A 576,716-nucleotide genomic window follows, 5' to 3' on the forward strand; every position below is an offset into this window, starting at 1 on the left:
TCCCACATCCTATTAGTGAATACATTCTACTGATTTACTTTTCAAACCCCCTGTCCCCTCTCACTGTGAACACTCCACCCCAGGGTTTCATTGTCTCTTGTTGCACTTTGGCTAGTGGAGAGGAGGCAGTGTGATCTGGGAGGTGTTTGTGCTCTGGGCCCAGATTAACTAGGTTTGAATTGTAGCCCTAATACTTGTTAGCTGAGTAACTTCTACTAAAGTTACTGAATTATTTCTCATCTTCTTAGAATTTGGTCTAACTTAGGAGTTGGCAAACTTTTAATGTAAAGGCCGAAGGCATTGTGGACCATACAATTTCTGTTGCAGCTACTCAACTCTACTGGTATGTGCAATAGACAATATGTGAACAATGAGGATAGCTGTGTTCTAATAAAACTTTATTTACAAAAACAGGTGGCAGACTAGATTTATCCATAGGTTCTAGTTTGCTGACTCTTGGTCTAAGTTAAGACTAAGTCAATTCCAAGTGATAACTTATTTCCCATAAATAAAGTGCAGTGTTTTTCGTGCATGGAGTTTGGGAATAAGTTTTTTGTTTCTCTGAGGGGTCGAGAGACTTCCTTCTGGAATTCTTTGTTCAGAATAGTTAAGATTACTGATGAAGCGACTTATCTCTAAAGAATAAATGTAATTCTTTAATGTGTTTTATTTTTGTGCCTCTGCTTTTGTTTGGTGAGAATGTTTCATAAAAACTATTTTCTTCATTATTTTAACATTATTTTTAATTCATCTAAAGAGTAGTATTAGAATGTGTTTGCAACCCGAATATGAGTAAAAAATGATCGTAATGATTTGTATTCAAGGTTGGTTCTAAACTTTCCTATTTTTTATTCTTTTGTGAAAACACGAAGTCCTTTATTTGTGAAAAGCAAATTCATAGTTGGAATATTTCTTCGGGAAAGAAAGTCAGTTGTTCAACTCAGTAATTCCATGTTTAAAATCCAGTTACTGAAATGAAAGTTACACTTCCTGAAATGGGAATAAGGGTTCATTGCCTGGGGGGCTTCAGTGATGGGAATAGAAGAAAGAGGATGGAGCTTAAGCAAGCACATGATCATGGTTGACTGTTGATAAATGGAAACATCAGAGAAAGTGCATCCTTAAGTCTTTCCCTTATGAGGACAATAAAACTACTTTCAAAAAATCACTAGATAAAAATAATTTGCAAAATCAGTAGCCTATGCTATGAATGTGGCCACCTTGAAAGGCCACATAAGCAGAACTTTGATAGCTTTGGAGTCACTTTCTAAGGAGATTCTGCCTTTTATGGCTTTTCACTGCACAGTTTTAAAAACAATTTCCAGGCTTTTTTGAGTTGTGCAACTTTTATTTGATTGTACAATATCCAATCATTCACTCTTCCTCTATTATATTGTAAGATATACATGAATTAAAAATTTGTTAAGAAAACTCTAGTACATCATTAGGTCAAGATTTTGTGGTTCACTTTCTAGTATGTTGAAGACATTGAATGGGTTATGTTTCTCAAAAAGGCTGTCTAGAGTAGTTTTTCTTAAGCTTTTTGTCTTAGGAACACTTTGTACTCAAAAATCATTAAGAATTTCAAAGAGTTCTTGTTTATGTTTATGTTGTATCTATCAATACATATTGTACTTGAAATTAAAGTTGAGAAAATTATATTTCTTTATTAATCCATTTAAAAATAACAATAAATAAATCTAATGTTAACATAAATAGCTTTTATAAAGGCAATATAGCTATATTTTTCCAAACAAAAACATGTGAAAAAAATTTTTTTAATGTTTTAATTTATTTTTGTGAGAGAGAGAGAGACAGAACACAAGCAGGGGAGGGGCAGAGAGAGAGGGAGACACAGAATCTGAAGCAGTCTCCAGGCTCTGAGCTGTCAGCACAGAGCCCTGTGTAGGGCTTGAACTTGTGAACTGCAAGATCATGACCTGAGCTGAAGTTGGACGCTTAACCGACTGAGCCACGCAGATGCCCCCCAAACAAAAACATTTAATGAGGAGAATGGCATTGTTTTACATATTTTCAGATATCTTCAATATTTTAATGGATTCTCACTTCTGTTTCTATGTTGAGTCTGTTGTGATATTATATGTTATATAGTTTGGAAAACTACATTCATGAGAGAATGAAGGTGAAAAAGGCAAGTAATGTAATATTATTATGAAAATAGTTGTGACTTTGAGGACCCCCTCTGAAAGGGTCTGAGGGACCCTGAGAGCTCCCTGGACCACACTTTAAGAATCATTGGCCTAGAGGGAAATTACTAGATCCCAGTGTTGCATGTTCTTTATTGCAGGGATGCCTCTCAGGCTCCCACTAAGAAGCCATTTAACCTTATTTCATATATAATCTCAACATACTTGATTATTTTGTTCCTGAGTCCCTGACAGATCAGAAGCTAGAGGATGTGGAGTTCTAACATCCTAGACCCTGAGGAGTGGTAGAGGACAGCAAGGAAAGAGACAGAAATACCTCAAAAACAGGCCCTTAAAAACCCAACAGGCATAATATACTCTGTATAAGAAGGAAAAACAGGGGCTCCTGGGTGGCTCAGTTGGTTGTGTCGTCAGACTCTTGATTTGGGCTCAGGTCTCTGAGCCCCACATCGGGCTTCAGATTCTCTCTCTCTGCCCCTCCCTCCCCTGCTGGCAGGCATGTGCACTTTCTCTTCTGTCTCTCTCAAAATAAATAAACTTTTTATAAAAATATAATTTATTGGCAAGTTGGCTAACATACAGTGTATTCAGTGTGCTCTTGGTTTTGGGGGTAGATTCCTGTGATTCATTGCCTACATAAAACACCCAGTGCTCATCCCAACAAGTGCCCTCCTCAATGCCCGTCACCCATTTTCCCCTCTCCCCCACTGCCCCCATCAACCCTCCATTTGTTCTCTGTAATAGACAAACTTCTTTTTTTTTAAAAGGAAGGAAAAACAATTACGTTGTTTGGGGAAGACTGCAGAGAGAAGTGTCTTCCTGAATAATCCCGCAGACCCTTTGTAGATTTCATGGCATTAAAGTTTCTGGAACTGGGGGTTCCTTCTCCTCCTAGCAGATGGTACTGGACATAAACACGATTTCCTTAAGGCCTCCAGGTGCCAGGCAGCTGATTGCTTATGCCAGCTTTCCCCCGAGGGTGGCATCTAGACTCAGTTTGTCCCCATTATAAGACTGTTCCATAGTTCCTCTGTAAAAGGTGAAGTAGTGAAGGTCTGGAGCCCGTAGTACAGCCTCAAGCTGTGTTCACTGTGCTTGGCCCAGGCTGTACCATGGGCCGTTGAGCAAACAAGAAATGGGGTAGTACTTACCCTTCTGCTCGCGAATTCCAGTTGATACCAGGTGTCATCACTGGTGTTTGCTACAGCCCTTTGCTCCGTACACTGGGGTTGGAGGCAGCCAAAGCAGTATTCCATGGACTTTTAACTTAGGTGGAATTATCCATGTTTCAAGGATCCTGGATAAATGAAGCATAGTAATATATTCTGTCGCTTAACTAGAGTAGAAAGTCTCAAAAGCTAATGACTTGGACGTTTAAACACATTGATTGCAAGTATTGGAAGAGTTCTTTTTCCAATACCCTCTTCCAGTCCACCAAATAAATTGGTGGTTAGATAAGAGGGGTAAAAGGAATAAGAGGTTCCAACACTTATATTTAATAGTTGAGAAAACATCTTATTCTTTTGAAACATTTTCAAAGTAATTTTTTTTTCCTCTGGCTTCTAGACAGCTTTTCAGAATACAAAGTCCCAGCATGAAGTGCCTGTGCTTAGTAATGTTGCTGTGTACCTATTTAAAAATCTGTCCCAATCATGTTTGCCCTAGGTCAGAACTAAATCAAGTAGATTTCCAGAAATTCCCCACCTCTAGGTTTTCTGAAGTGTGCTCTATAATTTTTGATAAATAGTTCTAATTTCAGTGCTGCACTAGCCTAAAAATAGTGTTTAATCTTTTTTTTAAATGTTTATTTATTTTTGGGAGACAGAGGGAGACACAGTGTGAGCAGGGGGAGGGGTAGAGAGAGGGAGACACAGAATATGATGCAGGCTCCAGGCTCTGAGCTGTTAGCGCAGAGCCCGACACGGGGGCTCAAACTCACAGACCATTAGATCATGACCTGCGCCCAAGTCAGACATTTAGCTGACTGAGCCACCCAGGTGCCCCTCAAGCATTTTATTTCTAATGCATAATTTCTTAAGTAGGTATACCAAAATGAGGGTGGAAACCAAGACATGGAATCCAGGAAATGTGGGCTTCAATATAGCAAATAAATAAAGAAAAGAACTCCTACTTTTACAAATAATGGGGTGCTAAGATTGTAGCTGTACATTAGGCCTGGAGAGCAACCAGTACATTTTGGAGCAGGAGGATATGGAAGACTTTAGGAGGTAAGTTTCTAGAGAAAATAGAATGGAACTAATAGTTAACTGTATTCATATGACCATGTGGAAAATAGTATTGAAAGGAGTTTTATAAATTTATTTGGGAGTTTGAGGGAGAACTAATGATAGGATATAGAAAATATAAAATGAAAAATTAGCCAATAAGCCAAAACTCTGTAAGTGGTACATGAAAGGGACTAAGTACAATGATTGGCTCGGTACAAATCAATGTTCACATAACTCTCAAAGGAAACAGTCAATGTTGATTTAACTGTATATTTGTTGTTAATATATTGTATGGGAGAAAGGAAAGGAATGAGTTATGTAAGAGATTGTCAAGGCAGGAAAGTTTAAAGAGCTAAAAATCTTACCAATCATAATAGAAATTCAATAGAATAGAGCTAAAATGGATAAATTCATTGATATCAACATGGGCATATCATTTGTAAAGATTGAGGTAAATAACAAGGAATTGCTGAAAGTGTTTAAAATGTTTCTTTGGGGGTGCAGGATTAAAGAATGAATGGGGTGCGACTGATGTCTCCTGCTTTATCTTATTTTAAAGCCAATTTCTGATAACTGATATCTGGATCATCTGTTGGTCTGTTTCTATCATCTGTTTTTTGCTCTCTTGAGCCTGTCTCTTGGCTTACGTGAAAATTTTTGATTAACTGACAGACATTGTGTATGAAAAATTATAGTCACTTGGGTGATGTTATCTTTGCCAAAAGAAGGTTTTAAAAGTTTCTGTGGGGCACCTGGGTGACTCAGTCGGTTAAGCAGCCGACTTCGGCTCAGGTCATGATCTTGTGATCCGTGAGTTCAAGCCCCGCGTTGGGCTCTGTGCTGACAGCTCAGAGCCTGGAGCCTGTTTCGGATTCTGTGTCTCCCTCTCTCTGACCCTCCCCCGTTCATGCTCTGTCTCTCCCTGTCTCAAAAGTAAATAAACGTTAAAAAAAAATTAAAAGTTTCTGTTATGCAGTTAAAGTACATTGTTTTAATTCACTCACCGAGTTGATTTGAGATTGGGTGTCAGTTTGTGAAGTCTGATCTATTTAAATTCAACCCTACTTTTAGGCTACAATCTTTTAGAGGTCCAAATTAAATCTGGGGATATTTACTCAAGCCCTTCCACCTTGATAGTTGTGAATTCCAGGTTTTTTGAGATCATTGATAGCTCATTCCCCCCTCCCCCCCCCCCCCCCCCCCCCCCACTCTCTTACAGGTTTCTCCTAGGAGAATTTTCTTAATAAGGAACCTACACCTGAATTTTTGGCAGAGGTTCTGCCTCTGGAAAATAAGACAGAAGTAAGACTTATGGACAAGTAAACCCATCTCTCCTTGAAAAAAAATTTTTTTTTGATATTTTAATTTATTTTTGAGACAGAGAGAAATAATGAACTGGGGAGGGGCAGAGAGAGAGGGAGACAGGACCCAAAATGGGCCCCACACTTTGAGCAGAGAGCCCAATGCGGGGCTCAAATTCAAGAGAGATGAAGTCATGACCTGAGGTGAAGTCAGACGCTTAGCTGACTGAGCCACCCAGGTGCCCCTAAACCCATCTCTTAATTATACTCAGACCAAAACAACTCCCACATTTCTGTTTCTATCTTGAAGACCATGAAAAACTAAACTTCATTTTATTTTACTTGTATGGTTTATTTTATAGCTTCCCATTTATTTCTGATTAAGCAGAAGTTGGGAAAGAAGTAAAGGAAGAAATGCAGGCTTAGATCAATTGTCAGATACTTTGGTTTCCCCTGTTTGGCTTAGCCTAACTCTGTTATGAGAAAGCCACAGTTAGGGCTTTCCATCTAAGTGTTTTCCTAAAGACACTGACTCCAAAACATTTGTACTTTTTACTCATAAGTTTTCAGTATGCTGTGAATATCTGGAATTTGCTTTTACATCCATGTAATTTTTTCTTCTTCATTTGGGCACAGCTCATCTGTTAGTGGGCTTCCTGTAGGGTATGAGACTCACTGATCATGATCTTGGAGCAATACTGGGGATCCTGTAAGTTCCAGGATATTTTTTTGTATTATCCTTAGAGACATCATCATCATCATCATAATAATAATATATATATGTGTGTATATATATATATATATATATATATATATATATATATATATTAGTGTGTGCATAAGTGCACAAGAGCAAGAAAGGGGTAGAGGGAGAGGGAGAGAATTATTTTTTTTAAGGTTTTTATTTATTTCTTTTGAGAGAGAGGAGAGAGTGCATGTGTATGGGGGAGAGTCAGAGAAGAGAGGGAGAGAATCTTAAGCTCCATGCTCAGCACAGAGTCTGATGTGACTCAGGGCTTTTTCTCAATGACCATCAGATCAAGACCTGAACAGAATCAAGAGTCAGGCGCTTAACCAACTGAGTCACACAGGCACCCTAGAGACAAAATAATTTTAGTGACTGTTTCCCTTCTACTTGCATTTTGATCTCAAGAAAAGCAAAATTATTTTCCTGACGATCCCTTAATCTATATTCATTGAAAGAGATTTAGCACAGAATATCAATAAAAGAGATTTAAAATAAATGTTGAGGGTGCCTGGGTGGCTCAATTGGTTAACTGTCTGACTCTTGATATGGGCTCAGGTCATGATCTTGCAGTTGTAGGATCCAGCCCTGCATCAGGCTCTGTGCTGGCAGTGTGGAGCCTACTTGGAATTCTCTCTCCCTCTCTCTCTGCCCCTCCTCCACTCGCTTGTGCACTTTGTCTCTCTCAAAATAGGTAAATTTAAAAAAAATGTTGCACAAAAAATGTAGGTGGGATTCTATAGAATCAGTGCTTCACAGTTTACAGTGACTTCTCATTTATGGCTTTGGGACAACTTATTTTTGTAACCATTTGCAGATGAGGAAACTTGGTTCAGAGAGTCACCCAAGCATCTGCCTATGGAAAAGCTGTGCCTGGAGGCCAGAGTTTACTGACATTTAATCTAGCTCTTTCTACCACTCATAAGCTAAGTGTGGAGGTGGTGTTGTAGATTTAGTGTCTAGAATCTAGGCTCTGAAATAATTCTGCATGGCTTCAGATGTCACCCCCATAACACACTAATCATGGAGTCTTGGGAAAATTATGAAGACTCCCCAAATGTTAGTTTCCTAACCTTTAAATTAGGATTGATCTAAAATTCATATAGAAGATAAAATATAAATACTGGGAAGCATACTTAAAGATGTTGGAGATAGGGATTTGGTCTATCTGATAGTAGGTCTACTTAAAAAAATATTATATTAGTGTAGTATTAGCCTGAGGATAGACCACCAAACTAAAAAAGCAGAATATACAGTCTAGAAACAGACCCACAATATGTGGGTACTTGCGATAAATCAAAGGTAGCATTACAAATCAGTGGGGAACACATAGATGGAGTAGTTAGTTAAGGGGGATCAGGTAATTCACTGTCCATGTTGGATAAGATCATATTAGATAAGATACTTTACACTGTATGTGAAGATAAATTCCAGGTATACTAAACCGTGAATGTGGAAAGAAAACATTTTGAAGAAAATACAGAAAATTATTGTGATACTGAGGTAGAGAAAGGTTTCTTATACAAAGTATAAAAAGGACACACATACATGGAAGGATTAATATAAATTTATTATTATTTTTAAAGCATGTATATTTATTATTTTCTAATGTTTATTTTTGAGAGAGAGAGAGAGAGAGAGAGAGAGCACGAATGGGGGAGGACCAGAGAGAGAGGGAGACACAGAATCCGAAGTAGGCTCCAGGCTCTGAGCTGTCAGTACAGAGCCCGATGTGGGGCTCAAACCCACAAACTGTGAGATCATGACCTGCACTGAAGTCGGATGCTCAACTGACTGAACCACCCAGGCACCCCTAAAGCATGTATATTTAAAAACAAATATTTAAAAACAAAAACTTCTGTTCAATGAATGATACTATAAGGAGAGACAAGCTCATACTAGAAGATATTTACAGTACATATAACCAACAGAGGAATAGAATTAGAATGTATAAAGAACACAAATTAAGAAAAAGGCAAACAACTCAGTAGAAAAGTAGGCAAAAATATGAACAGGCATGTTTGAGAAGTCTAAATAGCCAATATACATATGAAAAATATATAGACACATTTGCAGTTAGACTTATGAAAAATGAAACACTGTTTTCATACCCATCAGATTGACCAAAAATTAAGAAGTTAGATAATACCAAGTGTTAACAGGAATGTGGAGAAACATTGCTCATGGGAGTGTAAACAGGTATCACTATGCAAATGATGGCCCCTAGGCTAAATCTGGCCCCCTGCCAGTTTTTATAAATACACATAAATTTATAAATAATTTTTTATCAGAATGTGGTGCTCATTCATTTATATATTTCTTATGGATGTTTTTGGTTGACAGCAGCAGAATAGCTGCAACAGAGACCACATGGCCTACAAAGCCTAAAATACTTACTGTCTGGCCCTTCACAGAAAAATTTTTATGATCCTTGCTCTAGACTTCAGAGAAATTCATTTATATATACACAGAAACATGCATAAAATATGCTCCTTAGTTCTTTTTAATAAAAATTTGACATATCCCTTTTTTTCACCAATAAAGAATAGACAAATAAAATGTGTTTTCTTTATGTAAAAGCAAGTTTTAAAATACATCCATTTTTATAACCACTTACACCCCACTTAAGCCCTGTGAAATAATTATTTCATGCAATGATCATCAGTGAATGGAAACATCAGGTGAATATGGATGGGAACGATCACTATCTGAGTGTCGTTGTAAATGGGACCACCAGACACTGGGTACCTCCTGATGTAATGCTTTGTAAAATACATTTCATCTATGAACTATTCTTAAATTTTTTTTTAACGTTTATTTATTTTTGAGACAGAGAGAGACAGAGCATGAACAGGGGAGGGGCAGAGAGAGAGGGAGACACAGAATCTGAAACAGGCTCCAGGCTCTGAGCTGTCAGCACAGAGCCCGACGCGGGGCTCAAACACACGGACCGTGAGATCATGACCTGAGACGAAGTCGGACGCTTAACCGACCAAGCCACCCAGGCGCCCCTCATCTATGAACTATTCTTGACAAAAAAGGATAAAACAATCTAACGAAGCTCCTATAATTACCTTCCAATTACAGAAAATAAAGTTGATAGAGGAATGAGTTCATGACACTAGAGGGGGAGCAAATGGACCCAGTAGGGATGTGGGGCATTCTAGAGAACAGCTATAGTTACTATGGTTTGGTTTTTGCAAATCACAGGGAAAAGTCAAAGGGGAAAAAAGGTGAGTTTGTGCGTGTGTGTGTTTGTGTGTGTGTGTGTGTGTGTGTGTGTGTGTGTGTGTGTGTGTGTGTATGGCTCCTTTAGATGAAAAGAAACTCGAGAAAAATAACCAAATAACCAAAGTAACCAAAATAACAATAACCAAATGTAGTATATTGACCTTGATTATACCCTGATTCAAACCAACTATAAAAGGAATTTTTAAGACAGCTAGGGAAGTTGGATTATGGTCTGAGTTGATACCAAAGAGTTATAGAGAATTTTCTTAGATGTGATAATGTAATTATATTTGTGTAAGAAATGCTCATATTTTTAAAGAAATGTATATTCTATGAAATTTGTAGCAGTGAAATGATATGATGTGTAAGATTTGCTTTAAAACACTTCAGAAAAAAAAAAAGCTGGTTATGCAAATGTGGCAAAATCCTGATAATTACTGAATCTGGGTGATGGATTTATGGGAATTTTCTGTGTTATTCTCCCTGCTTTTATAATGTTTGTACATTTTCCTAATGAAAAAGGGCCTATCTAAAATCTGACCACTTTCTCATTCTTTGTACTACTGTTATCCTGGTCCAAGCCACCCTCCTTTCTCTCTTGCAGTAGTCTTCCATCACGTTTTCCTGCTTCTACCCCTATCTCCCTATAGTCTCACCTCAGTACAGCAGCAAGAGCCATCCTTCCAAATGTAAGTCAGACCGTGACATTCCTCTGCACTAAACCCTCCAGAGGGTCTCATCTCAGAGAAATGTCTTAGGGAAGCCATACTTGTTCTTCACCCTATGGCCAGCAGCACTCTCCCTCAGTACTTCACTGCCTTCACCCCATAGTCCTCTCCCAGTGGCTTGCTCTGCATTAGCTCTGGCCTCCTTGTTATTCCTGGGACCCATCTACCACCTCTTACTTCAGGGTCTTTGCACTTCCTGTTCCCTTTTCCTGGATTGCTTTTTTGCGGATGTAGGGGTGTCTTCCTTTCCTACCTCCCCTGATCTTTACTCAAGTTGTCACTTTCTCAATGAGGCCAACCCAGGCTATCATTTTTGTTTTTTAAAATGTTTATTTTTTATTTATTTTTGAGTGAGTGAGAGAGAGAGAGAGAGAGGTGGGAGGGAGGGACAAAGAGAGAGGGAGAGAGAGAATCCCAAGCTAACAGCACAGAGCCTGATGAGGGGCTCAAACCCACGAACCATGAGATCATGAGCTGAGCTAACGTTGTAAGCTTAACTGACTGAGTCACCAAGGTGCCCCCAGGCTACAATTTTTAAAACTGTACTCTGTCCGCCATTCCTGGGGGCACACTCCTTCCCCTTTCCCTGCCTTAATTTTCTTTATGGTACTCCCACCATTTGACATACTGTGTATTTTACTTATCTATTCTTTTGTTGACTTCACCCTCAAGAATGAGAAGAGAGAGAGAGATTTTGTCTGTTTTTCTCTTGACATTATCTTGGGTGCTTAGACTGTTGTCTGACACCTATGAGGTGTTTGATATTTTAAAAATCTTGTTGATTGAATCTGTTTTATTTAATTTATTTTTTTTTTTATCATTAATGCAAGGTAGGATTGCCTAGGGCAAGAGAAGCGGTCTTTTTTTAAGATTTTATTTTTTTAAGTAATCTCTACACCCAAAATGGGGCTCAGATTCACAACCCCAAGATCAAGAGTCGCATACTCTACCAACTGAGGCAGCCAGGCATCCCAGGAGAAGGGGTCTTGATCCAGAGCGGCTTGGTTTGAATTTCAGATCTGCTGTTACCTAGCTAGAAATGTGATCTTAGACAAACCATTTGTTTTTTCTGAGCCTCAATTTGTTCATCTCCAAAGTGGAGAGGACACTCGTGGCATCTACATCCATGATTATTATTAGGATCAAAGTGAAAATTATTATTCAAGTGTTAGGAATCATTACTAACAATTATATAGTGATACTTATCATATATTGGACACATAACATGCTCTAGGCATTGTGCTGATAGTTTATTTAATATATAGAGTTTACATATAAAATTTCATTTAATTATTACAACAACTATGAGCTGAGCTTTTTTTTTTTTTCTAATTTAAATTTTATAGATAAGGAAACTGAGACTCACAGGATTTATGAGTGGTTTGTTCAAGGTCACTGAGGCAGGATAGTGTCAGATCAGATATTTTTTGTAGGGAGACACTAAAAAAATTTTTTAAAAGGTTTTATTTATTTTTAAGAGAGAGACAAAGCATAAGCAAGGGAGGGGCAGAGAGAGGGAAACACAGAATCTGAAGCAGGCTCTAGGCTCTGAGCTGTCAGCATAGACCCCAACGTTCAAGCCCACAGGGACTTGAACTCGTGAACCACAAGACCATAACCGGAGCCAAAGTTGCACACCTAACCGACTGAGCCACCCAGGTGCCCCAGGGAGATGGTAACTTTAAATCTGTTTTTGATATAGATGATATTATTAAATCCAGGTTTTTATGTCTCTCAAAGACAAGTGTTTCCCCTCTAACCAGCAAGCTGCTACTATTTAATTCTACTTTTATTAAAAAAACAATTCAGCAGTCTTAGTATTAAAGTGGCAAAGCCTTTCTCTTAGTGCCAGAGGACTAGTTCTCAAATACAAACATTTGAAGAAAAGAAGTGGTCAAAGGTGGAGTGGTGACAAAGCTTCTTTTTGGCAATTCTTCTTAGAGTGTATTTATTTTTTTTAATTTTTTTATTTTTTTTAAATTTTTTTTCAACGTTTTTATTTATTTTTGGGACAGAGAGAGACAGAGCATGAACGGGGGAGGGGCAGAGAGAGAGGGAGACACAGAATCGGAAACAGGCTCCAGGCTCTGAGCCATCAGCCCAGAGCCTGACGCGGGGCTCAAACTCACGGACCGCGAGATCGTGACCTGGCTGAAGTCGGAGGCTTAACCGACTGCGCCACCCAGGCGCCCCATAAGAGTGTATTTAAATGTACCCTAACGGCAAGGACAGAGGGAAGTTCAAGGCCAGAGATGCTTCTCCAAAAAGAAATGTTCTCTTCTAGAAAATTGGTATGTGGGAACCAGAGTTCAATTTTAAGTGTGCAAGTAGATTTTGAGGTTTGGAAAGTAGCAATGGTTTCATTCTTGCTGTAGCTGAAGACGGTCATTTATAGAAATCTGTTTCCCAGCCCCTTCACCCTCTCCCATCAACTGGCTATGAGTCAGGTTATGGAAGATGACCAGAAATATGAAAGATACTTCTGTACCTGAGGAGACCTCATGTTTTCCCTGTCAAAATACTCTCTGTTGGAGCACAGGTGTGATTATCTTGCTCAGATTAAGAAAGCAAATCAAAGTCATCCTTCCCCCAGGAACAACCTTTTGCTTCGTGGCAGGTGGGTGGGGAAAAAAGTGGACGACAGTGAGAAGAACAACGGATAGAAATGGCAGGAATCCAAAGAAATTTAACTATAGGTTATTGCTGCCTAACTCAAACTGTTCAGGCCAAAGGAGGAATACATTAAAAGGCATGTGTGCCCTGAGAAAGAGGCCTCAGGGTGAGGCCATGGCTCAGAAACTAGAGCCAGGGCCCTAAATGCCATCAGGGCATGCATTTCTCTAGCTCTCAGATTGACTTGCCCTACGTGGCTGGAGACAAGGCCACCAGCCTCGGCACGCCATGCCACATCTCACAGCTTCAGCTCCAGAGAGGGGTACGCTTATCTTTCCCCTCCAGCTTTTGAGGTGTAATTGTCATATAACAGCTATGTAAGTTTAAGGTGTGTGACTTGATGATTTGATACACATACATTTATGAAATCACTATAACAATAAAGGTAGTTAGCACAGCTGTCACCTCATATAGTTACACTTGTTTTTTTTTCTTTAGTGAGAACTACTCTCTTAACAACTTTCAAGTATATGATACAGTGCTGTTAACTATAACCTCCATGGTGTACATTAGAGCCTCAGAACTTGTTCATCTTATAACTGAAAGTTTGTACCCTTTGACCCACATCTCCCCACTTCTCGCTCCCTCTCACTCCTGGAAGCCACCATTTTGCTGTCTGTTTCTATGAGTTTAGCTTCGTTTTTGTTTTTTAGATTCCACATATAAGCGAGATCATAGACGGCATTTGTGTCTCTGTCGGACTTATTTCACTTAACATAATGCCTTCAAAGCCCATTCATATTGTTGCAAATGTCAGAATTTCCTTTTTTTGGTTGAATAATAATATTCCATTGTGTATGTGTCACATACTCCATCTTCTTTATCTATTCATTTGTCGATGGATGCTTAGGTTGTTTCCATGTCTTGGCTATTGTAAATAATGTTGTAGTGAACATGTAGGGTGTAGACATCTCGTTGAGATAGTGATTTCATTTCCTTTGTATATATACCTGGTAGTGGGATTTCTGGATCATCTGGTAGTTCTATTTTTAATTTTTTTTGAGGAATTTCCATACTCTTTTCCACAATGGCTGCCCAATTTACATTCCCACCAATAGTGTACCAGGGTTCTCTTTTTCCCACATCCTTACTGGCATTTGTTATCTCTTGTCTGTTTGAAAGTAGCCACTCTAACAAGTGTGAGGTGTTATCTCATTGTGGGTTTGATTTGCATTTTTTTTTCAACGTTTTTTATTTATTTTTGCGACAGAGAGAGACAGAGCATGAACGGGGGAGGGGCAGAGAGAGAGGGAGACACAGAATCGGAAACAGGCTCCAGGCTCTGAGCCATCAGCCCAGAGCCTGACGCGGGGCTCGAACTCACGGACCGCGAGATCGTGACCTGGCTGAAGTCGGACGCTTAACCGACTGCGCCACCCAGGCGCCCCTGACTTGCATTTTTTTGATGGCTAGTGATGTTGAGCATCTTTTTATGTACATCTTCGCCTTCTTTGAAAAAACGTCTATTCAGGTTTTCTGCCCATTTTGAAATTGGATTACTTGTTCTTTTGCTATTGAGTTGTGTGAGTTCCTTATATATTTTGGTTATTAACCCGTCATCAGATATATGGTTTGCAAATATTTTCTCCCATTCTATAGGTTCTTTCCACTTTGTTGATTGTTCATACATTGTTTTCTTGATTTTGCTTAGTTTTCTATCTATGCTCACTTGTATTTTGTTGTTTCTTTAAGATGATTATTTTGGGGGTGCCTGGGGGGTCAGTCAGCTGAGCGTCTGACTTTGGCTCAGGTGGTGATCTCACAGCTTGTGAGTTCGAGCCCCATGTCGGGCTCTGTGCTGACAGCTCAGAGCCTGCTTCAGATTCTGTGTCTCCCTCTCTCTCTGCCCCTCCCCCGCTTGTGCCATGTCTCTCTCTGTCTCTCAAAAATAAATAAACATTAAAAACAATTAAAGATGACTATTTTGAATTCTTTGGCAGGTAATTTATGGATCTACACTTCTTTGGGGTCATTTACTGGAGCTTTATTAGTTTCCTTTGGTGGTGTCATATTTGCCTAGTTCTTTGTGACCCATGTAGCATTACATTAGTGTTTGTACACTTTGAAGGAACAGATACCACTTCCAGTCTCTACAGACTGGCTCCAGAAGGTAAAGACTTGCTCCTGTCAGTGCCCTGGGCTAATGGGATTACCTCCAGAATAACAGTTATACTGGGTAGGAGTGGGTTTCTAGGCTGTTGGCTGGGTTTGCCGTGGGGTCTGTCTGCTGTTGGTGGGCTTATAACAAGTTGCTTGGGTAGGTGGGGATCCTCTCTGGTCCCTGGGTGGATGGCACTGCTTCTGGTAACTTGCTTAGTAGAGTCGCCCTGGGATAAGCTTCTGTTCAGGGTTCACAGTTGGGTCCTCTTGAAGCCTGCCTACTACCAGTTACACAGCAGGTGGGGCTCCCATCGGGTCCCTGGAGGGCTATTGTCTGGTTACTGCAGGGGTTCCTGGGTAGGCAGCACTGCCCCTGGATGGTGGCTGAGAGGGGCTGGAACTCAGGCTCAGTGTTCTTGCAGGATCTACAGCCAAGTTTGAGGTCTGCAGACCTGGCTCTGAAGGCACAGGTGGGTGTGTCTTCCGCCAGGTCTCTGGGTATGCGAGACAGGTACCTGACCTGGAGGGGCCGGCACTTAGTAGAGGGCCTTCTCAGGATCTCTGTGGGTACAGATGTGAGTAGCTCCTTCCCGACCCCTGTGCCAGCAGGCTAACTAGTGGACTATAGCTGGGAAAGGCTGATGCCTAGTACAGGGCCCCTTCAGAATCTATAGTCTGTCAAAATTTGGCAGGCTTACTTCTGGGGACTCCCAGACCTCAGCTGAAAGGAGCTAGACCTGGTTCATGGATCACTTAAGGGTCCACAGCAAGACCAAGATTCATATGTCTGTTAATCATTGCAATGAAGGCAGGACATGTGTGTGTGTGAGAGGTACGACTCCTCCTAGGTCCCTTGGCGTATGGTGCTTGTGATAGGACTGCACCAGACCAGGGTGTAGCTGTATATTCATGGGTACAGAGCTGTGTTTGGTTCTATAACCAGGACCTGAGACAGGGGAGTGTCTTCTGCTGGGTCCCTGTGCTAGCAAGAATATTTGCTGATTGTGGCTGGGATGGCCTAGAGCCTGGTTACTGGGCCCTTTCAGAATCTATAGTCGGATCGAGTTTGGTGGCTTTATCTCAAGGGGCGCTTGGATTATGGCTGAGAGGGGCTGGAGTCAGTTCACAGACTATTTCAGTATCCACAGCCAGGACTGAGGTCTGAATGTCTATTACCCATTGCTCAGGTGGGCGTGACTCCTCCCCATTCCCTTGGCGTATGGTTATGGTGACAGACCCAAAGCCAAATGGAGCTGTAGCCAAGGTCTCAGGTATAGAGTAGTTTCTGTTTCTGAAGCTGGGACCACCATCGTTGAGTCAACAGCCTGGGTGCAAGCCTGCCTTCTCAAAACAGCTCTCCTGGGCCTTGGATTGCACTGAGGTTTCACAGTTTCCTACCTGGATCCCAACATTTGCAGGAAGGTACTTTTACCCATGAGTGGGTGGCAAATTATTGTTGCTGAGGGGGAATTACATGCAAGGGGCATCTTATTTAGCCATTTTGCTTATGTCATTCTGAGGGATGCTCTTCTTTCCCCTGGCCCAGTTTGAAAACTCCCAGGGAAAAGCCCTTATGTGGGAAGTCACATGCCCACCGTCAGAACAACTGCTATGTGCTATAATTAATTGGTGGCACTTGAACTAGAATTACATGGTTGGAGTCGGGAGAGGGGCAACTTCGTCATAGAAGGAGGAGTTACACCCAAACCAGGAAAGGATACTGAGACATTAGTAAGGTGTTCCTTATAGAGCACGCAGTGCAGCCGTGCATGTGGTTTATTGATGTCATAACATATATTACTATCTTTGGATAGTCAGTTGCTTTCATTTATATAGCCGTTCGTTGTTTCCAGAGACTTTTTATAATTTTATCTCATTTGAACCTGTATCATTCTCTGAATTAGGTGGGGCAGCCATGAGTCTGGAGTGATTTGTCCAAGGCCATCTGTCAAGGTACAGGGTTTAGATCATTCCTGCTACCTTTGATCCATTCACTCAAAGGAAGTGAGCACCAGTCCGCCAGTGTTGCTCCAGGAATCCATTCTGAATTAATACTCATGTAATGCAGTGTTGTTCATGATAGCAAAAAATTACAAACTCTCTCAGAGCTCATTAATAGGAGAATGGCTATTCTAGTAATAATATATGCTACACCCATTTGATGAAACACTATGCATATGTACTGATATGGAAGGATCTCCAATATAAGTTTTATTTATTTATTTATTTATTTATTTATTTATTTAGAGAGCAATAGAGCGCGAGAGCACATAAGCAAGGTAGGGGCACTGGGGGGTGGGGAGAGAGAGAGAGAGAGAGAGAGAGAGAGAGAGAGAGAGAGAGAATCATAAGCAGGCTCCGTGCTCAGCATGGAGTCCAATGTGGGGCTTGATCTCACGATCCTAAGATCATGACCTGAGCCAAAATCAAGAGTCAGATGCTCAGCCAACTGAACCACCCAGGCACCCCTCCAAGATATGTTTTTAAGTGAAAAAACAAGTTTCTGGGTGCCTGGGTGGCTCAGTTGGTTAAGCGGCTGACTTGGCTCAGGTCATGATTTCATGGTTCATGAGTGTGAGCCTGCATTGGGCTCTGCACTGTTAGCTCAGAGCCTGCTTGGGATTTCTCTCTCCCTCTCTCTCTGCCCCTCCAGGGCTTGCTGTCTCTCTGTCTCTTTCTCAAAATAAATACATAAATGAATTAACAAGCAAATAAACAAAAATTTTAAAAAAGCAAGTTTTTCAGAACAGTGAATAAAGCATAATCTCATTTACATAAAGACAAACTCTACACATGTATAGAAATATATCAAAAAGGGCTAAAACAGTACACTTTATACTATAATGACTTACACTGGGGAGGGATATAAAAAGAGGAAGGAAATTTGGAGGTCTTTCATATTTTACTCTGTATAGTTATGTATTGTCTGATGTTTTTACAAGGGTGTATACAAGTACTACATACGTAATAAGCAGTAAAATCCAAAGCATCCTCCAACGGACCCATTGAGCTAGGAGGAAATTTCTCTAGGTCACTATTCCATTTAAAACTTTGTGCATCCCTTATGGGTTAGCTCTAATCCCATTCAGTTTAGAGCGAATTTTCCTGTGCTCTAAAGGGAGCAGATTTAGTGGGAGGTCACTTAAAACATCCATGCCCCCGTTCTTTCTAAATATCTCCTACACACAGATCTGTGTAGCAAATGAGGTATAAAAGAAGTTTAAGGAGGGGGTCTGTGTTCTCAGAGAGTATACAATTGGGAAGGCAAAATATAGAATACAAAATAAATATTAATGTACTCGAAGGAGGTCTTAGCGCCGAAACTTTACCAGCCTTCTTTTCCACTGTGTAAAATGTACAAGTTGGACTAAGATGATCTCTGAGGGGCCTTTCGTTCAGGTATTTTAGGATTCTGTGATTTTTTTGTATGCTGTTCAAGATTAAAAAAGAAAAAGTCGCAAGGGGCTATCTATATTGTATTCCCAGCCACAGGGACCCAGGACAGAATTCAGTATCCTTTTGCCTCAGTTGGAAAATATTTCTGTAAATACAGAAGACACTTGTGTCCCCTTTGAATATAAGATTAAGGAAGTTGGAAAACTGCATTTTTGTATAATCCTCAGTTAAAAGCAGAAAGTACCAATGGAGAAAGAAAAGGAACAAAAACCAATCAGCAAACTCTGGAAAGCTTATGTACAATGAAGGCAAATGGACTCTTTGCTCACAATAGGACTCTCAATCCTTGGCCAAATACTTAAACAAACACTTGAGAGAAACTCAGAACCAGTTGCAAGATAAATGATAGAGAAGGCTTTTTGCCCACTCAGTTGAGCTAAAAGCTTTTGGACGAGTGCTCAAGGCTTAGAGATGAGAGAAAAGCAAGAGAGGGGGCCGTGTTGGGCAATAGTTAAAAGCCGAGGCAGGGAGTAAACATGTTTTCAACAAGAAACTCTTTATTGTTGAAAAGCCACTCAAAGCAAACCCTGCTTTTCACCTCCAAATCTCTGCTGCAGGAAGCTTTGGGAAATGAATAGGACCAGCAAATGTAAACACTGAACCACAGCACCTTTCACATAAGGGAATTGTGCACCCATTCCCTTCTTGCCATGAGGTTTTAATCTGCAAGGGACATGTTAAAAAGATGAAAATAATGGACACCTTCCCCATTATACGGTAGTACAAACTTGAAGAAATATCTTTGGAAGAGGCAGAACAGCAAAGGAGTTAAGGTCTGAAAGCAGGCAGGCCTATTGTGTACCCTGGGACATATAGCTTAATCTCTGAGCCTCGGTTTTTTCATCTGTGAAATGGAGATAGTAATAGTAAGTAGTTTGTAGGGTTGTTATGATTCATGACAAGTGAAAATAATTCACTGGAAGTGTTCAGTGCCAGACATTGTAAATAAACTGAGTCAACAGTAGATGTTATTGTCATTATTTATTTTATTTTTATTTTGAAGACTGCTTTGGTGTAGAAATACAAGACAACTCTGTTTCAACAATTGCAGAGAATAATTTTTGGTTGCTTCTGTGACTTTGGGAATCTTTATTTGTTTACTTAAAAAAATTGTTTTTAATGTTTATTCACTTTTGAGAGACAGAGAGCGCGAGCAGGGGAGGGGCAGAGAGAGAGGGAGAGACAGAATCCAAAGCAGGCTCCAGGCTCTGAGCTGTCAGCACAGCGCCCGATGCAGGGCTCAAACTCACAAACCATGAGATCATGACCTGAGCCAGAGTCCGCCACTTAACCGACTGAGCCACCCCGGTGCCCCAACTTTGGGAATCTTTACATGCAATTAGAAAATCACCCCAGGAAGGACTAACTCAGGGAGGGCTCTTCCCTGCACCTGTGTCTCCTTTAAGGCCAGCCAGCCTCCTCACCTGTTTATAAAGGGACCATTTCCTTCAGCACCCCTCAGCCAGGATAGGCTATCCCCTTTTCTTTCAAAGCCCTTTGCACAATTATAATTAGGTGGTTATTGGTGTCATTATTTGTTGAATGTATAAAGAGTATACTTTTTGAAAAGTTAGAAACATGATTTTTGTCCAAATGTATATTGAATACATGTTGAAGATTTATTTAACTTAGGAGAGTAGCCGGATGACTGGGCTGGTTCACAGAGTGTCAGTGGGGAAAGGCATTCTGAGACACATTTGCTACATTACAGATAGAAGACAATGCCCTACAGGGCAATAAAACTATAACTTTTGGGGTTATTTTTTGTACTAGACAAGAATCATTTGCATCTCTACCAGACAAAAGTCTAGAGTCTACAAGTTAACATGTAACTACACTGAAGCTCTTCCTGTATCAATGGTAATAAATCAAAAAAGGTACATTCTATTAGAGAATAAAACAGTTCCTGGAATTGGGTAAGGGCTGTTGAATAAAGCTTTGGTATGAAGTCATCCTTACGCCTTATTTCTGAAATTTGGTTTATTTTTCTTAACGAATGTCTATCTCCCCCCCCCTTTTAAAGCAATTTACTATTTATCTATCTATCTATCTATCTATCTATCTATCTATCTATCTATCTATTTAGAGACAGGATGAGCAGGAGAAAGGGGCAGAGGGAGAGAGAAAGAGAATCTTAAGCAGGCTCTGTACTGTCAGCACAGAGTCCAATGTGGGGCTTGATCTCAGTACCCTGGGATCATGACCTGAGCCAAAACCCAGAGTCAAATGCTCAACCTACTGAGCCACCCAGGCGCCCCTGCTCATTACTTTTAGTGGTAAAGCATTTCTCATCAAAACCAAGAACAAGAAAGCCCATTTGCCTATTACTGTTTAGAAGTTTTGGCCAATGAAATAAGATAAAAAAGAAAGCCTACATCAAGCCTCTGGGTTTGGGTGAAGCCTGTCATGTCTTTGTAGTGTTGTGGCTGTACCCTCTGGGATTTGCCTTCTCCTCCTTACTGGAACCAATTCCCACTGCAGACTAGGTCCTCTAAACTCACATATTGTGTCCTAGATTTTATTTTGGATTTTTGTATTTATGTTCAAAAGCAAGAATGAGTTATTATTTAGCTTTTTCACGGTCACTTTAGGTTGTATGACCCAAACCACATTTACTTCCTAAAAACAAATTGCATGCAGTTTTCTATATTTCTAAAGTACCCAATACTTGGGGTAACAACAAGGGAGTAAGTTGTATTTTGGAAACTTAAGACACTACTTTAGAGACTCCATTAATACCCTTTGTAAAAAACAAAGGGACAAAATTTTTATAAGTGTCTGTATTTCTTCTGTGACTAGCCTATTGTGTTGGTCTATTTATATTCTTTATTTTGTGATTTCTTGCTTTATTATTTCATACTTCAGCAGTTATCTATAGAGTACCGATAATGATAATTACTAATATATCATTTGGAGTATCATCCTTACCTTAAAACAGTCATTTCTATTCATTGCCAATATATTTCGTCTCACCCCACATTTTACTATTTTTAACAAATTTGTTTCTTCATTCTTTTTTGGGGGAGAATTGGGATTTGATTTTATAGTTTTTTGTCTTCCTCATTAATCTAGAAAAGTAGGTGTTCTTCTAAGCACTGCTTTGGGAGCACTCCATCAGTGTTAATATGGAAATATCATTTCAAAATATTCTGTTATATAGGGAATTTTTGTTTTGATGTAGAAAGTATTGAAGTGCTTAACATTTTTATAGGATGTGGAGCTTTAAAATTCTGCCTGCATTTAAGAACTCTGGTTCATTGAGATATGATTTATATATAATAAAATTTACCCCCTTTAAACCATAAAATTTAATGAGTATTGACAAGTATATACAATTATGTGACAACCACCACAATCAAGATATAAGCCATTTCTATTATCCTAAAAACTTTCCCATGCTTCTTTGTATCCAGTTCCATATCCTACCCCCTGTTCCTGGGAAGTGCCGTTTTCTGTTGCTATAGTTTTGCCTCTTATAAAATTGCTATATGAATGCAATCAGCAGTATTAGTCATTTGTGTCTGGCTTGTTTTTGCTGAGAATATTTTTTAGATTCGTCCATGTGTTGTGTGGATCAACAGAATGCTCATTTTTTAAAATTTTATCTTCAATTTTTAAAAAAATTTACATCCAAATTAGTTAGCATATAGCGCAACAATGATTTCAGGAGTAGATTCCTTCGTGCCCCTTACCCATTTAGCCCATCCCCCCTCCCACAGCCCCTCCCGTAACCCTTAGTTTGTTCTCCATATTTATGAGTCTCTTCTGTTTTGTCCCCCTCCCTGTTTTTATGTTATTTTTGTTTCCCTTCCCTTATGTTCATCTGTTTTGTCTCTTAAAGTCTTCATATGAGTGAAGTCATATGATTTTTGTCTTTCTCTGACTGACTAATTTCACTTAGCATAAAAACCCTCCAGTTCCATCCACATAGTAGCAAATGGCAAGATTTCATTCTTTTTGATTGCTGAGTAATACTCCATTGTATATATATATATACCACATCTTCTTTATCCATTCATTCATTGATGGACATTTGGGCTCTTTCCATACTGTGGCTATTGTTTTTTTTTTTCAGTATATGAAATTTATTGTCAAATTGGTTTCCATGAGCACCCAGTGCTCATCCCAAAAGGTGCCCTCCTTAATACCCATCACCCACCCTCCCCTCCCTCCCACCCCCCATCAACCCTCAGTTTGTTCTCAGTTTTTAAGAGTCCCTTATGCTTTGGCTCTCTCCCACTCTAACCTGTATTTTTTATTTTTTTTTCCTTCCCCTCCCCCCATGGGTTTCTGTTAAGTTTCTCAGGATCCACATAAGAGTGAAAACATATGGTATCTGTCTTTCTCTGTATGGCTTATTTCACTTAGCATAACACTCTCCAGTGCCATCCACGTTGCTACAAAGGGCCATATTTCATTCTTTCTCATTGCCACGTAGCACTCCATTGTGTATATAAATCACAATTTATTTATCCATTCATTCATTGATGGGCATTTGGGCTCTTTCCATACTGTGGCTATTGCTGATAGTGCTGCTGTAAACATGGGGGTGCATGTGTCCCTTCGAAACAGCACACCTGTATCCCTTGGATAAAAATGCCTAGTAGTGCAATTGCTGGGTCGTAGGGTAGTTCTATTTTTAGTTTTTTGAGGAACCTCCATACCATTTTCCAGAGTGGCTGCACCAGCTTGCATTCCCCCAGAATGCTCATTTCTATTGTTGAGCGGTCCTTCATTATGTGGATGCACCACGGTTTGCTTATCTGTTCGCCGGTTAGTGACATTTGGGTTTTTAGTTTCTAGCTTTCATGAATAAAGCTGATAAGAATTTTGCTTGCACTTCTAATTTCATATTTTAATATTGTGGAATATCAGATATTCTGGTTTCTTTTTGTCTTCATATAATGCATTTTTATGAGATCTTTATATAAAATAATTTATTCTTTTATCTTTTGCGTCTCTCCATTGTCTATCTAATTGATGCTGTTGATCAGTTATGCAGTTTATTTTATTAATTTGTTATTTACTGATTATTCATCTTCTGATTATTTCAGATTGAGAGGCAACATAACTAGGAGTACATTAGAATATGAGCTCTGGAGCTAGATAGACTCAAGTCTGAGTTGCAGCTTCACCTCTTATTAAATAGCTGGGTTTTCTTGGCAAAGACACTCAACTTCATTAAGTCCCACTTTCCTCATCTATAAAATAGGGAGAACTAAAATATCACCTACCTCATGGAATTAATTCATGTGAGAATTAAGTGAGATAATGTATGCAGAGTGCTCAGCACAGAATCCTGGACACTTAGAAAAAGTCAGTAAGTGGTAGGTTTTGCTATTTTTATAGTGGAATAATTAGCTCTCTAATTTCAATTTATTTAATGACTTTTCTTAAATTTACATTTTTTATTGCTATGTTCAGCTGTTGTTAGGGACATATAAATTCAGTACTGTTGGATTTTTATTCTTTAATTTATAGTTTACTATTTTCATTTAATGACTAGCTCCTCTCTTGAAGCTTTTTACTATGATACTGATATTAACTAAGTACTTTTTGTGATTATGATTATATTCTTTAGTGTTACCATTATGCTTTTGTAATTGCTACCCTTATGATGTTCTCACAGGGTTAAGTATCCTCCAAATCAAATGCCTACAGGGACCCCACATACAGTGTAATTATGGGATGTAGACCAAGAGTAAGGCTGTCAGTGCTCAGCTACTTGCCTTGATTCCAAGCACATCACCTGACTTGCTGCACTGCCTTTTAAGCAATGTGCCCATAGTCCACAGTCTGCATCTGTCACAACCTGACCAATCTCTGCACACCTGCCTCACATCTTCCCCCTGAGTGTTGCCTGTCAATTAAAATATTTTTTAGTCATGTGTGTTTTAAATAGCCATCTGTTGAATTTATTATTTCATGCAGCCTACATGTAGGAGTGTGCTTGTTTATATTTATTGTTATAATTAACCCTTTTGTAGTATAAGTCAGTTGTCACTAAGTTTAGCTTAACTGTTGTTAGTATCTAGTTTTACTTCTACTTTATGTGTTTTTTGCAGTGTATTTTTTTTTTTTAAATCTATGTGTTAGGGACATTTTTTAAAATTGCACAAATAATACAAGGATATATTACCATTGCAAAAGATTCTGTACAGAAAATTGTAAGAAGCCTAGAGCCTGAAACATATGCGAATCTCCATCATATCCTTTCCTCCACCATTCTCACTCCCTTCCCTAGAGAAAATCACTGTCAGCAGTCTAGAGCCATATCTCTGCTCCTCTGTCCTATACGTTTTATTTATTTATTTTTAATTTTTTTTTCAACGTTTATTTATTTTTGGGACAGAGAGAGACAGAGCATGAACGGGGGAGGGGCAGAGAGAGAGGGAGACACAGAATCGGAAACAGGCTCCAGGCTCTGAGCCATCAGCCCAGAGCCCGACGCGGGGCTCGAACTCACGGACCGCGAGATCGTGACCTGGCTGAAGTCGGACGCTTAGCCGACTGCGCCACCCAGGTGCCCCTGTCTTATACGTTTTAAAACATTTCTCTATATAACTATACCTATATATATAAATATTTAAAAATAAATTATATATTTTATACTGTGCTATGATAGCCTTTTAAAAAATACTTAAAACTATGTCTTATATTGTTTTACAGCCCATTATGTTTTAGAAGGTATGCAGATTTTTTTTAACTTTTAATATTTATTTATTTTTGAGAGAGAGAGAGAGAGCGCACGTGCACAAGCAGGGGAGGGACAGAGAGAGAGGGAGACATAGAATCCTAAGCAGGCTCCAGGCTCTGAGTTGTCAGCACAGAGCCTGATGTGGGCTCCATCCCATGGACCACGTGATCATGACATGAGCCAAAGTTGGATGCCCAACCAACTGAGCTACCCAGGTGCCCTGGTATGCAGAATTTCATAATAGGAATGTTCCCAAGTTTATTTTGTTTGGTTGGGAATTGGCATTGTTTCCAATTTTCTGGTATTACAGATTAGACTCTGTAGACAGCCTTGTGCCTGCCTCTTTATGCAGGAAGAACAGGTACCTACAAGTGGAAATGATTGGTGAAGTGGTGTGCACATGTAAACACAATGATACTGCCAATTACTCTTCAAGAAGGCTGAACCCATTGGTGCAAACACTAATATGCACATGAGAGTACACAATTCCCACACGATCCTAAAATATTTATTTTTTCTATTTTTATGATTTTCTAATCTGATGGGTAAAAACTGATATGTCATCATTGCTTTAGTTTGTATTCCCCTAAATATTAGTAAATAGGTCCTTTTCCATGTTTACTGGCTATTTGGGGGCCTGTAGTATGCATTAAAATTTTTTTCAAGTGTAATTTATGATGGGAAGGGGCATAGATCATAAATGTGCCACTTGATAACATTGCAACAACTGAACACACCCCCAAACCATCACCCAGATTAAGAAGTAAAATATTTACCAGCATCTGGCTTGTGCACACTCCTAGTCAACATCCCCATCATGCTTCTTTTGTACTTTACATAAATGACATCAAACAGTATGTACCCTGTAGTGTCTGGCTTCTTTTGTTCAACACGGTTTAAGGGATTCTCCCACATTATTGAATGTAGTTGCAGATCATTCTTGCTCATTATAGTCTAGTATGCCACAGTATGAATGTACCAAAATTTACTTACCCATACTGCTGTTGGTAGACAGTTGGGTTATGTCCCCTATTATGACCAGTGCTGCAGTAAACACTGACACACAGGTTTTAGGTGAACTTCTTCATTTCTTTTGGGTAACTGCTTACCAGTGAGATTGCTGGATCGAACGGTAAGTGTGTGTTTAACTTTATAAGGAACCAGCAAATTGTTTTCCAAAGAGTCTTTACTATTTGCATCCCCATCATCATTGCATGAGCTGCATCTGTTCAGCATTTGCTATTGTACTTTTAAATTTCATCTACGCTAGTAAGTATGCTGTGGTATCTTGTGATTTTAATTTTCATTTCTTAATGCCTAAAAAAGTAGAATATCTTTACATGTACCTGTTTGCCTTCTGCATAACCTCTTTGTTAAAGTGTCAGTTAAGTATTTTACTTTTTTTTCCACGTAAAATTTTTTTTAATGTTTATGTATTTTTGAGAGACAGAGACAGAGACAGAGTGTGAGCAGAGGAGGGGCAGAGAGAGAGAGACACAGAATCTGAAGCAGGCTCCAAGCTCCAAGCTGTCAGCACAGAGCCTGATGTGGGGCTTGAACCCATGAACTGTAAGATCATGACCTGAGCCGAAGTTGGACATTCAACAGACTGAGCCACCCAGGCACCCCCATTTTTCCACTTTTTTAAAAAAGATTTTGTTTTTATGTAATCTCTGCACCCAAAATGGGGCTCAAACTTACAAGAGTCACTCTGGAGATCAAGAGTCATGTGCTCTCTTGATTGAGCCAGCCAGGTGCCCCAGTAATTTGCTCATTAAAATTTGGGTTGTTTGGTTTCTTGCTGTTGATTTCTGAGGGTTCTTTATATATTCTTGATATAAATTGTTTGTTGGACTTATGATTTGCAAATATTTTCTCCTAGGGTGAAGCTTGTCTGATTCTTGCTATTTTAACACTGTTCATGGTTTATTTGTGCACAAGAGTTTTAAACTTTTATTTATACAAATTGTCAGTCTGTTTTTTTAATATCTCTTGTTAATGTATTGCTTAAGAAGGATTATTGAAGTTACATCCACTTTCCTTTTCTACCCTTGGAAAAATAATATTAAAAACCATCAATGTACATATTAAATTCTACATTTTTCCTATCTGATATCTGCTCCTTTCTCTCAAAAACTGAAACAACTTAGCATGTCTTCACTGCTTTCTCTCCTTTCCTCATGTTGTGAGGTAATTCCAGACTGCTATCTCATATCATCTTTTAGGTTCATTTTTGGTTCTTGTTTTTATTGTCCTTGAGGCATGTTGTCTAGATATTTTTTTCCCGAGAGAGTTCATAGGTTACAAACTTTCTGAGTTCTTGAATATTGCAAAATTTTTCCCCCTCATTCTTTTTTTAAAATTTTATTTATTTTATTATTTTTTTGAATATGAAATTTATTGTCAGATTGGTTTCCATACAACACCCAGTGCTCATCCCAAAAGGTGCCCTCCTCAATACCCATCACCCACCCTCCCCTCCCTCCCATCCCCCATCAACCCTCAGTTTGTTCTCAGTTTTTAAGAGTCTCTTTGCTTTGGCTCTCTCCCTCTCTAACCTCTTTTTTTTCTTCCCCTCCCCCATAGACTTCTGTTAAGTTTCTCAGGATCCACATAAGAGTGAAAACATATGGTATCGTCTTTCTCTGTATGACTTATTTCACTTAGCATCACACTCTCCAGTTCCATCCACGTTGCTACAAAAGGCCATATTTCATTCTTTCTCATTGCCATATAGTATTCCATTGTGTACATAAACCACAATTTCTTTATCCATTCGTCAGTTGATGGACATTTAGGCTCTTTCCATAGTTTGGCTATTGTTGAGAGTGCTGCTATAAACATTGAGGTACAAGTGCCCCTATGCATCAGTACTCCTGTATCCGTTGGGTAAATTCCTAGCAGTGCTATTGCTGGGTCATCGGTAGGTCTATTTTTAATTTTTTGAGGAAATTCCACACTGTTTTCCAGAGCGGCTGCACCAGTTTGCATTCCCACCAACAGTGCAAGAGGGTTCCCGTTTCTCCACATCCTCTCCAGCATCTATAGTCTCCTGATTTGTTCATTTTAGCCACTCTGACTGACGTGAGGTGATATCTCAGTGTGGTTTTGATTTATATTTCCCTGATGAGGAGTGACATTGAGCATCTTTTCATGTGCCTGTTGGCCATCTGGATGTCTTCTTTAGAGAAGTGTCTATTCATATCTTCTGCCCATTTCTTCACTGGATTATTTGTTTTTCGGGTGTGGAGTTTGGTGAGCTCTTTATAGATTTTGGATACTAGCCCTTTGTCCGATATGTCATTTGCAAATATCTTTTCCCATTCCATTGGTTGCCTTTTAGTTTTGTTGATTGTTTCCTTTGCTGTGCAGAAGCTTTTTATCTTCATGAGGTCCCATTAGTTCATTTTTGCTTTTAATTCCCTTGCCCTTGGGGATGTGTCAAGTAAGAAATTGCTGCGGCTGAGGTCAGAGAGGTTTTTTCCTGCTTTCTCCTCTGGGGTTTTGATGGTTTCCTGTCTCACATTCAGGTCCTTTATACATTTTGAGTTTGTTTTTGTGAATGGTGTAAGAAAGTGGTCTAGGTTCATCCTTCTGCATGTTGCTGTCCAGTTCTCCCAGCACCATTTGTTAAAGAGACTGTCTTTTTTCCAGTGGATATTCTTTCCTGCTTTGTCAAAGATGAGTTGGCCATATGTTTGTGGGTCTAGTTCTGGGGTTTCTATTCTATTCCATTGGTCTATGTGTCTGTTTTTGTTCCAATACCATGCTGTCTTGATGATTACAGCTTTGTAGCAGAGGCTAAAGTCTGAGATTGTGATGCCTCCTGCTTTGGTCTTCTTCTTCAAAATTCCTTTGGCTATTCGGGGCCTTTTGTGGTTCCATACAAATTTTAGGATTGCTTGTTCTAGCTTCGAGAAGAATGCTGGTGCAATTTTGTTTGGGATTGCATTGAATGTGTAGATAGCTTTGGGTAGTATTGACATTTTAACAATATTTATTCTTCCAACCCATGAGCACGGAATGTTTTTCCATTTCTTTATATCTTCTTCAATTTCCTTCATGAGCTTTCTATAGTTTTCAGCATACAGATCTTTTACATCTTTGGTTAGATTTATTCCTAGGTATTTTATGCTTCTTGGTGCAATTGTGAATGGGATCAGTTTCTTTATTTGTCTTTCTGTTGCTTCATTATTAGTGTATAAGAATGCAACTGATTTCTGTACATTGATTTTGTATCCTGTGACTTTGCTGAATTCATGTATCAGTTCTAGCAGACTTCTGGTGGAGTCTATCAGATTTTCCATGTATAATATTGTGTCATTTACAAAAAGTGAAAGCTTAACTTCGTCTTTGCCAATTTTGATGCCTTTGATTTCCTTTTGTTGTCTGATTGCTGATGCTAGAACTTCCAACACTATGTTAAACAACAGCAGTGAGAGTGGACTTCCCTGTCGTGTTCCTGATCTCAGGGAAAAAGCTCTCAGTTTTTCCCCATTGAGGATGATATTAGCTGTGGGCTTTTCATAAATGGCTTTTATGATGTTTAAATATGTTCCTTCTATCCCAACTTTCTCGAGCGTTTTTATTAAGAAAGGGTGCTGAATTTTGTCAAATGCTTTTTCCGCATCGATTGACAGAATCATATGGTTCTTATCTTTTCTTTTATTAATGTGATGTATCACACTGATTGCTTTGCGAATGTTGAACCAGCCCTGCATCCCAGGTATGAATCCCACTTGATCATGGTGAATGATTCTTTTTATATGTTGTTGAATTTGATTTGCTAGTATCTTACTGAGAATTTTTACATCCATATTCATCAGGGATATTGGCCTGTAGTTCTCTCTTTTTACTGGGTCTCTGTCTGGTTTAGGAATCAAAGTAATACTGGCTTCATAGAATGAGTCTGGAAGTTTTCCTTCCCTTTCTATTTTTTGGACTAGCTTGCGAAGGATAGGTATTATTTCTGCTTTAAATGTCTGGTAGAATTCCCCTGGGAAGCCATCTGGTCCTGGACTCTTATTTGTTGGGAGATTTTTGATAACTGATTCAATTTCTTTGCTGGTTATGGGTCTGTTCAAGCTTTCTATTTCTTCCTGTTTGAGTTTTGGGAGTGTGTGGGTGTTTAGGAATTTGTCAGTTTCTTCCAGGTTGTCTAGTTTGTTGGCATATAATTTTTCATAGTATTCCCTGATAATTACTTGTATCTCTGAGGGATTGGTTGTAATAATTCCATTTTCATTCATGATTTTATCTATTTAGGTCATCTCCCTTTTCTTTTTGAGAAGCCTGGCTAGAGGTTTATCAATTTTGTTTATTTTTTCAAAAAACCAACTCTTGGTTTCATTGATCTGCTCTACTGTTTTTTTAGATTCTATATTGTTTATTTTTGCTCTGATCTTTATTATTCCTATTCTTCTGCTGGGTTTGGGGTATCTGTGCTGTTCTCCTTCTATTTCCTTTAGGTGTGCTGTTATATTTTGTATTTGGGTTTTTTCTTGTCTCTTGAGATAGGCCTGCACTGCAATATATTTTCCTCTAAGGACTGCCCTCGCTGCATCCCAAAGCGTTTGGATTGTTGTATTTTCATTTTCATTTGTTTCCATATATTTCTTAATTTCTTCTCTAATTGCCTGGTTGACCCATTCATTCTTTAGTAGGGTGTTCTTTAACCTCCATGCTTTTGGAGGTTTTCCAGACTTTTTCCTGTGGTTGATTTCAAGCTTCATAGCATTGTGGTCTGAAAGTATGCATGGTATGATCTCAATTCTTATATACTTATGAAGGGCTGTTTTGTGACCCAGTATGTGATCTATCTTGGAGAATGTTCCGTGTGCACTCAAGAAGAAAGTATATTCTATTGCTTTGGGATGCAGAGTTCTAAATATATCTGTCAAGTCCATCTGATCCAATGTCTCATTCAGGGCCCTTGTTTCTTTATTGATCTGTGTCTAGATGATCTATCCATTGTTGTAAGCGGAGTATTAAAGTCCCTTGCAATTATCACATTTTTATCAATAAGGTTGCTTATGTTTGTGATTAGTTGTTTTATATATTTGGGGGCTTCTGTATTTGGCTCATAGACATTTATAATTGTTAGCTCTTCCTGATGGATAGACCCTGTAATTATTATATAATGTCCTTCTTCATCTCTTGTTACAGCCTTTAAAGTGTAGTTTCTCTGATATAAGTATGGCTACTCCAGCTTTCTTTTGACTTCCAGTAGCATGATAGATAGTTCTCCATCCCCTCACTTTCAATCTGAAGGTGTCCTCCGGTCTAAAATGAGTCTCTTGTAGACAGCAAATAGATGGGCCTTGTTTTTTTATCCATTCTGATACCCTATGTCTTTTGGTTGGCGCATTTAGTCCATTTACATTCAGTGTTATTATAGAAAGATATGGGTTTAGAGTCATTGTGATGTCTGTAGGTGTCATGCTTGTAGTGATGTCTCTGGTACCTTGTCTCACAGGATCCCCCTTAGGATCTCTTGTAGGGCTGGTTTAGTGGTGATGCATTCCTTCAGTTTTTGTTTGTTTGGGAAGACCTTTATCTCTCCTTCTATTCTAAATGACAGACTTGCTGGATAAAGGATTCTTGGCTGCATATTTTTCTGTTCATCACATTGAAGATTTCCTGCCATTCCTTTCTGGCCTGCCAAGTTTCAGTAGATAAATCCATCACTAGTCTTATCAGTCTCCCTTTATATGTTAGAGCATGTTTATCCCTAGCTGCTTTCAGAATTTTCTCTTTATCCTTGTATTTTGCCAGTTTGATTATGATATGTCATGCAGAAGATCGATTCAAGTTACGTCTGAAGGGAGTTCTCTGTGCCTCTTGGATTTCAATACCTTTTTCCTTCCCCAGATCAGGGAAGTTCTCAGCTATTATTTCTTCAAGTACACCTTCAGCACCTTTCCCTCTCTCTTCCTCCTCTGGAATCCCAATTATGCGTATGTTACTATGTTTAATTGTGTCACTTAGTTCTCTAATTCTTCCCTCATACTCCTGGATTTTTTTTTATCTCTTTTTCTCAGCTGCCTCTTTTTCCATAATTTTATCTTCTAATTCACCTATTCTCTCCTCTGCCTCTTCAATCCAAGCTGTGGTCACCTCCATTTTATTTTATAGCTCATTTATAGCATTTTTTATCTCCTCCTGACTGTTTCTTAGTCCCTTGATCTCTGTAGTAATAGATTCTCTGCTGTTCTCTATACTTTTTTCAAGCCCAGCGATTAATTTTATGACAATTATTTTAAATTCATTTTCTGTTACATTGCAAAATCATTTTTGATCAGTTCGTTAGCTGTCGCTACTTCCTGGAGTTTCTTTTGAGGAGAATTCTTCCATTTCTTCATTTTGGATAGTCCCTGGAGTGACGCGGAACTGCAGGGCTCTTCCTCTGTGCTGTCTGGAGTAACTTGTGTTGGTGGGCGGGCCGCGGTCAGACCTGATGTCTGCCCCCAGCCCACCGCTGGGGCCACAGTCAGACTAGTGTGTACCTTCCCCTCTCCCAGAGGCAGGACTCACTGTGGAGTGGTGTGGCCTCTGTCTGTGCTACTTGCACACTGCCAGGCTTGTGGTGCTGTTTCGATGGGATCTGGTGTATTAGCTGGGGTGGATCCACAAGGTGCACAGAGTTGGGAGGGGCAGGCTCAGCTCGCTTTGCCTTCGGTGGTCCGCTTCGGGTCTCCTCATTCTTAAAAGACTAGATAATTATTACAGGTCAAAAATAATTTCAAAATATTGTTCCATTGTCTTCTGTACCCAGTATTACAGTGAGGGATGCAATACCATCTGATTGATATGTACTGACTTATCTATTTATTTTCTTTGAATGTTTTAAGATTTTCTTTTTATCTTTGGTTTTCTTAAATGTCACCACAATATTCTAGGTGTTGGTCTTTAAAAAAATTATTTTATTTTATTTATGTATTTATTTATATATTTGAAATTAAAAAAAAAATTCCCTTCTGACAGTTTGTGTCTCCTTTCAATTAAAAAAACCTTAGAGAGAGCCAAAGCATAAGAGACTCTTAAAAACTGAGAACAAACTGAGGGTTGATGGAGGGGGAGGGAGGGGAGGGTGGGTGATGGGTATTGAGGAGGGCACCTTTTGGGATGAGCACTGGGTGTTGTATGGAAACCAATTTGACAATAAACTTCATATATTGAACAAAAACCCATATATTCTTGGAAACCTTATTCTGTTTATTTCTTGAAGTCAATTCTCTTTCTAATTCAATATTTTTCATATCTGCAACTCCTGTTATATGGGTATTGATTATTATGTTGCCTCTGAAATCCCCAGTTTTTTAATTTTTGCATATAAAAATGGCATCCAGCTCTTTTAGGTCCATAAGATCTATAGGCCAGAAGGCCATAGGCAATTGTCATGGGTGTCCTTATAAATTAACTGGGCTAATGGAACAAATAAAAAGAAAGCTTTAGTCTAATGATTTTGACAACATAGACAGTGTTAAGGTAACTGTCTAATACTATGGCTCTAACACTTGTTAATTGATAGAACTACTGAAATTATCTTCCTTAGTAAATTTAAGTTTTGCAACAATGAGACCAAAAGCCTTTTTTGGAGGATAGGGTAGAGTTGATGTGGAAGTCTGTTTAGATTTCTCAATTTTATGCTTTCTTTTCTTTTCTTTTCTTTTCTTTTCTTTTCTTTTCTTTCTTTCTTTCTTTCTTTCTTTCTTTCTTTCTTTCTTTCTTTCTTTTTTTCTTTCTTCTTTTTTTTAAGTCTCCAAATAGGACTTCCACACTAAAGAAATTGCCTGGGGCAGGTTGCTTATACATTTTCCTCACCACTAAAGTGAGGATTACTGGACTAGTGTGAAGTGAAAATTGGGTAATAAGAGTATTTTTTAAATTGAAGTATATTTTTAATTTTTAATTTGGTTATTCCATTTTATGAACAAGGAGAATTTCTCAGTCTTTTCGTGAATTTATTCTTCTCTGATACCATGATCAAATATCATTAGAATGCAGTCCCCTAGCTAAAAGAGGAAGGAATTGTGATCAGGCACTGACTTTTGGTATAGCTTTAAGTCAACAATTTACTGTGCATTTATAGTTTTTACCAGGTCTCAGTGGATTGCCTTTAGTATTAGCCTGATCCATGTAAGCCTCCTCAGTGAATATGCTGAGAACCTTAGACTCCTAGAAATGATTATAATAGCCAGAGTTTATTTAACATCAACAATATCCCAGATAAAGCACTAATAACTATGTATCCATTGTCTCAATAATCTTGATAACCCTATGATGAAGATAGTATATTATACCCATTTTCAAGATGAGGAAAGTAAGGACCTTGCACAGGGCCCTATTTCTTTTACACAGCAGTTAGGAATCAAACTCAGATAGTTTGACTGCAGCGTCTGTACTCTTTAACATTATGCTGTGCTGACAGGCATTGATAATATAAGAAATTGTTTTTGAAATGAATATATATCATTTGCACAAAAATGTGAAGCTCTATTTATAATTCCTCAAGATGCTGGCACTTCATCCTATATAGCATTTGAAAGCCCTTCAAAACAACAACTTTATAATTTGGCTTCATCCCACATATATTTTTTTATATTTATTTATTTATTTATTTATTTATTTATTTATTAATGTTTATTAGTTTTGAGACAGAGAGAGACAGAGAGCAAGCAGGGAAGGGGGCAGAGAGAGAGGGAGACACAGAATGCAAAGCAGGCTCCAGGCTCTGAGCTGTCAGCACAGAGCCTGTCGTGGGGCTCAAACCCACAGACCACGAGATCGTGACCTGAGCTGAAGTTGGATGTTTAACCGACTGAGCCACCCAGGCGCCCCACCACATATATTTTTTTAAAGTTTACTTATTTTGAGAGAGCGAGCAAGAGCACATGAGCGTGGGTGGGGGAGGACGGAGAGAGAGAACCTCAAGCAGGCTCCACGCTGGCAGTGTGGTGCCAGATCCCATGAACTGTGAGATCATGACCTGAGCGGATACTAAGAGTCAGAGGCTTAACTGACTGAGCCATCCAGGTGCCCCCTCATCCCGTGTATTTGCACAGTATTCCCAATGCTCCCCAGAATGCACCCTTTCTGTATTGTTGGGAATCTTTTCTGACATTCAACATACGATATGCTCTGTTGGCCACAGTGCATGTGAATCATCATTGTAAGTGATATGACAACCCGGGTTGCTTTTAGGCTACATGTGGATGAATTTGAATGGGACACTTTCTTGAGGGGATTTTTCTTACAGAATCTACTCTGAATACATGGCATGGGTATGTGGCCCACAGTCCCTGCCTGAGTTGGTATGTGTTTCCTTTGCTTGCTGATCCTGCAACGACATCTCACAGAAAACATTACAATTGCTCCTTTAGCTTCTCTGATTTAAAGCAGTTTTCTTCCATAGGATACTGTGTATATTAAGCTTAGTTAAGAGGTCTGTTGGAAGAACATTCTTAGGCCTCTACTTTGTTTGCTTCAAGATAGGATAGAAGCCTTTGTTGGCACAAGTTCTGTGAAGCCTTGCTAACTGATGGGAACTGTGGTAAGCAAAAAAGTCCATTCAGTTTCTGGGGTGGAGACTGGATTAATTGCTTGTCAGGAGTTCTTGAGAAAGAATGGGCCACATACAGTTCATTTTTGTCATTAGAGAAGAGACTTAGGAGCCACTAACTTTTTAAAAAAGTTTTTAAAATGTTTTTATTTATTTTTGAGACAGAGAGAGACAGGGCATGAGCAGGGGAGGGGCAGAGAGAGGGAGACACAGAATCTGAAGCAGGCTCCAGGCTCTGAGCTGTCAGCACAGAGCCCGATGTGGGGCTTGAACTCACAGGCCACGAGATCATGACCTGAGCCAAAGTCGGACACTTAACTGACTGAGCCACCCAGGTGCCCCTGGAGCCACTAACTTTTGACTGTTCTTCAGGGGTACTCAACACAAGGCCTTAATTGGTACAAAGCTTCTCTGTGATCCCTCCTTTGTCTGGTTGTCAATATGTGGATGATGAGATTACAGGACCCCAAAATTCTAAAACTAGTGAGTACTAATCCATAGGATACTCTGGAATGTGGGGTGACATGGTTAAACAGGAACATAATGATTACGTGCAGAAGGGGATGCCAATGAAGGTGGCAAGCTCATGGATGACAGTAATTGGTCAGGGTTTTTCTGGTAGAAAAGTATTCTGATTTTCTTTTCTTGTCTCCTCACTTAATGTAGGTTAAGTTCAGAAATGGGGGAGGGAGTCCTGAGCTGTTGCCTGGCCTCTGATCTATCCTGCTGGCTCTTCTTCTCGCTCATGGGCTCTCATCTTTGTGTCTACTTGATTTACTCCTTATTTTGTGCTGCTTCCAAGCTCTTTGATGGTGGTTGCATTTAACATGTGTAGAAAAAAATGAGTAAATAAATGAGAAGAGGAGAGGATTTTGCTGGCCACTGCCCTACAATCAGGGGTTCTTGGTCTGAGGACACATAGGTGGTTCAACCTGTGGATGTTTTCAGTCATGAGCAGGTCAGGACTCCAGTCCAGACCAGTTGATTCAGAAACTGGTGGGGCTACGGCCTCTGCAGTTTTGAAATGGTCTCTAGGTGATTCTAATGTTCATGTCTGATTGGAAACAGCTGCCCTAGATCCATGGTTCTCAAACTTGGTTTTGCATCAGAATCACCTGGTAGGTTTGTTAAACCACAGAGTTTGGGGCTCCACCCCCAGAATTTCAACACACCTGAGGTGGAGCCCAGGAATTAGGTTTCTGACCAGTTCCCACGTGATACTGACCCTGCAGGTCTGGGGCCCCCACTCTGAGGACCATTGCCCAAGATTTTTGTAACAGCTATGATGAGAAGTTGTGTATTAACAGTACTCAGTAGTTAGCTGCACATTAAATCAAAATACTGATGCCTGAGTCTTACTCTCTAATCACAACTGAAATTCCATGGGAAGAGCCAGGCGTCTTTTGTTTGTAAAATTTCCCCAGCTGATTAAGCACAGTGAGGTGTGAGAAATACTACTCTAGACCTTTGCTGCTCTGAGCGTGTGACCAGTAGCACTGGCATCATCATCACTTGGGAGCTTGTTAGGAATGTAGAACCTCATTCCTCCCCTTGGACCTACAAAATTTGCATTTTGATAAGATACATGTGGACACATTAAAGATTGAGAAGCACTGCTCTAGGGAACTACTGTTCATCTTCGATGCTCATGGAATAATTTGTTTCTTATCTCTGAAGCTGGAATGCAAGTTCCCTAAGGGTTGGCTTCTTGGCTAATTCATCCTCAGCCCAGAGTACCTAGCATAGTGGGGTTTTTTTTTGTTTTTGTTTTTGTTTTTGTTTTGCACATGGAGCTGCTCAATAAATACTTTTGAATAAATGAATTTTCCTTTTGTTGGAATTTGACACCCTTCTCATCTACAAAGTGCAACCACACTCTTTCTACTACTGGGTATGCTTTTGCCCACCTCTCAGATAAGGGCCCTCACATTGTCATATCATTTTAATTGCCCCCAAATATCATAGTATTAAGAAAAACCTCATGGGCAGGAGTCATTTCAGACATTCCTGAAGCTTTAAGAAAAAGCAACTGGGATGCTTCCACACAGACTCCACACATTGTGACCCAGAGGTTCACTCTGTGGGCCGAAGTGAACCTTTGCTCTCACATAAACTAACATTCTTCTTGGAATTCCCATAACTGCACACAGTTACATGTACTGAGTGTCTTCCCTTAGAATTTCAGGAGTGCTCCTCTGATCACTTTTTCTAATAATGTGTGGAACTTGAAACAAATTTAAAGATAATTTATCACTTGGCGCTGTTCATTCTCCCTATCTTGGCAGATTTCACATTTAGAAAAATTTTAACCTGGGAAATGGTCACACTGAACAACTTTAAGAATTACCAAATCTTGGGAGGTTTCTCCAAGTAGAGTGTGGTAGGAGAATAATGCCCCACCCCAAAGTCCTAATTGGTCTAGGTCATAATCCCCACCTGTGTCAACACGTGAATGTGTCACTTTACGTGGTAAAAGGGTCTTTGCAGATATGATTAAAGACCTTAAGATGGGGAGATAATCCCAATTTATCCCAGAGAACTGAATGTGATCACATGAGGCTTTAAAAGCAGGCAACCTTCTGGCTACAAGGAACTAGAGAGACAGCAGTGTAAGAACTTGACCATCCAAAAATGAAAAAGCGGGGCCATGAGCCAAGAAATGCAGGTGGTCTCTAGAAGCTGGAAAAGTAAGGAAACACATCCTCTCCTCGAGCCTCCAGAAAGGGACGCAGACCTGCTGACACCTTGATTTTAGCCTGCTGAGACCAGTGCTGGACATTGGACGCACAGAGCTATATGAGAGCAAGTTTCGTTTTTAAGGTACCAAATTCATGGTAACTTGTTACAGCAGAAATAGGAAACTAGTACAAAGAGTAAGACACTCTTTTCATTTCTAGGTATGTTAGGAGGTACAGACCAGGGTACAGGCATGTAATAAAGAGTCTGTTACGTTCCTCTGCGTCATCTAAATCTTCCCAGTTATCAGAAAATACTTTTATCTTTTGGCATAAAGTCTATTTCTAAAATTCCTTCCTTCCCCTCCCCTAATGTGAAGTTCAGAAGATTGGAAGAGGATAGATGCGGTCCCATGTCCTCAAACACCTACTGCCAATCCAGGTCTCAAATTTCCATTATCAGAGACCCATGGCTTACATCTTCTTCAGTTTTCACGTGTTCCCTTCTGTTCCAAGCACTTAGACCTCCAGAGAGGTACCAGCGGTAAACTCTTCTGGGAGAATATGATGACTTTATCACTACATGTGGGAGTGATAGATTATGTGGGAAAAGTGAAGAGAGGTAAAGGAGCAACCTCACTATCATCACAATTTTGTCAAGAGCTATTTACCTAAAATAGTTAAAGAAATTTAAATGAGACGCTAAAGGGAAAATGTTTTTGTGCATATTTATTTAGTGCCCACCCTGTGCCGTGTGCTTTATTTCGGTGATCTCATTTAATCTTTCAACAACCCTGTGAACTGTCACATGTGGGGTTTTATTTTACCCCATTTACAAGTCAGTAAGTTAATCTATTAATGTTGAAACTAGATTTTCCAGTGAGTTTTTGTCTCTTATTTCGGATGCTGGTAGATGAGACCTGTAGGTGAGAGACAAAGGATTTTATTACTCACGTTGCAGCAAACAGCGTGAGCACCAGCATTTTGTGCCAGATCCCTTTGCGACCCAAGGTCCAGCGGGGCAAGCCAGTAGGGGTCCAGATGGATACTATGCCCACAGTATTTTTTTGTCATAGCTGGGGAACCCTGAGCTCTAGGAATCTACCACTTTTATAGGAAGTAGTGAGTGAGTAATCATGCTCTTTGTTCCTGAGGGAGACACCACCTCATCCCTCAAAGGTGCTTGCTGCAAATACAACCGTGAGAAATTGCCTGGGTGAAGAAGCAACAGTTAGGGCCTAGCATTTTTGGTATACCCTACGTGCCAGCTGTGAGCACGAGAGACTCGTGGAGTATTGTCTTTCCCAACACAAAATTTGTATTATTATCCCCATCTCACAAACAAGACATTTGAGGTGAAAGAAAGTTGAATAACTTGTCTAAGGACACAAGATGTAGTGAGGACAAGATTCAAATTCATATCTAGAGTCAAAAACCCATGATTTTCCCATTATATGCTGCTGTCCACTGGGAAGACTACTGGAAAAATAATTACACCACAATATTTTTTCAATAATTAAAAAAAATAATTTTTAAAATTTAAAAATTAAAAAAATAATTAAAACATTAAAAATAATTAAAAAATAATTAAAAATAATTAAAAATTAAAAATTACTTAATTTTCAGAGAGAGAGAGAGATTGCGAGAGAAAGCAGGGGAGAGGCAGAGAGAGACACACATACAGAATCCAAAGCAGGCTCCAGGCTCTGAGCTCTCAGCACAGAGCCCAATGCGGGACTTGAACTCATGGACCACGAGATCATGACCTGAGCCAAAGTTGGATGCTTAACTGAGTGAGCCACCCAGGCACCCCACACCACAATATGTTTTAATCATGAATTAATAAGATAACAAAAGCAAACAATATTTAAAAAAAAGACTACAAGGTAGTAGGACTTTTGCTGGACATGTAAATAAATTTATTCATTCTTTTACAAACATTACTAAAAACTTTCTGTGTATTTTCTCTGTGGTAGGAAAGGATGGAGAGCATGAAGAAAAAGCAGGAGAAAAATGAGGAAAAAGGAATGTTCTGGTAAGTGGAATGCCTCAGCACCACTTTACACGATAGTGTTCTGAATTGCTGAACTCAAAACTCAAGACTGTAGGGGCGCCTGGGTGGCGCAGTCGGTTAAGCGTCCGACTTCAGCCAGGTCACGATCTCGCGGTCCGTGAGTTCGAGCCCCGCGTCGGGCTCTGGGCTGATGGCTCGGAGCCTGGAGCCTGTTTCCGATTCTGTGTCTCCCTCTCTCTCTGCCCCTCCCCCGTTCATGCTTTGTCTCTCTCTGTCCCAAAAATAAATAAACGTTGAAAAAAAAAATTAAAAAAAAAAAACAAAAAAACCCAAAAAAAACCTCAAGACTGTAGAACTTTGACATCCAGAAAGGTTGCTTTTTCTGAACTCCTAATCACTTTAAATTGAAAGTCACTTCAGTCTCCTTCCTGTGGCTTCTCTGGATCTTTGGCTTCATTGAAGTGTAACCTGGGGAGTGTCTGTGGAAATTTATCATGGCATTAAACAAGAAGATACATTTGATTCAGAAATACCGAATCTTCTTTTTAAAGTCCAAATGTTAAAAGACACTTAGAATAAATTTTAATGTGAGTCGTTGGAAGGATTCTTTCCATTTGAACTCTGTACTCATGCAAAAGGACAAACTCATTAAGTTCTCAAAAGTCTCCAAGGAAGATGGTGATAATTGAGCGCTAAACTGTGGCACTTCCAGGTTTCTGTTAAAAGCTGAGAATGTAAAAACTGTTTGATCCTTTGACATCACTTATCTGAACACATTATTATTATAAACACTTATGGTTGTAGACATTGGAGCAGAGAAATTCTCAGCTTTTGGAAAGCCTAGGGAAAATGGTAAGTGTGACGTCTTCTGCCTACCCGGTTCCTGTCTTTTCTATTGACCTCATCTTTTGATTTTATATTCCTTTAGGCTTACCTCCTAGAGATCTTTGTCTGGAATCCAGTCTACATTGAAAGTCAAAAAAGCAAATAATATCCTTGTGTATCTGTGTGTATACAAATGTCTACAAGGATATTTATCTACCCAAATGTTAGCTCTTGGTTGTCACCGAGTCGTGGGGTCACAGGCATTCTCAGTGTCCTCAGCTGAGGTTGGGTTGCCTGACATGGAGAAGGACTTTTCTCCTTGCCTCTGGCTTTCCATTTTGCAGTTTGCTTCACCCTGTGTTGTGTTCTTTTGTCCCACATACAGCACATGAGCGCCTCTTCCTCAGTGCTGATGTGTGGGTGTTTGGTGGTGAGAGAGGAAGGGAAAGGTGGGCATGTGAAAGCAACTGGGGGTGCCAGCCTGGGCAGGAGACCTTCCCTTACATCTCTTAGGATGTTCGAAGGCGTAGGGCTGTCGTTTCTTTTGGCCTGCAGGCCTTTCTTTCTGTTAATTCATTTGACAGTAATTTACTGAGTGATCTCATGTGCCAAGTACTTCCTAGGTACTAGGGATCTAGCAGCAAACAAAGCAAATTTCCTTCTTTCATGGAGTTGACGTTCTAGCAGACAATCAAAATTTAAAACCCTAAAATATGATATGCCACATTATGATAAATGATGGGGAAGAAAAATATAATGGGGTGAAGCAGATGGAAAGTGAGGGGAGGTGAAGGTGAAGGAGCTGCTTTCTATCAGTGAAGAGGAAGAGCCTCTCTGATGAAGGGTTGAGTAAAGACCCGAAGGAAACAAGGGAAGGAGCTGCTATTCCAGGCTGAGGGAACAGCATACAAGGTCGCAAGGTGTGTGTGTCCTTTGGCTCTTTAAGGAGCAGAAGATATGTTGATGTATCAGGGTAGAGTGAGTGTGCTGGGCAGTGTCGAAGAGGACGGAGTGGTGTCTGGGTCTCAGGCCACGTGCAGCCTTGCTGGCCACAGTGTGGTGATCTATAGATTTTACTTGAGTGACAAAGAAAGCCACTGAGGAATTTTCCGAGGTGGGGTGGGAGAAGTGACCTGATACACTTTAGAAGAACCATTTGCTATCTTGTCTATTACAATTTATTTGAATATGCTAGACGGTGAGTTCCAACACTTAATGACCTCTTTTTCATTAAGTGTTGAAGAAATACATCTTTAATATGTTACTGGGTGTATTTGAGAATTATATTCAGTGTTGCAATACATCAGGAAGTGATGCTTTCCGAAGCAGAAAATAACCAGAGAGATGAAGGAGGCCATTGACCCTTATCTAACTGATGGACACAAATCTTTGTTCCGAGTACAGGTGTGTGGGAAAGGTAAGTATTTTCCTATAAGTATACGATAAACATACTCCTAGTATGATCTCCTTTATGCTGGGAGTTTCCTTTTATATCTGGGTCTCACATGAGTTAGAGGGTTAGGATGCATCATAGCAGCGATTCTCTGAGTGTGGTCGCCAGAGCAGCGATATCAACATCACCTGAGTACTTGTTAGAAATGTAGATTCTTAGTCCCCACCCCAGAGTTGCTGAACCCGAATCTGTATGCTAGCAGGCTTTCCAAGGGAACTCTAATGCACGCGAAAATTTGAGACTAACCCCATTATGTTGTCACGTCATGGGTAGGGCTTCTGGTCTGTGTTGTCATCAGTCCACAGGGGCATCACTGAGCCCTCTGGTGTTCTGTTGTGGATGCACGTGGGGCCCAGCTTTGTCCCTCATTCCTTCCTGACCTCACGCTCTTTCCAATCAAGTTCTTCCTCTCTCTCTGCTAATTTCTGTGCCGTTCTTAGGTACACTGCCTGCAAGGATTCTACTGCTGCTATCTCAAATTTGGCTATGGGAAATTTCGTGGTGTTATTGAAACTCAGGCTACTTAGGGGCCTCTCATCTTCACAAAATTATCCTGCCACTCCCTTTTTACTTTGTGTCTTGGGGAGCTGGTCCCCACATGTCCATTTTTCTTAAGGAGTCTTGGTGTTTTCATAGCCTCAGCCCAAGAAGGGGAGTCCAAGTTTTCTCTATTCTCAGATTGCCCAAACTTAGCTGAATTTTGTGTTCCTGCAGTGGGCTCCTAGATGAGACACCTTCAGGATTTCGTCTCAGGATCCACTAGTGTCTGAGCTCATTTCACTTGCCACCTCCCCTTAGTAGTTGAGGAAATGCTTCCTAGGTTCAGGCAAGAAAATTTGCTTGCTTTAGAGGTAACTCACCTAGGAGCTCCTGGGTGGTTCAGTCGGTTAAGCATCTGACTCTTGATTTTGGCTTAGGTCATGATCTCATGGTTCATGAGTTGGAGCCCCACATCGGGCTCTGTGTTGACCGTGCAGAGCCTGCTTGGGATTCTCTGTCTTTCTCTTCCCCTCCCCTGCTCTTTCACTCTTTCTCAAAAATAAATAAATGAACATTAAAAAAAAAAAAAAAGTAACTCACCTATAGTACAGGCCATCCATCATCAAAGTAGAAAAAGAGACTTTGGGGGGCGCCTGGGTGGCTCAACCGGTTGAGCATCTGACTTTAGCTCAGGTCATGATCTCACAGTCTATGAGTTCGAACCCTGTGTCGGGCTCTGTGCTGACAGCTCGGAGCCTGGACCTTGCTTTGGATTCTGTGTCTCCTTCTCTCTCTGCACCTCTCCTGCTCACACTCTGTCTCTCTCTCTCAAAAATAAATGAACATTAAAAAAATTTTTTTTTTAAAGAAAAAGGGACTTTAGGAAAAGATTGCAAACAGGATTTTCTCTCCATCTTCACGGGTCCAGTGAACCATGATGCTGCCCTTTGTGTTCTGACTGCTTTGTTTATTTATTTATTTATTATAAATTTTTTAAAATGTTCATTTATTTCTGAGAGAGAGAGAGAGTGAGTGTGCGCCTGTGAGTGGGGGAGGGGCAGAGAGAGAGGGAGACACAGAATCTGAAGCAGGTCCCAGGCTCTGAGCTGTCAGCACAGAGCCCGACGTGAGGCTCTAACTCACGAACTGTGAGATCATGTCCTGAGACAAAGTTGGATCTTCAACTGACTAAGCCATCCAGGTGCCTCAGGAATCCCATCATTTATATAGTAAGTCTGCTTTTTTGGGGTCCTCATTAGTTTGCAACAGTTAAAGTATATTAGGTATTGTAAGTATAAAGGCCTTGTTAACATGAATGCAAATGAATGAATGAAATTTTGTATTTTGTTTTGAGCTGATCTGGATGATCAAAAATGATTTATGATAAGTTTTAAAATTAACTTTGCAATGAAGCCAAAAATTAAAAAAAAATAATAAAAATTTTGTTTACTTCTAAGAATAAATTTCAGAACCCTCAAGGGATTCTTGGGATCAACTTAAGAATTTATTTTTCTTTGGGGCACCTGGGTGGCTCAGTTGGTTGAGCGTCCAACTTTGGCTCAGATTATCATCTTGTGGTTGACGAGTTCCAGCCCTGTGTGGGGCCCTGTGCTGACAGCTCAGAGCCTGGAGCCTGCTCTGGATTCTGTGTCTCCCTCTCTCTCTGCCCCTCTCCCCACTCATGCTTTGTCTCTCTCTGTCTCAAAAATAAAATAAACATTTAAAAAATTTAAAAAAAGAATTTACTTTGAATTTCTGGGGCCAGTAGTTTTATTAAAAAAAATTTTTTTTAATGTTAATCTTAGAGAGAGAGAGACAGAGTGTGAGTGGGGGAGGGGCAGAGAGAGAGGGAGACACAGAATCCCAAGCAGGCTCCAGGTTCTGAGCTGTCAGCACAGAACCACACGCAGGGCTCAAACTCACGAACGTCAAAATCATGACCTGAGCTGAAGTCGGATGCTTAACCGACTGAGCCACCCAGGAGCCCCTCAGTAGTTTTGTTTTTATGTGCCACGGAACCACATTCTCTAGAGCTGTGGCACTGCCTGCCCCTCCTCCCACCCCATTTTTCCTGTCTGTATGAAACGTATTTGTGCATTTTTTTTCCAGGGGGAGAGTATAGTCTTATTTCTGGAAGGAAAGGAGCTTGTACTTGGATGTGAAATGAAAGGGTTCCTAGGGAGGATGAGGCTGATTGCAGTTGAAAGCTTTTTATGACAAGCTGGGTGTCATTAATCCTTGTAAATATGTGATTTGTAATCACTATTTTGGAGGAAAAAGTTACACCAGCTCATTTTTAGTCTTGCTGTAATCCATGGTAATTTGGAGTGGTCAGAATCTAATCATGTCCACTTCTGATAGACTTTCAAAATAAGGCATCTTCTTAGCTCTCAAGCCTCATGAGGCCCCCACATAGAAGGAGCTGGGAACGTACAGCAAAACCTCAAAGTACAAGTCCCCGTTCTGTCATAAGGCACCGGACTGCCCCATAGTGTACTTTTTATTCTCCAGATACATTTCCACAGTGGACAACCAGGACTTTCGCTAACATGAAAGCTGATTAAAAGTGTTTTGAAATGTAGGAGAGGGATTAATTCCTTGCAAAATATTTTTTAAAAGTTCTGTTCTTTTCTAATCTATGAATTGTTGGAGAAGCTTCTCAGACTGTCTCCTGGCTATGGGGTGTGTGTGTGTGTGTGTGTGTGTGTGTGTGTGTGTTTGGCTACATCATTACTCAAGCCAAGCTGATTAAGACTAATTTTGGTTAAAATAAATTCATGCCTGGGCAGACAACCAATGTGCAGAGTCTCAACGAGAGGCAATTAAAGTGAGATTCATGTTATGATGGAGACTTAATAATAACAGCTGCAGTATTTGACATAATTTTGATGAACCAATGGCAACATAATGTTCCCAGTGTGTCAGACCATCCTAGAATTTATTTGCTATATTTTATCTCACTTTAGAGTTGCTCTTTGATTCTGACACATCATTCTCCCTGGTAATGGTTTCAGATCAGCCTGTCTGATTCATGGCAGCACAGAGAAGGTTTTTCAGGAGCTAGTAGGATGATAGCTGAAAAAAACACGGAGAGACAGATGGTAGACTTTATTTTACTGGCTTATCTACTTTTGTGGAGAAGGATTACACATTAAAAGTAAGCAGCACCAGAAGTCACATCTAACTGAGGTTCATCTCCCATATTTCCCTGTGGGGAACTTAAAATACAGCATGAGGGACAGCCTAAAACCAGAGCAGGTAGGGGGAATAGACCCCTGAGGACATGTTCATGATGTGACGTGGGGCTGAAGTGGATCTGAGAGGTCATTTGCTTTGACACATCTAGCCTTCTTGCTACCTTGTCGTCAGAGAAGAGTTTAGTCTTTGCTTAAACACCTTAGGTGATAGGGAACTCTCTATTTCTACTTGTAGATAGTGTAACCGGGACATAATTCTTCCTTCTTTTGAGCTGATATTGACTTCTGAGTAATTTCATTCATTAATCCTGGCTAGGCTCTTTGGAAATAACAGAGAACACATTGATTTCCTGTTCTACCTGGCAAGTATCTTGAATCTGAGCTAGAATGACGTGTCTTCTACAAGCTAAATGTTCCTTGGATCATTCCCCATATCAAATGATTGGGTCCTGGCTCATAAGCCCTCTGAATTAGAGGAACTTGGAAGAGACAGAAATAGTTGAGTTTAAATTTGCTTAACCCACTTACATGGCACAAACATATTGAATATTCAATACCAGGCTGATAAAAATAAGAGTCTTGTTAACTTGGTTTTAAAGGATAAAGAAGGAGTGGGGCAGCAAAAGGCCATCTCCCCCTTCTTGTCACAGGCAGCACAGCCTTAGGTCTGGAGCCCGTCTCTGCAGAACTTGACTAATACTCAGGAGTCTCAGTGGTTCTATCCTGACCTTTTAATTGAAGTTGACCCACCCATTTATCACTCCAGGCTAGGCTTATAAATGCAAACATTTCTAGAGGAGAGGTTTCCAGAACTCTGATGGAGGTTTAGTGATCTGTCAATCTATTGAGACAAGGATTTGCTTGGGGACTTTGGGGTGGGTGTGTGGGTAGACCAATTCAGCCCGAGCCTTTTCTCTCCTTTCTTAACATGTTGGAGTTTCACCTTTGATATTACTGATTGGAAAAATACTTCTGCAACTGGAAGACTGTTTTACCAACCAGGATGGTCTACCTCTTTCTTTTCTTCCCCTCGTCATCTTCAAGCCCTTTTTAAAATTTCATCTTTCTGGTTCTGAGGCGGTAGATTATGTCCTTCACCAGAATTCCATTATCTGATCATAGAAGGCCCATTATCACATAGGGGTGACTCAGAGAAGAGATAATAAAAAGATGATTAAAACCTGTCAGGTTTTATGAGGACGTCAGGTAGAGGGGTTGAAGTAAGCTCCTCATTTCATGATGGTTAAAATCATCAGCCTGTCATGGCCGTTCTCCTGTTTTATTTCAGTTTTGCTTCCTCATCTTATCTACATGGGCACCCAATCAAATGTGCTTGATACGTGTGGGTGATATGGGTCCTTGGTTATGTGTGACCCCATGTAAGACATACAGTGTTTCCTTTATGTGTGTTTGGAGTTTACATACATAGTATGGTGTTACAGGCCTTGTTTTGTTTCTTAAGTGTTTCGGTATGTAAATCTTGCCCAGTGTTTCTGATGCTGCAGTGATCCCATGATGGGCAGCCCTCCACCCAGTATTCTTCTCCTCTTTCCTGGCCTGAACTCAACTCTTTGTAGGATGAGCATGCCTGTAGATCTGTGTGAGTTTGGGGGTGTTCCTGGGAATGGAATCCTGGTTGTGTAGAGTCATCAGGTATAGGAGAGATGCTGTGAACCAGTTTGCACCCTAATTAGCAGGAAATGAGGTACTTGTCTCCTTACATTTTTGCTAACACTTGTTCTTTTCTGGCTGCCCAATTTTTGAGTATGAAGTGGTATCACTTTTCCCATTGCTGATTATAAGCGAGGTGGGGCATCTCTTTACGTACTTGTCAGCCATTTGGGCTTCTCCTGTGAATAGTCTACTTTTTAATTGGATTTCTTGTCCTTTCCTTGTTGATTTGGAAAGACTAGCTGTATAGTCCTCATATGAATCCTGTGACATTTCAGACATTGCAAATATGGTAAAAAAATTTCTATCTAATATATCTGGGTTTGGTTGCTAATGTTTTAAGATGTTTGTGGTCTTCCTTTAACTACAAGTGAGAGTGAAGGCTGGGTAAGAGAGGGGAGCCTGGCTGGCTCACTTGGAAGAACGTGCAGCTGTTGATCTTGGGTTGTGGGTTCAAGCCCCACATTGGATGTAGAGATTACTAAAAAAAAAAACAACCAAAAACTAAAAAAAAAAAAAAAAAAAAGTTGGGTAAGAGAGGCTCTTATTGCCTTCCTGTGGAAAGTTACACAGGCACCTTCAGTTTACTAATTTATCCCCATGCCTATGTGCAGTCTTAAGTAAATGTGTCTACCAGATGTCAGCTAAAGCCCCCTCCTCAGAGCTAGGTGAAATTGCTTTAAAAAAACCCTTCTCTCAATTTTTTGAAACCAGATAAAGTAAGACTCAGAATTCTATGAATTGTTGAATAATTATATTATCAAGATCCTCTTTGCTTTCGGGCTCTCCTGCTTCATGGCAACACGGTATGTTGAATGTCCCTTTTTATTTGTTTCCACAAGAAATTTGTCTTACTGTACATTTGTCAACTTTAAGTCGATTATCCAGCATTGAGGGAGTGATAGTGGTGGTGTCACATCTTGAAAGTTAAGTGCCTCTGTTACTTTGTTTCCTTGTCCTTTCCCCACACTTCCTCTCCCAACCTCCGTTGCTGTAAATTCTTTTCCTTCTGTTGTGCAGAGCAGTTTGGCTCTCCCCAAACTTAACTGCTTACACCCTGAAATGTTAGCAAAACAAAAATTTCCACCTGCCAGTTGGGTTATAAATAGGTCCTGTAAAGAGAAATTACTCTTCAATACTGCAACACCAACACGTGGTTTTGCAACAGATACAACCTAATGTTAGGTGAGGTAGCCTTTCTTCAGCAGGCACAATTTTTTGGCATTAGGGCAGGTGAGCCTTTTGGGGAGGGGAATGGTAAACATTTCCAGAGTGGAGTTGCCATTTCTTTTTCTTCAGGGCCTAAAAGTCTGTCTTAGTAGTGCAGCTTGTAAAAAGAACATGGATCTTGGGACCCTATGTGCTCTGACATTTGTCAACTGTTAAATGTTGGAGAAGTTGCTTATTCACACTGAGCATCCTTTCTCCCATTGTCAGATGAAATTAATACTTACTTTACAGGTTTGTTTGGAGGGTTAGAGGTAATGTAGAGGGACTAATATGATTCCTGGCACAGAGTAGGTGTTCATTACAAAGTGGGCCATAACTACACACTCCAGTGTGACAGTGAAGGAGTCTGGACAACAGCACAAACTGGTACATCCTTTGGGATGGCTGCTGGGACTCTTGAGTGCCAGGTAACTGAGGAGTGGTGCTTTTGTCAGAGTGCTGGGGAAAATGAAAGTGAGTTTTCTGAAATGTTCAATTGGATTCTCACAAGCTTACTTACCAATGAATGATCCTTTGTGGTCTTGGGTTCTTTATCTTCTCATATAATTTATTGTTACAAAGATTCTATTTGGTTTTCACTTTAGGTAGTGCTCAAGACATTCTAAAAGCTCTGTTAGGGGTGCCTGGGTGGCTCAGTCAGTTGAGCGTCCGACTTTGGCTCAGGTCATGATCTCACGGTCTTCTCCGTGAGAGTCTTCTCCACTCTTGTTTCCTGTGGGGCTATGATCTCCAATAGAACTGTAGCACATAAACTCTGCTTTCTGGGGAACTAGCTAACACAGCTTTCTTCTTTTAATATAAAATTCAGGCAATGCCATTTTACCAACAGACTTCACTTACTCATCTGTATATGGTGTAAATGGATTCTGCCCTTCAAGACATAGAACATTTTTTGTTAGGTAGCCCATGTATTTTCAGAGATACACACTCAAAGGATATCTGTAACACTTGACATTTCAGTAGTTTTACTGACTTTTGCTTTGGTTTGAATAACATTTAATGAGTCAGATCTTGTGTACATGAACCCAATGACAATTCCACTTATTTACAAAGCTTTCATGCCCCAAGAAGCTAAATATGAAACCAGAATGATCTGTCATCTTGAGGTAGGGAAGCAAACTAACGTCATACTCTGTCTTCTCTTCATTCTAGATTATTAGAATGCTCCAGGTTTTTGACATGACACCAGCTTCATATACCAAATCAAACTATTAGATATCACATTAATATCACTATTCGATATCACATTAGCTTTGCCTGTGTAAAGGGGTTAAGAGCTGAACCTAGCTGGAATATACATGTAAAGAACTCCCCAAAAGAAAAGGAATAAAGTAATTTTTGGGGGGAGGGAAATGTGTTCACTAGGGTGGAGTTGAAAGGTACATAATGTAGAAAAGAGAGAAATATAAGAGGCATACAGTCATTTGAATAGAGCTGGTGGGACTCAGGAAATGGTACTCTGAACTGATCTAGCCCAGGGAAATAATAAATGCTTGCTCCATCTTACCTGGACTGGCCTCCTTCATGAGCCAGCTAGGATATAATCAGACACTTTGTTTGGAAACTATTTATTTGGTTTATGTCCTGGCCAAATTGTGCTGAGCTTCCTCTGTGTTAAGGAGACTCCATTGTCCTACTGAAAATGGATGTACTTTAAGTCTTAACTGTTGGTGTGAACATTTTGCTGCTTTTGCTTCCTTGCTGTTCCTTCCCACTTTTTATAGTAGCAAGACAGAATTTTCTTTGAGGCATCATCCTTGACCCAGCTGTCAGTCCATAGTGTAGACAGGACTGATCATCTTTCCCCCCACCCACTTCCAGGATTTTAGAGGACAAAGCTAATTAGCATATATGTGCTCCTCAGCACAGTGATTGGCTCAGGAATGGCATTTGATTGGATTTGGGACAATGAGGGTCAGGCTCAGGATTTTTACTGGAACTGCTAGGGAAAAGAAACACTATTTCTGTTGGTTTGAAGATTTATGGCTAATTTTGGAGGTAATGCAGGCCACCATAAGATAAAAGGCTGTGTGAGCAGGAAATCTACATGGAGGATATTTCTATAGAGGAAAATCTACACAGAGATATGAAAAGGGGTATCTCCTGACAATACTGATTGAGCACTCAGATCCAGCCATGCCTGAAGCCTGAAGTTTTCAGATACAGTAAATAAATTCCATTTATGCTTAAGCCAGTTTGATTTAGCTTTTTGGTACTCATCATAGACATAGTCCTAATTAACATGTGTTCAGAGTAATGGGGATAGAGATCTATGTTGATAGCTGAGATTAGTATAATTCCATTAATAATATTTTGGAACATTTTGAGGTAAGATGAATGAATATAGTCCTTGAGCTGCAAAAATTTATTTCTTCCCTCCTTACACCATCTTTGTGGCCCCTTCAGAAAAGGCACTCCCCCATCTTCTCCCTCCTACCTCCATGCCCTCCTCCCAAGGAAATTTGTTTTTTCTAGTAGGTGCTTATGAAATAAATGCCCTTATATCCCTGTTTTCCTCCCTTTGGAAGCAGCTGAGGTGAGAAGAGCAGGCAACCCTGTGTCTATTTAGAAAATAATATTTAAAGAAAGAGACAGGCACGTATATCGTTGTAAGCTTTTTCTTTTTTTCTTTTTTAGAATTGAAGCTTATGAGTTTATCTATGCCCACTATATTCATAATTACAATTTAATATCTGCATACAAAAGCTATGTAAAAATTCATTTTTCCCAAATATACAAATTTTCTTTTTGGATAGTTTAAAACATTTTGATCACAGATTTTAACAGAGTTTTAGGCTGAAAAAAATATTACCAACCTAGCAATATCACTTAACACTGTTTGCAAAACACATTATCTTCCAATGACTGTAAATCTTTTCCTATTCTGTAGCATTTTTCTGATTCTCAGGGCATGAAAACATTATGGGGGGGGGGCAGGAAATGTGTTTTCTCTGGAGAAAGCATAGAGAAATAACTTGGCTGTATAATCAAATGAAAAATGCCAAGTTAATTAGGAAGAACCAAAATAAAGGAGTAATGTCAGTTCATTTATGCCCTTACATCTTTTATATCAATAATACCTGTGTAATTAAATAAAGTGTCTTTTGTCTTACATTGTGCTCCGTAATTTACATGAGTATTGTCTGCATCCTGAGGAGGACAGATTTATATTTGATTGTCTTGTGCATAAGGTGGGTCAGCTTTAACTGTGCAACAGAAAGCCACAAACAGCGTTTTACCTGCACGATATTGCTCTTGAAGGCGGCATTAATTAATGTGGAAACACACTAGAAATGCACACTTTTTGCGTTTGCAAACATTTATACAGCACAGTAAAAATTCTGTGATAAGGCCAAACCTTTTTTCCCCCTAGTCTGGTTTTTTTTGTGTGTGTGTGTGTTTTTAATGTTTTTTTTTTTTTTTTAAAGATTAAAGTAAAATGTTTCAATTGTAAAAAATACACACCGGGCAAATCCTTACCTGGATAATAAATATCTACATCACAGTACAATAAAATTTCTTCTCTATAAAATTTAAATATGGATTATAGTCTATCACTATCAAAAGAAACACTATGCTAATATTTCCATATTATTAAAATAACAGGAAAAATTACAAGCTTATTTTAGAACCTGATGCCGTAGCTGTTGGAAAGGGCAAAGAGATTCAAATGTCTGTAAGCACTCTCCTTCTGGAGAATCACTGCGGCTTGGTTATTCACTTAAATTCCGTTTGTGAAAAAGGTTTAGCCTTACAAACGCTGGCTACATTTCAAAAACCATAAGACCGATTTCATAATTTATGACTCATGCATCAGAAGGTCAATATGACACGAATAGGTTAGAGTTCCATAGAAGAAAAGTGTATCACTGACAATGACATGCTTTGAGGGTGCTCAGCAGTTCCATGGAGGCTGAGTCTGTTGGGGGCTTAGTGTGGTGGAGGGGCCAAGACTTAGGCACCTGTCCACAGAAGAGCAATTGAGAATGGCGTTGCTGGAGCAGAGCCGAGCCTGGCGGTCCACTCCGATGACTGACGACCGCACTGCCAACGGAAGAGGTGTCGTGTAGGGCACGGGTGAAGGGGGGGTATCACTGGGCTGAGGCATCAACACGGCAAGCACGTCATTGAGGACCGAGGCTCATTTGACTAGAAAAAGCTCTGAGGCAGCACGTAGTGTGTTCAGCAGAATCATAAAGAAGAAAAGATCTTATTTTTTTTTCACTATTTCTGGAAATACTGCACATCTAAATTGAAGAGTAAAGTACACTTGAGGATTACAAACACACACACACGACCACCCACCCACACACACACCCCACACCACTCATCCCCCCAAAATTAAATGATTCATAAATAAGAATCCCAGTTATACAGATGTGTTCTCCTTCACTGGGATGTCTCCCCTCCGTGAGGGGTTTCAATCAGGTTCACACTTGATTTGAAAGCCCGGACAATATAAGAAAAAATGTTTAAAAAAAAATCCAGAGTAAATCCCTCCTGATTGAGTTTTATGAGATGGAGTCTTGAGATGCACTAAGTACCTCAACCAGTTACAGAAGAAATGAATCATTTTGACCCCAGGGTCATGATCCTTAGAGTCCTTACAGCCTTTCCCTTCAAACTGAAGTACTTTAAGGAGCGTCCTGCTCAACATATTCAGCCTTCAACAAGAGTTTCAGATCAGTAGTTTGCCTTTTTAAGGCAATCATTTTAGGAACTGAGGATCAAACATAAATTTACTTGGAGCTAGCTGGATTACTGTAGATACACTGTCCCATTTGGCCAATGCCCAGCCATGGTTAATCCCCAAAGCATTCAGATTTAGCCTTAGACCTGGCTCTGTACTTGTATTTGAGTCTGGGTGTATCTCATATACTTCAGAATCTCTTTCAAACAAATTGAGGAAGCTGTCCCTGGAGGGCTTGATGCCCAAGGGGTCTGTGAACCCTCCAGTACCCTTCCTACTTGCCTTCCTCCCATTCCCTTCTGAGAGAAAACTTGCCCCTCACCACAGAGCTTCTCAGAGTTACCCTGGAGCGTAGAAGGTGATTCAGCATTGTTTCAAAGAGTACTTCTCCAAGGAGAGTCAACAGAGGGAGCTGAATTGCTAACACAGCGAGGGCTTCAGGAGACTGGCCAGAGACTGGCTTAGAGAAAACAAAACAAAACAAAACAGTCTGTAGATAAAGACAAACTTTATCTTCCCCTATTTCCTTTCTTTGCTTGTCTTGTTTCCTCTTCCTGGGAAGCCAGTAGCTTTCACACATTAAACATATATTTTTCCTTCCAGATTATTCCCAGTCACACTAAGGTTTTTCAGTGCTGTTCCTCTCCTTTTTCCAAGGCCATCCTGCTTTTCTCTACATACTTGATGAGTAGTATGTCAAATTTGTATTTTGACTCAATACCAAATATGCATTCCCTAACTGTTAAAGGGCCATAATTTCTAATAAAGCTAAAAATTTGAATTATGAAAGAAACCATCAAAAAGGAATAGATTTTTCCCCCCAGAAATCAGTACACTAGTAAGGATGGGAAGGATTTTAAAGTTCATGACTTTCTCTCAGCTGAGAAAACCAAGACCCAAGGTTACAAAACCACCAGTTTGACAGAGCACAAACTAGAACTCAGGTGTCCTGACTTCTGGGCAAGTTAAAAAAGAATTAGTCCACTTGGTTTTCACAGTGACTTGCATTCCTTTGTTTTTTTAGGTAAATCTCACTGATATGGCTTATTTTCCCCAATATTTCCAGGATAAGGCAGTTCAAGGCAGGTAAAGGAATAGTTTGTGTCTACTATGCCAGTGAAGAACAAGATACATTCAGTTGCCTGGGTACATTCTTTGCCCATTTTTTGAAGTTGAAATGATCAGGGATCACCATGGGTTTTCTGGGCACAACCTACTCCAGCATTTGTCATCAGGGAGGAGGGCTAGGTAGGGAACGTGAGTGAGGTTTGTGTATGTGGGCTGCAGGTATTTTCTGTGAGATATCTGTCAGGGCAATGCTGTAAGAGAGGCAGAGTGGGTCGGTGTCCAGACCAGGCTTTGATCAGTGATAGTCAAGCCTGAGAGAGGGAAAAGGGGACTTGGAAACATTTGTGTCTAGAGCAAAGAGCTTGAAGATCTAAGACCAAAAGGAACCATCAGTACATGAAGAGACTCTCAGAACACTGCACTTCCTTCAACTCAGAATGTACCACACTAATCTTGCCTCAGAATTCCTCCAGAACAAGGCTCAAAATTCAGCTTGTTATCTCTCCTTGATTAGAAGATTTAATCCGTAGGGAAATCTGTTGTCAGCTCAGCAAAGATGCAATCAGGATTAAATAACTTCAGGAGTTTGGGAGATGACAGATCAGATGTCATTGAAAAGTGACAACACTCTGTAAATAGGTTTGATTTCTGTGGAAATTTTCTCTGAGCCTAAACTGTAAAGAAGCCTTCCTTACTATGAGGTAAGACTATGTGAATTTTTGGAAACTGTTGAGTCACTGACATTAGTTAAGTAAAGTTTTCTAATTTCTTTGGGCTCACTGAGGAAAATCGTTTCCCTTGTTGGCCTCAGTCAGTCAAATACCTGCATATCTTTGAGTCACACCCTTGTAAAACTTGAATTAAATCATAGGATTATAAAAATTATAGTGAAAGGACAGCTGATTTTTCAGGAACAAATATTCCTATACATTCCAGGTTATGCTGCCAGGAGAGAATGAAGGGTGAGGAAAACAGCGTGCTCTTGAATAGATAAAAATAAGTTCAGATCTTTCCCTAGAAAGCTGAAAGCCACATCTAACCAAAGTTGGTCTGTGCCGTGCTAATTTGAGCCCTGCAAAAATCAGGGCTGGATCAAGATGACCATATTTTCTTGGTTTTAAGGCTTCATTAGTCTTCTGCCACGCCATTTTGCTTGCTTGAGTCTCTGACCAGGGACAGATGGGAGCTGGTGATGGCTTGGTGCTGGTGAATTAATGATTGTCCCCACCCCACCTCCACAACTGGAAAACCTTCAAAGCATTCACATCAAAGGACTGGAGAACAAAATGCAATAGTTACAAGTACCCGCATTCAAGGGGCAATTTCATCCATGTCTATGCTAAGGACTACCTCCCTTTACCCCCAGTCTCTCCCAACACAAAGAAACAAAGGAACAAACAAAAAAGAGCTAGGCAATGGAATGAAATGACACCCAGTAGTGCTGTAGGAATTATGAGAATGAAGTCAGTCAGTCTAATCCTCGAACACTTCCAAGAACAATGGGGGAAAGAGTTCTGTGGGGCATTCCACCTTCATGTGCAGGAAGCGGCTGGCATGGCAGGCTCCAATCATCCTCAGGTCTGTCACCTTCATCAGGAGCTTTGGCCAAAAGTGTGTCACATGATGTTTTCGGTAATTGATATAGTGTTCAAAGGCCAGCAGGAAACTATCTTGGTATTTTTCTATTCTTTCAACACAGGCGAGCCCTGGGCGGTCTGAGGGGAAGCAAGAAGATGGATGTTAATTCAGAAATGGAAAGGAGAGGGTTTGCTTTGTCCATTTCAAGCCCTTTAGTGTGAAGTGGACAGATCTGGGGACCTATCAACTCCTAGGAATGAGCATGGATATGACATGAACTCTGGGGCATTAAGAACCAATGGTACCAGGGAAGTGTCATAATTTACATAAAAGGAGTCGATGCTTTGTTCAGATAAATATCTCTGGGTTAGCCACATCACCTCCTTGGTTGGAAATGGCTATGCCTCCCTCATAGGAGAAGCCTCACCTACAGAGTTGAAATATTGTGCATAATAAGGGAAAGATTTTGAGTTTCCACTGGCTTCCTGGCAGAGAGGGGAAGACAAGCATGGACATGCAGAGAAGGGGAGATGTGAGAAGAGATTGGAAACATTGCAGGAGGCCTGAATGTCAAAGGAAGAGTGTCAAATAATAAATTCTCATGAAGACAAAGAAGTACAATCTCCAATTTCAGTTGTTTACCTCCTGTAATGAAGCACTCCTTCTCTTCTCTAATACAGTTAATAAAACTGCTACCTGTAACAGCCTTGTGTTGGGGTGTTTTGGGGAATTAAATGAAAAGAAAAGAAGCTAGCATTTCCCCATGCGGAGTAAGGAAGAATTACATTGGGAAGTTGGAGTTAGAGGAGACGATGACCATGTAATGACCAAGAAATCTTCCCAAGTCTTGGGAGGACTGCCGGCCTTCCATAATATGTGGGGAGGGGACTCAAGGCAATTTCACACAAAAGATAAAGGGATGTCATGAGAAGGCTAGATGACTGGGGAACATCCAGGCTACAAACACTTAGGTTACAAAAGTGGGTACAGAGGGAAGGTACCTTAACATACTAAAGGCCATGTATGACAAGCCCACAGCTAACATCATATTCAACAGTGAAAGGCTTAAAGCTTTTCCTCTAAGATCAGGAACAAGCAAGGATTCCCACCCTCACCTCTATATTCCACATGGTATTGGAAGTTCTAGTCAGAACAAGTAAGCAAGAAAAAGAGATAAAAGGCATCCAAATTGGAAAGGAAGAAGTAAAACTGTCACTATTTGCAGATGACATGATATTATATAGAGAAAACCAAGAGTTCACCAAAAAACTGTTAGAATTATAAATAAATTCAGTAAAGTTGCAGGATACAAGATCAATATACAAAAATCTGTTTTCTTTCTATAAGCTAATAATGAATTATCAGGAAGAGAAATGAAGGAACACAAACCCATTTACAATAGCGTCAAAAAGAATGAAATACATAGCAATAAAGTTAACCAGGGAAGTAAAATACCTATACTGTGAATACTGTAAGACATTGATAAAAGAAATGGAAGGAGACACAAATAAATGGAAAGATATTCTGTATGCGTGGATTGGAATAGTTAATATTGTTAAAATGTCCATACTACCCAAAACTGTCTATAGATTCAGTGCAATCCCTATCAAAATTTCAATGACATTTTTCAATTCCTATTTCACAGAAATAGGACAAACAATCCTAAAATTTGTATGGAGACACAAAAGACCCAGAAAAACCAAAGCATTGTTGAGAAAAAAGAACAAAGCTGGAGGCATCATGCTGTCTGATTTCAAACTATATTACAAAGCTATAGTAATCAAAACAGTATGGTATTGGTATAAAAACAGACACAAAGTTCAATGGAATGGAATAGATAGCCCAGAAATACACTCATTAATATATGGCCAATTAATTTATGACAAAGGAACCAAGAATACACAATGAAGAAAGCATAGTCTCTTTAGTAAATGAGTAAGAAGTAAGAAGAGTAGATAGCCATAAGCAAAAGAATGAAACTAGACTCCTATCTTACACCGTATACAAAAATTAACTCAAAACAGAATAAAGACTTGAATGTAAGACCTAAAATGATACAATTCCTGGAGGAAAACATAGATGGTAAGCTGCTTTACATTAGTCTTGGTGATGATTTTTTTGGATCTGACTCCAACAGCAAAGGCAACAAAAGCAAAAATAAAGTGGGACTACATCAAATGAAAAACCTGCAGAGCAAAGGAAACCATCAACAAAATGAAAAGGAACCTATGGAATGGGAGAAAGTATTTTCAAACCATATATATGATAAGGGGTTAATATCCAAAATATAAAAAGAACCCCTACAACTCAATAGCAAAAAACCCCACAATTGATTAAAAACTGGGCAGAGGATCTGAAGAGACATTTTTCTGAAGAAGACATACAGATGGCCAACAGGCAAATCTAAAGTTGTTCAAGATCACTAATCATCAGGGAAATGCAAATCAAAATTGCAATGAGATATCACTTCACACCTGTTAGAATAGCCATTTATCAAAAAGATGAGAGATAACAAATGTTGTGCACTGTTGCTAGGAAAGCAAATTGGTGCAGCCAGTCTGGAAAACGGTATGGAGTTTCCTCAAAAAAAAAAAAAATTAAAAATAGAATTACCATATGATCCAGTAATTCCACTACTGGGTATTTATCCAAAGAAAACAAAGCATGAACTTGGAAAGATATATGTACCTCATGTTCATTGTAGCATTATTTACAATAGCCAAGATATGGAAAGAACCTAAGTGTCCATTGGTGGACAAATGGATATAAAAGATGTGATATAGATATAGATTTAGATATATATAGATATAGATATAGATATAGATATAGATATAGGTATAGGCATAGATATAGCTATATCTATCTATCTATCTATCTATATCTCACATCTAATGGAATTCAGCCATAAAAAATGAATGAAATCTTGCCATTTGCAACAACATTGATGGACCCTGAGGACATTATGGTAAGGGAAGTAAGTTAGAGAAAGACAAATACCATATCATCTTATATGTGAAGTCTAAAAACAAACAAACAAACAAACAAAACCAAGCTCGTAGAAACAGAGCACAGATTGGAGGTTGCCAGAGGGTGTGGGCTGGGCTGGGCTTAATGGGTGAAGGGAGTCTAAACTACAAACTTCTAGTTATAAGATAAGTCATGGAAGTGTAATGTACAGTATGATGACTATAGTTAATGATACTCTATTGCATACTTAAAAGTTGCTTAGAGAGTAGATCTTAAAAGTCCTAATCACAGGAGAGGGGTGCTTGGATAGTTCAGTCAGTTGAGTGTCCAACTATTGACTTTGGCTCAGGTCATGATCTCACAGTTCATGGGATCGAGCCCCATGTTGGGCTCTGTGCTGTTGGTATGGAGCCTACTTGCTATTCTTTCTCTTCCTCTATCTCTCCTGCTCTTCCTCTTCCTGCTCACACACACTCCCTCTCTCAAAATAAATAAATAATCTAAAAAAAACTGTTAAAAAAAAAGCCTTCATCACAGTAGAAAAAATTTTGTAACCATATATGGGGACAGATGTTATCCAGACTTATTGTGATCATTTGGCAATGTCTACAAATATCAAATCATTGTGTTGTACATCTGAAACGAATACAATGTTATATGTCAATTATAACTCAATAAAAATGTTAAAAAATAATTTATAAACCAGGATGGATTCCTCATATAGCTCCAGGGAGCCCTACCGCCCTGCTGCCCAGTTCTTTCCAGTTTTCTCTTTGTGGCTCTGATCAAGTAAGTTCACACTTTAAGTGTCCAGTTATTGAAGTATTTGTATTAGTAAAAATCAAAACAGGATTCTGCTTAATCTGAAAGGAAGGCTCAGCACTAATGTCTCAATCCACTTCTGTGTTTAAACAAAATACACGGGCTTTTGGAATCCCCTATTTGGCTTGAAATGCAATTTGTGCATTTTTATTTTGTGTCTTTTGTATTTGACGATGCTGCTTTGTGGATCTCCTCAATCTCTCTCTCTCTCTCTCTCTCTCACCCCTGTCTTCTCTCTTTCTTTGAGTATGCCAGAAGAATTCTCCACAGGATCCTTTACCTTTTGATCCCAAGTAGAAAAGCAACACAATACTGCTCTGGATGTACTCCTTCAAAGAGAAAAAAATAACCCGGGTTTTGTGGCCTTAAAATTCTGTCCTTTGATAAGAGATAAAGATAAGGTGGTCATGTAATTGACACAGAGAAAATGAATGGACATTTTGATCATGTTCAAGTGGTATTAAGCATGTTTATGAAGGAATATTTTAAAGGTCAAAGAGTGTCTTTAACTCTTTAAGACAGAATTTCTCAAAGCTGTGTCCTTGGGATCATGTCCATTTTAGCTCTCCGCTCATCACTGCAGGACCAAAGAACTTAGTGGTAGCAGCTCCTGGAGAAGGCTTTGTGGAACAGCCCTAAGATACTGTGTCATTGTAATGCCAGACAAAACAATGGGGCTTAGAAGACAATACTGAGGACGGCTGGAGCCGTGGAGCACAGATATGTAGCTATCATTTGCCAACTGTAAAGTGTCTTGTAATATTTTTCTGGTGTTGGCAGTATTAATGAAAAGTTCCCAGGCCATTAGGGTGGAGAAGATATTTAAAAGGTTTTTAAGTATGTCACGTGGCTCTCCAGCAGTGACAGCATCATCAGAATCAGAGGATGGGGAAGAATCGCCCAGTTAAGTGTTTGACAGGGTTTGGTATCACAATTTTTGCCTTCTCAAATACTCCCTTTATTTACTTTACTGAGATTATTTGTTTAACAATCTGTTAAAATTAACTCACTACAGGGGAAACATATTATTCCGTAAATAAAAATCCATTTGCCGTACTTAGAAGATAGCCGTAAAAACAGGGTGTGTGACAGAAACCTTTATTAAACTTATTTATTAATTATTTTTTTAATGTTTATTTATTTTTGAGAGAGACAGAGCATGAGCAGGGGCGGGGCAGAGAGAGAGGGAGACACAGAATCCGAAGCAGGCTCCAGGTTTTGAGCTGTCAGTGCAGGTGCCCCACCTTTATTAAACTTTAGCTAAAGATTCTTGCTGAAGACTGAGATCCGCTCTGTTATACAGGGAGGTCAGTAAGTGTTAGGCATTCGGGATAGACTGGCACCAAAATGAATCTCTCTCCTTGCCTTATTTAGAAGGAGATATAACTAGAAAGAAAACTGTAAAAGAAATAGCTTTCTCACTATGTGGCTCAATGTTATTTAAAATTCTTTGTACCACTACAATTTCACTAACAATTACCTTGAATCCCCCTCCAGAATATAATTCCCACTTATTTAGTTCAATTTCCTTATTTTAAGGGACACTGAAACCCAAAGGAAAGGGGTTACCCATTTTCTTTCTTTAAAAAATTTTTTTTTTGTTGACTTATTTTGAGAGAGAGAGGGGGAGAGAGAGAGAGAGAGAGAGAGGGAGCATCTGTGAGCAAGTCGGGGAGGGAAAGAGAGAGAGGGAGAGAGAAAGAATCCCAAGCAGGCTCTGAACTGTCAGTATGGAGCTCAGTGTGGGGCTCGACTCACAAACCTCGAGATCATGAGTCAAAATCAAGAGTCAGAGGCTTAACTGACTGAGACACCCAGGTGCCCCATCCATTTTATTTCTTTAGGACAAAGGGCCTGGGCTTCTCACTGGCTGTTGACTAGAGACTTCCCTCAGCTCCGAGAGGCCACAAGCAGATCCCTGTCATGTGAGCTTTCCCAGCATGGCAGCTTACTTCATCTAGGCAGCAAGGAGAGTCTCTAGGGCAAGCCTGTTAGCCAGAGGGAATCTTTTATAACATAATGTAACCGAATTGCATGGGGGTGACAGTGAATTCATTGTATTCTGTTGAAGCAAGTCACAGGTTCTGTGCACACTCAGTGGGAGGGGATTGTACAAGGGTGTAAACATCAGAAGGTGGGGGTCATGGGGGGGCACCCTAGAGCTTGTCCACCACAGCATACAGCAGGGTTCGTTATGCTATTCTTTTCTTGTTTTTTTTTTTTTAATGTTTATTTATTTATTTGAGAGAGAGAGAGAGGCAGAGAGAGAAGGAGACAGAGAATCCCAAGAGGGGCTTGGGAATCCTGATGCGGGGCTCAATCCAATGAACTGTGAGATCATGACTGGAGCCAAAGTCAAGAGTTGGATGCTTAACCTACTGAGCCACCCAGGTGCCCCCATTATGCTATTCTATACTTATGTTTATGTTTGAGACTTTCCATAATAAAAAGATTTTTTTAAAAAAAGTCTTCCATACCTAAATTTTTTGTAGCAAATAAATTTCAAGATGAGCTTCAAAAAAGAAAAAAGGAATTCTACTGAGTTAACTAGGAAGCATGGACTCTATAAAGGGTTCTCATGGTACTTGTGACTGATAATTTACCCATCTATTTAGTCATTTATCCCATAAACATTTTTCAAATTCTGAACACTGGCCTAATTGTAATTAGACATATTTCTGTCTTCAAGAAATAAACAGTCCAGAGGGAGATATGGATAAGTTAAACTGTCAGCTGTCATGCAGAGTGACCCTCAGCTTAACTGAGGATGCTCTGAAAATGCACAGGGTGCCTCTGAAACTACCTTCTATTTAAAGACTAGCTTCCTTTGGAGAGTTTGATGTATTTTGCATTTCTTATTTATTATGACATGATCTCTGAAGAAAAAAAAAGTCTTAGCATTATCATCTACTCTTTGTGGAAGGAGTCTGAGGCCTTGATCATGAGCTCTAGGCAGGTTAGAGCTGGTTGTAGATTCTTTGCCGTTCCTCCCATCTAGAGGTGGGCTCTTGACTCTGGACTGGTGCTGGGCCTTGTTTGGACCAACAGAATGCGGCAGAAGTGATGGTATATGACTTAAACCTGGGACTTAAGACGTCTGCAGTTTCTGCTTTCGTGTGCTTGGAGCTCTCCTTGGAATCCTCTAGCCATGTAGGAGTTCAGCTAGCCTGCCAGTGGAGAGGATGCATGGAGGCCTACAGCTGTGTTTGATGTCTCAGCCCCAACCCCTGCCATCTTGGAAGCTTTAAGCCACTAAATTTTCAGGTAATATGCTATATAGCAATAAACTTAAGCTGTAGCTAAGCCATAAACAAATTTTCCTCAACCAGAACTTAATACAGAATGGTGTAGTCACCATACCCATACCCTGTGTAATAAACCAGAAGGAGGCAGAGTTGGCCAACTACCATAGGTCAGGCTGGGTAGTGTCTGTTGAAGGTGGATCATCTCATAGAGTCTTTAAAAGGACTCATTTGGGCCCTTCTACTACGCTGGGAGATTGCAGGAAGCATCAGATACCTGACACCCTCCTTCAGTTCCCAGTTCATTGGCAAATCCCTAATTGCTGAAAGAGAATAAGCTATGATTTTGCAGCTAAAGCAGCGGTGGGGACGGCGGTGGGGGGGGGGGCGGGGGGGATGGACTGGAAACCCATCAAGTGATTTGAATTAGCACCAGATAAGCAAAAGCTCTTTTGTTGCCCAATGATGAGTCTGGGAGTACTCACCTGAAGACATCAGGAGGACAGCCTGAAGGAGAGCTACTTCTGTGTCATCCAGGTTGAAAGAAGACAGTGACATGCCCAGGTCAAAGATGGCGTCCGACACCACCCCAAGACCCCCATTCTTCAGCTGGCCCCGCGTCACTGCCATTTCCCCATTCAAGGTTAAAGTCTCACTTTCTGGGTCATAGCGCACAGCAGCGCGAAGGGACATGATCTCCATGCAGCAGCCTTTGAGGAGGATTATCTGGTCTTCACATGGCAGCTGAAAAAAACCAGCCCACGTCAGCAAGAACAAGTGCACAAATGTCAGTAAGGAATAACATGCAGTATTTTAATAGCAACAGGGACAACATCCTGCGATCAATGTCTCTCCTTGCACTCTTTGAGGCTATGGCTTTTCCCTTCCTACTTGGCTGCAGACTTTCAACAACCATTCTTCACACTCCAAATTGGTCACCAACTTTAACCTCTGTAGTTTGCATTTCTTTTGTGATGGATATAGATCTCTAACTGGGATTACGGTCATGTGTGAGATTGTGCTCATAATCCCTTACTCTGGAGGTTTGTATCGTAACACCAACTGATAACTGCTTGAGAACACGGTTTATGTAAAAATTACCTAATTTTCTCATAGTTCTAACAAGCCAACAGCAGACTCTACTCTTTAGCTGGATTTGATTTTTGAAGCAAGTTTGCTCCTTGTAGGTCTCTCAAAAGGCACAAAAGGGAAAGGTTGCTTATAGATGCATGTTACCCCTGAGGCCCAGAGATGTAAAAGCTTTGCCCAATTTCTTACTTGACACATCCCCAAAGGCAAGGGAATTAAAAGCAAAAATGAACTAATGGGACCTCATGAAGATAAAAAGCTTCTGCACAACAAAGGAAGCAACCAACAAAACTGAAAGGCAACCAACGGAATGGGAAAAGATATTTGCAAATGACATATCGGACAAAGGGCTAGTATCCAAAATCTATAAAGAGCTCACCAAACTCCACACCCGAAAAACAAGTAACCCAGTGAAGAAATGGGCAGAAGACATGAATAGACACTTCTCTAAAGAAGACATCCAGATGGCCAACAGGCACATGAAAAGATGCTCAACGTCGCTCCTCATCAGGGAAATACAAATCAAAACCACACTCAGATATCACCTCACGCCAGTCAGAGTGGCCAAAACGAACAAATCAGGGGACTATAGATGCTGGAGAGTATGTGGAGAAACGGGAACCCTCTTGCACTGTTGGTGGGAATGCCAATTGGTGCAGCCACTCTGGAAAACAGTGTGGAGGTTCCTCAAAAAATTAAAAATAGACCTACCCTATGACCCAGCAATAGCACTGCTAGGAATTTACCCAAGGGATACAGGAGTATTGATGCATAGGGGCACTTGTACCCCAATGTTTATAGCAGCACTCTCAACAATAGCCAAATTATGGAAAGAGCCTAAATGTCCATCAACTGATGAATGGGTAAAGAAATTGTGGTTTATATACACAATGGAGTACTATGTGGCAATGAGAAAGAATGAAATATGGCCCTTTATAGTAACATGGAAGGAACTGGAGAGTGTGATGCTAAGTGAAATAAGCCATACAGAGAAAGACAGATACCATATTGTTTCACTCTTATGTGGATCTTGAGAAACTTAACAGAAACCCATGGGGGAGGGGAAGGAAAAAAAAAAAAGAGGTTAGAGTGGAAGAGAGCCAAAGCATAAAAGACTCTTAAAAACTGAGAACAAACTGAGGGCTGATGGGGGGTGGGAGGGAGGGGAGGGTGGGTGATAGGTATTGAGGAGGGCACCTTTTGGGATGAGCACTGGGTGTTGTATGGAAACCAATTTGACAATAAACTTCATATATTGAAAAAAAAAAAAGTTTTGCCCAAAGTCACCCAGTGAATTAGGGGTAGAGGTGGAACTAGAATTCAGACCTCATGGCTCCCAGGGTTGTATTCTCAGTACCTCAGGCACTGGAGTTACTCCACACACTAGAGTTCCCTGCCAGTTCTGTAATCTCATTTTAAGCATATTTGGTTGTCTTGTTAATTAGGATTTGTGATGATGTGATAGCATTTATAACAAACTTAAAAAGAAAAAGAACTTTGTTAGCAAAATAACAAAAAATCAGAATTTTACTTTCTGGCAGGAGAGAATGTTGAATTAAAAGCCACCATCAAAATAGCTTGAAAGGCTGTTAGTTAATGGATATTTTTGAGGCACTGGCATCATGCTAAGATTTACAGGTGTCATCTTATTTAATCGTCACAGCAATACCGCGAAGTGAATATTCTAATTTCAACTTCATTCATAAAAGTGGAAATCCAGGCACCGAGAGGTTGAGTAACATGCTAAGGGGTCACATGAGTATTTTGTGGGTGAGGCTAGGACTTGAAGCTAGATCTTTCAGAATCCAGTGCAAAGAAAGAAGAGAACACACTCTTTCGAAATACTTGGGATATGACTAAGCTATCATAAGCAATGAATGTGTAAATCACACATAATTTTTATCTTCTCATTAAATCAGGTACAAACTCTTTTGGGGCAATACTCTTGGCAACACTTGACTAGTTCAATTTAGGTTGTTACATAAAACTGAAGGTAATACTACTGAATTATATTTAAAATGTTGGGCATTTCATATTTTTCGCTAAGTCAGCCTAGCCACCTTACCATTTAACTTCAAATTACTTAGCTTTTTCTACAGAATAAAAGTCATTTCATAAGAATAAAAGTCATTTCACATTTGGTTCTGGAATATATATACATGGGAATTCTCTCTCATTAAAAAAAATGACTGTGATTTACTTTTATTTAGGTTCTAATTTGTATTCCTGGCCCAAGATCATGGTAGGCAATGGGAAACCCTGAGCTTGGATAGATCCTCCACCAGTAAGATGGAGAATTGGTCCAAGTGGGCACAGGCTGGCTTTAATGCCCATGGGAAATGTCAGCCTCATCAGGGTCACCTGAGGACTTATTAAATACATTGCTGGTTCCACCCTCTGAGTTTCTGCATTCTCTAAGCTCCCAGAGGATGCTCATGCTGCTGGTTCAGGGACCCTGCTCGTGAGAACCACTGGCATAGAATGGCAAAGAGAAATTGCTGATCAGATCAAACCATTTATTTTTTTAATCTGTCATAAAGAATGCAAACTTGGGCAGGCCGCGTCTTTGTAGCCAAGTCTGAATCTAGATGAAGTAGATTTCTTTTTATAACTTCCTGTTAATTGGTTCAGATTTAAATAAAAGTTGAATAAGTATTTGTTAAGAATCAACCAACGGTTTAGAAACTAGGCCAGATGCCTTTTCCTTTTAGAAACGTCTGTAGGTTGGGCGCCTGGGTGGCTGAGTCTGTTAAGTGTCCGACTCTTGAATTTGGCTTAGGTCATGATCTCAGGGTCGTGAGATCGAGAGCCCTGTGTTGGGCTCTTTGCTGGGTGTGGAGTCTGCTTAAGATTCTGTCTGTCTGTCTGCCTCTGTCCCTTCCCCGCTTGTGCTCTTGCGTGCTCTCTCTCTCTCAAAAAAATGAAGGGTTTGTAGGATGATGGTAAGATTTGTGTCAACATGTGGGCAAATACCTCAGTCACCTGCCCCAATACTTTCATTGAGAGGCAGCTGCAAGAGAGCATGGCAGGCAGAGTTGCAGGGGCATTCCCACAGACTCTCTGTCACCTTAGGAGAGCAGCACTCGGGCTGATTGGCAAAGATGTCCGTGCCCTGCATTCCAGAAGTAATTCTTTTCTTTTTTATGTTTATTTATTTATTTATTTAGAGAGAAAGATTGTGAGTAGGGGAGGGGCAGAGAGAGAGGAGAGAAAATCCCAAGCAGGCTCCATATTGTCAACTCAGAGCCCAGTGCAGGGCTTGATCCCACGAACGCTGAGATAATGACCTGAGCCAAAATCAAGAGTCGGATGTTTAACAGACTTAGCCACGCAGGACCCTCAGAAGTGATTCTTAATGTGTGTTTTGGCAGCTTTGTCAGCAATGATTTTAGATCTTTTGAAGCCCTGGGTGTCTACCAACCTTGCTGGTGGATTGGCACAGATCTTAGCACAGAATTACTGTGCGCACAATTTGAACAGCACATGCACCAAAATGCCTCTGGCAGGAAAGCTCTGGCTCTCCAGACCACCTGGGATCTCCAGCCCACTCCACAGGAAGCTAACGGGCCCACACAGTTCATTTCCTTCTTTGGGGTTCTAAAGAGAATGAGAAAGGGCTAAAAGTCCTCAGGAGGCCACCAACACCAGAAACAGATGTGTGTTGGCTGTTAAAGTAGCCCTTCCCCACCATTTTTTTTTTCCTGCAATTTGGAGACTACAAAAATCAGGGTTGGAGGAGAGATGGAATCATGACTTTGAAGCAGGATTAAGCTTCTGAAGGAACTTGGAGAAGCTTGCCACAGCTGTGCTTGAAAAGTTCCATGTGGACCCCTCACTCTTGCCATGGACACAAGTGTGTTTGTTACTAGTGGTGGAGATGGCTTCTTTCCCTTCTTCTTTAACTGAAATATCTCTCCATGGTTGGTGTACGTCAGTTTTACATTTTTCTAAGAAACATTTTTGGTGGGTATTCAAAAGGGAACATGTGACTAACAAGCTAGCTCGAGTTGTAGGGGTAGTGTACTCAATAGGGTTTTTCTTCACACACCTAGGATGGGGGACAAAGGACACAGCCCAGAGAGAGAGAGAGGACCAAGAAAGGAAAACGAACTCAACCCCATGAACGAAAAAGAAAGATGACGCGCAGAGTCAGAGGAACCCAGCAGCATTGGAACAGCTCTACACCCTTCTTGAGAGCAGTTTGGCAACACATATCACAAGCCTTAAAAGGTGTATATACCCTACTCCTTAGACTCTACTTCTAAGATTTGCCCTTAGGAAACAGTGCAGTGAGCGGGGCATAGGCACCAGGATGCTTATTGTAGAATGTTTATATCAGTGAAGAATGGGAAATGAGCTGAAGATCAGTCAAAACAGGTGACCTAAATTCTGTAGATCTCTTCTGTAGTTTGTGGTCATTAAAACTTCGTCTGTGAAAAAACACTTAAATGATGTGTTCTGTGGCTGAGGGTAAAACGTTTGGTTTAACAGGGTGATGGCAACATTTCTTTCTTTTTTTTTTTCTTTTTTATTTTTTTTAATGTTTATTTATTTTTGAGAGAGACACAGAGTGCGAGCAGGGGAGGGGCAGAGAGAGAGGGAGACACAGAATCTGAAGCAGGCTCCAGGCTCTGAGCTGTGAGCACACAGCCCGATGCGGGGCTTGAACTTATGAACTGCGAGATCATGACCTGAGCTGAAGTTGGACGCTTACCCGACTGAGCCACCCAGGTGCCCCTATAACGTTCTGTTTCTTTATTTCAGTGTTAATTACATGCGTGTGTTGAGTATGTGAAAATTCATTGGGCTGCACCTTTATATGTGTCTTTTACTCTTTAACAAAAAGTAAAAACATAGTTTCATAAGTAAGAAGTACAATAAGGTAGATAAATATGTTTCATACTTCATATATATGTGGGTACATGTACACACACACACACACACACACACACACACACATAACTGAAAAAAGACTCAAATAGGCTCCAGAATGTCAGCAGCTTATCTTTAAGTGGTGTTATTATGAATCAATGTCTTGAATATGTTATTGTTAATAACCTTCCAAACTTTAATAAGTAATTTTTTAAAAAGATGGTCAGAGACATGTAAAGCTCCATACCAATACAGACACAAGTCAAAATCCCTTCTCTAGGACTCACCAGCTCCTCTGAGTATGAATAGCTCCCACTGCAGGGCTACCAGCCAGCATGTCAGGTACCCTGGCCCCATCACAGTAGGGGGATAAAGGGGAGGGAGAAGAGGGAGGCACGCACTCTTCCTCAGCTAAGTCTGGGGATCAGATACCTGCCTCCTGAAGCCCACTGCTCTGTCCTTCTAGATATGGCTCTTGTGGAGGCTCAAATTAGGCAATGAGAAGCATCCACATCAGTGTCTGAGGTCTCCAACTGGGCTCCCACTATTGCAAACTCAAAGGCACAAATGAGCTGGAAGCCAAGGCATGATGGAATCATTCCAGGCGAGGAGACGGCTTCTTTCTAGGTGAGGCTAGGTTCACATCGCTTGGATAGCTTACCCCAGAGGCTCACAGCAGTATGCGGACTTCTCTATTTGATATCTCTCTGGGTCCCCTTGGAGGTGGGAAGAGCAATAGATTGGCACCTGATGGGGGTTTTCAAAGGGCAAGATTTTCCACTTGATTTAAAAAAGGAAGGCTAGAGACAGGATGGTAATGTGATAGAGGAAGTAGCAGCAGCATTAACAGCTAAAATTTATGGATATACTTAGGACCAGGCACTATCCAAACACTTTATATTTATGATCCCATTTAAACCTTGCAACAGCTCCGAGAGGTAAATACTATTATGCTTCCCATTTTAAAGATGAGATAAGCAAGAGTTGAAGACACCAAATAACTTATGTAGGATTCTCGCCCATTCAGCTGACTGCAGGTCCCATGCCCCCAGGTACCACATAGTAAGACTGCTAAAGATGAGGTGCGCAAAAGGGAAAGCCTGTGAGCTCTGTTGGGTGTGCTCTTCAGGGTGCCCTGAACATGGGGCAAGAAAGGGTGAGATTATAGGAAAAGGGAGGAGACTTAAGGAGTTATTAAGATCCTTGCTCTGTGAGGGAGCTCCTTACTGTTGAGGAGGAAACAACCACACAACTGTTTTTGCTGTGATGTGTAATGGAAAGCATATCGACTTCGACTCAAGCCATCGCTGTTTGCATAACTTCATGTCATCTCTTTGATCTTAGTTTTTGCCAATCATAAAATGGGCTTAATTAAAGCTACCCTGCAAATCGGTTACAAGGTTTGGATGTAATGTGGGCAGACTTGGGCATGGTAATTGGGACATCATCGGTGCTGAGTGAATAGAAGTTATTGCTGTCCTATTTCCCTATGCCTGGAGTCAGTGGAAGGAGAGAATCTTCAGCCTCATGTGGACAAGCTAATGAATGATGACTGAATAAAGAAGGTAGGGAAATAAAAAATGAAACAGAGTGCATTTTCATTTTGTACTGACATTGCTTTCACGTGACCTAAGTCCCTACTAATTAATATTAAATTATAAATAATACTCAGTATTCCTGGAAATTGATGGAACTATAACGAAAAATAATGCAGAAGGAAAAACAGTTTCCTCACCTCACAAAACATAGGCAACTTTTTGGCAAAATCCACCACTCTGGTAATTGCTGGTGTGATGATTTTTGTAAAATGGCTGAAGGCTTCCAAGTCAACCTTTCCACCTTCTGGGGCATTTACTATTGGTGCTTGTCCAATATCTTCTGGCTAAGGAGGAGAAACAAGAAAGATTTAAATGAAAAACCTGGAGGATCTTTATTTATCATAGTTCTTGTGTGGCAGAAAATCTCTTCTGAGTTGACATACTATACAATTTCTAGTTTTCACTTTGCTTATTAATAAACTATGCAGTTTCACATGGTTCAGTTCTCTGAGCAAAGATATAGGTGTTGGCCATTGCTTTGATAGCCGCCAGTGATAATGTTGACAGGATTGTTGCCGCAGAAATAAAGAGAGAGAAAACAAGTGAGAGAAGAAGGGAGCCAGAGAGAAACAACAGGAATTTGGGTTCTGCTTCTGAATGCGCAAAGGATGCCGGGTGACATATGTGCTTGGGGCTCTGGGGTAGCATTTTCAGAGCACTGAACATTCTGGCGTGTGTAGACTGTGATGAATGGGATGGGATGAGATGGGATGTCCTGGCAAGTAGCACCCTGTGGATTCATTCTTGCTTTTGACCCAGCTGCTGGGGCTCAAAGTTCCTGTCTGCTGTACAGACTCCAGTAGGAGGAGGTCTCAGTGGGCTGAGGGGAAAGACCTCTAAGTCACCTACAGGAACTGAATTGTGTAAACTTGGCAAACTTTTGGGCAGAGTGGGTCATTTGCCAGTGTTTAGTGTCTCTGGAGCACTTCTGTGTCATTGACTTGCCCAAGAACAATCCATAGCCTTGCTACTCAAAGGGTGGTGTGGCAGGTTGGGTGTCACCTGGACACTTGTTAGAAACCCCCCCTCCCCAGACCTAATGGTGCAGAATCAGCATTTTAGCAAGCCTCCCAGGTGGTTGTGCTTGTGTTAGCCACCCAGTTGTCCATTGGCACCCCCTAGCTCCTTAGCAGGGTGCTCAAAGACCATCACAGTCTCATGTATCTGCTCTTGTAACCTGTGTTTCCTGCCAGTAATAGTCCTCTCTGTTGTCTTCTCTTGTTGTGATAATCATGACCACTATTTATCTGTGGCCAAGCAAGCCAGCCCCTTTGAGGAAGCACATTATCACAAGCAGTCCTTACACAATCCTGATTGGCAGATGAGCAAACAAAGGGCTCAAGGAGGTTAAGAACAATCCCCTGAGGCCAGGACTGGGATATCGGTCACCCAGACTCCACACACCAATCTGCCAGGAGCCCCACATCTACCCCCTACTTTGAAGTTTTAATACCCTGTACACTTTGGACACCAGGGGGCAAAATTCTACTACTCTTAATATTCCCCTTACTAGCCTTTCCCACTGCCTTCCTGGAAGTTGTGAAGGTCATCAAAGGGATTAGAGATTCACGCCTGCCCCATGACCATCTCTGTCTAGAGCCACAGTGAACAGACTAGAACCAGTCACCCAAGGTTGGGAGGTGTGAGACAGTGGGCAGAGGTGGGCAGGAGGAATGGGCACTATGAGTGAGTCAAGCAAAGCTGAATCCCTCACTTGCAGAGTGGTGGGGGCACATCACTTGTGACAAGACTGTGGCCTACCTACCGCCGTGGTCCCCAGACATCCCTGTATCAGAATCATTGGGTTGGGCTCCTGTGTCCAGAGTTTCTGATGCAGTAGATCAGGGGTAGAGTCTGGGAACAACCTGAATTTCTAGCAACTTCCTGGAGCACTGGTGCTGGTCTGGGACCACACTTTGAGAACCACTGGGCTGGCAGTAACTGCATCCAGCTCAGAGTAATCCAGTTACCATTTTCTTTTCACACGTCCCCAGTCATTGCTCACATCTAATTTTTAGCACAAAGAAAAGCAAAGGATGATTCTTTTACTGACTTGTTTCCAGGGCACAAGGGTCAACAGGAGCAGCCCAGGCCCTCCAGGGGTGTGGTAGGAGCTGTGGTTACAGCCTAGGGAAGGATTTTAAAATTTATTACATAGCAAACTCTGGCAGCATTGACCCGTTTTGGGTTATCCAGTAGGTTCTCTGTTTATTTTATTTTACTTTTTTGGGAGGAGGGTGGTTTGCTTTGCAGGCAGCAAGTGGGTGGGAAAGGGACCTAGTCTGTCATGTTATCACAGTCAGTGATGATGTTTTGGGGCAACTGTTGGCATGGGGAGCCCATGGGAGGTTACTGTTCTGCTGGCTTTCTGGATGCAGACAGAATTGATGGAATAACCACACGTACAGCTTCTCTCTCTCTTTCTCTCTCTCTGTGTTTCTCACATAGACTGAGCTAAGGGAAAAGGCACATTTGGGCACTGCTGTTCCTTGTATTCTTCACCTCGTCGGTCTTTATAATTTCTCCCACCCCAGAAATGAGGCTCATCTCACCTGCTTTGTCTGTCTTATGACTCTGTCATGAAGATCAACTGATAAGAGGGACATGGTCATACATGAAAGAAGAAAGGGCGTTTTATACACATACACACACATAGGGTGAAGTTTTTTAGAAATAACAATAAAAATATGTTAATATTTTTAATAGTTTGGCCTGGTTGATTCCAAATGTCTTGTCATTGAACATGATAGATCTAATCTGATTTTATTGAATGGCATTCAGTGTCCTTTGAAAGGTGTGAGTCAATGCTGATGTTAAAAATTTCCATTTAAGGGGCGCCTGGGTGGCGCAGTCGGTTAAGCGTCCGACTTCAGCCAGGTCACGATCTCACGGTCCGTGAGTTCGAGCCCCGCGTCGGGCTCTGGGCTGATGGCTCAGAGCCTGGAGCCTGTTTCCAATTCTGTGTCTCCCTCTCTCTCTGCCCCTCCCCCGTTCATGCTCTGTCTCTCTCTGTCCCAAAAATAAATAAACGTTGAAAAAAAAAAATTTAAAAAAAAATTTCCATTTAATCTGTGAGTTCACGGGGTATTTGAATCATGCCTGTGATACCTTTAAAGGTTTGAAAAAAGGGGGGAAATTATACAAGGAAATACAGCAATTTTAATTAAAATTAACCCCCCAAATGTAACCACCTCACAAGCTTTTCTGTTGAAAAATAAATATCAGGGTAGGAAAAAAAATGTATTTTTAAGTCTTTGGGTATTTAATGGAAAATACAATTGCTAGAAGTAAAATCATATACAAAGTAAAAGCTTTTTATTATTATCAAGGGTTATCCCCATAATGGATCTTGGATACCGGAAAATATACATGGATAGATGGATAGATAAATAGACCGACAGACAGACATAGTCTATGAATTGACCTGAGTTCACCCATCAGGTACGAAAAATTAAGGTTGAGCAATGTAAATTTGTCTGTGACATCCCTAAAGGTTTTTCACCCATATGGACAACAGATCATTTGCTGCAATATTTGGGAGATGTTAAAAACAGGAGTACAAATATTCGACATCAGCTGTATCTAATCAGATATGTTAATATAGCTGGTAGCCTTGTAATCCATGACGTGAGTTACATTTGCTCACAAGCACACACGTGTCTGCACTGAGAGCAAACTCAGGTACTGATGATAAGCCTCGGGCTTGCAGCTTCACCAGAGTAGGCTGTGGGCAAAGCCTGGTTTTTGCCTGTGTGGCACACACTGCCTTAGCTTGCTCATAGGGTTGTTGCCAGTTCTCCTTCTGACTTTCTTCCTCCTTGCCTGCCCTCATGGACCTCCTGTGCCAGCTGAGCCCACCTCTCGCCATCTGCTCCCCAGGTGGCTTTGCACTGCTGTGGTTTGGAGCTGCCTTTCCTCTGACTTGTACTTTCTCTGAAGTCCCTGCTTCCATCTTATCTTGGCCAATTCCAAATCCCACCCCACTCAAATTCTATTTTCTCCTTAAAGTCTTCCCAGATTACCTGTGTGAAATGATGCCTTCCTCACTGGAACATGTACGGTAGCTCATGTACATCACTCATATGGCATTTAGGCATTTATTACTATTATATTGCAGTTATATAGGCACACAGCTAAGATATGGATTTCTTGGGTGGGGGGCATAAGCCCTTAAGTATCTTTGTCTACTTTGTGGAAAGCATTGGGCTAAAAGGTGGAGGACAGAATGCTTGTTGGTTGGTTGAGTGAATAAATGTAGGTTTATACTCGTTCAACTATGCAGCCAGGCCTAGTTCTAGATGCTAAGTTATATCAGTAAACAATGCATCCTTAAGGAACTTTCACTGTAATTGAGGGAAGACAGGCAACAAACAAAAACAGTACTCTCACAGAAGAATTTCTGTCTGTGATTAGACGGAAGGCGACATGATGGTATGTAGGGGTCAGGAAGCAGATGGGCAGCCCAGGGTGAGAAGTGACGTGTGAGCTTTAACTGGAAGACAGCCCTCCACAGATCCAGGGGAAGAACATTTAAGGCAAAAGGAAAACCAGTGCCAAGTCCCAAGGCCAGAAAGGAGGCCTGTGTGCTCAGAGCCCAGAGATTGCACGAGATGAAGGACAGAGGCAGGTAAGGGTCCTGTGATGCTGGGCCTTGTGGGCTGTGGGGAGGAGACAGGGTTGTGTAGTGCAGCTCCACTGAAAGGCTTCAAGTAGGGGTGCAGTGGGATGAGAGCTTGGGTTATGATGCAGAATAGGGATACGGAAGCCAGAGGAAGAAATGGGCTGGCAGCAACAGCCTTTTGGGTAGGAGATGAAGTGGGCTGGACTACAGGGCAGTAGTAGAGATGGAGAGAAGCAGAAGAACTCCAACCTCTTCTGGGAGCCGGACACAGGGATTTCTGATGGACTGGATGTGGGGTGTGAGACAATGAGGAATCCAGAGTGTCTCTTCTTGGGCAGTGGAGGAGGTGGGGGGCCCAAAGAGAGAGATTCAGGGGTGTGCAGGGGTGAGCTTCAACTAGCTCAGTGCTAGAGCAGGCTGGTGATGCCCAAATGGAGACTAAGTGCCTTTCTGCTTGGACTGTTCATCAGTATTGTTCAGGTGAGTGGCAGATGCTGCCAGTTGACCTCTTTGCAATGGCTGGCCAGAGCTGAGGACTTCTTGGCTTGAACCTGCAAACTCTCTGGCACATGCAGAGTGGGGTGGGGCCAGACAAGACTCTCCCCCTTTCTCTGCTGATCACAGCGTGTCTCTTGCACCTTTGTAAGGAGGGGCAGGAAGACCCAGACAAATGGTGATTAAAGGTCCCTGGGCTTTGAGATATTACTACAGGCTCTCCATTTCCCTGAGCAGGGATGGGATGTGAGGATGGGGGTGGTAGGGATAATGCACGTAGGCACCACTAATGTGGTTGTTTATGATATGCCAAGCACTTGTATCTATAACTTTTATACCATGTGGTGTAAAGTCACTTGAGCCATAGAGGTGAAGTAACTTGCCCGAAGTCACATAATTAAAAAGCAACAACCATATACATATAAAGCGACAGAGGCAAGCACTGAACTCAGGCTGTCTGGTTCCAATCTCCATGCACATGACTAGACAACCCTGCCTTCTTCTGATGTAGTTATCATAATCTCAGGTGTGACAGAAGCCTTTCTGACTTGAGTGCTCTTGTCTTATGACCTGTCTACACAGACCACACGTGGCCAAATCACTCATCCTGCCTGACCCTTCCGCTTATGCCACTTTTCTAAGGCTTTCCCAGTCAAGCATGTGTGAAATCAGAGAGTAGCTCTGCCAGGGAAAAATAGGGCAGGCCTGCCCTGGTTCTGATGGTCACACCTTATACTTGTGTGGAAAATCCATCCAAGGTCACATCTTTGCATGTGAATGAAGGGAGCAGAATAATAACACAATGTCAACAGAAAATATTGTTGCTGGTATGGGGTTTGCTCCAAACCAAGTGTCTTCCCACTGTTGGGAGGTGTAGAAGTGAATTACCCTTGGTGGAGAGACACTGCTTCCCTTGTTTGTCATAAGATGCCCCTTGTTCCCTTTTCAGTGCACTTTTTTTTTAATGTTTATTTATTTTTGAGAGAGAGAGAGAGCACAAGCAGAGGGAGAAGCAGAGAGAGAGGGGAACAGAGGATCTGAAGTGGGCTCTGTGTTGACAGCAGCGAGCCTGATGTAGGGCTTGAACTCACGAACCGCGAGATCATGACCAGAGCCAAAGTTGGATGCTCAACTGAGTCTCCCAGGTGCCCCCACGCAGTGCACTTCTATATTTCATCGTTATTGTCATCACACCCGAAGGGTTATTACTTTGGGCACTTTTGTACCATTCGGGATTTAAGTGGATTGGAGAAAACCAGAAAATTATGATTTAAATGCTTTTGGAAGTAGTTTTAAAGAATGGCTTTGAATTATTATGAAAATATGCATGGCTATTTAAAAAGTTTCTTATTTGCCAGTGACTGTCATTTTCACAGACATAAATATAGATTTGAAACCCAGGTCAAACCACCAGTCTCTATTTCTGACTTGAGTCCTGGTGTCAGGGTAAAAAATGATGAAGAAGGTTTTTTTGGGGAATAAATTACTTTCCTGCTCCAGATAAATGAATACTTCCAGCTTTTATGACAACATGTAATTTTTAGTCCCTTATGATATATTACTATATACCATTTAATAGTCTCCTCAAATTCTTTTTCAAAATAAGATGGGCCATCATCACATACAAATAAGTGAAATAGTATATGTAGCAGTATTGTAAGCGGAATAAAGGCCATCAGCCACACAGAAGACATAAATCCTAATATGTAGAAGCCTATTCAGACATGGATATCATTTAATGTCTTTAATGAAGGATTCGTAATGTCCTTGCAGGAATAATTTACCACTCAGTGAATTTTTTTTTTCCTGAGCATAAATACTCAATTGGAGGCACTCTTCTGCAAGAGGTATGTGTAAATATGTAAACTGGCTGAGACACAGGGCTTAACTGTTCTGTCTCTGAGGATGGGCCAGTGGAACTGTACATTCTGTTTAACAAATATTTATTGAGTTCTGTTCTGGTTATCTACGCTGTGTAACAAACTACCCTAAAACTTACTGGCTTAAAACAACAAATTTTTACTGATGCTCAAAGTTGATGGGCTCAGCTGGGTGGTTCTCACTTGGGGTCCCTCATACAGTTGTCCTCAGATGGCAGCAGAGGCTGGTGTCATCTACTGGCTTTTTTACTCATGTTTCTGGTGTCTGGTTTGGCACTGGATTTGGCCTTAAAAGTCACTGTGCTAAAATCTGTTGCCCCCTTTATATATTTTAAGTTTATTTATTTATTTTGAGAGAGACAGAGACAGCACAAGTGGGGGAGGGACAAAGAGAGAGGGAGAGAGAGACAATCCCAAGCAGGCTGTGCACCATCAGCATGGAGCCCGATGCGGGGCTTGAACTCACAAAACCATGAGATCATGGCCTGAGCCAATACCAAGAGTTGGACGCTTAACTGACTGAGCCACCCAGGTGCCCCTAAATACCGTTGCTTAAAGGAATCACACACCAGCCCCCATTCAATGAGAGAGAAGAATGGACTCCACATCTCCATGGGAGAGAATGAGCTGTATATATAGTCAAGAAAGACTCTAATGGCAGCCATCTTTAAGAAAAGCTACCATACATCTCAACCACACGTGTGATAGACACTGAAGTCACAGTCCTGAATGGAATGTGGTCCTTCCGTTGAGGAGATGTGGGGGTGATCCCAGGCACAGAAGAGGATTGGATGATAGAAATGAAGCTCATTGTAGAGATGAATGGGACTGTGGAGGTGTTCTGATCTACCCCAGCACCACTGTGAAAAAAAAAAAAAAAGGCCTAGAGAAGCAGTTCTTCATATTTGGACCAAGAGGGGCAATTTCTTGAACAGAACAAGGATCTACAAAATATACATTTCATGTCAGCTCCACAGCAGGAGGGAGATTGTTGGGTAAAACAGTTGCTCTGTAAATGTTAACTTCCTGAAGAAAACTCTTGTTCCTGGATAACCTCATGGCCCTGACAAAAAACTAATGGCAAATCATTTTGTGCCATACTTTCTTTGGTTCCTTCTGTAGACTGATGAAAAGCATAAGGAGCCTTTGAGCTAAAAGTGCAGACCTCACTGTTTTTAATCATTAGCAATCATGCCATCTTTGCTAAAGAGACCATGAGACATGAAGAGATCTGAGTGTATTTTACCCTACAGAGTTTGTTTGTTTTTTTAATGTTTATTTTTGAGAGAGAGAGCATGAGAGAGGGGCAGAGAGAAGGGGAGACAGAGGATCCAAAGTGGGCTCCACGCTGACAGCAGGGAACCTGACGAGGGACTCAAACTCACCGACCATGAGATCATGACCTGAGCCCAAATCAGACACTTAACTGACTGAGCCACCCAGGTGCCCCTACAGTTTGTTTCTTGGCTTTCAGATGCAGCTTGTGTGACCTCCTCAGAGAGATCTTTCTGACCACCCTGTTGAGAGAAGTGAAGTCTCTCTCCACTTCCAATTCTCAATCACTCTGTCCCATCAGGATGTTTATTTCTCTCATTGCACATACCACCGCCTGCATTTATCTTTTTGGTTAATCCTTACTGTCTTTCTCCCTCCATCGGAATAGAGCTGACTTATTCACTTCCTGGCACACAGTAGCTGCTCAATAAATGTTTTTTTAAAGTAAAAGAACAGATCTTTAGAGTCTGGAAAAAGCGCCCTGGTGACCATGGAAACGGTTTAATTAGGCTGGTATTCATTCTCTTTTTGGAGTAGAGAAAATTGAAATGCAAAATTCCCCAGAAGTCCAGATGTGCCCCAAATCTTCCACTAAATTTACTTAGTCACTACTCTGAAATCAGGCCTGGAAGTGGTTTTCACAATCTCCTTTTATGGCTGACACGTTTGGGGAGATGACAGATTTAGGATTGGAGTAGGCAGGACTATCTCTTGTAATGCCCTAAATATATTGGATTAGAATTGATCTATCTATCCAGAATTCATATTTTCTCCTTCCTGGCAGATATACCAGAGTAGTCCTGAGGATTTAAGATCAAGGCACCAAGAGGTGGCCCCTCCAAAGACATGTCTCTTTCAAAGGCTCTTTGGGTTTGGATAGGTGACCAAGTTGTACAGTGTGGTGATTAAGAGCATGGATCCTGGAGCTGGGCAGTATCCATCACCACTACTTACCTTAAAAGGAGCTTTGTAAGTTTCCTTTTAATTTTTCTGCCTCAGTTCTCTGCTTGGGAAAATGGAGATTGTACCCACATTTACCTACATGATTGGCATAGGTTAATGTAGAGCAAGCAGTTAGAATCGTACCTGGCACTTGGTAAGAGCCATCTAAGTGTTTGCTAACATTACTGTTCATGGATGCCATCAACAGAGTATGTGAGAATCTGCTCATGACAACATTGAAAGTAATTGAGGGCAGGTAGCTTATGGGGTAGATTTTTCTTTTAAGTTATTTTTATACTGTTTTCATGAAAAAGACTGTCTCCTTATAATGGTGATGTTGAGGTATGAGGACAATTATACACTATACCTTCTTGTTCAGATGGGAAGGAATGCTAATATAACCTGGAGATACAAATAGACCCACCGAATATCTGCTGCTGGGCTCAGTGAGGTGCTCATAAAGGGTTCACATTATAAATTAAGGGCAAGGTCAGACTCTGAGATGGTCAAACACCAGCTAATGGTGGTGGTGGGGCAGTCCATTTGGTGAGGTGGGTGGACAGCCTGGACTTCTGGGCCTGGCTGCCACTTCCTAGTAGTGTGATCTTGGGTGAACCAAATAAGGCCTTTGGCTTGGTTTGCACATCTCTAAAATGGGGATAGTAATTCTAGCCCAACCCAAAGCATTTTGAGGTCCAAAGGAGAAATGAATGAGAAGGACTTTCACAATGGTTAGTTTTTATAAAAACATCAAACACTGATCTTCCAAGGGTCTGGAAATGCCTGTGTTCTCTCTATATCCCCACTCCCAAACCCTCTCCTTACTCCCATTCCCTTTCTCTTCCTGGACTTGAGTTCTTTTATTTTAAGCTAAACATCTTGACTTCTACTGCCATACACATATATTTGAGATATAGGACACTTCATTCTAGGGGTTATCCTAAAGGGGATATTCTAAAGGGTGAGTTTAGGGGACTAACTGTATTACATGGGCATCTGAGAGAAGAAATGGGTATAAAAAGGGAAAGCTGGCAGGTAAAGACTGTTACTGACGAGTTGATTCAAGGCTGGCCTTATTACTAGCAAAAGCAAACAGATAATGTGCACTAAGAAACTGCTTTAGAATTTAGTGACTCACAAGCCATCGATCATAGGAATGACCTTTGTTCTCAGACAGACCTGGGTTCCAATTCTGACTCTGCAAGTCACTTGACTTCTTAGAACTGCAGTTTCCCTATCGGTAAACTGGGAGTAATAGCACCAGCATCCCATAATGAGGACTGAGTTGAGTAGAAAACGCCAAGCACGCGGCTGATATTTAGCTGTGTGGGGGAGCCTTACCAGGAATTTCCGTTTCTGCTTCCAGTGGCTGCCTTGGGCATTGGTGGCCACGTGGGCTTCCGTGACAGTTTTGATGAGCTCCCACTCCTCGTCTGTGGGCTCTGGCTTGTGCCCGATGGATTTCTGCAGCTCTTCCCGTCGTCTCTTCTCCCGGTTCTCCTCAATCAGTTTCCTCTTCGCCAGCCTCTTGCTGTCATCCAGCACCACTGGGAGAGGAGGAAAGATGAGACAAAACACACGGACACTCCCAGACACATGGCAGACTGCGTGTGCACCCAGGAGCCTCAGGGGTGGGGACCACTCATGCATAGATGGCTTAGCGGGTCCTGCAGAGTGGGTCATGCTGGGGTATTTTCTCCCCCCAGCAGCAAACTGCCATCAACTAGCTTGTCTCTGACACGAGACCTAGGGCCAAACTCCCAATGGCTGGCCAGCTTTTCAAAAAAAAGCTCTGGGGGGAGTTGGACACTGGGCATCCCAACTCCACAGAAGGTGAGCCTAAATAAGAATGAAGCAGAGGGAGGTAAAATCTGTTCTATCCACGGCTTCACAGATAAGTCCGTCTAGCCATTTATCTGAATTTACTCTTAGGGTCTCTCTGTTCCTCCTTTCTTTGCCTCACATGGCTCTCAGTAAAAAGAACTTCCGATTAAAGAAAAGTTCTGGAGCAGTAAACAGGAGGCTAATGATCCCCTTCCTCGATAAATAGGGCTTTCTTAAAAATATTTTTTTTAGTGTTTATTTATTTTTGAAGGAGAGAAAGACAGAGTGTAAGCAGGGGAGAGGCAGAAAGAGAGGGAGACAGAGTCCAAAGCAGGCTCCAGGCTCTGAGCTGTCAGCACAGAAGCCCGACGCGGGGCTCAAACCCACAGGCTGTGAGATCATGGCCTGAGCCAAGGTCAGACGCTTAACTGACTGAGCCACCCAGGCACCCCTCTTTGTTAGCTCTCTTAAGTGCTAATTGAAATGTGGCTCAACCTATCTGAGGCTGCACAGGTACTCACTTTGCTCTAGTCTCTACCTGGTCTATCCTCAATGGTGGTTAAAGAGCCCAGGCTTTGGAATCTAGAAAGAGCTGGGTCTGAATCCTGAGACTACCACATTCTAGCTGTGTGACCTCTGGCAAGTTGCTCAGGCTCTTGGAGCTTTTTCATTTCTTCCTGTATAAAACAGGCTCAATAATTCCCACTTCAGAGGGTGTTCAGTGTGATAATGCACTACATGTGGTCAGTAAATATAGCCATGACTTTTACCATTTGTGCAACGGGGAAATAAGAAGGGCAGGAAAAGAAGCCTATACTTCTGGGGTTAATTTCCAAAACAAAGCCATTTCACCAGACTCTTAGTAACTATCAGTAGAATAGAAAGGCTCAGGTTTTATGCTACAGAGTCATAGTATTTAGAACTGGAAAGAACCTTAGGTATTATCTAGCCCAACTCCCTCCTGTCACAGAGGAGGAAGTTGATCCAGAGAGATCATGACTTGCCTAAAGTCACAGAGCAAGTTCATGGCAGAGCCAAGGCAAGACCCAGGACTCCTGATTCCAGTTCTACAACATCACTGTCCTAGAGCCATTTCTTGATGAAGGTGTGACCTGGTAGGAAAAGAAAAAAAGCAAACATAGCAGGAAGAAGAGAACCAAAAGTACTCAGCTAATCCACAAACAGAATAATGAATCCCAGATCATCTAGACTTGATTGGATCGTCAAAGTCAGGTGAGCAATGGCAAATGTGGGAAATGGGAATGAGCCCTGTTTAGTCATTTAGGTTCCCTTATTAAAGGGATTGTTCCCTTTAATAAATGGGATGTAGTCATAGCCCCATTTCCCAAATGCTTCCTCTGTGCTGGGGATTGTTGCATTTAACATGCATTATCTAATTTAATCCTGAAAACAACTTGCAAGGTAGGCAATAATTTCACAGAAGGGAAACCTGAGGTTAACTCTGGTGGTCACACAGCTAGTAAGTGGCAGATATGGGACTCCCAACAGTTTTTCTGATTATAAAGCCTGAGCTCTTATAATGCTTCATAGGGTGCATTCAAAATTAATTTCCACCCAGTCCAGATTAACACTGAGCTTTTTTTTAACCTTATAAATATTCATATCTTTAACTTCTGAATAAAACAATGAAATGGATACTCAATAGTAACAGTTCCTTATAGTGGCACATCTAAATATTTGGTTCTAGGTCAATCATTTCACATATCCCTATCAGGCATATTGTTGGCCGTGGCTAAAGTCTTTAAAAGATAAAGACAAAGAACACACTCAGCCGGAGGTGGGGATTAACCCAGGATTTCCAGCCTAAAGCCGTCACACAACCCTCCTCCTTTTTAAAGATTCCCCATTGTGTCTTCTCTAATGGGCAAACCAGGACATTTCACAGATTTTTTTGTTCTAGTGGAGGGAACCCTTTTTATCGCATAAATGTGAGCCATGATTATTTCCTCTTTCATGAGGAAAATCCTCACTGCATTCTTTTTTCTTTCTCTCCTTTTTTTTTTTTTTTTGGTTTTCTCTTTTTTAAAGCTAAAAGTTAGAGACTTTCATTGAGGTGCAAACATTTATGCCAATAGAAATCATTAACCCTGACGCCTGGCAAAATGGAGGCCACACACTCTGAGTGACACAATTCTTATTTTATTATTAGATTAATGAAAAGAACTGGTGTAAATCCCTTGCACAGTGCAAGAAGAAGAGACTCCAATGGCTAATCTCACTGCCATATGCTGTGGCACTTTGAAAACTGGGTGGGAGGACTGGAGCTTAGAATGTTTTTATGGCTAAAAATATAACAAACACCCAACTGCAGGATGACTCATGCTATATAGCACTCAACCTCACATTCTTCAGAAATTACTGAACACAATGTTTTCTGCCAGTGCCCCGTCTCCAAAAATGTCCACAAAATAAATTCTTGTCTCTTCTTTTGAAAAATATTAGGACTAGTCCACAAGGCTCTCACCACATGAATGTTGTGTGTAAAACCACACCTCATCCAGGTGAATGGACAAGACCGCTCATTCATACTCTCTTGCAAACCGAGTATTGCTAATAGTCCTGCAGATGTGCTAGGGATAATTTACTCACTTTCCCTTACCTGTCGTCTAGATACTTTGAGAGTTAGGAGTTGATAGGGAAGGGGTAGGATGGAAAGCACCCAGCAATGACTGGGAGTGAGGGGTCGCTGGGAGTGCTACAGGTCTTCCCCTCTGTCCACATGAGCCTCTGTTTCTTTTCTGCCCAGTTGATCTCCTTGAACCAAACCTTTCCCCAATCAACACTCCTTGAATACGAAAAAGAGGAAAAAGATTACTTACAATCTGTTGCCATGCCAACATAGATGCATTTTTTAAAGCGACATTCCTGGCACTGATTTCGCGTAACTTTGTCTATGACACATTTTCCTTCATATTTACAGGAATAGGATGGATGGAGATTTTTCTGAATGGTTCTTCTAAAGAAACCCTACATGAAAAAGAAAGACCAAAGACAACAGTTTCATATTTCCTAGAAATAAGTGACTCCAGAATTTTGTGTCCACATAACTGTGATGGATTGTTTTTGACCTTTCCTATGCATGGGCTTGTACCTTTACCTATTCACATATAGGACAGTTAGCCCAAACTGAATCTAAAGAATTCTATATCTGAGCTGAAGGAAATGTCCAGGACTATAGAGTCAATATCTTTTTGGCATTTAGTAAGGAAAAGAGGTTAATGGGGAAATCTAGTGTTCATTTTTATTTTTTCTAAACATTGAGTAATAAAAATAAATCATATTCTTTCCTTTCATAGAGTGTCATAATTATGTTGTTAAATTAAGCTGTGAAGAACCTTGCTACACTTTGTGCTGGAGAATAAAAGAGCTGGATACTATTAATTAATAATTTAATCATTTGGTGATTAAATGGATGCATTAAATGACCTTCAGAGATTTAGTTTAATTCTTGTTTTTGACTCTTGCAATGTCCATTACCAGCTCAGATAACCCTTCAAATAACAGTACTTGGGGAATAGAAAATTCCAGATTCTCTACCCAGATTTTCTCAGAGCTTAATGCATTGGGGTTTTGCCTTTCATAGTGTTCTTTTTCTCCAGTATCAGTAGACATATACCCTGAAGATCAGTAGGTGTCTTCCTTTCTTAAGATATGGGAGAGTGCCACCATAAAGGCTGCTGAGCATGCCATTTAGTCCAGGTTTAGGTGACACAAATATCCTCAAGACGTGTTATAGTAGAACCTTCCTGGACATGATACTCCAGTCTTGGCAATGGAGTTTCTGTGTTGTAGGCATTAATGATGGTGGAGGGCACTTTTTGTGAGGGGTACATTGCAAAGGGCTGTAGACACCTTCCATATCCTTCTGTCTCTTCTAACAACCTTATGAAGTAGGTACTCTTAATATCTCCATGGTAAGGATTAAAAAACTAAGCCTCGAATAGGTTAAATCACTTGCCCCAAATCATGTGGTAAGTACGTTGTGGAACTTGGCCTAGAGCTCAGGAGTCAGACTCCAAGTCTTATTTACTTAACTGCTTATATGATATAAACTGAGTTCAGTTTTACTGTATTATTTAAATGAACAGATGAACAGATTATAAATAGTACCCCCCTTGCCTTCATTTTATCTGTTTTAGTAGACTAGCAAAGCAGAAACACATTTTGAAGGCTATTATCTACTAAAGCTTAAAGGGACCTCTAATTTTGTTACGTAAATAGTGGGACTGAAATACCAGCTGACCTAGATTAAGCCCAAATTTGAATTATCCTGGTTAACTTTCCTTGGCTTTGATTATGTATACATACTCCTTGCATATTCATTATTCAGACATAAGAGCCCTTCCTTGTAATGAAAAGGTCAAAGGTAGAATTTTATATCGGATGAAACAGAATACAATGGAAAAATGACAACAATAACCGAAACTAATGGACTTGATTTTGGGGTATGTGTGCAAAATCCCTTATCATTTCTATTGCTCAAGTTTCAACAGGAAAACTGTCACATAGTTGGGTTTTGTATCCTTAAACACTTGAATCCATTAGTTTGAATGATGTTGATATATACTGATATACTCTTATCTTATATAAGATTCACTCAATCACACATGGGCAGCTGTTTGACATGTCAGCAGTATCTCCCTGGGTATTCAAGGTGGGCAAATTCTGTGAAAGCATGAATTCCCTGGGCCTGTCACAGAACTGAAAAACCAGCTCCCCTGTGAACCTCCCTATTCCACCTCTGCTACCCTCTGTCCAATCCAACATTCAAGGGTTACGCCTGCCTGGAGAGCAAAAGAGACCTGGAGATTCCTGGCAAGAAGACATGTGTCACAGACAGGGAGGAGAGGGACTGGGTGGCATACCTCCTTCTGGAGGAGGCAAGGTCTCCCTAGAGGTGGCAGCACCAAAGTCCAGGGCATCTGGGGAGAATGATGCTCTGAAGATAGGAAAGTTGGTACTCTGAAGTTAGGGAGACCCTCTTCTCACATACTGTGACATTGTCTTGTGTTTTAGAGGGAGGACAGCATACTGAGGAGTCAGACAATGCTAAGGAGAGGATCAGGTGTGGTGTCCCAGGCACAGGGGTGACATTCATTTTTCCAAAAAAAGCTACTTTGTGAACTTTTAAATGGAGCGAATGAAATAATTTATACTTTGCTTATTTTGGGAAAAGTGTTGGGGTAGCGGGCTCTGCTTTTCCTAGTGACATCTTCCCTGTGGCTTATCTCTGATGGCTTTTCTTGGGCTCTTCGTAGACCAGATCCCTTTAAGACCCCTAAGCTATAATAAAAGCATATTTGACACAGGATGAAGGGCCACTGGAGTGGAGTAAATGTAAATGTAAAGGTACTAGGTCCTTTAATTTTAAAAAGGGACAAAAATTAACTTCTGCAAGTGAACTGAATACAGAATGTTTAATGTAGTCTACCTGTAAAAAATCTTTTTAGAGGTGAACTAACAAAAGACGTGCCCCAGGGACTAGATAAGGACATATATGTCATTGATGATTTGTTGGCGAGATGGGGTTTTGCTTTTATAAGTCAACATCAGACGTGTTTCTCTGCATTTTGAGAAGGACTAGATCCTCTTATTAGTGGTCTGATATGATGCACTAATTAGTGTGATAAGGAGCTAAGTGTCATTCTGCTGGTTCAATATTTGGGCAACTTATAATAGCTGTGAATCTTTCTCAGAAAAATAATTTGTTGTGGGGAAGTATCACCATTCCTTCTGTAAGAGATTCATAAAAACTGGTTCATCAAGACAGACAAAACAGCTCCAAAAGATTTTTACTGTCTTCAGGGGAAAAATGGGCAAAAAAAATTTCTCTCCATATACACTGCAAGGATGGGGTAGAAATATTTTAAAGTTGTAGGTTTGAATAAACAGAATGTGAAGCATGACCTTTTTCATCTTTGGCCACTCTTAAAAACTGTTTCATTCAAAAAACTGTTGCCTTTTTCCAAGATACTTTGTCCTTACATTAAATGCATGATCACCCCAGGAGAGCTGCTTTCTGGTTTTATGATGGAGGCCATCCTAGAAACAGGATTCTGATCTGAGATAAAGGCATAGAAGCTGAAAAATCTAGCTTTTTGCTACATGATTTCTTTTAAGTAAACCTCAGTTGAATCAGGCTCTAAACATCCTGTGATCTTGGGAAAAGAGGCTAGTGGATTTCTTGATCATCATGAAGACATACATAAAGCAGGGACACAGGTTAATAGGCTTGATTCTCCCTTTGTTTAAGTCAATCACTAATAAGCATTAAGTTCTCTGCAAGGCATATTTAGAGTCACTTTGGGAGTTGAGTATTAAATGGAATTTTCATTAGAGTCTCTTCCAGAATTCAGAATTTACCATTAGTAACTGATTTTTGAAAGAGTCTCAATGCTGCATAATCAGATAGGCAAAGCTTTATGAATTGGGGCTAATTTAGAAAAAAGGCCTGTTTGAATTACTGAGCTTTCAGAATGAGAGAATATATCTAGACTAATGCAGTTTTATTACTTTCAAATCAAGCCAATAAAAGTGTGCTTTCAAGAGACAGTCTGCAAGTCCCCCAAATTAATAAATAGTCAGGACTTATTTGTAATCAGTTCCGTTAAACTCCTTAAGACATTATTTTCATAGATGTAATAGCAATCTTTAGCATTGTTTTTGTTAAAAGGTACACATTCTAGATCAAAGGGGTCTGAATGAATGGAAGCACACTACATCACATTACAAAAAACAGCCTTGCAGATATAAGGCCTTGGGAACTTAGAAATGCCTGATTCCACTGGATATATCATTTCATCACTTTAAGCAGGCTTCTGCTAAGGGCTTCCTAATTTTATGGATAAAAAATAGGGAATTTTCATGGAAGATCTTCCACTAGGGAACTGGGGCACCTTATCTTGAAACCAAGCTAACAGGCTGATTTTAGGGGTTTTGGGTCAAAGGTTAGGAGAAAAGGGGGGGTTAGTTGGAGGAAGGGAAGAGAGGAGAAGAGGGGAGGTGGGCAACATAGGAGGGAGGACCGAATTATTTTACAATCTTAATTGTAAAGATTGTAAAGATTAATACAATCTTTGCCTTAGGGTTTACATCCTGTGATCATCTGGTTTTAAATACAAAAGTAAATAAAACATTCTATAAGAAAAAATTTAAGAAGTCTTTCCCTGACTTATTATACTTCCTCATTTATAAAACATTAGCTGAACGTTGGATGTAGCCCTGGGTTAAGCTTTATTTATTTTATAGTGGATTTTATTTTCGAGGCTAGGTTGTTGGACCAAAAGATATTTGCCAAAAAGCTCATCTTAATTTTGATGATGAAGAGTATAAGCAGGCAAATTTAGGCTCACTTTCGGGAAGTGAAGTGTTCATCACTGGTGTATTCTTGTCAGGTATCTCCTGAAGATGGGACTGTAGAGCATAAAATTAGCTGATGGATGCCCAGAATTTACTTACTGGCTGAAGGCTGTGCAGAAAGCCAATGTGAGTAATTTCAGAACACAACTGACTGTAAGTAGCCTCAAAGATATTCCTTAATGGAACCCTTAAAAGTGAACATATTTACTCAGATAAACAGCCTGGAGTAGAGCAAATCCTATCTATTCAACTACTGCTGATAAAACAGGAGGAGAAATGGTCATTTCTTGGGAAAATATATTATAAAATATCTATGCATTTTTAAACTCAAAGTGAGAATATTATTAATTTCTTTTCATCTTTAAAAAATTTTTTAATGTTTATTTTTCAGAGAGAGAGAGAGGGAGAGAGTGAGCACAAGTGGGGGAGGGGCAGAGAGAGAGGGAGACATAGAATCTGAAGCAGGCCCCAGGCTTTGAGCTGTCAGCCCAGAGCCTGACATGGGGCTTGAACCCACAGACTGGGAGATCATGACCTGAGCCCAAGTTGGACACTCAACCGACTGAGCCACCCAGGCGCCCCTAATTTCTTTTCATGTTATGAGTTCTCTCCCTGTCTTCAAAGCCAGACACTATACTCTTGCAAAACTTTATTTAGTTATTTTTGATTTGGAAAAAAAAAATAATAAATTCGTTTCTTGAAAATGCCAAAAAATGAGGAGGACAACCAGACACTTGGATGGTAACAGGCTGTGAATGTTGGAATTTGGTTCTAATTTCAACTTAAACTTGTTGCATTCTGTTGGAATCCTGGGAGGGGACAGGAGCTGGGCTGGGCGCTGAGCTCACTGGTCCAAGGGCAGTTACCTTGCAGCCTTCACACGTGATGCAGCGGTAGTGATACCCCGTGGCTTTGTCACCACACACTACACATAGCTCGTCCTTGTCTAAGTAACTGGGGATGTACCCTGTGACAAGGAGAAAAAAGGAACGTGAGAAAACAATATCATGTTAAAGTCAAAGACACACCCTAGCTTGGAGGAGTGGAGGAGGATAAAAAGAGGACAGGAGGTAAGGTGCGGCAGGGAGGAGGCAGGATCAAACTGTTTCATACATTTGAATACAACTTTTGTATTGGGGTTTATATCTTGTGCTCATTTAGTTTTAAATGTAAAAGGTAAATAAAACATTTAATGAGAAAAAATTTAAAGCCTTTCCCTGATGTAATATACTTGCTCAGTATCTTATACTTATCCACTATCTTATCTCACACGTACAGAGTTGATACTAGGCCCAGGATTTCCGAATGCCTTAGAAATAGGTGTGACCACTCTTGCTGTGCAGGTAGGAATATATCTGAAGTCTGTTGGAGCCAATAAATCATGCAGAGAGGGCAAGATTTGAGATGTCTGGAAGGCTCTGGGTTCTGGAGAACACAATCTCTTTTGTAAGGCTTATTTCAGAACTTTTTCTTAGAAGACTGGATCGACTTTGGACTCAAGGTACCATGCAATAAATTCAGAAAACTTCATAGCTTGGAGATCGTCAAGTACTCTTGAGGTGAACAGGTTTTCAGAGGTTTGCTTGGCCTTCCTAGGGGTCACACTAGAAATTAAAGCATAGATCTTCTAGCCAGATCTCCTAATTTCTAGTATAAGTGATGATGATCTTTTTCTAAAAATAGACAGTTAACTTTAAGTAGAATGAACAAGCCATCTACAATTTTTATTTTTGGTTAAGCTTGTGACATTATGACACAAAACCCAACAACACTGGGTAGTGTGAAATAATAGAAGCTCTATTTATTAAGAAAAAAAGAAAGTCCATGGGGCACCTGGGTGGCTCAGTCAGTTAATCCTCTGACTTCTGCTCATGTCATGAGCAGTTTGTGAGTTGGAGACCCGCGTCTGTACTGACAGCTCAGAACCTGGAGCCTGCTTCGGATTCTGTGTCTCCTCCTCTCTCTGCCCCTCCCATGCTCATGCTGTCTCTCTCTCTGTCTCTTAATAATAAAGAAACGTTAAAAAAAAGTTAAAAAAAATAAAAAGAAAAAAATAAAGTCCAATTATGGTAACTCTCTTTGTTAGTGTCCTGTTGGTTTATTAGTTTAAATTCCTTGGCCCAGGAAAGTAAAGTTTAAAAACAAAGACAGAAGCAGCCCCCTTCCCACTGGTCTTCACCTCTTCCCCTTCACTTGTAGACAGTGTCCAAACACAAGAAACTGATTCTGAAGTGCAAATTCAGTTTCGTTTGGTATCAGTGGTTTACCACAGACGCACACAGCTTTAGAAAAGTGCAAAAAGTCAAAATAAGGTCTGCTTTGTTGGGACGTGGAGAAGGGAGGGGCTGAGATAACAAAATAATTCCTTCCTGTGATTACGGCACCTTGTGAAGTTCTTTGACTTGGTAAACTCTTATTGGTTTCAATAAAGATTAGCCAGGTTGAAATGACAGATGACTTACTCTATGTTTTACCATGACATTTCATAGATTCTTTATTAAACTAGGTCACAGAGGGCTTACTTTTCAGAAAAAAATATCCATAAAGAAAACAGAAGAAAATGAGTCCTTTTCACAATTTCATAGAAATTACTTTGCTCAGATTTTATTTTAGAAAGATGGTCCCTCTTGGGAAGGAGACAAATGACTTCAGAGTAATCTGGTAATGTACAGGATTATCTTCTTAAATATCACAGCTTTTCTTAGTTTACTTTTACATCATGCCAACCATGAGTCATCTGTTGAATTCACTTCAAGAGTTTGAAAAATCTCATCAGACATTTCTAAAAAGAGAATTCTGGGAGGGATCTGCGCAGAAAAAAAGGGGCTGGAATGAGGGATGTGTTTATTCAATCATTCATCTATTCATTAATTCAGAAAACAGTTATTTACCATCTACTAGGTGCTTAGCACAATGGTTGGTGCTAAGAATATAAAAACAAATTAAGACATGGTTTCTTCCTTTGGTAAGCATAAGTGTAAGAGACTGTGTTAAGTTTCCAGTCCTGGTTATTCTTCAATGCGAACAGAAAAGGTGAAAATGAAGGAAAGAACATGAAAGACGCTGAACATCACCGTACAGGAATACAGAGCCCAAACCACAATGAGACACCATGTAACATCCTTGAGGATGGTCATAATAAAAATGACAGACAACAACAAATGTTGATGAGGATATGGAGAAATTTGAACCCTTATATGTTGCTGGTAGGAATGTAAAATGTGCTTTAGAAGAGTTTGGCAGTTCCTGAAAGGGTGAAACATAATGTTACATATGTCCCAGCAATTCCACTCCTGCATATATACCCAAGAGAACTGATAATAGGTGTCCACACACAAACCTATTCATGAATGTTCAAAGTAGCATTATTTATAATATCCAAAGGTTGGAAACAACCCAAATGTCCATCAAATGGTGAATGGATAAACAAAAGGTAGTATATTCATACAGTGGAATATTATTCAGCTGGAAGAAAGACTAAAGTACTGATACATGCTACAACATGGATGGAACGTGAAAACATTATGCTATAGGAAAGAAGCCAGACATGAAAGGCCACATATTGTATGATTTCATTTATATGAAATGTCTAAAGCAGGCAAGTCATAGTCAGGAAGAAGGCCTGGAGGGAGAATGGGAAGTTACCTGCTAATGGGTACAGAGTTTCTTTTCAGGGTGATGAAAATGTTCTAGAATTGTATAGTGTTGTTGGTTCCACAACTCTGAATATACTAAAAACCACTAGAAACAATGGTTTTTCATGGATATGTTTTGTACACTTTAAATGTGTGAATTTTATTGGGATGTGAAATGTGTTTCAATAAAGCTGTTATTACAAAAATAAAGAAATGAAGTAAAAGAGAACAGTTCCATTTGACAAATATTTATGTGGGTATACAATGTGCTAGGCAATGTGCTAAGGGTCTAAAGATAGGCTAAATTTTCATTCTTTCAGATCAATAACAGATCATCTGCATATAATGTCCTAGGCACTGGGTTAGGGCTATGTCCAGAATCACAAAGGGGAAACTCTTTGAGGAGCCTTCCTGTCTACCCCCCAGCTCACGTCAAACTTGGTGCTCCCATAAACCCCTTGTGCTTCCCCGATAGTAGTCCTTTATAATCTACATTATAACTACCTTTGAGTTTTTTTCTTCTCTTTGACCACAATCCTTGATTCACTATACATTTGTACAGTTCCAGCTAGAGGGCAGAGATCAGAACATTCATGCTGAAACCCCACTGTCTATCTAGCACCTGCTTCCTCTGACAGATGGCATCATGGCTTTCAAGATCTCTGCCATTGACCAATGGCAGAGAAAGTAAGGAGGAGGGATGTATCTGGAACTTGCAGATGAGCAGACTTGAAGCCTGGAGGTATGCCTGAGAAAGCTAAAAGATCTCAGAAAAGATTTCTCAAAGAGGTGATAATGCAGAGGCAGGAGCCCAAATATCAGGCCTAATGAAAAGTTCATTAGAAAGTTTGATTTTTGGTAAGGAAAATGAGATTCTACTCATTAAAACTAAGACATCCAGATTGACACTCATCCAACACTTAGTGATCTGGGGGATGCATGCTCACTAATCAACTGGACTTGGTCCTGCTTTCTTTGCTCTGATCACTAGGTTCCATACAGTGAGACAGGACTAAAGAGAGCTTAAGGGCAATACCATTTTCTCACAATAGAGAAATGAAAATCACTATGACCAGGCATTAAGATGCCATCACCAAAAGAAGAGATTTGCAGTCTGAATTTTATATGATGTGTTCCACTTTCTACTTGGGGCTATATAAACCACTATCCATTAACTCAAGAGTGTTTTGCTTCTGGGTAAGTTTCCCCTTCCCCTTTACACAATCATTAACCTTAAGTCCCAAGGTTGTATATACCACTGTCTGCTAGGTAACTGATGGTGCAGTGGCTCAAATTTAATAAGAAATCTAACAAAATCTACAGGAAGACTCACTAGGTATTGATTTATTCCAAACACAGTTTTGGGAGTCCCTCCATAGAAAGAAATAACACAAAATATTCCAACAGAGCTCTGTGCCCAGAGAAATAACTAGTTACCAAATGTGGGAGGGGGAGAGTCCTAGGGAAAATGGCTAGAGATAGTCTGGACTTAACTAACACCAATGGAATTCAATGGTCACTCTTTAGGAATCAAAAGCAACGTGTGTATTAGTTTCTCATAAATTTTCTTTTTACATAAAAATTATACAAGTAGTGCAGTTCATGATAGAAAAAGTAAAAGACAAAAATGAACAAAAAGCAAATTTACCTATCAACTCTCCACCACAGTGGTAAGAACTGTAGCATTTTGATATTTCTGCATCTTGGACTAGTATGTGTGACAGTGTGTGGCATGAGCTTGTGTGTGCACAGAAACACAAACTTCTAAAATACGAAGTAATGTTTAAACAACAAAGTAACCCAATTATTAAAACACACAGTCTCTTTAACAAATGGTGCTGGGAGAACTGGACAGCAACATGCAGAAGAATGAAACTAGACCACTTTCTTACACCATTCACAAAAATAAACTCAAAATGGATAAAGGACCTGAACGTGAGACAGGAAACCATCAAAACCCTAGAGGAGAAAGCAGGAAAAAACCTCTCTGACCTCAGCCGCAGCAATTTCTTACTCGACACGTCTCCAAAGGCAAGGGAATTAAAAGCAAAAATGAACTATTGGGACCTCATGAAGATAAAAAGCTTCTGCACTGCAAAGGAAACAATCAACAAAACTAAAAGGCAACCGACAGAATGGGAAAAGATATTTGCAAATGACATATTGGACAAAGGGCTAGTATCCAAAATCTATAAAGAACTCGCCAGACTCCACACCCAAAAAACAAACAATCCAGTGAAGAAATGGGCAGAAGACATGAATAGACACTTTTCTACAGAAGACATCCAGATGGCCAACAGGTACATGAAAAGATGTTCAATGTCACTCCTCATCAGGGAAGTACAAATCAACACCACACTGAGATATCACCTCACGCCAGTCAGAGTGGCTAAAATGAACAAATCAGGAGACTATAGATGCTGAAGAGGATGTGGAGAAACGGGAACCCTCTTGCACTGTTGGTGGGAATGCAAACTGGTGCAGCCACTCTGGAAAACAGTGTGGAGATTCCTCAAAAAATTAATAATAGATCTACCTTATGACCCAGCAATAGCACTGCTAGGAATTTACTCAAGGGATATAGGAGTGCTGATGCATAGGGGCACTTGTACCCCAATGTTTATAGCAGCACTTTCAACAATAGCCAAATTATGGAAAGAGCCTAAATGTCCATCAACTGACGAATGGATAAAGAAATTGTGGTTTATATATACAATGGAATACTACTTGGCAATGAGAAAGAATGAAATCTGGCCATTTGTAGCAACATGGATGGAACTGGCCACGTGAAATAAGTCAGGCAGAGAAAGACAGATACCATATGTTTTCACTTATATGTGGATCCTGAGAAACTCAACAGAAGACCAGGGGGGAGAATAAGGGGGGAAAAAAGTTACAGAGAGGGAAGGAAGCAAACCATAAGAGACTCTTAAATACTGAGGGTTGATGGGGGGTGGGAAGGAGGGATGGGTGGGTGATGGGTATTGAGGAGGGCACCTGTTGGGATGAGCACTGGGTGTTGTATGGAAACCATTTTGTCAATAAATTTCATATTAAAAAAAACAAAAAAACCCCAATATGTTTGTTATTACTAATATGTAAGTCCAAGACCATAGCTTTAGAATCACAAATTTATGGAAATAAACACATAAAGATAAATAAGCAAATAAATGAGAAAATCATAAAAAAAATAAAACACACAGCTTCCTGGAAAAGGTGGATGGAGTAAGTATATCCATGTTAGGAAAGCTATCTCCTGTTCTCTTATAGTAGAGGTTATGTACAGTTGATCAGAATGAAGACTTTGCAGTTCTTGGTATCAGGTGCACATGGTAGAGATAAAGGAGAAAGAGGCACAGGCCACTTGCTTCTCATGTTCAGGAACCAACTGTAATACAGTTGGACTCTGTGTTGCTTGTGGGACATGCCTTGGGGTGGGGCAGGGAATATTAACCAGAGTTAAGATGTAGGTCCCTCACCATTTCTCACTCTACCTCATGATTTGCCTGCTCTGTCTTCTGGTGTTGGCAGTAGGATACTGAAAACTTCTCCCTCCCTATAAATTGTTGAATTATCATTCAGCAATTTATGTACATGGTTGAACTGTTTGGCCTTGAGGTTTTTGTGAATCCTGGAATCCAATGATAATTCAATCTGTGAGTAGAATGGGCGTCTTCCATTTTCTGACTCTAGTCTGATAGGTGATTTGATTTGTTCTCTTATTTCCCCTAGATTATGTTTTTGGTGGGTAGATGAATAGGTGATTGAATATGTCTTTAGTAAAATCATCACGACTTTTACAGAAATTAAGTTGGTAGCAGTTGTTCACATGGTCATACCCGTGTACCCCACCCGTCTCTTTCTTTTCTCTAAAATATAACTCAGAACCATAATCTTTACCCAAAACAACCACCACAGGCAATGATACATCAATTATTATGCATAAGTACATTGTTCATCATTAGATAACTTCCATCAGGGAGTAACATCCCACACATAATTAATAGGTAGGTGAGGTTCTCTTAAGATTATAGTTGACAACATCACGTGCTAACTAATTCTCCCAGGGAACTTACCATTTCTTGCTCTCCTATTTCTATGTTCCCATCTTTTTACTTTTCCATGCTTATCAAATAAGCCGCATGCTGGCCACTATGCCCTGCTAAGGAAAATGCACATGTAGTGCAAGTTTTGTCACCAGGAATGGACACTAAATAGATGTCCGTATTTGGTTCCGTCTAGAAACAAATATGAGAAACTGAACCCTGGAAGCCATGCTGCTCATTTGAGAACTGCATCTGCACATTATCCCAAGTGACTGTTGAAAAAAAATGGTTACCAAACACCCCATAAAACAAGACCAATATGTGGTAATCCAAGGGTGATATGTTTTCCTCAGCTCTTACATGCTCCGATGTACTATATTTTAGACTAATAAACTATGCTGCCACTTTATCAAGCGTATTATTATGAAAGCAAACTCCATCTGTTTGTTCAACAAAGACTTAGAGATTTTTTTTTTAGTTGACACTTGGCAATGTCTGCGTAATTGCCAAGTATTATCCTGCATGTAGAATAGTTTGACATGGTAAAATATTACTAACATTTTCAACCTATTTTGTTAGCAGCTTCATTAAGATCTAATTCACATACCATATAATTCAATGGCTTTTTATATATTCATAGAGTTGTGAAATCATCTCCACAATCAGCTTTAGAACAATTTCCTCATCCCCCAAAGAAACCCTGTACCTTTAGATGTCACCTCCATTCCTCCTATCCCTTTCACCCCCTCTACTCTAAGCAACCGCAAATCTATGTTCTGTTTCTACAGATGTCCCTCTTCTAGATATTTTTTACAAGTGAAATGATACATTTTGTGGCTTGTGTGACTGGCTTTTAACTTAGCATAAGGTTTTCAAGGTTTAACCATGTTGTAGCTAACATTAATTTCAAAAACTTGATTCTCAGAGGGACTTGGTGTGTGAAAAGGCAAAGTTGTGTATATTTATGCTGGAAATCATGCAATAGGCAGTAAGCCTGGCTTCTTGGTTTGCACTAGATTCAAGCCTTTCCCATGTATGAGTAAAATCAGAAGGCTGTCTAGTTTAATTCTCTTGAGTAAATTATAGCATCTCAGGTCCTTGGAGGAGAAACACACAACCCTTAGGGAATAGAACATAAGGCAGATTAATCTTAATGGCAGAAGGTGCTGCCTGGGAAGGTAGATCTCACAGAAGGGAGAGGAGCAGAGTTCAGAAACCATTTCCCATCTGGCCAATTTTACCTTTGGTATAGGACCCTTTGCCAAGCAAAACTGTCTAAAAGGAGCAGTGGTTATCATTGGTGGTGGGAAATACTTTGGACAGTTTAGAGAGGTCCGTGTTGCTGATTCATCTTGTGGAACTATCAACTTAAAACCATTGAAAGATCCTAACTAGTTTGGGTCAGGTTATCAAATGAGACTATATATTAACCCCCCTAAGGAAGCTAAGTCTTTGGCAAGTTGAGTCATTCTTTAAATTTTATTTTAGTTATTTATTTTAGAGAGGGGGGAAGGGCAGAAGGAGAGAGAGAGAGAGAGAGAGAGAGAGAGAGAGAGAGAATGAATCTCAAGCAGGCTCCATCTCATGAGATCATGACCTGAGTTGAAATCAAGAGTTGGATGCTTAACTGACTGAGCCTCCCAGGAGCCCCTAATTCTTTCAATTTTATATTGAACCTTCTCACTTCATCCCACAGCTCAGATCCTTCTGATTTAAGCTTTTTCCCCCCACTAGCACCTTCTTCCCCATGTCATTTCTTTATATATGTAAAAAATCTTGGATGGCTTATCTCTTCGTCTTTTCCCAACATACTAATGCTGATTCCTTCTACATTTAATTTTTAGTATTAAGCACCAAGTTTTGCATCATGTTTATTTTTAATCTCTGATAAACACAATATTAATCCATCTGTCCAGCCAGCCAGCCATTTATTTATTTAACAAACATGCATGGGCCTAGTGGGTAAGACACTGGGTACAAACATGAAATGGCATTAACTTTAAAGATATTCTTTCATTGCAGTCTGCACATTTCCAGCAGAGTTGCCCCAGAAATTCCCGTTTCACCAAATCTTTCCCCAGAACAGCAACCACCTTTCCATGTTCCCTACTACCCTGATGGGATCCTTGAACATCTTTGCTTTCCTCCTTGCCCTCTGGCTGGCTAGGCCCTTGCTACTGGGGGATGGATAACATAGAGTCCTAAGTCTTCCAACGCTAAACCACCATGGGGAAAGAAGGGAAAAGGAAGCAGGAGGAGGACCAGATAGAAGTTGTTGATTCAGAAGAGGGGAGAAGACATGATGACAAGGGACTCTGGGATCCCACCGTCTGGAAATCTTAGCACAGAAAAGGGGCAAAGCAAGTTTCAGATTATTTCTTCTGACTCAAAAATTCCTGAAACTAAAATATATCCATTTTTAGGACTAAGTTTCATAGTCCAGTTTCATGTACAAGTCTCTAGCTAAACTTTCTTGTCCCTGTCTCTGTAGACTCAAGTAAAGTAGCTGACATAACCTTTTGATCCATAATCAGAGCTAAAACACTTGAAGATGCAAATCACTAGGAAAGGGAATAGATTGGTATAATGAGTTTCGGTCAAGATTTTAATCAAAGGGGCACACACACTGGCAGTCCACAGTGTTTGGATTGTGGAGCGTTCAAAAATCTCAGCTAATTTTTAAAACCAGAACATTTAAGATGACATCCAGATTTCCTGCTTCATGTGCAAAATCAGAAGCTCTGGCAATACTGAGTCCAAATTCGCACAGGGTGATGATCAACTAAACTGAGAAGGGCAGTCCATCTCTGAAGAAAGAGATATACTTTCCAGTTCATCACAGTCCACACCACTCCCTGTTACACCCCAACCCTGAGGCTATTTATGTTTATAAATGCCATTTGTGTTTATTGTATCTTTTTATAGGTAAAGAAATATTTCACACAATTTTAATTTTTGTCAAAAATGGGAAGACAAAAGTAATTCAAGGAAAAGGAGAGAGAATATATTTCTTTGTGAAATTTAAAAATATTTTTATCATATAACATATACACAATATGTATATTGGTTAAAAATTTAAGTTCAACAGTCTTTATAAAACAACTGTGCCTTTCTCTCATTAATATCAACTCTGGCACTTGTAGGCACTGGAGTTTTAGAACTCCGATACTAATGTGGTCTTTTCCCATTTTAGAAGAGGGGATGGGTTAGAAAACAGGAAGGTATAGTGTATTAGAAGAGTGGGAGGGGAGGAGAGCAGAAAGGGTCACCAGAAATGGGCACTAGTTGCCTCTGATTTTATACTGAGAGTTAATCTATGGCATTGGGCTTCCACAGTTATTTCAGGTCCTGCATGTTTGAGAAAAATGAGTGCCTTTTCTTCATCTAGAAATTGATTCAGAATGAGATTCAAGGTTATGGCTCTAAAAGTGTGGACTATCAGCTCTTCAGACTGATGTTTAATGAAGAGGAATGAGTGGTTGCATTTGTCATCAGGATAACATCATTGTTGTGTAAACTCTACTGGTCTCCCTGCAGGTATGCCTCGTAGTCATGATAGATGTGTACTTCACAGAGTGTGAAGTAAAGGAGGTTATTGCCCTCATGGTGCTAATGATCTAGATACAGTTGACATAAACAAGCGTATATGATGAAGAGAACCCAAATCCAGACTATAGGAATGATCTTTAACACATATATGTAAGTAGCATGTTGCATATATATATGTATATATATGCATATATATGTATATATGTTCAAGTGTAGTCCATTTTGAAACAACTCGGTGTACAAAAATCTAGACTTTTCAATATGAAAACTGAGGAGAGATTTTTACATTACAAAAAGATCCTTTTACTGCAGATATTCTCTAAATGTTATGTCCTTTAATGCAGTGGTTCTCAACCAGGAGTGATTTTGCCCCAGAGGGACATTTGGCAATATCTGGACACACTGTTGGTTGTCACAACAAGGCGTGAACAGTTGTATGCTACTGGAATGTCATATATAGAGGCAGGAATGCTGCTAAACATCCTACAAGTCACGGGTCAGCCCTACAACAATGATTGAATGCCAAATGTCCATAGTGCCAAGGTTGAGACACTCTGGTCTAATATGCATTATGTAATTTTAAAAAAAGTTACTTATTTTTAAGACAGAGAGCATGAGCAGGGGAGGGGTAGAGATAGGGACAGTGGATCCGAAGCGGGATCTGTGCTTTCAGCCCAGAGCCTCATGCAGGGCTTGAACCCATGAACCATGAGATCATGACCTGAGCCAAAGTCAGATGCTTAACTGACTGAGCCACCCAGGTGCACCTATATAAAAAAATTTTTTTCAAGGTGGTTTACACAAATGATTCAGCACTATTGTATAAAACAAGGGATACCTGCCTTTGAAGCCAGGGCCAGTTGGGAGCTGGGGTATTGAAGAAATGTGATGCTGGTTAAGTAGAAGAAGCTTATGGGCTGTGAGCTGAGTTAGTGACCTGAAGTGGTGCAGGCTGAGAATGGCAGGGCACATACTGGGGTATGGGTGACAGTGGCTGGTAGCTGGGAAAAGAGCATCATTGGTTTGGGGAAATATGGCAGAGAGAAGGATCCATGGAGAAACTGGCCAAGATTTCTGGAAAAGAGGGTGTGGACAGAAGCACAAAAGCCAGAATCAAAATTTCCCTTTAGGGCAGGGAAGCCAGAATCTTCCCTGTGGGGAGGGAGGAGTTGGTGGAGTTAGTGTTGATCTAATAAGGCACAGAAAAGGGTTTGGAACTTTGAGGAGGAGCCTCTTGGTGGTTGTAGAGAGCAGGGAATCATTGCCAGTGAGTGGCTGGAAGCAGAAGGCTTTGAGAAGGCCGGTGAACGTGGAGAGATGACAGGGCAACATGGCAGGAAGTATCTGCAGATGAAGAAATGGGGGGAGGGTGGGGTGACCACTCAAAAGCACATGTCTCCAGGAGAACAGGCAATTCTCTAAAGCAGCCAGTACAGTACAGAGGGAGCGGAGATGAGGGTAGTACCAAGGACAGCGCACGGAAGCTCAGCAGTCATGAAGATCTGGAAAAGGAAGAATATAGACACTAAGTGAGCACTGGTACTTAGTATCAGTATAAGAAGATGAGGGGTCATATCATACAAGCTAGACCAGAACAGGTGGTAGAGTAGAAAGCAACGGGACCTCAGGCTCAATGCACCTGAATGCCAAGAGCTGAGAAAAAAAACTTCGAGTTTGTAGGAAAGTATTTATAGAGGGATGCAAGGTGGTGGACATTTCCATATGCAGGAAATAAACAGCACCAATAGTTTCTCACAATACTGTCCATCATCTGACATCAGTTTCTCATAATGCCTTGGATTCCTGCTATTAGCTTTCATCGTGAGCAATCACAGTGGTTGCTGTAGGATGAGGTTAGGGCATCCGGTGAAACTTCTGAAGGACATGCTTTTGACAAGACAGTTCTCTAATTCTTGGCAAAGAAGGGAAAGAAGAGTCAGCTCATGCTTTTGTCTGCACTTGGACTAGGTCTAGAAATTACTATTCTTCTTTACTTTGCTTCCAGTTCTAGACACTGAGAAGAGGCACTTTTATTTAACCTTTTTAACAGCAAATGTGCTTTGCATTAAAAAAAAAAATAGTAGTTCTATTGTTTTCTAGACCGGTGGTGTCTCTTAATAGTATACGGGTAGCAGTGCCTAATTTGAAATGCTAACCTTATGTCAGCACCCCTACATTACATAAGCATTATAGAAAAATCTGAAGCATTAACTTCTTAAGTAATATGTTTTAAAGACATGATATCTACAACACTTGTTGCACTGGGTGGACTAATCATATGTGTTTAAATTAAACAAATTAGGGGCGCCTGGGTGGCGCAGTCGATTAAGCGTCCGACTTCAGCCAGGTCACGATCTCGCGGCCCGTGAGTTCGAGCCCCGCGTCAGGCTCTGGGCTGATGGCTCAGAGCCTGGAGCCTGTTTCTGATTCTGTGTCTCCCTCTCTCTCTGCCCCTCCCCCGTTCATGCTCTGTCTCTCTCTGTCCCAAAAATAAATAAACGTTGAAAAAAAAAATTTAAACAAATTAAACTAGTGGGGGAGAGAAGGGAGGAGAGAGAGGGGCAGCAAAAGAGAATGAGGGAGAGGTAAAGGGGAAGTTGGGAGTAGGGGAGACAGAGAGGAGGTAGAGGGGCAGGAAGGGAAGGAGAGGGAAATGTTGAGAAAGAAATGGAAATAGTGTGCGATCATCTCACATTCAGGTTTGTGGTTGGGAGTGATGATGTGGTTGGGAGACTCATGAATCTTCCCCTTGTTTGGTTTCCTTTCCTGCTTGCCTTTCCAGAGACTGAGTGTGATTCTAGGGCTTAAGGGTACCTGTTTCTCATGGAACATTTTTTTTTTCTGGGCAGACTTTGGAATCTCCCCATGTCCACTCTACTGTATAGCAATCCTTCTCTAACTTTAAAAGAGGCCAAGGAAATTCTAATTAGAGATCACATTTCTTTGGGGCTTAACTCTTCTTTTTAATCCAGTCCTCTTGATGTGGGTCACTTCAAACATCCCCCACCTTACCATTTAATTTCCATTTCTAATGTCTACACAATTATTCACATGAAGTCAGAAGAACTACAGGACATGAAAAAAGGTTTAGATTCCTATCCCTGAGACAGAGGGGCTATGAAAACAGATTCAGAAAGGACAGTTCTATGTACAGTTTCTGCTTCAGTTATTAATATTTTTTTCTGCAACACCAATATTATGACTTTAGAACAAGAGCATGTGCAATCAAAAGCAAAACTGAACAGGACAAAAATACTCCATCTCTTTGATCCTGGCTCAAAACCAGGAATTTCTTATCCTCTTGGATATGATAACCAACTCTGATGCAAACACACCGGCAAATTTCGGACATACAATGCCTATAAAGATGGCACATAGAATGCCAAGCAAAGAATCCTGTGGAAGGGGGTTGCACAGGACAGACACTCCAGGGAATGACTCTATTTAAACAGACCCAGAGTCTGACTGTGCTCCCCACAGGGCACCCAGACTCAAGCTGTTTGGGTACTTAGGAATGTAAGTGGAATTTCTGGTGGAAACAGCCAGCGGCCCACACCCCCTTCCCCCAGAAGACAAGAAAAGATATCGACTTTTAATTAGGCTGAAACCCTGGTCACAAAGGAGAAGGCACAACACCCTGGTTGCCAGTTCCCTTCCCCTCTGGCTGATTTCCAAACCTACTTTTCTCTTCCTCTTGGGCTAGGGGCTAGGGTGAAGTGTGTGATCAGCACTGGCTGTGAAGGCTGATTTTAACATAACAAATCAAGGCTATGTTACTCGAAAGACAAAAAAAAAAAAAAAAAAAAAAAAAAAAAAGGAGCTGGTATCTTCTGTGATTGCTAGGGTTCTTTTTATTTGTCTCTAACTTTTAAAAAATAAAAATGTATTTTCTCATATTCTTTACGAAAAATAAGACAGACATTACATTCTGCATTTCAGTCTTCCTCAATGTGAAAATGATATGGCTCTGCCCCCCGCCCCAATTCTTAAAGTTTTATTTTAAATTTGATTCAAGGAACTGAATTCTGACTCTTCCTTAGTTCATGTCTTCCATGCTTCAGGAGCTTGATAACGTTTCCCCCTCTTGGCTATAAATGTAAAAACAAAAACAACACAAAAAGAACTAAAAGTCATTCTGAAGTGTACCACTAAGATAACTAGTCTTGACATTGGGTTCTGTAGCCTTCCTTTATTTCATGTATGGGTACTTATAGTAAATTTTTTTTACAAGATTATGATCCTTTTCTATATACTAGAAACACAATTAAAGGCTAAAGAATAAGCCATCCTTAAAAAAAAATGAAAAAGTTAAGACAGCTGTGCTATTGAGTTTGTAGTGCTGTAGTGACAGAAAGAAACCCAGATGAAACAATTATGAATTTCATGAAAATAGATAAAAATCCAATTGGAATAATGAGCTGTGCCCCACTGAACACCTGTTTATACTCTTAATTTTGCCTTAAGGAGACACTACTGATGTCCTCCAACAACAACAAAAATCAATAATGGATCAATATGGATAAACATGTTGGGCACGACCTTTTGTCCTAAGAGACAGTTAACAGCTGGGTTCAGTTTTACTGGGATTTACTTAAAGACTTGTAACAGTAAATAATGGCGCATTTAAGAATATTTGCCTGCTTTGATTTAGTGAGTTTGGCAGGTGGCAGTGGCCTTTCAATGGCATATGGCTTTGGGAAATTACATCAATATATGCATACAATGTGTCTTAGCCTCTAGTTCAAGCATCAAATTAATTAGCAAAGAATCTCTGGTTTAACGTTTTATGAGCAAATATTCTCGAGCACTGCTTGAAGAACACACTGTGAAAAGACAAAAGAAAACAGAGTAAAAGAGCCTGAAAAGTTTTGCAGGAATTTTTAAGAATAGCAGAATGCCCAAATAGAGGGGCAGGCACCCTATTGTCTTGCGCTCCTACAACCTTATGAGAGGCATTTCCAGGCATGTCTAATGAGGCAGTGTTAACTTCTTTTCAAAGATAAGTTACTTATAAGTGTAATACTAAATGAAATAGAAAGCACACAATCAGTCTATCTCAAATGTTCCCATTAGGGGACTTACGTGGTGTGGCCCTTGTAATCGGTGAGAAATTTGGGCATCCTTACAGGGGATATTAAGGATATCCTTGAAACTAAATGAAAATGCAGACAATTACTCTGAAAATGTTTTATGTTGTAATTCCCTTTATATTTCATATTTGGAAGTTAGAGAACAGCACAGAAAATCCGAACTCAGGGTATGGTAAAAACTAAACAGGGGTTTGAGTTTGAGGTTTTTGTTTTTTAGATTTTGTTTTCAAAACAGTCCACTTTTAATTACGGAGTCACATTAAGAAAAGCAAATGATAATTTTTGTAGTAGCCATAATCAACTAAGCCATATTCTGTTCTAAGATAATTTTGCAAAGAAATTCACCTTTGAGGATCGATGGGCATCATATTTTTGCTAATTACAGAAACCTGTAAATTTGATTTCCTGTGCAATATCCTGTAGGTCATACACAGGGAAAAAACAGTTTCTGGCATATTTGTGCTAGAATTTAAGCTATTTCCAAAATATCTGGCAGAGGCTACTACTTTCCCTGAGTACTACCTGTTTGCTTCTTTTATTTTATTTTTGGTGTGCAAGAAATGTTCTATTGATAGAAAATTAAGCAGCATTGTAAAGCCACAGTGTCTATTAAAATAACTAGATATTGCACTTGTCTTAACTTTGGATATTTTGAAGGATATTACACTTGCTTTCATATAGAGAATTCATTTGACATGATTCCAGACCTGTGAAACTTTAGGGACAAAGTGGCAATAGAAAGTGTATTAGTTCCTTTCTGAGTTTTATGTTCTTATGGCTTACTGTGGTCACAAGTGGGTTCTTTCTAGCTGAACATGGGTAAGTAAATATATTAAGATGAACATTTATAAATGCCAACACATCAATGTTACACTATTATCAAAAGTCACTAAACTATTTTATTAGTTAACTATAATAAACTTTGAATATGAAATACCAAGAAAAAAAATCAAATGAGCTTTTAATCTGAACCTGAACTGGGGAGAATTAGCCTACTTCAAAAGCCAGAGTGCCTATTATCCACCAAGGGGAAGCCTTTTACATATTGTCTTTAGCAAAGAAACTGACCATATTCATTTTGAGATATATATATATATATATATATACACACACACACACACACACACACACTCACACACACTATACACACACACACACACACAGCTTAAAAAATCAGCTCGAGCCAGCTTTCATATATGCTTGGAAAAAAAGTGCTTGGAAATCTTTGTTGCTCACAGACCCCTCTCAAATCACCTAGCAACCTCTCTCTTTACTGCTGTTTTTAATTTCGAACATTCAGCGTTCAGAGTCAAAGATTTGACAGAGCTGATGCAAACTGTGACTTTAAAACACAACGGAAACCGACGTGGAAACTTTTAACAAATTCAAGTAAAACGGTCCCTACCTTTTTTTTGAGAGTACGATGGCGACTGCACTTGAGAAAAAGTAGGCTTTTCTTCAGTGAAATATTCAGGTTGGCTGTATTGATTCAGGGCCATGTCCAAGTCAGAGTCCTTGCTTTTCAGCATGTTTCCAGGGTAACTACAGGTATAAGGCTGATTCACTGCCCAGGCCTGTTCCATATATATGTTGTTACTGGGCACAGCCTGAGCGTTGCAACCACTGTAACCCGGACTATCTTCGAAATACGTGTAATAATCAGTGGCCTGCATGTAGCAGTTGCTGCCGGCAGCCGAGTGCACTTCGTATACCTCTTGCATGCAGTAGTTCATTTTGTTACCCCGCTTCAGTTTCTACTTTACATAGACACACACTCTACGCATGCATTCACCAGCCCCATACACCCTGAGAGCCGGGCATATACACCGAGAAGCGTCCATCCATACGCATGAAATGAGAAGGGAAGATGAATAAACACCACCACCAACACAGCAACTCAGCTTGCTTTACTTCGGAATAGCACCTGATGTGCTAAAATCCTATTTAGGTTGAGGTGTCTTTTGAGCTCTCCTGCCATTCAAACATATTGGAAAGCAGCTTTCTGACTGTCAAAGATCTTAAGCAGAGAATGCAGCTAATTCCTGGGGAAGATGGCACACAGGTAGGGATGACCGTCACTCAGCTGGAAGAGTGACAGCAAGAACGCTCCTGTTATTCCGAAGCTGGGAAGATCCATTTTATACGCTTGTTTTTAACCGCTTTTAATGCGATTAGAAAATGATTACTCATTGTGATGTCATTTTGGTTGACAACTTAAGCATGAAACATCATAAAGACATCTTAGAGAATATCCTTGGATACGCACAAAATCCTAAAATCAATAATCCAGTTTATTAGCACGACCCAGAGAAAATCCCAGTAGTAACGAGATGACTGACTCCAAAACATTAATCTAGTCATGCAAGTGCTACTGGTTAAATCTGTTGGATGTAACGGATGGGCTTTTAATAGCAGGATCCAACCATCTTCCTAATGACACGCAGGCCCTACAGGTTGTAGAAACATGCCAAGGAAAGCCACTTCTGAAAATGCTTTTCACGGGTGTCTGTGAATGAGTTCTGTTTTGTTCCTTGCAGCTGATGATTTTCTACATCATTAGCACTAATCTACATGAGACCTAAAGCTTAAATTAGCTTTGCTCATTCTGCTTTTATGTTTTGTTTATGAGCACGAGGGAGAGGCTGTGCCGGTGCCCTTAAATGAAGAGCCTCTACTCTAATCGCACTGTCCCCACCACCGCCCTCCCCCCCCCACCCCGTTCCCTCCCCTGTTTGTACAACAGCAGTCTTGGAAGTAGTGTGTGGATAGCTGTGTACATCTATCATTTTATTCCAGTCAAATCTGCTTTTGAGATTATTTTCGAGCTTAATTGTGATTTAAGTCGTATTCACGTGCTTGAGGTTTAAAGACAGCGATCAAAAGAGAAAAAGCATTTTCTATAAGAATCACCACATCTTTTAACTGAGATGCTAACAAGTATCGAATTACACCCTAAATGCTTGCTGAGATGATTACTAAGGGTTTTTCTCCAGGTGGATAAGCATGTGTATGCCCACCATATGTGTGTGTTCTAGGTCATGATTCAGTAAGGGCCAAAGCTGCTTTCTTTTCTCTTCCTTCCAGAGACTCAGTGTGCACGGCTGGGACTCAGGTGGTGACATTTACACCTTGTTTTATGACCTTGTTGGTATTTCCCTCCTAAGGGACCACAGACACTGCAATATTGTAATACTCAATAGTGAGACCTCCTCTATGGACATGAAGTTCTAGTCAACTGCAACATGGGATTCTGGGACAGGGCTGTGTGACAGCCATTCAGCAAACACCTATGGGGTGTCTGTTAAGTGCACAGCAGGGAGGTGGCTGTGGCGGGGGGGAGAGCAGAGATGGTTGTCCCCAAATTTGATCCCACCCCTGCCACTAAGTAGCTTAGTAGCACATGTATTCAATACACAGACTGATACTCAAGGGAGTCTTTACGCGCTGGTGATTTTATAAACAAAGTAAAGGAACCATTGATTCGAGGGAAGAGAATAAGCAAAAGGTGAGCCAGAACAAGGGAAGAAACCCAGGCAGACCTCATGGATGTTTCCTAATAAGACTCCTGGAGAGAAACTGCAACTGAACTATAAGACAAGCAAAGGAATTTTCTCCAAATTGATACATTTGAGGCAGGAAAGTGAACTGCAGTGTCCTAGACAGCAGGAAAATTACCATAAGGAATAACAAACATAGCTAACATTTTAATAGTGTTTTTACTCTCTGATTACTCTTAAAACGAATAAAAGATTTATTTGCAAGTGTTTTTAAGAACACGTACACATAACATTACAATTAACATTTTCTCCCTACTGAAAATGTCAAAACATTTCATTGGAAGCAGTGACTGTTTTCCGAAAACCCCAGGAAAAAGGATCCGGGCCTTATGTGTTTTGTCTGATTTCATTTATTTATCTCAAACTTCCCCACACTAATCTGAAAATTAACCTTTCAGTAAAGCAGTTTTCTTTCCTGGCAAACATGCATGTTCTAAGTCCTCTCTTTTCTGGTAAGGAGCCGCATGTCGGATCCATCCAATTCTACAGTTTTGCCCACTACATTTCCTGGCTCCCTTTCTATTTCACCGAAGGCACAAATCCAAGCAATTTCTTGCTTTTCACCAGTAACGGTATCAACCAAAGCCAGAGCCTCAACTCTCATTTCAAAGGAACACTTAAAAACACCTTCCAGAGGGGCGCCTGGGTGGCGCAGTCGGTTAAGCGTCCGACTTCAGCCAGGTCATGATCTCGCGGTCCGTGAGTTCGAGCCCCGCGTCGGGCTCTGGGCTGATGGCTCAGAGCCTGGAGCCTGTTTCCGATTCTGTGTCTCCCTCTCTCTCTGCCCCTCCCCCGTTCATGCTCTGTCTCTCTCTGTCCCAAAAATAAATAAACGTTGAAAAAAAAAATTAAAAAAAAAAACACCTTCCAGAAATCTCCAAATGTGCTTAGACAAATGGGTGGTACTCTGCCCCAGAACTGGATATACATACTGCAGAGAAAAAGGAAGGAATGGTTCTGGCAACGTTTTCTTCCTCAAGTTTTACAAGACACGTAGAAGACTTCCGAGAGTCAATGGCATTTTTACTGAATCAAAACAATCCTGAGTTGCCTCAGAAATCTCTGAATAGGAAGTGAAAGTTCCAGACCATATTTAAGAGAACTCACTTTCTCACTAACTTATCTTTTGGAGAACACAGTACAAAATTTTCTTGAATGCACTCCTTGCTCCAGGTGGGGGATATTCTTTACGTGTAATAGGTGCACGAAACTCTCATTACCGTGAGTTGAAAATGGAGTCCAGCGCTCACGCTGAATTTGAAATATGGCCCCTCACACCCTGAGGAAAGCAATCACAGTGCTGTCACTTGTGATCGATCTGGCATGCTTCTTTGTGAAGTCGATAAAGCAATTTAAACATATTAGGTGTCACAAATGAGGTGAGCTTTGGTAAGATTGTTTTCTTATTTCCCAGGCTGACTACTCTAATTTAGTTACTTAAAGGGAAGCTTAAATAAGACTTATTTGACCCATAGTGCATCAAACTGCCTGAAATAAACTTGGGAGGGCTTTAATAATTCTCATTAGAAGTGTTTCAATCAATAATAATTTATGATGTAAATACATCTCTGTCTTCAGCTGGAAGGAAATAACCTAAAAGGAAAAGACTAATAATATTGCTTGGAAAACCTCGTAGGTAAACAACAAACCCTCAAGGTCTCTGAAGGAGGAAAGCTGCTTCTTTCAGTCTCTTTTCCTCTGTTGTCAGCTGTGTTGATTCTCAAATAAGGCTGCACATTGGCATCACCCAAACACTAAAAAACATTGATGCCTATGTGCCATGCTCAGAAATTCTGATTTGATCAGTGTGGGGTGAAACGTGAGCATCAAGATTTGTTTTAAGCTTATTTATATATTTTGAGAGAGAGAGAGAGAGAGAGAGAGAGAGAGCGAGCGAGCGAGCAGGGGAGGGGAGGAGAGAATCCCACGTAGACTCCACACTGTCAGTGCAGAGCCTGGTGGGGGCTCAAACTCACGAAGTGTGAGATCATGCCCTGAGCTGAAATCAAGAGTCGGATGCTCCACTGACTGAACCGCCCAGGCGCCCGAGCATCAAGATTTTTTAAAGTTCCTCAGGTTATTTTCACAGGCAGCAAAATTTGAGAACTGCTGTTCTACTGGGTGTTCAACCATAGCCCCTTCACCACGTGCCAGAGCATCCTTCAAACTTCTTTTTGCGCATCTGCTGTTTTGCTACGTATTTCCCTTAGTTCTTAAAAATTTACCGTCCACACCTCGACCTGGCTCCACCTGTCCTTGAGTTCCCTAGACAAGCAGGGGCCACAGGCCAAGGAGACATACCAAGAAAGAACTAAATCCAAGGAAATGTGATAGCTATTACATGGGAACGTGGGAACAGTCTGCCTAGTGAGTTGGGCAGAACGTTATGGAAGAGGTGACCTGTGAACTGGCTTTTGAAGAGTACACAGGATTTCAACAATAGACACCAGAAATACAAGACAGCTGAGGAGAAATGTCTGAGGGAGAGTGTTAGCAACTACACTTGCAAAAAAGCACATGAAGATAATTAATAAACCTGAAAGCAATGTTAATGCTAGCTTAATAGTTTTTCTTTCTTTCTGCTTTAGTAATAGAATATCTAAATTTTAGTTGTGCAGTGGCCTTCGGGAAGAAACTTTTGTTTCCTAGTCTCCCTCACATGTCGATGTGTCTGTGGGAATAACTCCTGGCCAATGAGATGTGGTAGAAGAAATGTTGTAAGGCAGTTTCTAGGAAACTTAAGAAACAACTGGTGCATCTCATTTGCTTCTTCTAACTATTGGAATGTGGACATGATGTCTGTAGCCCCAGCCATGATTTTGGCCCATTAGAATGACAGCTGTACTCCAGATGATAGAAGAATGAACTGGAAGGAATCTAGGTTGATGAACCTAGAACTTCCACAGAACTGCCATACTAGTCTAGATTGTGAGCCTCGGGTCTTTTGTTTGTTTTTTTTCTCCACAGGAGAGAGAAGTGAACATTTCATTTAGGTAGCTGCTTTCTCCTTTGGAAAATAGTGATAATCTTCACAATAACTGATGAGGTAGGTACCATTAAGAGTCAATATAAGTAAAGCATTAACTTTTTTAATTAAAAAAAGTTTTCATTTATTTTTGAGAGGGAGTATGAGAGCGTGAGTGGGGGGAGGAGTGCAGAGCCTGACACGGGGCTTGAACTCACAAACTGTGAGATCGTGACCTGAGCCGAGATCAAGAGTTGATTGCTTAACTGAGTGAGCTACCCCTAAGTAAAGCATTTAGAACAGTGACTGGCATGGTAAGTGATAGAATTATGTATACATAATAATTATTATTATCGGAGTGCTTTAGGCTCTGTCTTAGACTTCCTCTTCTCAGTTGACATTTTCACTGTAGGTTAGGAGTCAGCAAGCTTTGGCCGATGGGACAAATTTGGGTCACTACCTGTTTTGCAAATAAAGTTTTATTGAAACACAGTCACACTCATTCATTTACATATTGTCTATGGCTGCCTCTATATCTACTCTGCTACAGTGGCAGAATTCAATAGTTGTAACAGAGACCATATGGCTTGCTAAAAGTATTTAGTATGTTTTATTTTATTTATTTATTTTTCAGTATATGAAATTTATTGTCAAATTGGTTTCCATACAGCACCCAGTGCTCATCCCAAAAGGTGCCCTCCTCAATATAGTATGTTTTAGGGGCGCCTGGGTGGCTCAGTCGGTTAAGCGTCCGACTTCAGCTCAGGTCACGATCTCACGGTCCGTGAGTTCGAGCCCCGCGTCGGGCTCTGGGCTGATGGCTCGGAGCCTGGAGCCTGCTTCCGATTCTGTGTCTCCCTCTCTCTCTGCCCCTCCCCCGTTCATGCTCTGTCTCTCTCTGTCTCAAAAATAAAAAATAAAAATGTTAAAAAAAATTTAAAAAAATATAGTATGTTTTAGAGAAAAAGTTTGCCATCGTCTGCTATGGGTGATTGGACTCATCTTGTTTGATGGCTTTTAAAAAACAGGTAAATGCTAATGACATCCAAATGTATGTCTCCTCCCAGATGTCTCTCCTAAAACCAGAATCTGCTATCCAGCTGTCAGCTTGACATGTCCATTGGCACAACGAATAGGCATCTACAGTTTCATTCTTTCTAAAATCTGTTCCTCCTGCAGTCTTTCCATCTAGGTACCACCATCCACCTGGGGGTTTAAGCACAAAGCCTTGGTGCCTCCTTGACGCCTTACTGGCCCTCACTATCTACATCCAACCTATGAGCAAGTTCATCGTTTCTTCCTCCAAAATATATACTGCCTTGGAGGGGGAGAGAGAATTAAGGGGATTTGTTCCAGGCCTGGGATTTGACATTCCCACCTCAAGAATTATAAAAAAACTTTGAGTTGATAGGTTCATGTCCAAGTCAGACCGTTTTGGAACTTTTTACTTCCTCAGTCCCAGGTACGTTAATTAGCATGAATCACTTTCCCCTTGAATATTTCTTACTTAAAAATTTTTTTTATGTTTATTTATTTTTGAGAGAGAGCACGAGCAGGGGAGGGGCAGAAAGAGAGGGAGACACAGAATCTGAAGCAGGCTCCAGGCTCTGAGCTGTCAGCACAGAACCGGACGTGGGGCTCGAACTCGCGAACCATGAGATCATGACCTGAGCGGAAGTTGGACACTTGACTGAACCACCCAGCTGCCCCTCCCTTGGTTATTTTAATTGTGTGATCCTGACTAACTGGACACCATGGCACTGGAGTAACAGTCAGATGATGTTCCCAAAGTGATCCACAATACCACACAGTGTCCCAAGAGATGCTTTGAAGAAAAAGCAGTAACAAGGGGTTCTGTGGTCAAATGAGTTTGGGAAATAATGCATTGTATATCCCTCTTTTAGAGATTTGGAAAAGAAAAGTGCCAAACTTTGTATGACTTCATGTAACTCAGTATTTCCCAAACACATCTGATCATAGAACCCCATGTATCTGGTAACATCTGCTACAAGTGTTCCATGAAACCTATTTTGAGAAACACAGAATTCTGTTCTATGAATATATTGCTGGAAGCAAGACCATCTATAAGGATACATCACCTGGAAGAGCGGTCTTTTTTCCCAGATTGCACCGAGGGCAGACATGTTTTTGGTTTTTTACAAAGGAGGAAAGCGACCAGCCAGAAGAGGTGGGCAGGACACAAGGTCATGCAAATCCCAAGTGGCCACAGAACAAGACTGGGGCCTTTAGGCTCTGGGATTGAGTCTGTTTGGCAGGAATAGAAGCTCAAAGCCCTCCTCTTTTAAAACAACTTGTACTCTTTGTTTCTAATTTTGCTTTTTTTCTGTTAGTATTTGAGAAAAACTTTTTTGATAGTTCCAGCCTGTTACAGCTCTTTACTAAAAGATACTAAGGGGAGGCTTTTGTTTGCAATCCATCACGAAGAACAATTTGCTTTTGCAGAAATGTGCTTGAAAAAGCAACAACATGGTTTACTAGCATAAAGGGAATGGATTCCGATCTGGTGTGATGGGAGAGAGGGCTCTGATGAGAACACTGAGGTGGGAACAACACACTCCTGGGGCCCAAGACGTCAAAAGCAGCCCCAGTAACTGAACTGAGAGCTGTCCAAGGATATGGAGGTTCTCAGAAGGCAGTCCTGGTGGCCTCCCCAACTTGGATGCTCTTTCCAAGCCCAAGGTCTGGAGATTGTGTTTTATTTCATTAAGGTGGAGCGGTTTCCCTAGCGTAGTCATGCAAAAGATACCACAAACGCGGTTACAACAGCCTTCTACTAGATGAAATGTGTCAGTTTATAGACTGAGTGAGTTAAGCCCTTTGTAGTTCCACAAAGATTGGGTCAGGCCTTAGGCCAGTGGTTCCTGAACCAGCAGCATTGGTATCTCCTGGAACTTCTTATAAATGCAAATTCTCCAGTCCCACAGAGACTTTGTGGGGTGAGGCCAGGGATTCTAATGCAGGCTAAAGTTTGAGAACCAGGACCTAGACCAAATGAAAAACGTATATATGCAGAAGCGAATACAGACTAGCACCTGTAAGGCTGGGAGTTGAAAGAAAAGAAAAGCTTTTGAAATATATTTTAGACCAATGTTATCAGCATTGATTCTTCTCTCTTCTAAGCCAACAGTGGAATGTTTGCTCTTTTCCACGAATGAACATTTGATTGAAAAGCAAACCTTTAATGGCTGATATAGTCTGATGAAGCTTGGGCATCATAGTCCAGAAAACATACAATAAAGCTTCAGTTTGGTGTGACTTTAATTAGAACCCTGGCTAAATTTATTATTTAGCCATAATTATTTAGCCTCACTATTATTGGTGAGGTCTACCACATGTTATTTTCATAGCCAAACAATAAGACTGGTAGGCAAGTATTTCCATTCACTTTACAGAGTGGAAACTGAGAGGTTGGTTTTCTCACCCTTACGTAGCTTTTGGCTCTTGATTTGCTATTTTAGAACTTGCTTGTCCCACTTCTCCGCACTGCTTTTCTAAGAAGAAAATTATTTCAATGTTTTGAAAGTTCTGGGCCACTAATTATATGTTTCAGCATAAATTCAAGGTCACTAAAATGACTTATCCGTTTTTCCATACAGGAGCCTAATTTAATGCCTCTTCGTATATTTATTTTGATCGATGTTTTCCTCTATCTCTAGAAAGAAAACCTCTTCAATATTTCACACTTTTATGAATATACTTTATGCTTAGCATGAATATCACATAGGCGTTTATTATTATGTACTCTTTTTTTTTTAAATTTTTTTTTTCAACGTTTTATTTATTTATTTATTTTTTGGGACAGAGAGAGACAGAGCATGAGCGGGGGAGGGGCAGAGAGAGAGAGAGAATCCCAAGCAGGTTCTACACTGTCATTGCAGAGACCTACATGGGGCTCGATCCCACGATCTGTGAGATCGTGACCTGATCAAGAGTCAGACACTCAACGGACTGAGCCTCCCAGGTGCCCCAAACCTTAACCGTTTTATTTTTTTAAATTTTTTTTTTTCAACGTCTATTTATTTTTGGGACAGAGAGAGACAGAGCATGAACGGGGGAGGGGCAGAGAGAGAGAGGGAGACACAGAATCGGAAACAGGCTCCAGGCTCCGAGCCATCAGCCCAGAGCCTGACGCGGGGCTCGAACTCACGGACCGCGAGATCGTGACCTGGCTGAAGTCGGACGCTTAACCGACTGCGCCACCCAGGCGCCCCTTATGTACTCTTTAATTAATGAAAGAAAGTAGATCCCTTTTGACTTAGCTTAATGTGCTGAGATGATGATTTCATTGAAACTCACACGGGTGGACTTGATTTGAAAAGTTGAGTGGTCATTTGAGTGGGGTGGTTTTGACATTCAACAGCTATCATAAACTTTCTTTATTGCAGAATATCATGTCACAGGTTAATTTTAAAACAAATTTCACTAATAATAGGAATAATGAATGAATGAATAAGGAATGGCCGAGTCACCTGCATTTACTTTGCTTTAAGAACAACTAGTGCGAAATCTAGGCTCTGCCACAATTGATGTAGTTTTCGAAAGATTTATTCTTTGTTCATTAAAGGCTCCATTCTTTCACTTGTATTTAAAAATGTTATGAAGAATAATTTAAAGGTTCAGACGGAGTAGTGATCCCTGCTACAGTGTGGATGGACCTAAGTGGAAGCGGACCCAGTCCGTTTGCATGCTTCCATTTCTGTGCAGCTCAGTAAAGGCACATCTATAGGGGCAGGAAGTAGATGAGTTGTGGCCAGGGACTGGGTACAGGAGTGAAGAGTAACTGTAAATCGGTTCAAAGTTTCTTTGGGGTGATGGAAATGTTCTAAAATAAGATTTTGGTGATGATTGCAAAACTCTGCAAATATACTCCCAATTATGGAACTCTACACTTAAAACAGAGGAATTTTATGGTATGTAAATTATATCTCAATAAAGCTTTATAAAAATAGATGTGGGGTTACAAATAGCTTGAGCTAATTAAAACTGATCATCAAAATAAACAGAGTTGAAAGTTCGAACCATTTATATATCAATATCATGTGTAGGAGGAAGACGTAGCCTTCCTCTGAAAATTGCAACCCAACTAAAAAGACATATCAACAAGCAGAAAACAGCATCTGATGCACGGAATGCTTCGTGTGTTAAGTGAACGTGGAGTGAAGTGGAATTATTACTTCTGAAACAACACCGGTTACACTCTTTCTTCCTCTTCTCTAAGACAAATGCCAGTCATCCAGTAGAGTATTGATTATAGCTTGGTCGTCAACACAGTTGCTGCTCATTTCCAGTCTAGACACAAAGCTCACCCAGCACGTCTAATTGGAAACCCCATGCTGGTCTCAGTGAACTTTTTATTCTCAACACATGGCACAGCGCTGGGCACACAGAATATGCTTAGGAACATTTTTGGTGTCAATCAAGATGATCCCAACCTGGTGAATTACCCAGGCATGTTCAGAAGCTGTAATAAGAGGTGGTGCATGCACCGTAAGTGCTCTAGTAACATCTCATGACAGCACAAGGAAATAAATGATTCGTTCTGAGGGGGAATGGAGAAATAAGCAGAAAGGAAGTGATATTTGGGCTGGCCTTCAAGGAAGCAGTGAATAAAAGAGGACTTGTAGAAGAGTTTTCAAAAACTGGATCTACCTCATGTTGGTACACGGAGAGCCAAATCTAGAAATGGTTCTTCATTTTATTTCAAATATCAGAGTAGCCTAGAAAGATACATAATTGCTATCAAGATTAACCTAAGATACATTCCAATCTTATTGTTTTGTAATATAATAGGATTGGCCTGTGGAAGGAAAAGAATGTCCAGTTAAAGCATGAGAAGAGAATAAAGAGGCAGCATCTGTATCTGCTATCTTCAGAGATCTTCAGACTGCAGAGAATCTGCTTTCTGTCCCTACCACAAAGAAACGTGTCCCCCAGGCATCATACTGTCATGCCAACTTTAAAAATGTCATAAGTGACAGAGAAGCAAATAACTTTTACTATTGAGAAGTTCACCTGTAGCGTATTGAATGGGTGCTTAATAAGAGGGCTTCTAGAAAATACACTTCCTTCCAACCCAATGAGATAATGTACAAGCTTATCAATAATGATGGAAACCTCTTCACATGAAGATGAAGGAGGTTTGGAAAAGTGGGAACTATTTCTGAATCACACACTTAAATTTTTATAGGAACAAACATCACATGGTACAGGTTTTTTGTTTTTTGTTTTTTGTTTTTTTTTTAGGATTTTGGTCAAAAGTACAGAATCTGATTCTAATCATGAGGAAACAAACATCAGTCAAACCCAAACTGAGGGATGTCCTACAAAATCATAGGCCTGTACTTCAAACATGTCAATGCCACAAAAAAACACAGAAAGGCTGTTAAACCATTACAGATTAAAGCAGGTAAAAGAGACACAAAAGCTAGATGAAATACATAATCCTGGCCTGAATCCTGGACCAGAAACCAAACTGGAATAAAGAAAAATTGATCGTAGCCTGGATCAGCCCTGTCAGGAGGCTAAAAGAGTAGCATGGTTTGCTAAAAGAGCAAACCCATGAAAGCCTCCAGAGACAATCCTTTCTCCAGCCCTGGTCTCAGTCTCTACCCCCACTCCTGGGAGGGAAGAGAGGTGGGCACATTTTATGAAATTTACAGAAAGTCTATAGATTAGATAATAGTATGCATCAATATTACATTTCCTGATTTTGAGCACTGCAATGTAAGCTTTCTTTTTTTTTAAATAATTCTTTTTAAATGTTTATTTATTTTTGAGAGAAAGACAGAGTGCAAGTAGGGGAGGGGCAGAGAGAGGAGGGAGACACAGAATCCGAAGCAGGCTCCAGGCTCTGAGCTGTCAGCACAGAGCCCGACACGGGGCCCAAACCCACGAACTGTGAGATCATGACCTGAGCCGAAGTCAGATGCCCAACTGACTGAGCCACCCCAGGTGCCCCTGTAATGTAAATTTTCCAGGAGAATTTCTTTGATTTTAGGGGGCGCTCTGAAGTATTTAGAGTTCAAGGGGTGGGTATGATGTCTGCAAGTTACTCTTGCCTGATTCTGACAAATACAAACAAACACATATATTCTCACACACTATGGTAAGGTAAATGTGGTATAATGGTAACAGCTGGTGAGTCCAGATAAAGGTTATATGGGAGTTCTCTGCATTATCCAACATTTCAGCTGAGAGTACTTTGAAATCACACATAAAATTGAATTTATAGGTTTGCCTTAGCAGATCTTCCAAGAAAACATGCAACTCACTCACACTTGAAGATGGTCATTTTCTACCAGTTTTTCCAATTGAACTCTTAAAAAAACTCTTAAAAACGCTTTAAAAAAAAGTAAGCAAATTTGCAATAAAACAACAAACAATCAAATAGCCTTCCATTCATCTAGGAAAAGTGTGTCATATTAATTATATAATATATATATATATATGTGTATATATATATACATGTATATATATATATATATATATATATATATATTAGTGGTGATTGCCAGTCTTATTGATATTGCAAAACTTTTTTTTTAAATCATAGAATGGGCATTTGTTTTCTTTGTTTGGAGAAGAGATAAGACTCAGACATACAATGATCACTTCAAAGGAAAGTTAAGAATGAGCATATCATGTGTAACCAGAAAGGGATAACAAGAAATTACTATTCCCTATGTTTGACCATAAATATTAAATAGGACGAACTCCTTGCAGACACCTGTTTCCCTGGAAACCCATTCAATTGAAAATCCTGGAAAAATTAACATGTATTTTTTTTCTCCCTTAAACGGCAGGAACATCTTTTACTGACACATTTTTGACCTTTAGTTTTATATCTTAGGCTTAGTATAAGAAGTTCTTTCCAGATCTAAGCAAACAAAGAGCCAAATAAATATCTTTTCATTAATTCTGAGGCTGGGCTTATGATAGTAGGACCTGTATAAGCTGCAACATGAGTAGTTGAGGTAAAATTTGCCACTCATCAAGTATTGCCATCTAGACTAATAGACCATCAACCTCTCCCTGCCCCACAACACTCTTAACTCAAATGCCAAGTAACCTAACAGAATAGATAATTGAATTAAATAGTCACACTTGCAGTACGATTCTATGTTTTCAGAGGCAGTAAAGTTCAATAAAGTCAAGTCCCTTGTATAAGTCAATACTGACAAATGTCATGGGGATAGAGGTTCACCAAAAATAACTCTGTTTCAGCCAATGCCATGGAGAATGGCTTTTGACCATGGAGGATTTCTGATTCTCATTTCCAAAGCCCAGTTGATTTTGGATTTCTGGTGTCTCTCTAGTGTGGATGGAGAAGCGGGGTCCTATTTATTTCAGTTCAAGTTAAGGAGGATGAATTGGTCCAGAACTTGAAAAACTGGTCTCTAAATAGAACTCCTCGTTAGCATCAGCCACAGAGTAGACTAACTGTGGAGAGAAACCATCCCTGTGTCAATATGGGTCGTAAGTACAGGTGAAATGGTTTCCCAATATCACTCTTGCCTATTTTGTCTGCAGTGTCACTATAATGCAGGCTACCTTTGGTGCAGAGTCTCTGCATTTCCAGGGGCTGTACTCAAACCCAAAGCCTCTGCCCTGGAGAGGTAAGGATATACTGGCCACCAATCCTTTCAGAGAATAGATTTATTATGGAGCATGAGTACGTCTTTTAGAAACTGACGGGGTAAAAGCCCAGGCTTACTGGGGAATTGAGAATGGGCGTCTACACAGACTGAACACTTCCGTGCTCCTCTCCAAGGGAGGTAAGACCACTGAAAGTGACGGTGCAAAGCAAGTGATTGCCTAATTTGTCCTGGAGTTGCTATGTTTTTCTGGTAATCACAGTTTAGGTTTTGGGGGTTAGTACTGATTTAGTGTATTTTGTCCTGTTTTCCCCACAAGGGGAAATATGGTTATTGTATTGGAGTAGCAGATTAATGGAGTGCAGATTAATGTCCTTGGTTCTTTATGGTCAATAAATCTCTGATTATATTCTTTGCTGGAGAGAATTAGTGATTTATCCAAGGTTAAATACCTGGTAAATGTCATACCTAAGAGCCAAACCATGGTCTTCTGTTCTCAATATTCCCTATGCGCCTACCAAATGCCGGGGAACATTCCTAAGATTTAATGCAGTAGGCCAGCTAAGTAATTTGAAGATTCTTGAAATAAGTTTTTTTTCAGGGTTATTGAGGTACAATTGACAAATAAAATTGTAAGGTATTTAAAGTATACATTGTGGTGATTTGCTGTACACATACATTATGACAGGATTTCTTCCATCTGGGTGATTTAACACATCCGTCACCTCAAATATTTTATATACATTTTTATATGCAATTGTATATAAATGTACACAATATTGTATATATATAAATATATACAATGTATAGATATACATATACTTGTTGAGAACATTTAAATTCTCCTCTTTTAGCAAATTTCCTTAGACATTACAGTGCTATCAATCTTGGAATATCTTGATAGCCCCAGATCAACATGCTATTCAAACATTTGTCCAAATTTTACTGGAACCTCTGTGTTCAGTGTCTTTTTTGGCAAGAGGGGATACAGGTGATGCGGTTCTTTAGAGCACTGCGTCACAGACTGAACCGTGGGTAAATGCCACCTCTACCGCCCAGCACACAACCTGAAAGCATGCACATGACAGTCCTCCTTATTTTCTCTCTCTCTCTTCCCTGCTCCTGCTAGGAGCCCCTTCATGGCTCCTTCCAGTCCATTCCTTCCAATGCCGTTATTGGACCCTGTCAAGGGAGAAAGGAATCCTACCCAGTTCATCCACTTGGAGACACTAGTGACTCGATAAGATATCCAGCCAGGAGGTTTGCATTTGGAAAGACCGCAGGGAATTCAGGACAACCTGTGGGAAATGTCTGGCGCAGGGAGATTCCAGTGGTCACCCATGATGTCTTTGTAAGACTGACTCTCCCAACAGCACCTCTTCAACTTCAGTGCAAGCTCTACAAGTTAACCATCCACATTGTACATTATCTTGTTTGAAAACTACCCGTTGGAAGCATCCAGGGATTTGGCTGTTGTATCTGTTCCCCTTGTATCCATAGTATCCTCAGCATTAGAAAGTTCAATTCTGTCATTATCTACTTAGTGGTTGTTCTCACATTGCGTTCTACATCCGTAACATCCAGTCTGCTTCGGGTCTTTCTAAGCTTCATTATAAAAATAATACACACAGAATCCCACAGTTCTGGGAGATAGGATCCCTGTTTTACAGATGAGGAGACTGAGGCTAAGAGATTCGCTCAAGGCTCAGTGGCTGATTAACAGTAGCACCAGAATCTGACCTTGGACTGTAGGACTAGATATGCGCTGAACCCCTCTGCTCCTGTCACGCTAGGTCTGACTGCCCTGCACCTTCCCCTGCATGTAGGCCAGTGTTTTCTCTGTGGCTTAGATTCTTTCCTTGGGCTGCCAGCAGTTTCTTTGCCTTTTTGTGTCATAAGGAAGTATAATGATGAAGAGCTCTGGTACTGGAGCCAGACTGCCAGAATTAAAATTCCAGTTCAGCTCCTTCATACTTTTCTTGGTTTCTTATTTAAATGAAAAAAAAAAAATTTTTTTTAAGTAGACTTCCCACTGGGCACAGAGTCCAATGTGGGTCTTGAACTCATGACCCTGAGATCATGACCTGAGCTGCGATCAAGGGTCAGATGCTTAACTAATCGAGCCACCCAGACACCCCTGAATTTTTAATTTTTGAAAGAGATTGAAAAATATCTTGGTTGTTGCTTAGACCCTTCTTTCAATTGTTTGTGCCTCTACTGTAGCTGTGTATGTGATGTTTTGTTTTGCTTCTCTTCATTTATGTTTATATGGTTGTCAATGTATTTCAAAGTCAGAAAGGGGAACAAAAACTGGAAAAGGGGAGCCCGAGGCTGAAAGAATGTTTCTGTTCCAAGAACAGTTATGTAGTCTCTACTAAATGGCAGGTGCTATGCTGGGTGGTTTATACACATTAACTTTCATCTTTACAACAAATCTGAAAGCCAGATATTATGAGCCCGTTTAAAATTAAGTAGACTGAGGGTCAGAGAGGTTAAAAAAATCTGCCCTGCGATGGTAAATTTAAGAGCAAGAAGTTTACCTAAGTCTGTCTGACTATAAGCATATGATCTTAACTTTTAAAGGAAACGGTACAAGTTATTCATTAATGCATTCCTACTGTAAAAAACTCTTGAATGCAGTTGTATGTGGAGTTAGTATTAGCATCCTCCTTTGCTCTACTCTTTCCTTTTTAAGGTGCCTAGTGTCACTGGTTGATGTGTATCCAGGACCTTTTTCTGTGCACATGTGTGCACTCACAATGATACAGACTTTTAAAACTACAAATGGGATCCGACTATACTTAATGTGTGGTTGCTTCTCTGTTATGTATTCCTGAAAGGACCTCTTTTAAAGAATCTGTTTAGGGGCGCCTGAGTGGCTCAGTTGATTGGGTGACCGACTTCGGCTCAGGTCATGATCTCACAGTTTGTGAGTTCGAGCCCCGCATCGGGCTCTGTGCTGACAGCTCGGAGCCTGGAGCCTACTTCAGCTTCTGTGTCTCTGCTCTCTCTACCCATCCCTTGCTCACGCTCTGAGTCTTTCCATCTCTCAATAATAAATAAACGTTAAAAAATTTTTTTAAAAAAAATCTGTTTATTTTTCTAGTGGATACTTTAGATATGCCGTAATTTATTTGAGCATTCCCCTGTGGACAGACATTTGGATTGTTATTAATTTTCAACAACAACAACAACAACAGAGGGGCAAAGAAAACAGGGTGAACACAGATCTTGGTCCGCTTTGAGTATTTCTATGGGATAGAGTATTGTCAGATGGACAGCTGGGTCAAACCATGTATGCATATTATGCTGTGATAGACACTGCTAAATTGGCCTTGGAAAGCCTATGGTCTATCCACTGCTCTGTGCTGTATCTCAATGAAAACTGAAGTTGGATGAAAGAGCCTTGAATTTCTGATGTTTCCCTTCTTTGCTATTGCCCTGTTTCCAGTTTTTTTCCCCCTCCACTCCAGCTGATGGCTTTCCTTTCTTCTCTTGCCCTCTATTTCTGTCTGTCCTGATCTACTTACGGGGTGCTCTTTCCTGCACTTGAAGTATCAAGTCCCACAACTCCCCTGCACATACCAGAAGCTGGTAGAGAGCACTTATTCTCATGCTGATGGCTAAGGCTCCTAGAGTGCCCTTGAGGTATATGAATCACACTGTGCTCTCAGCTGGGACTGCACACATGATGTATGGTGAGTAGGGGCAGAGTGGAGAGTGGAGATGGATGGAACAGATGGTCGTACTAGTGGAAGGGCTGAAGCTTTTTCATCCCCTAACTTCTAAAATACTCATTTACCTGAAGATGTCCTTGTATTTTACTTAAGGACAAAGATAGCGATCACTCGCTGAAAATGTGAATGTCTAACTTGAAGGATTATAACGCATACAATGGCTCTCATTTTTAGAACACTTTGTTATTTTCGTAAATGAGAATTATATATCATTTAAAACTGTCATCATTGATTTGATTCATTTTTTTTCCCCTTATGAAGAGCATGAGTTAATAGTCTGGCCCTTTGCTGACATAAGATACTGTTTTAAAAATTACTTTAACTTGTCTAAATCTTGGGGACTGGCTTAAAAAATTAGGGTATATCTATAAGCAAGAATAATTTATAGCCAATAAAAGTCAGAATTCAGAGCAATACTTAATGACAAAGTAAAATGTTCATGATATGTTGTTAAACATTAAAAGCTGGTTAAAAAATGGTATGCCAGTATGATCCCGTGTTTAGAAAAAATAGAGATGCATAGAAGAAAGAGATATACTGAAGATTTTAACACTGCTTGTCTTTGGAAGATGGAATTAAAATATTTATAAACATTATTTTTGTTGAAATGTTCAACTTTGTACATGAACATGGGAGGATTTTATGATGAGAGAAAATAACTTGTTAGTAAAATTATTTGAACTCTTTTTTTTCTTGTCTTCCTCCAATCTAAGACTCAACTCTTTTGATATTAAACATAGAATTGACCTACAGAGAACATTCAGTGAGATCACCAGATTGCTGTTCACTTTCTTCTGACGCAGCAGGGGAGGTGGGTCAGTCCTTGCCTCTCTCCTCCTACTGGGAGGTCCCTGACTGACGTTGAGCACAAACATCTAAGGATGGAGGTCTGATTGTCTGGATCCAAACCCTGCTGGATCCAGCTACAGGAGTGCACACATCCATCTGGGACTCATCCTTGTGGGACTGGTGAGACCCTGTGGTTCTGAAGAGAAGTTCAGGAAGGCATGAGAGGTCTGCATGAAGAAGCCTTCTAAGTACTTAGAGGAGGATCAGGGCCCCAGCCAAACAGAGTGGGATTCTCTGAAGGGTTCAAGTCCCAGAGGGATGTGTTACCAGGCTGAGAGATTAAACAGAACATCCAGTTGGCAATTAAGACAAACCAGGCCTAGGGGCGCCTGGATGGCTCAGTTAGTTGGGCGACTGACTTTGACTCCGGTCATGATCTTGAGGTTCGTTGAGTTCCAGCCCTGCGTCGGGCTCTGCACTGACAGACAGCTTAGAGCCTGGAGCCTGCTCTGTGTCTCCCTCTCTCTCTCTGCCCCTCCCCCGCATGTGCACGCTCTCTCTCTTTCTCAGAAATAAAAATAAACATTAAAAGAAATTTGAAAAAAACAAAAAAAAGCTAAACCAGGCCTAAAGGAAGTATTATCAAAACCGGTGACGTAGGTGGCTCTCCAGTCCCAGTCAAGAAAGGGAAGAAAAATGCACATTCCCTAAATGTCCACTAGGTGGCAGGACCTCTCCTATACTAAGAGCTTAAGAGTATGCATTCTTAGGCATTTCCTCCTGATTGTTTTTAACAATCACCCAGAGGGCTGGCTAAAAAACAGATTCTTGGGCCTCTTTTCAAAGCTTCCAATTCAGCAGTCTGGATTGAGGCCTGAGATTCTGCATTTCTGACAAGCTCCTGGTGTAGTTAATGCCACTGGTTGGTGCACTTTGAGCACCACTGAATATATCATCTCAGACTCTGGGAAGGAAGGAGGTGGGCAGGAGTAGGATGTGGTCCTTGTGGCTAAGCAATCAGTTCAAAAACTCCAGGGAGGTGTAGTGTGGAGACAGAAGGGTGGCTTGGGGAAAGGAATGGGGTCGCTTGCTTCTGGTTGGAAATAGCCCCTGGTACTAGAGCAGGTTTGAATTGTGGGCTTTGCAGCAGAATGTTAGGTTGCCAGAGTTCTCATTCTAGTTAAATGTGTTACCAATTAATTTCTTTAGAAGGACTGTAGCGGATAGAAACACAGGTATATGCAGATTAAAATGAAACCGGTGTTCAGACCAAAATGAAAACCAAGACATTGAATATACACCATAAATAAGCGACAAGAAAAAGATCAATAATTCTATAAAGCATAATTATTTGAACCGAAGGACCATTTAAAAAATATCTGGTCCATTATAGCTCAATGCGTGGTTATACTGCACACGACTGTGACATAGCTGTAGCCATGCATGGCTGACCAGGCAAGTTTGACAATTCCTGACTGTTCAGTGATGTGTCTCTGTTCAGTGATGTGAATCCACTGATCATGCATTTGAAAGTCAGTGGTAATGTCAAATTGCTAGAAAAGTTTCTAATGCTTACTGTTAGTCTGTATTTGCATCAATAGAGAGTAACGATGACAATTTGTAGAAGGGTACTCATCCACAAACCACCCTGGGAGATGCACTGATCTAGATGGGCTACTTACTGACCTGAGAGACAGGCTTATTGTGTAACTCAAGCAGGCAATTTGTTCTTTTGGCTCTTGCACTGTAGATCCTTAACTTTTTGTATCCTTCGGGACCATTTAGTTCTTGTTAATTCCATTTTGGGTCCTTGAAATGGGGCTCTTTGGATATACTTTCGGTCTTGATGCTATTTTTCATACTCAGACATCAAGGGTAATGTCCTACATATAGCAGGCACTTAATAAACACTGATGGGATAAATGCATGGAATTGTAGCCCAGGACTGAGATATCAAGCATGCTTGGGGGCTGGAAAGAGAGAGCCAGGAAATAAATGTCCAACATAAATGGATATTAAAACAGAACTCTCCTCACAGTGATTTTATACAGGTGGCAGACGGGCAGAGCAGATGAACAAGAACCAACTCCAAGAAGAAAAGAGTGACTAATCAAGTTGTTTCTCTGGCCTCACAGGTGCCTCCCTAAATAGAGTTGTCCACTGTGAATGAGTAAAATTCACTTTATATGGTTCATGGGCCATGACAACATTGAGCTTCCTGTGGCATTTTCATGTTCAGCCAAGCCATTGACTCATGTTCATGCCAAGGTGAACCCTGCTGATTACTGTAGAAACTACCAGAGATTTTTCCTTAGTTGTTTTCCTTTTTTTTTTTTTATTTCTTTTTTTATTTTTATTTTTTTATTTTTTAATATGAAATTTATTGTCAAATTGGTTTCCATACAACACCCAGTGCTCATCCCAACAGGTGCCCTCCTCAATGTCCATCGCCCACCCTCCCCTCCCTCCCACTCCCCATCAACCCTCAGTTTATTCTCAGTTTTTAAGAGTCTCTTATGGTTTGGCTCCCTCCCTCTCTGACTTTTTTTTTTCCTTCCCCTCCCCCATGGTCTTCTGTTAAGTTTGTCAGGATCCATGTAAGAGTGAAAAACATATGATATCTGTCTTTCTCTATATGACTTATTTCACTTAGCATAACACTCTCCAGTTCCATCCACGTTGCTAGTAGCTGTTTTCCTTTTAATACTAGAATCTTGAGGAAGGACTTTAATGTAATAATTTAATTATATTTTCTTATTAAATAGTTCTCTGACTTTCAGCAAAGGAGAGCTTAATGAATGCAAAATGGGTTATCAACTCTAATCCCCCCGATACGTCATGCCTTACCCCACACTCATCTGTCCTATTCTCCTTCTCCATACCTTACTAGGCACACAGTGGAGCACAAGGAATTTATGTGATTTAATGGTGCATAGCTAATAATACTGATCACAGTAATAATGATAGCTGCCATTTAGAGAGCACTTATGAGAGGTACTATGCTAAATGCTTAAATATATTATCTTATTTAATTCTATCAACAATCACATAAACTTGCTCAAGGACAGAGCAGAAGGGCTAGGATTCTAGCCCAAACTTGTGACTTTAACCACTGTACCATAGTTACTGCCTTGGATCCAAATAGAGACTGTTTCCTTTTGCTTTTAAGGTATAACTACAAACTGAAAACTACAGTATTGGGAACTCTGGGTACCCAAGACCAAGATTTTTTGTCAATGATGGAGACATACATGGAGCCTATGAATGAATAAATGAGTGACTGACTGAATGAATGAGTATGGGTACCAACTGTGAATGAATCAAATTAGTTTGTGAGGTTCTTAGATGACGAGGATACTACAATTTCATGTTGGCATTTCACTGTAAACCAAGGAGTGACATGGTTTTGATGCCAGCTCATAAATTCTGAAGACACACTCTGGTTGCAAATTCTAAGACTAAATCTCAATTGTTTCTCAAACAAATTTGTGTGCCCATGCACACACACAGACACACATTCTTGTCCTATATGCTCTTTCAAAAAAACCTTATTTTGTTCTTTTTCTAAATACCCGTTCAGTTTCTCAAATCCCCAAATAATAGAGAGGCAGTTCAAACACAAATCTTCCCATTCAGAACATGTATAGTTTTGACTACACTCAAATCAGAGCTCATACCACCATTTTATTATTCTTAGATAATTCTATTTTCAGTTGAAACAATGTACACACTCAACTTCCCAGGTCAACTGGTAGTTCTAAGGAGATTATCATGTGTTCTCTGAAAAGCTAAAAGACCAGCCGTTTTTTGATAGAATGATCACGTGTTTATCTTCAAGTTAAAACGGTATGTAAAAGTCTTTCATGGCTCATATAGAAGAGCCTTTACAGACTTTCATTAATATATCTTGCTGAGTGATTGCCAGATTTCCAAACACACAATCTAAAACTTAGTCATGAGTCGAAGTCCTTAAAGAAGAACCAAAAAGATCTTTTCTCCCCCTACATGCTAAATTGAAAAAGAATGGAAAGTCACATGAACGTGGACATTTAAAAGCACAAATGAATTTACAAAGCACACATTTTGGGGAGCCCTAAGACAATAAAGCGATCAGCACAAAGACATCTGTCAGGGTGGAGGCAACCTGAGGTAAAGACCAGTTAAATCTAATGCAATCAGGAACTTAAGGCCAGTTTAACACTTTTTTTATGAGGTGACAACCTCCTAACACCATAATCTTGCCTTTCAGGAAGATGACACAAGGATTTAATGAGTAAAAGAAAACAACTTAAAACCTCTCTTTTGAGCATGAATTGTCTATTTGGGTTAAAGGTAGTCTTTGAGATCCCATTAGCCATTGGGAAAAGAAACACACACACACACACACACACACACACACACACACACACACAGGCGTATCAAAGGCAAGTAGTTATAGAACGATAGCAATGTCTATTTCTACTCAGATTCAAAAGCAGAGTTAAAGCCAAAGCTAACAACCCATCTGCTAATTAGAGAAATAAAAATGTCTTCTCCTCAAGTGTCCAACACAACATGAAACTGAAATTAACTGCTTTCCTTTGGGACTCATTTATTTATGTTCAAAAGAAGATTTGGGGATAAAGAAACCCTGCAACGGAACAGTTGGGGAAAACACATGGACACTGTGCATTGGAAAAAATGGAGCTGAGCACACATTTACAACAGAGATTTTTTTCTGCTTGTTGAAGAAACACTTGGTAGGGTCTAATAAAAATCAGGTTACCTTTACATTTCTTCTCTTCTGTTTGGAAGGTCTGGGCACTTGGGACACTCTGATCATTCACATCGTCATGGTCCAGATGGAATATTGAGCTAGTCCAAGTGGCCTGGATGAGATGTGGTGATGTCTGTTCATTTTTCAATGCGCTGCGCCTCTCCGCATGGCTCTTCCTATGTAGGCAGGCTTCAGACATTCCTACTAGCTTCCAGTCGTGTTCTCGGTCTGGACAGTGCTTTGGTTTGTCCCAGGCTGGAAGGCCATTTTCTGGAGGGTTGAAAAACACGAGATGACGAGCTGTTGGCATTGTCAAGATTTTGTTGAGATGCAGTTTTGGAAGGCAAGTTGTTTCTCAATTCTTTGGGGCTGACAGTATTCACATGCACCTCCACTTGACGGCAGTGATAAGATGCAGAATTTGTCAGCCTTGGGCATTTAGCCACCGCAGTTGGATTGCCTGTCGGAGTAATCAACACATTCCCCCTTATTTTTAGTGCCTAGAAAGACATTAGTTCCTCCATGGAAAGGCTGTGCTTTCGCCAGCCAGGCTTCCACAGCAATAGCCCAAGAGCAAGTTTACGCCAATTTATGTTACTGCTTAGACGATCGTTTGAGGTCTTGAGGGTCAGGGCTGGCCATGGACACTTTTCAGATCCTTAGGACATAAAACATCCAGGATTCAGCCTTGTTTGACTTTGGTTTCATCACAGGCTGACCTGAGGGGCACCCTTGTTACTTAAGTGGGACATGCTCACGTGGTTCCTCAAAGAGTGACAACTCGGTGCTCCCTACCACCTTCTTCCCTAACAGCCTGATAAAAGGGGCTGGATCTTCAAATGGATATTTGTAAATGTAGTCCCAAATAGGTAATGAGATCCAATGAAGGAAAGCAGACAGTGCTTTAGTTGTGGGGCCGATTAGCAGCCCTAATGATAGAATAAGCTCCGATCTCTTTGGTTGAGGCAGAGGCAGTGAATTACTTATGTATATGGTGTTGTTCTTCCTATTTAATTTATAGGGACTTGAAAATCTACCCTCTAGAAAATAGGAAGAAGTGGAATAACATAATGAAAACTTTCTCACACTGATCTTCCCTGGTGGCAAACTTTATCTCCTTGAATATCTTTACTGTACATGGATATAAGGTAGTGAAAATGAACAGGCTAATGTATGTATTTGTATATACAAAAAATTACAAAAACATAATCCACCTGGTCATCCATATTTCTAGAAATTCTTAGGCTACTGTCAAAATGAGAAAAATACAATATAGAGTTATACTTTTAAATTGATCATATACAGTGATTGAAAGACTGTAATTTATAAGTGAATTTTCCTTTATGCAGAAATTACCAAAGGAGCAAAGATATCCATATTAGAGAGAAGAGTCCATCCTGATCTGTGCATAGTATTGGGAGGTTTTTTCTTTTTTTTAATGTTTATTTATTTTTGAGATACAGAGAGGGAGACAGAGTGTGAGCAGGGGAAGGGCAGAGAGATAGGGAGACACAGAATCCGAAGCAAGCTCCAGGCTCTGAGCTGTCAGCACAGAGCCTGACACGGGGCTCGAACTCACAGACCGCGAGATCATGGCCTGAGCCAAAGTCGGACATTTAACCCACTGAGGCTCCCCGGTATTGGGAGTATTAAGTAAGCTGCCTTTCTAACATTTAAAACGACTTTTAAATTATTTAACGCAAGGGTTAAAAATGCTTTAGGTTTTCGTAAGCACCCTCTCTAAAGGACTAAACGTCTTCAGTTGTTGTTAGTTAGGATGGTTTCTCTAAAAGTGTGACCTACTCTCAGTCACTTTGGAGGCCACATTTACCCTGTGAGATTTCAGGATACTATGTGGAAATTCTAACACACATACACTCTCTTTCTACTCCAGGAGGCGACTGTGAACATTGACAACAAATAATCAACACATGATTTCTTTGTCACAGTAAATGGAAATGCTGTGGCTTGAAATAACAAGGCCAGTAAGCAATAAGTCCTTGCAAAAAAAAAAAAAATTCTGTGACAGCTTTTGGATACAACATTTGATCTTATTCAGAGAAGAGCCCTGAAAATTCACTGTATGTAAACGGCCGTGCTAGGCATTGTGTGAGGTCATGAGTCCTTTCTCTTTGGAGATTACGTGGCCTTATTCAATGCATGGTGAATCAAGAAATCTGGACTCAACCACAGCCAGCTACTGTGCAATTACAGGTACCTATTCTCACTATCCATTAAAAGAAAACAACAGATTAAAATCATGAGAGATTGTATTGCATTCAAATTAAACATATCTATGTAGAATCCATTCAAGTTTATTATCTGCGAGGGTTTGAGGTTTTCATGAGCTAAATATAAAGCTACTGAATGCAAGGGTTAATTCTGGGCCTAAAGAGATTGATTTTATTTCTACATACATAAAAAGGCTTCTGACCAATGCATGTTTCTATATGTCTTCTTCGTTTTCAGGCACTCTCTAAATCCTTGGTAAATTGCATCCTGTAAACCTCCATGTTAAGTAATGCTAAAGTTATCACACTATTTTGTAAAGCCTCCAACATTTGATTTTTCTGCAGAAATTCTTAAAATTTGGTATCAATTTCCCTGATCAAACAGAAATTAAGAAATTCAGCCAAAGTGAGTAGTTACTGCTCCCTAGTGAAGGGAGCTAGTGACCATGCTTGGATGAGAGATGCTGAAAGGGACTCCACCCAAGGGGACATTCCTCCTTAAGCACAGCCTATTAAAGCTTGCTCAGCGTGTCCCCTGGGCCAGCAAGAGCAGGGATTTCTTCTAAGCAAGGGAGGTTATGTTTGGGGTGAGGCAAGGGATAAGATTGCCATCCATTTTCCTAAGAAAAGAAGTTGAGATGGTTGGGGGAAAGGGCTTCATTCATGGCAGGCATTTACGGGCTCGTAAATTACTGTCTGTAATTACATTCATGATAATGATATTCAGCCACTTAATTGGCAAGTTTATTGGTTGGGGCACCTGCTGGGAAACCTGGGGACTGAGAACTCTTGGTTGGGTCATGGGAAAATTTGAGAGGATTCTATTTAAGGAGGATTCTTGATTCTTATCCTTCCATGAATAGGGCAACACATACAAGTCCTATTCCATTCCAAAGGAGGGATAAGATACCCACTACACCGAGCTCCTTAAATTCTGCCCATAAGTTACCTCACGTGTGTTTGCTTGGCAGTGCTGGTGTTCAGGGGTACCCTGCTATTTCTATGTCTAATGCTCGTATCCTTTGGTTCCCCCCAAACTCAAATCTATGAGCCATATCTTCATAGAGGGACTGAAATAGCAACAGATTAAGTCAACCATTCTCAAACCTTAGCGAGTGACAATCACCTGAGGCACTACTAAAGAACACAGAAGACAAGGCCTATTGAAGTGGGATGGGGCCAGGGCGTTTGTTTATTTACTAAGTTCTCCAGATGATTCTGACACCCAAAAGAGTTTGAGATCCACAGAGTTCAGAAAACTGAAGGCAGGAAAACAAATTACTGGCAGGTTCCAGGTAAGGACATAGTCTCCATCTCACACCCTGATGTTTTTACACAGCCTTGAAGTAAATTTGCTTTATAATTAAACAATTCATCAACTGTTTTGGGATCAGCTGTGTGAAGCTTTAAAAGTCAGATGTTATGAAAATATTCTCAGTGCCATAATCATCAGGGAAATGCAAATCAAAAGCACAATGAGATATCACCTCACACTTGTCAGAAGGGCTAGAATCAAAAACACAAGAAACAATAAGTGTTGGTGTGGATGTGGAGAAATAGGAACCCTGGGGCACCACTGGTGAGAATTTAAATTGGTGCAGCCACTGTGGAAAACAATATGGAGACTCCTCCAAAATTTAAAAATAGAACCACCCTATGATTCTCTAGTTCCACTACTGGGTACTTACCAAACAAAACAAAAACACTGATTTAAAAAGATATATGTATAATATATGACTTACAATAGGCAAGGTAGGGAAGTAACGTAAGTGTTCATTGATAGATGAATGGATAAAGAGGTGCTGTATACACACACACACACACACACAGAAAAATTACACAACCATAAAAAAGGATGAGATGTTGCCATTTCCAACAACGTAGATGGACCTAAAGAGTATTATGTTAAGTGAAATAAATCAGACTGAGAAAGAAATCCTGATTTCACTTATATGTAGGTAAAATCTAAAAAACAAAATGAATGAACAAACAAAAAGCAGAAGCAGATAGATAAATACAAAGAACAAACTGATGGTTGCCAGAGGAGAGGAGGATACAGGGTGGGTAAAATGGGTGAAGGGAAGTGGGAGACACAGGCTTCCAGATATGAATGAAGAAGTCATGGGGATAAAAGGTACAGCACAGGGAATACAGTCAATGGTATAATAATAACGTATGGTGACAGATGGTAGCTACCTGTGGTGAGCACAGCATATTGTATAAACTTGTAAAATCACTATTTGTACACCTGAAACTAATGTAACATTGTGTGTCAACTGTATTTCAATAAAAGGCAGATATTAACTGGATATTATCTTATAGATGGTGGGTGCGGATGTAAATAAGTATTCCCCTAAAAAGTCTGTTGCTCTGGGCATTAATTATCTGGGACATGATGTGAACAATAGTAGCAATACACTAAAAATTTTTTAATGTTTATTTATTTTTGAGAGAGAGAGAGAGCAAGCAGGGGAGGGGCAGAGAGAAAGGGGGACAGAAGATCCAAAGCAGGCTCTCTGCTGTTAGCAGAGAGCCCAATGTGGGGTTCGAACCCACAAACCATCAGGTCATGACCTGAGCTGAAGTCAGATGCTTAATCAACTGAGCCACTCAGCTGCCCCGAAATACATTTAAAAAAAATTTTTTTTTGTTAATTTTTTTACTTATTTTTGAGACAGAGACAGAGCATGAGCAGGGAAGGGGCAGAGAGAGAGAGAGGGAGACACAGAATCCAAAGCAGGCTCCAGGCTCTGAGCTGTCAGCACAGAGCCTGACGTGGGGCTCAAACTCACAGACTGTGAGATCATGACCTGAGCTGAAGTCGGACGCTTAACTGACTGAGCCACCCAGGAGCCCCACATTTTTTTTTAAAGGAGGATTCTAGGAATGACCATATCTTGTTATTCACATGCAGCGTGAATCCTTTGCTCTTTAATGGATTCTAGCTAATACCTGGCTTTCAATACTTCATATTCTAGACATCAAGACAATTAACCAATTTAATTTATCCAAGAAGAATTGGAGAAAATAAGTAGATAGGAGCATGTGAACTGCTACTAAAATAACCAGGCACACATTGGCCTGTGTTTCTCAAGAGCGTATAGATCGAGTGGCTGAATTTGTGTTAGATGTCTACAATTCTTGTGACTTTGAATGACACAACACCAGTCTAAAAAGTTCTTTTGTAAAAAGAAACAAACCTAAATCTCATTAATATAACTACCTACAGCCTATCTCAGGAAATTTCATTAAATAGGATCGGAAATAAATCTGTCCATCAAAAAAGGGAGAATTACATGGAAATATTCAAGTATTTCAGGACACAAAATCAAGCTGATACATTAGAAAAGCACTAAGGCAAAGGAAATAGGATTATGACAACGTGGTCAGTGAGGGTCAGCTGAGTAGGCTGGGATTTCATGGCACTCATTATAAGAGTGTTTAGTTTGCATTAAAGGCCATCAGTATTAGGCATTGAGACCCCAACCCATACTCTGTGGTAGGGGAATGTGTATACAGTGTGCTTTGCAAACCCAGGCAGTGTGTTGAATTATCACATATAGCTCAGGATATTAAGTATGATGTCTCCAATTTCCATTCTAATGTTTTACTCAAGCCCATTAAGTTTTAGCTTTGCCTAATTCTCATACTATGTACATATCAACTGACTTTTATTTGTGGAGTCTGGTAGAACAGGAGACTAATGTTTGGCTGAGCATTTACTAAGGGCCAAGTATGGAACTAGACATTCTTACTCATCTTCATGAGCATCCAGGGAGGTACACAGTGACACTGCTTGACTTAAGAGGAACGTTACATTCAGAGAAGCACTTCATCTGCTCTTTCATACCTTTGTGCTGTTAACAGATAATATTATCATTATTTGCCTTAGTTTGATGAGTAGCCATTAACCTATTAATAGTTATCATTTTTTTAATAGGAGTAATTTATTTTATTTCAAAAAAATTTTTTTTGAGAGAGAGGACACGAGAGAGGAGCAGAGAGAGGGAGACAGAGAATCCCATGAAGAGCAGAGAGAGGGAGAGAAAGTGGGGCTCACACGAAATGGGGCTTGAACTAAGTGGAGCTTGAACTTACGAACTGTGAGATCATGACCTGAGCTGAAGTCAGATGCTTTACCCACTGAGCCACCCAGGTACCCTAATAGTTGTCATTTTATTCTTTCAAAGTTCTTTATCAACTATGTTTATTATTCAATTTTCTCCGTTACTCATTTTAATTTTTTTTAATTTTTTTTAATTTATTTTTGAGAGAGAGAGAGCAAGAGTTGAGGAGGGGCAGAGAGAGAGGGAGACCCAGAATCTGAAGCAGGCTCCAGGCTCTGAGTTGTCAGCGCACAGCCCAACATGGGGCTTGAACCCACAGACCCCGAGATCATGACCTGAGCTGAAGTCAGATGCTTAACTGACGGAGCCACCCAGGCGTCCCTCAGTTACTTATTTATATTCACAACTGGTCTGCCTGCTTTCATTCTAAGCCACCTACAGCCCACTGTTCACAGAGCAGGCAGAGTGAGCTTTCAAAAATATACATTACTACAGCCAGAAAGACTCCAAGAGATTTACCCTTGTCTATCCCACCGAGCTGCTCCCCTGTGGCGTTGGCCCTTTGCCTTTTGTCTTCTGGCCATGTGGGCTTTTTCTAACATGTGATGCTTGCTCCCACCACAGAGTCAGCTCCTTAATCCTGGAGTGCCCTTTCCAACTCCATACATCACCTCCTCTTGATGTATTGAGAACAATTACTGGGATCACCAACCCCTGCCCCTTTTACATGAAGGTTGGATTTTCCCTTTTAAAGAACCTATCAGGGTTGCATTTCTCAAGGAAGATCATCGAAAGTAAAACCTAATGGTTTGGGGGTGCCTGGGTGGTTCAGTTTGTTAAGAATCTGACTCTTGATCTCAGCTCAGGTCATGATCTCACGGTTAGTGAGCTCGAGCCCCACTTGGGACTCTGCACTGATGGCCTGGAGCTTGCTTGGGATTCTGTCTCTCCCTCTCTCTGCCCCTCCCCCACTCTTTCTCAAAACAAACAAACAAACAAAACCCTAACGGTTGGATCCCCATATCGACCTGGAGGCGACTCTGTTTTAGTGAACAGAGGAGAGAGGGAAGTTGGAAATCTGAGTCCCACTCTTTTAGTGGCTGAAGGGTCCAATTTTGGAAATCACTGCCACTTTCTAAGCCTCAGTTCTTTCCATTTGTAAACTGACCATATAATGTTGCTCATAGGATTTGATCTGTTCTCAGCCTTCAAAGCCTAGATCTACTTAGGTTTTCTTGAACCATCCCATCCACCCTCCAAACTTCATTAACACTTTCCATGTATCTTTCTCTGTCCATGTGCTACTTCATAACTTATGATTTATGGGGAAATAGGTTCTACTTACATAAATCGGTTAGAAAGAAGCTTAGGGCGGAAAGCTGTGACCACGGGGCAAAAGCGCCTGAGGTTAGCTAGCGAGATAGTGTAATGGAATCACGAGTAACTTGTTATATCACCTGCAGGAACTTACTTTCCATCTGACGCCAATGTACTATTGTATTTTGATCACAAGCTCCACTTGCCTCCCCTTTGGTTCTTCAACACACAAGTTAATAATTACTATCTGATTGTTTTCTCCACGTTCACGTGTGTAAGATCTTGTTTTCTTCACGTTCACCACGTGGGTAATATCTTGTGAGCTCAATAAATATGGAGATGAAAGGGCAGTTCGGGCTCTTGTCTCCTCCGGGATGTTAGCGTTTTTTTTTTATACTGAATTCTCTGTTTTCTTGCTGGCCAAAGCGAAAACTCCAGACTCATAGTCTGGGACAATGATTTAATCATTTCCTGTTTTTCAAAGAATTTGTTGAACACGGTGCCTAGCACGATGCCTTAATTACCATCCTAACAATCTGGTAACTTTGCAAAGAGAAAATGATTTCCTAGGCACAGACTTCTTGCCTGTTTTCTTATCTAAGTCACTGATAAGTCCCAAGGAGGACTCAAAACTATGAAAACCACTTCAGTGCAGATTTTCTACTGCCAAATACTGTCTTCTCCAGACTGCTGGGAAAATGAAAACTGTCTTGCTTTTTAGCGGTGGGGTGCTTGGGTGGCTCAGTCGGTTAAGCGTCTGACTTCGGCTCAGGTCATGATCTTACAGTTTGTGGGTTTGAGCCCTGCATCAGGCTCTGTGCTGACAGTTCAGAGCCTGGAGCCCGCTTCAGATTCTGTTTCTCCCTCACTCACGTTCTGTCTCTCTTTCTCTCAAAAATGTAAAAAAAAAAAAAATTGGTTTTTAGAAGCGGGGTTTAATAGTGGTTAAGAATCTGCACTCTGCTGATTAAGGTTCAAATTCTGGCTTTGGCATTTATCAGCCGTGTGACTTTGGGCAAATTGCTCTATCTTTTGGATCTCTCTTGAATGTCTATATAATCCTTGTCTGTCTCTCCTCCGTAAGGCAAGAACTTACCATGTTTTCCCTGTATTACGTCAATGGGATCCGTACTTCCCCTCCCCCCTCTATTGGACTCTGATCAGCTTCATCTCTCAGCTCCTACAGCACCAAGCACAGTGCTTTAACACGACAGGACCTGAATGAATGTTATTTGGAAATAATCTAACAGAGACAGGTCCAGATACTTCAGAAGCCTAACAGAGCACACAAAGACTTGATTCTATCCAGGGATCTTCTGCACTGAGCCATCACGCGCTCTGTGTGAGAGCTAGTCAGCCAGAGCTGGTTCGCATCAATGTTCTGCAACAAAAGGTAGCTTGGCCATAATCAGATGCATGTCAGCCTTTGATTCATTCTGTGCACGGAGAAGACAGAAAGGGAATCTAGACTCTGCTTGCCCCGGTCCTCAGACTGGGTGAACTTCCTGTTTTTACTTTGGAATTTGCTTAAGACAGGTGTAGCTTGTTTGCTGCCCAGACAAGTGTCTGGTGGAGAGCTTCACAAGGGACACCAGAGCACGGCTGCAGGTGTCAGTGGTATCTTATCAGGACCTCTGACCTAGGACTATCGTCTCATCATCTGGGGTGGGTGGGCCAGTTACCAGAGGGCAGGCTGCTGGCTTGTTTGCCAGTGTCCTTGGATCCATCTAGGGTGGCTTTGCTTGGCCTGGAAATCTCAATGAGTAGCCTAAGCTGTAGTGCCTGGCTCACCGCTTTTTATGAAGGGCTTTGGGGGCAGTGCTTCGTCAGCGGAATCTGTAAGACTTGTGTATTTGGAGTATTTGGGCAAGGGAGGGAGATTTCCCCGAAATGAGAGAAAAGTCAAATTGTTGGGTTTTTTTTTTCTCTGAATTTTTAATGCCTATTTTTGAAGGAGACAGAGTGTGAGTGGGGGAGGGGCAGAGAGAGAGACACACACACAGAATCCGAAGCAAGCTCCAAGCTTTGAGCTGTCAGCACAGAGCCCGACACAGGGCTCAAACTCCCAAACTGCAAGATCGTGACCTGAGCCGAAGTCGGACGCTCAACCGACTGAGCCACCCAGGCGCCTCCAAATTGTTGACAGTTTTTTAAGGGAAATTCACCATTACTGCTCTCAAGAATTGTGAGGAAAGGGTTACATGACTGCTGAGTCTCATTAGGAAACTGGGTGAGAATCCCTCAGCATTGGTGTTACGATTACACGAGCTAACGAGCTAACGTGTGTACAAGGTCTACCATTGAGCAGAAATATAATCAGTTTTTGAAGTGTTGCCTTCCTATTTTACACTGATAACTACAGAGAACAAGTCCATAATTCTCAGTGGGTGGGAAGGAACCTGGAGGCTCCATTCTCCTCCCTCCTTCTCTTAACCCACAAAAACATTATAAGTCATCCCCTTCCCCTCCTCTGGGACTGCTATTCCAGTCAGTGGTGAGTTCCTCTTCCTTTGAAAAACATTTGTTACTTGTTCTAGTAACGTGTAATCATGTGTTGCTTCTGAGGTCTCCTCGGTGCATGTTAGCATTCCCAGTATGAGGAATGGCCCTTGACATTGTGACCAGCTATCCTTTGGTATTCTCCACAACTTATACCTGCAAAATGGAGTGGAATATTCTGGTCATTGTAGGAGGACACGTTGGGGCATGGGTTACAGCTTGCGGGATAGTTTCCAGGCCACTGGCTTCTACAGGAATTGTGACTAAGGAGGATTAGAAAGGGAGGAAACCACATTTATTATCTACAGGGTACTTTATGTGTATGATAATAGTCATAAAATTCACTGAGGACTTACTCTATGCTGGGCTACGAGAGTAGGCACCACAAATAAAAATTAGCTGAGCACCTATGTGCCAGGTAGCATTTCAAGCATTTTTCCTACAGCATCTAACATGCATTCCGATGTGGAGAGATGGGTATTGTCTGCCACGTTAACCAATGAGGAAATAAGTGTGGAGGGAAGTTACCAGATTCCTGTGCTTCTATTCCGAAGGCATTATAGTAATGCAATTATGAGTTCACTTGTTTAGACTGATGAGATCCTTGATAGTGGGGACCATGGCTTGTTTGATTTGTGCCCCAACATGGAGCACGGGGCGTGGCACATTAATGAATGCTCATTACCTTGTGTGGAATTGAACTAAACTCATCCGCTCTCTATGGCTCCCTCCTGCTCCTCCACAGGCCAGTGGGGAATACGAAATGAGAGAATCCTTCTCCCCTTTGTGCTTTCTCACCCTCCTCCTGCTTAGCTAAGTGCTATTACTCATTATCTTTTCTTGATCCCTAGACTGTTTCTTCAGAACTTCTCTTCCTTCACTTCCACCCTTTCCAAGTGCTAGGTGTCTATGGATATTTCAAGATCTGGAGCAGAGGTCAGAAGGGAAAGACTCTGGGGTTTAAGACAATGATGACCTTTCACTTATACTTTCTTTGAAAAATTTTTAAAGGAAGTGAAATGTTAACATTGTATTTATGCATGTATAGAATGCAAGACACAGGACCATGAAATGTGCTCAAATATTCCAACTAGGGTGTGCTCAATCTGGACAATATCTGGTGCTTCACTCCTGAAACTTTATAAATGAGGATCTGCTGAGGCTGTTGCTTAGCCTTTGGTTACATGAAATGCATCCTCAGGAATATCATCTTGTAGGCAAAGTCTTGCAAAATCAGGCTCTTTGTTCAGATAGGCTGCCTTCCATTGCTATATGGTTTTGTCTTTCATTTACGGAGCACCTGCCTATTGATTTTTCTTTGTGTTGAGACTGGACTTCTCTGCCCCTGTGTGCAGGTGAATTGAAGTTTGCTATCACCGTGGGTTTCTCGTGTTTCATTGGCAGGGATTCTCAGTCCATTAAGTGAGTGAGATCTGGGAGCTGCTAAGAGAGAAACAAATCTTTTTCTTATCTGGCTGCTTCTGCTTCTCCAGTTTTCCTGTATATTTCATTAGGCCATCATTATCCAAATGAAAAACAATCATCATAGCTATAGAAACCTCACATAGTTATTCTGAAACCAGAAACTACAAGGATAACCTCTTGATAATGAGTTAAAACCATTAAATTTTTTTTAAAGTGTGTTTAGAACCTTTTAAATGGGGTTCACATTAATCCATTTGGAAGTTTAGCTGAAACCAAGTTAAAAACAGCACAACAAAACCAGGTGTGTTCAAAGACCACAGTGGAATCTCCACGTGAAGTTTAACTGCATGGAAACGTGTCAGCGGCCATCTCACAATTATTTAACCACATAGGAACAAGCCGCCCTCTGGAGCACTGGCCAGAGGCCCTAGAGACTTGGAAGGTACTTTCCAGAGGACATAGTGGAATCCTCCCCTAGGAACGGTCATTTGATTTTTCCATAATTCATCCTGGATTTAATCAGAATCCTCAGGTCGGATGACTTAAACTTTGAGGTGTAATTACTCTAAAGGCTACAGAGATTCCATTTAGGATATTAGAAAAGCTACAGCTGTTGCAAAAACATTCCTATTAAAGAGCCACAAATGCACATAAAAGGGAACAGATGTTTACTGCCAGGATTAGATTTCCCCTGTATGAAAGTTCAGATCATAATGTTTTATTCTCGTTGCCAGTCCGAACCCACATTGCTGAAAAAACATAAGGTAGTCTGTAAGGCTGTCCCCAATTTTATGTTTCCAAACTCGAAATACCCCTTCCCAGGGTAGGAAATACCCGTGAATCCTTTCTAACTTTGCAAGCTAGGGCTGGGGTATAATTTGTGGATAAAGAGCAAACCGAGATTTACAATTTCTCAAATAAAAGGTAAAATGTGTCTCTTGGGTAATCAGCAAAATAGATGCTGGGGTTAAATAAAGCAGAATAACACATAAAGCTATGGATCCATCCTTCTCTGGGTTTTCATAGAATCTATCATTGTCCATATTTCTCTGTGAAAATAAGCAACTAGGATCGAGATCAATGTAGATCTTTCCCTTATTTAGGGGGAAGCATTTCAACCTGGAGAACTTTTGGTTTTCCCTTTTGTTCAGGGATAGAGGCCCTGCCGTGGTACTTGCCCCTTCCTTACTCTTGGTATGCTAGCAGGCGAGATGTTTTAGATAGTGAGGACTCCTTGAAAGCAGATGCTTTGGGGATGTTTTCAGGCTCTCTGACCACTGTTAAATACTTAAATCCGTTTCATTAAATGGGCCCCAGTGGTATGACACAACTCTGCAGGGTACGTAATGTTCCCTGGGAGGGTCTGGCTGAGCACCTGTTCTTCCTGAGTGGAAATGGAGGGGAGAATTAAATGGCTTTCTACCTGCCTGTCTTGTGGAAGATAATTTAGCACTGCAGATGGGTCAAACCGCTTGGTGCAATCTGTTCTACAATGTTTTTTGTACAGTGCAGGAAAACCAAGAGAAGTGGGTGGGATTTCTAATGTCTTCCTCACACCCTTTTGGTTTTTCTTAAGCTTTTCAGTTGCTTAAAATCGAGCTGGAGAGGGTGTGGGGCAATGAGGGTCTGCAGGCCCGCCCCTCTCCAGCCTGTGTGCCCCCAGTGAGGGCCACGTGTGCCGCCACGACCCTTCCGTCCTCAGGTGGCTTGTGAATATCTCTAAGTGTGACCAAGGATCACGCCGCATCTGCATCGCTCAGGAGCTCGTTAGAAATGTGGGATTCTGGGCCCAGAATTGATGAATCAGAATCTGCATATTAACAAGATCCTCGTGCGATTCCCAGCCACACTGATGTTTGAGACGCTCTGTTTTAGGGGCACAGTCCCCATGTAAAGTACATAGAATTTGTTAAATGTGTGGTTACCCAATTTAAACTTTGGTAAAACTTAATATTTACTATGTAGAGATAAGGTTTCCTATTCACGAATCAGAGGGGGAAGATATATTTGGTTACAGGTTAGGGGAATTAAAGGGAAGTGTGTCTAATGTCTTTATTTCCTAAATGGTTAGTTGGTAAATGTAGTACATGAGGTGGAAAAATCCAGACACCAAGATTCCCAGTTATAATTTCACCTTTGTCAGGTTTCCTTTCTAGAGACCGCCAACAAAATAATAAAAGTAATAGCTAACCTATACGCCGGGCACCTCTTCTGAGAATTTTACATTTATTCTTTAACTCGAGGAGATAAAAATATCCTCATTTTTCAGGTGAGGAAACTGGGGCACAGAGAGGTTAAACAACTTGCCCAAGGTCACACAGTAAAGAATAAAGTCAGGATCCACACCAAGCCAGCAGGTCTAGCTGACTCAGCCACACTTCCACCTGTTGATGGCAAGCCAGCACCAAATGCTTTAGATGATCACCACAGGCCAAAGGACTCAATTCTGTCCACTAAAATATACACAGTTAGAAGTATGAAATAAACTAAAGCTCAGACTTGTTCAAGGTCCCCCAAATGGGGGAAGAACTAGGATGGGTCTTCTGATTCTTCCTCCCATGATCTTTTAGTTGAAAACATGTTTTTAAGTATACAACAATGATTTATTGCTCAATCTCCATGCTGTTTTGAATTCTGACATTTTCACTCTATACCTCAACCATTAAGAGCTGTTTTTCTAATTAAAAAATTTTTTTCCAGTAAATCTACCAAATAAGAGACAGCTGTGCACTAAGGGATTCTGTTTCTCTTGCTGCTGACTGTTCAAAAAGTTCGTGTTTATGATGCTGTGGGCTGTTCCTCCAAGTGGCCAAAAAACATACAAGGCAAAAACCAAGCAACCAACCAAGCGAAATGACCAAGATAAGGAAGAATTGGTTTGTTTCCTAGCTGCCCGTCTGGAAAGCTAAAAGGCCACCAAATAACTGAGAACTGACAAAAGGCTAATTTCACTTTGAGTTTATGACCTTGAGAGCTAACCCTGGGAGAAGGCCTGCTACATGCCAGGGGAAGGTACATGCTGTGTTTGATTTACTCCTTACAGTGATGCAGTGGGGGAGCTGGGGTTCATCAGCCCCGTTTCACAGATGAGGAATCTGTGGCTGAGAGAACTAAAGATGTTGCCCGCAGTTACAGAACGCGAATGGAAGCTGTACTCATAACCTCGATGCTACATTTCACAGATAAGGCCAGTACAGGCCAGAGAAGTAGAACCTTGGCCCACAGTCAAAAAGCTGTGCCTGGAATCCTGCTCAGGATGGGCCAAGCTGGCCTGATGACAGGTGAGAAATCCTATGGAATTACTGTGGACCTTCATCTCTTAGCATAAATATTCCTTCGAGAGAGGTTCATCTGCTTTAGGAAACGAAATCTTTCCTCAAAAAGGATGGAGTCAAAAGGCATATTTCTTAAGTGTAGGAAGGACATTATGTTCAAATGAACAGGCTTGTCTGATTTCAGCCATGGAACAACAGTGCTGGAGAACGCTGATGCTTGGGAACTTGAAAGGCATGATTTTGGGGGGAAAAAGTCACAGTTTGAGATACAAACATCTCCAGCTTTATGAAAGTCTGCCTTCTTGTGATACTTTCTGACCAAATAATAACCAAAAGGAGAGAAAATAATGTTCTGTAGGCAATTATCCTGTTTGGCATCTGTCTAGAGGTGACAGCTTCTCGAAGAGACAACAGTTCTACCAAAATGGCAGTGTCACAGCACTCCACAACCTACACATGGGATGTTCTCTTGGGTATTCTCACTGTTACATTTAAGACACTGTGGCTGGCACATTAAGTGGCAGGTGTCACAAAATGATTCAAACTTGCTACCTCAAGCAAAATGGGCACTTTACTTCCTGCCTTAATTCTAGAAATAAGTTTGCCTGGGAAGATGAGCACAGTGGGGAAGAGGAAGAAGTTGCCGAAGTGAGGAAGCTGTTCTGGAACAAAAATCCCACATGCCTTGCACACGACCGTTGTCTGAGGGTTATTAGGTGGGTCCATATACGGACTCAGAAAGAGAGAGCCGGAAGTTACCGTGAGTGCTTAGAGGCTGCCCCTAGGCTGGCGGTCCTCACCTGGGCTTTTTGCTTCCCTGAGGACAGTGGTCAATGTCTGGAGACCCTTTCAGCAGTCACAACTTGGAGTGTGCACACTGCCAGCATCTCGTGGATATAGGCCAGGGATGCCGCTCCAGTTTTTAGAATCCCAGGATAGCCTTCCGCAGCAAGAATTATCCACCTCTAATGTCGACAGTGCTGAGGCCATGAAACCCTGCCTGCAAAACTGCAAAGTGAGTGCATGTTCTTGATAGCCTCTGATTCAGGGTGCTCTTACACTGGCCCTGCCGTTGTCTCCTCCCCACCAATCCGTTCACTGACTCCAGGAGGAGAAAAGTCTGATTGAATTAATACACGCTAAGGTATGACTGACAGCACTAGCAGGGACACCTGTGTTTTTAGTTTTTTGTGGGTGTCAATTTTTGAGAGCACAGGAATGGAGCCCGGAGGGTGGGGCAGAGGGAGACACAGACTCTGAAGCAGGCTCTAGGCTCTGAGCGCTTAGCACATAGCCTGACGTGGGGCTCGAACTCACGAGGCATGAGCTCATGACCTGAGCCGAAGTCAGATGCTTAACTGACAGAACCACCCAGGCACGCTGAAACACCTGTGTTTTAAGTGGCATGAATTTAATCTAAATGTACCTCCAATCTGCGAAATTTTTAGCGAGGGTGCCTTAATAACATGGACACTTATTTTTAGTGGATGGTGAAATTTATAAAGCGCCGCTCACCTTTTTTAAATTTTTTTATTTTTTTTAAATTTTTTTCAACGTTTATTTATTTTGGGACAGAGAGAGACAGAGCATGAACGGGGGAGGGGCAGAGAGAGAGGGAGACACAGAATCGGAAACAGGCTCCAGGCTCCGAGCCATCAGCCCAGAGCCTGACGCGGGGCTCGAACTCACGGACCGCGAGATCGTGACCTGGCTGAAGTCGGACGCTTAACTGACTGCGCCACCCAGGCGCCCCATCGCTGCTCACCTTCTAAAGTCATATACACATAAGCAAACGTGTGATGCGATGCCACTGGAATACAGTCATGAATACTTTATTACAAGCATCTATTTGCACTTAGTGTTGATCACCTTTCCAGCAAGGGAAGAAACACTAGAAGAAACTTGCTGTGCCCCCAAACAAACCTTATTTACTTTCTCTTCACGGCTAATATTGACCTGTGGGTTTTGATATGATAGAGCCCATTTTTGTTAGGTATTTGAAATGTCCCTGCTCCCATAAATCCCAGGCTGTCTTCTCTCTGGGCTGCTGTGGATCTATATTTGGAGGGCATGCTGCATAGGCTTGTATTTAAAGCTAGTGAAGCAGACGCAACATGAGTAAAATAATTAGCAGTAGGGATGAGCTTCAGAGTCCCTTCTTATTGGAAGGCTTAGAAATGGAAGGTTTTACTTTTCTTTATGCCAGTGTATGAGTGTATCACTTTATGCCAAAGTGATCCCACCTTGGCAAACTGGGGTGACTCCATGAATTGCTTTACTCTGTTCTCCTGAACATCAGCCAGGGCCATGTATGGTAGGTTGATGTGCAGCAATTTGCCGAGTTCCAGGCAAATTAACTGGCTCACCTGGTCTTTATCCAGTGGGCTCAGAGCAGCAAAATTCAGAGAATAGTTGGGGCTCGAAGGGACCTTGGAGCTCACACCAGCCCCAAAACCTCTGGACAGTTACAACAAAACCATGCCTGACTGTTGCCCTTCCCCCTCCAAAGTGTGCATGTGATGTGGGCAGCGCTGAGACAGTCTGGGGCGAAACTGGGTGAAGGCAGAGGGCCCTCATCCAAATGAAGCAACCTCCTTGTTTCTAGGACTAGCAGGCCCTGTCTTCCATAGCTCTAACCCGGACTCAGGATTAGGGCAGCTGTTGATTATTTAGGATGACATCATACCGGCTGATGCATTCAGGTGGCTCCTTGTGTCAAGGTAACTGGTTGACTTTGTCAACCAGTGCACCCCTAGGGACTGGCAAACGATAGTATGCTATAGGGCGGGGGCAACTCTGGCAACTCGATGTGATGTGCACAAAGTGGGTGGGGACAGTGGTGAGAAGCTTTAAGAGTGCCAAACAGACCAGACCCGTAGATGGCAAGAGTTCCTGGGAGAGAAGCGGGGGGGGGGGGGGGGGGGGGGGGGGGGGGGGGGGGGGGGGGGGGGGGGGGGAGGGGGGTGGTGGTGGTGGTGGTGGTGAAGAGAGAGAGTTTCGGATGAAGTATGGTAAAATTATCACCGGCCCTGGGCCAACCTGTCCCAGGCCCAGGAGCTCCATACTCTGGCCAATTCCACTCCTGTCCTTTTGGCTGGTGCATGTGGAGATCAAAGGCGTTTCTTCAATGAATCTGTGGCACACGGAAAATTCCTGTGAAGGGTTGGGGCCTGATAGGGTCAGGAAGCACAGTGTATTCTTCATCTTGGAAATATTGAATCTTAAAGCCGGTCTCTAGTAATTCAACTTGCTCCGGACTGTTAGTTTGCAAGGAGAGGGAATCTACCATGGCTATAACTGCCCCTGCCTGGAAACAATTAGGCTCATCCCAAGCCTGGTCAATATTTCCTGGGTTCCTTTAAGGCCAGGGATTGCATAAGAACCATGCGCAAAAGGATCTTTAGGAAATCCTCGTCTGGAAAGTAGGGAACAAGGCAGTTGGATGTATTCTAGAGGCAGGCCAGCAGCAAAAGGATGCTAGAATATTTAGGAATAGATTTTCAGTGGTGTCTCGTTCCTTGAAAACTGTCCATTCATTTAAAATATCCCTTCAGGATGTTTCTGGATCGCTGCTGGAAAGGACTGGGGGACCCATTTCTGACTCCCACCTATGATTCTTTACTTCTTGGACTGTGGAAAGGGCTGTTCAAGAGAGCTGGATGGCATTTGGTTATGGGATGTATCTGATCCATCCTCTAATGTGTTTGAAGCAAGATAATAGGACAGTTGCATCCCCCCCTAAGCCTTCCTGGCAGGAGTGGTGTATTTGGCTTGGAGATAGTGACTGGTAGTAGATAGTGGAGATAGCTACTGGTGGTGGTGACGGTATCTGTCATTTATTACTTGAGGCTCATGATGTTTCCGTCGTGCTAAGCATGTGACATGATTTATTTTTGACCCTTAACACTAATATTGAGACAAGTAATCCTCTCCATTTCACAGATGAAGAAACTGAGTATTGAGAAAGGGAAAACAACTTGCCCTAGGTCACAGCGGAAGAGGCAAAGGCACACTGGATCCTAGGTGGATTTGCCCACAGGCCTGTGCGCTTGACCCCGCTGTTGCGTTTTAATGGGTCAGCCGTACACATATGGTTTGGGGCAAGATGGTATATACTTTCCTGGGTTAGAGACCTATTGTCCTCATTATTTGCCTGCTCCCCCCATCCTATTCTGCACTTAAAGAGATAAAAGCAAATAGAAGCAAAACAAGAACTGAGAGACCAGGAGTCCAGGAGGGCCAGAGGGGGAGGCTTCCCCCCAGGTTGGGTGTCTGGAGAGAGCCTCAGCAAGAAGACGAAGCCCTTGGCCATGACTGTGTGCAGATACTGTCCTCTTCTCTTGGGGGGCCTTGCACACTCTTCCTGACCTGTCAGCCAGCGGGAGGGGCCGCTATAGCCTTACCACTATGTGCCCTCAGGGACCTGGTCACCTCCCCAGAAGACCCTCCTCCTCTGGCTTGTAAAAGATGCTTTGCAACATAAAGGCCACCAGCCTTTGAAGAGGGCTCTCTGTTTGAGGAAACCTATTGAAACTGAACAAATATTCGTAGCCCAAATCATATTTTAAGCCCTTGCTTTGTAACATGCTTCCTAGAATTCTCACCCTGTCAATTCACTTCCAAACGACAGGAACAAGTGAAACACTTTCTACTTGACCTCTCCATCTCTCAGATGCATTATTATTCATTAATGTATTCTATCTGGAATTTTGAGGGATAAACCTGTCTTCATAGCTTAGATGCACAGGACCAAAAACAAATCATAACAAACTTGCAGAGTGTGCCGAGGAGGGTCCGAAGCCAGATCACTTAACGTTCATGGAGTGCCTGCTGGTGACAATGACTGTGCACATACTATTTATTGATCTAGACTCCGTGCTCTCCCCTTAATCGCTGCTGTTTCCTTAGAGTATACCCACAAGACTTGTCACACAGGGGGCTCTCAATAGATGTTTGCTGACTGATTTAACTAGGTTATTGATACAACTCCAGGATCCTTTCTGCCGTCTTTTTAAGCAACTTGCTCAAATTCACCAGGTTAATAACTGGAAAACTGGGGATTTGAACCCAAGGACACATGACTCCAAAGTCTATGTTCTTTTCACGATATCATGATGCAAACTCCAAAAGCATCTAGAAGTGGTGGTCAAAATAGATCATCCTAGCCCTGTCTGGAGATGCTGATATTACCTGGGAAAGGTTTAGAGGACTGTACCAGACATCTTTAAACAAAAAGATGACTTCAGCGGTACCTGGGTGGCTCAGTCAGTTAAGGGTCCAACTTCAGCTCCGGTCATGATCCCACGGTTCATGGGTTCAAGCCTTGGGTTGGGCTCTCTGCTGACAGCTTAGAGCCTGGAGCTGCTTCAGGTTCTGTGTCTCTTCCCCCCCCTCCCCTCCCCCCCGCCTCTCCCCTGCTTGTGCGTGCTCTCTCTCTCTCTCTCTCTCTCTCTCTCTCTCTCTCAAAAATAAACATTAACAAAAATGACTTCAATATAAAAATCCAGTCTTACCTGACCTCACCTACTTCCATAATATTTTCATGCATTTGTAAAGCCCTTTGTGGCACAGACTCATCATCGAAATCTGTGTGCTCTCTACTTCCTGGGCACATGCTAGGCTGCGTTCCTCAGCCTCCCTTCTAGTCACACGTGGCCATGTGACTGAGTTCAAGCCAGTGGAGTAAGAACATTGGGCACCGCTTCCAGGCCTGTCCCGGCCCATAAAGCAAGTCCATATATCCTTTCATTTTCTTTTCTCCCTCTCCTGTTGAACAGAGAAAATTATGAAGTCCTAGAAGTGAATGGGCATGTAAGAAGGAAGGAGCCTGGGCCCTCAAATGACCGTGGGGAATGTTATCCATCCACCAACAATGTGTGGCACTGGATTTAACATGAATCAGATATAATATTTTGTTGTATGAAGTCACTGAGATTTTGGGGTTCTCCTTGTAGTAGAGAGCATCATTTTACACTTCATAGGATTCCAAATCGTTTTTTTAATCTTCTCCTAAAACTTTTACAAATGCAATCAGAGCCGATGGAAGCTCAAAGGAGGAGAGGTGTGAAGAATCATTTATGAGAAGATCTGAGACACCTGCACGGTACATTGCCGCATGGCTGTAAGCACATTACTTTGAGTTCATGGGCTTTGTTTCCCCACCTGTAATTTCAGGAGGTTGGAACAGATGGTCTGTAAGATTCCTTCTAGTTCTAAACCTCTGTACGTCTTTTGAGTTGTTAAAAAATCGGTATTGATGTGTTCAGAAACTGTGATCTCTTGACTGTGATTTTCTCCAAGGTAAGAACTATTTCTTCTGTTTCTATGTCTGGAGTCTAATATCTTAGATGCTGTAATGTTAAATTTAATTAGAATTTTCTATTGAAAAAACTCAGACTTTGCTAATGTTCTGATTTATGGCAATGATTTCTTGATCTAATTTGGAGCACAGTATCAAATGATTGAAATTCTCATGAATATTTTCATTATGCATTATTGAGTATGGTAGGCTATTTCATATTCATTTACATAGACTTAATCTTTGAAGAATGATTTTATAATAATACTGAAAGGCTTTTTTGATTAAAGTTAGTGCCAGCAGTAATTGGTATTCTGATGGCTTCATTTATAGTTCTATTTAGCTAAATAATATAGGAGTATAATTCCTACTTAGAGTTGAGAAAATTGGAGTGCAGAATATTCACTTAACTTGAGGTCCACAAAAGTAGTATTGGGAAAGTATGAACAATTTCTAAAGTTCAGAAAGGCCCAAGGGAGATGATACAACATGAAACAGCCTATGCTACTGTCATGAAAAATTTTATGCCTTCTGGTTTTTCACAATTTTTTTTTTGTATCTGTGTAGTGTGGGGTCATTATTCATTTTCTTCTCAACAATATTCTATTACATACGTTTTGATTATTAAGAACACGCAATGAATTCTATTTAATAAATGCTGTTTGGCAGGTAAAATATTTGGAAGCATAGGGCTCAAGGGAGATATGTGTGGGGAAGTCACAAGAGGGTCTTGGCAGAAAAGCGGGAACCACAATTTGACACTATAAATGTGGAAAGAAATATAATGATGGGAAACCCATCTTCGTTTGCTCTTTCTTTGTATTGGCAGCTGCGAGGGTATGTGTCTCCCCCCTCTTGTTTTCTGCTGTCGCCTCCTCCTTATGTGCTTATGTTCTACATCCTGGGGAACGCGAAGCATGTAGGAAGATACTGTATCAGTATGGCCCCTTGGTCTTGGGTGGCATAGGAACCTATGCCTATTAAGACAATGAAGTAATAATAGCAGCAAGTGTTTTAAGATGCTTATTTTATCAAGGATTATAGAAAGGACGAGCTTGTATTAAAAACTATGTACTTCCTTTTGTGTGAATTGTTTGCTTCAAATGTTATATTTCGATTATTGCTTCATTAAAAATGTCTTTCCATTAAATAAGGAATGACAGAGGCATTTCTTGTCTCTCCTGTTTTAAAAAAAGAAAGGCCTGTTGTATAGAGAAGTCTTTCAGGAAATCCTAAATAGGATGCTGAATTTGAATGAGACACTAAAGAGAAAACATGAATTATGGGAGTGAGCTAAACAAAGTGATAACACGTAAGCTTACCTGAAAAACAAACAAAAAAACTGAAAACATTTGTTTACATCTGTTTTTTTCCCCCCATTGTAGTTCAGTTAATTATATGGGCCATTTTTCACAATTAACATTAGTGATGCCTATTATGTACCTGGTTCTCCCTCAGAATGTCTATGTTGTGTCCCAATGTGCCACACCCTGTGTTAAATGATTTCTATAAATCTAATACCCTCACCACAATCTTTTGAGAAAAGTTCAGTATTCTCAGCATGGGGATTTTTTTAAGCTCTCCCAGTGAGCAGTCCAGACTGAGCACCATAACCCATAGATACTGCTCACCAGAAAGCTACATTCTTCTGAGGGCCCACATGGAAGTCCTTTAATTTTCTTTAAACAACCACCACCACCACCACCACCCTCCCAGGAAGAAACTCCTTTCTTAACCGAATGCACCTTACAACTTTTAAACGACCCACTAAAGAAGAATGTCCAGTAAAGTTCCATTTTTCTTTTTTTATGAAAAATGCTGCCCTAGGAGTGCACTCCTGAAGGACATTGTGATCATTTAAACTGGAGAGGTTGCTACCCTAATGGGCTTTTTAGATAAATGCCAATGATGGCACCCACCAGCCAAATGCATGGTTGCAGGGACGTGGGTCTGTTGTTCATGGGCGACAGTAATGGAGCACACCCAGGTAGTCAGTGGGAGTAAAGCATCTTTAACTACATTTCTGTTTGTCATCGCGGCCAGGTTAGGCCTAGATTCACTGGTGACATCTTCTCTGTGTGTGTGTGTGTGTGTGTATGCATTTATTTATTAAAAATGTTTGTTTTTGAGAGCGAGAGAATCTGAAGCAGGCTCCAGGCTCTGAGCTGTCAGTGCTGAGCCCAACATGGGGCCGACCCCATGAGCCATGAGATCATGACCTGAGGTGAAGTCAGACACTCAACCGACTGTGCCACCCAAGTGCCCCTTAACTGGTGATATTTTAGATGTCTTTTGTAGGTACTCAGATGAAGTATTAGAATGAATGTTAGAAAATAAACATTTCCCAAAACATATCCAATATGGAAGACAAAAACCCTCTAGATCAGTGGTTCTTAAACTTGTGTGTATCAGAATCATCTGGAGAGCTCATAGAGAATCCAGAAGCTCAGGTACATGCTGTTAGGTTGGATGGTAGTATAGAGCTTGTTTGGCCTTTTTTTTTTTTTTCTTTAAGCCAAAATTTCCAGTGATGTGGATACCTCACCACCAAGTTGAGAGACAACTGCTCTTTTCTCAACACTAGATGCACATCAGAATCACTTGAGGAGTTAAAGCAAACAAAAAACCCCCCAAAACCAAGAAAAACCCCAAAAACAAAAAACAAAAAAAACAAAACAAAACCACTTGCCCAAGTAGAGTGGTTTAAAAAAAACAAAAGAGGCTCCACCCTAGACCAAGCCAATTGGAATCTTCCAGAGTGGGTCACAGACACTGATATTTTTAAATAGTTCCTTAGTTTGACTGTATTGGGCAGCCTGGGCTGAGAATCTGTGTCCACCTTATGGCTTTCAGAATGGGTTGTACTATGGAATCATCTAGACAGTTTTACAAGAATGCTGAGTCTTGGGTCTACCTAGAGATTCTGATTTAACTGGTCTGGGGTGACATGGGCATAATCAGGATTTTAAAAGCTCCCAGGAGAGAGGCACCTGGGTGGCTCAGTCGGTTAAGTGGCTGACTTTGGCTCAGGTCATGATCTCACAGTTTGTGGGTTTAAGCCCTGCATTGGGCTCTGTGCTGACAGCTCAGAGCCTGGAGTCTGCATTGGATTCTGTGTCTCCCTCTCTCTCTACCCTGCCCTGCTCACGTGCTCTCTCAAAAAATAAACATTAAAAAAAGGATAAAGGCTTCTGGGTGGCTCAGTTGGCTGAGCATCTGACTCTTGACTTCAGCTCAAGTCATGATCCCCAGGGTCATGGGATTGATCCCTGTGCTGGGTGTGGAGCTTAAGATTCTCTCTCCCTCTCCCTCTCCCCCTCCCCAACTTCTGTGCCTGTGCACGTGTGCATGTGCACGTGTGCTCTCTAAACAAAACAAAACAAAAATTAAAAACCTCACAAGATGATTCTAATGTACTGGCAAGTTTGAGCAGGTGAAGGCTAGGTCATCCATCAAAGAGGGGGTTCTGCTTTAATCAGTTGAGGAAAGACTGCTCACCTTACCTCCCTTGGCAGTGAGCATGAGGAAGACTAACAAAAAAAAAATGAGACCTATCACTACTTAAAGTCACTTAGCCCACAAACCATGAGATCACGACATGAGCTGAAATCCAGAGTCAGACCCTTAACCAACTGAGCCCTTCAGGCGTCCCCAAAAGAAAACTCTTGACTCACTGCAAACAAAATAACATCACATATTCATTAGGGACTCAATTTTTGTTCGGAAAAGTTATTTTCAATTCTTTTGAAGGGTCTCGCACCTGCCAATGTGCCACTGCGCCGGACCTTCAGTGGCATTTGGGGGAATAGAGAGGAGGATAGTCCCAACACAGCAGAACCCTGCTAGGTTACGTTTGTTATTTGTTATTATGTTGTTTGTTAGCAGGAGCCAAGTAAAGATGTGCGGGGTGATTCTTGGTTATGGCAACCTTGGAGGTAGAGATGTGTTTATCAGACTGATGACGGCTTGATTGGGGTGGTTGAAGAAACGATGATGATGATGGTGATGCTGAGAATGGGCGCAGAGTGGGGAGCAGGGACAGTGGGGCTGGGGGTTAGGGCAGACCTCTAGAAAAAGCCAAAGAGTGTAAAGGAATTCTTCTTGAAAGAATACAGGGGTTAGTGATAAAGAAATTTTTTTCTTTGTCTTGTACTTCCATCATTCATTCTCTGTAAAGCCCTGTCCCTTTGACATTTCAACTTCTTGATCACTTGGCTGCAGCTCAAACTTGGAAGGTGAAGTTGTTCTAGAATTTTGGGGAAAATTTTTCACTAATCTGGCTGGATTTGGTGAGATTTCATTAATCTACTCTCTTTCAGAAAGTTCCACACTTTTCAGTAGGAAATCTATCTTCCAGGAGAAGTTCAGGATGTTAAAGAGGTGAGAGATGGGAGGACAGAGGCCATCGGATTACAACAGGGCCAGGTTTTCTTTAGCTAGGATATGTGGCAAGGTCCGGCCCCCTTTACCCATTTGTATTGTGCAAAAGGTCACTGTGCATTCTGTTTACTGAGAAAAAAGTATTTGCTTTTGTGTCAAAGGGTGATGTGTTATTTGCACAGGAATTTGCGCTCCCTTTTTGTGCTTTTCTTGACTTCTCCCTTGTTCTGGTGGAAACGGGAGAAAATCTTGAACTGAGGTTCTGGGTTCCTTTCTTCCCCAGACAGGACACTATGGAGTGACTCGCTTCTACCAATTTGTGTGTGATGGGGGTTGGGAGGGGGTATAAAATTATAAGCATTTTCGGCTTTCCCCTCTCCTGCCTTCTAAGGTGAGTTCCTTAGAAAGGAAGATCTATTTATTCTGCTGAGTGGGGCCTTAAAAGGGGAGATAAGGGGGAGAGGGGAGAGAAGGGACCCACAACCTTTAGAGGAAAAGGCAGATGGAGTTATGGGCTGGGGAGGAGGGAGGAGAAGAGGGAAGAGAATCCTGACTGACCTGGGGGAGGGGAAGCAGTGTGTTTAGAGCCACCACACCAGGATTTTTGGCCTTAGCAGGGAGAGCGAGAAGAGGACAAGACATTTCAGCAGTTACCATTAGTAGTGATCAGTGGGAGAGCTGTCTGTGGAGGAGTTGAAAGATTTTCTGTGTGATGTGGGTACAGCAGCCTCCCTTCTGCCCTCAAGGCATTTCAGAGAAGACTGATGTTTCCTTTCTAGCCTTTCAGTGAGATTTTTGTTTCTTGTAGAAGTGACACCAAGCCGAGGAGGGAGCAAAACGGCCCCCATTGTTTCATGTGGTTAAATGCCCAAGAAATAAAACCAAAGGTCCTTTTTGTAATTGGCTCCACCAACGGGAGAGCTAGCTATTTGGGCGAGTTGGTATTTTTCCTTCTCCAGAACTATTTGTGGCAACGTTTGTCATGTGCATAGCTGGCTCCATGAAATCCCAGGCCATGTTTTATTTTTGGCCACCACCAGGGAAACAGGAACTTGGAAGAATGTGAAAGAAGCCTCTAGATGCTCTTTCGGAAGAATTATGCCAGGAGTGCATAAATCAATATAACCTCTCCCAGCTCCTGTAGCAACATGGGGAAGGATGCAGAGCATCGTGTCTGGCTTCTATGGTTGTGTCCTTTGCAGGGGTAACCAGTACAAAAACTTGGGGTTTGGCAGGCCTGACTTGGGGAAGAAGGGACAGAAGGGCCTCCAGCACTGGCAGGCTCTCCCTCCCTGCCATCAAAGGCTCTGGTACTTTGGGTGGATGGTTGGTGAATGAAGGATAAATAAGAGAGGGTGTTTGTTGAGAAAATTTTCAACTGTGACCAGTCATCCTTGTCTCCTTAACGAGAACTACGTGTTGAAATAGTAATGCTAACTCATTGCAAAGAACTCCTTGAGCTGTGTGTCCCTCAGTCCTCACCAGAAGACATTTCTAAGCTTGACAAAATCAAGCTTAGACGAGCAAGGGCATAAATCACAAAATGACACCTCAATAGAGCTCACTGTGTAGAACCTAAAAACTTGTAAACGGGATGGCATGGTATTTGTTGACGTATGCAACTTATTTGTAAATGGTTCAAGATAAAAATTACATAAAGACATAGCGACAGGGACAGAGAGACATAGAGAGTGGGGAAAAGAATTAAGCAAATGTGATAAAGTGTTGACATTTGAGGACTCTGAATCGAGGGTAGCTAGGGCTTCTTGGAACCAATCTTGCAGACTTTTCTGTTAGTATGGAATTGTTTCAAAAGAAGACAGAGAAATTTAAAACGGTCAAATATTGCCAAAATGAAAAGAGACATATACTAAAATTGGAAAATAAGATAAAAACAGAGAGGAAGGCAACCCATAAGAGACTCTTAAATACAGAGACCAAACTGTGAGGGTTGCTGGAGGGGAGGGGATGGGGGGAATGGGCTAGATGGGTGATGGGCATTAAGGAGGGCAATTATTGGGATGGGCACTGGATGTTCTATGTAAGCGATGAATCACTAAATTCTCTTGAAACCAATGCCACACCGTATATTAACCAACTTGAGTTTAAATCAGTTTTTAAAAAGAATAAAACAAAATTGGAAAATGATTATAACATCAATCATTGACAATGAATTATTTTCTTAATGTGTGAATCATAAGAAAAAGATAAATGACACAACAGGGAAGTTAAATGAGCAGGTAAGTTATAAAAGTCTTTTAAGTGGTCAGTGTGTGTGTGTGTGTGTGTGTAGCCAAATAATCAGTAAGAAAAATATAAAGTTTTAAAAAGCTGTGGTAACATTTTGTCTAATACTCAAAAATTAATTACCAAAAAGCTCCAAACTTGGAGGATTTATGATTAAATGAGTTGCTGTGCTGCTGATCGGTATCTCAATCTGTCTAATAATCTGGTGACAATTTGGCAACAGAAAAGGTTTTTAAAGATATTCAGTCCCTTTAACTTAGCATTTCCTTTTGTTTCCTTGAGATTAAACTCTACTATTAGAGCTGTGAAGGCATATACAGCGTAGTTGGTTCTAACATTACTTAAGTCACATTATATTAAAAGTCTAGGGGCATTTGGGTGACTTGGTCATTAAGCATCTGACTCTGGATTTCGGCCCAGGTCACGATGTCACACAGTTCCTGACATCGAGCCTGCTGTGAGGCTCTGCACTGATGGTGTGGAGCATGCTTGGAATTCTCGCTCTCCTTCTCTACGCTCCTCCCCTGCTTGTGCACGTGCTGTTTCTCTCAAAATAGACCTTTTTGTTTTTTAAAAGTATAACATCAAGGGCCGTATCAGTGAATGATTGCTAAGAAACCATGACCAAAATCCTATTTCAGAAGAGTATTGACAGCGGGATATGTTAGCAGTAACACTGTTAACATTATCTTTGGATAGTGTCCTAATTTTGCTGTCAACAACCTCCTGATTCCGTGATGATGGTCTACTTAGGCTGTGGGACATAAACACAATGGTGATTCTCTTTCTAAAGGAATGAAACAGTTATAAGGATCATTTGAAAAGCCTAAGGAACACGTGGAGAGCCACCCCTGGAAAATGCCATGGGCTCACAATAAATTACTGAGTTTTGCCAGCTTAAATGTTTGGTTTGACTCTGAAAAACCTGCTCATTAGGATAATCTTAAAACACAGAAAACACTGCTCTGGGGATCCCTTTTTCTTCCAACCATCAATGTACCCATGCTCTACTTCATGAAAATGTGATTTATAAATGTTTACATGTGAAGTATAACCTAACTGTAAATGTAGAAGGAGAATTAGAGATGAACTAGTCTCCTTTTCTCCTTTAATAAGGAATTAAAGATCTAGGGACATTAGGTGACATGCTTGGTTACTATCCTTAATATATAATAAACTTCTATAAACCTCGAGAGAAACATAAAATCCACAATGAGCAAGTGGACCATAAATATGAAGTGAGTTACGGATGAAGAAATACAAGTGGCCAAGAAGCATGTAAAAAAAAACGTCACCCTGAGCAGTAATGAGAAATGTAAATTAAGCAAAATGAAGAATTACATAGGTTTTTTTTTTTTTTAAACAAATGACCCCATCCCCAAACATGCAAACAATCTGAAGATCATACAGTGGAACATTGGAGCAACAGCTGAGAGCTGTCCTATCCTTGCTAACATCCTTCCCCTCGTGCCTGGGATACACTCAAGAGTAATAGTTTGAGAAAGAAAAAGAAAAGGGCAAACATCACAAGGATGTTTCTATTTGACCAAGGCCAAAAGCCTCTAACTTTGGTATTTGAACTTTTAGGTATTCATTCACATTTTGGAACAAACTTTGCTGTGAATCGTGGTTTTATGCAAAATAGAGCTCATTATAATGCCATAAATGTTAGCGGAATTCCCCTCAGATTACTTAGGAAGCAGTGCTTAATGCCAGATTAACAAAATACTATATTAAGGCACTTTCTGACTATCTCCGTTAAGAGTCAGTATCTTTCAGTGAGTGATTTCATATAGTCCTAATTTCAAATTAGGTAAAGCAACCAGAAAATTTTGGCAAGACTGGACTCCACTGTAGCTGATATTAAATAACCCTAGAAAATAAACAAATTTCCATGCAAGCTAATGCAAAAATAAATTTACTAAGCATTCTGGCTGAAAGAGATTGCATACCATCAACATGACTCTTATCTGAAAATGTTGGTCTTCTTGCTTTTAGGAAAATAAATTCAATGTTCTTATTCCTTTTAATTTAAAGAATGGTTTTATTTTCAAAGAGATCAATTGATTTCCTGTACTGCATAACAGTAATATTGCCTATTATGTTTTTCAAAGAAGAAAATAATGTATATTTGCCCTTTAAATTATGCTCCTAAAGCAAGCACTTAACTCCGATGACTTACATACAACTTTACTATGGTCTCCCACAATAAAACTCTTTAGAGTTTTTAAAATAAACACACAGCCTGAGACCATAGCAAAAAAAAAAAGCGAGGGGAAAGGATACTTTTTTATTTCATCCACAAACAAGGGAGTCTAAAGCGGTAATTCTCTCAGCTGAGTCCATTAACATGCAGTAAACGTGTGTATGGAGTACATTTCTTTTGCAAATAGTACTGTTAGTTTCTACACTATGAAACAAATGCCAGGAAGCAAAAACTCCCTCCTCCACTGGGAGGCACCTGGGGTTCCAGCTCAGTCTGCAAGAAAAGCATCTTGACTTCAAGATCAGCTGAAAAGCTGGCTCAATCTAGAATTGTCCTGGAGTGAGCCTAGATTCATCACTCTGTCCTGGAGATGACTTGAGTTGACCTTGGGGGTTCTGCTCAACAATAAGATGGCCTGGACTCTATTGGACTCTAGACCAAGAGTTCACAAACTACAGTCCTTGGGCCAAAGCTGGCCTGCTGCCTGTTTAGTAAATAAAGTTGTGTTGAAACATATTCTGCCTGTTTATGTATACTCCATGGATTTTCGTGCTGCAATGGCAGAACTGAGTAGTCTGCAATGCCAGAGATATTTACCATCTGGCTCTTTAAAAAAAAAATGCTAGCCCTGCTCTATAGAAACCTGGGATGGATGGCCACTTCTGGACTCTATCTGGAACCAACCTCACAGCAATGGACATCCACTAAATCACCCACTTTTCTACCAAGTTTTGCCATTTTCATGTCTCAAAAGGTTACATGAGACTATCTTTGAGACTATCTTTGGAGTATTTTTCTAGTGGGCAAGTTATCATGGAGTATAGAGCCACTCTTGTGTCACACTTCATCTTGCACTATCCTGTATCAGAGGGGGACACTTTCCCTAGGCTTTGCAGTGTGGCTACCTGTTGCTTGATATCTACGTGTTCACACATGCCTGTGCCTGCAAAGATTTATACTTCATTCCTTCCAGTTGAAATTCCCACACATAGGTAAACACAGAGGAGATTGCTAAGGTTGATGTGTGCCAATTTTCCACCGAATGACCGAGTTTATGACACAGAACAGGTGCAATTGAAGTGGGAAAGAATTTTGCCTGGTTGGAAGTGGAATAAAAATGGAGTGGATATGTTCTGATGACTGTTAGTGAGCAAAAAAAAAAAAAAATAGGAAAAGGTGAGATGTGGTTCTGAGGCCCTCACTTCTTACTGGTGTGAATCGTTCTGGTCTGTTCAGGCACTCCATCTTTTTGCTGCCCCAGGAGCTCCAGGGTAGGTGGGTATAAAGGGAGGGCAGTGATGCTGAGGGAGGCAGTGTTATGGTAATTAGGAGGTCCCCAAACTTACAGAAGGCTTACTGGCAACTTTAAGTCACCTCAGTTTCTCAGGTCTACTGGGGAATGGTTTCTTGGAGTACTTGTCCTGTATGTTTAGTTTGTCACTAGGTGAGGTGACATGAATGGACTATCAAAGGTCAAGCTGTACCCATGACTCCCAGAGGTCTAGGAGTATCTGCCCTGCTGTCGCGGTAACCACAAGAACACGTGTGGGCTTGGTGCTAGGCTGGAAGGTAGACAGCAGAGATTATAAACTGGTAGCCCACGGGGTTGATTCCAGTCAGCAGACATATTTTGACTGGTCCGTGAGTCTTTGGTATTCTATTAAGTTAATTGTTAATATTTATGAGTGGCAATACTTCATTTAAAATCTGGATTTCCAACTTCTTTTGAAAAGTTGAAGTCTTTGGGCATTCTGGGCTTCTTCCCTACTGTATGTCAGTGATCACCTAGAGTGGAAGAATGGCTTCTCTTCAGAGAACCCGAGTACTCCAGTTTTGTTTGTTGTTTTCTCTTACACCCAACCTGTTCCCACATTGGTGTCCTCTGCCTGGCCCCTGGGGCCTTTGAGTTTGCAACCCCTGCTCTGTGTGTTGCACAAAGAATTCACACTGTTGCAACCTCATGTTCCTTGGGGGTCATTCTGTCTCATTTGTCCCTTGCTAAGAGTTTCTACCTCATTCACCTGATGCGATCTAATCATATTCCATCCCGACTGTACTGCTAACTGGAATAAACAGCCCATTTTGGAGAAGTATGTAGAGCCATTTCTTATATTGACCTGAATGAATATAAAGACTCAATGTGTCTCATGTGCAAGGGTTATCTTAGGATGACTAAAACCAAGCTTTCACTGTGAATTACCATTTCTTCACGATAGGTTTCTGCATCTCATAGTTTCTGAAGAAGAGCAAAACTCACTGGTAGGGATGTATTCCTAGGATATATCTGCATTTAGTCTTAGTTGATGATTTGGAAAATAATGTTGTGAAGACTCTTAGGTTGGTCTTCTAGAAACCCTGTATTTCTCTTCAGGTGGAACAAAAATGGAGACATGCAAAGAGAATTTTAAAAAAGAGATACCTGTCATACTGTTGGGAGTCATAGGTTAGTAATCATTCTGGACCTTTTTTTTCACTGACACCTCCTACAAAGAAAAAGACAAAGAAAGAATACCCCAGGTTATAACCTGTATCTTCCGTAAGGTTTTTGTTTCAAACAATATCATGTGCATTAATTAGCTTGAGGCAATTTGTTTCTCTCAACTCCCACCTAGGGAACTTGAAGCAACCGTGGACTCTGTGACATGTGTCAATTTACAAGATGTTTCATTCTTAATCTCAGGGTTCCTTCCATAAATATGCATTTAACATATTTTATTCAAGATCACGACTATTTTTCCATCTCAAGTTTCAAGAACACTGCCAGCACACTGACTTGCTGCTTTTCCCAAGAGTGGCGAAGATGTACTAGCATCTTTAGTCTAGATCTTTGCTTCTCAAAGTGAGAAGCATTAATCTCACATTTGTGCAGTGGCCTCCAATCCCTGCTTCCAGTTCTCCCTGAGACCAAGCTGTGTCCTTCCTGCCCTTTCAAGGGTTTGGTTCCTCAGTCCTTCCTGAGCAAAACCGTCCCTGTGTTTACATAAGCTGGTTCAAGTGTGGTTTCTGTCACTTGCAACCAAGAGTCTGGACTGATAACACTGACATTAAAATATAACGTTAATACAAATGTGTGAAAATAGTTTTGTGTCCTTTGTATGATCTCAAAGATGAAACTATAAAATCTCAGTCATGTTCTTGCTATACCATCACTTAAAAATGTCTTTGTTTTCACAACTATATGGTCAACTAATCTTTGCAAAGCAGGAAAGAATATCCAATGGAAAAAGACAGTCACTTTAACAAGTGTTGGTGTTGGGAAAATTGGATGGCAATATGTATAAGAATGAAACTAGACTGCTTTCTTATACCATACATAAGAATAGATTGAGAATGGTTGAAAGACCTAAATGTGAGACCAGAAACCATCAAAATCCTAGAGGAGAATACAGGCAGCAACTTCTTTGACTTCAGCTGTAGCAACTTCTTACTAGATGCATTGCAGAACGCAAGGGAAACAAAAGCAAACATGAACTGTTGGGATTTCATCAAGATCAAAAGCTTCTGCACAGCGGAGGAAACAATCAACAGAACTAAAAGGCAACTCATGGAATGGGAGAAGATATTTGCAAGTGACATATCTGATAAAGGGTATCCAAAATCTATATAGAATGTATCAAACTCAGCACCCAAAAAGAATGAAATCTTGCCATTTGCACTGATGTGGATGGAGGTAGAATGAATTATGCTAAGCAAAATAAATCAATCACAGAAAGACAAATACCATGATTTCACCTCCTATGTGGAACTTAAGAAACAAAACAGATAAACATATGGGAGGAGAAAACAGAAATAAACCACAAGAGATTCTTAATGATAGAAAACAAACTGAGGGTTGATGGAGGGGAAGTGGGTGTGGGGATGGGCTAGATGGGTGATGGGTACTAAGGAGGGCACTTGTGATGAACACTGAGTGTTGTATGTGAGTGATGAATCACTTAATTCTCCTGAAACCAATATTGCACTGTATGTTAACTAAATAAATTAAAAAAATCTTTGTTTTCAAAATTCTAATTGAATAGGCATACGAACTACAGAAAGTTGTATTGTGTGTGAAGTAGAAAGTATCTATGAACAAGAAAAAAATCTTATTAAGGCTTTCAAAATATTGTCAGCACTAAAGTTAGTACTAATTTTCATACTTAGTACTGTTTTCCTTTAGTATTACCATTACTATACAATTGCCATTATTATAGCGTGAATAGTATGCTAGAGTTACTATAGTACTTCGGCATATGGTGATGTTTAGTGCTATTTTCCTTCAGTGACCTCTAGAGTCTTATAATGTAATTGCAGGAAAGTCTAAGAACCCTCTAGAGTAGACGGGTGTCCGGGGCCTCCTTTCCTAGCAGTCCTATGCTATAGCGTGGAGTGCCCTGTACTTGAGTGGACACACGGAAGGTCTCCGAGAGCCTGGGGCTCACCAGCTGGTCATGGGGTCAAAGGAAAAAACAAAGTCCAAAGAGCTTAAGAATAAAGAAAGCTGCGGGTTTTTTTGTTTTTGTTTTTTTTTGTTGTTGTTCTCAGGAAGGAAAACAAACTTGGTGAGGGGTGTTATGAGCAGGTGAGTGAGGAGGAAGGTCAGGTGGTGCTGTGTGGGAGAAGGCGTAGCTAATGAAGGACTGGCAAGCTTCTCTCTCTCCAGGAAAGGCTGAGTCACAGTCTGTATCATTCATTAAGCAAGTCCCACCACTCACAGGGGAGGGAAGAGTCTTCAGTTAGACTGTGAGGGTCTGTGTCCTGAGGATCTCAAAGTTGAAGGTCCTCTCACACCAACAGAGGCGAGAATGACGTTCAGTTTAGACACACCTAGGTGAGTGCTACTTGAATAAAGAACATTCCTTTTACATGAATCATTTGTTCCCTTGGTCAGTCCAGAGGCCTTGATTGAGGGCCTACTCTGCTCAGGCAGTCCCCCAGGCTTTGCCCAAAGACAACATCTTGGCCTCTCCATAAGGGGCTTCTTATCCAACAGGGAGAGAATGATGCAAAAGTGGATGCGGGTTTCCCCTTAAGTGTCTCTTCAGAGCTGACTGGGACACAAAGGAAGCAGAGGTCACTTCTACCTGGGGCTATCTGGAAGGCTTAATGGAGGGGACTCTGGACCTAAAGGGTCTTGTTTTTAAGAGGTCTCGCCTTAGGTCATGATTTAATGCTTTGTTTTCATGCTTGTGCTTGAGGCACAGGGACTACTTTGAGTAACTCTTTTAAATTACGCAGGTTTAAGTGGGGGAGTGTTACTATCCAGCTTGAGTTTTTCTTAAATATTTATTTTTGAGAGAGAGAAAGCACACCTGCATGGGACCTATACCTTAGATTTCCCCTCACTTAAGATTATGCTTTTATTTTTTTAGATGTTTATTTATTGAGGGAGGGGTGGAGGAGCATAGAGAGAGGGAGACAGAGAATCCTAAGCAGGCTCTGTGCTGATGGCACAGAGCCTGATGTGGAGCTCAAACCCATGAACCATGAGATCATGACTTGAGCCAAAACCAAGAGTCAGCTGCTTAACTGACTAAGCCACCCAGGCGCCCCTAGCCAAGTTGAGTTTTTAAAGCTCCACAGCTACTGAGTCAAAGCAGACCAGTCAGAGGGCTATGGCAGGTGGAGGGGAGAGATGAAGGTGGCCAGAACTAGGGGGGTGGCAGCAGAGGATGAGGGACTCAAGTGACATTAAGGAAGCAGAAATAATAAGACACTGTGATGAATGTGATATGAGCAAACACTAGGGATACAAATAGGTTAAGACTAGAAGGCTCTTGGCTCTCAAGGACTTTACAATCCATTTAACAAGCTGGCTGGGAAGGTGGAGCCCACTGGCCAGGAGCAGCTAAATATATAAGTCAGATGTGTGGTGTGCCAAGAGGCAGTGTGGAAAATCACTCAGGGCCGTGCCTTTTTCTGCCCACTTATTCTCAGTCCAATGCCATGTCCCTTAGGGAAAACCTATTCCCCATGGAAGAATGGAAAAGTGGGCATTTACCTCCAAAGCACTGAAAAATACATTTATATTAAAAAAAATACAAATGATGGAGAAATTTATTGAGTTCTCAGAAACTGGAAAGTAAAAGGAATTATGACAAACACGTAGGAGGTAGGTCTAGGGACTCTGGGAGATATTGGGCTCTATGCAACCCACCGTGAGCTCAAAGACCATCTTGGGTGCGTGGATGGAAGCATAGCCTATAGGACAAGCCAGGCCATGTTTGGACTGCTACATTTTAAGAGAAAGACTCATGTAGAATGTCCAGGTTGATGGAAACCACATCTTAAGGAACTGTTGAAGGGAACCTAGAAAAGGGAGCAGTCACATGAAGGTTAGATAAAGGTCTTCGAACATCTGAGGAGCTGTCATGTGGAGTTAAGCGTGTCAGTGGACAGGATGGCTGGAGAGATGCTGTGGGTGACCTTAGGTGGAAGAAGATGCACATCTCCAAGCAGTGCACCTTCTCCAGACCTTGGGCTGCGTTTTGTTCTCAGGATAGATTAAGCCTCTCCTGAGAAGACCAGGGTCTTTATCCTGCAAGAAAGCAGGTGCCAGGTGTATGATATGGTTCTGGGGACATGTTAAAGCCCTGCTCCATGCTTCCCCTTAAAATTCTTCTCTAATGCTTTATGCCTTTACCTCAGTGGATCTCAACTGTGTCGGGGCAGGGGGGTGGTCCAGTCTCCTCAAAGAATATAATGGAAGTTACAGGCCTCTCCCCTTGAAAGATGGGTAGAAGGGGATTCACAGACACCCCCCCCCCACACACACAATAAATCTGTGGGTGCCACATTAAGCTTTGGCTGCAGGCTCTGGTCACTGTTAAAATGCAAAAGCTCATGGAAAAAACCACAAATTGATAAACACAATCTATTGAATACAATGAAAAAGGGATGTGCAAGCTATTTTTGGTGAGTGGCAAGAAAGAACAGGACGCAGTAGATCCCTTTGTAGGTAGAAGGAAGGTAAGTTTCGGAGAAGCAAGGCTGGAGGCTAAAGAAGAATCCTCCAATGCAAGGTCTGGGGCCACTCTAGTTAAGCCATCAGCCACCATTGCAACTCTGGATCATTTGAGATGAATTATGCATGTTGTCTGCCCCTAGGGGGCTTAGGTGATGAACAACTTGTACCTTCTGGGCAGAAGAATTGACTGGAGGGATAAGAGATCTCTTTGGAGGCACTGAGGAGAGTGTGATTAATTTTATCTGTATGAGGAGGACCTACGGTTATATTTGAGCTTGACTTTGAAAAATGAGTCAGGATATTTTCCAGTTGGAGAATAAAAAGAGTATGGCTCATGAACAACAAAAGAACAAAAGGTATAGCATCTTGTGATAGGGTACGTGATTTGGGATGGGAGAAGAAAGAACATGGCCAAGAATGAAGCTGAAAATGTAGTTTGGGGCCACATGGTGAAGGGTCTTGAAAGGTTTGCTGTGGACTTCAGACTTTATCCTACGGGAAATAGGAAGCTAGGGAAGGTCTTTAAGAAGAGGACCCACCCAATTTGAGAAAGATAACTCTGCTGCAGTGTGGAGGACGAATCCTCAGGAGGCTAACCCCTTTGGTGGCACCTCTTTGTGCGGATCATTGCTATTTTCCTGTCTTAGTGTTCAAGCTAGAGTAGGGTCAGAGAGAACACCCCTACTTCGATCTTGTAAAACTCCAGTGCATTTCCCCAGATCGCACACCTCTTTGTCCTCTTGTGTTTCCTTTCCCCTACTAGAAACTACAACATTGAAGGGACAACTGTAAAAATCGCCCCTTGAAAAATCTTTCCATATGGACCCAGTGAGTCATTGCTTATATAGCCTGTACATAAATTAACATGAAATGCCATATCCCCCTCATGTTTTTACATCAAGGGTACCAGAGTATCCTGCATCCTGATGCATCAGAACCGTAAGATACACAGGGCTTATGTGCTAACACTTGAATAGGTACTTCCTGGGCAGCCCGAGGAAGCCATGAGTGCACTGGGGGGTGGGCTGGGGTGGGTTGGGGCTAACCTTCATAAGCAAATCTCTTGATTCAGTTTAAAAGATCAGATGTCCAAGTGTTAGGTTGCCATAGGCTCTTAAGCTGAGACCATTAACATCAAGAAGGCTCTCAAAGGAGGACAGACCCACCCTCTCACCTGGCATCAAACCGACATTGATAATCTACTCTTCCTAAATAAAAGGGTTTTAGAGATCATGGCAATAAGAGCGGAGGGCAATGCTTGGGGATGTGACTTAAAGTTGTGTTTACATAGCAAGAAGCTGTTTTGACTAAGTTTAGTTGGTATGTGGGGCATTGTGCACTGCTGGAGTTTATGGGATGGAGCTAGGGGTTCTGTCTGCGCTTTGGCCTTACCACTACTCTGTCTCTGGCATCTGGAAACACATCCGGGTGAGGGCAAATGGCTGCCCTTGAAAGTGGGCCGCACCTCGTGCAAGGAGGGCAGTGAGGTTGTGGATCTCCATCAGGTGCCTTGTACCCCCCACTTCGAACATCCTCTCTCTCCTGGAGTTTCCCCTTCTATCTCCTTCCCCTCATGGGCAAGGGCCCATTTACATCAAAACTTGGACTCTGACATTTGGGAAACATTTTTAAGAACAACTTCAAGACCAGGTATAGAGGAAGGACTCCAGGACCTGGCATCATTCTAGATGGTTCAAAGTCTCAACTCAGTAGGCCATCTCAGATAGGCGCCTCACCTCTCTGAGTCTCATTTGTAAAATGCTGTCACAATTCCTACCCTTCAGGGTTATGATGAGGACCGAGGGGATTTGAAAATGCTTTGTAGATTTAAAAGTAAGACATCAGCATAAGGTATTGGTAGGCTTTGTCATTATTGTAGTCACCATTCTTATGGTCTTCTCATCTCCTGGCCAGGCCCAGTCATCTCTAAGACGTAGGAAATTGGACCTATTATCTGGCATTTACTTTGAGATATTGTGAGGTGGTAAAAAGACTCATAATAACACGGAAGTCCACCTCCTTAGACCCCATCATCACCAAGATAAAATGGAGGTGAAATTTCTCCTCTCTCCTACCTGCCATTCTCCTCTTTCCAGACTTAATTTTAGTTTTGGGGATTTTTTTTTTTTCCCTCTCAAGGTTACCTTTCACATACATTTAAATTCGTTATGGAGAACAATGAAGGTTGGGTACCCAGGTGAATTTGTCCCTAGTTCTATAACTTCCTGTCTTGAGGTCTTTGCATTTTAATAGTAAATCTTAGTATCCAATGAAGTGAATATATAATGGTCAAATTTATGATTATAGTAATAAAAACTCAAATAGAAGAGAACAGAGGCAAGGTGTATTCAAATCACACCATGCTGTCATCCACTTTTTCCACTTGGTAAAGCTAACCCTATTGGGCAGTGTTATGTTAAAAAAAAAAAATAAAAAATCAGTAAGAGGAAATAATTTAAAAAGCCAGCACTGTTAGACCGGGAATGGGGCTAGTTAAAAAGGAACACAAGGCTGTGATAAAGATGTGGAAAAACAGTAGAAGCTCGCCCTTGTGCTCTAGCCCAGATGTTCGTCTGAGTGGATCACCTCTAGGTGCAGAAGGCAGGGTCAGATTCCTCTGCTGGATATGGTGGGCAACTAGGGTTCCACACAGGAGACATCAGCAAATGACTATTGAATGGCTAAAGCTATAATTTCCGCTTGAGACTTTCAGCAGTAGCCCTGTTTTGCCTTTGGGGAGCGAGACAATACAACCAGGATCTGTGACTGAGCTTGATGTGCTGTGGCTGATTTTGTTGTTGTCTTGGTAAAATAATTAGCCTTTGTTTCCACCCCACCGACCCCTTTTCATTCAAATCCAGTGATCGTTGTGAGGCTCATTTCTGCTCTTCATTTTAACCTGTGTCCTTGCCAAATCTTTGTCCCCTTCTCTTCCTCTTCTACTCTCTTTCTCCTTCTCTCTCAAAGTCACCATGCATGGAAAGCATGCGGGCCCTGCCACTTACCCACAGAATGACACAGGGGATGTTCAAAGTCAAGAGTCAATGTTCTCAGTGTGGGGACAAGGTCATCCACCTCACAATGGAATGTGACGCGTGGTAATACTCTTCCATCCTTGTGGCTAGGTTCTGGGGCCACAGCCTGAGTAAAACCCTGTTTCTGCTTTGAGGACTGGGTTGGCAGTGATAGGCGTGGGGTCCTTGGGGTCAGACTGGGCTTTAAAACAAACAGAAAAGCCCCCTGTGAATCTCAAACCATCTGCTGTATTTACTTTGTTGTCCCCCTGAATGGAACTTGGAACAATTTGTAACCACATAATGTAGTGATAGAAAAGTCACCAAGAAGAAACCCGCCAGTAAAGGTTTTAGGAGAATCAACCTGACTGGCTGCTATGGTTACAGAGCACTTTCCTCTAGGCTACCTTTCTCTCCAGGCAGACCATCCTCTCCGAACGCTTCTAAGAATGGAAGCTAGTCTCTTAGGAGGAGGCAGACGGGTGGTTTGAGGAAACGTCTGACACAGCAGGAGAAACAACTTCAACAGAGACACTGTTGGCCAAAGCAAGCCTTTAAAACTGCCTCTACTGACACCTGGTGGAGAGTGGGGTCGCTTCCCTGTGCCAAGGAAAATAAAGTACGTCGTGTGCACGCCTGTGTGTGTGTTGAGGGGGCTGGAAACAAACTCCTCACAGCAGGGGGATTAAATAACTCCTGAGGAATGAGGGTACCATGCAGAACCGCCAGATGCTCGAATATGTAATTGTGGTTAGGTGACTCACTGAGACACATGCATGAAAAACAACAAACGAGAATGTGAAAATAAAACATTAGGACTGAAGCAAACGATATTATTGATTTCTTAAAAGTGTTTGATGATGAATAAGACAACAACATCAAACAAGAACCCACTTCCTTTCCCCACCCCCACCCCCCCATGTTGGATAGCTTTTGACACAGGGAGCATCTACACCCCAGGGGGACGGCATTACACAGAGCTCACGCTCTGTCACTGGAGTCTGCAGTGAGCTCTCTGCATGTGTTTAACACCCAGGGAAAAAGAACCATCTTCTAGGGCTGCCTGGGTGGCTCAGTCGATTGAGCATCTGTCCCACTCTTTATTTCAGCTCAGGTCGTGATTCCAGGGCGTGGGATCGAGCCCTGTGTTGGGCTCAGCGCTGAGCATGGAACCTGCCTAAGATTGTCTGTCTGTCTGTCTGTCTCTCTGTCTCTCCCAAATAAGAAAGAAGAACCATCTTCCCTAAGGGGGTATTATGAAGATGAATTTGCCTGTAGAATTCTTTGATGAGAACAAAATTCTCCTAACAAATACCATTATAAACTGTTCACTACTTTCTCAAAAATAAACATTAAAAATGTTTTTTTAAAAAGAGTGAGTGTGTGTGTGTGGGGGGGGTGTGCAGAGAGAGAGAGAGGGACACACAGAATCTGAAGCAGGTTCCAGGCTCCAAGCTGTCTGCACGGAGCCTGACGTGGGGCTTGATACCTGTGAGATCATGACTTGAGCTGAAGTCCAACCCTTAAGCGACTGAGTCACCCAGGGACCCCTGTTTACTACTTCTTAAATTGCCAAATGGAGGGGGAGGGGGACGACATTACAAAGTTCCTACAGAAATATACTTCATAAACTTATATTGTCTTCATTCTCCCCTTCGTTGGGTTCTTCTTGTTTGATACGACTTCATGAAGGTCTTTTTGGGTAACTTTATTGGTAAAGTTGACGGTTTCTTGTGAGGTGTCATGCACAAAGTATAGGACACACACGGCTGGATTTTGTCTTTAACCATCTGTTTTAAAGGGGATTTTCAGGAATGCACAAGAGCGATTATTAGTTCAAATCTGTAAGAACTAATCCATGATGCTCAAGTCATAAAGGAAGGGCTGGGGCACTGAATGAGAATTTAGGTTGGCATTTCAAAAAAAACTACAGAAACCCTAGTTAAGGATTGAATTAAAATGGGCAGATCTAGGTAGGAAGGTAAGAAAGAAAAGCCCCGGAGAGATTCCAAGTAGTTATACTTTTCTTACGTTTTTTACTCCCTGATATTTAAGTTACATTTAGAAGGTACATCTCCTTAAATGTGCTGGCTCAAATGTATGATTCTGACCAGAAAGGGTATAGTCTGAATACACCTCCTCCTGGAGTCAGTGACTCTAGGACATAGATTCCAACTTTCTCAGTTCGTGGCACCTTCAGTGTTTTGGTAATTTTTTTCATCATGACCCCAGGTCAAAACATAGAAAGTTTTATTGTATTTATAAGTAATTAGGTCCAACCTAATTAGTACTATTTGCATGGCTGTGGCTGTGTTTCCCTTGAAAATTCAAGATATCCCGTTGTGTAGGACCATAGGTCTGCCCTAGCACTCCCAGGATGGGAACCCTGGTGGTAACAGTTTCAGGAATCAGTGAAAAGTTCAAGGCTGTCGTTTATACGATCCCTTTTTACCCCTCACTCTTTGTGAGACCATGGCCACGTAATTTGACCTTTCATTTTAATGCTGCTAAGCAGGTCACTCTGGCTTACTATCCTGAGGTAGAGAAGAAGAGAATGAGACCTAGGGTGAAGCCTTTGCAGGATTTAAGCCAGAGCTGGGAATAAATAAGATCTGACCAACAATAGTGTTTCCTGAGCCCCTGTCATAGGGGAGGTTATGATGAGGAGAGGTCACTCTAAAAAGCGAAAGAACACAGCCCTTGTATCATTTAAGAAGGGCAATGAAATAAGTCACATTTTCACTGGGAATTAGAGGGATGCCAAAGGTAGCTGAGAAGCTGGCCAGGTCCTAAGTCCTTAGGTGAAAATCTGACAGATGGGCATGAAATGTTAAACATGTTGGAACAGTTGTCTGTGTATCTCAATAGATCTATAGATGGCAGGCTGCCTGCTTTTCCATCCTGTTCTGTTTCTGAGTTACACGTGTCGGTGAAGCTACATATGAACTAAACTAGTGGTTCTCAGACTTTGGGGAGCACCTGGAGGGCTTCTTAAAATGGATCGCTGGGCTCCACCCCCAAAATTTCTGACTTAGCCAGTCTTGGGTGTGGGTCTGAGGGTCTGCATTTCTAACAAGTTCCCAGGTGATCTGACTATACTATCCAGGGTTCACACGTTGGGTGCCACCAGCCTACACCATTTGGGAACATGTGAGAGAAATCAAGGTGCTACCTTGGGAGGCTGCACGGACAGCGGGCAGGCAACCCCGCTTCTCCATTCCTGACCGCACAGTCAGCCTTGTCTAGAGCACTACCAGTGACAGGTGCTTACCAAGGCACCCAGCTCTGAGGGTAGAGAGTTACTGTCCGTGAAGGCTACTTGCGTTGTAAGTGGGCGCCCTTGAATCAGAGACACTCAAGGCTTGTAGTAATAAAGTGGCGACAAGACCTGGTATATGAAGGAGCTTTCCAAAGAGGTTGGCTTTGACCTCTTGCTTACGTTAAGGACAGGACGTATGCACAGGCTTGGAGGCTGCAGGGAAAGTGGGTCTTAATCTCAAGAAGGGGATTCACCGCAGAGTCGGCTGAGAAGCCTTGCTCGCCGTCTCCTTGGCTGGGCCCAGGGGTGTGTACCTAGACGAGGCTTCCCAGCTGATTCTGCTGAGAATTTCTGCTCAGGAAAGAAGGGCTTGAGTATGAGCACAGCCGTGGTGGGAGCCCACCCTACTGTCACCCTCTTACTCCTGTAGCCATTTGCCTGCTGCTGTGAACTCACATGCATGCTCGTTGATTAGGAGTCACAGACGCATCCCTGCTGCAGTATGTCCTGTTTGACTTCACAGGCCCACAGGGGACTCTCTACCTGTGCCTCTTACCTCCCTTTCCAGTGGTGGCAACATCACGGCCGGTGTGGTTTATCCAAAGCACCCCGCTAATCAAAACCCATCAGCTACGTACTAGAGGACACATTCAACGAGTGGGAACAAATCGACTGCACCTTACGGGTGGGGCTTCTGCACTCAACCCACACTCCCCCTCTTCTCCCGGCCCATGTGCTTATTTCCTTAGGTTCTCAAAGTGTGGCTCCCAGATCGGCAGCCTCAGCATCACCTGGGAACTCATGAGACTGTAGATGCTCAGGCTTTACCCCAGACTTCCTGAATCCGAAACTCTGAGGGTGGGGCCAGCAGTCTTGTTTTAACAGGTCCTCCAGGTGATGAATCTGGTGCATGCAGGGGTTTAAGAATCACTCACTGCTTTACAGAATCTCTGTACCTCCCTCCCCATGACCCCAGATTAGAAGTTAAGAGGGAGAACCCACTCTCCTTCCTCTCCCTACCAGCTGACCCAGGGATCAGCACATAGCACATCCTCCAGAAGCATTTGTTAGCTACTGAAGCTAGGGCAGCTCGCTTCCTGATCATAAGAGTGAATAAACACTCCCTTGGCGTGCCACCCCCGAGAGGAAGCCAACGCTGCATCTAAATCATCTCGTGTTTCTTATGGGCTGTATTTTCCATATTTATAAATCAACTTTCCCTAAATTCTCTCCCAAGAATTTTACATTCCTTTCAGCTCAGGAAGCCAAAAACAAGATGCCATGTTTTAGCCAGTCAGTTTCCTGCCTGGGGGGGGGGGGGGGGGGGGGCGGTGGGGGGGAAGGGCATGTCTGCATGATTGTTAAATTCCATACTCCCAGCATTGTGATTATTTTCTGAACAATAGAATGGGATTGCTGATTCATGCTCAGCTCACGGCTCCAGGCATCTTTTTTTTCCTGCTGTACTTGTGCCGATGCAACACAATAATGTTCTATTCATCCCTCTGAATTAGAAATGCCAACAGCTCAGATATGCAACCGAGGAGGAGTCCTCCCTCTGCTTATTTAAAGGCTTCCCACAAATAACACATTTTGAAAGATTATATGGCATTCACTTTGAGCAATTTGGCTTGGGCAAGGATGGTTAGACCTTATCTTTTTATCAGCTGCCCCTTGCACAATGCCTGGAACACTGTAATGGTAATTCTCAAAATATGCTTGTGGAGTGAATTACATACTCACTTCCTGAGGTTCAAGCATTATCCTTCTATTCTGCCCTGATAGGTGACAATAAGCCCTGTGTCAAGTGCAGGGAGAAAGCCCAGGTCGCACATTCAGGCTCGTGTTTGGATCCAGTCGAAGAATGGGACTGATGGGTCCAGGTGGGCTTCCTGCGGCCTCATCCTGGTCTGCACGCTGTCTGCTGTTCCATTTCTGGCCCTCCTGTCGCAGTGAGCTCTCTGGTCCCCTCTCAGCACAGCTTTGCCAGTAGTGGCCAGGGCCAGTTGAGGGTTTTTGTTTCCCGGCTGCAAAGTTGAACCCGTGAGACTGCTTAGCACTCCTAAAACCCTAATGGTCAACCTGAGCCGTGTATCGAATCACCTGGGTGGCCTTGCAAAGTCCTGGTGCCCAGGCTGAATCCTAAACCAATTAGTGTTGTGACTCAGGCCTCAGCTTTGTAAAGCTGCCCGGGGATGGTTCAGATGTGCAGCCAAGGTTGAGAACCACTGCTCGAAAGTGGCCTCTGAAATAGTGTCTGGGAGGCCTCCCTGTTCCGCTCTTGCTTTCTTTGGATTGCCTCTCAACATGGCAGTCAGAGTGGTCCCTTGAGAATATGTCAGCGGGCGAGCTCTGTGCTCAAAACCCCACTGTAGCGCCCATAATCTACCCCATTTGCCTCTCTGTCGTGGTCTCCTACTTCCCTCCCTATCTTGGCTTCATCAACCTCCTTGTTGTTCCTGGAACCTGTTATCCATGCCCCCACCAGAAAGCCTTTGCACTGGGATTGTTCCTCTGCCCGAAATGACGATCCCCTGGACACCTGCTCAGGTCCCTCCTTCACTCCCACGAAGTCTTGCAAACCTTAACTTCTCAGGATGCCTACCTTGGCCACTCCAGTCCCTGCTGTAATCTTCCCCGTCCCTGTGCACTGCCTTCCCAGTCCCCTTGTCCTGTTCCACTCTTGATTTTCTCACAGTAGGTGGCCTGTCTTACCGCGCGGCACAGTTCGCTTCTTTTTTTCTTGTTGGTGCTTATTATTCTGTCTCCCTGTGCTGGGAGGTCAGCTCCTTGAGGCCAGGGGTCTTTGTCTTGTTCACCGATTACCCCAAGTACTCAGACAGTGTGTGGCACACCGCAGGCCCTGGATACATGTGTAATGAAGAACGATTTTCTCCTCTGTAGGTGGTGGTGGAGACGGGGGCCGAATGAAGGAGGGAAGGCTCAGTGATGCATGAAGAAAGTGAATTTTCTCAAAGATGACAGATTTTGAGGGAACACTTATCATTTGATTCTAATTATAAGTCAAGGGAAGGGACTGCCAGGCGATGTCTAGGTTAAAAAAAAATCACACAGATAGAAAGCGGATGAATAGTTATCTAGAGCTGGGCAGTGGGGGTGTGTGGCAGGTGGTGCAGGGATGGGAATGATTGCTAATGGGAACAAGTGATGGGTGATGGAGATGCCCTAAGATGAGATTAGGGTGATCACTGCACAATTCTGTAAAAATACCAAAATCCACCGAATTGTACACTTTCAGTGGGTGGTGAAGTTGTGTGAATTATGTCTCAATAAAACTGTCCAAAATGTACACTTAACTGAAGCATCATACAGTGTCAAATCTAAATCTAAATAGGCCATTATTATTTCTTTTCAGTCACCTGGAGTTTCTCTGGGTTGGAATTTCTCTGGGTTTGGAATCGGAGCCGGGAGAGGCTTCTTTAGCCCTCATTTGCTGCCTGAGAGATCTATTACTAAAGAAACATCATGACATTTTTGATCAAGGTTTAACTCAAGAGTAGTTTATTGGGGTGAAGTGCCTTTCCCTTAATAACTTCCACACCTATCCAAATTATGGTCTTTTTTGGGGGACTAGTAGTTTTGGAAAACAAACAGCCACTTTGTGTGAAACACAGCTTTGTATAGATTTGACACTCCTGAACTTATAATGCCAAGAAAAACTCTAGCCATGGTGACATTTACCATCTACTGATGGCCACTTGTGCCACACATCAGAGTTCTATTTTTCTTCAGCTGTGAACTGAGATGCTGCTTGGCTGGCAGTCTTACGAACCTTCCTTCAACTCGCTGACATCCTGGTTATCTAGTAACATGTACGGAACAATGACAGCACGTTACGATTTAAATCGTGGGTAGCAACAGCTCAATGAAGACCATTCTCCCTCCCCCAGGGAGCTCAAAAGCACACCTTGTTAGCCTATGAAAGGGGAAACCTTCCTTCTGCTCAGGGTTCTGTTTTTAACCATTTCACTAGGCAGTCCCTCAGATGGGAGCAACGCTGTGACATAGGAAGATTCTTGGGGACTACTGTGTCTCCAGGAAATTCCTAAGCACACAGCCAATATCTCATCAATAGGCAAACTGTTCAAAGGAAGAGACGCTCATAGGTGTTTTCTGCTCATTGATGAAACAGAGGGCTAGAGGGACAGAGAAACTCACCCTGTATCTCCCGGGAGGTGAGAGGAGTTGGGATGCAACCCAGAGCCAGTGTTCTTGATTGCTGAGACATATTGCTTTCCACCCGCCATATGCACATCACTCAGCTGGGTGCCAGCTGATGGGCACAGGGATGACTAAGCCCTTCTTGTTCCCTCTGCTAGCACTGCCCAGTAGAGATGACAGAACATACCAATATTAATTAGAGGATGTTGTATTTGGTACTCTAGTGGAAGTGCCAAGGGCCATGGAAGTGTGTGGGAGAGAGAGTAACCAAAAAACCCCAACTCTCCAAAACAAAGATGCTCTGCAAATCATTACACCATCCTTGTGATGGGGGTCATGCCAGTGTTCCTGGTCAATATCCAGCTGTGAACTGAGGGTCCTCCAGAATGTGGGTTGTACAAAGGGTGGGTGATTGGGCTAAAATCATGCTGACCATGCAACCTGGGTGCTTGGACAGAATATCTACATCAGCTTGTGTTAGTATCATTTGTACGTTTGTCCTATAGGAAACAGCCAGTATGTCTCTTGAAGAAATGTTATGAAGGTTAAATGAGTTCATACAAGAAAAGTGCTTAGGACAGTGCCTTACCCATAGTAAATGCTCAATAAATGTGAGTTGTTCTTGTTCTGCCTTGTTAATTATAGACTCTAGAGAACTGAGTACCCGCTACTAGGGACTTAACTGCATAGGGTCCTGGTTATTTTGTTGCACAATGAGAGAGGAGCTGGCACGTTAAACTGTGGTCTCTTCCTGAGGTAGCTGAGATGGGCAGCAGGCGGTAAGGGAGTAGACAGTTCATTAAGTGTCATTGTTGTCTGTTGAGAACTTGATTTACTCCATGTAGGGTCATAGTTTATAAAAAGGGCATGGTATTAGACATAGTATGTGTCAGGGCACAACAATTTTTTACGAAGTAGTTGATAATAGGGGTGCCTAGGTGGCTCAGTCGGTTAGGCATCCGAGTTGATTTCGGCTCAGGTCTTGATCTTAGTTTGTGAGTTCGAGCCCCACCTCGGGCTCTGTGCTGACAGTGCGGAGCAAGCTTGGGATTCTGTCTCCTTCTCTCTCTACCCCTCTCCCACTTGCTTTCTGTCTCTCTCTCAAAATAAAAAATTAAAATCAAAAAAATCAAAACAAAACAAAGTAGTTGATAACATAGGAAAGCATGGGATTTCCATTCTCTAGCCTGATACTGTAAAAGATTTGATGAGAGGGTAACCTACTTCTGTGGAGACGGCAGCATTTGCAAAATGGACTCTCTTAAGCAGTGTTGAAATGACTAATGAGTACCATTTGGGTCTTCTCTGTTGGGACTTCAACTAATGCTTTGTCTGTGACAGAACATTTAAATCAAGATTTTTTGCCATATCTACTGTCCCTCAAAAACACAATTTGGTCTAAAAATAATAGTTCTAACAGGTGTGATTGTACCATCTCTAGAATGATGAAAAATCATGATTTATTGTAAACAAGACCCACTTGCCTATCCATTTTCTCATATGAAAATGAAAGACCATGGGCCTTGGTCATCAACTTGTATTGTTGATTTTATCTGCCATAGATGGAAATGAATTACGTAATTTTTCAGGAGAAATAAATTCAAGTGATTTGAAAACAAAGATTTCAAAAAAAAAAAGCAGCCAGTTTTTAAAACACCAGATAAATAATGAGATCCCGCATGAAATGCAGGAATGTGTACCAAAGAGTTATCAGGAGCTCTTCTTAGCTTCCATGCAAAGGCCAGCTAGACCAAATGTGAGCCTGGGCTTTATAGTGAAGTTGACAACAAATATAGTTTCCATTTGTGTTCAATGAAATTGGGTAGAGAAAAAATATATTCACGTTAACATGTTAATATGTGAATCCCCATAAACCTGCACATGTGTGTATGTATGCTTCCCTAAAAAGTAAGGGTAATAATAAAGGCAGTAACGGTGAAAGTGTGTAACATTTATTGAGTGCTGACTACGTGCTTGCCATTCTGTGGAGTGTCCCATATATATCCTATATATACTGCCTCCTTTATTATTCTCAACAATTTACGATCCTATTCTACAGTCAGGGGATCTAAAGAGATGTGACTCCTTTGCCCAAAGTCATAAAGGTTTTTACATGGGAGAGCCCGGAATTGGACTCAGGTCTTGTAGATCCAGACTTTATGCTATAAACCATTATAGTTGTCTGCCCTTTGCAAGAATAATAACGTTTACATGTATTCATAGCTCCTTTTTACCATTGGTTATGTGATCTGGTGTTCACAACCCTCATTTTGTTATATCTTTCACAAACGAGGATGCTGAGGCTCAGATGTTGAATGTCTAAAGGTAAATACCGGCTTATGGGGAAATCAGGATTCAAAGTTATGCCCCCTGACCCCTAAGCCAAGTTCATTTTTGAAGAATTTGAGCTGAAATCTTTTTCTTTTTTTTTTTTTTTTTTAAATTTTTTTTTCAACGTTTATTTATTTTTTGGGACAGAGAGAGACAGAGCATGAACGGGCGAGGGGCAGAGAGAGAGGGAGACACAGAATCGGAAACAGGCTCCAGGCTCTGAGCCATCAGCCCAGAGCCTGACGCGGGGCTCGAACTCACCGACCGCGAGATCGTGACCTGGCTGAGGTCGGACGCTTAACCGACTGCGCCACCCAGGCGCCCCTGAGCTGAAATCTTTTCTAAATGGGAGGTCCTGGCAACAAGTTGTCACTAGGGCTACCTATGAAGTCAAAAGCTGAGTAACAATTGCACCCGTGGGGTATTTTTTAAAAACATAAAATTTCTAGCTCCGAATATTAGGTAGGTCTAATTGTAATATATAGAACACAGGGTTGGGACGGGTTGACACAAATGATTTGAAAAGTTCCCTCGTGATGAGTCTGAAACTCTCTCACATGCCCAGCACAGCATCAGTGAGATACATTTTACCAGAGTGGCAGGCAGACGTTTCTTGGTAGATGTGAGACATTTTCTGAGTTCAGTGAAGGTTACGTGGTTGTTCAGAAAATTAGGAGTTCTATTAATAATCGCTGCTCCTTTTGATTGAGGATATTGTTCCTATTATTCTGTGGTTGAGTTCAGGAGAATAAGCCTCGCAAGTACACCAGCCGGGTAAGAGTGTGTATAAATGAACTGCCCTTGAGTCCTGAACCCTCATATGTTACCACGCTCAGTCCCATGTTGCAGCTGCCAGAAAAATTTATAAAGGGATCGCTAATGAATAGCTCCTTAATAAAGGAAAGGTGCTTTTCATGAAATGCACAGAGATATCTGGAAATGGGACATCCCTGGTCGTTCAAAGGGAACGATGAACAAGGCAGGCTGAGTGCTCCTTGCAAAACCGCAGACTTTCCAACCCAAAAGCTGAGTGCCAGTCAGTTACCAGTTGCCCCTCAGCTCCGAACTCACCCTTCTATCCTCTGCTCTGTGATTCCCAGGCTGGGACTTGGCAGACTCTTTCTCGTGGTCCCTTGCCAGAGGACGTTCTATTTGATTCTGCCGATAGGAGGCACTAGAGGGAGGGTGGAAGGTGAGAGGAGAGAAGGCACTTCCTTCTTTTTCATGCCCCTCCACGCCCGGGAGCATGTGCCAGCAGTGGCCATTGGCTGGACCCTCCTATGTCTTTTAGCATTTCCAGAAGCAGTGTCTTTGTATTCCACAGAGGTTCTCGAAACAGCTGCTTGGAGCCCTTTCTTAGTACTCTGAGTGCCAGCTCCACAGGACTGCTCCTCTGAGTGGGATCCTAGTAACCCTGTATCTAGGGGGACAGCTGCTTTTTGCAGCTGGGTTACTTCAGTGTTCTTTCCTTGCTCTTGTGGTGCTCCCGTGCCAGTGCAATAACCAGTTCCTTGTACCAGATCCTTCTGTTTGAATTACCTAGTGTGGTTTTGCTTTCCTGCCTGTACCCTGACAGTTGCATGTCGATGGCATCCTTGCAGCATGCCCATGCCGGCAGTATGTGCAGTGCCCCCACAACAGTGTAGTTCCGGAACCGGCAGCATTGACTGAACTCAACCCTGCTCCCGCTGAGGGTGAGAAATTATAATTTCCAGCCAAGAACTGAGCATGTGTGAGAAATTATAACCCCCCCCCCCTCCCCAGCTGAAGGGTAGTTAGAGTGGAAGACTTCAAGGATTAAATGTCTTAAACTTTTTTTCTTAAGCATAAGAATAATACCTCTTCACGTGGAAATGTTTGCAAACACAAAGTATAAAGGAGAAAAAAAAAAAAATGAAAACCTGTCCTAGCGTTAACCACTGATATTTTGACACGTTCTTTCTGGTCTTCCCCCATGCTGCTACATATTTTAAAAGAACTGTTATTTTTAACTAACACTTGGTCTCTAGTATTTTCACATGACAACATGAGGAGCTCAACTCTCAGGGGAATGTGACTTTGCTTCATCACAAGGACAACTTGTCTTTTCTGCTTTGGGACTGGGTCTCTCCGGCAGAGGCTGTTTACCTCTGACCCAGAAACTAGACAATGGCCAGGGCCACAGGCTCCCGACTCCGGTATGTCTGTTATGCCTTCTCAGTCAGGATCATAAAGTAAATAAGAAATCTGTACACATTCAGGAGGAATGCTTGTATATTATGAGCTGGCTCCTGGGGTGAGTCAGTGAGCAGTTTTGAAGGAATATGGAACACAACAGTCTCTTCTATAAGGAGCGGCATGTTTGGACAGACAGGACAAATGCTGGTACTAATTATCCTGGTCTGTAATTTAGTATTTTGGTACTTCTGTATCCATGCATCCATCCACCCATGCATGCATCCATCCACAACTACTTCCCAAGTGTTCACCAAGGACAAGGGCAGAGCACTGTACTAGTTGCTGGATATATACGCATGACACAATTGCTGCCCTTTCTCATAAATTCATAGCAAGAAGAATCAAACTCCAGGAAGAAGGGATTAAAATACCAAGCACATATATCCTCATGCCACTTTCCCTAATTAATAAAGCGTCTTATTACATGCATTTGTCTGTGGCTTACTCACAAGTACACCTGTCACCAACTCCCTACCCATGAAAAGTCTTTGGTTTGGAGATTTGCTTTGATAAACTGGGGATGGTATTAACCACTTGTTGGTCCAATGTTTCAGTGTCCATCTGCCTTCAAATTATTTGGTAGAAAATCTAACCATCAAGAATCTTTAGGCTTTACATAATAGCACTGAAAGTCATGAAGTTAAAAACTGCATAAAGTTCAAGGCAAAATAAACGGCCACATGATAGTAGTGGAAGACTTGAACGTACTTAATCATTCAAGGAATGCAGGTTAAGTATAAAACAAGAATATAAGAATATTATTAATAGGTTAATCTAGAATTATTATAACATTTTGCCCCTGAAAAACAGAATAATTACAGAATAACAGAAAGAAAACAAAACAATTATAAAAAAGTGACCATTGTTAGGTGATGAATCTTCTCCAAAGTCGAAATAAGTAGAAGTATTAGAGACAGAATAATGTTTCCATAATATAATCAACTTAGAAATGCAAAAAAGAGGGGAACCAGGGTGGCTCAGTTGGTTGAGTATCTTACTCTTTATTTTGGCTCAGGTCATGATCCCAGGGTTGTGGGATTGAGCCGCACATCAGGCTCCATGCTGGGTGTGGAGCCTGCTTAAGATTCTCTCTCTCTCTCTCTCTCTCTCTCTCTCTCTCTGCCCCTGTCCTCTGTTCATGCTCTCCCTCTCCCTAAAAGGAAAACAATTTTTTAAAAAAGAAATCTAAAAAAGAAAAACAGACATATACAAAAAGAAAAACTGCAAATGATTGAAAACTAAGAAAGTCCTCCCCTAAATAATTCAAGAGGATATAATCATTGCAAATATACATGCACCCCACATCAGAATGCCTAAATATATAAAGCAAGTTTAACAGAATTGAAGAAATTAACAGTAACATGGTAATAGGGGAATTTGCTACTCCACTTTCATCAATGAATAGATCACCCAGACAAGAGATCAAGAAAGAAAATTTCTCAACTATGTGGAAGTTAAACAATACGTTCCCGAACAACCAGTCGGTCAAAGAAGAAACCAAAAGGGAAATAAAAAAGTACACTGAGATAAGCAGAAATGGAAATACACATATCAAAAACTTATAGCCTGTAGCAAAAGCAGTTCTGAGATAGAAGTTTAGAGTGATAAATGCCTACATTAAGAACAAGGAAAAATCTCACTAAACAACCTAACTTTATGCCTCAAGGAAAAAGAAAAAGAAAAAACTAAGTTCAAAGTTAGCATGAAAGAAAGAAATAGTAAAGAGCAGAAGTAAATGAAGTAGAGAATAAAAAGACAATAGAAAAATCAACAAAACTAAGAACTGATTTTTAGACGAGATAAACAAAATTGGCAGAACTTTAAGTAGATTAAACAGACAGAGGGCTCAAAGTTATAAATGAAAAAAGAGACATTGTACCTAATATCACAGAAAGACAAAGGATAACAAGAGACTACTATAAACAATTATATACCAACGAATTGGGTAGCTTAGAAGAAACTAATACTTTTTTAGATACTTACAACCTCCCAAGACTAGATCATAAAGGAACAGAAAATCTGAACAGATCAAGAATGAGTAAGGGGATTGGAGCAGTGCTTAAAAACCTCCCAAGAAAGAAAAGCCCAGGACCAGAGAGCTTCACTGGTGAATTATACCAAATATTTCAAGAATTAATATTAATTCTTTGAAAATTGTCCCAAGAATTGAAGAGGAGGGATACTCCAAAATTCATTTTATGAGGCCATTATTACCCTGATACCAAAGCCAGACAAGGACACCACAAGAAAAGAAAATTGCAGGCCTGTATCCCCAATGAACATGAATGCAAAAATTCTCAACAAACTACTAGCAAGTTGAATTCAACAGCACATTAAAAATATCATATGCTATGACCAAATGGGATTTATGCCTGAGATGTATGGATGGCTTGAAACGTGCAAGTCAATAAATGTGATATATCACATTAAGGGAATGAAACAAAATCATATGATCATCTCAATTCAGTCAGAAAAAGCATGTGGCAAATTTCAATAATTTTTTATAATTAAAAACGCTCAACAACTTAGTAAAAAAGGAATGTATCTCAACATAATAATGCCATGTATGATTAGCTCATAGCTAAAATCATAGTCAACAGTCAATGGTGAAGAGCTGAAAGCTTTTCCTCTAAGATCAGGAGCAAGACAATGGTATCCATTCTCACCACTTCTATTTAATACAGTACTGAAAATCCTAGTCAGAGCCATTGTGCAAGAAAAAGAAATAAAAGGCATCCAGATTGGAAAATAAGAAGTTAAATTGTTTATATTTGCAGATGACATGATCTTATATATAGACAACCCAAAAAATTCCACCAAAAAACAAAACAAAACAAACCTGTTAAAACTAATCAATGAATTCAGTAAGTTGCAGGATTCAAAGCAATATATAAAAATCTGTTATATTTCTATACACTCACAGCAACTATCTGAAAAAGGAGTTAAGAAAACAATGTGGTTTATAATACTATCAAAAGAATAAAATAGGAATAAATTTAACCAAAGGAGATGAGAGAGCTCTATACAGAAAACTATAAAACATTCGTGAAATAAGTTGAAGACACAAGTGGAAAGATATCCTATGTTCATGGATCAGAAGAATTAAAATTGTTAAAATGTTCATACTACTCAAAGCCATCTGTAGATTCAATGCAATCCCTATAAAAATTCCAATGGAATTTTTCACAGAAATAGGAAAAAAATCCTAAAATTCATATGGAATCACAAACGACTCCAAATAGCTAATGCATTGCGTTTCCTGATTTCAAAGTACATTACAAAGCCATAATAATCAAAATTAGCATGGTGTCGCATAATGAAATCGACTGATTGGCTCCCAACTCCGGTATGTCTGTTATGCCTTCTCAGGATCATAAAGTAAATAAGAAATCTGTACACGTTCAGGAGGAATGCTTAGTATGTTAAGAGCTGGCTCCTGGGGTGCGTCAGTGAATAGTTTTGAAGGAATATAGAACACAACAGTCTCTTCTGTAAGGAGCGGCATGTTTGGACAGACAGGCAGGACAAATGCTGGTACTAATCATCCTGGCCTGTAGTTTAGTATTTTGGTACTTCTGCATCCATCCATCCATCCATTTACAGTTTTTAATTGACTAATGGAATAGAATGGAGAGCTCGGAAATAACCCCACACATACATAGTCAACTAAAATTTGACAAAGGTGCCAAAAATACACAGTGGGGAAAGGACAGTCTTTTCAATAAATGGTGCTAGGAAAACTGGATATCCATATGCAAAAGAATGAAAATTGGGCCCTTACATCATTCACAAAAATTAGCCTGAATGGGTTAAGACTTGAACCTGGGAAACTCCTAGAAGAAAACATAGGGAGAAGCTCCTTGACATTAATCTTGACCATCATTTTTTGGATGTGACGGCAAAACCACAGGCAACAAAAGCAAAAATCAACAAGTGGGACTATATCAAAATAAAAATCTTCTGTACAGCTCAGGAAACCATCAACAAAATGGAAAGGAAACCCATTGAATGTGAGAAAATATTTGTAAACCATGTATCTGATAAGGGGTTAATATCCAAAATATATGAGGAACTCCTACAACTCAACAGCAAAAACAAACAAACAAACAAACAAAAACCCCAAATAATCCAATTTAAAAATGGGCAGAAGATTTAAAAGACATTTTTTCAAAGAAGGCATACAAACGACCAACAGGTACATGAAAAGATGCTCAGCATCACTAATCATGAGAGAAATGCAAATCAAAAGCACAATGAGATACCACCTCACGACTCTTAAGAATGGTTATTTAAAAAAAACAACAACTAGGTAACAAATGCTGGTGAGGATGTGGAGAAAAAGGAAACCTGGTACACTGTTGGCGGGAATGTAAACTGGTATAGCAATTATGGAAAAGAGTTTGGAGTTTCCTGAAGAAATTAAAAATAGAACTGCCATATAATCCAGTAACATCACTTCTAAGTATATATCCAAAGGTTATGAAGTTGATAGCATTTTTTTCTTTTTTAATATTTATTTAGAGAGAGGGAGAAGGAGGAACAGTGAGAGAGGGAGAGAGAATCTCAAGCTGCACTTGAGAGAATCTGCACTGTCAGCAAGGAGCCCGATGCAGGGCTTGATCCCAGGAACTTTGAGATCAGATGCGCTGAGTCAGACACTTAACCAACCGAGTCACCCCACTGCCCCAATGAATTGATATCTTGAAGTATCTGCACTCCAATGTTTATTGCAGCATTATTTACAATAGCCAAGATATGGAGACAACCTATGTGACCATCAATAGATGAACAGATAAAGAGAATGTGGTATGTGCACAATGGAATAGTATTCAGCATAAAAGGGAAAATCTTGCCATTTGTGACAACATGGATGATACCTGAAAGACATTACATTAAATGAAATAAGCCAGACATAGAAAGCCAAATATTGCAAATCTCACTTATATGTGGGATCTATAAAACTCATTAGAATCAGAGAGTAGAACAGTGGTTGCCAGTGGTAAAGAATGTGGAGCAGGGAAGATGTTGCACAGTGGGTACAAACTTTCAGTTATAAGATAAATAATTTCTGGAGCTCTAATGTACAGCATGGTAATTATAGTTAATAATACTATATTGTATACTTGACATTTGCTAAGAGAACAGAACGTAAGTGTTCTCACTGTACACACACATACACACACAGATGATAACCATATGAGGTGATAGATACGTTAATTAACTTGATTGTGGTAATCATTTCATACTGTGTGTGTGTGTGTATATATATATAGTCATAACATTGTACACCTTAAAGATCATGTACAACATATGTATGTATAATTTTTACTTATCAGTCATACCTCAATTAAGTTGAAAGAAAACCCCCAAATACATCATGTATTTAACATTAAGTATGTTAGAAAAAGAACACACAGCAAAGAGAAGCTGAAAGAAGTCAGAAAGCTTATTGAGTTAGAAAACATCTTAACAGAACTGATGAATAAAGACATCCAAAAGTTAATTCTTAGGAAAAAAACAAAGACAAGACAATAAGTAAATGAAGTATCAGCTGACCTAATTTGAAAAAGAGAGAAATAATAAGTTCACAAAATTAGGAATAGAAAAAAGAATTAGTTACGGATGTTGAGGATGAGAACAATTATAATAGATGACTTAGAATGTCTTTCTGCAAATAAGTTGAGAACTTTGATTAGTTCATTTTCTTGAAAAATGTAAAGTAACAAAACAAAAGTCAAGTCCATGCAGACTAATAATCATGGGGAAAAAATTAAACACTGTCAAAGAATTCCCCTACCCTTCCCTGAAAGTACCAAATCCAGATGACTTCATGTGTGGATTATTCACTGCTTGTTCCTGAAAACTCAAAAACCTACAAGGAAGGAAGAATATATGAATATTATCTTGACATAATATTAAATATGTGCAAAATGATAGGGTTTTGTACCCTATAGTATATTAAAAATACTATGATTAATGTATAATGCATTTATGATTAAAACAGTGCAATATTGGGGTGCTTGGGTGGTTCAGTTGTTTAAGCATCAGACTATTCATTTCAGCTCAGGTCTTGATCCCAGGATCGTGAGTTCAAGCCCCACACTGGCCTCCACGCTGGATGTGGAGCCCACTTAAAAAAAAAAAAACTCTTTAAAACAATGTGGTATTAGTGATGATGAATAGATAATATAGCATGAATAGATAATAGATTAATGCAACAGGACAGAAGTTCAGAAATTGACCTTACTATGTACGGAAATCGAGAATATGATAAAGCTGACTTATTCAAGTCATGGAGACGGGGCAACCAATAAACCATCTAAGAAAAAAGTCAATGTTGAATCCATAACTCATACCTTATACTTTATAAGACAGTTTGGTTAAATACCGAGGAGATGAAAGATTTAAACGTAGCAAATGAAAGTCTTAGAGAAATCCATGGGAGATTCCTTTCATAGCTTTTAAGTAGGGAGACTTTCTAATTGTGGTGCAAAATATAGACTACCACAATGTTACTTTTTAAACACCTGTAACGCTCATATCTTAAACACTTATAAAAGGACACATGCAAAACATAAATATCCATCCACAGGGACCAGGTAAGTAAAGATTTGATAGTCACCCAATAGAATGCGATAGAAGTTTAAAAAAAAAATGATGGAACCCCTTATGAATTGACACTGAATAAACTGTAAAAAATACTGTTAAATGAGAAAAGCAACGTGCATAATGGTGTCTGTAGTATGAAACATCCATGAATACAAAAAGAAAGAATATATAAATGTGTATGCAAAGAATATCTATGCATGGACACCCAAGAAATGAGCACCATTGTTGGCTGCCTTAATTAAGGGATGGGGATTGGAGAGAGACTTCACTGCAGTCTTTTTATTATATTTTATGTACAGAATTTAGTTTGTGTTCAAAAGAATGAAACGCTACAGTACAACGGAGTAAATACAATAGAAAGGTAGAAAAACTTGAGGGAAGATTCAGAGATAACGCACATTTTACAATATTGTTGTGAAGAAGAGTCATTACAACACCATGGTGGCATAAATGAAAGGTATACATGGTAAAAAAAACTCTTGATTTTATACCTAAAATCTTCTTGTTTGCTAAGTATGACTGCAGAGGAGGAGTTGTAAATGGAGTGCCCAGAGGGGCTAGACGTTTGTTCATTCACTCAGCAGATAGGCCTGAGAGCCTGCTCTGCCCCAGACACTGAGGATACGGCCGAGAACAAACACAGGAAAAAAATCCCTGCCCTCAAGAGCTTTCAGTCTAGAGAGAGATGGCATGGGCAATTAAATAAACAAATGTCCTATAGAACAATAAACAGTGGAGGGGGTGGGGGTGCATCATAATTAGTAAGGCCAGGGCAGTGAGGGACGCAGGCCTGGCTGTTTGTTTTCTTTCTTTATAAAGAAGGAGGCAGGTATTTGGATCCAGGAAGGGATCGGCACGTAGTATTGTGGGGAGAGTTTTGCCAAATCTTCAGATTTTCCGGAGGACATCAGAAATCCAAATTTGTACTTGAAATCTCTTGATTTTTTAATCTTGACTTGATTTTTAAAGAAAACCAGCACATCGTCCAAATAAAACACATCTTGCTGGCCAAGGCTGGCCTGGGGTATGGCCAGTTCAAATCTCTAAAGAGATGAGATTGAGTTTTAAAACAAACACATCAGAACTTGTAAGCCCTGTCATCTGATGAAGCTATGTGTGTTTTCCATTTCTTCAAATATTTCTGGAAACTCCTCATTGAGAACCAGTTGGCTCTTTAGAGCCATTTTTTTCATTCCTCACATAAGAAAATCTGTATAGTTTTGGATTTAAATCTTATTTGGATCAAATGCTATTACTCAGCTTGATCCCTGATTTTATTCACCAGATTTGATTCTTCATAACTTTGGATTTTTCTAAAAATCACATTTACTCTCAGAAGGTTGAGGATGTATTTAATAATATACTCTTGGCCTTGAAGGCAGTCCCAAAATATTCAGAGTAAGGGCAGTACCACTAAAATAAATATGTTCCCTTCTAAGGTAACTGTTGAAGAGGACTGTGCTTAAGTGTGTAGGAATCAACATAAGTGTTCCACTCTCCTAGGCATCTAGGAAAAGGCTCAATAATTTGGATTCAGTTGATTGCTATAGGGTGTTGATTTGTTTCAGTAAGGGCTCAGTTCTTTGGACCTGACTGAATGCTATAAGGCAGTTCATTCTAGGGATCCTTGGCATGCATATCCGCCCAAACAAAGGCTTTGTGCCAAACACAACCAGCACACGCACCATTTTTATTTTCCTATGACCAATGGCTTAGTTTCTGTGGTTGGCTAATGATATTAGTCATGTAGAATCACAGTGAAGAAGAATGCAGAGCTTTTAGGAGCCTGTGACAGCTTGGATTTTCCTCCCTAACAACATGTATGAATCAGAAGCCACAAGTTTGCATTTTAGAAATATTTGTGGTAGTTAAGAAACACACACTGCACTTGTTATTATTACTATATTCCCATAGGAATAGTGTGTCCCTGGGAAGAGTGTAAAAGTGGTATGGACGTGTCCACCATGATAGTGACTCCAGCGAACCCATTGTTGTCAAGTGGTTATGTTTCCTTTGCTCTTAGTTAATGGAAAATTTGCACACTTTTCATCCCATCAGCCTGGAGCCTATGCTAAAGTGCAATACCTAAGGTCAAAGATGTTATCACTGTCCATCTATCCACCCTTTCCTTCCTCCCTGTATTCTCTCATGAGGTATTTATTGAGTACCTATGCTGATTATCCACTGCTAGGCCACACAGTATAAAATAAAAATAATACATGGTATGTGTCCTTATGGTGCTTACTGCTTTTTGGGTGAGAACAGACATTAATCAAGTTAATTATGCAGTTCAATGTAAAATTATAGCTATGTGAAGCGTTACAAGAGGCTAAGATGCAGGCTTGGACTTAGTCAAGGGAATCTTCTTGAAGAAATAATGAGTGGGATGAGATTCCTGGAAATGCCCACAGGGATGTGACCAAAGGGTGAGTAGGAGTTGCCCAGGTGAAGGGGGAGAGAAGGGCAATCCCAAGTACAGGGATAGAGGGTGAATAGGCTCATTCTCTGAGAGGGGAGGGAGCCTGGCCCATGTAAGGGGTGACTAACAGAAGACTTGTGGAGGCTGAAGAGTAAGGGTAGGGAGCCTGGGATGAGATGGGGCTGGGGAGGCTGGCCAGGAGGCTGGCCTGGCAGAGCGTTTTAGGCCACAGACATAATTTTACATTTATCCTAAGTTAGTATAGGTTGAAGTCTCTTAAGTGGAGGAGGTGGAAATGATTAGATTTGCCTGTCAAAAATCACTGTGGCCCTTTGTGTTGAAAGAATCAGAGGAGGCCTACATTTGTGTATAAATAAATGGCAACTGAAGGCATTGACACGGATGAGATGCTTTAGCATCGCAAATAGAACAAAAAGGGGAGTATCTACAATCAACATTCTGAGGAACTCTCATATTCCTCCAGGTCCAGGGGAGAAGATGAGCTAATTAGGGAATCTGAGCAGTGGGTGAGCTGGCAGGAGGGTCTGTGAGATACAGAGAAATCCCGGAGAGTTTTGTGTCAAGGAATCTAAAGGAAGAGTATCATGTCCAGAAAGAGAGAGTGATCAGTGGTATTGCATGCTGCTGGGAGGTCAAGATGAGGTCTGGAAAATGTTCACTGGATTTAAAGACGTGAAGGTCATCTATGACCATAATGAGTGTTACTTGATTGGTAAGAGGGAACCTGAAACCACACAATCAGGTTGAAGAGACGGGACATGAAGACCTAGAGACAGTGCACATTGAAGACACTTTTGAGAAGTTTGGCTGCAGATGAGAGAAGAAATAATTGAGAGTTATCTGCAGGGTAATAGGCTTTTAAAACATTTTTTTAATGTTTGTTTATTTTTGAGAGAGAGAGAGATTGAGCCTGGGCAAGGTAGGGGCAGAGAGGGAGACAGAGGATACAAAACAGGCTCCACGCTGCGCAGAGCCCTATGTGGGTCTCGAACCTATCAACTGTGAGATCATGACCTGAGCCAAAGTTGGACGCTTAACTGACTGAGCCACCCAGACACCCCCCTCCCTTTTTAAATAGGACATGTGAATAAGTTTAAAAACTGTTAAGAAAGGTGCAATATATGAGAGGTGGGGAACAAGAGAGAGAGAAGAGAAGAGGGAGAGAGAGAAAGAAGGGTTGGTTGATAGAAATTCTTGGGTGGGATCCCATCCAGAGAAGGGGCAAGTCTCCTACCACAAGGGAGGATGAGCACAGACACAGGTGGGTTCATGTGTTTGGTGTCAGGACAGTTCAAGTTTGTGATAAATTTCATTTTTCTCTAGAGCAGGAAGTGAAGTTTTTGGATGAGAACAAAAGAAGATGGGGGATGGTAGAAGTTTCTGGAAGATGAAGTCTGAAACCTCCATTACAAAAAGTGGAAGGGTATGTTGAACGGAGACACATAATAGGACTTCGGGGCAATGTTGAGGGCCCATCTGAGGTTGGTTATCTGAATTCATAGGAGCACTAAACAGCTCTTTTCAGTGATTGTTTGTTTGTTTCCTAACAGGGCTGGCAAAAGCCCTGGGCAGGAAGCTAGAAGCCCCAGATTATGGGTTGTGACAGCCATAACTTGTCATGTGACTTCAAGCACAGCCATCTTTAGTTTCCAGTTTCTTCAGCTTATCAAATAGATGAGAAGAACAAAGGCAAAAGAAATGTAGATAAAATTGAATTTCCTTGCAACTTGCAGCCCATTGACAAGTACTGGACATAGGCAGAGTACCACATTCCTCAAAGAACTCACAACTTTTTTTTTTTAATTTTTTTTCCTAATGTTTATTTATTTTTGAGAGGCGGGGGGGAGGGGTGGGGGCAGAGAGAGGAGGAGACACAGAATCTGCAGGAAGCTCCAGGCTCTGAGCTGTCAGCACAGAGCCCAACTCGGGGCTTGAACTCACAGACTGCAAGATCATGACCTGAGTCGAAGTCAGGTGCTAACTGACTGAGCCACCCAGGTGCTCCAGAACGCACAACTATCTTACTGTCAATGCTTTGCTAGAGGCAAGAAGCAACTTTAGCTAGACAATAGCCAGACCTCCAGGATCCTAGAAGTCTTCTTTAACCTACAAAAATCCTTTTGGAAACTTCCTTTATCTCTGCCTCTCCCAACTTAAAAGTATATAATCAATCACTCTTCACAACACAATCCCAGCACTCTTTCTGCTTCAAGCTTTACTAAAAACACCTTTTCCTCCTCTTTTAAAGTATGCTCCTCGCCCAGTGTGGAGCTTGAACTCACGACCCTGGGATTAAGAGTTGCATGCTCTAATTACTGAGCCAGCCAGGCGCCCCTAACAGCACCTCTTTTTCACCCAAAATGTCTCAAGAATTCTTTGTCGACCATTTACTCCTGGCCCACATCACATCACATCACATCACATCACATCACATCACATCACATCACATCACATCAAAATGATGAGATCAGATGAGATGCTACCTAAAGTCCCTTTCCAGTCTGGCCTCAACATTCATAAAGAGACCTTCATAATTTACCAAGATTTTTCTATTATTATCTTTGGTTTTAATTTAAAAATGAAAAGCATGTTTATAAAATCTGTATAAAATACATGCTTCATAGGAAAAAAATCTAGGTAATTTATTTTGCTATATTCAACGAATCCATCCTATCTGGTGTCTCTACATCTGAATCCGAGGTTGGCAAACCTGATCTGAATGGGTCCAGAAAGTAACTATTTCAGGCTGTGAGGGCCAAATAGTCTCTTTTGCAACTACTCCAGCATACCATGTAGTGTGAAAAAAGCCACAGATGACGCATATGTGAATGAGCATAGCCCAGTAGAGCTTTATTTATGAAGACGGGCAGTGGTCTGGACTCACCCTCAGGCTGTGGTTTGCTGACCCCTGATCAAAACAGTGGGCTACTCCAGTTACTTTTATTGGGAAACGTTCCATCTTAATTTGCCCCAAGAACGAAGCACTTTGCGTAACCGACATATGTGAATTATATAATGTGTTGAACACACGGAGGAAGCAAGCAAGTGAAGGTACGCTGTTAGGCACAAATGGGGCCGTCTCCCCAGCCGTGACCAAGCCTGGGCTGTTAGAGCTGAGCCCCACATTCAGCAGCCGTCCATCCGGCTCCGACACTCTGCGCTGATGTGGCTTGGCATCTCAAACCCAGGGCAATACTTCCAAACCAGCCAGGGCGCCGACACGGAACTGACTGCGTGAAGAACCACGTCAGTAGCTTTCTGAGATCAAATAAACAAAACCCTCTCTTTGTATTAATTTATTTACCACAGGGTTGAAGAGGTGTGTTTTTGAACAGAGCAGAGTGGGAAAAGAGAAGGTGAAAGGCAGCGTTCTAGGAAGCAGGCTTAGGCCCCAAGACTGGAGCCTGCAAATCATCTGGGGAAAGATGGAAAACTTAAGAAGGGCACCCAGCGATGCAAGTGACGCCTGAGAGCCAACGGGGCGGAGGGTCCCGCCAGCCTGAGGCTCCGAGACAGGAAAAAGCTGAAGGGTCTGCTGCTCGCTTAGCTCCCCTGGGTGGGCCTGGTTTCAGAACCAAAGTAAACTTGGTAGAGCCAGAGGGGAGGAAGGAAAGAAACAAACAAACAAGGACAGCTTCAGCTTACGTTTCCTCCCAGCCAGCCGTCCCAGCCCTGAACTCAGCTGCCTGAAACTCACGTTCTCCTGTGTGTTGTCCGAGCCTTTTCTGAACTGTTGCTTTGTCCTGTGTGGCTAACAATCTCACGTATGCTGGACTAGAAGTGTGCGCTGGGCCATCTCTGTTGCTTTTGTGTTGAGTTGTGCACAGACACACCGTTACCGTGAATACCAACAGCCTCTACTTTATCGAAGCCCTGTGGTGGTAACTTAACAGGCTGTAGCTAGGCAGCGGGTATGGTTCTTACCCTCTTTTTTGACTGAAGGTAACTGGGGAAAACGGCGATGCTACAGAATTAGGATGAGGTTACTAGGAAGTAGCAAATCCAGAATTCCAACCAGGTTGTCTTGGCCCAGCTTTTCACCTCTGTGTTCACTGCCTTTTCTAGAGGTTAGAATTAGAAAGAACCCCAGAGATGCTTGATCTAGTCCTTATTTTTAGATGTGGAAATGGAAAATTAAAATGGCTTGTCCAAGGTCACAGAGCCACTGGCTGAAAAGCTGACTTGGCCTCCCGGTGCTTCCTTCATGCTCTGACTGCAAAGTCCTATGCTGCTCAATGAGTATCCAATAACTTCCATAAACATCTATCAAAAAATAGAGGGTGAACGATCAGTCATCCTCCGAATTAATTTTCGGATACTGGAAGACAAGACTCTGTGGTCTTAGGACTCCTCTTACACAAAGACAAATTGGCCGAAGTGAATGATTAAGGAGTCGCTTTAAATCAGCAGGAACACGTGGTAAATAAGGGCCAGCATGCTTTAAAACAGAAGCAAGTTACATATTTCAATGATGGTATAAAGAAGAGTGTGCTTCCCTTGGCTTACAGCAAAGAAGATAATGCAAAACAAAGGACACTGGTAATGCTTAGCCATGAAGCTGATGGAAGGCAGTAACGAATATTTTTCTTCACAGCGTATGCCCCTTAGAAACCAAAGAGGACCGAATCACCTTAAGACTCCCAGAGCATTTGTTTTGATCTGTCAGAGGATCTAGCCTTGAAAAGTCGAATTAACAGCAGCTTTGAGTCCAGCTTTTTCACTGCAGAGCGGGAAATGGTGTTCCTTCTTACTTTCCTCTTTTTTTTTTTTTTTTTTTTAAGAAGGAAAAATAGCTTAACTCCCAGAAGTTATTTTCCATATCAGAGACTAGAATTAAAAAAAAAAAAACAAAACCTATCAGAAAGTTCTCAGCATTCGAAGGAAGCTCTTTTACTTGTTTAAAGATAGGTGCAAAAGGATTTAGTTATAGATTTAAATGATTTGGTTAATTTTCATTAACAAGTTCTTGATGTTCATCCATAAAAATAAGTAATTAAATGTGTGGGTGTGCAAATTTTTTTTTAAACAGCCTTCTTGCGATGTAATTCATAACCATATAATTTACCCATATAAAGTGTACGCTTCAGTGGATTATAGTATATTCACAGATACATGCAATCATCACCACAGTCAATTTCAGAACATTTTCATCACCTCAAAAAGAAACACCTTACCCTTTAACTATCACTCCCCTGTTCCATTTCTCCCTGCCCCAATCAACCACGAATCAACTTTCTGTCTCTATGGGTTTGTCCATTCTGGACCTTTCACATAAATAGAATCATACACCATGTGGTCTTTCGTGACTGGCAGGCTTTTGTTTAAATAATAAGTTTGTCCAAAAAGGAGAATATGGTGCACAGGGGAGAAAATGAAGAAACCGTTCTTTCTAGGCACTGTGGGGACACACTTTTGCTCTGACCAGTTTGCCACCTGACTATCCAGATGTAGCCTGTAAGACTCATCAACTGGGAGATGATGGCAAGATTGCAGACACTCCTCTTTCACCAAGTTGTTTTTGGACCTCGAAAATAATAGGTAAGTTGGTCTTCAGGAAACAGTACAGTTTCCATGCTGGAAAGCAGCATTTACCTGTAAAGCTGCCTTTAGAAGATACTAGTCATTCTATTCATTTCTTCCTCCTATGGATTTCTCTTGTATCCTATCAACTCCAGATAGACATGGCCGGAAAAAAAGACACATATTGACTGTCTCAGTGTAGGCATGTGACCAAGAGCCTCATATGAGTACTTAATATTTCCAGACACTCACACTGTATTCCCTGGATCGCTCACTCTCCCACTCTCCTAGATAACCATTTCAAACCTTTCCTGTCCCGTCAAATTTCCAACAACTTCTCCCTAATCCTCACTCTCAGCTAATGTCCTTTCCTCCTATGTTCCTGAGAAAATAGAAGCAACCAGAGAGAATTTCCCATGCTCCCAGGACCATATTTACTCCCTGACCATCATCTGTACCTATATATTCTGTTACTAAAGACCAGTGGTTCTCAGACTTTACTATGCATCTGAATCACATGGAGGGCTTATTACAAAAGATTACTTGGCCCCAACCCCAAAGTTTCTGAATCAGGAGGTCTGGGGAAAGGCATGAGGATTTGCATTTCTAATAGTTCCCAAGTGATGCCGATGCTATGGCCCTGGGGCCACATGTTGAGAACCACTGCAATAGATGCTGTGCTATCATCCTCTCTAGGGTCTCTGCTCGTGCATTCCATCCCTAACCCTCCCCCCTCAGGGACATTGCTCCAGCAATTCTCCCCTTTCCTTCCTGCTTCATCACTCGTCCTTTCTTTCTTTTGGCTCAACCCATTGACTAATAAACCTGTTGTTATTTCTTGGACCTTAAAAAATCTCTCTCTCTGGACCCTGCTTTACTCTTCAGCTTCCACTCCATTTCTCTGCTCCCTTTTGCAGCAAAAGAGTTGTCTTTACTCCCTGATTCCAATTCCTCTCTGCCATTTTCTCCAACCAGCCTTGGTCCCTACCACTCCCACAAAATTGTCCTTGTCAAGGCAACCCATGATAACCCAAATCACAAAATCCTATGGTCAGTTCACAAGCCTGATTTTATTTGATCTGTCAGCATCATTTGACACAACTGATTACTACCTCCTCTTTGAAACACTTTCTTCTGTTGCCCTCTAGGATAAAGCACTTTCCTGATTCTTCTTTTCAGTCTTTTCTGGTACTTTTTCATCTGCCCATTGAAATACTCCAATACTCCAATAAGTCCAAGACTTATTCCTTGGACATCTTCTTTTCTTTATCTGTATTCACTCCCTTGGTAATCTTGTTCTGTCTCATGGCTATAAATACCACATTTATGGGTATTTTTACACCCTAGACCTCTCTTTGCATATCTAATTGTATGCACTAGTGGACATCTTAATCTTGACAGCCCCGAAACTAGATCATAGACCTTTTCCATGCCCCCCCTTAAAAAAAAAACCTCAAACTAACTTGTTTGTGCACTCTCTTTCTCATCATCACAAATGATTCTGAATGAAAACATTCTTCCTACCTCCATAGTCACTGCCAGCATCTCTCCACCTGGATCATCACAGAAGCCTGGTCTTCCTGATTTCATCTCTGTCTCCAACATTTAATTCTCAAAAAGCAGCCAGAGCCAGAGGTGATATTTTTAAAATTTAAATTGTGATAAATGGATAAAAAAGATGTGACACACACACACACACACACACACACACACACGCACATCATGGAATATTACTCTGTGATAAAAAAAAAGAAATTTTGCCATTTGCTGCAATGTGGATGGAGCTAGAGTGTATTATGCTAAGCAAAATAAATCAGAGAAAAACAAATATCATATGATTTCACTCATCTGTGGAATTTATGGAACAAAACAGGTGAACATAGGGGCAGGGAAGGAAAAATAAGATAAAAACAGAGCAGGAGCCAAACCATAAGAGACTCTTAAAATACAGAGAACAAACTGAGGGTTATTGGAGGGGAGGTGGGTGGGGGGATGGGTTAAATGGGTGATGGGCTTTAAGGAGGGCGCTTGTTGGGATGAGCACTGAGTGTTATATGTGAATGATGAATCACCAAATTCTACTCCTGAAACCTATACTACACTATACATTAACTAACTTGGATTTAAATAAATAAATATTTATATAATTATATAAATTTATAAATATATATATTTACGTGTATGTGTGTATATAAATTTATATATGTATACATACACACACACACACACACACACATATATTATGTCACATGATTCCACTGGTTGAACTGTATGTCAGTTGATTTCTCCCCTCTGCACAAACCCTGCAATGGTTTTGTTATCACACTCCAGATAGCCAAAGTCCCCATGACCCCAATTTCATTGCTGCTCTTCCTCACTCCACTCCAGGCTAACTGACCTCCTTGCTGTTTCCCAGACATAAAAGGCTTGCTCCTGCAGGACCTTTGAACATGCTTTCGCTGGAAAGTTGCTCCCCCAAATATTCTTAAAGATCTTACCCCCACCTTTTTAAAGTCTTTGCTCAAATGTTACCTTCTCATTATTATACTTAACCATCTATTTAACATTATACCCGCCCCCCCCAGAACCACTTGCCTTCTTTCTATCCATAGAGATTTTCACTTTCTAATATACTATTTGATTTACTTCTTTATATTACTTATTGCCTATTTCTCCCCCACTAGATTGTAAATGCCTGGACGATAGGATTGCCTCCCTATTTTGTTCATTGGTCTATACAGCACCTGCAACAGTGCTGGGCACAGAGCAGTAACCTAACATATTTATTTGTAGAATTTATTTCTTGCAAATCTATTTTTAGCCAATTTAGATGACGGGTTAAAACTGAACACGTTTTCTAGAGTATCTGGGCCCAGAACTGAAAGACAACAGATATTAGTATAATATAGAGTGGCAAAGCATTACGTTTTTTAGTTTCAAACATAATAGAAAATGATATTACTCTTCAGCTTTTTTTTTTATGACTTCCAGCCATTTATGTACAACAACATTAAGAAACTTGGCCATTTTTGGCATTCTGCCAATCTCAACTTGCCTCCTGGACTGCTTCCAATTTTCCTTTCTCTCTTCCTGTTCTTTTTCACTCAGCAGCTGCCATTTATTGAGTGTGTATGCCAGACTCTTTGTACACATTATCTTATTTAATCCTTACAAAATCCCGGCAAATTAGGGAGCATTATCTCTGTTTATCAAGTGACGGGACAGATGTGCAGAGAGGTAAGGTGGCTTTTTCCAGATCACATACCTAATAAGAGGTCTAAAGGAAATTTGTCATACCCAAAGCGGATGCTTGACTACCTATATGATACCACCAATGTGCATAATAAAACAAACGTACCAATTTCCTAGCACTTAAATTTTGGCATTTTACCTCCAAATTATTTTTGAAGATGACTGTGGGGATGATTTCATGATAGATTTCATGAGGACTGGGGTAACAGTTCTATCTTTTGCTGATACTTCCTCTGTACCAGCACCAGGGCAGAGTGGGTACTTAATAAATATTTATAGAATAGATTCTTGTTGAATTAAGCATAGATGTAGATAATTATATTCATACGTAGTTGATTACATTTAGAAACATATCTATTATTCCTAAGTTAAGGATTACCTATAGAAGCATTAAAGAAGGAACTCTGGGGGCGCCTGGGTGGCGCAGTCGGTTAAGCGTCCGACTTCAGCCAGGTCACGATCTCGCGGTCCGTGAGTTCGAGCCCCGCATCGGGCTCTGGGCTGATGGCTCAGAGCCTGGAGCCTGTTTCCGATTCTGTGTCTCCCTCTCTCTCTGCCCCTCCCCCGTTCATGCTCTGTCTCTCTCTGTCCCAAAAATAAAATAAACGTTGAAAAAAAAAAAAAAAAAAAAAAAAAAAAAAAAGAAGGAACTCTGTTGCAAAACAAGACCAGTACTGACTGGCAGTTAACACACATGTAATACATACACAAGTCCTATGTCATCATCCAAAGTGATGTCTCGGATCTTAGGATTTTGTAGTCACCATTCCCGGGAAGGAGAAAAAAATGATGTTTTTGGCTGAGCATAATTCTTGGACGGGGTTTTACCAAATCATTTCAAACCTGGAAGGGTTCTCAACCTCATTTTACATTTGAGGAAACTAAGGTCTAGAGAAGACAAAGAAATCTCTAAATGACGCACAATGATTAGGGTCAGAGTTGAGTCAAGGCCCTTTTGGTGCTTAAAAAAACCTGCATTCAATCTTTTCATTTTTCTCCCCCTGAAAAGTTGCAGACAAACTTGGACACAGAGAGTCAGCTTTATTTAGAAGCTTAGGAAGGTTTTCTTTATACGTGGCAAATTGTCACCTTGTTTTCTCAGCAGACAGTGCTTAAACTAAACGAGCTAATACATGAAAATTCCTTTGCACATTGGTTGGTATTGAGAAAACACTCATGAACTTACTATTATGAAAAACAAGGTCATCTCACATGTTTCAGGTAGATGAAGTTATTCACCTGCCTGAAATCAGTAAGTCTCAAATATTTGACAGTTGAAGTACCCCAGAAAACAAGAAGCCTGTGCTTGCAAAAAATGAATCCAATCTTTGTGCTTCTAGTAGCAATATCCTAAAAGTCCACAAGAGGGCAGTCGCCCTCACAGCAGAATGGCACCAGAGCGATTGATGGGTGGAAGGGAATTATGGGTGCAGAGGTAAGCTAATAACAGCATTAAGCAGAACCATTATTTTATTATTATTTTTTAGAGCCATTATTATGATAATTTTAGGTAATAAGAAGTACTATGAAGAAAATAAAGCAGAGTAATGGAATAGAGAATGACTTGAGGGGAAAGCTAATGGGAACATTAGCTGAGCAGAGAATGAACCCTTGAAGGAGAAAGGGTCAGTGATGAGTAGATTGCGGCAAGAGTGTTACATTTGAAAGAATAGCAAGAGCCAGGTTGGATAATATCTTGGCTTTCTTTAGAGACAGAAAGAAGGTCAGTGTCATTGGAACATAAAGAAGGAAGTGAAGAGGAAGGAGTGGGGGCAGGATCAGATCATGCAAGTGACACAATCGGAATTAGATCCCAGATTTTTCTGACCCCAGAGTTTATGTGCAGAATCACTATGCTACTCTGAAAAAGTAGAAAAATCCAGAGGGCACTGATCAAGACAGGAAAGTGGTAGTTTTGGAAAACAATGAAAACAGTTTAGAAAATGCTTCAGTGGCTTTCATGAAATAATTCATTAGAATTCACATGATTTTAGACCTTGAATTTATGAGGAAAAAGCACTAGGATATATATAACTAAATTTATTTAAAAAATTACATCCCAATAGTTAATCTGGTACAGGCTATCTCTTTATCTCCCTATAACACTTTATAATAACCAAGGTTTATAATGATTATTACTAACATGTTTTAAAGGAAATATATCCAGGGGCACCTGGGTGGCTCAGTTGGTTAAGTGTCCAGCTCTTGATTTTGGCTTAGGTCATGATTTCATGGTTTGTGGGTTTGAGCCCCCACATCAAGCTGCACAGTGAGGGCATCATGGAGCCTGCTTGGGATTCTGTCTTTCCTTCTCTCTGCCCCTCCCCCACTCGTGCTCGCGCGCGCTCTCTCTCTCTCTCTCAAAATAAATAAACTTAAAAAAAATTAAAGGAAATATATCCAAATATTTATGCAGAAAGGTGTTCATCCCAGCATTAATATTAATAAAAACTATAAGTAGCATAAATGTGCAACCATAGGGGATTATTTGAATATATCAGCATGCTTCCAATATCTTATTTGCAAAGAATATTTAAGGCTATGTTAAGTGCTCATAGTGTACTGTTAGAGGCAAAACAAGCAACCAAATAAAAGCCATATATAAAGTATGAATCTAATTTTTAAAACTACACATAGATAAGCAAAATACTGAAAGAAAACACACCAAAATGATATGAGAATGAATGTCTATGTGTTCTTTATAACACTTTCCTATATTTATTTTTTAAAGAATACATTCTTTTACAATCATAAAATCAGTAACCAAAATAAATATTTGGCATGAAACTTTTGATCTTCATTTAAAATTTTAAAAATCTGTGTAGTACCTTTTTTTGGTATAGAAACTGATGTGATTTTTGAGATGATAGAGAGGAGAGATCATTGTATAAAGTTGGATCATGGGGTCTCCCTCCTTCAATACTTAGGAATGAACAAAAACATGTATTAAACAAATCCAAACAAAATATTGCCAGCAGTCACAAAACAAAGTAAGGTATATAACTCCATATCCTCATCTTAGAAAGTATTGGCCACAGGATTAGGGCTAGCTGGACTGAAGCACTATAACTGCACCCTTCCTCTGTGACAATACAGAGGAAAGAAGGTGAATGAGCTGAATCCAGAAAATCGCTAATGACATCTTTAGACTTAGAAAGTAATGTTCTAAGGGAGGTGAAGAGGTAGCTCTGGGATAAGTCAAGAAAAACACCTTAGAAAATAGTAGGTCTTGTGTATGACATGGGATGTTGGCAAAGGCAGGGCTCTGATCCAGATTGGAGAAAGAGCTATGGTGCACAGCCATGGGGTCCACTGGATTTGGTGGAGGAGACCCTGATTTGGGACATCTAATGGGATTTACAAGAGGGAGCTGAGCCCAGGTTCCAAAGAAAAGCAACCTGCCATATTGGTGCTTCCTCATTTGCATTTTCTTGCTTTAGAAAAGAGGTTGGAAGCCAACAGTCATCCCATAAGCTGTACCCAGAGAGGAGGACAAAGGATTTTGGGATGATATGGGGAAAATTTCAACAAAAATTCACCTATGCTCTACTAGAGTACAAAGAAGGTCTGGGCAGAGCTTTCCTATCAAGCATGAATAAGGATATGTCCTCCTATGAAAGGAGGGAGGGAGTTAGAGAGATAGACACAAAGAAAGAAAGGGAGAGAGAGAACAGTTTAGTATATAAAGAAGATATAGCCCACGAAAACTAAGAAAATTTTCTGTAAGTATTCAATTTATAAGTGATTAAACAAGATATTAAAACAAATTTATAAAAGACTAGAGTAATTTAAAGGGACACACCAAAGCTAAGAAAACAAACTGAGAACCGAAATGCCATCGTGATAGAAATAAAAACATTGAAATGGCAAGGATATAAAATTAAAATAATGTCAAGAAGAAAGATTTCATAAAAGAGAAGAGTTTGTAAAAGTTAGATAAGTGAATAAAGATAGCCAACAAAGACAATAGAACATAGGGATAATTGGTGCTTCCAGGGACTAGAAATGTAAACAGAAAAGGAATAGAACATTAGAAACTTTTCCTGAAATGAAAGAAGACCTCAATCTGCAGATCAAAGGGACATGCAATGTTCCAGAAAAAAAAACCAAACTGTTCCAGAAAAAAAAAAAACAAAAACAAACTGATAATGATAGACTACTAGCCATATCTAGTTAAGCTATGAGCTCGAAGGTGAAGAAAATAATTTTTAGTCAACTCAGGAGAAAAAGTTCCCTAGAAAGGCAATAATTTTGGCCGGTCTAAGATTTCTCCACAATGACATTCAATCTCAGAAACAATGAGGCACTTATTTCCGAAGTACTGAGGAAAATTGGTGGACCCAGCCAACATCAATGAGAGGTAAAAGTCACGCATTCTGAAAGATGTGGGGGACTTGGGAAATTAAAGCACCCCGGACTGATTCTTGAAAAACAAAAGCAAAAATACACTTGACAACGTATTCAGCCAAGCATGAGACTAGCATGGAGAAGCCAGGGTAAAAGGACAGTGGGTGAGCATCACCAGTTTATATACAGGGTATGACAGGACAACTGGTGAAGGCAGAGCTAACTGCAGTCCACCCTGACAAAGTAAAAATGATATAAACCCGCGATAGTTGCAAGGATCAGAAGGTTGATGTGGAAAGAAATGTGATTGCTTTTTTAAAAACAGCTGTAGTTAACTAATATTGTTTAAAATTAAAACAATAAATAAAAAGTATGACCTCATTAAAAAAATCTTTTAAATTTATAGAGATCTTTTGAAATCTAATATCTCTTGGGTAAAGACATATAACCAAAAATCAGCAATTTTTTTCAGGTTCTGTTCAGAGAAATTCAAGAAAAATTAAATGCTTATTTTAAAGTAGTGCTTATCATGTGATGCCATATGTAGAAAATTATTTCTACGTATCTTTCCTTTGTTCTTTTCTCCTGTTTTGTACATGTGCACGGAGAAATGATCTAGAAACAATGTTCTTCAAAATGTTAGTGGTGGTTATTTCTGGATGGTCGAACTTGGAGCTATAGTTTGCTTTTTTTGTTGTTATATTTAAATTTTTACGGTAACTGCTATATTTTATTATATAAGTAAATTATTAAACAATGTACATTATTATATTTTATAAAAGCAATACTCTAAAAGGAAAAAATGGAGCAATTTCTTCACACTTTAGCACTAGCATTAATATGTAAACTCCAGGGGCGCCTGGGTGGCGCAGTCGGTTAAGCGTCCGACTTCAGCCAGGTCACGATCTCGCGGTCCGTGAGTTCGAGCCCCGCGTCAGGCTCTGGGCTGATGGCTCGGAGCCTGGAGCCTGTTTCCGATTCTGTGTCTCCCTCTCTCTCTGCCCCTCCCCTGTTCATGCTCTGTCTCTCTCTGTCCCAAAAATAAATAAAAAACGTTGAAAAAAAAATTAAAAAAAAATATGTAAACTCCAATTGTGAGCAGGCACTTAGCCACACTGCCTGACATGGCCCATATGCTCAGGAAATTATATACTGTATGGCGGTCACTTAGTCCCTCAGAAGGACATGGGACTGTAACACTACTGACATATTGCTTCACAACAAACATCCTGTCTTAGTCATTTTCCTACAAGCATGAGATGCTGCCTTCTTGCTAATGAATGTTGTTGATTTGAATTCGAGCAACAGAAACATGTAAATAGGGAAAGGATTAAAGTCCTAATAATTTACTAATATTGTCTCCAGGAAAGAATCAACAAAGGCAGACATTTCCACAGCTTATTAAAATGGCTTATTTAAATATAAGAAGTAAGGAAAAATATGTTAAAAATAAGACAAAATATAGGAAAAATATAAAAAAATAAAGACAAAATGTGTGTCTGTGTGTATATTTAAAGTATTTCTGATTAAGGGTAACAACATCAGCTCTGTGTTCCATCTCTAATTTATTTGCCTTGACAAGCAATTTGAGCAGAGATGCGCATTTTATTTACAAGAACTTGTAAAAACTTTAACTTTTGATATATGTATATATATATTAGTTATGATTTATAGGAGAATAATTTTGGTCCTTCCTTGTTTGGCTTTTTCTGAATTATCTTCTTCCCAGGCTATTAATTTGTTTTTCTGTTTTGCAACATCAATGTATTTGAGCATCGAAAAATTAAACAATGCTTTTTAACTTCTTAGAAATGGGTGGTATTTTCTCAGATTGGGAAGTGGAAAAGAAATATTTTTTTAAAATGTGATCATATAGATCAGCGTTTTATATTTTGGAAACAGAAGGTAACAGATGGTTCTGTTGAAAATGGCAAAAAATGTTAAATTGCGACTTAGGCTGTATTGCATCTTTGTTTTTAATAATTTCTCTTACTTCACATCGTTGAAGAGCCAACAGGCCATTAAAAGCATATATGACATGCTAGACACTTAACCAGGTTTATTACTGATTGGAGTAAAATTTTATTAAACCTTAAACACATTTTAATGAGCTACAGGCATAGTTTGTTCTGCAAAACTACAATGAATTACTCACTCCCTGATTCACTTTAAAAACGAAATACAAGTGTCAGGTCAGAGCTGAGCTGGAAGTCCCTTCTAATTATCAAAATAACAAGAATGTAAAGGGATCCATGTTGCCATTTAGTCAAGTGAACCTGCAGTCTTGGGTGCTAACATTATGAGTATCTATCTATAACGCCATTACTCAGGCTGGCTAGAAATTAGATACTCCCCAGCCCTATTAAGCTGGGGCTTAATAGAAGCATTGCCAGCATCCATGCAATTCTTGCAAGGGTCTGCAAAGGAACTGAGGTAAGCAGCTAACGATGGGTCAATTCATCAGGACACAGAGATTTAAGTCCGATGGTGTTTTGGAAATTGCACTGGATTGGCTGTTAACAAATGTGAATTCTAGCCTCTGCCTCTGCCCCAGTTAGCCAGGGGCTCTTTTTGCCTTTTGGATCCCTTCATAAAATGTAGAAGCTTGAATCGGTTATTTCTAAATATTTGTCCTTCTTTAACATCCTTCGGTTCTTAAAAGCATGAATTTTCACCTCATCTTGCACAGAAACATTTAGAATAAAATGTGGAGAGGAACATAGCTCAAAACTGTTTGAGATGGAGGAGGTCCTTGCATGAAGGAAAAGGACACACGGTGACCTCCTTAACTTGTGGACACTTGTCCATACCTAACGGGAGAATACACTTACATGGAGCTGAAGCATTGCCCTTTATTTTCCTTCTCCCACCGGGCGCCAGTGTTCTGGCTCAATCAATGGTCACACGCCAGAACCTTCTGGAATCAAGTGTAAAGTACAAGTGTAAAGTACAAGACAGGCTATCTATATCTTTGTCACACACAGTTAGAAGGCTGTAGAGTCATGTCCTTTAGCAAAATGGTGAAAGGCATAGATGAGAGCAAACTTCTTCCTGGGCTATAATCTGCATGTTAGATTCCCCGCTCACTGCCAGAATGAGTGGTTACCTCTGAGAGACACCCAAGAAGATATGCTTCCACTAAGCCAGTGTTCAAACAGGCATGATTCTAGAGAGACCCAGAATAGCAAGATTTGATCTCTGCTCAGCAGGGACCCAGAGGGGCACCAGCAAAAGGAGAAGTGATCACAACAGATAAGTCTGAAGCACAAATACAATGAAAATGGTAAAGGAGCAGATACTAAGGAGGGTCCATAGACTGTAGGCTACAACAGCAGGAGAGAGAGGGAGAGGGAGGATGGAACCACAGGGGAAAAAGTGCTATGATACTGTACCCTCAGAAAATTCCAACTCTGTATAGGCCAAATGAATTCTGAAGAGTCAAATAATTCTGCTGGCCAACTCTTTAAATCAAAAGACAAAAGAGCGGGTGCCTGTAGCTGTCAGTTAAGTGACCAACTTCGGCTAGGGTCATGATCTCTCGGTTCATGGGTTCCAGCCCCACATCTGGCTAACTGCTGTCACTCAGAGCCTGCTTTGGATCCTCTGTCTCCCTCTCTCTCTGCCCCTCCCCAACTTGCATGCTCTCTCTCTCACTCAAATAAATATTTAAAACAACAAAGCAAATAAAAAAAAAACCCTCAAAAGATAAAATGGGAGTTATTTTTAAGTGGAATGTGACAGTCAATGCCTTGTCCTCTTCTGCCTACAATCATCCTGGGCCCAATTAAAATCATCTCCTAGACCCCCAAGAGTGAAAAACCCCCATCTTGAGAACAATGCAACAATATTGTAGATCACACATATTTTGGACTGAAGGAACAACCCCTAGCCTTTTTTAAATGGGGACTCTGACTCTTATCTCTAGTTGCTTTCAAGAAGTTATCACTGTGTTGGTTGTTCTTTGTAATATTTCTAGGCATGGATTTATTTTTATCCAGCTAAGGACTTATGTTTCTCAACTATTCGGGGAATTAACTGTGATTATCATTTCGAATATTGTGCCTTGCCCATTCCATTTACCTTGCTTTGTTCTTTCTGAAACTGCTCTAACATTTATCTTGGGCCTTGTTATTCTATTAGCTATAACTTCCAATCTTTCATATTTTCCATCTCTTTATTATTCTGTGATAGATTCTTGTGAATTTCCATCTACTTCATAAGCTCCACTGTTTCTATTTAACTCGTCTATTCTATTAGGCTTTTAATTTAAAAGCTACTTTTCCCAGGGTGCCTGGGTGGCTCAGTTAAGTGTCTGACTCTTGAATTCAGCTCAGGTCATGATCTCATGGTTAGTGAGTTTGAGCCCCACACTCGGCTCTGTGCTAACAGCACGGAGCCTGCTTGGGATTCTCTCTCTCTCTCTCTCTCTCTCTCTCTCTCTCTCTCTCTGTGTGTGTGTTCCTGTCCCCTGCTTGCGCTCTTTCTCTCAAACCAAATAAGTAAACATTTTTAAAAAAATTGTAGAGAAAAAACTTCTTAAAAAAAAAAGCTACCTTCCCCACAACTTCTATTTAGTTCATTTTCAAATCTATTAATTTTTCTTCTTATACTGATAGCTTATTTCTTACGCCATTTATTCCTTATCCTGATTCTAATTATTTTACTCATTTCTACGGAATGGTCTTTCCAACTGCCTCCATTATACAAAGTTCTTGTGATGGCAATACTTCTTTTGTAGTATCTAATAATTCTCACTTGTGGTATTTGCTTTCCTTGTGTTATTTCTGAAAACCTGTGACTGATCGTTTTCCTTTTCGATCAGAACAGATGTGCCTGGTAACTTCCAGGGATAGTCTAGTAAATCCTGGCTCACCAGTTCTCCAAAGAAACCTTCATTTGTAGCATCTGCCAGTTTCCATGGTGTAAATATTCCCACCAGAGCCAACTTTAAACTACTGCACTGGTGTCATCGAGCATGTGTGGTAGGAAAAGACGTGCACAGTCAGCTTTTGCAAGCTGATTGTAGGAGCCAACTTCAGAACGCCAGTGGCAATTTTCCATTTTTAATGTAAATTCAGCCATACATTAAAAACTTTTTGCTACACTTTACTTAGCTCATCTAGAGTTTCGTGATGTAAGAGTTTCTGTGTTAGCTAACCCTACCAGGTTCCTAGGACGAGAAGCAAGGCTGAGACAGAGAAGCTGAAGGACTCCATAAAAATCTGGGGGTTTTTTTTGCTCCTTTTCCTGCTTCTATTCTTGCTAGAACCTGCACCCCCACCCCACCTTACACATGTCTTGTAATCAGATAGCTCATGCCTCCTTGGAAGGGACAAGGACCTAATGATTTCTCTAGAATAGATCACATCTAAGAAGGACCAGGTGAAAATGACCAGCGAAATCTTTCATATGCCTATTCCAGACCACTGGCACTAGATATCTTGATGCCAAAGTCCCCCGGCTCCAAGGAATAACACCTGGGCCCTCATTCTAACCTCCTGGATGCCTGAGAAGACATTTACACCAACCATCGTCCTCAGTAAAAACCCCTAGACCCTGAACAAAGACAAGACTCGTGCTCCTTTCCTTTCTGAGTCTCCAGATACTCCATCTGTATCTGCTTTCTCTATATCTTCAATAAACTCTGCTCTCACTTCCTGTTGGATTGTGTTTGATTTCTACCCTACAAGAAGCCAAGAACCCTCCTGGCTGGTCCTGTGGGACCACCCCTGGGTCCCCAGAGCCAGCCTGTTAGCATCAATGCTGTATGTCCGATACTAAGAAAACTTAATGCTTGTATGTATTATAATTCTTGAATTGGTGAATTTTGCTGTGTTTACATTTCTTATTTTCTACGTCTTCTTTCTTAATACTCCTCCCTATTTCTTATGTGTTTGTCTCCTGTCCATCTCTTGCATTCTGGTCTCTATCTACTGCTTTCCTCCTGCTCAGTAAGTTCATTAAAGGATTTCTGTGGAAGCGACGGTCTTGTAACATGAACAATATTTAAGAGATACTTAGCTTTTAGATGTGGACAAGCACAGATTCCTTGGAAGGAGATAGTATTTGTGAGATATTAAACATTATCAAGTAGAAGGTATCTTGCGCACTTACCTAGTTATTAGAGACATATTAAATTACATTTTTGCCTATATACTGAAGATAGTGAGGTGTGTTAGATGTTTGTGTTTAGAGTGCTCTAAATCAGAGGTTGGCAACCTTTTCTATAAAAGGTCAGATAGTAAATATGTTAGACTTTGCAGGCCATACAGTCCCTGTTACAGGTACTCAAATCTGCCATGATAGTGTGAAAGCAGCCATAGACAATATGTAATAATTCCTAGCCTTTATGGTCTTATTTCAAACATCAGTCTTTTTTTTTAAATTTTTTTTTTACATTTTTAATTTATTTTTGGTAGAGAGAGAGCACAAGTGGGGGAGGAGCAGAGAGAGAGGGAGACACAGAATCCGAAGCAGGCTCCAGGCTCCGAGCTGTCAGCACAGAGGCTGATGCAGGGTTCGAACTCACAAACCACAAGATCATGACCTGAGCCGAAGTCGGACGCTTAACCGACTGAGCCACCCAGGCGCCCCTTAAACATCAGTCTTAACAGGATATTTTAGAGCCTCTTTTCACCCAGCATCTTCCTATTAAATTGACTTTTAGATTTCCCAAAGCACCACACCAATTTCTAACACATACCAGGGTATTTAATGCATTTGTTGAATGAATTGATGATTTATAGCTTTAATGGCACTTCTATGACAGTATTTTCTTACTTTGGTCTTTTCATGTGCAGAGTCCTTGCTTAAAATAACTTATGTTGTATAATAGAAATTCTATAATTCTTGTGATTGGCAAAACTGAAAGTCTCATTATTTAAGATGCGACACAGTACAAGAAAACAATTGGACAATTAAAATCCCACAAATCTATTGCTGAACGAGCTATTTTAATAACCAGGTAAGAAAATAATGGCAAGTTGAAAAGCTGAGATGAACTGCTCTTGACTTTATGGGTACATAAAGTCATAAGCAGTGGGAGAAGATGAAAACACTCAACAGAAGAAAATAAATTACAATAACTGGAATTTCTTGTTGTTGGGTATCAGTTACCTTTATGCCAGAGAGCCACAGATTTTTAGTGTTTCATGTGACCAGTGTGGCTGGAGGAGGGCAGTGTGGTGCAGTGGGTGATATATGGGTCAGATGGATCTGGATTACAGCCCCACTTTGCCACTTAACCGTGGTATAAACTTAGAGAGTTAATTAACCTTTTTGAATTTCAATTCCCTCAGTTCTAAAATGGCAGTGTGTGTGTGTGTGTGTGTGGGGGGGGGGGGTGATGACACCAACCTCCTAAATTTGTAAGCTGAGTAGTATTTATTGTATAGTGCCTCACAAATAGTAAATGCTAAGTGAGAGCCATTATGATTACAATAGTCAAAGGGTTGTTATGTTTAGAAGGTAATGGCTACTTACTAATGATTGAGCTCTATAATTTTTGGATGGATGGGATCATGGACCATTTAAAATTTCACTATACACTGGAGTTGGTATGTGCCTGCAGGATTTTGTCTTAGTTCTGAAAAGGATTGCCAATAATTTATGATGTGCTAACATGTTGTCTTTACTTAGAGGATACTGCCTTTCTCTTAGTTGGGGATGATTTCTTTCCTGGCAAAGAATTTTTGCTCATTTAATCACACTTATCAAAACCATACCGATATGAGTCAAGGGAAGACAACCAATTTAACTTCCTTTCTAGAAGTTACACTAGTTTCTTTTTGCCATCACATTTCGTCCAGCTGTAGTCATATTTTGTTGTGATCATGAAAACCGACTCAGATCCTTGGTTGCTAAGCAATTTCTTTTTAAAATTTCACTGAATTTAATTTTACTGAATTATTTCCATTGAATATTTTGCTGTATTCCTGGTCTTTTTTCCTATTAGAGTTGATCGACCTCTCACTTATTTTTAGACCATCTGGGTCCAAAATAGCAAAGGAAATTATTCTATCTTTAAAAAATAACCATCAGTACCAAATACTTATTTCTGTTGACTCAGGAGTTTCAGATGATTCAATATATGACCTCATTATCTTGAATTTTCTCATTCAAATTCTGTTTACAACTAAAGAACCAGTGGGAAGAACTCACGTGTGTGTGTGTGTGTGTGTGTGTGTGTGTGTGTGTTTATGGTAGAAACATGTAGCAGATTGCTCTGAATTGAACACATACAAACACATGTACACTGTAACTTAACTCCCTATATCCATGAGCTGTCAGTGATAGTTTTAGTATTTGCATGGGTTGCTAGCTTGCAAATCTTTCATTTATTTAACAAATACTGAGCACCTATATGTGTCAGTCACTCTTTTAAGTGCTTGGGGTATATCAGTGAACAAAACAGACAACCCTGCCCCAGAGAGTACATTCTAGCAGGTGACCATGTAGAAATCTCTTCAATAACACTCAAGTGGAAGATGAATTAATATTTCTCATCACCACCGGGTTATGGTTATAAGTGGAGAATTAGAAGAAATTAAATGATCAGAGGCCCAAAACACACTCCATGTGTCATCATTCCCAAACCTGTGCCCGTCAGTGAAGGAATGTTCCCTGCTTCACTGCAAAATGAGAAGATGTAATAGATAAGAGCATAATTCCTTATTTGTAATTTCAAAATCCCAAACTGTCAAAAGTGTTTTCATAACCTATTTGGTGATAAAAACTGACCTGATGTCATAGGGGTTTTCTGTCTTTATTGATTCAGCTTAGTGTCAATCAATGTTTCTCTTCAGAAATATTAATGTGACTCATAATGTATTAGGATGTCCCCTCAGATGCCACAATACTATTTCCATACCTTCTATGACCCACTAACTCCCCCCAAATCTGAATTTTGGGACCTGTCTGGCAAGGATTTGGGATAAGGGACTGTTGACCCATATGCATATTTTTCAACTATATTTTCTTGGGAAGCCTATCCCTTCTTTCTGATATTGTCTTTCTTGCTTTTAGGGGTATTAAAATATTCTTTCTTCTATGTGGTGCTAGTAGATAGTAAGTGTCATTTTTTCCTGTTTTCAAACATCTTTATTTGGCAAAATAGGAGAGCTGGAAGTTCCCTATTTCTTTTTAAACATGATGCTCATCTGTGAAATGTGAAATTTGGGGTGATACTGACCTGGTCTACTGAGCCTGCTTGCTGGTCCTACTCTACCCTCAATCCATCTGCCCTATTATTTAATTATTATAATTCTTCAAATTGACCCACTTAAAAAAACCTGAATTAAACTTTTTTTCAAAGCAAATATTTTATCACCACTGTAAATGAAAAAAAAAAACCCCACAAACAATACCATTTATCATAAACTGGAGGTCATTGCAAAATGATAAAAACCCAACAATATCCCTTGGTCCACCAAAAAACACCTGGGGATCTAGCCCATGCTGCTTGAAATGGGTCAGATAGAAAGTATTTTAGGTTTCTTCCTATCTGGCTGTCCAACTTCATCTCTCCCATGACAATTTCAATTTCCTTATGTTCTGACTTGTAAGCGTAAATCACCAACCTCCTTCCAAGGATTTCATGTATTCCACAATGCTGATCAAATCCCATCTTGCCTTTTTCCCACTTGGGTGGTTGTGGTTCTACTTTGATCTCCACTGCTCCAGTGTAGCCTTGGGTTTCTATCACCTTACAAGGGTATCGCCCACTGCTTCTCAAACTTTAACATGCACTTGAACCCCGTGAGCACCTTGTTAAAATGCAGACTCAGGAGGTGTGGAGTGGAGTCTGAGATCTGCATCTCTTGCAAGCTCTGGGGTGATGCTGATGCTGCTGGTCTTAGGGTCACACTCTGAGTAGCAATGGTGTCTTTGGCAATGAGAGTGTCGGGACTGGCTGGACGGGTGGCATGGATTAGATTATCATTCTTCTTTGCCCTTTAATTTCAAGGAGTGCTTTTCTAAGAATGATTGGGAGGGCCTTAAGTTATTTTTATTTCCATTCAGTAATTGAGTCTGTGGCAAATTCACTTTTCCCAACCTCTAATTCTCTGCATCTGATGATACTTACACAGGCTTAATGGTATATACTACATTGAAATACTGTTTATATAGACTTAAATTATGGAATGCTCAGAGCAAAAACCAAAGGGATAAACAATTAAGGTTAACTGGGGAAGCAAATTAGTGTTAGTTATTTTAAGGTTTCTATGGATTCATTTGTGTTTTCTTTCTTTGTGGTTTACATACATGCATAATATTATCTTTTTTTTTAAACTATCTCAAGAAACCAGGAATGAATGTCTGCATAAATAACTTGTGAAGTCTTTGTAATGACCAGTTTTGATGACTCATTCCTTCCCTGTTTTCTTTTCCTCCCGTTCCTTCTTTCCAATTTGTCTATTTCTCTTGTTTATTATCACACGCACAGGCACTTATATCCTAATTGTGACATACAGAGCAGTTGACATTCACAGGGCACCTGCCTACAGAAAGTGAAGCAAAACTTCATCATATTTAGTTCACTACAAAAATACCCAGATTGTTGCTGTCTCAGTGAGGGGCTATTAGGTCATTCAGTTTTAAGGAACACGAAGCCTAACATAAAATTGTGCTAGCAGCAAAGGTTCCACTCAAATATCCTATATTATTTGCTTTTCCATTTATTTTTCACTGAGAGAAGGTTCTTATACTCTGTTTTGATTAGGCTTATACTTATAAAGTACAGAATACCTAAACTCTAAATATATGTGTATATATTAGAATTTGGGCATCAGTCTAGTTTTTTCTTTATCCATTCTTTATCGATTGAAGAAAAAAATGGGGGAGAGCAAGTAAGCTTGGGTTCTGGATTCACACTCAGCTTCTTCACTTGATAGAGCAACTGCCATCTCTTTGAGCACCTGCTTACTCATCTGTAAGAGCAGAGGACCTACGTTGTTGTGGGAGAATGACAAGATGTAATTCCTACAAAGCACCTGACACACAGCCCAGTTCACGGAGTTCAAGAAAATGATTAATCTTCTAATACTCCATGGGAACAGGTGCTCTTATTTCCTTCAGTGTGTTCTGGGGATTTCTTCTAAGGAAAGTGGGTGTTATTGTTTATAGAATCATGACTTGGATTTGGGGGAATGACTGGCTTAAAAAAATTTTTTTTTTACTGTTTATTTTTAGAGAGAGAGAGAGAGAGCGAGAGAGCAGGGGAGGGGCAGAGAGAGAGGGAGTCACAGAATCTGAAGCAGGCTCCAGGCTCTGAGCTGTCAACACAGATCCTGATGCAGGGCTTGAACTCACAAACCGTGAGATCACGACCTGAGCCAAAGTCAGATGCTTAACCAACTGAGCTACGCAGGGGCCCCGGGGAACAAATGGATTTTTAAAGGACAGAGTTGGTTTTTACAATTTTCTTTTTCTCAACTTATATTAAATAACGGTGCAACTTTGGGCATGCCACTTTACCTCTTTTGGTGTAACTTTTTTTTTTTAATCTATACAGAGAAGGTATTGGACTAGACGATCTATAATAAGTACATATTGCATTGCGACACTCCCAAAACCAAGTTTCGTGAAACTCTACTTAACCTTTCTATGAGAGATGTATTATACAGCTTCTCTTCTAATCTATTGTTTTTCATGAAAAAGACAGGATATGATCCACTTAATTCATTTCATGCTCATTACTGGTTACAACTTGCAGTGTGAATAGCCTGGAGAAGACCATCTCCATGTTCTGCTTTGCCAGCAGGAACAATCTCCAATTCTCGAGTGACTGGAACTCTTTCGAGGACTAAAATAGCCCCAACTCCAGTATTCTTGAACCTGAATTTTAGTGCCAGCTCGACTTTCAGTTCAAGTCGCTCTGTTTGTCCGCTCTCACATAATGTGCTGTTTATGGATTTGAAACCCAGGACTCAAGGAGTCTAAGTGATACACACTTATCAGAGCATGTGAAATCCTCCCAAGTCTGGTCCTCTGCTTTGCCTAGTAATGCCCTTCGTCCCCAACTGGCACCTTCCTCTTCCAAATATGTTTGAAACAAGAAGTTTGCATATTGAGTTTTGAAACAAACATAAATGTTTGTTTGGAAAATGAATATAGAAAGTGATGTGTAACAGTCATTTTCCATTCACATAAGGATAAATAGAATGGTTGGGTATAGCCTTGGACAGCTAAAGTTTTTGTTTTTTAAGTGTATTTTTTGGAGAGAGAGAGAGAGAGAGAGAGAGAGAGAGAGAGAGAACACCAGTGGGGGAGGGGAGAGAGGGAAAGAGAACCCCGAGCAAGTTTTGCGACACCAGCACAGAGCCTGACGTTGGGCTCCAACTCACAAATGGTGAGATCACGACCTGGGCTGGAACCAAGAGTCAGATGCTCAACCGACTGAGGAACCCAGGAGCCCCTGGACAGCTAAAGTTGAATTTAAACACTGTGTTTAAAACCTGCTCGGACAGTTTGCCCAAAACAGTAATAATCGCTTCTAACTTGATGCAACTTTGAAAATCGAACACCACCACTGATCTCACTTTGTTAATCTGTTTAATGAAGGAGCTGAAATGGATAATCTCTGAGGACACGTCTGGCTTTTCTAAAGACTGTTCCGTTTTGAAAGGCCAGCCTGCAGTTAGGCACCCGTGCTGCTACTTTATCTGCTGCTGAAAACGTTACTGTCTGATAGTTTCTCTTATGAGGAGGGAGAATTCAAGGAAAAAGAAACCGCCAATGATTCTGAGAGCCTTGTTCTATGGGTGTCATGGGGTCAAACTGCTTCGAGGCCACATCTGTATTTCTCCTCGGACTCTGTCTTGAGCAGGGTGGAAACGTGGGTTTTTATTTGGGTTTTTGAGAACAACTGACTGAATCTGACCGACTATTGGCTTCTCTTCTGTCCCCTGTTTTGGACTTTAGGGACTCCCTGCAAGAAGACAATGACCTGCAGTGGCTCTTGGCCTTTGGTGCTCAGTTTAACCACCTGGGGACCTTAAAACACGACTCAAAAGACCAGGCTATGCCCTTTGAGCCTCTGATTCTCCAGGTCCTGCTGGACCGCCTGCAACCCTCTACATTTTGAGAATGTGCTCTCCAGGTGATCTGATGTATGTCAGAGGCTGAATAACTACCAGACTTGGACACATCCATGGGCTTTGTTCTCACCCCTAAACTGCCACTTCCCCAGAAACTGATATGTCCAGAGACTGCAAAGGAAGAAAGGAGTCTGGGAAACCTCCCTATAGTCTTCTATTTCTCTTGTTAGTCTCCTCTTCATGCTCTTACAGACAGCCTTCTGAGTTAAGCCACTATCATTCTTGGGAGACTCCAGGCCAAATCTAACTGTGTTTATTGTATATGACTTTTCCAAGTAGTACTGTTTGGGGCAGTCTCTAAACCATTCTTCCAAATGTTGCTGGTTGGTGTATAACAATGGATGCGGGCATACCTCAGAGATACAGGGTGTGGTACCAGACCAAAAAGCAACAAAAGGAATATCACAAGAAAGCCAGTCGGCTTTTTTTGGTGCCTGGGTGGCTCAGTGGGTTAAGTGTCCTTACTCTTGGTTTCGGCTCAGGTCGTGATCTCATGGTTTCGTGAGCTCGAGTCCTGCGTTGGGCTCCATGCTGACAGTGCAGAGCCTGCTTGGGATTCTCTCTCTGCCTCTGCCACTTGTACTGTCTCTCTCAAAGTAGATTAAAGCTTTTTAAAAAAGTTATGTTTATAATATACTGTAGTCTTTTAAGTGGGCAATAGCATTCCTGTCTAGAAAAACAATGTACATACCCTAATGAAAAACACCTTATTGCAAAAAAATGCTGACCATCATCCGACCTTTCAGTGAAAAAAATGCTGACCATCATCCGACCTTTCAGTGAGTCGTATTCTCTTTGCTGGTGGTGGGTCTTGCGTCGATATTGACGGGGGCTCACTGATCAGGGCCGTGGCTGCTGAATGTTAGGGTGGCTGTGGCAATTTCTTAAAATAAGTTTGTTGCATCCATGGACTCTTTCATAAGCTATTTCTCTGCAGCTTGTGATGCTGTTTGAGAGCATTTTACCCACAGCAGACCTTCTTCTCCACGTTGGAGCCCATCCTCTCAAACACTGCCGCTGCTTTAGGAGCTAAGTTTCTGGGATATTGTAAACCCATTGTCGTTTCGTCAGTCTTCACATGCTTCACAGCATCTGCACCAGGAGCAAATTCATCTCAAGAAAACACTTCCTTTGCTCTTGCAGAAGAAGCGAGTCCTCATCCATTCAAGTTTTAGCATGGGATTGCAGCTTTTCAGGCTGCACTTGTAATTCCAGTTCCCTTGCTGTTTCCACCACACCTGCAGTGACTTCCTCCACTGAAGTCTTGAACACTCAGTTTGTAAAAAACACAGTATCTGCAAGTGCAATAAAGCGGGGTGCAAGAAGACGAGGTGTGCCAGTGGTACAACAGGTTGATGAATGAACCCTTAGGTAACTCATCTGAAAGCTTTCATCATTAGCTTTAAATAATCAAGTCAATTATTCATTCATTCATCCGGCATTAAAGAATGAATGCATTTGCTAGACATTCAAGCGCTTAAAATAGTGCAGTGATTAATAGCCCGAGATCGAGGTCTCCCTGGGTTCAAATCCAGCTCCATCGTTTCTCAACTTTTTGACCTGGAACAAAGTACCTAGCTCAGTAAATCTCAATTTCCTTTTCGGCAAATGGGAATAATGATTGGGCCTGCCCTATGGCTGGTGGTAGGAGAAAATGAACTTAAAAACACTTAGCACAGTGCCTAGGACACGATGGGTAAGATTAAGGACATGATGGGTAAGATTAGATGATTTAGAGAATAGAAGTAAGGAGTCCAATGCCAATTAATAGATGGAATAAATGTGCAGAGAATACCTGAGTGGATCCAGTGTCTATTGAGGGTAGGTTGGAGAGACAGCAGGGTGTGCTTAGGGAAGCCTCATGACATGATGCCAGAGTAAAGTTCTGATGAAAGATTAGTAATCAAGCACACTTCATAAAAAAATTAATTCTTTTTGGGGCGCCTGGGTGGCGCAGTCGGTTAAGCGTCCGACTTCAGCCAGGTCGCGATCTCGCGGTCCGTGAGTTCGAGCCCCGCGTCGGGCTCTGGGCTGATGGCTCAGAGCCTGGAGCCTGTTTCCGATTCTGTGTCTCCCTCTCTCTCTGCCCCTCCCCCGTTCATGCTCTGTCTCTCTCTGTCCCAAAAAAAAATAAACGTTGAAAAAAAATTTATAAAAAAAAAATAAAAAAAAAAATTAATTCTTTTTTCTTATGTGATTAATTGCAGACCACTTATAAAAACTATATGGAAACTTTAAAACTAAATATCCTCGAAATGTTTAAGTTTTCAGCAATCCTATTTTTGGGGGGTAAGTTTATGAGTTCCGTGGCTTCTAAGGGGAGAAGGGAAAGAAAAGAACTCATACCTGTGGTAGAAGTATCTGTCCAGAATGCTGTACAGGAGATTCCTGTATCAGGCTTGGAGGGTAGCCTAGAGCAGTGGTTCACAACAGGGAATGGATTTGCTCTTCGCTCCCCCTGCCCAGGGACATGTGGCAATGTCTGGAGACATTTTTGATTGTCATGATGGGGGAGGGGTGCTACTGGCATCTGGGTGGTAGAGGCCAGAGATGCTGCACAGGACAGCCCTCCACAACAAAGAATGATCTGGATCAAAATGTTTAGGGTGCCAACCTGATCAGTGATTCTCAAACGAGTGTGCACCAGAATCACTTGGAGAGCTTGTTAAAACCCACACTGCTGGGCCCCACCCCCCGAATTTCTGATTTGATAGGGTAGTTTGGGGTAGGACCCAACCATTTGTATCTCTAAGTTCCCAGGTAATGCTGATGCTGCAGGTTTGGGGGCCCTACTTTGAGAACCACAGGTCTCTATAACCTCTGCATTCATTTTCAAATTTAAAATCTCAGAGTTATGTAAACTTTGTTCATTTATACAAAACCTGAGTTATATTTATGTCATTTACCAACAAGGCCCAGTTTATCATAGAAATGTATAGAATGAAGCTAGTCGTAAAAATTTAAAAGTAGGTCATCAATGTGTTGTCCCAAAATTCAGCTGTTGCCTTCCGGTATCTTTTCCCTCAGTGGCTTTCTTGGCCAAACGTAATGTCACATTTAAGTGTAAAAAACTACTGGCACTTTCTCTAAAATTCAAGTTTGTTACAATAAATCAACCCTTTGGCGTTTACCAAATATATGGTAATGCCATTAATAATCACTTGCTAATAATTATGCTATATATTTGCACCATGAATGGATGCATTTTTATTAAGCTCTATTAAGCTTCTGCCAAGTAGGCAGAAGTCTCCTTCTATTCTTCTCATCTTAAGAGACGTTTAGGAACTTAAGGCTGGTGAAAGGAATCCATAATGATGTTGGAATACAGAAGACAGGCAGAAAAGTTAAAGGGACTCGAGTTACAGAGCACAAAATAGAAAAGATTCAAGATGCCTTGCAAGTACACTTATTCAACCTTTTACTAATTCACTATGTTCTTATTTGCTAAAATATATGAAGTATATAAAAACTATTATGGTGTCTGGCTAATAATCTCCATTTCAGAACTGGCAGAAACAGGCCTGGAGTTATACTATAAAGAAACTGGACAGGAGAAATGAAAAATAATTTGAACACTGTTAAAATTGCTAAGATTTGCTAAGAGAGGTTGTGCAATGTGTAAACAATCAAGAGGATTTCATTCTATTAGAGAAGTTCAAGCCCATCTTGCCCAAAGGCAGAGAATTAGAAGACTGCGCACTTCAGCCCTACTCAGCATCCCACAAAAAGCCTATTTTTGCTTAAGTAGGCAGCATTATATTATACTGTGTATAGTACATGATGTACAAAAATACATTGTATTTTTCATTTTCCAAGTGAATCCAGAATTATGGAAAAGGGAACATATTATATCATAACCCTCTACTTATGTCACAATGTTTGAGGACAAGTTTTAAAAAATCAGTAGTACCGCTGTCTTGAAAGTCTTTTACTGCCTGTAGATTCTTAACTTCCTGTGGGCAGGAACCTCATCTCGAGTCACTTATAATTCCCACAACCAGCATAGCATCTGATGTGGCCCTTGCTCAGAACTGCTCACAAAATGAATATCCACCACCCATTTACATTACACCATTTAAATAAGCATTCACAGGACATAATTTAAATGCTCCCTTGATTCTTTAAGTAGAGAACTGGAAATATTTATAATAGGAAGAATGTAAATGTGGACTTGTCTGAGAGAAAACCAACAAACATCTAGAAGCTTCATAAGAGAAAGAAGCTATCGATTCTCCAGTTTCAGTTTGATTGCTCTCAGGAGCTCTCCTCAGGCATTGCGATGGGCTCTGAGGCTACTTTGCGATCAAGCCAGAACCTTGGACTCCATCCCTACGTTGTCTTGTGAAACAGTAATTGTAATGCACTGAAAAGTCTTTTGATTCTATTTGCCTTATCGCTCTTTTTTTATGCATCTTCTGGGCTTCAAGTATGTGGGTTTCTTAATCTGTGGTCCATGGACCATGGTCCCCCAAAGGGTCCAGGGGTGAAGCTCTATTTCAGTGTAATTAGTTTCCTTTGTAATCCTTTGTATTTCACATCATACATTTAAAAGCAGTATTCTGAGGGGCACCTGGGTGGCTAGGTCGGTTAAGCGACCGACTTCAGCTCAGGTCATGATCTCGGGTTCGTGAGTTCATGCCCCACGTCCGGCTCTGTGCTGACAGCTCAGAGCCTGGAGCCTGCTTTGGATTCTGTGTCTCCCCCTCTCCCTGCCCCTCCCGTGCTCACGCTCTGTCTCTCTCTGTCTCAAAAATAAATAAACATTCAAAAAAAATTAAAAGCAGTATTCTGAGAAAGAGTCTATAAGCCAAATTAGATGGCCACATGGGTCCATGGCACAAAACTGGTCCTGGCACAAACACCAGGCTGCCTTTGGTGAAAGGTGCTTTTGTATTACCTTTCTCTCCTCACAAGCTATAGAATCCATTCCTCATGCCACATATATTTTATTTTCTTCCCAGAAGACCATCTAACCTTAATTTCCTGATTATTTCCTAGGTCTCAAGGGGAACTAATATGTCTCAGAAAACAGTACTTCCGCCAGTATTTAAACAATTGCTAAATTATGACCCACAATTAGACTAGAGTAAAAGTAATTTTACATTACGTTGACCTTTAAAGTATGAGGCTGTTTAGAAATTTTTAATGCTCATTGCTAAGGTTATACCTTGTTATGGGATAAAAGTTTGTGTCCCTTCCTCCCCCCCCATTCATATGTTGAAGCTCTAAGCCTAAGCCTGGAACCCTCGTAATGGGATTAGTGTCTTTATGAGAAGAGGAAGACAGAGATCTCACTCTCTCCAAATGCAGGCACCAAGAAATGGCCATGGGAAGACAGCCTTCTGCATACCAGGAGGAGGGCCCTCCCCCAGAGAGCAAATCCGATGGCACCTTGATGTTGGACTTCCTAGCTTCTGTAACTGTGAGAAATAAATTTCTGTTGTTTAAGTCCCCAATCCGTGGTATTTTCTTATAGCAGCCCAAGCTAAGACATGCCTCTTCTCATTCACAAGCCTTTATCAACCATGTAGATAGAGCTCACCAGTACCAACACACTTTTGTAAAAAAAGAGGCAACTTTCTAAAGAAAGCATCTTCTGATATCATTTTTTCGGTGTGGTTCAATAAGATGCTTACATATGCAAAGAGAGAAGAAATCCTAGACAGGCTGTATTTCTTCACAGCTCAACCTGTTGCGATCACTAGCTAAGAGGCAAGGGAGGAATTCTGTGTACAGCTGACTTAATGCAGATGGTTTAATACTTTAGCCTCAACCTCTAAATTTCTCAAAAACCTGCATTTGGACAAATGGCTGGATCATTTGTAGACAAAGATGAAGCATGTCAACCCACTGTGAGGCTGAGCTCACTTATGTCAGGCTGAATGCATTTCATTAGCAGCTTTGTTTATTTACATTGAGACCAGAACAGTTTCAAGATTTAAGATGATGGTGTGACTAGAAGAAATAGAAATTTTATACTGAGACAATTTTTTTTCATCGCAACATCTCTGTCTTCTCTTGTAAACACTGTTTTTCACACCTTGTGTTGACCTTTATTTTTCTAGTAAACAACCATGTTTCTATGAGGAAGAAAAATTCGACATTTCTCACACTAGCCAGGGTGGGATGGGATACAGAATCAGGAGGAACACAAGAATGATGGCCCTTCTTACTTCTGACTGCAGTCTGCTCCTGTAAGTTAGGATGTGGAAGGTCAAGTCCAACAGGAGTTGTTGAAGTTGGGTAAATTCCAATAAACAGTATTCAATGTTCATGAGACACAAGGCACTGAAGCAGCCCCTTAAAGGCCCAGCACTTGTGGTGAAAATCCAGGCTCTTCTGGAGAGTTTCTGGAATGTGCAGTATAACCTGCAGATGGAATGCAAGGGCTTGTACCTTAGCCAGATTTCCTCCTCAAATTCTTTCTTTTGCCCCTGAATACCCCTGCTTGGCTCCCCCCACCTGGTGCCCTTGGGTTAAGCTCCTCTTTTATTTAGATGTAAGTCCTGCACGTTCACCATAAAAACCAGACACCTAGGGCTATGAGGACTTAAATATACAACTCCTCTCCCCAAATTAGGTCTGGACTGATTGAAAACAGAACAGAACACAGCATTTGGACTTTGCCACAGTATTTTTATGTGTATTATCTTATTTGATGGTCATATCTGCTCCACGAGCAATGTGAGCCAACAGTGGTTTCCTAGCTTAGAGAAGCAGAAAATCGGTTGCAGGGCGGTATCATTTTTATAGTCTCCTGGTTTGTAGGTGAAATGAGAGTCATCTTCAGGGCTTCTGATGCCCTAGCGAATACTCTTCTGACTCTTCTTGCTCCATTTGAAAGAGATAAGGAAACCAACTTTCACTGGGGGGAGATGTCCCGGCTTTCTTCAGAATCCTCAATGATGCCCAAGAATCTTTATCATCAGGAATGTCTCTTGATAGCTTTAAATGCTTTTTTAATTTTTTTTTTTTTGAGAGAGATTGAGAGAGAGAGAGAGAGAATCCCAAACAGGCTCCATGCTGTCAGCATGGAGCCCGACAGGGAGCTCAATATCACTTCATGAGATTGTGACAAGAGCCGAAAACAAGAGTCTGATGCTTAATCAACTGAGCTACCCAAATGCCTCTTTCTTTCTTTCTTTCTTTCTTTCTTTCTTTCTTTCTTTCTTTCTTTCTTTCTTTCTTTCTTTCTTTCTTTCTTTCATCTATCTATTTAATGTTTATTTATTTTTGAGAAAGACAGAGACAGAGTGTGCGTGGGGCAGGCATAGAGAGAGAGGGAGACACAGAATCCGAAGCAGGCTCCAAGTTGTCAGCACAGAGCCCAGTGTGGAGCTCGAACTCATCAACTATGAGATCATGACCTGAGCCAAAGTCAGACACTTCACTGACTGAGCCAACCAGGCGCTCCCAGGTGCCCCTTTTAAGCCCTTTCTGAATGGTTGGGTAAAGTATGAAGGAAGAACACCGGCAGCGGCCCCTTTGAAGTTAAACTTGGTGTGGCATGGCAGGAAAACAATACAGATTTAGGCTCCTGGACTGATTAGATCTGGTCCACTTTGAGTTGTCAGCTGATAAATTCCCATCTTGCTTTGGCATAAGCTTAAAAAGGAAACATCCTTAGCCCAAGACCAGGAAGAGAAAGGAACATTTCCTCATGTAACTAGTGAAAACTGCCAAGCACAGAATTAACTGTGCACTGATCCTGGATTTTCTCTACACTTACAGCTTTCACAAAAGCTGTGGCTGTGAAATTGTACCGAAAAGGATTCTGATTTGGTGGGTTAATACATTGTGGGATCAGAAACACCTAGTAGACTATTTCCTTCAGGTTTTAAGAACATCTTTTAGTTTGTCCCAAATCTAGAAGACAAGTTTTCACTCAGGTGGCCAGGGCAGAACACGTTGTAGCCCAAGGTAGTAAAAGAAAGTGTGGAGGATGGCCAGAAGATGGATGAAGACAGCCAGCGGCTAGAGGCCCCAAGAAGACTCCGTTCCTGGTCCCAACAGGAAACAAGGCATGACTGACAGTCACAGAGCCAGGCTTTCTACATCAGCATCATGAGTTTCTTCTCCACTGCCTGCATCTGGAATATCTCCATTCCTTACTACCTAGAAAACAGGCTAAACTTTTTTTTTCTTTTTTTTTTTTTTTTTTAACCAGCTGTACTTGGAACCAAGGTTCTAGAACTGGAGTCTGTGGGATTCCGCCTATCTTCTGAGAGTGCATGGCAGCAATATTTTAACCCCTTGTTATTTTTTGGCCGGGACAGTCTTCCATTAATAGACTTAATACCTGTTTATTCTGCTGCTATTAAAGAGGTCTTCTGAGAGCTGCCAAAGGATGTTTTCACCATGTTCCTAGCAATGAATAGTCCTGCCTTTTTCTGTCCATATAAGCAAGCCTGTGATTGACTGCCAAACTTAAAATTCTAGGGCTGAATCAAGTACACTAACACAGTGTTTCTCGAACTGTGGGTCCCAATCCATTAGTGGGTTGTGAAATCAATTTAGTGGGTAGAAAGAAGCATCTTTTAAAAAATTAAATAAAGTCAACTGGAAGTTCACTGCACTTATTAAGAGTAAGGATTGTTTTGTGGAACTTTTGTTTGAGTTTGTAGACACACACCACTTGTAGGCTTGGTAGTTATGTAAAATGTATTTTTTACTGGGGACTGTGGTCATCAGTTTAAAGCCACTGCACCAAAGCAATGCCAGAAACACTGAAAGAAGTGACTTGCTTAAGGAAATAAAGCCCTTCTGATTTCTGACTGTCGTCCAGAGTGCTGGCTAAGAAAAGGGAGGGGAGAGGAGACTCACGAAAAATGGGACAAGAGCCCAGTATGGGGTTTCAAGCCAGAGGCTTACTGGCCAAATGGGAGGGTTGGCAAGTGGACAAACAAGGGCTTTATTACTGCTGCTTATGAGCCACATGAAGACTGGGGAATTTTTAAAGAAATCAAGTACATAAGGATTTAAAACACCAATAAGATCTCCGGGTATGCGACTTCGCTTTGAGAAAGATATTTCATAAACTGTGTGGTTGATGGTTTGCACAAAGTCCTAAATGCTTAGCAAATACAAACAAAAGTTTGTGTGCCTGAAATGCACATTCTATTTGGTTGGAATATAAGACAGTGTAACAATCTGCTCATTTTAATTGCAGTTTTATATGGTTCTGACTTCAAAGAAACTGCATTCTAATTTTTGTTCAGGTAAAACAGCCACTGTGTCAGTGTATATTTATTCATTCAAAGGTCTTTTGGGGGGAGGATAGGGGTGGGGTGCTAAGGATTAAAATACAACTTGGCCTTTCAGAAGTAATACAAAATTGAAAATATCACTTAACTATTACAATCGCACTTAAAGAAAACCTGATTACCTCTGGGAGTTTGTTTCTTGGTTAAAGGGTATTAAATGTAGCCTAGGCTAAAACATCTATAAAATGAAATCTCGGTAAAATAAAATGAAATGAAATATCTCTAAAATATTTTTTTATTTATTTTTAATTTTTTAATTTTTTTTTTTTTTTTTTTTAGTTTTAGAAAGAGAGAGCATGAGTGGGGGGAGGCAGGGGGCCAGAATCTTAAGCAGGCTCTGTGCTCAGCATGGAGCCCAATATGGGGCTTGATCACATGACCCTGGGATAATGACCTGAGCTGAAATCAAGAGTCAGATGCTCAACCGACTGAGCCACCCAGGAGCCCCTATAATCTTTTTAAATACCCTGAGATTGAAATCCGTTTCCTTACATACTAGCATGACTAAAAATTCTCTATCTATATATAAACTCAGAGTATTGGGCTGTTCCTGATCATGCTGACAAATTTAAAACCTCCACAACTTTACCGATAGATTTCCCCATCTCCAGCAACAACCTCTGGTGTTTTTCCTAAACAACTTCCTTATTCTCAAAGGCAATGCTTAGCTTCCTCCTCCTGAGTTTTAACTGTGGCAGATAGTATTTATTTGTCTGGATACTATTTCCTCGCAGAGAAGAAATAAACTAAGCTGTGCTTCCTTTTTATTTCCTCAGCCGCCCAGAAAAGTGTCTGCAAGGCAATAAAGTTTTCCATAATGTCTGAGCTAAGAAAACACGAGCCAAGATAAACCCCACAACACTGGCAGAGAGAAAAATATTTGGTGCTTGGTTACGTTTCTTTTTAGATATGCAGGAAGGGAAATAAATCTTCCAGCCAGTTTGCTTTAATTAAACGCAATGCATGCTTCTCTCTTCATGGGTCATGCAGTCTCAGAGTGCTGTTGGTCGTGTCCTGGGCCCTTCTGAAGTGTCTGAACTGACACAAGAGACATCTTGTAAACAAAATGTTCTTTCAAGTTAGCATCATGTCCTAGGCATGTTCACTATAAACTTCAAAAACTATGTTCAATAGTTTCAAACAGAATGATTACAGATCAAAAAAGTCCTCCGTTGATAATACTCAAAGGACTTAAGTTGTTAAAGGTGTGATTTTTCTGATGACTTAATTCAGTTCCCGCTCCAAGAGGTATGATGCACCTTTAAGTGGTTAGAATACCCTAATTAACAAGAAATTGAAAAAAATTCTTTCTGATGAGAGGAGCCAGACGTTTCTAGCAATTGTTGATCCTGGGCTGGTGTTCAAATCAGTCACAGCAGCAGAATTGCCTAGTAATGACTAACCTTGAAACCTTTTACTTGGAGATCCCAAAGCAGTCATCTAGGCCTAGAAGCTAATATTTTTCTATGCTCTGCCAGGCATGGGATAAAAGATCCTAAAATGATTCTTGAAATTTTTCTGACTAACTTGACCATAGGGAAGTGGCCTAACTTGTCTGAGATGAGATGTCCTGTTCCCACAAATTTCCATACCAAAGAGGAGCGGTTCAGGCAGATCAGTTTTAAACTGAGCTTGGTCTGAGGACTCCCCAGGACTGTGTAAGGACAGGGAGGAGGAGTCACCTGTCCTGGTCACCTGTGATTAATCTCACTTTCCCTCTGGAGAGCCTTACCTAACTAAGAGAGCCACAAAATAGGTTCCTGTTTTCCTTTTCTTCCCGCAACAGGGGATTAGAAGCCAAGTTGTACATGAACCCAAGGTTCAAGGAAACGCTTAAACTAAATTCCTACGACACAGCAGTTTAAAGACTTTAGAAGAAAGACTCTGGAAAAGGGAAGCATTTTGAATAGTGGCTCTGCCATTTTCTTTTATTAGCAAATGACACAGGATTCTGCGAGACCTATCAAATACAGGGTACAGACTTCTTACTTTCAAAGCTCCGTTAGTCACTGTGCGGATGCAAGGGTTATTGTCACATATATTTCATGTGAAAGAAAATTGTAGTTCTCTTACACACTGTCAATAAAGTACAAATCGGCCCAGGATTTTGGCAATATCTGTCAAAATTCTGAGAGCATATATCCTTTGGCCCTGCAATCCCACCTCTTGGAATTTATCCCACAGACACATTTATTCATATAGATATATTCACTGTGGCCTGTGTAAATGCTCATCAACAGAAGGGGCACACGGGTGGCTCAGTCAGCTAAGTGGCTGACTTCGACTCAGGTCACGATTTTACGGTTCGTGAGTTCAAGTCCACGAAGGGCTCTGTGCTGACAGCTCAGATGCTTCAGATTTTGTGTCTCCCTCTCTCTCTCTCTCTGCCTCTACCCTGCTTGTGTGCTCTCACTCTCCAAAATAAATAAATAAATAAATAAATAAATAAACATTAAAAAAATGTTCATCAACAGAATACCCAGTAAATAAGTTTTGGTACATTAATTATACTACAGACTAACATGTGGCTGTTAAAAAGAATGACAGGGAGTAAGGGTATACTTACAGTATTGCTTATACAAACAAAATCATAATACCTGTAACTTGTGAAATATAGATTTACAGAGAGGTATGGAAAGTTGTCCACGTTTCATTATTTATTTAAAGGAAGAGTAACTCACATTATGATATATGCAGTGTGATCCAATTTGTGCAAAAGATATATTTGTGTGTGTGTGTGTGTAATATAAATGCTGTGCATACAAAATTCTGGATAAGGCATACAAAAAATTTTACCAGTGGTCACCTGCCGGGAGAAGGGCATTTTACATTTTATTTTACACTCTTTGAGTTTCTCAATGTCATTAAATTTTTTTTTCTTACTATAGGTGTAGCTGGGTGGCTCATTTGGTTAAGTGTCCAACTTTTGGTTTTGGCTCAGGTCATGATCTCAGTTTTGTGAGTTCAAGCCCCATGTCAGGTTCCGTGCTGACAGCGCGGATTCTCTCTCTCCCTTTCTCTCTGCCCTTCCCCTGCTCATACTCTCTCTGTTTCCCCCATAAATAAGATTAATAAAATACTTTTAAAAGAGTTCCATGGTCACAGTTTCTACAAGGATTATGCCTTTCAGCCCTTAGGGGCATCAGGGACGCAGGTAACCCTAATATTTGTATTTTGGATAGAAATGTCCTTTGAATTCCCCGTATACTGCCTTACGTACACCATGTTGCTCTGTGCCCTTGTACCTGGGTGGGAGGATAGGCTACCCTGCTGGGGCAGGAGCCATCCTGCCGTCATTAATGAATCCCTGGTTCTCACCATAGTTCCTGGCAAATATCAGGTAGCCAATGAACCCAGTTGATAAAAGAAAGTTTGTGGCCTCCTCTCAACTAGTTGTAACAGAACCATCAAATGTTAGGTTTAGAAATCAATAAAGGAAGGGGAGCAACTTGCTTTTGAGCTATTTGCCAGATGAGCCATGAACCAAAAATTCAGAGCGGAGGGGGTAGACTGGAGGCCCTTGAACCCACTCTCGGGTAGACTTCGCAGGCTCTTGCTGTCATTTTCACAGTTCCTTCAAAAGCCTTCCCTCTGTCTTGTGTTCAAGGACAGCTACTCCTGCAAAATGTGTTTCGCTGATATTCCAGCCTGCTTGCTGGGGTTTTTCCAGAAATTCTGGAAAAAGAATGAGGGGAACAGGGGAATGGAGTAATCAGGAGCACACGGTAAATCAACTAAAGAACACAAATGCTCTCTGGAATTGAAAACCAGAAGAATGCTCTAGAACGTGAATGTCTGGCTTGGTAGCCCCAATTCTTCCAGAAGTACTGAGCCTGCTAAGCCAAGGCTCTCCCTGGCCTTTACTTGAGATGCAACATCCTGTAGTGACTTTGAAGTCAGGATATTCTGGGTTCAAATCCAACTCCATTAGTTACTAACTGTGCAACCTCAGGCAGTTCAACCTCTCTCAACCTGTTTCCTTATCAGTAAAATGGGATCACATAGTTCTGTCTCAGAGAGAGGTTGTGAAGGTCGGGGGAGGTATTACCTATAAGACATTTCGCATGGAGTACTATAAGGTCACAAGTGTTGTGACTTTGTGTAAATAATGTCAGTTACACTCTGACAAAACAATACCAGAATACCATAAACACGGGATTCTAACTGCCAATTTGGACCGGTCCCCCTCTTCCTGGCCCTTTTACTGATCTGTGTCAGCGGCTCTCAGGCTACATAAAACATCCATGTCTCATAAACTACACTGGGGCATTTCAAAGCAAAACTGGAAGTTTGGCCAAAGTTAAATATTTTAGTTTATTTAAAGCACACCCAATTTTACCTATTTTCTAAAAGAAACACCATTCAATAGAACTTCTTAGCTGCAAAATTTTTGTTTCTCATAGTTTTTTTTTTTTTTTTTGTGCCTGCTACCACTCACAGGTCTGTCCCAGAATCAAGTATAAAATATTAGCAGATTTCACCCCAAACGAAGTTCCTTACCTTGAAAGTTCCCTGATGTGTTGTGTTGTGGTGCTCTAAAAGAATATCATGACTTCCAGACACCCTGACACCTGAGTGGATTGGAGAATGTTGAGAACATGTTGTTAAGTAAGCTAGGCTGGTGAGCTTACCTCGAGTTTGGAACCATTTACACCAGTGTTATGTGGCCACACTGCTGAGCCTGCGCTTTCAGTCAAATAATGCAAACGCTATTGATTTGTGACCCCAGTGACAGAGATGAAATGTCCCCTTAACACCAGCTGTAGGTTACTTTCTTTTCTTTCTCTTTCTTTCTTTTTTTTTTTTTTCTTTCTTTCTTTCTTTCTTTCTTTCTTTCTTTCTTTCTTTCTTTCTTTCTTTCTTTCTTTCTTTCACAGAGAGAATAGGGACAGGGGAGAGGGGCAGAGGGGCAGAGGGAGAGAGAGAGAATTGTAAACAGACTTCACTCTCAGCAAGAAGCCCCACACGGGGATGGATCCCACAACCCTGGGGTCATGACTTGAGCCCAAATCAAGAGTCGGTTGCTCAACTGACTAAGCTACCTAGGTGCCCCAAGCTGTATGTTGCTTTGTAATAACTGACAGGCTCTCAGTAGGGTCATCTAAGGCTCAAAAGGAAACAGGATAGAGATGTTCTCACTCCAAAATAAGATAAATTATCTGCAAATTCAAGAAAATCCCTGTTAGCTTTCTGAAAAACCATGTCCAAAAAATGTCCCTGTACCCATGACCTTGAAACAAATTTCTCACATAATCATATTTTAAATGTTACCCCAGGTCTGAAAACTCACCACTTTGGTTTCTGAAAACCCAATTTAAACATGTAAAGAAAGCTGATTTTTTTTTTATGGGAGGGCAAACATGGGCACATCATTATATTATGGAAACCAGCTCAAGATGTAAGAAAGAGATTTGAACATATGTAAGTATAAAAAACATTTTGAAAAGCCAAATAATTCACATCAGTGCGTGATGTGTGACAGCCCTAACCGCAATTACGTATACCTAGAAGATGCAAATGTGAATTTTTTAGAGGGAATATTTTAATATGCGACAATATGTAATTACTAGACAAAGGCAGGCAGTTAAATAGCTACAAGTGTGTGCGCAGAGGTTATTGATTTGCATGCAATTTCCTTACTTCACAGAGTGTTGAGTGATTAGATGATGGTTTTTAAGACCACTTAGTGTTTTAACTTAAGTATAAAGATGAGTTTTGTTCAGAAGTTTTCCATTTAAGATCACTACTATAACTGAATTTTTTTTTTTTTGAGACAGAGAGAAAGAGAGAACAAGCAGGAGAGGAGCAGAGGGACAGAGGGAGAGAGAGAATCCCAAGCAGGCTCCACATGGTCTGTGCAGAGCCTGACGTGGGGCTCAATGTCACAGCCATGAGATCAAGACTTGAGCTGAATCAAAAATCAGATGCTTAACCAACTGAGCCACTCTGGTGCCCCTAGATGAACTTTTTACTTGCAGATTTCTGTAAGTTTGCTGAAGTATAACAGCACTGCATGGCTACTTTGTACTTTTGAATTTAACTAAGATTTCCAGCCTTCTTCATTTTCTTTGACCCACCCAAATTAGAGAGTGTAAGTGGGCAAATCTCACAGCTTGAGTGTTGTGAGGCCAGTCTGGGGTTCCTGAGATTTGGGTCCCATGCCTATGCCTGCTGTGTGTCCATGGCCAATCTAACCTTCTCCACATGTCAGATTTCCCATCTTAAAAAGGATGGGGTTTATCCAATCATGTCTAATAGGACTTACTGTGATAATGGCAATGCTCTTTATCTGTACTGTCCAAAATGTAGCTATTGAGCACTTGAAATGTGGCTAGTGTGACTGAGGAAATGAATATTTAATTTTGGTTTATTTTATCAGTTTGCATTTAAATTAGTCACCTGTGGCTGGTGGCTATAATATGGGACAGTACAGATTGATGATCTACATCCCTTCTTATCTAAACGCTATATACACCTCCTACCCCAACTTATCACGCTTCATTTTCTCTTTTGTACATTCACCTCTCCAGCTCCATTGTCTTTTTATTTCACTTAGATTAAAGGTCGGACATGCCTCCATCGCTATTCTAGTGTAGACTCGAGTGCTTAGAATTAACCTGCAGCATTAACCCACTACTTGAAATGGAGAAAAGGACCAGGTCTTAAGAGCTTCTTTGATCTTCCATTAGGGACCAGTGGAGACTTAAGGAGTTATTTGGATGGAATGAGAGCTGACATTTATCGAGTCAAAAGGCACCATTGATGTGGCTTCCTATTTTAGGATAACGTCAGCTTCAGTTAGGAGCTTTACTGTCCAAAGCTCCTGCTAATAAATATGGTCACACTGTCAGGATGGGCAATTCATTTGCCAAACATCGTCTACCGTAATTAGGTGGTGTGATTCCTACCATGTGCCAAGGCCTCGGACTCAGCTCTGGGGCTGGGAATTTGCGTGAGGTTCCCTCCTCTTTTAAGAAGAGCCCAGGTTTAACAGAGGAGCCTGTCCAGGGCATAAATATTTTCTAACACACGATGACACATCCTATAATCAGTATGTGAACCGTGTGCTGTGAGAGTACAAGGAGAGAGCAAACCTTCGTCCTTAATTCCTGGCAAGCTAGGGGAAGTTTCAGGAAGGAGTCACGATGTGAAGGGTGAACAGGAGTGCATTAAGGCATTGAGGATGGAGGAGCGCATTTCTGAGAGAGAAGCATGGTTCCTTCAGGGATGCCCACTGAACAGGGCTATCCAGAAGCTTCATGCTTAAGTTCATGAGAACAAAGTGAGACATCAGAGCTTGTTTTTCACCTCTCACTAAAGAATTTATTAGCTAAACTATTTCTCCAATTGACAAAATGTTCCAAACTTTGGGTTCTGAATTTCTGCTTATTTCAAAGGCAACTTCTGCTTCTTTGGTAAATGACAAGACCCCTACCCTTTCCAATCCCACTTGGCTATACCTCTTGGACATAGTAAAGGAAATTCTAAGGCATATCTGAGGAAAGAAGTCTTTTGAAGGTAGTGAGTGCAAGGGAGGACCCATGGGTTAGAGAGGAGGCAAAGAATCAAGAAGTTGTACAAATGCTGAGTACAGTCATCTGGAGCGCTGAGTTCCCAATCAAAACAGAACCATTTTTCATCATCGGAGTGACTGATCCCTGGAATATGAACCGTACTTGGGACCGTCTAATGCTATCCTCTGTGAAACCTCTTGTTCTCCAAGAAGCATTTGTTTCCTGCATTTTCTTTTCCTATAGTGAATTCATTAGGGCAGATGAGATATAAAATACTGGAGTCTGCCTCGCTGGTGAGCGGCAGAAAGTAATTTCTGCCTTGTTGTGGTTGTCTATTTAGTTGCTGCATTTCATTGCTTGTGCAAGAAGTTATCCCACCCTCGCTCCTGCCATTTAGAAATTTATACACTAAGAGAAGGATGACGACTCAGACAGCATATTAAGGCCCTATAAACAAATACATACTCATTATAGAAACAGACAATAAATATTTTCCTTATGTGAAAGCCACAGGCCAGGGTAAATGGTGGATGGAGTGCTGACAGATTTGGCTTTCGGCAATTAGATGATGCTGGGGTTCCCTTGGTGTCTTCACTGCTGTTCATAAACACCTACAAGAGCTTTCCAAGCTCCTCCTCTCTGTTTTAGACAGTGGTTCACAGATGCTGTATATTGGAATCATCTGGGGAGCTTTAAAAAATTTGGATGCCCAGAAAAAAAAATATGAATGCTCAGGTCACTCCCCAGACATTAAATTGCTAGCTCTGAGGGTAGAATCCATCCCTTAACATTTTTTAAACTCCTCGGGTGATTCCAAATTGCAGCAAAGTTTAGGAACCTCTGCTCTAGACTTGAGAGCAGTTTTGGAGTTAAAAAATACAGAATCCTGGGCCCCCACCCCAGAACCAGTGAATCATAATCTCTAGGGGTGGGTAGATCTTGATGTTTACTTAAAAAAAAAAAAGTCCAAAGCCAGCCCGATGCCCACCCTCAGTTGAAAAGCCTCTGCTATAAAGCACTGATTTTGATTTCTCCTCTGATGTGTATATGAAATATGAGAAAGATTAAAATAGAAAAATGAGGCCCATTAAAGACTATATAGAAGATATTTTTTGGGACATCTCTTGTTTTTTTGGTTTCCACTTTTTCTTAAAGTGTAACACACTCATAGACCCATGCAGGGAATGTAAATGTATGAACTACATAACCAGCATGCAGATAAAAACCTGAAGCTTACCAGGCATCCAGGATACTTCCCTTGCAGGCATGACCCAGGCCCCATGGGAACCATAGACCTGATTTCTAATACCACTTCTTCTTCTTTTAATGTTTGTTTGTTTGTTTGTTTGTTTGTTTTTGAGAGAGAGAAACAGAGAGTCAGTGGGGAAGGGGCATAGAGAGAGGGAGACACAGAATCTGAAGCAGGCTCCAGGCTCTGAGCTGTTATGACAGCACAGAGCCCTATATGGGGCTTGAACTCACGGACCGGGAGATCATGACCTGAGCCAAAGTTGGACGCTTAACTGACTGAGTCACCCAGGCGCCTCATTACTTCTTCTTATTAAAAAGTTGTATTTGTTCCCATGATCACACTGAAGTGTAGTATTTAGATGCAACTCATTACTGAGGGATACTTAATAGGCCAATAGAGTATTTCAAAGACAAATGGCCTAATCTATCTCGTGTTGTTCTTGCTCATGGTTATTGAAAACAAGGAAGAACATGAGAAAGAAATATCGTCCTAAATTTTCATATATTGTTAGTTATTGGGTGCAATTTTCCAGCATTCTGTAATGTTAACCCTAAGTCTTGCAACAACTCTGCAAAAGTAAAAGTTATTGTCATCTCTGCTTAACAAATGGAATGACAGAAACTTAGGGAGCACATTGGATCCCTTTTACACAGAAGGTCTTTCCCCCTGTGATGCACACTGTCTCTCACATTCATAACTAATTGAGAGTTTAATCTCCTATAAATATCAGCATGAAAAAAGGTCTCCAAACATTTACGCAATGAAATTCTGATTATGCATTGTAACTTCTTTGGCTGTTTCTTTAAAAATCCACTCCAAAAATACTTTATGAACAGTAATTCTGAAATCACATAGATGAGTTTTTAATTCATGTAGTTGTTTTTTTTTATGTTCACTGTAGAATAAGATAAACATATAGAAGAAACTACGAATCATGCACTTACCCACGTGCTCTTTAAAAATAAGAAGGGCTTTCCAAAAATGAACTATTGGGACCTCATGAAGATAAAAAGCTTCTGCACAGCAAAGGAAACAATCAACAAAACTAAAAGGCAGTCGACGGAATGGGAAAAGATATTTGCAAATGACATATCAGACAAAGGGCTAGTATCCAAAATCTATAAAGAGCTCACCAAACTCCACACCCAAAAAACAAATAATCCAGTGAAGAAATGGGCAGAAAACATGAATAGACACTTCTCTAAAGAAGACATCCAGATGGCCAACAGGCACATGAAAAGATGCTCAACATCACTCCTCATCAGGGAATACAAATCAAAACCACACTCAGATATCACCTCATGCCAGTCAGAGTGGCCAAAATGAACAAATCAGGAGACTATAGATGCTGGAGAGGATGTGGAGAAACGGGAACCCTCTTGCACTGTTGGTGGGAATGCAAATTGGTGCAGCCACTCTGGAAAGCAGTGTGGAGGTTCCTCAGAAAATTAAAAATAGACCTACCCTATGACCCAGCAGTAGCACTGCTAGGAATTTACCCAAGGGATACAGGAGTATTGATGCATAGGGGCACTTGTACCCCAATGTTTATAGCAGCACTCTCAACAATAGCCAAATTGTGGAAAGAGCCTAAATGTCCATCAACTGACGAATGGATAAAGAAATTGTGGTTTATATACACAATGGAGTACTACGTGGCAATGAGAAAGAATGAAATATGGCCCTTTGTAGCAACGTGGATGGAATTGGAGAGTGTGATGCTAAGTGAAATAAGTCATACAGAGAAAGACAGATACCATATGGTTTCACTCTTATGTGGATCCTGAGAAACTTAACAGAAACCCATGGGGGAGGGGAAGGGAAAAAAAAAAAAAAGAGGTTAGAGTGGGAGAGAGCCAAAGCATAAGAGACTCTTAAAAACTGAGAACAAACTGAGGGTTGATGGGGGGTGGGAGGGAGAGGAGGGTAGGTGATGGGCATGGAAGAGGGCATCTTTTGGGATGAGCACTGGGTGTTGTATGGAAACCAACTTGACAATAAATTTCATATATTAAAAAATAAAAAAAAAAAATAAGAAGGGCTTTTAAGAGCTGGCAGGGTAGGTCTCCAGGCAGAGTTACTTGATCTTTGGATGCTTTTCAAGAGATTTGATGTGAATAACTTATTTTTGAATATTTCTAAGTATTCTGGAGTTGACACAGACTTGATGCTCCCTGCTACATTTTAAAAAAATGTTTATTTATTTTGAGAGAGAGAGAGAGAGAGAGAGAGAGAGAGAGAGACAGAGGGAGAGAGAGAGAATCCCAAGCAGGATCTGGATTGTCAGCATAGAGCCCAGTGTGGGGCTCAAACTCACAAACCATGAGATCACGATCTGAGCCCAAATCGAGTCAGACGCTAAACCCACTACTGAGCCCTAGGCGCCCCGTGATGCTCCCTACTACGTTGTATGCAAACAATTTGAAAGGATCAATAACTATTAGATCTCAGGCTTTCACAGATTACCTGGTGTAACTGCATTTACCCACAATTCTTAAAAAAAATTTTTTTTCCTGTGATAAACACACATGTACACACACACCCCTTTACTCTTTTTTCTACTTATTAATAGTATTGGCTTAAATTATGGTATTTAGAAATTTATCATCAGTACATCTGAATTCTTAATAGAGATTCCAGGAAGGCTTGAGTTTTCTGGGCAAGTGTGCCTTTTTTTTTTTTTTTTTTTTAAAGCAAACATACCAGCATTTATACCTTTAAATGCATGTGGTTTTTTTCTGGAGGAAAAAGCTGTGTACCTTTTTCAATGTGTTCCCATCGCTCAAAATATTCTGGGGGAGTTACAGGAAGCAGCGCCAAGACATCTTTGAGAGGCACATCCCAACACTGGTTCTCAGTTCCTGGACTAAAATGGCACAGAAATGTTCTCACTTACTCAGCAGTGACTCTGTCAAAAGCCACTGATTACATCTCTCTATCTGTCCAGTCAAATCACAAAACCATATCCTCACTACGCCTCAGGGAGAGCAGAACCCAAACACTTTGCTTCTTCTGGAATTGGGCATCTACTCACAGGACCAAGGAGCTTGAGAGGTGTGCAAAGGCAGCCTCCCACCTGAAGCTGACGATCGGAGACTTGGGGCGGCTAGTGACACGTGACTTGGCTCAGCTATATCAAGAATTAGGGAATCAAGAGGTTCATAAAAGATTCCAGCCATTGTGACTCAAAAGAAAGAAATCTTTTCCACTTAAAACCTCAAACATGAATTCTAGCATGATCTACCAATCACTCTGCCCATAATAAAAGCTGAGACTTACACTGTCCATATATTTCTCGAATCTCACATATATGTGTATCCATGGTATTAGGTGCACCACAAGGTTTTTCAGTCATTCCCTGATTGCGGGGCACTCATTTTGTTTCCAGATTCTTCTTTCCTTCACCACAACAATGATGCAGTAATATCCTTGTATACAAAATCTTGCATACTGATGTTTTATTTTTATGGGCTAGTGTCCCAGAAACTGAGTCATGTAGTGTATGATGTGTGTGTGTGTGTGTGTGTGTGTTTGCATCAAGAGTTTGCTAGATTGTTTTTCAAAAATCCACAAGACCACAGCAGTGTATGAGCTCCACCTCTCTCCCAATTCTATCTCTCCATCGATCACAATGGTGAATATTAGCACTCTTTTAAAATGCTCACCAATTTGATAGGAGGCCTAGTATATTGTTTTAGTGGGTGAATGGTAGCCCCCCACAAAAGATACATCCATATCCTCATTCCCAGAATCTACAAGTATGACCTCATTGGAAAAAGGGTCTTTGCAAATGTAACTAAGGATATCTTGATGAAATCTCTGTGGATTATCTGATGGATCCTAAATCCAATAAATATCCTTATAAAAGACAGACAAGAAAGACACAGGGAGAAAAGAACCATATGGAGAAGGAGGTGGAGACTGACATGATGGAACCACCAGCCAAGGAACCTCTGGAGACATCAGACACTGGAAGACCAAAGGGTGTATTCTCCCCTAGAGTCTTCAGGATGAGCATGGCCCTGACCTTGATTTTGGACATCTCACCCTCAGAACTGTGAAAAGAATAGACTACTATTATTTTAAGCCACCAAGTTTGTGGTAATTCACAATGGCAACTTTAGGGAAATAATATACTCATTGTTACCATAAACTTGTGTTTTTCTGAAAACTGAGGTTGGACATATTTTCATGTGGTTTTACTGGCCATTTGGATTTGCTTTCATGGGAATTGACTATTCAGATCTTTTCTTCATTTTCCAAAGGTTTTTTTTCCTATTCTTATAACCACTGTAAAAATGCAGATGTGACCATGTTGCCTGTCACATGTTGTAAGACATCTAGCATGTCTTTTGAGTTTGTTTATGATCTATTTGGTCATAAAATTAAAACAAATTACATGACACAGTACGTTCATCTTTTCCTTTATCCTTTATGACTTAGTTCCCTATTGATTATAAACATTTCCCTGACATCTGGGTTATAAAAATATTCTCCTAAATCTCCTTTAAAATGTTTGTGGTGGGCACTAAATGGTCCCCAAAGATGTCCATGCCCTTCTCCCTGGAACCTGTGAAGATGCAACCTTCCATGGCAGAAGGGACTACAGATGTGATTAAGTGGGGAGACGTGAGAGGGGGGATATTATCCTAGATTATCCAGGGAGCCCAATCTAGTCACACAAATCCTTAAGAGGAGAACCCTTTCCAGGTGTGGCCATAGGGAGATGTGACTACAGAAGTATGCATATCTAGAGAGACGCAACATTGCTGGCTCTGAAGATTGAGGAAGGGGCCATAAGCCAAGGAATGTGGACAACCCTTAGGAATAGCAAGGAACTGGATTCTCCCTCAGAGCCTCAGAAAGGAATGCAACCCTGCTGACACCATAGCCCTGTGAGATCGTTACCTACAGAATTGTTAGGTAATAAATTTATTTTCCTTAAGCCACTAGGTTGGTGATGATTTGTTATGGCAGCAACAGACAACTAATATATATTAATTGCACAGTTAAAACAAATGGGTACTGGGGCTCCTGGGTGGCTCAGTTGGTTAAGCATCTGACTCTTGATTTTGGCTCAGTTCTCATAGTTAGTGGGATTGAGTGCAGAGCCTGCTTGGGATTCTCTGTCTCTCTCTCTCTCTCTCTCTCTCTCCCTCTCTCCCTCTCTCCCTCTCTCCCTCTCTCCCTCTCTCTCTCCTTCCCTGCCCCTCCCCCACTCTCTCTCTCAAAATAAATAAATAAACATTAAAAAAATATGTACCTTTATCTATAATTTACTTTTGAAGATGTTAGCAAGTCAGGGTACAGCTTTAGTTCTAGATGGACTCTCCAATCAGTATTGATCAGTTAATTGACTCCTTTGCCAATCTCATGTTGTTTTGATAAGGTTGCTTCAGTGTGTTCAAGTATCTGGTAGGCAAGTTGACTTCCTCTTTTTTTCTTTTTTTGTTCTTTTGTTTTTAAAAATAGTTTACTTGGGTTTTTATGCAGATAATGTTTTATGCTCCTCAAATGATAATTTCTTGTTAAAGTTTATCCCTAAGTATTTTATAGTTTGTATTGTGCTGGTAACGATTCCATCTACATTTGTAATTGATAACTTTTATAAATCACACCATGTACAACCCCATCTCAAAGCCTTAAACCTTGCTGTTCCCTCTGACCAGAATGGGATTATTCCAGTTACCTGCAGGCAAGGCTTCCCCATGGCCTTCAAGCCTCTGCTCAGATGCTCACATGTGTAACAGTGAGGGCTTCTCTGATCACCCATAGAAAATGGCATACCGCAGCCCTCTGCCCACCTACCTGCTAAGCATTTGCTATACTTCTTTGGCTTTCTATTTTTCTCCATAGCAGTTGTCACCATCTGACTTATTATTTAGTCATTTGTGGTTTATTTTCCATTTCCTACAACTGCAATGTCAGCCCCATGAGGAAAAGTATTTTGTCCCTTTTGTTCATTACTATATCCCCAGGCTCTCTTGAATGCTTGCCATTCATTCAGTCAGTGTTCAATAAATATTTGTCAAATGAATGACTGAAAAGAAGACCTACTGATTTTTCTACATTTACTTTTTAATCTGCCTTGTCAAATATCATTACTAACTGTAGCAATTTTTTACTGGAGTCTTGTGACTTTTGTAGATATGCTATCGCATCATCAACAAAAAATGATGATATTAATTTTCTGGTTGCAAGAATTATGGCAAATATTTATTCAGTACAAATGCACTGGAATGCCTGAAACTATGATGAATAACATTGGTGGAACCAGGGATTCCTGTCTTTAGAGGATTACAAAGATGGTCTCAATTATCCCTGTATCCATGCTCTTTGCCATGAAACTTTGTGGTGCCCTCACACCCTGGGTCTAGGCTAAGCCATGTGAGTGCTTCAGTCAGTGGGATGTTAGCAGAGGCCTGAAAAATGCTCTGATGTTGGGCTTCTTCTTATTCCTGCTCCTCTGTCACCACTGTGAGAGCACGCCTGGGCTAGCCTGTTGGAAGGTGAGAACATGTTGTATAGAGTAAAATTTTCCCAGTTGTTCTAGCAGAGGGCATCTTACATCAGTCCACAGCCAGCCAGCCCCAGACAAGTGCACAAGCCCAGTCCTGATCCCAGAGCTGCCTAGACGACCTAGAGCTGACTACAGATACGCACAAAAGCCCAGGCCAGATCCCCTGATCCCCAGGGACTGTGAGTTAGTCATGTTTATTGTCATATGCCCCCAGAGTTTGGTAGTTGTTCTGAGGCATGACTGTGACAACAGATCATTGGTACTGTCTCTTATACCTTAATTTAATAGAGCCTTAGAGTTTAACCATTTAGAATTTTGTTATTTGTTAGTTTTTGGTGGATAGTCTTTATCATATTTAAGTGAAACAAACAGAAATTAAGGTTAAGGTTATATTTAAGTAAAACAGAAATGGAAAGTAAAGAAGGTTTTTTTTTTAATTGCTGAATTTTACAGATGCCTTTTCCACGTGAATTGTTGTAATCTTCTTTTCCTTCCTTTAATTTATTGCTGAGACAAATTATGTTGATAGCTCTCCTGATTTTTAACCATGTTTATACTCCAGGAACACATTCTTCTTGGTCATAAAGTATTATTCTTTTGGGATCCTTCTGGATTATTTTATTTAGAAGTTAGCACCTCCATGTATAAGTGAATTAGTCAATAGTTTTATTTTATTTTTAATTAGTTAATTTATTTTGAGAGAGAGAAAGCACACATTCATGTGTGAGGGAGGGGCAGAGAGACAGGGAGAGAGAATCCCAAGCAGGCTCTACTCTGCCAGCACAGAGCTTCATGGGGGGTTTGAACTCACAAACTGTGAGATCAGGACCTGAGCTGAAACCAAGAGTTGGATGATTAACCAACTGAGCCACCCAGGCACCCCAATCCATAATTTTTTGGCCTGTATTTTGTTCCTCGGGTTTTAGAATAAAGGTAATACTGGCTTTAGGAAATGATTTGGAACTTTCAGAATTCATCAAGGAACGTAAATACAAGAAAGGACATAAAGATTTGAAAAACATAAACTACACAATCTAACAGATTTCTGCACAGACCTTGCATCATAATGGAATATTAATAGAATAAATAAATTATAAGGCTGAAAAGAAAATTTTAACTTACTTTACAATGTAGATACTTTAATCTTAGATCACAAGCAAATAAAGTTGATATGAAATAATAAAGCAATAGCTACTCAGTTTTAACTACTTGGAAAATAGAAAACATCCATCTCAATAACTCTAAGGTTAATTAGAAAAACAATTTTAATTGTAAACTACCTAGAACCAATGAAGGAGAATATTTATTTCCTACTAAAACTTAGGGAACATAGTTAAAGCTGTATTCCAAGGAAGATGTATAGCTTATAGTTACGATAGCTTTGTTATTGAGAACTTATAATAAATGAACACAGTGCTGATATTAAGAAACTGAATGAAGAACAAAAAGGATAAACCTAAGTATGAAGAAGGAACTAATAAAAGATAAATACTGAAATGAAGTGGAAAACAAAAATGGTAGAAAGAACAAATAAACTCAAAAGCTGTTTCTTTTATAAAATATAAAAGCATTGCCTGAGTATGATTAGGGAAAGAAGGGGGGGAATATGAGGATTGGAGAGAAGAAACACACACAAACATTAATTATAAGAATACCACAGTAAATCCTATTGCAATAGATGTGAAATTCTAGATAGAATGGATTATTTCTTAACGAAAATGGGAATTAACCCAAGAATAGCTAGAAAAAATTAAAAGAGATTGAAACAGTGATTAAAATTCTGTCATTTAAAAGGGTGTGTTGGGGGCAGGGGGAGTACCAGGATGAATAATTTCACAGCTGGGTTCCAATTAACTTTTAAAGAACATATGATTCCAATGCTATTAAAACTATTCTGGACCATTTACCCAAACGACACAAAAAATACTAATTCGAGGAGCTTGGGTGGCTTGGTCAGTTAAGTGTCCAACTCGTGATTTTGGCTCAGGTCTCAGGGTTTGTGAGTTTTAATCCCACATTGGGCTCTGCACTAACAGGGCAGAGCCTGCTTGGGATACTCTTTCTCTGCCCCTCCCCTGCTCTCATGTGTGTGTACATGTGCACATGCTCTCTTTCTCTTTCTCTCTCAAATAAACTTAAAAGAAAATCCTTGTTTAAAAAATTACTTATTCGAAAGGATATATGCACTCTGATGTTAATAGCAGCACTATCAACAATAGCCAAATTATAGAAAGAGCCCAAATGTCCATCAACTGATGAATGCATAAAGAAAATGTAGTGTATATATATGCAATAGAATATTACTCATCAAGAAGAATGAAATCTTGCCATTTGCAATGATGTGGATGGAGCTAGAGAGTATTATGCTAAGCAAAATAAGTCAGAGAAAGACAAATGCCGTATGATTTTACTCATTTGTGGAATTTAGGAAGCAAAACAAATGAGCAAAGGGGAAAAAGAGAGAGAGGGAGAGAGGAAACCAAGAAACAAACTCTTCACTATAGAGAACAAACTGATGATTACCAGAGGGGAATGGGTGGAGGGATGGTTGAAATAGGTGATGGGCATTAAGGAGGGCACTTGTGACGAGCACCAGGTGTTGTAAGTGATGAATCACTGAACTCTACACCTGAAACTAGTATTACACTTCATGGTACTAATTGGAATTTAAATGAAAACTTGGAGGAACCACTGAAAAAGATGAAAAGCTCCTAAATTCATTTTTGAATTATATAGGTCAGTGGTTCTCAGAGTGGCTTCCTGGACCAGCATCATCAGCAACATCTGGAAACCTGTTAGAAATGCAAATTATCTGGCCCCACCTGGGACCTACTGAATCAGAAGCTCTGGGGGTGACAGTCCAGGCATCAAAGGCCCTTGTGTGATGCGAAAGTTTAAGAAGCACTGCTATCATTGTAGCTGGTATACATTTTATATACCAAAGGCTGCAGGTTGCTTCCTATTCAGGAATATGTCCTGAATTTACCTGCTTTCCTTTCTTTTCCTCAACATCATAATCTGTCTTCCAAACACGTTATGTTGAACGAGCTCATAAAATTTTATCCTCCCACTATATATGTACACACACACACACACCTTTTTTTTCTTTTCTTTTTTTTTTTTTTTTTTTTTTTTTTTTTTTGCAAAACAAGTCTCTTACATCTATAGCTACATACAGGCATTTATTTCTATGATTGATTACCTGGAAAATAATTTCTATGGATTGCGGAGGAATACACTAGTGTTGGGGTTTCTGCTGGCAATAGAAGTTGCACGTGTGGGATGAGGTCAAGGGCAATGGTACAGGTATCGAGATTAGTATCTGCTTATAGTGGTAACTGATCCCAAGCTAAGTCCAACATGACCATTTGCATGTTGCATTCTAATTATCAAATGAAAAGGGGTACGTTTTCCTTGTAAGCGCAAACTGATATCAATGGTCTGGAAGAAGAATTTTGATATGCTTTAATCATGAGATAAAGGGGTATGTGATATGCATACCACAAAAGCCAAGTGTTTCACATCCATTATATCATTTCCCCTATATCACTGTGAACAGTATTTATTGTGAGCTCCATTGTTTAAATGAGGAAAGAAAGGGTCAGAAAAGTTTGGGAATGAGTCCAGGGACACCGAATTCTATGCAAGATTCAAAATCAGGTTTGCTTTGCTCTGTTCCAGCTTTGGCCCCTCCTATTAAATCTTTTAGAACTTTTTTCTAAGACTGAGTTGGCGCCCAAGAAATCTGAGTCTATCTTGATGATGGACTAACTCCTTCAGAGTCTTTTCCAGCAGATAACATACTTCCTCTCTTTTTCATTTAGATGTGCTTCAAAGTTAAAGACCTTCCATGATGTTTTTATTGCTTTGGGCCGGAGACTAACAAATGGTTACACATAGTATATAAAAGAAACCATTTGAATATTAATAGTCCAGTCATTTGAGGATTAAAGGTTTGGGGTTTGCTTTGGCATGTAAAAGGAATATTAGTTACCTGTAATTCTGGTTTGGGGGAGGCTCATAGCTGTAATAGATAACAGCTCCCTGAATCTAAATTTCCTGGCACATGACAGGCCTTGGATGGAAAGCTCAGATTTCCCTGCCCCTGACCACCCACGGGGAGGAGGCATGAATCTGTCAACAGTGTGGTCTCTACAAAGCTGCCTTCCACAGGAGGCTCTGGTTCCTCACACTGAGACACAGTGCACAGGCCAAGATGATTAGGTTGTCATAAATACAGACTCTCTGAGAGCAGAAATTATTAATGGGGCTGGGGGACAAAGGAAAACTTCACCAAAACGGAGGATCATAAGTTTCCTTAGTATTTGCCTGTGTGCAGCCTACAAACTTGGAGATGGCTCTACCAACCAATTTTTCAAGGTGATCAGGATAGCACCTATTTCATTTTCCTCCCCCAAGGCATAGCTAATGGCTTGACAACTGGATGAAGAAATAAAGTGAAGAAATAAATAAATTTTGCCAGTCTGTTGCTCAAAGTATTTGAATAGGCACATTTTTCTTGTAGATCCTAATATATAACCTTGTAACTTGTAATCGTGTAGACCTTTAGGGCTAATGAAACTTCTAAAGACTTCTAAAATCTGCATTGTAAGTAGTTTCCTCTTTACTAAAATTAATTGACAAAACTTAGTAATCAATTGGGGAGGTACATGATTTATTATTAGTTAATTACCCTATTACATCTGGTTCTAAAAAAAAGGTCACATTTTTTTTTTAAATTTTTTTTTCAACATTTATTTATTTTTGGGACAGAGAGAGACAGAGCATGAACGGGGGAGGGGCAGAGAGAGAGGGAGACACAGAATCGGAAACGAGCTCCAGGCTCTGAGCCATCAGCCCAGAGCCTGACGCGGGGCTCGAACTCACGGACCGCGAGATCGTGACCTGGCTGAAGTCAGACGCTTAACCGACTGCGTCACCCAGGCGCCCCGAAAAAAAGGTCACATTTTTAAAACAAAGTGTGATTACACATCATTCTGTTTTTTTCTCATGATAAAGAATGCACATCTCCTATGAGAGTTCTTGTTTGTTTTTAGATATAGTTGAAATTATATCATAAATCCCAATTTTTATCCTTTTCCACCTAACATTATAACTTAACCATTTTGCTACACTCTCTTTATATATAAATCTCTCTATAAATCTCTTTATAAATAGCCCTTTTAGTGCCTACTCTATTATATAAATATAACAATATATATTTAGTATTCTCCTATGGAGAGGTATTTGGTTGATTTTCAAATACAAAAAATGCCACAAATAACATTTCTGTGCCAAAATCTACTTCTGAATCCTGGATTATTTCCTTAGGAAACTTTTTTAAAAAGTAGCCCAGAAGAGTCTCAAATAATTGCCTCAAGGGACATGAACATGTAGTGGGCTCTTGATACAATTGCAAATTACTATGTCCCAAACCTTTTGCTGAAAGGATCCTTCAAGAATTTCCCTGAGACTTTGCTCTGTCTATACACACAGCTTTTACTAGATTCCAGTTGCCTTGAGCTAAAGCATGGAATGTTGTCTCCAATTTCCAGACTACTTGCCAATGGCCTGAGATCTCACAGTCACTGCAGTCAAGTTGGGAAGGTGGAGTATGTATTGGCAATCACTGAAATAGCTTTGTTTGCCATTGCTGCAACCTCTCTGAATTCCCTCCATCTGCTGAGGAAAGTGGGAGGTTAAGTTTTGAAGACGTTGCAGACTCTGAGTTTTCAGGAAGGCAGGGAAAGGGCTGCTTGAGACTGTAAAAGCAGGTTAAACAGCTGAACTGAGCGAGATAGCAAGGAGATAGAGTGCACTAAAATAATAATGATAAAACCAATAACAACAATAGCAAATTTGTTGCAAACATGGGCATAACTACGATCAAAGTGTTGGCTTTAGAATTTGAGGTTCCGTAAACGAATTTGGGAGTCTGAACTTGAAAGATTATAGTGTCACAGAGCTCATAAGTCTCTTTGCAAAGCTTTGTTTGAGGTCCTGGAGAAAATAAAATAACTGTTGGATACAGAACATCCCTATCTTCTGAAATATAGATCAGAGCAGATAATCTAATTCGGCAGAAAGCATTCTGTTACCTAATGGGGCAGCAACCGGTTTGGAGTGAATGAGATCTTTGTTACAAAGTCAAGTGGAGAAAAATAAATTTGGTGCAAGTGGAACAGGATTTTTTTTAAAAAGGAGAATGGCTGACTTTTATTAATAAATAAATTATAATCTTTGGTCTTTTGTGTACATGTGTGCTTAGAACCCTACTCTTGCTTATCTTTAAATTCACCATCGTGTAATTGTCTGCCATGGTAAAATTTTAATGATTATTTGCTGAATTTTAGTTGAATATGCATTTTCTTCCTGTGAAGAATTTGGGGATTTTCCATGTCTTTGAAGTGAAACCTATCTGTGTTTCTGGAATAGGGTCATGCCTCTCTTTTGTGTTTGTTCTGTGATCAACCAAAAGTTCTAGAATTTTCCTTCCTAAGGAGGAAGGAAACTAATTGTCCATTTTCTTTTCCATTTAGGTTGTCACACCCCAGGTATTCAGGCCCCAAACAGAACATTTGCACGAGTTATTCCTTTTGTCTGGAAGGCTCATCTACTCTTTGATGCTGGCTTCCTCTCCTCAGAGTGGCCATCGCTGACCACACAACTAATGTTGGTTCTGTCTCCCTGTACTTGACATGTTTTGTTATTTTCTATCTTAGCCTCTTGCCTTCCGTAGCATGCACTATAATTCAAAATCGTTTCACGTATTTCTGTATTTAAAAACTTCACTATTTTTCAAAGTTAAAACACATAATGAGAAACATTTTATATTGATTCATGCCTCCCCCCACAACTAAAAGAACATTTTGATGAAATAACATGCTTACAAAGTGTGGTAGAATGAAGCCAAGTTTCCTCATTCTATTCTAGTGTGTTCATTAAAGAGACAATCACAAAAGCAGTTTGTGACTCACTAAATTGATCTCATAGGCCACTGATAGGATATGATCCAAAATTTGAAATATTATATTGTTTTCTGCTTCCCCTTGTCCACACACAAAAAAATGCAAGCTTAATGAGGTCAGAATATTTATTTGTCTTATTCACTGGTATGCAGTCGACACTCAATATTTTTTTTTAACAAATCGATACATGAAAAAAATGAATAAATTAATGAATGAAATCTTACTAAATTTATCTTATTTTGGCATACATACGGAGAAAAGAATAATTATTCAGGTGGAACATCATTTTCTTTTCCCATAAAATGATATTTGGAATCCAATCTAACATTCAGAGACCCAGTAGGCGTTTCTTAGAAGACACTGACATCACTGAACGGGTTAGCAACTCACAGAATTTGAAGACACTCTTGAACAATGGAACTTTCCTTCCGAAGTTTTAAAATCTGTAGGATGTGTTACAAAACTGCTACTTAAATAAAGCAGAAAACTCTACTCCCTTATTTAGTGGTGTTTTTGGTGGAAAAGGGGTGAGTGAACAAACACATGAAAAGCTAAGGAAAAAACAAGGGAAAGTTTTCCCGTACAAGACATCTGCCTTGTCTTTCCAAAAGTTAGCAAGTGCTGGGGCAGACAACTGGGCCTGTGGGTCTGAATGGAAGCTCTCTATCAACATTTCTATTCCACTTGCAGCAAGGTTTTCCATGTGCTCATTTATAATCTCATTTTGTCAATCTGATACTGTTTGATCTTTGTGAACTAAGGGGTGGGGAGAAATTCTGTTGAGAACAACAAACTTTTCATGTGATTAAAAGTTGTTGTGTAACTATAAGAATTTCCATGATAGAAATTTATCAGTTATCTGATATAAAATGATGTACTTTCGCTCCCTTTCTTAAAAGAGAAAGGAAAAGGGAAGAGAGAAGACCTTCCTGTATTCAAAATCTTTTCTTACAGAAATAATTATTTCTTGTGAAACTTTAGTGACCGTTCATTTGTTCTAGATGCATGCTCCCAAACTTTAGTGTATATCTGAATTATCTGACTTTTTTTAAAAAAAATTATTTTATTTTATTTTTTTTGAGAGAGAGAGAGAGAGAGAGAGAGAGAGAGCGCACCAGTGGGGAAGGGACAAATGGAAAGGGAGAGAGAATCCCAAGCCGGCCCCATGCCCAGTGTGGAGACCAGATGCAGGCTCAATCTCACAACCGGGAGACCATGACCTGAGCTGAAATCAAGAGTTGGACACAACTGACTGAGCCACCCAGGCGCCCCCCATCTGGCAGGCTTCTTAAAACAGATTTCTTGGACCCTATATCTCAGTAGGCGTTTCTTTCTCAGTAGATGCAGGTTGGGGCCTCAAAATTTCCATTTCTAAGGAGTTTCCAGGTGATGCTGATGCTCCTGGTCTGAGCACCACATTTTGAGAACTGCCGCTTTGAAGCAATGATTCTCAAGTAGGGGTGATTTTGTCCCCCCAGGTGGACATTTGGCAATATCTGGAGACATATTTGACTGTCACAATTGGGTGTGTATGCGTGTGGGGGTGTCTCTTACTGGAAACTTGTGGATAGAGGCCAGAGATACGGCTAAATACCTTACAATGATGCACAGGACAGGTCCCCACAACAAAGAGTTTTCCAGCTCAAAATGTCAATAGTGCCAAGGTTGAGAAACCTTGTTCTAAAGGAACTCTCTGTGTCATTGTTTAATAAGAGTTTTAACAGCACATAAAACAAGAGCTACTCATTTCAGAAGACTTCAGCTAAAGTGAGATGATGTCACAGAAATTAAATTAATTGGATGGTGTCTCAAGCAGATATCTACTGTCATCTTCTTCTGGTCTGTTTCTCCCACATTCACACGTCCATTAAGCTTATAAAACAGCACACAGTCCAGACATTTACTCATCCAAAATGTAAATGAGGACCTATGTATGGCTGAAGAGGGATGTGAAGCCAGTTGGGATGAGGAAACCCTTTTATCCCCCAAGGGGCTGCAATCGCCTTGTCCACAGCAGGTAAGATTCTGGACACACCTTGACTGTGTGTGTAATGTAAATACCAGGCACCACAGAATCACGGAGTTGGACGGACCCTGCTAGTACCTAGTAGATCCAATATCCTCTTTAATATCGTTTATTCATGACAGAAGAACTTGCTTAGCATCTTGTCCAGGGCTCAAGCAAAATTGAAGAGGAGTTAAAGATTGTCTTCAGTACCTTCTGGTCTCTCCTCTCCATTTGTCACAGACTTTTCCAAACATCTCTTTTCAGTATTTCCAGAGCTCTTACCAGAAAGAAAACCTCTCAGATTAAAAAAAAAAAGTATCTCACTATGAGATATGACTTCTCCCCATCTTTGGGAGCCTCTTTTTGCACCTGAGTCCCCATCTTAGCAAATGGTACCCTGGAAAGGGTTTCCCATAGTGGAAACATAGGAATTTCCGTTTTTGTTATTTTCCAAGAGTCTGGCGGATTATCTTTGCTACATCTCTTTTCTGGACTTTTCCCAATCATTTATACCTCTGTGTCAATTTCTATCAACATCTTTTCTCTTCTGGATTATAGGACAGCCTTTCAATTGGCCTGCCAACATCTGGACTTGCCCTGTCTTCACACTTTATCCAGAGGGAGCTCTCCTAAACTCCTATCAGATCTTGTCATCCCAGTCCTTAAAACCTTTCATCTATTACTAATAGGTCCAAAGACCTTATGATGACTTACAAGGCTCTGTAGACACAGGCCAGTGCTTACTTTTCATATCTTGTTCTCTCCCTTCTCCCCACCTTCCTATCATGTTGCAGCAATTCTGGACTTTCTTGGTTTTCATTAAAATGTCACACTCTCCTTTAATACCATCCCTTCGCATGTGCTGTTTCCCCTGCCAAGAATACTTGAATACTTGCCCCTGCCCTCTGCCCCACTATTTCAGGTCTCAGCTAAAAGGGCACTTCCCCTGGGAAGCTTTCCTTGACCTCCCGAGTCAGATTTAGGCACTCCACCCTTGTGTTCTCATGGTACCTTGTAAAACTTCTCATTTGTGATTATCTTCTGTTGTAACTGCATCTCTCGGTAGCTTGAAAGCACTAAGAAGGTAGAGTCTCATGTCTTTTTAAAATATTGTTATAGCTACTGTACCTAGCACAGTACGTGGTCCACAGTAAATACTGGCTGTACTTCTTGGCGGGAATTAAAAATATATATATTACCCTGAAAAGAATTTAATGAAGCTCGTGGGGGAAATAAATGTTGTGATACAAAGGGAGCATTCCACGAGAGTCCTTGAAATGGAATCATGCCGCTGACAGTTTCTGCTTTATATGCCCACATTTGTGTGGCAGGATCATAAAACCAAGCTCCCCTGCTAATTTTGAGAAGTGATCTCCTTGGATAACCTTCAGCAATTTTCACATTAGTTTTTTTCTATTGTACATCTGACTGGATCAAAGCATCAGAGGAAGGCAGTGTGGCTGGGCCACGGCGAAGAATGGAGGTGAGAGCAGTGAGGCTGGGCCACGTCCCGCAGGGCCCAGTTCGCCATGGTGAGGAGTGAAGACTTTATTTTTAGCCCAATGGGAACATATTAGAGACTTTCAATCGTGGCAGTGACTTTCTCACTCTGGCTGCTTTGTGGCAGATGGGTTTGACGACGGGCCAAAAGCAGAAAGAGGGACCAGTTAACAGACTACTGAGGTGTTTCAGAGGGCTGACGGTGGCCCGGCCCAGGACAGTGGCAATGGAGATGGTGGCAGTGGGCAGACTGAAGATAAATGTTGCAGGTAGAAGATGAAGGAGTTGTTGGGAGTTTGGATTCTGGGGTGAGGGAAAGAGGAGGCAAGAACGGTTTTCAGGTTTTTGGACTGAATGCCAACAAAAAATGGTGCCATCATTTACCAAGATGGGAAGACAAACTCCCACAAATCCTCATGGCACCACTCGGTTCTCACCTCCTCCTTGAAGCCTGTCATCGACTTCAAAACTCTCCTTCCTTTCCTCTCCACAACTTGGGAAATCATCACCTGCACGGCTCATCCTTTGAGGAGCATGTGCTGAGCTCCCCAAATCAGCTTATGTTCCTCGAAGGTGAGGGATCCCCCGCTTCACGTCCAGTGATGCCCATAGGAGCGCCACACAAATTTGCCGGTTGGTGAATTAAACACGCTTCACACTGTGGCCAATGCTCTGGAGCTGTTCCCTGAAGCTGTCAGCTGCTAAGAATATCCTGCCACCCACGGGACTAAATGTTTATATCCCCCAATCCATGCCCCAATTGGACATTTTAAAAAGCCCATTACAGGGGCGCTTGGGTGGCTCAGTCTGTTGAGCATCTGACTTCGGCTCAGGTCATGATCTCCCAGTCTGTGGGCTCGAGCCCCGCATCGGGCTCTGTGCTGACGGCTCGGAGCCTGGAGCCTGCTTCGGATTCTGTGTCTCCCTCTCTCTCTGCCCCGTCCCTGCTCATGCTCTGTCTCACTCTCTGTCAAAAATAAATAAATACTAAAAAAAAAATTTAAAAAGCCCATTACCAAAAGCCTTTGAAAATTGTGTTCCTTTCTAGAATCTTAAAGACAGGCATTTAACTTCTATTGTATGCTCTACGATTATTTAGTATTATCACTTTTCACTTGATATATAGTTACTTTTCTTTCCTGTTATTAAGTATTACCTTAAAATGCAACCTCATTTCCTCTTCTGTTAAATAGAAATTCAGAATAAGTTTCTCCTCACTGAGAACACGTTGAGTTATTTCAAGAACAGTTCATTTCTACAATGCTTGTTCACACTTTGGTTAGAATGCTTTTTCAAAAAATAAAATTTGAAGATACCATAATATCACCTTTCAATTCAGTTTTAAAAGTTTTTTTTTTTAATATAAATCTGGTGCATATTTGGAGTTACACATTTCTTGTAACTTCCCACACAAAGCTCAAATGCTGTCTATAATATTCTTAGCAGTACAAAAGGAACATAATTATGAAGAACTCATGCAGAGGCAGGAATTAGGCTTTTTCTTGTCCTTCCTTTAAACACATGATCTGTGAGAATTACTTAGAGAAGTTAACTTTTGTTCATCATCTTCCTCTAGTACTAGGATAGGCATTTTATACACCTTTTATCGTTGGATCATTCCAACCACCCTGTGATGAGTTGTGACCTCCATTTCCCAGTGGCATGAAGGGATATTTAGCAGGCTAAATAGTAACCCTGAGGATCCACGGCTGGAAGCAGCAGTTCCTGCACTCAGATCCAGCTCTTGGTGAGTCTAAGGCTCACACGACCACTCGCTCAGGGCCCAGTGACGGGGGAGAGAATCTCCTTTTGAAAAACCCAGTTCTGTTGTGGCACTTGCCAAACCATCAGAGAATTCTTCCTGAGATCGAGCCAAGTCCTGAAATTCTCATTCACTCTCAGTCTTCCCATCCAAAACAGGAGTTCCTTACATGGACTTCATAAGGATCCATGAAATCCCTGATAGTGTGTGCTAATTTGGTTGTTTATATAAATGCATTTTCTGGGGAGTAAGTCTAAGTTTGTTTTTTTATTATTACTTTTATTTTATTTTCATTTTAGAGAGAGAGTGTGTGGGGTGGGGAAGGAGCAGAGGGAGAGAGAGAGAGAGAGAGAAGGAAAGAGGGAGTCTTAAGCATGCTAAGTGTGGAGCCCAACGCGGAGCTTGATCCCACGACCCTGGGATCATGACCTGATCCGAAATCAAGAGTTGGATACTCAACCGACTGAGCCACCCAAGTGCCCCACTTTGTTTGTTATCAATCAGAGTGTCAGAGTTCTGTTATCTTCCTTCCCAAAGGATAGATAGATTTCCCTTTTTCCTGGGGAAATACACAGCAAATAGTCTTCTTACTCTGTATTTCAGTCCTTCCCACCTTTCTTGTGTAACATGGAAACATCTCCAAAGCCTCAGCCTCTATGGAATGTACTGTGGTTTTTCCGTCAAGCATGGCACTTGGAGGAACTCAATGCCCCTCAGAGTTTAGCACTGGGAACTGATTACAATTTTCTATTCCTCTATCCACTCAATATTTTAAGAATAAGATGATTAATTTATTTTCCTCTTACAAGTCTCCTTTAAACTTTTCAAGTTTATAGAATTGTTGAATCAATATATTATACACTTGGAACTGACATTAAATGGTAAGTCAATTATACTTCCATAATCGTTTTTGTCGAGTTCAGAAAACACAGGATTATAATCTAAATCCCTTTATCATATCCCTCATTTCCCGCTAAAAAAAGTCTGAAGTATAGGAGTTATATTTTCTTTGCTGTGTCTTTTAACTTCAATTCAGGAAGCATAAGTAATACTGGAAAAGCACATATGTGCAATCTCACCCTTAGCAATGATACATTAGGATTTTAAGAAAAGTTAGCCACTGGAAGCCCATGTCCTGAATATGGACAGGTGTTGACCCACACATTAATTGTAACAAAATCTCTCTTAGTGTTCAGAGAAAGAGCATCACGGGGGTTGTCAGGCACTCACCTGGTTGTCCTGCCAGCCTCCAGGACTTGCTGACATCGCCACACCTTCCGCACGAGCTGCTCCTACTCTACTTCCAAGTCAGGTAGAAGGAAGACTTTATAAGCAAATAAACTGCTTGGGACCCAGCACCAACGTCCTGTGCTTACGTGGCTGAGCGATCCCAATTACACGTTCTTGAGATGCATCTTAGATGCCTGCGTTGACTGACACTGGGCTGGCGTCATGATGGACGGACTTGACCACATAACACACTCCCCAGACAAACAGCTCACGACTCCAGACTGCTTTTGCCCTGGGATTCCACACCATGCCTCCCGCCTGCTACCAGCAGCCAGTCTTGCAGCAGGAAGATGAGCAAAGCTTGTGGAAACCGAAACCCCGAGTGAAATGGGACTCCTATAACACCAGGAGGCTGCCTGGACAGCTAACACCTGACATGCTACCTTATCCACGTCCTCAGGCCCTGGGACGATTAGAACTTTTACTCTCTCCCTCCTCTACCTGGCCTCATCATCATAATCGCGGAGAGAAATCATTCGCTCCGCTGATTACACTACTCAAAACCGGCCAAGAGGATGGGAATCATTTAGTTGGCTTGGGATAGGGTGCATGACTCCCACATAATTGAAGCTTCCTTGGATTTGAAGCCATCAAGGTTCAGGCTGGTGGGTCAATTTCACATGTCCTCCTCCTCCTCCTTAATCTCCTGCTTCTCCTCCTCCTCCTCCTCCTCCTTTTAAAGAAAGGCATTATTCTGAAAATGTCCCATATAGCAGCACTCATTTGCTGCCAGGGTGCTTAGCAATGAACTTAGTTTGTTTTATTGCGCTCTTCAGATAACATGTTTCTGCTGGTGTATTAGGTCTGGAAGCTGTCTGCATGCCAAGGCAATGCCCCTTAAATGAAGTCTTACATAAGCCTCACAAATTATCTTCAGATAGAAGGAATCTCAATGAGCTATTACAGAGCCATGAAAATAGCTGCTGGTGACCCACCAAAACAAAAGCTGGCTGAGCAAATACATCAAAAAGCCTCAGTCATATGGGGATTTTGCCAGTAACATTTCACCATGGGATTTTTTTTAAGGTCCTGGCACATTTTGTTTTCTTCCCTCCTCCTATGCTTTCCCCCTTTTTCCTCCCTCCCTCCCTTCCTTTCAGCAGACACCATTCTCTCTCTCACTTTTTCCCCATTCCTTCCACCTTCCCTCCCTCCTGCTTTCACCTGTCTGTCCCCTCCCCTGCATGTCCCTTCTCTGCATGCCATGGTTCAGACTCTATATTTTATTGTTGCCCACCTGCTACTCCTAGATCACAAGAACCCTGCATGGCTAACTTTCACCCTCTCTTGGACTATAGCAAAGAGGATGGTTTATCACCTCTCTCGTCAACTTAACAACGCCCAACAGCTTCTTACTCGTTCCAAGATAAAGCCCTACTCTTCAGCCTGCATCCAAGACCCGCCCCCCAAAGCAGCACTGACTGCCACACTTCACCGGTCCTCACTCCCACATTTGCCACAGTGCATCTTAACACCTTGCACCCCGCAAGCACACCTGACACATCCCAGACGTGCTTTGCCTTGTCCTAACTCCGAAGGCTGCCCCTTCTGTTTATTCCTTTTCACCAAAGCCTGAGCGTGTCTTTAAGGCTCAAGCCCTTGCACGAGTTCCTCAGGCAGTCAGTTACTTTCCTCCCTGGGTTAACATTGCATTGCAAAGTTTTGGGTTTGTTTTTTTTTTCCTGTCTCCTCAAATAGGTTAAGAGTTCCTGGGGCAAAGGCGTTGCTGACTCACCCGCTAGGCAGTTACCCAATACATGTTTGTTGAATGAACTTTATTTCCCTGAATTTCTCCTGGATATTTCTTCACAAGTGTGAAGAAGCAGCAGAGTGTAGTGTTTACAAGAATGAATGTGTGGGTTCAAATCCCAGCAGTGACTTGACCTCGTGCTGTCCCAGCTCCTCCACCTGCAAAGTGGGACTAATATCATCTAACTCTAGGTGAGTTGCTATGTGTAATGTAGTTAGAACCCTGCCCGGAAAATGGAAAGAGGTACGTGCTCCATGAGCGTTTGCTAACTACAGTGGTAGTAATTCTGATACCCCGTGGCTGCCTCGGCTGTGCTTTAGGGAGAAAGTTTCAGATATTATCAGGACTGACTTGATTTTAGATGAGTAGATCCTTTATGGGGAGTGTGAATATCTGCCTCGCTCCTCCAATCCATGAAAAGGACAGATGCTAACACCAAGAATCGAAGTGCATTCTGCAAGAAGACTCTCAGGGGGCTATGTCATGCCCGGGGCTATGCCATGCCCAGGGCTTGAGTCTGGATGGCATATCATAAAACACTTTGCTAAGAAAATACAATTCTTAGACCGCTCCCTATGAGAAAATACACAGTGATTGCAAACTGTTTAATAGAAGATACGTTCGTGGTAAAAAGTTAGAAAGAAGTTCAACCTCACGCAATTTAACATCAAAGAGTGAGTAAAAGTCAAAAGTCAGAGACAACAGCCAGAGAAAGTCTTGCTTCCTTTTGTTTGCAGGTACACCAAGAAGGAGATTTTCTGGGCTGAACTTTTGCAAAAGATATTTTCACCAAGTACACCCTGCACAGTATGGCCTTACAGACAATGGCTGTATCACTTGCAGGTGGCCTCCCGCATGAGCCTTAACGGGCTTCTGCCTGGGCAATCCTGGAAACACCCACACTGAGGTTACCTCCATGCCTTTTCATTGTGGCTGCCTTCCTTGCCTGGGATGCCCTCCCTTTGCTTTCTGGGTCATCACACTTCCTGGGAAGACTTTCCTTGCTGTCTCCAAGCACCTTTGCTCTGGGCCTCAAAGCCCCCTGAACATATACATTTCTCAAGGTGCTAAACATACTGCATTACACTTGTATGCTCACTTTTCTGTCTCCCTCACTAAATTGTGAGCCTTCCAAGAAGGGACTGTGTCCCTACGTCCCTGTTGCTTCCTCAAGGCTCAGCACGGTGCCTGGAACAAAGGAGGTGCTCAATAAATGCTCACTGGGCACTCATTGAACAGGCAGGCTGCTCCATGCCTGATGGCACAAGCCCATTGCCAGATGTCTGTGGCAGCAATGCTGGGTGCCCCCTGTGCACTGCTGATCCGAGCCACACCCTGGGGATATCGCATTAGGGGTGCGGTTGAGAAATTTTCACATCTAGAAAAGCTGAAATGATTGCACAATTAGGCATCAAGTCTCTTGTGAAGGAGAATAGGATTTCTGAAAAGGGTTAATAACTATTGCATATAGTATAGCCAGAGAGAAGAATTTAAAGCCTTCTTGGGACACCTGGGTGGCTCAGTTGGTTAAGCGTCCGGCTTTGGCTCAGGTCGTGACCTCACGGTTCATGGGTTCGAGCCTCGCATCAGGTTCTGTGCTGACAGCTTGGAGCCTGGAGCCTGCTTCAGATTCTGTGCCTCCCTCTTTTTGCCCCTCCCCTGCTCACGCTCTCTCTCTCTCTCTCTCTCCCCCTCAAGAAAATAAACATGAAAACAATAAAAAATAAATAAAACCTTCTTGATGAACTTCGACGATTTTTATGACTCACTAATTTTAGGTGAAAATGTACATGAAAGCCACAGCAATACACTATGACACAGCCATCAGAATGACCACATTGAAAAAAGACTGCCGTTCCGAGTGTTGGAGGGGATAAGGAGCAGCTCGAACGTTCTTGCTCTGTTGGTGGCGGTGTCAGTTACACAACCCCTCTGGAGAGCTATTTGGAAGTTTCTAATAAAGTTAAACATACACTTACCCTCTGACCTAGCATTTCTCCTCCTAGATACACATCCAAGGGAAATGCATATGCTCACCAAATGACAGCCCAAACTGGAAATGACCCAAATGTCTGTCAACAGGAGAACGAATAAACAAGCGGTAGTATATTCACATAATCTCTGCTATTGCGCTAACAAGAATGAAATACTGGTATGTGTTATTCTTACAGATGATACATTGAGCAAAATGTGTCAGATTCTAAAGAGTACATATCGTGCAATTTTGTGCTTAAGGAGTTCAAAAACAGGCAAAAAACACGAATCAGTGGTGATGGAAATCGGAATAGTGGTACCCCCTGGGATAAGCGTTAGGTTCTGATGGAGGATGTGGGGAGGGGGGCATGAGAGAACATTCTAGGAAGGTGAATGTGATTTCTTTTTTTAAAACTTTTTTTCAAGTTTATTTATTTTGAGAGAGAGAGAGAGAGAGAGAGGGGCAGAGAGAAAGGGAGAGAAAGAACCCCAAGCAGACTCCACGCTGTCAGCACAAAGCCTGACATGGGGCTCAAACCCACAAGATCTGTGAGACCACGACCTGACCTGAAATCAAGAGTCAGATGCTCAACTGACTGAGCCACCCAGACACCCCCAGAAGTGTTTTCTATTTACTTCTGATTAGTGATTACATGTGGGTACACCTGTTTAAAAAATTAATCAAGTCTTACATTAGCATATGTGTGTTATACCTCACTAAAGTGTTATAGATAGATTGATTGATCCATGGATCGATCACCGGAAATATAGATGCGTGGAAGGGAGGAAACAGTCCATCATTCATACAAAACTCAGAGAATGGAATGCATAACCCCTCTGTGGTTCAGTGAAAGAGATCATCACTGAACAATACCCAAGAAACATCTCAGCTCAACTGGCTTGGCTGTGGGACAGAGCATTACGGTAAACTCAATTTGTTCCGACAAGTAAGATCAAGGATGTGCCATTCCCAAGAGGTTACACCTATAGCATAACTGCCTTTTGGGGCTGGGTGAATCAAAAGTTCAGGTGAACTCACTATTGTGGGATTTTTGCAACACAGACCTTTTCCCAGGTACAAACCTTAAATCAACTCCTCACCTTGGGGTCACCCTGTCTGAAGGTGATTTCATAAAAATAAAGTTATGAAAACTTTATTTTTTCATAATGACGTCAAAACTCTTTGGAGAGTGTAAGCATATGAATAACCAGAGAAGGGGAAATAAAGTCGTTCTCTATAAAGTCTTTTTGCAAAGCTTTGCAGAAATGTGAGATAAGCCAAAGACGATCAGAAACCTCCAATCTTTGGAAAACACAAAATGAAGCCTCAAATCCATAAAATCTACTATGTCTGCCACACCTGTCCAACCAAAAGGAAATAGATGCCCCAGGAAAATGCATTTTCCCTTTATTACAAAACAGGACTTTGCTCCCAAACCCAAGCTGTACCTGATCACACGACATGGGGACCTATAGAATGCCCATTACTCCTTCAGCATTTCTCAGCTAGGGTTTTACAGCATTTGGGGCTACTTGTTGAAATATTTTGGATATTGAGTTGTGTAAAATATAATATTAAAATAAATTTCAAGGGGCACCTGGATGGCTCAGTCAGTTACGTTGTCTGACTTCGGCTCAGGTCATGATCTCACGGTTCTTAAGTTCAAGTCCCATGTCAAGCTATGTGCTGACAGCTCAGAGCCTGGAACCTGCTTTAGATTCTGTGTCTCCTTCTTTCTCTGCCCCTCCCCGACTTGCGCGCGTGCGCTCTCTCTCTCTCAAAAATAAATGAACATTAAAAAAATAAATAAAATAAATTTCACCTATTTTATTTTTTAATGTCACTGCCAGAAAATTTAAAATTACCCATGTGACTTGCATTTGTGGCTCACATTACATTTTCAGTGGACAATACTACGTTACAGTATAAGGGCAGGAAAAATAAATTTGATCTCAGAAGTCCATGAGAAATTACAACTATGAATACTGCATGAATAATATATTCATATTTCATATATATTTCATAATATATTTAATACATTTATAAAGAGTATTACCAAGCAAGACACTAGAGATGAATTTGGAGGAAAAAAATAAACTTTTGTAAAATGCTGATTTCCAGAGAAATAATGATATAAGTATAAATTTCACTTAATCATTTAGCCAGAGAAAGAAACCAGTATTAGAAGTTGAACGCGGGGCGCCTGGGTGGCTCAGTCTGTTAAGCGTCTGACTTTGGCTCAGGTCATGATCTCGCGGTCCGTGAATTCGAGTTCCGCGTCGGGCTCTTTGCTGACTGCTCGGAGCCTGGAGCCCGTTTCGGATTCTGTGTCTCGCTCTCTCTCTGACCCTCCCCCGTTCATGCTCTGTCTCTCTCTGCCTCAAAAATAAATAAATGTTAAAAAAATTTTTTTAAAAAGAAGTTGAACGCTTTTTATCTTTTTAGATTAAAACCATAGTTTCCATAGGTTCAAACAGGATTTTTAAGCTCCTGGGAAAAGTAGTAAGTGTGTTAAATGTCATTTTTTGTTGTTGTTGTTGTTAATCTAATCTACATGCATCAAATCACAAAGAGTTTATTGTATTATTTGCCTTGGGCCGGGTCCAGCTTCCACCTCTGTCTTATGACCCCTCCTAGAGGTAATTAGAGTGTATAAAGTCCTTTATACACTCCCTTTCTTTGCCAGGAGCTTCCGGAAGGCAGTTTTGGACTTTGGGTTGTCACATCTTGGGGGCGTCAGAGTCTCTCTTCAGCTTTTCTTTTTGATCTGAAAAGCGAATTGCTTCAGGGTATAGCTGTCTGCGTCCAAAGAAATATTACTGATTCCCCCCTGCCCCTACTGTTATTATCAAGGTTTTGACTCATCTAGAACATTCTACCAAAAGACATGTATTTCTTGTAGGAATTTGATGTTCTGTGCTGAACAATATCTGGGCTCATGTTCATTTTCTTACATAGTCCTTCACCTAATCTATTACAGAAGAGATCCAAGCTGTTCACTCCACCTCATCTTCCTAATCTCCCAGCACCTTTTGCAATGCAAACACTGGGTGCTGATTAATGGGGCATTCTTGGTTGGCGGAGATACGGAACTCAAGGGGGAATTTCGCCCTAAGAGCATTTTTCTCGTGAGCATAGCATTCATGCCCACTCATCTCCCCTTTGCTCCACTTCCTGTTCCCCACATCCCCAAACTTTAAAAAGGACTCCTACTGGTGTCCAAGATTTTCATAAAATCATGCCATTCATTTTGATGAGTGTTAAGAGGCCCACAGATAAAGTTACCAACATGTTTTCTGCAACAAGCTGACTTGTTCCAACAAACCCAGGCCCCAGGCAACCACAGTTCGTAAGCATATTTTTTGGATCCTGCATTTCTACCCTTTAAAATGGTAACTGCTTCTCTGGCCAAGACAGGAGCCTTTAATGGCTCGGTGTTGTTTTCAAATATTCTTAGGGTGGCAATGTAACAATCATACAATGCTGCAAGCCATTTGGGGTGCAAGGGCACAAAATATGGATTTAGCCTTCTCCCATTTTACTGTGTGTAAGTAAATCTGGGGATCTTTTTAAAAATGTGCAGATTCTGATTTGCTACAGCTAGAGAGACCTCTGAGATTCTGCATTTCTTATTTTTTCTTTTCTTTTTTTAAATGTCTATTTTTGAGAGATAGGGAGCAAGGGAGGGGCAGAGAGCGAGGGAGACAGAGAATCCGAAGCAGACTCTGTGCTAACCTAACAGCAGACAGCCCGGTGTGGGGCTCGAACTCACGAACCTTGAGATCATGACCTGAGCCAAAGTTGGACACTCAACTGATTGAGCCACCCAGGCACCCCTGAGATCCTGGATTTTTCACAAGCTCCCAATGCCAGTGCCATTGACCCTAAAGCACACTTTGAGTAGAAAAGAGATCTCTAGGAAATCTTCCATTTGTAAGATTCTATAACTCTGTGTGATCAGAAAGCAATAGCTGACAAAAACAGGGGCAGATTCTCCTTAGAACCTTTGCTAGAATACTCCAGAAGTCATAATACCAGTTATAGAAATTTATCTAGCTAGGAGAATTTAGAAATTAAGTCTGACAGTCTACCACCAAGTCATTTTAGAATCTTGCAGTGGATCGAAGCTACTATTAGTTCTTTCAAATGTGTATTCAGCTACTTTGTTCCTAGAATATCTCTCCAAATAAGCCCCTTTACACCCCAGCTGGATCTCTGATTATGCTGGATGCAAAACATCTAAGTTTGTTCAGTGACTAGTTACATAAAGCAGCTATCTTGAATCGTTATGCAAAGAGGGATTTTGCTAAATAAATATTTGCTACTCAATTTATCTATTCTATAAACACAAATGCTACAACATAAGGTTTGCTTAAAGTGGAACATCTCTCTCTCGTTCCATATCTGATAAGAATGGGAAAAAAAACCCAATTTCTATTCGTGGCAAACACAAAAACTCACAGATGCTTCAATCACATCAATTGTAAGTAGGTACACCACCATGTATTTGATGCTGATATTAAATTCCTTTGTGTAGGTAAATTCTAAAAAAATGATGAAGTAGACGAAGTGGAAGTGAAAATGAGACTTACATATGGTCATTTTTATGTATGATTTTTCTGCCTCTCTCGAGTCTAGGCAGATGACCTTTCCCCCATATTAATTGAGTGCTATGCACACACACTATGCCAAATACTATGCCAGGTGCTGGCAGGTGATGGGAAGGCAGTAGGGGGTGAGAACATAAATAATTCCGGTCTCTCCCCCAGCTGGCTCAACTGAGTAGGGGAAGATAGGCACCGAAGTATTTACAACATAATATGCCTGTAATAGCTGAAGCTAGCAATTATATAGCTCTTTTATCTGTCAAACACTCACCGTTCTAAGCATTTTACATATATTAATTCATTTAATCTTCATAGCAATCCTATGAGGTAGTATCTCCATTTTATGGCTGAGAAAACAGGCAAAGGCAAGTTAAATGACTTCCTCAGAGTCACATAGAAATACATGGCAGAACTAGGTTTGAACCTGGGAAATCTAGCTCGGGACCCACTTTGCCACTCAAAGTGTGGTCTGCTGACCGTCATCATGGGCCTTACCCACGGGCTTTGTTAGGAATATGGAATCTCAGACCCGGCCCTAGATCCCTTGATCCAAAAGCAGGATTCTAACAAGATTTCTTGGTGAGTGTGTGATTATTAAAACTTGAGGTGCACGACTCTAAACTGGCATAATATACAGCCTCTGATAAAAGACCAACCTCTACCTCACCTTCCACCTTGGCCTGGAAGGCTGATTCTGAGAGATTTCTACAATCCCCCGGCCACCTCAGACACCATTCCTGTGGGCACCTGACCTGCCTCAGTTTCTCCCCATGTTGACCTGAGTCAAAAGTAGTTCTTTCTACAACAGACTTACTAGCTTCTTCACTGAGGATCTGAGGAGTCACAGAGAGGGGTCACTTCACTAAACTTCAAGCCTTCTGTCATCTCTCTGTCCCCCGTCCCCATCCCCGTGTCCCTCCCCTCTCTGGAGTAACGGCCCAAACTTCCCCTTGTCTCCAGCAAAACAGTTCTATTTCCAACCAGATCCCTTGGAGATTTATCATTCTACTTCCAAACATGCTGGTCAAGGCATTTTCCCAATTCATAGTTTCCTTCCTTAGACGAATTTTGTTGCTAGTTGTTACTAGGTATCACTTGCCCATCTTCTTAGAGTTACTTCCGTTATAACCTCTTCATAACCTCTATTTTTTTTTAATTTATTTTTTAAATCTATTTTTTTTTAACTTTTATGCATCCTTGAGAGACAGAGAGCATGAGCTGGTGGGGGGGGGGGCGCGGTGCAGAGAGAGAGGGAGACACAGAATCTGAAGTCGCCTCCAGGCTCTGAGCTGTCAGCACAGAGTCCGATGCGGGGCTCAAACTTGCAGACTGTGAGATCATGACTTGAGCTGAAGTCGGATGCTTAACCGACTGACCCACCGGGAGCCCCTTTATAACCTCTATTTTATTACAAAATACAATACACATACAGAAAACTCCATACATGTTAAATTTTACTTTCAACTTCTACTCTCTTTAAATTTTCATGGAAAAAAAAAACCGCTGCTCTCCATTAACAACGTATTAAATAAAAGTATGAACCATATAATTTTGTAAAATGGCCATAATTAGGAGCCCACAGGCCCAGGACACAAACGAACTGAGGCCAAGCTTCAACTAGAAGCCAAAGTCTTATATATCCTGTTGGTTGCCAACTGGGATACAATGGAATGTCTGTCTCTTAATCCCGATTACCAGAAAATCAGGTGGGTAAATACTGTTAGAATAAGCATATTCCAATGCTGTGTCTGCCTTGCTGAAAACTATATATTGTATTAGTTTTGATTAAATGGGAAATGTAAAATATGTATGATAATTGTTTGGATGAAGACGGAGCATCTAGAGAAGGTGAATAAAATGGATGATTGCAGAGGGCTCCTTTTGCGTCATGGTCCATCTATTCAGACTGTGGATTAAACTCCTGCCTCCTACAACTGGCTGTCTGTCTTTCATCCTCTTTCAGGCAGTGAGAAGAAGCAGTAAAAGGGAGAGAAGCCGAATATATAGTTCAGCAGATGAACTCTGTTATTTATTAATTACCCTCACAAAAGGTTTGGTGGAAGAAAAAGGTTATACTCATTAGTTTTTTTTTTTTTTTAAGTTTATTTATTTTGAGGGAGAGAGAGAGCGAGCGAGAGAGAAAATCCCAAGCAGGCTCTGCACTGTCATTGCAGAGTCCAACACGGGGTTTGAATTTATGAACCATGAGATCATGACCGGAGCCAAAATCAAGATTCAGAGGCTTAACCAACTGAGCCACCCAAGCGCCCCTACTAAGTGGTGGTCTCCAGATGATGTGAGAGTAACAGCTCCCTCGGATACATGGATAACTATTTGTTGTCATGATACCTGACATATCAGATGCTTCCTCTTAGCAGAAGAAAACAGCACTGAAAGAAGTGATTGGACCATCCCCAATTCATTGCAAATGGTTTTAAAAGAGCAGAGAGCATGCCTATTGCCGCCTTATGATGATCAGTCTAAATATAACTATCCTTGCTATATCTTCCTCACCGATTAACATCAGCTTCAAAGCCCTGTTAGTGTATCAAATATTTCAAGTAGAAATAAAACCCTGTTTAGACATGTATTAATCCATAGCACAGCAATTGTCCAGTCATGAATCCACCCGTTGCCTACAACAACAGCAACAAGGAAAAACACAGAAAAAGACAAGTGCTGAATGTTGGCAATAGGTTTTAGGACTAGTGACCTCTCTCTTCCTTCCTCCTCTTCTATAAAAGTCAAATCCTGCTTATTCGTCTAGGCCTAATCAAAATTCTAATCCCTGTAAGTAAAGGTTTCAGAGGTCACTGCAACCACCACCACCTCTCCTCTTCTTAATATCTTGATGATGGAATCTGCCCCGTTCATTTGGCCAAAAACATAAATAATCATGAAAAATGAAGATTAGTGTTTACCCCTGCCTGCATATGTATCTTGACTCCCCAGTTAATGTTATGTTTCTTCGGGGAAGTATAATTGGCTGTGCTTTTTGTGACTCCCACTGGCATAGCATGGTGTTTTGCAGAGAGAAAAGCTTAATAAATATTTGACAACATTTTGCCCAAGGGTGCTGCTAACTAGCTATTCCATCTATTACTAACAGAAAGCACAGTCCCAAACCAGAAATTATTGTGCGTTGGTATGATTTTGCATCTCCAGAAAAAGCTGTCTGATCCGTGTGGCCTTCTTAAATGGTTGTCATTGAGGGTCTTCATGAAATGAGCCAACACAACACAGAAAACAACCGTTGCAAAAGCTGGTATTTAAAAGAAACTAGGTAATTTGTCCGTTTTGTGAAAGAGATGAACATTGCTTGATAAGCTAATTTCTTCATCCAAGTGAAGGCTAAAGGAAGTCCTCCCCCTTTTCCGACCTCTGATGCATGTACTTAGGAATTAAAAAATTTGAGTTTCACTTCTAGTTCAGCCAAATACTTGCTATAAAACGGTAGGCAAACCCAATGGCAAGGGCTTAAAACATTCATCAGTAGATAATGGAACATTCCAGGTTCCAGTGAACTATTCTAGGTTCTAATGAGACCCTCATGTATGCATTTAGAATAGGATTTAAAAAAAAATTTTTTTTAACATTTATTCACTTTGAGAGACAGAGAGAGACAGAGCATGGGGGCGGTGGGGAGAGGGAGACACAGAATCCAAAGCAGGCTCCAGGCTCCAAGCTGTCAGCACAGAGCCCGACACAGGGCTCGAACTCATGGACTGTGAAATCATGACCTGAGCTGGAGTCGGATACTTAACCGACTGAGCCACCCAGGCACCCATAGAATAGGATTTTTAAAAAGTAAACTACAAACTAATGCCAGAGGGATAAAGCAGTTTAAAAAATGATTTGAAATTGACAGTTCTGAGGCAAAATACCTAGTTAGAGCCTCATCTCACACTATATACTCTAGTGGTTCCCAGATGGCTTAAAGAGTAATTCTTTTAAGGAAATTTAAAAAATTCAACAAAATGGAGCAAAATACACAATTGATCTTTACAAGGGGAAAATCTTTAAGCATGAAAATAATACAAGAGATTGCAAAGGAAAGACTAATAAATTTACATGAACTAAAATTTGAAACTCTAGGACAATAGATACAGGTATAAAGGCAATTAATACTTAGCAGATATTTATTAAGCATCTACTATGTGTCAGACATTATTGTAGGTGTTTGAGAGATTGTATGTGTGTATATGAACAAAACAGACAAAGGTCTGGATTTCTTTGCTGTCAAGGTACCTACAGTGTAGTGGACAGAGACTGACAATTAACAAAATAAGTGAATTATAGTGTATGTGAAAAGCTGGAAAGTGTTATGGGGAAAAAGTAAAGCCAAGAGTGGGGGGGATCAGAAGTGCCAAGGGCTGCTCTTGTTGTGTGGCTGAAGGATTAAATATGGTGGTCAGGGTAGAGCTCATGAGTGATAAGATTCAAGTAAACATTTGCAGGAGGTGACAGAGGGAGCCCAGTAGGTACCTAGAGAGATACTTGAGGGTATTCCAGGCAGAGGGAAGAGTCACCTATTGTTAGAGCAGAGACAAATGAGAAATTGGAAAAACATATTTGCAGCATATGCGATTGGCAAGGGATAAAATCCTTGGTAGAAAAAAAGAGTTCTTAAAAATCAGCCTAAAATAATCAGTGTCCTATAGGAAATAGACAAATGCCATGAATAGATAAGATAATCTTTGAATAAAGGCCAGCGAAAAGTGAAATATTTCCAACCTGACAAGTAATCAGTAAACATTAAAGCAACTTCACTCTTAGGATATCCAGTTTGTGAAGGTGAAACAATGTTGGTGAAGAGGTGACAAGATAGATTCTCTTGTACAACGCTAATGGAAGCATGAAATGATGCAACCTTTTGTAAAATAATCTGGTTATATTTATCAGCAACGTTTATCCTAGAAATATCTCTTATATAAATCATCAGACATTAAGACAAAATTGGTCTATATTTACTCCAGCCTTGTTTATGATGATATATAAATGATTAACACCTAGATACCAACCTTAAGTTTCTAGCCCAGGATGTATATTTATGAGCATTCGATGCCTCCATATGAATGTGTCATAAACACTTCCAACTTCAAGTGTCCCAATCAAACTCACCTTCTCCAGCACCTACTCCAGCCCCCAAATTTCCTCCTTCTCTTCTCTTTCTTGGTTAGTGAATGCTTCCAACATACTTCCATTGTGTAAGACACAAAGCCATTTTTCTCTCTTGCTTTCTGAATTCTGATATTCCCATGTTTTGTCAATTCTGCTTTTGTAATATTTCTTGAACCCATCCTATCCTCTTTATTCCCTGTAGAACTGGTTCAGCTCGCATCATTTTACACCTGGGCTAATTCACAGCTGCTTACGTAGCCCGTAGTGGCCAAGTTCACTTCCATCCCATCTGTCACACCCTTGCCATAGGACTCTTTCTAAAATGTTAAACTAGATCAAATCACTACTTTGTTTGCTTTTTCAAAATGACTCCCTACTGCTGTCAGATTAAAATTCAAACACCTTAGACAGACTTCCATGACCTGATCATCAGCTCTCTTGCCGTGTCAGCCTGAATTCTTCACTCCATCCGTAACCAGCAACTTACAAATTACATATCATGCCCGTGTCTTTTCGTATGCTTTCTTCTGCCTGCCCCTCCCCACTATTACTGTTCCCCAGACAACTTCTTTTCCTTTTTTCAGACTCAGCTGACGTTGCTGCTTTTTGTTCGATCGGTCTAAGTTAGCATGTCTCGAAGTCAAGCGTGCATTGGAGTCATCTGGAGAGCTTGTTAAAGTTTCCTGGGTTCTACCTCCAGAGTTTGTGATTTGGTAGATCTAGGGTGGGGCCTGCATACTTGCATTTTAAAAAGTTCCCAGGTGATATGGATGCTGTTGTGGAGGTTCTAGAGAATTCTTCATCAAGGCAATTAGAATTTGGTTGGTCACTTTTTCATTCATTAAACAAATGTTTGCTATGTATGTGTCTATTCTGCACTTGGTCTAGGCAAAGTATTCGGCATAGAGGTATAAAGATGGTCTCTCCCTGGTAGGAAGAAGGTAGGACTGACCTATACAATTGTGCAGGTTGGACACTGTGTAAATGGTGCTCACTGGAGTGTTTATAGCTCGGCCAGGGGTAACAGTCCTAGAAGCCCGAGAAACAAACCAGTGGTTTACACAATAGTGTAACACATACCATGATACAAATATGCACAATGTTCTCCGAGACATGAGCAGAGCCTTCAAACTCAGATATGAATTGGGAGCAGGGAGACAGGCTAGGCTACCTAGAGGATGTGATACCAATGTTGAGTCTGGAAAGGTGAAGAGGAGTTATTTGGGGAAAGAGTAGAGGGGGGCAGGGAGAAGAAGTAGCACATGCAAAGACAGACACAGAAGGATTCCATGTGATTGTAAGTAGGTCGTTAGGATGGAGTAAAGAATATTGAGGGCTCCGATCACTTTGCCTAAATGAAAGGCGTTTGCTGAATTTAAAATTTTTTTTAAATTCTAAAATACTACATATATCAAAATGTATACAAAACAATTATTACGGACACCCCTGTACTCACCATTCAGATTTGCTCTATTTGCTTTATCCCTCTTTTTAAGAAATGAAACCTAAGAAAACGCTAATGACCTATCTCCCTTTCTTCCCTCTCCCTCCCTTCTCTTGCCTAGGTAGCCGCTGTGTTACAGTTGGTGTGAATTTTTCCCCATGTGTGTTTTTATACTCCTACTCCATAACTGTATAGGCATTTGCTTTTATCTTTATTTATTCTTTATATTTAAAAAAAAGATTTATGCATTTATTGAAGTCATCTCTGTACCCAATCTGGGACTCGAATTCAGGGCCCGGAGATCAAGAGTTACATGTTCCACTTCCCGGGCCAGCCAGGTGCCCCGGCATTTACTTTTTAACGAGAGATATTTTCCAGGATGTTATAGAAAAAAATGACAACTTTGGCCTCTGCAGGCTTCCTGAGGAGACACCTAGAATGGGAGGCAGCCAGTGCCTCAGCAAACCTGCCCCCTTCCAACATTTGGTGGGGGCAAAGACAGGGTGCACATTAGCTTTACAAAACACAGTCAGAGGGGGTTAAAATCAGAAAATCAAGTTATGCCCATGCAATGGGAGCTGATTCAAAAAGCTGAATGAAAACTTATTTTTGTTTTGTAGCCAAAGATGTCAAAGACACAGGATCAAGAAAACTTGTACTAAGAAACTTGGGCAAAATGTGATGATGACCTGGAAGTTAAATTCTTTCTCATTTCGGAGCTCGTAATGAAAAGTCTATGAAAATATAGTCACCAAAGTTAGATTCTAGTCCTCCTAAAATTAAGGAAAGAAGGACATGGTGGAGGATGGGGGGAGGCAGGAGAGAAGGAAGAAAGAAGAGAAGAAAGAAAAGCTGGTGTTCTTCCCCATCCTGACTTTCCCACTTTCTCTAGCTTGGCTTCTCACGGTAACGTCTGAGTCATCCTCACAGCTTTACAATTCCTTCTTCTCTCATTCCTTTTAAAGTCTATTATTTAGTCCCTTTTAATTTTTCCTTTTTCTTTTTTTAGGGATGCCCCAATTTGAAGATCATTGCTACTGGTGTCACAGATCCCTGGAAAAGTTTGTATTGAGTGTCTGCATGTGTGTATTGTATTTATTTATGTATGCACACAGGTAGGCTTTATCCATTGCCGATAGAATGCCTCACTAAATTCCCAGCCAATTTTCTGTATAGACAAACACCATGTAACTTTTTTTCTTTATTCAGATCCAGGTCACTGTTATTTGTATGTATATTCACAAGTATATGTATATATATGTGTGTATATTCACATGTATATATATACACACACACACATATATAATGCATTTATACACACACACTCCCCACATACATGTATGTGTATGTGTGTGCGTGTGTGTGTGTGTGTGTTTGCTGAAACACAGTTTTGAACTACACAGCTAATTAATGAATACATTCTCCTTGGTCAATTCATTCTTCACTATTCTTTCACATCCATCTTTTCTCTCCTGTCCCTGTTGTATCCTCACTAATAACTGAAGTCCTCAAAGCTACTTTTTATTGCTTCCCCTTTTATGTACTTGGCTAAGATCATTCCTCTAAAGAACCACCCTGATCATTTCTCTCCAAAACTGAAAAGCTTCTTATAGTTGCCTAACTGTAACTAGGTCTGCTACGTGCCTTCATGATACTCTTTTACAACAAATCTCATTTACTTCTGGATAGTAAACTACACTTTCCAGCTTCTTTTACAACTAGGAATTGGTAGATGAGACTGTAGGTAAAAATTGTGGTGTGGGAATTCTGGTAAGGCCTCATAAGGAGGAAAAACATAGCTGGTAATGATAATGAGTGCCTTTCACTTCTCTCTTCCCATCTTTCCTGCTGCCTGGAATTTATATGTGAGGGCTGAAGCTCCAGGAGCCATCTTGAACCAAGAGGTAACTTTAAGGATAGAGTCATGTGCTAAGAATAGAAATACAGAAAGATAGAAGGTGCCTAAGTCCCTGATGATTATAGAACTGACCCTGCTGCTGTGGAGAGAAAAATAAACTTTTGTGTGTTTGTCAGTGTTATTTATGGTTTTCTGTTGTGGGCAGGCCCCAAATGGTAGCTTATTCTCTCCACAAATGTAGCTATTTCTCCAATCCAGCCAATGTAATATTTTGATTAGGTTTGATCCATTGCTTCTCTTCTTAAGACAGGGGCTTCCAGAGAGAAAGACCTGAGTTCAAGCCCAGCCCTGCCACTGTGACAATGACGTCTTTAGACATTGCTTATGTTCATTTTACCTCCAATTTCTTTTTCTGGAAACCAATAATAATAATAATAATATGCACATTGAAGTATTTATTACTTTTCTTTCATCCTGTTTTCCAGTTATTATCCCAATGGCATCAATAGGAAAAATAACTGAGGGAAGGAAAAGGGGATAAAACTCCAATCAGGATGTTTCTCCATTTTTTTACAGCCCTTATAAGCAGTTGAGTAGTTAAAACTTCAGATTGCTGATTTTTAGAAATCATTGGGAAAAAATAGATTGGATGTGTGTATATATGTGTGTGTGTGTGTATATATATATATTTATATATGTATACACATATATAACGTTTCTATTTATTTATTTCGAGAAAGAGAGAGAGAGAGAGGTGCAGAAAGAGAGGGAGAGGGAGAATCAAACAGGCTCTGTACTGTCAGTGTGGAGCCTCACGTGGGATTTGAACTCATGAACCCGTGAGATCGTGACCTAAGCTGAAATCAAGAGTTGGATGGTTAACTGATGCCACTCAGCTGCCCCTAGACTTCAGTGATCAATATTTTACTCTCATTCTCATGAATTACTAAAATCTGACTACATACATGTTACATTGTCCTAAGACCATTTGACTTATAGATTTATGCATATGTATCAATTTTAAGAAAGTTGGCTCCAAGAGAATCACTTTCCCCAAGTCACTGGAATGGAGAAGAAGACACACTTTCTGTCTTGTACTTTCCATTTAGACAAATTGACTTTTAATGATGTGAAGAAAGAGTTCGTTTCAAATGGGCATACAATTGCGAAAAACGCATTTTGCCCCAACTGTTAGATTGTGTAATTTCATTTCTGCTCTTACGCACATTAAACTAAATTGGTTAAATAAAAATCTTGCTCAACTAAGTTTGATTCAATTAGGAAATTAGTCTATATATGCAAAGCCTGGAACGTGCGGGTTGAAATATGTTCTAGCTATTTAAAATGTTATTTTTTATGGATGGTTCACTTTTGCCATAGCTTCATTAGTGAACTAAATTTTTATTAATGTGGATCAATCTTGTGGGTTATATAAACCTTGGCCCTTCACTGGGAAATCGCTCAAGTAGTAAAGAGTTTTGTCCACACAGCCTCAAAGGCTAGAATATTTGAGCATCTTCGAATCCTTCCTGCTCTGGCTCCGTGTGACCCTCTCTTACCAGTTGCTAATGCTGCCATCATTTCCTTTTCAAAAACATTTCCCTTGCCCCTTCCAGCTCAGTGTTCTCATCAGGCCCTAAAATGCAGCATTGTCTGCTGGGTCCCCTCTGGCCTGGCCTGCGTCCTTAGCTGCATTTTAACCTAAATAATTACCTTTCATGTTACTGTGGGACTTCTAAAATACACAAATGGAAAAGTTTCAGCAGGGTTGGCTCAAAGTATTTCAGGGAAGGGAAAGTGTTTTCTTCAAGGGTCAAAGTGCCTATTGCAAAGGTATAGGTACAATGCCAGTCATTGGAGAGCACCTGACACACTCCCAAAGCGGAAAGACTGAACCAGGAGTAGCCTGTTGTCTAGGTGGCACTTGAGGTCTGAATTCCAACCTCAGTCATTGGAAGTTCCACTCACCTAAGTTATAGGAAAAGGAGTCTTGCATTTTATAGGTCATGAAAAAGCATTGAGATGAGGGGGCAAAGGATTAAAAGATGATGAAGAATTTCTGGAGCATTATCGATAGTACATGTATAGTCCATGTCAAAGTAATGCATGAATCAAGTACCGTACTCAAGATTTCTATTCCCAGACTGCTCACGTATCACTTTTTAGCCACATTATAAGCTGCAAAACCCCAAAAGGTCTTTTGTGGTTCCACTGTCTATTCTCTGAGAAAATTTTTTCCCCTGTTTTTGTTGATTATTGAACAAAGAAAGTGCTAGAAGAGCAGCAGGTCTCCTGTATTCTGAAACTCTGCATAATGACTTTACACCCCACATAATAAATAGCACACATAGCTTTAAGGAAGTTTACTAGTATTTTCAGTATTTAAGGAAGTTCATCAGTATTTGTGTTTATTAAATGCTGAATTCATTGATTTTTTTTTGTCTCATTTTCCCTCTTTGTTTTCATTTTTTTTTCAACGTTTATTTATTTTGGGGACAGAGACAGAGCATGAACGGGGGAGGGGCAGAGAGAGAGAGGGAGACACAGAATCGGAAACAGGCTCCAGGCTCTGAGCCATCAGCCCAGAGCCCGACGCGGGGCTCGAACTCACGGACCGCGAGATCGTGACCTGGCTGAAGTCGGACACTTAACCGACTGCGCCACCCAGGCGCCCCTGTTTTCATTTTTTAATGGAGGTAGAATTTATATACGGTAAAAAAGCACAGATGAATTCTGACAAATGCTGTGTAGCCCACACTTCTGTAAAGATATATATTTCCATCACCCCAGAAAATCCCCTTAGGCCCCTTCCCAGTCAATCCTCTCTTTTCCTTGGGGTAACTACTATTTCTATCACCTAGATTAGTTTTTCCTTTTCTAGAACTGTATAAAAATGGATTGATACAGTGTGGACTCTTTAATGTCTTAGTGTCTAACGTCTCATGTCTTAAGCGTGTTATAAAAATCGCCTCTTCATTTTCTTGTCTGTAAGTGGAAGGGATCGCCTCGTAAGAATGGCGTGCAAGGATCTTGAGGAGTTGGAGGTATCCTGGCAGGGGTGAGGGGAGCTGAGAAGTCGGGTGAGTGAAGAGGAAGCTGAAGAGTGGAGTTTGCAGCAACCCTTCTCCCCTTCAGAAGAACAGCTGTACTTTTCCATGGCTTACAAACTGGGGTTCCCTGGGAGATTTCATCTGGGAAAAGGGTTTTGGTAAAAAAATCATATTAGCGAGCCACACGTCCAGGTGATCCTTACTGATTCTTTCCCCTTGAACATTCTGTAAACTGCAAATAGTGCTTTCTGATAGGAGAGCTTTGACTGGTTCCCTTGAGGGAGGGCTGGGAGACACAGGCAGCCAGACGGGGGGCCCCCAGGGAGGGCCCGGGCACTGAGCACTGTAATATTAGTAGGAGTTACCATCAGATAGCGCCACCCCAACTGAGGCGCCTAGACAATAAGCCAGAGGCCCTGGGCAAGGGGAGGTACAAAGGCAGCATTCAAAAGACCTGACTCTCACAGCCTGCGAGCGTTTCTATAGAGTCCACCGGACCCTGGCCCAGCCGGAATGTCACCTGACAGCCAGAAAGCCATCTTTCACGGTTAGCTTTTAAACTGCTAAAAATAATAAACACAGAAAGGAAAGTGTGGACACAGTCTTAACTGCAGAGGCAGACGGAAACCGTTGTTATAATAACGTAAACAAACTGGGTTCCAAATTATAACCTAGCCTTCCAAACAGGCTGCTGGATATTACCAAACATCTGGGGACCAGAGGGAGAATACAGAGGCCTTGCCTGAGAAACAAGGCGATGTGCACTGCGCCCTACCCCACGTGCTCCAACTCATGGCTTAGCTCCTCCTGACACCTTTTTTAGCACTCCAGGAAATGACAGTCGGAGAGGGCTGCTGGATCTTCCTCGAGCACGGTTTCCCCACCTGACACCTGAAATACGGCTCTTCCCTCTCATGATCCGATTTTTACTCCTCTCACCCTGAATGGATTCTTGCAACCTTCCTTTTCTCCATTCTGCTTTTCCAGCCAGCCCATTTAATGTTTTATACTTCTCCCGGATACCTACAGAGGTCAAAACTATGTTAAATAGCCACAGCAGCAATGCCACCAATTAGAAGGTAATTCCCCTAGTGCTAAAAGTGACAATTGATCATAAAGACCACGAGTCTGCAAACAGCCGAGTCAAGGCTGACATCTGACCTTCTGATCCATTAAATCACGTGCAGAACTTGGCACCCACACAGGCCGGCCAATGGGAGGAAAACCGCAGATCTGGAAAAAAGGAAATACAAGAAAGTGAATAGAAGTGTTTTGTTTTTCTCTTTCTTTCTTCCTCTCTTTCTCTTTCTTTCTTTCGTTCCCTCTCTCTTCCTTTCTTTCTTTGTTTCTAAGTTCCCCAACATTTGCTTAATCTGCAACTGTTCTTCTATGTTTAAATAGGGTCTGGTTTCAGAGTTGTCTCTGATTTTGAATAAATGCAAATGGACTGAGATAAAATCTCATTCCAGATGGTTTCAGAGAAAGGAACTTTAACACAGAAGTTTAGTAACACATTTTAGGCATGGGACAATGTTTGTACATCCCAAGGACCTACTTTGCTGTGGACAGGATTCAGGAGTTTTGGATTGCCAGGCTGGGAAGGTGGCTAAGAGGCCAAGGTGAATCCTAAACAGTTTACAAATTTTGTGCTAAAGAAGGTATGGTTGGTCTCAGAGGACAGTTCCCGGGATAGATCTTAACAAACCGAAGCGCCAGCCATGCCCCGTGGTGAAATGACAGGTTATTCATCAGGGTTAAGTATTTGAGCTTGGAACTACGGAGCTGTCTGGATTGTGTTAAGTGTTATTATACTGGGGACACTTCCCACAAGTATAAACAGATGAAAGAGATGGCCAAACAGACTGTGGCATCTACTTGTGCAGCAGATGATGGCCTCAAGTGTTTGCACAATAAGTGAGAAGCTGCTTTTCAAGTGACCGTGGCCCCGCAAGTTTTCTTGTTGTGGGAGCTTAGAACTCAGAACAGCAGAGCATAGTGGAACAAATGTCAGGGTTCTCACTGCCTAGAATGGACAAATGCATAATTTTTGTCATATCTTCTTTTTTTTTAAATTAAAAAATAGAGATCATAGATGTAATCTTGATAACCACACTTGAAGGCCAGACCACGAATTTGTGTTTTTCTAGCCCATTTTTTGTTTACATTTACATACAATATGTGTATCCAGAACAATGAGCAGTGTTTGTGCATATCATCGTAGATGATATGAATCTCTGCATGTGTATCTATCCTTCCACATTTTTGACTCAACATTGTATATGTGTGAACATAACCATGTTGGTCTCTAACATTCCCTGTAGGTGCCACATTGGATGAATATGTGCTCACTCATTGTCTTTTCATATCCCACATTTATGGCACCATAAAAGCACTCGTCATGTCATTAAAATGATTGTTGGGTGTGTGTGGGTGTGCATATACATGTGCATATAGGTGCATTTCCTCTGTGATGGATTCTGAGCTCCTGGAGATTCGGGTGCGTCTTGTTTTAATACTAGCTCCTCTACTCTATGACTCCATGCAGAAGGGACACTCGGTGCGATAAGAGGCAAAACAAAAATGTTAAAAATTGATTTGCTTATGGTTAATTTCCCCTCTTTTTAAAACGACGGAAGACATTGGGTTGTATTTCGGAAGACTTTGGGGTTGTATTTATCTATTTTCATAGTCTCTCTCCAGCGCTCTCATCTTACACTTTAAATCCCACGCCATCAATATCGCCTCATTGTTTGCTGGAAAATCAGAAAATCTGACAGTGTGAGGCTAAATACCAAGATATTTTTAAGAAGCACATTCTAAAAGCTTTCTCAAAGAATAAACTGACAAGGCCAGGAAGAAGCCAGTGTTTGTAACTGTTGTGGCTTTATGGTGAATATGAGTAAACAGACACACTCCCCTTGACACTGATATTTAAATTTTTTTTTTCAAACGTTTATTTTTGGGACAGAGAGAGACAGAGCATGAACGGGGGAGGGGCAGAGAGAGAGGGAGACACAGAATCGGAAACAGGCTCCAGGCTCCGAGCCATCAGCCCAGAGCCTGACGCGGGGCTCGAACTCACGGACCTCGAGATCGTGACCTGGTTGAAGTCGGACGCTTAACCGACTGTGCCACCCAGGCGCCCCTGACACTGACATTTAAAAACAAACAGTGCCTTTTGTATGAAAATAATACTGGACTTTGGGTTTTTTTTTTTGAAGGTGTAATTCTGATTTCGATTTTAAAGAATATATGTGAACCTGACTCAGTGAAAGCAACCTAAAAATTCTCACATAATGATTCATAATAATAAGCATTTTGTACATAACCTTTATTCAGCACATTTTGTGGGCTGGGTTGTGCTAATCTTTTACCTAATTTCACTTAGTTTAATCCTCCCAATGGTCATATGAGGTTGGTATTATTAATAAGCTCATTTTTCAGATGAGGAAAGGAGAGGCACAGAAAGGTTTACAATTTTTGCCCAAAGTCAAACAGTGAAGAAGCAGTTGGCTAGGAATCTCATCCAGGTAGGAAGATGTCATGGACCTCATTCTGAAGTACTAAGAACAGGCCCAGGTTTTAAGATAAAACTGCAGAAAAGAAAATTGAAAAACAGTGTGCCTGCGGTGGCTTCCAAATTTTGCTATAATACAAACAGACAGTATCTCTTTTATGGTATGCCTCAAACCAAGAACAAACCAAATTAGAGTACTCCAAGGAGACAAATGCAAAGTGATTTCTTAGTGATGAAGGAAATTTAAAGTAGCAAGGTCAAGCCCCAGACCTTTCCAACTTAAACATACCCATTTTTCATTCTTCTTCTCTTTAGAAAACTGGGGGCCATGACTTTGTTCATGGCTCAAAGGAGCCTGCCTGGTTTGTTTACGTAAGATTCAAAGCAAAAATGAGAATCACTCCCTGGGACAACTTTAGCCTAGAATGTGTGTTCTTTACACATTTTTACTTGGGACACAAATATATTAACAGTGTGGTTGTTTTGTATTTTCAAAAGAATCTGTTTTATAACTGATTCATATTTATATTTGGAATATATTCATTTCTAGGCATGAAACAGTTCATTTTGTTGAGCCATCTGACCTGAGGTGAGGTTGGCACAATTTCCCGTGACTGCTCCAATTAATGCAAATCCAAGGTTAAAGATAAATAAAGTTCCTTTATTTATATACTTGGTTTATTAATATGTTATTTATAAATGGTTCTTTTTTTTTTCAGTCACTAACTATGTACAAATGAGCTCTACAGAACAAATGAGCAAATACACAATTGTATTTTACGGCGAAGTTTTTATTTTAAAAGGGTTAATATGGCAAAAAATTAACATCATCTATCCATCTGTCTGTCTATCTATCTCTTTAGCCTCAGGTCTCCCATCAAACCTTATGAAGTCTGAGATAGACTATATTGCATTATGGCCAACATTCTTCACCCCTCCATGTACCTACCCTTTTGTCATGTAACTTTGCACTAAGGAGGCTGTATCTACCTTCCTGTCCCCTTTGAGTCTGGCTTTGGTCATGTGACTTGCTCTGGCCAGTGGAATGTTAGCAGGTGTGCTGCTTGTAGAAGTGTGAAAACGCTCTTGCTTTGTTTCTGTGTTTTCTCTTGCTCCTCTGTCATGGCCATGAGAAGATGCCTCAGCTAGCCTGTCATGGTTGAGAAACATGGAATGAAGTTGACCCGCGTCAGTCGTCCCTGCCAAGGCTATGCTGGATCAACCTAGACTAGTCAAGTTGCAGAAGTATGACAGCCCAGGCAAGAAGAGCGGAACCATCCAGCTGACCCAGAGCTGCCACCCATGCAGGAGTGGGCCCAGCCGGAAGCTGAAGAACCACGCAGCCAACTGAGACTCAGCTCAGACCCAGGAACTTATCAATGCCAACTGTTTCTAACCATTGAATTTTGACGTAATTTGTTACTATGCCAAGCAACCCCATTCAATGCTAGTGGGTACTAGATAGCTGACCAGGACGTTTGCCTGGTTCACTCAAAAAAAAACCCATAGGTGCCCACATAGAAGACGGTTTAAAATTATTAATATTCAGCAAATATCCACAAAATGTCAGCTGTATCAGTCAAGGTTCAACCAGGAAAATAGAACTTGGTCTGAGTATTTAAACAGAAGGATTGCAATGTAGGAAATTCATTACGCAGGTGAAGGAAAAGATGTAAAGGCAAATGGGAGAAGGAGGCATCCAGGAGGTGAATGATTGCAGGAAATTCTGGAGTTCAATGGAGTGTTAATACTGGAATACAGGGGCCAAGGTCACCCAGCAAAAGCTCAGAGGGCGTCTCTAGTTGGACCTGTGTCTCCCTAGAGGAGAGACACAGCCCTCATCCAAGATACTGTCTGAGGCAGAGAGTGTGGGGAAGAAACACCCTGGCTTCTCTCTTCCTTCAGTCTTCCATTCTCCCTCCAGGGATTTCCAGGGTTGAATCCAATTGGGGGCCAACTGACTCAGGGACCCAGAAAGCACAACCCTCAGGGGCAGCCTCTCAGTAACATGAGAGAGGGATTTGAGAGCAAAGGGGTAAATACAGCACCATGATGTGCAAGACGCTACACAAGGTGTTACTCAGGGCTGAAGGCCACATCCACAAAAATACTGAGAAGCAGAAAGACTGGGCTTGACGGTTAGAAGTGACCTGAATAGGTAAAAGTGAAGGACAGGTAGGAGCGACTGTGGAAGTGAAGTGTAAGAAGTATTGGGGGAAATAGCAGGCATTCTGGTTTGGCTTAGAAGGTTGTGTATTTGGGAGGAGGGGGCAGGGGTGGGGAGGGGACGAGGGGGCTACAAATTTGAGAGACTGAACAAGCCTGGATTCCAATCCTGCAGATGGGATTTCTGTTCTAAAGGCGGCAGGAAATAAGATGGTTCTAAGCAGAGAGTAACATCATCCAAATTGTGTGTTAGGAACATTATTCTGATAGAGATTTGAGGGATAGAGATTGGAGGGAGACCGCTAGACAAGGGGTTATTACTTAGGTGTAGACCTCAGGGAATTCCTAACCCTCCGGAACAAACGGCAGAAGTTTGTGTAAGCCTTCAGTTTTTTGAGAGATGGTATGTAGCTTTCACATGGCTTTCAGCGGAGCCCATGACCCCTGACCCTATCAAAAATTGTAAGCACTCGGGGCGCCTGGGTGGCTCAGTCGGTTGAACATCTGACTTCGGCTCGGGTCATGACCTCATGGTCTGTGAGTTCGAGCCCCGCGTGGGGCTCTGTGCTGACAGCTCGGAGCCTGGAACCTGCTTCAGATTCTTTGTCTCCCTGTCTCTCTGCCCCTCCTCCACTCATGCTCTCTCTCTCTCTCTCTCTCTCTCTGTCAAAAATAAACGTTACAAAATTTAAAAAAAAATTGTAAGCACCAGCAGCAGGAAGAGATCTAGAAAGCTCGTATAATGAAGATCTTTCAATGAAGATAAAAAATGAGACAGTGGCAGTGGTAATGGAAGGAGTAAACAGACAAACATTTATGAGGGACTATCTAAACAAATAATCCAGATGAGTATGAACAGAAATAAAATGAGAGATGCTAAAAGGTTTAACTCTGGGCTGTATCTGTCTGCTATTCCTTGCCCTCCCCCTACAAAACAGAGAAAAGCAGTCCATGCTTCCAAATTGCCACCTCTGTTCATCAGAGATATCACTAATCAAATGTAACCTTTCCTTATTGCTGAGCCCAAACCCCATCTCCAAATCTTTCTCAAATAGCACCCTAGACAGCCACTGCCTTATTCTAGAGCAACTGTTTTTGTTCATTGTATCGACTGTTATATAATTTCAGAAGGATGAAGTACCAACGAATGGATATATTTGGCAGAATGTATTATATACTGATATGATCTGTGTATACATATCATTCGCATATTTCCCACACTCGGGGAAACTTATATACAATTAGGCCACTAGCTAGATCTTACCCAAGATCATGAGTCTACTTGGTGTTCACTGAAAGCAATGAACACAGATTTAAATAAAGCTGAATTGGGAGGGGCAAAAAAACACTTTGATACACAAAAACTTATTATGAAATTATCATCATGAAGTTTTGAAATTAGCATAAGCCATTACAGTCAACTACTAGTAACTTCACTGTTAAATTCTTAACTCCAATCACAGGCAAGTAGGTATATAGCATTATCATGAGCCATCCTCTTGTCAAGCTCTGGTGACCTTTGGCTTGGTATTTGAATGGCACTATAGTGGTTTTCTCACCTTGGGGTGTTTTCTAGCTGACATTTGAAAAGAGGTATCACTATCAGAGTTGCTTTCTATCTAGGACCATAATAAAGAATATTCAGATAAGCCAAATTTTTTTCTACCTGGAATTTTTTGTTTGTTTTTTTAAAAAAATTTTTTTAACGTTTATTTATTTTTGAGACAGAGACAGAGCATGAATGGGGGAGGGTCAGAGAGAGGGAGACACAGAATCCGAAACAGGCTCCAGGCTCCGAGCTGTCAGCACAGAGCCTGATGCGGGGCTCGAACTCACGAACTGCGAGATGGTGACCTGAGCCGAAGTCTGCCGCTCAACTGACTGAGCCATCCAGGCGCCCCTGTTTGTTTGTTTTTTAAGGAGATAGAAGTTTATTGAATACACTGCATCGGAGCAGCAGGCAGGACAGCAAAGGAGAAACCGTCTGCCCTTTTTCTACTTGGAATTTTGATCAGCAAGATTATTACTGCCAACATGAAGACTTTCCCTGCTCCACTCAACCCTAAACCCCAAAGTTCTATCTGTTCAATGCCAAACAACTTTTGGAAATTTGCCTATATACAAAAATACTCCGTCCGGGCACCTGGGTGGTTCAGTTGGTTAAGCGTCCAACTTCGGTGCAGGTCATGACCTCATGGTTCATGAGTTGGAGCCCACTTCGGGCTCTGTGTCTCCCCCTCTCTGCTCTGCCCCTCCCCCATTATGCTCTGTCTCTCTCTCTCTGTGTCTCAAAAATGAATAAACGTTAAAAAAAATTAAAAAATACTCCGAGGAAAAAAACCCCATCTCTACATGTAAACATTCCTGGCAGTAATTATTTGACCATGACCCACAATAAAAAGTATGTTTTAATCTGGAACACATGTACATATATAAAGATGTATACGTGTATATCTAAAACAAAAGTTCTACAAAATAATATTCTTACTTGTATGTTGCATTTGGATATTTTCTATTCCATTCAACTCTTATTCTATTCTACGTTATATACTATTTCATTAAAGAAAAGTTAGTAATGACCTGCTAAATTGATTTCATTGCTCTCCAATAGGGCACAATTCACAGTTTGAAAAGCACTACTGTAGCAAAATGACTAAAGTACTCTAACTTTATTCACCGATGTAAACATATTCACAAAAGACCAACCCTGAGCAACTGCAGGGGAAAAAAATCTCTTGGCTCTCTCCCTAGTCTCCTGGATGAAGCCAAGGTTTGCTGGGCCAACTTTTGTACTTCGTGGTTGACAATGACTGCAAACTGAAAGGCAGAGATCAAATCCTCACTCTCCTTCTCAACACATCTCTTCCGCTGGGTAAATTATACTGTGCAAGTATCAAGCTATTCAATTTTGCTGTCATTTACTGTTCTTTTTCCAACAGCAATGGAAACACAGGATCGGCTTACTCTTGTCTCTCTTTGGTAGAATTAGATTATTCTCCCTCCTGCCCTCTTAAACAAAGATGGCATTCATCACTCTGAGAACCACCCCCGGAGGATCTCCAAACAAAGCATGGCAGGGAAACCGCTACCCATGAAGGAGCAATAGCAGAATCTGGGCATTGAGGTTGTCAGTCCAGATTATATACCAGAACGAACTTTGTAGCGATTCTTTTGATTGAGTGAACAATTGTAATTGGAGCAACATAATTAACAGTAATAACAAAGAAAGAAACAATAAAAGGCTATATATCTCCAAATCCAGTGGTGTCTACTAAAAGAAAGTTATTTATTAAAAAAAGTAAAATCCATTTTCTCTTTCTAAAAGAAAAAAAATACTACAAAATCATCATATCAAAGATCCTTTCGAGGCTTTCTTGCCCATACTCTGGTATTGGAATATTCTTTCTTCCTTGTGACTTCTCTGACATTCATTCACCTTGAAATTCATCTGCTTACTGTGTGTGTACCCTCCCCACACCCTTACCCAGTACTAGTAAAACATTAATGCGTGCATTAAAAGCCACAAGTTTTTCAGGTTCTTTTATTCAGGAATTCTACTTCTCAGAATTTATCTTAAATAAATGAGTATGGCTATATACAAAGCTAGAGTGACAAAGATGTTCATGCGGGGTTATCTATAATGGCAAAAGGCTCAAAGGGTACAATTTGCCAGAAGTTGTAAACATTGGGTGGGTGGAGTATTGGTGATTTAAATTTTAGTCTGTATGCCCACCTATATTTCCCAAATTTTCCAAAATATAAATAAAATAAAAGGTTGAAAGTAACACATCTGTGCTTAAGAGTGAGACACTGATGAATCTCCAGGGAGAAGATCTTCACCGAGCCAAAGGATGCACATGTTTGATCATGCCCTGAGATCAGTTCCTCAATGGTAAAATGGGAATAATAATGCCCAATTCATAAAGTTGTGATGAAGAGTAAAATCAATAAATCAAGTACTAAAATATGTAATGTGCTTACAGCACTGCCTGGTACATATAAGCACATAAAAGTGTTAGCTGGTGTTGTTATTATTTTACTGGTGCAAGAAATTGGAAGATTTTTTTTAGTTCCATGGTGAACCTCATACAAAGGACCAGGAAAAGATGGGCTTGTTCCAAATGCTCTCAAAGTTATGCTCTGCATTCGGGGAATAAAAATGCGGCATAAAGAAACTTTTGGTGGTAGTAGATACGTTAATTACATTGATTGTGGTGATGTTGTATCAGTGCATACATATGTCAAAATCTACCAAATTGTATATTTTAAATACACTTAGTTTATTTTATATCAGTCAGACCTCAATAAATCTGTTTAAAAATGAAGATGAAATTGAGACTTTTTCAGATAAGCAATCCTATGAGAATTTTCCACCAACAGACCAATACTAAAAAATATATATATATATATTAGGGAGAAGGAAAAAAATCCAGGTGAGAGCTTGGAAATACAGGGAGGAATGATGAGCAATAAAAATGGTAAATATGCAGCAAACATAAATGCATATTAACTCTTTAAACAATAATTGCAATTTCTTGTAGTTTAAAAATGTATGTAAAATTGAACTATAAGCAATAATAATACAAAAAGTAGAAGGGATAAATGGAATTAAAACGGTCTAAGTCTCTAAAATTTTCTGGAAAATGGTCAGTCACAATTTGTATTATGCTCTAATAAAATAATAATACAATTTGTAATTTCTAGTATAAGCACTAAAAAAGAGAGGAAAAGAATATATGACTAACAAGCCAATTGAGACAAAATATTTCATTAATTCAAAAAGGAACAAAGGAGAGGTAAAGAAACACTAAAGAGCTGGGGAGGAAAAAAAATCAAATAGTACTATCATAGGTTATAACACAAATATATCAGTACTTTCATAAAATACAAATAGAAGAACAGTTCAAGTAATATACATGTACTAAGTTAAAAAAAATGCTGTTTTAGTGAGACACACTTTGGATATAAGGACACAAAATTTGAACGAGAAAAAGGATTGGAACAATACATATAGCTTATATTAATATCAGACACAGTAAACTTAATGATAAGAGATATTGCTAGAGATAAGAAGGAAAATTTCATAATGATAAAAAAAATCCATAGGAAGACAAAAAATCTAAAATCTGAATGCACCTGAAGCAAGTCTCAAAATATATAAAGCCAACATTGCTAGAACTAAAAACAAGTAAGCAAATCCACAATCTGAGTGGGAGATTTCAAGGTACCTCTCTCGGAATTGGTAGAACATTCTTTTTTAAAATGAAGTAGGATAATGTGATTAATAAATTTGCCTTAATCTATTTAGAACATCGTGGCCAACAACTACAGAATGCACAGAATACACATTAAACAATTACCAAAATTTACTATGTACTGGGCAATAAACAAGTCTGGAAAAATTTCATAGATGAAAAATCATATAGAATACATTCTCTAACCACAGAGGAATTAAGCTAGAAATTAATAAGACAATAACAAAAAAAATCAAATATGTTTGAAATTACGCAATATACTTCCAATTACCCCATGGGTTAAGGTAAAGCACAATGAAAATTAGGCAATATTATAAACTGAAATATGAAGAAAACATGACATATCAAAATGTGTAAGCTGCAGCTAAAAATGTCCTTGGAGGAGAATGTATATACTTAAATGTATCTATTAGAAAAAAAGAAAGCCTGAAAATTAATGACTTAAGTATCTATCTCGCTGTCATAAAAATAACACCAAATTAAAGTCAACAAAGTAGAAGGAAAAAATAATAATTAGAAAATACAATATGGAAAGCAGAGATGTAATAGAGAAAATACCCAAGCCAAAAATGTCTTCTTGGGAAATACCAATAAAATCCATAAGCCTGTAGCCAGGTTAATCAAGAAAGAAAGAAGGAGGCAAAAAATTGCAAATATGAAATTAAAAAGGGAAATCACCATAGATTCTACAGATCTTAAAAAGGTTAGAGGATATATGAACACTTTATGGCAGTATTTGAAAATGTTGATGAAGGGTAAACACTAATAAACTATTTATCCAAATAGGAAAATAACAATGCAAATGTGAATAGTCATATCCTTTAAGAAACTGACTTTCGTACTTAAAAATTTCCTCACAAAAAATTCTCCAATCCTGAACTGCTTTATTGGTGAATTTTACCACATACTTAAGGGAATACCACACCAATCTTACATGGTTCATCCATAATACTGAAAAAGAGGGATTATATCCCAATCCATTACATCAAACTCATTTTATGAGGTCAGCTTAGCCTTGATCCCATAACTGACAAGAATGTCATAAGAAAGAACTTTACAAATTAATATCCCATATGAACTTAGGAGAAAAATACTAAACAAAATATTAACAAACTGAATCCTGAGATGTTTTTTAGGTGATACCACATTATGAGCAAGAGGAATTTATTCTAAAAATAGAATGTTGGTTTAATATTGGAAAATCAGTCAATTTAAAGCATCCTATTAACAGAAAAATGGAAAAAAGCATACGGTTATCTCAATGGATGCAGAAAAAAGCTTTTGCTTTCAAATCTATTCACGACAAAAAACTCTCAGCAAACTAGGAGTGGAAGGAAACTTTCTCAATCTGATAAAACCTATAAAAAATATCTTAATGATAAATATTGAAAGTTTCGCTCCTAGACTAGGAAAAATTCAAAGGTACATTCACCTTCTATAATCATCTCTATTAAATATTATGCTAGAGGTCCTAGCCACTGCAATAAGGGGGAAAAAAAGACCAAAATAAAGAGATATAATCATGTTTATTCTCTGATATAATTTGTGTGAGAAAATACAAAATATCTACAAAGAAACTATGAAAACTAATAATTGAAGTTAATCAGGTCACTGGGTATAAGATCAATATATAAGGGCACCTGGGTGGCTCAGTCGGTGAAGTGTCTGACTTTGGCTCAGGTCATGATCTCACGGTTCATGAGTTCAAGCCCTGTGTCGGGCTCTGGGCTGACAGCTCAGAGCCTGAAGCCTGCTTCAGATTCTGTGCCTCTCTTTCTCTCTCTCTCTCTTTTTCTGCCCCTCCCCTGCTTGTGCTCTCCCTCTCGCTCAAAAATAAATAAACTTAAAGAAAAAAAAAAGATCAACATGTAAAATTCAATTGGATTGCTGTATAGCAACAACAAACAATTAGAAAATTCAGTAAACTACAACATTGATCTTAGCATAAAAATATAAAATATCTAAAAAGTAAATCTAAAAAGAAAAAGATACGAGAGACCTCTACACAGAAAACTACACAGGCTTACTGAAAATATAAAAGAGGGTGGGAAAACATGATCACAGATTGGAAGAATTAATTTTGTAAAGGTATCAGTTCTCCTCAAATTAGTTAAGGAGAATCCCTATCAAAATCACCGAAGTACTTTTTAGTGGAAGTTGGTAAACTAATTCTAAAATTTATGTGGAAAAGCAATGAGTCAAGAAGGCAATATTGAAAAAGGAAGATGAGAGGACTTAATACTACCAGCTGTAGTATTATAAATCTCCATTAATTAACATAGCATGCCACTGACACAAGGATAAACAAATAGATCAAAAGAACTCAAGAGAAAGTCTAGAAACAGGCCCATTCATATATTATCATTGATCATTAAAGATGATACTGCACTGCAGCAAGAAAGGGGTGGCTTCAAATAAATAGAGGGTAGTATCATTGACTTCACATGACACAAAAACATCAATTCCAGGTAGGTTATTGGCCTAAATGTAACATAGGTAAATATATTAATGATTTTTAGGTAACAAAGTGTTCTTAAACAGGACACAAAAACCGCTATCGATAGCGGAAAAAGGAGATAAATAAAAAAGAAATAAACAAAAATGGAAATGAACAACAATAAAGGAAAAATAGGTAATTAGATTAAAGTTAGGAATTTCTGTTCACCATTATGAGAGTGAAAAGTGCAAACTAGTATTTACAATAAATGTGGATGACAAAGGAATCGTATTCAGAATATATATAGAACTACTATAAATCCTTAGGAAAAAGACAGGGTCATCCAATAAAAAATAGCCAAAGACTTGGTATCCTCACATGAAGACGATATTCAAGTACAAACAGGCATGCAAAAAAAAGTGTGCGACCACATCATTTATCAAGGAAATGCAAATTAACAAGGAGATAACTATGCCCACCACCAGATAGCTAAAATAAAAAAAATACTGCCAATACTTAGTGTTGAAGAAGATATGGAGAAATGGGGAGTCTTACACACTGGTGGTAAAATATATATAAAATCAATTTGTTTGACAGTATCTCCTGAAACTGAATAGATGGTTATGAAGCAGCAATTCCATCCTCAAAGCCAATGAAAGTCTGTATGCATGTTCAGTAATAACCTATTCAAAAATGTCCAGAGCTGTACTTTTCTTTATAGCCAAAGGCTGGAAAAAATTAAAATGCTTATGATAGTTGAATGGATAAAAATTAAAATACACATAACAATGGAATGTAAATCCAGAGTGATGGAATGTTTCACAAACATAATATGGAATCAAATAAGTCGGATACAAGAAATACGTTCTACAGGAGCCTTTTGTATAAAGTTCAAGTTCTAGTTTTAGAACTCAGGAGAGTTTAGCCTTTTGGGGAGAGCTTGGCTAGGGGCATGGGGAGAGTGTCTCCTTCCTGTCAGTGTTCCATTTCATGATCTCACTAGTGGTTATGCGGGTATACATACTTTGTGAAATTTTAGCAAGCAGTATGTTGATGATTAATATAATTAATTGCAACACATTAATAGTCCATGAAACCATCTTAGTAAGTGACCACCATTTTTAATAGAACATATGTGTGTGTTTTAATGTATGTTTTAATGGAATGTATGCATGTTCTGCTTCAAAGCATAAGTTTATTTATGAAAACTTTAAAAAATATCACATGTGTGTTTATTACTTAGCATTAATAAGGGCACAGACAGACATGGTAAGCAAGTGTGACAGGATGTAAAGCATACATCAGGGGAAATTTCAGACTCCTTCAAACTTCTACACTTCATGTAGAGCAATGGAGTGGAGAAAGGGAGGATGCCGAAAGAAACAGTCTTAAGTTATCAGGGTTTTCTGTAAAGAATTTGTTTAGTATGTTACTCACTTTTTCTCTTTGTCAAGAATAGGGCAAATTGTTTTCCTTATAGGAGATGAGCAGCAAAAATGTGTAATTAATGTTTTCTTTCCTCTCCGTGGTTTCTAGAAAACCCAGCCCTAAAAATGTGCATACCTTTTGGGCAGTGCTTTTCAGATTTTCTTTTGCTATGACCACAATAAGAAATACATTTTATATGCTCAACATCACTCATCATCAGAGAAATACAAACCAAAACCACAAGGAGATACCACCTTACACCTGTCAGAATGGCTAACATTAACAACTCAGGCAACAACAGATGTTGGCCAGGATGCGGAGAAAGAGGATCTCTTTTGCACTGCTGGTGGGAATGCAAACTGGTGCAGCCACTCTGGAAAACAGTGTAGAGGTTCCTCAAAAAACTAAAAATAGAACTACCCTACAACCCAGCAATTGCACTATGAGGTATTTATCCAAGGGATACAGGTGTGCTGTTTTGAAGGGACACAGGCATCCCAATGTTTATAGCAGCACTATCCACAATAGCCAAAGTATGGAAAGAGCCCAAATGTCCATCGATGGATGAATGGATAAAGAAGATGTGGTATATATTTACAATGGAGTATTACCCAGCAATCAAAAAGAATGAAATCTTGCCATTTGCAACTATGTGGATGGAACTGGAGGGTATTATGCTAAGTGAAATTAGTCAGAGAAAGACAAATATCATATGACTTCACTCATATGATGACTTTAAGATACAAAAACGATGAACATAAGAACATGGAGGGGGACAAAACATAAGAGAATCTTAAATATGGAGAACAAACAGTTGCTGGAGGGGTTGGAGGAGAGGGGATGGGCTAAATGGGTAAGGGACATTAAGGAATCTACTCCTGAAATCATTGTTGCACTATATGCTAACTTGGATGTAAATTAAAAAATAAATTAATTAAAAAAAAGAAATACATTTTATATCATGACCCAATACACAAACACACATATAAATACGCAACATACATTTTAGTAAATAACGCCCTTACTTTGTGCAATGCCTTCTAATATATACTATTGTACTCTGTTCTAGTCTTCATATCCTATTGCATTAAAAATTGTGACCACTTACTCAATAGATTTATGGGCCATTAATGTGTCGTAACTAAGTTTGAAAAACATGTCCAGAGTTCCTGGCAAATATTAGGCATTCAATAAAACGTTATTAGATGCATGATGGCATACATTTTGCATATTAACCTAACCTCCACAGCTCATTAGTGTCTCTCCATGTTTTCCTTTGCCATCCTGTTCTTTTTCTTTACTAATTTATGTTAACCTATTATAGTGTATGTATCTTTATAAGTTGTCATAATATTTTCCAGAACAAGTCCTTAACACTTTCAAGTCACATTATAAATCAGTCAGAGCAAAACCAGGAGAGAAAAGATCCTCCAAAGGTGCCGGGTTGTGCTTCTTTGGGAAAAGGGAGCTCAATATCTGTAAGAGAGACACTTCCTGTCCCCCACAGTAACAATGTCTGCGGCACCAGTGCACATGAGAGCAGATGGCAACTGGGACTAAGTGACGGGAGCTCACCTCTAACCTTACAGGGGACCATATATACTCTTGCTTTCCACGAAGTTCTCTTGCATTTCCGACAGCTGGGAGAGAGAGCGTCAGCTCCTTCTGAGAAACACAAAGACACTTGTTGAAAGAGGAACAAAGGGTTCTGCAACTGACAGTGAAGAATGGTGTGAGCATCTATGTGCATCACTGTGATAAAGGAGTTCATGGTCTTGAGTTTCCTTTATCTCTCTTTTCAGGGTGTAAAGTCTTTCTCAGGTCATTGAGACTGTGTGTCTACAGAGAGCAAGCAAACATGTTGGAACGAGCTAGTCTGGGTTTATTAAAGAATGAACCTTATCTTTCTAACACAGGAACAAATTTCACCTTAATAAAACTTTTATTTTAAAATATTCTCTCAGGTCCTATTGAACAAAACCTTCCCTACAAAAGGTTCTTGGATCACTTTTGGGCAAGTTGCCATCCTGGCTTATCTTCCACGCCCGAAGAAAGTTAAACATGGTTTGGGCCAACGCCTGTGGTCCAGTTTGGTAATGCTGTCCTTCTGAGGACAAGGATGTGGGCTAAAGAGGGATGTGAACCTGACTGGTTATTCCTTTAGCAAAAAAGAGTCACAAAGGACAAAGAATCTAACAGGGCTGAAATGGAGGACTTCTTTTCTAGGAAATGGATCCTAAGCTGTGTTTCTGCTTTAGCTCTAAGAAAGCATGGATGCTTCCAGGGAAACAACCAAAAATACAGACTACAATTTTCAGGTACAGATGTCTACAGAAGTATTTGCCTACCTACTGATTTCCCAGTAATGTGGATGGGCACAATATGGCAGAAGCAGTCTGTAAGTTCCAAGCTGGGGGGAGTACTTTTAAAAAGTTATTGCGCAGACATTAAAGCTAGTGCTTTACAAATCACAATGTTAGAAATACAATAGCAAGTTAAATGTAAAAGCAGGTCAAAAAACTAAACACAACAAAATACGAATTCAACCATTTTTTAAGCATGAAGGTGTATGTTTTATATGCATAGAAAAAGATTCAAAGAAACATTCCAAGATGTGAATATTAATCTTTTTTTGTTTTTCAGTTTCCACAGATTGCTTTTACAAGCAGACAAACACAAGCTATTGTAAAAAATGTAATGATTCATTTCTTGATAAAGCCTAGTTTGTTCGTTCATTGATTCATAAATTTCTAGTAACTTTGTCCATTTTCTCTTTAATGACAACTTCAGGAGTTAAATTTCTAACTTAGAGAACAGGAACCCTGGATAAATCACTGAATCGTATGCAAAGTAAAAGTGAAACATGGTTCTTAGCCTCTGGACACATCTGCATGAAGGAAGACCAAGTTTGAAAAAAACTTCTTTTTCTTATATGCATGTATTTTCCACGTGGGCTGTCTGGACTCATTTTAAACTGTAGTTGATAAATAACACCAAAGCTTTAGATGGCGTCGCTGAAAGCCCACCCAGTTAATGTAAATGTCACACACATTTCTGAATTCCCTGGGCATAATTCCCTAGCCCTACAGCAATTAATGTTGCCCAGCTGGCCCCAGGCAAAAGTGAGCAACAGAGTAATCTCTGTAGCTGTTTGTAAAGGAAATGAAAGCAGTACAAAGAAAGGAGGCTGCTGCATTCAAGCTAGGACCGTAGTGTGGTCACAATTAGTTCAGTAGGCACGCCAGCCAGCACACGAGCTAAAGCACCTTCATTTTTCATGTGGTTTCTTGCTACTTTGTCACTTTCCTGAACCATGCCTGTCAGCGTGTATACAACGAAAGGCTCATCGCTGCCACGGCAGATGTAGAGGGGAAGAAAACAGGTTAATCTGTTTTATCATTTATTTCTGACTTTATATATTTGACAGACAATTCCATATTGTAAAAAAGAAAAGAGAAACCCCTCCTAAACCTTGCTATTAGCAAGCATTTAATTAAGAAGTTTGGTGGTGTTTTTTTTTAAAATTCTTAACTTGAATAAAGCACAATCTAATAAAGCAAGTCCATGTAGCAAATTACAAATACTGACACTTTGGAAATGAGCCTGCTGAAATCCCTTGCTAAACTTTGCTAAATTTTAAAAAATGATTTCTCAGTAACGTGGATGGGTATGCCACCTACAATATGGCAGTGGTATGCCCTGCTCTCAAAGTTTCTAAATAGAAAGTTTTAAAGGAACTTCAGATGCTATCGCAAATTGAAAGGAAACACGTTTACTTTGGAAAAACACATAAAGCATAAAGAGCCACTAGGATTCACTCACTGGGTTTCCTGCTTTATAATGGGAAGGTAAACTTTCTCAACATATTGGAACATCTTCCAGCCCATAGCCTATTTTACTACTGCGGTTGGCACTGAAATTTGGGGTGTTGAGAGAACTACCCTGAGAGGGGAGCCTCAGTGAAAGGGAAGAGGGGCTTAAAGATGTGGTCTGTCTGGGTTTCTGCTCTCTGAGAAAGGATTACAGTGCCAACCTGTGAGTAAAAGTGAAGGCCAAATGTTCAGTTTAGATAAGGACTTTGGTTTGGGAATAAGATTACAAATCCCTGAGGCTGCGAAGACTTTCATGCTCACCTAGCCCCCCACGTCCCCACTCCAGGCAGCTCCAAGTCCACTACATGGAGGCGCTGGGTGGTTCTCAGTGATTCTGGAATGGCAGGAGAGATCACAGAAGGCTCATGATATAAGGGTCAGGAATCTCTCCGTAAGTCCATACTGATAGAAATAAATACATGGATAAATAAACAAATAGGAGAAAAGCGAAAGCTCTTCTTCAGAGTAGAATGACAACTAATAAACACAGAAGGAATGATAGAGTTGGAAAATCATCACTGGATGCTAATACTGGTGGGTAAAAATTTGAGGAGGAAAATGGTATTTGTATAGTTCCAAGATATTTGCACCTTAATCAAGTGATCAAAACAAACATCACCAATAGTGGAATAAACTGACATCACGTGTCTCCTGATATGACTCACTGAGGAGGACACAAGATCACTACTGTGGTATTCCTTTCTCCCAAAAATACATCTCCTGAATCCAATATGGTGGAACCATCAGAAATCCAAGCAGAGAGATATTCTACAAAATAACTGACCTATACCCTCCAAAAATGTCAAGGTCAAGAAACATAAAGTAAGGCTGAGGAACTGTTTCAGAATAGAGAAGCCTAAGGAGACATGAAAACTACATGCAACATGATATTGTGGAATGGATCCCAACTGGGAAAAGTTGCTATCAAGAATATTTTCAGGGGGCGCCTGAGTGGCTCAGTGGGTTAAGTGTCCGATGCTTGATTTCGGCTCAGGTCATGATGCCAGTGTCATAGGATCAAGCCTCGTGTTGGGTTCTGTGCTGAGCATGGAGCCTGCTTGAGATTCCCTCTCTCCCTCCCTCTGCCCCTCTTTCCCACTTGGGCTCTCTCTCAAAAAAAAAAACGAAAATTAAAAAAAGATTACTGGACAATTGGACAAAATTTGAATATGGAATGTGGACTGGTAGTATCCTATCATTGTTGAATTTCTTAGGTCTAATAACTATACTGTGATTATGTAAGAGACTGGCCTTGTTCTTAGGAAATGGTGCTGATGCATTTAGGAGTGAGGGCAAAACAAGACAGCAAGGTGGGAAACAGAGATCATGGTACCATTTTCTCTGCTCTGGAGTTCATCACCAGCCCTATCAGAGAGTAGAGCCAATTGGGATAAGCCTGACCCTGACTGGGAACTGAAGCTCGGTCCATTCAACTGGAGGGAGAAAGGATGTGCACAACACACACACTCACACACACATACACACACACACACGCACACACACACACACACACACACACACACACACCAGGGCAGCTTGGGGGATTTGAGGGAGCTTCTATAATCTCAGCAATTATAATGTTGACAGCAGTCTTATTCTGGAAACTCCTACACTTTAGCCTTGCGACCGACATTGCTGCTTTCTGGGATGAGGGGAATGTTGGTGTTTCTCGTAACTTATTTGTTTGTTTGTTTGCATTTGATACTTGGTTTGAAGATGGAACTCTGATGACATGTGTCCCAGCAGTCTATGATCCGAAGGGCTTCTCAAGGCCTGTGTCCTAGACCTTCCTACTTTAGGGAAACTCTCTAGCATGCTGAAAGATCAATATAATCTGTCCCCTTTGGCAGGCTTGTTCAGAGGGTTTGTTTAGAATGGGATGCATTTGTTGGTGCATTTTTGTAACCTGTATGCATATAATTCTCTAAGTGGTGCCTTATGGAAATAAAACGCTCTTGTTTTAGAAGATATTTTAAAAATATTTTTTATTTATTTTGAGAGAGAGAGTGGGGGAGGGGCAGAAAGAGAGGGAGAGAGGGGATCCCAAGGGGATCACTATCAGTGCAGAGCCCGATGTGGGGCTGGATTCCACCAACTATGAGATCATGACATGAGCCAAAATCAAGAGTTGAACACTTAACCAACTGAGCCAATCCGGATGCCCCTAAAATGCTCCCCTTGACTATGGTCAACTGCAGGTTAACCGGTCAGAGAACTGGAAATGTGGCAAAGATGAAAACCTGGACTTGAGGGTTAATCCATTTTGAAATCCAGAGTCATGTCAAAAAGCCTTATTTTAATCAATAATTTAAATCCCAGTTAATCTAGGCTATGTAGGATCTCGTTAAGATTCAGATTTGAACTCAGGAGGTCTAAGTGGAGCCGGAGATTCTGTGTTTCTAACAAGAAGGTGCTAAGGCTGCTAGCCTGCTTCTCAAAGACCATGCTTTTTAGGAGCATGCTATTTTAGCACCTTCAACCAGAGAAGTGAGGTATTATTAGGCCCACTTTCAAGATGAGAAAACTGAGTCTCAGCATGACCACATAACTTTCCCAAGGTACCGTGGCAAGTAGGTGAGAAGTAGAATTTAAGCTCCAGAAATGGCGGCCATCTGTCCACCAAAGGTCCTTCAATGCCCCATCCCCAACTTCCAGAAGGATGTGAAACAGGCATTCTTTTCTTGCTTGTTATGCAAGCACCTTCAAGCTATGACTATTGCTGAGGTAAATTCTTAAAAGGAGTTTTTTACAACTCATTCAAAATAACTTGAAACATTATACAATAAATCGCTCTGCCCCTACCACTTAAAGATGATATTATCAATAAAAATTCAACCCAATGTGACTTCACGGTCAAAAAGTTATTAGAAGGGAGAGTCAGACATGATGGCATAAATCCAAAATGCAAACAAGAAAGAACAAACACAGAAGTACTTGAGGTTTTCCTCATCCTGAACTCATGTCAGACGCCTCACAGCAAAGCCTGCCTCTGAATGCCCCAGTCCTAAAACAGTTCTTCTTAGGAAATGGGGTATAGGAACACAAAGACATAGAGTAAATTATCCTTTGGCAATATATAGAGCTTTATACTTAAGGAATTTGAGCATCCAGCTACTACTCTCAGTGACTTATTGCCAATAATTTAACTAAAATATAAAGCTTGTACTTGCTTTGCAGCACTTGGCTTAAAGATTGAAATCAAACAAAATGGGTTGGTATCCTTGAATTAATTTAATAGTTTGTTTTTCTTCTAGGTGCTTTCGTTTTCGTTTTTGTTTTTTTTATCTTAGAAAATAATACACAAAGAACACTGATTTTTCAGGCTTGGAATCTCAGAGCTGAAATAATGTTTAGAGATAATGTCACTTAAATTCCTCTTTTTACTGATGGGGAAAGTGTGGAGCAGAAAGGTGAAGTGACTTTCTCATTCTTCAACTTGTGCCAGGACTGGACTCCCTGTATCTTTTGCTGTTAGAATAAATATAGAACATATGTGTAGCTTAAACATGTTTTTCAAGTTCAAGAGTATACCACGGAAAGTGAGTCTCCTTGGAGCTGACCACCACCAGTAAAGCCTGAGTTATCCTTCCAGAAATGTTCCTTGCATGCACATGTGTATATATATCTATATATCTTTTATTTTCACAGAAGAAGGATTATATTACACATCTACCTTGCTCATTAAAATTTTTTTTTAATGTTTATTGTTGAGAGAGAGAGGCAAAGAGTGCAAGCAGGGGAGGGGCAGAGAGAGGGAGAGACACAGAATCCGAATCCAAAGTAGGCTCCAGGCTCTGCGCTGTCAGCACAGATCCCAACATGGGGCTTGAACTCATGAACTGAGAGATCATGACCTGAGCCCCAGTTGGACACTTGACTGACTGAGCCACCCAGGAGCCCCCATTTGTTTCTTTTTCTAAAAACTTCCTATTTTAGCAACTACCCCTCATTCTTTTTATTTTTTTAAAGATTATTTATTTAAGTAATCTCTACACCCAAAGTGGGGTTGAACACATGACTAGGAGATCAAGAGTCGCATATTCTTTAGACTAAGCCAGCCAGGCAGCCCTGCTTCCCCTCGTTTTCCTCTCTCGCTTTCTTTAGTTTCCTTTGCCTCATTTAATCACTACCTGAAATGGGATATACTTGCTGGTTCATTTTTTTTTGTCATTTGTATCAGCCTACTAGAATGGAAGCCCCATGGGTACAGAACTTCATTTATTCATAAGCGTATCCTTAGCACAGACAGCAGCGGCTCCTGGTAGGGGCTCAGTAAATACATGATGAATAAATGAATGAAAGCTTTGCACGTTTTACTGTTGGATTATTGGCTTTTTTCTTATTGATTCATAAGAGTTCTTTATAGAGTAATTAAATGAGCCTTCATTTTTCACTTGTGTCACTACGATATTTTCCAGAGTGGTGTTTGTTATTTGACTTTGCTGATGAATTGTTCTTTTTTTCATTTAAAGAAATGTTTAATTATTATATACTCAAACATAACGTATCTGTCTTTTATGGCTTTTGAGTTTTGTGTCTTGCTTCAAAAGGCTTTATGCACTCTAGAGTTACTTTTAAAAACCTGTCCGGTACTTTCATGGATTGTTTTTACACTGGAATCTTTGATTCATTTGAAATTTATTTTGGCGTAAGTAGTGACTATGTATTCAGCGTTGTTATTTTTCCCCCAGTAGTTAGCCAGTTGACCCAACATTAATTAAAGAGTAATCCATATTCTTCTCATTGTTCTGAATGCCATCTTTATCCGATACCAAATTCCCATAAATACTGGTCTCGATTCTGTTCTCCTAATTTGCCTACCTTTTCCTGCGTTGGTACTAATTTATCTTAATTCCTTTTGCTTTATGGTGTATTTTAACATCTGAGCAATACTGGATCCTCCTCTTTGTCCTCTTTCCGCCATAACTTTCCTATCAATTCTCACATGGTTGTCTTTCCGTGAGAACAGCGGAAGACCACCGAACCAGTCAAACCTCCCTCCAAAAAAATCCTCTTGCCATTTTATTGGGGTCAGATTACTTCAAAGATTAATTTAGGAAGAAATAACACTGATACAAGAACCCAGCTTTCTTGACTTTTGAATGTTCTTTATTCTCTCTCAACTTCCTTGACACAAATAAAATTTAACTTTTTTCAATGGGAAGAATTAAGACAATTCTATCTATCTATCTATCTATCTATCTTTGAGAAAGAGGGAGCATGCTCCCACACTCGAGTGGGGGAGGGACACCGGGAGAGGGAGAGAGAGAATTCCAAGCAGGCTCTATGCCCAGTGCAGAGCCTGATGCAGGGCTCCATCCCACAACCCATGAGATCATGATCTGAACCAAAATCAAGAATCAGACGCTTAGCCAGCTGAGCCACCCAGGTGTCCCTAAGATAATTCTTACACCCAAACTAAAACTAATTCTTTTCCAGTTATCTGTTAATGTGAAGCAAACCACCCCCAAATTTCGTGGCTTAACACAACAACCATTTTATTACATCTCTCGATTTTGTAGGGTGAGAATTCAAGCAGGTCTTGGTTGATTCGTCTGCTTTCATGTACTGTTAATTGAGGACACTCAGTGACATTCAGCTGGTGGCTGGGCTGGCCTAGAGGTACAAGATAGCTTCACTCCCAGGCATGACATCTTGGCAGGGGTGACAGGAGGGCTGAGCTAGCTGGGGCTATCTCCTAGATGTACCTAGATGTGGCCTTTCCAGCAGAGCCGCTTTGAGTAGCTGGAATTCCCAGAGGGTGGCTCAGGACCAGAGAGCGAATCTTCCAGAGAACAAAGGAAGCTGCATGGCTTTTTGTATTCTGCAAGGTCTCGGAAGTCACACAGTGTCTCTTCTACCATACACGATTGGTCAGAGTGGTCACAAGCCCACCCACATTCTCAGGGGAGAATTTAAGCCCACCCAGACATACCCCACCTCTGGTTGGGAGAAGGTCAAAGAATTTGTGGCCCTTTTTCTAAAACCACTGTATCTTATGTTAATAGAAAGCTAGACTGTTTTCTCATATTAGTTTAATCACTTATGACTTTGCTGCAATATTCTTTCTCCTTCCACCGTGTCTACCTCTGGAAGCAATGACAGGATGCAGAACTGGAAAGTGTTTCATTTTGGAAATGAAATTTTCAGTTGAGTTGCATTTTGTGCCAGTGTAGAAGGGGACAGCCACGCCCTCAGTGTGACTGGCTTTCTTCATCCGTTCTTTCTGCCTCCCCCTCCTGACCGCCATACAACTTGCTTGTGTCTCTACCAGAGGGTGGCAGGAGCAGAGAAAGTCAACTCTGATTTGTCAATTTTTAAAAACTTGTTTGGTAGCAACTTTGCGCAAAGGCAGAAAGGAGATGAAAATGTACAGTACATTATCTGAGGATTAATAGTGAAGCTCAACCAGTCATTCCAAGGAACGCCAGGCTGGCTGTTCTTTTTATTGATGTATGACCTTATTTCAAAGACCCCCTAAACACAGGCCCTGATAATTCCCTGCACGCCTTCCTCAATCATCCCCTTCTTTTCTAAATCCCAGTGATCACAGCAAGATATACTGAACATCTACTGTACTGGGAACTTCACACATGTTTATTATCGCTGAACCCCAACAGCACTTCAAGGGTGGGAACTGTTATGACCATATTCTAGCCAAGAACACTACTGCTCAGTGATGAACTGAACTGTGCAAGGGTCAGAAAGCTAAAATGCAGTACCTTGCTCCCTACATCCTTGGGGCACAAAATGTGGCCCCCTTACCAAAGACATCAGCGTCACCTGGGCACTTGTTAGAACCTTGAGCCCCAACCCAGACCTAGTGCCTCAAGAGCCCCAGGTGATATACGCCCCTCTTAAAGTCTGAGAAGCACAGCTCTTTTCCTCAGCTCTGCAATGATCTTGCATACTGGAATCCCATGAGGGAGCTTTAAAAAATACTGATTTCTGAGTTCCTTTCTCCTTTCTCAGTTCCAATTTAGTTGGTCTGGGGGACAACTTTGGCATTAGGATTTTTCAGAGCTCTTCATGCGGTCCTAATATTCAGCAAAGTTAGATACAAAGCTCATTGATACAAAGCATATATCTTGTATACCTGTTTATCATCATTTTTATACATGTTCGATGTCTCCAACATGAATATACTTTTTATATCAGCTCTCTTTCCAGGGTAGTTTCTTGCACAAAATATGTACTCCATCAGCATTGGCCATTGTTGTTACTGAAAACGGTGCTTTATTTGGTCTGCTGTGGGGCTGGGGCGTCAGTATTTTTGAAAAAGGGCCTCGTGATTCTATTGTGCAGTCAAGGTTGAACACCATTGGGTTGGCTCCCACAGCTCCAGCTGATGGTTGCTATGGAGAAATTTGGGTGGAGGAGTGCCAAATGTTCTGATTTTTTTTAAGAAAAAACTTAAAACCCAGATTTTTATAATAAATATTGTCAACCAAACTAGATTTTTGAAAAAACTGTGTGCAAGTAAAACAAATCACATCTGCAGGTTGCTTGTGTGTGTGAGGGGGGCATATTTGTGTGTACATCTGTCTGTAAGTGTGTGCCTATTAAGGGACATAACATGTTCAACAGATTTAAGGTAATTTACTTGGAGCTCCATGACTCCCTCAAAGTCTGATTATTATAAATGCCACCACTACTGATGCCTTGGAAAAAACAAGCTACAATCATCGCACAACCAATTCTAGCTTATAAAAGGGTCCCTGTATCATTTGTGTCAATGTATATAATGCATAGCCCAAACTGGACATTGTCAAGCCTTGCAGAATAATAATCTGTGCCCAGTTTAGCGTTCTATCCAATGCATGGATGTGCCAACAGAACCAGGGAATGTGTAGCAACAAGAGGGGGCAGAAGGCATTCTGAGGTTATGGAAAGAAAGGTTCTGTGTAAGGACAGGGCACTATTGTCATGATTTCCACCCACTGCCTGAGCACCGTTTAGTGATGAAGGAAAAACAAGACAAGGAGACTCAGGAAGAAAAGTGGGGACCAGAAATAAAGGTGTGTAAAGGAAGTATCATGGAGAGGAGAAAAGTCTTCCGTCTGGTTTTCATACCACCTATGACTCCTTATGTCTGAACTCATTTGCCTGCACCAATAGAGAGAGAGGGTTTCCCTGAAGCCACAGCCGGGTAGTTGAGGTACTGGGGATTTGAGCCACATAACTAAGGAAGTTCCGCGCATGCCCCAGTTGTTGAATTTGTTGATGTAATTCGGGTGCAAGGGGATAGAAGGACCCAAATCTAATACCAGCAGCCCATGTCATTGCGTTTGTCTCATGGCGATTAAGGAGTCAGAGGCAGCCCTCAGTATCAAAATAAATAACGATGATGATGATGTTGATAATGACAATGATGGTATTATCATCACTAACAACAGTAGCAGCGATAATTACCAAAGGCTTACGCTGGACCATGCCCTGTGCCAAATATCTTACATGTTGTATCCCATTCATTCTCAACGCGGCAACCACACTGATTCTTTTAAAAGGAAGCCAGGGAGGCCTGGGTGGCTCAGTCGGTTTAAGCCTCTGACTTCGGCTCAGGTCATGATCCCACGGTTCGTGGGTTTGAGACCCGCATTGGGGTCTGTGCTGACAGCTCAGAGCCTGGAGCCTGCTTCGGATTCTGTGTGTCTCTCTCTGCCCCTCCCCCACTTGTGTTCTGTCTCTCTCTCTCTCTCTGTCTCTCAAAAATAAATAAACATTAAGAAAAATTAAAAAAAAAAAACTTTATAGACGACAAACCAGATCTAGTGCTCCTCTTCTAAAGCCTTTCAGTGGGTCCCATTCTACAAAGTGCAAGAGACAAAATCCCTTCCACACCCTGTAAAGCCCTCCATCCATCAATTGCCCATTTCCCTTCCCTACTCATTATCTCTCTGTCCGTCCCCTCTAGGCTCCAGAAACTTCTGTTCCTCAAACATGAAGCACGTGTGTGCCCGAGGTCAGAAACTCTCCTGTCCCAAATAGCAAGCTTCATTCCCATCACCTTAGCGAGGCCTGCTGAGTCCAGTCTGTTTACAATTGCACCCCCACTCCAACATCACCCCCTTTTCTTTCATTCTCTGCATTGTGCATATCGCCTTCTCACATACAGTGTTTTGCTCAACTGATTTTTTTCTTTCTTTTTTTTTTTTTAACTTTCCATTATCCCCTGGAATGTATGCTTCATGAAAGGACAGGTTCTTCCCTATTTTGTTCATTTCTATATCCCTAGTGCCTAGAAAATGCCAGGCACACAGCTAGCACTTGAGAAATAATTTTGGAATGAGTAAATAAATTGATTTAATCCTTGCAACAACCCTAAAAGATAGGTGCTGTGATTATCGCACCTTAATAAAATGCTGAGCATGAAGTTTAAAGACGTTGCATTCGCCCAAGATCACCAATGAGAAGCTGGTGGGGAGGAGACATAAACCTAGGACCACTTGACATCACAGTTTATAAAAATCTATGACCCGTTCTACTGTTGTTTTAACACTTTTGGACCTTTCTTGGGACATCAGAATCTAGGAGTAGAGCTATATTGCATGTAATTAGAACTAAGGCAATTACTGGGAACCAGTGAGAAAGTGAAGAAACACCCCAAAGTCAACTGTTTTTGTTTCCTATGGTTACGGCAATTTTTAATTTTTAGAGCAGTTGATACCATTTCTTGGATGATCATTTGTTAAGGAGATAGACCTTCTAAAGTATTCTGGTGATGGGAAATAAGTCAAGATTTAGCAGGTCATATTTCGTTGGTGTGAGTAAATCAAGGGCCATCTTGACTTTAAACTGCTTAAGAAATTCATCCAGGGAGAGCCAAAGAATTTGAGAGTCCAAAGATACCATAGGAAGGGACCATATGTAACGCAAACATGTCTCCAGGACCCTAAAAGACTTTTGCAGTGAATGTGTTTTTAAGATCTCTCCAACATTCCCTCACCCAAGAATAAATTGGATAGAGTTCAGCTCATGCCAAACAGAATTCCTGAGCTGGCTGAATGTGCCTGAAGTCTAGGGAGCACTTGGTAAATATTAAACAACCCACTTGAGCCTGAGGTTTCAATGGGTCAAAGTGCTTAGTCCATTTGTATAGTGTTTGGTCAAACCAAAAAGTGAAGTTCAAGGAAGAAAAGATTAAAACATTAATTTCTGGACAAAGAAAGAAAGAAAGAAAGAATAAGAAGGAAAAGAAAAAATGTATTCAAATATCCTTTGAAAACTGTCTGATAAAAGATATACAAGCAGAAAACATTTTTTATAACTAATGAGGTATTTCTGTTTTTCTTTTAATTATGATTGTTATTATTATTATTTGAGAGTGAGAGACAGAGTGCAAGCTGGGGAGGAATAGAGAGAGACACAGAATCCAGAGCTGTCAACACATAGCCCAACACGGGGCTCAAACCCATGAACCTTGAGATCATGATCTTAGCCAATGTTGGGCGCTCAACCGACTCAGCCACCCAGGCGCCCCAGTAATGAGATATTTCTTAAATCCTTAACATAATTTGAAGATGAGCAATAAATGGCTGACTTGACATTTTAATCTCACTAATTTTCACATAATAAATTTTAGCACTGCCAAAAAAGTGCATTTTACTACACGTATGTGTATATTGCTAGTGGAAAAGTCTGAACTTCACACTAAGGGCAGAGAAACTAGGCAAATGTGGCATTCTGCCTTCTAATATACATAAATACCCTTTCAGAAGTTGAGATTACTTTCCATGCCTTATGTAAGTCCCCAGTTACCTACTTTGTTCCTGAGGATGGATGGAGTAAGGGAAATAACACACGGTTCCATCCATGCATCCAGAATGAATGCTTGAATTGCAAACGTGAAAATTCCACTTGGGCTTTATTTGAAACACAACAGATACTGGGTTCAGTTATGAAGGCCTGGCACTCTTAATGTAAACATGTTTATTTAGGATTACTTGGCAAACCGATATTTGAAAAGCACATGATGTTGGGGAAAAAAAAACAACAAGGAGATAGGGGGAAGTTTTGGCAATGGTAACAGAGAAGCATTAGTGACAAGTGCACGGACACATGTCAAAGGTAAGTGAAGTGTTCCCTCAGTCATCCGACATGTGATTGGAGTAATGACTTGACCATGCCAACCTAAGCAAGCTAATGTAGTGGTTCAGGACGGAAGGGAATTGCCTTTTCTAAATGTCTACTGTTTATCAGACACTTCATATTTTAGTAAAGCCAATATTCAGTAGGGACTTTCAAGACAGAGCCCGATGCAGGGCTCGAACTCATGAACCGCGGGATCATGACCTGAGCCGAAGTCGGATGCTTGACCGACTGAGCCACCCAGGCGCCCCGAAAATATTTTAAATATTAAAAAAACTATGTGGCTTCAGAGGAATAACAAATAAGCAAGTTACATCACTTTGCAGTGAGATGATAGCTTATAGGTCTATGTATAAACACCCAGATCCTCTGTAGCAGAATGCCCACTTTTCCTAATTTTATCCACTCTGATATCTTACTTCCAGATATGTATAGAATATGCCCAAAGCGAGGGCTTCTCCATCTCTAGATAAACTGCCTCATTTAAAAACATTTCTAAACCCTGTGTTTATAAGAAAAAATCATTTGCCAGCACCATTCATTAGCCGATTTTTTATCCAAGAGCATTATTTCCTGCTTCCTCACCAAGAGTTATTTGAAAGAGTGTGCCCATCCAGCAAAGAGCTACGGCGTGAGAACGTGGAGATGCTTAGGAGCGTGCAGGACCAGGCAGAGGGCAGAACGGGCGCTTTGTCCGTGTTTGGAAGCTGACAGACTGCAGAGAGGAAATGATGAATGCCACAGAGTCTGCAGCCAACTTTATATCACTGGACTTTATAAAAATAAATAAACTAAGGCGTTTCAACCGACTAGAGCGGCTTAAACAACTTTAATAATGTGGCTGCTTTAAAAGGTCCTGGGAAGCTTAGTCTTTGGGTTATAGATAAGATACTTTGTAAAAAGCAAATCCATTGATAGTGATTATTATAAAATGGATTGCTACTTGGGGAATCACAAAGAAATATGGCACTTGTACACAAGATGATCAATTGTCCTATGAATAGTCTTTATCAGCTAGAAAAAATTAATTTGATTTTTTTAATAACCTTAATTTTATTTTTAAGAATTTGAACTTAGATTTAAAAAAATTTTTTTTAACGTTTATTTATTTTTGAGACAGAGAGAGACAGAGCATGAACGGGGGAGGGTCAGAGAGAGGGAGACACAGAATCGGAAACAGGCTCCAGGCTCTGAGCTGTCAGCACAGAGCCCGACACGGGGCTCGAACTCACCGGACTGTGAGATCATGACCTGAGCTAAAGTCGGCCGCTTAACCGACTGAGCCACCCAGGCGCCCTGAACTTAAATTTTTTTAGATGTTTATTTATGTTTGAGAGAGACAGTGACAGAATGCAAGTGGGTTAGGGGCAGAGAGAGAGGGAGACATAGAATCTGAAGCAGGCTCCAGGATCCAAGCTGGCAGCACAGAGCCTGATGCGGGGCTTGAACTCATGAACTGTGAGATCATGACCTGAGCTCAAGTCGGATACTCAACTGACCGAGCCACCCAGGTGCCCCAAGAATTTGAACTTTAAAAGCCTAAATATTGCATGGCACAATCACTTTACAGGAGTCTAATCTAATAACACAACTTATACTCATTAGGTCTTATATTTCCTTCCTTAGTGACTATTTTATATGGCTCCTGGAAGCTCATGAGAAATATAAATTCATTTAGAGTATATTTTTGTCTTCATCAATAATCTCAATGCATTGGCAAATCAAGTAATTTTTGCCACATTTGGTAAACTCAGAAAGAAGAGAAAGAAATAAGCAGTTTTAACAAGGAGTATTTTGATCTCAACCACATTTATTGGCTAAAAACCTCTATAGTGCATTTGGAGGGTCAGAATTATATGTTTACTTGGCTACTTCCAATATTAATCAGTTGGGCTCGGTACACATTTAAAACTTAGTATTGCCTTTTCCAAACTAAAAAGCAAAATATGACTGACAAGTATAGGTATACTTAGAATAAAATGGGATGAAGCAGTTGAAATTGGAACTGTTCTTGGAAAACCAGTCCATGTAATTACACGTACAGAGTCGCACTGTAATCCAGATTTGTCAGTCAATGCAGAGGTTAGCTTCTAAAGACAACTCTATCTACTTCTATCTTTTGGGAGGTAGAGATACATACAATGTGTCATGTGAACATATAGCTGTCAGCCATACTGGAGTCAGAACTGACTCAATCCGTATAGAGTAAGTTATCTTCCATGGGTCCTAATGTAGTCATTATCTTAAATTATTTTCCATGCTGTGGACTTAGAAGTCCCAGTCTAGACCATAGCTGGGTGAACTGTGGCAAGCCAGAGTTTCTCGTCCATGTCACTTTTAGCCCCGAGCTTGGGAAAAGCCATGGCCAGGTGGCAGCAATGGTGGGAGAGAGAGGCCAAGGCCAACCTCTGCTGCTTGCTTCCTTCACCCATGTCTTTGCTCACCAACCCGTCAGTGTCTCCACTTCCTGGAAGCATGTGTACTCTAATCATGTTAAGAACCCAGAAATGAGGTTATTCGTACTGCCTCTCATCAGGTCTTTGGTTTCATTTTCATTATTTCAGTGAGTATACCGCAGCGGCCCCTTTTTAAATACTGCTCGTCAACATTTGCAGAACTGATGACACATTCATAATTCTTTCAATGAGCGTGTACTGAGCACCAATTGTTTGCCAGGAAGGGAGCTGGGAGCTGAGGATATAAACCTGACTCAGATATAGAGTCCTCACCTTCAAAGAACTTTCAGCTTTTAGGGAGGAAGGATATGGAACCAATCCAGAAGAATTAAAAGTGCTGCAGGCAGAGCTCAATGCAGACACTAAAGAGGGAGTGAACATTCACACATGGGAAGAGCACAGGGAAGCCTCCAGAACCAGAGTGGTGGTTAAACACCTGGTCCACTCAGAGGAATAAATGGAAAAAACAATTTTATATATCAAACGAAGATCATAATACTTCAAGCTGGAAACTGCAGTCAGGAGGGAAGACCCTGTGGGGTCTTTATCAAACACATAGGGATTAACAGGGACATGAACTAACCATCCCTTGGGCTGATTTCCCCACAGGGTACCTACTACCATTCAGGCTGGATGTATCTGCTGTACAGAAGTACAGAAGTTAGCCTTTGGGCTGGGCTCTGATTGACGGGGTTCAAGTCCTGCTCTGAGGCAGCAGACAAGTTGCTTGAATTCCTCTTTTCTCATCTGCAATAGCAATGCTAAGGCATGTAACGTGCTCTGAGGATTTCCCCTTCTGTTGGATATTCCGAAGGACTTCTCCCAGCAATACAACTAGATTACAGCAAGCAAAATGTTTGACTGCTAGGCCTGTGGGAAGCATCAAAGGGGTATGATGAACTAAAACAGGAGCGGTGGCAAGCATATGAATGCACGGGGCCATACGTGGGACCAACACTGGGATCCGAAGCATAAGCCTGGGGCTTAATACGAGGGGGAGTTACACATCAGACCTACTTTCAGCCAAAATCCTGAAAGGGGCTAACCAGGTTAGCTTAAAAATATGTCAGACTGATAACGTCTAACATATGTAACTGCTTTATGACTTATAATATCTTTCCTATATATTGTCTAATTTGATCCTTATACAACTCCTATAATCTACGTCAAAGGCAGAATAGTTTTTATCCTATTGGCTACAAATGTACCACTAATAAGACAGGAGGTACCAGAAAAAATTATCATTCGGTATAAACCAAAGAAGATCAGACACAATTCTATAACTTCATTGAAGGAAGTGATAGAAATGTTGAGGAAGAGTTAAAAGTGCTCTTTTGGGTGTCACTACTACTGTAAACCGAACTATCCACAAAAATCACATAAACTATCTTGACCTAGTCGAGTTCTGTTTGCTTTCTTCCAGGTAGGTCTGTCCTTTACTGCAGATGTCAATAAAAGCTGTGATTAGACACACTGCTGATGGCCACCTCAATTACCCCACTTCCCTGGCAATGGCTAAAGAAGAATAGAAAATTCATGTATGCCTGAGCTCACAATGTACAAGCATCTCCTCTTTCCACTGTGTGTGCAAGAATGGCTTCACTCATCTAGGCAGCGTTTACACAGCATTTTAGACCTGGACTGTAGCTCAGAAATTCTCTCATTTAACCGCTGCATTTTTAAATGGAGATGGGAGAGTTTCGGAAAGGATGGATCAGATTATAAATAGTGGTCATATATTAGTTGTTGAGTATGTAAGGCATTATTAATATCATGTAGATATCATTTCAATAATCCTAATCCTATAAACACAAGAGCCCCGGCAGACAAGATAAGTGCCAACGTGGGAACAAGAAGGAGAAAGGTGGAGAGGGAGGAGGAAAGGAACATCGTATCTACCAAGTGAGGCACTGCGGTGGACATTTTCCATGCTACATCAGATTTAAATGTCAGGACTCTGCCACCAAGTTGTATTCCCATTTTGCAAAAGAGGAAGTGGGGATTAAGCAATGCATCCCAGGCCTGCTAGCTGGTTAAGTGGCAGAGCTGAGGTCTGAATTCTGGTCTCTACCAGCTTCAAATTGCCTTTTACGGTGCACACTGTTGCTACAACAGGGAATTCTGCATTTGGGGAACAGCTACAGAAAGGAAGGATGAGCAGAAAATAGTAAAATCAACTTTTATTGCAAGATGTCAGAAGATAGAAGTCTGTCCATTTGTCTGAATCCAACACTGGAGCACAATTTTACCTCCAGGCTGGGTCATTTTTTAACACTGCTCTCCTCTAAGCATTTTTTTTTTCAGCACCAGTCATGAGACGAAACAAACATATTTCACATTTCACTAAAATTTGCACTTACAGAACACAAATATTTCACCTCACAGTGTATATACCCTATTTCACCGTTTTAAACACAAAAATTCCAGGTGGTCACAAACTTAAGCTCTGTTTTTTTTGACTGTAAAAGCATTGGGCTGTCATTGTTTATTTTTGAATCTATTTAAAAGCTAACTATGTAGTGCCCCAAGGGCTGGAGACGTAAACTGTAGCCAAAGCTTCAAACATCATCATTCAAGCCTTTAGGAACTAATTCTGGGAACTAACACGTGCCGCTGAGTCCTGTGTGCTGGGGCTGACCGGGGAACCAGGAGTTCGAATTAACTTGCACGAGAATTCATGTTCATCAAAAGATAAGCAATAACACGTACTAATTTAAAGCTGAAATGTATGTTACGTAGCAATTTCCTTGCAGCAATTACATAGAACTTAGATCAACAAAATATATTTTTCAGGCAGAGTATTTTATTACTGAGATTGTTTAGAACAGTGCAGGATGTGAGTAAAAAGCCGACAGACTTTTCGTTAGTTTCACTATTGTTTTAAAATTATTCGAAGACGGCGGGCCCCCCTCACTGCCTGCGGTGCCCGGGACAGACCATTCCCACCATCTCGCCGTCGGCATGCCTCTGCCGTGGAATTTTTATTTTGAAAACAATTAAAAAATGTATGGATGACTCTTCTTTCAGGCATGCTCCATTACTTCACAGTGCCCTGGGCTCCTCTTTGAGCTCCACTGCCACTGGCTTCATTGTGGCATGGTGTCGAGATGATCACGCCAGGGTGTGCGTGATGTGTGAATGGGAGTATGCACAAAGGAGCAGGAGGAGAAGATTCCCCAACGTGGAATGCACCACTTAACATAGCTTGTAATTCAGAGCGACTACTGGGAGAAACGACACTCTGCCCTTATAGAATATCTCGTAGTGACCCCATTGGTGTGTGGGGGGAAGCTCTCGCAAAACCCAAATGGATAATGACAGGGAGTGCTAGGGAATCTCACCAGGCTTAAGACACCCTTTCACCATATCGTCTCAACACCAGCTTTACTTCCGACAAGTTCAGACTGATTCCACGGGCTCCCCAAGCTGGGAGGTGGCTTGATTTTAGCTTTGGCCACTCTGGCTCCAGTTCCAAGACATGGCGTTGCTGGTCAAGGTCCTAACTGAAGTCGTCATATCATGTGGCTCATTTCTTTAAAGAGGTTAATGGCTTTACATTAATTAAACTCTGTTTGTATGTAATTTTCAAAAGAGCCCCAGGAAAGAAAGACTATTATTAGTCCCATTTGATGGATATAGAAGCAGAGGCTTAAGGAGGGTAAGACATTTGCACAAGGCCAGGGAAACAGTAGGTAATAGTGCTGGAACTCTAAGGCAGTTCTGATCCTTAAGCCCATTCTCTTAACCAGTACAGTATGCTCCTGAGCAATAAAGAGGTTAAAAATCCCAGCTACAACAAACACAATTTCAAAACGAGAAATTTAGCTTAAGATTAAAGTACAAAGTACAGGTACAGGTTTGTCTCTGCACCACTCATGAAAATACCTTTTCTTTAAAAAATTTTTTTGATGTTTATTTACTTGAGAGAGAGAGAGAGAGAGAGAGAGAGGAGGGGAGGGGCAGAGAGAGAGACACACACACACACAGAATCCAAAGCAGGTTCCAGGCTCTGAGCTGTCAGCACAGAGCCCAACGCAGGGCTCGAACTCACAGACTACAAGATCATGACCTGAGCCGAAGTCAGACGCTCAACCGACTGGGCCATCCAGGCGCCCCTCCTGAAAATACTTTTTACCCAAGAACCCTAGAGGCCGCGGGGTAATATCACCTGGTCCTGGTCCACAAAAAAAAAAGAAAAGAAAAAAGAAAAAGGTTCTACTGAATGTAGAAGTATTGAACATAAGATAAAGCTTAAGACAAGATTACTATCATGTGTTCAATCAAAAGGGGAATAAGGTCATTCTTTGAAGTACACTTGATAGAAGTTTTATGTTATTATCTTACTAATGATGATCATTTACCCATCCATTGCTTTATGCAAGGTTTTTCTTTTAGGGTTCATTTGAAAGCCCCTGTAGAAATTGCCAGCGGTGCTAAGATTATCCATGGCCACCCTTTCATCCAGATCCTAGTGTGGATGGATGAGTGTTACCTGTAAAGTCAGACACTGTCTGGCTTCTTGCAGCTTCCTTAAGAAGAAGAAAGCCATTCCCAGCCCCTCATCTGTACTGTGTCAGGGCTGAAATCAGGGCACTTTGGAAGCTGGTGCCCAACAAAATCCCTTCAGTGCCCAGCGGTCCTAATCCTTGGAAGTGCTGGAGGCACGTGTGCTTTATTAGTCTGTGGCTCCATTTTCAAGAATGACCTTAAATACATTTCAAGGTAGTTCAACTACATTTGGTAGTTATGATTCTTTAAAAGCATATTAATTTTGTGTCTATCAGATCTTGTATGACTGACACTCATTCCAACTCTTTATTAAGAAAAATTGGTTCAGTTCACGTTCATCATGTTCTCTCTCTCTGTCCTCCTAAAACATTGGACACAAGGGTGCTACTACTACTCCTGTTGGCATGCATTATTTTTTAATATTTTTAATGTTTATTTATTTTTGAGAGAGACGCAGAGTGCGAGCGGGAGAGGGTCAGAGACAGAGGGAGACACAGAATCGGAAGCAGGCTCCAGGCTCTAAGCGGTCAGCACAGAGCCCGATGCAGGGCTCGAACTCGTGAACGGCAAGATCAGATATGAGCTGAAGTTGGGCGCTCAACCGACCGAGCCACCCATGCACCCTTTTGGCATGCATTTTTGTTTTCAAAGTTCTTTCACATACATTTGAATTTTCACAACAAATCTGGGAGACAGAGCGGCTATTGTCTTCCATTTTTAACAGATAAGAAAATCAAGACTTAACATGTTTATAAGGAGTACTGGGTCTTTAATTCAAATCCTCTAATCAGTGGTGTGCTGGTAAAACAGATCTCAAAAAAAAAAAAAGCTCCAATTTATAGCCCTTGTGGATTTTCAGGTGCAAATAACCCCTCTATAGCCTTTGTCAAGCTACCAACATGATGTCACTCACTGCATGCGTGTTGAGAAGACGTGTGTTAAGTTGGGTCCCTTGAGATGGTAAGAATGATCTCCAATACAACATGGGATCCTTCAACTCTGAATCCAGTGCTCTGTATTTACCACCAGATTAAATATTTATGGTGTGAATTTAAATCCAGTATCTAGCCCAATGTACCGAAGAGGAAACTTCAATGCTATAAGCACATGTGATATAGAGTTCCGTTACGGGAAAAGTAGCCATAGACACTTTGGCATACACTGACCCGCTCCAGTTTTGAGACGGTAGAGTGGCTAAACCAAATGGACCAGAGAAGTGGTCCCTGAGTGATCCAGATCACTATGTAAACTGGGATGCATCAGAGATCAACACCTTCTTCAGTCCAATCCCACTGATACAGTATCTTCGAGCAGACAATTTCTAGGCATATTTTATGCCTGCCTGGCCAGCCCCATTTCACAGACAAAAGAGGCCAAAGTCCAGGAAGTCAAATGACATGCTCCAGGTCAAACAGTATGTTAAAACCTGACTGAATCACGATTGAGGGCCTTCACTACTACCCCAGGATGCCTCGCCCATCACTGTGAAAAACAAAATTTCTAAAAAGTGTGATGGGGGTGCTTGGGTGGCTCGGTCAGTTAAGCATCCAACTCTTCATTTCAGTTCAGGTCATGATCTCATGGTCATGGGATCGAATCCTGCTTGGGATTCTCTTTCCCTCTCTCGCTGCCCCTCTCTCCCGCTAGCACTCTTTCACACACACAAAATACATAAACACTAAAAAAATTTTACAAAATCAAAAACAGCCGGACAGGAAGGTTAGGACACCCATTGAAAGCAGAGATGGGAATCCTACAGGTCTGTTTTTGCAATTTTGCTCCAGGAGTTGCAAGGGGGACATAGAAAGAGATCAGACCTAAGAGGGAGAGACTCTGGGGCCTTCTCACCCAAATGTGATAGAAGCACTCCCGGGTGTCGGATTAAGATTTCTTTTGGGAAAAGGGTTCTATGACTTAAAAAAAAAAAAAAAGTTGAAAACCCCAGCAAAGAACAAAGTCTAGGCTGTTAATTTTTAAACAAGACTCCTCGGTATGAGATACTGGCTCTCATAAACCAAAGGGAGCCTTCTGGCTGCTCTTTTCCCATGATCTGGCAGGATAATATATGTGCAAACACACAGAAGAGAATGAAGTTGTATGTGGGCTAATGTCAACACAGGTCTTTTTGCCCCCGTCTGATCCATTCTAAGCAAGTAGATGCTGTTTATGGCGACCTCACCAGTGAGTTTTCTATCATGTGACCTCCCAAACAGCCCAGGCATGCCAGGTCCTCAGCTGACACCCGGGAGCCCAGCCACGACTGTGTGAACGAATACACAAAGGTAGTACTCTTTCCATACTTGCTAGGGTGAAAGCAACATGGGCCACAGAGACCTCTGACAAAGCCCTCTATGAAACAGACAAAGCATCTGGGAATTACCATAAACACCAGGTTTTCAGACCTACAAACATGCAGGCAATTTATAATGCATTTCAGTTGGAAAACTGAAGAAACAAAGAAAAACATCTTAATTAGCCTAAGTAGTTCAAGTATTTTAAGTAGAAAAAAAGATACATAGAGGATGCACCCACTCAAATGGCATAAATTTAATTTGCACTGAACTATAATAACTTTGGGTAAACTCAGAACAAATTAAATACTAAATATTTTCTGAGACATTATAAGTTTATAGGTAAAGAAAGAGAGACCTATACCGAAGCATGTATTTCTTAAAACAAATACTCATCCTGAAGCTACACTGTACATAGTACATAGAATACATATGTTATTTGTTTATGTTCTGCTTTAAAGTATTTAAGTATCTATGTATATATGTGTAATGTATTTAAATGTGTTTTTTATGTATATATATATTAATAATATTCTTTTTAAGACTAATGGAAGGTATAACGTCTTGATGAAATAAAGTCTTTAGGACTAATACTATTATTTAAAAACAAGTAATTATAACATTTTCAAACCACATAAAACAACTGTGAATTCAAACATTTGTGGAATCCAGGTCAGAATACTGTGTATATTTGGATGAGGATTCTTAAATTTTTACTTTTCTAGGTTTTAATGAGACTATAAAATGAACCCAAACAGAAATGAAAAGTAAAGGGGGCTAAAATTAACTTTCCGTTTATCAAGGGCTACGTATTTCACTGTCTTCTAGGAATATATGATATATGAATATATATATGAATAAGAATATATATACGAATAAGATACAATGCTTGAATCACACTGGTTAGCAGCCAGGGGTTAGTCTTTCGCTAGAAATCCAGAACACAGGCAGCGATGGAAAATATTCCTGTCTACTTAAATTTCACCATATTTACTAGGCATGTAAAAAAGTTGATTTTTAGCAAAGGTAATGTGCTTAAAATTTTCTATTGTTCTCCATACATTATAAACCTGGATTATTAAACTGTTAAACACTCAAACACACGGATTCTTCAGCACACAGTTTTTTTTCCTCTGCTTTGCTTTTCTTTTTATGAAGATTCAGATGTTATGACTCAGGGATTAACAAAAAAGAAAGGAAAAGAAATGGAAACTACTATAAGGCAAAGCCAAGCACTAACAGACATATTTTAAAGTGGCATACTGAAATTTCCTTTCAGTAATAATTTTGGATTAGGTTGCTTTGTCATATTGAAATAGTTGATCCTCAAACATTTCATTAATGTTATATTTAGCTATGTAGAAAAGAAAAGAAAACAGCTAGTTCAAGGAATGTCCATATAAAATTACCTAGTTCTAATTTGCCTGGTCCTCTATGCTGTGACTGATTAAAAAAAAACAAAAACAAGAATGTGGAAAATTATTATAACAGCCCTGAAAAGTTGGTATTTTTATGCTAGTTTACGGATGACCTCAAGCACAGGGATGTCAAGGTCTGCTGGGATTTGAATCCATATCTTCTAAATTTGAGTCCATTTCTCTTCTCCTTACACCAAATTCAACAGAAAACCATATCCTTGTTGAAAAGACAATAAGGAGATAAATGAATATTGGCATTTACAGAGATACAGATTAATTAGGAAATGATTATTCATTTTCACAAAGGATTCACCCCAGATTAAGGTGCCAGCTCCCATAACTCATTTAGAGACGTGAAGTTGTCCTCGGTATTTTCAGAAAAATTTCTGTGACTATGAAGCAGCCTTGCATATAGAGCCAAGCTTGGTGAGCGATCAAATCTATTTGTGCTTCAGTTACAGTATCACAAAAAAGGTTTTACGTCTGGCTGTAATGTATAAATGGACATAAGCAAATATAAAACCTGGACAAAAGTTTGAAGCAACAGTTTTCAGGTATGGAACAATGGGCAGTGCGTAACTGATCTTTGAGAGGAGGGAAACACAGGAGATGAGCTTCACATTCATGTTGGCTTTCTGCCTAGGGGCACTTTTCAAACTGCAGCTCAGGGAAGTGGAATCCAAACAGAATGCAGCTGGGAGGAGGAAACTGAGATCTGGCTGGCAGATATGGCAGCAATTTGTAGGGCAGGGTATTGAAGAAAAAGCTGCAAGAAGAGAGAACTCCAGAAACGTGCATAAGCCTTCCCTTGAATCTTTAGCCGAATATTAAGCAGAGTGTATACATGGCTTAGCCAAAGCAGCTATAATGTGAGCAGAAAAGAGTTTCTGAAAGTTGCACACTGGAAGGAGATGCTGGAGTTCCAACCAACCAGAAAAAAGAGAACATTCCCAGGATTCACCTGAGACCTCAAAAAGGTAATGCCTCATAACGACTACTCTAGCCCTCGTGTAAGGACCACTCCAGATTTGCCCTAAAGGCCAGCCTCGACTAGCTCATTCTTTCTACCAGAAAGTTATACGTTTGCCAGATCAAAATTCATCCCTTTCTAAAGGAAGACAATGATATCCAAAGCTTTAACATTGTCACATTCACAATGTCTACCATCAACGAAAAATTACTACACACGTAGCCTGATTGACGTCTGAACTGGATAGTCATTGCTTCTGCCTGCCCAACATGTGTCTCTCTTCTAGGAACACAAATTGGTAGCAAGAGAATCTCTCCTTCCTGTATGGAACAGGTTCCATTTGGTTTAGCCAGGACCCTCTATTCTCACTAGTGGCCAAGTGACCAGGAGAGAGAGAGTGTCCTACCTATGGGACACAGGGATGGGCAATAGGACTCAAGCTGGGCCAGCTGATGGCATCGATACCCGTTACATGAAAGCCTGTTCAGGTGTGAGGAAGAAAGGTGCAGCCATGACGACGTTGTTTATGCTCTAGGATTTAGTCATGCCAAAAGGACTTTGTAAACCTGGTAGGGTGGGATTCAGAAGCATTCTAGTTCTAGATTATCAACCAAGAACAGTGCTGACAGGGTCTCAGATGCTCGGGGTAGCGTGTATGCTAGACTGTGTAGACTGTGACTCAGAACATAACTGTCTGGTGAGAGAATCAACATTTGATAGCTGGAAACGGATAGTCCTGGCTCCTTGTTAAAGAGCTATACTATCTTGGGCAAATCTCTTACCTTCCTGCCTCCCGTCTCGGTAAACTGAGAAGGGAGACCTTCTAGGGCTCTTTCTAGCTACAAAATTTCATGAGTTGATGAAATAAGGGACCTTCCAAAGTCAGCCAGATAACATGTTAATGCTAATTTATAAAAGTGACTCGTTCAAGCCAACAAAGAAAGGGAGTAAGATGAGAGATACAGGAATCCAGTGACCAAGCTTGAAGAAAAAGCTTGTATAGCCTCCCAATGCTCCGATTTGCTGATTCTTAGGCCAGTTTTCTCCTCTTGTTTACAAAGTTGAATTAAGCCCGTTCTATTATTTGGAAACATGGACTCAAGAGAAACTCAGTGTGAATAAGACATAGATAAAATAGGGCAAGTGGACTATAGTTTTCCCTCAACCCTGCTGTCTCTTAAGAATTTTGAACAAATCCCCTAATACCTCCTCTACTTTCTAATGCATAAAATTACACATGATGATTTAGGACTGATGTTATGAATAAAAAGGAGAAAAGAGCATGCAAATATTTGGATACATGTAGTAAAATTATACTCATTTGTCATCTATGCATTTATTAGGATCATCTGAAATTCCCTTGTGAGCAAGTACTTGTTTTAGATCTACAGGTAGCTCTTAATTTTTTTAAATGAAAATATATGTTTAGTGGGAAATTCCTATTGTACTTGAACAGAGACAATTCTATCTATTGTTTAATCGTGTGAACAGAGAAAAGTTAGTTCTTAGAAGTAGAGGGAAGACTAAAATGTAAGTGAAGATAAAACTGAGTGATCTATAAAGATATTTAGTTTCTGACCCAATGGCCTGTCAATTCTTTGAGGCTGGGTGACAATGGTTCTAGTATAATAGGCCACTGGTCCTTACCTCCTTAGAAGGGAAAGAATTGACAAAGGCCTTCAAGAAGCCAGGAGGGATGTGCCACAGATAGGAAATACATGAACTGAAAATTTTGAACTCAAAAACTCATTAATAAACAGGCAAGAGTTTTTTCCTAATGGTAGCACTATTCGAAAAAAATCATCTTACTAATAAAAAAATTTACTACATCAATTTCATCTTTTTTTGTTTTCTTATAAAGAATAACAGAGAAAATCTTGGGGGAAAAAAGAAGTATAAAGAAGAAAACAAGCATTTCCCTAATCCCACAACCCAAATATAATTGCATTTTAAATTGGGTATTTTAAATTAAATTTTGTTTAATTGGTTATATATTATACGTATATATATGTATATATATATATATATTATATATATATACATATATATATTTTCCAGTCTTTTGTTTCTGATGCCAGAAAGCATTTTATAATCGTCATCTCATTTAACTCTATGAGGTAGGTATTATTCCCACTTTATAGATGAGTGTTGCACAGCCTGCCTAATTCCAAAGCCTGTGCATTTAAGTATTACATTGCCTTGGATGCAAATGTGTATGTGTGCATGTGTGTGTGTATAAACACATGCGTGTGTGTATATACATATACATTTATATATGCATTTATGCATTCATTTCTATATTCACATATGCACAAATTTCATAATTGTACCCCAAATGTTATAACTATACATAGTACTTAGTGATTTATATTTGTTACAACATATCAAGCAAAGGTTCCCAATAAGGTCACAAAAAGGCACAAGCTGAGAGATAAGAAAAGGTCAACTGCTATTTGTCAGGGGTTGAGCTCCAAGAAAGGAGAGTCAAGGGCACAAAAATCTTAAGAATGTTTTCTGACTTGAAAAGGGACCCATGTCTAAAGCCAAGAGAAATACCTGACTCAGGATCCTTGAAGTGGAAAGGACCTAACAGAATGTACCTGGGTGTTTTTTATTGTTTTGTCTGAGCCACTTTCCCCCTTCGAGGAATGGAAAGTACATAGGGTAATTCCTATTCAACACGAAGATTCTGTGGCAAGTCTCCCTAATTCAGCAAAGTGACTCAAAAAAAGACTTGGCATCTCAACTCTGCCCCATGATGCTGAGCACAAGTCAAGGAATGTTTTTTAAATAAGTGTGACATATAAACTCCTAAGCTTCATCATACAACTCTATGTGCAATCAATCAGTCTGAGTCCTCATTGACTTGAACTTAGCTCTCAACAAGCTAATTCTTGTTCTCCTTCAGCCATGTTATTTCCAAGATCCTGACATAACTCCGGTCCTTGGGTTTTTTTAATCACTCACCACCATTATCTCAGCTTCTCTGGCAGAAAATTTAGACCTACCATTTACTCTCCCGTCTTCATTCCTTGCTCCCACCCTAATGCATCAAATTCTATCAATTCTTTCTTTTTTATACCCTGGCATTGGCTCCTTCCTTTACCTGCCCATTGCCTCAACCCTACTCAAGATTCTAGAATAGCATTCTATCACCATTACTTCATTATAGGCAACACTAAGAGAAAAAGGGGGCCACTATTAGTAATTATTCCGCTACAACAAGTTTAAACCTGACTGTTCTGGGCACACTAATGGACTTCCTCATGTGCTTTCTCCTCATATTCGTTTTTCCTGCATACCACTGCCACATAATCCCTAAACATAAAGTGTAAGCTTCCTGCTAAGGTTTTATTTATTTTTCAAAAAAATTTTAAATGTTTATCTTTGAGAGAGAGAGAGAGAGAGACAGAGTGAGAGTGGGGGAGAGGCAGAGAGAAAAGGAGACACAGAATCGGAAGTAGGCTCCTGCCTCTGAGCTGTCAGCACAGAAGCCAGACACGGGGCTTGAACTCACGAACCGTGAGATCCTGAGCTGAGCCAAAGTCGGATGCTTAACCGACTGAGGTACCCAAGCGCCCCATTCCTGCTAAGGTTTTAAAAATCAAACCCATGTTTGATACCGCATTCAGAATAATGCCCAGGTTTCTCAGCCAAGTCTTTGTGAAGTGACTCCTCCCTAACTCTGCATTTGTCCCCTCCTACTCTGGTCTATGACCCTGCTATTTCAATGAAATTGTGGTACTGGTGGTCTCGCAACATCCCCCATTTCTTTGTACCCTCCCTACTCCTCTCCATCACAGAGTTCCTATTTCTTTCGAGTCCATTTTACTTTCCAGCCCTACCTGCTTAACCATACCTTCCTATCAACACATACTCTATCACTTTAGTGCTCAGAGTATATCATCCCAATCTTTACTTTTGTCTCTGTGTGTCCCATCTAAGCAAACAGTGGTAAGAATAATTTACACCTTTAAAGAATTTTACATCTCATGAAACACCATTTTTTTCTATTTTTCAGCTTTATTGAGCTATAATTAACACAAAATTGTGTAAGTTTAAGGTATACAATGTGATGATTTCATATGTGTGTATTAGCTAACACATCCATCACTTCACATGGTTACTTTTTTTTTTAAGTTTGTGGTAAGAACTTTTAAGATCTATTCCCTTAGAAACTTTGAAGTATATAATACAGTACTGTTAATTATAGTCACCATGTTCTATGTTACACCCCCAGAACTAATGACCTTATAACTGGAAGTGTGTACCCTTTGACCACCTTCACCCATTTCCTCCAAATCCTGCTCCTGGAAACCTTGAATCTACTCTGTTTCTATGAGTTTATTTTCTTTTAGATTCCAGATATAAGTGAGATTATACAGTGTTTGTCGTTCTCTGTCTTATTCCACCTAGGATAATACCTTCAAATTTCAACCATGTTGCCATAAATGGCAAGATTCGTTTTTTTTTTAATGGCTGAATAATATTGCTGTGTGTGTGTGTGTGTGTGTGTGTGTGTGGTGCGTACCAACTTTTTCTTTATCTATTCATCCATTGATAGACACTTATATTGTTTCCATGTGTTGGCTATTAAACATAATGCTGCACTGAACATATGAACATGGGGGTACAAATACCTCTTTAAGGTAGTGATTTCATTTCCTTCGGATATATACCCAGAAGTGGGATTGCTGGATCATATGATAGTTCTATTTTCAATTTTCTGAGGAACCTTCATACTATTTTTTATAACGTGTATACCAATTTACATTCTTACCAATGGTGCATCAGTGTTCCCTTTCTCCATATTCTCTCCAATACTTATTTCTTGTCTTTTTGATAATAGCTATTCTAACAGGTATAAAGTGGTATTTTATCATGGTTTTGGTTTTTATTGCCTGATGATCAGTGATGTTGAGCACCTTTTCATGTACCTATTGGCCCATTTGTATATCTTCTTAGCAAAAATATCTATTCAGGTCCTTTGCCCATTAAAAATTTTTTTTTCTAATCTTTATTTTTGAAAGACGGAGACAGACAGAGTGTGAGTGGAGGAGGGACAGAGAGAGAGGGAGACACAGAATCCGAAGCAGGTTCCAGGCTCTGAGCGGTCAGCACAGAGCCCCCACATGGGGCTCGAACCCACAAACCGTGCGATCATGACCTGAGCTGAAGTCAGATGTTTAACTGACTGAGTCACCTAGGCATCCCTGCCCATTTCTTAATTGGACTATTTGTTTTTTGTTTTTGTTTTTGTTTTTGAATTGTATGAATATTTTGGATATTAACTCTGTATCTGACATATAATTTGCAAATATTTTCTACCATTCCGTAGGGTGTGTTCATTATTTTTTGCTGTACAGAAGCTTTTTAGTTCAACACAGTCCCACTTGTTTTGGCTTTTGGTGATGTCCAAAAAAATCATTGCCAAGATAATATTAAGCAGACTTCCTTCTGTGTTTTCTTCAGGCACTTTTCCAGTTCCTTGTCTTACATTTAAGTCTTTAATCTATTTTGAGTAACTTTTGTGTATGGGGTCCAGTTTCATTCTTTTGCATGGGGATATCCAGTTTTCCCTGCACCATTTATTGAAGAGACCATCTTTTTCCCCATTGAATATTACTGACTCCATTGCCAAATATTAGTTGACCATGTATACGTGGATTTATTTCTGGACTATCAATTTTGTTCCACTGATCTGCATGTCTGTTTTATGCCAGCACCATACTGTTCTGATTTCTACAGCTTTGTAGTATAGTTTGAAATCAGGAAGTGTGATGCCTCCAGCTTTGTTATTCTTTCTCAAGACTGCTTTGGCTACTTGGAGTCTTTGTGGTTCCAAACGAATTTTAGGATTGCCTTTTCTGTTCCTGTAAAAAATGTTGGGATTTTGACACAGACAGCTTTGGGTAGTGTGGAAATTTTAACATGAACTTCTGATCTGTGAACATATCTTTCCATTTGTTTGTTTCTTCTTCAATTTCTTTCATCGGTGTGTTATAGTTTGCAGTGTGCAGATCTTTGACTTCCTTGGTAAAGTTTATTTCTAAGGATTTTATTTATTTATTTTTTGATGCTGTTGTGAATGGGAATTTTAAAATTTCTTTTTCAGATACTTTGTTGTTGGTGTATGGAATAGCAACTGATTTCTGTATATTGATTTTGTATTCTGACACTTCACTGACTTTGTTTATTAATGTTAATAGTTTTTTGAAGGAATTTTATGGGTTTTCTATGTATAAGGTCATGTTACCTGCAAATAGAAACAGTTTTACTTCTTTCTTTCCTATTTTACTGCCTTCCCCCCACCCCTTGCCTGTTAGGTTGTTGTTTATCAGAAAGCACTTTCTAATAAATTATCTGATTTGATCCTAAAAAAACGGAAAGGGTAGCAATTATTTGTTCCCATTTTGCAGATAAGAAAATGGGATCCCCAAAGAGTAAAAGATATAGCCAAGGTCATGCAGCCAAAATTCCCATCTTCAAAATTTGGTAAAGTGAATAAGAATTTCAAACATTAAATAACAGCAACATTCACACAAAGGTAGAGATACAATCTGGCAAAATAACATCAAAAGATGATGATCAGGGCAAGAGAGATAGATCCATAAGTAAGTGATTCTATTTCCAAAGCAGTGCTGGGAGAGCAAAGCAGTTCTGGGAGAGGTGAACAAATCAGGGGGATCTGACAAATGCCCCATAATTCTGAAGGCAGTACTCTGAAGGGTCAGGCAATGCAGCCTGCAAAAAATTTTTGTAGGATGGGCTATTAGAGTAGAAGTCTTGACCCCACCACCATCACACTGACTCACTTAAGGTGAAAAGACTCTTTGGAAGGGGGAGCTGAAGCTGGGCAATTAAGTGCCTAGAATTGCCAGTCAAAAGCAAAAGCTCCAAAAATTCTTTTCAAATTACAGCATAATCTGCACCTAAGGGTTTCCATGGATAAGACTATGTCCCTTTTTGTTTGTTTATTTATTTATTTTGAGAGAGAGGTGGGGGTGGGGGGGGGAGAGGCAGAGAGAGAATCCCAAGCAGGCTCAGCACCATCAGCATGGAGCCCAACGCAGGGCTTGAACTCACAAACTGGGAGATCATGACCTGAGCTGAAATCAAGAGTCAGACGCTTAACCAAATGAGCCTCCCAGGCACCCCACGACTATGTCCCTTCTTAAAAAAGTAAATACCAGCATAAAATGCTAAATAAAGCTGCAGAACAAGCAGCAGAGCCCAGACTCATCAACTATTCCTGTCCACGTTTCCCAGCCGAATCTTTCTCTAATTTCAAGCAGTTGTAAAATCCCAGTAATACCCAGTTCTACAGTTACATTCTTAGAGAAAAGAAACCGATTTTAGAGAAAACAAGATGAAAAATATGCTCATCGGATACAATATTTGAAAAAAGATGGTCTAGATAGCACTTTCCACATTAAATATGAGGAAGACGAAAACAAATGATATGGCGAATATGAAAAAGAGAAAAACATGAAGGAAAGAAAGGAGAAGAGGAAAGAGAAGAGAGTAAGGGAGAGAAAGGTATCAAAGACTAATGAAAAATATATTCTAGACAAAAGGCCTTAAGAAACAAGAAAAAAATATACAACTAATACTGTGCATCCGAGAAGATATTAAAAAGGATGAGCTGAAAGAATGAGGCAAAGACAAGATGAAAAGATAGCAGTAAACAGAAAAGGGAGACAAAGGAGCTCAAAACACAAAAGGGTGAATAAATTTTGTTAAATGCCTTTTTGGTATCTATGGCCTCTATGCTAATGATTATATATTTTTATATAATTTCATCCTATTGCTAGAGAAAGGACTTGATATCTTTAGTAAACAAGAATAAATAAAAAAACAAGAACAAACAAAAAAATCATTAGACATATGATGAATATTGTGAATAAGATGCTCACATTAAAAATAAGAACTAATGGCCAATAACACAGATGCACTCAAACTTATTTTAATGGAAGGCAAATTATAGAATTTACTACAGACCGGCAAAAATTAAAAACTTTGTTAAAATTGTTAATGGAATGGGGACCCAAGCAATCTCACAGATTATTGGTAATGGCATAAAATTCTGTAATCTTTTTTTAGGGCAATCTGAAAATATTTATCAAATATTAAATATACCACCTTGTTTGTTAAACAAGCAACTAACACGGGTAGGAATTTATTGGGTCACATTTGCCCAAACTTGAAACTGAAATGTACACTATGTTATTTCAAATTGCACTATTGCCTTAAATAACCACTCCCCCTTAAAATAAAAACAAAAACAGAAACAAAAAACAGAAGCAAACTCTGTATGTCCATCAGTGAGGTACTGGTGGAAAGAATTATGACACATTTGTACCATGAAATATAGTGAGCTGGTTAAAAAGACATTATTGAAAAGAGAAGGAAGAAATCTCCAAAACAATTTATTCAGAGAAAAAAAATGCAAGGTCAGAGCAATGAATAGGATAATTCCATATATACAAAGAAACAAAGAAAAACAAAGAAACAGAATATCTGTTTCTTTCTTCCTTGCCACGTACCTTCAATTGGTTACTAAATCACGTGGTCTTCTCCAAAAGACCGTGAAATGTTTCCCTTTTTCTTCAACCATATACCAGTCCAAGTTGCCTTTATTCTTTGCCTTATATTTCTGTGACAGCCTCCTAACTGGATTCTGACTACACACTTCCCCTTTTTCTCAGTCTACCTGCCAGCCATCCTAGGCACCTTCAGTTCCTTGAACAAGCTATGGTCCTCTTTAAAAATGTTTTTTTGTCTGGAACATTTCCCTCTAAATCCAAGTCGGTGTTCTATTCTTCCTTCAGATTCCAGTGCAATTGTCACTTCCTCAGAGAAACTCACACACTCTTTATCGTTGCATTTACTTACAATCATACATTTACGTGTGTGTGTGAATGAGCATCAATTTCCCTCTGCTGAACTATAATCTCTAGGAAAGTTGGTGATGTATCTATTTTTGTTCATCATTAAATCCTCAAGAAGGTAAGTGACTCAGAAATGGGATAAATAAATATATAATCACTCTAATCCATCCATCCATCCATCCATCCATCCATCTATCGATCCATGCTATAACTGCATTAAAAAACATCTGGAAGAAACTAATAACCATGGTTGTTATCTAGGGATTGAGACTAAGGGAAATGATGGGGTAAAAAGTAAAAGTGACTCCCCTTTTATTTTAAGTATCTGAATTTGTTTACATTTTTACTAGTGTACTGAATAAAAACAAATATGTCATAACATATTTTGTTGATGACATGAGATCAAGTGTATCCTCAAAATGTCTTCAGCAGCCTAGAAAGGTAATTAAATAGTTTCTTGTTATCCTGTCACTAGGGCTATAATTGTAACTCTAAGAAACCTGCGTATGAACACAATTCCCTTTTCTTGCCAACTCAATCCAGTTCTATTTCAAGCATAAACAGATCTCACACGCATTCTTACGTGTGTTTACATACTCATGCAAACACTCATTTTTTCCCCTCATTAAAGGTGTTAGAAAATTCTCCCAGGAAATTAAGTACCATTGTCATAGTCTTTTCACAGAAAGGAGCAATGTGTAGGAATTAAGATTCTCTTTAATTTTGATTAAAGAACAAATAAATCTCGTTAACCTAATTTGACCTTCCCTTCCCTTGACAGAATTAACAGCTCCTGCAACAATTCTAGAAGGCAAATTCTCAACACTTAGGGAAGAATTTTTGGAGTTAATGATCAAAGAGATCTTTCTTTGCTTTTATTTCTCTTGAACCTCTTGCTAGTCTCTCTCGGATGCCTTCTAGTCTGGAGGATTATCTCAGCAGCAGCAGCAGCAACCTGGGCCACACCAAGATGTAGCTGAAGAAATGTGCCTAAGATCCTTTAAGTTAGGTTTCCTGACATTGGTCAAGTTTGGACTTAGAATATCATCACAGAACAAGGCCCATAGAACAGAAAGAAAAAAAAAAAAAAGGTCACTTAGCATTGTTTTCAGGGTTCTCGAATTGTTAAATGAGAGGGATGTTCTTGAATTGTCATTTATCAAATTCTGCATTCTTATGTGTTGGAAACTATCATAACCAGGAGAACTTCCAGAGTTGGAGATAAGGATTGTAAGATGAAGTATTATGAGGTATTATCAATTCTATACTATACTATACTATACTATATAATTTTATTCGATGGGTACAAAGAAGTCGCATTCAGATGATATCCACCAGCACACTTAGGCCTGGGGGAACAGGGAAAGGAGAGCAGAATTTAGCAGAGATCTGATTCTGTGAAAATGGGTGAAAATCTATGACCTCCTTTAGAGGGCAGAATTTCATAAAATCATTCACTCAGTATAATTTCCACTGTTGGTATTATTCACCCTTAGTATAATTAGAGTATGCCATTTCTGATTGCAAAAGCCCAAGGATTATTCACTTGAATACAAAGAGTTCTTCTTAAACAAGTGACCTCTGGAAAGAAGTCAAGGGTACTTCCCAATATTCTAGCACACTCCAATAACTATGGTTCAGAATGTATTGATGTGTAAGTATTACACTTAAAACCTATGCATCACAGACCATTAGAGGTTAGTCAGAATAGAGGTTACCTTTGCGGCATGAGATTGACAGTGAGGAGGAAGGAGAGAGGGAGCCTCCTGGGTGCTGGAAATGTTCTATAACTTGATGTGGCTGGTGGCTTCACAGGTATATACATATGTAAAAATTCATTGAGCCATACATTTATGATTTGTGACTGATATGATTTATGATTGCATAAATGTAATACCTCGATTAAAATAAAATTTAAGTAAAGGTATAATTTTTTCTGTAAGGCTTCATTGGGGAAGAGAAATTTTTTACCAAGAAAAATGGCACAACCTGATTGTCATTTTTAAGTAGACCTTAAATTCCTATTAGACATAGGAATTTTATGCTATGTCAAGAATTCTGTTATAAGTGATGTCTTGCAGATGTCCTAAAGTTGGAGGTCTATTAATAACTGCCGGAGAATGAGAATCTAGTTTGAAATGCTGAATTTTTATTAATAATTAGGGAAAGACAACTGGCCACAAGCCTGCTATTTGGGAGAATAAACTATGTTGCAAATTTCTGCAACAGAAATTTCTTTCCACTCTTGGCTTTGACATTCTCACTTGTGTCTAGGGGAGCACCCAAACTGCCAGATGATTCCCAGACAAAAATAAAATACACTATAATTTTTACACACACACACACACACACACACACAGCATTTGTATGTACTGGAGGAGCAGAGATGGGCTGGTTGTATTGTCACACTCTTCAAATCCTGGGGGATTGCTCCTTCCTGTTATATCTAACATAAAGTACCTTTAAATGTTGGGAATTTTGAACTATATATCATAAAAATGGATCCGGCAATTATGTTGTCATTAGAATAAAAGGAATAGTCTACACTTACTCTAAAGTCAGAATTCAATAGCATCATATGATGGTTTAATAGGAGATATGTGTACCGAGTAGCCAACAAACAATTGAGACATTGGGACAACCCGACCTCACCACCCTCCATGGGAAGTCAGGGCTGTGTTCCCACATGGAACTGGCCTACCGAGCTTCTAGGAAATTTCACAATAAATCATCATGTGTTAATCTCGCCTTTCTCCTGAAACATTTTACCCAATCTCAAATATTAACTCTTACCCTAAAATTACAACTTCACATATTTCTTTCACCGCCTGTGGCTACAGGAGCACTCACTTCTTATTTAATCATATGATGTACACTATGACTTTTTAAAAATCATCTTCCTTCGCCCTCTCTTTAAATGTAGACTTTCAGACTTCTCAGCCTAGATGCCTTTTCTTTAACCTCAGCCCCACCCTATCTAAGCTCCGGGGTCCATCAGAACCTCTAAGGGGGGGTTCCCAATTCTCTGCTAGACAGAGCCTCTCTCTTGAGGCCTGAACTTCCATTCTTACAACCCGAAAGTGAGCTCATGTTCTCTCTGCACCCAACTTTATGTTCATCCTGTGTTCCCGACATCATAAACTCAAAACCTGAGCCATTGCACTCACCAAACCCTTTGTTTCCCACCTCCTACCTTCCCATTTCTTCCCTCCATTCCTTCTACTGGCCCTGTCCTCGTCCTGCGTACAAAGTGCCTAGACAATATTCAGGGGCCTTCTCCTCTGTAGCACTGCCTCCAGTATGTCTGTGTATCTGTCCACCCCTTCACAGAGTTATTGTTTCTGAATGCAGATCTTACCACTTCCCCTCCCACAACCCTAACTCCTCGGTTTGGTATTTAAGGCCACTGAGCAACACAATTTCATCTAATTTCCTGAACTTAAACTTCAAACCATGCTCCCAGCCCTGTAGCTCACGTTTGGTCATACCTCATGTATTTCTCCCCTCCCTACCCCTCAACTTGAAGTATCATCAGACCTTTGAAAAACAGTTCCCTTCAGTTGGAATGCTCTGCTCTCCCATGTTTATTTCCAGGTCCATTTCAAGTGGGAGATAGTCTAGTTTTGTGACAAGACAGCAGACTTTGGCTTCAGATAACCCGAGTTCAAATTCCAGGGCCACCACTTTCTTCTCATCGAATCTCAGGTAAATTGTCTCACGTTTCTGAGAGTCTCAGTTTATTCACCTCTGTACAGAGAGGATGGTAATAGTGTCGATATTATAGGATTGCGGAAAGGACTAAATGAGTTAAGACATAAAAGGCACTTAACACAGTCTTCAGTACTTAACAATGATTCATATTAGCTATTGTTATCATCATCGTCATTAGCCTACTTCCAGAAGATCTTCCCATCTCATCATTTGGAGTTAATGCCTTCTTCCCCTTTGTCTTTCCATAGTGCACTGTCCATGGCTCTAATTATAGTTATCAAAATATGACAGATGTAAGAGTTATTAATGTCTGCGTGCCTTACTTCACAAGGAGGAATAAATGCCATAAACAGTTATTAAGCACTAAACTACATCTTACTTATCGGTAGCTTATACCTTGTGCTTTGCATTTTTCTTTCTAGTTATCCCATCATTCATTCCACCTTCCCATTCTACAATCATGTGTAAGCCTGCAACCTGGACAAGGTGTTAGGGTCCTCACTTCCTCACTCTACATTTTTGCTAATAATATTCACCAAATCTTGCAGAGACTATCTTCTTAACACATTTTATAATCTGACACTCTCTGGCCCAACTGGCATTGCCTTGGTGAATTATTGTTCACCAAGATAATTATAATTGTTTCTAACTACAGGTTTTAATCCAAGTGGCTTTCCAAGACAACTTTTGTGACCTGCCCTGTGACAGCAACTATGCACCTGCATTGCCAACCAAATACCAAACTGCTTGCATGCAGAGAATATATTTTGTTCAAAGTGGGTAGCTCAGTGCCTGGCACACAGTAGGCTATCAGAAAGCATATGTTGTAAATATGAGTGAATCATTACATTTCATTACATCTCCATATACTTAGGTTGAATCTTTATGTTTACAAATGCCGGCAATATGTATTGTAGGCCACAACATTACAGCTCTGAGTTGAATCAAGGCACTAGGAATTCCTCTGGGGGGTTAGGAATTCTGTTCCAATAGCTTCTGTAGGAGGTACACAGGCCAGCAAGAAGTGGGGAAGAAAAAGAGGGAATGGGGGAAAATGATGTATATGAGATCATCTCTCTTCTCTAGGGCATGATGTCAGATCAATTCAAAGATGATTGAGAATTTGCCCCTCATTTTCAGGGACAACACAGCCCATGTAGAAAAATCTACCTACCCCTCTTATGGCTGCTGTGATGCAGCATCCAGATCCCCCTTCAGAGAAGAAGGGGTGATTCCCCAGCTACTTGGAGTGCTGCTGGTCCTGATGGATATTTCTTTAGTCAAGAAGAGGCCATCATTCAAAGTCACACCCCTTCCCAAAGCACCCCACATCCAACGACTGGTCCATGCTGGGTATAAAGACCCTGTCCCCTCAATCAACATGGAGCAACTCTGAGGGATCATCCAGTTTTAGCCTTTTTGAGATTGGCCAAGACCTCCATTGAGACTGCATGGCAGCTCAACTTTTTTCTCTCCAGAGCTACTTCCTTCTCTTTCCCACTAAAGGTGTTGATCTCAAGAACACTCCCCAGTAAACCACCTCCTGGCTGAATTCTGTTTCAGAATCAGCTTCCCATGCAACCTAACCTGTGACAACCAATGACAATGAAAATGAGATGGAATGTTATAACAGCACATGCCATAACCCAGAGGGAAAAAAACTACCGGCCTATAGGCCACATTTGGTTCTTAGAATTCTTTTTGTATGTACCCTTTCAGGAGTTAGACCCGGTGAAGTACTTGTCAACGTTAAAAAAAAAGTTTTGAAAAAGCTGAAAGCCTGGTGATAACGGGCCATCACTTGCATGGCACTGACAGCTCTAACTGAGGGATGGTGTTCCATTTAAATGGTGCTCACATCCTCCACTGTGCTACAGTCCTTACGGGCATCCTTCATTCATTTCTTTAACCTGTTTAGCCCCAAAGACATTTGAGTTTGATGGGTCATAACCAATTCTAATATTCCAGTTTCTAAGCTCAAGGTAGGCTACCTGCTTGGTCAGCCTACTTACCTCAATAATTTATATCTTTCATCTGGCTTTTCCTACAAAATATAAGCCTCTTTGCAGGCTGGGTCTGTGTAATTGTCATCTTGGTAGATTTCCCCCAGCAGATGCCCCAGGTTGGTGAACACAGCAGTTGTTCAAAGGATGCATGTTACACAAACAGAATTAAATAGAAGACCCCTTCACCACTTTGTGGTAAGGCAGTGTCTACTTTTCTAGAATATCCTAAAGGAGCCTCTGTGTCGCTTTGATGTATGAAGATATTTTCCTGACACACAGAAAGAAGTTGGGCTCTCCTCTTCAGAAAACATGACCATCAGTGTGTTTCCAAAGCTTAAGGAGGAAGACAGGTTATTGAAGTGGTTTAAAAACCAGGGACATGGGGCGCCTGGGTGGCGCAGTCGGTGAAGCGTCCGACTTCAGCCAGGTCACGATCTCTCGGTACGTGAGTTCGAGCCCCGCGTCAGGCTCTGGGCTGATGGCTCAGAGCCTGGAGCCTGTTTCCGATTCTGTGTCTCCCTCTCTCTCTGCCCCTCCCCCGTTCATGCTCTGTCTCTCTCTGTCCCAAAAATAAATAAACGTTGAAAAAAAAAATTTAAAAACCAGGGGCAGTAAATAGCCCATATCACAGGCCTCATTTGTTTATCTGAAGCCACCAACAGGAAACCCCCAGAGGATCTGGCTATGCAGAACCGGTCCTGGCTGTGCTGCCCAAGTGCAGGTAAACGGCTTAAGTAATTGTGATCTTTGGGCAGTCAGTCAAAACGCAGAGTCAACACTATAAAAGGGTAAGTGCTCCCACAGAGGAAAAATTATCAAGTGCTGTTCGACAGAATAATAGGTGACTGCTGACATTTCACCTTTTATCATTATAGCAATACTTCGAGAAAAAGTGTAGTTAAGGTTGTCAGAATTTCATTTTAACCCCCTCTTTGAGGCTGTTAAAAATTCACTCCTGCTGAAACTTGCCTTTCAGGTTCTCAGCCAGATTTGTGCTTTGTTTTCAATCCGTTGTCTCTAATGGAATGCAAAATGTAACGCAGGGCGAGAAAGCTTTCTTTTCCAAGGATCTTTCTGCAAACCGCTTCCTACCTCAATTCCCCTTTCCTTGTTCACTCACTCTCTGCCAAAAGGTTAGTTTTAACATCCAAAACAACCCCAAAGATACACTCAACTGAGAGAAGATTCAAGGCTTTTGGCAGTGTTTATAAAGATCGCTGAAGCAATAAGCAATACTCAACAAGGAAGAATCTGTTCAGCGGTGTTCACCAAAGGGAATCACAACCTTCGAACACTGTCAGTGTCCATCACAGATGTAGTTGAATCAACAGGGATTTTTACAGCACTCACTGAATGAAAGATAACTAATGACAGGTCAAAAACGTCTTCATAGGCATGACATAGGGTGACAATCTCGTAGGAAGGAAGGAACGGCAAACATGTCCCGAGACTACGTTTGTATAGCAAACCTGATTTTGTTTAGACTGTGTGCCCTTGGCACTCAAAACTTCCCATGACCCTCTCCCCAAGTCATCTCCCACTGAGGGCAAAATGCTAGGAGAAAGGGAAAGAACTGATGACTTATTGGTCAGTTACTATATGACACATAGAATGCTAGGCACTTTATTATATAAGGTAGCGTGACGATACCACGGGATATGACACACCCCTCATCCCTACCCTCCCACTGAAACAGACTTTAACTGTATCTACCTGTGCATACATGGCTTTAAAATGCTCCCAGGCTTGCTTTGCTTATCTTGAACTAGAGTGGCTGTCCAGCTAGACTTATTATGTTGATCGGCATATGAGATATCACCGTATATAATAGAGTATTTACTTTTGCAGACATCCACCAGTTCTTTGATAGACGTGTTAGGTCTTGTGTGTGCCATCCTGCCCATTACAGTAGTCCCAGAACCTGGGAAAGTGCTATAATAAGCCTTTTATTATTATAAGCATTTCTGCAATACTTTCCATTTGCAAACTGCTTAACAATCAACTCCCCTCTTTATGTCTCACAAGAAATCAGATAGCTCAACACTTGTTAGCTTTGTTTTATGGCTCTGAATCCTCAGGCCCAGAGTTCAAAGAAATCAAGGGTTACACAGCCAGCTCAGGCTTAAGACCAACACAGCTGCTCTGTCTTTATCCAGCCTCTCAGCCAGGCTGCCCAGCTGCTTCCCAATCCTTTGACCGAATACACACATATATATTTTTTTATTTTTAAACTCTTGGAATTAAGAAAATTAGAGTAAGAATATTGGCCCCAATTCTCCATTTTTAGCCTGAAAATCTCACAGCCTGGGCTTTTGCCAAGTGTTGCTGGAATAATTTTGGCGGATCTGAAATAGCCCACAGACAAGTTCCCTCAGCTGGTAGAGAAGCAGAGATGAATGTCTTTGGGGGCCATTTTGCCCAGCCTGTGTCAGTGGCCGAGAGGAGGGAAGGGGCATCCAAAGCAGAGTTCTGGCATGCTGCTCAGCCAGGCAGAGGAAGCCATGAAGCAAGCACGTGGGGAGGTGAGTGGGCAGAGTTGGATGGCCTTGAGAAGCTTCTTGGGCGGGGGGCAATGGCACCGCTCAGGGACATGGGTCACAGCCATCAAAAGGTAAGGCTTAGGTGGCCCTGGCTCTCCAGTATAGAATTTGGGGCCATTCTTTCAGAAAATGGGTGGCAAAATTGGGTCAAAAGCATAAAGAATAAATACAGCTTTGCTCTGGAAAAAGGTCTTGTGGAGAGATGTCCCTCTCTCTGGAGTCAGGCTATTTTTTCTACTGTTCTTGAATCATGCCGTCATCCCGTATTTGTGGCAATAAAAACGTTTATTATCCCACATCGTCATTTCATAATGTCTGTGATACTTACTACTACATTCTTGTTAAACTTTGTTTTTAAACTGTAATTTTGTGGCTCCTTGATATATGTGCAATAACTGCTCAAAATGTTTCACTTTTAAATTAAGTGCTGCTAATAATATTTCTGCGAGTGTCAAGAAAGACAATTGTCTCAGCTTAGAATACGTACTTATGAACTGGGTATCCCTTTCCATTCTAATTCCAAACCTAATTAGTTTCTAGTATTCAATTCACTCCTCTTTAAGCAGATTGGGTTAGCTGGTTATTCCCTCATTTTCAAAAACAAATACTTCCTCCTCTTGTACTCTCATTCCCCCCACCCCCAAAACACTCGCATCATCATCTCCCCGTCATCATTACCAACATTAGCGGAGCACTTTCTATATGCCGGACGCTGTCCTGAGAATTTTACATGTGCTGATTTCTCTTCATAGCAGTAATAGGAATTATTATGATCCCTTTTTTACAGATGTGGATACTGGGGTGCAGAGAATTTGTACAAGATTTGGGACACATGCAATCTGGCTGCAAAGCCAGTCTTCTTACCGCCCTACTCTAAGGCCCCCCTCCTGGTAGCCTGCCGAGTACGTTGCTATTTCCAAAGCACTTTTCTTTTGCTCCTTACAACCATGCACAAGATTTTGTTTAAACTGGAAGCCCCCTTTTTATTTCCTCCACATCTGGGGAAATTACATAATGCTTTACTATTGTTGAATTTATTGAAGGTTTAGCGAATTTTTTTTCCCCAATGTAAATTCTAGATTTAATTGAGAATTAATTCTAGATTTCACCAAAAGTAACACTATGGGGCGCCTATGTGGCTCAGTCGATTAAGGCTCTGACTCTCGATTTCAGCGCAGGTTGTGATCTCAGAGTTTGTGAGATTGAGTCCTGTGCTGGGCTCTGTGCTGACAGTGTGGAACCTGCTTGGGATTCTCTCTCTCTCTCTCTCTCTCTCTGCCCCTCCCCCACTCACATTCTCTGTCTCTGTCAAAATAAATAAACATTAAAAAACAATAAAGTAAAACAAAAACAATAAAGTAACACTATGGACTTCTCCATCTAAAAAATGTTAAAAGTTATTATCAACTAGAAATCATCCTCAAATTATTCTCCATGGTTTCTTTTTCCCATTATAAAGTCCTACATTTTTGCCAGGGGATGTGCTGAACTCCAGCAGAAATGGAGTATATTTAAATGTGTCTTAAGTTATAACTGACTGCATTTCAAAATCAAATACTTTAGGCTTTACATATTTATAGTTATATGAGTAACATTTGTACTTATATGTCCAGATTTATATATTCCAGGCCAAATTCCAGAAAAGGATTTTGAGGTTTGGAACGTATACTGCTTGGAATTTATATATACCTCTGTTCTCCTCTCTTGATGTGGAGAGTAGGTAGTTTATTCTACTTTTTAATATCTCTACTTATATTCACACAGTTTCTAAAAAGGACATATATGATAATGTGGCCTAGTAAAAATAAATGCTGAATTCCTCATTGAATTATTGTTTCTTTTCATGCCTACTCATTTATAGTTCTTAAATTTGTTGTTCTCAACGTTTGACATACCATCATTAAGGGGATTCTGAAAATTCTGTAGAAAGCAACTGAACTGAATTCCATAGGAATACAAATAACACAGATGCCACTATCTGGATGTATGCATTGCTCTTGGGGCAAAGTCCTCCCATGCCTGTTATTTACTAACGATGTTTAGGACATTACAGGGAGGTCCATGGGAGAACAGATCAGTGTTTTGCTTACCATACAGAGGCAATGGGAGTGCTTGAGAGGATTACACACCCCATGTCATTTGAAGAAGCAACCTAGGTTCCATGCCTCCTTATCACAACTTCCTCTGTCCAGGGCCTCACACGCGTGTTATGGTAAACGTCCCCTCCTACTGACAGTCACACAAGTACCCCTGCTGAACAATGAACCTCCCCAGAAAGCATCTTAGGGAAGCTCAGGCTTAGTTTCAGCTTCGTGGCCCATAAATATCGGCATCAAACAAGCTCTAGGGACACCGGGGAAAGGCTAGTGTGCAGACCAAGGTCACAGCACATTCCAGTGCTTAACCTAACCAAAGGACATAGACCAAGAAAGCTTTTCCAAAACCAGGCAGCTGCATTTCGTCTTTGCATATTCAGACCAAAGCAAATAAATACCTGCTGTTTCAAACAGCTGGGTAGTTTGCTGGAATGCTAATGAATCACCAAAGTCATGGATGGTAGTGATGTTTTCCTCAGGTGGCAGGAAGGCCCCATGAGGAGGAGTCCTACACCTTGCCAAGCTTTCAGACTACTGAAGGAACAGAATGATATAGGACGGGGATCTGACATGTTGAACTTTAAATCCAACCTTCATTTTAGCTAATGGTCCTTTTAATTCTTTGGGTTCAAGGCCCCCCAAAATGAGTTTTAAAACTGGGAGTCCACCATATCTTTGGATTGAAAGGGAAATAGCATGAACAGATACTAACTCCCGACTTGAGGCAGGATTTTACATTTTTTTATCCCAGCTTATCCGATGATGGCCATCAATAGATATTTTTATAGTCCCATAACACAGAAGAGAAAGATGAGGCTCAAAAAAGTTAAATACTGCACTGAAAATTACCCAGAGTATATAGCAGAGTCAGGATTTGGATCCAGGTCTGTGAGATCCTATGCCCATTTTCCTTGCTTCCTTCTTGGGATAAAAATATATCTTCCTGGGGGATTTATGGGAAGAGACGGAAGTTTCAATATGATCCCCAAAAGCATACTTAACTTGCCTTCTTTAAGCTCAGCAGTGTAGAAAGACACTTGTCATTCATGTTCCCTTCTTGGACAAGTACACAGAGGCTATTTGTGGAAGATGAACCTGCCTGTACAAGAATCAGCACTTTGAGAGCTGAAGAGAGGGAAAAAACTTGACTTGTTCCTAACCTTGGACTCAGTCTGGTGGCGTGACAGATGGGGGTTTCCCTAATTGCTGGTCCTGCCTGCCACAGCAGCACAGAACTGTGGGTATGGGTGGCATTCCCCTTTTCTTGGGACTACATTTCACTCAAGGGCCTTCTGCTGTTTTCTTGAGTGCTTTCAAATAAGACAATAGCATAACCTTCTTGGAAGTAATTTGACTCCTAAGTTTCAAGGAGCTTCCTTCTTTCATTCAAATAGGTAAGAGCACAAAGCAATGAGACATCATCAATAGCACCAAGGCGTTCAGGCAGGCATCTCCTGACTTATAGGTCACACACTGCAGTTGAAGTGTGTGTATGTGTATTAGTGCACAAAAGTGAACACAACTCCTTTGGAAACCTTTAGTGATTGACATCACTCTTCATCTAATTTCTGAGTATCCCCCCACCCCTGTCACCCATTAGGGAGACCTCAGCATACTGATCAGAGGCTTTGTAAATGTGTTCTTTGGTAGTTCCAAGTGTGTGTTTAGAATTTCAACCAGTGTAAGGGCACCTGGGTGGCTCAGCTGGTTAAGTGTCCAACTTTGGTTCAGGTCATGATCTCACAGTTTGTGAGTTCAAGCCCCATATTGGGCTCTGTGCTGACAGCTCAGATCCTGGGACCTGCTTCGGATTCAGTGTTCTTTCTGTCTCTGCCCCTCCCCCATTAGCACTCTATCTCTGTCTCTCTCTCAAAAATAAACATTAAAAAAAAAAGAATTTAAACCAGTGTATGGGATCCCTGGGGGAGAGCAGAAAGAAGCTGGAACTCTCTGGCAATTCATTTTTGGTATAGATGCCTCATGTGGCATGCCCCATGAAGTTCATCACACAGCTGACTTTCAGCAAGATGTTCACTCACTATCAGTGAGGAGATTGTTTTAAAAATTCACTCTAGGGTATCCACATACAAAAGAATAAATTTAGACCTTTTCTTCACACCGTACAGAAAAATTAACTCAAAGCAGATTACAGACTTAAATGTAAGAACTAAAACTGTAAAACACTTAGAAGTAAATGTAGGAGAGAATTTTCATTACCTTGGGATATGCAAAGCCTTTTTTTGTTTTGTTTTCCATTTTTTGCAGTTCGTTTTTTTAAGCATAATTTATTGTCAAGTTGGCTAACATACATGCAAAGCCCTTTTGGATAGAATTCCAAAAGCACTGGCAACAAAGGAACAATAAATTGGGCTTTATCAAAATTAAAAACCTTTCTGCTTCTGTGGCGACCATCAAGAGAGTGAAAAAGACAACCCACAGAATGGAAGAAAATATTTGTAAATTATATTTCTTATAAAGAACTCATATCTAGAATATATACAGAACTTTTACAATTCAATAATGCCAAAACGAGTAACTCAACTAGAAAATGGCTAAGGATCTAAACAGACATTTCTCCCAAGATAATATACAAATGGGCAATAAGCACATGAAAAGATGCTCAGCTTCTTCAGCTATGAGGGAAATGCAAACCAAAACCACAAAGGGATACGATTTCATAATCACTAGAATGGCTATCATCAAAAAGACAGATAAGAAGTGTTGACAAGGATGTGGAGTAAGTAAGTGGAATGCTTACACCTGATGATGCAAAAGGAAAATGGTGCAGCTACTTTGGAAAAGTCTGACAGTTCCTTAAAAGTTAGACAGAAAATTACCAAATAACTCAACAATTCTACTACTGGATATGTACCCAAGAGAAACGAAAACGTATGTGCACAGAAACACTCGTGCAAAATGTTTGTGGCAGCATTGTTCATAACGGCCCAAATTCAGAACAACCCAAATATCTACCAACTGGTGAATGGATAAGCAAAAGAGGTTATTATCCATGCCATGGAACATTATTTGGCAATGCAAATGAATGAAGTCCTGATACATGTATGTATGAATAGAATATGTATGAACCACAAAAATATGATGCAAGAGATTGAAGTCACTCACAAAAGGCCATAGATTATATGATCCATTTTCATGAAATGTCTAGTTTAGGCAGGTGTATAGAGACAGAAAGCAGATTAGTGGTGGCCTAGGGCTGGGGTAACAGTGGGGGAGAAATCCATGCTAATGGATTTCTTTTTGAGGTGATAGAAATGTTGTAAAATTGACTGTGGTGATGGGGGCACAGCTCTGTGTATGTACTAAAAACCACTGAATTGGACACATTATAGTGTGATGCTAATGCACTTTTTGGGTCACTCTCCAGAAGAGACCAACTTTTATAAGAAGACACTGAGTGGGTGCCCTCATCTCCTGGAAGTCACCGAGGATGGACATTATACTCTACTCAATGGATGCTCGAATTTCTGATTTTCTTTTTCTTCGTAGGTAAACTGTATGTTTCGTTTTCTATGGCTCTTATTTTGGAATCTTTGTAAAGCAGGGTTCAGAAAAGGTGTTCTGAAATAAGATGCATGGAACTAAACCATTTACCTCATTACTTGAGGAGTTTTACTTTGGTTCTTTTCATCAAAAATCCCACAGTTTCAAAACTGCTAATTTATTGCTAGAATAGTTCATTGCATTGGATAGAAGGAACTTATAAATAGAAGCTGGGACTACTGTTTTGCTTGTTATCAGTACTGTTGAATGACCAATTGCATTCCCTTTAAAAATGTATCAATTGGGGGCGCCTGGGTGGCTCAGTCGGTTGAGCGTCCGACTTCGGCTCAGGTCATGATCTCATGGTCTGTGGGTTCGAGCCCAGCGTCGGGCTCTGTGCTGACAGCTCAGAGCCTGGAGCCGGCTTCCGATCCTGTGTCTCCTCTCTCTCTGCCCCTCCCCCACTCTCACTTTGTCTCACTCTGTCTCTCAAAAATAAATAAATGTAAAAAAATATATATTTTAAAAAATGTATCAATTGGTTCTTTACTATTCTTAAGCAGAAGTATGAATCAAAACACTAATTTATATCGTTTAAAAAATAAAAATGACACATTCCCCAATCTAGAAGTCAGGAGACAGAGCAGCAATTAGAGAATTCAACATAGGTCATGATGAGCTCCGGGTGATGCATGAAAATGTTGAATCACTATATTGTGCACCTGAAACTAATATTACAGCATATGTGAACTCCTTGCAATTTAAATAAAAACTTGAAAAAAAGAAAAAAGAAATCAACATACAGTCACATTCAGTTTTATGAAGGAAAAAGCTGGATATTTTTAAACATTTAGACACTGTTAATATAATTAAAAGCTGTCATCAAGTTTTAAGTAAGTAGAATTTATTGAGGGCAAAAAGACAGCATTTGGGGGAGATTATGCACACTGGATTTGTAAAAGAAAAGAACAGTGTTTGAGGATTGGTTTGGCATTTTTGATGCTTTGAAAAAGGAGACTCGAGAAGGACCCATCAAAGCAATTTATTATCTTGGATATGATATGTAAATTGGTCATTTCATCGCTTAGAGATTTGTTCTACGTATCTGAAAGTAGACTCATAATGTAAAACCACAGCCAGCCATCAGTGGGTACACAGAAACACTTTCCTCTGTCTCTTTTGCTCTTTCATACTTTGGCATGCAATAATGAATAAACCAAGAAAGCATATATTCCTTGCAACCCCAGAGTAATTTTTTATCAGTGTTAGCCGGCACAATGAAGTTGGCCCCCACGTGAATGTGCATTTTAATTTTAGCGCATTTGACAAGTCTCCTTTCATATGGAATTGACCTCGCAGCATTGGGGGTGGCGATTCTATCTGTAAAGGTGAAGAGGAGCTCATTTGGTCAAAACAAAGCAAGTTGCTGGTGGAGAAGTCATCTCTCTGCCTGTTATGCTATTGTAATTGTCTGTCATGCTATTGTAATTGTAGCTTCTCCAGAAACATAACAACTGACAACACAATGATGATTCAAAGCCACAAGTATCATCCTCTGTATTGTACTACAACTGATTATGGAGCAGTGGCAAAAAGGATGCTGGGTGGAGAGACTGGAAATACCTAGTGATGAATACCAGTAATTAACCCTTATCTGTTAAAAAAATGGGATTGAACACTACAAAGATTCCAAAATATGAGTCACAGAAGCCTGCATGCACAGTTTACCTGTGAAGTGAGAGGAAATCAGAGCTTCCAAGAGCCACCTGTAAGAGCATAATGTCCCCCCTCAGGACAAGGTAGGGCAAAAGGGAAATGTAGACATCAAAAACTCAGGTCATTGAAAATAACCAAAAAATTTCACAGATACATTTTTGTCAACATTTTTCTCCCCTCGGTCTACCCAAAAGGTACAACGGTGGCAAAAGTGACCAATTTGAAGTTATGACTCCTGTTTTCAGCTGATCGACACAATGATAAGGAATGTATTGTCAATAGGCAGGAAACTGTTACACAATTTGGTCCTGAATAAAATGAAAATGCAGGGCTCTTGTTCAAAAATTGTGAAGAATTTCAAGATGGTAACAGCAAGACCGTAACTAAACCAAGCACAGGTTGCTGTTCATGCAGCCAGCCCGGCCAAAGGCTAGAAACAGAGAGATCTATACGCATGCCTGTTGTCTTCTGGCTAATTTAGCTTCTTTTGGCAGAATGCACATATGTACAGACTCTACAGCTTAGGAATGACCTTGTGTCACTTTCTCATTTATAGAAACCAACACCCAGAGAAGCAAAATGACTTGTCTAAGGTCATGAGTTGCACAACAGAGCCAGCACCAAATCCCAGGTGTCCTGACTCGCACACATTCTTTCCCCTACACCAGGTTGCCAGTCTCCAGTTTAAATGTAAATAATTAGGAAACACTAAGTACAAAAAGGGGGCACAGAGGGAAGGACATTACCTCATCAGAACTTCCTTTTCAACTCTTCTGTGCAAATAATAAAATGCGGTCTGAAACTCTGTTTCAAATTCCTTTTCTGAGTCAACTCTTCCACGTCCTAGGAAAAAGACATCATATGACAGCTTCAGACACTGAAGCAAATTACCTTTGCCGAGAGCTCACTTGAGCCCTTGGAGTTAACGATCACAGACCAAGGTGGTTATTAGTGGATGGTTATGAGGCAACACGTTAGTAAACTAATCAGTGTTCCTGTACAAATATTTAAAATAATTCTGAGATAATTTGAACTTTAACACTGAGCTAGCCAAACCCATTTGTAATCTGAACCCAAGGTTCTAATAAGTTATTGCCTTTTGGATGTCCTTCAACATGAGGGACATTTTTAGAAAGATTAGCACTTGAGTGGAAACAAAGACTGACATTTTCAACGTAAACATGAGACCTGGAGTTTGTTTAATACAAAACATGATGCATGTGTCTTCCTCACTCAGGTGCATGTGTAAATTTAGTACATCAAAATATCTGTTGCAAGGACACTGTCGTTAAAAGATACTGTACAAATCAAATATAAAGGGAGCTTTAAAAGCTTATGAAAAACATTCAACCATGTGATGAAAGAGTTCAAGGTAGGCTGGCAACCGCATGATGCAATAAAAAAAACACTGTCCAGAGAGGCAAGAGACACCTGCCACCGCCCCCCCCCCCCCCCGCCACCCTCCCCGACAAGGCACAGGTATTAGGGCCAGATAGATCTCTGGTTCAAATCCCAGCTTCACATATATTTTACTTCTGTGAGCCTTGGCTAATTCATCTGCAAAATGGGGTTGATACTAAAGCCAAACAGCTAGATCAGATGCTTTCTGGGTGCCTCAGTGATCTCTGCAATCTATGATTCACACACCTTTAATTATATCTTATTGAATTGCCCCTCAGAATTTTTACTGGGGGGATTAAAATTAGTTTTGCATGCCCAACGTTTTCCATAACTTTACGGACTGTAGGTAGCAACAGGGAAAAACAAAATATTCTCTGGCTTGGATAAATTTTGGCATAATTATAGGTCTGGTGTGTGGAAAATGAGAGCCGGATGAAAATGGTGCAGAGACATGAGTAACCCAAAGAGTCTGAGGCTACAGCACTTACATCTCATTAACCGCCAATTACTGTATTTATAATTTAACACAAAAAGGAAAAACACAAATGGGGTTTAAAAAAAAATCCCTTTTATCTAGACTTCAGTTTATACTTGGCCGCTAAAGGCAGATTTAATGCAATAAGTTGAGAAAGGGAGTAGTTAGATTGAGAAACGAAAACACTTTTTGATAACATGTGAGGCTATAAAAATGGCTTGGCTGAATCTATTAACCAAAGATAAATAATACCCTGCAGGAGGAAAAGAAACAGCTTTTTCTGGATCGTAAGGTCTGGCATGTTTTTAAAGACCTTGCTTTCACTAAAAATGTAACACATCCAATTGAAAGAGACATTTAAAAAAAATTTTTGTTTTTAATGTTATTTATTTTTGAGAGCAAGACAGAGCGTGAGTGGGGGAGGAGCAGAGAGAGAGGGAGACCCAGAATCTGAAGCAGGCTCTGGGCTCTGAGCTGACAGCACAGTGCCCGACTCAGGGGCTCGAAGTCACGAACCGTGAGATCGTGACCTGAGCCGAAGTCGGACGCTTAACCGACTGAGCCACCCAGGCGCCCCAGAGAGTCATTTTTTTAAATTCGTGATTTCATAACACTTTTGCATCCGAGATCTTGTCTCTGTTCGGATGAGACCATGTTCAAGACTTTCATCAAAACATGGGAATAAAAATGGCCCTCAGTTATTTGTGTGATTTCATTATTAATCTTCCCATGATTCCTATTTCTATTATTACTGTTGCTATTCTCATTACTACTCCCCCTACTAATGCTGTTACTACTACTGTTCCACATCTGCATTTCTAAATGGCCATCTGACGGGAATTCTAATGAATAACAATTGATTGTTCAGCCCTGGAGTCTCTGGCTGGCTCTCTCGGTGAGTCTATTTCTGGTCTGTATCTCAGCGTAGTCCATGGGCCAGAAGCTTTATCACCTGCGAGCTTATTACAAATGCAATCTATGGCATCCGAAGCTCTGGAGTGGGGGCCAGGAGTAAGTGTCTTAGCAAGCTCCCCCAAAGATTCTGATGCTCAGATTTGCAGAGGAAGTGACCCAAATGCCAGAGAACAGAGGAAGGAGGGATGGGAAAGAAGTGAGGAGGAACACCTGGAGCCACCACCTGCAGACTTGACCTTGTCTGCTTCAGGGCAGGCTGCCTATGCCAAGGAGAAGAAAGCAAAGTCTGAGGCAGGTCTGCAGGAAAGAGAGCTCCTTCCTGCCCCAGGATGTGGTTGCAGAGGCTCCTGCCTTCAGCTTCCCGCCTCCGAGAGGAGAGGCACCACCAGAACTTCCCCCAGCCATTGCTTGTCTCTTTTGCCTGCCAAATATTAAAAATGACAAGACTCCTTATTTTTCATCAATGTAGGCAAGTCAGATGGAATTAGCTACGGTTTCTGAATTAGTATTTCTTAAGGTGTGAGGTTTATGCGTTTCAGGGATGCAGTGATCCTCAGACCCACCGAATCAAAATCTCTGGGGGTTGCAGGAGGCTTTAAAAAACCACCCCTATGCTGTGTCAGATTTGATCTACTGTTCTACTTTTTTGGCCTCACTTGAAACTTAGTTTGGGATGAGGTTTCAAAATACATGCTCTAATCCATCTGTCTGTCCTCCCTCCCCTCTTTCTTTCCTTCTGTAATAAAATATTCTCAATAACACAAGCTAATTAAAAAAAATACACACAAAGAAGAAAAGAAAAAATTACCTGTACTTCCATCACCCATTTTGATGAATAGTTATATAAAATAACATATATTGATTAAATAAAATTAGGATATAAAAGGATTACATAATATCCATGAAGAGATAACCACAGTATATTTTTAACTTGTCACCTATTATTAAATATCTAGAAGATTCTAGATTTTCTACTTTATAAATACTCATAAACAACTCTTGTCAACAAAAAGTCTTTGTACCCATTCCTGGACAAATGACCTTCGTGGTCAATTTTTAGAATTGGAATTTCTGGTTCAGAAATTGTCTTCCCTTAGAGTATTCTACACACATTGCCAAGCTGCCCCCTAGAAAGAGAGTACCAGTTAAGAATCATACCAGGTTGTAAATTGATAAGGCCATGTTAAAAACAATTTGGCAATCTAGATACGGAGAACTCAGTATATGCCTACTTCTAGACCTGAAAAGTCCACATCATGGAACACAACCTAGAGTGACTCTTTCACAATAGTAAAAGTTGGAAATCTCTAAATACCTATCAATAGAGGAATAAAGAGAGAAATACAATACAGCAGTTAACAGATATGAACTGGATCTATATGTACCAACCTACATCTATCTCAAAAACATAAAGGCACAATGTTACACGTAAAAAATCTTGGTCAAAGGATACATATAGAATGGAATTATTTATGTGAAGTTTTAAACTTATTTGTCTTCTCCACCATGTTGCTACTTGCACTGAAGGTGCAAAACCAGTGGTGGATGAAACTGGCAACCTGGCCTGGATCAAGGCAGCGGGGTCAAATGCATGAGTAGCCACTGTGCCTTCCATAGCGTGCACGCTCCAGGCTTACCAAAACCAAACAAGCCGGCTTCACTCAAGAGTGTCCTTAATGAGGAATAAAAGTGAATTAATCAAATCTCAACACTTGGGCACTTTTTAAATAAAATACAGAGCGACAAAATAGTGTGAATGTAGGACTTCTGTGGCATATGAAAGTATGATCACTGAGTTGTGAACTGAACTACGTGCTTTCTTCATAGAGTATCATTTTTTCTTGAAAGAAGAAGAGGCAAATTATGGTTATTATGGGTGTTCGGCCAACTTTTTTCTCAACAGTGATGAAGAGTCTGCTACTTCAAAGAAAATGACTGACAGTATTTTTTGTTAATGATAAAATTTCATGCTTTCAAATGAAAATTAGAATTTTGGAAAACTTATAACCACCACTGAGGGCTTGACAGATCCCTAAAATCTAAAGACTTCTCTGAGATCAGAGGAGACGTAGTAAATAAAATCTTGAACATTGTACAACAAAACGTAGCTACAACTGCAAGATGTGCCTTACTCATCGAACAACTATTTTCTAAATGGTCAGTGCATGATGTTACAAGACCACGGATGGGGAAAAGACCCACTCAAAGTGCAAGATAAATGAATAGATTTTAATGTAACGAAGTACAAAAAGTTCAGTGATATGGGTTTAGATTCCACATTTCAACTGCCTATTTAGAAACTGCCACTTGTTGAATTTTGGTATACTATCAAAGCAGAATTTTTGGTTATCAGAAAAGGCTATTAAAATACCGGTCCCTTTCCCAACTACATAACTGCTTGAAGGTTGATTTTCTTCATATCCTTCACAAAGAAAGCGAGGCACAACAGAATGAAATCAGAAGCAGATACAAGAATCCAGTTGATTTCTTCCAGGCAAGACATTAAAGAGATGTGCAAAAATGTAAAACAATACCACTCTTGTCAGTGATTGTTTTCTTTGGAAAATGTAGTTGTCATAAAAACATTATTTACGTTGACATGTAAAGAATTTATTATTGCTCTTTTAAATGAATTATAAAAAGTTTAAGTGTTTCTGTTTTAATTTCTAATGTGGTAACTATTATAAATATTAACAGACAAAAGTCCTTTGGGGTTCTCAATAATTTTTAAGAATGAATCCAACCAATTTGAAAACTGTCACTGGAGGGAGAGAATATATAAATCTCTTACATTATTTTCGACACTTTTCTCTATGTATGTAACTAAGGACAAAAGAGTAAAAAAGCCTACCAGCAGCATATGAGGATAATGCATGAGCCTATATTCTTACCAAACCTATGAATTATCATTAAAGAAACAAACATACCTTGTGACTTTGAGACTAAGAAACTGTTATGTCTTGATTTTAATTTGTCCCTTTTTCATCACGTGAGTTTGAACAATTTCATATATTTTACTGTTGATTTTAATTTTTTGTGTGTGTTGTCCTATTTCTGTTCATTTATTTACTTGTTCACTCAACATATATTTGTTGAACATTTTATATCCACCATGCTTACTTCTAGGTATACCTGGAATATAGCTGTGAACAAAAAGGTCTATTGCAGGGGTTGATAATACTGTGGTCTGTGGGCCCACTTTGGCCCATTTCCTGTTTTTGTAAGTAAAGTTTTATTGGAATACAGTCGTATTTATTTCTTTACGCATGGTCTATGGCTTCTTTCGGGCTACAAGAGCAGAGCTGAGTAGTTGTAACAGAGATTCTGGTGTCTGCAAAGCCAAAAGTATTTACTATTTGTCCTTTACAGAAAAGGTTTGCTGGCCTTTGGTCTTGTGAATTCTTCTTCTTCTTCTTTTTTTCTTTTTCTCAATGTTTATTTTTGAGAGAGAGAGAGCTTGTGAGTATGCAAGTGGGGGACTAGCAGAGAGAGAGGGGGACAGAGGATCCGAAGCCGGCTCTGTGGTGAGAGTGCAGGGCTCAAACCCACCAAACAAACCCTGAGATCGTGACCAGAGCTGAAGTTGGATGCTTAACCAATTGAGCCACCCAGGTGCCCCTGGTCTTGTGAAGTCTATAGAAATACTGTCTCTTTCCTTCATATTTGTCAAGACTGCCTTACATATTAAAAAAAGAAAAAGAAGACACTTGTCCTGCAGATGTTTACCCATCATGTTTATAGTCTTTTAATTTTGTTTGTGATTTTTTTTCACTGTATAGAGTATTACATTTTATGTTGAAATTTGATCAGATCTTTTCTTTTATTATTTTTTTTCAAGGTTTTTTTTTTTTTAATTTTTATTTTTGGGACAGAGAGAGACAGAGCATGAACGGGGGAGGGGCAGAGAGAGAGGGAGACACAGAATCCGAAACAGGCTCCAGGCTCCGAGCCATCAGCCCAGACAGAGCCCGACGCGGGGCTCAAACTCAATGGACCTCGAGATCGTGACCTGGCTGAAGTCGGACGCTTAACCGACTGCGCCACCCAGGTGCCCCAGATCTTTTCTTTTAATATAATTGTTCTTAACCTTTTGGGAGCATTGATTTTTAAATAAGTTATTGGCTACTTTTGCTTTTCAATATACTTTGGATGAATTTTTAAATTATTTTGTCATCTTACTGAAAGAATCCCTGGGTGATTCTGATTTCAGATTCAGTCAATTGTTAGATTACATTGGGGAGAATTTAATGTCTAAAATATTGATTCCTTTTGTTGAGGAGTATAGAATATCTCCTTGTTAAATCTCATCTTTTTCCAAATTTTTTAATATATTTTTTCCAAGGAAGTCTCATATATTTGTTTTTATTCCTAGTTATTTTTCTTATTTTATTTTTTTACATTTTTTATTTATTTTTGAGAGACAGAGAGAGACAGAGGGCAAGTGGGGGAGGGTCAGAGAGAGAATGAGACACAGAATCTGAAGCAGTCTCTAGGCTCTGAGCTGTCAGCACAGAGCCTGATGTGGGGCTCGAATTAATGAACCATGAGATCATGACCTGAGCCAAAGTCAGATGCTTAACTGACTGAGCCACTCAGGCGCCCCTATTCCTAGTTATTTTTAATTTTAAGTTTGCTATTGTGATATGTGGGTTTTTTGTTTATTTTTTAATTATGGTATTAAGTACTTTATTTTGTGTATTTATATTTGTAAGTACTGTAGTGAAAAATTTTGTAATACTAGACTCTTGACTATTCTAATAGCTTTTATTTTCAGTTGATTCTCTTAAATTTTCAATATAGACAAATGGTGATTTTTTTTACTTGCCCTTTCTAATTATCTAATTTTTTCCTTGTCACTATATTTGCTAGATTTTTATAAACATAATCAAAAAATTTGTTGGGGCGCCTGAGTGGCTCAGTCAGTTGAGCGTCTGACTTTGGCTCAGGTCATGATCTTGTGGTCTGTGAGTTCAAGCCCCTCATTGGGTTCTGTGCTGACAGCTCGGAGCCTGGAGCCTGCTTTGGATTCTGTGTCTCCCTCTCTCCTGCGCCTCCCCGCTCATGCCCTCTCTCTCTCTCTGTCAAAAATAAATAAACATTAAAAAATTTTTTCTTGTTTCTCATTTTAATGAAAATACATATAGAATTTTATAAGTGAAAAATTTAATCTTTGTTCCAAATAAATCTTTATCATTTTAAGAAAATAGACTTCTATGTCTCTTTCATAAAGAATTTTCATTACCGGGGCACCTGGGTGGCTTAGTCAGTTTGGCGTTTGACTTTGGCTCAGGTCATGATCTTGCAGTTCATGAGTTCAAGCCCCAAATCAGGCTCTGTGCTGACAGCTCAGAGCGTAGAGCCTGCTTTAGATTGTGTCTTGGTCTCTCTCTGCCCCTTGTCCACTACACTCTGTCTCTCTCTCCCTCAAAAATAAATAAATATTTAAAAAAAAAGAATTTTCATTATCATTGTATAGTAAACCAAGTACATTCTGAAGATCTATGACAGGATACAATTTTTCTCATTTAACCTATTAATAAGATGAATTATAACAAAATCAGATTTCTTTAATAGTAAAACTTCTTGTGTCTTTAAGAACCAACTATTTTGATTATGTTTTGTTATTGTTTTTATGTTTTGCTAGATTGCATTTGCTCATAAATTACTTAAGATTTTTCAATCTGTAAGGTTGATTTATAAGATTTTGGTGTCATCTTTGCTAGGATTGCCCTGTACTATAGAAGAAAAAGGAATTGGAATAGTCACATCTTTTTTCTATCCCCATAATAGTTTACAGCCGTTAAAATTTAAGTCGCAAAGGGTACCCTAAGATCATGCTAATGAGATATGGTACAACTTTCCTCCACTAAATAATCTAGAAAGTTATCATATAATCAGGCAGTTAAAAACAGCAACAACAGAGTCAGATTTAGATTTTAATTTCTTGTCAAATGGGGGCAATCGTGAAGGGCCCCTCACTCCTCCAAATAACTACTTGTAGATAAGGGATGAGGTTCTCCTGTAAGCACTGAATTAACACTTCTAGGTCCATGGGAATAGCCACTGGATTGAGACCAATGACAGAGATTAATCCATGATATTAACACATCCGAAGAAAGAAAAGGTCAACACTCGCAGTATGGTCACTTTTATAAACTGAGCTCAGAGAAAACAAACTTTGGCAGTGGTAACTGGGTGCTGTTCACAGGGAGGAGACACAGAATCCAAGAGCTCTAAGCATCCAGTTATGAAAAACGTATTCCATAGTGGTGGTGTAGGCATTTCCTCAGGCCTCCTCATGCTCTGGAGAAATGTCCTTCAAGATTATGGTCTTTTGCTGATTCCATGTACACCATCACCTTTTGGCTTACGAGTTCAGCAATTTCTGCTGATTATAGAAAAGTTAGCAAGAATTGTCTAATCTGCAGAGCAAGAACTTTTTTCTGCTGGGAAACCTCACCCCTATGTTTTCATGCACGATTCATTTCTATGGGTATCTCTAAGGGACATGTAGGTAACACTAGACCCACCAACTGAAACTTCAATTCCTTCTGATTTGAAATGCTATTAAGTTAGTGAGGCATTTTTAGATGAACAATATCAAATACATCCTAATTTATGAAAATAAAATAAAGTAATTTGCTAACATCAGTACTTTGAGCAAATCACATACAACATGTCTTGACAACCTATCCATGTGGATCTGGATCCTCTTACTGGACAGCTGGGAACTGTTAGGCTGGATAATTCCAATGGCATTTCCATTCCATGAATCTGTAGATCATTCCATCTAGCTATGACTTTCTAACATGATGTAGGAGGATTTCTTAAAGGAGTTATCATTTCCCTGAGGTTATCTTTTGCCCATTAGCCAAAGGTATCAAAGGATCCTAAAATAATTCTAATTCCCATTCTTGGTGAAATTTGGTATTGATGAATAACTATTCTATCCTTGGCTCTCATAAGGGAATTCATGGATAATATACTGAAAATATTTGACCCATACGCAAGTTATTTGTATCAGTAAGGCCCATCCTTAAAGCTATGAGTTTTTTACATGGTTAAAAACATGCCATCTTTAAAAAATACAGATAGAAAGATATCCTAAGAGGATAAAAATGAATACAGTGAGTATTATTCTGCCAAACTGAACTATATAAATTTATTGATACTAATTTTTTTGATGAATGATAGATTTTGATCTATAGGACAGAGACATTAAATATCAGCAACTTTACCTAATCTATCTCAGCCATTAAAGGTTCATCAGCCTATTTTCTCTAATAGAGGAGAAATACATCTATTAATTTACCAATGACAAGAAAGTCAGATTGAAACAAGTTGGTCTTATTTTTTCTCAATTATTCAAACATAATGCTTCTGAGAAGTAAATGACATTTGTTTTATGATTTTCTGTCATTTGGCTTCTCTTCCTGCATCATACTGAATGAAACAATATCATACCATTCTGCTGTTGTGATCACACCAAATTTCGACATATGCTTAGTATTTGGCTCTAAGTGCCACTGTGTCACCAAATTCACACTTGGATCCAAACTTGACTGTGTGTGAGCACGTGCATAAGCACGTGTATGAGCTTGTGTGCAATCACATTTGGACATTTGTTTCCTGATAACAGAAACCCAAGCATATGTGTGAGACCAAGCATCCCTTTCCTTTTGACACATTTTCTGTAATTAGATTAATTAAGAAATTTAGCACCAGCATTAAAAATTGGAAGGGGCGTGTATCTGTAAACTTCAACTGCGGTTATGGCAAAGACCTTTATGTCACCCGAAATGTATCTTCTAGAGTCATAATCTAACCTACAAGACACGTTTTCATTTACTTTAAAGCACAGTTCGAATCATTACAGAAGAAAAAAAATCTTTTCCATAAAGAAAATAAAGATGGGGAAATAACACGGCTTATTTGAACATTAAACTATCCTCTATAAAAATGTCAGCCTAACTGGATTACTTCCATCAATGTTGTAAAAATAGAATCGGCAAATGAGACTTTGATGCTGGTGGTTGAAAAAAAATTTTTTTGGTATTTCATTCTTGTGGTTTACGAGGTTACTAAGACTCTCGATGTAATTATGGCTTGACACGTTCTATCATTTTTTTTTATTTATAGTCTTCTAAAGGAAGTGGTGTAAATTGCATTCTTTAAAATATCACTGAACTTGTTTCAAGTACCCCAAATTTCATTGGGAGTGAAATACAATTACTCAAAACATGAACAAGTTTCTAGCTACGAATTTGAGACCTATGAATACCAGAGGGATGAAGACCTAACTGTAAGTTAAATTAGCACAGACAAGATACATTCTGTAAGAATTTGGAGTTCGAGGAACATGAAAGGCATTTGGGTATCATTTTTAGTTATTTGTTTTAAATCAAAAGAGAGAGCAGAAATAAAATAAAATTATTTTTAGAAATAAAAAATAATACACATCTTTGTGATAATGACTTTCAGGAGAAAGTCATAGGAGTATAGGCTCTCGATTCATACAGACCAAGTTCAAGATCTGGCTGTGTCACGCGTTAGTGTTAGCTGTATGATCCTGAGCCACTGACTAACCTTTACTCCTCAGTTCCCTTAGCTGTATGAGGATACTAATAATATGTTGTGTACGTCACAAGGCCATTGTAAAAGATTAAATTAAATAATCCATGAAAGCACTTTGCACAGTACCTGACACATAGAAATGCTAAATAAATATTCGAATTTTTAGAAAGAGAACATCATGTATATTGAAACCAGAGAGATTCTGAATATAGCACTGATGGTAGCAGAGAGGCAGTTGGGAAAATGTGGTACTCAGGCAGCTGCAACTGTAGGAATCAATTTTAAAAAACACACATGTTCCTGATTTCATTGATTAAAAAGCAATTCATGGAAACATCTGTAGACATTCTTGCATTCAAGGCTCAATTTGTTTGGCTTGTCCACTGCTATTCATTTAGGACTCAATACGTTTAGCAGACCTTTGATGAGGTGGAGTAAATACCAGGTTCTAAAAGCGATTTCCTCTATAGGCTACTAAAGCTGATTGCATTTTGATGAATGCATTGCGAATGGAAGAGCTTGAAATTGGATATCCATTCATCGTCAGAATATAATACTGACAATGTTGAAAATTCCTATGGATCTCTTGATAAGTCAGAAGAAAAATTTAGGCACCAATGAGACAGGAAAACCATTATATAAATGATACTAAGCTCTAGAAGCTTCCTGCTGGGAGAGTATGTCCAGAGATTGGATGCGTATGATCCGAATTCAAAGACCAGAGGAAAAGAGAAAGAAATTTACCTTGATGTTGGAACTGAGAACATAAACCAAACTGGCCAGCATTCACCTGTATCCATTGTTATCTAGGCATTTTAACAGGAACAGTGCAAATATTCTAAAAGCAGAATTAAGCCCAATCTTTGGAATAAAGGGCAGATGTTGAGGGCCATGTTTCTGTGGACGTTACATTTTATACAGCACATAAATTAGTATTAGGGAAATTGCTGCCAGGGGCTCTTGTTAATACCCCCTGTGCTTATAGTGTTAAATGCAAGTAAAATTCAATTTCCATTTTAATGCTTATAAAAGTCTTCTCATTCTAATGAAAAAATTGCCTGATGTAGCCATTATATTTGCATAGTTGCAGATATATTTATGATTATAATGACCCTCTTAGTGAATGATTAGAAAATAATTTCATGAGTGGATAAAACGTACTTAACTTTAAATATACAGTGAAAATTGCAAATTTGAAAACAAAAATAAAAGTTGCTTAAATACCTTTCAAAATTGCAGCTGTCCTATTCATTATTCCAAAAAAAAAAAAAAAATCAGGATAAACAAGTCTTTGCCTCAATGATCTACACTGGCTATCAAAGCAGCTCTGACTTCCAGGGCTGATTTACTCTTCATTTTGTGTTTCTGCAGTGAATTGGTGTAGGAATATAACACGGATGGGCCATCATCATCAATGAGTTGTGACCTTTGCTTGTTCAGGCTAAACGGTCCTGGGAGTGCTGAGTCGACAACATTCTCTGTTCTCATGTTCCTTTTGGCCATTGGCTGAGAGTGGTGGCAGGGGTTAGCAGTTCAGTCTGCTGCTGTGAAGCGGGGTTTTTCTTCTGTGAAGCTAATTGAAACTGCAACATTGGCCTCATTATCATCTTGTAAAACCCCTCTGAACTAACTAGCTCAGACAGCCATGGTTATATGCTAAAATCAAAGGCAAGATGATTCAAAGAATTATGGGCTTAGAGTTTGAGCCATTTTCTAAATATCAAAAAATACAAGATTAAAACTCAGGGCATAATTTCATTTACATATGCCAATATGGTTATCAAATTGACAGCTTTTCAAATTTACCACCAACATAGGCTAAGTAGGGAGGTGAATACAAAGAGACCCTGAGATGTTTTAGTTTCAGCAATGATAATGTCACTCTTCTTACCATGGCCATGTTTAAGTCACATGGCCAAGCAGAATGCCCTAGGGTTGATTTTTTTCAAACCCAGTAACAGTGAATCATTGTTTAACTCAATTGCCTTAGGTTCAACCTGATTGTATTACTAAGATTAATAATAATAATAATAATAATGACAATAATAATAATAACAGTAAATAAAAGTGAAGTAAGTTTATTATGCTGCATGCTCTCAGACTACTTTGATCTAAATCAATAGTTCTCAATGGGGGTAATTCTGTCCCCAAAGGGACATTTGGCAATATCTGGAGACATTTTTGTTTGTCACAGCTAGGGTGGGGTTATTGGTAACCAGTGGGGAATGCTACTAAACATCCTGCAGTGAATAGGACACAACAAAGCACTATTTAACCCCAAATGTCAACAGCGTCAAGGTTGAAAAACCATGTTCTAAATAACCAAATCAGATTGCAGGGATCTGGTATCTGGTCAGTTGAGTAGTATCTGGTCCTTACTGTTGCTGAGGTCAAAAAAAAAAAAAATCAGCATGCTAAGAGAGGATTTATCAAGTAGTTTAAAAATTTCATTTCTAAATACAAAATACCTGGCAATGAGGTTGGGGACAGAATAAAAGCAGGAGAGGAGAAAATGTGAACATTTTATTTAGAGAAAGTACACTGTCATAATGAGTCAAAAAAAAAAAAAGATGTGCTAATTTACAGCAATAAAAGCTGATGTAAATTATTGGTAGGATAATCTATATGCTAGCCAGGTTGCTTTTACAACACGCAATGACAGCATTGTATTTAAGCGAAACGTTTTTCTGATCAGAGACGAATGATAACTCTATGCCCTGATTTACCTGTATATTAAAATATATCTTAAAATTTCAATATAAATTTCTCATATTGACCAAAAATAGATTAATGGAATAGAATAAATGCCCTCCAAACAGACTCCAGTTTATATGAGAAACTTAAAAAAATGATCACGAAACTATCACAAATCAACACTAAAGAGATGGGATTGTTCAACAAAAGTGACTTTAAGATAATCATTTAATTCTTTAGGAGTTTGGAAAAACTTAGTCATGATCTCAAGTTCTCTCCACATATCAAAATAAAAATATGGATAGATTAAAGAGTTACCAAAAAGAAAAACTATAAGAAAATCAGATAGAGTGATAATATTAGATATAGTTACAATAGATAGCGGCTTTCTGAGTGTGGGAAAATCTTCTTAAATTCTCCTACTATAGCAGTAGAAGAAATATAAAGGGAAACCTTGATACAATGTTCCTATGTCAAAAAATTTTACACTTCTACATGTCAAAATCCTCAGAAAAAAAATCCTCAGTCAAAAGTCAAAAACATATCAAATAGGGGTGCCTGGGTGGCTCAGTCAGTTAAGTGTCCAACTTTGGCTCAGGTCATGATCTTAAAGTTTATACATCCAGAGCCTGGAGCCTGCTTCAGACCCTCTGTTCTCCCTCTCTCTCTGCCCCTCCCCTGCTCATGCTTTCTTGCTTTCAAAAATAAACATTAAACAAAATGAAGACATAAATCAATACAAAGATTTGTACACTGACACTCACAGACATTTTATTTGTAAATTCCCCAAATTGGAGACAATCCAAATGTTCATCAACAGGTGAATAAATGAAACACATTGTGGTATCCATACAATGGAAACAACTTGGCCATAAATATTCATAGATTATTAATACATGTAATCTCAACTAATTATGCTAAGTGAAAGAAGACAGACAACAAACATAATACATACTGAATGAGTCCACAGTTCTAGAAAAGACAAACTACCCTATAGTGACAGAGCACAGATCTATGGTTGCCTAGAGATGTGGGCAATGGAGTAAATGGATCACAAGGGCAGAAGAGAAACCTTGGGAGTGACCATAAGTTCATCATCTTGACTGTCACGAAAATGTCCAGGTACATACATATGTCAAAATTTAATATGTATATCAATGACAACAATTGACATTGTATGTCAATTATACTTCAATAAAGCTGCTATAACAAGTTGTTCTTTCTATGCTTCAGTTTCCTCCTCTACAGAAGGGGATAATAGATCCTATCTCATTAGGTTGTTTTGAGAATTAAACTTGAGTAATGTTCACAAATCACTCTGTTCAGAGTCCCACACACAGTAAGCACTTAAAATTGTAGCAATATTTATTGTAAAAATGGTATACAAACTTTTCATACTGAGTGAGATTCTAGTATGTTAAAAATATGCTTAGAAAAAAAGAAATATTCCAAGATGATAAAAGCTCTTTGATTTGAATTGTAACAATAGGGGAAAAATTAATTTGGGGGTGATTTTGTTTTTGTGATTTCCATTTCCTCCATTTTCTAGGATTTCTACAATGACTACATATTGTTTTTATTCAGCAAAAAAGTTTAAGAAATCATAATAACCAAAGCTCTGCTAAACAAATCAAATGGCACAAAGCGTATCTGCTTCCTGCCTATTTTGACACCCTGGCACCCCTATAAACTTGCAAATGCTGAGTCCACCTTGGAGAAAACAAAGCAGCATATGACTTCCAGGACGACAGGACAAACCTGGCCGTGCTCAGCTGCAAGGGTGAGCCTGGTTGGTCCTAAGCTGGATTCTAGCTCGAAATTGAGAAAGCCATAGCTGAAAGAGTCAAAAAAGAGGTGGGACAAAGAAGCGGAGCAGGAAAACTAGCAGCAATCCTGCCAGGAAGCAGCTGGGGGTGCTTGTCTCATCTGGATGCTTGAGAGGAAAGTCGCCCTTTATAGATGGAAAGCACCACCCTAAGCTACCACCACTGCTACTGTGGTTCTTATCCATCATCTCTTGTTTGGATGACTTGGGCTGCATCTTAACTGCTCTTCCTCTTTCCAACCCCATTCCTCTCCATTCTATAGTCAGTGTTGGTACACACAGAATGCATGCATTTGCCTCTGGCCTATTTAAAATCCTTCAGTGACACTCCATAACCCTTTGTAGATAAGGTCCCTATTCTCAATATGGCCCATGTGGACTTGGATGATGTGCCTCCTCCCTACCTCTCTAGCCTCATCTTGTCCATTCTTCTTCCCTCTCTCCCTCTGTGCTCCTGCCCCATTGGCTTTTCAGGTTGTCCAAGTTCCTTTGGTCCCTCCTATCTCAGTTCTGTCTTATCATCTTTGCTTTTTATCATGAAATATTCCCTCCCCATTGCTTCTCACTTATCAATTTCCTTTTCATTAAAGGTTCAGCTAAACAAAGAAGTCTGACATCTCCCATATACTGCTGCAATCTCCCATAATACTTTTTGCTAAAATTCAGTTAATTGGCCTAGGGTCTTCCTAGCTGGTGGGCAGTCTGAGAGCAGAACCATGTCTGTGTTGTTCAAAGCAATAACCTCTAAACAAAGCAGACTAGCAGGCACTTATTGTTGATGATTTTAAAAGGGCTGTTCCAGATTCTCTGATAAAAGCATCATGGTAGAGGAGGAAGAACATCAAGCCACTAGGACACTCGCCTGCCAGTGTTAGCCTTGGGCAAGTCATTTCCTTCTGGTTTTAAAATAAATATTTGTAAAGCAGGCCTAAATTAACCCCTAGGTCTTCTCTAGATCTAAAATGTAATTGGGTGAGATTCAGGTCATGTCTCAATGAGTCGCAATGATTTCTTGAGCAAATTAGTGCCCCCTGGTGTTCTGATTTCAACCAGCAAATAACAATTTAATGGTATAGAACACTAGAGCAGTATCACCAACAAACTGTCACTCACTGTTTAGAAGCTAAAATGTCAAAATGATGGGCTTCAGCTATTAGCTATTCATAAAGTTTTGTTCTACCTACAAATATCCTAATCCTTGGCTCACCTCAATCTTTCACAGACAGCAATCAATAGAAACCCCCCAAAGAATGGGTAGCTTCAGTTTTGGTCACTCTTAAAATTGACCTTGTACATTCACTCAGCAGAGTGAACTGGGAAGAAAGCATGGAAAAGGGATGTTTGGGACCATCGCTGGACCAACCCTAGGACGAAAACATATCACCAGCTCTTTTTTAAAATCTTTATTTCACACTTGCCTTGGACCCCTATGGTGTATGTACATTTTAAGGTATATCTCAAATGGTAGGAAGTAGGAAGGCACTTGTATTAGCAAATGGAAACACTGAATTCCAACTCTACCTTGATAACAATGGTACTGGTGCTTAGAGGGAATTCAAGGAAGATACTGCATAAATGAGGCGAAATATACAGCCATGAAAACGCATCCTTATTAAGAGAAAACCAATGTTTCCAAAAACAAAAGCTGACGGTTGCCTACAAATCCTTTATCTTGATCCAGGAGACAGTAAATAATCACTCCTAGGATAAGTATGTCAAGTTTATATTGAGTAAGTTGATTCAACAGGAAGCCCAAAGTTAATGGTGAGAACTTATTTGTTATCCTTCTTCTTCTATATCTCCAGGCAATGCTACATGAACAGCACATATCTGTATCTTAGGAGCTCTACAACACAGCCAAGGGAGGATGGGCTTGAACAATTGTGTGATAATTCAGACCAAGAAAAAGTTAAATGAGTAAAAGCTTTATCTTGGTTATCCAGACAAAGCCACATTACATGATATTAAGAAACAAACAAGGGGCACTTGGATGGCTCAGTAGGTTAAGCATCCGACTTTGGCTCAGGTCATGATCTCATGTTTGTGGGTTCAAGCCTCGCACTGGGCTCTGTGCTGACAGCTCAGAGCCTGGAGCCTGCTTTGGATTCTGTGTGTGTCTCTCTCTGTCCCTCCGCACTCTCTGTCCCTCCCCACTCTCTCTCTCGCACTCTCTCAAAAATAAATAAACATTAAAAAAGAAATAAGAAAAACAAAGAAACAAACAAGGGGCACCTGGGGGCTCAGTTGGTTAAGCATCTGACTTTCAATTTCGGCCCAGGTCATGATCTCATGGTTCGTGCGTCTGAGCCCCTCATTGGGCTCTGCAGTGATGGTGTGGAGCCTGCTTGTGATTCTCTTTCCCTCTCTCTCTCTCTCTCTCTCTGCTCCTTCAGCATGCAGTCTCTCTCTCTCTTTAAAAATAAATAAATAAACTAAAAAAAAAAAGAAACGAACAAATACACAAACCAAAAATGTTGCTTCAGGGTATGCTTCAATGCTCCTAGAGAATTCAGTTTTGAATACTATCTTCCAGGAGACCTAATCATGTCACAGCCATATAATCTCTGCTACTAAATTATTACTTAGAGGGGGACATTATGGAATAGACAGCCCCTCAACTGTATTCTGGATACAGATTCATTATATTAGAAGGAAAATAAATAAATAAATAAACACAAAGACTTCCATGAGTATTATATCAATGACATTCATAAATGGTATCCATTTTGGTAGAAAGAGTGATTTACTACATACATAACTGTGTTAGCCAATAAGCATGTCTAAAATGAAGTGGCATCTGTGAAAACCCATCCCTAAAAGACTCAAGTAAGTGTGTTCAAGAGCAAAGTATTTTCTATTGGATAGTTGAGGGAAAATTCTCCATGGGTCTTTCAAGTTTCTGCATGTCTTATAAGCAAAAACGCTGACTGCCTTTGTTCCAGACTAGCTGCTCAAGGATGTTCACACAGTGAACAGACTTGGAGGGGAGAGACAGACTCTTGTTGCATCAAAGTCCAGGTATGCTTAGAGCCCATCAGAAAAGATTTGGGTTCCCTGAACTCAGGATTCCTTCTAGTAATGCAATTCATTGCACATACAGGTGCACCCAAACCTCTGCATCACCTTATGGGAATTGGGACTTGAGTAACAGGCACAAAAAATGTTGCTATTCTGGCTGCTGCTAGTGCTATGAGGAGTAAACTCTTTTATCTCTGTCCCAAGAGTGTCATGTTTTCTGCTCTCATTCGTTCACTGTGACAAGCTGTTAGCCTGCAGTAGGGGGAAAAAAATCTCAGACCCTCAAAGTTCTTGTCAGGCAAGAGTCTCATAAGGGATGTAATCCCTTTTGATTTTGAAGGATTGACTCTGAGGTTCATTTAGTGCTCTTTAACCAAGTTAATTGTTTTTGCCTAGTTTTGGATAAATCTTTGTCTCTCAGAGTAAGAGGCCTGGTTCCTCGTACTGCAGAAGTCTTCCCAGAGTAACCTGTGTAAATGGACTACTGATGAGATGAAGTCTTCAAGGCCTCAAGGGCCTCCCACATTTCACTTGGAGCTGCTTCTGGGAACAGTTCTTGTAGGGCCAAGTGCTAATGAGCAGCGGACAGGATTAAGAGGAGAACAAGAACCAGAATCTGTCAGCCTTACCTGGGGCTATATAAAGTGCTCTGTTGATAAAATACTAACTCAGGGGTTTAATTGGTTCTTCTTTAGCCTCACAGGGCTCTCCTTTCACATCAGTCTGATGCTTTGCTCTAATTCTACAACCTATTAACCTATCAACCTACAACCTATTAACCTCATCTGACTGAAAGGGAACCTTCCTACTCAGGAAGGGATAAAGTGGAGTTTTTCAAATTCGGATACTGACACCACTTCCATCAGTCACTGGGTTGTTAAAAATGAAGATTCCTGGGCCCCCCTCCAGACCTACTGAATAGATCTTTTTATGTGCGCCCAGGAATCTGTATTCTAAATAAGCCCCTTCCCCCCCCCCCCCCCAGTGGAACTGGATAATGGAATGAATTTTGAGACTCGGTGGGCTAGATAGAGTTTATTTCTATAGAGAAGTTTATTTTGGACCCTACTTTGCTCAGAATTTAATACTTTTGAGCCTGGGCTCAATTTGACCTGCAATTCCTTTTAAATAAGAAAGAAGATAACATTTCTTTTGCCTCAGAAAGAAAAAAGGTAGTTTCATGAGCTCAAAAGGCACTTCTCAATTCTACTTTTATGTGTGCATATGCATATTTATTCTTCACTGATTCATTTTATCTGCCAACACACACACACACACACACACACACACACACACAAAACACATACGCATACACCATCATGACTGATTTATCTGATTGGATGCCACCAAGATTGAAGTGGTATACTAATAAAGCACATTTTCTATAGCTACTAAAGAACAAATTCATTAAATATGTATCATTATGTGTTTATGCAAGTAGGCTTGAGAGAACACACTGCTTATATAAAATAAATAAGAAAGGACAGAATGTCAATGTCATGATGCATTTATCCCTGTCTGGCCTCTAATTTCGAACTCCAGGAAATAGTACTTATGGTTTTTAACTTCTTGATTTTAAAATCAAGTTGGTTGATTTTAAATGGTTGAAGAAAAGGAGCTTATGGGAAGGTTTCCCATTACTATGTTGGGTTGAGTTTGCAAACAAAGTATGTCACCAGGAATTTAGCCGTTTCCCCTTCTGAAGCAAAGATTTCTCCCATCCTCTCCATTAGTCTGCCATGATTAAACTAATCCTTAAGTCTTGGACGGCACACTCATCAAGGACTAAATTGCCCATTGTCCACACACATGGATGAACAATGGGGACAGATATTCACCTAGTTGCTCTTACTTAACCATCTGTTGTTTAGAGTCTACCTAAGTGAAAGCACTCTCCCTTTGCCTGGCATGGCTTCCCTGCTTGGAACCTATCTGGAAAACTGTATTCATCCTTCAAAACCAAATTCAAATGTCTTCACATCAGTAAAGTTTCCTCACCCCCTATTTCTACATAGTTAGTTGTTCAGACATAGTTAGATGTGTCTGTGGCATATAGATCAGGTCCACAAGCTTGTGAGTGACCACAGGTTGACTCCTAAGGATGGGCTCAAGTCAAAATATTTTTGTTGAATCAATTGATGGATTAATTAAGGTACGCTTTGGGATCATCTAACATTAGGGAAACAAAAAAAATGGCTCCTTCCTCAGGGAGAATCTCTAGACTTCAATCTAATTCTAGAGGTAGTGATGCTATTTGTAGAACCCTCTTGTCTTTATGATAAGACTTTCCTCACGTATGAATAACTGAGTCTCAGTGAAATAAACTCACAGGAAAATGATTCCACATTAAAGTAACAATATTGATTATCTACACATCAAAAGAGAAAGTTGTTTTTAGCCTTGGCTCCTCTCAAACAGATTCCATTGAGTGTTTATTACATGCCAGCACCTCATATTTGTTTTCCTTATTAACTCTTACCCTATGTTCCTGGTTATATTGATTCTATCTTTTTCCAGTCTCACAAATGAAGAAACAGGGATCTAGAGGAATTAAGTAAGTTATCCATAATCGCAGGACTAGTTAAGTGGTAGAGTCAGACTCAAACTGAGGTTGCCTGGCCTGAACCATGTCCTTTCAGAGATACTGTCCTGCTCTCACATGACTGTCTGCTGAAATTGGAATACTTTTTCTAATGGTCTTCTGAGCATTTGTCCAATACCTTTCCTTTTCTTCCCTGCTGTTACTGGTGCCAATTTACTGTTGTCTAATTATCTCTTAGAAGTTGGCCATTCTTAAAATAGATTCCACCCTTGTGCAATCCTATTCTCCTTCCATGGCTTGCACATTGATGTGTACGTACACACACACACACACACACACACATCAAAGATACGGGAATTCTAAAAAAAAAAGACAACATATTTCTGTGACCTCATCCAACATCATTGGCTTGAGTAAGCTACAACTACGAGACTTCCTAAAAAAGACTTTTTGGGGGCGCCTGGGTGGCGCAGTCAGTTAAGCGTCTGACTTCAGCCAGGTCACGATCTCGCGGTCCGTGAGTTCGAGCCCCGCGTCAGGCTCTGGGCTGATGGCTCAGAGCCTGGAGCCTGCTTTCGATTCTGTGTCTCCCTCTCTCTCTGCCCCTCCCCCGTTCATGCTCTGTCTCTCTCTGTCCCAAAAATAAATAAACGTTGAAAAAAAAAAGACTTTTTGTTTGCCCTTACCTTTTATTTAGGTCCCCCACAACTATTACTGAATAATTTATTTAATCAAACTGTGTATTTATAACCCACTACTGAATTCTAGCACCATTTGCAAAGTGACTTCTTAGTTGAGATTGAGATGTGCTAAATGAAAATATTGCCAGTTTTAAAAATGCAATTTTTCACATCCAATCTTATCAGGCAATGGTTCTGCAACTTCAACACACACACACACACACACCCCAATCACTGAGGACATTGAAAATGCAAATCTCTTGGTCTTATCCATACAAGGATTTTGATGAAGTAAGTCTTGAATGCAGCCCAGAAAACTGTACTTTAAACAAGCTAGCTAGGTGATTCTGATGCAAATATTTTGTGATCCACATTCTGAGACATCAAGAGAAAATTTTAAGTGAGAAACGTTTTTCACGTATATAGGACAATGCCCTAAATCTAGAATCTTCTTAGCCAACCTCTGGGACTACACTTTTATCATAGTTACAACAAAGTTAACACTGACAGAAGTGACTATTCAGTCACTTATTTCCATACGTCGGCAGTCTACATTGAAGTAGGGATGGCACACATTAAAGATGGGATGTGAGCCACAGCTATCACCTCCATACGTCCACGTGCCCATGACAGACATCATCTATTAATCATAGCATTCCTGTTGGCTGAGCCTGGACCCGTGACTGTGAAACCACTCCCAATCATTTCTAGAGCAATTGCTAGGACACAGCCATTGGGTCCTTGCCCAAAGTGCATTGAAATAGAAAGAAACAAAAGAGCTAAATTATGATTGAGAAATACTAGTGAATTTAGAACTCCTCCCTTCTCCCTCCTCAGCAAGCATCCCGCACTACCTCTCCCAGCTTGCTGGCACGTTCACTGCTATTGCAGGCAAGTAACCCTGGCTATTGGAGGCAGACAGAGCCAAAGCATGAACAGGGTGAGGAAGTCAGTCCACTCAAGGAAGCTCCACTGTGCTGGGACAGAGGGTTCTTCCTCCACTGTGCTGGGACAGAGGCTTCTCTTTCTTCTCCTTCCTGTTGCTGAGGGACATCTCACTAAATGGGGAGCCAATAGGGCTTCCTACCGAAGGTTCTAGCTATGTTGAACATTTTTACTGTAACCATAGGGTTACCCCTTTCAATTAATAGTTGACACTCAAAGAAGTCAAATGACTTACTCAATGTTATTTAAAGTCAAAAGTAGAATTCAGGTGCCTGGACTCCTAGTTTATTGCTATTCATAAATTGAAGACCTTGCTGCAATTGGTTCATAAAAATAGCACTGCATAGTCAGGCCTTTGTCCAGTAATTCTGATATCACTCTCGATCTTAGTAACATATTACAGTTTCTATCTTTGAGAATCTTTCATTAGGCCAGGCTCAACCAGGGATAAATTCATATGCTTGGCAGACAGCAACTCCACCTGATTGTAAACCACACACCTTTAATCACAATTTATTTCTGCAGAGGTGTAAAGTCATAAGAACACACCTGTGAAGACCAGGTATTTTTGTATCTCAACCATGGAGCAGCCAAGAAGGGTTGAAAGAATAAGAATATTGAACTCAGACACACCTGGGCTTGAATCCCAGCTCAATCTCTACCCAGCTGTGTGGCCTTATGCAAAGACTTCTCTGGGAATCTGTCTCCTTACCTATAAAATAATAAACTCATTTCCCTCATAGGGTTGTTCTGGAGAAGGTATGAATTAATGGTTGTAAAAATGGCATGGATACATGCCTGGCATATAAGAGGGGCTCAACAAATTTTACTTGCCCATCCCCTTTTCTTGCTTTCTACATGTTAGCAATAAGGCAGTCTACTCTCTTTCATCCTTTCTCTCACCTTAGTGTCTCCCAGGACTGACTACATTTGCAAGGCCCAGCGGAAAATGAAAAGGAGGGGCCATTTGTTCGAAAATTATTAGGAATTTTGCGATGGTACCAACAGCCCAGGAAACTGAGCATGGGGCCCCTCTGAGTGACTGCCCATATATGCCATATAGCCACTTATATGCCATATAGCCAGTCCTGGCTACAAGACCATCTCTGTGCTGAACCTTCTCTCATCATCTCTTTGGCCTTGATTAGGCAGTGCTGAGGCTCCAGGTAAGCATGGGAAGTAATGGCACTGGCTTAAGAGTTAGTTTGATTTATGAGTTTTTTTAAAATGTGAAATTTATTTTGAGAGAGAGGGAGAGCACGAGCAGGGTAGAGGCAGAGAGAGAGAGAATGCCGAGTAGGCTCTGTGCTGTCAGGGCAGAGCCCGACGCGGGGCTCAATCCCACCAACTGTGAGATCATGACCTGAGCTGAAATCAAGAGTCAGATGCTTAGCCGGCCAAGCCACCCAGGTGCCCCAAGAGTTAGTTTGATTTAAATCCTGGATCCACTACTTATTTTCTAATGAACTTTCAGCGAGTCAACAATCTCTGTAAGGCTTGTTCTTCTCCTGTAAGTGGATCTAATAATAGCATGTTCCTCGTAAGGCCCAGATGCAGGTTAAATGACACTGAAGCAGGAAAAGGCGCCAACTCAGGACCTAATCCCGGGGACTCAAATGTTGGCTGTTGTTCTAATGTCTTTCTTTCCTTTGTACATCTCCCGAGTCTTCAGGCTTTACCAATCCTGTAGAGTCATAGTTAGCGATAATTTCCACAGAAAGGGCAACTCAGAGCCCTGTCACAGTAATCACCCCGGAGAGCAAAAAGGCTGCAAAACAGGCAGAATCTGCAACCTCAGACAATTCAGAAAGAAGCATAGCGAATGACAACAAAAAATGATGATGATGATGCTCTTAATAAAATTAACGAAGGTAAAATATCTGAAGTTTGTGGAGTTGATTTGTTTTCCATCACTTATATTCCATTATCTCATTTGACACCTCTTTCCCTACACACTGTCAACATATTACCATCTACATTTACAGGTTCTTGTAGCTAAGTTTGCGAGACATTTAGTAATTTGCCTGAAGATTCATGCGTATCTAATTATCTGAAGGCTCATGCTTGTTTGATTGCTAATCCAGTGTTCCTTCTACCTCCATTAACAAAGGTATGGTTAAAGTAACATTTATGTGTCTGTCTCTTCTATTCCTGAGTAGAGTTGTTTTACTACTTGAACTGACAATGACTATAGCAACAATTTCATGTGGTTTTCAAAAAAGGAAGAAGGGGGGGTGCCTGGGTGGCTCAGAAGGTTAAGCATCCGCCTTTGCCTCAGGTCATGATCTTGTGGTTCCTGAGTTTGAGCCCCCACATGGGGCTCTGTACTGACAGCTCAGAGCCTGGAGCCTGCTTTGGAATCTGTGTCTCCCTCTCTCTCTGCCCCTCCCCTACTTGCACTCTCTCTCTCTCTCTCTCTAAAAAAATAAATACATGTTAAAAAATTTTTTTTTAAGAAATTGAATAAGGTAGTAAATCACTCATTTCACATTTAAGTAAATTTGGGGGCCTTGGCCAATTTCATGAAGTATGAAATTGTCTCTGCCCGGAATTTATAACCACAAACATTGCTATCAAAATTTTTGTAAACAGTTGATATTTAGGAAACTTGGTGGCATGGATGGATAATTGCCTAAAGGCTCACGAATGAAAAATTGTGATGATTTGAACTTGGGAAGGGATATATATTGTATCTGTACAGTAATTCTGGACGAACTGCCATTTTCCAATCTCTTTTTGGAGGTGGAACAGTGAGCTGAAAGAACACGTGCCAGTCCCACACCGCCTGCCTTCAAACTTTACATGAGAAACAAACTTCTTTTTACCACACTGTTATTTTGGGTTTCTGATACTTGCAGCTGAAACTAATCCTGATACAGCCACGCTCCTCAATTTCCTCCCCAGATGCAAACTTATATTTTTGACTTTTTTTTTTTTATGACAAAATGGGAGCTAAAAGAGGGATGTGCATGAATCCACCATCCTCTTAGCTGTTGCTGAAGAATTTTTACTCCCCTGGCCTCCACTGAACTTACTTTTGGGGCATGACTATATTGGTGGGTTCTGCTTTGAAGAGTTAGGGCCCCACATCTCAACCTCCTCCAGAATCCAACGGTGAAGGAATGGTCTCTGAGACGGCCACCATCGATTTTTCCCTTCCCTGTACGCACATACCCACCCCCACCTTTGAACAGCTAGGGTCCATTACCCTTCACGTTTAAACTCAGGGTAGCTTTGTAACTTGTAATGTGGACGAAGTGCTGTGTTGACTCCCGGGACTTCCTAGCCCCAGACTTAAGAGGATTGGAGGCCTTTTCTTCTTCCCTCTTGGAAACCAGCTTCCATGTAAGAAGCCCGACTACCCTTAAACCACCACACTGGGAGAAAGCACAAACTAGCTACAAGAAGTCCCATGAGAGGCACTAGGTCACCTGATAACTGAGTAAAACTTTCTTGGAGTTTCTAGCCCAGCTCAGCCATACTGAATCAGGCTAAATGACCCCCAACCAATGCCAAGGGAGCGAAAGAAGTGCCCACTCAACGCTGAAGTCCTGACCCGCAGAATTGTGAGAAAGAGCAAATCACTGTTATTTGAAGACACTGAGTTGTGGGTAGCTTGTCACACAAGTAGCTGAAATAGCTGGGGAGGGGTGATCTGCCTCAGAAATGAGAACATCTTTGAAGTAAAGGAAGGATTGGTGAGAAAAACCTACCTTGCTACCAGTTTTGCCTGGCTCCCGCTGCCGTAACTTCGGGATTTTTTTTTTTTTTAATTTTTTTTTTTTTTAACGTTTATTTATTTTTGAGACAGAGAGAGACAGAGCATGAACGGGGGAGGGGCAGAGAGAGAGGGAGACACAGAATCAGAAACAGGCTCCAGGCTCCGAGCCATCAGCCCAGAGCCCGACGCGGGGCTCGAACTCATGGACCACGAGATCGTGACCTGGCTGAAGTCGGACGCTTAACCGACTGCGCCACCCAGGCGCCCCCGGGATTTTTTTTTTTAAAGGGAGACATGACAACCATTATATTCATAGCAAAATAAATTCTGCATCCCCAGGAATTAATCTGCAATGCACACTTGGAACACAACCTGTTCGGAAGTTGGCAACTTACTCAATGTACGTTAGCATTCATTCCTGACCTTCATGTGATGTAAATATCAATGTTGACTTCTGTGTCAGAATATTGCTTTGTGTGTAAGGCAGATATGTAATACTAGGTTGATCCTGAGCAATTCCAAAGAGGTAAATCATAGTGCCTATATAATTGTCTGCATATTGTATCTAGTGTAGTGTATCAAGCAGGATTATGGGTAATTTTATGTTAATTAATGCTTGTTATGGCAATCTGTCTATGGAGTCTTATTCCATTCTAAAAGAAAAAATGAAGACCTAGGTACCTAGGACCTACTCAAAGAGGCCTTTATTTACTTCATAACAAAAGGTTCTCAAAGGAAAATTCTCTGTTCCGATCCAGCAGAAGACGAAATATTTTAATGAAGACATTTTGTAACAGTGCTTTCCAGGGATATTCTAAGCGTGTCAATAGAGAATCATTTTACTAAAACTGCCTGCTTTGTTAGTATTTATAGTTTTTATAGTTCCGTTAATTTAAAACAAAGGGCTTCAGCTTTTTAACTTCTGAAATTAATACAGTATTAAAATGGTGGCTTGATGGGGCGCCTGGGTGGCGCAGTCGGCTAAGCGTCCGACTTCAGCCAGGTCACGATCTCGCGGTCCGGGAGTTCGAGCCCCGTGTCGGGCTCTGGGCTGATGGCTCAGAGCCTGGAGCCTGTTTCCGATTCTGTGTCTCCCTCTCTCTCTGCCCCTCCCCCGTTCATGCTCTGTCTCTCTCTGTCCCAAATAGATAAATAAACGTTGAAAAACAAAATTTTTTTTTAAAAATAAAATGGTGGCTTGAAAGTGTGGTGGTGATGGGCAGTAGCTCTCAACCAAGGCCGACCACTGGAAGAACTGGGGATCCTTTTACTCTAACCTCTAGAAGTTTAGCTCAACTGGTCTGGGGTAGGCACCAGGCAAGTGGAGTTTTTTTAATGCTCTCTAGGTGATTCTAATGTTGACCTAGGATTGAAAACATGGTTGAAACAGTGTGGGCTTTGGAATCGGCACTGGGTTGGAATTCTAACCATTACAAGCTTTTGTAACCTTGGGCAAATGGCGAAATCATCCTAAGGCTCTATGTCCGTGGTTCTCGAAATGGGGTCCCTCAATAAGAGGCATCAGCAGTATCTGGGATACTTTTGGGAAATGAAAATTCTCAGGCCTCATCCACACTTACTGAATCAGAAAATTGGGTGGTGGGGCCCAGCCGCCAAAAGATTTTGTTACAGGCTACAGTTTGAGGACCACTGTACTGTGTTATAAGAATTAAAAGGGCTAATGACTATGTCCTTCATTGTTCTTCAGTATTTAATTAGGTCTTTACAAATCTAACTCCTCCTCCACTTGTCAGAGTATCTTGTTTTTTACAGGATTATAAAAGTGTAGTAGCAAAATTCAAAATATTAAAATGTTTTATTTCTAAGTCTCTCACTTTTATTGCGTTAAGCTACAAAGGAAAAGGAGAAAGAATAAAAATAACTACACTATTTACACCTGAAACTACTATTACACTGTATATTAGCTAACCAGAATTTAAATAAAAACTAAAAAAAAAACTACACTACTACTCTGAAATAAAATCATTAACATTTTGATATAAATTTGCTTTTCTTTAATAAATTTTTAAAAATGTGTATTATTTAATTTTTGAGAGGGAGACAGAGACAGAGCATGAGCGGGGGAGGGTCATAAAGATAGAGGGAGATACAGAATTTGAAGCAGCCTCCAGGCTGTCAGCATAGAGCCTGACTTGGGGCTCCCAGGCGCCCCTAAATTTGCTTTTTATATATTGTTTTATAAGATTTTTAAACTGCTTTCTCACCTACCACATCTTTTACATCTCAATATTCTTAGACACCTTGGGGTGCCTGGGTGGCTCAGGTTAAGCATCCGACTTTGGCTCAGGTCATGATTTCACGGTTTGTGGGTTTGAGCCCATGTCAGGCTCTGTGCTGACAGCTAAGAGCCTGGTGCCTGCTTCAGATTCTGTGTCTCCCTCTCTCTGTCCCTCCTGTGCTTGTGCTCACTCTCTCTCTCAAAAATAAATAAACAATAAAAAAATTAAATATATTTTAGACATCTTGTTTTCAAAGTTGCTTTATTCCATCATACGAATATGCCAAATATATTTAGTCAAACCTATTTTTTTCAGATTCTTGCTTTTATAAATAATGTTTTTATCAGTTATTTAAAAAAATCTTTGTTGACATCTATGATGCCATTCTTGGGATCAAGTCCTAGATGTGGTATTGATAGATCAAAGTATAGATATATTTTAAGGGTACTGTTACAGGCTGATGAATTGTTCTTATAAAAGCTTACATGCTTGGGGTGCCTGGGTGGCTCAGTCAGTTAAGTGTCCGACTTTGGCCCAGGTCATGATCTCACGGTTCGTGGGTTTGAACCCCATGTCGGGCTCTGTGCTGACAGCTCAGAGCCTGGAACCTGCTTCAGATTCTGTGTCTTCCTCTCTCTCTGCCCCTCTCCAGCTCATGATCTGTCTCTCAAAAATAAATAAACATTAAAAAAAATTTTTAAATAAAATAAGAGCCTAAATCCTTAGTAGAAGAGAGTGCCAATTCCCTTGCACCATATGGTAATGTTATAGATTACCATTTTATTTAATCTTTGTCTCTTGAGTATCAGGATGGGTTCATATTGTTCTTCTTTAATGAGGTTAAATCTTTTTGTCATTTAAAAAAATTGTAGCCCATTTGCATTTCATTCTTTGTCCATTTTTTAAAAATGCAAGTTTTCAGGTATCTTCCTATCAAAATGTAAAAGCTCTTATATATTACTACTTTCTTATATATTATTACTTTCACCAACATTTGGAGGAAATAATATATATATATATATATATATATATCAAATATTATATGTATAGTATATATATATATATATATATATACACACACACACACACACATATATGGCAAGGACTCAATTGAGTAGCATCAGTGAGTTAATTTCAATTTCTTGTTAATAAAAAGTAAACCATAAATAATTTGGTTGGATTACAGTATTGCAAATCTGTAAAGAATCAGTATATTCCTTTTCCTAGGACTGCACTATACTGAACTAAATTGAGTCCTCTAATGACTAAGGATTTTGTGGCGTGTCAGGGCATTTGTTCTGAATGTTTCATTGTAAAAATAGGATGAGATTCAGAAAGTCTGAGTCCTGGCTCCAAGTCTTGTTTTCCATCTATGGTTGATCTTACAGTGAGGCAAATAACTTAACCTTTTGATGCCTTAGTGTCCTTGTCCTTAAAACACAAATAACACAAATGATCTCTTCCTCGCATGGTAACTATGAGAAACAATACACACAATGGCATAGCATACTGACTGCAGAGCCTTACTATCTCGATTGGAATCCCTACCATTTAACAGCTATAGGATTGGAGCAAGTTCCTAATCCCTCTGGGCTTCGGTTTCCTTATTTATAAAATGAGGATAGTAATAGAATTTACCTATTAGAGTGGTTGTAAGGATTAAACGAGTGAAGATATATACATAGTGTTTAAAATAGTGCCTGGCAGGTAGGAAGCACAATGCCTTAACACCATAGTCATTATAATTAGGTAAAACGACATGCATGCTCTGTGCTCTCTTAACTAGAGCCCCACACAAATGTCAGCAGTGGGACCTATACCCGCCATAGAGACCACCACAATCTTGGCAGGTGTACAGAATTGAGCTGAATCTCTACCAACCCCAAGATATACTCAGAAATGAGTTTCTGAATAAGGCTCTCGCATCAACTTGGTTTTTGGTGATTCACCTCTTTCTACTAAATGTGGAGTGCAGAAAAACCAATCTGTTTTTTGTTAGCTAAACTATGACTGTCAAAGCTAGCCCATGTGGGTCTATCGCTTCGCTTCCACCCAGGAACTTACCTTCAGCAGACAAACCATGAAAGTGCTGTCTGTACTCAAGATGCTCTAAGACAGGCCCATGCCAGGTTTCCTCTCACAAAGCAGAGTGCCGCATTGATTTTTAGATTCATCATCTACAGTTGGGTTAACTAAATCCTGTGTTCTAATGTATGCTCTGTACCAGGTAACAAGGGCAGTTTGGGTCTGAACTCTTAATATGAATCATAATTAATACAGAAAATGATTCAAAGAAACTCCCAGCATTTTAGTCATCTTATCAGATACAACTCCTACTTTTGTCCCTATGATTTACACTGTGTAAAAGAAAATATACCCATACGGAATACGCTTGTGAATCAAAAACAAAGCCAATGCCCAAAATACAAATCAAAAACACTGCCTAGAACAACAGGCCTCAACTAATGAATTAAAATGATTGCTGGTTTCTTTAAAATATTAAGCCCATCGATGCTTGCCAAAAACCCCTTGGCTCGCTGAGGGATTCAAACTGCATTGTTCAGCTAGAGATTGAAATCCTTCCATTCATCATTGACATGTGAGAGACAAGACAAGGTTTTTGACAAAAAGGGGATGAGGCGCCAGATGGTTTCCATCTGTATCTCCATTGATCGTACAATGAAAACCCACCTTCCCTAATCAGAAGGCTATGTGATACATGGAAAATGAATACCCAGTATTTTTAAAGAAGCATAATCGCCCCTTCCCAACCATAGATGTATAAATATTAATGAACACAATCTGGATCTAAGCAAATTTAGCATGAACTTTTAGCAACCCTCCCTTGACAACTTCCTCCCTTTTTAACTGAATTAAACTCCTAAATTCTGCGATTAAAAATAGCAAACCCTGCACTGAAGTTGGATCTGTGACTGAGGAAAACCTTCCCAGCTAGTAATCAGTTAACATAGCTCATATCATTGCATACTTTTTATAACCAAAAAAGGGTCTCAATTTGAATGAATGTTTAGAGAGTGTGAATAGTGAGATATAGAATCTACACTAATAAGTTGCGAATTGATTATTAATCGATCACTTATGCCATGCCTAGTTCCAAAAGGCTTAAGCAAACTTAGAGATTATTTCCTGCAACACCAGGAGTTGTTAAGTTAATTTCTGCAAAGTTAATTTCTGTGCTACATCTTATATTGAACAATTGAACCCCAGGAAAAAAGGGTTCTCTCTGTCTCCATCTGCCTACACACACACACACACACACACACACACACATAATCTCAACCTTTCTATAAACTTAGAGTGTTAACTTAGAGTATTAAAACCATCTTAATGATTCATTTTCAAGAGAAAATACTAAATGTCTTTCTGAAATATTTGTACTTACATCATTAGTATTACAATATCTCTAACCATGAAGATTTGGTAAGTCTTTCTTGTTGACACTCCCAAGAGGCTTTTATCAAGAATATCAGAAAGAGACAAAGATTTTAAATTTTCTGTTAATTTCTTCCTTTTCTTCCTTTCCTTTCAGTTCAAACAGGGAAGATGTGCATACTTGCTCTAGCTTATATGTCTTTAACCTTGAAACAATGCTTTTTCCAAGAAGTATATACTTTATTTTTATTAACATTTCTTGTAGTTCAAAGTGGTCAGAATCTTAAAGTGAAAAATGGCAAATCAGCCCAAAGATAACATGAAAAATTAAATCCATATTCTCAAGTCTCTCATGTGACTGGATGGAAATAATCTTGTTTTTTCCTCTCCTCCAATATATATTGTTGTCATTCTGTCAACATATTTTTATTGAGAACTATGTGCTTGGCATTGGGTTGGGCACTGAAGATTAACACAATGGACAGTATTGCTATTCTTAGGTACAGATGTTATTTCAGATCCATCCTTTAGATATTGTAAAAGAGTGTTCTTTGTCAAAGTGTAACAGCATCACATACAGAATTCACGTGTGTCTCCAGCTCAAGTGATCAAACTCCTCTCCTAGCCACCAATTCCCTTTTGGGAATAAGTGCTCAGTAGGAGTAATTGCCAGTGTCACCAGCAATATTGGTGTTTGTTTAAGGTTAGCGTCACTAGGTCTTGACAAGCTTTCTTTTACCTTTCCTAACCCAATTTGGTTGTCAGCAGCATGATCAGATGTCAGAATAACATCAAAAAAAGCTAAAGTCAAGGATGAGCGGAAGCTTGCAAAGCAAATGCTCAATATGTAAAAATGCGTTTTCAGTTATGTTCAAGCCAAGAAGAACAAGGAAGGGAAACCCATGGCTTGAGCCAAACAGTGCAATGTGAGCATATAACAAAGAGGAAGGAAAACAGTCCTTCTCCCTGCTGCTTTTGTAATATCATCAAGAAGAATTATCTTCAAATTGTAAGGAAGAGGCCTTAAGTGGTTCATTTTAGTAGTAAACCAAAAAAAAAAAAAAAAGAGAGAGAGAGAAAGTTTAAAGTGAGCGCCTAATTGTGTTCAAGTCTCTAGGCTCCGGGGCATCAGATCCTCAGAAGTAATGGAGAAAAACAAACAAGCAAGCACCAAATAAACAACAACAACTTCTTCTTCTTCTTCTTCTTCTTCTTCTTCGTCGTCGTCTTTTTGATATGAGAAAAGTAGCTTTTGTCCTGATTATCAAAGGAAGGAGCTGAGGGCAGTGGCAGGGAGAGGTGGGCATGGGAAGTAATATCAAATCCATAAAAACTGTAATTTAAACTTAAGAGCATGGTTAGTGATTACTATTGAAAAATTGATGAGGTAATCAATAAAGAATAGCATGGGGTTGGGGAGGAGACATAAACAAATATATGATATGGGATACCTGATATATGGTACAATATATGTTATATGCTAAATTATATATATATGTAGGTATACCAGTGGCATCATAGGCCTCTTTCAGCAAGGTGCTTGACAAAGCACAAAATATTGTGGGGTAGGGTCATAGACTATGACCTAAATGATAAGGAATGAATAGATGATTTGAACAATTGTTAATTAATTAATAAATGCTGATTGAGAAAATGGTACATAAAATTATGATATCCAGCTCTCTCCTGTCAACTGTTATTACACTGATTTTGGATGAATATAGAGAGGATTATTGATTTGGATGAAGATAGGATTACCATCACAGTGAATGGTTGTGGATAGTTGAGATAATATAATCATGTTTCAAAACTAATCTGAACAAATGGATCAAAATGAATCAGATAATATTTAGAGTGCAAAATATAAAGTACACATTTATATAAAAACAAGTTGAGATTTGAGAGGCACCTGGGTGGCTCAGTTGGTTAAGTGTCCACCTTCGGCTCAGGTCATGATCTCGTGGTCCATGGGTTCGAGCCCCGCATCGGGCTCTGTGCTGACAGCTCAGAGCCTGGAGCCTGCTTCGGATTCTGTGTGTCTCTCTCTCTGCTCCTCCCCTGCTCACACTCTGTCTCTCTCTTTCTCTCAAAAATACATAAACATTAAAAATTTAAAAAAAAACCCCACAATTTGGAAGTGTAGAGTCCAGGGTCCAGGGACATGAATGACAGTAGTTTAGAAGAAAAGAAAATGGATCAAAGTGATATGGTGGCAAATATTAAAAAAAACAACAACAACAACAACTGTAGTGAGACCTTAGAGAGAGAGTAACTGAACATACTCTTTTTTCCTTTCATCCCCATGATCATCCTGGTGGGGGTGGGGACTTGATAACTTACTGGCATGTGTTAGGAGAGGAAACCACCATGAGCAAGAGACAGCCCTGTTCATTCTGTGATTGATCCACTATGGAGTCTATTAGGATGTTCCTAAGAAACTTGCTGACCTTGGACATAAGTGAATTATGGAATGAAAGATCCAGGATCCTCAGAGGAAGGCAGAAAAATGGATAATGAAAGAAGGAAAGGAAAGCAAACAGGAGGTATTGACACAGAAACAACTTGTACAATGAAATAGAATAGAAATACCAAAAGCAGTCTCACATAAATGAAAATTTTAATTTATGAAAGCCTTCGCACTGAAGATCAAAGGGGAAATCATGGACTACTCAACAAGTTATGCCAGCACAACTATCTTTCCTGTGAGAAAAATGGCACTGGATCCCTATCTCATGCTGTGGAACATAAAAATCTATTCTATATAAAGATAAAATTATAAAAGTAGTCAAAAAATAGAGAATAGGGAGGGCAAGTTTTCTCAGGTAAAAATTAAAAATTACTAACCATGAAATAAGATATTGATACACTTGATGACATTAAAATTAAGAACTTCTGTTCATTAAAAGATACCATAAAGTGGCAAGCCCCAAATTGGGAGAAGTGCTTTGCAACACCTAAAACCAACACAAAGGATTAGTATTTTCTCCTCTCTCTCTCTCCCCACACATACATACACACACACACACACACACACACACACACACACACCTATAATTACCATGAGTTAAGAGAGAGATGGGGAAAGATAGGAACAGTAGTTCACCAAAAAGGAAGCATCAATGATAAATAAATACATGAAAAGACATTCAACTTCATTAGAAATCATGGCAATGTTTTTTTGAACTGCAATGAGATATATTTTAGGTGGGAGAAATTTAAGACCCTGACATTACCAAATGTTGTCAAGGATGTGGAACAATAAGAACTCATACTGTTGAAGGGAGCTTCAATTGGTTCAACCACTTTGAAAAATAATTTTGAATCACCTAGCAAAGTGCATTTATTTTCTGACCCAGCAATTCTATTCCTAGGGCAACTCTTACTCACATGAACTGAAAAAAAAATGTGCAATAAAATTCATAGCAGCATTGTCTGTAACAGCAAATTACCAGAATAAACTCCTAAACAGGAAATAACCTAAAAGTCCATCCACAGAAATACAAGTAAATAAAGTGGTATATTCACACAACATAGTATCATACAGCAGGGGTAAATGAACAAATTATAGCTTTATATTCTGGATATATGAAAAAGCTAGATGCAGGAAAGTATGTATATGGCATGCAACTATTTTTCTAAAGCCCACAGACAAGGAAAAAAGGTTTTTTTCAAGCAAGATTTTAAGATACGTATTACTTAGGGAGATATACACACATGTAATACCAACATCCCCTCCAAAACCTTACTGATAAATACAAAATTCCTAACAGTGCACCTCAGTGGAGGGAGGCAGGAGATAGGAACAGTTAAAAATGCTACATGTTCAATATTAACCATATTGTAATGTCCTACTTCCTAAGTTGGGCATTGATTTAATGAGAGATTTATTTCATCATTAAGTTTCATAGCCTACATATATGTTATAATACATAAATCTATTGGTAAGGAAAATATATAAAGAAGAAAGAGACCAACCAAGGAAGACAGGCCTTCTTAACTCCACGAATCCTGAGTATGTGGCACTGAAGATGATCAAAATGTAAAGGAATATTTTGCTTCTTTCTTTGGACTTGAAGTGGGTTATCAGCCAAGCTACAGCTTGAAATTACTTTCTTTCTGGAAATGGGCTGGCCTGTCCAACTTTCCATTAATTCTGTGTCAAAAGTGTAAGATTACAGAGTTACACTTTCCAGTTTAAGAAGGGGAACATTCAACTGTATACAAGACTATTGAATATAGCTGCAATACCATAAGCAATCCTTGGGACCATACTGTATGAGAAGGAAATACTAGAGAGTTTTTAGGGGAAGTTAATGTAGACACTGGGATGTCAAAAGTCCATTTCATATGAATGGCTAACTAAATCTGAATCTGAGATACTCAAATGAGAGAAGGGAGAGATTAGGAGAAATACAATAGCTGACTTCAAAAATTAAAAAGAAATGCTGTCAAGTTCAAAAATGTTAGCTTCACTGCATTAGAGTGGCCACCCACTACCAATGGATAGAAATGTATTGAAGCTGATTTAAGCTTTGAAAATTTAAATATCAGCTCACAGCAGCTAGCAGGATGACTAAGTCTGGATGGTGGCCTATTATAGTCCAAGAATCACCTTGAGCTTATAAAGAATGTTACCCTTCAAAAAAAGCTTAGAATCTTTGTTTTTCTTATAATATATTAGATTTTATAATTGAGACCACAGGTTTAGTTTCTTTTGGGGGGGTCTTAAAAATATGATGCTAGGTCACATTTACCTTGAGATCAGTTATATCATTTATTTTTTATTTCTTCTAACTCAGTTCCAGAGATAGTGGTAAAGAATGAATGACTGCTCCTCAGTAACTACCTAACCCTATGGAAGTTTCTTCATCTCTCTGTACCTCAGTTTCCTCAGCTGTAGAACAGAACCTCTCTGTGGTGGGCTGAGTAATGGCCCCCCCAAATACGCCCATGTCCCACTTGCGGGAACCTGTAAATGTGCTATCTTATATGACAAAAGGGACTTTGCTAGTGTTATGAAGGATTTCACAATGAAGAGATTAGGTTGGATTATTTGGTGGGCCCAGTATATTGTGTTGTTTTTCTTTCTTATTTGGTGGGCCTAGTATAAGTGCACAGGACCTTGTGAGGGGGATGAAGAGGAATCAGAGGTGGAGGAGAGGGTTAGATGCTGAGGGAAGAAGAGATTGCATGACATGTTTTGAAGGTGGAGGAAGAAACTGCAAGCTAAGGAAACAGGCAGCCCCTACAAGCTGGAAGAGGCAAGGTAATGGCTTCTCCCCTTAGAGTCTCCAGAAGGAGCTAGGCATGCAGATCCCTTGACTTTAGTCCCATACAACTCATCTCTAAATTCTGACTGCAACAAGGGCAGACCTGACCTGACCACAGCAACAGAATACAAATACATCATCTCACAGGGTTTTTGTGAGGATCACAATGAGATAAACCAGTAAAAACTCTTGGCTTCTATTAAAGTTATCATCCACCTAATTTACCCAAAATGAAGGCTCAATCTCATGAGTAACTGTATCAGTGTATCCTGCGTTATTTTCCCTCAAGGACCATTTTGTGCCTTCGTATATATTAACGAGGTGGGGAAAGGATTCTGGATAAGACACAGTTCACAGCCATTAATGGTGAGGGTCTTGACAGGTGCTTGACTTCCCCCGGCCTCGTTCCTCAGTTATAATTAGAGGCTAGATCCTTCAAGCTCTAAAATCCAATGACTATATACTTAAGTAGCCAGTAACTGCTTTCTGAGTCTACCCGCCCCCACCCCCTTTCTGGTTTAACCTGTAGCTAGTGTCTGAATTATCTAGTGCCAACTGCCCCGAGGTTATCTTTGCTTTGGGCACTGATTAACCAGGCAAGCCTAATTCCATGATTAAAATAAAAAGCAAGATGAAAGGAGGTCGAGCCATTCTTAGCTTAAATTTGTGCTTAAAAATTCAACGTTTTACAAAGAATGTTCTTAGCAAAAACTCCTAGCTCTGAGTTGTTATAGATTTCCCCTGGGTCCTTCTGTCATTAATTCAAGACTATCGCTTTCAAGAACAGATTGGCTGGCCATCCTCACCAAGTGCTCTGCCCAGGCTCTTATCCTCCTAAGTGGCAGGACGTTTGACACACTTTCCTTGTTGCTAAAGGTGTAGATAACAGTACCCGGGGATCAAAAATGACCAAAATAGAACAGACACCAAAGGGCTGTTGAACACAACCTCCCTTTCATATCTCTGCTTTTTCCAACTCACCACGGAGAGAAAGCCTGTGAAAAAGTTTTGTCATCTATAAATTATTCTGCAAATGCAAAGAGTTCCTTTTCTTTTTAACCCTCAATATGGGGTTAGATGTCATGATAGAGACACAGACAACACTCAGCTGACATACAAAGGAACTTCAACATGAGAAAATCCAGAAAACTTTATAAGGTAGTTCTGAAAGAATAGATCTTTGCCAACTAGAGAAAACGAGGACATTTTGAGGGAGAAAAGATGGTATGTGGAAAAGGCAGAAAACCATCCTCTAAAAATAGTGAGAAGTTAGTGTGTCTGACACGTAGTGGGGAGGGACAGACAATAGTAGGAGAGGGGGCCAAGGTCTGCCACTGCAGAGCTATGGATGCCACGTCGTGCATCTGAATTTTATTGTGTAGAGTTCAGCGATCAAAAAGACACCCATTGGGGCGCCTGGGTGGCTCAGTCGGTTAAGCATCCGACTTCGGCTCAGGTCATGATCTCGCGGTCCGTGCGGTCCGTGAGTTCAAGCCCCGCGTCGGGCTCTGTGCTGACAGCTCAGAGCCTAGAGCCTGTTTCGGATTCTGTGTCTCCCTCTCTCTCTGACCCTCCCCCATTCATACTCTGTCTCTCTCTGTCTCAAAAATAAATAAACGTTAAAAAAAAAAAGACACCCATTGCTGGGGGGGGGGGGCACGTTCAAATTTGCTTTTTAGCAAATGAAAACCAACGCCAACATGTTGAAACAGTCTAGGCCTGAGATAGGGGCTACAGGATGGGGATGGATGGGAGCAGCATTTCATTGAAAATCACTCGGATGGTAGGGAGAAGTCAATAGCGACCTGGAGGTTTCCAGCTTGGGTGATTAGGTGCCTGGTGCCACTGGAAGCAAAGAGGGAGGAAGAGAGAACAAAGTTTGGAACTACAAAAAGTAAAGTTAAAACACTGGGTAGATGGAAGATGAAGAGACAATGAGAATGCTAGAAAACCTTTAATGCCAGTTAGGCAAAGTGAGGCAAAGGATTCAGGAGACGTGTGGGCAGAGGGACAGAGGAGGAGATAAATAGAAAGGTCAAAGGAAGCGAATGTAGAGAAATGAGCAGGGTGCTAGTCAGCTGTGCCTAGAGCCGGGATGAGGTCCAGGAGACAAAGGACAGAAATAGGTAGCACCGAGCCACAGCAAAACCCCAAGACACATGAGCATGCCTATATGAAGACGAACATTTCTTCTCTCCATAACGTGATAACTCTAAACATTCAGCATACGCCTTGCACAAGAGAAGAGCTTGGTGTGTTTGCAACAAGGAGCCAAGGGGAACGAGACCTTCCCATACTCTGAGGCCGGAATGCAGGGCCCAGCCCTAGCCACAACCACTCAAGAACTTAAAACAAATCAGTCCCCAAAGTATTGAAAGGGCAAGAGAGGAAACAATGAGGGATGTGGGCCCAGAAACAGAAGCGATGCCCACAGCAATGTACATATACGAGCATGCTTTGCTGGACTCCTCCTCCTCAGCCCCTCCACGCTGTTTAGGAAGGATAGATGATTATGCCCCAGTATGATTAATTCTCTTTCACAGAAGTCGGAATTAATTGCAGCTTAAGTGACTAGAGAAATCAAAGAACTACATGACGGTACACATAATAAGCCTTAAATGTGCCCTTAAAAGCAGTGGGGGGGGACAAAGCAAGGACTAGAACAGAATTAAAAATGACACTTATGTACTGAGAAGGGGGTTAGACAGACCCCAGGGTGAGTCAGACAACAATAGGATCCCAGTTTGAGGGAAAAGAAGAGAAAGGGCTACTATCGGAATAACAATGTTGGCGTATACCCGGGGGTAAGTACAGGAAGCGAGCCTTCCCCACAATAAGGAATATGCGAAGGAGATCAGAAGAGCTACTGCTTTTCTAAGAAAACACAAGAATAGAAGAATAATAGCAGGAGACTGAGTCACAGAAAGGACAGCCTGACACTGTGAGGGGTGTAGAGACTATAGAAGCACCACTGGAGATTCTCTGGGCCTCAGGGACAGGTTGGCAGGATCATGCCGTGTATAAACACACAGCAGTCAAGAGGGCAAGCTTTGATCTGCGACTTGACTTCTACACGGTGCCGTCCTGCCGACCTGTCCTGAGGCCCAAAGAATCTGGAGTGGTTCTTCTATAGTCTCTACATACCTACTATGTATACATCTGTATATAGATATAGACAGATACATGGATATATTTTTTTACATATATATGTATATACATCTATATGTATACATATATGCGTATATACATCTATATGTATACATATATGCACATGCATGTATGTGTATACACATGTGTGTGTGTGTGTGTGTGTGTGTGTGTGTGTGTGTGTATTTATTTATTCATTTATTTCGGGAGGTTCACTCTGGGCCTGGCTGTCAATAATAATACCAATTCAGGTTGTCAGGAAACCACTGTACGTCTCGGCATTCTGGCACTGCCTGTGAGCACTGATTCTGAGGTTGCAACACTATGCCTGGAGCACCTGGCATCTCTAGGACGGGTGGCCTGGAAGATCACCTGTATCGAACTCTTTCTATCCAGCTTCTCCAAGCTTCTCTAAGCACTGGAAGTATATTAATAATAATGTAGACCTGCTGTCGCTACGATAAAAAAAACCAGCTGATCGTTTCCTACAAAGAGATACATGTGGAAGCATTTCCAGCTCAGCGATCTGGCTGATGTATAAGATCCATTGGAAAACAGGCATTCATTCTTAAGTCTCATTGAAAAGTACTGATGCTGGGGCGCCTGGGTGGCTCAGTCGGTTGAGTGTCCGACTTCGGCTCAGGTCATGATCTCATGGTCCGTGAGTTCGAGCCCCACGTCGGGCTCTGTGCTGACAGCTTGGATCCTGGAGCCTGCTTTGGAGGCTGTGTCTCCCTCTCTCTCTGCCCCTCCCCTGCTCATGCTCTGTCTCTCTCAAAAATGAACATTAAAACAATTTTTTTAAAAAGAAAAAAAGAGAAGAATTGATTCTAAAAAGATTATTTTGCCTCTGCATCAATCATATATATATATATATATATATATATATATATATATGGACTAGTCTCTTTTCTCACTTAAGCATATAAAGGGGTAACAGATTTTTGTTACTTCCCTGTTTTTATGCAAAGGTCCTGCTGTTTACAAACTCCAAGCCAGAAAGGAAATCCAAGGAAGAAGATGAACAAATGTTTGGGCCCAAAGAACAAATGTTCCCAAAGAACAATGAGTTCACCTATACAACTGTGTCCCTCCCTGGTGACACGGACCGTCTCCACCTTAAATAGTTTTTATGTGTGTTTGTCCCTCAGCACCTCAGTTCTCCTACTATTTTGCAAGCTCTTAAGGAGAGCTTTCTTTTTTTCTTTTCTTCTCTTTTGTTTTCTTCTCTTCTCTTTTGTTTTCTTTTCTTTTCGTGTTTACTTATTTATTTTGAGAGAGAGCACACAAGCACAGAAAGAGGTGCTCAGAGAGGGAGAGAGAGAGAGAATCCCAAGCAGGCTCTGCGCTGACAGAGCAGAGCCTGACATGGGGCCCAGACTCATGAACTGCAAGATCATGACCTGAGCTGAAATCAGGAGTCGGATGCTTTAATTGACTGAGCCACCCAGGCACGCCAAGAAGCAGTAGTGCATTTGAAAATAGTATCTGAATAATATCTCATGTCTGTCAACGGCTATATACTTTCATAGGATGCCCTATCTCACTTGGTCTTCATGAGCCTGTCAGGTAGGGCAGGCCCATTCCACTCATTTCATACACGAGGAAATTGAGATTAAAAAGGTTAAGTGACTTGAAGGTTACATAGCTGTCCAGCTGAAATCCAGAGCCACGAATTGAGCACGTCAGTCTAGACCCCAAACCAAGCCTCTTTTCCCCACACCAAGTTCTTCCTCCTCTTCTCCCACAAGCCACCTCACATGGCTGGTGATCGCCAGGTGCTCATTCCCAGCAGGATGTTTGGAAAGAAGCACAAAGGAGCAGAAACATAAGGCGGCTAAAAGGAGAAAAGGAGATGCACACCAACTGGTCTTCACATTTGTCTAACCTGACAAGTGCTGGAACACTGATGCCCAATAGGGAAAGCCTCCGGTCTTCTCAGCTCCAAGAGAGGGTCAGGTGGCATCGCCATTGTCAGAGAAGAAACAAAGGAAGTTGTGTGCATGAAGTGTGTGTGTGTGTGTGTGTGTGTGTGTACACACGCACATTGTGTACTTTGAGGGATGAAGTGGTATTGTGAGAACCATAGAATCATTGATGCTCGGGGGGATGGCCTCTCAGAGGGCATCTCTTCCAGTGTTGCTGGAGAGGTCCTCAGACATGCCAGAAAGCATGAGCCTGCTGGGTGTGCTTCTGGCAAAATGACCTTCTTTTCACCTAGTCCCATAATATAAACACAGAGGATGATATCTTGGCCCAGTTATGAGCACTGAGTAAGAGGGTAGATGAAAAGGCAGAACCTGCTATAAGCAGAGGGGCAAGAAGTTACAAATGCCCAAAGAAAGGCAAAGGTAGGGGCACCTGAGTGGCTCAGTCAGTTAAGCATCGGACTTCGGCTCGGGTCATGATCTCATGGTTCATAACTTCAAGCTCTGCTTTGGGTGAGCTCGAGTCTTGCTTCTACCTCTTTCCCTCTCTCTCTCCCCTTATCCCCACGTGTGCTCTCTCTCAATAAATAAATAAATGTATTTTTTTTAAAAGGCAAAGGTAGTGTCTCAGATAAGGAGCCTTAGAAGCAAACCTTGAGATGATAATTCCTGTACAAGTCAGGGCTCTTAGTGGAAATGTATGAGGGAGCACAGGAGGCATGAGAGGGTAGAGGGGAAGACAACAGAGATGTGATGCCAGGACAAGTCTAGCCTGATCCCACCAGGAGTGTAGATTACTCCTCAGAGGTTGTCCTGCACGGAGACAAGGGGACTAAGTCCCCATATCTCTGCATCAGCCGGTTATTGGCCATCCCCCAGGGATGGGTGCTGTAAGCCCCCAGGCATTTTTGGATAAGGCAGACAGCATCAATCAAGGGCAATTTTAAAGGGGAGGGTGCAGATGTGAGAGGCTGGCAGCCAACAGCCACAGCAGCTGGAGCATGGGTGCTCTCGCCAGTGAAGGGGATCTGGGTGGGACAAGACCAGCATCTGCTACAGGCAGTTTCTCACACCTAGAGGAATCTGCATTCCACATGGGTGGCCTAACTAAGGGATGGATACTGACTCTTGGGGAACTTTGGGAAACCTGGGGGACCCGATCCTCTGCCTGGAATTATGCTGTGTTACCGCCTACTGTATGAAACCACGCACATAAGTTTCAATACTCTTTACCTTTAATGAAATTTTCTTGCCTCTATATGTTTTGGTCTCTTTTGGTCCATCATTGTCTCACTGTGACAGTGCATTCAAAAGACCTCTTCGCAAATCTGCTAGCCTTTATTCGTACAGCTCAGGGACAATGAGCCCAACAACTCCCAAAGGCCACTAAGTCTATTTTGTTAACTACATGTCAGTAATTACTTCTTTAATAAAATAAAAAATCTATTTCCCCATAATTTCCATTCACCAAGATTATAGAAAGGAAGTCTAATCCTTCGATGCCTTTTCTTTCACGGACAAAATATCCACAACTCAGATTATTCCACAATATTGTACTCACATACTAAAATCTGCTCAGTCATCTGGTCCCTGCCCAATGGAGAAATTCCAGTTTGTCTATGACTCCATTAAAAGAGGTACCCAAAACTACCCCACCCTCTAGGGGTGACTCACATGGAGCAGAGGAGGACTATTCTTCTTCTTCTCGACACAGCAGTTCAATTAATAGAATCTAAAATTAACTTCATGATTCAAATAAGCTCAGCTTCAAGCCTTGATATACCACTGATTTATATTCACTTGTAAACATCTAATCTAAATATTTTTGCATATGTTGTCTGTCTTACCTACCCTACCCTTAGATTCTAGATTGATTTTCCCCCCTTAACTGTAGGGCTTTTTACACCTTAATGCCTTAAAGTTCATCTTGCTAGAGTTGGCCTGTCAAACCCACCTGAAATGGTCCTTTTGGATGCTAAATCTGTTACTCAAAGCATTTTCTATGTTTCCAGGCTCCATGTCAACCACAACTTTGATAAATGTGCAATCTATATCCTCACCAACATTATTGATAAAAAACTAGTATCTTGAGAGGGCCAAGGGTGAATCTTCATAGCTTACCATCCTGTAGTTCTCACACAGCTTAATTCATGCTTGTTCCAAGACCCCCAGTCTAAATTTGACAATGAATTCACTCTTTCAGATATGTATTTGGATATAGTGAGTTTTGAAGAATGCAAAATAACTAATTCCTAACATATTTGCACTCACATTCATTTAACAGAATATAAAAACAGAATATGATGCTGGAAATAGATTTATGGATAAAAGTAATCCGAAGAGACAAAGACCATATCAAGAGTACGATTTCAGAATTTAAAAAATCATGTTCTCCCACACAGAACAGGACGACAATTTCGGGGAGGCCAGAGGGATGGTAACTTAGCCCTGGATGGGGACACATGGACATGGTGGCACCAAAGGAAATGGGTGATGAGTGGAAGGCAATAACTGACTAATTGCATTGCTTTGCTATGGCTACACAGCAAATTACCACACACTTGACACCTTAAAACAACAATATTTATCATCTGACAGTTTCCATGGGTCAGTCCCATGGCTTAGGTCAGCTGGGCCCTTTGCTCAGGATCTCATCAAGCTGAAATCAAGGTGTTGCTGGCACTACAAAGTCATCTGAAGCTCAAGGTTCCCTTCCAAGCTCCCCGGTTGTTGGGAGAATTCAGCTCCCTGGATTGCAGGACCAAGGGCCACCTTTCCCTCCCTGATGGCCGCCAGCTGGGGGCTGCTCTCAGTCCCTAAAGGCACCTGCCATCCTCTGCCATGTGGCCCTCTCCACAATACCACAGTTTGCTTCTTCGAGGCCAGCAGAAGACTCTCTGCTAAGATAGAGTCTTACGTGGTCAAAAGAGTGACAGTCCCATCATATTCACAGGTCCTGTCCCCAGCAAAGAGCAGGGATCGCAGAGGGCATGCACAGCAGGAGGTGGGCCCTCTGGGGGGGCATCTGAGACTTCTGCCTGCCACAATGGTTAACACCGTGAGGCCTCGTGAAGAATGGTGGGAGGATACGGGTCTGGAGAGGCCTTCTCTGTGCCTGCTATGAAGTTTGAACTTTACCCCAAAAGCAATGGAGGCACAGTGAGGAAGGCCTCTCCCTTTGGGGAGGTACAGGAAGATGTTGCAAGCAGCAAAGGTTAAGAAAGTATTCTAGGAGGCACAGCACTCCAAGAGAAGATCATGGAATCAACGAAGGCAATAAATGTGAAGCACAGCACAATACATACACACACACACACACACACACACACACAGTGGAATCGCCTGTTTGTAATTTAGCACCTCACTTGCCTACGTGACATGACTGTCAGAGAGCACATCTACCCCTTGCCCCTGCTGCTGCTACGATTAGGTGTGCCCTTCACATACTGGGCAGAAAAAAACATGCATATTTTGCATCATTACAGAACCCTCTCCAAACAAACAGCCTGTCTAATTAAGATACCCTTGCCACCCCTCCCCAAATAATAATACTTAAGCCATTCCTGAAAATCGCTGGCTTCCTCAAGAAAACACCTTTATCTCTGACTTTTGGAATACAGCTATCAGCAGATATGTGAGGACCCACAAAGATGGGAGAAGGATGTGAGGAACCCCTGCGTTTCTATCAATGTGGATTTTGAACAGATTAACTGTAACTTCACAGTCTGTTTTTTTTTTTTTCTTCTAATACCTGGAGTATCTTTTAATGAGAGTGTCTAGTTCTTCTAAAGGCTGGACACCATTGCAAACATCACAAATAAGAATACTTTAATGTTAGGGGCACCTGGGTGGCTCAGTCGGTTAGGCATCCCACTCTTGATTTTGGTTCAGGTCATGATCTCACGGTCAGTGAGTTCGAGCCCCGCACTGGGCTCTGTGCTTGACAGCGTGCAGCCTGCTTGGGATTGTCTCTCCCATTCTCTCTGCCCTTCCCCACTTGCACTCTATCTTTTCTCTCAAGAAAAATAAAAAGAAACTTAAAGCAAAAGAATACTTTAATGTTCCACTTGTCTTAGAATTTTCCACTTACAACGGTATCTATAAACCATAACGTTGAGAACAGCAGCGGTGTTGATCATCAAATATAAAATTGAAAGTAGCTAAAAGCTACTTCCTACATGCCAGGCACTGTTGTCAGGGCTTCATATCCTCACATGCTGATGACAAAACTATAACATACAACATCTGAGTAACTTGCTGGAGATTACATGGGTTGTCAGTGCCAGAGCTGGGATGTGAACCCAGGCAGACTGGTCCCTAATAGCTCACAGCCTTGGAACGACACCAGCTCCTTTCTTAAGGGTGACCTTTGAGGTGCCCAAATGATCTCTGACTACCAATGACTACTTTCGAGATGGCAGAGTTAACAGTATATAAAAACTAGGGTCTAATGACTACCATATTATGTTACATAAGTGAGAGGCACCAAGACAGTAGGATAAATAAACCCAAGAGGTAGTTCTTTAAAATAAGTCAGATAAACCTCAGAATTATACAGTAAACCAGGAAAAAGAGAGAGAAGCACAGATATAAAAAAATCTTAGAAATTGTAAGAGAATACTGTGTTCAATCCCATGCTTATTATTTTAAAAATACTAACACAAGGACAATGTTTACATACAGTGTGAATTACCAAGATCAACACAAGCAGAAACAGACACGTTGAATAGAACAAATAAGGAGAGAAACAAACACCAACAAAAAGAAAAAAAATCTTAAAAAGTTATAAAAGCATTATCTCGTTCAAAAAATAATCCAGGCATAGAAAATTCCACAGGAAACTTCTTTAAAATTCTCAAGAAAAATAGAATTCCCATTACATTTTTTTCTGTTCACAGCACAGAAAAAAATAAAAACTTCCCAATCACATTATGAAGTTAAGCATCATTTTGATGTAAAAACTAACAAGACAACATAAAAATTCAACGTAAGACCAGCTCATGCAAATTGATGCAATAATCAACAAATATTGAATACAGCAATGAGTTATGAAAACATTTCATCGTGACCAACTAGGCTTTACTCCAAGAACAAAAAGATGATTAAATATTAGGAAATTTGTGATTATAGTATATCATTTTAATAGATCAAAGGCAAAAATTACACAATAATTTTTTTAATATGATACTCTATATCACGTCTGGTGAAATGCAAGCAATTCTCATTGGATACTCACAACATCCTTACAAGATATTTATATTATTATCCTCATATTACAGGATAAAAAATGGAAATTGGAAGAAGACAAATAACTTACTCAGTGTTATATACTTCTAAGAGGAAGATATGTAATTTGAGCTCATGTCTGTCTGGCCATAAATCCTATATTCTGGCTTCTGTGTTACGTTTTCATATAAAGGATAACCTACCAAAAATAAATCTTAAGGCATTTTACAACATTTCAAAACCCCTTTTGATTAAAAAAATACTTGCAGCTTATTAGGAATGCAATAAAATCACTTACCATGGTTGGAAAAACCCATCAGAAAGAAAATCAGAAACAAGATAAGAATAAATACAATTAAGTATATTTAACACTGCTGTGGAAATTCTAGTTTATGCCATAAGATGTAATTCTGAAATATGAAGTATGCTCTTTAGAAAGGTAATAGAATCATTATTTGGTATAATATGATTGTTTACTAGGGAAACTAAAAGAACTAGGTAAAAAATAATAAATAGAATAAAAAACAAAATATAAAAACTGATCTTTCATATAACAGTAATTACCAATTAGAAAACAATACCTACCATCCCAAATATAGCTAAATAAAAAGTATATAATACTCAAGAATAACCTTCAAAAATATGCAGGACTTATATGAAGAAATAATTTTTCTATCACGTCAAATAAGACTTGAAAAAACCGAGGCATATTGTGAAATGATTGAAAGTTGTAAAGATACAAAATCCTTCAAAATAATTCATAGTTTGTATATAATTCTATGCAGAATACACCAGGATTTTTATACTCAAAAATTAATTCCAACATTTGCCTTGACCAATGCTCAGATGGTAATTGCTAAGGCACATTTAAAACGAAATAATGAAGGGGTTAGGGTTTGCCATATCAGAAATGGATATGTGTTATAGAAAATATAATATGATTCCCCTATAATAATCAACAGATAGTAAAAAAATAAAATAAAAAGAATGGAGGGCCCAGATACAGAAATGTATTTGCCAATTTAATTAGAGATAGATTTAATCACAACTCAATGGAGAAAAAAGGGATTATTCAGTAAATGGTGTTGGAATAACTACTTGAATAGTTAAAAATTATATTTCTACCTCATATAATATGTCAAACTAAATTATGGATGAATTACACATTAAGGTAAAAAATAAAGTTATAAAGGATTATGAAAAATCTAGATGGTTATTTATCACATATTGGGCCAAACAAAGAATTTCCACCCATACGTCAGAAAGCAGTAACATATTTGGCTGCAGTAATTAAACATGAAAAAAGTCATGTCTTAGTACAATACTTCAAATTAAAAGGCAAACACCCAACTAGGAACATAATTTCCAGAGATAGGACATATAAAGAGTTTAACACAGTGCATAAGCAAAATATTAACACCTCATTGAGAAATGGGCAAGGAATATAGATGAACAAGTTATATAAGAATTACTATAAATGTCCAATAAGTGTTGAAAAAAATTTTTAATGACTGATGCTTAATTCTACCAAGTGTGAGGAGAGACAGAAACTGAGACTGATATACTGCCAGTATAAGTGCAAATTAATACCTTTGGCCACATCTGAGAAGAACTATAAACATGTTCACATCCTCTGATTGCATCTACTATTATGTAGAAGCAAGAAAGAAAATGGCAAAAGATGAAATGCAAGGCTACATCATTTTTTCCAAGAGAAAGCATGAACATTCAGCTATAGTTGTACATCCAAAAGTCCAACATTATACAGTCATTAAATAATCATGTTTTGAAGAATATTTAATGCCATTGAGAAAATGCTCCCTGTCAAGTGAACACAGGTAAGATATAAAACTATACCTAGACTATGGTCCTGATTCTGTAACATAGTAATATATACAGAGAAAACAAATTGGGTAATAATGTGGCAAAATGTTGCGGTGGCTATCTCTGAATATTAGAGTAGTTAATCTTTATTTTCTAAAATAAACATCAGAATGAAATTTATTTTGTAAAGAATGAGAACAAAACAATGATTGAGAAGAAAAACAAGAAGCCGGACCCATTGGACATAACCTCCTGAGGAAATAAAGAAGTCCGCCTTTTGTATCCCTCTCATTTTATTGCACAATCTCAGAGGGAAATGGTGGAGTGGGTATCTCATAAACCACCTTAGCTTTTAAAAGGAATCACTCCAGAAGCCATCTCTCCATCAGCTCGGGCTAATTCTTTCTTTACTCTTTCCACTCTGGCCTTTTCCCACTTAACTCTGCCAACCTCCACTTTCTTCCCACTCAAAGTCTGGCCACAATAAAACAATCCCAACATAGGAAGCAGGTCTGGGGGGAAAGTCAGCATCCTGAGTGATTACTGAGGGAAGGATGTGTGTTTCTGCAGAAATGCATTTTGCCTCTGCTAAAGTATCATTTCACAACACTATCCACCATGGAAAGACTTTTCTCAAAAAAAAAAAAAAAAAACCCTATACTCTTGAAAACTCCTGCAAAGCCTACTGCAATGATGGTATCAGAAGTCCATTTATTCTTTATCAGCATAATTCAGGGCGTTTACTAAAACTCTTTCATCCAATCTCTCAGTGATATTCAGCAGATATTTATTGGGTATTCTCTAGGGTTAGAGGAAATATTGTGGGTGTGGGAGGCTGAATAACGGTCCCTAGAAATGTCCACATCCTCATCCTGGAACCTGGGAATTTGTTACATTACATGACTAAAGGAACTTTACAGATGTGATTAAGGTAAAGATCTTGAGATGGAGACCTTGTCCTGCAAAATCTGGATGGGCCCAATATAGTCACAGGGGTCCTTATAAGGGAAAGAGGCGGGAGAGTCAAGAGAAGGAGATGAAAAAAGACAGAAGCAGAGGTCAGAGTGATTGCAGCACCATCAGTCAATGAATTTGAGCACCTGAAAGAAAAAGCAAGCAAACAGATTCTCCTCTATAGTCTTCCAGAAGGAATGAAACCTGGCTGACCTATTTTGAACTTCTTATTATTCACTTAAATCTGGAGCCTCTCTTTGTGTGGTCTTACAGAAAATTTATCACCATTAAAGTGTTTCTTGTTTTTGCCAGAATTTCCCAGTGTGTTACAATGAAGCAAATCCTGTGAGCTGTCCCACAATTCTAAAGAGTCCTCTAGTCAAATGTACTGTAATACCCTCTTGGAAATCCACAATGTACTTTTGCATATTAAAGACTAAGTAGACTTTTTCACCTTGTTTAATCTGGAATTTTCCAAACTTTGGCCGTAGAGTTTTAAACCTCTATTTACATCAACATCATTAACAACAACAAATATTTATTGCTTTGTATAGCTGCCACGTGCCAGGCCCTGGTCTGGACCCAGGAACACAGAGAATGAGCCCATTCTTTAAACTACTTCATGGAGTTTAAACACGTTTAAGCAAATTGATAGACTCTGCCAATCCCTATATACTTGAAACATACCGTTTCAAGTTTTTAGTTATCTTTATAGATGTGGATTTTTATTTTTTTTAATCTTACCCAACAGGAAGTTAAATTCCTAGAAAGCAGGTATATTTCTTTACAAGCCCATCTTCTGTAGCTCTTCCCTCAGGGAGCTAATATTCCAGTCAGTGAGATTTGCTTACATTCAAAAGAAAAAGGATATTTTGGGGAGAAAGATAGGGGATTTTTGTTATCTAATCTGACAAATAGGTTAACATTGAAAGATTAAACGGATTGTCCCAGACTGTTTTACTGAAGCGTCCCTTGACTGTATGTCAGAATTTCCTGAACAGTATGAATTTTTAAAGCCATGAAGGAGCAGTCACACTTGGGGTAACCCAGAGTTCATAGATAGAGTCTCCTTCTTCACTTCTATCCCTCCACCATTTCCCTCCCCTCTGATCTTATTCCAAGCCTGAGGTCTTAATGGTGGTATTTCTTTGACTTATAAAATAGTCTAGTGGTACAGTGGATGTTTTGGGTCATCACTGCATAATATTATCATAAGTAAATAATAAGTATTGTAAGTAAATTAAAAGAACTTACAAGTAATTAGAAGTAAATAAATAAGTAATAATGTTAAATAGTATTAATTACGCCCCTACTTTCCCAAAGGGAATAAGGAACAGTTCAATATATACTGCGTTTCAGGCTTCCTGCAAATGCCTGATACCATTGTTCTCCTTGCAAAGTATTTTTTGCAACATTCCAGTCTCCCGTGATCATAGGAAACATGATTGTGCAAATGTTGCCTCTCCTTTTATAAGAAATCAAATAATTTTAAAACAGAGGTAAATGAAAACTTTTCAGCAGCATATATTTTAATTATAAAATTAGGAAGAATAGCATCCCCATTCCAATTACTTTTCAACTCAAATCAATAGAACTTCAATTAACTACGTTTTTAAAATTCAATCAAGAAAAAAAATCTGAAGCATTTAAAGAATGCTATAAATTATAATACATTACCCTGAGAAAAACCCACTGATGCATTTTACATATTATTGAATATTCTTTACAATCTGCCATTGTGTAACAATTAACTAGGTTTAACCATTAAATAAAGAGAAAACAACACACACACACACACACACACACACACACACACACACACATTGAACTCCTGAACTTAAAATGATCTCAACAAATCAGACCGGTCTAAGTGAACTTTAGTAAACCTAGGGAGAGAGCTTTCTCCTGCCATGGCTTTCTTTGCAGTAATGGGGAAAGTTTAATCCTGGAGGGAATGTGTTTTGTTTTACCTTGTCCTGTTAATACATTAATTTTAAGTTCAATTACCAGCTGTCATTTTTCACTTATATAACCATTATGACACAGGGTTATCTTTATTTCTTCCACTTTACTTCTATTTATCCTGTGTATAATCGGTAACACAAAACCCCCTTCTTAGGATGAATGGTGGTGGTCCCCCTTAATGTAAATTTAAAGCACTAAACACCAACACTCTAAGGACTGAGTTCTGGAGGGTAAAGGATGGGCAGGGATTGGATGATAAATCACCAATGAAAGCCATTAGAACGTGTCAGTGATTAGTGCTCTGTAAATGGCAAGGGGAGTGGAAGGAAGGATTCATATTTCAGTTGTCACCTAAATGGTATCTCAGGATTTTGAACTACAAAGAGACAAAGAGTTGGTTCTTGCTGCCCAACAAGACTGCTACAGGTTTCAAAGAAAGAGAGTATTTGTCACCAAGACTACTTAATTCAGTAAGCATTTATTAAGTACCCACTGAATGCCAGTCACAAAGCCATAGGGGAAACTATACCTGCTTGCTTGCTGAGTGAAACTCCACAGAAGAGCAGTAGTATCAGCTTGAAGAGTATCAAGCTAGTAAATCATTCAGATGACCCAAACAGGACATAAATAAGTCAAAGGCAAAACAGATTAGTCAGGTCTCTTTCACTGATGAGAATTAGAACCCCAATTTTCAAAACCTAATCAAAAAAGGAGCTTTAGTGGAAGGAATCTGAGGCATCCTCAGACTGTGAGTAATTGCACGAGTCAGGCTGCCAAGATTCCCACAGCACCTCCATCTCTCAACTCTGCTTCTCCCTATTTCTTTCTTTCTTCCCAGTGACAGATGGCATTTTCCATAACTATGGCCAATTTCAACCTGGCTCCTACCTGCTCTGGTGAAGTCACCAGAGAATGCCTGAGGCCCACCCCATCATCCCTAATCACATGGACCAGCAGAACACTGATGTCAAAACACATGTGAACTGTGCTTTCCTCATAGTGCTTCCCAATGTGCTTTTGAGTTCAAACAAGTGTTCGTATTTTTGTGTGCAACTTTTTCTTGTTTAAAGTTTTAGTGGCATGTATAACATACCACAATGAAAGCCATGTAATAAAAATACGTGTAGGTCAAAGACACTAGAATTCTAAGTTATATTTGGGAGATGGAACGATAAGTGATTTTTCTAATTCGCATTCTCCAAACGTTCTGTAATATGATTAATCTAATGATGAAAAATATTATTGCATATTTTAAATTATTTTTAATGTTTATAAATGCCTAAAATGTGTCTAATTCTGAGAAGTGATTAATAAATATAATCTATATTTTGGTGATGAAAATAGCAATGTTTTCTTATAAAAGTCTTCTCTCTTTCGAGGTAAGAAAATATCAAAGATATATCTTTTCCTATATGTAATAAAACATGAAACTATTATTAATCGTGAACACCTTAGGACTTTTGAGAATTTAAGGAAAATCAAATTAACACTATCACAATCTAATTTCAATGATCACCAATAAAAACAAGGGTATAACCTAACACCTATTTAAAAAATACTTGCATGTATGAAATAATCAGCATAACTACAAATAAACACAAGTCAGGGGTCAAAATGCTGTTGCAGAGTTCTTTAAAAAGCGTTTGCTGGTTGAATGTTATTTAGCCTTAAGTAGGAAGGAAATCCTGACACATGGTACAAGATGGATGAACCGTCACAACATTATGCTAACTGAAACAAGCCAGTCACAAAAAGACAAACACCGCGTGATTCCATTTATAGGAAGTACTTAAGAGTAGCTGAATTCACAGGGACACAAAGTAGGATGTGGGTTGCCAGGGGCTGGCAGGAGGGGATATGGGGAGTTATTGTTCAACGGGTATAACCTTTCAGTTTTGCAAGGTGAAAAGTTCTGATGACGGATGGTGGTGATAGTTGCACAGTATAAATGCACTTAATACCACGGAATTGTGCATTTAAACATGGTCAGGATAGCAAAAGAGTCTCCAGCAAAATAAATAACTATTGCTCGATTCTGACAAAGGCAATACTAGCAAAAAAAGGTACAACAAAATGGAACTTTACAACATTGATAATATTAATGACCATCTGAGATAACTATATGAATAATTTTCAGAGAAAAATGCTATCAAGTAGGAAAGCTAAAATACACAGATAAGCAGAGTTCGAACCCTGCCTCGGGCTCTGTGCTGACAACTGAGCCTGGAGCGTGCTTCAGATTCTGTGCCTCCCTCTGTCTCAGCCCCTCCCCCGCTCGTGCTCTCTCTCTCTCTCTCTCTCTCTCTCTCTCTCTCTCAAAAATAAACAAACACTTAAAAAATTAAAAATAAATAAATAAATAAATAAATAAATAAATAAATAAATAAAAATAAAATAGACTCGTTTACTTACACCCCATCTTGCCAGGACCACAACCTGGAAGTTCATTTCCTGAACTGAGATACACCCCATTACGCACCCACTGGTCATGAGCATACAAAACATATAAAAAATAAAAATCTTGGTGCTTGAACGTTTACGACAATTTCACGTTGTCTGACTAAATATATGTTGAAATGGTCAAGAGTTAACAAGCCCAGAGTACAAAAATCTAATATTTAAAGGTCCTTTCAGAGAAGAACAGTCCTGCAGCTGGCTTTCAGAGGGAAGGAGAATGCAAGCTAGCAGATGACAGTGAAGGATGATGTGCCACCAGTTAAAAATAAATGACAGAGGAGCCCACACAAAGACAGGCCAGGGAGGTATGAATTTAGAGAATGGTGAACAAACCAGCCAAAATAAGGTCAAGGACAAAAGTAAGACAGAAGGAATATGGCCTGAGTTTGAAGGTCAAGGCAGGTTCTGAATCTGGCAGAGGGGGAATGATGGGAAGGCACATGGCTGGCTACAGGAACAACAAATCACTGGCTGCAAAGCCAGTCAGTGAAAAGCAAAGGAAAAGGACAACAGGGAACCAAAAAGTCCTGTAGAAATGATGATTTCACACTCTCGATTATAAGCTACCTACAGACACGGTTTAGTAGAGATATGGTGAACACTGTATACTAGTATGATGGATTTTCTTTGCTTTAAACCTCATCCCCGCTGTTTTCACGGGTTCACATATGCACGACCCATTTCTGAGATAAGGGCAGGCCACTCTCACATTAAAATTGAACATGTCACACCAATGCCACAGCACCCATTCCCAGGAACATGCAATGGCCAATTGATAGAAACGGGCTTTTTGACAGGAAACTCCCAGGACCCAGTAACTCATGATGGAGAACACCACCAGAGAAAAGATAGCAGTACTATATTTTAGCTCAGCAGGGAAAGTAACTCAATTGTTCTCCCTGATTATGAATAGACGAACATTTCGTCCAACAGCTGTAATTTGCAACGGAATGTCTTATGTTCTCTCCTGAAAACTGAGTCAGGTTAATGGTTTTCTGCGTGCTGCAGAAAACACACATTTATTTCACGTTTATTTTCACATTTTATTATTAGTATTTATTATTATTATTTTCACATTGTATTCACATTTATTTCAGAGAAGTAAGTAAAGATTTTTCAAAACGGGCTAGCCATTTTAAGAAATATAAGACATTGGTCAGTTAAATACCACATATATATATACACACATATACATTTATATTTATATTTATATATGAGAATATCTTAAGTCAAATGAGGCTGAGATTTTTTGCATAAATGCTGGTTTTAGTAATAACTGTAAAAATGTGGAAAAAGAGAAGATTAAGTTTGGATGAAAAATAGGAGGTTAAAAAAAGATACTAACTTGGCTTTTTGGTTCTTAGTTGCACTAACTGCTTTGATTTAAAACTATTGATTATAGAGGCTGAAAGAAGACAGACATCAGAAGAATAACTGAGCAAAGGAAGGAAGGGAGGAGGAGAGAGGGAGGGAAGAAAGAAGGAGGGGGGAGAATTAGCTAGCTAGGTAGTTACTTAGGAAGGAAAGAGGAGGAAAGGAGGAAAGGAAGGAAGCAGGGAGGGAGGGAAGGAAGGAAGGGAGGGAGGGAGGCAACTAGACCTCTTTGAACAAAGCATCACAACTTAGTATTTAGTATTCTTACTTACACAATTAAAAATTGTGTCTAATTCTTTAAGAAATAACTTCCATGGATATACTGTACAACTGCAGCTCAGAGACCTTGCGATATTTACACATAGTCCGAATAGTCTTTGCATTGACTCTTGAGAAATAAAGAGGGGATACTCAAAAAGTGATTCCTGCAGAGGGGTGGGTACCCGGACAGCAAGATCCACGTCAGACCCCGTATTTCCAGATTGGCAACCCTCACAAAAGCTGACTTGTCCCAACATTCACTCTGCCTTAAACTTTGAGTTTTAAGTTTCAGTCTGAAAATTACTTTCTTACAAAAAGTTATTTTACACTCTTACCTTTGTGCCTTTGTGTACACAGTCTACAATTTTTCTGCAGCATTCTTTACTTTCACTCTTAAAAGTGGACCACTTGATTTATCATGGAGGTCTTTCAGTCTCAGACATGCCAGCCCTACACTCATTTTTCCTAAAAACTCAGAGATGGGTTTCTGTGTTCTGTAATAATGAACTTCATCCCTTTGTACAAGTTAAACCAGGCATAATAAAGCAGTAGGTAAATGAAAAACTAGGTTAAAAAACAAAAACGGAAACAACTGACCAATCTACAGCAGGCTCAGCTTTTTTGAGAGAGAGAGAGAGAGAGAGAGAGAGAGAGAGAGAGAGATTAAGGTGCATGCAGGCAACTGGTATGAAGGTCACCAAACAAAATGTTGCAATCTTAAAGTGCCATGGACGTGTAGACCATGTTCAGCAGCAGCTCCTCATTCGTGTGACTCTCTCTTCACTCATTGTGATCATTCATAAATGTACATTATGATGGCGTGCTACATTTGCAGTAACATGTTTTGAAAATTAGGCACGTTTTTTCCTTTAAATTCAAATAAAAATTCTTCACGTAACTTTTTAAAATTTGGCTCCCCAGACCCAGCTTTCGTTAGAGGAGAAGTGACCTGCCAGCTCAAAATTCCATAAACGGTTTCTTCATGACAGATAGGAGCTTTGACAAATCTGTCCTTTAATTACTCACTATGTATCTGCTGACGGAGTTTAAATTACCAAATCGTTTTGGTCCGAAATTTTCGGATTTTCACGGGAAAGAGCTGAAAGTCAGAAGCTGCCACATGTACCGTATGTACCTCGAGCTTTCTAAGTCAAAGTCAGGAGGAAGCATTCCTTGTCCGGGGACCTCCGTTCGTCTTCTGTCCGCTCCTGACCTGCTCTTTTCCTCTTGGCAATGACAGCTCCTTGCAAAGCAAATAGCTACCCACTCTGAAAGGAAATGCTCATCCTCTCAGTCCATATTGCAAGTACTAAACAACCTTGAGAGTCATCTAGGGAGTGAACTAGGCTTGCAGCAGATAAGCACAAAGCCGACCTTTAAACCCCAGCCTTTAATAGAGCATTGGGTTATTTCACTGTGTGTTTGCTCAACAGTTTCAGGGTCACAAGGGTCTGCGTTTACTGAGGTGGGGCGAACCCGGGAACCTTGCTCCAGCTCCCACATTGCAACTGATAGAAGAAGGTTGGGGGCTGGGCTAGTAGAGGCCTCAACCCCCATCCCTAAGTGTACCCACTATCACAGGCTGTTAGAACACATTTTTTAGCATCTGGAGATCATTGGAGGGCACAAGTTGTCTGACTGGCTCTTAGCCACCAACTTTAGAAAAAATGAGAAAGACTCTTGGGGACCCAGGAGTGGAAGATTTTCTTCTTTGCTTTCACCTTGTCACAGTGCCATACTGAGTCCTAGAGCTAGAGAGAAGAGGAGAAATCAGTAATACCTGTCCTATCTTTGTTAAAAACATGATATTTTATTCATCATGGACTTTTTTCACCAATTTTGACTTGTCAAAATAAGACACTGAAATGTTTATGTTGATTAACTTAGTTTTTTGATGCCCAAGGTGAGTGAGGCCTTGTTCACCTCACCCTAGTACTCGCCCTGCTCTGCACCTACCTCACTGTTCCTATCTTATGTCTGACTCTACAAATGGAAGCAGATCTAGGCAGGGTGTTGGAGATGCCTATAGTTGATGCAAGAAGTGGAGACGAGCCCAAAGCAGACAAGAAAAACGTTAGTGAACATCTACCATGTTCCAGGTTCTATGCCAGGCATTTATTTACATTCTTTCAGGTCCTCACCCATGAGCAAGACATACTAAAATCCATTCAAGGAAGCTGAGGTTTTGAGAAACATGCTTCCTTTCACTTACCTTCACCCCAGGAACTGGCCCTACAAATCACCTGGCATTCAAGACAGAAAACTGAGAGTTGTCCATGATTCTTCTTGAACCGATAGAATCTTACTGCCAACACTTCTAACTATCCGTGGCCACCCAGCTTGTGAGTGGGGGAGGAAAATTCAAAAGATGGTCTATTTGAGGACAATCTCCATAGTCGTTGCCATATTTGCCACCTCTCCAAAGCAAGTCACTGAATGTTTTGATGTGCCATTGGCCAGTCCAGGACAAGGCTGGCTCCCTTTCAAGTGCTGACTGTTCTGCAAATTTACTCAGTACATTGTAGTTTGATCTTGAACGCAAGCTCTATCTCTGGCCCAGGACACCACTCTGGGCACCAGATTTGAGCTTTCTCACATCTCCACTTGGATATCTCATAGACATCTCAAACTCAGACATCTAAAACAAGATACAAACCATCATTTGGGAGCCTGGGTGACTCAGTTGGTTAAGTTTCCAACTTTTGATTTCGGCTCAGGTCATGATCTTGCGGTTCGTGAGATCTAGCCCTGAGTTGGGCTCTGCACTGTCCGTGCAGAGCCTGCCTCGGATCCTCTGTCCCCCTTCTTCTCTGCTCCTTTCCCACTTATGTTCTCTCTCTCTCTCTCTCTCTCTCTGTCTCTCAAAATAAATAAATGCACATTAAAAACAAAAAGATCCAAACCATTATCAAAACCTTTTCATTTACATAGCAGAAACAATACCAACACTTATTAAAGTGTTCACTCTGTGACAGATATTCTTATGGCGCATATAGTGCATTACTGACTCATTTAATTTGCATAACAACACTACAAGAAGATTCTTATTATTATTTACATTTTACTACTGAGAAAACGATGGCATAGAGAAGCTAATTTGCCCATGGTCATATAGCTTGTAAGAGGGGAAATTCGTATTTTAACCTAATCAGTCAAGCTTTAGAACACACACTGTTAACCATTACACCATATCTTCAAAATCATTTAAAATGCATTCATCATATTGGTTTTCCAGCACCCCATCTTTGCTCAAGCTACTGTCACTGCTTGCTTAAGCAAGTTCAAAAGCCTCTTAAATGGTCATCTTGGTTCTCTTTCTACCTCACTTCCACACAGCAAGAAGCAGCCAAGAGGGCTTTTTTTAAAGTTTACATCAGATCATGTCATTTCCTCTGCTAAAATCCTCCAAATCATTCAACTACTTTCTGAATCAGATTCAAACTCCTGAATGCGGCCTGCAATCTGTTATGTGAACTGAGGCTTCTGCCCTTTTCTGAGATATTATCTCTTACCATTTTCCACCTCACTTACCACCTGTTGCTCCCACTGGCCTTATCTTTCCTTGGACCCAGGAAACTCTTTCCTGCCTCCTGGCCTTTGCATATGCTGTTCTCCATGTTTGCAATGCTCTCCTCCTCCCCTGGCTGGCTTCATCTAATCCTCCATATGTCTCAGCACACTTCTCTGACCTGTTAGCCTAAAATAGAACTCCCTACTATTCTCTCTTAACACCTGTTCTTTTCCTTCACAGCAATTTAAAAATGTTTAAGTCTAGATTTCTTTGTATTTTTACTTGATTATTGTCTGTGAGCTCCATATGAGACAATCGAGGTCTGTTTTATCTACCACCTTATTGCCAGCACCTACCCCAGAGTCTGAAGTAGACAGTACAGTTAATTTTTAAATGAATGAGTTAATCCTGCGAAGCTCATAAATAAGTAACATCATTGATTTTAGTAAGAGAGATCCCTAAAAAGAAAGAAAATATGTATACATATATATATGTATATACATACATACACACGTGTGTATGTTATACTTCTTTGTTTCTAACATGTAAACAAAAATTATGAAACCAAATATTCAATCTTTGGAAAACACATAGGAGGTAATAAACAAAAATTCTAAAGAATGATTTTGAAAGACCTTATAGCATATCTAGCTTTTTAAAAGTTCTTGTGTTGTTATCATGACAATCCCAGTAAGATGGGAACCAAACTCTCAACTTTTCTTACTTAATCAGAATACACAGTGGTGTTCTGTAACTATCAATGATAAGCTATGGGAGTTTCAATCACATATCTTTTGACTACTTGTTTCTCTTCATAACTTAGAGACTGATTTTTTTCATTGCTGCCAAATCTATCATCAGGAAATAACTAATTTTACATTGCATGTGATTTTCTGTGATCCTGTTGTGTCATAGATGTTTTAGGAATAAAGATAGATTCTTCATGCCTCTGTATAATAGATAATTATTTGGATTAAGATCAAGTTACCTGTTCTTTAGGATTCCAATACTTCTAAAAAAGTAAATGAATGCATTCAAGAATGGAATTTGTATTTTATTCGGGACATATGGCAGAAAAACTTTGCAAATCATATATCTGATAGGGCATTTGATCTAGAAATATATAAAGAATTCAATAATATGAAGACAACACAATTTAAAAATAGGCAAAGGATCTGAGAGGACATTTCTCAAAAAAAAAGATACAAAACTAATCAATAAGCAAACATATGACAAGATGCTGGACATCATTGGCCAGAAGGGAAATGGAAATCCAAATCCCAGTAAGATACCAGATAGTAATAATCCAAAAAGTGGAAAATATTAATTGCTATTGATAATGTGGAGAAATAGGAAACCTTATATTCTGCTGACAGGAATGTAAAATGCTGCAGCACTTTGGAAAACAGTCTGGCAGTTCTTCAAAAGATTAAAAATAAAGTTACCATATGACCCAGCAATTCTACTCCTAGGTAGGTATATACCTAAGAGAAAGGAAGCCATATGTCTACACAAAAACTTGCACATAAATGTTCTTATCAGAATTATGCACGATACCCCAAAAGTGGAACAACCCCAAGTTCATCAACTGATGGATGGAAAATAAAATGTGATACGTCCATGTAATGGAATATTATCCAGCAATAAAAAGAAATGAAGTACTGATACATGCTACATAACAGATAAACCTTGGAAATATTTAGTTAAAAAATCCAGTCACAAAAGACCATATATTATTTGATTCCATATATATGAAATTTCCAGACCAGACAAATTCATTGACAAAAAGTACGCTAGTGGTTGCTTAGGGTTGGGGGTGAAATGAGGAGTGAGTGCTAACGAGTACCAGATTTCTTTTGGGGGTGGTACAAATGATCTAAAATTAGTGGTGAGGGTTGCACAGCTGTGAATATATTTAAAAAACATTAAATTGTACACACGCTTTAAATGAGTGAGTTGCACGGTATAGAAATTATGTCTCAATAAGGCTGTTAAGAAAAACAATGGGATACACTTTTTACTACTCTTTAAAACTAGATCTTGGGGCGCCTGGGTGGCGCAGTCGGTTAAGCGTCCGACTTCAGCCAGGTCACCATCTCGCGGTCCGTGAGTTCGAGCCCCGCATCAGGCTCTGGGCTGATGGCTCAGAGCCTGGAGCCTGTTTCCGATTCTGTGTCTCCCTCTCTCTCTGCCCCTCCCCCATTCATGCTCTGTCTCTCTCTGTCCCAAAAATAAATAAACGTTGAAAAAAAAAATTTAAAAAAAAAAAATTAAAAAAAAAAAAAACAACTAGACCTATGTTTGGAATTTACAAGGGTGGGTATGGCTTAACCAAACAGTATCTATAATTTGCTTTCAAGAAAAGAAGATGAGTTTTAGATGCAATTTAAGAACTTATGATCTCCCTCTCTTAAAATTCCTAGTCTGTCATCTGACACTGTTTAGAGGCAGACTTAAAGTCCTTGGTTCAGATATATAGGTTTTTAAGAGTGGGGCAAGATGTAAAAGATGATGATTTTAGAGTAAGAAAAAACTAAGGCCCCGAGTGAATAAACACCTTTCCCAGGATTATAAAAGTAAGGAGAAAGAGAATCAGAGCTTTCCAGATTGAAGCTTTATTTTTAATTTTTCAACAGCACTATACGAAATGCAGAGCAGTGAATGGCATTTTCCAAAATGGCACCAGCCCAAAGTTCTACACAACTAAGTCTCATATATGGAGAAGGAATTCCACTCAATGTATGAAAAGAGCAAGGATGAAGTCCACACAGTGATTGCTTCTTCTTGATTCATTCCTTCAATCAACTTTGACCAGGTGTTTGTGTTCCAGGCACTGTGGGGATGAAGACTTGACTTTGTTTTTAAAGACAGCAGAGACTAGGAAGTTTAGATTCTGGTCTCTTTCTTTGGCATTGAACACAGAATGGCCACCTCCATCACCCATTCCTAAGTAGGGTTGGAAGGCATCGCAAATGGATGTTCAATTTGATTTTGAACCCTGTCTTCAATCTTCCCAGCAAAACCTTTCTTTTCCTCCTTTCCCTTCTTTAAACACTTGCCTCTGGGATCCTGAGAGATCTCACCCAACTTGGGGGCTTCAATTATCCCATGTGTTCTGCCAGTGCAGGAGAAATGTGAATTCAAAAAGTGATTTGGTTTCTCAGTGTTGCTGAGGGTTGAGAATGCAGCATGGCTTCAGTTAAATCATTAATTATGACTCAATTTATTGTGTGCACACACAAGCGGGGGAGGGACAGAGAGAGAGAGAGAGAGAGAGAGAGAGAGAGAGAGAGAGAGAGAAACCTAAGCAGGCTCCATGCCCAGCACAGGGGCCCGAGGCAGGACTGGATCCCATGACGGTGATATCATGACCTGAGCCAAAATCAAGAGTCAGTCGCTCATATGATGGAGCCAACCAGGCACCCCAATTATGACTCAATTTAAAACACTGGTATCATCATGATACTTGGAAAAATAATCAGACTAGTCAATCTGTTAGGACAGAAATTTTGACCTTACAATTTTTTACTTCTATATGCCTTTGCTACCTTCCCCTTTCCAATTTTCCTCTATTCAGAAAATCTAAACTGCCTAAGAAAAATCTGGCTTCCTTCCAAAGGGATACTTTATTAACAGGAAGAGAAGAGAGAACTGTTTTATAAGAGTCAGTGAAATACAGGATTGATTTTTACTACTGCATTTCGTCTGGCTGATGAGGAGAAATGGATGCGCCAGGCCTAGTGCTGGTTTAAGTGCGATGGAGAATGTGGCACTGCTGTTTTGACATCACTATTATTGTTCTACTCTCTGGAATACATTTTTTTTTTAAAGCATTCTATCAATCGCTTCACTGAATTTCTCCGCAAACTATTAACTTCTCGCGTTAAGTCGGTAAGAAAGAAAGCATACGGTCTTTTTAGATTCTCAGAGCAAGGCATTTAAAAATAAGTTGAAAGTGTTCATAAAGCTGATAGGAATGCGTTCATTTAATCTATGTTGGTTGTCACCAGATAGAAACTATCTCAAAAGGAAATCAGTTTCCTCTCCGTTTTATGAGACTATGAAATAGAGTTTTGTACTTAATAGTGATAAATGTGTATAAACATCTTCCTCTCATTCAGTTTGTATGCTCTCCAGTTTATTAATAATTCTCTTTCAGAGTTTTTATTCATTTGGCTCAGACAGAGCATTGCCTAGCCTACATAGAGAGTAAGGGGGCAAAGGCAGGGGATTGCGAATTCACTTAATTTCTAATTTGTCATTCTAGAAAGAGTTTTTGGAAAAAGAGGATGCAACTAGTGTAAATTGTGGGCTTTGAGGTTTTTAGGTGTCATAGATTTGCAAATCTCACCTAATTGTGTTACTAATCAGGCTTTATTGGACTACACAATATTTGGAAGAAAGTAGGGGAGAAAGGGAAGAACATCTCAGTAGAAAGGAACCTAAGATGCTTTCTTAGCCTATACTTTTCTAAACTAGCAGGACAGATTTCCCAGTGAGGAGATTTGCCTTTAGAGAAAGGTTAGGCACCTTTGGAAGCTACATGAGATCATCAGGGTCTTAATGGTAGCAATTATTCAGGCATTGCTTCGGTGATTTAAATCAGAACTTCTCAGGCATTGACGAACCACCTGGGCAACTGGTTGGCAGATTCTAGGGAGAGCCTGAGATTCTGTGTCTCTGATGAGCTGCTCTGGGGCTGGCCCAGGGTCCACATCTCAACAGTGAGGTTCTGAGAAAATGTAGCAAGGTAAAAGAAAAGAAAACCACTTTACGTCTACACCACAGTGGTCATGGTGGGCTGGTAATACCTGCCACACAAATGATTTCACATCACCTTTCGTCCTAAAAGATGAAGCAGCTTAATTTGGTTGACCACTCAGCTGTCAAGCTCTCTTCAGGTCTGCTTAGCAGAGCTCAAGACCCCATTACTTTCATAGAAGCCTGAAATTATGGCTTGCCATTTATATTCAATTGCTGTTTGGTATTACAAAAAGAGTAGCTTTATTCTCCCCAAATGCAATATCTTTGCCTTTCTGTGAGTTCAACATTTTCAACTCTTTCAGACCAGTCAATAGGATACTAGTTCATACAGTGACTGCTAATAATTTAGCCTATTAGTTTCAATATCCTCCATCAAACCTTTTATAGATAGTAAAAGTGACTGAGTCGAGGCATCTTCTCCTTCCCCCGCAGTGTAGCAAATGTTGTATCAGTAGCCTGCAAGAATGAATGTTCCTCTGTAAACACCCAACTGAAGCCCGGGGGGAATTAGACTCCTATTGGTCAAAAAGAAAGACCAAATTCCAAACCAATAACAGTGACATAACAAGAGAGAAGACATTTAGATGGAGCCTCAGATGTCCATGTGGAATGGCCTTTAATCCCCAAATATGTTGCATATTATAAATACGCTAAAAGAAAAATAATCAAGGTACCTAGTTTTATAGAAGTACTCATAATGTAAGTATTAATTGAGAATGTTATTTATTTGAATTGTGGAGGCACAATGCCACATTTTTACTTTCAAAATACACTTCAGTAAATGGAAGAAAAGCATTAAATTTTAGCCATTCGATTCTAAGACATTTCAAACAACATAGATCACACGGAGACAAATGTCTTACCAACTGTCCCCATTACTTTGCTCCCACTTCCCCTAAAAATTTAGAATGTTTTTCTATATGCTTTAAGGAGATTCCATTTAGCACATTTTCCTAATGGGATTTGAGAATGTATTATCTGGTAAACTCTGTCATTCCAATAGCAAAATAGAAAAGTTAAAAGAACAGCCTTATCTATTGTGATTTATCTTTCTAAATTTAAGCAGAAGTTATTTCCTTTCTTGTTTTATATCACACTGGGGAGATAAATCAACTGTTTAAAATTATAAAGCTAACATCATCAGGAGCATCATAGAGTTTAGAGATGACCAGAAAAAATGCACTGAAAAACAACGCACCCTCAATTATTTGCATTAACAATGGGGGCAGGGACATAGAAAACTGTCAACCCACTGTGTGGGTTTGGTAATGTTCATGATTTTTTGTTTTGCACTAGACTTCCAGATTTCTTTTTATCTTCTTAACATGTTATGCAGACTAATATTTATATAATTTTCTTCTATTCCTTTAACTTAATCTATTCTAAGTGGGAGGAACATGAATGTTTCACTCTGTATTTCATTAAGTAATTGTTGAGTATCTTGAGAGTTAGTTATTTGGCTGTGAGATCATGTCTGTGAAGTTATTTTGTAGTTAGGATTCAGTGTTAGTATTAAAATTTTTAGGGGTCCCCTCTAGAGCTGGCTGGTCTCAGAACCAAATGAGGAACAGGTGAAATGTGTAACAAATGCTTCCCGCCATCTCTGTTTCCATTTACTAATACTCTATTCCTGCAAAAACTGTCACAATTTTAGTTGGTAGGACTCCACGTGTTCCTCTTATAGGGTTATTTGAATTGCTGCAAAAGATTCCAGGAGATCGAACAATTATAAAGACCAAAAGGATACTGCTCAAGTGTAGGGGTTTTCAGGCTACAGACTGTGACTTCTGAAATTGATGAAAAATTTGCATTTATTTTCAAATATACCATTTTCTAGGCAACGATATGGGTTCTCCAATGGTTCCACAATCCCTAAAAGTTTAAGAACCACCACTAACAAAGAAATTTACACGAGCAAGGAAAAAATCCATCAGAATCACTTCGGAGAGCCTAGCCCCAGTTTTTAGTTTTGAAGTGAGGTAGGTCTGGGTTCAAGTCTGTATTATGCCATTCACTACCTATGCCATCTCAGGCTACAGTTCTTTTCTCTATAAAGTTGGGATAAAACTGGAGCTTACCTCCTTGAGCTGTTGTGAAAATTAAGTGTAATGTCTGTAAAGAGCTTGGCACATAGCTGACACCCTTTACATTCTCAATAAATAGTAGCTACTTCCATTTTTGCCATTATTATTATTTGTTTTATTGGCATTATAAAAGACAATGGGAAGGCAGAGGCTTTATCTGCCAAGCAGTAAGGCAGATTATTCTAACACTTCTTGCAATGGTTAATAAAACAGTGGTGTGGCTAATTAGCTTAATGATTAAGTCATCTCTGACCAAGTCAGAGATAAACAGATTTGTTCTCTAAAGTGATCTAATGTTATTTACTTTAACTATAGCATATCTAATCTAGGGACATGACTTTGGGCTTTAAAGACTCACTAAAAAATTTTCCAAGAATTGTCTAAGTTATAGAACAACCATGATTTCTACACTCAAAGGTTTTCATACAGCAAAATATTCAAAGATTTTGTATTCAGCTATGTTCAAGATGACATGCTTCTTGTTGAAAAAGTGACGCTTTTCTTAAATGAACATTAATGAGACTTAAAATATCAAGGGCTATCCATAGCAAATTGATATGTAACTATTAAAAATAATTTTAAGGAATAATGTTCACTAACATGAAATAATGTTCATCATACATTAAGGGAAAAAAGCAGTGCACAAAATTATGTGAAGTCTCATCCCATTTTTTACAACAATGACACAGAAAAATGCCTGGAAGGAAATAAACCAACATTTCAATAGTGGGTGGCAAGATGATGGGTGAGTTTCTACATTAAACATCTTTGCTTTTGTGATCCAAATAATGATGAAAGGTATTCAAAATGAATGGCTAAAGATTAAAAATTTGTCAGCAGTGTGATATCCCAGAAAAGGTCCTAGATGACAAGGACTTGGGTTCAAGGCCAAGACATGGGCATACTGAAATGACAACCTTAGACAAGTTACCTCCCCTTTTGGGGGTTAAATATTGCTATCTGGAATAAAGAAGATTTGAATAAATGATCTCCATGCCTCTTTCTAGTCTGACATTCTCGAATTCCATAAGTACGGCCACATGTTGCAGAAAAGCTCTTTTGTTTTCCAAGCTAGCCCACAGATGGTAAGTGGTGCCACAGGGGTGACATTGGAATGAGGCCCTTTTATTTTCAACCTTTCCTGTGTTGTTGATTTTTTTTTTTGTTTTCTTCTCTAAGGTTTTGTTTTGTCTTGTTTTGTTTTGTTTTGTTTTGAGAGAGAGAGAGAGACAGAAACAGCGCAAGAGGGAGAGAATCCCAAGCAGGCTCCGCGCTGTGGGTGTAGAGCCTGATGCCAGGTTAGAACTTACAAAACTGTGAGATTATGACCTGAGCTGAAATCAAGAGTTGGATGCTTAACTGACTGAGGCATCCAGGTGCCCAGAATTTTTTAAATAATAAGGATGTTATTCCTTTGATAATTGACAGAAATCAAGGGAAAAAATCATTTGAAATGGGTGAGGGGCTCAGCATACACATGGGCTCACAAACAAATTGAATAAGCTGGTACATAAGATACCTCCAAAATGGATTAACATTTTATTTGACCTAAACAAATCAGTAAAAAAAAAAAAAACACACACACACACAGAATTGATACCTATAATTCTGGAATAGATGACTCAAGTAAAATAGAACAGGGGCACCTGAGTGGCTCAGTTGTTTAAGTGTCCGACTTGGACCCAGGTCACGATCTTACAATTAGTGGGTTTGAGCCCCACATCGGGCTCTGTGATGACAGCTCAGAGCCTGGATCCTGCTTCAGATTCTGTGTCACACTCTCTCTCTCTCTCCTTCCCCTGCTTGTGCTCTGGCTTGCAAAAAGTAAATAAACATTAAAAAATTTAAAAAAAAAAAGTAAAATAGAACAGACTCTTGTTGTGAGAAGTAGATGGTTTTCTTAAGGAAAATCTCAGATATGAAATTCTTTTAATTAAATGCAGCTATCACAGCATTTTGGGAGCAAGGTATTGCTAACATCATGCCCTGATCCAAACTATTAAATATCAGGCAAATATCTATGTGATTAAAATTGTTTTACATAATAAGTAGCAAGGAAATCAGATTACTTGAAGCCTAAAAATCCAAACAGAACTAAACATGTTTTAAACTGCTACCTTTTGGCCGTGTGTCTAAAATGAATGTGCTAAATCCTACTTTCTATGAGCCCTGAAAAATAGATAAGGGAGAAAATTCTTCTTTGGTCCTGCCCAGATTCTTCCCCTGGAGCTAGCAGGTTCTTCAGCTGCCAGTGAGAAGTTTCCTCGAGGTGCTTTTTAAAGGGCATTGAAAAGCGGCAAGCAGTGACCCAGAAGCCTGGGAAAAATACCCAGTTTCTCAGGCTACCAGCCCCACCCCCTTCTGGGCAAGGCACCCAGCTGACAGGAGCTCATACCCAAAGCTGATCTGCTTCTATGCATGAACAAGAGCAATTTTCCACCCAAACCGTGTAACCTGCTCCCGTCATTGCTGTAGAGTTACACAATTTGGCTTCTCTCCTGGACAGAGGACAGACTCATCCCACATTATCTATTTGGGCCCTGCTATTGACAAAGAGATTCGTTTGGCCTGATTAGTAAGAACATGGGGCTGTTTTCTGTAGCAAGGGCCAGTTAAGAGGAGAAGTATCTGAAATCTTAACAGAATGTTAAACGGATTACGATTTCTACATAGCTTCGTTGGTAGGAAAAGTGTTTGAAGGAGGGGTGAAAGGGCTCTCTTCACACCATCTCGTTTGTAAATTTAATAACAATCCTTAAAGACCTTGCTGATATTATATTTTAAAAGGCACCGGTAATTATGATACTGCTACATGAAGCAAGTTTAAAATTAAATCTGCTTGGACAATTTTCACTATGATTAAAAACTGGTTCAAAGTATATTTGATTTGGGCCTAGAATCTCATGGTGGACAAACTACTTCCCAAAAATTAGAAAGACAGACTTAGAAGCTGTGGATCAGCAAGAATTGCCAACTATTCTTTAAGTACTGATGAACACCCAGGGGTGCAGAACTGCTCATGTAGGTCATATTGCCACCATTTTGGACAATGATGCAGTAATCTGTTAAATGTAATCCTGTACAAAAGAGTTATTAACACTTCAACAATATGTAAAAATGCTCTTTAAAAATGGTTGAATTAACTTTATAAATAGGCACATTTCAGCAGAAATGCACAGATAAAGATAAACCCAGGTCATTAAATTTTGGCCCAACTGATCAATGATGACAATATAGTCTTTTTAAAGGTCTCATCTTAACATCTTATTTTACCTAATATGGATGTTTTACTTCAGCTTATTTTTTGCATATTTACCTCATATAGCTGTTTCCATCCCATTACATGTATAACATTTTTTGAGTCACTATGTTTTAGGTGTAACGCTTGTAAACGATATGTCACCAGAGTTTGTATTTTTATGCAATCTGGCAATCTTTGTCTTCAAACCGCAGAGTTTAATTCATTTATCTTTATTGTGGTTAAACATATATTTGGACTTCTTTCTTTTTTTTTTTTTTAATTTTTTTTTCAACGTTTTTTATTTATTTTTGGGACAGAGAGAGACAAAGCATGAACGGGGGAGGGGCAGAGAGAGAGAGGGAGACACAGAATCGGAAACAGGCTCCAGGCTCCGAGCCATCAGCCCAGAGCCTGACGCGGGGCTCGAACTCACGGACCGCGAGATCGTGACCTGGCTGAAGTCGGAGGCTTAACCGACTGCGCCACCCAGGCGCCCCTATTTGGACTTATTTCAATTGTCTTATTTTGTTGTTGTTTTCAACTTGTCACACCATTTCCTTGATATTTTTTCCCCTTCTTTCCTGCTATCTATAATATTAACCAATTGAATTTTTTCATTCTCTTCCACCAGTCTGGAAGTCATTCTATTTCTATGGAGGTTATTCTCAAATTTGTATACCATTCAAATCAAAAAGACAAGAAACAACAACTGTTGGTGAGGATGTGGAGAAAAAGGAACCCTCGTGCACTACTGGTGGAAATGTAACTGTGGAAAACAGTATGGAATTTCCCCCCAAAATAAAAATAGAAATACCATATGATCCAATAATTCTACCATTGTGTATGTACCCAGGGAAAACAAAAACTAAGTTGAAAAGATACATACACCCTCTATGTTTATTGCAGCATTATTTACAATAGCCAAGACATGGAAACATCTCAGTGTCCACCAATAAATAAGTAGATAAGGAAAATGTGATTTATATACAGAATGGAATATTATGGTCATAAAAAGGATGAAATCGTGCCATTTGAAGCAAAATGGGTGGACCTAGAGGGTATTATGCTAAGTGAAATAAGTCAGACTGACAAAGACAAATATCATATGATCCCACTCATAAATGGAATCTAAAGTAAATAAATACATAAACAACAACAACAACAAAAAACCCAAACCATTACTATAAATACAGAGAACAAACAGATGGTTGCCAGAGAGGAGGGCATGGGTGGGTGGGTAAAATGAGTGAAAGGGAGAGGGAGATCCAGGCTTCTGGTTATGGAATGAGTAAGTCACAAGAATAAAAAGCAGAGCATAAGGAATATAGTCAATGACACTGTAATGGGACAGATGGTTGTTATACTTGTGGTGAACAGAACATGATGTATATACTTGTCAAATCACTAAATTGTACGTCTAAAACTAATGTAATATTGTATGTCAACTATGCTAATAAATTTCTCTCCTTCTCTAGAATAATACAAAGACTGTGAAAGATATTACTTCCACTTCCTCTTCACCCCATGCTATTATGGTACAGTTGTTAAGTTCTGTATTATTTTTAACAAACACATTAGAAGTAGTTACTATTAGCCAAGCTATTGAAGCAGCCCAAGTGCCCATTGATAGATGAGTGGATAAAGAAGTTGTGGTATAGATATACAATGGAATATTATGCAGCCATAAAAAATGAAATCTTGCCATTTGCAACAACATGGATGGACCTAAAGGGTATAATACTAAGTGAGATAAGTCAGTCAGAGAAAGACAAATACCATATTAGGGAAAGAGAGAGAGAGAGAGAGAGAGAGAGAGAGAGAGAGAGAGAGAGATCAAGAAACAGTCTCTTAACTATAGAGAACAAACCCATGGTTACCAGAGGGGAGGTGGGTGGGAGGGATGGGTGTAATAGGGGATAGAAAAAAAAGAGAAAAAAAAGTAGTTACTATTATATTCAGTGGTGTTTTACCAACAGTGCTTATTTAGATTTCCCATCATGTTTACCAGTTTCTTTGCTCACTATTTTTCCCTGCAACCTACATGTCTTTCTTGGTTCATTCTTTTCTCGTTCAAGTGTATCCTTCAGCAGTTCTTTCAGTAAGGTTAATTAGCCTGGTCTTATTTATCTGAATTGATTTTCAATTCATGCTTAGTTTTGATTTCCACTGTAGCCAGTATAGAATTTAGGGTTCAGGATTTTGCTCAACATTTTGAAAATTTTCTGCTCATATCTAGCATCTAGTGTTGCCGATTAAGAGTTAGCTACTGCCTGATGCTTCTTTGCAAGTAATGTTAGTCCTAGACCCTTTACATTTGATTGGCTGCATTCTCATCTGGATGAGTTTAAGGGTGGATTTGCCTTTATTTATCCTGTGTATGACTTTGAGTTTTCCTTTAGTCGTACCTCCGTGTCCCAGCTGTACACGAGGTGATTTCCTCAGAGCTATCTTCAAGGCCGTCACTTTTTCCTCATCTTCTATTCTGCTCTTTGACCAGGTTTCTTCTGCTTATTTTTTCTATTTTCTTTTCTTGCTATTTCTTTTATTAATATGTTGGGCTGACTAAGCTTACTTTTTAATTATCTTAGTATTTCTTCTTCTGCTATTTACCATCACCACCTTTTTCTTCTTTCTGGGAGACTTTCTCAACTTTACCTTTTACTTTTGACAATCGTGTTATTGATTGTTATGATTGGGGATAACTCAGGGTACCTCTCATTCAATATTGTTAGGCCTTTTCTCTTGGGCTGCTCCAATTTCCCAGAAAAGAGTTTCAAACTACTGTCTTCAGAGTGAAGGCCTGGTTACTAGGATCCTGAAAACCCAGTAGGGGAAGAGATATGGGAGTCGTGTGTCCCCTGTGCACATGTTTACCTAATTTACACATGTATACACACACACACACACACGCGCGCGCGCGCACACACACACACACACACGATTCTACCGGGCCAAATACAGCTAATTCTTAAAAACAGATCAAGCATCACCTTCTCTGGCAAGTTCTCTGTGATCTCCCACATAGACATCTGACTGAGCCCTTTAAGAAAAACCAGGGTTTCCCCTATCTTGGCAGGTATCCCTTGCCTCTGTAATTGCCTAGTTAGACATCTATCCTTCTCCAGAATCAGCTCTATCCATTTTTGATTTATGGGCTCCTGAAACAGCTACTAGCATGTAATAAGCTCAATAGATTCATGAGTTATTAATTAATTCCCGATGCAGCCCAGTGAAGGGAGCTGCTTGTACATGCAGTAGCCAAATTGGAGCTGGGAAAGCACTTCAAGTCAACTCCACTGTCACAGGCCGTTGGCATCAACATTAGTCCTACCCTTGGCTGTATGGCACCTCAATAAGCCAGCGCACCCCAGACAAGGTTTTCCCCTCCGATGCCTGGTTTTCCTTATCAAATTTCTAAGTGTAAATCAGGGAAAGCATTCAACCTACTTCACAGTAGCCTAATGAAATATCTCTGAAAATAATCATTATTGCTTTAAAATTTGAGGGCTTCAGATACAAGTGAAAATCAAAATACATTGGTGCTAAGGAAAACCGAGGTATAAGGAAACAAGGCAAGAAATAGCTACTGGATGTAAGAATAAATGTCATTAACTTATTTAGAGAAAAGTGTTGAAGAGCAACAGACTATGAGCAGGTGTCTGTGCTGCTGAAGAGTGAGGAATGAGGAAAGAATAGAAAATAGTTTGGGTAACATATTTATAACTGTCTTAACAGTGACAGGCAGAGTCTTAGAATCTGCATAAAGCTTCAAATGAGCAAAGGGAGAAATAATCAAACAATCTGATGAAAACTGACACCTTCAAATGAATGAACTCAGTATTTTACAGTTGTAGAATTTTAAAGTCAGACTATCAGTTAGGCTAGCCTCCTTCTCAAGGTGTGAATGCTATCCATGACTGTCCTAATTTGGATTCCAAGTAATACTCTCAAAGTTGAAGCCCTGGCTCCATTTGTGGACCCCATAACCAACAGGTGGACTTTAAGACTCTTGAGTCATAGTGTGACCCCCACACACTAACTTTACCCACTGATTCCAGTTTTGGGTATCCCGGAAGTCTGCATAACAGACACAAGCTAGATGCTCAATATATCTCTTTGTCTCTTCAGAACAACCCTATGAGAAAACAAATATATCTCTTTTGTCTCTTCAGAACAACCCTATGAGAAAAGGATTGTCTCTATTTTAAAGGTGAAGGAACTGAGTCACAAAGTAGTTGGAATGTCGTTAAGAACTCACAAGCAGGGGCGCCTGGGTGGCGCAGTCGGTTAAGCGTCCGACTTCAGCCAGGTCACGAACTCGCGGTCCGGGAGTTCGAGCCCCGCGTCAGGCTCTGGGCTGATGGCTCAGAGTCTGGAGCCTGTTTCCGATTCTGTGTCTCCCTCTCTCTCTGCCCCTCCCCCGTTCATGCTCTGTCTCTCTCTGTCCCAAAAATAAATAAACGTTGAAAAAAAAATTAAAAAAAAAAAAAAAAAAAAAGAACTCACAAGCAATAAGTGGAGAGGAGCCACTATTGGAGAGAGAGTGTCACATAGTATTTAAGAACATGAAATCCACATGACTGCCTGGATTTGAATCCCAGTTCCACCAGTTACTAGGTACGGGACCTTAGGAAAGTTGTTCAACCTTTCTGAACCTACTTTATAGCTTTGTTTGTTATGAAGATTAAATGTGTTAATATGCATAAAGCATTTGGAACAGTGCCTGGTACTTAGTATGTACCATAGAAGTATTTATTAAATATATAAAAGATTGGCAAAAGTATGAATCAAAGCCAGGTTTATCTGGTTCCAATGTATACACTCTTAGCCAAGCCACTGCGCCATGCTGATCTCTCAAATGTTTGAAGGCAACTACCACACCTCTGAAGTTTTTCTCTTTTCCATAAGCTTCTCTTTCCTCAATCGTCCTCAATATTTCCTGCTTTCTAGAATTCTTCCTATCCTTCTGGCTTCTGTCCTAACTGGAAAAGTAGGGCCCAAAATCGCTTCAATACTTGAAGAGATTACAGTCATCTTCCTAGATTTAGCAAGGTTTTTCTTGTAGTGTAGTAGTTTCCATATGGGGTGCCCAGAGCAGAAGCATCCACATTACCTGGGAACTTGCTCAAGATGTAAATTCTCCAGCTCCAACCCAGACCTACTCAATCAGAAATGCTAGGGATGGATGCTAGCAGTCTGTAATTTAACAAGCCCGCCAGGTGATTATGATTCAGCTCAAGTTTGAGAACCATTGTGTTTTTTTCTTCAGTTTAATTATTTATTTTGAGAGGGATAGAAAGAGAGGGAGGAAAGGGCAGACAGAGAGAGGGAGAGAGAGAATCCCAAGAAGGCTCCGCACTGTCAGCACAGAGTTATTGCAGAGCCCGACATGGGGCCGGATCCCATGAATGGTGACATCATGAGCTGAGCCAAAATCCAGAGTTGGATGCTTAACCAACTGAGTCATGCAGGAATCCCAAGAATGATTGTTTTAATGAAACTTAAGACCACAGTATTGGTTGAGGTACCTACACTGCTTGTTAGATCACACTAAATTGATCACTAACATTCTCCTAGAATTTGGGCCTTCAACGTGAATCTAATGTAAGGTTGTGGTTTTAAATCCTCCTTTAGGTCTTCTTGATTTGGACCCACTGTTCCAGTCTCTCAAAATATGTCTAAATTCATACTGTTTGGGGGCATATTGGCTCGCCCCTCTAGTTCGGGACTCCTGAACATTTGCTAAGCATATCATTCATTTTTTCCATGATGTCACTCATATCGTCCACACGGAACTGGGGAAGAAGGCCAGAGGCTCTTGGCAGGTCAGCCTCCTCCAACCTGATGTCAATCCATGAAAACATCCCATGCATACAGTTGTTCAATTTGTGAAATTTCCTACTATCAGTCTGCACATCTCCATCTTGTCCAAGAGGACACTGTGAAAGACTTGCTTTGCTTTAAAATCCCAAATAAAACCTTAAAAAAAACTCAACCAATTCCTTATGAGCAGAGAAGGTGTGGATCTTCTTCTTATAGATCCCTTTGTTCTCCTCTTCTTCCTACTCCTCCTTCTCCCTCAACCAGGGGAAAATGACCTGTGACCAGGCATGCCCTCAAAACCTTTCAGATCAAAGGCACAGCTCCCTTAGAGTAATTCCCTTTAATTTTACACCGTAACTTCTTTCCTAGGTATTCCCACTCTTCATCATATTCTTACATGGCAGGCTTTTTCTTTTCTTTCTTTCTTTTGTTTTACATTTTTACAAAATTGGAAAATGAAGCTCGAAGAAGAAATTATGCAACTTTCCCCAACATCACCTCAGCTAATTAGTAGGGACACCAAATTTATATTCAGGTCTGTCTACCAAGGTTCATGTTTCATCTTCTATGCTATGTTACTACATTATATTAATACTGTTAAAGCTGTACATGGCAGAACAAAAAAAAAAAAAGATGTTCAGATGACTTTTGAGATTCTCTTAACCCACCCTTCGTTCCAGAGAATACTGAACTTAATTACTGATGATCAATACAACACACATCTCAGCTACCAGAATAGTAACAACTTGTAACATCTACAAGAATCTAGCATTTGGTCCCCTTTACAAGAATCCCCTAAGGTATGAAGACACATGTGACCACAAGTCATTTTGTCCTGAAGACCACCAGCCCCTAAAAAGGAAAGTCAACTGTGCAAATCATTAAAACACAAAGCCAATTGTCTCCTACTGCTCTCTCTGCCAGTGTTCACAGAGTCAAGTCCTGGACTTGTTGAAGAGGTGACTCAACTCTCTACGGAAAGAATGCCAAAAGCAACTGTATAAAAGATTCCTTTCTTCACGTCCTTAATTCCTGAGGACCTTATAGTTTCTTAGGGTAATATAAGCAATTATGAGCTTCCCGGTTTGGCAGACAGTTGAGTAGTAATGGAAGGGAACACTACTCAGGTCTTCTCACGGGCAGACTTCGAGGGGGCCCAGTCAAACTGACTGAGAGAATTCTGAGTCTGTTTTACTTGGTGGAATAAGAACACAGGCTTTGTTGACCTTCAAACTGAAGTTTTGCACTGCTGTGCCCTCTTTGCCAAATTCTTTTATCTTCCTATCTTGATAGACCCAGTAGGTGCCTGCCTGTGATCTCCCATTTGCCTTTTCCACTCACATACAATCTATTCCTTCATTTCTCCATGTCAAAAGGCTGGCCAAAGCTTCCTAAGAGGATAAGTATTGTAATTGAGAAATAAAGTATACCCTGAAGTCCAAGTGATAAATCACACAAATAAATACAGTTTTTCTAGTTCATGGTGTGCTTTGTTTTATGTCATCTTACACTCAACTTGCCAATGAGGAAAGACTCTTTCATAGTTTCCTTGATTTACAAATGAACTTGCTGATTTACTATTGAATAGAAAATGAACAAGGCTTTAGAACAGGTACAACACCCCTTCAAAAGCACAAAGTATGAAGCTTGGGGCAACATAATGGGGAAAATCTTGAGGATTTAACCCACCATAGGTATGGACACAGGATAAGAAAATACATAACACTCAGGCCATTGCTTTCTAACTGTTCTTCCAACAACAGCAGATAATACTAATCAATATTACTGTTAAGACTAGAGATCGTCATAAAATACTTCTCAAACACATCAGCCACATAAACCTACTTGAGTTGGCACAGAACTATTTGCCATCCTAGGCTTTGTGACAGATCTAACAGAATCTGCAGGGTTAATGACTATAGTTTGGGTTCGGGTTTCTTATGTAGAAAAAAAAAGCTACAATAATTCAAATACACGATACTTCCAGCAAGGATTCTGTCTTTGAAACCTCATCCAAACAAAACAAAACAAAACTAATTTTTTGATGGATCAGAAGACTGCTGTAGACCATGCATGCTATGTATAGATAATTGTGGAATTGGAGGTAGAGGCAGGGGTTTAAGCCTCAAATATGTACAGATGAGCACAATTAATTCAACTGTGTGGATTTGGATCAGATGGGTGCATGTTGAAACTTTTACTTTCCTTACTAATCTCAAAAGTAGAGGGGTGCCTGGGTGGCTCAGTTGGTTAAGGCTCTGACTTTGGGTCAGGTCATGATTTCGAGGTCTGTGGATTCGAGCCCCGCATCAGGTTCTGTGTTGACGGCTCAGAGCCTGAAGCCTGCTTCAGATTCTGTGTCTCTGTCTCTCCCTGACCCTCCCTTGCTCATACTGTTTCTCTCTCTCTGAAAAATAAATAAAAATTAAAAAAAAAATGTTTAAGTAGAAATATGAAATCTATCCAATATGCTATAGATAGAAGGTCTTAATATAATAAACTCTACTTTTTAATTGAAAGAAACATAACATCCATGATCAATTACAAAGGAAAACTACACTAATATGTGCTTTTCTATATAGCTAATTTTCTTAGAAAAAATGTCCTATTGGGCATGAACCTCAAAATCTGGCGTGTCCTCATTAGTCTTGAGGGTAACAGTGCTACTCCATATAACTGTAACAAGAAGCAAAAGCCTGAAACACGAAGTTAGCATTTTTTTTTCAAACAAGCCAAAAGTTGCTAAAAACACATCATGACAAATATGAATACTGCAAGTTGATATTAAGCTCAGTGTTTTAATTGGTAAAATAAAAACACAATTTATGAAACAAACCAAACCACAATATTGAGGAATTGTAAGTTATTCTAATTAGAAATAAATAAATGTAAGAGGTTGTTTTAAGTGCTACCATTTATGTCTCTTCTTCTTGACTTTCAAATAATATACATTTAGTATATATTCAACATGTTCATGCTCAGATTATATATTTGAATATATATATGTTTTTCTCAAAGGCTGTATATACTAGCAAAAGGATTAGTTTTGGAAGAAAAAAATCAGGATAGTTCAAGAAACTAGGCAAAATCATATACTTTAACACTTACATCTGAAAGTGAGAGAATACTAGTTATCTCACCTTTTATAGCATGTAAAGTTATTTAAAAATCTCCCCCAAACACATTCTCAAAGAACATGGACACCACCAATTTGTTTTAATTTTAATAAAGCAGAGATTCTATACAGCTCACATCCTTATTACAGCATAATGAAAACATGTTCACTGTTCCTTAAAAGCATATTTGAAATAATTTTAATAAAATGTTGCTTAATAGCTCACTTGAGTCTTTCTAAGTAAACACTCAAGTAAGCCTTCATCTCATCAAAATCAGAGGCTCCACGGAGGGGGAAAGCTCAGAAAGCGCTCTTAGGTTCACCCAGCTGCCGCTCTCACAGGGCAAAGGCACTTTGAAAGACAACTCATTGTGTGGCACAGATCTTGCCTGCGAAAAGCACTTCCCTGTAACTGTGTCTCATCCTGGCATTAGCACCCTCCTTCACAAAGCGCCTTGGTTTCACCCCTGAGGACTGGTTCTTTCCCACACGTGGTGAAATCTGACTCTCCACGTCTCTGCCTCAGCCACACACAGACCTGTGCTTGAAGAGTGACAAGGCTTTCCTGCCTTCTACAAGGTGTTATCTTCCGAAGGATTAACGCTACAAATTTAGACAAGAACACCTTTGCAAGTTTCACCGTCTAAATTTCTTTTAGGGGCGCCTGGGTGGCTCAGTCGGTTGAGCGCCTGACTTGGGCTCAGGTCATGATCTCGTGGTCTGTGAGTTCGAGCCCTGCGTCAGCCAGGCCCTGTGCTGACAGCTCTGAGGAGCCTGGAGCCTGCTTCAGATGGATTTTGTGTCTCCCTCTCTCTCTGCCCCTCCCCGACTCATGCTCTGTCTCTCTCTCTCTCTCTCGAAAAGAAATAAACAGGGGCGCCTGGGTGGCTCAGTCGGTTGGGCGACGGACTTCGGCTCAGGTCATGATCTCGCAGTCTGTGAGTTTGAGCCCCGCCTCGGGCTCTGTGCTGAGAGCTCAGAGCCTGGAGCCTGTTTCCGATTCTGTGTCTCCCTCTCTCTCTGACCTTCCCCCATTCATGCTCTGTCTCTCTCTGTGTCTAAAATGAATAAACGTTAAAAAAATTAATTAAAAGAAAAAGAAAGAAATCTTAAAAAAATTTTTTTAAATAAATTTCTTTTACACTGATTTTGCTCTGTGGATTTTGAAAAGTCAAGTTTTCATTTTAATGTATTATTTCCACTTGCCACCTTCAATCAAAGAGATTGGAACAAAAAATGAAAATGAAAAATTGACTTTTCAAAATCTGCAAAGTTAGGGTGCCTGGGTGGCTTAGTTGGTTAAGCATCTGACTCTTGGCTTCGGCTCAGGTCATGACCCCACAGTTTGTGAGTTCAAGTCCCACACTGGGCTTTGCACTGACAATGTGGAGCCTGCTTGGGACTTTCTCTCTCTTTCTCTCTCTCAAAATAAATAAACTCAAAATAATTTTTTAAAAAATCCACAAAACTAAATGAATGTTGAAGAAATGTGAACGATTAAACTTCCAAATAATGTTTTTGTGGGTTTGTACTATTTATACTTCTGAAGATATTATCACTTAAAGCTGCACTGCCACTTTTGGGACACCCTGGATCTCCCATAACTTGGAGAATTTCTCCTGGCTTCCAAATTATTATTCCCTTCAAGCTAACCTATGTGCTTTCATCAGCCTACAGTTGAATTTTCTCGACTTAAAATGTGCTTTTTCAAGATTTTGAGACATTCTCTGATAGAGCATTGTTTTCTGAAATTGAGTGAAAAATTAAAGTTCTTACTGTCATTAACCTGCAGTTCAGAAAATTTTAACATACATAAATGCTATGTGAACATTTTTACTTATTCAGGAATCTGAATGAGAGAATGAAATCTCATAATCTTAGCTGAGAGAAAAGGGGCAAATCTCATCAAATGTGTATTACTGAACTTTTTTTAAAACACTGAGCATAGGGGTGCGTAGGTGGCTCAGTAAATTAAGTGTCTGATTCTTAATTTTGGCTCAGGTCATGATTTCATGGTTCATGGGACTGTGCCCCACATCAGCCTCTGTGCTGGCTCACAGCTCTGAGCCTGTTTGGGATTCTCTCTCTCTCTCTCTCTCTCTCTCTCTGACCCTGCCTCACTCGCTTGTGTGGGTGCCAGGCACATTCACACCCCCCCCCCCCCCGCCAAATAAATAAATGAAACCTTAAAAAAAAAACCACTAATCAATATATATAAAGAGACATATTAATTCTTTATAAGTGTTTTTCAGGATTCTTTTTTTTTTTTAACTGTACCCAGCCAGAATTCCACTTTGTAATCATGACCAAGGGCATACATAATAAAAGTGTGTGTCAAAAAAAAAAAAAAAGTGTGTGTCTGTGTGTGTATATTTGCATTTTTTACCGAAACCAATGTTTCATGAACATGTGATATACTCTAATACTTTCTACTCTAGACTTTTTTTACTTAAAATCCTTGTTGACTGTGACTCACTAGGTTGACTCAAGGCCACTAATGTGGTGAAAACCAAGCTTCAAAAGCAATAAATTAGGTATAATGGGCTTAATCCATACACGCCAGGGCTACGGCATTAACTCTTTCATACCTTTGGATTCTGCACATTTTTACCTAATGAGAAGTAGAAGGTGGATATGGAACCAAAGCCAGTCTCCAAGTCCTAGTGCACAGGAACCTCCTGGGGGACCTTGTTGAAATGCGGATTCTGGTTTGGCAGGTTTGGGGCTGGAGGCCGCACACTCCCTCAGAGAACCGAGGGAGCAGAAGTCAGTGTGAGGGGACTGAGAGGACCTGCAGGGCACACGCCACCCCCTTACAGCTGACGCTGCCAAAACATCTGCTGGTGCCCGGGGCACCCTCAGCATTTCCACGCAGCACGCTCAACGCGGCCAAGCTGGACGTCCTTCAGCGGCTCTCCGGGTGACATCAGAGCCTCCGTACCCTCTCCTCCTTCCTTTCTCCGTAACCAACGCCCAGCCCAAAAGGCTGGGGCCCTGCAACCCTGTGTCCAACGGCTTGGAAGCCCTTTTTAGGGAAGGGAGTGCCGAAAAATGCGGACAACTGTTAGATGAGGTAAAGCAGGGAAAGCAAAAGAGATTCTGGCACACCGAAGTGTGAAAGACTTACTAACATTTCACTTCAGGAACTCGCTAAACTGTGAAACCCGCTCGTCCAGGTGCAGTGTGCTCATAAAATACTTCTGAATGGGACAGAAATAAATTCTATAGTTCAGGGCATCATGTCCTAAGCCTGAACCACATAGTTAGACTTCCCAAGCTAGGAAACACTGAGCCAGTGACTGCAACTTTTCCTGGTACAATACTGGTTTTCTGTGTCTCCAGCTTCTAGAATTTAGGGTACACATGTGTTGATAAAATAAAAACACTCGTTTTGATGAGACTGCCTTTTGGGTTGTCACTTCTGGTATCTGTCCGAAGGGATCAGGGAACGTGTTGCTCACACTGTACCCAACTCTGTACCTGACACATATTTCGTGCTGGATGAACGTTTGCTAAAAGAATGAATGAATGGACCTAATTTTAAAAATAATACATTACATCTTACTATATACTTTGTTCGCTGATTTGCCATTAGCGTTTTCTTTACTGAATTGAGCAGGAGCCTTGAAAAAGCAGGCGGAAATGAAAAGTGGCATCTTCCAAATTGCAATCGTCTACGGTGCCAAGTGGGCAGAAGAGAAAGCAGGGGAGAAAAAAGAGAGAGACCAGGACAGTGATTCCTTTTTTTGTTTGTTCTTTTTTTTTTTTTTTTTGAGAGAGAGAGAGCGTGTGCGCGCAAAAGCGAAAGCTGGGGAGATTGGCAGAAGGAGAGAGAGAGAGAATCTTAAGCAGGCTCCACACTCCAAGCAGAGTCCATCGCAGGGCTGGATCCCACAACCCATCATGATCTGAGCCAAAATCAAGAGTTGGACACTTAATGGACTGAGCCACCCGGGCGCCCCTAGGACAGTGATTCTTGATTCCTGGTTAGAGTAGGGCATGGGTGAGAGATGGAGGAGAAGGTGTATGAGAGTCAACTGGGAAAAATGTTCACATTTCCTGGATTTGGGAATGCCTCTCCCAACCCCTCCCTTTATGACTAGGATCGTAATAAATGGGTATCTATAATTGATGAGGACCTTGGGGGAGAGTGGGATTAAGATTTGGAACTAAGGTCTAAGGAAGTGGTTTTCAAGGGGGACAGTTATGTCTCCCAGAGGGCAACTGGCAATGTCTGGAGACATTTTTGATGGTCACAACTCGAGAGGGGATGCTAATGGCATTGAGAGGGTAGAGATCAGGGATGCTGCTAAACATTCTACCATGCACAGGGCAGCTCCCCAAAATGAAGAATTATCTGCCCCCAAATGTCAGTAGTACCCAGGTTGAGAAATCCTGCTCTGGGGGAAAACGGCATGGTACAGACAGGAACATAAAACTATCAGGAGAGAGAATGTACTCACCAGGACCCCTAGGCTAACTCAGGTGAAGAAGAAGTTCTTAGAATGAAGACAGTGTGGGAAAGAGATGATGGGGCTGAGCAAAAGGGTGGGAAGTCTGGCTGTGCCTCCTGTTTCAATGGATCCTTCTCTAGTCAATCCTAGACCAACTGATGGTGCGGTCTGCTCCACTGCTCCCGCTAAAGGCAGTTTGCACGCACCTCTTGAGAACAAAGCAGAGTCCAAAGGAGACCAGCGATCCTTGGGTGGAAATGGGGACATAGGTTGCCCGGCCTGGTAATATGCAGTGATGAAAACAGCTGAAGTGCAGTAGAGGCTGCTGCCACCCTACCTAACCCTATACCCATGGGCACCACCTCAGGGCCCACCAGCTTGTCTTCTGACCGCCAAAACCTGCATTCCTTTGCCTTGAGGTGTGCTCTTGGCTGTCCGAGTGGCTAGTTCTTAAACACCAGGGCATCAATCGCCTCTGGAGGGAGTCCTCAACTAATGCCTGAAAGGTTCTGGTGAATTAATACACTCAAGCCTGCATCTTGGGTGGGGTACCTATGAGACACATGTTCCACACTGTCTCCCAGAGTTCGCCAACGTGACTAAGCTTCAGGCGTCCACAGTGGTAACTGGTTTGATACCACCACCTGTTGGCTGCTATCTCTGCCCTGTCTGACTTACCCATCTCCAGTGGGTGTTTTCTTGATCTTCCCCCTAAAATAACGTGCACTTGAATTTTCATCTTAGGGCCTGCTTTTGGGGACAGAACTCCTATGGCAAGTGTGTTGAAGGAATATTGGGCTGGCAGCCACCCGATCCTCAGGTTCCTCTGATATAAGAGCTCTCCGAGTCCTCTGTTTTAGAGGGACTGATGTTTCCATCCTTAAGGTCCTGAGCAAAGAATCAGAGCTGTGGGCTCTGGTCCCACTTCTTTGAGACCATCAGAAACACAACTTTAGGCACATTCCTTTCTCTCCCATTGACAGAATAAGCTTAAGGAGGGCAGGAAATGCAAACATAATCCCTATTAGTTTCAAATGCCCCTGAAGTCAAACTCCTGCAAGAAGTCAAGTAACAAAACTTAACTCCGAGAAGGGGGTCTCCCTCTAGTGCTGGGAAGAGGCAAAGATGAAGAGCTGCCACCGCGATGGTTCAAATGAAACTTTAATGAATTACCGGTGGGGATTTACAACCACAATATAGCAAAAATGAAACAGTTATTTCAAAACCCTGCTACACAAAGAAGAGGACTGAATTGTAACCCCCCTCAGGGCAATGTTAAATCATTTATCCTCCATGTAATGGGAATTCTGAGACACTAAGATCTTAAGCAGAAAAAGTCTACAGAAAAGCTAGGTGTTGTGAAAGATGCCGCGGAAGCAACATGCCCAAGGGTCATATCTCTGAATGTTTTCCCTGCAGAAACTTGAACCTATCACTGAAGGAAGTCCTTGCTGTTATACAAGTTGAGGAAGCAGGCCTTCAAGCTTGGGGTCTATTTACAGTAAGCCATTCTTAAGGATGGACGTTCCTTTACAAATCCCCAGAAGTCAGGGGCGCCTGGGTGGCGCAGTCGGTTAAGCGTCCGACTTCAGCCAGGTCACGATCTCGCGGTCCGTGAGTTCGAGCCCCGCGTCAGGCTCTGGGCTGATGGCTCAGAGCCTGGAGCCTGTTTCCGATTCTGTGTCTCCCTCTCTCTCTGCCCCTCCCCCGTTCATGCTCTGTCTCTCTCTGTCCCAAAAATAAATAAACGTTGAAAAAAAATTAAAAAGAAAAAAAAAAAAACAAATCCCCAGAAGTCACTCTTCTTAGATTGTAGGTTTTTGCTGGGTTTCGTCTTTGCAGAGAACATCTACTTTGGGGCCCTGATTTTTGGTCAACTTGGTTGAGGAGATGGGAAGATCTTCTATCTCAGTTCTTATGTGTGGATAGTTTTTTTGTTTTGTTTTGTTTGTTTGTTTTGTTGTTGTTTTTTTAAGGGAAAAGAACAGCAGAACTTTTCCCTGTTAGACAACCTACTCCCTTATTTATAATGCAGGACAGCAGGGCCTTGTAAGTGTATATTCTGGTTCATCTGAGGACACACGGTTGTTCATTTTAAAATTAGATTCATCCTGATTATATGAAAACAGCCTACGTGTGATTGGTCAAAACAGCAGGAAAGCATTACTCAGCACCTACTTTCTGGGCCTACGTTCTAGACTCCACTAAACTTGTAAAACACCCAGTCCCTGCCCTCTTGGAACTTGAAATCTAGCAAAGAAATATCTATTTCACTGACCAATATGAGGTTTGGACATTGGACAGTGAAGAAATATATATATAGTAAGTGACTAACCATGTAATATTACAAAGGGACAAAGGGGTGAGAAGAATTGTCATTGAAGCGGCATGTTTCATCAGGGCAGGGTTAAAGCAAATTTGGATCTCAATCTTAATTAATCAGGGCAGGATTTTGGGAGTTCCTTGAATGAAGGACATTGGGAAGCTGGGTTAAAACAGAAGCAGGGAAAAATATATTATGGATTTTAAGTGAAGACATTTGAATGTGGACAGTAGAAAAGTATTAGAATAAGAGAGAGGAGTGCCTGCTATGAAAAAAAGGAAGAGAGGTAATCAGCTTAGACATCATATTCAACACACATGGGAGAGTAAAATGTGTGTTCAAGAGGCTGGAGTCCCAGACAGTTAACTGAACATCTATTATTCGTATTTTCTTCAAATCCCGAGGGTTCACTAAATTCAACAATTAACCATCAAACATATCTCTTGAGATTGAAAAATGCTAGGTCATCTATAAAAAGAAGACCATTACCAATAAACACATCATAAAACTAAATGAAGAATGACTAATGATGCAAAATGATTATGGAAATTCGTATGTTAACTCCTGGGTCTCTCTCTTTGATTTCTTGTCTTTTGGGTGAGAAATCTCTCTATCTCCAGGGTGCAGGTTTACTTCAAGACAATTGATTTTACTATTTCTGCAATAATAAAATGATAACAAAAATTGTTTTCTATGTTTTGAGCAAGGTGGCTCTGTTGCGCAATGGATAGCGCATTGGACTTCTATGTTTTGAGCACTCACCAGGCACTAGGTACTGGCTAAGCAGTGAATAATCATTATGTCACATAATCTCCTCCACAATGCTGTGATGTAAGCACCAGTATTCTTCCTATTGCACAGATGGATGACTGAAGTTCAAAGCAGTTAAGAAACTTGCAGGAGAGACCATAGGCTAGGAAAGGGCAAAACCAGACATCCAACTCAACACCTGTATGGACGTCCAGCACCCCACATCCTGATCTCTCTTGCCAATGCCTCAGCTCTCAACCAGTCCAGGACCCAGGACCCCCAGCTTTTCCCTCTGCAGACACACTTAGCCAATAAGGGTAATGGCAGGGGTGGGTGTCTCTCCTCCCTGATCTGTGACAGGACTTTAGAATAAGACATTAATGGCACCCACACTGTGAGTTACCCTGAGCCCCAAAGACCCCAGTGATGGGCCAGTAACAAGTTAGCGATTATTCAGATAATCATTTCCTCCCTATTCTGGAATATCAAGAATTAATTAGCTGGATTCTGTACCTGAGAGGAATTTATCAGGATTAACTTCTTAATATCTCGAAATTTAATCTTCAAAAGGTTTGCAAAATACTTCACAAAAATTGGCTTGTGAAGTTGAAGACAACCCCACCTACGCTAATATAAAGGAATACAATTATTTCTTTTTTCTTTTACATGTTCTCAGCATACTTATCACTGGTTGGCGTTATTTCTTAATAATCCAAAATGTATGTGTGCTTTGCATTTCCTTCCTTCTTAAAATACGGCATTTTAATAATAATTAAATAATAAGGTTTTCAGAAAGGTAAAATATGCATAGGTGGAAGGAAAAGGCTTCTTTGTTCTTTTCACTTACCTCACTTTTATTATTCATGCCCCTCTTACATTTCCTTCATGGGAGGCACTTCTATAGAACACACTGAATATTTGATAAAGCACATTTATACTTTGGGAAGAAAACAAGCAAACACCCTTTTTGCTAAAAAAAAAAAAAAGAGGGTTCCCTATTGCAGTAAGAAATGGTAAATAGGATAAATATTAGGAAAATTGGTATTTTTATCCAAGATATTATGTAATGAGTCATTTATTTAAACAGTCTGAAGTTCTGTAAGAGGATACCAGGGAAATGGCTTCAATACCTCTGTCAACACATCAACAATCAGCACTGGCCTCTGCTCTCTGATAGCTCTACTCTAAATTTTAGTTTCCTTAAAAAAAAATCGGTACTATCAGGATTGATTGGCAAACTCCCAATACTATGTGCATAGGATGACCCACATAGATCTATTAAGGAAATAAAAATGATGCTCAAAGACTAAAAGGAAAATTCAGGTCTAGCAAGATTAAAAGATGACCCCATACGAATAAGGAGGAAGTGAGGAAAGAGAATTAGGTCAGACAGGATAGTGGTACTGCACCAAAAAATAGAAATGGGTTACCTCACAGCCGTGAAGATGTTTTCATCGCTTGCCAATGCCTCCAAAAGCAGCGAGACAGTGATGTGATGAAGGCCACATAAGAATTAAAAAACAGAGTAGCACAGTATGGAAAAGACAGCTCCCTGACCACCAAATAATTCTTCTTCTTTCCCGGGGAATAGAGTCATCACTGGAAAGCTGCCATAGGGACTGTTTCCCATCCTGCTTCATTTAGGTGGGGACGTATGATTTGTGATTTATGATTTGTTTTCACCAGTGGAATTTTAGCAAAATGGTTTTGTGTCACTTTCAAGCCTGTGTGCTTCTCTACTCTCTCATTGCCTCCCTGTGGTCGGATGGAGTGAAGCCAGGATCTTGGTAGCCATGAGTAGAAGATGAAGGACCCCAAGACTAAAGGCACTTGGGACTCCCTTGAACGGCTATGGAGCATAGCCACCAACCAGTCAGGGACAGCAGTTTTCAACTTCACACGACTGAAAAATAAACAGTGTTTTAGCCACTGTGTATTCTTCATTTCAAAGCGTAATGTTTTCCTAACCAATCTATGTGGCAAGAAAAATAACGTGTCTCACTTTAAATACTGCATATAACTTATTTTTGCATGGAATTTGGTAAAATCACACACTCCTAAGGCTATAGTCATATTGCCCAATTACAAATGGCTATTGAGCACTTGAAATGTGACTAGTCAAAGTTGAGATGCGCTGCGAGTATAAAACACACACCAGATACTGAAGATTTCATGCAAAAAGTAAAACATCTCATTGATATTTTTATATGGATTACAAGTTAATAATATTGTGAATATACTGGGTGAAATAAAGTATGTTATTGAAATTGAACTCACTGGTTGCTTTTTACTCATTTATCATGTGGCTACGGTAAAATTTCAAACTACATATGTGGCTCATGTTATATTTCCACTGTACTCCTGCTGGGCTACCAGGCAGGGGCTAGCGAATTATAACCCACCTTCTGTTTCTGTACATAAAGTTATTGTACACAGCCATGATCATTTATTTGCCTATTATCTATGGCTGCTTTCACACTACAGCAGCAGAGTCGAGTAGTCTCAGTGGAGATTGTACATCTTGAAAAAGCTTAAAATACTATATATGGCCTATTATAGAAAATGTGTGCCAACTTCTGAGCTAAGGATAACTTTGAGATTATCTAATTTATCTAGATAAATTTACTGTTTTATGACTATGAAAATTAAAGCTCAGATAAATCAAGAGACTTATCCAAAAATTTTTTACTCTCAATTTGGTGATATTGCCATAATGTCTCATTCATTCATTCATTCATTCATTCATCTTCTCCATCCATTTCAATTTTGGTCATTAAAGAAATGAAATCACTATCAGTCAGAAAACCAACACTTAATAATGAATCTCAACACACCAATGTCAATGATAATTCAATGTAGTTGTTCAGAAGTATGTTTCTGTCTGACTAGGAACTGTAGACATATGTATACAATAGCAGAAAAACCCTTGAGTAATATTCAGCTATGAATAGGCTGTGAGATGGTCTTTAAGCTTTATTTGAAAACATTCTACAGAGAATCTATCATGTAATCTGCTTTCAAATTAAACTTGAAATTCTCCCAAATGTAAAGCCATCTTGCTAAAAATATTCATTATTGGAATTAACTTAGAAGAATTTTGCCACATCTTGGAGAAAGTGAAATCTGTTCCCAAAGACATCACGGCAACATGTAACTGCCTTGGTTCCGGCAGCCATCATCTCTCGGTGGATTATTCAGAGAGTCCCTAACTGGGCTTATCGTTTTCAGTCTCACTCCCACTCAAGATCTATCCCAAATAACTCTGCTAAAATAAAAATCTGACTTGCTGAACATTTAGTTTCTTCATGCTATTAAGAAAAAGTCCATCTTCCTTACTGTGGCCAGAAAAGTCTTCACCATGTGACTCCTACCTGTTCCAACAGCTTCATTTATTGTCCTTTGATATTCAAAGGATTGGGCTCCATGCAACTTCCCAAAGGTTTCATACTTTTACCCCGCTTCATACATTGGTATGTGGTGTTCTTGCTGCCTAGAACTCACCGCACGCCTGACTCTGGGTTCCCACTCCACAGTGTACTTGCTCCATCACATAACTTATCAATATTGTAACTGCCTGTTGAGGTATTAATTCTACTGCTGCTACAATGGCTAATATTTAGGAACACTTAACTGTGGGGTCAAATGCTACATGATTCCATTTAATGAAGAAACTGAGCACATGCAACAAAGCCAGGTGAAGCTAGGCTATGAATCCACACATTCCCACTCCTCAGCTCTCATTCTTAACTCTATACCAGTGGTTTGCAGTAGGGATGAGTTTGCCTCCCACAAGACATTTGGCAATATCTGGAGACATTTTTGATTGCTGCAATTGGAGCATGGGTGGGGCGGGGGGAGGGCTACTGGTATGTAGTGGGTAGGGGCCAGTGATGCTGATAAACACAGGGCAGCTCTCCACAGCAAAGAATTATCTGGCCCCAAATGCCAATAGTTGAGGTGGGGAAACACTGTGAGAGACCAAATTAATTTCTGTAGATTGCACCAAGAGTCTCTGAGCATCTCTACAGCAAGGATTTTTAAATGGGGGCACCCGGGTGGCTCAGTGGGTTAGGCACCTGACACCAGCTCAGGTCATGATCTCACAGTTCATGAGTTCAAGCCCCACATCGGGCTCTGTGCTGACAGTTTAGAGCCTGGAACCTGCTTCAGATTCTGTGTTTCCCTCCCTCTCTCTCTCTCTCTCTCTCTCTCTCTGCCCCTCCCCTGCTCATACTCTCTTTCTCTCTGTCAAGAATAAATAAACATTAAAAAAAATTAAATGTTCACCATGGTGTCTTGGCACCTACCATAGAGTCTGGCACCCAGCAGATGTCCAGTGCATATATGAGATGATGGATGGTGGGAGGTGGGATAGAGGAATGAATCACATATGGATTCATGGATTGTGGGAGGTGGGATAGAGGTATGAATGCAGAGATGGAAAGATGGAGGGATGGAAGGATGGACACAGTCAGGATAAAAAAATAAGTTTACTCGGGGCACCTAGCTGACTTAGTAGAGCACATGACTCATACATAATCTTAGGGTTGTGAGTTCAAGCCCCGTGGTGGGTGTGGTGCCTACTTTAAAATAATAAGTTTACTCATTTTAAGGCTTGGTTTCTGTGACAACCTCAATAAGGATAACTAAACATATATCCTTAGTTAGCAGTAAATGAATGCATGTAGAGTTCATTCTAGAGAATGCCTTCACCTTAACAATACCTTATGTTAATGAAGCTACAGACGGACAGATCAAATTAATAAACCAAAAGCCTAGGAGGCTTTTTTTACAGAGTCCTCAGAGGGACAAAGTGTTTTTCAAAGCCCTTCTAACTACTACACTACAGGATAAATTGATATATTCATCATCCACATAGGCCATAACTGAAATTGTTTTTATTTTTTTTTTTAATTTTTTTTTCAACGTTTATTTATTTTTGGGGGGGACAGAGAGAGACAGAGCATGAACGGGGGAGGGGCAGAGAGAGAGGGAGACACAATTGGAAACAGGCTCCAGGCTCTGAGCCATCAGCCCAGAGCCCGACGCGGGGCTCGAACTCACAGACCACGAGATCGTGACCTGGCTGAAGTCGGACGCTCAACCGACTGCGCCACCCAGGAGCCCCTGAAATTGTTTTTAAAAAGATTTTTCTGTGTAAGGTTTCCATGGTTCCTTTTTTTTTTTAAATCAAAGGACAAATAATACAAGAATATACAACATTATACTTCCCCTTATTGTAGCTACATTTCAGATATAAACACATTATTCTAGATCTCTACCTAGATGCTAGAATTGGAGCAGAAATTATGGTGGAGCTTAGGTGACATTCAAAAAGGTAAACAAAAACACACATGGCAAAAACAAGCCATTCTCTGGCTTATGTAAATCAGCACATCCAGATCTCAGGAATAAAGTCAAGAAAAGATACATTTTATGATTATAATACTTTAAAAGTAATATCAATTTAGCATAATTTTTATATCATTGCAAAAGACTTCAACAATGGCAACATTAGTCAGTGTTGAATACAACTCATAAGCCTTTTTTTGTGTGAAAAACATCAAGTTTCTGCTGTAGGATTGATACTGCTCCTAGGAATCAGAACTTATTATAAAATGTAGTCAGCGGCTAAAACAAATGAGACTAATTTTTTTAAGTGTAGTGCTATGAACTGTTCCTCACCACCTCTTGCACTACACTTTAGCCATTTGCGTTTTTACACACACACACACACACACACACACAGGAAGAAAATGGTGAGCAAATAAGTTTTGTTACCTGCTCTCCCTCTTGGAGATTCATAATGCACACAATCATAAACACAGTCTCTGAAAAATTCTTGTGTTAAGTTGTTAAACTCAGGATTTCCCAAACATAATTGACCACGGAGTAACATAAATAAACAGTAAACAAGTAAACAGTAAAATAATATGAGGATCTGCCGAAATACTCAGGAGTATGGAGAAGGACTAAAAGTTGATGACAGGGTTTTTAGCTTGGGACATCTGTGTGACGGTGGCATTTCTCACCATGGTTTGGAAGCTAGGCATGGGAAGTACAGTTGGAGCCAGAGACAAGAACTGCCTTTTTAACTATATATAAGAACGCGAGACACGCTTGTCACAGAGGCAGAGTCTCCATGCACAGACATGCCAGCTGCTGAGACATTTATGCACACTGGGAGTGAAATTTGAAAAACATGACCACCCCCAGGAACATCATGATCGTTATCATCAGTCATTGTTTTTTGAGCACCTTTTCTGTACAAGCATTGTTGAAATCTGAGAAAACAGAGACTTTCCCCTCTTAAGACTCTGAGGGGAAAGGAGGGAAAAGTATATCCGAATCATCCTGAGAACCACTGAACAACATGCATCACAACAGTCAGAATATTCAATGGGTTCCTGAATGTCACGATCATGCATTGTGCCACTAAAACCACGACTATCCTCTCCACTCTTCTCATCACAAACATTCTTGGACCTCCAGAAGAGTCACAAAAGTGTATTTCCCAAATTAAGAAGAAGACATACCTGCTGTCAGTTTGCATTCTTTTGTCCAAACTTTGGCTTTAATCGGCTTAACACTCACGAAATTCTGAATATTTTTTATCACAGAAGAGAAACCATGATCCACGAGGCCTCTCGTTTGGAACTAAGAAGTTGAATGAGTAATTCAGTTCAGATCACTCCTTTCCTAGCCATTACATGTTACGCTCACTCAGCACACGCACCTGTATACGTATGTTATTTTACATGGTGTTATACTGCTGTATACACACTACATATTATAATATATAATTACGTGTTGTATGCACAGATATGTAAATGTATATGTTAGAGTGTCTATCATGATGGAAAGGCTATAGTAAACTTCTGGGGACACAGAGTTAAGGATCCTGGGTCCTAATACCAGGCTCTCCTAACTTGCCATTTGGAAGAGATATCTAAGTTCACAGGAGAGCTCAGTTTCTCACTCAATAAAAATAGTACTGCACAAGAAGACCTGCCAGCACATAAACTCTCCAAAGTCCCTTGAAATTAGGACAGTATGGACCGGACAACATGAGCACCATTCTAGCTGTCAGCTGGCCAGACGGCTGAGAGAAGCGTATGGAAATACATTACTTGTGACTTGGTGGTTTGGGTATTTCCCCCCTCCCCAACTTACCTGAACATCATAATTGGCTAACAAGTTGGGGAAATTAAGGTGAAGAGTGAACATCCTTAATCAGAGACTCACTGACCTAAATAGATTCAACCTCACACCGCTTGGATACCAAGAGAACCCTGGCTGAATCCCACTGCAATATACGCTAATACACACAGGCTGTAGAAACCACAAAACAATTGCCTCCTCAGATTAAAAAAATAACTTTATTTCATCTAGGGGGCCATAAGAGAGAGCCCAATAAGCATATCCATTCTATCACAGTAGATACCATTTCATAATCCCTTTGTATTAATATATGCATATCGTCTTATAGGTCACTAGGCCGCATGCTGACTAGTGGAACCAGGCACAAATTTTTGTAGACTGAATGGGAAATCAAATCAAATAGTCAAAATGGCTTTATTTATTTTTATTTTTTAAATGTTTTTTAATGGTTATTTATTTTTGAGACAGAGAAAGAGAGAGAGAGCGTGCACATGAGCACGAGCAGGGGAGAGGCAGAGAGAGAGAGAGAGAGAGAGAGAGAGAGAAAGAGAATCCAAAGCAGGCTCTGCACTGTCAGTGCAAAGCCTCATGTGGGGCTTGAACTCAACGAACTGCAAGATATGACCTGAGCCGAAATCAGATGCTCAACCCACTGAGCCATCCAGGCACCCCATCAAATAGTGAAAATGACTTTAAATAATGCAAGAGGTTAATTTGCCATCCATTGCTCAACCAGTTCAGACACTGGCATAAGCCCTACTAGCTGTGGTATAGATATCTAATGCAATTCAGGCAGCAAACATTCAGTTTGGGCAAAACTAAGTCAAAAGATGACACTTAATACCAACAACAGAAGAGAAGGAGAAGCACCACCCCTTTACCTATTCCCATTCAGTTTTCCAACAAGTATTTCCCTGTGCCCAGGTGTCAAAGTCTTTGCTAAGTGCTGGGGAGGCCAGCATGAATAAACCCATAGCCCTTCATCACACTTTAGAGGGGGAGACAGAAATGGAAACAAACCCAAACTGCCCTGCAAGGTGATAAGAGCTATACAGACTAAAGCACACAGTGTCAAGACCACCTGTTCAGAAGGTTCATGGCTATCAGGTCATTTTCAAGTACCTGGCTGTCCTGTCCTCTCAGATTGCTCTAGTCAAAAGCCTGGCTGAGACACTGGATATTTGAGAAAGTCGGCCTAAAGAACATGTTAACCATTCATTCCTCTAGGTTTTCTGAGCTCTATTTTTGCACCGGGGACAATCGCCAGAATCTCCACGGCTGAACCACAGTAGCTCAGGCTCCCAAAGATAAACTCCCACTGGGTTACTTTTCATCATTTTGTCTTCTGCATTTTTTATTCTCATAAAAGGCACGACCATATAAAGAACTTTACTTCACATTCTGTAGAATTGAAGTTCAAGTACTGGCCATTATATGATTTGATATTTCATGGAAGTATATACTAGGTGCCAGGCACCATAGTAAGCCCTCTAGAAATGTTATATGATGTATCTGTACAACTTCAATGCATATCTGCCACCTCCAGGCCCCCTTTTTCCTGTTAACTTGGCTACCGAGAAGCTTAGAGCTAAATTAAATAAAGCAGTAAGCACTTAGGATTTCAGTTTAATGATCTTTACTCCTGTAGAAAATTTTGATCTTTCTTCCCCTACCATTTTCACAAGTCTTATCGCTTTGTGGGATTTTTGCTATGCATTTATGCAGACACATTTCTGAAAGCCCATACTCTATAAACAAAAACACATTACCATAATTACCCATTGTCGTTTCCTTTTTGTCTCAGTTGTCAAAAGAGTTTCCATGAATAGCTAATTCGGAGATGACCCTTTGGGTATCACACCTGGGTCACTTGAAAACTCAGATAATGCAATACCTCGCACAATCATCTGGTTCAGAATCTGTTTATGAAAGTGCGAAAGGAGGTAAAGGGGGAAAGTTAAATGACTTCACTTACAACACAGAGTAACCAAATGTCCAAATTTGGAAATTTGGTTATTTCCAAATCTACCCCCAAGGGCGATTTCCATCTTGTATTGTATCCTGACAGTCCCATTCTGCCCCTTCCCCAGGAACTGCTACTTGTGTAGACCAGCTTACACCACAACACGCCCTTGGTCCCCTTAGGGCTGCCAAGGCCAGAGGCACTGCCAGAACCTGCTGAGTGAGAAGGCACTGCTATCATCCAGTGATGTCGGTTCCCTGGAATTTCACTCTTAGCACTGACAATGCCTCTGGAACTCATAAAGATTCTGCTGATACCCAGAGAGTTGAAGGTCAGTGTCTTCAGGGAATCTGGGTAACCTGTCAAGGCAAACTGCAGGATTTGCATGTACTCAAGGCAAATGCCCCCAGGAAGAACTTGCAGAAATAATCCTCTGCAATGTCACTAGATAGAACAGAATGGGGCTAGCTTTCATCTCAAAAAAAAAAAAAAAAGGGTGGGGGGGAAAGACAGATAAGGATGGAACCATATATTCATGGCAAACACATATACGCAGGCACAAGTCTGGACATACCCAGTTGGTACCCACTCAGGTTGCTTAGTCACATATTTTTAGGAAGACCGTGTTTGGGTGCAACCATTGCTTTATTTAGCCAAGATCTATCCAGCTCCTACTGTGTGCCAAGCACTGTTTAAGACGCTGGAGAATCAAGGGTTAATGAGGCAGTCAAGACTCTTTTCTCCTGGACTCTACATTCTAGATGGGTATTCAACAAGTACCAAATGAAATGACAATTCAGATTGCAAAGAAGACCAAGTGATGTGGGGGGGGGGGGCGTTGGGGAAGAAACTAAAAACAGTATGATGGTTCTGAGAAAGAATGAGTCAAGTGGTCACAGAAGGGCTTTTTAAGAAGTTGACACGTAATCTTACACTAGAATGACAAGGAGTTCAAGAAACCAATCGCCTCACTCGGATTTCTACCAAAAGGATAAGCTTGCTAAAACAAACACACAAACACACAAACACCCAACTTGCAATCCCACGGGTGGCTCCACACATGCCATGCTTCAAACAACTTCAAAAATTCCAGGAAAGGATAGGAATCCACAACTCTCTCTTCTCTTCAGGAAATTTTAAGAAATTACCTTTGCCCAAAAGATGTTAGATTAAAAGGCAGTTGTCTTAATTCATCACTATGACAGAATAAAGAAGCGAAAAGGAGAGAGATGGAATGCTTATTCCTCTTATAAAGCCAGTTAGTCTATAAAACAACATTCCAATGTCAATAAAATTATGCCTTTGCATTATAATGCCAACAGGAATTGCTTCATTAAAAAAATAGTTCAATAGCTATATTTAGTAGCACTTACTCTCACTAAAAAAGAAAAGCAAATCATATCTACTACCAGATGGTCCCACTTCCAATATATATATAACTTTGAAATTCATTAAAAATAAGATTTTGACAGTATCCATTTAACGTGTACAAATAATAAATGATTGTTCACCCATGTCTTCCCATATATTACCTTCAAAAAATCACTTACTATTGAATTTCTGTTAGACTCAATTAAAACCCTTAGCCAACTGGCATGAAAACTCCTAAAAATAGCCACTGCTCAGAATACTTTTCATCAAAACACCTTTTTCTTTAATGTTTCCTAGTCTCTGACTAGTTTCAGAATAAGAAAGGTAAGCAGAAGTGAATTAGGGAGCAGATCAGTCACCAGTGAATATTCAGAATGAATCATGGAATATTTGAACTAAAATGCAATTTTTATTACTTTGTAATCTAGCACATGCTATATATTATTACAATGTAAATAAGCAGCATAAACTAGAACAAGGCCAAATAATGTAAAGATATTGCTTAACAGGTCTACGGGATCCAATGCTTTTACCATTATAAAAATTGCTGGGCTCTGACATCGATACACCATCCAAGGAATGCTTAGTTTTTGAACTTCAAAACTGGTCTTTAAAACTGCATCTCACTAGCACCTAAGACCAGTAACAGGCTACAAGGAAGACTTTGTTTCAAATTTATTTACTGATGATTAGGCACAGTGTTTCAATCTTCACAAAATCTGAACGTGTGTGGAGACCGGAGGGTGGAGAGTGTTCAACTTGTTTGTTCAGGTTCACTCTTTTTCTTTGCTTCGGCTTAGGAATTATGCTTCTAGACTCTTTTTGTAAAATTTCCCATTTGGGGACAAGTACACACTTAACCTTTAATAAATTAAAAAAACAACAACGACAACAACATCCTATGTGCCCTCCCCTCCAACAAATCAGAAGGCTTAAGAATTAGCACTAATAATCCTACAATGGTCATTGGGAAATCCTCCTCCAAAATGACAACTGCAGCTAAGAAGGACGCGATCTACTAGGGTTAAAAAAAAAAAACAAAACCAACAAAAAACAAAAAACAACTCCCCCAAATGAGTCCTCCTCGGAAGGGGGCTGGAGGCCCGGGGGAGGAGAGCGCAGCTGGCACAACTCCTGGTTACCAGAACCAACTCGAGGCGACCCAGAGGAAGATGCTGCGTCAAAAGAAGAGCGAGGCAAAGAAGCGCGCGACCCAGCAGGGAGGCGAAATCGCCACCGAGTCCCCGAGGAGGCGGGGAGAAGCCAAGCCGCCAGGCACCGGCCACGGCGCACGCCAACATTCAAGATTATTCTCCTTTCCAAACCCCGGAGTTCCGGAACAGGAGAAAAAGGGGGATGGGGGGCACCCACAGTCCCTTTAAACCGCCTCCCCGCCCCCCCCTCCCCGGTGTCTGCCAACCTTTTCCGAACCCCCGTGTCACAGAACTTCCTCATCATGGAAACTTCCACTCGGTTCGGCGCTAAGGATGCCAAACTCCATTTCACAAGGAGCCTGTCAACAGCTGGGCTTGGGGGTTTGAGGAACAGAGCGGCTGCGATTGGAGGGGGTCCCCAGACACCCTGCTCCGCCACTGCCCACGCTGGGGCTCCCCGACTGCCGCCGCGCGGTGCCGGAGCACGAGGGGCACCTCCTCCCGGACCCGGGGTGCAGAAGCCCCGCGGAGGCAGGTAACACGGCGGCTGACACCCTCCACCCACGCCCGCCCGCGCGCCCGGCTTCGCCGCCCGCACCCCTCAGGTTCCCGCGACACCCCCGCCGCCAGCCGGCCCACCCTTCTGGACGGTCGGAACTGCCGCCCCCTCCGCCCCTCCCCCCCACACGCCCCCGCCTCCGCGCGGTCCTCTCGCCAAATTACCAGTGCCCTCCAGACGGTTGGGTTGAGCGCCCCTGCCCGGGGAAGGCAGCCTGCGGGCGCTTGCCCCGAGCCCGGGGAACAGAAGGTCTCCTTTCCAAGCGCACTCACATTATTCATGCAAAGTTAATCCCCGCCGCGTCACGGCCGCCCGCCCGAGGATGTGCGCCTTCCTTGGCCAAGCCCCGCAGTCTCCACCCTCCTCCGCCCCCTCCTCCCGGCGGCGGGGTCCCGGGGAGCGCCGGCGACGGGACGTCGCGCGAGTCCTGCAAAATGTCAACTCCTTGGGCGAAGAGAGGCGGCCGCCGCCAGGGCCGCGCCGGCCCTCCCCGGCCACTCCACTTTTATAGGCGTAGGAAGCGAGTGTGGTCCGGGCACCGGAGTCCCCGCCTCTCCGGGCCCCCCTCGCACCCGGCCCGCCCCGGCCCGCTCCCGGGGCACTGCCTTACTCCGGGCCCGGGGCGCCCGCGCCGCGCCGCGTCCGCGAACCGGTGACCTGGTTTCCCCTCCAACCCTCGCGGCGGTCCTACTCGCGCGGCGGCGGCGGCCAAGAGCAAGCAAACCCGGCTCCGCCAGGGGCGCAGCGAGGAAATGGCCTCCCAGACGCTCGCGCCGCCGCCGCCGCCGCCGCCGCCGCCGCCGCCGCCGCCCAGGGGCCGCCAGGATGGCACCCGACGCCCCCCGCCGGGCTCGGGGGGGGGAACGCTCAGAAGTGTCCGCTGCTGGGCGCTCGCGGACCCCTACCCCGCAGCCCACGCGCGCACCGCCCCAGGCCGGCCGCCTCCGCACCTGCCTCCCCAGGTTCGGGCGCTCCCTCTCCTCCCAGTCCCGGCCGTGCCCTCCTCCCAGGGTGCCCTTCCCAGGGTGGCGATGTTGCGGCGGTTTAGGCGGCCGCGCGTCCACCCACCCGGCGGCTTGCGCACCGAGGTTCGGGTTTGGACGTCATTCCTCTGGTAGGCGAAGAGGAAGAAACGGGGGAAGAGTGACAAGGAGGCGGGGGGACCTTCCAGAAGCACGGGCTTTTCTCTGCCCCGAAGGACCAGTGTGACCCCTGCCAGCGCGCTCCTCTCCCTTTTTCCAAACCACTTGTGGCGCGTGTCCGGCGGACAGAGCGCTCTGGCTCCTCCTGGGGCCTCCCACGGGCCGGGCTGTCTGGAGTTCCCTTCACATCACCCGGCCCCCCCCCCCGCCTCCCTGCTCCCGCCTCCCCCCCCCCCCCCCCATAATTTGGAAAATACCTGGCCTGCTTTTGAGGGAGACACCCCTCCGCATAATTATGCATATCCTGGGAGATGTGTGCAGAGTCGAGACACTCCACAGGTTCCCTATTAATTTGCCTTGGCCCTGGGTATGTACAAATAAAACCCGGAAGACAACAATAATGTATACTCTTGCAGCGTTCTGCCCCAGGCAAGTAAGAATTTCTGAACTGCCCCCCATGCTCCACCTCAAGTGTTGAAAGCCCAGGGTTGAGGTTAGGAGAAAATGAAGCGGGCAGCTGCATTCTGGGCTTGAAGAATGCTTGTAAAAATACGGAGTGCCCAAAATGCTAAAACGCAGTCGGTACGAAGGTATACTTGCAGCAAAACTATTCTGACGACAGGGTACAATTGTTTTCTTACATTAAAAACAATCCCTACTTCATTATTCAATATACACGTTTATTCGTACAACAATGGGATAGAGCTATGACGGTCTGTATCCTCAACTGTCTGAACAACGTATAGATGATTTATTGCAGAGCTTTCCAGATTTCCAGCCGGTGACGTGTGATTTAATTCCAGCTTCTTGCGAGCATCCCACGGAAGAGGGCGAGGAGCCACCACTCTGGCTAGCAGCCTTAACAGCCACAACTGTCCAGAAATTCGGGAACTGTTGCCTGCGCCTGGACGCACGGTGTTTCGGGTGCTTCCAGAGAGAAAGTCGCAGACCCCAAGGCTCCCTGGCGAGAGGGAGGGGCCTCCCCGTCAGAATCCACGGACCTTAAATCCCCTCGGTTCTTGGCGATTAATCCTTGCTGTAGTTTATTTTTCACTCGTGATAAGGCTATATACCATAGGCTTTGCAGGTTTTGTGGCTGGATAGAAGTTGTTCTCCCTTGCAGGGAAGTTCCTGGGCTCTGCTCCAATGCTGCCCCGGGATGTTTTGGTTGCTTTGGAGGAAAGCTGTGGAGTCTGCACCGTTTGTTCCAAATAGGCGGCCCCCTGGTGGCTAACTGTGGGTGAAAAATCAGGCCACTGAGGAAAAAGCTTGGCTTTGACAGGCCACTACAGTTGACAGCCGGGTCTGCGCAGGGGCTATTGAGACTTGCGAACGACTTTGTAATGGGGAGGGTGGGGAGGGGTGGAGTGGGCGGGGCATGATGCGAGTCTTCCTTCACAAAGGTGAATAATAGGCCCTGAAGCCTAATGGGACTTTGAATTTTTTTTCCTCTTCCTGAGTATAACTTGGAGCTAGATTCCATCTTAAGAAGGAAAACATCACACGGAGAATGAAGTATAACAAACACTGTTGCTCCCCTTTGTTCAAATGGCTTTGCTTTTCTGATCTCATTTTGCCTGGAAACTTTTGAAATAAAAAGTAAATTACAACATTAAATAAATAACATGGCATTATTCAAACAACTCATGAGACTATGATTGTAACAATGTTATATGACAATGGGAGAAGGCAATTTTAGTGCAACGTTATTGAAACAACATGAATTATGAAGGATTCCATGAATTGGCCCTCTGAGGGCCGACTCCATGATGGCAAACAAGGATTGCTCTTATGTTTCACAAAGGGGCCATTGGAGCAATAGTTTTATGGGGACCTGACTGAAGGCAAAAATAATATTCAAACTTTAGACCATATGGCCCCTGTTCCAGTCTAGCTGATTTGAGGGTGCACATCAAACCTGTTTTCACAACCCATGCTCACATGCCACTGATAGACAACCTCATTACCAGGATCGACAAATTTCAAGTTGCTGCCTTGGTTCAAGGAAGCCATTCATTCATGTATTCATTCATTCATTCATTCATTCATTCATTCATTCATCCACCGCTGGGGTAAGAAGATAAATGAAGTGTAAAGTCAACAGAACTGGGATTACACTGAAGCCACTGAGGCCAGTGGTGCAAATACAGGGTCTGAGCCTGTCTTTATTTAAAGTATTGATGTATTGTTCATCATGGATGATTGTTACATTAATTTTTATCTTAAAAATATTACATTAAAACATAGTTTCTCTTTATTACCGTTTTTGATGCCCCTTAAATTTTGCACTCAAGGAAAGTGCCTCACATGCCTCACCCAAGCCCTCATCCTTCTGTGCCTTCAATAATACCAAAGTCTAATCAGAAAAGTAAAATTCAAATAGACTTGCTCAGGGTCAAAGATAATTAATATATGGTAAGGAACTTTAGGTCAGGGAGTTAGACATGGCAGGGAGTTGTGAGAGAAGGGGAAAAAATCAAGGGAGATGTCACTGGATGAAGTTGAACCAGTCCATCAAGGATGGACTAGATTTTTTACTACTCTGGGCGTATTGGAACCAGAGGAAGTGCTATTCCAGGGACTAGGACCACTAATGTTCTTTCTTTCATTCAAAAACTCCTTCTCAAGGTGGTTGTACAGCCAAATGACCCAGCCCTGGAGATTCTCATTCTGTTTATTGTTAGTTCCTGGAATTTATTTTGCCTATGAGGCCGCATTGATTCTGGTCCATGGCTAGACAGGTAAGAATGCCAAGCCTGTCCCTGCCCTTCAGGAAAGACAGACTATTGGGGGAGATGACATGTTCAAAATTAACTCTACTTTAAGAGTGCAATGAGAAATATATAAATGTAACTTTCTAGGTGATTGCTGGTGAGGAGGCTGTGGTAGCCCAGGAATTGGTGATGGTGGTGTCGGTGGTGAGATAGCACTTCCCGCGGAAGATGACCAAGTGGAGCTTGTGGGAGAAGTCATAGAGAGGGAAAGACACAGCTGCTACAATATTTGCAAGGCTTAGTACAAAATGAAAATGCGGGGCCCTTTATTCAAAAAGCAGGGAAAAAAAGCACCATTACAGGTAGAAAATATAAAGCTATCTCCTTTCTTCCACATTCTCTTCTTGGAATTGTCATGGTATTTTTTATTTGCTATTTAACATCATTCTAAGTAAAGAAAATAAGCCTTTTAAATTATTAGCACAAATTTCACTGTTCATCTTTATATTATGCCATGGTAGTTTTAAATGCAAATGTAAGAGCATTTAACTCATATGTGAAATCAACCGAATTACACAATTTGTATTTTGTAGCTAGTTCATGTATTTTGTAGTTTGTATATGCATATGTGTTTTGTTCTTATCAGAACAGTGGAAACACAGCACAAACTAGCTCAACTGTTTTTATTTTGCTTCTTGATATGTGCCCATTCTGCCAACATTCTATCTTAGACTTACATACCGTTGAGTAAGGAAAAGGAAGACCTCAAAGGAAAAGGAACTATGGGTTGCCCTTTCCTTCCGTGTCATCATTTTCAGAGTAAATGGTTAGATAATACAGTGATGTAAAATGAGTAAGAAAGGACATGATAAAGTTTCTTGGTTGTTACTTTCTTTCTACATTCAAAGCAAGAATGGAATGGAATAGAATGGAGTGAGATGGAGTGGAATGGAATGCATGGCCTCTTGGGGTTGTCAGTGCTCCCACTTAGTCATAGATGTAACATGCTTATCTTATACTCCATTTGAGTTTTGCTGACCTCTCACACATTGCGGGGCTGTTGGACTTCTGTGCTCATGGGGCATCAAGTATGTTATGTATAAGTGTTGGTTCACAAGATCCATGTGAATCTGAATCTGAATCCCAAGTGTAATCTGAAACTGGTCCCCAGAGAGAGACCAAAGAAAGAGTCAGGCCATTCCAGGTTGGTAGGTGGTAGATTAATGAGCAAGGGAACTCACATGTAAGACTGGTCTTGGGCAGCTGCAAGATAACTAGTCTCCACACCCACCTGCCAAATCTTAAATGTTTATATAGAGGCCTTGATGCTATTCAGTCACCTATACCGTCCAGAAGGTCTCAACACCAACCCCTCTCTCAAGGATGTGTCCTTGGGGTAGCTTCTGGGAACAGGGAAGGCAAGTGGAACCCATATTCCAAGGATAAGGGAGAGGGTGAGGAGACTCTAATTGCCTGGGTCCAGCTCATAGATCAACAGGTGGTCGCATCCTCTCAGTGATCTCCCCCAACAGTAAGTGGAGCAACAAAGAACAGCAATGGACATATATATTGTGTGGTTCTCCTCTGTTCATGGACATGAACTATCATCCCATCAAATGTCACTTACAAAACACAAGTTCAAGGATAAAATCAGCAAGAATTTCAAGATGGTGAAAGAGCATTAAACTAAGTGCCAGGCTGAAAGCAGGGGGCCCTTCTGAGCGTGGAACCCTGTACAACTGCACAGATTGCATGCCCATGAAGCTGGTCTGGTGAAAATCCACTATTATTCTTTGTCATGGTAGAAGCCTTGGGCATATTGGAGATGCAATAGATGTTCTGGTATGGCTGCTTATGGCAAGAAGTATGTACTATAGCTAATATTTATTACACATGTATTATTTCTAGGCATTGTCCTAAATACTGCACAATTTTAAGAAATCCTGTAAGAACTCTATGACCAGATGGGGAAACTAAAACATAGGAAGATCAAATAATTTGCTCAAGCTCAGGCCCAGGCATTGATGGCAGAGGCTGTGCTCTTAACCAGCCCATCAGGCTACCATTATGTAGGAGAGGGAGTCATGGGGTAGTCACAAGGAGATGGAAAATATGAGCATGTCTGGGAGTCATGGGACATGTCCCTAACTCCTTAAGAAACTGCTATTCACTGGGAGGACCAGAAAAGGCCTGAGTAAAACAAGTATGTCACTAGCTTGAAACTTTAAAAATTACCTAACTACGTTCTCTTTGTTTCCCAGCTGGAGGTAGAAGATTCTGAGGCCTCTGGGCAGGGACTAGTAAGCCACAAGCTAGAAGGAGTCTGAGTCCCTTGATCACCATATGGAAAAGAATGAGAACACTCATTTTCAAATGTTACAGTAACTGAGCAATCAACTTCTGGCATGTTAAGTCATTGAAATGTGCAAGTTTATTTGTTGTGGTAGTTACTGTTATCCCAGTATACCCATCAGCCAAACCAAACTCCACCAAAGGATATTTTTTTTCTTTAAATAGATACAGTTAAATAATAAAATAGGCCTAGGTACATCAACATGGATATATGTTATGGATATAGCTCCATAACAAAAGGCTATGTTAAAAAAGAAGTTGAGAGCAATAATTTTTAAATTCAAGTGTAATTTATTTACAGTAAAATAGGCAAATCCTAAGCATTTAATTTGATTAATTTTTACATTTTTATACCTATGTGTAATGACCACCCAGAACAAGCTAGACATTTCCAGCAACCTAGAAAGTTTATCTGTACCTCTTCTTTGTTGATAACCACTCCCTTTCTAGAGGTAAATGATATTTTTACTTCTGTCATCATTTATTAGCTTTACCAGCTCTTGAACTTCATATAAATAGAATCACACAGTGTGTTCTCCTTTCTATCTGGTTTCTTTTACTCACTGCTGTGTTTTTGAGATAAAGTCACATTATTGTGTGGATTAGAAAGTTGTTCTATTTTTAATTCCTATTTGATATTTAATCATACAAATACACTACAATGTGTCTATTCCTTCTCCAACTAACAGATATTTGGGTTATTTCCAGTTTGGGGCTATTACAAATAAAACAGCTTTGAAAATTCTTAATTCTTTTTGTGGATTCATGCATTCATATCTCCTGGGCATATACTAAGGAGTGGAAGTACTGTTCATATATTATTTCTTAATCATTCTACTAAAGTTCTCTGAGGTACTAGCATAATTATGAGAAAGTAGAAGTTGAGCAATTAGCATTTCCGTTCATTCTTACAATTACCCCAAATAAAATATTCAACAACATTATGTGGAGTCTAACTTGAATGAATAAATATTACCCAACATCGTAAGTATGGAAATCTTCAAATAATCCATGTTCAGATCTATGATTGCCTTATGCAGCAATTACGAGCTTTCCTAGCAACCACAAATTATTTCCTATGAACTAAGCCACAAATGAAAAGCCTGTGCAAAAATGAAGGTGCTGATGAATTACAGTGCATCCGGAAAAAGATGAATGGAGAAAAGGAATTTAAGAATACAAAAACACTTATAAATTCAATCTTAATTTTCAGCTCTCTGAAAGGTAGGTTTGAGGTGAGGTGAATAGTAGCTAATTGGACTGTAATAACCCACGTTATTGTGAGCACACAAAGTATAGCACGTTGCCAAATTCTTTGTCAATCTCGGAAGAAATCTAGTGATTTGTGACACACCTCCCCAAAACATATCGATTAAGTGTACTTCCTTTTTTTTTGAGTTATGTTTATATGCATCAAAAGTGGAAATTTAATTTTTAAAAATTCTGTGAAAATATCCTTTCTGTTTAGAAAGGGAATAAAGGTGGATCTAGCTCATTTTCATGGAAAGAATTCTAATTTGCCTAGATACAATAACACATAATGTGATGCTGATGATTATGGGCTATTTTCAGATCCTTAAAAACCCTGAATGAGTCAGATCTGGAGTGATAGTCATAACTTCAAATTCACTTATTTTTGTCAGCTTAAATGAGATTCTCAATTTGAGGGCAGTATCAGTTTACTGTCACTTTCTATTTTCGCTTGTTATGGTTCGCTTTTACAATAAACTTGCCTCATCCTAAGTTTACAAAGCACTACATAAACTATTGCTCACAGTGCTCCTTCAGATGCAACTGTAGAATGTAATTTGAGCTTCCATAAATGATACATTTGGGGCAAACAATCAAATTTAGAACCGGCAGATAAAACAAGGTTTTATTATGGTTTGTGAGTTTCCATTTATGCAGATTTAGAGAAAACCTTCCACTGTGGTTCATATTAAACAATGGGCTGGTTAAGGATTTCAGCTTTGTGTCTTTGTGTCTTTGCTAATCATTTTGTGTGTGTCACCTATCTTCTCTACACCTCAGTTTCCTCATCTGTAAAAATATCATCTATTTCTTTTTTCTTCTCTCAGTGTAGCAAATTACACATTGATATTTTGATGTTAAAATAATCTTGCATTCCCATAGCAAATTCAATTTGGTACATATATATATACACACACATACATGGATATATGTATATATATATTTTTAAGTTTATTTATTTATTTTGAGAGACAGTGGGAGAGAGAGGATCCCAAGTAGGCTCCATGGGGCTCCCTGAACCAAAATCAAGAGTTGGTCACTTAACCGACTGAGCCACCCTGGCGGCCCCGATCCTATTTTTGTCTTTTTTATATATTGGCGGATTCTGTTAGCTAAGTCTAAGTCTAGAGTTTTTGTATTTAGGTAGTGGATGAGATTGGCCTGTGATTTTCCGTTCTCATTCTGTTAATTTGTGCTATCAAGGTTTTACTACATCATAGAAAGAATTGTTGAACGTTATTTCCTTTCTATTTTCTGGGGTAGATGTTATTTATTCCTTAAATGTTTGGTAACGTTTTCTGGTATAGATACAGATATCCAGGGACTAGAGTGGTTTCTTGTTTTGTTTTCTGTTTGTTGTTGTTGTTGTTGTTGTTGTATATGTGTCTGTGTGTGTTTGAGAGTCACTTAATTATAGATTCATTTTAATGGTTATAGGATTAATCAGGTTTTTTATTTCATTTTTTTAGTTTTTGACAAAATGCAATTTTCTAGGGATTTTTTTCCATTTCATCTGACTTTTTCAACTTATTAGCATAAAAGTCATTATTAATATCATTTTATCTTTTTGGGGGGCACCTAGGTGGCTCAGTCAGTTAAGTGTCTGACTTCGGCTCAGGTCATGATCTCATGGTTTGTGAGATCGAGCCCTGCATCGGGCTATTACTGATGGATCCGAGCCTGGAGACTGCTTTGGATTCTGTTGTCTCCCTCCCTGCCCTTCCCCTTCTCACGCTTTCTCTCTCTCTCTCCCTCTCTCTCTCTCTCTCTCTCTCTCTCAAAAATAAATAAACATTTAAACAAAATTTTTCAAAAGATGCCTGATAAAAGACTGCTAGTCAAAATATACAAAGAATGCTTAAAAGTCAACCATAAGAAAACAAACAACCCAACTGAAAAATGAGGGGTGCCTGAGTGGCTCAGCTGGTTTTGGCTCAGGTCATGATCTCATGATGTGTGAGTTTGAGCCCCCACATCTGGCTCTATGCTGACAGTGCAGAGCCTGCTTGGATTCTCTCTCTCCCTCTCTATCTGCCCCTCCCCCATGTGTGCCTGTGATTTCTCAAAATAAATAAATAAGCTTGAAAGAAAAGAACTAAGAAGAAAAATGAGCCAAAAACCTTAAGAGACACCTCAATGAAGAAGATACACGGATGATATGTAAACATATGAAAAGATCCTTCTGGTCTTATGTCATCAAGGAAATGCAAATTAAAACAATAAGATACTACTACATACCTATTAGAATGGTCAAAATCCAGAACAGTAACAACACCAAATGCTGGCCAGGATACAGAGCAAAAGGAACTTTCATTCACCTACCAATAGGAACACAAAATGAGACAGCCCCTTTGGAAGCCAGTTGGGCAGTTTTTTTTTTTATAAAACTACACACAAACTTATCATATGATCCAGCTATCATGCCCCTTGGTATTTATGCAAAGGAGTTGAACACTTACATCACACAAAACCTGCACTTGTTCATAGCAGCTTTTTTGGTAATTGCCAAAACTTGTAAGTAACCAAGATGTCCTTCACTGAGTGAAAGTATAAGAAACTAGCACCACCAGACCATAGAATGTTATTCAACACTAAAAAGAAGTAACCTATCAAGCCATAAAAAGGCATGGGGAAGTCTTAATGCATATTACTAAGTGAAAGAAGCCCATCTGAAAAAGCTACATACTTTATGACTCCAACTCCGTGGCATTCTGGACAAGGCAAAACTATGGAGACAGTGAAAAAGATCAATGGTTGCTGGCAGGTGGGTTGGGGCAGAGATGAAGACACCAATGATTTTTACACTTTTTAGACTTGTTTTGTGTTTTTACCATTTTTTTGAGAAATAATTGAATATATCACTATATAAGTTTAAGGTTTACAGCATGATATTCTGATTTACATATCTCGTGAAATGATTACCACAATACCCTTTATAATGATGAATACATGTCATTAGACATTTGTCCAAATCTACAGAATGTACACAGCCAAGAGTGAACCGTAATGTAAACTATAGACTCTGAGTGATAATGATGTGTCAGTGTAAGTTTATGAACGGTAACAAATGTATCACTCGGGGGGGGGTGTTTTGATAGTGAGGGAGACTGTGTGCATATGTGAGGACAGGAGGTATAGGGGAAATGTCTGCCTCCTTCCCTGAATTTGTCTGTGAAGGTAAAACTGATCTAAAAACAATAAACTCTGAAACAAATTATGAAGAAGAAAAAGAAGGAGGGGGAGGAAGAGGAAGGAGAAGGAGAAGGAAAAGAAGAAAAAAGGTGGTCCTTCATATGAGGACATTGGTTGTTTGAGTTTTTAAAAATTTTTTTTTTTAGGGGCGCCTAGGTGGCGCAGTCGGTTAAGCGTCCGACTTCAGCCAGGTCACGATCTCGCGGTCCGTGAGTTCGAGCCCCGCGTCGGGCTCTGGGCTGATGACTCGGAGCCTGGAGCCTGTTTCCGATTCTGTGTCTCCCTCTCTCTCTGCCCCTCCCCCATTCATGCTCTGTCTCTCTCTGTCCCAAAAATAAATAAACGTTGAAAAAAAAAATTAAAAAAAAAATTTTTTTTTAATGTTTATTTATTTTTAAAGTCTAGATTGTCTGATATAAGCATGGCTACTCCGGCTTTCTTTTTTGACCATTAGCATGATAGATGCTTCACCATCCCCTTATTTTCAATCCGAAGGTGCCTTTAGGTCTAAAGTGGGTCTCTTGTAAACAGCATATAGATGGATCTTGTTTTCTTATCCATTCTATTACCCTATGTCTTTTGATTGGAGCACTGAGTCCATTGACGTTTAGAGTGAGTACTGAAAGATATGAATTTATTACCATTATGATATTTGTCGAGTTGGAGTTTCTGGTGGTGTTCTCTGGTCCTTTCTAATCTTTGTTGATTTTGATATATATATATCAAATATATATATATATATATATATCAAATATATATATATAAATATATATAATATATATATATTATCTTTTCTCTCCTCAGAGAGTCCCCCTTAAAATTTCTTGCAGGGCTGGTTTAGTGGTCACAAACTCCTTTAATTTTTGTTTGGGAAAGTTTTGTTTTTGTTTTGTTTTGTTTTTTTAATTTTTTTTCAACGTTTATTTATTTTGGGGACAGAGAGAGACAGAGCATGAACGGGGGAGGGGCAGAGAGAGAGGGAGACACAGAATCGGAAACAGGCTCCAGGCTCCAAGCCATCAGCCCAGAGCCTGACGTGGGGCTCGAACTCACGGACCGCGAGACCGTGACCTGGCTGAAGTCGGACGCTTAACTGACTGCGCCACCCAGGCGCCCCTGTTTGGGAAAGTTTTAATCTCTCCTTCTATTTTGAGTGACAGCCTTGCTGGATAAAGAATTCTTGGCTGCCTATTTTTCTGATTCAGCACATTGAATATATCCTGCCACTCCTTTCTGGCCTGCCAAGTTTCTGTGGATAGGTCTGTTGCAAACCTGATCTGTCTTCCCTTGTAGGTTGGGGACTTTTTTACCTTTGCTGCTTTCATGATTCTCTCCTTGCCTGAGTATTTTGTGAATTTGACTACCATGTGCCTTGTTGGTGGTCGGTTTTTGTTGAATCTAATGGGGGTCCTCTGTGCTTCCTGGAGTTTGATGTCTGTGTCTTTCCCCAGGTTAGGAAAGTTTTCCGCTATGATTTGCTCACATAACCCTTCTGCCTCTATTTCTCTTTCTTCCTCTTCTGGGACCCCTATGATTCTGATGTTGTTCCTTTTTAACGAGCCACTGATTTCTCTAATTCTTAAATCGTGCTCTTTTGCCTTAATCTCTCTCTTTTTTTCCTGCTTCATTATTCTCTATAAGTTTGTCATCTATATTGCTGATTCTCTGTTCTGCCTCATCATCCTTGTCGCCGCTGCATCCATCCGTGATTGCAGCTTAGTTATCACATTTTTAATTTCATTCTAGCTATTTTTTACTTCTTTTATCTCTGCAGACAGGGATTCTAATCTATTTTTGACTCCAGCTAGTATTCTTATTATCATGATTCTAAATTCTGGTTCAGACATCCTGCTTGTATCTGTGTTGGTTAAATCTCTGGCTGTCGTTTCTTCGTGCTCTCTTTGGGGGCGAATTCCTTCATTTTGTCATTTTGAAGGGAGAAAAGGAATTAATGAGGTAAAATTAAAATTTTAAAAATATTACAATTTAAAACAAATTAAAATTAAAAAATCACATACACACACAAAAAATCAAATAAATGATGCTAGATCCTAGGTGTATTTTGGTCTGGGTGTTGAAAATGGTTTGACAGATGAGAGAAAAAAAAAGGGGGGGGAAGGAAAAAAAAGGGAAATCGTTTGAGAATTTGGAAAAATGAATACACTGAAGTAGACTAAAATGAGATAATGGGAATAAAATAGAATTTGAAAAAATTTATACAAAAGTAAAGAATATAGTAGCAAAAAATTAAAGAAAAATATTTTTTTTAATTTAATTTTTTTTTTAAACTTTTTTTTTTTCAACGTTTATTTATTTTTGGGACAGAGAGAGACAGAGCATGAACGGGGGAGGGGCAGAGAGAGAGAGGGAGACACAGAATCGGAAACAGGCTCCAGGCTCTGAGCCATCAGCCCAGCAGAGCCCGACGCGGGGCTCGAACTCCCGGACCGCGAGATCGTGACCTGGCTGAAGTCGGATGCTTAACCGACTGCGCCACCCAGGCGCCCCAAGAAAAATATTTTTAATAAAAATTAAAAATAAAAATGAGTTTTTTCTCTGTATTCAAGAAAAAGAAAAGAAATGAAAAAGAGAAAAAAAAGAGAGAAAAAAAGAAAGGAAACAGTTTGAAAATTTGAAAAAGTGAATACACTGTAGTAGACTAAAATAAAATGATGGAAGTAAAATAGAATTTGAAAAAATTTACATAAAAGCAAAAAATATAGTAAAAAAATTAAAAAAATATTTTTAATAGAAATTGAAAGCAAAAGTGAAGTTTTTCTCTTTCTGCATTCAATAAAAAGAAAAGAAATGAAAGAGAGAAAAAAGAAAAAGGAAATCGTTTGAAAATTTGAAAAAGTGAATACACTGAAGAAGACTAAAATAAAATGATGGAAGTAAAATAGAACTTGAAAAAAATTACACAAAAGTAAAAAAGTATAGTAAAAATTAAAGAAAAATATTTTTAATAAAAATTGAAAATAAAAATGAATTTTTTCTCTTTCTGTATTCGAGAAAAAGAATTATAAAAGAGGAAAAGAAAAGAGAAAAAAAAGAAAGAAAATTGAATAGATGAACCTGCTAACAGATTGAAGTAGGACTGAAATTGCTTCGTTTTCCCCTAGAAGTCAGACTATGAAGCGCTTTATAGTCCATAAAGTAAGCAGGCGGTGAGAGGTGTCTTCTTGAAGAGCGAGGTTGGCCCAGTTGGGCGGGGCTCAGTGTAACGGCTCCGCTCTCCACTAGATGGCGCTGCTGGCCTACTGGGGCGGAGCGTTGTGGTGCTCGTAGGTGCGCATGCGCACCCGCTGGAGCGGTTAAAATGGCGTCACCCAGCCACCCAGGCTGTTCTCCTGGGTCAGCAATCGCGCACCCGTCCTCTGTCTTCAGCTTTCGTCCACTCCCCGCTCTTTCACTCTCCGTGACCAGGCCCCAGGCAGCACCTCTCTCCCGAGTTTTGTGTCAGATGCAGCTGTTTTCCCCAGCCCCTTGCTTCCGAAGGACTGCGGCTTCGACCCGTTCCGCCCCTCTGCGGGAGGGTCTCACCGAGCAGTGGCCGAATGAGCAAGGGCCGAATGCCGGCTGCACCCGGGAACGCTTGCTGGACCCTGCTGCTGTCGGTGCCCTGAGACTGTGGCCAGGTGCCACCGGCCCCAGAAAAAGTTCACGAGACAGTGTAGCAGCAGGGATTATGGAAAATCACAACACACCTCTGGTGCCAGGCTTCACCCTTAACGACCTTGTTCCAGCACCAGTGAATGTGGCCGTTTTCTGGGGTCTGCTGGGACCAGGTGGCTTCAACAGTCTCTACCAAATGTCCTTCCAGCAGTGGAGCCGCTTTTCCCTGTGTGGCCTGAGAACCTCCCGGACCCCACTCTGCTCCTGGGGATTCGCCCTTCCCACCAGAGCACCGCCAGGTATGGAGCCGCGGAGTGGCAGCCTTTTCGCTCCCCTGGTTTACAGTCTTAATAGAATTAAACCCTCTCCTTTCTCCCTTTTTAGTTTAGTCCCTGCGGCTGTTTCCAATTTTTCCACTTTCTCTCCAGCTGCTTTTGGGGAGGGGGTGCTATTCCTGTATTCACCCCTCCATCTCCATCCTCTCTCCACCCACAAAAGCACCTCCCTTCCCGCGGCTTCTCGCTCCCCAAGTTCACCTCTCCGTGCCGCCTACCTGCTGAATTCTGTGGTTCAGGTTGTGCAGATTGTTGTGTTAATCCTCCAATCGGTTTTCTAGGTGTGCAGGATGGTTTAGTGTTGGTCTGGCTTTTAGGGAAGTTCTTGGGACCACATGCTGTGGAGCTATTGCAGGTGGAAGGTTCCTCAGTACCTGAGCGCGATGCCCACTACAGCCTCCGGTGGGATGCGGACACAGCCCGAGGGTCCTGCTGTACTGGCGAAGCTTCCTACTTGTGACCAATCCTGGTGTTGACTAATGTTTATTTATTTTTGAGACAGAAAAAGACAGAACACTAGCAGGGGAGGGACAGAGAGAGAGGGAGACACAGAATCTAAAGCAGGCTCCAGGTTCTGAGCTGTCAGCGCAGAGCCTGATGCGGGGCTCAAACCTGTCAACTGAAAGATCATGACCTGAGCCGAAGTCGGACCCTCAACCGACTGCGCCACCCAGGTACCCTGGACATTTGAGTTCTTTAAAGTATATGATGGCCATTTCCTCTAGGTTAATTTTTTTTAACTCCTTTTATCTGTAAATATAAAAAGGTGTTGCTGACTCAAACTGTCCTCTCAGGCATTGTCTCCTTCCTATCATGTACATGCCCATGTCTCAGTTCTTCCTCTAGGCTTCATTGCCGTGTTGGAAAGAAGGCTTTGTGGCCCTTGAAGTTGGAGAAAACACCAGTGGTGATCACTCACATTATTATCCTCAAGCCATTACCTTCCCTGAGCCCCAGTTTTTTCACCTACAAAATGGAGAAAAGACCCATTGTCAAGGGGATTAACTAAAATCACACTTGATGTATTTTTTTAAATTTTTTTAACGTTTATTTATTTTTGAGACAGAGAGAGAGAGAGTATAAGTGGGGGAGGGTTAGAGAGAGGGAGACACAGAATCCGAAACAGGCTCCAGGCTCTGAGCTGTCAGCACAGAGCCCGACGCGGGGCTCGAACTCACGGACCGCGAGATCATGACCTGAGCCGAAGTGGGCCGCTTAACCGACTGAGCCACCCAGGCGCCCCACTAAAATCACACTTTAAAAATATTGAGTCAAATAGTTGAACCATGCCTGGATCTTGGGTGCTAAGTAAAGTTTAGTTTTCCTTTTCTTCTCACAAATGATCTTTCTTTTGAGCGAAGCCACCATTTTCATGATTGATGGTGATGATAAAATGTAACCAGACATAGGCAGAGACCAGAGAGCCTCCCCTCAGGAGAGGCAGTGGCAGGAAAATGATGGGCTTGGCCACGAGGACCCTGCTCCACTATTTAGCACACATTGTCACAGCTTGGACATCAGTTTGCCTTAAAAAAGAAAAAAAAAAAGGACCATATGAAGAGAAAAGAAAAAAATGGTTCTCAGTGTTGGCTTCTCCTAGCCCCAGCTTTCTCATCTGTAGCATGGGAGTAATAGTTTCTGCTCCTCCTGCATCATGAAATTAAATTGTGAAGATCTGATGTGATAAGAGATGTGTGAAAAGTGTCTCCCACACGTACAGCGTTCTAAAAAGACAATGCATTGTTGTCTGAGGACATCCACGAATACATAAGAAGCCATGTTGAAATGATATCCATAACCTGAGAAATCACAGACCTTCTACAAGCCAGAGACAAGGACTTGGGGACGTTATGTATTTGAGTGATATCCAGTGCTGGTGTCAGAACTGAAACCAGTGGACCTTTACAAACGAAACATGGCACATGAGCAGTTTCCTCTTCTTGTCTTGGCACATCATTTAACCCAAACTCCTCAGTACCTAAGTTCCTTTTTTCTTCTTAACTATTTCTAAATCTGAGTATAATCAGGAAGTCATTCAGCTGAAACCTCGACTCCAGTGGACCATGCAGGCCATGACCTATGAGGATTGCCACCCATAATTCATGCTGTGATAGGTGACAAGGACCCTGGTCTGCTACCACATCAATGACTATTAGGAAAATTAGTCTTCACTATTCTTCCAGTAGAATAAGATCAATTCTGCCTCAGGGCCTCTGCACATGCTGTGCTCTGCCTTCCACTGAAAATTCTCTTTCCAGATCTTTCCATGGCTTCCTCCCCCATTCAGCAATGTTTCTGGTGATCACAGAGGTCATCTAATAGAGCAACTATCACCGTCTAGCTCGCCAGTTTTCAAATGTGGTCCTCCCACCAATAGCATCAGCATCACCTGGGAATTTATTAGAAATGAAAATTCTTAGTCCAGCTGAGTCCTACTGAGTCAGAAATCTAGATTTTTTTAAATGTTTATTTACTTTTGAGAGAGACAGAGACAAAATGCGAGTGGGTTGGGGCAGAGAGAGAGGGAGACACAGAATCTGAAGCAGGCTCCTGGCTCTGAGCTGTCAGCACAGAGCCCGATGTGGGGCTTGAACTCACGAGCTGTGAGATCATGACCTGAGCCAAAGTCAGATGCTCAACCAACTGAGCCACCCAGGCACCCCTAGAAATCTAGATTTTAACAAATCAGCCAGGTGATTCTGACACAAGCTGGAGTTTAAGAACACTTTTCTAGGCCTTGACTGTATTTGCTTCACAGTCCTTGTCATGTGACATTATATTAGCTATTTCTTTGCAGATTTATTGCCCACTTCTTCTACTAGAATCAAACTCTTAAGGAGAGATTTGGTCACTAAGAATAATACCTGACACACAGCAGACTCTCAAAAAAGATTTTGAGATGAATGAATGATTTGCCACTTCAGGGCTGGCACAACTCATCAAAACCAGAATACAATATGGAGCACAAAGTGTCAATGCATTATCTAAATTTCCAGCCCAAGTGACATAAATGGGTTGACAATAACCTAGAAGAGACTCAGTGTGGGAATAATGTCTCTTGTTTTACCTAATTTTATCAAATTAATTTTACCAAATTAGATTTGTTGAATGTCCTATAGTTTATAAACACTGTATCTTGGACCAGAATCTAGATCTCACAATTCTTGTCCAGTTGGCTTACCATTATCTTTGGACATGGGTTTCAGCAATGATGATAATGTCCAGACTGTAATGCCAAGAGGTCATAAAAGCTCAGGAAGCAGGAAGCGTTTTAAAATCTTTTAGCAAGTTTGTTTTCTTTTGCTGCATTGTTCCTCAGAATCTTTAATGTGCTAATTGGTGTTGCCAGACCCAAGTAGAAAATGCTTTAGAATTCAGTGATTTCCAAATTTTGGATCAGTAAGTCACTTTCTATACCCTGGACAATCTTAGATGACAAGTGAGTTTGACAAACTCTGCCAAACTCATAGTTTATGGTCATCTGATATGTTTCCTTGACTAGTCACATAGTAATATGCTATCTGTGACTTCACTGTATCAGTTACCTTCTGCTGCCTAACAAGCCACCCCAAAAACTAATAACTGAAAGCAGAAATCATTTAGTTTTCTTCTTCTTTTTTTTTTTAAAGATTTTATTTTTAAGTAATCTCTCCACTCAACGTGGAACTCAAACCTACAGCCCCAAGATCAAGTGTTCCAGGCTGTACCAGTTGAGCCAGCCAGATACCCTCACTTAGTATTTTTCACTATCTGTGGGTTCTCTGGACAGTTGTTTAATTTGGGGTTAGTTCATCTGTGGTCATTTCACTCAGGTATCTAGTAGTTGGCAGGCTGACTGGCCTGGGAGGCCCTCGGCTATGATAGATAGATAAGCTTTGTTCCTGGTGGTCTTCTACCTTCCAGAAGGCCAGCCTGGGCCTTGTCATGTGATGGTCTCAGAGCCCAATCCAGCAAGAGACTAAGCCCCAAAGCAAAGCACTTTTCAAATCTCTGCTTACATGACATTTGTTAAAGTTCTATTGGCCAAAGCAAGCCCCATATTCAAGCCAGACTGGAAGGAGGAAAAATAGGCTCTACCTCTTGAAGGGAGGATTGACAATATCACATTGCTTAAATGCGACTGATGCACATGGCTGACGGTTAGAGGTACAAAGCCCAACATCTGACTTGAGACGTTTTAAACAAGAACTTCTTAAGGTTCCTTTCATTCTCCTCTTAAAACTGAGCAACATCTTAAAGGACCCTTACCTATTCTGATGCTTTGCTCAGCTTAAGGGACTCATCATAATTTTTCTATGCCAAGACTAGCTGAAACTTTTCCACAGTGCTTCAGAGGCTGATATCCACCATGACCAAAGGTCACTTTGTATGTGGGTATGAACTGGTCTGGGCATAGCTATGTCAGATATGACAGATTTGAGCTCACCTTCATTTATGCCACATTTACAGTGAAAAATAGACCAAGGCCAAATAATATAATGTTTTTGTACACAGCACAATGGGAGGAGGGTGTATTCACTCTATCACAGAAAATGGAAGGAAGCATGCTTTGATAATCTCAGTGCTCTTGGCAGTCAATTAACCTTGAGTGTAGCTTTTATCTCATCCGTAAATATTTTTTGAGGGCAAAGTAGGGATCAGGTGCCAGCATCTTGAGAGATTATGGTGGACAGTGTAAAATGATCCTTCCCTTTGTGGAACTTTGTCAAGTGAAGTAGAAAACCATTTAAAAATAAAATCAAATGATTGATCGTAGATGGATAGACAGATAGATAGATATACAAAGAGACAGATGAGTGAAGAAGGATGATGAGTGAAGGAACCTGATTTAGGTGGAGACCAGGGAAGGCCTCTCGGAAAGAGACATTTCAGCTATGTGTTCAGGAATGAGTGTGTGCCAGCCAGGTGAAGGGAGGTGGGGAGAGCATTTCAAGAAAAAGGATAACAAAGCTTCTGAGGCAGAAGCAAGGACTCATGGAAGGCTCATGTGCTATTTCCTTTTCATAAATATTTTTTAACACTTGTGCTGCACTGTCACTCGCTTGGTTTGTTTGCAATTTAAATTGTTGCTCAATTTAAACAAGAATATTACCTTTCATGTTCCAAAGTAATAAATAAATCTTCTGCGGATGTACGTCTCCTTCAATGACTCTTTGAGCTATTAAAATATTACATGAACAGCCTTCATTCCCACAATTGCCATTTTGTGTGATTTTCTTTTCAAGGAGACAATCTGAATATTTTTTTGAAATATATCTTGATTTTCCTTAAAATCAGGAAGAAACTGTATTTGAAAAACATTCCTTCAGAATTCTATAATTGTTCTTCACTCTGCCATTTTGGCCAATTAGGGGAATACTTACTCTCATTTAAATTCTGAAGTAAGGGATGAGACACCAAATGTTTGTGTTATCATTGCGTGTGCATGTGGTTTTACCTGTGCATATGGGTTTGCCTTTGTATGTCTTTGTGTGTGTGTAAGTTCCAGAAAGAACAGTTTGTTTTATCTGGTTTCTTCCCTGAGCCATTCCAAGAACCTAGAATAATACCAAACACAGAGAACATGCTTCATAAATATTTGATGAATATATGGTTTCAAATTCCTTCTCTGCTCTTTTCAAAAGAAATAATAGCTGTACTTAATCAGCATCTATTATGTGCTAGACATCTCCTAAGCTTTCACTTATTATACACAAAAATCCTCTCAGAGAGATAATAGTAGTATCCCGTTTTACAGATAAGGAAACAGACTGGTAAGAAATTAAGCAAATTATTCAAGATAATTTGCTTAGCCTCTAAACCGTAAGGAAGGGATTTATAGTACATGGCTATAGTGGCAAGATATGTTAAGGAAAGACTATACTATAGGCATAGTATACATATTAACAGAATAACTAGATCATTGTGATATGTATAACACCCTTTGCCCCGAAGCTCCATCAAGGTTTATCAGTGTTTTTCCTTTGTGATATTGCTGGATTTGAAAAAAAAAGTTTTGAGGATTATCTGCTTTGTTTTCGTTTAATTTTTATTTAAATCCAAGTTAGTTAACATATAGTGTAATAATGATTTCAGGTGTATAATTTAGTGATTCATCACTCGCATATAACACCCAGTGCTCATCCCAACAAGTGCCCTCCTGAATGCCCATCACCCATTTAGCCCACCCCCCCACTCAACACCCCTCCAGCAAAACTCAGTTTGTTCTCTTTATGTGAGAGTCTCTTACAGTTTGCTTCTCTCTCTCTTTTTAACTTATTTTTCCTTCCCTTCCGCTATGTTCATCTGCTTTGTCTCTTAAATTCCACATATGAGTGAAATCATATGATATTTATCTCTGACTGACTTATTTTGCTTAGCATAATACAATTTAGTTCCATCCATGTTATTGCAAATGGCAAGATTTCATTCCTTTTGATTGCCAAATAGTATTCCATGGTGTGTGTGTGTGTGTGTGTGTGTGTGTGTGTGTGTGTGTGTGATATCTTCTTAATCCATTCATCAGTTGATGGACATTTGGGCTCTTTCCATAATTTATTTGTCTATTGTTGATAGTACTGTTATAAACATTAGAGTGCAATGCCCCTTCGAATCAGCATTGTTGTACCCTTTGGATAAATCCCTAGTAGTGCAATTGCTGGGACATAGGGTAATTTTATTTTTAATTTTTTGAGGAGCCTCCAAACTGTTTTCCAGAGTGGCTGCACCCGTTTGCATTCTCAATGGCCATGCAAAAGTTTTCCTTCTTTTCTGCATCCTCACCAACATCTGTTGGTTCCTGAATTGTTAATTTTAGCCATTCTGACTGGTATGAGGTGGTATCTCATTGTGGTTTTGATTTGTACTTCTCTAATGATGAGTGATGTTGAGCATCTTTTCATGTGTCTGTTAGCCATCTGGATACCTTCTTTGGAAAAGTGTCTATTCATGTCTTTTGCCCATTTCTTCACTGGATTATTTGTTTTTTTGGGGTGTCAAGTTTGATAAGTTCTTTATAGATTTTGGATACTAACCCTTTACCTGATATGTCATTTGCAAATATCTTCTCCCATTCCATCTATTGCCTTGTAGTTTTGTTGGTTGTTTCCTTTGCGGGAAGCTTTTGATCTTGATCAGGTCCCAATAGTTAATTTTTGCTTTTGTTTCCGTTGCCTCCAGAGACATGTCTAGTAAGAGGTTGCTGTGGCCGAGGTCAAAGAGGTTGTTGTCTGTTTTCTTCTCTAGGATTTTGATGGTTTCCTGTCTTACATTTAGGTCTTTCACCCATTTTGAGTTTATTTTTGTGTATGGTGTAAGAAAGTGGTCCAGGTTCATTCTTCATGTCACGGTCCAGTTTTCCCAGCACCATTTGCTAAAGACACTGTCTTTTTTCCATTGGATATTCTTTCCCACTTTGTCAAAGATTAGTTGGTCATACGTTTGTGGGTTCATTTCTAGGTTCTCTATTCTGTTCCATTGATATAAGTGTCTGTTTTTGTGCCAGTACCATACTTTCTTGATGATCACAGCTTTGTAATAGAGCTTAAAGTCCAGAATTGTGATGCCTCCAGATTTGGTTTCCATTTTCAACATTACTTTGGCTATTTGGATTTTTTTATGATTCCATACAAATTTTAGAATTGCTTGTTCTAGCTCTGTGAAGAATGATGGTATTATTTTGATAGAGATTGCATTGGCTGTGTAGATTGCTTTGACTAATATCGACATTTTAACAATATTTGTTCTTCCAGTCCATAACCATGGAATGCTTTTCCATTTCTTTGTGTCTTCTTCAATTTCTTTCATAAGTCTTCTGTGGTTTGCAGCATATAGATCTTTTACCTCTTTGGTTAAATTTATTCCTAGGCATTTTATGGTTTTTGATGCAACTGTAAGTGGAATTGATTCCTTGATTTCTCTTTCTGCTGCTTCATTATTGGTTTATGAATTGCCACTGTTTTCTGTACATTGATATATCCTGTGACTTTGCTGAACTCATGTATCAGTTCTGGCAGTCTTTTTGGTGGAGTCTTTTGGTGGAGTTTTCCATGTAGAGTATCATGTTATCTGTGAAGAGTAAAATTTGACTTTATCCTTGCTTATTTGAATGGCTTTTATTTCTTTTTGTTGTCTGATTGCTGAGGTTATGACTTCCAACACTATGTTGAACAACAGTGATGAGAGTGGACATCCCTGTTGTGTTCCTGATCTCAAGGCGAAAGCTCTCAGTTTTCCCCCATTGATGATGATATTAGCTGTGGGTCTTTCATATATGGCCTTTATGATGTTGAGGTATGTTCCTCCTATCCCTACTTTTTTGAGGGTTTTTATCAAGAAAGGATGCTGTATTTTGTCAAATGCATTTTCTGCATCATTGAGAGCATCATATGATTCTAATCCTTTCTTTTATTAATGCAATATATCAGGTTTATTGATTTGTGGATATCAAACCAGCCCTGGAGACCAGGAATAAATTCCACTTGACAGTGGTGAATAATTCTTTTAATGTATTGTTGGATTCGGTTTGCTAGTATCTTGTTGAGAATTTTTGCATCCATGTTCATCAGGGAAATTGGTCTGTAGTTTCCTTTTTAGTGGGGTCTTTGGCTTTGGAATCAAGGTAGTGCTGGCCTCATTGAATGAGTTTGGAAGTTTTCTTTCCATTTCTATTTTTTGGAACAGCTTCAAAAGAATAGATGTTAACTCTCTTTTAAATGTTTGGTAGAATTCCCCTGGAAAGCCATCCAGCCTTGGACCCTTGTTTGTGGGGAGATTTTTAATTACTGATTCAATTTCTTTAAGGGTTATGGGTATGTTCAAATTTTCTATTTCTTTCTGTTTCAGTTTTGGTAGTTTATATGTGTCCAGGAATTTGTCCATTTCTTCCAGATTGCCCAATTTGTTGGCATATAATTGCTCATAATATTCTCTTATTATTGTTTGTATTTCTGTGGTGTTGGTTGTTGGAACATCTGCTTTAAATCATTAAAGGGTATGCTCCATAAGTAGAATAAAAAGCAGAAGACGGACTGGGTATAGTTTCACAAGTTAAAGACTACATCCTAAGTTTAGACACTATTAGAAAGAGGAAGAATAAGTTTCATGGTGTGTGGTGATGCCATATCCTGATTTTATAGCACAGTAAAATTAGGTATAACAAATCAAACAATTTTTAGAAACTCATGGTTCACTGTAATGGAGTGGTTCAAGCACTTGTATTTCTTTTTTTTTTTTTCCACGTTTTTATTTATTTTGGGGACAGAGAGAGACAGAGCATGAACGGGGGAGGGGCAGAGAGAGAGGGAGACACAGAATCGGAAACAGGCTCCAGGCTCCGAGCCATCAGCCCAGAGCCCGACGCGGGGCTCGAACTCACGGACCGCGAGATCGTGACCTGGCTGAAGTCGGACGCTTAACCGACTGCGCCACCCAGGCGCCCCAAGCACTTGTATTTCTTAATGAAATGTGGGACACAAAGGAAAAAAGGTTTCCTTTCTTATATCATAGGTTGAGTTCCTCTTCTAGGGTTGCTGCCTTCTTACCTTTGAAAAGGATCATGACCTAATATGTAAAGTTCAGACTGTCTCAATCACTTTCATTTCACTGATACTTAAAATAAGATCCTAGACCAGAGTTTCTCAGCCCCAGCACTATTGATGTTCCGGGCTGGGTAAATCTTTGTTGTGCTCTGTGTCATAGGAAGTTGAGCAGCATCCCTGGCCTCTACCCTCTAGATGCCAGTAGCACAAACATCCACCTAATCCTGACCCTTGCCCTTTCCCATGTTGTTTCAACCAAAAATGTGTCCAGACTTTGCCAAATGTCCCCTAGGGGGCAAACTCATCCCCAGTTGAGAACCACAGTTTCTACTTCCCGTTGTCAGAAAATTTGAACTTTGCTGCTAAAATGATTTTCTAGATTAAGAAATGCTTACTGGGAGGTTTTAGCACCTTATAGACAATAGAGGTACATGTGGAGATTGTTAATAACAAATATTCTTTATTTCATTTCTACCCTAAGCAATTTAATTGAATGAAAAATTTGTTTTCTTCAAAATACAGAAAAAAAAATCTTCAAGTATGACATGTCAAGCAATACACTTCTCACAAACTGCCCAATACAGACAGAAATGAATGTACCAAGAAATAAGATGCTTTTTACAAAAGCTGCTGCTGCTGCTGCAAAAAAGCATACTTAGTAATAATTAATCACCTACAATTGTTTTGTTTGGCATGAATCGCCAAAAATGTAGCAAAGGAAAATAATCACCTAGGAGTACACAACACCCTGAGAATGCATCTCAATATCTTGTAATATTACTTTTTTCCCTTTAATGGATATCTCTGAATAAGACTCAATGTATTTAAATTTGTAATTCTATACTTTCTCCTACCTTACCCATATAATACTCTATCACTCCGTGGAAAAGTTGCAACATAAGCCAATTCATCGTTTCAGAATACATTGGCAGTTAAATCACCTAATCAAATTGAAAGTACTCTAAAAAGAAGGTTTATTTTCCCGGGCTGTAGATGAGATAAAGCGACACATGCTTACTGGTACCACCAACATCATGAAATAATAAGAGCAGAAAGGACCTGGTTTACTCAATGCAGTTTAGCTGTTCAGCGATGATAAATTAGCAGGGAGTTGTTAATGTGCCTACATGACCCATGACTTGTTAGCAAAATGTTTACCTCAGAAACAAAAGCCTAAGTCAGTGGAACATTTACAGGTCATTAGGGATGATAAATGAAAAACCTGCTTGACCCCTAACTAGCCTTGACTGAGGACACTCCCTGACTATGGGAGATAAGTGCACATTAGACCGTCTATCAAATAAAACTGGTGCCTTGTTTAGAGGGTCCTCACTAATGTGGTGCCACCCAGGGAAGCAAGATGTGGAAGAAAGTAGTGAAGTAAAATGAGAATTATTTCTTTTAGTTTCCTCTGAACACCTTTCTATTTAAAGCATTTCCTCACTTGTCATTAGGAGGTATCCCTGTGGCAATAGCGAATGGGAGCTTAGGCATTGGAGGGCATGTGTACACGTACGTACACAGAACAGTTGACTTAACATTGAGCTCGCAACCGTATCTAGTTGAACAACAAACGCATGTAGGCAGAATATGTAGCATTATGCTATTTCACCTTTTATTCATCTGTAAGTCACTCTTTAGTAAAATGGACACAATTTGCTCTGAAGTGTAAATGATAAATGAATAGAGGGTTGGACTTATTATAGTAACATACAACAGCTCTGGAGGCCAAAAGTTGGATAATTTCATTCCTTCAGAACATAAATGTACAGAAAAGCACCTTCTGGGACCCTAAAGCCAAACCCCAAAATGGTCCCTTATGTTCTCCACCAGTCTGCACATGCTCATTACGTTTGTATTTCTCATCAAGTTTGGTTATCTGAATTCATATGCCTTCGTAGAGTTGAAGTAGCAGTCTAGGAACAGGTTGAAGGAGGAAGGCAAAAGGGGGTAAAAGTTGGGTGAGCAGCAAGAAGTATGTTCTTGGGAATTTGCTGTCATTCTGGTAGCAATGACCAAAGTCTCTAAGGTGGTTGCCTGGTTATGCTGAACATTACGCCACAGCGTGGTAGGGTCCTCTCCCTAATTTCAAGGCAATCTGGTTATACCCATACGTGACAACATCCCTCACGACCTTGCAACATGAGACCACTTAATCAGACTGCATATTTGTGTGTTACCATATATGGGAGACAAAGAAATAGAAAAAATATAAAAAACTATGCCACGTGGCTTTTGGGGCTCAGTTCTTTTGGTACAAACCCAACTGAGCAGTGCCAGCATGAATAAAGTTGCTTCTTGCAAAGGAAAACCTTGATGTCACGACTCTGTGTGAGATTCCTGCTACAAAGGTACCATAATAGATGATCATAACTATCAGAGGATCATAGAATTCTGGACTGGGTGGACCTTCAAAGGATACCATAGGCCTCCTTTCAGACTTCTAACCCCTTTCTCTAATATTCCTGTCAAGTTGATCTGCTTGCCTGTGTTTTAACACCATGAGGAATGGTAATGTGTTATATTCTGGTTTGGCTTGCCTTCTGTGTTTTCATCTAAATTGAGAAAGAAAAAGATAAGCCTCAGGATAGAATCTCCTGGCCCACTACAAGAAAAATCTCCTAAGGATAACACCCATCCATTAGTCAACTCAACTCATATTACATTGCCTGATATTCCTGGCTGCATCTTTTCTCCAATGTACAAATCTAGCAATCATAACAATAAAGGATGTAAGGTTAGTATGAGATACTTATTCTCAGGGAACTCATGCTGACTGTAAGTTTCTCACTATCTCTTTTAGAGATCTATGACTGTCTCTTTAGGGATACATTCTGGAAATGTTCAGATTGATGTTAAGTTCATAAATCAAAGGTCTTTCTTTCCAGTCTTTTCTGAAATCAAGATGAACTACTTGATGGCTTCAGTAAAGAAGAAAAGTTACATTGTATTTAAGAGACCCTGCCCACAGAGACAAGAATAAAACTGACACATTTTAGAAAAGCTTCCATCAAAAATTGATTGAAATGAGAAAGTGTCCTAGGAGGTATAAGCCTCACCTAGGTGGAAAATTCACTTACCAGGGGTGCCTCATCCCCTAATGATGCCACTCATAGGAAGTAATTTTATAGATCAGTGGTTTTCAAAGGATGGTCCTCATACCTGCTAGAAATGTGGAATCTTGGGTCCCACACAAGACTTTCTCCTTATTAAATCAGAGTTTGGACGGGGGTGGCAGCGGGGAGATCCAGCAATCTATGCTGTAACAGCCCTCTAGTTGATTCTGGTGCTCATTGAACTTTGAGAACCACTGAAACTAAAATAGAACTGGGATTATAATGATCACTCTTCCAGGGCTTCTAATTTAATGATAATGGTGATGGTGATGATGGTGAATGTAATGGATAAACCTTTGTGAACACTTACTGTGCACTTCAACCTGTGCTTCATACTCTCGGTACTAACTCATTTGATTCTCTCAGACAAGAGCCCAAGGAGGTACCGTTATTCCCATTTTCTAGATGAGAGAATGAAGTTAAGGAAAATTAAGCAATTTGCTTAAGGTCAGCCATTAAGTTGCCAAGCTGGGATAATAGCCCATGGCTAGTTGTTAACACACACACCCATACACAGCCCAAACAAAAGCCCTCCCTCTTCACTATCATGCCATTGCTGCCTTCCAGAATCAAGAAAAAAGAAATCTCCCAATTTTAGTTTCCTCAAGCCTCCCTCCCTTTTTATCTCTACTTCTTAAAATTGCCTCTGTCTTGAGGACCACATCAGGAAATATCCCTGCTGGCACCTTTTCTCAGCAGACCATCATCTTCTGACTCCTCAGTATGTCCTGTCCTTCCCTTCCAAGATCCACTGAAACTCTAGAGTCATAATCCACAGAATAATTGAGACTAGTTTTCTTCTTTTTTAAAACAAAATCTTTAATGTTTATTTATATTTGAGATCAAGACAGAGCATGAGGAGGGGAGGGGCAGAGAGAGGGAGACACAGAATCCAAAGCAGGCTTCAGGCTGTCAGCACAGACCCCAATGCAGGGCTCAAACTCACAAATCATGAGATCATGACCTGAGCCGAAGTCGGACGTTCAACCCACTAAGCCACCCAGGCGCCCGGAGACTAGTTTTCTTAAGTGTACTTCAATCCTTTATCCCTCCCTAATGTACAGAAATGGGTCACTATCATAATTATAAAGTAGAGTTTTGAGACTGGAAGAGACTTTACCAGATATAGCCTAGATCTTTCTATGCTGAGTGTAGTACTTAGACCAGCAGCATCAGCCTCATTCCGGATGCTTGTTAGAAGTGCAGAATCTTGCTCACCGCCCTCAGATCTGCTGAATCAAAATCCGCATTTTAGCAAGATTCTCAGGTGATTCTATGCACATTGAGTTTGAGAAGCATTACTCTATCTAGACGTAACCCCTCATCTCATCTGAGGAAACTGACACCTGAGGAAATTGAGTGACCTATCCAAGGTCACGAATCCAGTTAAATTGGAACTGATCCCCAGTTGAAAATGCTTTTCTCTAAATTCCTGCAGCTTTCAACCATGCACCATAAAAATAACGCTGCTGTTACTGCCAGTTGCAATCATTGAGAGTTTCCTATGTTGTGGACTTGTGCCAATCACTGTACATGGATAACCTCATCTACTCCTTTCCCGCATCCTATGGGTTCAATAATATTATCTCTCTCTCTCTTTTTTTTTTCCTGACAGGGAACTTGAGGCCTATAGAGGTGTAAGTACTCACCCCAAATCATGCAACTTCCATATAGTGAAACAGAGATTAGAATCCATGCAGCCTGTCTTTGAAATAAGGCTTATAGTGCTGGCCTGCACAAAAATACCTTTATCTTTTCCTGTGACTCTAAAAGTTCCCATCTGTCTATCCATCCATCCATCCATCCATCCATCCATCCATCCATCTATCTGTGTTTGGTGGTCGAAGAGTGTGTAAGATGGAGTAGTTGTGGGGTGTGTGGGTGGGTCGGTTAAGTGTCTGCTGACTCCTGATTTCGGCTCAGGTCATGATCTCGTGGTTCGTGAGTCGAGCCCCGTGTCAGGCTCTGAGCTGACAGTGTGGAGACTGCCTGGGATTCTCCCTCTTTCTTTCTCTCCCTGCACCCCCACCCCACTGATGCTCTCTCTCGCAAAATAACTGACTAAATAAATACTTAAAAAAAAAGATGGAGTCATTGTGCTCCATGTCTCTTTTACTTTCATTAATCTTGGTGATAACAATTCTGCTCTATAGCTGTATAGAAGAGAGAGCAAAATGTCCCTTACCATTTACCCCACCCTCTTATCCCTTACAGCTCAGTCATCCTACTCATCAGGTCTTTCTTCCCTGTGACCTTTCCCAGCACCTCAGGAGTCTGGCTTAGCAATCACTGCAACTCACAGGTATGAAGGACCCAATTATGGAGGTGGAGGGGTAAGAAGGCTATTGATTTCCCTCCCCAGAAGCACTCAAATGTTAAAGAAAAAAAAAGTGTTTAGGCACAGATACTACAGAGCCATACCTTAGATAAATGAGTTGCTTGTGTGCGTTCTTGAAAGCCCAGCATGTAAGAGATTGTTTCCAGTAGAAACTTTTGCATTCTAATCAATGTACCATCTGAAATGCAATCTGAGAGTAAATTGAATACAGTCTTTGTTATGTTCCAAAATAATTATAAAAGTCCCACTTCTCTATACCACTGTTTAAAAAGTCAGTGGTTCAGAATAAAATTTTTCTTGCAATAAGCCAGTATATTTTCCTCATCCTGTGCATACACATGTTTGATAAGCAAAATTAACAAGTTCAGATTTATAAAAACACCTAAATTAGACATGATATAATTTTTGTAAATTTATATTTGAATTAATAATTAAGTATTATTAAGGTAGTATTCCATTTACACAAAAGCAAATTTTCACACAACTTCTCAGAACCTGGCTATTACATTTAGTTAGATGGACTACATAAACTTTTGTTAGGTTCACTGTGGATCTAGACGGGAAACAAATACGTTAGAAATTGTTGCTGTGTAAATTATCAATAATACATCTGCATAGATTTATAATATCTCCAAAGGAAAAATACTCTAGAATTTTACTTATATCTGGAAACAAACTCAGTCTGTTTATCGATGTTCTTTATAAACAATTTTACTTATACATTCACACACACACACACACACACACACACACACACACACATTTGATTCCAAATATCTTCTATTAGACTCCAAGATCTGTGAGGTACGAGGCCTGCCTTATTCATGTTTTTATTTCTCTTATTATGATAACTTCTTTTTTTGTCTTAATAAATGTTTGCTGAGCTAAATACCACACCTTAACTATACATATCTGGAATTTTTGTTGTGAATTTTATTTAATGGGGAATGGAATAAATTTGTGTTTTTTGTGGGGCTATAATTTTCAATCTCCTGATTTTTGTGATTTTTCAGAGCTGGCCATAATGCTATATAGTTCTCTGATTTTATTTCTCTGGTACAAAAAAGCAAAATGAATGAATTGTGATTGAGCCATGGAGCCCAGTTGCTTGCATATGTAATAGGAGTTCTAAATTACCATATAAACACAGCTGCAGTTTTCCAGTCTGAAGGCTTTGAGAAGTATGCCGACTGGTAGTGTGGGTATTTGGAGCTCTAAATTTAAGAGCATCATTATGAGCTGCAACAGACAATCATCCTGCCTTATTTAAATCTCTGGGCAACTGTAAAACTAGAGTATGTATTGCTTAAATATTCAGTCTTCTTATCTATGCCTATATCTGAACAACCAAGGTTAGCTCCTATCTTGTAAGTTGACAAATTATACTTTATGGCATATCATTGGGTGCTGCCTTTATGAAGTTACCAGAAGGTTAATAGTTTTGAAATAGCTTATATTTAAATAATCTCATTGTAAAAGTTATTTCAAAGTTCATACAAATTGATATAAATTGTGCTTCTTTCGCAAGGCAGATAGACCCACACAGGAAAATAGATGAAAATATTTACATCTGCTATTTACATAGACACACACATAAGCACATGCACACACACATTCATGCTAAAAGCTGCGTGCCTGAATTTTAGGTTGAGCAGCAATGAAGAAAGGTAAATTTTAAAATATGTTTTCTTGCTAATTTTCAATCATCCTTATTTGAGGATAAAAGACATTCTAAAAAAACTAGCACTTTATTTGCTAAAATTGTTACTTAAATTAATTTAACAAGAAACATGTTTCACTATTTAAGCAGTACTTTCACAAAATTTATATTTTCAATATCTTTAATATTTTTAAAGAGGTTTTTTAACATAATTAACCAGTAATTGATGGAAAACAGGTAGAATCCTTTCATGCCAACAGTTCTTTGAACTATTCAATTGTAGTAAAATAAAATCAGGAAGGTTTTGCATATTAAATGAAATGGGAAATATCACAGGACTCTAATACTAATCCATTAATTCAATAGAAAATTGGAAGTACAGGCAAAATTATCATTTGACCTTTTTTTTTTTTAATGGCTAGCTAGATTTATGAAGAGTCTAGGGACAAAAGTCAGGACTGGATAAGCTCCATTATAAATTATCTACTTTGTGGTGTAGCCTTGGGAAATTGTAGATCCAACTTCTTTTCCTATGGGTAACCAATGCTTGTATAGGTTATCTTCTCACTATCACTTCAAGAAATTCAGCCTAAACCTTGGAGTGAACCTGAACAACATTGAACAATATACCCTATTATAACCAACAGACAAACAAAACCAGAATAGATGACCTCTTTACCCCAACTGTCTAAAATCAGATGGATGTGTGAGGAGGGTGATCATAATGTTGAATAATTCCTTATTGTTCAACACGCCATTAATAATGTTTGTTATTAAGAAGTATTATTATTGGGGGGGTGTTAAATGGGTGACAGGCATTAAGGAGGGCACTTTTCAAGTTGAGAAATAATAATAATGACGATAATAATAATTCTTAAAAAATTTTTTTTTAAGTTTATTTATTTATTTTGAGAGAGAGAGCATGCAAATAGGGGAGGGGTAGAGAGAGAGAGAGGGAGAGAGAGAATCCCAAGTAGCCTCCACACTCAGTGAGGAGCCCCACAGTGGGGCTTGAACCCACCACCAAGTGAGATCATGACTGGAGCCAAAATCAAGAGTCAGGCACTTAACCAACTGAGCCACCCAGGTGCCCCTATTAAGAATTATTTTTAATTGAAAAAGTGTTTTCTTGTATTGTTTCAAAAGAAGGGATAATTAATCCCAGCATTTTCCAGGCCACATGGTTAATTCAAACAGCCAAAAAGAATTTACATTTTTCCACTGTTTTAATGTTTTTTTTGTTTATTGTACACAAGACAAACGCATCAAATAAAGAGCTAGCAAGCATCACTTATGATTGATTCCACTTACTTGAACGTTAGTGAAGGGAATCATTGTAGGAAAGAACTGTATGTGTCTTTAGCAAAATGTATTTGTTTGTAGCAAATCAAATATAATCAATACTTTTGACAAATGAACAGTTAGAAAAGCCCTCATTGTAAGGGACGTGTACATTGAATCAGTACTTCAGACTAGAAGATAACATAGTGATCACCTGGTAGGATCCCTTTTGTTACACAGATGAGGAAAACTGAGATTTGAAAGGTGGTAATCACTGATCTCAAATTGTTGGAAGCCTTCAAAAGTGCAAAATTAGACCTGTGTCTAATCCCATGTTTGTGGAAATGTGGATTGTTCCTCAATACCCTTTTCCCCGTACTCTTAAGAATTCCTACCTGCACACACAGTTACCCCAAATGGAAACTGTTTTCTAGCATCCCCTAGCTCCTTCTCTGGGACAGGTGAATACATCTGGGTAATGGACATAAGCAGAAGTATTGTGTGGTTGCATTTGGGAAGTTTTCTTATGCTTTGTGCCCTGTTTTTCATTCTTCTCTTCTTCCTGTTGGCTGCAAGTATGATGTCATGATAGTATGTATAATGGCCAGAGCTGGAGCAGCCATCTTGGGGGACCTTGGTAATGGAGACCTGGGCTAGAGTAGCAATAAAGTCAAAGGATCTTGAATCCTAAGGATTTCATGGAGGAGAGTCTCGAGCCTCAAATTTCTAGACTTTTCAATGAGAGAAGATAGAAAAGAAAACAAACTTGTGTCTTGTTTAAGCCATGCTTAGTCTTTATTTATCTGTTACTCCTAGTCAAGCCCAATCTTAATTCTTATTCTGCTGTGCCATCAGCGCCTGGTTCAGCAGCCAGCAGGTAGGTGCTATTTCATAGATGTTTGTGGCAACATGGGAGGCATCTCCAACACCTGCTTCTCCTTTCCTTACATCCAAACCAGCCTTGGGTCCTTCCAGTTTCACCTCCTGACATCTCTCCAATCCATTCACTTGTCTTCAACCCCCACCCATAGAAGCTGAAGCTCTTGCCTTGTCTTACCTAGACTATAAATTTTTCTGGACAGTCTTACCCACATCTCTTTCCACTTAAAACTTGGCTTGTTGCTTTCCGTCCCATCTCACTTTTCCTAAATTAACATCTAGGTCTCCTTCAGGCCTCTCCTCAGCACTTCCCCAGGACAGACTTCCCTGACTGTAGAAAATCTCCCAGGATTCTCTATGGTACCACATAGTTCTGTATCCCCACACAGCCTGTCTCTCCCACTAAACCGTAAGCTCCACAAAGGTGGTGGCTTGGATATCTTGCCACTGTTATGTCTGTTATGTCTCCAGTGTCTAGCATGGTGCCTGGTACACAGTAGAGGCTTAATAATGTGTTTGCTAAATGAATAAAATGGTATTGAAAAATCCATTGTTGGGATTTGGCAAACCAGTGGGCTGGCAATGACTGAGACTTGAAATACACACACACACACACACACACACACACACACACACACACAGAGAGAACAAAGCAGTTTTTATATTTACTTTATAGTATGGCAGTTTAACTCATTGGGTTAATCAAACTCTAAATTATATTTATACAATTGGATGGACTAAGGGTTTGAAGTCCATTGTTTGCCGATTTTGGTTCTGAGCCTGGAATTTAATAATTAGAATAGCAGTTCTCAGAGTGATTCAAAGACCCTTGGAGGTACCTGAGACCATTTCTAGGGGTCCATGAGGTCTCCCTTCTCTCTGTGGGTGAGGTCAGAACTTCTTCATATTCTTCAACCCTAACAACATAGAGTAGCAGATTGGATGCAGAAGCAGTTATGAGACTCCAGCTGTGGTCTATTAAACTAGATATCAAAGAAATGTACAAAATGTAAAATAATGGCATGCTTTTCACTAATACTTTCTTGTTTTGGAAAATATAGCTATTTTAAAAAAAAATGTTATTTACATTAACATGTAATGGTTTACCATTACTATTTTTAAATGAATTTTTTTAAAGTCTTCAACATTTCTCAGTTACAATTCTAATACTATAAATATCGATAGACATAATTCACAGAACCAAAGCTCTTTGGGGTCCTCAATATACTTGAGAATGTTAAGAGATCCTGAGATCAAAACACTTATGAACCGTTGCATGAAAGAACCATTTCTTTGGTTTGAGACTTGCTCTTCTTTCAAAATGCAAGGAAGACTACAGTAGTAGAAAGAGCCTAGGTTTGGGGGGTTCATAGGTGTGGGCTTGTAAGCCCGGGATGCCTGTCTGTATGAACTTGGGCAAGTCAGTTAACTTGTGATAGTCTCAGCTTTTCCTCCCTTCAGGATAGAACAACACCTCAACGGGTTATTTGGAGAATTAAGAAAAACATGTGAAAACAGCACAGTATGACACAGAACAGGTAGTGTCTGGCCCACAGAAATGTTAAATTTCATTGTCAACTCTACATTGTGTGAGTTTTCAAACAGCTTTTAAAAGTGCAGAGGGGAGATGTAGTGGTGTGTGGTAGAAGTTGCATAACTAGCTCTCTGGCGGAGAGGGTGGCAGGAAAGCCCTGCTTTTTAGCATTTGCTGATTTACATGCCAGTTGGGAAGAGACAGGCTCACATCAGCCCTGTGAGCAGATATGAGCCAGCTTCAGTATAAAATGTTCTGGGGCTTTTACAAGAATAGGGGAGGAGATGCATAAGGCAGCTGAAAGGGAGTCTGGGAGCCTGAGGGCAAAATTTATGCTAATTCAATATTTTGCCTTGAGTCAATCCAGAATCCCCAATTCTCTTTTTGAATGGATTGGATCCAGAGGGCCACCAAGAGGGTACCATGTAGATTTGCATACCCAAATTATCTGCCACAGGCTTTCATAATTCCACAAGTAGAATAACCACTTGGGGCGACATACTGCCTGTGGAAAGTTTGGTTAAAATGATGGATCATTGAGTAATTTAGATGTCACCTGGGAACAGGTGTAGTGCCCTGAAATGATGCTGCAGGGCAGTGGATCTCAAAGGTGGTCCCAGACTCAGAGCCTCGTATCATCTGGGAACATGTTAGAAACGTGAATTGTCAGACCCCATTCAACCCTGGGTATCATGAACTCTGAAAGTGGGGTCCAGCAATGTGTTTTTGCAAATCCTTCAGGAGATTCCACAGGGGAAGTTTGGGGGCCATGGGAGCTGGGAAGACTGTTGTGTTTGGAGTGTGGTGATTCCTGAACATCCTGGATGCCCCACATGAGGTTGGGGCAAAGACGAACCACTACTGGGTGCAGTGGATGCTGTTGGTTCCCCAAGTGAAGCCACATCACCGGGCTGGTGCCACTGTAGTCTTGGCTGGTAATGGCTCACAGATGTCCCCTTCTCTGGACTAATGCCAACGACTGGCTGAGAGTCAAGTAAAACATCCTCCTCCTTTGTTTCACAGTGGGACTAATGCTGTGACGGAATTCATGTTCCTTGAGGAAGAGATTGAAGCCAGTCTCGAGCTAAGACCACATTCTAGTTCAGCTTTCCCACCTGCTCTATCCTGCTTCCCTCTTCTTCTCCTGAAAGCACTTTGTACAAAAATGGTTTCAACAAGCATCTTGGTTATATACTCTACTACTAGGGAACTTGACCCAAGACACTTAATTTTAAGACCAGACAATTCTGGATTTGTATCTGAATTCCCTCATTTGTATTTGTATCCGAATTAACTATGTGACTCTGTTGAACAGAGCTAATGATGCCCACTTGGAGGGTTTGTTGCAGGAATTAAAGGGGCACTGTGTAAAAGCCCAGCGCCTTGGAGGAAGGTGGTGTGAACTGTCCAGAGCTTTCTTTGATCTTTTCCTGACTTGCCCTTTGGCCTTGGGCATGTTAATGTTTTCATGCTGTCTGTTTCCTCTGTGGGAACTCTGTGTGTGTCTAACACCAGGCTACCTCATCAATAACTGGAAGTCAGAAATATTTTTTCAAGCAGTAATGTACTTGGCAAAATGTGGAAGACAGACATAAAGCATAATGAGCACTAATTATACAACCGAGAATGGAAATGCCCTGGGAGAGAAGTGTCTGGGAGTTCAGAGGCCAGGAGAGATGGGTGGTCCAGCCAGAAGCCTTCCTAGGACTTTGTCACCTAAGTGGCTGTACTGTGAACATGAGCCCTTGAATCTGCAAATCTGGTCTCCTCCGGTCCAGGGGCCCCACTAAACTGGGAGGCAGGAAAAGGGGAGAGAGAGTGGGATCAGCCCCATGTCCCTAGCTGGTCTTCATCCTTCTTGTCTTTGAGGTCTGGGCTCCATTAACACCTCCTCATAGAGACCTTCTTTAAATGCCCTCCCCCATCCCATAGCTCATTTATTCATTCCCCAGCACTGACCACCTTCAGGCATTAGCTTGTCCGGGTATTTGTCAGTGTGCAGACTGTTTGTCGTGCTAAAACTCCTAGAGCATAGGGGCTTAGTATGTCCTGTTCACTGCACACACATAGTGGGTCCTCAATAAAACTTGGTTTTGGAGCCATCGGAATTCTCACAAATCGCTAGCACTTTGGAAATCTCTTTGCCCATATTCGGTAAAGCCGAATATGCCTTCCCATGACCCCACAATTCCATGTCTAGTAACTTATTCACAGAAATGCAAAGGTGTCCACCAGAAGACATGTGCTAGCACTTTATGTAATAACCACGAAACTGGAAGCCACCCACATTTCCATGGTATATCCATACAAGGAAATATTATACAGAAATGAGAACCTTTTACCAGAGGCCAAAACATGAATGAAACTCACTAACATGATGATGTGACTTTGAGTCAAAGAAACCAGACACACAAAAATGCACGTTCTCTGTGATCACATTCGTGTCAAGTATAGAAACAGGCAAATCCAATCCTGGTGTGAGAAATCAGGATAGTGGTTGTCCTGGGGGGGGAGGGGTGGCTGGAAGGAGCTGAGTGGGGCATCGAGGGTGTTGGTCACGGTATGTTTCTTGGTTTGGCTGCTGTTTACACAGGTATATGCCGTTTGTGAACGTTCATCCGTCTGTGCACCCTTTAACATGTACTTCATACTGCAATAAAATTTACATTAAAACAGTTGCATGAGGTTTTGCCCAGGAGAGTGCAGGAGCTCTCAATAACATTTACCTTAAAAATAAAAATGTACTGGGGGCTTGGAGCCCTGGAGTTAGGTGCTCTCTTAGGGGGAATGGGTAGCACCTGCCCCTTCGCGCCCGCACAGCGCCAAGCCAGCGCGGGGCGCTAACTGCCGCTCAGCCAAGGAGGGTCGAGTTCGAGCCCCGGGAGGGGCGGTCCCGCGCTAAATCCGGCTGCAGGGCGGAAGCGGGGCTCCGAGAGCTTTAGGGCTGCAAACGCCCGCAGGGCAAAGACCGGACGAACCTCCCAGTTCTCGGTCCTGGAGACCAAGAAGACACAGCCTTGGAGCCCGCGGGCATCCGCGGAGTTCGAGGCGCTCCCCCTCCGCGTTGGTCGCGGCCGCAGCGGTCGGCGGTCGCCGGGGCCCCGGCCGGGGTCTGGGACAAGGGGCTCCGGGAGGGTTCCAATACCGCGCGGGAGTTCAAGGCCCGGCTCTGGCACCGGGCTTCGCCGCCGCCGCCGCGGCCGCCAGAGGCTTGGGCTCCCGCCGCGGGAGGGCGGGGGAGGGCGCCTGTCCCAGAGTGACCCCGCCGGGAGGAAGGGCGGGCCGCCGGCGGCCGGCCCAGGGGACGGCCGGGGGAGGGAGGGGCGGAGGGTGCGACCGGCTGGGGGCGGGGGGGGGGGGGGTCGATGTACGAGCTGGGGCGTCCGGCAGGGGAAGAGGGTGGGAGATTTCCCCCGCGAGAGCGGAATCTGGGACAGGGAAACAGACTGGGGGGGGGGGGGTCCCTGAGAGCCCGAACTTAGAAGAGGGGCAGAGAGTGGGGAGCTCTAAAGCCAAAGCCCGGCACTGTTGGAAAAGAGGAGGGCTTTTCTTTCCCCATCCCAGAACCCGAGGAGATGAGGGAATGGGGGACCCCGCGAGCTCAGGGTGGGGAAGAGAGGGGGCGCCGTGAGCTCTGGAACCCGGAGCGAGGACGTGGGAGGGCAGGAGGAGGAGGGAAGGGGCGAGAGAAGAGGGGAAGTGGAGGGTGGGAATTAGAAGGGAGCCGGCAGCAGTGGCGCAGAGACCTTCTGAGTTGCCACGTTTCGCCTTAATGCTCCTGGGCTTTGAAGACCGGCACCTGTTTGTGCTTGAGTGGCGGCCACAGGGGCGCAGGCGATTTGATACTTTCCATAGGCCTGACCTGATCTATGCATGACCGGCCTGCCTGGCTGGCCATTCCTATCTCCCAAGAAACCCCTGTACCTGCCAGGTCTGGAGCGGACGCCCAGATCTGGCCAGAGAGGCTTGCGGGCTCCACAGAGGGAGGACCCTCACCTCCTGATTCCCCCCTCATCTTTGTTCCTGAGTCAGGGGTGGGGAGGTTGGTGGTGGTGCGGAGGGAGCTGCGTGAGCACGTGGTTTGCAGCCGTAGCACACCCTAAGTTTCTTTCCGGAAGCGTAAAAGTTTCTCTTTCTTTGGTCCAAGTCCACTGCCATTCTCCCTTCTCCTCCTGGGATCGGTGTGAGGGGAGAGAGTGGGCAGATTGTCCGCAGAGTGGCTGATTCCGCTTGGCACTTTAATTCTGGAAGTATCATCAGACGGCCGCTGGATTGCCCAATCACCACAAAGGAGGCAAACCTATTTTGAGTTTTTCTGAAGCGATTTTCATTTTCATCTGGGCAGCCAGTGATAACTCCTGAAAACACGGAAAAATAAAGGAGACTGCAGGAACTGGAGAGCCGCAGGAAAAGCAGCTCACAGCTTTTCCTCAAGGGCTGTTCTCTGTTTTCAAAGACTAGTAACCTATAAGCATTGTTTCCTCTGGGGGAAAAAAAAATTTACCAATACATCTCTCCACTATTTTTACCCACCTCCTTTACTTGGTCCTATTTTTACTTGGCCAAAGAAAGTAATCATCTGCCTGTATTATATACTCAGATTTTCCCCTCAATTACAAGCTTCAAGAAAAAAAAAAAAAGACAAAAAATGGAAAGTGTTGGAGCACTGTCTAGAAAGTAGAAACTATTATAATAATAGTAGAAAAGAAGAGCACTGGACTGACTTTTGGGAAACCTGGGACCTTTCTTTGCCACTAATATGCTAGTCAGATGACCCTAATTTTCTGCCTCTATTTCTCCAGTCAAATATAGATGTTACCGTCGGTGACCCCAGATCTCGAAGACTGCTATACTCTTAAGTTTCTTTGGGAAAAGACCGAAAAATTTGTTTCAAGTAGATCCCCCTGAGGTGCATGGTTTACTATTGAATCCCTTCCCCATTTTAAGCTGGGAAGAAGCGGTCTGAACATACATATTCTCATCCTAAATCCCTTCATCCTCTCATAATGCTCAAAGTGCAGTGCTGATGCCTGGGAGGCTTTGTGTTCAGTTTGTACCATTGCACACACAGGATTAGGGTGGAGTGAAAGCCAGAATGGCTACAGGATTTCTTGGACCTGGGAATCTCACACTTCTCTCTCCGTTTTCACTCCAATTAGCGCACAACTTTTAAAAGTTGGCGTAGACACAGCAACACTTTCACACATCCGTCCTAAAAATCCATGCTAATCTTCCCCATGGGATGCAATTCAATCGAATTGACATTCTAATAAAATGCTGGCGAAGATACAATCACAGTTTGCCTGCAATGGGTAATTAAAATAGCACTATGCAGTTCCTTAAACCTCCGATAATGGCTTCTTATATATATTGTTAGTAATGAGATGTCAGAGGTTTCATTCTTGGTTGTTAATAGAACACTGTAAAGCTCCTCCGTTTAGCATAGCAGGTTGTGATCTCAGTTTGTCACTGTGAGGAATGCACTAAAACTTTAAGTCGGCTTTCAGGTTGGTCTTGCGTAATTGCTTAATCATCCAAACCTGCCTTCAAATTTGCATGTTTCTGGTCATAACTGACCGAATCCCCACTGCTATTTTCGAATCATTGGCCCAGATAGACGTTGGCTTGGAGGTGGTTTGAATCTACTATATATGGCATTTGGGAAATTATAGCTATGTTTTAAAAGAACTAAAGACAAGAGAACTTGCCTTGGATAATGCAAATCAGATTTTGCTGTTGTTTTTGTTCCAAAGTGTTTTATACTGATAAAGTCACCCTGATTTAGCATTGCCATTGATAACAGGCTACAGAAATAGTATACAGTTTGGGTTCCTGTATTTTATTTAAAGCTGCTTTTTATTTTATTTAAAATTGATACTTTTTAGTTTATTAATTAATCTGCAGCGCATTGAATAATTCCACCACTGATAGTTTCTATTTTATGGCCAAGAAGTTCTGAAATTTTCATGGAGCTGGAGAGAAAGAGTAGGCCCCTTTATGGAAACATACATGTTTTATGGGAAGCTTGGGTAGTTATTCCCTACCTGTATTGCGAGCATTTTTAGCTGTCCCCTTTTTAGCTAGATGAACTCACTCATGAGGCACAACCTTTTTAACACTGTACATTTGTGATATTAACAATCTCAGACTTCAGGAACAGAGCACCTCAGAAAATAGGTGAAGCTTATTATTGGAGCTGGGAACGGTCATATCATTTACTGGGGCTCAAGGCATTCAATCACCTTTGACGCACACATGGACTGCAAAGCTGAGACAGGCCCCAGGGGTCCCAACCAGTGAGGTGGGGGAGGATTGAATCAGGAAACATTTCTACCAGAAACAGGAAGCTTGTGTTTTCCTTTGAACAGAGCTGTGTATTTAGGTAGACTGCTCCAGGGCAGATGAAACAAGATGGCACTCACCACCCAAGTCCAGGAACCAAACAGGAAAGAATCCAGGTTCAGTATCTACAGGGCTTTTATGCTTAGTAAAATCCATACGTATTCTTACGGAAATTCTTAGGGTTAAAGAACTATACTCCTGATTTTGCTTTCATCTTCATTTTAGATTTAAATAAAGCACACACAAAAATGGCACCTTGTTTTGGCTGTGTTAAGGAAAATTGGGTCTAGGAGACAGAAGGGGAGCACATATATCTGGGAGCTGTACAGAATGAACAATAATGGAAGAAAATTCAGCTCAGGAGACAAACTACATAGAGCTGTGAAGGTGCAAGACTAAGCTAGACCTTTAATCAACTGAAAATTTCTCATTTGTTTTATAGTGAGAACTGCTGAGACCCACCAGACCAAGAGTACATTAAACGTAAATCCTGGTTCTCCATAGCTGTTTTAATTAGCCAAGGTAGGTTGCAGTAACAAATAGATCCCAAAATAAATAATGACACAAAGAACGATCCAGGGAAGTTGTTCTTGGCTGGGATGTAACAATGGCTGTCTTCCTTCATGCAGTTATTCTGGGACTCTGGCTATTCCTATCTGGACTCCACCACTCCATAGGGACTTTTCACCTTTTGCATCTAAGTGGAAAGAGAAAAACAAAGTGGAGGGGGCACCAACTTCTTAAAAGCTTTGAGCCACAAGTGGACACCTACCTTTTATTCACATTCTGTTGGCTGGAACTCAGCCCTGTGACCCCATCCCTGTGAGAACCCATATAGTGTAGCTGGATGCCAGGGAACAAAGAAAATGGATCTGTGGTGGGCAGTAGCAGCCTGGGCTACAGCATCCTGTTGTTCCAAAGGTTCTAGTCATACTAGTTAATATTTATTAATGCTTTTTATGTGCTAAGGGAGCCATATGCATTTTCCTGTTAATTCTCAAAACAACCCTGCGAGGTAAGAAAAAGCATTCCCATTTTACAGACGATGAAACTGTCTTTTGGAGAGGTTAAAAAACAAAACAAAAAAAAAAAAAAACTTGTGTGCATCTGAAGAGCAAATGGAAAGCCAGGAGTCACACTATTTTTTAAGAGATTTTTTTCACGTTTACTTACTTTTGAGAGAGAGCAAGTGAGCAGGGAAGGGACAGAGAGAGAGGGTGACACAGGATCTGAAGGGGGCTTTGTGCCAACAGTGGAGATCCCAATGCGGGGCTTGAACTCACAAATCCAACGCTGGGCTCGAACTCGTGAACTGTGGGATCTTGACCCAAGATGGAGTAAGATGCTTAACTGATTTGAGCCACCCAGGTGCCCCCAGGATTCACACTGTAAGTGCTGTTTGTCTCGAGGGTCAGGATTCCTCTCCAAGCTACAGAATTGGCTTGGTGTAGCAGGGACAACAGCTCACAAAAACCTTCACCAGGGGCGCCTGGGTGGCGCAGTCGGTTAAGCATCCGACTTCAGCCAGGTCACGATCTCGCGGTCCGGGAGTTCGAGCCCCGCGTCGGGCTCTGGGCTGATGGCTCAGAGCCTGGAGCCTGTTTCCGATTCTGTGTCTCCCTCTCTCTCTGCCCCTCCCCCGTTCATGCTCTGTCTCTCTCTGTCCCAAAAATAAATTTAAAAAGTTGAAAAAAAAATTAAAAAAAAAAACAAAAACCTTCACCACTTTTGTCGAGAATTGCTACTTCTTCCTCCTGGGCCAAGCCTTACTTTGGAGCTGCTGCAGGGAGAGAAGCAGTGGAAGAATTGGAGAAGAGAGGTGATAAATCACCTTCAATCTGTTTTAACATCTCCTTTCTCAAAAGCTTTTAGTTTCTAACAATGCTTGACTCTGTGAGAGACACTAGCCCCTTTTCGGAGCCAGCCGAGTAACAGAATGCAGCTTCTAACAGACTGGCTGGCGGGCTAAGGTAGCAATTGTATTTAAATTTCAGTATCAGTAACACTAGCTGGAACCACCTAAAGCAGAAGGAAGGAAGGGGTATCAGGGCACATTTTCACTCCTTCAACTGCCCTGGGGGCTAGAAATGGAAAGTTTTAGGTGACAGAGTTTATTTCTGCAGCTCGAAATTTTCCTCTCCTTTGAAAATTAAGGCAGCCTCACTAAGCCTTATATTTGGGCCAATACAGCAGTAAATTTATGAAGTGAAAAAGTGGAGGTTTTCCTGGTGTCATAAGCTCTCCCACACTGAACATAAATGTATTACTTAGACTACTCCAGATTTAAGTTTTATTATAGAACAAGTGTGCTATGAACAAATTAACTTTAGATTTTAGAGTTTTTGAAATTAAACAGCAGCTTGGAGCATCCATGTAATTCTGCTTTTATCGCAATGCTGTGTCCTGAAAACAAATAAAAATCACGGTCTGAAAACCAGCTTCACGCTTTCTGTGTACCTGGATGTAGAAAGTTAGAAAACACCCATTTTTAATGAAGCCAACATGTTGAAGTTTAGAATTTAGGTATCCTTTTAAACAAAGCCTGTATCTTAGATTATTCTTTTTAATAGACAATGATGCGTACGCATCCTTAAACCATGAAAGTCAGTTGGTAAGGGTGTAGGCACGGGACCAAAAGCGGTTTTCTAAAACTTCCCCACGGAGCTCTGTTTGTCCTGACCTGGCAAAAGGTTGCTGCTTTTCAATGCAGGCCTTCTTTTGCATACAGAAGTACAGACTTGCTGAACTGAGCCAAATCTGTCTATCCAATTACTGGGTAAGGGAGCTGACTGAAGCTTTAGGCAAAACCTGTAATCTGTAAAACTCTATAGTATCAGTGACAGCCTAATGAAAGGGAAGGGCCAATAGAGTATATATGTTACTCGAGTGATACGCAGATGCACAGTTCTTTCTACAAATCAGCCGCTTCACATCTAACACCAAAGAGCAATGAAGTATTCATAACCTCGAAAAACATATCACTCAATATGTCCACAATAATTTTTAGCTGGAAAGATTTACAAACAGGAACAAAGTCAGCAATGTATTGCAGATCACTTAGCTGAGCTCTCGTTTGGATGCTTTTATTACCTTCCATAAAATCTGATTTAGCTATTCTTATTCTCAATATCTAACTATTTTAGTGACTTCATAATATTTGGTAAAATTATATTTTGCTAAGATTTATGTTTGTAAAGAGAATGAATTCAAGGATAATATCTGATTATATTTTATCACACAAATTCAATAAGGATTTCAATTTAAGATAAAGAATTAATCTCTATGAAAACATAATATTGAGGGAAGGAAGCCAGATACCAAAAATGTCCATACTCCGTGATACCGTTTACATAAAACACAAAGGCGAGCATAAATTTATCTGTCTTCTTTCAGGTCAGGAAAGAGAATATCTTTGGGGAGAGAGGAAGGCATGATGATCGGGAAACCAGGTTATCCTTTGGGGTGATAATAACGTTCTATTCCTTGGCTTGGGTTCTGGTTACACAGCTGGGTCCATTGTTCATTCGTAATTCACTGAGCTGTACATTTATGATTTGGATCCTCTTTGGTATATATTTATATTTAATAAGCCAATTTAAAGTGTTAAAAATGTTAATTTCTACACTGTTACACTAATGTCTTGAGAAAGGCGGGAGTAATAAATATGAGCATGGGTGTGGCAGTTTTGAACCAAATATTGGTTTTGTAGTCATGAAATACAGAGCTAGTAAAAGATTCTTTTAAAGAAATTGAGATTATTTCCCTCTTTAGTTTTTAAAAATAATCCCATTTTCTATGGCAAGAGAAAATTGGTTCAATCTATATTGGATTGCAGTGGGAAAGTGAATTCTTTTTTCTCATGCTTGGAAGTACAGGAAGAATAAAATCAGGGCAGGGTATACTTAAGAGGATATTTTAATTCACGTTATCAGTATATCTTATAAGAAACCTAAAACCTTGTAAGCAACGTTTTGCTGGGCCTAGCATTTTTAGTGCTAATGAAATTTCATGGCCATTATCATGACCATCTGGTAATCAATACCTGGGATATCTGCTCCAGTAGAAATAAAAACCCTGGTAAAATGTTTCCATTTATAGTTCTTTCTTTCTTCATTTCTTTCTCTCTCTTTTTTTTTTTTTTTTTTTTTTGGTAGAGGTGGGAGAGCAGATAATAGATAACTTAGTAAATGTGTATCTCCATTGTCCAGCAGCCATTCTATTTTTAACAGATAATGGCTTAACTTAATTTTTCATTTAATTTTTTTGAGATAACGGCAAGAAATTCAATGTAAGTTTAGCCTCATTCCATACTGGCAAGGCAGATGACTTTGTTCTTAATTTTTTTAAATCATTCTACCAATGCTTATTGAGGGCTTTCTACCCGCAAGACCATGGGGAAACAGTCATGTAGGAAACATGGGCTCTGCCTTCAGCTTACAGTCTAAAAGGTGTACTTAATTATTCATCCAATAATCATTTTTTTAAGTGGCTACTATGTGCTAAGTTCTAAGTTCTGAGGATCCTAAGACCGAGAGAGGAACATCATACTGAAGTCCATGTTTCCGTGGGATTGATGTTCTACTGGGAGAAAGGGAGACACGGAATCCGAAGCAGGCTCCTGGCTCCATGCTGTCAGCACAGAGCCCAATGTGGGGCTCGAACTCACGAACCGTGAGCCGAACTCATGACCTGAGCCGAAGTTGGACACTTAACTGACTGAGCCACCCAGGTGCCCCATTATTTTAATCAATAGGTTATAATCAATGATTGTCTTTATTCATTTTGTTGCTCAAAATTATTTTGCTGGCTTTCAAGTTAGCTTCTGAGTCCTTTTGACATGTACTCCTTTGACAGCTTCCTTGCTTTCTGGAACAACAAAAGCACTAGGTTCATCTATTACTTTCTCTGGTTCAGTCTTGGAATTAGCCATTTCTCTCTGTTCTTGTAGTTAGAGGCCTTCTTTGCTCCTCTCAGCCTCTGATTTCAGGTTAAGCCCTTCTCCTCTGAGGACGCCTCTTTACCTGACTGTCACAGGTGCTCACGTATTTTCCATTCCCAGTGCTTTTCATCCCTTTATGTAGATCTGATTTTCCACACAGTATCATTTTCCTACAGTCTGAAAATCTTTTAACATTTCTTGTAGAGCGAGTCTGATTGTGGTGAATCCTCTCAGCATCTGTTCATCTGGAAATATTTTTAGCCCACTTTCATTTTTCAAGGATATTTTTTGCTAGATATGTAATTCATGGGTGACAGCTTTTCCTTTCAGTGCTTTATAGACGTAGCATTGTCTTCTGGCTTATATTGTTTCTGGTGAGAAGTCACTGGTTATTCTTACCACTGTTCCCCTGGAATGTGTCTTTTCTTTCCTATTTTTTTTTCTTTTGCAGTGGTTTTAACTTTGGATTAGAATGTGCCTAGGTATAGTCTTTTTTTTTCTTCTTTGTTTCTTCTTGATTTTTAAAGTATTGCTTAAGGTTGGGGCACATGAGTGGCTGAGTCAGTTAAGCTCCCGACTTTGGCTCAGGTCATGATCTCATGGTTGGTCAATTCAAGCCCCACATCGGGCTCTTGGCTGTCAGCGCAGAGCCTGCTTCAGATCCTCTGTCCCTCTCTCTCTGCCCCTCCCACCCTCTCAAAAATAAATCAGCTTTAAAAATAAAATAAAATAAAATAAAATAAAATAAAATAAAATATTGCTTAAGGTTAATTGAGACTTTTGGATTGGTGATTTTGTATTTTTTTCTCAGCCATTATTTTTTCAAAAAAATTTTTTTTCTGTCCCTATCTCTTCTTCCTTCTGCAATCCTGTTTGCAGGTATACTGCCTGCTTGATATTTTCCCACAAGCCACTAGCTGATAAGAGTTCCAATGACTCCCAGTTGGGTGCCACTCTAGACTCTGTGTTCAGCTTATTGTCCTCTGGCACTTGTCTTCCAGGCTTTGTGGTGTCTTGTCCTCATGTCCACAGTTTAGTTTTCAGCTAATGACTAATGGAAACCTCTAGGAACATTTCTGGAGCTCTTACTCTGTGCAACTTTCTCCTCTCTGAGACTCTTTCCCCCAAATTCCAGGTACCTTAGCATCCCTGAAGTCCAATGTCTCTGCTCAATGCAGCAGGACCACCATGCTCTCTGCTGGGGCTGCATCTCCCCGGGCTACAGTCTGGAAGGTACCTCCAGGCAGAAAGCTAGGGCTTTCCCCTCACTAGGGCTCATAATGCTGTGCTGCCTATTGTCTGTTTCTGAAAATATTTGTTGTATTTTTTTTCTAGTTTTATAGGTGTTTATGTCAGTAGGGCTGATTTGATACTAGTTACTTTGTCCTGGCCAGGCATAAACATTGAGTAAATGCTAAGGTATGTTAGAAAGTGACAAATATTATGAAGCAAACAAAGAAACAAACAAATAATAGATGGATGGATAATGCTGGATGAGGGAGGTATAATTTAAAATTACAGATAATTCAGCATGATTAGTACAAATAGAGTACTTTAGATGCCTGAAGAAGGGACATCTAGACAATCGAGGGGTGACTGGGAAATTTGAACCCAGGAAGTTCTACATCTAGTCTAAGACCTGAAGGATTATCAATGGGATAGGATATGAGAGTGCTGGAAAATACTGGAAACAGAGTATTTTAAAGATTCAGGGAGAGGTGTCAGAGCGCAGAGTGAGTTTGGCAAAACATAAGTAGTTTTTTTTTTGTTTTTTTTTTTTTTTTTATAGCTGAGGTAATATTGCATGATAAAGCAGAGAACAAGTCACAGAGGGCCTTGCAAGCCATATTGAGAGGTTTGCACATTGTCCTATGAGCCTTGGAGCACCATGTAAGGATTTTACACAAGTGTGAAACTTGATCATAACTTCTGACTCTATGTATCCCCATGTCTATGTGTTTGGGTTCTTAGTGAAGGTGACGAGATTATACACAATGCTCGGCTAGCTAAAATGTAACATGGAGATTTCTGGTGGGCTGCAGTTAAGCTTGGGAGGGGCGTGGGTTTCTTGGAATGCTGGAGGCCTGCCTAACCCCTACCCTCCACCCCTGGACTGGTGAATGCCCAGGCTGGCCCTCCCAGGTGTTTCTGCAGTCCTTGGGGGAACAGCATTATCTATACATTGCATACAAAGTTTAGCAAAACAGTAGGACTCAGAGACCTTTGCTGCATATCTCTGATTTGATTATTCTCTTGTGATTGTTCACCTTTAAGTCATGCACCCTTTGGTTTTGCATGCCAGAAATGTTATATGCCCTCTGTACACAAACTGAGATTTGTGATTGGCCTGACACTCTGCAATAAATGAGAATACGAGTGAGGTGAACAGGGTCTTCGTCTGCGAATGTTGATCCTCATGCCTTCTCGTCTCTTTCTTAGCAAAGTGTGGAGTAATTTTTCATCTGTCGGCACATGGTTTGCTGGCCATTACTGGCATCTATGAAATGAGAGTTTTGGAAATAATGGCATCAATTGTTTCTTCTATAAACAAGTCCACTTTTTGCATGGAGTGTTCAAGTTTTGTATCCACATCAGAAGCCAATGTCAAATGCTTAATACAAGAGGTCCCTGGGGAAATAAAAGAGGTCCTTGAAAAGATAGTGCTTTTAAACAAATTTTTGGGTCACATATTTTCTGAGAGGTAAAGTGACCTCAACATAATAAAGAAAATTGATGGGGAAACTCTAAAAACAGAACATAAGCCTTTGTTTTCTTAATCATCACCATTAAAAGATGTAAAAGACTGAATTTTAATAGAGGGTAGTCAATTGAATTATGATCTTTTTTATTAAAAACCTGGACAGAGGGAATAAAATGTTTATATTGAAGGTTTCATAGAATCACAGAAGAGAGAGTGGAATAGAATGGAAATGAGAAATCGGTATTTTTAAAAAAAATTTTATTTCCATGCCAGATGGGCCAGAAAGAAAAACAGTTGCTTTCTATTTTTTTGACATTATACTTGATTCAACTCAATTCAACAAACATTGATTAGGTTTCATGCTAGGTACTAAGGGAATGAAAGATGGCGACTAAGACTCTGTTTTCATACCAAAGGCATTTATAAACTTTTGAGGAAGCCCAAGCTTCTAACTAATTGTTACAGATAGCAGGATGAAATGAATGACTGCCATCTTGATTTTGGAGAAAGAAAATGTGAACATTTAACTGCATTAAAAAGCACCCAAAATAAATACCACAAGAGGTGCCAAGAAACTCCGGTGGGAGACTTGGATAGTTGGACTGGATAGAAAAGTTAATCCAGCAGAGGCATGGAATAGTTGAGTGTGCCAGATATATTTAAAAAACATGCAGTGTTCTTGAGCGGTTGGAGCTCAGGGCAACAAGGTGAAATTGTTTTGGTGATGGCAGGAGATGCTGTTGCTGCCATGCCCAGACCCCCGTTTGTAGGGTATGCATCCCTCTCTCAGCTGCAGTGAGTTTTAGTTGCAATGAGATACCAACTGTACCCTTTTTCAGAGAACTGCCTCAGTGAATGGGAGCCATCTCAACAGGTAGCTCATCCACTCTGCATCTTCAGCCCCTAGTCAGTGACTGACTGGCATGGGAGTAAAAAGGAGCAACCCCCTTTGTCTCAAGGTAGGGTAACTGGTGCAATTCATGCTCCCCAGCAACCTGTGGGAGCAGGCTGAAGCGAGACTCCAACTGAGACCACATCCTTGCTTTGTTCCTCTTCCTTCCCTGTCCCTGAGGACAACTCAGAAACAAATAGCCCATAAACACATGGAAAGAAGTTCAAGTTCATTTATAATTACAGAACTGAAAATTGAAACAAAGATATCATTCTTTTCCTATTAGATTGGCACTTGGTCAAATATATGACATAGTCAGAATTAGCACTTTGTCACATGTATTACACACACATTCACTTTTACTCATTTGTTTCTCATTTCACTTTGTTTAGTCCATCTTTGCGTAAGAAAGTGACAAAGTGTATTATTTTTATCAAGTAGAACAAATGTTGCCTTTGTGTCTTCTGGGTTTTCACTTGCTTTCTTCTGCTTATTTTGAAGTCTCTCTCTCTCTCTCTCTTTCTGTCTCTCTCTCTTTTTAAATTTAAGACTTTTATTATTCTGGAATTCATTTTCTTGTAAGTAATTAAGTAGTAATACAGCTAAGTTTTCCAACTGTTACTCTGCTTTCAAATACCTTTTATTAAATAATCCATCTTTACTCCATTATTTAAAAATTCCATCCTTATTACAGACTAAATCCCCATAGGCATTTGGATCTGTTTCTGGATTCTGTTTCATTGCTATGTCTCTTTACTTCTCCACCGGTACAATACTACTTCAAATACTGTCTTTAAAAAAAATTAATGTTTATTTATTTTTGAAAGAGAGAGAGAGAGAGAGAGAGCATGAACAGGGGAGGGGCAGAGAGAGAGGGAAACACAGAATCTGAAGCAGGCTCCAGGCTCCGAGCTGTCAGCACAGAGCCTGATGCAGGGCCGAACTCACGAACTATGAGATCATGATCTGAGCCGAAGTCAGACGCCCAACGCCTAACAAACTGAGCCACCCAGGTGCCCTATTAAATACTGTGTTTTTAAATATTTTAAAGTGCTGACAGTGTTTGTTACTTCTCACTTTTCAGATTTCTCTTGGCTATTTTCACATATGCATTTTTCCAGGTGAACTTCAGAGTTGTCAATTATTTTTATTTTTTATTTTTTTAAGTTTATTTATTTATTTTGATAGAGAGAGAGAGAGAGAGAATGAGAATGAGCAGGGGAGGGTCAGAGAGAGAAGGACAGAGAGAGAATCCCAAGCACATTCCTCACTGTCAGCCTGGAGCCCGATTGCAAGGCTCAGTCACAGGAACCATAAGATCAGATCATGACCTGAGCCGAAATCAAGAGCCAGATGCTCAGGTTCCTAGGTGGCTCAGTCTGTTAGGTGCTGGGTTTCAGCTTAGGTGATGATCTCCTGGTTCATGGGCCCTGCATTGGGCTCTGTGCTGACAGTTCAGAGCCTGGAGCCTGCTTCAGATTCTGTGTCTCTCTTTCTCTCTGTCCCTCACTTGTCAGTGCTCTGTCTCTCTCTCTTTCTCTCTCTCTTTCTCAAAAATAAACATTAAAAATATCTTATAAAAAAAGTCAGGTGCTCAACTGAGTGAGTCACCCAGGTACCCCTCAAGTATTTTTATTTAAAATTTTTTTAATGTTTATTTATTTTTGAGAGAGAGAAAGAGAGAGAATGGGGGAAGGGCAGAGAGAGGAGACACAGAATCTGAAGCGGGCTCCAGGCTCTGAGCTGTCAGCACAGAGCCCAATGCAGGGCTTGAACTCGCGAACTATGAAATCATGACCTCAGCTGAAGTCAGATGCTTAAACTGACTGAGTCACCCAGCGCCCCTTTTTATTTTTATTTAAATTTTTTCTCCTTTTACCCAGCTTTTTTGAGGTATATTGATGAAGAAAACTAATTTAAAGTGTACAATATGATGATTATATATATATAAATTGCAAAATATTTGCCACAATTAAGTTAATTAACATATCTATCACCTCATATAATTATCTTTAACTTATTTTTGTTGTGATGAGAACCTGATAGATTAATCTTGGAAGATTTCAACTATGCAATTTAATATTATTAATTATAGTCACCATTTTGTACATTAGGAACTCAGAACTTATTCATCTTATAACTGAAAGATTGTACTCTGACCAGCATCTCCCCATTTCCCTGGTAACCCATCATCTACTCTCTGTTCCTAGGAGTTAATCTTTTTCTTCCACATATAAGTGATATCAAACAGTATTTGTCTTTCTGTGTCTGGCTTATTTCACTTAGGATAATGCCTTCCAGGTTCAGCCATGTTGTCACAAATGGCAGGATTTCTTTCCCTTTTTAAGGCTAAATAATATTTCAGTGTGTGTGTGTCTGTATACATACCATATCTTCTTTATCCATTTATCCACCAGTGGACACTTAGGTTGTTTCCATATCTTGGCTTTTGTAAATAATGCTGCAATGAATGTGGGGGTGCAGATATCTCTTCAAGATACTGTTTATGTTTCCTTCGGAAATATACCCAGAAATGGGATTGCTGGATCATATGGTAGTACTATCGTTAATTTTTTGAAGACTCTCTATAATGTTTTTTAAAAAATTATTATTATTTTAGAGAGAGAGCACACAAGTGGGGGTGGGGGCATGGGGAGAAAGAGGGAGAGAATCTCAAGCAGGCTCCGCAGTGTGGAGCCCAACACGGGCTCATGACCCAAGCTGAGATCAGTAGTCAGACACTCCACTGACTGAGCCACCCCCCTGACACCCCAAGAACACTCTCTAATGTTTTCTATAGGGGCGATACCACTTTATATTAGCACTACCAGTGCATATGGATTCCTTTTTCTCCACATCCTTGCTAATGTTTGTTATCTTTAGTCTTTTTTTGATAACAGCCATCCTAATAGGCGTGAGATGATATCTTGTTGTGGTTTGAACTCGCATTCCCTTATGATTAGTGATTGTGAACAATTTTTTATGTACATATTGGCCATTTATATGCCTTCTTTGGAAAAATGTCTATTTAGATCCTTTGTCAATTTATTAATTGAATTATTTTACTTTTTTGCTATTGAGTTGTATGATATACATATCTGTATATCTATATCTATGCAATGTTCCTTATGTATTTTAGATATTAACCTGTTGTCAGATATATGGTTTGCATAACCATTAATTTTAAAGCCCTGCTTCCCTCAATCTTAAACTTCTTTATTTTTCATTGGGATCTCATTAAATTTAGAAATTCAACTATTAATATTCTTTTACCTTATTGACATTTTGTATACAATATCATGATATATCTATTTATTCCTCACCTGTATGGCCTTAAGCAGAAACTTGAAGGTTTTTTTTTCTTCTCTTTTTTTGTGGTGTCTACACAGGTCTTTTGAGATTTACCCATAGACTTTTGCTATTATAGATAATACTTTTAAATTCATTGTATTGTGTACTTGGTTATTGTTTGTATCAAAAAACTATTGATTGTGTATAATTAATTTGTAACTATTTTACTGGTTTCCTACCAGGTTTTCTTCAGGGATAGGGTTTTGCTTTTTTTGTTTTTTAAACATGTGAATTGTTCAACCTTCAAAAATCAGATAGATTCAGTTTATTTAAATGGCTTAAAAACAAAAAGAAGAAACACTACCAAATTCCATTTGTGAAGCCAGAAATCACTATTCCATAGATGGTTCCTCCAAAGGAAATGACAGATCAGTCTTGTTTGTGAAAATTATGCAAAACTACTGAATAAAATCTTATTGATTCTAGGTTTTTCCTTCTGTTGATAGTCTCAAATTTTGCACACATACTGGCATATCATCTGCCAATAATTAAGTTTACCTTATTTCTTTTTAAAAAAGTTTTTAAAACTTTATTTTTGAGAGGGAGGGAGGGAGAGAGAGAGAGAGAATTCAAGCGAGGGAGGGGCAGAGAGAGAGAGGGAGACACAAGATCTGAATGAAGCAGACTCCAGAATCTGAGCTGTCAGCACAAAGCTCCATGTGGGGTTTGAACTCGTGAACGGTGAGATCATGATCTGAGCGGAAGTCAGACCTTTAACTGACTGAGCCACCCAGACGCCCCAAGTTTACCTTATTTCTTATAGTGATACCTTATATTTCTCTTGTCTAAATGCATTGTTTGGTGCTTTGAGAACAATAGTAAAACGGAATTTCTTTTCTTGTTCCTGATATCATGGGAAACTTCTCAGTTTTTGTTATTAAACATGATGATCAGATGAATATTAGTATCCTGTCAAGTAAGTATCATTCTCTCCTAGTTTTACTCAGAGATTTTCTTTTTTAGGTAGGAATATAATTTGAATTGTACCAAAGGTTTTATTTGGCAAATTTTAAGGCAATTATTAGAATGTTTGCTTGTCCTATCAATGTCCTGTTTAAAATCAATAAAGTTCTGAATATGAAATCATTTTTGCACTCTTTTTTTGCTGTTTTTTCTACTACACTTGCTCATATTTTATTTAGTATTTTTGCATAGTTTCCACAAGTGAGATTGATCTATTGTCCTTTTGTGTTTTGTTTTATTTTGGTGAGTTATCAGTATCAAGTTTCTCATCAGAATTTTGCTGATTTCAAAAAAGGTATTTGAGAAGTTTCTTCTTTATGTTTTGGAATAATTCAAATAGACGAGATATATCTGATATTTGAAGGTTGAAAAAGTTCACTTCCCCTGACTCCTTTTTAAAAAAAACCTATACTTGGAAAAACTCTGACCAAAAGCCCACTAAAGGTGAAATGGTTGACCTTGAGTGTGGGCTTAGGAATTTTTTTCTTCTTTATAGTTTTCTAAATTCAGGGGATTTTGAAACACATTTTATATTAAATCAAAGAGAGATAAAGGAGAGAAAGGACGGGCGAGAAAGAAAGGGTAAGATCACTTTCTATGGGATGAAGGTAGTTAGTGAAACTGTCAGCAGAAAGCTTATTGAAGAAGCTGTTGTAAAAGTCCAGGAAAGAAATGCTTGAGGATATATGTACTAAGGCAGTGGCCAAAAAGGAGGTGATGAATAGAGTTGATGGTTAAAGCCTCGAGTCTGGATGCAATAGCAGAGGAAGAAATTATAGAGACAAAAGAGACAATAGATGTGAAGTCAGAACTCTAGGGCAGAGCCAAACCCTTAAAAGGCACTCAACAGTTATGTGTGGATGTATGAGGAAATAAACATAAGTAATAATGTGCCTAGAAGCCTAGCTCTCAGCACAACACACTAAGGGAAATCATCAGAGATGAAGAAAAGTGAGAGGTCAAGTTGACTTAAGCCGGGAAAGACAGGATTTTCCAGCAAGAGGAGATTAGTCATCAGAGTGAAAGGCTGCATGGAGATCTTTTAGGATCAGCAGATTATTGGCATCTTTTGAGAGAGTGGTTTTATGGTGGGAATAAACCCCCATGAGTAGATGGGAGGGGGGAAACAGATCAAGTCAAGGGAACAAGGGACTTACATGACAACTTTAAGTAGCATCAGAGTGGAGGGAAGGTTTTTCAGACAGGCAATGAATGATAGAACAGGGAAAGCATGACCTTACAGTCTTGACAAAGTAGACTAGATTGCTGTTGCTTTGGGTTACTTTGGCTACCAGAATTGCTGGTTAAAAAAATAAATTATTTCACTTCTGGGGGGCTGGGATGGCTCAGTCGGTTAAGCATCCGACTTTGGCTCAGGTCATGATGTCATGGTTTGTGAGTTCAAGCCCTGAATGGGGCTCTGTGCTGACAGCTCAGAGCCTGGAGCCTGCTTCAGATTCTGTTTCCCTCTCTCTCTGCCCCTCCCCCGCTCACACTCTGTCTCTGCCTCTCTCTCTCTCCCTCTCTCTCTCTCAAAAGTAAATAAACATTAAACAACTCTTATTTACAAAAATAATTTCACTTATTACATTGGATCCAGCTGAATTTAGCAAACTGACCAGAATAACTCAGGAATACTTTTTTCCCCATGATTGAAGAAAAGATCTCCATATTGGTCTGAAATATCAGGGAACTTTATTAATGAACTTTGTAGAATTCTGAGTGTAGGCAGTCTATTTACTGAACTTTAATTCTGTTTTCCTATTTCTTCATTGCAGTACCAACCGTGGAAAATTTACAGTAACTCCTCCAAAACAAATAGAGTACTATCTACATACCTTGAAGTTGAAAGTTTACTTTCCTTATTGAGAAGGGAAAAGAAGAAGAGGCATGACTGTTTTGTTTTTGGAGAGCCAAGTTCCCTGGCGACTGTGCCAAGGTTCATTTTGCCAATTCCTCGTAAAATGGCAGGCCTTATCTTGGCCTCTCATTCTGAAAGTGTCCTGACTTTGGAAGCGACAAGGATGTCATTTGGGGAAGTACAGCCTTGATCACTGACCTTGCATTTTTGAAAATGGTTTCCAGTGAAAGTGATTATGTTATTTTGAAATAGAAAAAGCTACCCGTATCACAACAGCTTCTCATCTGATACTTACTGGAGAAAAGATAATGTACTACAAGCATAATACGTTCACAGTAATTATACAGGGCTTCAGGATAACCTTATTGTTGGGGGAAAGTAGCAACTTTTTTTATTTAAAAAAATATTTTAATGTTTATTTATTTTGAGGGAGAGAGAGAGAGAGAGACAGAGCATGAGCAGGGGAGGGGCAGAGAGAGAGGGAAACACAGAATCTGAAGCAGGCTCCAGGTTCTGAAGCAAGCTCCGGGAACTCAGAGTGCAATGTGGGGCTCGAACTCACGAGCCATGAGATCATGACCTGAGCCAAAGTCGGACGCTCCACTGACTGAGCCACCCAGGCACTCCTGGGAAAGTAGCAACTTAAAACTATAGAATATAATCATCTGCAGAACATAATTAGCATTATCCAGAGAACAGCTGCTGGTGTTTGTGAAGGTCTGAAACTACCCCAAGGGTCATTCTTTTCCCAGTTGTTGTCAAAGCAAGCCAGCAGCTTCCGGGAAGATGGTTTGGCACATTCTTAAAAAAAACTAAATGTATTATTACATATGATCCACCAATCACTCTCTTTGGTATTTACCCAAAGGAGGTGAGAACTTATATCTACACGAAAACCTACACATGACTGTTTATAGTAACTTTATTCATAATTGCCAAAACTTGGAAGCAATCCAATAACTTTCACTAGGTGAAGGGATAAACATCCTACAGTACATCCAGATAATGGAATATTACTCAATGCTAAAAAGAAATCAACTATCAAACCATGAAAAGACATGCAGGAATGCATATTTCTAAGTGAAAGAAGTCAATTTCGAAATGTGATATACTATTTGATTCCAACCATATGACATTCTGGAAAAGGCAAGTTGGGAACAGTAAAAAGGTGAGTGATTGCCAAGGATTGGAGGGCAGGGGAAGGGATGAAAAAGCAGAGCACAGAGGATTTCTAGGCTGGAAAATAGCCTGTATGATACTATAATGATGAATGCATGTCATTATACATTTGTCCAAAGCCATAGAAGGTACACCACCATAAGTGAACCATAATGTGAGCTGTGGACTTTGATTATGCTATGTCACTGTAGATTCAACTGTAACGAACGTACCACTCTTGTGGGGGATGTTGCTAATGAAGGAGGTTGTGAATGTGTGCAGGCAAGTGGTATATGGGAAATGTCTGTACCTTCCCCCCACTTTTGCTGTGATCTGAAACCTGAAAATGGTCTTGATAAGAAAGCACAACAAATTGCAGTATCTTACTCATGATCTCAATCTTCAGAATGAATATGGTGTCACTCTTCATTTCCCCTCACCAGGGTTTGGGGCTATTTCATGACCCTTGAAAACATGTTCTGACATATTAGTCATGGATGAGTTGAGGGGAAAGGGATAAGGGTGTTCAATGTTTACTCCTTTTCAAAAAGTTGGTTGAAGGAAATACATATGTCATATCCCCCTTTCTCATGGGATGTTTGCAAAGCTGACGGAGGCACTTTGGCACTTTGCCTTTTCAGACTCTTTCCACATTGAAGAGACTATATCCTCATCTGTCATTCTGGATATTCGCTTTTCTGAAAGAGTATACTGGAGTTTCTTAAAGATCCATAAATATTTGTAGAATATCAAATGATGGTGAAGGGTGAAATGCATGTTTTTTTTTTTTTTCTGATTATAAGCTTCCTTTCTCTTCTGGGATAGGGGTTTCCTCTATAGACTTGGAGGAATAGAAAGGTATTTATTCCATTCTAAAGCTCTGTCAAAGATAAGAATCTGTGGGGAAATTTTTTATCTTTGGGATTAAAGAGAATTGATTAGAGGGCATGAAACTACATTCATGATGGCTATAAGCCCTTTTTATTCCCTCACATATATAGTGGATAGTAGTTGGATTTTAGGTCTGTGGAATAATCATGATTGAAAACATAATATGAAAAGCAGAATTTTTTCTCTTCTAGAAATCGCAGACTGGTTAGATAAGACAAATAACATACATATTTTCGGAAATCATGTATTTTGAAAATGTGAGAGCATTTTATTTTCCTGTTCCTTGGAAACCAAGAATGTTAGAATATCTATAAATAATGGTTCAGGGTACACGCATTGGGAGGGAAAATGTCCCCTAAAATGTCATGTCCTTCTAGACACATTATACGGAAATAGGGTTGTTGCAGGTGTATAACAAGTTAAGTTGAAGGTTCTATTGGAGTAGGGTGGGTCCTTCTTTCATATGATTGGTGTCCTTATAAAAAGAAAAGAAGAGACACGGAGGGATGATAGTCATGTGAAGACACAAATGGAAATTGGAGTTAAGCTGCCACAAATCAAGGAATGCTTGGGGATACCAGAAGCTGGAAGAGGCCAGAAAGGATCCTCCCCAGGAGGAGTGTGGCTTTGCCAACAACTTGATTTTAGACTTCTACTCTCCAGAACCGTAAGAGAATGAATTCCTATTATTTTAAACTGTCCCAGGTTGCAGTACTTTGCTATGGTAGCCCTAGGGAATTAGTCCCTGACATAATCATAATGTTTTTTTTTTTTAATTTTTTATTTAATTTTAATTAAATGTTTTAATTTTTAAAAATGTTTATTTATTTTTGAGAGAGAGAGAGAGAGAGTGAGTGAGACAGAGCGTGAGTGGAGGAGGGCCAGAGAGAGGGAGACACAGAATCGGAAGCAGGCTCTAAGCTCTGAGCTGTCTGCACAGAGCCCTACATGGGGCTCAAACCACGAACTGTGAGAACATGACCTGAGCCAAAGTCGGATGCCCAGCTGACTGAGCCACCCAGGTGACCCATAATGTATATACTTTAAAATCATGACAAATGTTGAAACATTGGGAAATGAATTAGTTCATTGTGGTATATCAATAAAATATTTTATTACCTATAAATCTAACAAACGTGTGAACTTTAGAGATATATGGAAAAGTATAAATAATAAATAGTAATCATATGCTATGTACACAATTATTACAATCATAGAAGAACAATCTATGTATAACAATAGAGGTTTAGGAAAAGATCTTTATTCTTATATAATTGGGAGAATACAGTACAATTTTTTTTATTCTTTTAATAGAAGGAACATTTAGATATATAGCAGGATTCTCACACAGAGAAATGGGACACCGAGGCTTTCTTTGTCCAGGAAGCAACTTTATTCATTGAGCAGGCACAGGCTCAGTGGGTTCCTACCCAAAAAATTGAGCCCCTGAGAGCAGCGGGGTGTAGCCTTTGATGCAATTTCTACTTCTTTGTCTCCTGTATATGGTGACACATATAGTCTGATTGGACACAGTCCAAGTTAGAGTCCTATCAGAGCTCTGCCTGTGTGAATAGGAGTTGATTAGACCACGTTGCCATTCTTTGTTCTGAGAAGGCCTCCACCACCTTCCTTAGGGAAGGGCTCTGCCTCTATCACAGATACAAAAAATTTTTTTAAGTAAATCACAAAAACTGTTTAAACTAAAAGTCATTTTAACTAAGTTAAACTGAGATTTGAACCAAATAGGATTCATGCATTGGCTTAATGAATTGTCCTCTTTGCTGTTGCTTTTAAGCCGGGACTAGCAGCATATATTTTTAAATGAGGCAAATGGTCCCAAAGAATTTAGGATTTGTGGAAGACTTCACGATCTATAGATTATACTGACTCTAAAACGCCGAACTTCTTGATAACTGAGGCTGAAAGAGAGTTTAAGAAAAAAAAAGTCATGGCCAAGCAATGTAGGAGCAACAGGCCTAGAAGCTCTTTCTGTTTATTTTGTAGAATCTAAACTATAATTAATACTTCAAGCCCACAAAATGAGCAGGATCGGAGGGCTTGGCTTCTGGAGAAATATTTGCAGTGAAAGTTAAGAAGCTGGTGAAACATCTTATTAAGCTAGCCCATCCATATAAATACCATAGTCTGTGTAGTGATGAAATCTTGCTGGAAGGTTCCAAGTGAGCTTTCAAAGCCAGGGTCAGTTTTCATTATACAACTGGAGTTGGCTGTTTTTCAGGCCAGCTGAACTCTTTGTGCAGGAGTATGGTCTTCTGGCTTTCCTAAAACAACAACAACCAACAAAAGGAAACAAAACAAAAATATGTTTATTTATATACACATAAATACATAACAAAACAAATGTATGTATTTATATACATACATATATATATATATATATATATACACGCATACGTATATAGCACACGTATACATATTGCTTTTTTTTTTTTTTTTTTTTTGACCAGCAGGCAAGAGTTTATTTGAGTATAAGAGCAGAAAGGAAAAATAGTAGGAAAACTCTCTTCACAGAGAAGGGACATTCAAATGTGAATGCCCCCATGTTGCTCTTCTTTCTAAAGGCTGTTTTTGGAAATCAGTTTGTCATTTTGATGAGTCTTCCAGGCATCAACAAGTGACAAAGGTGGAAGAGTTAAAATACAATCTAATGTCATAAGGAGCTCTTGCCTCAGTAAAATGCAGTTGTTATTTATTTGTATAGTAAAACAGGAAGTCCTTTTCTAAGTGAATCACCCACTAAGAGTCAGTTTAGGGGCGCCTGGGTGGCTCAGTCTGTTAAGCATCCGACTTCAGCTCAGGTCACGATCTCGCGGTCTGTAGTTCGAGCCCCGCATCGGGCTCTGGGCTGATGGCTCAGAGCCTGGAGCCTGCTTCAGATTCTGTGTCTCCCTCTCTCTCTGCCCCTCCCCCGTTCATGCTCTGTCTCTCTCTGTCTCAAAAACAAATAAACGTTAAAAAAAAATTAAAAAAAACCGTCAGTTTACATAATGATTTACATCTTCATCACAAAACCACCAGTACCTAAGGCAACAAATGCCTTTTGAGTTTTCTGGTAAGATTTTTCTTTTTGACAGACAAGCAGAATAATGTGGATGTTTGGTAAATCCACAGTACAAATAGTCAAACCATTTACTTAAACATTTTCCAAGGAAAATGGTATCAATGAGAAAAGTAATGCAAGCAAAGGGTATTGTTGTGCTAGATTTGGTCTTCATTCTGCACTTGGGAGGGAATCTTTCCAACGACAGTGTTTTGTAATCATCTGTACAACCATTTCATGGATTCATCTTGGTAAAATCTCTCTTAGATATTGTCTTAGGAAATGAAAGCTTGGTGAGAATGAATGAATGAATAAATAAATACATAAATAAGTTTATGTATTTGTTTACTTAATTAACTTATTTATTTTTGAGAGAGAGAGAGAGAGAGAGAGAGAGAGAGAGTGAGGATGAGTTGGGGAGGGGCAGAGGGAGAGAGAGACAGAGAATCCCAAGCAGGAGCTGCACTGTCCGCATAGAGTCCACCTCAGGGCTCAATCCCACAAACTTCGAGGTCATGACCTGAGCAGAAATCAAGAGTCGGTCGGTCGCTTCACCTATGGAACCACCCAGGTGACCCATCAATGAGAATAAATACCACAACAGAGAAGTAGGAGGGAAAAATACTCGCATATGTTTGAAAAAATAGTCCTACCTTTTCTAAACTCTGGGTGAAAACAATGGCTCCTGAACTTCCCAGTATGACGTTCCCAACTGGATACCAGTTGTACTTGGGGTAATAAAGTACCCAAGTACCCAAGAATTGGACAATTCTTGGTGGTCATATACCTTCTGGGAGCCTTTGCAGGAACAGTTTGTCTCCAAATGAAAAGTTTGGATCGAAAAATTGATAAGCACCCCCTCATACAAAGAGGAATCTGAATCATCAGGAAACATTTTCCAGGTAGGAATGTAATCTCAAAATTAGGGTTCTTGGTGAGAGAATGTGCAATTGTGTTTTTTGTTTGAATGGCCCTAAAAATAGTTGCGGGCCTTTTACCAATGTTAAGATGATTGTTATTATCCTGGTGTTAGTTTTTAGTTTCTCTAAGTAGGCTAGATGTGCCTAAGAATACCAAGATAAATAAAAGGAGAAAATTGCCTGCACTCGCCCGGATACCTGTTGCGTAACAACCTCACCGGTTATTTTTTCCCATTTGAAGATGTTGCTGCTAACGTGGTGCCACCTTCTGCAAATGACACTAACTGGGACTTTAAGAATATGTCTTGTTATGAGGGATGATTTTATTTAATTGCCAGTAGAGATTCTTTTGGAGCAGATTATTTCTGGACTTCTCATACTCTCCCAGGTCACACAGCATGAAAAGTGAGCCATTTCCTACTGGTATTTTGTAACCTAAGGAATTTTATTATTTTTATTTATTGGCAATTTCTGGGAAAGGTGGTTCTGAAACACATTTCGTTGATTACCTAAACAGTGTTAACTTCAAGTCTAAAAAATCCAAATAAAACTTATTGACGGCTAAGATACATGTAATTTTTAGTCTTTCTCTGAGACAGTTTTGTTGCTGTCTACCTTGTCTAATAGCCCAGGAAAGAGTAAAAGGCAATAAATATACTCCTGATGTGGGTAAATTTAACTGAGATGGCCCTGCTGAGGAGCCTCTATCACCGGATATAATTCTCTTCATCTTGTGTTCAAATAGATAAAAGCTACCTAGGGAAGGGCACCTTGCCATTTAAATCAAAATTTAAAAATCTTCCTGCTCTCTTAGTCTAATTAACTCTTTTTTTTTTTAATTTTTTTTTTCAACGTTTTTATTGATTTTTGGGACAGAGAGAGACAGAGCATGAACGGGGGAGGGGCAGAGAGAGAGGGAGACACAGAATCGGAAACAGGCTCCAGGCTCTGAGCCATCAGCCCAGAGCCCGACGCGGGGCTCAAACTCACGGACCGCGAGATCGTGACCTGGCTGAAGTCGGACGCTCAACCGACTGCGCCACCCAGGCGCCCCTTAACTCTTGAACAACAAGCTATTTTTACATTTTTGGCTGGGTCTACATTATGGCAAGTAATGAATGGGACTGACCATATGATTCTGACCAAAAACTCTGCATTATCTTCAGTATTAATAGACATTACAGATAGCCTACCAGTGGAATATATCTCAAAGTAAACAACTGTCAAATCCCAAGTACCTATTCTAAATGGACTTTTTGAGCTAGGAGATACAGAGCTATTCTAGGCTAACATTCTAATATATTGCATGTAAATAATTTTAAGTTCATAATTAGCTAGTTTTGCCCTGAATCATAATGATAATTATGATAATATCAATGAACATTTACTGAGGTTATGTACTTTGTGCCTTTATGTGCCTATGTGCTTTCTAGGCATTGCTTTATTTAATCCTCCCTTCAGCCTTAAGAAGTCTGAATAATCTGCAACAGAAATAGAGAATTGTAGATTTCATAGTTATTTATTTTACTTTTTATTGAATTAGGGAATCCTGAAGATGAAACTAGATTAAAGCTTAAGAAAATATGTAATGAATGATGACCCATAGAGCCTTTTTTCTGCTTTGTTCTGTGATTTTCACAGATGCTGTTGAGTTTCTAGGCTTCTGCGGTGAATTTGAACTTGTACTGAATACTGAGGAAATGTGAGCGAGAGATTTCCAAGCTAATCTTTCTAAATGAGGACACATAACTGAATCATTCCTACATTAAACTAATTTTAATTTACACCCTTTCCCCTTGTTCCACCACCCCAGTGGTGCTTTTAGATCTGGATAGTAATTTCACTGCTTAGCTTATTTAATTTAATGTTGCCAGAGGGCATTTTGCCTATTTGATTCAATATAACAAGTAACAGTGAAAGTTTCAGCTACTGTGACTGCTATAAACTATTAATTAATACATTGTGGCAGGCACTCTCCTAACTGCTTTCCAAGTGTTATCTCAATATTCACAGCCACTCAAGAGGTGATACTATTATTATTGCTGTTTTGTAGGTGAGGAAACAGTTTCAAAGAACTTAAGTAAGGAAAGGTCCCAAAGCCAGGAAAATGTGGAGATTCAGTATTTGAAATCAGTTTCTGCTCAATTTCTGAGTCATAACATCTGCTCTTTCTTTCATGGTCTCAGTATCTTCTCTGTTGTCTTTGAGGATGTCAATAGTAGATCTTTTAGAGTTGTCATTTACTGGCACAGTCCCTGTTTCTTCCAGTTTGCTCTTTTCTTGTGGTTTTTGTCACTAGCTTTGATGTCACAGGTGAGGTTCTCCACTCTGAGTATAGTCAAAATAACCCAGGGAGCTTAAAAAATAATGATGTTTAGGGGGTGCCTGGGTGGCTCAGTCAGTTAATCATCCGACTTCGGTTCAAGTCATGATCTTGCCATTCCCGAGTCCGAGCCCCACGTCAGGCTCTGTGCTGACAGATCGGTCTGGAGCCTGTTTCAGATTCTGTGTCTTCCTCTTTCTCTGCCCCTCTCCTGCTAGCATCTGTCTCTCTCTCTCAAAAATAAATAAAACATTAAAAGAAGAACAATGATGCTTAGGGCCACCAAAGACCAAATCCAAACCTCTGCTATTGGGGCATATTTCTTCAAAACTTGCTAGTTGATTTGTAATGTCAAATCAGGGGTAATCCTTGGATGTCTGGATATCTGTGTTTAAATGTGGAAGACTAAAAAGCTTATTGGCAAACCCAGGCCCAGCTGGTTCAAATGGTTCTATTGGACATTTAAGGAAGAAATAATCCCAATATTATATAAAATCTTTCAGAAAATAGAAGACAATGGTTCTAATCAACTCATTTTATGAGGTCAATATCACCCTAATACCCAACGCAGACAAAAGCATTAAAAATACACAAAGAAGGAAAGATAGATACACACACACACACGCACACACGTACGCACACACACACCAGTACGACTCATGAATATAAACACAAAGATTCTTAACAAAATGTTAGTAAACAAATTCCAGGAACACAAAGTTGATTTACTACTTGAAAATCAACCAATGAAATTCACCATATTAACTGAAAAAAGGATTACAAATTTCAGTAGGTACAGAAAAGAATTAGAAAAGATTTAATATCCATTCCTGATAAAACATTGAATCAAATTAGAAACAAAGGGAACCTCTCAATCCGATAAGGGCTTATATGAAAACCTCATTGCTTACATAATATTCAATGTTAAAACATTAAATACTTGCTCCGTAAGATCAGGAATGAGGAAAGAATGCTGACTTTAACCCCTTACATTCATCACTGAACTGGAGAGCCTAGCTAGCCTTCATAATTCGGCAAGAAAAGGAAATAAAAGGCATGAAGATAAGTAAAGAAGTAAAACCATCTCTAATCACAGATGACATGATCGATTAGGTAGAATATTTAAAGGGATCAACAAACAACTAGTATCTACAACAATGAAGCTAATTGAGAGAGGTTACAGGGTGAAAGGTCAATGTACAAAAGTCAGTTGCATTTTTACACACTGGAAGCTAACTTAGCTCTTGACTTGCTACTGGGCTAGTTGACGCCTTGCTTCAGTATAGGGTGATCTGTTTGTTTTTTTATCGGGATACCTCAATGTAAATGTTTTATATCTTTGTTCTTGGGCTAGCTGGATTCCCTAGAGAATTTTCTAATTTTTCTGCCTGGAGGAGCATGGGCTGGTGGCCGGTGTTCTGAAGGCTGGGAATTGCAGCGTTCAATAGGCATATGTTCGCCTAGTCCTCATTTTTGGCTTAGAGATTATACTTTCGACTATGCCTGGCATTTCCATTACAAAAGCTTTCCGTTTGCCCCCTCTAGGGAAAAAAAATTATAGTCTGCTAATGTGAGGAAGAGTTTTCATTCAGTGGCCTACGGTGGTGGAGTCCCTGGGAGACTTCCCGTGCTTTTACGCAATCATTTTTATTTTAAGCCTCTCCCTCCTTCACCCTATTCCAGAAGTGTCTGTGGCTGCCAGTTTCTGAGTCCTTTGAGAATTCCGTGGTGTAGGTTAGGTCGGTTCTCAGTGTTCCCTCTTGCTAGCTCGGGCTTCAGTTCCTGCTAACTTGATTACACTCATCCATCTGCTTTCCAGCTTACGGTATCTTATTGCTGTTCTCCCTTTTTCTGTTCTCCTCGTCCTTAAATGTCTTTTTAAGAAGTCCCTTTACCATCTCTCTTACATAGTACAGCGTGAATGCTTCATTTGAAATGGAAATAACACGATCACTGCCTGATTTAAAGGACTGACTTATAAGACAAATAAGGAAACGGATCCCATTCACAATTGCACCAAGAAGCATACAATACCTAGGAATAAATCTAACCAAAGATGTACAAGATCTGTATGCTGAAAACTATAGAAAGCTTATGAAGGAAATTAAAGAAGATATTAAGAAATGGAAAAACATTCCATGCTCATGGGTTGGAAGAATAAATGTTGTTAAAATGTCAATACTACCCAAAGCTATCTACACATTCAATGCGATCCCAATCAGAATTGCACCAGCATTCTTCTCAAAGCTAGAACAAGCAATCCTAAAATTCATATGGAACCACAAAAGGCCCCGAATAGCCAAAGTAATTTTGAAGAAGAAGACCAAAGCGGGAGGCATCACAATCCCAGACTTTAGCCTCTACTACAAAGCTGTCATCATCAAGACAGCATGGTATTGGCACAAAAACAGACACATAGACCAATGGAATAGAATAGAAGCCCCAGAACTAGACCCACAAAAGTATGGCCAACTCATCTTTGACAAAGCAGAAAAGAATATCCAATGGAAAAAAGACAGTCTCTTTAACAAATGGTGCTGGGATAACTGGACAGCAACATGCAGAAGAATGAAACTAGACCACTTTCTTACACCATTCACCAAAATAAACTCAAAATGGATAAAGGACCTGAATGTGAGACAGGAAACCATCAAAACCCTAGAGGAGAAAGCAGGAAAAGACCTCTCTGACCTCAGCCGCAGCAATTTCTTATTTGACACATGCCCAAAGGCAAGGGAATTAAAAGCAAAAATGAACTATTGGGACCTCATGAAGATAAAAAGCTTCTGCACAGCAAAGGAAACAATCAAAAAAACTAAAGGGCAACCAACGGAATGGGAAAAGATATCTGCAAATGACAGACAAAGGGCTAGTATCCAAAATCTATAAAGAGCTCACCAAACTCCACACCCGAAAAACAAATAATCCAATGAAGAAATGGGCAGAAAACATGAATAGACACTTCTCTAAAGAAGACATCCAGATGGCCAACAGGCCCATGAAAAGATGCTCAACATCGCTCCTCATCAGGGAAATACAAATCAAAACCACACTCAGATGTCACCTCACTTCAGTCAGAGTGGCCAAAATGAACAAATCAGGAGACTATAGATGCTGGAGAGGATGTGAAGAAACGGGAACCCTCTTGCACTGTTGGTGGGAATGCCAACTGGTGCAGCCACTCTGGAAAACAGTGTGGAGGTTCCTCAAAAAATTAAAAATAGACCTACCCTATGACCCAGCAGTAGCACTGCTAGGAATTTACCGAAGGGATACAGGAGTACTGATGCATAGGGGCACTTGTACCCCAATGTTTATAGCAGCACTCTCAACAATAGCCAAATTGTGGAAAGAGCCTAAATGTCCATCAACTGATGAATGGATAAAGAAATTGTGGTTTATGTACACAATGGAGTACTACATGGCAATGAGAAAGAATGAAATATGGCCCTTTGTAGCAACGTGGATGGAACTGGAGAGTATTATGCTAAGTGAAATAAGTCATACAGAGAAAGACAGATACCATATGGTTTCACTCTTATGTGGATCCTGAGAAACTTAACAGAAACCCAGGGGGGAGGGGAAGGAAAAAAAAAAGAGGTTAGAGTGGGAGAGAGCCAAAGCATAAGAGACTCTTAAAAACTGAGAACAAACTGAGGGTTGATGGGGGGTGGGAGGGAGGGGAGGGTAGGTGATGGGTATTGAAGAGGGCATCTTTTGGGATGAGCACTGGGTGTTGTATGGAAACCAATTTGACAATAAATTTCATATATTAAAAAAAAAGATAAAGGACTGACTTATTTGAGAAGAAATAAGTTGTATATTACTTTATGGTGATACCTTATATTTATATAAGAGAAGAATAATTGAGCATCTTATTTGTAGAATTTAGAGTAACAAGTGGGTTACATGGAAAATTCCATATTGAATTAGTGTCATTATGTCCATTGGAAAAAAACCTTCCATTAAAAAAAAACAGCAGAATATCTGGTTTGCCCAATATTAGTGAGGGACTTTTCATTTAATTCTGCCTCTGACAGAAACCATGTATACATACCTTATATTTTCATGGTAGCTTGTAAAAAATTTAGTGTAATTGTAACCATGGCTTTGAGGAAGTGAAAAACTACATTAAAAAAACAAAAGTTTATTTTGAGAGAGAGAGAGAGCAAGTGTGAGTGAGGGAGGGGCAGAGAGAGAGAGAGAGAGAGAGAGAGAGAGAGAGAGAGAGAGAGAGAGAGAGAGAGAGAGAGAGAGAGAGAGAATCCCAAGCAGGCTCCACACTGTCAGCACGGAGCCCAACACAGGGCTCGATCCCTCAAACTGTGAGACCGTGACCTTAGCCAAAATCAACAGTTGGGTTAACTGGCTGAGCCACTCAGGAGCACCTGAAAGTTAATCAACGCTTAACTGGCTGAGCCACTCGGGAGCACCTGAAAAGCTACATTTTATAGATTGTACTAATTCAACAAACTTTACTTAAGTGCTTACCATGAATAAGGCACTGTTATTGACTGCTTCTGGGGTTAGAGAAGTAAACAAAAGGGACAAAATCCCTGGCCCTCTGAAGGTCCTGTCCCACTCAGTAGAGTTCTGATATTAAAATGAGCATAAAGAACACCAAAATGCTCCTTCAGCACATTTTGTGAAATTGGAAACCTGTGTCTACATCTGTGGGTATTTCCTGTGCTACCTAGGAGTTTGACTTCTATAGTGGAGATGATTAACAAATTGGATTCTGGTGTAACTAAGTTATTTTGTTGTTGCTGTTGTTGGCTCATTGTAACATCCCTTAAAATGACTTGAAATAGACTTTTAAGATATAAACAATGTGATAAAACAAGTTAGAGCAGGCCAGAGAACTGAAGCAGAGAGAAAATATGAGTGGAAACACAGAATAAAGTGAAGAGTGAAAACATCCAAGATACATGTAGAGAAGTTCCATTCCTTGCTAGGCCCAAGCCACACATTTTGTTTATTTACATATTTGTTTGTTTGTTTGTTTTTGCAGTCATCTCAAAAAAAATCATCCGTTTCCATAAATCAGAGAATAAGTGATCAAGTGATATAAAAATATAGTCTTTCTCCCATGGGTCTTTATGTAGGGACCTTCATTGGGAAATGGAGCAAAGAACATCTTTACAAAATATATACCAATGAGTTCCAGTGGACTGTTTCTTTTACATATTTACTACACAGAGTCCAAATATATTAGCACAAAGCATAACTTAGTAAGAGTTGTTATATGAGGAGTCTTAGTATAACTTCATGAAGTTATAATAAATCCACTAACATTTGTAATTTACAAAATACTTTCATATGCATTCTCTACCAAGGCAACTTTCAGGCAGATATAACCATCATCTTCATATTAACACCGAGAGAATCATGAATATTAAATAATTTATACAAGATCTTCTAGCCAGAGAATGGGAAACACTATTGGAATAAAGGATTTTCAACTCTAAATCTTGTCTTAACAACATTTCAATGTACTGTTTTACTACATCTTGTTGACCAACAAAACACTAACATACACAGTTGTTTTTATTTCTTTCAACGTTTTAATTGAGGTATAACTTACCAACTATAAACGGCATAAAGTGTTCTAAGTGTAGAAACTGATGAAACAACCATATACATATATGCCTATGTAGCAATCATCCAAATCATTTCTAGCAGTGCAGAAGTTTTTCTCATGCCTTTTCTTGGTCAATACTTATTCTCCCACAGGTAATCAATATTCTGGCTTTTATTATTTGATTAGTTTTATCAGTTCTTTAACTTCATGTAAATGGATTCACATTGTAAATACTCTTATGTCTGGTTTCTTTTGCTTACTATAATGTCTGTGAGATTCATTTATCATGTTGTGTATATTATAGTTTGGTCTTGTCCTTTTGTTAAAAAAATAGCTTTATTAACATCTATTACACATAGGATAAAATTCACATATTTAAAGTACATAGTTCAAGCAGCTTCTTGTATACTTGAATAATTATGTAACTATCACCAAAACCCAATTTTAAGACATTTTAAAAACTCCCAAAAAAGGGGCTCCTGGGTGGCTCAGTAGGTTAAGTGTCTGAGTCTTGGTTCTCAGGTCATGATCTCATGGTTTGTGAGATTAAGTCCTGCATCAGGCTCTGTCCCTCTCTTGTCCCCCTCCCCCCACCTCTCTCTTTCTCTCTCTCAAAATAAATAAACTTCAAATAAATTTAATTAAATATATAAATAAATAAAACCCCCAAAAGAAAGCTCATACACATTACCAATCATTCCCATTCTTGCCTAACACCCTTAACCTCCCAAACCTTCCCAAGCCCCAAGCAACCACTAAGCTACTTTTCATCACTACAGATTTGCCTATTCTGGACATTTCATGTAAATGGATTCATAAAATATATGGTCCTTTGTGACTGGCTTTTTTTCACTTAGCATAAGCTTTCAAGGTTCACCCTTCTTTTAGCATATATCAATATTTCTTCTTTTTATATTATGATTATACCAAATTATGTTTATTTATTGTCAGTTGATGGGCACTTAGGTTGTGTCCACTTTTTTTGCTATTTTACATAATGCTTGAACATTCTTGTACAAGTTTCTTGTGAACATACATTCTCATTTCGTAGTGTCTATAGCTAGGAGTGCAATTGCTCAGTTATTACCAATGTTTCAGCATTTTGAGGAAGTGTCAAACTGTTTTTCACAGTGGCTACACCACTGTGCATACCCACCAGCAATGTAAGAGAGTTCTTATTTCTCCACACTATTTCTAACACTAGTTATTGTCCGCATTTTTGATTATAGTAATCCTAGTGGGTGTGAGGAAGCATACCATTGTGGTTTTGATTTACATTTTCCTAGTGATTAATGATGCTGAATATCTTCCATGTGATTTTTGGCCATTTATATATCTTTAGAGAAATGCTTATTTGGCTCACTTATCTATTTTAAAAATTGAGTTATTTATCTTTTTATTGTTGAGTTATAAGTTTCTTAATGTATTCAAGATACAAGACCCTTTTGGGTATATGGTTTGGAAATATTTTCTCCCATATTCTGGGTTGTCTTTTCACTTTCTTGAAAGTGTCTTTGATGCACAAAATTTTTAAATTTTAATGAAGTGCAATTTATCTATTTATTTTCTTTTGCTGCTGTACTTTTGGTATCATATCTAAGAAATAATTGCTTAATTCAAATTCACAAATATTTACTCTGATGTTTTCTTCTAGGAGGTTTTATAGTTTTAGCTATTACATTTAGGTATATGATCTATTTTGAGGTGATTTTGGTATATGGTATGAGATAAAAGTTCAAATTTTCTTTTGCATATAGATATCAAAATTCTCAGGCAATATTTGTTAAAAACACAATTCTTTTCCCATTGAACTTTTTCAGCACCCTTATCAAAAATCAATAAATATGAGGGTTTATTTCAAGACTCTCAATTCTATTCCATTGATCTTTATGTCTTTTTAAATGTCAGTAACATATTGTCTGCAGTAGGTTTTGAAACCAGAAGGTGTTAAGTCCCTCAGTTTTGTTGTTCTTTTTCAAGATTGTTTTGGCTATTCTGGGTCTAGATTGTCTCCCCCCCCAAAAAAAAAAATATAGCTGGGATTTTGATAGGGTTGACATTGAATCTCTAGAACAATTTGGGGAGTATTTCCACCTTAACAATGTTAAATTTCTGAACCATGAACACGAAATATCTTTCCATATTTCTGGATCTTGTTTCATTTATTTTTTAAAAAAGTTTATTTATTTTGAGAGAGAGAGAGTGTGAGAAAGTGTGAACATACACAGGCCAGGAGCAGAGAGAGAAGGAGAGAGAGTGACTCCCAAGCAGTCTCCTCAATGCACTGTCAGTGCAGAGCCTGATGCAGGTCTCGAACTCAGGAACTGTAAGATCATGACCTGAGCGGAAATCAAGAGTTGGATGTTTAACCGACTGAGCCACCCAGGCACCCCTGGGTCATGTTTCATTTCTTTCAATAATTTCTTTATAGTTTTTACTGTATGTGTCCTGTAAGTCTGTTGATAAATTTTATCCCTGGGTATTTTATTCCTTCGTGGTAATTGTTGTTGTTATATATGAGATTGTTTCTTAATTTCATTATTGGGTTGTTTTTTGCTGTTGTATGTAAGTACTATTGATTTCTAAAAATCTTTATCTTGTATCCTGCCACATGACTGAACTTGTTTACTATGGGTTCTTTTTTTTACTGTAGCATAATATTTCATTGTTAAACTTTAGCCTGTTGAGATACATTTATATTTCTCTCAGTTTTTAGATATTCTGAATAATACTTCTATGAATATTTTTGAATATGCTTTTTGGTGGCAGTAAGCACTCATTATCATGGTATATATAATTTCTGGGTCATCCTGAAGGTATATGATTCGCTTTAATAAACATTGCAAGTCAGTTTGAGTGATTTGCTTTTGTTTCCATACTTTGGGTACAGCTACAAGTTCAAATTAATTTACAGTGATTTCTATTTATTAGTGATTAGTTGGTATTTATCAAAATGGAAGAAATGGAAAAGACTCTGAAGACGAGATTTGGTGTGATGAGTGTTAGTTCTGAGATTGATAAGAGGGTAATAAGAAGATGTGGAATAAGGGGAGGAAAATGTATAGCTTAAAAAGCATATTCAGTAGATTTTGATTTTCTAAAATAAATTACATAAAAGAAAAAATTGAAAACATTTCTCAAAGGTAAGAAAGACTGATTTGGTCATCATTTATAGACATAATTTAAACATAAATAACATACCAGCCTCTTCCTACCTGCTTAGTTTTAGAGGCCACTATTTTCCTTTATAGCTAAGTCTCATCTGTGTCTGGTCTTCAGATGTTACATTACAAGCAGTTAAAAAACAAAGCAGCTTAATTTAAATGTAAGGAAATAAGCTTAAAGAATTGATTTAAATTGATTATTTTTTCCCATGTTGCACCTCTTCTCTGATGAAAAGGATCAGAAAAATGTAAAATAATCTTTACTGGAAAAATTAACTAAAGAATGGTGGTGAGGTTAAATTTTTCATGCTTGAACAAAATCGTTGCCTATTTGGGGAAAACTTGAACAGGTTTCCTAAAATGTTTTTGCTTGGGGAGATCATGAAAAAAAAATAAAAATGTCTTTTAAACTTTAACTAAAAATAGGTAAAACTATACACTTCAACATTGGCAGGATTTCAGCTCTTAATGAGAAATGAAAAGGAAGCCAAATTTGAAGAAAAATTGTTAAGTATATTTAAAGTTAGAGTAATTTATTTGGTGTGCACTTTATAGAACATTTTGATTTAGAAGTTTTGGATACAGATGATGGATTAAAGTGTTTTCTTTTAAAAGTCAACATAGTTAATGATCTGAAAGTTTAAAAGTTTCTAGAATTTAAGGACATTGTTTTTATTAACATCATTCGTATTCCTGTTTTCTTGCTGTCTATTTCTACCCTTCTTTTTCTAACCTTTACTTTGGTGATTTCAGTATCTGTGCTTATGACTCCATAGTTTTGTCACTCTCCTCATTTTCCAACAACTTTTCTGACTCTTCATTTCACCTAGAGCTGATATGGATTCTTAGCACTGAAATTCTGCTTTTAGACCACAACTTCCATTCATGTCTGTCATTGTTAATCTTACAGAGCCTTTCCCTCTCTCTCACTGCAAAACATCCCTTACCTTATTTCCCACCTTTCTCTTGCTTACCTGAAACTTGCTGCTTCTATGATGAATTATTATAATTAATGCTCTTGATAGCTACACAAAAATACACCTTTATTTGCCTTTCCAGCTTGTGGGCTTTGCTAATTGCCAATTTTTGGTGAATAGCAAAATCAGTTCTTTCAGCTGTCACTTCTGGAAGCTGAGCTTTCCTGGAGAAAGTCAGATGACAATTATGTTGGCTGAATATTCCAAGATGCAGTCAGCTGGCTTCTTTTTGATTGACTTCCATTCATAGAGCCTCAATGTCCTCATAGAACCATGACCCATTCGACAGTTAGTTTACCCCTACTTATTTCTAGGAGGGACTATTCCGGTCTCAACTCCTAATTCCCACCTGCATTCCCTCTGTCTACTTTTCTCAAATAATGAGTTTCATCCTTGCCTCCTCTCCTTCCTAATACCTCTTCATCTATCCTCCCATTCTTTCCCTTCTATAATTGTTTCTTTCTTTCTCTCCAATATGAGCTCCTACATAGGTGCCTTTGATGTCATCTGCAAGTTTAAAGAAAAATTTTTTTGATGTTTATTTTTGAGGGAGAGACAGAGCATGAGTGGGGGATGAGCAGAGAGAGAGGGAGACACAGAATCCGAAGCAGGCTCCAGGTTCTGAGCTGCCAGCACAGAGCCCGATGTGGGGCTCAAACCCACGAACCGTGAGATCATGACCTGAGCTGAAGTCGGACACTTAACCGACTGAGCCACCCAAGCACCCCTCATCTGCAAGTTTTAAACCTTACTCCATCACTTACCTTTCTTACATAGTCAATTTCTCGAACTCACCTGAGAGACAATTTCCTGTCTCTCAGGAAATATTGTTTTTTCCAAGGCAGTGGATCTCAAATAGGGACAATTTGTCCTTTCGAGGGAAATTTAGCAATGTCTGGAGATATTTTTGGTTGTTACAACTGGTGAGAAGGGTGAGTATTGATGAGTATTGTCTTCTACTGAGTAGAGGTCAGGTTTGCTTTGCAACATGTTACAATGCAGAGGGCACGCTCATAGCAAAAAAATGTCATTAGTGACATGGTGGCTGCTCTAAACCTAATTCAAACCCAAATTTTGCTCCTCCAGAAAATTTAAATGATATGTTTTTATGACTATGTTTACTTCTTTGAGTTCTTCCTTCCTTTGTCTCTCGCTTTTTCAGTAGCAATCTTTACAATGGAAGTCAATGCCTGCTGCTGGCTTAATTTCCTGAATTGCCATTCATATCTCTAAAAGACGCATGATAATGATGAAGATTACTACCCACTGGAAATTATTAAAGTCTTCAACAGACTCAACTTTTCCCCTGAGCTTCTCACAATGACTTTAGGAGCCAAGGAAGCCTGCGGGAATACTTCTCTAATCCCTAATTGTTCATTGATTAGCCACAGAAGCATATGATGTTGAACTTAGATACTTATTTAAACATTTGCTTTATTATGGGGGATAAAAAAATTATCCTTGCTGACTTTTCTGTACAGAAACACTAGGAAACAGCTTCATGAAACACATTTCTTAAAGATACATTTAAAATTCAATTGTGTACATTAATTTTCTATAATACAGGAGTACTTTCCAGCAGTTACAGAATTTGTTAAAAATTGTCAGGTTGCTTATACAGATGGGGCAAAATCTGTAAGGCCCTCCTGTGGGTGTAATTTCCTACAATGAGGCCGCGGTGCTCCTTAAAAATATCAACAGATGCAGCACCATTGATGAAGACACCTTGCTCCAAACATTTGTTTCTTTGTCTTTTCAGAGCATTTAATAGAATATTCCCAACACATGAAAAACAACAAATTTCTAGTAAAATGAGAAATAGTTCTAAATTCTTCCTCCACTCTATAACAGGCTAGCACAGCCAATTGAAGGAGCTGTTTAGAATCCCTGAACTCGGAATGGAACTCTTATTTTCCTTCGTAGAGGAAAAGTGATGAAACATCATAAGACACAGACCTGGATGAAGTTATTCATCCTGAGGACAAAGAGTAGCTTGCAAGTTTGAATTATTCTTCACAGATTTTTAAAAATTTTCCACTCTATTCAGTAACTACTTCCATACAAATCGAACTGTAATGAAAACACAGGTGGTGATAAAGAGGGGGCTCTGAGTTTACATATTTTAAAAACATGCAAAGTAGATTGTTGCATTAGTGGGCTATTAAATTGATCACTAACTTTCTTTTCTTTTTTTTTTTTTTCCACTGTAAAAGGCCTTCAAGAGTATTCTCTCAGGGAAATGTAAAGACTCCCCAGAGATCCAGAGAAATTTCCTGTTCCTTTCAGGACCCAAATGGCTTGAAATCTCACCAAGAGGAAAAATAGCGAAATTTTTACCCAAAGTAGACTGAGCGTCTACTGCCAATCTTTATGAAATTCATTCACTCTTAAATAAATGGATACTCAGTACACCAGCATTGTATTTATTAGCCAGTGTGGGTAGGAAAAAATTTTTTGGAAAAGGGATCTGATTAGGTTTGTGGCAGGGTCTTAAAAGTAAAGGTAGCGGCTGGGGCGCCTGGGTGGCGCAGTCGGTTAAGCGTCCGACTTCAGCCAGGTCACGATCTTGCGGTCTGTGAGTTCGAGCCCCGCATCGGGCTCTGGGCTGATGGCTCGGAGCCTGGAGCCTGTTTCCGATTCTGTGTCTCCCTCTCTCTCTGCCCCTACCCCGTTCATGCTCTGTCTCTCTCTGTCCCCAAAAAAAAAAAAAAAAAAAAAAAAAAAGTAAAGGTAGCGGTATGTCAAGAATAGGAATAAAACTCGAATCCTAAAAGTGACACATGCCACTAGTATTGGTAGATTTGGACATTTTTGTGTATATAAAAATGATTTAATTCACAATCTCTTTTTCTAAAAAATTGACACATAACTCTTTTTGTGCTTTTAAGGAATTTGTTCGGAAATTGAAAATATCTACAATGAATGAGGATATCTATTATGAGTGCCTTTAAGTCATAATACCATAGCTATCCAAAGAAGGAATGATAAAATTTATAGTTGCCCATTTCAGTTCTCTCTAAATTACTATTAAAAGTTCAAAATCAAGAATATAAAAAGGAAGAAAATAACTAAAGAAATTAAATAGGATTCCTGTTTCACAGTTATTAGAAAGCAGTGATTAAAAGCACTTGGTACAACAAGTTCTACAAAGGACTTCTTAAAGTTTATTTTTTGATTGCTTTTAGAGTTCTTTGCCCTTTCCTTAAGGAAACACAAGCGTCAGACTGGTGTTGAAGTCCTTTCCTGACTGGAGGAAGAAGTTCTGAAAGAAGAGTTGTGTTGTGTTGTGGTTTTAATCGGCTGAATTACATCTTATTTCAAATTTTAGGAAAGAATCTTCTCCTTGTTAATCTATAGTCTGAAATGTTGTCTTTCTGGCAATGGAAGATGACTCCCAAAGAAAACACAGTTTTTGTTTGTGAACACAGTTCAATGAATTTCTAGGGTTTTTTTTTTTTTTTTGTTTTGTTTTGTTTTTTCTGTTGTATGTGAGTTAACATTTCCTACTTGGCATTTATAAGTCAGGAAGCAAATGGTGCCCTAGAGGATTTCACTGAAAAGTTTAACTAAGGGACTATTTATAGACTCATAGGCAGTGTAAGGGAAAAAAAGGTGTGAAGAGTCAAGGTGTGAGCGGTAGCTGGAAGCCTGTACTGGCCCCAAGGCCTAATGGACCCACCACAGAAAGCGCTTAGGAGCACCTGAAGGCAATAACTGTGGAAGGGGGTACACCTGATAGCAGGTGCACTCCCAGGTAGATAAGCTGTGCTTCCCACGCTTCCGGGTCGGCTGCTTCATGCTTGGTTGGGTCAACTGCTTCATGCTTGGTTGGGTCAACTGCAAGCAGAGGTGGGAGATTAGAGGGCACGGAGAAGGGAAAAGCCACAGTGATCTCCTCTCCCTGTCTCTTTCACAGCTCCAGCGACACCCTGGTAAGCCTAGCCCCTGGGCTCCCACCATAAGGCTTAGCAGTGGGACTGGGTTTTTTTCTGTTGCTAATCTCTGGGTTGGCTCACAGCCCAGTCTTGCTTTTTAGCTCTTTTATCGCTTTTGAAACTAATTTACAGGCTTTACTTCCCTCCATTTAAAAAATGGTTTCTATTTCCCTGTTTGGTCCTGATAGATATTTTATATATATACATGTGTGTGTATATATATATATATACATATATACATGTGTACATATATACATATATACATATATATATACATGTATATATATATACCTACACATGTATATATAAATTATTTTTATTTTTTAACTTACATCCAAGTTAGTTAGCATATAGTGCAATAATGATTTCAGGAGTAGATTCCAGTGATTCATCCCCTATGTATACATAACACCCAGTGCTCATCCCAACAAGTGTCTTCCTTAATGCCCCTTGCCCATTTAGCCCATCCCCCTTCCCACAACCCCTCTAGCAACCCTCAGTGTGTTCTGTATATTTAAGAGTCTCTTAAGTTTTGTCCCCCTCCCTATCTTTGTATTATTTTTGCTTCCCTTCCCTTAAAATCATCTGTTTTGTGTCTTAAATTCCACATATGAGTGAAGCCATATCTTTGTCTTTCTCTGACTGTCTAATTTCGCTTAGCATAATACCCTCTAGTTCCATCCACCTTATTGCAAGTGGCAAGATTTCATTCTTTTCGATTGCTGGGTAATACTCCATCGTATATATATACCACATGTTCTTTATCCATTCATCTGTTGATGGACATTTAGGCTCCTTCCATATTTTGGCTATTGCCAATAGCACTGCTGTAAACATTGAGGTTCATGTGCCCCTTTGAAACAGCACACCTGTATCTTTTGGATAAATACCTAGTAGTGCAATTGCTGGGTCCTAGTTAGTTCTATTTTTAACTTTTTGAGGAAACTTCATACTGTTTTCCAGAGTGGCTGCACCAGTTTGCATTCCCACCATCAGTGCAAAAGCATTCCCCTTTCTCCACATCCTCACCAACATCTGTTGTTGCCTGAGTTGTTTATTTTAGCCATTCTGACAGGTGTGAGGTGGTATCTCATTGTGGTTTTGATTTGTATTTCCCTGGTGATGAGTGATGTTGAGCATTGTTTTCATGTTTCTGTTAGCCATCTGGATGTCTTCTTTGGAAAAATGTCTATTCATGTTTTATGTCCATTTCTTCACTGGATTATTTTTTGGGGGGGGGGGGGCTCTTGAGTTTGATAAGTTCTTTATAGATTTTTTTTTCTCAACGTTTATTTATTTTTGGGACAGAGAGAGACAGAGCATGAACAGGGGAGGGGCAGAGAGAGAGGGAGACACAGAATCGGAAACAGGCTCCAGGCTCTGAGCCATCAGCCCAGAGCCTGACGCGGGGCTCGAACTCACGGACCGCGAGATCGTGACCTGGCTGAAGTCGGACGCTTAACCGACTGCGCCACCCAGGCGCCCTTAGATTTTGGATACTAACTCTTTATCTGATATGGCGTTTGCAAATATCTTCTCGCATTCCATTGGTTGCCTTTTAGTTTTGTTGATTGTTTCCTTTGCAGGAAGCTTTTTATCTTGATGAGGTCCTAATAGTTCATGTTTGCTTTTGTTTCCCTGGCCTCAGAGACTTGTCTAAAAGAAGTTGCTGTGGCTGAGGTCACAGAAGTTGTTGCCTGTTTTCTCCCTTAGGATTTCGATGGCTTCCTGTCTTACATTTAGGTCTTTCATCCATTTCAAGTTTATTTTTGTGTACAGTGTACAAAAGTGGTCCAGGTTCATTCTTCTGCATGTCGTTGTCCAGTTTTCCCAACACCATTTGCTGAAGAGACTGTCTTTATTCCATCGGATATTCTTTCCTGCTTTGTCAAAGATTAGTTGGCCATACGTTTGTGGGTTCATTTCTGGGTTCTCTATTGTGTTCCATTGATCTGAGTATCTGTTTTTGTGCCAGTACTATACTGTCTTGATGATTACAGCTTTGTAATACAGATTGAAGTCCAGAATTGTGATGCCTCCAGCTTTGGATTTCTTTTTCAGGATTGCATTGACTGTTTGACGTCTTCCATACAAATTTTAGGATTGTTTATTCTAGCTATGTAAAGAACACTGGTGTTATTTTGATAGGGGTTGCATTGAATATGTAGATTGCTTTGGGTAGTACTGACAGATATTTTATATTTTTAATTTTATATTTATATTTTATAATTTTAATTTTATTTTCCCTTATACTTCTTTCCATATCTGGAAAGAAAGGCTTATATCTTTTATTTCTTTTGCTTAGCATATTACACTGGACAAGACTTTACACTGGACAAGTCTTATGTTTAATGATAATGGTGATAGTAGTATTCTGTTTTGATTACAGTTTTAATTGGAATGTGTCTATGGTTCTTCCATTTGGTGTAGTGTTTGTTACAGTTTTTTAAGATATATAGCTGTCTACAAATTTAGGACATTTTTATTTCTATTTTTCTAGTGTTTTAATAAAAAATTGATGGTGAACTTTTACCATTATTTTTTCAGCATGTATTGAAATAATCATACACTTTTCCTTCTTTAATTCCTTAATGTGGGGTATTGTGTGGATAGATTTCCTGATATTTCTTGCATTAGTGCGATAAATCCTGCTCTTTATTTTTTACAGTGTTGTTGGTTGTATTAGCTAGAAGATTCTGTTCTATCATTTATCCATATATTTTCTCTTTAACTTTGAATCTCTGTTCATAAATAAAAGGGGTATTTGATTAACTTCTGTCAGCACTCTCATTAAGGTTTTCAAAATTCTAGCTTTTGATTTCATCAATCTTCTCTATTGTTTCCATGTGTTTTATTGCTTTAATTATTGTACTTATTTTTGTTATTACCCTCCTTTTTGTCTCTTTGGATTTGCTCTATTGCTCTCTTCCCATCTTCCTTCATTGTTCATTGCTCATTTTTTCCATAGTTTTTGTTTTGTTTTCTGCTGTATGCATTTAAAGCTATAAAATTTCCTATTGAATATCACTTTAGCTATGACCTAAAAGCTTTTATAAAATATTTGCAGTTTTTCACCTTTTAGTGTTTTTAGATTTCCCTTATTTTTTTTCTTCTTTGGTAGAGGGGTTACTTAGTAATAAGTTATTTCATGCCTATATATATATGCAGCTTTTAGACTTATTGATTTCCCATTTTTTCTTAATGGTCAGAAAATATAATAGATACAATTTATTTTAATTTATTGAGATTCTCCTTGTGGAACTCTATGCAATTGATTTTCTTTACTCCAAGAAAATATGTGTTCTCTTATTTTTAAGTGTCAACTTCCATATAGATTTGTTATGTCAGTTTTGGTATTTTAACTTCTTTTGAATTTTTGCTTAACTTATTGAATAAGCTTAACTTATTGAATAAGCTTAACTTATTTGATTCTGAGAGGGACATGTTGCATTCAATTCCACTTGCTGATGTTTCTGTTTTTCACTTCATTTCCCTCAATTGTTGCTCTACATTTTTTGAGTCTATATTCTTAGGTGCCTGTGTTCGTGAGCTTGCATGCTTTTGATATGCTTTTCCTTTTCCCAGCATATGTTGTTGCCAATTTATCTTTCATACCCTGATTTTTATCTTACCTGATATTGACATAGCTACTCAGGCCTGCATCTAATTTGTTTTATGGTTTATTAATCTTCATGTCATAAAGGTACATGAAGGTGTATTGACTCTAAGGGTTTTGAAATTTTGTCTTCTACATATAAATCATTAATCTGCCTGGAATTGATCTATAAGGATAGCGTGAGATAGGGATCAAATGTCATTTTTTCCCCCACAGAGTCAACCTGTTTTGTTTTTGTTTTTTTCCCCTACCAGGCTGAAATGTCAACCATTATATAAGAACTTTCCATATACATGTTCAACTCGTTCTGGTCTCCCTATCCAGGTCTATTTTTCTATCTTTGCACCAAATAACTTGGTCTTACATACAAGGTCTTACCAAGTCTTAATATCATGACAGCTAGTCCCTCTAATTTTATTTTTTCCTCCCAAGTGTTCTTTGTGTGTATCTTGGTCTTATGCTCTGCTATGTAAGTTTTTGAAAAATGTTGTTGAACTATAGAAAATCTTGTTGTCCCATTTTGGAATGCCTTGAACAAATATCTTGACAATATTACATCTTATATTCATAAACATGGCTATACTTCTTATTTGATGAGGTACTCTTTAATGTTATGCATTAAATTTTTTTTAATTTTTTTTAATGTTTATTTATTTTTGAGACAGAGAGAGACAGAGCATGAACAGGGGAGGGACAGAGAGAGAGGGAGACACAGAATCTGAAACAGGCTCCAGGCTCTGAGCTGTCAGCACAGAGCCCGACGCGGGGCTCGAACCCACGGACCGTGAGATTATGACCTGAGCCGAAGTCGGCCGCTTAACCGGCTGAGCCACCCAGGCGCCCCGTTTATGCATTAAATTTTTATAATTCTTAACAAAATGGAGATTCATTTAGAACACTAAGCTGGCATCTGTTCCTGCCATCATTGCCTGGTTCTTTGTAAGGCTAAAGTGACGGGCACACCATGAAAGTCAGTCCCTTATATAATAGTGTGTCTTGTCTGCTTCAGCTGCCATAACAGGATAACATAGGCTGGATGCCTTAAACAGCAAAACTTTATTTTCTTACAGTTCCAGAGGCAACAAGTTTAAGATCAAGGTGGTAGCTGATTGAATTTCTAGTGAAAGCTCTCTTCTTCGCCTGGAAACAGCTGTCTTATCAGCATGTCCTCACATGGTGGGGGAAAGAGCACAAGAGGAAGCAAGGGAGCATGAGCTCTCTGGTGTTTCTTCTTCTTCTTCTTTTTCTTCTTCTTCTTCTTCTTCTTCTTCTTCGAGAGCGCACACGAGAGAGTGCGCACACATGCATGTGTGAGCTTGCGGGGGGGGGGGGCAAAGGGTGAAGGAGAGAGAATCTCAAGCAGGCTCCGTGCCCAGCGTGGAGCCCAATGCAGGGCTCAATCCCATGACCAGGAGATCATGACCTGAGCTGAAATCAAGAGTTGAATGCTTACCCCACTGAACCACTCATGTGTCCCTCATGTTTCTTCTTGTAAGGACACTAATCCCATAAGATCACAGCTCTACTCTTATGATCTCAGAAAACCTTACGTACCTTCCTAAAGACCGTATCTCCAAATACAGTCCCAGTGGAGGCTAGTGCTTCCACATATGAATTTTTGAGAACACATTTCAGTCCATAGCATAGTGCCACCAGGCTCTTCCTCTTGTAGCCCTTTGTTTTTCAAGACTAGAGGTGAAAGGCATCACTGCCAGTCTAGCCACACCCTCCACCATGCTGAATACCTTCTTCCCATCCTACTATGTTCTGGAGGTTATAGTTTCATTATGACTATAAAGATACTTGACGAGTATTCCTCTGGAGCCCCAGAAAGGTAGATCATGTAGGAGAAAGTTGTTCATTTTTCTTATTGCCCCAGGTCCAGTTAAGGAAAGTGGAAAAGGATAAAATATTTACTGCATTCTTTTAAGCAGGAAAGGATGCTCTATCTCCTGGGACAAAACGTCAGTTGGTCCCCCTCTGGTTTTTCTCCATCTGTTTTCATCAGCCTGATAGAAACTTCTTCTAGACTCTGACCTTAAGTCAGTCGTGTTAATTTCCAGCATTGTAGTAAGCTTTTCTAACTTCAAAGATATTTTAGTTGGAAGGCAAAGAGGCTAGCTCAACACCCTTTAAATGGGAACGCCCAACTTTACCAGTTTTCACATTAAATAAATTTATGTTTTTTGGCCACCAAAAAATAAAAACAAAACATCCAGAATACTGGGTGTTGCAAATGGAATTTTTATGCGTTTAAATAAGATCCATATTTTCAGTCATGGCTATTTTCCCCTTTTTTGTGGGCATATCATCAATACTGTGAAATCCTAAAGGCCAAATAAATGAAGACAAGCCTGCCAGAATCACATGTGATAGTGAAATGGGTTTGGATGTTTTTCAAGACTTTACTATTTTTCTCATGTTTATTTCAAGAGAATAATAGTTCAGTGAAATGTTTTCCTGAGAGTGAACTCTTCTGTGGCTTTTATTGATAGCAGTTCTTTTTCAGTTATGTATGATATTATATGATGATAATTTAATGCCAAATTAATACTGCCATAGTTTTACAATGTTGATTATAAGCAAATCATACAAATGAGTTTTATCTTGTATATTGTGAGGACTAAGATGAAGTTCTAAGCTAAAAAATATTTATCATTTTAGGGGCCAAAGTTTATCTTTATAACCTCTTACAGGCAGACCTTATCTTATTATAACCATGTGCAATGTAGTGTTTTAAGAATGCAGACTTAGGCATCAGGCACTTCTACTTGAGTGAATAATTAAAACTTTCCAAATCTTAGTTTTCTGATGCATAAAAGGTAAATTATGATAATATTTACATTATTGTGTTTATGTGACATTGATAAGACTTATTTTTTATAGTACTTGCCATAAATGAACATTCCTTAAAAATTGGCTATTGCTAGCACTGCTAGGAATTTATCCAAGGGATACAGGAGTACTGATGCATAGGGGCACTTGTACCCCAATGTTCATAGCAGCACTCTCAACAATAGCCAAATTATGGAAAGAGCCTAAATGTCCATCAACTGATGAATGGATAAAGAAATTGTGGTTTATATACACAATGGAATACTACGTGGCAATGAGAAAAAAATGAAATATGGCCCTTTGTAGCAACGTGGATGGAACTGGAGAGTGTGATGCTAAGTGAAATAAGCCATACAGAGAAAGACAGATACCATATGGTTTCACTCTTATGTGGATCCTGAGAAACTTAACAGGAACCCATGGGGGAGGGGGAAAAAGAAAAAAAAAAGAGGTTAGAGTGGGAGAGAGCCAAAGCATAAGAGACTCTTGAAAACTGAGAACAAACTGAGGGTTGATGGGGGGTGGGAGGGAGGAGAGGGTGGGTGATGGGTATTGAGGAGGGCACCTTTTGGGATGAGCACTGGGTGTTGTATGGAAACCAATTTGACAATAAATTTCATATATTAAAAAAAAATTGGCTATTGCTAAGGATTACTGTTCTTGTGAATTATACCAAAGACAAAATGAATTTTTCTAGTTATAAGTCTTCTAAAACAATATTCTTGAAACCAAATGATACTGTACACTAATTAGCTATCTACATACTGAATCCCTTAAGTGAGAAAAAAGTTAAGCTTAACCAGTTTTGCTGAGGGGTGTCTTGGAGGGGACTTAGAAAGCCATTAAATATGCCTGCTCCTTGAAATGTTAGAGTACTGGGGGCAAATCGCATTGTATAGTGTTATTTTTCCTGCATTAAGAATGGAATTACATAGAGGTTTTAGAAACAGGGCAATAGTAGCCATGGCTTAGCATTTTCCATACTAACTAATCATGAAAATACACTATAAGGCTTTGTTAAAAAGAAGTTGGAATTTTGTCCTTTAAGGAATTTCAAACATCTAGTCTCCATCACAAACATCTAGTTTGTATCTTAAGTAACAAAATGGAAGAATTATTCCAATAAAGATATCTGCTCTCTATGTGCTAATCCATTGTTCAAAGAGCAACATTCTGATACATGATTTGGTTTTCTTCTGAATGGGTCTCCTGACCAGAGAAGGAGTGGCCAATGCCCCAGGTTAGACCCACACATGTGGGCACCTTATGCTGTGAAAGAATGATGGCTAAAGACTACTGGTGGCCATGTCTCCTCTCTTCTGCTCTCAGTAACTAAAATATCTTACTCCAAACATGGATACCTCACCTGTATGTAAATGCACCTAGCCATTGTCATTGGAAGTTGGCTTAATAATCCTCAGTGGCCATTTCATTATGCCTCATAAGGATACTGCTTCTACTCAAGTGGTTTACTAAATTATTTGTACCAATCCCACACACTATTGTTCTGGTTAACTGTGGCTGCATAAGAAACTACCTCAAAACTACCTCAAAACTGAGTGGCTAAAACAACAACCATTTTATTTATTCATGATTTTTGTGACTCGGGAATTTGGGCAGGATTTGGTAGGGTGATTCCAGACTAGAGTCACTTGGTATTCAGCTAGTAGGTAGCCTGGTCTTGAAGGTCCAAAACATACCTGTTGCCTTGAAAGAGTGTCTGTAAAGCCCCTCCATGTGGTTTCTAAGCAGGGTAGAGGGACTTTTTATATTACTGATGGCTTCCCAAAATGAATGTTTCTAGAGAAGAAGATGGCAAGTAGATGACTTGTTCTTACCTGGCCCTTGAAGTCATGCAGGGTCACATCTATCTCATTCTATTGGTAAGAAGTCATGGGCCCAGCCCAGATAGGAGGAGGGTGGATGACCACACGAGGCCATGAATCCAGAGAATGTGTTTCAGTGGCTAGCTATCTTTTGAAACTAGTCTCTCTAAGAGGAGCCTAGAGATAGACAAGTACAGAAGATGGAGGCATAGGAGGACGCTGGGCTCACCGCGTCCTGGGTATCACTTAGATTCCACCCACACCTGTCTAAATAACCCAGAAAATCACCAGAAGACTAGCAGAGCGGATTCTCTGGAGCCAAGCATAGACAAGAGGTCCATGGAAGAGGGTAGGAAAGGTGGAGAGGCGGTGTGCGCTACACGGACTGGCGGGAGGGAGCCCGGGTGGAGGGGCAGCCCGCTGGCCAAGCAGAGCCCCCGAGCTGGCTTGCAAAAGCATAGGGGCCGGATGGAGTGTGTTCCAACAGTAAGCGGGACTTAACATCTGGAAGGTTATAAGTTAACAGATCTGCTCCGAGAATGGGAGGGCTGGAGGACAATGGGAGGGAGAGTTGTTGAGCCCTGGATGACAGAGTGCAGCTTGGCGGGGAACAAAGGCGCTCACCAGCGCCATCTCCCTCGCCCATCTCCCAGCCAAAATCCCAAAAGGAACCAGTTCCTGTCAGGGAACTTGCTTGTATTGAGCAAACACCCAATGCTGTGCTTCTGCAGATCCATCTCTCCAGCGGATCTGACTCCCTCTCGGTGCCGCAGGGCCCCTCCTGAAGCAGATCTTCAAAGGAAAAGCGAGCTGAGCCTGCCCCTCCTGCCCCCGTGCACCTTGCCAATTCACCCCAGCTAATATGCCAGATCCCCAGCACCACAAGCCTGGCAGTGTGCAAGTAGCCCAGATGGGCCACACCACCCCACAGTGAATCCCGCCCCTAGGAGAGGGAAAGGGAAGGTACACACCAGTCTGACTGTGGCCCCAGCGGTGGGCTGGGGGCAGACGTCAGGTCTGATGGTGGTCCTGCCCACCAATGCAAGTTATTCAAGACAGCACAGGGGAAGTGCCCTGTAATTCCGCACCACTCCAGGGACTATCCAAAATGATGAAATGGAAGAATTCCCCTCAAAAGAATCTCCAGGAAATAGCGACAGCTAATGAACTGATCAAAAACAATTTAAATATAACAGAGGGGCACCTGGGTGGCGCGGTCAGTTGAGCGTCCGACTTCAGCCAGGTCACAATCTCGCAGTCCGTGAGTTCGAGCCCCGCGTCGGGCTCTGGGCTGATGGCTCAGAGCCTGGAGTCTGTTTCCGATGCTGTGTCTCCCTCTCTCTCTGCCCCTCCCCCATTCATGCTCTGTCTCTCTCTGTCCCAAAAATAAATAAACGTTGAAAAAAAAATTAAAAAAATAAATAAATATAACAGAAAGTGAATTTAGAATAATAGTCATAAAATTAATCGCTGGGCTTGAAAACAGTATAGAGGGCAGAAGAGAATCTATTGCTACAGAGATCAAGGGACTAAGGAACAGCCAGGAGGAGCTAAAAAATGCTATTAATGAGCTGCAAAATAAAATAGAGGTGACCACAGCTTGGATTGAAGAGGCAGAGGAGAGAATAGGTGAACTAGAAGATAAAATTATGGAAAAAGAAGAAGCTGAGAAAAAGAGAGGTAAAAAAATCCAGGAGTATGAGGGGAAAATTAGAGAACTAAGTGATGCACTAAAGAGAAATAATCTACGCATAATTGGTATTCCAGAGGAGGAAGAGAGAGGGAAAGGTGCTGAAGGTGTACTTGAAGAAATAATGGCTGAGAACTTCCCTGATCTGGGGAAGGAAAAAGGCACTGAAATCCAAGAGTCACAGAGAACTCCCTTCAGACGTAACTTGAATCGATCTTCTGCATGACATATCATAGTGAACCTGGCAAAATACAAGGATAAAGAGAAAATTCTGAAATCAGCTAGGGATAAACATGCTCTAACATATAAAGGGAGACCGATAAGACTCGTGACGGATCTCTCTACTGAAACTTGGCAGGCCACAAAGGAATGGCAGGAAATCTTCAATGTGATGAACAGAAAAAACATGAAGCCGAGAATCCTTTATCCAGCAAGTCTGTCATTTAGAATAGAAGTAGAGGTAAAGGTCTTTCCAAACAAAAACTGAAGGAATTCACCACCACTAAACCAGCCCTACAAGAGATCCTAAGGGGGATCCTGTGAGACAAAGTACCAGAGACATCGCTACAAGCATGAAACCTACAGACATCACAATGGCTCTAAACCCATATCTTTCTATAATAACACTGAATGTAAATGGACTAAATGCGCCAACCAAAAGACATAGGGTATCAGAATGGATAAAAAAAGAAGACCCATCTATTTGCTGTCTACAAGAGACTCATTTTAGACCTGAGGACACCTTCAGATTGAAAGTGAGGGGATGGAGAACTATCATGCTACTGGAAGTCAAAAGAAAGCTGGAGTAGCCATACTTATATCAGACAAACTAGACTTTAAATTAAAGGCTGTAACAAGAGATGAAGAAGGGCATTATATAATAATTACAGGGTCTATCCATCAGGAAGAGCTAACAATTATAAATGTCTATGCACTGTATACGGGAGCTCCCAAATATATAAAACAATTACAAACATAAGCAACCTTATTGACAAGAATGTGGTAATTGCAGGGGACTTTAATACCCCACTTACAACAATGGGTAGATCATCTAGACACATGGTCAATAAAGAAACAAGGGCCCTGAATGAGACATTGGATTAGATGGACTTGACAGATCTATTTAGAACTCTGCATCCCAAAGCAACAGAATACACTTTCTTCTCGAGTGCACATGGAACATTCTCCAAGATAGATCACATACTGGGTTACAAAACAGCCCTTCATAAATATACAAGAATTGAGATCATACCATGCATATTTTCGGACCACAATGTTATGAAGCTTGAAATCAACCACAGGAAAAAGTCTGGAAATCCTCCAAAAGCATGGAGGTTAAAGAACACCCTACTAAAGAATGAATGGGTCAACCAGGCAATTGGAGAAGAAATTAAAAAATATATGGAAACAAACGAAAATGAAAATACAACAATCCAAACGTTTTGGGATACAGCAAAGGCAGTCCTGAGAGGAAAATACATTGCAATCCAGGCCTATCTCAAGAAACAAGAAAAATCCCAAATACAAAATCTAACAGCACACCTAAAGGAAATAGAAGCAGAGCAGCAAAGACACCCCAAACCCAGCAGAAGAATAGAAATAATAAAGATCAGAGCAGAAATAAACAATATAGGATCTAAAAAAACTGTAGAGCAGGTCAATGAAACCAAGAATTGGTTTTTTGAAAAAAATAAACAAACTTGATAAACCTGTAGCTAGGTTTCTCTAAAAGAAAAGGGAGATGACCCAAATAGATAAAGCCATGAATGAAAATGGAATTATTACAACCAATCCCTCAGAAATACAAGCAATTATCAGGAAATACTATGAAAAATTATATGCCAACAAACTGGACAACCTGGAAGAAATAGACAAATTCCTAAACACCCACACACTTCCAAAACTCAAACAGGAGGAAATAGAAAGCTTGAACAGACCCATAACCAGCGAAGAAATTGAATCAGTTATCAAAAATCTCCCAACATATAAGAGTCCAGGACCAAATGGCTTCCCTGGGGAATTCTACTAGACATTTAAAGCTGAGATAATACCTATCCTTCTCAAGCTATTCCAAAAAATAGAAAGGGAAGGAAAACTTCCAGACTCATTCGATGAAGCCAGTATTACTTTGATTCCTAAACCAGACAGAGACCCAGTAAAAAAAGAGAAGTACAGGCCAATATCCCTGATGAATATGGATGCAAAAATTCTCAGTAAGGTACTAGCAAAGCAAATTCAGGTTATAAAAAGAATTATTCACCATGATCAAGTGGGATTCATTCCTGGGATGCAGGTCTGGTTCAACATTCGCAAATCAATCAACGTGATACATGACATTAATAAAAGAAAAGATAAGAACCATATGATTCTGTCAATCGATGCAGAAAAAGCATTTGACAAAATTCAGCATCCTTTCTTAATAAAAACCCTCGAGAAAGTCGGGATAGAAGGAACATACTTAAACATCATAAAAGCCATTTATGAAAAGCCCACAGCTAACATCATCCTTAATGGGGAAAAACTGAGAGCTTTCCCCCTGAGATCAGGAGCACGACAGGGATGTCCACTCTCACCGTTGCTGTTTAACATAGTGTTAGAAGTTCTAGCATCAGCAATCAGACAACAAAAGGAAATCAAAGGCATCAAAATTGGCAAAGATTGGGGCGCCTGGGTGGCTCAGTCGGTTGAGCGTCTGACTTCCACCCAGGTCATGATCTCGCAGTCCATGGGTTCGAGCCCCGCGTCAGTCTCTGTGCTGACAGCTCGGAGCCTGGAGCCTGTTTCGGATTCTGTGTCTCCCTCTCTCTCTGGCCCTCCCTTGTTCATGCTCTGTCTTTCCCTGTCTCAAAAATAAATTTAAAAAAACGTTAAAAATAAACATTAAAAAATTTTTTTAAAAAAATTGGCAAAGATGAAGTCAAGCTTTCACTTTTTGCAGATGACATGATATTATACATGGAAAATCCTATAGACTCTACCAAAAGTCTGCTAGAACTGATACATGAATTCAGCAAAGTCGCAGATACAAAATCAATGTACAGAAATCAGTTGCATTCTTATACACTAATAGTGAAGCAACAGAAAGACAAATAAAGAAACTGATCCCATTCACAATTGCACCAAGAAGCATAAAATACATAGGGATAAATCTAACCAAAGATGTACAAGATCTGTATGCTGAAAACTATAGAAAGCTCATGAAGAAAATTGAAGAAGATATAAAGAAATGGAAAAACTTTCCGTGTTCATGGGTTGGGAGAATAAATATTGTTAAAATGTCCATACTACCCAAAGCTATCTACACATTCAATGCAGTCCCAATCAAAATTGTACCAGCAGTCTTCTCAAAGCTAGAACAAGCAATCCTAAAATTCATATGGAACCACAAAAGGCCCCGAATAGCCAAAGTAATTTTGAAGAAGACCAAAGCGGGAGGCATCACAATCCCAGACTTTAGCCTCTATTACAAAGCTGTCATCATCAAGACAGCATGGTATTGGCACAAAAACAGACACATAGACCAATGGAATAGAATAGAAACCCCAGAACTAGACCCACAAAAGTATGGCCAACTCATCTTTGACAAAGCAGAAAAGAATATCCAATGGAAAAAAGACAGTCTCTAACAAATGGTGCTGGGAGAACTGGACAGCAAGATGCAGAAGGTTGAAACTAGACCACTTTCTCACACCATTCACCAAAATAAACTCAAAATGGATAAAGGACCTGAATGTGAGACAGGAAACCATCAAAACCCTAGAGGAGAAAGCAGGAAAAGACCTCTCTGACCTCAGCCGCAGCAATTTCTTATTTGACACATGCCCAAAGGCAAGGGAATTAAAAGCAAAAATGAACTATTGGGACCTCATGAAGATAAAAAGCTTCTGCACAGCAAAGGAAACAATCAAAAAAACTAAAGGGCAACCAACGGAATGGGAAAAGATATCTGCAAATGACATATCAGACAAAGGGCTAGTATCCAAAATCTATAAAGAGCTCACCAAACTCCACACCCAAAAAACAAATAATCCAGTGAAGAAATGGGCAGAAAACATGAATAGACACTTCTCTAAAGAAGACATCCAGATGGCCAACAGGCCCATGAAAAGATGCTCAACGTCACTCCTCATCAGGGAAATACAAATCAAAACCACACTCAGATATCACCTCACTTCAGTCAGAGTGGCCAAAATGAACAAATCAGGAGACTATAGATGCTGGAGAGGATGTGGAGAAACAGGAACCCTCTTGCACTGTTGGTGGGAATGCCAACTGGTACAGACACTCTGGAAAACAGTGTGGAGTTTCCTCAAAAATTAAAAATAGACCTACCCTATGACCCAGCAGTAGCACTGCTAGGAATTTACCCAAGTGATACAGGAGTACTGATGCATAGGGGCATTTGTACCCCAATGTTTATAGCAGCACTCTCAACAATAGCCAAATTGTGGAAAGAGCCTAAATGTCCATCAACTGATGAATGGATAAAGAAATTGTGGTTTATATACACAATGGAGTACTACATGGCAATGAGAAAGAATGAAATATGGCCCTTTGTAGCAACGTGGATGGAACTGGAGAGTGTGATGCTAAGTGAAATAAGCCATACAGAGAAAGACAGATACCATATGGTTTCACTCTTATGTGGATCCTGAGAAACTTAACAGAAACCCATGGGGGAGGGGAAGGAAAAAAAGAGGTTAGAGTGGGAGAGAGAGCCAAAGCATAAGAGACTCTTAAAAACTGAGAACAAACTGAGGGTTGATGGGGGGTGGGAGGGCGGGGAGGGTAGGTGATGGGCATTGAACAGGGCATCTTTTGGGATGAGCACTGGGTGTTGTATGGAAACCAATTTGACAATAAATTTCATATATTAAATAAATAAATAAATAAATAAATAAATAAATAAATAAATAATAAAAAAGTATAGACAAGTACATTGTTATTATATCATATTATTGAATTTTATTTTCATCTCTTTTTCTTCATGCTTATTAAGGCTTTTTTGTTTCCAATTCTATATTGTTTTGTAGGACTATTCTTTTACCAATAATAATAATAATAATAATAATAAAAACTCAAAAAAATAAGAGGAGCTTAGATAAAAAATAGTTCTTTCAATCCTGATATAATTAGAGTAATGGTTTTATAGCCTTTATGAATTGGCATCTTGGAAATCAGCTGTTTGCCTACCCTTTAATCAGGTTCTGTTGGTGCCAATAACCTGTATTGTTCTGCAGCATATGTCTACACTCTTTTCCGTGGGAATTTAGTTGACATGAGTTCATTTCAAGAGCCTGATTACCATGTGTGAACTGATCAAAAGAGTCTGAGTTGGCAACACTGAAGCTCGGATCATCAGCTGCACTCTGACTCCCATGAAAATCTAGGTAGAATACACAGCTAGCCTTAGTTCATTACCATATAGCTTAATTTGACCCATGCTTAATGTATAACACCCCGCCAGTTTTACACATTCCTGTAATTCAGGTCTTAAATAATTGTTGTGCAGAGTCTGCTGATTCAACTGTCAGATACTGTTTATTGTTGAAATAGCTTTCTTCCTGTTCTTCCTGCTCAGGCCTTTCTCCCTGCAGTCTAACCTACTATAAATCTAGTGATCCTTTAAAGATCCAGAAAAGATCATGATACTTCTCTGCTTGGAGCTCTTCAATGACTCCTATTCTTAACTTAGTCAAATCCAATGTTGTTACAGTGACTTATGAGGCTCTATGTGATCTACACCCTCTTTTTTCTCTCTATTCTCATACATTTGTTCATTAATCCATTCATTCTGCAAACATTTACTTAGTACCTACTCTGTGTTAAACACTGTCTCAAATGCAAAGGATCCAGCAGTGAACAAAACAGAGAAGAATACCTGTCTTATGAAGTATCCTTTCCCACCCTTTCTCCATTCACACTGGCCTCCTTGCTGTTCTGGTACATTCCTAGCACAGTCCCATCCCTGGGTGTTTTTGTTTGCCATTGTCTGTTTGAGAATGTTCTTCTCCTAAATATCCATGTGGCTTGCTTTCTCATTCATTTGGGTTTTTATGTTCAGATATCACCTCCATGGTCTATTTCTTGACACTCAATAGAAAGTGGTAGGTATTGTCATACCATAGTCACTTCTCCCTGTTATCTTATTATCACCGTATGACAAACTAGGCATTTAATTGCTTGCTTGTTAATTATCTGGCTCTTTCCACTAGATTGGAATGTCTATGAGGCCAGGGCTTATCAGGGTGCTTTAGTGTTATAGCCCTGTCTGAATCATAGGCTTTCAATAAGTGCTTGTTGAATGAATTTTTGGTTTCAGTCCTGTGAATTCTGTTAAGAAAAAGAAAAACAAATAACTCCTCAATAATTATAAGCCACCTTCTTACCTGTATTTTTTGTTTATCTCAACCATTTAGCTGCAGTTAGATTGCATTTGGTGATTCTAGCCCCTTCCCTCAAAGTGAAATGCATTATAACCTCTATTTACCTCCAGTAGCATAAAGACAGAGGCAGCAGATGCCCCACGGTGTAATTTAACAGAACAATTCCAGACCTCATTTGTATTTCATTAAGAGAAAATATATGGGAGAAGCATCTTGAGTCATCATTTTAAGATTATCCATATTTTCATATTCATGCATTATCCTCATTCCTAACTTATTCTGTTAAGCAATGAAGCAGAAAATGTTGGTTTGCTTTCATTAAAAAGCTACTCAAATTAAACCAACAGCATTTAAAGTTACATTACATTAAATGGACCATCATACATCATGTAGTAACTACAACTACACAAATAAAATGAAGAGCTGAACAGAATTCTTTTAAAAATTTTTCACTGATGGTTCTCAAACTGATTAACTTGGGCACAAAATACCACTTATTTGTCATGCAGAGAATTCAGATAGTTCTTTGATATGCTTCGCTGCTTATGTAAACATCAATTTCAATGTTTTCTGCTCTCAACTTGAAAGGAATTAGGATTTTTAGCTATTTAAGCAATATTAACTCAAAAAAGGAAAGAAAGTAATAATCAATGCTGTGTTCTTTCTGTAGGTCCAGCAATATAAGCCAAATTATAATCACTACTCATGAAGGAAATATTGATACCATGGATAATTTCATTCAGGGTTCAGCAAATTAAGGCTGCTGGACGAATCCTGCCTACCACCTAGTTTTGTTCATTCTGAGAGCTAAGAAAGGCTTTTATATTTTTAAATGGCTGAAAAATCCAGTGAAGAATATTTCATGATATGTGAACGTTTCATGAGATATAAATTCCAGCATCCATAAGTCAAGTTTCACTGGAATGCAGCCATAAATGTTTGATTACATATCGTCTCTGGCTGGTTTCATGCTAGAGTTGAATAGTGTCAAGAAAGATCATTTGGCCCCCAAAGTCTAAGATATAAGCTATTTGCACTTTTTCAGAAAAAGTTTGCTAACTCTCATTTGGTACACCGATTTCTCCAAATTTGATCAGTAGATTACGCATCAGAATGAAGTGGAGAAAAAAAATAATAAATGCCGATTGTCCATTTCTTCCTTAGACATTCTTGTCCTGTGGCTCCAGAACATTTGCAAGGCTCTAGCCTCTGGGCCCAGAAGGCTCTCTCGGGGAGTAAATACCATCAAAATGCCTGGGACTCACTTGCTACACACAGACGGCTGCCAATTCTTCTTCCAGTAAGTCAACAGTGGTATTATTTCCTTGTTCATTGTGCCTTGCTCATTCTGTGTGTTACTGTAAAAAACAGCTCCAGAAGGCAGACTCTTTGGTTCGTAATGACAGCACATCTTTTTCTCTTTTTTGTTTTCATCCTTAAAGTATCCTTAGTTACAGGCTTATGTTAATATGGTCATTTAAATAGGGTAATATAAAGAGACAATCCATAAAGTGATATTATAGATTAAACTACTTGCCGTGTAGAACAGATTAAGTATCGATATTCATAAGCAAAAGTATCCCTAGATTTCACAATAATTTAGAATTGAAGAGAAGACAGTGCCTAATCATGATTTATGCCTACAGACCAAAGGGGATCGGGTTCATTTATTGAATAAGTCATGGGAAGCTGCATTCCAATGTAGTACACACAAGCAAAGATAATTCATCCAAATGTGCTGCTTTTGTCCTTCCATACAGAGTCTCGGTAACGATCTCGGACCTGAATCCTTTAAAAAAGAGATGTTTCTGGATTCCTAAAAAACTGGACTAAGCAATCTTTCAGTCTCTCTTTTGGCCCCATTTGATAACACTATGACTTATTTATCCTATGAAAATATTTATACTTTATATCATTATTATTTTTTCAGAGGTTAAATTATCAAGAGGCTTGATTTTGGAACGTTTCACTATGAGTGTGGGTCATGTAGGCAGTAAGTAAATGTTAAATAAGTAAATGTGATTTGTTTGACTTTTTAGACAAGGGGGGAGAAAGAGAATATTAACTCTGTTCTTGCTGTCTCGTTCTAAAACAGAGCTAGAAGAATATTCATTTCAATTGGAGATTTACTTTGTTTTTGGGTAAACTTTTTCCTAATTGAAATTTTTGTTGATATAACTGTCAATTCACATGCAGTAGTAAGAAAAAATAGAATGATCCTGTTCACCTTTTGCCTGGTTTCCCCTAATGAAAATATTTTGCAAAACGGTAGTACAATATCATAACCAGGATATAGGTATCAGTACCCTCCACCTGCCTCATTCATATTTCCCCATTTGTACTTGTCATCCTCTGTATGTGTGTTTAGTTTTATACAGTTTTATCACACATATAAAGTTACCCTGGCTCTTTTATTATTTTTCAAACTGATGTTTGCCTGATATATCTTTGACCATTAAAAAATTTCAACCTACCTATGCTTTGAATTTGAAATGAGTTTCTTATAAACAGCATATAGTTGAATTTTTTAAAATGTTTATTTTTGAGAGAGAGAAAGAGAGAGAGCAAGCATGCATACAGAGAGAGAGGGACACTGAGAGAGGGAGGGTCTGAAGCGGGCTCTGCTCTGATAGCAGAGAGCCTGATGCGGGGCTTCATGAACCGTGAGATCATGACCTGAGCTGAAGTTGGACACTTAACCAACGGAGCCACCCAGGCGCCCCATAGTTGAATCATTTTTAAAATCTACTCTTCAATCTCTGTGTTTTTTTAATTGATATATTTAAGTCATTTACATTTCAGGTAATTATTGGTATGATAAATTATCTGCCATTTTATTTCCTTCTTTTGTTTCCTCTGGTTTTCATTCCCATGTTTCTCTTTTCTGGCTTTCCTGCGGGTTGCTTGAACATTTTTTAGTTCCATTTTGCTTTATTTATAGCATTTTTGAGTGTGTCTCTTTGTGTAGTTTCTAGAGTGACTGCTCTGGGTGTTAGAGTGTAATGTACATGGGAGTGACCACAGGCTACTGGTATCAGCACTTTACCACTTTGAAGTATGGAAAGCTCACTCTAGGTTCCTTTTACCTTCCTCACTTTTCAATATCATTATACTTAATATCATATGGTTTATAAGTTTTATTTCCATCACTAAATGGGATTCATAAAAATCATATAGAAAATGATACTTTATTGTATGTGCTTGTGTTTCTGGTCTTTCCATGGGTTTTTCTTCCAAATACTTTATTTCTTTATTTACTCATTTTATTTCAGTTCAAAGAACTTCCTTCAGCCAGTCTTTAAAAATAGGTCTGTTAGTAACAAGATTCTTTACATTTTCCTTCAGCTGAGAGAGAATGTCTTCATTTCCCCTTCATTCCTGAAGGAAAATTTTGCCGGTGTAGGAGATTGAGTGGTAACCCTCAAAAGGTGTGTGTATGTCCTAATTTTAGAACCAGGGAATGTGACCTAATTTGGAAAAAGGTTTTAAAGATATAATTAAATTAAGCATCTAGAGAATGAATAAAGAAGATGTGGTTTATATGTACAATGGAATACTACTTGGCAATGAGAAAGAATAAAATCTTGCCATTTGCAGCAATGTGGATGGAACTGGAGGGTATTATGCTAAGTGAAATAAGTCAGTCAGAGAAAGGCAGATATCATTTGTTTTCACTCATATGTGGATCTTGAGAAACTTAAGACCTTGGGGCAAGGGAAGGGGAAAAACAACAACAACAACTAGTTACAAACAGAGAGGGAGGGAGGCAAACCATAAGAGACTCTTAAATACAGAGAACAAACTGTGGGTGGATGGGGGGTGGGGAGAGGGGAAAGTGGGTGATGAGCATTGAGGAGGGCACCTGTTGGGATGAGCACTGGGTATTGTATATAAGCCAATTTGACAATAAATTAAATTTAAAAATAAAAATAAACATCTAGAGATTAAATCTTTAAGTGGGGCCTAAATTCAATGGCAATTATCCTTTTAAGAGGCAGAGACAGAGTCAGAGACTGATAGACTGAGACACAGAGAGAGAGATTTGAGACAGAGAGACTGAGAGACAGAGACTGAGACAGATAAGGAGACTGGAACACTGAGGCAGCTATGGGAAGATGGAGGAAGAGACAGAAGTTAAGCAGCCTCAAGTCAAGGAGTGCCTGGAGCCGCCAGAAATTGGGAGAAGTAAAGAATGAATTCACCCTAAAGGCCAGAGGGAGTGCAGTTGCATTGTCTTGATTTTGGACTTTGGCCCTCCAGAATTGTGAGAGAATAAATTTCTGTTGTAAGCCACTTCATTTGTGGCAATTTATTGTAGGAACCCTAGAAAGTTAATATAACTAGATATAAAATTTGGGGTTGATAATTCTTTTTTTCAATATTTGGAAATTGTTATGCCATTTCCCTCTAGCCTCCATGGGTTCAAATGAGAGCCTGTCATCATTTAACTTCGCATTTCCTTCTAATATATTTTTCCCTCTGTCTGCTTTTAAGATATTTTTACTTTGTCTTTTGTTTTCAGAAGTTTAATTAGATGTGTGTTGGCATAGATTTCTTTGGGTTTATCTTTTTTCAGTTTCTCTCAGCTTCTGGAATCTATAGGTTTGTGGCTTTCACCAAATTAGGCAAGATTTCAGCCATTATTTCTTTGAATACTTTTTTTTTTTTGTCTTGCCCTCGCTTTTCCTTTTGGAACTTTAATGATGCAAATATTGGCTCTTTTGTTACTGCCCCAGAGGTTCCTAAATTCTGTCCATTTTTTTGGTTAGTTTTTTTTTCTGTTGTCAGATTGCAAAAATTCTACTTTTATGTTCTCAAATTCACTGATTCTATCTTGTCATTTCCACTCTATTATTAAGCCCATGCAGTGATTTTCTTAATTTCTCTTATTGTATTTTTCAGTTCTATAATTTTCACTTGGTGCTTTTAAAGTAACTTCTCTTTCTTTGTGGGGATTTTCTATATTTTCATTCATTTCAAGGAAATTTGTCCTTGCTTGTGGAAGCATTTTTATGACAGCTGCTTTAAAATCCTTGTCAGATAATTCTGACATTTGATTGTCTTTTCTCATTCAAGTTGTGATTTTCTTGGTTCTTGGTATGACAGGTGAGTTTTTGTTGTTGTTGTTCTTGTTCTTGTTTTTTTCATTGTACCCTGGATATTTTATCTATTATGTGAAGAGACTCCAGGTCCTATTTAAATATATCATTTTAGCATGCAGCCATTCTGTTTAGGTTTATCCTGCAGTCCTGGCCTGCATCTGTGGACTGTGATCCCAATAACAGTTTGATTTTTAAAGTGTTTCTGGTATTATTTTGGTGTGCTTATCTGGTGCCAATGGGACCCTGTCGGTCCCCACTGAAGCTGCCTAAGATATGAGAGGGGTTTCTACATACTGAGCCAGCGGATTTCTCTCAGGAGGGGAGAGGGGGTCTCAGGCTTATGAGATCAAAGAGGCTTCCCTGGCCAGGCCCCTGTAGTAAAGGTGGTATTCCTGCCTGTGGGAGATGGAGAGCATTTCTTGGACCAGGAGCTTGTCACAAGATCTCCCACAATGGTGCCCACTGGCCATCCCATGCTTCTGATGGAGGAAGAGAGTCCCAGGCCTGGGAAAGCAATGAGACTTATGGCCAGGTTTGTTTTGGTGAGATCCCTCTTGGTGCTGCTGGGTCCCCTCAGTGTCTTTCAGTTGGAGAGGAGAGTCTCAGGCCCAGTGGAAAAGAGAATGCTTCTCCTGGCCATTTTTTGGTAGTGGAGCTCCCAACTGCTAACCCTTTTGAGTGGTATTGGAGGCTTATCTGGTGTTGTCAGAGGGTCTATTTGATCTGTAGGAGAAATTAAACTATTTAGACTATCTTCCTTTGCTAGTTTGGTCAGAAAATGTAGAGTCTGAGTCATTTTTTTCTGTTGAGTGGAGAGATGTAAGACATCCAGCTGCTGTGTTTTCATCCAGTTCTGGGGTCCCAACACAGTTTGCCATTGTTCTAACACCTTTTAGAGTTACCCTTTTCTTCATTATTTCCACAGTTGATGGTTTTACTAGGCAGGGAGAAATGGGTTTATGGCATCTTCTTTGGACCCAAAGTCTTGGTAAAGTTTCTATTCAAATATCATATATGGTTGAATTGTATCCTCCAAAAAGATATGTTAAACCCTAACCCCCAGCACCTCACAATGTGACCTTAATTGGAAAGAGAGCTGCTGTGGTTGTAATCATTTAAGATGAGGTCTTGTTGGAGTAAGGTGAGCTCTTACTCCCATATGACTGTTGTGAAGACGAGAAGAGGGAGGAGACACAGAGATACAGACACACGAGGAGAGAACATCATGTAATGAGACAGGCAGAGACGGAGGTGCTACACCTATAACTCAAGGAATGCTGATGATTGCCAGGAAACCAGGAGAAGCTAAAAAGATGCAAGGAAAAATTCTCCTCTACAGGTTTCAGAGGCAACATGGCCCTGCTGACACCTTGATCTCAGAAGTCTAGCCCCCAGATTTGTGAGATATGCATTTCTTTTTTAAGCCTCACAGTTTGTGGTACTTGATTTCAGCAGCCCTAGCAAATTATTATGACTTGTATTTTCAAAATTTCTTTCAGCCAGGGGAAAGATGGTCTGATTATGATCTTGAACAACTGGTGGACCACAGAGGTGTCACATGTTTTCCTAGTCTATAGCCAAATTAAATCTACTAGACTTGATCAGTTATATCTAAAAGAGGAGTGCCTGGGTGGCTCAATTGGTTAAGCATCCGACTCTTGATTTGGGCTCAGGTCATGATCTCATGGTTCTTAGGGTTGTGTTCCATGCTGATGGTCCAGAACCTGCTTGGGATTCTCTGCCTCCCCGTCTGTCTCTCTGCCCCTCCTCTGCACATGCATGCATGCATTCATTCATTCATTCTCTCTCTCTCTCTCCCTCTCTACCTCCCTCTCCCTCTCTCTCTCTCTCTCAAAAATAAATAAATAAACATTAAAAAATTATATCTAAAGGAGGAAACACTGGTCAGTAAGGCTTCTACATGTTTCTTTTAGTAATATTTTCTGTTTGAACACCTACGGCTTACTATGATGTGTGAATAGAGACAAAGCATTCACTGCTGCTTGGGAAACTTGGATTCATCTCTTGTTGGCTCCCTGTCCATCTTCCCACATTTTCCCCATAAATCTTTTCCCAACTCTGCAAATGATTAATTTCTCCTCTTCCAAGCAAACTCTCCAGATGAAGCAGAATTTTCATAAAACAAATTCCTCAGCTCTTTTCCCATCATCTGCAAGGAAGTGGTCAAATTTGCATTATAACCCCTCTCACATCTTTGTGCAGCCACTTGACTCTGAAGATAAAACTTTGCTTTAGGTCAATGGTTCCCATCTGGGGAAAAGTGTTAGGTAGTAAAAAAAAACAACAGGTAATTTAGGTGTATTTACTGACATTTCTGGACCTCTGGATTTTTTCACCCATAAACAAAAGGTGTAGGGTTAGATTATCCTGAGGATTCCTTCCAACCCTAATCATCTTGACCCGATTTCAAGAAGTCACTCATGGTGGCAGACAAATTGAAAGACAGGCTATACTGGAAGAGGGCAGAAGATCTGGCCAAGAGAATTTGGCAGATCATAGACCATGTCCTTCCATTACTTATACTACTTATTGGTGGTAAGCAATGGGCAAAGAAGAAAATCAAGATGGAACTGGAAACTCTTGGCAAGCCAGTCCACATGACACAGGTGATGGCATATGCAAGAGGACATGCAAGAACCAAGGGACTCAATAAGTGTTTCATAGCCCTGCTGTATTCCAGCACTGTTAGGTAGAAATATAATGCATGGCTCAAATGGGAGCCACATACATGAAGAGCAACAGGTGAAATCAATGTTAATAATATGTTAACAATAATATATTCTTTTTGTATACTAAGTCTTTTGACTCCTGTGCATATTTTTCACTTACATCACATTTCAATTTAACAAGTGACATTTTAGGTGCTCAATAGCCACATGTGGCTAGTTGCTACCACACTGAACAGTGTAGCTCTACACTACATATTATCAGTGACTTCTGATTGTGTACCCATTTCCTCATTCAGTCAGTGCTAAAACCACCATTCACTATTCCCCATCTTCTAGGTTTCTTACTTCCTAACTTTGTCACTGGTTTTCAGCTTTCAATCTACTGTTAGACTCCATATTAAAGTTTTATGAGGACAATAATTAAGGGGCACTTGGGTAGCTCAGTTGGATAAGTGTTCGACTTTGGCTCAGGTCATGATCTCGTGGCTTGTGGGTTCGAGCCCCACGTTGGGCTCTGTGCTGACAGCTCAGAGCCTGGATCCTGATTTGGATTCGGTGTCTCCCTCTCTCTCTCTGCTCCTCTCCTGCTCATACTCTGTCTCTCTCAAAAATAAATAAACATTAAAAAAATTAAAAAAAAACCCCAAGGACAATAATTAAGCCCATTAATCATTTCTTACCTTATAAAAATCAGAATATAAAAAATCACAGAGGAAAAAAGTTGAGAAGTTGTTTAAAATACTATTATATGTATTTGTATAGTGCATTGTGACTTGCCACCGGTCTTTTTGCTGCAGTACCTATTTAATTCTCATAATGATGCTGTGGAGTTTTCCGATCAGAATTTCCACTTGCTTTCTAGCACACATAAGGTGCCAATATGTCCAAAGCTAAAATGATCATTCTTCCTTTTGGTACTTTTATTTATTTACTTTTCTCTATTCTTGTGCTTAAAGAGGGTCGTACCATTCGCCACTTCAGCCTGCCTGGGAGACAACCTAGACACCACCCACCTTACTTTCACTCCCCTCTTGTCTCTAAAACTCCTATCTAATTAGTCTCCAAGTCCTGCTGAATCTACCTTTTAAATAAGTCTTAATTCTAGGTGTTTCCTCCTTATTCCCATCTCATTTTGATGGCCAGACCCACCGCCTTTCATATCTAAATTGTTGGAATATCCTTGTAATTGCTCTCTACCTCCACACTAGTCTCCTAATCCATTCTCTGTAATCCCCCTTCTAGAACACAAATGCGTTTGATACTTCCCCATATGAAATCTCAGTGACTCCACATTTCCTAGACCAGTGCTTGTCTAAGTGTAACATAAATTCAATTAATCTGGACATCTTTTCAAGGACAAGACTCAGATTCCGATTCTGAAGGTCTGGGGCCCCAGAATCTGTTAAAAGGAAATACTGTTGCTGCTGCTTGCCCATGGACCACATGGTGAGTCGTAGTGGCCTGGAGGCTGAGGTACACTCTTGGAGAATGGCATTCATAGACTCTTAGGATCTAGCTCTAACTTTATCTAGCTTTTAGCCTTAATGTTAAGTATTTCCCTTCATCTCCAATCAACTTAAGCTGCTTCTCTACTCTCTAGAGTCTCCAACCAAAGTCATTCATTTTTGGCATGTGAAAAAAAAAATTCACCAAAGCTGAAACCAAATTAAAAATTCTGGTAACTTTGGACCTAACTTTGCAACCCCATCAATAAGAGGCAAATGGGACGGGACTTGCAACAGATTCTAACCTCAGCATCCATTCTGTCCTCCTATAGCTTTTGCTTTCAAGTGAATCCAAGGAGACTTTTTTGGCGAAGTCCTCACAATTCTGTTTGTTATCTGGTCCAGTTCAGCCTAGGGTGGGTTGGAGATGGGAGCTCCCTAAGGTGGAGTGGGGGGTTTACTGAAGCAGTGTGATGGCCTGTATCCTTTGGGGCTGTTCCAGACAGCATTGTGAAGTACAGGATACCTCTCTCTGAGCAACTTTCTTCTCTCTCTTTTCAAGACCATTGTCCTTTGTACTCAGGCAGCCAATATCATCATGTTGTCTGAGGTCTTCCTCTGTTTTACTCAATGCACAGATCTTCTTCCTTCCCCTTTCCTGTCCTGGTACCCGGGTCAAGTCCCATAGCCACTTCCCACACCTTCCCTCTCTATGCACCACCCTCCTCATGCTTTTGTTTTAGTTCGTGTGTTCACTAGTTTTCATTCTGGAAATATTTACTGAGAAGCTGCTATGTGCTCAACTTGGTGTGAGGTACTAGGGAATCTAGTGACAAAGGAGATGCTATAACTCCTATACTCAACAATGCTTAAAGCCTATGAGAGAGAAAGACACTGAGACAATTAAGGTAAAGTGTTTTCTTAAAAAAAAAAAAGAAAGGTGCTTTGGGAGCCTGCAGCTTACCCAACTAACCTGGAGTTCTAATAATTTAATTTACCCCAAGATGTTAATGCCCATGCTAATGTGTCACAGTCCCCACGGGCACTTCTGTTCTAAAAACTACTCTTACTTTTCATTATAGTTACTGTTATATTTCCAAATTCCAGACATATATTAGTATTTGGGATTTAGGAAGAAGCAATCAAAATTCTTGGGAATTTCCAAAATTATGTCACTCTTAAAATACATCCAATGTTCTTTATATTCTTAAAACTCATCATCATGGATTTCTAGAAATATTTAATGAATAAATAAGAAAGAATAAGTCTGGAAGTTATTTACTAAGAACCATAGCCCACGGTGAACATTTAAACACCGGAAAATGCTAGTGAACATTATTAGGTAGTATTCAAGTAATGTGACATTTAGATCTTCTAGCGAGGTTAACAGCACCCTAAATCGTGTGTCTAAACTGCCATTTTAAGGCCTTGTTTTATCTCTCAGATTTGTTCATTTGGACCACTTTCCATAGGAGTTTGGTAAGGTATACTGTGCATATAGGCTGTGAGTGCCCAATAAGGCAACAGCTGCAAGCCCGAATAACTGACTAGACTGATCATTTCTCTTATGTAGCCTTGTCTTTGTTCCTGAAAGTTGATCTTGACCTTAAACTTCATGTGTCCACTTTTACTTCTTGCTTTTGACTTGACATTGGTGCATTTCTTAGAACCAGTAAGGTCTCTGTGCTGATTGTTACATTTAATTCTTGCAGGGGAATTAAAATTATTTTTTTCAATTGGTTATTCTTGGAATTTGGAATTTGGAAACCATTTCTCATAAAGTTCTGGGGAGGAATTTCTATCTGAAAACTCTGCTATTTATACATCATTTCAATAGGGAAACGTGTTTCAAGTTCCAAGTGGCTGGTTTACCATTGTGAAAACTCTTGAAAACACCCTTTATGGATAAAAGGGCTTTATAACATGACCTTTGTGATTATTCTTTCCTGGGAGCAGAGATGAGATTATTATATTTGTACCTGTTGCTAATAGGCTCTGAATGCCTCTTCTCCAAAGAATTTTAGACCTAGTTCGTCCATGTAAGGGAAACTGCTTTGCTTTGAGCTTCCTAGGTAAGTTTTTTCCAGAAATTATGCTTGCTTATAGTTTCAACACTGATAGTAGAGAATGGGGGGCAAGGGAGGAAGCCTTTTCCTCAGTTTTTTCAATAAGTTAAGTGTGACTCAGTACACCCTATGTACCACAGGAATTTATAAAAGGAGCAGTTCATTCCTTTCATGTATGTATCTCTCTGCACCGCCAGGGCCTTAGCTGTGGGGAGTGGAAGTATTCCTCTGGGGCTATTAATCGTGGGCATCCAAAAGTGCTATGATATTTGAAAGAATTAACGAATAATCCTTGTAGCAGAGGGCAGTCTGGGCAATAATTGGACTTGGGAAGATTTTCATGAGAACTGCAAGTAAAAGAAAAACAAAGTGACAAGTTACAGACACCACAAGGATGGTTCTAATAGTTCACTTGTGTGTATGCCAAGCGCATGTACTGAGTCATCTCTGAAAGATTAAACCCTGTAAGATGGGGAGGCAGAAAAGAAATGAAGTCAGGTGCCCGGCATGCAGATATTCAGTAGACATTTGCTGCATTGAATTAAAGTCAGGGCCTTGACTTTGAATGCTTTACAATATAACCTGATCAGGGGTGCCTGGGTGGCTCAGTTGGTTGAGTGTCCGACTTGGGTTCAGGTCATGATCTTGCAGTTTAAGAGTTTGAGGCCCATGTCAGGCTCTGTATTGACAGCTTGGAGCCTGGAGCCTGCTTCGGATTCTGTCTCCCTCTCTCTCTCTCTCTCCCCCTCCCCTGCTTGCACTCTGTCTCTGTCTCTGACTCTCTCTCTCTCAAGAATAAAGATTTAAAAATATATATGTATATAACCTGGTCAATGAACCAAAACAAGATTGAGAAACTCTTAAAATCACATCTAAAGATGTTTATACCCCAGGACAAATGAGCATAAGGTAAATTTACCATAGCGAACCCTCAATTTATCATATCCTTACTAATCCCAACTCTTAATTACCTAGAGTTTTAAATAAAGAACAAACCATGAGAAAATAAACTCACATTAGTGTCTATTCAGGATCTAACAGTCTATTTCCTTCTCTAATTGCACCAAAAATAATATATGGTGAATAATAGGTTCATAATAATGAATTTTAAACACAAAATGACAGAAATAATAAAATATGCTTGCTTTTTAGATGTTCATTATGGCAAGCAGATAAAAAAATTGAAAGTGTTGAAACAAAATGAATGTTTTATAACCACAAAAATTAAATGAAGCAGAATAACCAAATCTCTGATAAACTCTGGTTAACTCAGGCTACTTTATACCTGAGTACCATGAGGAAACTGGGGTCATTATATCATAACTGCTTTTAAACCTTCTGGATTTGTAGGGGGTTATGGGACTTACTATGATCTGACTTTTGGGACATGGCTAACCATTACTCTAAAATATTCAGCCTTCCAGATGATACGGCCCTCTACCAAGACCCTCAGTATTTTGGGGAATTTCCGTTCGAACCAAGCAGTTAATAGTAAATGGAGTCCTTCGGGAAATTTCCACTTAGGGGGATCTGATATCCGACTTCTTCCCTCCAGTGCATCCTCTTGGGTACTCTCAAGTGTGGTTTAGGATTATGTGAGCCGTCTCCTCAGACTTATCTCCCTATTCTATCTGTCTCACAGCCAAGCCATCTTGGCAGATAGTTCGTTAACACAGGCTTAGTGTTGCAGCAGCCAGGGAATATCCCATTCTAGAGTCTACACAGAACTCTAGCTGGTCACCAAGGGGAACTGCAGAGCGGCCAACCTTCCTCTCCTCAGCACCTCACACACACATATGGGAAATAAATGATATCACAGCAGTCAGGCGGTGCAAATGCAATCAGTCAGAAGCCTTGGAGAGGGCCGGTAGCGTGGAATAATCTCCATTCCAAATCTAGATTGGAACTAGAAACTCAGAGAAGATGACTTTCAATTATCCAACTCCTTCAAACTAAAAACAAATAAAAACAAATAAATAAAGGAAGGAAGGGTAGAAGGAAGAAGCTGAAAGAATCTATTTCCCCAGCCACAATTACAAAGCCCACTGTGGAAGAAAGAAAATCTAAAAATGATATTTAGGCAGCCCTTATGGGAGGAAGTAGAGCTTCCCTACTAGGAAACTACTCAGAGGATATTCTTAGCTATTTTAAGAAGTTGTTATTAAATAATCCAGCGGTTACTAAATATTAGCATCATCTACATAAGTTTTTAAATGGTGGTGGTAGCGAAGGAGCTGTTAGGTGGACAATAGAATAAGGTGGCTTCTATTTTCTACCACAGCAGCTCTTTTTGAAATACATTAGGTATTGTGTTATATTATATTATGTATAGCTGACTATGGAGTTTCTTCATGGGGAAAACCATGGGACAGACTGACTACAGAAAACATATTTTTTTGAAATTGAGGTATAACAGACATATAACATTATGTTAATTTCGGATGTACAACATAATGATTCCGTATTCATAAACACTGGAATGATCATCACGAGAAGTCTAGTTGTCTGTCTCCATACATGGTTACAAAATTTTTCCTTGTGATGAGAACTTTCCAGGTTTATTCCTAACAACTTTGAAATATACAATACAGTACCATTAACTATAGTCACCCATGCTATGTGTTATGCACTACACCACAGACTTTTAGAAGGCGGTTTTTAAATAGAGAAAAATAAGAAAATGAATTTAAGTCGATCACCTATTCTCAACAGAAGACCTTCTTGGATACTTTACATGCAAATGCAATCTGTCTGGAGATGCCCAATCTTTGACTCACTCACAATCCATTCTGTGACTTCCACTGTCGTCCTGAGTATTGGTGCCTCACCCATATTGCCTTAGCTCCCAGATTTCTGGGCACCCCAACCACTAAGTTCTTGTGAGTCATTCCTTGAGGGTTTTCTCTGGCCATGGAACTCCACCTGGTGCATGAGTGGGGCAGACCAGAAACGCCTAGGAGGCAACACTTTCCGGGAGCCATTCTCAACCAGTGACTGTTCTCCATGGTGCTAACCTGAAATCACCTGCTAAATCAACTCCTGTGTCCCATCCTTGTCTTAGGACATGTTTAGGGAACTCAACCTACGGTATCTATCAAAGGCCCAATTTCACCCATTTTATCACCTTTATCCGAACAACTCACACCACCGATCACTTTGGGAGCAATAAGTCTCCTAAAAACGTCAGCCTAAGAGGGAAATGGAGCACTTAACTGCCTTCTTCCTTCTAGCTTGTGCTTGCTACAGCCCCACCTGTACCCCATTCCCACCTCCCTCCCTCTCTCACCTGTAAACTCCCACTTTTCCTGGAAACAATAGTCATTGCCGATTCTTGTTCTTAAAAAAAAATGAAGCTGCAGTGATAAAATAGCAGATGGCGAAGATAGGTACATATCAACTTCCTGCATACAACCTTTCTTAATTCACTAAGACCAGAATTTCTGAGGAACATCCGGAAATCCAGACATTTCCTTTGATTGTTGCAGCTATGATAAAAGTACACAGAGCGAAATCTCTGATTCTACACCCACCACCCACTCTTCCCCCCACGCCAAGATAATAAATTGTTTAAAATACTTTGCTTTAACTCTTATGATATATTGCTTCTGTTATTGCTTTCTATTTATACCTCTAGTCCAACAGTTCCTGGAACTGTTGATGCATAAAGCTTAAACCAACTGCTCCAGTTCTGAACAAAACTGACAGCTCTCTCTGGGTTTGCTAATTAGGAAAATCTTTAAGCAAAGAACTGGGTAAAATGAGTTTATTATTCATTTCTAAGCAGCACATTCTGATCTCAATCAATAAGAGCTATTTCCCCTCTGATTTGTCCTAAATGTTTCTGTACTCCAAGATGATCATTCTTTATGCTCTTTGTTCAGTGGGGACCATAGCTTTGCTATGGGCTGCATTTACTGTCTTCTCTAGCCATTTGTGTCCCCAACTCAAGTGATTTTGGACAGACCAGTGACCTTGCAGTGTTTTCCAAAGCAAGGTCCCGGACTGCCTGCATCAGCGCCATGTGGGGCAGTGGTTAAGATTCATCAGGCCACCCTCAGCTGACTCAGTGCCACTTTGGGAAGAGGTCCAAAGGACTATTAGGTGTAGGTTAAGTCTGGGAACAACAGATCTGGGTGTTCAAATTTGACCTGAGGGTTTAGACTGTGAAACTCAAACTAAGTTTTCCTTTTCTCTCCCAATACTGAATTCATGGCTTTACCCTCCTTAGTTGGCCTTAGCTAACTAACTAAGCTAATAAGCTTTTGTGCTAATGTCATTCCTAGGGAGGACAAAGACACACGCGAATCCCTTCTGCTGGACAGTGAAAAAAAGAAAATGAAAAAGATTGTTTTCAAAGAGTAAAATACACCCATGTTTTCTAATGGAAAAAATATGACTTGTGTAAGCATCACATTTTTTGGGGCAGAAGCAGGGCTCATATTTTCATGATTTTGATAGACTATCCCTCTGGGAGCAGGTCTTTGAGGAAAGAAGCTCTAGTTTCCCGACTTAGATGTTGGAGAAAAATGAAGGAGACTGCTTTGCATTTGTATTGAGGAAGAAATCTTATTTTTATATATTTTTTTCCTAACATCAGTGTTTTAGGGATATCTACAGTTCAAATCTCGTGTGGTCTTTCGTAAACGCTCTTGGTTTTTCCATCTGTCAAGATGCTATTAAGTAAATTCAGTCTCTTTAGAAATAATCATTGTTTCCTGGCCCTCGGTTTGGAAGGCTTTCCAAAGAAGATGACAGAAGTTTGGAACAGAATCGCACTTGGCATTGTCATGACAGGATTCATTATGGGCATATAGAGTAGGCTGGCTTAAAGAGGAGGGGGATTTTACTCTGGAATCCCATAGTGAATGTGTTTGTCAGTGTCAACAAACCACTGTGAGAAAACATACATGACTCTGTTGAGGAAATAAATACTTTCTTCCTGGAGTAGGGAACCCATTGTGGGATCAATTAATCTGTGTAAGAACAGAACAATAGTGATGTCTTTTAGAAACTCTTAGCTTTCAGAGCAATGTGTAAAGTATACATCTTTTGATAGAGTTCGCGTTTGCCACTGATGGGAGATGGCAGCATGTGGCATTTTCCCATAAATGTTTGTATTGTTCTTTGGATGTTGAGGAGTGTCCTTATATCCGTGTAAGGCCATCACAAAATGATATTGTTTGCAGCTTAGTGTTGCTGACTAAAGCCTTTATGTCAGCACTGGCTCCATACGAGAGATGTTTATGGTAGCAGTTAATTCACAGAAATGTGCCTGATGAAAAGCATATGGGCTTTTGCACCCTGAATGGGTTTACCAGCTCTGCTATCGTTCTACTCTGATAAGTGATACACTCCCTATGCTACAGCTCCCTATCTCTTTATGCCTAGCCAAGAATTTTCCACAGCAGAAGATCTGTAAGTGTTTCTTCATCACTTGAATACCTGGCAACATAAATGAATAATATTTTGCATAGCTTTTCTGTTTATGAGTCATTGACCCAAGGAGCATAAACCAATTTTTCAGTTTTTAAATTATTTGAACCTTTTGTTACTCTCCTCCTAATTAGTGTCCATTGTGTTTCAAAGCCCATTTTTATGTATTTATTAATAGCAAATGAATCAAATGAAACCATAGAAACCTCTGGAGGAGAAAGAGTTCTACTTCTTTTTTAAAAACAAGTAATTTACTGAACTTCTTTTCTACTGAAATCAAAAGCTTCAACTTTAATAGTCAGAAATTAACACTTGGTAACTTTTTTAAAGCTTTTTAGTCTCTTTGAACTTCTACCTCGACACATAGTCTGCCAACTCCGTGAAAAGAATTATTTAAATCAATCAATCAAAAGTCCTTTTTAACAGGTTTATAGATCTTATACATGTTTTAAACTTCCTGCCTTACTCAATATTTGGTTTTCTGAAGTGTTACTTTGAAATACCCTTTTTGGAAAGCAGTTTCTATCACTCTATCACAGATGTCATAATTGAACTGATTTTTGTTTTGTTTGGGTTTTTTTGGTTTGGATTTTTAAAACATCAACTTTAAGGTTTTGTGCTTCAATTTTATCTGAAACCCAACCAGCAAACCCCAGTTGAATCTGATAATCTATAAATCCTTGTCACTGAAGATGGTCTGGGGATCAGCATCATCAGCCTCACCTTGGGGCTTGTGAGAGTCAGAGTCTCAGATCCCACCCTAGACCTTCTGGTTCAGAATCTGTACTTTTTTTTTAAGTTTATTGATTTATTTGGGTGGGGGGGAGGAGCGGGGAGAAAGGGAGAGAGAGAGAGAGAATACTGAGCAGGCTCTTGTGCTGTCAGTGCAAAGCCTGATGCAGGGCTCAGTCTCATGAATCCATGAGATCATTACCTGAACTGAGAGCAAGAGTTGGACACTTAACCGACTGAGCCACTCAGGTGCCCCCAGAATCTATACTTTGACAAGAGTTCCTCAGTGATTCTTGTGCACGTTAAAAATGAGAAACTCTATTCTGACCTAATCCTTCCACTTTATGGCAGTATTTCCAAATTAAACAAACTCAGTGGCTTGGTCTTACAAATTTAAAAGACACCATAATAATCGGAAGATAGTAAATCCTTAAGGTAGAAGGCATCACGAGAATTTTATCTACTGCTGAGAGTCCTGCTAACAGATCAATCTGTGCTTAAGGTTTTAAGTGCTGTGGTGTTGACGTGGTGACCTCTCCCCATCCCGCCCCGGGTCCTGTACTGGCACTAGAGAAAGGGACAGAATGTGTGTGGAGAGGGAGCTCACACAGCCCAGGAGAGAGACACACAGGTAGGCATGAAAATAGGACACACTACTGATCATAGGATATAGAAGTAACACAGGCAGTGCTTAGCTCTGGGTAGAAGGTGGGGCACAGAACAGAACAGGAAGCCTTCTTAGAGAAGATAACTTGATTTCAATCATTTCACCTCCTGGGCAAGTTGGAGAATGTTCCAGGCAGACAGGCATGAAGTGAGTGAGACAGATAAATATCTCTAAGGAAATTCACATGGTTTGGTTTTGATGAACATGAGGTATGTGCAAGTGAGGGGGGCAACAGGTGAGAGAAAGCCCAAGGAAGCAGAGGAAAATGAGGTTGCACAACAGATACAAGTGCCCCCGGGCGCTAAGGAGCTTGGCTTTTGTCAAAGGGAGCCTGAAGAATTTTTGAAGAGGAAAGGCACGGCCAGCTGGGTGTTTTTAAAAGGGCATTCTGGATGCTGTGTGGAGAATGGACTGGAGGTGGGTGGAACAAGAGAAGAGTCGGTGAGACCTGCGTGGAGGAGGCTGCAGTGGCCTGAACGAAAGATGGCGATTGCCTCGCATGAGGTGATGCTCACCAGAAGGGATAGCTGAGGAGAGAATCCAAAAATGAACTATTGGGACCTCATGAAGATAAAAAGCTTCTGCACAGCAAAGGAAACAATCAGCAAAACGAAAAGGCAACCAACGGAATGGGAAAAGATATTTGCAAATGGCATATCGGACAAAGGGCTAGTATCCAAAATCTATAAAGAACTCACCAAACTCCACACCCAAAAACCAAATAATCCAGTGAAGAAATGGGAAGAAAACATGAATAGACACTTCTCTAAAGAAAACATCCAGATGGCCAACAGGCACATGAAAAGATGCTCAACGTCACTCCTCATCAGGGAAATACAAATCAAAACCACACTCAGATATCACCTCACGCCAGTCAGAGTGGCCAAAATGAACAAATTAGGAGACTATAGATGCTGGAGAGGATGTGAAGAAACGGGAACCCTCTTGCACTGTTGGTGGGAATGCAAACTGGTGCAGCTGCTCTGGAAAACAGTGTAGAGGTTCCTCAAAAAACTAAAAATAGATCTACCCTATGTCCCAGCAATAGTACTGCTAGGAATTTACCCAAGGGATACAGGAGTATTGATGCATTGGGGCACTTGCACCCCATGTTTATAGCAGCACTCTCAACAATAGCCAAATTACGGAAAGAGCCTAAATGTCCATCAACTGACGAATGGATAAAGAAATTGTGGTTTATATACACAATGGAATATTACGTGGCAATGAGAAAGAATGAAATGTGGCCTATTGTAGCAACGTGGATGGAACTGGAGAGTGTTATGCTAAGTGAAATAAGTCATGCAGAGAAAGACAGATAACCACATGTTTTCACTCTTATGTGGATCCTAAGAAACTTAACAGAAGACCATGGGGGAGGGGAAGGAGAAAACAAGTTAGAGAGGGAGGAAGCCAAACCATAAGAGACTCTTAAAAATTGAAACCAAACTGAGGGTTGATGGTGGGTGGGAGGGAGGGGAGGGTGGGTGATGGGCATTGAGGAGGGCACCTGTTGGGATGAGCACTGGGTGTTGTACGGAAACCAATTTGACAATAAATTTCATATTAAAAAAATAATAAAATAATAAAAAAAAATTATTATTAAAAAATAAATAAATAAAGAGGAGGAATTTCTTTTCTCTCTGCCCCTACTCTGTCCTTCAAATCTTTGAAGACACGGTTCTTTGCGGAGTCTTTGCTTATCCAGAGCAAACAGTTTCTGGTCTCTGAATTGCTACTTTTAAGACATGGTTTTGCATCCCTCCACATATACCTCAGTTTATTTATATCCCACATGCACTGTAGTGCCAAGAGTTAAGAAAAGGTAAAGTTAAGTGGGGAAAAGGAACTAAAAATTACTGGGTGCCTAGTGAAACAGGCTAGGTGCACCATAAACATTGTCTCATTTACTTCCCACAACCCTGCAAAGTAAATATGATTACCCGTTGTAGACATGAAAAGAATAAGGCCTTGGAGGCTAAGGATCTCCTGGTGATTATTGGCTTCTACTAGTAGAATCTGAATTTGTACCCAGAGATCTGTGATTCATATATTAAGCTACATGCACTCAAGGATGCTTGGAGCAGCTTAAACCACCACTCCCCCGCGCCCCCCGGTTTGCTGAATGTACAGATGCCAATTAGTTGTCTTCTGTAGCTACATAACTTGCCTGTTGAACCAGTTAACCGGAACCAGAAGATAAGCAGAGAAGACCCTGAGTGGCCAGGTAGATGACACAAAGTCCAAATTCTCTACAGGAAAGGACCTCACGTGCAAAGCTTATTTTCTTTGTTTGTACATAACTCTCTCAAGCTGGACCATATGTTTTTGCAGCCCACAGACAATTAGAAACAGCAAATTAAGAATGAGTGGGTAGCAAGTGAGAGCTGGTAGCTGACAAACTGACATCAGGGGAAGGGCTGGAAAAATGTAAAGAGCTATAGACATAAAAAGTCAAGCAGCCTAGGTAATAGATTCGGTGCCTGATATAGAAGCAGACAGTCCCGCTGATTTTACGTATCCTCCAGGGCGTAACTGTATTACAGCACGCGTCATAAAACCTAAGCGTCAACGTAAACCTTACCTCCACCCAAAGGAGAAAGCCTCACTATAACGTGTGGTGTCGGAGGATCATTTCTGTCTCTAACTGAGCCATTCCAGTAGTACGATAGTGTGGATCTCTTTTCTGGTTAGCAGTTCTTAGCAATGACAGAAGATCCTCATAGTCTGCTAAGCAAAATCTCTCTTAGTAACATCCACCAATTGGCCCCCAGTGCTTTTTAACGTGATAATCATCCCAATGTTAGGAGATGACTGTTGCCAGTGTGGAGTAGTAACCAGAAACTCCAGGACTCGTTCTTCAAAGAGCTGCTGCCTCTTTGTCTCTCACTTTGTTTCAGGTCTGCTCTGAGGTAATGCTCCACCCCTGCCAGAATAGTCCCATGACATTGCTTGTGAATCTCAGGAAATAAAACCTTCTTTTTAAAAAAATGTTTATTTTATTATTTATTTTGAGAGAGAGAGAGAGAGAGAGAGAGAGAGAGAGAGAGAGAGAGAGAACCTCAAGCAATCTCTGTGCTGTCAGCGATGAGCCTGACGTGGGGCTTGAACCCATGAACCGTGAGATCATGACTTGAGCAGAAATCAAGACTCGGATATTCAACCAACTGAACCACCTAGGCACCCCAGGAAATAAAATATTCTATAGACACTGTAAGTTCTAAATACAGACCCAATCCTGTGGTGTAGTGTCTAATCAATATATTCACTGATCCTTCAGTATTCGTTGGAAGCAAATCTTCTTCCTGGCCTCCACCTTTCTGCCTTCTGCATTGGGTGGCAGGCTTTTCCGCTCTGTTCTTGCTCATCTTCTCAATTCTGTAACTGCTGTCTCCAGCTCTAAGCAGGGAGAGGAAAAGAATTTGAGAGGGAACAGCAAAGCGCCTACCTCACTGGTACCACCCTGCCCTTGCTTTTAACTCTCAAGTGCAGTGAATTACATGCAGATCTCATTAAAACGAAGATGCTGATTAGGTAGGCCTGGAGTGAAATCTGAGATTCTGCATTTCTAATAAGCTCCCAGGTTATATTGGTGGTATTAGACTATGGACCTTGCTTGCTTGGAGTAACAAGCGTTTAGAGATTCCCTTTTGGGTCCACTCACTGAAATTCCTTTAATGTAGCTAGTTTATGCAATTTCTTTAATTCAATTAACTCTTTCAAGTATAGTAAAACCTTTCTTTGCAAGCATAATTCTTTCTGGAAACATGCTTGTGAGCCAGAACACTTTTATATCAAAGGGAGCCAAGAACCATTGGCTTTCAGTTGTGATCATGTGATGTTTGGCCTCATGTACCACTCATATTGCAAGACGTCACTCAATTATCAAGTTAAAATTTATTAGAAATGTTTGCTCATCTTGTGGAACACTCACAGAACAAGTTACTCACAATGCAAGATTTTACTGTATAGTGCCTGATGGTACACATCATTATCTTTTAGTACTGGTAGCTCTCATCCTGATGGGCCACCCCCTCTGTGACAGTACCTTTCAATATAACTTCAAGTTCAGTTTCCAAAGGTAATTGATCTAGTCCCTTTGACCTTCTTATTGACACAGATACAGGTATTTCCTAGACAGCCATTTGCTGGACTATTGTAGAGCACTGTAAACTTTCCAAATGACAGGCACAAGTCCCTCTATCTTCTAGACGTAGGAAATGCATATAGAGCTCTCCCCACAGAGGTATGGAGATCTGCACATTAGGCTTGGGTTTGGAATGAGGGGACTGAAACTGGCAGGATAGCTCTCTCCAAAGAAATTGCTTCACATGTTATCCCTCCTCATGCAACAATCTAGCTTTTTAAAATTCACAGTCTGGGTAAAGGGCCATGTATCTCATAACCAGTCTAGCTATTTCTTTTTAAAAATTTGCATCTTAAGGATGTAGTTTAAGCATACGAGTCTCGATTTTGGCTCAGGTCAGGATCTCACGGTTCAAGAGTTTGAGCCTCGTGTCGGGCTCTGCACTGACAACATGGAGCCTGCTTGGATTTCTCACTCTCTCCCTCTCTGTCTGCCCCTCCTCCACTCATGCTCTCTCTCAATCTCTCTCTCTCTCTCTCTCTCAAAATAAATACATCAACTTAAAAAAAATAAAAATATGCATCTTGGTCATTGCTCTTACAGCTAAATTTTATATCTCATAAACTGCAATATACCCTTGTATTTTCTCTTCTCTGTAACAAACATCTTGTTTTCCCATATAATTTCTGAACATTCACCATTTTCTAGATGCCTTTTCATTTGTCAATATGCTACCAAATATAAGGTACCTAGAATCAGATATATTATTCCACAAAGAGTCTGGCCAGACCAGAGTTCACTGGGGTGGTATTTTTCTGTCTTTGATATGTTTGACTTCATTAAGGCTCTTGGCATTTGAATGTGTATGGAAGATAAAAGGGAAAGATCAATGATAAGTATGTAATCTTGAGCTGGGTTACCTGTAAAATTGATACACCATTAATAGAAATTAAGATGATATGGGAGGGAAAGTATTCCATTTTAGACATAGTGAGTTTGAGACGCCCCATGATACCTATTTGGAAATGTTCAGTAGGTATTAAGAAACTGGAGACTGGAACATATTGAAAGCTAAATCTAGAAATAGAGATTTGGGTTTTATCCTTATAAAGATAATATCTGAAGTCTAGGGAATAGAGTATGAATGTCAGTTGAGCTTAGAGGAAGAAGGTAGGCAGTTCAAGCCTGAAGATGATGAAAAGTCACACAGATTCCAGGAGACGACAAGATATTCTCCAGAACTGGATAGTTACCTATGTGTCTCAAAATATTTCTACCTGCCCTGAGTGCCTGGGTGGCTCAGTTGGTTAAGCATCTGACCCTTGATTTTGGCTTAGGTCATGATATTGCGGTTCATGGGATTGAGCCCCATGTTGGGCTCTGCACTGTCAGCGTGGAGCCTGCTTGGGATTTTCTCTCTCCCTCTCTCTCTCTGCCCCTCTTCTCTAGCTCTCTTCCTCAAAATAAATTTTAGAATTTCAAAAAATTGATTATATTATTCTTTATTATACGGTATGTTATCCATAGTCAAAAGAGTGGGAATGGCATTTTTACAGTAAAGCATGAAGAAGTGATACAACAGAAAGTTATTTTAAAGGCTATCCACAAGTCTTTATGCATTTTTCTATCTCAAAAATGTACCTTTTTACTTGAATCTGACATCAAACATCCAAACTTCAGAATACAAATATCCAATATAAGTTTTGATTATTGTTTTAATTTCTATAAATAAAATATTAAGATAATCATAATTTAACAATTTAGCGATTGCATGAGATAATAAGTTTAATAACTGCAGAGCCAAAGAGATATACTGTTAAGTTTGCGTGTATATATAAAGTGAGAGTACATTATTACACAGTTAACTTAAACTCTCCTAAGCTGTCATCTTGACTGTCTAAGCAGACTAGTGATATATGAATTATACATACATGAACTTTGCATTATAGTAATAAGCTCTGAAAATTTTTTGTTCAGACTGTTACATCATTTCAACATAACATTTGAAATGTGGCATAATTCAGTGGCATAATTTCTGGTGGAAACTTTTTGGCATTATACAAGCTGCATAAATTGGTAATATTTGGTAGCTTTTCACATTGACTAAAAATGCAAAGATGGAAATAGGAATTCTAAGGATTGTTTAGCAGGGTGTATTCATATACCAGAGATCACAACATGTACCACAAACTTGACTTTAAACAGCCAAGTTTCTAATTTTCCAAAGTTAGTAATTTCCAAATACCACAGTCAGCATTAAAAACACATATGGTGAAAGCTGGATGATCCAGCGTTTGGCCAACTAGAACTCTCAGCCAGTCTGAAAAATTATAACAGAATAATTAATATCTGCAATCATGATCGGATAAATATCTTAGCTACATTTGTTTTATGCCTACTGCATGCATGGCAAAAGCTTTAATATAGTTTCTAATGTAATATATTTAAGTAACAGCAGAATTCTATGAAGTGGGTTGTATTATCCCCATGTTACGGATGAAACAAATGCTGTTCAGGGGGGTTAATTTAATTTTTCCAAGGTCAAATGGTGAGAAATAGATATCTTTATGTTCTTCTATCTCCCAGGAACACTTACGTTCCAAAATGTTATCATGTGTCCATTTTTGGTAAGCTAGTAATCTATATTTGATCTGTCTTTGATAAAACAGTGTACTTCATTTTCAATCATGTTAGATAAGAATATTGCATTTATGTATACTGATTGCTCCTTTTATACAAATGTAATGCCACCATGGGCAATAGAATACATGCTGTAATTATTTTTTTCCAGTGTTAGTAATGTAATTGGATGCAGTTATCCATCCAATGTCCAGTCACCTTCCCATTAGAGTCCCCTAGTGTCCAATAAGCTTCTTTTTTTAAAGTTTATTTATTTTGAGAGAGAGAGAGAGAGAGAGCAAGTGCACATGACCAGGGGAGGGGAAGAGACAGAGAGGGAGAGAGAGAATCCCAAGCAGGCTTCTCGCTGTCAGCAGAGTCCATCATGGGACTCCATCTCAGGAACCATGAGATCATGACCTGAGCCAAAATCAAGAGTTGGGGGCTTAACCAACTGAGCCACCCGAGTGCCCCAAGACCAGTAAGCTTCTCAAGATAGAAGTCTAGAGCTAATATTGGAGATAATAGCCATGGCTTAAAGCAAAGTTAAATAATTACCTCAGTGACTCCTCATGTGTCAGCTCTCCCTCCCTGCCTCAGATGCATATGTGCACATGCACGAACATACAAAGGAGAAGATTTAGGATTTATATATAGCACAGATTTGGGATATATTTAGAAAGTGGAATTAGTAGAATCAACCATTTGTCGTCAGCAAATGTTTCCTAGAAATATACCTGATACCATTTCCTGATACATCCTGAGTCCTCCTACTTCTGCTGGTTTCCACAGTCCCCACCCTAGTCCAATTCATCATTTACTTTCTGGATTTCAGTAGCATCCCAACCAGTCTCCTTGTTTCTACCCTTGCCCTCGGCCACCACCAATCCATTTTCCCCAAAGCAACCAGAGTGTTCCTAAAATCCAAATCTTATCACCTCGTTTCTCTACCTAAAATCCTGCCTTGGATGCCCACTTAGGGACTGTCAGATCCTACCCCTGTCTAGATCCCAGTTTGTGTCATCTTGAACTTTCTTTACTCAAGGTGTGTGGGTTTTCTTGTGATGTGTCTAACTTACTAAGCTCCACTCAGCCTCAGGATCTCAGGCCTTGCTATTCCCTTCGTTTGGAATGCTTCTTTTCTCCCTTTTCACTTTGGTTAACCACACTCTAGGATTTAGCCTATCTGTTAATTTCTTAGGCGACTTTGCATGATACCTAGAGTAGGTGAGGCCCTTCAATTATTCTCATAGCACTCAGTCACTTTCGTAGTATTCCCCATAACTTTCCAATTTAATTAAAAAATCCTATGTTATTCCTTATTAAAGTATGTCTTTTATAATTAGTTGCTAACTTCATGAGAGAAGATTCTTTCTCACCCACTACTGTTTCCCCACCTCAGTACAGTGCCTGACCTTTGTCAGTGCACCATGTATTTTCTTAAAAATGTTTTGCTTATGCTTACAAATAGCAAGATTTTCACCTTTTGATCACACAAGATTATTAATGCCTATGTCTTAGAAATGCCTGCAAGCTACTATGGGTTTGAATATTTTAACAGCAAGAATTTGGCCCAGTGAACTCAGGAATTCATCACTAAGGCTGATACATCATTATCAACTGGACCTTGAATTTATGTTTGATCACCTACCAATTATGTCACTTACTGATGGTTAAATAATGAAGCCAAGAGGACTTAGTAATGGGAGCTGTTGAATAAAAATCAGGAAAATGGCAGCAAAAAACCTTAAGTGTAGGAAGAAGGTAGTCTAAAACACTGAGAGATGATACCAGGTAGGGGCTAAAGAGAGAGAAGTTGAATGGAGAGGGATGTAAGGAAGAAAAGTGTTTTCTGAAAATAAGTCCATTAAATAGCTTACAGGGTTAGAGATATTTTAACAAGTTTAGATTGGAAGTGGTTACTGAGAAAATTCAACCATTTTGTCATTCTGCTTTTACTTTTTAAATTTTTTTTAAAATTTAAGCTTATATTACTTATTTTGAGAGAGAGAATGAGTGGGATAGGGGCAGAGAGAGAGAGAGAGAGAGAGAGAGAGAGAGAGAGAGAGAATTCCAAGCAGGCTCTGTGCTGCCCACAATGTTAATGCAGACCCCGACATGGGCTCGAACTCATGAACCCGGAGATCATGACCTGAGCTGAGATCAAGAGTCAGATGCTTAACTGGCTGAGCCATCTAGGCACCCCAGCAACTTTCTTTCTTTCTTTTTGTCTGTCTCTCTTCCTCTCTCTCTCTCTCTCTCTCTCCCTCTCCCCCTCCCTTTCTTCCTTCCTCCCTTCCTTTCTACTGCCCTTCCCCTCTTGAGCAATTGATATACTACTCATGAGAGTGGAATCATTTTACAAGTGCTGGGATAAAGGTCAACACACAGAAAATGTTTAGAGAGGAACAGGGGTTTCAATTAGGTAATTTGCTGGTAACACCTTTAGTAAACAAATGTGGGAATAATACTGAGTGTTTATCACCACAGTGAGTTTTTAATCAAATCCATTCACTAAGAAAGCTGTAAAATAATTTGCCAAGTGCTTTGAGATAATGAGCTACTATATAAACACAATCTTATCCTAGCAACTGCAATTGTAAAACTATTTGTTTTAGAAAATTCCAACTCTGGTATTTTATTTCCCTTGAGTGATGACAATAGATCGATGTATGAAACTGAATGTTTCTTCAGTTGGATTAAACAAGTCTATGTGTATTTATGCTGATTAGCTGTTAGTAGGGGATGAATACTGCTAGCTATAAACTTTGCTTTTGAATTTCATTTAAAAATTTTCGAGATTCAAAAAAGAATTTTGTGAATCACATTTGGTGTGCAGGACATGGGTGAGTGTTAAGCCTGTGCTTTGCTCTTGAATCATGCTTGTGCCAAAGCACAGGCAGAAACTCAATATTCCTGAAGAGAGTGAGTGTGCTTTTTATTGTAGGGTGTTAAAAGGAAAGAATTATCGGTTTGGTAAAAGTGAGAGAGAGAAAGAGGGAGAGAAGGAGAGAGAGAACACAAACAAAATCCCAGCAATACCTAAAACTTGATACTCTCAATACATGGTATATTATTGGAGATGAGCAGAGAGTTCTAACATACTGCATTTAATTTTAATTTCTTTCTGTAATCAAAAGAAGAGTTTCTTCATTAAGACTCACAGTTCAGTTACCTTTTGTGTAATCTGTCTACTTGGGGCACATTGCCAAACTGGAGGTCTTCACGGTTCAGAGAAACCGTAAACCCAGACTGCAGTTCTGGCAATGAGTTACTATGCTAAAAGGTCATGGCTGACACATGTCAGGTCCATCAAGAGTTCATCTGCTAGTTTAGAATATGCCAAAGACTATTGGGAAGAAAACCGCATCAAACTTTTATTGGATGTCTAACGGGGCTGTAGATATTTTCAACCTAGTTTACAGAATCAAAGATCCACCTATGCTCAAACTGCCTAAGTTTTAAGCTGGCCATCCATGGTGTGCTAAGAGGATCCCACATTTAGTAAAGAAATATGCCCCATGACCTCAATGGAAATGAAGTATCCATAGAGGTTTAACCCCATGTATTGTCCTTTAATCAAGACTCTGTCCTAAAGTCCTCATTTCCTGTTGTAACTTTAGGGGAATTAAACAGGAACTATTCATTATATTCAGTGTCAATTTAAATTACTACCTAATGTAATCCTACTAACTGAACATGTGGTTGGGTAAGCTACTCACACTTCACTCCTAGCCTACTTCTCCACTGTTGGTTAGCTAATTATGAAGTACACACACATACACACACACTTGTTTTTCGTCCTAAAAATCTCAAGTTAACAGTGATTTAAAGACTGGGTGTTTGCTCTTGCTTTGTGATGGGTGCTTACAGGTTTTAAAACCTGAAGCATTTAAAAAATATATTGACGTCCAGACCCCACTCTCACAGATTCTGAGTCAGCTGGGCTAGAAGAGGACCTGGGCATTCATATTTTAAAAGCTGGTTTTTATGAGAGCACAAGGTTGAGAAGAACAGTTAAATGCTACTGTAGTTCTTTTTCCTGATCATATCAGTAAGTAGGCTTTGCCATGATAATTTTGCATATCCAGAAATTGGCATTCAGTTTAAGGCTAAGATTTGAACCCACATCTTTAGGATTTTTAAGTCTTTGCTTTTCTCATCAATTCACAATTCTTAAGACTTCCAGTGAGATCAAAGAATTTTCAGAGAAATATGCTCATAACTATTGAGTGAGAAAGGGAAAAGAAAATTCAATTATAACAGTTAGGCTAAAAATAGAAGATTTATTTAAGGCTTAGCAAATTCTCTGAAGTTTTACACGTTTGCCATGATGTTGAAAGCTTAACGTATTTTACTTGGTTACATAATGTCACATTGAAAAAGCTGGCACCGAGGTATCAAGCCCTCCCCCCTCACCCCCCTGCCTGCCACAACTTGCCTAATATGTGAACTTTGAAAACAGGGCACAAAAAGGTGACATTTTTGCGTTTTTTCCACATGCGTTTTAACTTTATAGAAAACAAACATTTTTAAGACCCATTTTTCTCTGACATTCCCAACTTCATAAAACATGGACAATATTAACTGTTTTATGCCTGTCATTACCATGTTGGCTATCTCCTTTGAATCTCTCTTATCCTCACTTATGTCTGGACAGGGAGACGAGAAGGACGTTGAAAGGCAAAAGGGCATCTTATCACCAGTGTATCCTCAAGACACGAATAATTACCCGAATGTAAAAGTCTAAATCTGAGCCTTAGGTAGGTCAGTTTCATCTGAGATCAAGCACAATGCTGTTTTTCCATCCTTCCCATTTTCATTTTCTGTCTTTGGCAGAGCCTCGGATGGCAGATGTAGTAAGAATGTGTAGAGCCGCCAAGATGCTTAATCAAGATCCTGTGATTGTTGCGGCTGTCACCTCAAATTTCAGATTCAGAAACACAACTTTATCAACTCATCCACAAATGATGAGGCTCTTGAGGGGGAAGAATAATTTGTATTGACAAAACTGACAAACAATTTAATTTATAAATCATGATGCCAATTTGTTAAATTACAACAGCACAAGAACAGTTTGCTCATTGGAGCCTCTTTTTTGTTGTTGTTGTTGCTTATTCTTTCAATAACAATTAATTGAATGTTTCTTTCTTATGAGATGTTCTTCCTATTTGGCTGATCTTTAAAAGGTAACAGATTATAAGCCAGAAATGATTTTAGTTGTTTATTGATTACAAAAGGCCAAATCCCACTTAAGCTTGTTTGAATTAAAAGGAGGTTTATAGTAAAATAATAGACATTCAAAAATGAAGTGTAGGAAGGGAGTAAAGTGAAAAGGTATTAGGCATCTCTTTCTCTTTCACTATTGCACTCTCAGACTGAGTGGTCTCATGTCTACAGCTCTCTGCATCTCAGCCCTGGTCTGGGCAAACTTCCTCTGCTTGCAAACAGCCCAACATGGCTGTCACCCAACATGATCACCAATTCAGAATGTACAAGACCTCACAGCCACCAACAGTGCCCATCCCCACCCAATCTGCACAGTCTCTAGGCTTCTTATTTCATATTTTCTTGGAAAGACTCTGACCAGCTCAACCTCATCTATGGATGTTTCCCCATGCCAGGTGTCTAAGTCCAGTCCAATCATGAACTACACATACCGGACCCAGACCTACCCCTCCTCTAGGGGCTGGAGATTTGATTTTAATGGAGAGCCTGCTGGTAGGAGACAATGAGAAAGCATCTAATATATTGATTGGTGAATGTGATGCACTCTTTAGGCATTCTCCTGTTGGGTATAGGAGCATTCTGAGTGAGCACTGTAGGACTGGGACCAAACTGATGGGGCAATTGAAGGGGGTGTCCTTTCTTCATGCCATGGAAGGAAAAGTCAGGGAGACAGAGTCGGGAGAAAGGGGGCAGAACCCCAGAGGTTTCCAAGCCTCCAGAATATATAGCTAAAGTGAAACCCTATCATTCAGAGACTTCTTTAAGGGGCTCTTCCTCTCTGCTCCAAGGAACAAGGCTTGTTGAGCCTCTGCAATACATTTGGAAGACAGATAGGACAATATCAGGAGAGGAAGAGGATGAAACCCACAGAAGGAAAGGAACTGAGGCTTTCTGGAAAGGAACATGGAAACTAGGTATAGTGGGTTGAATAGCGGCCCCCAAAAGACACGTCCAAATCCTAAACTCTGGTACTTGTGAATGTGCACTTATTTGGAAATAGGATCTTGGCCAATGTAAGTAAGGTAAAGATCGCAAGATGAGACCATCTTGGATTGTGATGGGTCCTAAACCCAATGACAACAGATGTTCTTTAAGAGACAGAGAAGGAGAAAACACAGAGGTTCAGAGGGAAGAAGACCATGACAAGTTGAAGGCAGAGATTGAAGCTAGGCTGTCACAAGCCAAAGAACACCAGGGGCCACCAGAAGCTAGGAGACGCAAGGGAGGATTCTTCTTTAGAGACTTCAGAGGGAGCACAGGCCTTCATTTCAGACTTTTGGCTTCCAGAACTGTGAGAGAATAAATTGTTGTTGTTTTAAGCCAAGAAGCTTGTGGTAATTTGTTAGGGAAGCCCTAATGAACAAATATATTGGACTAATGACAGGCATAGCTCTTCTGGGAAGTGGAGTCTGAGCCAAGAGAGATAAGAATCAGGCACCTCCGAGCATGTCTCAGCTTTCTTCAGTAGCAGCTCCCAAACCATGAATGTAAGTGTGTGAGCCTCTGAGCACTGGGGATAAGGTGGGGGTGGGGATCCCACTCTCAGTGAGGACATAGACTCTGAGCCGATGGGAGCAGAGACGGATTTTCCTCTGTCTTAAGTTGGAAATCTGTTCTATGAGATTGTGAAAAGGTGACCTAGATTGACCCCTCACTTTGCCACTGACTCTCTGCATACCCACGTGTAAGTTCCTTACCATCTAAGGGCCTAATCAATAGCAACTATGCATAAAAATATTGCAGAAGATAGCCTAAAAGGTCCTTGTGGTTGGAGTCCTCTGGTCCTAAGGCCTGTGGTTTGGATAAGGGAAGAGTCAGGCCTGAGCCTATAAGATTTTGACTTGTGGCCTCTCTCAGTTGAATACACCAGCTTGTTGGAGGTTAATGCCTCTCCTCATGACCCTCCTGGGATAGATCCTTAGGCCCAATCCTCCCCATGTCTCAGCTGCTACTTAGCTCAACAGTTGCCTTGGGAGGATTTAGCCTTTGAGTTTCCACATAGTCAATGTCCCTGCCTATCTCAGGCTTTTGGGACATATAGCTCTCCAGCCATATAACCCCATAAGGATCTTACTGGATGTCCCCTAAGATATATTTTCTTCTAGTCTCAGACTAATGGTGGAATGTTCCAGGTGACTTTGGAGGCTTATGGGAGTGATCTACAAGCGTCCCGCCTGGGATCCTTTTCCAAGAGCACAATGTAGAGCTGTACTCTACAACATGGTAGCCTACCAGCTGGAATGTGGTTTTATAAATTTAAATTAATTTAAATAAAGTAAAATTAAAAATTGAGTAGGGTTTGCACTAGCCACCATTGCTTGGCAGTCACATGTGGCTGGTGGCTACATATTGGACATTGCAGAGAGAGAACATTTCCATCACCATAGAAAGTTCTAGTGGATAGCACTGTTCCGGATCAGTGTCTCAATTTGTCTGAGGATCTTGTTAAAATATAGATTCTGATTCAGTCAGCCTGCATTGTGGCCTGAGATTATGTAATTACAGCAAGCACCCAGATGATGTCAATGCTGCTGGTTTGTGGGCCACACTTGGAAAGGCAAGGATTTACATCACTATGGATTATTTAAGGCCACTGTGCTAACTAACTGTATTCTTGGGCTGGGAGAGGGTAAGAGGGAGGACATTTCATCTGTAAGAAGTAGAAAAGAGACTGGGCTGTCTTGGTTAGAATAGAGGCTTCATGGAAGAGAAAAACGGAAAGTCATTTGGCTAGGTAAGTCAGGCCCTAAATGTCAGCCCAAGGGATACAGACTTTCCCCTACAGAGCAGGCCTTCCAACTAAGATGAGCGATACATTCGTGCAGGGATTGGCAAACTTTTTTTTGTAAAAGGCCAGATAATAACTATTTTAGGTTTTGTAGGCTATTAGGTTTCTGTCTCATTTACTTAAGTTTGCTGATGTAGTATGAATGCAGCTATAAACAATATACAAAGAAATGAACGTGGGGGTGCCTACATGGCTTAGTTGGTTGAGCATCTGACTCTTGATTTTGGCTCAGGTCATGATCTCATAGTTCGTGAGTTTGAGCCCTACATCAGGCTCTGTGCTGATGGTGTGGAGCCTGGTTGGGATCTCTCTCTCCCTCTTTCTCTTGGTCCCTCTTTCCCCCCACAAAATAAAACAAACAAACAAAAACTTAAAAAAGATGAACGTGGCTGCGTTCCAATAAAACTTTGTTTACAAAATCAGGTGGCATATTAGATTTGACCCTTGGGGCCTAGTTTACTGACCCTTGCACTAGTGTGTCACAATGGATGAGGGAGCATCAAGTGAGGTTACCATTTGTCAGTTAGAATTTCTATGTAATCTAAAGCCTATTTTAGCTATCCTCATTGTTAATCATTACTAATAAGAGTAGATGTCAATCATTATTATAATTGGTTTAATTTCAGTTTCAAAGCAACAGTTTCCTAACACATACAATACATAATTACATTTCATTGATACTGAAGTCAAATTATGATATCCGTAAATTGCAAGTTTCTCAGAAACAAAAAGTGAAACATCTAGAAAATCAACTTAAAAGTAAAAATCCATCCGCCAGTCGGTACCTTCTATCATCATGTTATAGCAAAAAATAATGATCTGAATCTCAGGTTGTAGAATTGCCTTATTTACCATAAGGGAAAACAAAGACCTAGGAAGAGTCACTGGTCCAATGACCACAGCTAATGGTTGGTGAGTTTAGGATAAAATCAGGGTTCATATTTCCTAACCAATATGTAAACCTTCCCTGACATCACCACTACCGATTAAGCAAAGCACTATTGAAATACTGTCAGTACCAGGTACCCCTAGTCCAGAAAATGCTTACTGAGACCAGGGAAATTGTACTGGATTATAGGTATAAACACAGCCACTGATACTACAGACATTCATTGAACATTTCATAAATCACTTCATTTTCTTAGATTTTGGGGTGAAAGATTTAGATGATAAACATCTCTCTAAAGACCTATCCAAGAAATTTTAAATGAAGTCTTTAGTAATTCTGCAAGAATTTCTATGTGACAAGCAAAAATACCAAGATCATTTCATTTATAATTTTTTGTCTTTTAAAAATAAATCATCCCATACAACAGTTTTGTGTAGGAAGCATTGACCTGGATAGTAAGAGATTTTAGTTCCAAAGAAGGTCTGTTGAGTGTTCTGATGATACAATTTTCTGATATCTGAATCCCAAATCACCCCTATATTCCCTTGCCTTAATATCTGTCCAATGCTCAAAAATCTCTTAATCATAAACATATTATCCGCTCAAAGACTTGGCTTTCTTCTTCATACAGTCCAGTTGGCAAGCCATTCAACCAAATCCTAGAACACCATTGGCTTCAGAATGGGTCATTTTAGCAGGTTCATGAAAGCAACAGGCCTCGAGTTAAAAAGCAGTGATCCCATGACACCTCTGTAAGCCATGAAGAACAAATGATATCAACCCTATTTTATAGATGAGGAAATCAAGGCTCAGAGAGTTGTGTCAACATGCCCAAAGTCATCTTCTGTCTTCAAGTTCAGGCCTCCTTTCCTCCTTAGAGTTCTGGAAGCCCTGTCATTTTTCAGGTGTCTGGTGTGAACTTGGATGGGGACAGGGTCCAATTATGAAGCTAGAATGCATCATTAGCCTCATGTGATAGAAAAACTCAGGTTCAAAATTACTTTCATTTGAAAAAAATAAAGTAATATTTCTTGAATCTTAGCTTGTATATTGATGTATATCCTTGGTATAAATAAACAAGAATTTATTATGTAAAAATATTCATTTCTTGGGACACCTGGGTGGCTCAGTCGGTTAAGCGTCTGACTTCAGCTCAGGTCATGATCTCGCGGTCCGTGAGTTCGAGCCCCGCGTCGGGCTCTGTGCTGACTGCTCAGAGCCTGGAGCCTGTTTCAGATTCTGTGTCTCCCTCTCTCTCTGACCCTTCCCCATTCATGCTCTGTCTCTCTCTGTCTCAAAAATAAATAAATGTTAAAAAAAATATTCATTTCTTGTCAGTAGAAATGCCTTTATCTCAATGAATGGAATACCATAGTTGATCAATTGACCAGACCAAAGTCTGCAGTTTTTTCTTGAGTCCTTATGTTTCCTAATCCATCAAAATAGTCAGTCATTAATTTAATTTAATTTAATTTAATTTAATTTAATTTAATTTTTTATTTTTTAAAATTTACATCCTACCCTACGACCCAGCAATTGCACTAGGCATTTATCCACGAGATACAGGTGTGCTGTTTCAAAAGGACACATGCACCCCCATGTTTATAGCAGCACTATCAACAATAGCCAAAGTATGGAAAGAGCCCAAATGTTCATTGATGGATGGATGAATAAAGAAAATGTATACACACACACACACACACACACACACACACACACACACACACTGGAGTATTACTTGGCAATCAAAAAGAATGAAATGTTGCCATTTGCAACTACATGGATGGAACTGGAGGGTATTATGGTAAGTGAAATTAGTCAGTCAGAGAAAGACAAAAATCATATGACTTCACTCATATGAGGACTTTAAGAGACAAAACAAATGAACATAAGGGAAGTCACTCATTTAATTTTAAGGTAGTGCTTCATTGTTGGATTATTTTTTAAATCACAAAAATAATGAGTTCTCATCAGGGTATATAAAATGTTGCAAAGATATATGAAAAGAAAAGTTAAATTTCTTCTCTTTTGGCTTAGTATCTTTCTCAGACCCTGAGGTAATTAACATTTTGATGTGTATCTTCCAAAACATATATATGCTTGTAGATAGGTCCTTCCTTTTTTTTCTTCCTTGCTTAATTTCTTGAAAATACCTAATACTACAAATATAGTAAAAAAAAACAAAAACAAAAACAAAAAACAAAACAGAACAACAAAACTATAACTTTCTTTTTTTTCCTTGTGAAAATTGCATCTTGTGTTAATTTGGCAAGCTAGAGTGCTATTGAGCATGTTTCCATAGGTTTCATCACTACTTGTATATATTTTACTAATTTTTTAATTTTATTAATATGCTATAGCTATTAATATACCAGAGATATTGACCATATGGTGGCAAATAATTTCTCCCAGTCTAGTTTTTTTTTTAAAGAAAAAACTGTTTATTGCATCTTTGCTATGCAGTTTTTCATTTTGATGTACATTGGTCAACTTCTTTTATGATATTTAGTTTTTTTTGTTGCTTAAGATGTTCCTTAACCACCCTTAAATTATTCATGTAGTGTCTGTCCTATACTTTCCTCTTATACTTTTATATTAAGAACAGCAGATCATTAATCTATGTGCTTACATTTACATATTTACATTTATATGTTTATTTTTTTAAAATTTTATTTGTGTGTGTGTGTGTGTGTGTGTGTGTGTGAGAAAGAGAGAGAGAAAGAGAGAGAAAGAGCATGAGTGGGGGAGGGGCAAGACACAGAATTTGAAGGAGGCCTCCAGGCTCTGAGGTGTCAGCACAGAGCCAGATGCCCTGCTCAACTCAGGAACTGTGAGATCATGACCTGAGCCAAAGCCAGACCCTTAACCTACTCATCCACTCAGGTGCCCCGCCTTTGCTTGTTTAAATTTATATTTGCACTTTGTTTACATATGGTGTGAGGAAGAGGTCTACTTTTATTTCTTCCAGATGGATAGGCCAACTGAATTAACTAAAACATCCATCATTTCCTAACGAATTGGAATGGTGGCTTTATCATGTATTAAATTCCCATATATTACAGGATCTATTTTTGAACTCTTCACATTCTACTCATTAATTCATTAGTTCATTTGGTAGCTGCCTCCCTTAAAATTCTTCTGAACAGAAGCTTCTACCAGCTCCCAACTCCTCTTTCATGGATAATCTCTTTAAGGTGATACATTTTCTCATTTCTGTTTGGAAAGTGAATGACTCAATATTATTTTTAAAGAACATAAGGGGGAGAACATAAGAACATAATGAAGCCCTCTGCTTCCCTGTGACATCCAATAAACACTGACATTGCATCTCAATGTTCTGAAAAGAGGACAGAGCTAGATTCTCTCAGGAAAATGAGTGGCAGGGTACCTACCATAGATACCCTCCGAACGCTAACTCCCTCAGCCCTTCTCTCTTACTGCATCCAGACCTTCGCTAATCTCAGTCCCAGGTGCCACAGTGTGCCTGTGGTCTTGTCCGTGCCACAAGTATTCTCAGCCACTCATTTAAGTTCACCCTGATCCAACCAGCCCTATAAATCAGACACTACAGAATGTAAAGAGCTCCCAAAACTCAAAGCTTCTTCCTTAAGTGTTTCATAAGTTGAGATAGAAAATACAGCAAAATTTGTCCCATGTAGCTCAAGTTCTATTATGAAACCATCTTTAAAACTTGGGCCGATGATAACCTCTGAACTGCAATTTCTAAGGTTAAAGAAAGTAATGAAGTAATAATATACCAAGGAAAAAAAATGGAGAAAATTGCTCTAAGTTGTTTAAAGTAAAAGAAAAAAAAATCCCGGCAGCTTTCTCTCCCTTCTCCCTGCCACTGACCCCCGTTGCCCCCACCAGGTATCTTAGATTCTTAGGTAAAAATAGATTTTAAATGTGCAGAGACGGTGTCCTCTGAAGCTGAAGGTCCCAGTGTAAAAAGCAAATGTCTCAAATTACTAACTGGAATAGAAAAGAGGAGTTTGCCTTTTACATCTTAAATCCCTCTCCAACAAAGCAGAAATTCTTGCACGACAGCTTCAAAACACAGCAGCTTGTAAGGGACCAGCATGGATGTCAGCCATGAAGTTGGCCTCCAATCCAGCCTGTGACCATTCTCCACCAGCCCTTACCTTGAGCCTCCAGGGTTTTAGAACCACCTAAAAATGGATTCTCACCACTGCAAGGCTCTTGTACATTGACTCCTTCCTTCAAAAAGGGTTCAATCAGACATTTCTAGTTACTAAACCCCTTCTGAGTGATATGAAAACGGATACGAAGTATGCATACAGACTCAGAAAAAAGACCCCACCTCTGTCGCCTCTGAATCATGGGGACTCTGGGAAATTTATTGCCCACAAGGGACAAAAGAGCAAAACAGATGGTGAAATTTCATGCTTTTTCTGGAGAGTTAAAAATATCATCAATCATGTACTTAGAAATTGGCAGTAACTGAATTTTTGTTATTCCATAAGTTATACCAGACAGAAAGTTTTTTAAGCAAAAGAGCATGGATGTCTACCACCAAGTAGACATTGGTCATGATTTCTGGCTGCCCAGTACATCAGTAGAATCCAGAAAAATTCATTCTCTGCTTCTCTTATACTTAGTCTACTGTGTGATCTAAGTTCTGTCAGTCAGACACATTGAATATGAAACCTCAGTTTGGGAGTCAGAAACTCAAGAAGGAAGTGCCACGTGGACCCCACTATGGTGGCTGCAGAGACCTTCAGCTTTTGGAGTGGCCACGATGGCAAGCCTGAAGTTCTGTCCTGCGGGTGGCATTGATGGGGGGCAATGGCCATGGTCCTCAACTCCTCAGACCAGCTCTACTGCGGGGTTTTGGACATGGTTCCTGGAAGCTTAGCTTGGATATAGTCTCCATTTCTCTCAAGGATTCTGTGACATCCCAAAACGTTTTCATAAAATCCTTTTCTGTTTTATAAACCAGAGGCAGCTTCTGTTGCTTGCAATTAAGAATCTCAAGTAAGATAACACTTATGGCTTCTATTCGTGTATATTGGAAGTAAAAAATATTTTGGATTATTCTATCTGGTCGAAGCCATGCATAAATTTAACCTGACAGAAGATGTCTAAGATGCCAAAATTGCCTCTGGAGGAGAAAGATTTTTGAAATCTCAGAGATTTTCCCTGGGCCCCTGAGGGCACCCACAGAAGCTATACAATGGAGTGACTGATTTACCTGAATCCAGAGCCCTCACAACCATTTCACTGAGATGGAGTTATCCTACTCACAATATCTTGTCTGCCCCAAATCTGGAGGATATATGGGCTAAGGAGATCATTTCTTTGGGGTTTGAGTCCCCTGCCCATTGGCTTTCTTTAAACCATGCATGTCCTACCCAAAGAATTCTGCATTAATTATTTTTGGTATTGTTCCTTCTTTTGCATAAGATTGAAAAGTCGGACTCCATGTGTGAAGAAGAAGGTGGATGGAACAGATGCCTCACATCTGATGAGCTGCTTGGGGAAGACTCTGGTGGGCTGGATACTTTCATTTTCTTAGTAAAAACTGTGAAATCTAACACATGTACAGGAAAGCATATAAAATTTATATGACCTTTAAAGAACACTAATGACGTGAACACACATATTGCCATTGCTAAAAACGAGAATAAAGAATATTACCAATAATCTGCCAGCCCCGAGACTGTCCTTGAGTGCAATCCCCCTCACTCACCTTTAAGAATAACCATTATCCTACCTTCTGTGACATGCATTCTTTTGGTTTGCTTTGTTATCACCTATATATGTGTCCCTAAAATCGCTGTTAAGTTTCTCATGTTTTTAAACTTTATATCAATTTGCCATATGTTCTCCTTTACGTCTTTTCTTGTGCACAATGTTATGGTAGTGAAATTTATTCATATTGTTGCATGTGGTTGCAGTTTATTCATTTTTACTGCTGGGTAGTATTTTATCGTATGGACATACTACTGTTTTTACTTATCTATTCTAGCATTGATGACCATATGGATGGTTTCCAGTATTTGGCTATGGCAAGTAATGCTGCCATGGACATTCTGAGTGCATCTCCTGATGTAGACGTGCAGGTGTCCTTGTACATATATGCTTCACAGTAAAATTGCAGGGTTATGGGGTATGGAGTTTTTCGCTTTTCTGAGTAATGCTAAGCTGTTTTCTTAAGTGGCCCTATCAATGTACAGTGTTAGCAGCTATATGTTGAGAGAGAGTTCCCATCTTCTTATACTTGTTGGTGTTTGTCATCTGGTGGCTTTATAATAATACCTTGGGTGGTTCTAGGTTGCATTTCCCTGAAACAGTAGTAAAGCGTCGTGTATATTTTTGTTTATTGTGTTATTGGTCACTGACTGGTTATTGGTAATTTGAAGTTTCTCTACTGTGAAATGTCCTGTCAAGCCCTTTCCTCTTCTCCTGTGGGGATGTTAGTGGATTGGTCTGGGTTGTCCAGGAAGCAGAGCTCACAGGGAATGAATGTGTGCCACAACTTTGTCACAGAGAGCACTTAGAGACCAAGGGAATGAGGCCTGGGAGCAAGGGGATCACATCGGACATGTGCGAACATTTTGCCCACCACAGTTTACCATCTCTGCTTAAACAATAAATGTATTACATAATCACGATGACTTTTTAATAATCCTTTATAATATTTAAATAGAAGTGCTGCTTAAGAAAACTCAGCACTGTGAAGATACCAGTTTCCCATTAAACTTATCAAAATTCGAACTTTTAAGAGAAATCAGTGGAGGGTTTTTGGTTTGTTTGTGTTTGTTTTTGTTCTGCATGAAAGATGCTTGGGGAAAGTCAAGTGTATGAAGGAATAAAAAAACAAGAGTAATGAAGAAAGGCTTGCCTCTCATACTGCTGGCACAGTATTTAGACACATCAGTAGTAGAGAAAGGGTCGCTTAGAATCAATGAGGAAGGGCGCCTGGGTGGCTCAATTGGTTAAGTGTCCCACTTTGGCTCAGGTCATGATATCATGGTTTCTTGAGTTCCAGCCCTGTGTGGAGCTCTGTGCTGACAGCTCAGAGACTGGTGCCTGCTTCTCATTCTTTGTCTCCCCCTCTTTCTGCCCCTCCCCCACTCATGATCTGTCTCTTTCTCTCTGAAAATAAATAAACATAAAAAAATCAATGAGGAAAAACTAAGTGTTCCAAAAATTACATGGGGACAAGTGTCAGCCTTAAAAATAAAGAATGGGAAGAAAAAAGGACAAAACAAAGCAAAGACAAAGCCAAAAATTTAAAGCCATACTTTAACCCTATATCCCTCCCCACTGTCAAAAATTCATGTAAAATGGGAGGAAAGAATTAACACTCTAATTATTATATAAAATCTAGAAACTATAAAAGATTGGTAGATTGGTAGATCTGGCTATATAAATTTTAACCTCTATGTAGAAAAACACACTATAAAATAAAACTTAAAAATAATTTCTAAAAAAATATTTGCAGTGTGTGTTTCCAGAAAACACAAAGAAGTCCTATAAATTAAAAAATAAAACATCAACTTAGAAAAAAGTTTTAAAACTTCACAACAAATACAAATGGTCATGAGCACTGAAACTATGAACATCCACACCAGCAATCAAATAATTTTTTTCAACTAATAGATTTGTGAAGATTTAAACAGTGGGTGAAACTCAAGAGTAGAGGAGGCTACAGGGAAGGAAGAACTTTCACACAAGTTGGATGGGTCTGTAAATTGTTAGAACTATCTGCATATTCTTATAATTATACTGTACGTTATTAAAACAGTGCTGTATGTTGCTACAACTCTACTTAAAAATGGGAAAAACTTTTGAATCAGTAATTCCACTTTAGAAATTTATCACAGAGAAGTAATCAGATATTACATAAAAGTATGAGGACAAAGATGCTTGTCCAAGTGTTGTTCATAACAGTCAAAACCTGAATATCTGGCAACTTTACTAATGAGGGATTTATAGTATTTTAATTCATAATGCAATTCTATTTTACCATTAATACTGATGAGGAGTATCATGCATTTGCAATTGCAAACATAATGCAATTCTATTTTACCATTAATACTGATGAGGAGTATCATGAAATAGCAACAAACTAATGGCC

At 40.2% G+C, this 576,716-nt stretch overlaps 2 protein-coding genes across 7 annotated transcripts; one reads left to right on the plus strand and one right to left on the minus strand.

Annotated features, from left to right (window-relative positions):
• Positions 1–52,037: 52,037 nt before the first annotated feature.
• Positions 52,038–440,887, minus strand: THRB (thyroid hormone receptor beta). Of its 6 annotated transcripts, none has more exons than XM_043595532.1 (11): positions 440,799–440,887; positions 342,171–342,267; positions 276,718–276,789; positions 162,880–162,943; positions 130,525–130,785; positions 90,643–90,743; positions 85,237–85,384; positions 81,914–82,119; positions 71,497–71,643; positions 64,286–64,544; positions 52,038–56,906 (listed from the first exon to the last, which is right to left on the minus strand). In XM_043595532.1, exons 4-11 carry the CDS (start codon positions 162,899–162,901, stop codon positions 56,665–56,667), a joined length of 1,386 nt encoding a protein of 461 aa, XP_043451467.1. In that variant the 5' UTR covers positions 162,902–162,943; positions 276,718–276,789; positions 342,171–342,267; positions 440,799–440,887; the 3' UTR covers positions 52,038–56,664. The 6 variants fall into 6 exon arrangements, with proteins under 6 accessions (XP_043451467.1, XP_043451466.1, XP_043451468.1 ...); XM_043595531.1 differs by having other exon boundaries at positions 440,691–440,840; XM_043595533.1 differs by lacking the exon at positions 440,799–440,887 and adding an exon at positions 392,941–393,039.
• On the plus strand, positions 439,887–441,182 carry LOC122491043 (basic proline-rich protein-like). Its single transcript, XM_043593318.1, has 2 exons — positions 439,887–440,088; positions 440,362–441,182. Exons 1-2 carry the CDS (start codon positions 439,887–439,889, stop codon positions 441,180–441,182), a joined length of 1,023 nt encoding a protein of 340 aa, XP_043449253.1.
• The last annotated feature ends 135,534 nt before the right edge of the window (positions 441,183–576,716 follow it).

The sequence above is a fragment of the Prionailurus bengalensis genome, chromosome C2 (genome assembly GCF_016509475.1).
Source record: "Prionailurus bengalensis isolate Pbe53 chromosome C2, Fcat_Pben_1.1_paternal_pri, whole genome shotgun sequence".
NCBI classification, from domain to species: Eukaryota; Metazoa; Chordata; class Mammalia; order Carnivora; family Felidae; genus Prionailurus; species Prionailurus bengalensis.

Bases quoted from the DNA above. Each gene is read 5' to 3' on its own strand.
- THRB (XM_043595536.1), bottom strand. From the start codon at position 107,829: ATGAACTACTGCATGCAAGAGGTATACGAAGTGCACTCGGCTGCCGGC. The intron at 71,644-81,913 runs GTAAGGCTCCCC...TCTCCTCCTTAG, and splicing joins AGCAGAAACGGAAATTCCTG to CCAGAAGATATTGGACAAGC. The intron at 56,907-64,285 runs GTGAGTACTCCC...GCTTCCCCTCAG, and splicing joins TGTCCTCCTGATGTCTTCAG to ACCGCCCAGGGCTCGCCTGT.
- LOC122491043 (XM_043593318.1), top strand. From the start codon at position 439,887: ATGAGTCCTCCTCGGAAGGGGGCTGGAGGCCCGGGGGAGGAGAGCGCA. The intron at 440,089-440,361 runs GCACCGGCCACG...TTTGAGGAACAG, and splicing joins GGGAGAAGCCAAGCCGCCAG to AGCGGCTGCGATTGGAGGGG.